General features: G+C 30.1%; 7 protein-coding genes and 2 non-coding genes across 10 annotated transcripts; 2 read left to right on the top strand and 7 right to left on the bottom strand.

The window, feature by feature from the left end:
• Positions 1-66,614: 66,614 nt before the first annotated feature.
• On the top strand, positions 66,615-76,809 carry LOC132935886 (retinaldehyde-binding protein 1). Its single transcript, XM_061002523.1, has 7 exons — positions 66,615-67,096; positions 70,499-70,590; positions 72,020-72,176; positions 73,736-73,929; positions 75,045-75,155; positions 75,329-75,479; positions 75,897-76,809. The coding sequence occupies exons 1-7, from the start codon at positions 66,877-66,879 to the stop codon at positions 75,923-75,925; spliced, it is 954 nt and encodes a 317-aa protein (XP_060858506.1). The 5' UTR covers positions 66,615-66,876; the 3' UTR covers positions 75,926-76,809.
• A 1,636-nt stretch (positions 76,810-78,445) lies between these two features.
• On the bottom strand, positions 78,446-84,865 carry LOC132934856 (putative surface protein SACOL0050). Its single transcript, XM_061001240.1, has 2 exons — positions 84,675-84,865; positions 78,446-79,587 (listed from the first exon to the last, which is right to left on the bottom strand). The coding sequence occupies exons 1-2, from the start codon at positions 84,759-84,761 to the stop codon at positions 78,748-78,750; spliced, it is 927 nt and encodes a 308-aa protein (XP_060857223.1). The 5' UTR covers positions 84,762-84,865; the 3' UTR covers positions 78,446-78,747.
• Positions 84,866-154,866: 70,001 nt separating this feature from the next.
• LOC132935438 (carbonic anhydrase-related protein 10) lies at positions 154,867-438,481 on the top strand. 2 transcript variants are annotated; one of them, XM_061001986.1, is made up of 11 exons: positions 154,867-155,229; positions 197,464-197,543; positions 306,066-306,116; positions 364,878-365,014; positions 367,070-367,261; positions 377,028-377,123; positions 411,900-411,966; positions 413,017-413,171; positions 433,064-433,198; positions 435,728-435,776; positions 436,203-438,481. In XM_061001986.1, exons 2-11 carry the CDS (start codon positions 197,474-197,476, stop codon positions 436,223-436,225), a joined length of 975 nt encoding a protein of 324 aa, XP_060857969.1. In that variant the 5' UTR covers positions 154,867-155,229; positions 197,464-197,473; the 3' UTR covers positions 436,226-438,481. The 2 variants fall into 2 exon arrangements, with proteins under 2 accessions (XP_060857969.1, XP_060857967.1); XM_061001984.1 differs by lacking the exon at positions 154,867-155,229 and adding an exon at positions 186,571-186,985.
• Positions 167,442-167,513, bottom strand: Trnap-cgg (transfer RNA proline (anticodon CGG)). Its single transcript has one exon. It is a non-coding gene; the product is annotated as a tRNA-Pro (tRNA).
• Positions 438,482-449,716: 11,235 nt separating the features above from the next.
• On the bottom strand, positions 449,717-454,786 carry LOC132935761 (cytochrome P450 4C1-like). The gene is made up of 13 exons (XM_061002373.1): positions 454,632-454,786; positions 454,356-454,545; positions 454,175-454,284; positions 453,398-453,488; positions 453,071-453,259; positions 452,536-452,608; positions 452,205-452,331; positions 451,593-451,674; positions 451,352-451,458; positions 451,195-451,263; positions 450,792-450,960; positions 450,544-450,729; positions 449,717-450,450 (listed from the first exon to the last, which is right to left on the bottom strand). Exons 2-13 carry the CDS (start codon positions 454,516-454,518, stop codon positions 450,245-450,247), a joined length of 1,572 nt encoding a protein of 523 aa, XP_060858356.1. The 5' UTR covers positions 454,519-454,545; positions 454,632-454,786; the 3' UTR covers positions 449,717-450,244.
• Positions 454,787-482,468: 27,682 nt separating this feature from the next.
• On the bottom strand, positions 482,469-496,517 carry LOC132935763 (cytochrome P450 4C1-like). Its single transcript, XM_061002375.1, has 12 exons — positions 496,315-496,517; positions 496,001-496,110; positions 491,173-491,263; positions 489,381-489,569; positions 488,980-489,046; positions 488,787-488,913; positions 488,286-488,367; positions 488,093-488,199; positions 486,985-487,053; positions 484,569-484,737; positions 483,746-483,925; positions 482,469-482,671 (listed from the first exon to the last, which is right to left on the bottom strand). The coding sequence occupies exons 1-12, from the start codon at positions 496,493-496,495 to the stop codon at positions 482,469-482,471; spliced, it is 1,575 nt and encodes a 524-aa protein (XP_060858358.1). The 5' UTR covers positions 496,496-496,517.
• Positions 496,518-522,641: 26,124 nt separating this feature from the next.
• Positions 522,642-534,135, bottom strand: LOC132935762 (cytochrome P450 4C1-like). Its single transcript, XM_061002374.1, has 13 exons — positions 534,112-534,135; positions 532,716-532,911; positions 531,114-531,223; positions 530,910-531,000; positions 529,708-529,896; positions 529,487-529,553; positions 529,257-529,380; positions 527,228-527,312; positions 526,981-527,090; positions 525,836-525,904; positions 525,598-525,766; positions 524,592-524,771; positions 522,642-522,945 (listed from the first exon to the last, which is right to left on the bottom strand). The coding sequence occupies exons 1-13, from the start codon at positions 534,133-534,135 to the stop codon at positions 522,755-522,757; spliced, it is 1,605 nt and encodes a 534-aa protein (XP_060858357.1). The 3' UTR covers positions 522,642-522,754.
• A 3,839-nt stretch (positions 534,136-537,974) lies between these two features.
• On the bottom strand, positions 537,975-538,580 carry LOC132941467 (uncharacterized). The gene has a single exon (XM_061009535.1). It carries the CDS (start codon positions 538,578-538,580, stop codon positions 537,975-537,977), a length of 606 nt encoding a protein of 201 aa, XP_060865518.1.
• A 16,208-nt stretch (positions 538,581-554,788) lies between these two features.
• Positions 554,789-554,861, bottom strand: Trnak-uuu (transfer RNA lysine (anticodon UUU)). The gene has a single exon. It is a non-coding gene; the product is annotated as a tRNA-Lys (tRNA).
• Between the last annotated feature and the right edge of the window lie 7,367 nt (positions 554,862-562,228).

The following is a 562,228-nucleotide window of genomic DNA, read 5'->3' as shown; positions in this document are numbered from 1 at the left end:
TTATGTATATGTGAACAGATTTTAAAATTTAAATCATCTATAATAGTGATTCTCAATCTGGGGTACGTGGAATGCTCGTGGGTGGTACGCAAATCTCCTTTTATAATGAAAATGGAATGGATCATTATTCACATCAAATATTATTTGGTTTAAAATTTATATGATATAAATAATAATTGTACATATTATTTCATTCTCTTTTTGTGATTTCCGTTATTGTAAAATAATGTAGGTACACATTTTTGATAAGCAAAAAAAATGTGATTTGGTCAAGTGGTACATGAACATTATCTAACTGTGTTGGCGGTAAGTGGACATAAAAAGGTTGAGAATTGAGAATCGCTGACCTATATTGTTGTAGATAAATAAAGACAACATTTTTTGCAAAATATATTTTTCAGTAAATGTCCTAATTTGTCCATAAAAACTGCTGTTTTTACTGATGTTTTTTTGGAAATTTTTAATTTAACAAAATTTTACAGTTTTTTTGTTCTAAAAGGTGACTTAAAGGTGGAAATGAAATGTTGATTCCTCCACATCCGCCGTAAGCTAATATTATTATAACTATTAAGTATTAATCATACATACGCGCAAAGTCACCCCAAGGCCTTCCCTCTGCCAGATTGCGTCAATAATGCATCGTCGGTTTGTTTATTCGCGTTTCTGGTCAATGTGTTAATATTATTATTACCTGTCACGCACAGTCGCGATATACTTAGTAGATACCCACGTGCGTAATATAAGCATCAATGACGATTAACTGCCCAATTCCAATATTGTCGTGGGCAGTGGGTTTTTTTGTCACCTCGTGCGGAAACACGTCAGTTGATCGTCTCTAAGGTCACGGACGGTATTCTTTTTATTCATCGCGCGATATTGCTGCATCCGTTCTGCGTTCACGCGAGTTTTCCATGAAAGCCCATAGGATTTCTCCGTGAACGTTTAATCTAGTTCCGCGAAATTTCCCGCGCACACTCATCGAGCGCTACTGCAACCACGCTGCGGTCAAGTTGCAGGACGTGCGTACATTATTGTTTATTAGTATTATTATTTTGTTCCATGCCGAATTTTGCGCCCAAAAACAAAAAAATCACGGCAGTCATGTACATAGCGAACAAATTTTTTCAGGGCCATTTCTCCGAACAATTTTTTGGTGGGTGGGTAGAATTATGTTAGGGTGTAAAATTTTTTTTTATATACTTAATACTATAATCATTGAATAAGTAGTTAATATAATATTATTATGTTGATTTTATATACAATAAGTATATTTTACTGATTTACTCCAGCAGTCAGCATTTAGAACTGTAGGGAACATAATATTATATCGTAAGCGTAGGGTATTTGTTTTTGGAAGTTCAAGTTTACATTATTAATGTTAATCAATATTATAAAATAATATCAATATTGATTTTATAGTAAAAAAAAATTATAGGTAGGTACTTATAAACAGTTTTTAATTTTATTTGTTGGTGGGTTGGTAGCTTCAATATTTGCCTTTATGGATAAAATGTTCGTGACTAAGCTAGGAGAGAAGTGAAAGGAAGAAGGGATTGAGGTATTCCAAAAATACTAAAACATTTCTAGGAAATTAGTGTTTTCCTTTCAGAGAATCACCTTGTAGTTATGTTGTTAAAACGCATTGCAAGTGTAACGGAAATATTATCTTCATAAAATCGCGACGCTACGCCAAAAGTGAATTTCTTTTTGTGCGAGAAATGAGAGCATAGGAATAAATCAAATAAATCAAACGATCTAAATATAAAAATAATAATTTACTATTTCTTAAAGTAAAATAATTTTGAAAGGTTTTGAGATAAATGTATAACAACATTTGCTTAAATAATTATTTTAATCATGACATATTAATTTATCGATATTTTTGTGTGTTTGACGAATAAAACAGATTTAGTGAAAATAATATTATATAGTTAACAGAATAGACAGTACCTAAATTATACAAACAATTTGGCGGTATGTGTTCCCAAAACATTATAATATTATATTGAGTAAATATTATAGATATTTATATGAGAGTGTGTCAATCTTTAGAGTTGTAGACCCAATAAAACTAAACAACTTAATATATTTTATCTTTACCTACTCATGTATCAATTATTTCGGCGTTTTACCATCACTCACCTAGAGTTATTGGTTAATGGACTGCACTGAAGCGACCTAACATTGAGAAAATATAAAATATGTTTAATAAACTACTCGCCATGTCTTGTTCGTTAAAATATATAAAGTAATATGAAGACGATAGTATACAACTTACTGTAGTTGTCGTTAATGTATTCGTTTATATAATTTATACAGATTGTTTCTCTGAGCATGCTCACTCTCATTTTTTTCAATAATGCAGTTACCTATTCAAAATATGATTTTTGGAACTTTTAATTATACAGACCATATTTTCAATTTCTTGAGATTTTTGGTACTACTTACTTAATGAGTGGAGATGTAAACTTTTGTTTTTAAAATTAGAACACATTTTTCTACTTTAAATTATTTAGTGGATATTTTTTTAAAACAATTTTGACTTTTTTTTTCTGAACAAAAATGTATAAATTTACAATTTGTATTTGCATGTTATACAATAAGTAAATTTGAAGAGTTTTGAATTTTGATTGACGGGAGGGGAAGTCACCCAGTGGTGGCACCCCGTGTGACCCTTCGTGATAAAAATGTTACCGGGTAGTTTTTGAGCCATTTCACTTTGTGTACCAAGGATAGTTTTTTTTTTTAAATTGAACATAAGCCCAGTGAATATGGCCATTATCTGTTGTAGGGGTTATGAACTGTGGCTGGTAAGGTTGGTACGGTAAGGTGTTGTTACGAAAGGTAAGCAACACGTGTATGTGTGGCAAGGTTTTAACTATTGCGTACCCGGGTCACCCATCTGAGAGCTAGTAGCTGCGGGCGTTACTTACTCAGATGCATTGTGCGACTTAGAGCAGCCAACGCGCCGCGCCAAGCCACTAAGGATAGTTATATGTTCATTATAATGGGTTTTGAATATATGGGGACTATAATTGTGATTTGTAAAATTAGTGATTAATATAAATCTATTACCCAACAGTAACAATTTGTAAAAATTGTCCAAGTATAATAAATACTAAATCCAATATTGCATCTAATTTATGATGTTTTGTAAAACCGTTTTCAAGGACAATTATTATTCTTAGGTAGCATAAACATTTTAGCAACAAAGAAATTGTTTGATCAAGTTTTGAATTAAGTAAATAAAAATGTTCAACAAAATGATCCAATAAATAATTAACAGTAAATAGGGAGGGGGAGGGTTAAAAAAATCCAAATTTTCTATCGTCACAGGACACAAACGGTGCAAAAAAATTCAAGAATTTGAAAATATTGTCTTTGGGTGTATTTAAAAAATCCAAAAATCAAAATTTCGACAACTACATCATTAAAGGAACAAATTGGGACGAGCATGCGCTTTAAGGTGAATCACCTTGTACCTATATTATATCGTATTTTACTATTACAGCAGTGACCCTTGTAGAAAGTGAATACCAATAGACACGTTAGTATTATTACCTATATATATTAATATGTTGTAACATGTTAATATTATGTGTTGCAAGTCGTCTGAGGATAACTGTAAAAAAAACAAAGAGTATCTCACAACTGGTTTCATACAGTATGCCTACTGGGACATCGACGGTATATTATGATGACTGGTCACTCGTGGTGAATTTATTACACTATGATGACTAATAGGTATTACGCCGCGGCCGCTCCATATTTATGGCGAAAAAAAAATGATTCATACTTTTCGTCCGTACAAGTGAATTATTGTTTTGGATATTGGTATAACATGTATTGTAGATATTGACGTATCGTAACACACATTTTAACACCGTTTCTGAGTAAAAAGATCCAGGAAACTGCGTGTTATAGTCGTCGATAATATCATATTATTATATAATAGGTATTACACATTATAATAACTATAATAGGGATAGGATTATTTATAAGCGTTGGTAAATATGTTTTTTTTGCATCGTTCTTTTTCAAATTTGATCAGTCATATCTACGAACCACCTCATAATATTATATTGATACACATAGTCTATTTTTTATTTTGCAAATTTTGCATATTTTAAATGCATATATAAATATTTAAGGTCCATATATGTTTATATACTATGATAATATATAATGTGGACATTAGACTCATTTAAAAGTAAGAGTAACAATGATTTAGTTTAACGTTTTGATACAAAAATGTAACTTTATTCGATTTGTTTTTAATAGCTATACCTAAGATATTTTTAAAAAGATTATTTCAGTTAATGATAGTTATAAAATATTGGTTGATTCGTTGTATTTTTTTATTAATAAAAAAAAATCTACAATCTGTTGGAATACACAATAAGCAAATATGCTAATTAATGTACTTTTTAACTATGAAATAATACGAGGTTGGAGGCCAATTAGTGATTGAACCAACATGATATATTATTTTAGGTTAATAAATTTCTGCAATATTTTCTTAGTTTCTCTTGAGTAGATGGGTGGAATTTATGAATTGTGTATTTCATGATATTTTTGATACTAATGGGTTAGTATGGGAATGTATTTTTCATGTGCATTCCATAGTAATGTTTTGAATATGCTTAAATTTGGTTTGTTATTCGAAATTCATCATAAGTTTATTTGTTTATTACAGTTGTAAGTAGCGTTACGAGCGAATTCGTTATTAATTTGAATTCAGAAATGAAAGAGGAAAGATTTGTGGTAATATCAGACTCAGGTTGAATTGTAGTATAATTAGTAATTATATTTTTGGGGAATATATTTTGGTGTGGTGGAACGGAGAGGTTATGAGGTTAGCCTCTCTTATATTGTGTGAATTTTGGTTGGTTTTGACACCTGAGTCATCCTCATTATTTACAATTAAACTATAATTCATATAATTTCTTAAATTATAATATTTTTTGTTTGGAATATTTTTACCACAATAATAATTGCTGTAAATTTTATTATATTTTTATTGCATATTTTAATCAAATTAAGTGTATATTTAACTATTTTATATAGTGTGCTGTAGTAGTATAATATAATAATTAATATTTAATATTTAAGTAGGCATAATACATTACAAGAGTTAGAGCTAGGATTTATATGCGTTGGTATGTTTTGTTTGCATTTTTTACAAATTTTATCGACAATATTCAAAAATCACCTTATATTATATTGATTCACATAATCTATTTTTTATTTTGCATAATTTTGCATATTTGAAGTAAAAATAAATGTATAATGCGCATAATTTTGCATATTTTAAATAGGTTTGTATGGATTTATTTAAAAGTAAGAGTGACAACAACGATTTAGCTTAGTAGCTTTATTCGATTTGTTTTTAAATAATTATAATATGTTTTTTTATAAGATTATTTCACTTAGTGATAGTTTTGAAAAATATTGGTTAATTCGTCGTATATTTTATTATTATTATTTTTTTTTTGCATATATTTGCATATTTAAACAAAATGAAATGTATACTATTTTATAATGCATACAAATTGTAGCTCCTTGATGATAACAGACTGTGCTAAACCTGTTAAATATTTATTGTGTAGGTAAACGATGGAGTATTTTAATGTTATTATTGGTATTTCAATAACAGATATATAAACCATCTAAAAGTTGGTTAGATACTCATTATGTGAATTTTAATATAGGTAACGTACAAGCTGCAATACCATGCTAATGTAAATAGTAATTTACACCGATTTTATGTAAATATAAACACGAATTGTGTATAAATATCGTTTCATTTCGAAATTTATCAACTCTTACTTTAGAGTTCATCTAAGAGGAAAATTGTTGTGTTGTAAATGTTGCAATAAGCATTAATAATAAGCAATAAGCAATTTTTTAATTTTTTTTCTTGAAGGTGGCTCTAGCGTATCATGTTTTAAGGAGTAATATTTAGGCAATTCACATGACATGAACATTTAGACTATGTCTATGTGTGAGTAGTAAATGAACATTAGTGTGTGTTTCCGAGAATCACTGTAATGTATATAATGTCGGGCAACCGCCGCCGGTTGCAATTCTTGCACCTGCACGTACATGTCAATACTTCGCGAAAAATGAAATTTATTCTTGTTTGTACAACTATAAAAATAACTAAAAGCAGTAGTAAATTAAACGTACTTCCTGAAGTTTGATTGTAATTTCGAAAAAATAGTTGAATTTATTAGCTTCTAGACTATGCTCTTTAGGAATCACTTTTTTTAATTTAAAATCAGATGTACCCAAAATAAATACAAATGTACTTAATGCAATCATTACATGGAATTTTAAAACAAAAATCTTAATTTTAAGGGCTTTTAAAATTGAAAGTTAAAAATTGACTTCTTAAAAAGTCTAGATATTTTGCCAGAGTTCATACAAGTATAAAAAAATTAAAATCGAACATTCCAAAGTATGTAAAATATATCACTGCTAATAGGTCTATAACGTATGGAAAATATGTGTGTTGCGATCAGGGACTGGAACCTTCTGAATTTATCAGTATCGATTCCGGTACTGGTTCCCCAAAAATAGAAAATAACTGTTCCGGTTCGGTCTGGTTTTTCGATAAAAAAAAATAATGGTATCGGTTCCTAATAATTTCGGTACCGGTTCCAGATAATTTAGGTACCGAAAAGTATATTAATTTTAATACCTATCCGGAATGCGGGTTTATTTAATAGTATGAGAAATATTAGAAAACTCATATGATCATACATAGTTTATATACAAAACAGTAATACCATTAAATATTATGATAAATAAAATAATTTTATTTTCGAATCTATAAGAACCTTTTTAATTTAAAAATTCCGGTTCGATCCTGGTACTTTATTTATTAAAATAAAGGTTTCCTGGTTCTGGTTCTTAATATTTTAAAGGTTCCGGTTCCAGAACCGGTTCTTTTACATTTGTCTCCAGTCCCTGGCTGCGACCTCTTAAATGTTAGTACAATTAATGTTAACGCTCTGTTTAAGAGTTTGACAATTTAACACGAAATTCCACAAAAGTTTTACTTTAATAATTAATAATTTTACTTTTAGTAATTAGAATTATTGAAAATATAATATAATATGTAGGTGTAATGTAGTGATCTAAAAATCTCAAATATAGATACACATTTATATAGTCACAGTTTTTATTATAAATATTTTATATTTAAATTTTAACAAAACGATACCATTTAAACAAAAAATAACGATTTTAGTTATTCTGATAAAATAAAAAAATTATTCATAATGACTTGAAACTAACTTTACCTCAGTTTAATGTTTATTATTTACTATACTTACACATTGGAATTTTCAATATATTTAGATTAATAATTGTAAGCTATTTATATTTTTACTACGAACATATATTCCCTATATTAAACCCTATATTTATGCCTTACTACGTGGTAATTCGTTAATAACTGCTAGGTCGTATATACTGCTAATTGGTATAATAATAATAATTATTATATAATATATGCGATTTGTTTATAGAAAAAATTAGTTCAACCAACCGTGTTATATTAGGTACCTACTATAATAGCCATATAAATAATTAATGCCTATATAAGTGCTTTAACCTAATAGCAATATTCCAGACAGGTATACAATAAAATATCCTTAAAAATGTAGCGTGATCGACCGTCTCAGGTCAGAATTGTTTTTCGTAAAAAATGATTTCGTATTATTGAATTAAAATTTAACACATCCATTATTATAATAATATAGTGGCCTACTCAATTACGAGGTAACTAGGTAAGTACCTACAGTCGACACCTAATAAATGACATGGTCAGTTTGCTGGTTTTATATAGGCTTCTTAACATAAGTCTGACAGTTACCCGTAGTAGTACATACATCAGTTACGACTGTTGATATTAAGATATTTATTCGTCAAAGTAAATGTATACTGGCCAGTATTAAAAAATATCCAAATAAGAGTATTTAGTATATTAATAACACTAGGTAATATTAAAAAATAGGTACCATAATATAAAGGTTACCAAATTTTTTAAAATTGTCTATGACATTTTAGTTTATTGCATTGTATTAAATTAATACGTTTAGAATCCGGGAATTTAGCACAGTGAGCATTCCTAACTTGTCTATTATTTAATAGGTATAGGCACTGTGAATATCAAATTTGTCATAATTCAACATTAAAACATTTAATAATATGTGGATATATATATGACTATTATTGGCACTCCTATAGTTATTGGCATAAAATAATTTTGTTTTTAATATTAATAATGTTTGATTTTGCATTTTTGGGATATTTTCTTTCAAGGATACTTGTTACTGTTATATTATCAATCTTTGTGCTATCATATTATTTATTTGATTATTCGATATCATTGTGGAGCAAGTTAGGTGAAAATAAATACTGGCAAAAACAAGTTCATAAGGTGCCAATAATTTTACATTTTACCCTAGGTATATTTAAAAAAAAATGTTTGATTTGAAAAATAGTATAAGAGACATCACAAGTATTAAAATATATGAACATCATTTTTTTTTAAACACTAGCTTACATTTATATCCTTACAATTTATTATAATACAATTTTCAAATTGTCTTGATTTGTAACTAAATTATTGAGTTTAATATATGATAGTTATGATAATAACATATTATTACATTAATCGTACACGAATTAATAATATAATAATTGAGCCAATTTTCCTGGTTGAGAGTTCAAATGTTATTATATGATTTACGATTATTCGGAATATTGATATAATATTTAAACATAATATAGTATACCGATGGCTGAATGTCTACATTATATTATTATATTATTATTAATTTAAAAAAGAGCCTAAAAGCATTGTTGTTGTGAGTGGCTATTGTAAATAAAAATTGTCCTTCAAATATAATAATAATAGGTAGGTAATAGGTACCTTTATAAATTATGGATATATTTAAGTGTATACCTATAAATAATATTTATTATTTGTTACAAGATACAACAAAATGTATAACTATAAAGGCATAAATTCTAAATTTTTTACAATAGACCTAACAGTGAAATAATAAATAGTTGTTAGTTGTATAAGTAGTTGTTAGATCTTGAATAATATTACAACTACACTGGAAAAAAAATATTACTCAGTATTATTTTAGTCCTTCAAGTATGAACGTTTTTTTTACTCAAACAAGCGTAAAAAACAACATAGTACGATTCAGTTATAGTATATTCGCTTACGTAAATATAATGGCTAATACAAAAATATTATATTTTTTTCAACAAAGTTCTATATTGTTAATTTATTTAATTAATATTTTAACTACCTATAGTAAGCATAACAATAGTAAATAAGTCTGTAATTTTAAGTAATTCCACTGTGTGTGGCACTTATGAAAATTAATTTACATCACGTAATTATACATACCTAGTTTCAAAGATATATTTGAAAACTATTTTATACAGTTCATAAACATTACCTAAGTAATTACTCAGTTTACAAACGTTGAACAGAATTGATGTTTAATTTGTCAGGCTATATATACGCACGTGATGTCGAATCCCACAGCTGTAGAGCAATTAATTAATTCTATATGAGTAGGTAGATATCAGAGAAATAATATTGACGTCGTGTCGCAGAGTATCATGTTTCCAGTCAACCCTATTCCCCAGCAATTAATAAGTTGTAATACGCGTAGCAGTACCCGACATGCAGCAGGTGTCAAGTAAAGTAGTTATTTTTTCTCCGGACAGAAGTTGTATTGTAAGCAATTTAAGTAGGTAGGTATAAGGGTAGTTTCGTTCGTATTTTTTTCTACAATGTTCAGTGAATCAATATTATTATATTTTTAGTTATACATTCCTATTTAAATTGAAATATAATGTGATACATACGGCGTACCATAATATATAATATTTCTCCGCATTCGTAAACGCATGCATAAACTTTAAAACGTATGATAACGTATGGGTACATCACTATATGATAATTTAATATTTAAAATATGTACCTACATACAAATTACCTCTGTAATATAATATGCACATTAGCTATTTTAGATTTTCAGAGGAAAACTCAAATATAATAAATACATGGCAAAATTTGCGACTCTTTTCCTAATACCTACCGTTTTAACGATTGTCTAAAGCCATCATAATATTTTAGAAGATATATTAACTCGAATTAAAAATTTTGGACAGTATGACATATTATACGTGATTATATATTCGCAGTATGGTGGCACTATTCTAGTGTTTTTAACTATATATTAGTAGTCACTTCATAAATGATAAAAATATTTTAAAATATTCTATAGGATGGTTAATCATATAGTTACGATAGGTACATACAACTTTACGCTGTCAAAAAAAAAGTTTCAACCGACCATTTAAGAAGTATACCTACACTAGTATATTACACTTTTAATTTAAGGTATACCTATATAAGACGTAGATACCTATCCACCTATTCGGTAAAAAATAACGTAAACATTAAAAAAGAAATATTAATTCGGAATTATTCAGATCATGAGTTCATAAGGGTAGTCTGTTGTTTGTTAATAACAGATAGATATAAAAGGAAAAATCTTTATCGGGTGATAAATTTTAATTATGTACCGGGTACTAAAAAATACAAATTTATAAAAATACTAACTTTTATGTATTCAATAAACTGTTGCGAGTATAAATTTCACATAGGTAATCAGTGAAAAAAAGCAAAACAATATTTTTAACACAATAATAATAAGTATAATACAACGGGTGATCTATTTAATGTAAGACACTCGTTGTTTCAAAAGTTATTAACGTTTTTAAAAATATTAATTGTTTTACATCTTTTTAAATATAAATAATTTTTATTTTTTATTATGATTATAATGCGATTAAGATTTAGACACTCTAATCTTAATGATACGGTTAGTGTTATTTTGAAAGAACAAAGGACGTAGATGTTGGTAAATTTATGTCTTACCTATATAATTTCAAACGTTTAAATTATTTCTATACACATTTTTTTACATATTATTATAAATGAGAAAATTTATTTTCACAGATATATATTGGAAGGGGTTGGAAATTGTAGGACTTATGTGGACAACGCCGATATATTTCAACGTCGCTAATAATTCAAATTTTTCTTATAAAGCAAGATTTCCATCGCGTGTAAGCTATAAACTTTTCTCGTACCACTAGTGGTCCGCGTGGTACCACAGAATAAGCAACGCTGCTCTAAACCTTAAGACTAAAATATAATATGAGCATTTGAAATAGGATAAATAATTTTCAATAACGCTGTATAATTAATTATAACAAGTTTATCACTGTGCAGGTATACTCGGATAGTCGGATACATTGTCAGTAACTTAACAATTATAAACAAAATTATAATATTATGTTTTAAAAATATTAAAACATTAATTTTAACCAATTACTGTAATTATTACGTAAACAAACTTAAAGAAAATCCGTTCGGTCGTGGGCTAAATTACTGTAATGGAATACAACATTTGATATTACCTACGTAAAATGTACCTAAACGCCTGAACTGTCACTATAGAGTCTGTCCAATCTACGCTATGATAAATTTATTAACTTTTCGGATAAAACTAATAAGCCGATACTTGTATTTTTTACTTATAGTTGAGGCGAGTGGTTTTAAAATCAAAATTTAAATAAACCCATACACTATAATATTATGTATACGTATAACCCGAACAAAAACTTTATATTTATGTTCGGGTGATTGCAATATTAAAAAATGCGCAGGTACTTTGGGAAATTGAAAATATTATCTTATTAATTTAAGTACCTAAACACAATGACATTAGTTATTACTTTCGGAATAACATATTATATTTTATTTGTTGGAAATAAGTACCTACCTGTATAATATTTTTTATCAACTGTATTTTTAAACTAACTTATTTTTACAGTCTGTAGTTATTTTTGTTTTTCTAATAGGTAGGTACCTAATATTTGTTATTGCCATTTGCATAATAATTGTAAAACAATTACTTTAAAATATATAGGTACCAAAGAATAATATAAGCAATAATAAAAAAAACCTGTTTTAGGTCTAAAAACTCTCATCTGATTGTATCTACACGATGGCATGATTTAAGTTATACCTGTACTTAAAATTGAATCAAAACATATTCATACATATCTACAATAGCTATACTAAGTGTACACATTTTTTAATTAATTTATAAATTATTATTACTTATAAATGTTCTCGTATCTATTAAGTTACTGTCAACCAGGGTGGATGATTTGAAACTATGGAGTTACTCGGTGAGATGAAACAGATTGGTTTTTGTTTAAACTTAATATTAGTATAATATATTCGAGGGGTATCGTTATTGTTTAATGATATTTGGTATTGTACTTTCAAGAATAATAGTTTTTACAATTTTTTTGATAGGAAATATTGTATGATGACAACAACCATTTATATCAATGCTTTTAAAAGTGCAATTCAGTCATATGAACAGTGGGTCATATCAGAGGGTACTCGTTTAAACATTTTTTTTTTTTAATGTGTTTTAAAGCATTGAATCTTAAAGGGTTTGAAAAAATTGTTGCTGTTTTTTACATTGGATATTATACTAAAATAAATTATTTATATTTTAATAACTGTAAGTAAATGTAGCACCAACTAAGTGGCAGGAGGGGAGGTGGTGTAAATAATAATGTATTATTCCTATTTATGAGTCAACCAAATTATTATTAATTTACAAAAGTAAGTTATTAAATTTGATTGTTCAAACATACTCAGTGTGAAAAAACAATCTAATTAAAAAAAAACAACACAGTTGCAGGCTTATGAAAAGTTAAACTGTTTTCCAGTTTTTTTGGTAGAACTTCCAATGTAAAAAGATCGACAATTTTTTCAAAAACTTAAAGATGCAGTGGCTAAAAACATACATTTTGAAAAAAAGTAAACTGAATTTATGCTGAAAATAGATTAGGTACACTAAATATTTAAAAAATAATTACTTACGTAAGACACACAGAATATCTATTATGACGAAATTAAAAAATGCGATAAATGATTATTAAAAAGTATTGTTAATTATTATCTAGGTATTCATCTTATTTTACATGTTGTTATTTGTTCATGCTATAATATTTATTAAAAATGTCATTTAGGTATACTTATATATATTTAAGGTTAAATTTTCATATATGCACCTAATAATATGTAATGTATAATTTGATCTACTAAATAAAAAAATTAAAAAAAATTAATCATTTTTGTTTTATACAAACTTTATTTATTTATTTCAAAAATAAATACCCAAGTTAATCTACTTAAAACTTTTAATGTCCTCAAATTTATTTTAAACAGATCTTTAATTGCTTTTTCAAGTCAACTAAAAATCTAGGTGATTTATTTTTGTCAAAAAACATAGAACACATCGGTGATAATCACTATATTCTTATCAATATTACTTTCTACTATATTGTATTTTTGTTATATTTTGTTATTATCATAATAATTATTGCACTATTAATTATAGTTGTCGGTACAAATGTTCAGAAACGTAGGTATTTATACATGGTAGTATAATAACTAAGTTTGGATGGCTAAGTCAAGAAAAATTTAAAATTAATCAAACAAAACCACCCTATACCTATTTCAGTATATGTACCAAATGCCATGCAACTGCGTGGTGAGTGATTTGAAACAATAGACGAATGGAACAACAGTGTGCTACCACTGCTACCAGGAAACATCCAGATCGACTGTCTCAGTAAGTGCACTTTATGTCACGGTTGCAATTTAAAATCTTTAAACTTCAAACGAAGTAGTCAAATCAAAGCACTGTAATAATATAAATTATAATACTTTACATACACCAAGTATTATTATGATATTAAAATAAATTCACATTATGCTGTACCTCGATATTTTGTAAACGTTCTTAGAACTGAATTAACCAATGTTTACACGAATCGCTCATATTGTGTATTAGTTTCTATCAGTAATTCCAAACAGTTTATACCTATCCAATAAAAATGATTTGACTTTATCTGTTTTTCCGTGTTATTTGGTAAGGCAATGCGAGAAGTACCTATATTACACAGAATAGTGGTAAAAAATTGGACTAATTAGTACCTACATTAAAAATAAATCATTATCAATCATTATTATAACCGATAAGCATAAAATTAATAAATGCAGGTATGTTATAATATAAAACAAAGCAATAACTTTGATCAAGCTACAATAGCTATTTAACAATTATAATTTATAAGATAAAATTATGTATCTAAAAAACATCAGATTAAAAAATTAAAAAAACATACATTTTTTTAATCTTCTGTTCTCAATAACGGTCACTGTTAAATAGATTGTATTATATTTGTGTTTTTTTAAATATCCACTATTGACGAGTTTCAACATAAAATATATTATACATTTGTTAATTGTATTAATTAATTGTTTTATGTTTGTAATATATTTATGTAATATTTTAATACTTTTTTCTTTTGTTTATTACGAGTATTGTGTTCTTGATACAAAATATGCCGTACAATGCGGTACAATGCGCCCACTATACTTTGTACGAGTATATGGTATAAAAATATGATAAATATCAGTCTAGGAAAATTGATTAAGAATTTATTCATTATTTTTTTTTTTTTTTATTGAGCTTAAGCCCGGAAACTCACAGATAATTAGCTGTTTTCTTATTTGTATGGGAGAGGAACGGTTGGAACGGTTGGTTTAAACTCGTTTGTATGTGTGGCAAGGATTTGTAGCTAAAAAAATCCCAGGTGGTCAACCATCCGGGAATTAGCAACACCAGCCGATACGTACGGTCCACACCAAGCCAAAGATTTTATTGGTTCATCATCAATTCAATATATTATGTCAAGAATAAAATAAAATCAAATAAAATAAAAAATATATGAAAATGTACAAGAAGTGTATGCTGTTTAAATAAAGAAATATTAGTTATTTGTGAATATTTAGAAAGCATTACAGAAATGTGAAATTAACAAAAAAAAATCTTATTTTTCAAGTGATGAAATTAAAACTTTTGCCATTAGGTACCTACAATAAAAAAAAATTCTCATTATTATAACACATATAATTAATATTATAATGCTTATAAAAAAAAAGCTTTACGTTCCGCACTGCTTTCGACCAAATGTGTTCAAACAGTACATTAATAATTGTTGTATAGAGAAATAATTTGCCCTTGTTCAAAACACTGCAGCTCCAAGGTTGATGTATGCAACTTTTGAAATAATCAATAGATTTCTCAGTATTACTATATCACGATCGTGTTACAGTTGCAAATGGACCATAAAGAAAACGATCACGTCACTGCTATAATAATAATTAGGATCTTGTTTTTCTTTTTTAGATTAATCTGATTGTTTGCTTTATCGTCCGTAGTTCTTCTAAGCGACTGCAGTATCAGATGCAACTATACATAATATTATAATACAGCGCAAATCATAACTTGGCCACACGATTATTTTAATGAGTACCTGAAGTTGTACGCCTATAGGCTTAATGCTCAAGTTAAAATTCATATAATCAAACATGTTTCGTCACTGCACAGCGATTTTGCAATATATTTACATCACAACGTTTAATTTTTTCGAAACCCCGGGGTTCAAAGTAACGTCGATCGAGCGAGATATATTTTGTATTCCAAAGTGCAAAATATAACTGATTTTTTTGAGGATCTCTGCTATAGCTCGTTGCTATTATAAACAGGTAATCAGGCGCTGAAACAGTTATTAGGGGGGGGGGGCTAAGGAGCTTGAGCCCCAATCCTGCTTTGGAAATTATATTAAGTATTTGTTTATACTAGCGTACCATGGTCTATTGGTCAACATTCGACCGTGAAAACCGATTTAATTATAAAATCAACACGTTCTAAAATATTGCATTCATTTTTATATAGCACCCTAAGTTCAGTATGGCGTTTGTGCTTCTTTTCCTTTTATTCTCACGAACATTTTATACGGAAAAAATGATTATTTCGTATTTTAGTTTTTGAGTCTATAATTGGTATTATTCTATAAACTACATAAATATACTGGACATTGCCTTTTTATGAACATTTGAATAATTAACTATTATTCTATTATATAAAATGGTTAAGTCACTGTATTTTGTATGATTCGTATTACGAGACTTCTAATGTATTTTTTTTTTATTGGACCAATAGCGCCACCACTGTATTTTCGTATATTATTATAGGTAGGTACCTGTTATAACAGCAACGTGTACAAAAATATGGCTGTGAAACTATCAAATTGACAACTCCTTTCCAATAATATATCAATTTTTTTCAAAATATGTATACAGACCTCGTTATTAGTACGACAAAAAACAGTGTTTGCGTATTAATATAATTTATAAGATATTAAAATATAACTCATACGTCTTGAAATCCATAAATTTAAAATATAAATAAAAACTTTTTAATATTGTTATCGAATCTCGTATATAATGTGTATTGTCTAAAATCTATTATGTAGGTACTAAAATATTATAATTGTATTCCCCGCTCTCCCCTCACTGCAGATTTCTAGATCTGCGGTCGTAGGTTATGAAGTATACGATTTCAACTATAGTATTAGTGATTCGAGTGTAGGTAGTTGTTTTACGGCAGAAATTAGTGTCTACGACAATGCAAAGACATGGCATGAATGTATGCCATTCGGTCACGTCTCAACGAATTTCCTTCAATTTGCACGTTCGCGATATTATCGTCAAAGGAGCGCCCGTACTTCATCAGCATATCGAATAACCTAACCTTTCAGGGGCCCTATTTTATTTCTATAGACAATTCATTGCCAAGTGCCTAGTCTGTAAAACCAAGTGGTACATAATAATTAAAATATCGATAGCTGCAAACGGTTGACAAGGTGTAGACGTGTAGTTGTTTTATGCGTATCTTCCCACGTCGCAGACTCGCAATTCACCGACAGATCTGCTACCCAATAGAAAATTACTAAACATAATTAGTCAATGTAGAGGTTATTTAAAGTAGAAATTCGTATGTATTCGTAAATATTATATTATATTAATTGAGAAATTTTTCAATACTAAAAAAAAAAAATAGAGATAATATTATATAATATTACCTATATAGGTGTATAGTTTTATGTATAATAATATTATATAATATATTATGTAAATAATCAATGATATTTGTTCGAATTTTAATCTAAAAATATTAAAAAATATATTTATGTAGGTGCTTATTAATAATTATAAGTGTAAAAATTAATTATTTCTTTAATATTTTACCTATCTTTTGCGTTTAGGTTCTAGGGTAGGTGCACTCTTTAAGTTTTAATTAATACTATTATCACCTGTCGGTGGGAATTGGGAATATTGTTCGAAATTGATAAAACCAGTATGTACATTTAACGACAAACTGAGATGTCAGCGTGAACTATAGAACGTCTGCGAAATATGTAAATGTTTTAAAAATATTATAATATGATATCATACAACTGGGATGTCGGCAAATTGCAGGGATTCGGCGAAATGGATGCGAACCGCTTGAAAATACAACATGCACGACAAAGGCTGTGTGTCTAAGTGTTTGCAAGATATTGGGCTGACCTTTTTTTTATTAGCTGATAATTATAATATTATTATAACGTGATGTGATATAGGTAGCCGGCCAGGATATGTAGTTATCTAATTATTAATAATACCGAGTAGAGTTAACAAAAAATTCTTGATATAACTCACGGTAGAACGGATTAATTACGAACAATATATAGTAACACTAATAACACGAACTGTATAATGACTACTCATTAAAATATGTGTTTGTAGTGTACCGCCATGTACAAACGGGTGTTCAAACATTAGTTATAATTATTATTATACTCGTTAATACGATACATTAATTTCTACTCGTCAGTCGTTGAACCAAACTAGTGCGGCGGTGAGTTCTCGAATCACATATTAATATTATGTTATTATAATATAATGTAAACGAAACCAATAAAACAAATATTATTTAATATAATATCATTACTCTAATTAACGTAAACCGGAATGAAGACCGATAAAGAGGCCCATGGGTCATCGATCATTATAAAAAATAGCATACGTTTCGATTGTCACCAAAAACACGCGTACTCTCAAAATGTTGGTGACACGTCTAAATAACCCGGTCAAAATAACCCCGACAAAATATCCCAAACCCAAAATATCCTCGTAAAAATATTCCATGACAAAATATCCCGTGTAAATAATAATTCAAATTAACCTTTTTTATAAAAGTTGCATAAATATTAATACAATACATTTATTATTTACATTTATAGAACACAAAAAAAGTGGGTAAGTGGATGTCGCTCTGCTGTACAGTATGTTACAACTTACAAGTGGGTCAATGTATAATGGATTGATTTCAATTGTATAATAACATTGTATAAGAAAAACGATTCTGAGCGGAGACGGTTTATCAGTCTGGATTTTTTATATTGTTATTAATTATTATAGCTTGTATGTTGAATTGATACTATAATATTATTATTTTTTATTCGTTGCTATGGCGATAAGCAAAGTGTTAGAAATTAAAATCTAATTTTTAGCTGTTTTTCGGTAGTTTTTCTCGTGGCATTAAATAACTATTGAGAAAATCGAAAAATGACCTCTCTAATGTACCATCTTGATTCAATTTGCTAAAAGATAAAGTACTATATTATGTTGAAATCAACATATAGTAGAACTCCTTCTGGTAGAAATTTTGTATACAGGCTAAAAAAAAATAAAATATAATAAAAATAAATACCATTGTAAAACCACTAGCTTCCTCACTAGGCTCGCTCCGCTCAGAATCTAAAACAATTAAAAAATGTTTAAATAAATATTAAAAATATTTATCTTTCTTCACTCTTTCGGTGTACACTGAATTATGAGCCTTCGATTATTAATTTATAACAATTTATTGACTTTTTGGCTTTGTATAAATTCTAGCATTTTTTTATTTTAAAATAATAAAACAGTTAATTTAAGACTATTAGCTAATAGCTCACGAAACGAATTGTAGATAATGATATAAAACGTCAAACTTACTATACTATTAACAAAATAACGAATAACATACAATGAATTTAGATAGGTAAAGCGCGATTATTATTCACTTCTAATCTAATCGCAACTTTTATAATGAATAGGTTAAATTTTGAATTAATATTTACGCGGGATATTTTTAATGGAATATATTTGAGGGAATATTTTGATTTTGAGATATTTTGTCGGGGATATTTTTACCAGGATATTTTGTCGTGGAACCCAAAATGTTATCTGAATGCTGTTCCGATTATTGTGTATTCGATGTAAAACTTCAACTGTTAAAATCCAGTCAAATCTTAGGTTAGGTAACGATGTTATTATAGTGTTATACTATTATTACGTCTTGATTGTGCATTTGTGCATGGGTTAAAAACATAATGAAAAACAGAACACTAAAAATCCAATTCTTCAATAAATATTTGAATTTTGCGTAAAATTGTACTACGTTTGTAGTTGGTAGGTAACCTGTAAAAAAAATTTCAATTCTTAAAATATTTTACACGAAATCAGAATATAAGATTATAAATATAGTTTATATATTTTTATAAAATGTATTTATTTTTTTTTTATTTACATATAGGTACGCCTCGACTACTAAGGTTATTGGCGTTTCTAAAATACATAATATTTTAAATACTTTAAGTATATGATACATGAATGGCTTGATAAAATGAATTGTTCGGCAATTATTATGTAAGCAAGTTTATAGATATGAAAAAAACTATGATTTTAATTTAAAACAATTTAATGGTGAAAAGTTTCAAACCATCCTTTTGATTAATTATAATTATTAAATGAATTCTTAAGTTACAATAAAATTACCGTAATACCGGCACAAACCAGAAAACCATGGAACAGGAAAACCGTAATACCAGAACATACCGGAAAACCGTGATACCGAAAAACCATCACCAAACGTTATTACGGTATTTACTGGTATAACATTATCACGGTATGTACTGGTATAACGGTATCACGGTATGTACCGGTATTACGGTATGCCGTTTCAGCGGTATTTGAATAAAAACCGGTAACCCTATCTTATTATATATAGATATAATATAATATAATATAATATTTCTAGAAAATGTTAATACAAATTATTTGGTGACCATTTTAAGTCCCTATATTCAGTTTTATTGTAATACCCGATTACTTTTAAACCCTCTAACTTCAAACTAGATCCAATTCGGTACCAGAAACCCCCCTCAATGTCGAAGATTAAAGCATAATATCTTCTGCTATAAAAAGTGTCATAACATATTTTTTTTTAAACGCATAATATCATTATTATTAGGCCCCCGATATAAATTCATACCGATAGCTCCGCTCAGAATTTAAAAATCATGAATGACTTTTGTACTAAATAAGAAAAGGACTTTGGACTTATGATGAATTGGGACATTGGATCCATAACATATTTGGTATAAGTTAAATTGGGTATAACGTTGGCTCTGGAGACATGCATGTCTTCTTTTACACTGGTCTTTCTTATATTATATTATATGAAATATTGTTCAAGGAAAATGAAATGTTTTTCTTCTTTTTTTTTTTTAAATTAATGAACAAAATACTTTTATGTTCTACACACGTTCTGTGCTCTCTCTCTCACACACACACACACAGAGGCGTTCATTTGACGACGGGGATTTGTTACTACATTTCTCAATTAACACGATGCACCCGGATACCTTAAGTCCCCTTTCGGCCACTCTTTTTATCACGGCCATAAATAAAGATCACACTATACCAGTGCGGTGGTATAATAACAACAACATCACCACCGTAGCAGACGACGCCTTGCGCAACGTTTTTTTTCCCTCTCCGGGACGAATTGAAGATTAGGTCAGATATTTTATAGACGTTCCGGCGAGGTGGACAGGTGGAAAAACAACAACTTATTCTTACTGTAACGACCATTTCTTTTGAAAACTGTTTAATTAAAACCGTTTTTTTCCGTGTCGTCATCTTTCGGATTTTTTTTCGTCATCAGTTCAATTTGGCTTTGGGTTGTTTTATTAAAACGTCGAAATAATAAATTTAAAAAAAGGTGGGTAAGTGGATGTCACTCTGCTGTACAGTAGGTTGCAAGAGGGTCACTGTAATGGATGGTGTTAAATTTGAATTCAATGATATAATATCATTGTATAAGAAAAACGATTCTGAGAGAAAACGGTCAGTCAGCCTATGATATTACCGAGTATATTTGATGATATTATTGTGAATAAGGTAATTTATATATACTTATTTACGTGGAACGTTGTTTTAAATTTTCAATCCTTAACTACAAAATTATTATTACATTTAAAATTTGAAAAATGTTGTCAAAATTTGAACTTTAAATGCTTATAAAAAAAAATATTGTGCCTATGTATTTTTAATATTATTCAAGTGCTATTAGAACGATATGTCCGGAGCCTTGTATTAAATTTTCACGCTTTTTCACCTAACAAATAACATTTTATTGATATTTATAGAAAAAAAAACTAAAAAAATTGAAAACTGATAATGTCCGTAAACAGCTCAAAAAGGGTCAACATTTTATCGTGTATAGAAAATGCTAATAACATTCAGTGAAATTTTCAAGTATCTACAGTCATACGTATTTTAATTACAACAAAATAAGAAAATCGTTACATGAGATATCGAGTGAATATCAAATGTTGTAAAAATATGAATTTCAAACGCTCATAAAAATTTAATTTGACTTTCTTGTAGACATTTTTTTTTTGATAAAGGTAGAAAACCTTATGGATAATATTGTGTTACATTTTGAAATCTTAGATTTAAAAAGAAAAAAAATTTATGAATTCTCAACTCAAAATAATTTGCTAATTTTCGTAATTTTTCCGTATTTTGTCAATATTTGAACTTTGTTTATATAACTTTGTTTATTTATAATGCTTATAAATAAAAACTGTGACTAAGGATTTTTAATATTTTTCAAATGTCATTGTAACAATATAGTAGGAGCCTTGTATTCAATTGTCAAGCTTTTTTATCCAACAAATAAAATTTTATTGATATTTGTAGAAAAAAAACTAAAAAAAATGGAAACTGAAAATGTCCGTAAACAGCTCAAAATAAGTCAAAATATTTGGAAAATGTTATGGTGTATAGAAAATGCTAATATAAACATTCAGTCAACATTTAATGTACCTACGGTCATCTGTTTTAGAGTTGCACCAAAAACCAAAAATCGATCTTCTCGAAAACAGTTATTCCTTAAAAATTCCCGTTTTTCCTTAATTTTTCTTTTGTTTATTACGTCGCGTTTGTAAACTACTGAGAAATTTTTACTTTTGACCCCCCCCCCCCTCTATAATACCAACTAGATTCACTTTACTATCAGAAAAGTTACTGTTGAAGAAAATCCAAGCACTTTTACTGTCCTAAAAGGTAATGAGTAATGACAGACACAAAAAAATATAAAAAAAAAATAAAATAAAAAACACACAACATTGTAAAATCAATGCATTCATCGCTTCGCTCAGAATCTAAAATAAATCACCTGCATGGGATAATCGCACGATAAATCTTCATTGAATATTATACGGTAATGTCATCTAAACATTTAAAACATTTAATGGATGGAAGTTTAATAATTATCGTGACGAATGAATATTGCGTAATGTAACTTTTCAAGAAACCTAAGAATTTTGTTGTACTTAATATAAGGTATACGTGGGTTATAAAGGACTAATCAAACGTGTTATTTTATTATCTACTAAAAAATCGCGTTAAAGTGAAATAAAGATGTGTAATGTTTTTGTAGTTTTTTTTATCCAAGCGTTCCATTGATGATTGGTCTCTTACTTGTTAAGGGCTGCGCTACGTGACGTTGATTTTTAATTCAGATTAAACAGCTCTTAAAAATTTAAAGAGAGAGAATTTTATACGTCTCATAATCAAAATTCTAGTCCATCGAGTTTCGAAAATGTTTTATATTATGTTTTAAGATGTAAAGCGTGCGTTAATGAGTTTTGATGATTTTTTACATAAAAAAATTGTTTAACCGTCAATAGATTATTGTTTGTAATGTAGGTATCTAATAAGCTACATATGATTTATAATTAAATAATATAGATTATGATAAAACTAGAATTATTAAATAAATTTCAGCTATCGCATTTAAATGTATATTTTAACTTTTGATTGAAAATAAATGAATTTGGGTAAATTTATGTTTTTTTATTTGTTTTGCTAGGAGTACAGCGAAGTTAAAAATTCGACATTAACAGTGCGATTTACTAACTATGAATCATAATTTCATATTTAATATAACCATATTTTAGAAATAAATAAATTATACATACCTACGTTTTATTAATTATAATACAAATGTATAAAAAGCTTTACCTATTAATTATATTTATTCAATCATTAATTTTTGATTCTCAATAAAAACAATATGTTTATTAAGTATACAAATCAACTATAATAATTTCCAACAACAATTGATTGTGAGTAAATAAAATAAGAAAATTACAGAAATGTAAATAAGAAATGTACAAATAATTAGGTATACTATTATATTTTAAACGTTTAATGAATTAATTAAAATTGAGTTTATTATTTCAAAATTAAAAAACAAATATTTGTTCTAGTTGGTAAATTTTTTGTACAAGCATAATTGTTTTTTTTTTTAATAAAGTACAATTAAATATAATAATCACCCGGGGTGGATCTAGGACTGAAAAAAGAATGTGATTGAAACAGAATATACATATTATATCAATACAAATTTATTAGATTAAGACTTGATTCTTTCAAAAATTCAGCTATTGATTCCTATGGCTGCTGTCCATAATTCCTACTTATTGATTCTGCGGATGTTTATTCCATTGGAACTTAAATTTAATATAATATAATATAAATATTTAAAATTGTTAACTTTAATAATATAGGTACGTAGTTTGTTCATTCATATTTGTATGTCGTACCAACATGAATCGTGTGAATTTTACGTTTTTATTTGGAAATAACTATAACTTTACCTACTAATTAGGTATATTCAACATTAATTGTTTGATGGACCTATATATTATAAACCATAACAATATAATATGTATTTTAAATGAATTAAACATTATATTAATAGTATTTAATAAGTAACATTATTTTATTTTTAATTTCGTTATTAAATGTTTCTACAGCTATGTTTCTTTCAGCTAGTTTTGATATAATTAAATTAAAAAATACCAAATAGAAAAAAATAATTAATAACAAATATATAAATACATTGAATGACAACAATCGCTTGATAAACAACAACTTAATATTTTCCTCACATTGTCTTGACAACAGTGATTATATTTATTTTTGGCGCCAGTTTCAGTATTTATTTTTATGGTTTCTATACATAATATTATATCGACTGTGGCGACTCGTTTTTTTTATTTATTTAAACATCGGCATTTATACGAATGATTACATTATAGGTAATGGTATAATTTATATCACCGAACACGGAACTTTAGGTACATAAATAAAAGTAGTCAGTACCCAATACATTTATAAATATTGTAGTTAGAAAATATCTAAAAAATATCGTTAATAAATACAGTACTGTTTATTTTTGACAAAATTATTCTACTGTTAGTAATAGTTCAAATACCACTTTATATATTATCATGACTTAAAAAATAATGACAGTTTTGTTATAGTAAAAATAAAAATGTTTACATTTTTTTAACATAAATATGGACTGTGCTATTACGAACTCAGTAAAAAAAAAATAAAAAATATACAAAAATGTGCCACGGAAAAATTTTTTGAATAGTTGATTCAAATCTAAAAATAAAATATATATTAAAAATGTGTCTATTGAAAAATATTATGGACAACGTGTCTCCACAGAACTAAATCCAAACATGCGTATAAGTATAGATTAATCAGGTAGGTACTAGTACTATGGTACATAGCTTTAAAAAGCGTATGAACATATAATACAATGTATAACGTATTTTTGGTACTGTTAGAACAGACCATCAATTATTGCAAGTTTAATGAATTAATAAAAAATAATATGCTTGAACTAGTATCTAAGGTGGGAGTGGCTTTTGCATTCATAGTCTTCTTGTGCATTCACACTCACAGGATAAAATTCCACATGGGGCAAGATAATAATTACTTATAATCTAATATTAACTATAGCAATATTGATGTTTAAAGTACCTACGAGCACATCATTTTTTTCTAGGGAGCAATGACCCCTTTTCCCCTCCACCCTGTAGGCGCATAGTCTCAATTCTAAATTGACTTAAAAAAGATTTTTCTAATTTTCGCTAGGTTCTGTTATGGCAAAACTAATGATTGTTATAATATTTAGCGTATATGATGCACTGCACAATTTGTGATTTCACATTTAGAAGAGTTAAATTTATCCTGCTTGCTATTGAATTTCACAAGAAATTTTAGATTATTTTTATCTCGAAGAAATACCTTTTGAATCTGAAGACTGTGGTTGGGAAATGTCAAAATAGTTTGCAGGCTATCTAACCTTACGGAGGTAGGTATATAATCGATTGGTCACAGAAGTTGTTTAGATTTGTCACGGTGAAATTTGTCACAAGTTATAATATTATATCGCCGTAAATAAAAAAGTTATTATTAAAGTATGACAGAAGTCAGAAGTACCATTATAATAAGTCTATAAATAATATTTCATTTTTTTTTTGCAGTATGTATTACAAACGGAAAATAAAATAGTTTTTATTAATTTTTTAATTTTGCAATGGTTGCAGACGTAGGTGGATAGTTAATTTTCTGAACGTGAAGCCAAAAAAACCAGTTTGGCATAAGCTCGTAAAATTCTAACAATACCTAAGCTGACATATTTCAGACATGGTTAGTAATAATAATAATATGAAGAAAACAGATTGTATCCGTCGGAGTTGTTATATCAAGATAATAATATAATATAAACACTTTGATCGACGTATTGTTAAATTCATTTTTAATTTTTCCCTGTAGTTCGATCATTCAGTGTTAAATAATTCATTTTAAAATCATGAAAAATCTTAAAGCATAGAAAATAAATAGAAAAAGCACTTTTTGTGGGTGAATTTTGGTTCACACGAATTGCGTATACCTGTCCCTAAAATTGCATCTCATTATTATGTTAAAATAAAGGTAAAACGAATGACGCAAACCAAGTTGAATTAGATTACATTTTTTTTGTGGTTTCCAAACCCCGGGACTGGGACCTTTTGAATTTATCAGTATCGGTTCCGGTACTGATTTTCCAAAAATAGAAAATAACTGTTTCAATTCAGTTCTGGTTTTTTGATAAAAAAATTAAAGGTTTCGGTTCCAAATAATTTCGGTACCGGTTCTAGATAATTTAGGTAGGTACCGAAAAGTATAACAATTTTAAATACCTATCCAGAATGCTGGTTTAATAAATTAATTGTATAAGAAATATTAGAAAATTCATATGATCATACATATAGTTTATACACAAAACAGTAATACCATTAAATTATGATAAATAAAATTATTTTATTTCCGAACCTAAAAAAACCTTTTTAATTTAAAAAAGTCGGTTCGATCCCGGTACTTTATTTATTAAAAAAAAGGTTTCCCGGTTCTGGTTTTTAATATTTTGAAGGTTCCGGTTCCAAAACCGGTTCTTTTACATTCGGTTCCAGTCCCTGGCTGCGATCTCCTTAAATGTTAATACAATTAATGTTAACGCTCGGTTAAAGAGCTTGACAATTTAACACAAGATCCCTCAAAAGTTTAGTAATTAGAAATGTAGGTCTAATGTAGTGATCTAAAAGTCTCAAATATAGATACACATTTGTAGTTACAGTTTTTATTATAAATAAAAAACAAATAAAAAAAAAAATTAAAAATTAAAAAAAAATCATTTTAATATCACACATCATTGTAAAGTCAATACATTCATCGTTTCGCTCAGAATCTAAAACAGTACGTACGTATAAAATAATATTTTTAAATTATAATTTCATCAGTTTTTATTGGAAAAATGATAAAGAACACAATATTAATTTATAGTTAAAATTATGTAGGTGGGTTACTTATAATATTATTATCGTGTAGAATGTAGATAGTATAGTAAGTTATTGTAGTATTTTATACAAGGAGTATAATGTCGGCAAATTTAATGTTATTCGAGTAATTTTGGTTGTATCTAAACATTATTTTAATTAACTGTTTTTTTATGCAATGTAAAATAATATTATGTAATGTTACGGCAACAGATATTTTGATTTGGCGTATTCGGTTGTTATCAAGTAGTAGAATAAATATTATCACAATTAGTATTATTATATTACTAACAAGTCCAAATAGTTTTAATTAAAAATATTTTAAGACCAACTAAATTTATTTGATTTGTACACGGTTCACGAATCAACCACGTCATCGTTTAAACTCCGATTCGCACCGATGTACCTATTTAACCAGTCGAGTATAATATTATAGGTACGATATGTGAATTTCATAATAATAATAAAATTAATTAAGACAGTATTATGTAACTAATATAATATTATACTGTGCACGCAATACAATATTAATACAGTTAACACTCGTTATGTCGAAATTCGAAAGGAACAGAAAAAATTTCGAGATATCGAGTCTTAATGTAATGGTATAATTATTTAAAGGTGATTTAAATTGGGTTCAAGATTACGAAAAATTCAAGACATCGACGTTCGGCATAATATGAATCTTACTGTACACTATTGTTCAAAGTCAAATTTCATTAGTCGGAGAACATGACAATAATATTATTAATATATTGTTTTAAGCAGTTTGCATTGATTGGATTCTCGGAAACATCTCCATAATAATAATGTTTTTCCAATCACATTTCCGAGGACACGTATAGTAAAAAATATATATCACATTGTGGTACTTTATTAAATTCAAATGAATCGCGAACGACACTGCACGTGTCTATCATCATGTAATATTGATATAGTACGGCGCACAAGTTCGGTTTCGCATTCACCCGTGAAGCGTGAGAAAAATAAATAAGCAACAGCCTTAGACCGTCCGTATTATAACAATATAACAATTATGTGTAATAAAACTAAATCAAACAAATAATAATAATAATATTGCTATATTGAATTCGATAATATATTTTAATCGACACGGTTTAATCGCAACATAATAATTTCAGGGGTATAAAGTGCGGGCGGCATTACGACTTACCTTGCGTGTACGTTAATACAATAATATTATATTGTCTCATCCTTTCTTCGGTTGCAATAACAATACAGTAATTATCCCACGGTCAACAAAAGACACAGAAAGTAAATACAATTGCTAATCTGTTAATAGTAATAATATATTATTGTTATCGATTATCGTGACGTGTTTGTTTAAGTAGGCAGTGTTTTTTTTTTTTTCATAATAGTTAAGTATTACTTATTATAGTTGCATAACACGATAATATACGGCCGGCCGAAGCCATTTTCCTCCAATAATGAGACACCATTTTCCTCCACCATCCATTCACCTACAATAAGGAATTAAGAATATAATAAATATATTATACTAAAAATCTCTGAATGATTGACAGTTAGATATATTTATTTATACCTAATAATAATTATAATGTTATTATCTTTTTGTCAAATTATGTTTAATGCAAATGAAATAAATAGCTAAAAGGGCTAAATAGACTCAAATATCGGCTACATAAAGTACTTGGAGGAATATTAACATAAAAGTGTTTGGTGGAAAATGGAAACTAACCATTTTTCAAAAACTAATTGGCTGCAGTACCTAAGTTGTAAACGATGTCTAAAATTATATTATATTATATATTTTGTGTACTCGCTCGTCGAAATTCAATTATAATGTGTAGCTGTTAGACATTTACAGACACACCATGTGTCAGGTGCATAATAATATAATATAATTTAGATATAATTCATCTTCTCGAAGAATTTACTCAATTTTATCGGTGAATTAATTTTGACTATTGTGCATGAGTTTTGTAGTTGTGAAATACGAATCACAGAAAATGTCCTTAGGGCATTTTCCCTCTGAATATTTTTGGTGTAGTAAGGCAGTTTCCCCTGATAGATTTTATTGAAAGTACATAGAAGTACTATTAAAATAATAAGTAATGTTTAAAACAAGTACCAAACTATTATAAAATCACAATATTTTACAAAACTCATTGCAATTATAGAATTGTATTACGTATCATTTATTAAAATGTATTATATATATTTGAAACAATAAAAAAACTATTATTATAATACATAAAAAAACACTTAATAATGTTTAAAACAAATTGAGTGGAAATACCTATAACTAAAAAAAAATATATAATATAAACTAAAAGATTTTTTAAATAAAATATAATTAATAATTGATAAAAAAAACGGCTAGATATTCCGATTGTCTTAAAAAAACCTACATATTACAATAACACAAAAAATTCATATTCAAATAAATGTTTAAAAAATGCCAAGAATGTGCGATTTAAAAAATGAATCTGAAGAAATGTCCTACTATACCAAACATTGTTGGGGGAAATGTCTGATTGTTGAGGGGGAAATTGTCTATCATTTACCCGAAATTCACTATAGTGCATCTCCACCAATAATGAGTAAGTGAAAACCATTTTTTGACATTGTTTATAAGAACTTGAAACTTTAACTTGATACAGTATTTTAAATAATTTATCGGGAAATAGTTTTCAGTTAGTTCGATTCGCAATATTTTACGTACCTCTATATAGGTAAGTACTTTAATACCGTAATTATTTTGAATGCTACGACGGGGGAACAGCGCATAATAATTAAAAATTAAAACCGGAAAATGTCTCAAGTTTTCTCAATTGAATTTCCAATGTAGTCATTCTTCACACGGACAAGGGTAGTACAATTTGACACATTGAAGTTCAAATTATAACAATATTATCTATTTATAGGTATTTGTTGCATTTGCTGTTTAACGAGTATAAGATCAAAACGCGTACCTAAGTGGTTTTCAGTTCGTATATTGTTTGAATAAATTTTAAAGCTCATCGCGTGTGTATTAAACGAATTATAGAATTTGAATAAATGAAACCAGTATACAACTTTAATAAGGTAAATAGGAATAAAACGTGACTTGTGAGAGGAAAAAATCCGGAAAACGAGTATCGTTCATACTTAGGGAAGTAAATGGAGGAGACACGCACAGGGACACGAATCTTAAAAAAAGAGAAAATTCTCCTTTAAATAAAGATGTATGGTTACGCCGAACGAATGTTTCCCACAGCAGAAGTAATAATATTATTATTATGTCTCAGTGGGAGTTTTTGTACATATTTATAATATTTAACAATAACTGCGCTATAACGTACCTATATAGTTAATACGAATAAAAACTATTTACTATGTTATGAAATATCATTATAAAGTGTAAAATAATCATTAAAATAATATCGTTATGTTCACGCCGTAATGGTTTGATTATATTATTTAAAGTCAATATTCATAACAATACATATAATACAATACATACAATTACATTATTTACAAGAAATAAGAATAAATCAAGACGCACACAGGGACACGAATCTTAAAAAAAGAGAAAATTCTCCTTTAAATAACACTTTCTATATTATTTTTTACAATAAACTTGACCTCTATATCCTAGCTCAAACCCACCAGACTACTAGGATCTTTAGAAATACTTTAAATTAAATTATATAAATCTATTGCATGTATTGCTTTAATTTTTAATGAGAACATTATAATTATCAATTTAACATTTTGAACAACCATAGGTACTCATATTAATATGTTCATTATATTTTAGATATAATATCTTTCTCAATGCATATTTTATAGATTAATCGTTACCTAATGTATGATATACATTTTATTTCCAGGAAACGTTTCCAATAACTTTTGATGTGAGAATCATAATAGTGTTAGTATAAGGGTCTGAGAGGAGCGATTAATCATAGGCGTGCGCAGATCTGAATTTCGGGCCCTCTCTAAACAAGACGTCAAGACATGCACATATTAATCAGTTTTTATATAATTACCAGTACCAAGTTATATATTCCCTTGGATAAAATAGGCATCTATTTCTAAGATGACTGTTATGTTTCTTTATTATTTGTACTCTTGTAGTCAATATTATACATTATTAGTTTACATTTTTGATTTTTTTGTGTAATATGGTGACTAATTTTTGTATTATAAATACAATTTATTGTTGGCTTCACAAAGAATTGAACTAAAATCTGTGGTTTCTCTAATAAAGTAAAAACGTAAAAGTCATTGCGATTAAAATAATAGAAAATAATAATAACCCAATTTATGCAAAAATAAAATAAAAAATGTAGTTATTGTGAAAGATGTTCATGAACCGTAATTATGATATACCATTTGTATAATAGTTGCGGAACTTATTATTTATCAATCAATAAATTAAACTCTCCAACATAAATAATATCATAGGTACACAATCTACACATTTATCTACAACTTCGATCGAAGTCTTGGTGGTAAATGGTGCATGTTTCAAATGTTTTCGGGATATTAAACCTTCTTACCCAATCTTGTCACCTAAGTTCGGTTTAAATTAAAATATTAAAGTCAAGTTTTAATAAAAATAATCGATTTCTGATACATTGTTGAACGAGAATAATATAATGTTTACAGCTAATCTTAGCAACTTAATACCTTTTAAATTTAAACTCAATGTATTACAGTTTTAATCCTTAGTCCAATTTCTAGTATACAATACTTGGCTGTATGTTATTTGCGTCCCAAAAAATGGTATATTTTAAAGGTATTTAGTCAATTTAACCGGTAACTTGCGTCCTGTTTATGGACGCAAGTCGGCTATATAATTATTGGTAAACGGACACTTTGTACTATCTATTGTTTGAGTTGCATACTACGGACATTTTGTACGGTGAAAATAAATTGATAAAAATCGATCGCAGACACTTTTTACGATATTAATAAACCAGAAAATATATTTTACAAGATAAGATAAAATTAAATTGCTCAAAACCAGGATATGAAACCTCTTATCAAAAATTCGGTTACCGGTAGGACCCAAAAAATTTTTCGTTAGTGGTTACCGGTTTAGGGGTTTTTAGAATTAGTAGTAATTGATTACCGGTTACCAAAATTACCTCTAAAAATGTGGTTACCGGTTATCGGTTTGGAAGCGGTTTTAATTCTTCAAAATTACCGGTAACCACTTCGGAAACAGTTTTTTCCATTTATATTTTTTTCAGAAAATTTTAGTTTTACTTTATTTCACACAAAACAAATATCCACTTTATAAAATGGTTCAGGACAAGCTAAATTAAAAAATAAACACCTATATGTCTTTATTTTATCATTTGAAGCTATGGATAAATATAAATTTAAATCAAATTAGTAAATTACCCATAACCATCGATTGAAAAATAGTTTATGGAAAAGTGTTAATCAACGGCGTCAATTACAATAAAATTAAATTAAAAATAATCATCTAATATGTTCTATAATATGTTTATTGTTTATGACCCAATGAGTCGTACTTAGTATCTACAATTGGTGCTTATTACTTATTATCGCGGCTACAGACAGTATATCATCCTTAATCGTACTGATTATTACATTACATTTATTAATTATTATCTTGTAAATAAAATAATTAATTAAAAAATAGAATAGAATTTCAAAAAAAAAAAAAATTTAAAAATAGAAAAATCAATTTTAACGTTAATTTTTTTGATATTTTCGGTTTTGTTGAATTGACCGGTTTTTTAAAAAAAGGTTACCATTACACGTTACCCGTTAATTGATCTTGGTGGTTATCGGTAATTGTTAATGGCTTCTCAAAATTTAAACTTACAAACCGGTAAGTGGTTACCAGGCCCAAAATTGGCCAAGGTAACCGTTTTCCGTTAAAAACCGGCAACCGGTTACAAGCCCTGCTCAAAACTTTTGATCGCGAATCGTGATCGAAATCAATATGAGACATGAGTTTGGTGACACAGTACGCTCCATACGCAACCCATACAATAAAATACTTGTTTAATATAAAATGTATTGATATTTATGTAGGTATAACTCAATATAACTTTGGTCTGTGAACGGAAAACAATTTTTTGATTATTATCTGTTTATTATAACCTTTATACACTTTAGTGTGTACTGTCTTATGTCTTATGTATAGGTTTATATTGCACATTTCAATTATTATTGTTAATTGAAACAATTAACTCGTAAAATTGGATACTCTTTAATACAATTTTATTCTTTCTATATTATAACCTATGATTGTATGTTGTGAGTACGTTAAAAATTAATGAGCAGCATGAATTTATTATCATAACTATTATTATTATTATTATTATTATTTATGTCTGTTAACTACATGTGTTTTGTAATAAAAATTATGTGATATGCATACATTTTTTTCCATCTCAAATAATACAAACTGTCCGCCATATACATTTTATTACTGTCTGAAATAGTACAAACTGTCCACCATATTGACTGTTGTTGACGCAATTAGGATAGAAAAAAGGTAATACTTGAACGCAAATAGACTATGACCCTTTTTGAATCTTTTTTTGCGAGACGCAACTCGCCTATTGATAATAATTTCGGACGAAAGTAGTATGCTCCACAATACTTTGCAATAGACTTTTATATATAGTAGCTGTTACCTGTGGCTTCTATTCTAATACTCTTAGACCAGGTGTGTATTTAAAGAGGGGGACATAAGGGGCCCGTGTCCCCACCCTCACCCACCCTAGTTATTATACTTGTTTATTACTGATATTATAAGTATGTATTAACAGTTAGTAGGTACTAACACCCGAGATGTATGCAGTTGCAATTATAACTTTTATAAAGTTTGTTTTATTGAATATAATAAATTAAATGGTATGTTTCTAACACATATAAATAACATATAGTTATAAAACAAGCTCGGATTTCAATGCATTTGCATTTTTTTTTTGAAATGTCTTACACGATTGGATTGTCTTAAGCTTTCCAATCTACAAATGTGTTTCAATAAGTACTCCGTGTTCTTATCAAAAACATGTTTTGCATTTTTATCGGATTTTATACTTTTTAAGGATTTTTTTGACATATTTTAATTTTTTTTTTTTATTCTATTTCTCGCATTATGACTAAAAAAATTGACTTCATTGAAATATAAGTACTACATAGTACTATGAAATATAAATTATTTTCATTTTGAACTTAACACCAGGTAATCTGGTTTTAAATTAGATAAAGTTGAAATTTATTTTTATGTCATACCATCTAATTAGTCAATTTGATTGCATACAACTAAACAACTTTTATTGGAGTATTTTATTATCGAGCGATATTATAGAGAATATTATATCATTTTTTTATATTTATAATTATAAACGTACCTATGCAATTTTACAAATTATATTTATTTAATAAATAATGCATTTTTTGAAAGGGCATATTTCGGTATTTTTTAGGCACTTATATCCGAGCTCCAGTCATAAATGTTGGCATTATTTTGAAACATAAATTCGTTGTGTTCTCTCCCCCACCCCTTATTAGGCATTTCTAAATATGCCCCTACTTTCGACTAAACCAGGATCCAAATCATTTCTGTGCAAATCAGTGGTGATCAAAAAATCCAATGATTTTGTCATGGGGAGACTGATTTCTTAACATGCACTCTCATCATAAAAAACATTATTTAAGAATTGTAGAACAATTAATTGTTTAAAAGCAGAAACTAAAAATTTATTAATTGGTAACAATAATTATAACTAAATTAATATTTTTTTTTTTGTTTATTATAAGTGTTTTTTTAACACTTAACTTGGGGTTATATTTACAAGCCTACAAATCCAAGCAATTGGACGACTTTATCATAACACGATAATATTATTATACAATTTATAAAAATGAAGTACCATGAAATTTTAAATAATCATTTTAAAGATATTTTTGATTTAACTATAAAAGAAATGAGAAAAAACTAAAAAGTTATAGTTTATTTTTACTTAGTTTTTTATTTAATGTTTTATTTTTAAGCGGTCAATTTAACACTTTTTTTATTTGTACAAATATTTTCTCTTTCCTTTTTTAAGTAGGTACAAGTGTACAGTATATATTTAATATTTATCTCTAATTGTGAATAGATACTTATTCATATCAGATTATAATTATTCACATTATTTTCAAAATAATTCATACAAACATTAATAAAATATAATATTATTATAAATATTGGAAAAGGTCTTGTGGAGGGGGAAATATCCCTTATCCACCAGCGCTAGGACCACCCCGGGTGCAAAATTTGGTACAAATTGGCCAAAAACAGTGGATTTGTATATTATGCGTAATTTGGATATAGATAATCCGACTAACAATTTATGTACCAGACGAGTAGCCGACTATCTATATAATCCATCTATCGTTTCCGTTTTATTTCTGTTGACATATTGTCAACTGTTTTTTTGATAAAATCCGTCGACTATTTTTTTTTTGTTTTTTAACCTCAGTCATACACTTTTTCTCTTAAGTTATAAATAATACTCGTTACTCAATTTTACATTTATGTATATAGAAAAGGTAGATAATTTACTATCCGAAATGACAAAATATAATACAATACAAAAAATTATATCCAATTATAATAACTATTTTATTATCTGTAATCAACGGCAACAAAATTTATAAACAAATAAATATTGGATTTTCGTGAGCCAAAACAATTTATATGTGTGAGCCGCCCTAAAATTACCTACACAGGTTGAAATACAAACCCTACCTGAGTCTCAAGGTGTCTATCGATATAAGTTTCATTGAAAACGGTCCAGTAGTTTATGAGTCTATTAATTGACGACAAACAAACAAACAAACATTCATTCATTTTGATATTATATTAGATAACAAATGTACCTACTCTCAAAACGTTTCATACATCATACAAAACAGAATAAATCATATAATTTTATAATTAAAACACATTTTAAAGACGTCATCTTCATTAAAAATACCGCAGTGTAATTGAATAATTTTGTAACTATCATATTATAATGTGGTAGTATTATAGTACTATAATTTATAAGACGTTAGTTAATGATAGTATTAAATAGTTCACACTTAATCTACTAATCATAATATTATTATGCTTTTACTGCTATTTTAATTAATTACCTATTATAAGTATGTACATTTAAATTTGGTACTTACCGAAAGTGTATTAATAATGCTATTGTAAGCAATTAAGCGAATAAAATGATGTTGGTGATAAGGGCGGACCTCTTTTCCGCCAAAATGTACTCTTCCCTTTTCGGCCAGTGTCACTTTTCGGCCAAAACTTACCGTTCCCTTTTCGGCCACTGTTCCTTTTCGGCCAAAGCTTACCGTTCCCTTTTCGGCTACTGTTCCTTTTCGGCCAAAATTTACCGTTCTCTTTTCGGCCAGTTTTCTTTAAAATGTACAATTATAACAACTAAACAAACAATTTTTATATTTAATTAAATAAAAATAATATCATTACAATTGATTATATTATATTAGTATTTATTTAAAAAATTAATAATATAACCTTATAATACCTATGTAATAATAATAATATAATATAAAAATATGAATTTAATGATTCATGAATTTGTCAAAATTGAAGATATTATTAGTCTTATAATACCTCCTACGTAATAATAATTATAATCATAAAATTCACTTTTTATAATTGTATGATATTTGTTTTACAAATTTGTAACGACATATCTTACTATTTTCATAGTTTTTAATGTAAGCTTCATTTCTTCGTTGCCGTTCCACATATTTGCATCACGAGGTGTTTTTAAAATGTTGATACTTCTAATTTTGATGTATATATCTGTTTGAACTTCATCAACAAGGACAGCTAACCAGCTCATTATGGATGGAGTATGTTTATAAAAGCTTTGATTGAAAAAGGAGTGGAACGACTCGCAAGCATTAGTGGTTCTAGCCAAACTTCCTGACGCAGCAGCCCAATATTGAGGTGGAAATAAACTCTCTTCATTTATGAAATTGTCAGTCAAGTAATCACAATATTTTTTTAATCTTTCATCATCAGGACAGTCCGACATAAAATCATTTACAAAACATTCTGATAGTCATATGGGTCTAAAAACAATAATCCAAAAGTATAATTGTACATTTTAAAGAAAACTGGCCGAAAAAGGAACAGTGGCCGAAAAGAGAACGGTAAGCTTTGGCCGAAAAGAAACAGTGGCCGAAAAGAGAACGGTAAGTCTTGGCCGAAAAATGACACTGGCCGAAAAGGGAAGGGTACATTTTGGCCGAAAAAGGTGACGCCCGGTGATAAATGAGTTGTTAAGAATTTGATATTTTTCACTGATGTTATTTGTATTCCTTATATTCAATGTAAGCGCATAATGGTGTTAACTTTCAAAATGTTTATATTTTGTCTATTTTATAGTAATCGCTTGAAAAATATTAAAAACAATAAATTGTTAAATTATATAATTCGTTTAAATAAAAACTTTATGAATTTCTTACTTACAATAGAAATTAACATTTATACAATATAGGACCTTTATATTCGTTTATAAATATTTTTTTAAAAAAGATAATGGTTCACACACACACACACACACATAGATAAAAAGAAAAGTCTACATCTTATATATCTAAAACCAGAAATCTGACATAAACGAGAAAAATATCAATTAAGCCTATCAAATACATCCCGCACTGAAGAGATGAGCCAGATTGTATTGATGGATATAAAAAATGGTAAGTACACTAAGCAGCTATTAGCAAAAATAACATGCTTCGATACGATCTCTAGGTATCTTGTACCCACGCATTGTCAATTCTCAATAATCGATTTTTTTTTAAATATCGAATAGTTTATACTGTCACAACAATAAACAACCAATAAGAAACATCCTGGTTAATATATTAAAAATTTTTGTCTATCAATAAAGCAACATAAATATTATTAGTAGGCCCATCCGTATTATAAGTTAATAGAAACTGATACTTCCATGTCTATAAAAAAAACTAAAAAAACTTTAATAATCGAGTTCATAACACAACTTCAGCTTCCGTGCAGACAAATAATGCAAAATCGACCAGCTGCCAGCATCACATTATATTATTGTGTAAGTTTACCAGACAGCATATAATTTTGTTATTTGTTTTAAGCGATTCCGTGCAACTTGTTGTACGATTTTCTCGACAGATTCCACGACAATGTGTTATAAATGTAGGGACATGAAACGAATTTATACGGTATAATCCGTAAAAATGTGAACGTTATTTAATATTTTACATGTATGGATTTTTTTCTTATTAGAAACTATGTTGAGAAATGCTGCTCTAGAGTCTCTTTGGTCAATTATTAAAAAAAAAACTTTGAAATTACTATTACAGTTACTCACGAAACAATCAACGATAACTATGAACTAAACAACGAGAACATAAATTTGTCCATTGTATCACTTATTCGAAATCCAGATTCACCTAACCTGAGATTATTTAATATGTATAAATTTTTTTATACAGGTATTGAAAACTATAGGTAATGTCAATAAAATAACTTTTATTGTAACCCAGTGAATATTTTTTTATCTAGTGAGCATATACAATGAGTCATTTAGACTTTTTTCTTCTCTCCATAAATAATTTATGTTATGCTTAATATATAATAGACTTTTTTAGAATTTATGTTTCTTTTTTAAAATAGTTTAATATATATATATGTTAAGAATTATTGTCATGTATTTACATTGTATATTAGCTGTTATGTAATACTTGTTTATACTTATTTATTTTATTTACTGCCCGTTAAACAAAATAAACAAACGAACAAACTTACTAGGTACATACGTTAATGTTCCTATTACCTACCTTTAATTAGTTTAAATATTTTTATAGGAAAAAGTACCTGTTGATAGTTATATAAAAACAATTTGTTTTGACACTCAAGACTTATATAATCCGGCTGTCATTATCACACGTTATATTATTATCCGTTGTCGTTTGAACTAAAATAAATAATTTTATTCACACCAAAAATGAAACGATTTATTGAACAATACAATATAATATATTAGTAAAGCCATTCGCAAAATAACAATCACGATGAGGATACCAAGAGCTGCAGTATTTTATGCATTTATCTTGTATAATCTCAGTATACATATTATCGTGATTTCTGTAGATTTCAAGGCGTATACCTACACGTATTTTATTCATTCACGCGCGACAGTAATAATTGTTAAACTTTCGTTTTGTATTTCGTACGAAAAGTTAATGAATTCGGTGTTACTCCGTCTTTACTCGGAAAATATGAGGTGCACACTGCAGGAGGTGCATCTCCCCAAAAGCTCAGATTTTCTCTAACGAAATAATATACACCCACACACCCACTCTTAAACTCTTTCTGATATAAACTTAAAGCGTATGGCACCTTTGTATATAATATGATAAGTAATCATAACGATACACAATACGTCTGTACTCTCACGCCCCCCGCGACAAAATAATAAAAACAGTGTGAACGAAATTAATTTTGTGTATTATTATTATTAATATTTTTCAATTAAATAATCTAATGGTATATCTTAGATTAGGTATTTAAAATTGTTATGGGTTTTAAGATCCACTCGTGTTTTTTTTTTTTTTATAAGTATTTCAGTATTTATAATTTTACAGCGCTTTTTGCATTTCCAGAGTGGTTTATCACTGGTTTACAGAAAACATAAAGAGTGTTTTATTATGACACCACGGTTTTCGCGTATAATTAAAATTCAGAATTTATATGTTTCAACCTAAATTAAACAATCAGTTGTACAATAGTTTATTTTGAATTGAGTAAACTCGTAAATATTTTGTAACTAAATAAAAAGTGTCTGCACACTATAACAGAGTGGATTGTTTAGGCGACGGCGAATAATTTATTATTACAATATGAATGATACCGTCTTCGTCAATCTGATCCATACTAAAAACGTAAGCTCCTATTAGTAGATAAAATTAATATTACATAATATTGCATGCCTAAAGCTGAGTAAGTTAATATTTATTTTTAGCTCAGTTAAGTTGATAATATACGTATTAAGAGGACGTTATACTGACATTTGTTGTCTCCGTCTTACAAGTGCATAACATAGCAAATTGTACGCTCATCAGAACACGTTTAGCTCCGTTAGTTTAAAAATTAAAGTGAATTAACTGCTAATAAAATTTAAAGGTTTATTATCTAGGCGATCTCATGGGCTTTTTATTATATTTAAATTTAAAGCAAGTTATGAGTATAAATGTAGAAACAAATGTCGGTGTACCGTACTATTAATAAGAAAATTTAAAAAGTTTATTTAATTTTTGATTAACTTTTTAAATTAATAGTGAATACAAAATTTATCTAAACTATTTATTAAGTAAAAAAAGTTTTTTTTATTTTCGTCGCTAGCCTATTTGATTTTTTTACCAACTCAAAACCATAAAGTGGTATACATATCTAGTACTAAGCTTCTTGTCACTAAAAAAAACAGAAATTGTTTTTTATATGAAAACGAAATCGATTAGAACGTAATAATATAAAAGAAATTATAAACCAAAAAAAATTTATTTGACTTCTTAAAATGAATACGTAATTTGACTTCTTAAAATGAATACGTAATTTGCTGATTCCAGATTATTAAAAAAAAAACAATTTTGTTGAGTTAGTAATTAAATTAACGGAAACATAAAAGTAACCAGTTAAAAAGCTTGGTTAAAATTAACTTTTTAACTAAATTAACTATAATTTGACTTTTTAACTCGTGAACTGGGGCCAGCTTAGCCTTGATAATACCAGGCTCTAACAATATACAACATTTGATAAATGAAAAAAAAAAAACAGAAAATTAGTAAGTACCTACTTATACTATTACTATTTAACTACTCATAATTATCAGTAATTATTATTCAGTAAGATAATACGCTTGGATCCAATATTAAGGTAAAGACTATTCATTAAAAATATCGTCATCTTTAAACATATTTTGAACAGTAGGCACATAAACTAAAAATATGCAAATAAATTGGTATGTATAGTGTATACCTATTATGATATAAATATAATAAAATGATTGTATCAATTTTATATGTTATCGACTTTTAATGAGTTGGCGGGATATGCGGTTTCAATACATAGACATTTAAAATCGTAATTGATTTGTGTAAGAAATAATATATTTTAATACAATCGTGTGATTAAAATAACAATAATAATAATATGTATATTTATGATTTATTGAATTATTTTGTGGTTAATCGTTTTACGGGCTAGGTACACAACACAACACAATAAACATATTATTTTCACTCAACCTAGTCCTAATATGTGCAATAGATGTTCGGTCTGAATGGTTACTAACAATATTATTTTGATTCAAAGATTATGTTTCTGCTGTTGAATATTGAATAATATTAATCAGTCGAATGATTAATTATAAAATACTTACGATTGTTTGCATATTACATTGTGTAAGTGTGTGTGTATGTGTGTGTGTGTTTCGATGATATACAATATCAATGTGCGTAAATCATAATATAATATTATGTTGCGTACAGAGGCCATTTGGGCTTTCGACTTAAAGTTTTTATGATCGTTATTATCAACCGTTATTCATTTCAATGTTTAACTCTAGAAATATAAAAACGTTTATGGCCAATTTTGTTTTCACTCTTCGAAGATCTTACATTCGATGTTCTAACTCAACCGCGGACAAAACGTTATAATACTTATAATATTATATTATTATTATCATATGATATATGTAAAATGCACTAATTTTCCAAAAAAATGCCGCTAACATTATATATGCACATGTCACATTCTCAAGAGTTTTTGTCATATTGACTTATAGTTCGTAAATATACAATTGTTATTTAGGTTAGGTTCACCAATAATAATAATGTCATTAATTAATAATAATTATTAATTAATAATAATTAATAACAATATAATACGTATGACCCAGTTATCTGCATATTGTAATAAATAATACTTGAAGGTCCGGCTCATTACGATGAAACGGACTTGCATTATATAAAATATTCTGTTATTACCTTTCACGCAGATTCATCTGAAAAAAACTTATAATTCCGATGGCATATCGACATATTGTATCGTAAACAACACACGATTTTAATAAACTATTATAATTATTTACTCGTCTGGTAAGCGATGCGGTTTAAATACTTAATTAAATTATATTGCATTATCATGGGCTTGGAACCAATATATACTTATCACAAAATATGAACTTGTACAGGAAAATTTATTTTTAAACCGTAATAGGTTAGGAAAGGTTCTATTTAGATCACTTGTTATACGAGGTGATTCGTTTAACGCAAGACACTCATTATTTCCGAAAACAATAAAGTTTTTGTAAATATTTATTTTACATAGTTTTAAGTTGAATTTTTAGTTATACGAGGTTATAACTCACAAGCTACTTGTCCAAAATTAGATTCTCATGTATCAAAGTGTACCAAAAAATATTCTGCTTTGGCATTAGTAATTAAAATACATGTTGTAATTAAAAATAGTAAAATATAATATATTGCCTCAGAAAAATAATGTTTTAACGACATACAATATTACGTTCAAAAACGTTAGTCGGTTATGAAATAATGAGTGTCTTGCGTTAAATGAATCACCCGGAACCGGTAACAAATTCATAAACAGTGTCGATTTAGAAGCTTTTAATTTTCGATAAATCTTTAAGAAATGCAACCCTCAATGTTGGTTGTTCGCAAACATGAACTATAGGTAGTGCATTGATGACCAAACCTTTTGTGTATAAAAAAGTGGAATTAAAAAAGAAAATCGATTGTTTAGAACCCATTTGGTCCTGAGCCCGCGTTATTATACTCATTAAAATATATGTCATAGATAGGTAGGCACACGCTGCATATTTTAAAGAATGCATGATATTATTTGTTCAAATTTCAGGCTGCATACTTTGACACATCGCAATCGATCAAAATTAATCACTCTGACCTAATTGTGTCCAAATGTGCCTTATCGACACCTTATATCATTGCGCCAAACCGTATATGTGTCATGTGCGCGAACTACGCAGATTATGACCAATATACAGTTTTGGGTTGGTACACTTTTATATTGATATTTTAATCGTTTCCAATATTTCCTGTGATTTGAACTGCTGTAGTGATCGAAAGTCGTGCACATCTATTTTTATTTATTAATTTAAAATAAATTATATTGGCTATTTTATTCGTATGACTTTGACTGTTTTAGAAAGAGCACTTCTTACAGGTGGTCGGACGGAGAGAGCTATTTTTTTTAAAGTTCAGAATTTTATAGAATGTGAGCACAAAATAATGTGCAGGGATATACTATATTCTATTTTCAAGAGGTGATGAACTAGTTTTCCAAATTTTCGCTGTAGTTTTGTTGTTATTATTATTTTTCTTATTATATTTTATAGCTATATACTAATTTTTAAAATTACTATTTTTGTATTTTACCCCAATATTCTTTCTGTGATATTTATCATATTATAAAAAAACATAGATTGGTCTATGATGTGACATATTATACATCTCGTGTTTTTTATGATATCCATATAAATACGAAGGACATTATTTCGACATCTGAAGAATGAAATGTTTTCATATTTAACAAAATTTTCTTGCTGAATTTTCTTCTGTTTATCATAGTTAGGTATTGCAATTTGCAAGTGCGATTTTTTTGTAAAAATGTTAAAAACTTTACTTAGGTATCTAAAAAGATTCTCAGCTCTATAAACTGGCTCAGTAAAAATTAAATAAATATTTTTTGAAAAATGTCTTGATTTAAGTTTGAAGACAGTTCCTAAATTATACAATAAAACTTTATAATGATGATGTTTGATAAAGTTTTCTTGTTATGTGATAAAAAATATTTTAAAATGTCGAAAGAGAACATTTTCCAAGAACTCGTTTATGTATATATGTATGTATGTATGTATGTATGTATGTATGTATGTATGTATGAATGTATGTATGTGTATAATATTATATATACGGATATATGGGTAATATGAATTGATGAACAGTTATCTTAATTTAACTTTATGAAAGTGGTTTAAAAATGTAAGGTTATGTTTGGTATTTTCTTGTTTTAAGGGATAATATGCTCATGAATTATTGCAGTAGTCATGAGAATACTACAAGAATCAAGTGTTCCGTAGAAACTTCAGGTCTTATTTTCGTAGAATGATATCTATACAAAATTATAAACGAAGCGCATAACATCCAGAATATTAAAAATATGAAATTTAAACATTATAAGTACCAGTATTGTATGAGTTTACTATATACTATCTATGTTTAGTTTTAAAATCCTTAGAATCTTTCAGCTAGAAACGGAGCTTCCAAATTAAATAACAACTTACAACTTGGCTAATAATATTATTCTACACCAATGTAGACGCACTATAGTCTATAGTTATTTAAAAATAAATTTGATCTTTTAGGATTTAAAGGCAGTTGACAGTTCTTGAAGACCATAGTACCTACCTACATACATTTAGTCAACGTATATTACATTTTAATTCCAAAAACAGACTTATTTTCATAAACTTCAATACATCTAATAAAATATAAAGATGATGTAAAATGTGATATGCAATAGATATGTATATGGGATGTACACAACGTTGAGAAAAAAAAATGGCGTTTAATATTATCACTTTTAGAATTTAGGAGTAACGATTATAAAAGTTGAAATTTGTCTAAAATAAGGACAAGACTATATTTTACAATGAACGGGAACATTTTTTGGAAAAAATTACAATTGGACCACATTAGCGTCTTTACTCAAACGATAAGTACAATACATTTCAAAAATTGTAGCAGCTGATAATTTACGACGAAGTGAAATCGTACGACTTTATGTGAATCGTAATACTCGTTATTTATGATTTATTTATATCACGTGATACAAGACACAATACCATTGTTAAAATAGGTAAACTGTATAATATTATATTAAAAGTAAATTTAATTTTTTTTTTGTAGCACTGACGACGCTGCTGAAACTGCATTATAAATCGTTTATTACTTTTATTTTAATTAATACATATTACAACTATTATAATTACATAACAGTATAACAATTTATAAAATATTTTAACAACAATCTGAACTTAAAAGATTCAAAAGCAGTTAATTATAGTTGAAAGTTATTATTGTTGTAGACTTATACTACATAGGTACTATTTGGTATTTAGCAAACGTATGAAATTGTAATTTCAATAACAGACTTGGTTGTACATTCGTCGTATAAAATACGTCATATTATAGAGGCATAAATGTGAATATTATACAGACAACTTCAAGATCAAAAAAGTAAATTAATTAATCATTATTAATAGGTGTTTAATATTATGATTTATAGACTATAAAAATGATTGTAAAAATTTAAATTTGACTAAAATATGAATGGAACTATACTTAAATGATGGACGGGAATATGTTTTAAATGAAATTATGTTTGGACCACATTGCTAGGTATGAGTGTACAATAAATTTTCAAAAATTATAAGATTTTAAAAATTCTAGTAAGTAATAAATATTTGATTATGATGAAGAGTAATTTGTACGACGTTGTGTGAATCGTAATATTTGTTTTTATAATTTCTTTATATCACGTGATACATGACACAATACCGTAGTTAAAACATTTGTTAACCGTAAACGTTTGTAAGAATAAAAATTGATAAAATTGTTATTGTTTTTTATTATTGCCAAACAAAAATATTTATAGGAGTTTCAACATTGTATTTTCATAAGCATACCTAAACCTATTTTGTAATATTTCACGTCTGTATTTTCTTTATTCTCAGATTAAAAATTAAATTATGAATTTGATAAACCGTAGTTATTTCAATATTAATTTATTCTGATGTAATGTTTTAATACAATATAATATCTAAATTAATAATTTGTTGCAACAACGGGCAGAGTCTAAAAGTTTGACTTTTAGTTAATGGAGAGAAAAATAACCTGAAATTACTTGAAACTGGATTAAAACAATATAGTTACCTGAGAAATAAAAGTTAAGTAATCTGTTTAAGATGTGTAGGAGATATATTCACATCAATAACTGAAATTTTAATGTATTTTGTTAAGATGCTTATAGATAATAATTTTGAACAAAATCACTCTTTCAATAATTTATTCAAGTAGAATCAAGACTCGAATACTTGAATCTTGATAAATCTTGACTGTATAAGCGTCTCGAATATAAAATAAAGTAAATATTACAAAAATTATGCACGTTAATCATTTTTCTTTGAGTATTACACAATTTTACATTTACAATCATTTAGATTTAACACAATAATTATTTATTTGAATGAAATGTCACTCGGGACTTAGTGCCATATAATTGCTGTTAAATTGTATCCGTGTGTTATTAATGTTATTATGTTAGGTACTTAAGTTTAAATAAGGATTTTAAGTGATCATAATAATATTGAAGCCAATATTTTGGTTTAGTAAATCATGATCAATCATCAGTTGTAATAAGTGTCAGGTGTTATCTATTGACAATTTAAACAAAATATCTTAAATTATAAATTTCAAAACATTACTAATAATAGAATGGAATAAATCAACGGGACTTTAATTTTTTATATACATATAATCAAAAGCAAAGATACGTACATTTCTTATTTAAATAAACGAATATTTATACGAATTTATTTCATTAAAAAAAATGCAATATTAATCGTATTTAATACTTTTTTTATATTTCTTCAGTGATCGAGTTCACTAACTTTTCAGTTAATACGGTTTTCGTTATAATTAGGTACTTAGAAATTATAACGATGACATATTAAGGTATCTGTTATGTTAACTTAACAGTTTTATTGATGAGCTATGATGAATCTTTATAAGTTCTCACACTGACCCAAAAAGTTATAGGTAGAATAGACGTATTAAATAGTTATGACGTATATTATGATATATTTAAGTAATTATAGTGATCGTTCTAATACAATTTTGATTAAATTAAATAAGTGATTTATTAATTTATTATTTTTGTTTTTTTTTTTCATAGTGTTATCAAAAAAAAAAAGTATGTTGACGTATACCATGCACGTTTGCGTACGTATAAATGTGAAACTACAGAGTAGGTAATAAAAAAAACAAAAAAAACATAAAATTATAAAATAACCTTTAGTTATAATTAATAAATAATTTATAATAATAATAATAGTTATTATTATTATTACCTAACTAAGACGTATTTGTTTATTGTTTCAATAATTCGTTGAGCAACGTTGGAGTTTGGATCTACAATAGAAAAGAACGAAAATTTACATCGTTATATAATATGGTTTACCTACGTCAAAAAGATTATTTTGCTATGGCTAATGCAAGTAATTCCAATGGTTTATATAGTAAATTTTGATATGACTTCATAGTGTAATATTTTCGAGTGAATCACATATAATTAAAGGTTTTTGAAAAGCCAATAATAAAAAAAACTTTTCCAAGATATGCATAATACCAACACCGAGTGTTGAATACGACTTGTTAGATTTGCTTGATTTAACACAGAAAAGTTCTGATATTAAATTTAAAAAGCAACGATGAATCGTCCTATTGAAAAAACTAATTCTTGGTAGAGGTTGGTTAAACCACGTTTTATGATATTAAAAAAAAAAGTGGATGTCGCTCTGCAGTAGGTTACAAGTGGTTCACTGTTATAGATGGTGTTAAATTTGAATTCAATGATATGATATCATTGTATAAGAAAAACAATTTTGAGCGGAGGCTGTTTGTCAGTCAAGAATATTTTTTATTTTATATTATTGTAATAATATGGTACCTAAAGCCAGTAAGTTGAAATAATATTATTTGTATACAATAGTATACTTTAAAGTACACACGAATAATATTTTTAAAATGTAACAAAAAATTAATGTAGTACTTCTTAGTTTAAATATCTAATTTCGTTCAAATTTGAACGTTAAATAACTATAAAAAAAACTTTTTATATTTTTTAGATTTTTTGGTTACAGAATAACACACTTACGTAGAACCTTGTTTTAAAATGTCAATCCTTTGAATTTCAAACGCTCATAGAAAGTTAATTTGACTTTCCGGTAGAATTTGTTTGATAATGATAGTAAAACAAATGAGAAATCTTGTATTAAATTTACAAATCTTAGATTTAAAATAAAACATGTTTATGAATTTCTGCCTTAAAATAATTTGTACATTTTCGTAATTTTTACGTATTTTATCCAAATTTAAACTTTAAATGCTTATAAAAAAATTGTGATTTTGTATTTAACTAAGTCACCTTACTTAATTAACTATAATTGGTACCTATACTGTTTTTAGATATTAATACATCCTACCAATTAAAAAGTTAATGCACAAACATAGAAAATTGGACGTCATTATCATTACGTAATTTGGGACGCATACTGCAGTAAGGATTGGTGTGTTATTGCCAATAGGTATGTTTTGGATTTTGAACGGGATAATGAATGTACCTATCATTGGTTTTACAATGATGTGTGGTCTTTTTCTCGTTCAACTAAAGGGGCAATTAAAAAAGTTTTAATTTTGATCGTTGAAAATTGAAACTTTGGAGGTTTCTATCATAGAAAATTGGAGCTATTTGGAATTTTAGTCAAAAGAATATAATTTCTTGCAGTACTTTTCAAAATCGGAAAAAACTAAAAACAATACGGACATAAACGGATTTTACGGGAACAATAGTTTTTGAAAACATTAACCAACTTGCATTTGTTGCCAAATACTTTTCAAAACATTTGGGCTTTTTTCTTTTAGCTATTTATGGACATTTAAAATATTAAGTTTTTTTAAATTTATGCATGTCCCCATATGTTGTTTTTATTACAACAGTTTAAAAACATCTAATATATTTGCAAAATATACTCAATTTTTTTGACATTTTCACGAAATTTGATATTAAAATTACGATTTTAGTTATGTTGTTATAATAGAATATAAAAAAGATATTGATCGCAGAAATTCAAAATATTCTTCCATTACTTAATTATAATTTTTACATAGGCACATTGAAATGTTCAAAATATTTAGATTAGATTTAAGAATATTTAGACTGATTACATTTTAAGGTCTATTCACACCACCAACGGAATGGAGACCGACCGGAATCCTTCCGAAACCCACCTGTGCATGGAAAAAGGTCGTTTCTATATTTTTATACGTAAACATTCACATTAAAGGTCTATATTCACACCAGGAACTGGAACCGAACCTAAAAGAACTGATTCTGGAACCAGCACCTTTAAAATATTAAGAACCGAAACCTTTATTTTAATTAGTGAAGTACCTGAACCTAACAGGAATTTTTAAATTAAATAGGTTCTTTTAGGTTCAAAAATAAAAAAAACATTTAATTTAATGGTATGACTATTTATGTATAAACTATATATATGATTATATGAGTTTTCTAATATTTCTCATACTATTAATTAAATCCGCATTCCGGATAGGTTTTTAAAATTATTATACTTTTCGGTACCTACCTAAATTATCTGGAACCAGTACCGAAATTATTAGGAACCAATACCTTTATTTTTTTTTGTTATCAAAAAACCAGGATCGAACCGGAACAGTTATTTTATTTTTGGAGAACCAGTACCGGAACCGATAACGATAAATTCAAAAGATTCCAGTCCCTGATTCACATTACGAAGGGACGGACCCGGGTCGACATTTTGTCCATCAGGGATAAACGTTTCACGTGTCACATGCGTTTACAGGTTAACTTCGCACTATTAGTGGATCGGATTTTTTAACCACTGTTTTACTCTATTTATTTTATAAATTAATTTAACTAAACATTATACAGTATAATATACATTATAAATCTATACAATTAGGTATACAATTAGTATACCTTATTTTTCCTGTTGACACCACTACTCGGGAACTGAACTGTTTTCACAAGGGTCGGTCCCCATTATGTATCTATATAATTCATCGTTTATTGAAATTCTAAGCATAACAATAATTATAATAATCACTTAAAGGGTGGTAGGTGGGACTTGCCCCGTCTTACCAACCCTCACAACAATTGAACAATCAGATATTATTTCGCTAACTGTATTTCATTTATGCTGCCGGTTTATCGTCAGCCACCCTAGGAAAACCGTGCCAAACCTCTTCGTGGTCATATTAGTATACCAAAGTAGGTATATACGTATGTATAGGTAGGATTATTGTATAATGTATTATATATTTATGTACAATTGTTGTGTCCCGAGGGGAAGTGACCGGTCAGCATCATAAAGTAATTAAACAATTAATGAGTTAATAAAAGAGAACTGTTTTACAAATCGTAATATATTATTACAGGTACTAGATATTATTTGAAACTAACCAAAACCACATTTAAAAATGTCTTTAAGTCTTATTTACTTAACTAAACGGTGTTTGGATAAGCCATTAATTCTACGAACAAAGTTTAATAAATAATATGATATTTAGACCACGAACCTAATCACACATACGGTATAAAGTTACAAGTAACGTCTATATTGATTTATAAGACGTTAACGAGTATAATAATAACAATATTTTAATAATTAATTATATCAATGTCTATGCGATGTTTTTGGCGAAAATAATAAGTTATGACCTACCGTGTTTCTAACAGAAAAATAAACTACTTATAGGGTACTAATATGAATATAAATAAATTGTAAAATGTCTTTAGAAAATAAGGGCTGACAAACTCAGAATCTGTTCGGAATCGTTTTTCGTTTACACAATGATTTATTATTGAATTAAATTTAATACATACATTAAAGTGACCAGCTCTTATATCTAATTATAATACTCAACGACGATGTACACTCGAAACTATTATTATTCAGCGGCTACAGGTCGACTTTTCCCGTATTTTTCTTCATAAATTATAATAGTGCTCACGATACGAATAAAATCTGCATAGTTACACAAATTGTCGGTATATTTATTAAATATGGTTAGATCGTATTATACTGCTGGTAGGTATAAGCAGTCTATAACCATCAATAACTATTTTAATCTAAAACCATAAAATGTATAAAAATCGTATTTTTTTTGTATCTATAAAATACGATGAAATGAAAAGCATACCGCGGTATAGTTATACGACGTAAATAACATAATAATATACTATTATATTTTGAGCATCATTTCAAGACGTCCTAATGTTTATAAGTTTGTCGTTTATTCCACCCCGGTTGAGGCATAACGTTAAGGGCGGAGACGTTACGCTGACAGTTTTCGTCTCCGTATACTGCCGAAAAAGTATAAAGAAAAACATTGTTCCTTATTTCCATTACAGTAGGTTTTGGGACACGACTATGGAGCAAATTATGGTTTATTATGTCGTCCGTGTATTATGATGGCGTGTGCATTAAAAACAGAGTTTAAACTTTGATAAAGTGTAAATGCAGTTTTTTCCTCCACATTGATGTTTGAATATCGAAGCGAAACAATTTTAATTAACGGATTGTATTATTCAAAGCTGGGCCAGTCAATGATTTTATTTTTAATTTATGTTAAGTTGACATATTATATTGGTAAGAAAAAGTTAATAGTTAGTATTGTAGGTACAACATTTAAAATTTTTTTCTAAGTTAGAAAGTTTATAATATGTTTATTAATTATTATATACCAGCCTACATTATTATTTTACCAAAATAATGTTTTTACAGTATTTCTATATGAACACTTCATTGAAGTTTTTGCCATTAAAAAAATGCATACAAAACTTTGCATGAACACAAGATCGATTGAAATTTACTAAAATAAAATTAAAAACCAATTAAATCATACAAATTCTAATATTTTTAAAATTAAAATTTACTTTGTCGATTTCACGTTGATTGCAAAACAATTAAGTTAAGTTGGAGTTAAATTTTTGGAAACCTAAAAAGTATCTAGTTACCTAAGTTAAAAATTAAAAATTAAATAAATTTCTTAACTCGTTAATGCTCATTTTTAAAATTTTCGATTTGACTGACCATAAGCGATTTTCTTCCAATTTCATTTCGGGACGGTGGCGGAGAGGATCTATCTAATGATTATAATGTGTGTGTGTAACATCCACTTACTGAGACCTGAGGGTACAAAAACTGGTTAAAATAATAAAAACCAAAAATATTGGCGTACCTAACGTGTTTACCATAATGTTAATTATCTTGTTTTTCGTCAACGAGAGACGAAAAAATAAAAATTATAATAATACACCGTAATATAATTTGTAATTCATTCACAGGTGAATAAACAAAAGAGATTCGATCGTCTCCATTGTCCCTTATTATTATGCATGTGAATAAAGTAGGTACCAATTTCTAGATGTACAAAATTATACTACAACAATACATATTTTGCATCTTGTAATTATTTTGAACATTCAATGAATATCATAAGTTGTAAAATTAATTGTTCACGAATTTAAATTTAATATTGTGTTTGGACGATTGTACAGAATAATGTGCATACTGCATATAGTGCGAATGTTTTATTATTAGTTAAATAACATTAAACAAATAATACTGTGAAAATAATAACGATATTATGACAAAAAAAATATTTATATATATAATATCTAGCTTAATATACTTCCTAAACAGTATGTCGTCGTCATGAATAAAGCATCAGTCTGGCTTTAATGTTTCACTATTTTAGATTCTGAGCGTAGCGAATGAATGTATTGTATTTACAATGATTTGTTTTTTTTTTCTGTCTGTCATCAACATTTGCGGTGGTAAAAATGCTCCAATTTCTGACATGAGCATCTTTTCTGTTAATTTTATAAAATTGAAAATTCCCAGTAGTTTAAGAAAGCTTCGGGAAAAATATAAAAACAGGTGAACAAAAATGGTAATTTTTACCCAAAACCAATTTCAGAAAAAATCGATTTTATTTTTTTGATGAGATTTAAAAACTAACAATCGTACTTAAAAATAACTCTAAGATATATAGGTAGGTATGGTCATTTTTTATGTAGACAAAAATCATCAAAATCTCAAAATGTTCCAATTGTTTTTCTGTTAGAAATTCATAAAAGCTTTTCTTTCCATAGTTTTTCTTTAAAAATGCTAATAGAAGATTTCTCTCAAACTGCGTTCTACCTTAAAAAAGTTCACCAGAAAATTACGCTATAACGGCCATGAGGTATTTTTGATTTTTATTAAATTATTAAATTGCATTATACAAGTATGCTAGTATGAGTATGCTAGGAATTCAAAAATAACACATCCATTACAATGACATACTCAACAACTATTATACAGCAGAAGAATACCCACTAGTCCACCTTTAAAATAACTAAGATTGAATATACTGTTCTTTATTGCCAAGTCAACTTAATTTCAAAATCCCTAGTTTTTATTCCCGAACATCTTACCTTTTGCATACCCCTTTGCACCACCAATTATTCTCGTAATAGACCAATGTCAGGATGATGCATCGGCGCGTACTGCTAATGAAGACCCGTCGTTTTCCTTCTGTTAATATAATTTAAATAATGTTTGAGTTTATTTTTCTTGTAAATATACATATTTTACTCTATGCTCTGGGCCACGGCCCGTTTCGTTATAAAATAAAAAATAAAATAAAATAAATATATACGTATAAATATAAATGTGAAAATGAGAATCTTTGATACCAACGAACTCGGCAATCACTCTTCCGATAGAAATTAATTTTTTTTTTAAATGATAGAGTATATTGTGAAGATGGTCTTATCATTTTTCAACCCATGTCGGTAGCTAAAAGGTAGCTTACACATATAGTTTTATTTCAGCTCACAAAAACCAATATTCCTGTTGTTTATTTAAGTGGTTGCTATTTGTTACATTATATTATAATAGGTACCTACTAATTACTATTATATAATATTATGTCATACACATTTTTTTTACAAATATATTTTATAAAAAACAAATCTTTGGCACGGAAAACGTCGAACAGGATAGCTAGTACATATATCATATTATAATAATATAATATAATATTTTATAATATTACATGATATTATAAATGACGCGATGTTTGGCAAACAACTTTTACATTTGCTGCTGCCGTCATAGGTACCTACAATTATATCATGATGATGTTGATGACGATGATGGGTACAATGGGTACATAATAATAATATAGTATTAAATGATTTCGTTCTCGTGTGGTGCGAATTCGGGAATAATAAATTTACAACACCTATTTAGAAATTGAAGTTCACAAATCAATCATCGTCATGGCGTCCAGGGTTAGTGGCTAAAGTCTAGCTAGGTGATATATATATATATATATATATATATATGCGTAATTAAATGAGTATAGTGCAGTTGCGCAAATAATAACAATATTTACACTACCTACCAACCGGCTACAGTGATTAACAGACATGTGATTTATCGTGTGTTTGTGTTGCTAATAATGTGCGTATGTGTAATCGAACAGATCGTGAAATATCGTCTTGTTTTTAATGTATTTTAATCGATACGAGTAATAATAATATACCAAGAGTGATGGATAACATATTATATTATTTTACGAACCAAAATCGTGTGCGCACAACCTGATGCCTAATTCAGTGTCAGTTTAATCTACCAAATCGTTAAGTGCACGCATTCGTAAATATTGATGCGAAAATAGGTATATTATTTCGCATGGAAACCATCCCCTAAACGACTTACAAAATGTGATTCGTTGCGGCGGCGGCACTATTACGTCCTAGAGACGTTGGATTTATAATATTATGTGGGGGGATGGATTATGAATTATTATTATTATGTAAGCATATTATTTATTTAAATTAACTATATAGGTACCCGATTCCATTTCGTCGTCCGCGGAAAACAATATTATTACAATAATAATATAATATAATATATATATATTTTCATAATATTATTAATATTGACCTAGAACTATATAGGTAGTATGGGCGATTACGTTATATTTTATTCGTTGGTAATAGTATTCAATAGGTAATAATAATAATTAATAGTACACAAATATGATATTATTATTAATCTGATAAATGCATTCACATTGAAATAATATGAGTGCACTGTAGATCGTCACGGAGGAATCGAGAAATTCTCAATATTATTGTGCCATATTATTATAGTTAACTTTCTTAATATTAAATATTATAATGGATTGAGATCGATTGTTTGATAAAGATAAAAAAAAAATTAAAACAATATTTGTACGTCATTATTATCAGGCAGTATAGAAACTATTTGATATTATGTAGCATATACTCGTAATTTCGAAGGTAATTCCAACCAGTGAAACAGTGTTTTAAATTTTATTTTGTGCATGTTTGATAGGTGACTTCGCTCTAGTATTAAAAATAACAACACAGGGTCAGATCTGGTAAACATAAATTTGTTAAGCATAGGCGTGCGCAGACTTTGTCCACATGGGGGACCCCTTAAAAATGTCTGAACCAAAGATTCTTGTACTAATGATTACCGTAAAAAGGGGTGACTTCGGACATGTGGGATGAATTCGGACAACACGATGTTTTTTTAGTTATCTTATAATTTTAGAATACACGTTTAATAAAAGTTGAAAACTGATACTCTACGTTAATATCTATTATAACCTCCATATAAAATAATATTTATTGATGCCATAATGGTGTCATAGTACATGTTATGGAGGTAAATACAAAATATTATATTTTTGTATTTTTAAATTACATAACTACATTGACTACTGTAGCACAACAGCAAATAGAAATATTTGATTACGGTTTTCGGTTATCTATACCCGTTAACTTGTCTGTGTTAATTGGTAATTGCATTGATTTTATAATATACTATAAAATCAATGGTAATTGGTACTTATATGTGCAAATTGTTAAGTAACTTGATCTCACACTGTAGTGTTAAATCGTCTTAATTATTACCAAACGTGGGTGTCTTCGGACAACACATTAACTATGTCCAGATCATATGTTATTAGTTATAAAAAAATGACAACACAATAAGTAAAAACAAAAACAAAAAATTTTTTTTTTAGATTATTTAATAAATTATGTTGTATTTGCAATAAATGTATAGGGTTTTTTTTAATTCAATTCATTACATTTTTTTTTTTTAATATCTATATTGTCCGAAGTCACCCATTGTAATTATAACATCAGTTTTTAATAAAATCTAATAGGTACCTATGTGCCCGAAGTCACCCTATTTTACGGGTCAGACCGGACAAAATTCAACTTTTAAAAAAAGTGTGGACTTTAATGACCTTTTCACTCATTATAATAGTATTTTATTTACTAGTTAGGTATAATATGTAAACGTTTAATGTAGATACCTACTAAATAAGAATATTCTGTTTTTTTAGGTCTAAAATATTCGTTATTTGTAATTACTATTTTAACTAACCTATGTGGTATGTAATATTATCTACAAGTTACAACCGTGAAATAACGTAAGTATATAAATAAAGTAGTTGATAGATCACACTATGATAAAAAAAAATAGTCTACTATCTAATATAGTGGATAGTAGAGACGTAGAGTAGTCTTTGATAATAATAAATCATTTGGTCGATGATACCTGATATATTAATAACTTTATTACATTTATTCACAGATATCTATACTATGAGATTCAAACTGGCTTCACTTTTTTCATGTAAAATGTAAAAATATCCTCTTAGTACCTATTATGTAGAAACAGAACGTTTATAAACCGACGGGCGACGACTATGCACACATTTATGTTTATTGAAAAATCGAAAATCAAGTCTTATTTGTGCTCAAGATTTCCTCAAACTCTCAAGTTTTAAAGATCGTAGATATGTGACAAACCTTTGATTTCTATCCAACCTTGTATAAGTTCTAACTGGTAAAATCAACTCTCCAAAACTTTCAACACATTTATAAATTTCAATATACTTGTCATTTTATCCATTCACATACCCATATATTATGTTCCATACGCAAAAAATTTTCCAGAAAATTGTTAAAAAAATTCCACGGTTTTTTGGCTTATGCGCACCATAAGCCATGACCTCACTTTTTAACTCTAACTTCTACACGATGTCTGTTTACTTGTATATTATATTTTATCAATTAATTTTTCGTTATATATTTTAACCTTACTGCATTTTGGGCTTGTCCTATATCTATGAATAAAATAAAAATAATTTGTTATCTTTTATTTCATATTTAAAGAATCATTTTCGTTTTGTATAACAGGGGTTTCCAATTAGCATCACGTCACCCGTAGATAAAACTTAAATCGAACCAGGGACCCTTATTTTCATATAATTTGCTAATGGGGAAGTTCAGCATCATGAACGAGTGTCAGGTGAAGCTCAACTGGGTATCCTCATGATCGACCCCTACCCCCCATCCCCCACAATGTTCTACCGGAAACCACTTTTGTGTATAACCAAGTTCAAATGACGAAAACTTTATTTAAGACTTTATGATTATTTAATAAAAAAAGAACCATTCAAATACTCACAAAGTGTACAAACATTTTTGATTCAAAACTCTCAAGCTAACGCTGAATCGATGTAATAAATTATAATCTAGCAATAACGATACACTGAATAATAATTAAAGTGCGTACAATATCCTTAGGGTATATACATTTCTCAATTATTTTTTCCAAAACATTCAGTGTGTTCAAAGTTATTATGATCACGAGAAAGACTTTATTTAAAAACTTTTGCAGCTTTTTTTATTTAAAGAAAGAACATGTCATCCATCTCAAGGGATATTTCCACAGTGGAAAAACGATTGTTCAAATAATACATGTATAATATAACATGTCACGTTCTAGAAATATTTACTAAATATGTAAAATGTGCGTTTTTAACCGGTGTACCTATTATTTTCGTGCCCCATTGATTGTTTTTTTTACATAACGCCAAAATAAAACTAAAACGAAAAATTATTAAATAATAATTGAAAAACAAAATACAGGAATAATAATTAATATTCTATGATGGTACGTTATTATGAAAGACTTTAACAATAAACTCGGTGAATCAAAACTTAGCTCTGATAAATAAAAATTAGAAGAAATAACTGTTGGAGATTAATTTTCGTAAAAATATCTGCAATTTACGTTGATAACAATAATATTAGTGTTTGAAAAACGTTTGCTGTGAAAAAACCGAACACTGTTTATGACTGGCAGTATAGCGGTTCTTGTCGACAAAAGGGATGAACTCGATTATTTTCCTGCAAAATTAATTTGGTGATCAATAATTAATATGACCGATAGATAACGATAAAATATGTAATCAAACATTCAACCCAAAGAAACAAACTCTTAACTTGTAAAAACCTATCTCATATTATAAATATTAATTACAAAATACATTTTACAATATAAACATCATTATTATAATATACTTAATGGTCATATTAATTTAGAGTTTATAATTCATAAAATGAATTATAATACATTTCAGATACGATTGTAGGTACCTTCACGAAAATGAATTACCTAAACAGTTCGAACTCGATCAAGTATAATACAATTTTACTCAAGGAGTGAACAAAGTAATAGAATAGGTATTTGATTTTATAGTCAAACATATTATTATTTTGCCAATATAATTTATCATTCTTTGTTTAAAATTTGTATGTAGTAAGTATTCAATCTTTGAAACGTTATTTTGACGGAACAGATAATCAACAAAGATCAACAATTAATCCCAAAATAGAATAATCACGCCCCTGTATCAGAGACTGAATCCTTTTGAATTTATCAGTATCGGTTCCGGTACTGGTTCTACAAAAATAAATCAACTGTTCCGGTTTGGTTCTGGTTTTTTGATAAATAAAAATAAAGGTATCAGTTCAAAATAAATTTGGTACTGGTTCCAGATAATTTAGGTACCGAAAAGTATAATAATTTTAAAAAGGTACCTATCCGGAATGCGGGTTTAATTAATAGTGAGAATATTAGAAAACTCATATAATCATACATATAGTTTACAAACAAACTACCATACCAAACAATTATGATAAATACAATTATTTTATTTTTGAACCTAAAAAAACCTATTTAATTTTAAAATTCCGGTTCGGTTCCGGTTCCTTATTTATTAAAATAAAGGTTTCGGTTCTGGTTCTAGTTCTTAATATTTTAAAGGTTCCGGTTCCAGAACAGGTTTTTTTAGGTTCGGTTAGGTTCCAGTCCCTGCCCTGTATATCGGACCACGATTTACAAAATTACAATAAATCCAATCATGATATAGGACAAACCCGACGATTTTATTCACAATATAATAAACTCGGAGACATCAAGCAGTTCAACCTACCGTGGCCAAAACCGGTCATAATATCCACAAATCGATTATAATCAACCACCTCCGAATAAGCCACAGTTGCATCACACACGAACACCTCGTGGTCTGCAATGAAGATCCACCTCTATTTTTGCGGTACACTTATCACAGTCAAATATATATGATCATAGGCATGACTAAGCCTTTGAATTAGGTCCTGAAATGCTTGGATAGCAAAATAACTGATGGGGACAGTCACCCGCACACATTTGAATATATTTTGTGTTTGTTTATAATTAACTATAAACATAACAGGTACTTTTTGAACTTAACTACAAACATTATGCGGCGCATCTGAATTGCTTGAAGCAAGGTCTTCAAAGATTAAAAACCGTTGCAACCGCATTGCATGCGATATTTATTTTCGGTTCGATAACTAACAAAATATCATAGGAATTTTCTTTATAGAAAAAATAATAAAATGTTTAAAAAAAATGTTGGTACCTACGCATAATATGCAGGTGATTTATTTATTATTGTTAACCAGGCAATATCAGCTAGTTTTTTATGAAGATTAAATCAAACAAATTTGTTAGTTATAGTTAGGTACCTTATATTCTATTAATGAATAATAAATAACCTAATCCTAATGATTGTAATATATTATTATGTAGGTACAATTCAAGATTAACCCATTTGTAATTAAATAATATAATTAATTATAAGTAAATAGCGTAGGTAATAATTGTTGTATGCATACCTTACCATTAATTTCAAATAATCATACTTCAGTAAATTGAAATAGGTAGTTTAATAATATTATATTTACATGTAATAAATAATGATATGAAATCTATATTATTACAATTATTATTAAAATAATATTAATATTATGACATTAGGTATTGTGTTATTAATGTTATTATCTCACAATAAATAATAATATAGGTAATAATTAATGTAGGTAATCTGAGAAATTCATAATCCGATATTTTAAATATTATAAAGAATCACTTACTTATACATTTTTTAATCTTAAATTAAAAATTTTTTTTTATACTTCTGTTTTTTTTTCAATTTAAAACAAAAGTTGAGAAATCAATATAACTAGTTATTATTAGGAGTTTAATGAAATTATATCTACGTTCAATTTAATGTTGAATTAAAGATTTTTTCAAGGTAGATACTTATTAGTTATTGATGAAATAAAAGTATAAAATTAACGTTTGTAGATATGATTATATAAAATTACCTTGTAAATCTATAATTACCTGAGTACCTATTATTCGTAATTATTAATTTGTTCTTAATTTGTTAGCAATAAATTTAAAGACAAAAATAATATTATTATCATGTTATTTAGTGTACGAATAAGGTAAATATCTGTTAAATTACCTACTCGAAATCCTTTAAAAGTTCTTTGCAAATAATAAAAATATAATAAAAATTTCATAGTATATTGTATATTGTATTATGTGGGTAGCTATTTAGATATAGCAATGCATAAATGCATTATAAAATTGTTCATAGGTTTATAAATGTCTTATAATCAAATTTAACATTTTTTTAATGTGTTAACCTTTAACATAATTTAAATACCGAGAAGAGAATATTTTGCTCTTTGACATACCATACCTACATGAAAGAGACATACTCAGTTGCTGTATACTTACCTTTAATAATATTTTAATGGGTGTTATGTTGAAATAACATTTGTTTTTTAATTGATATATTTATTATTATAGGACAGCGTGATGTAGAAAAACTCTTAGAAATGTTTAGTTTCTCACTCGATTTTAATTAATTCAGTCAATTGTCAAGGTAGGATACGTTTCCAAAATGTATGTTATACATTGCCGAATATGTTATCATATATTCTTTTGATAATATTGAAAAATATAATAATATTATTATGTTATAATATAATATATATTTTATAATATTTTAAACCTAAATCTTTAACTGAAAGAATCAAGCCAATATAAATATTAAATGCATAATATAATAAAATTTTCAGTAAAATGTATTGGTTTATATATTATGACCTCCTATAATTATATCATATTATGTACCATATTATACCTATGACCTACTAATCACTACATAATATACCGAATTAAAATGTCAAAAATTTAAATTCTACAATTTAAGTCACTATTTTCACGGCTGAGATACATGATAATAGCTCTAAAAGCCCAAATAAAATCCTAGAATTATTCTATACTCTATTTAATATGCATACTGCATATTATACAATATTTAAAAAATGGATATGTGTAGTTTCGAGTTGCTGATAAATAAGATCTCTTCAATTTTTATCAAAAAATTCAATGAGAATAATTGTTAATAATAATATTTTACTCGAGAGATATAATAATGATGATATTATATTAAAATTATTTCATATTTAATTATTTTAAAATTAGTTAATAATAATCAACGTCGAAAAATTTGGAATAAAAAAAATTATAAAATACACAATTAAGTTATTATAGTGTAATAATTAAACGTTCTTAGTAATTAATGTTATAAGTTCAATGAGATTTTATTAATATAGGGCAATAAATTATTTCCAATCGTTTTTATTCAAAAAGCACAATATGTCGTAAGACATTTAATATCTACGTGAAATATAAATATAAAAAAATCAAAAAAAAAAAACATCGAATGATGCATAATGCTGAAGTATTTATTTGTTAGGTACATTAAAAAAAAATATATAATATTAAAAAAAAAAATTGTGCATTTTGTTGCTTCCGTTTATCTCGTGCATAACGAAGCAATAACAGCGTTTGTGTACTCCTAATATCGTGAGCCCCCTGCAGAGCTAACGTTAAAATATTTACGAGTACACCTTTTATGAAGACAGTAGTTCATAATGGTTTAAAAAACGGATATGCTCTTTAAATATTTACAATCTCATTTGAAATTCAAGTGTTGAAAAAAAATCCGTAAGAGCATTCAGATGTTTGTTTCCTTTGTGAATTGAACGATGCGGGGGGTCAAACGGTTAGTAACATTAATTTGGGTCTAACGATTTTAGTGGTACAAAAACTAATTTTATCATATCTGACGAGTTGGATATTATAGCTGACGACTATAATAATAAATAATAATAATACACTGCAATGCTGTATTCTGTTAATAATTAATGTGTTTTTTTTTGTTTCCATTATTTAGTGTTTTATGTGATAAAACGACTTGATTAATTTCGAAAATAAAAATTATTTTAAATCTAGTCTTGTTTTATGTTATTTATTTCGAGATGACGCACTAAATTATTAAAAAAATGTGTTTACTATTATACCTGTAATAGCATAATTCATAATAATAAGACGAATTTTATAGTACTTAGGTTTTGAATGAGTTTCTGCCATTTAGTTGTGGTTAGGTAACATTTTTTCCTAACAATGTTTTAAATGTATTTTTAGATTGTAATTATTAAGATTGTTGAATTTGGACTGTTTAAACACGAATAATAAATAATATGGTTTAAAATTTACTTTCTTGTTTACAACAGCGTGTAATTAATTATTATTCAAACACATTTTTTTATTTTGCACTAAATTAAACTTTATTAATTATTGTAAATATAAAATACTATAACTACCTAACTACTGATCAATAACATATATAGATACAAAGGTGGGCAAGTTAATAAAAGTAATTAATTCAAGTTAAGTGAAGTTAAGAGAACACAAGATCGATAAATTAGAAATATTAACAGTTGACAAATCATATATTCAACTTAATAAATTAAAGGTTAATATCGAAAAAAATATTAATTTAACTCAGTTTAAAAAAAGTTAGAATACTTTTTTTAATAAATTACTACGTGGATCACATGAAGATTGACTGCATTCTTTCTTATTTTCTAAACTATAATTAACTTTATTATTATAAACTTGTATCATAATGTACAGTGTATACTGTAAATACATTTTTTACTTTACATGGTTATTAAATATTTAAACTATGCACATCTCAATTAATAATTTAACAAATATTATTTTTTTATATCAAATAGCATTTTAAGGTCATCTACTATATACCTATCTAATCTACTAAAACTTATCTATATACAAAATTATTTTAACAAGAAAAATAACAGAAATGTTTGTATTATTTTATTATTGGATGATTTTTATTTTTACTTTCATATTTATTTACGTATAAAACCATAAAAACGAAAAATTTTAATTGACGTATTATTTTTAAATCAACTGAGAAAATCTAAGTTATTTGAATTGTTAAATAAACTAGTTAAATTCATAAGTTGATTAGAAAATTAACCAACTAGTTAGGTAAGTTAAAAAAATTAACTTTTTAACTAGTTAATGCTCACCTTTGCATATACATATATATACTGCAGTGGCGTATTTGAGTAAAATGTTTTGAGAGTAGGAGTTGGGAAATTGTTTGATTAAATTTAGATTTAATTTTTAATATCAATTACTAATAATTATAGCAATAGTTTCTATAAATTCTAATTTTAAGATTATTTAAGATTTTTAATGTATTATGTATTTAAGATAGTTAATATTATGCTGTAATTATACACCATTCATGATGGTTTAAAAAAACACTGGGGGTGGAAATGCCCCTGTTTCCTCTGTCAAAATTCATAAACGTCATTGATATTTAGTTACAATTATTCAACTTTTTTTGTCACTATGGATTTCTAATTAAATATTAGGTTAAATATTAGTTACGTACGTTTTATTTAAAAATAATCATATAGATAACAAGTAGAATAGTATCAAATCGGTTTTGCACCGTCGATAGGTATACAATATCTATCGAAAGAGTAATATCGAGTTTGAAAAACATCGAATCGGAAATAATAAGACGGACCGCGTATGGAACTTTTAGTCAGGACTTAGAATCTTCATAGTGTTTTTGGTATCGAAGAGTGTTTTAAAAAAATTCAACCTTTTAAAAATGTAATAGAAAAAAGGTGCGTTTCTGCCTTTAAGTAAATACTTACAACTTGTATTAAAAGGCACGCAATTTAATTTTAAAGTACAAATAAAATAATCAAAGTGATAAATGATATAAATTATAAAGCAAATAAACAGTTATCATAGAAGCACTAATATGCAATTTGTACCAAATATTGGAAGAAAAAACCTTTCTACTGCGTGCTAATCAATACTTTTTTAGTATTTGTTTTCAAATATATTAAAACGACCTGTTAAAAATATGATATCATAATATCTATGAATATACGATTTTGTTTTAAAGGTTTAATATGATAAAATTCATAACATAAAATATTAAAATCAGAATTTATTGAAACCGTAAAGAGAGCGTCTGGAAACCTATCGCGGGACCTGTTTCGATTTCAGTAATAGAGAAGTTGAATTTTAAGAATTCCGAATTTGAAAATTTTCTGCAGATGATTTTGGTTTTGAGAACAAGTACTTTTATGTACTTACCAACTGGTTATTTTAATTGGCACTCCATTTATTTTTAAAGTCCGAATAAAATATGCATAGTGATTAGTGATAAAAATTAAAAAATAAATAAACAGTAGTAATCATATAGAAATGATACAAATTAAAAAATAAATAAACAGTAGTTATTAATGAAATTTGTACTAAATAATGCGAGAAAAAACCTTTCCATTGCGTGCTAGTCAACATTTTCCTAATAACTGTTTTCAAATATTGTAATACGACACAAAGACCTATTAACAATTTGATATAATAATATCCATAGCTATCTAATTTTGTTTCAAAAGTTTTTATATAATAAAATCCGTAAAATAAAATATTAAAATCAGAGTTTATAGAAACCGTAAAAATGAGAACCGTGGGAAACTTTTCGCGGGACCGATTTGATTTCAGAATACACTATATAGTTGGTAAGTTGAATTTTAAGGGTTCCTAGTTTTTCGTAGAGGATTTTGGTTTTAAATAACATATACTTACCAACTGGTAATAAAAGACACGCAATTGATTTTTAAAGTGCGAATTAAATACTCAAAGTGATAATTTATTGATAAAAAGCAATCAAACAGTTATCATAAAAGTAGGTACTAAAGCGAATCGTACCAAATAATGTGAGAAAAAAAACTTTTCGCAGCGTGCCATTCAATACTTTCCTAATATTTGATTTCGAACATAGTAAAATGATACACGGATTTGTTAAAAATACGATAATATGATAAAAATATATTAATATCTATAACTTTATAATTTTGTTTCAAAAGTTTAATTATATGATAAAATCCGTAAAATAAAATGCGAAAATCCTAGTTTATAGAAACCGTAAAAACGAACGCCGCGGGAAACTTATCGCGATTTCAGAATAAACCACTATTATAATATTATTATTGTTGAAGGGTCGAATATTAACCGGGTTCCGAGTTTTTCTACAGAGGATCTCATGAGAACATTTACTTTCGCTGCGTTTGAACACTTTGAAGATAATATTATGTTATTCGATCGTGGAGACGACTGTTTGCGTCCGACGTTGCGTGCCCCTCGAAAACGCACCGCGAAGTGCAGGTCACGTTCGGCGCACAAGTCAGACGAAATCCGATTTTCAACCCAACTGAATTATTATTATTATTGTTTACAACAAGCCGCGGCGCATAACAGCTGCAGGTACCTATAATAGTATTATCAATCGCGCAAACAACAAATGACACAATAACTCGGCGGGTGTAAAGAGCAAAGTCCTAAAAAAATTGTATTATAATATTATTGTGCACTGTTTTGCTGGGATGCGCGTGTTATCTCCAATTGGTCTTGGTTATTATAACGTAATAATAATAATAATAATAATAATAATAATAATAATAATAATAGTAATAATAATAATGATTATTGTCTTAAGTTATTTTATGGTTATTATTTTTTATTCTCATGTACGTGGGTATTATGCGCAATACCGATATTAAATACATATAAATAAATAAATAAACTAATCAATAACGAAACATCGGATAAGAAAAAAAAGAAAAAGAAAAAAGTAAAGAACAAAACAAAACCAATACAATAAATCCAAAAAATAAAAATTAAAAACTGTCGAAATCGGACAAAGACCGATGTGCGTTTTGAACTGTGCTGAGGACGAGGCGCGCACATTCGTGACGCGTGAACTGTGCGATATGATGCTTCCAAGATAAGGACCGCGACCGTGGTGGTGGTATCGGCAGACGCGCGCGCCGTGTGTACGGTGGCGGGGTTCCGGGCTAGTATTTAAATTAGCGGCAATCGTATCGGAAATTAGTCAGAAACCTGTAGGATCAGTGTAATCAGTTCAGGTGTACTGTGCTAACGAGTATAATAACAATATACGCTGCAACGGTGTCGCAACACTCGTCCCAATACGATATATATACTATCCTTTCGTGCTTTCGAAGTTCAGTAGTAGTTCCGGCGGTGCACTACTCAGTCGCCGACTTCCTAAGTATCTCGACAGAGATAACGTTCACATCGACACCACAACGCGCTTTCCCGAAGTCCTGTCTACAGTTTGATGGTCGGTAACGCAAAATCTACAATGCTGAAAGCCAGTTTGTCATCGAAGAGGTTGTCGTTGGACGATTGCAGGAAGCCGTCCATGAAGATGCTCAACGCTTTCGGTCTGGACACGTCGCCGCTGTGCGCAGAAGCTTGCGCACTGGCCGAACGTGAACTCCGTGAGACCCCGGAACAGGTGCAGAAGTCGTTGGCCGAACTCAGAGAGTTGCTCAAAGGTTAGTCAAAGACGACCACCGCCATTCCCGAAGCGATTAATGGTCGGTGTTGGGAAACGATGATAGGTTCGCGGTTTTTTCGACTAGTCATAGATACTATAATCATAAAGATACCTAACACCCAACAGGTTTTTAGATTTTGAGCGAAGAGTGTATTGATTTTACGATGACCTGTTTTTGTTTTTTGTCTTTATTTTTGTGCCCGAAGATACTTTTTCAGTAGAAATAGATCCCAAGGGAGATTTTTGGTAACAAATTTGGATCTAGTGGATACTATTGGGAGGTCAAAATTGAAAATTATAATTGCTTTTTAAAATAACAGGGGAGGAATATGAACATTTGCTAAACATTATTTCGTTATTATATTAATATAACTTTTTAGTACCCTTGGTTTTTCATCGTATACAATGATTCTTCATTGAACACAAATTGAACACGTCGTGACGTCCATTACAGTGGTACTAGAGGTAACTCGAAACCTACAGGCAACAACTAGAGTAGTACAGCAGAGTGCGGTTACCTATTTGGCAGTTTTTTTTTTTTTAAATAATTTTTCATCATTACTCCGCAAAAACGAAGTTTGAATTTTTCCGTTTGCCTGTGGCGCGCGCTTAGTCGCTTTCCATATGGTCTGCCTCACATCGTAACGAATGCGTATATCCACTAAATTCCCCCCTAAAAATCTTCTAAATGTTTACTAGACGTTAAAGTGAGACGATAATATGATTTTAATAATATTAAATCACAATAAATTATTTGAGACCACTGTGAGAAAAAAAAATGTTTCTTTCCGGTGTCGTTAACGACATGGCTTTGTGCAGTGTTTGCTCGCAACACACACCGTATGATGGATAAAAGTCGATTTATTACGACAATCGCGTTAATTGCACATTGATTGGAAACGAAATCGACCCAGTCACACGGTTTATTATTATAACTACGAGTTCAAAATATTATTATTATTATTGCGATAAAGGCTGACACATTTTATCTACGTCTTTGTTTCGTGAAAATTATTATGGGGCACAAATCAACGGTTCCGTAATAGACTCGGCGAATATAATAAATTAGTAATTTACAGCTGGTATCGCATTCCTCTCACTGTTCAATAAAAAACTATTACCCGGTTCAATCAAAAACAATCGTTTGGGTATGGATAATGGGTTGTCGTTTTCTCAAAATGTCAATCCTTACAAACCATTATATTATAATATTATTGACAACACTGCTTTTGTTTCTTATATCTATTTATTTAAAATAGTCCAAACGTCCGAATCGGGTACTTTATTTCGTATACATTATTAATATTATTATCTGTGTGCATATCATAATAATTACGTAGTGCGTATTACATCATCATTAAATTCCGTTTTAATTAAACCGATGAATGACCACCACCTGTACACCTGGCTATTACCATTTCAAATTATAAGCCACATATATACGTATCATAAACGTTTACAAAGTACCAAAACCTCTAGTGCCATGCAAATATCGGCAACGCGTCATACTAAATCGACGGTGTACATTATATTATGTCGACTTATACTTCGATGTCAAAATCACTATTTTTTTTAATTTTTAAATAATAATAATATTAAAATATATTATGCTCCCCCCCCCCCCCCACATTTTTGACCATCATCCGTAAAACTGTAACTTCCTGAAACAAAACACGATCGTAACGGGTAGGTCAGGCTTGCGAGTATGTAAACTCGTGTTTCTGTTGACACTCAACGGGGTAGTAGGTACAGTAGGTACACAGTACACAGTACACAGTTAATAATTATTTTATTTTATTGATAAATTTACTTCAATAACAAAGTTTATAAGAGTATAAACTTGTTTTCTTTTTAATTACAATTTCTATTTCTTTAAATGGATTACTTTATTAGTTTATAAAATTTTACATTTTATTACTCTGTTAGTTGCTTCTATTTGGGCTCGTTTAGGATTTCGTTAACATATTATTATTATTATTATTGATATTATCGGTAGTCGCATACAATAGACGAGTATCTAAAAAAACGAGGTGGACATAATGCGCTTTTTTTCTCGTTCTACTTATCGGGAATCGTAGAATATCACTCTAAATAGGTACGAATATATTGTATATAATACGATACCTCGACGATAGATATCGACAATCACTCTGTACATTTGACTCTTCTGCTAAAATAATTAAATTACTTCCTTATCTCTTATACTTATGCCACGGGTATATTATATATTTAACTAAACATAATATTATAATCTAATGATATGATACATTATTGTATTTTTATTTATTGACGTACCGCGTGCTAAAACCGTTTCAATCGCTGCCCGAATAGATGATAAATATTTTGTTGCACAATCGTTTTTGAAGGGCACCATTACAGACAAAAAAATTTAAATACAAAAAAAAAAAACGGAAAAAAAACAAAATTTCGTGATAATAAAAACCATCAGCAAATAATAACAGTTCGTATATTACGAGTCCTACAACACAATAGTTTGAACTAATAATTATCCTTGAAACGTATGAAAACTAGCATAAGAATAATAATAATTATGCGTTCGTTCACGTTTTTAGCATGTGCGATAAAATTTATATAATGTTAAAAATCAAATATAAGTAATACCATTATCGTCAGCATCCCAAATGACTATTGCTCCGATCGTAGAAATAATCTCAGCACAGATCGCACGCTATCAGCTCTTAAACTGACGAGTCAATCGTATATAATATAACAGTGTAATATCACAGGTAGTATAATATACTACCTGTGTTATATTATAGCAAAACCATATATGCGCTTCGTCTACACTCTATACGAAAATTATTAATATATTAATGACTCGAGTATAAATTGTTGTAAATACTCCGCGCGTGGCCAAATTGGACCCAACCAAAATTAATATAACAGAGAAATTACATAATAATATTAGTCTTATTACAAAACGCCACGATGAACTCTACGATGGTAGAGCATAACAAAATCTATAGTCAGCGGGTAGCGTTATTTTTCGTACGATGCGCAGTAGGTACCCACGAATATAATAATATTATTATTATTATTATTATATATTATGTATTAATACCCACCCCAATACACACACACGCTTAATATGACCATAAAATATAATACATTATTTTTATGTATATAATAATACATCATAGTCGTTCCGTTGACCTCTCATTATGAATCTTACGATAAATTGAAAATAAATCAATTATAATATTTGATCGATAAATCAGTGTACCTAATATTGTTTTATAATATCAATATTGATATTTTATTCAAATTGCACCATAATAATATTACACTGATATAATATCGACTTATACTTGCAAACGATAACAATTAGTATTGTGATAATATTGTATACATTTTATTTATTTTTTCTCGTGCCTTACAGAGAAGAATACGATGTCGTACAAGGACACCGACGAATACTTGATGATATTCTTGAGACCGACCCATTTCTACGCCCAGAGTGCATACGATCTGGTAAGCAAACCCACGACTGACTTACTATTATTTTATTACCTATAATATCGATGTTGATCATCGCGAATGTCACGGCGGGTCGACAATCTGATCTAATTAGTCTGTTTACGTCTACAATGCGGTTCTCACGGGCACTAAATGTCAACACCTCGAGCTGATAATAATTACGTAATTTTTATTGACATTGTTGTGCATATTAGTCCTGATCACAGTCCTGCAGTGTATTGTGCACTATCAATTGTTTATATTATAAGAAAATATTATAATCAGTTTTGGTCACACACGCTCGCACGCGTATATAATATGATATAATAATATTGATAACTGCAGCAGTCTCGAGCGTTATGATATAATAATAATATTATTATCATGTGTGCGACAATAATAATAATAATAATAATTCATAATAATCACAATAATAATATTATATTCACGCGGTTCGTCGGAACATGAATCATAATTATTCTAACAGGTGGTATACCACGACAGCCAATTATACCGCAATTTTGTACTCTCGCAAACGAATTCTGTTGTCATTCGAATACGTTTTGCACAGCCGAGCACACGAACCGTCACTGTTCTGCTCTAAATTTTGCAGCCACCGATCTATATAATGTTTGAACTTCTAAGGCATTTCGTACATTTTCGCGTGTTAAATGCAAATTTTAATATTTCGCTCACTCACGAGAATATAATATTATCTTATTTGTAAAACGTTTCGATAAAAATCGATCCACGCACTGTCTTCATCAGCTAACACGTGGCTATTCGTTATTATATGTTTTTTATTAATAATAATATCATAAATTATTAGTCGTAGGTACTTTTTGATATGTTAATCAACAACGAGTTTGCGAATTCGTTTGCTCGCCGATCTATATAATATGTAATAATTCGAGAGAAGACTGAAAACGATATAATTAATTATTAAATTCGCTATCAAACACCAATTACGCGTCTTAATTACACTACACCTGCAGGAAGACGGTCGGCTAAAAATTGATTATCAGTGTAATTGAACGCCTGTTAAATACCTACACAATGTTATAATGTGCGGCATAAACCTAAAGAACAAAGATAATACAAGTGGTAGTTAATTAAAACGAAAATCGCAATAATCGTGTTCGATATATTTTGCATGAACTGTGATGATTAAAAACTCATTTATAACGTATCAATTTTCGTGTAATTTTTTACTTAGTCAACACGTTGAGCATATTATTATCATTTGCTTTAGGTACCTACACATTCAGTGTAACAGCAGGGTCCTATAGGTATATCTATTTTACAACATTTTCGTCGCCGATATAATATTAATATTATTATTTTGAAAAATAACGATATTATATTATTATAACGACGATTCGGATAGAACGCAAACACAATACCACATTTGTAATTTAAATGCTTTTGGCGTTGTGTCGTATAGATGAAACGTTTGGCCACGTTCAAAGATAAAAACGAGAAAATCGTCGCCAACCCTTTGCCGAGAGAAGAGAAGTCATTGTTTACCGAAAACAACGTTGTCAATGTGCTCGTCGACAGAGATCAAAAGAACAGGAGAGTCTTAATCCTAAACATGGGATGTAAGTATATTAATTAAATAATATGTTTGGATATTATATTTATGAATTTTACATACAAACATCGTGTTACGTGGTATTCGCAAAGAAGGTACTTCAACATCGTCGCTACAATATTATTATTACGGCTAAGACGGAAAGTCGTCGTTTTATAATAATATTTATAGTTTTAGATTGTTCGCGTCGTATTCATCTGAACGACGACGACAGCCACGCCTCACATAATATTTTCCATTAATTAGCTATAGCTATGCTTAATTAAAAATAATATATAGGTATACGTTACGCGTACTCCCATCGCACGGGCAAATAGAGGGTGGAAAAAACTGAAAGAGATATTTAATAGGTCTCAGACGATTTCTCGCGAATCTCTTCAATGCCCATATAATATGACTTAATATTATTATTATTTATTAGGAATTTTTTTAATTAGTATTCTATAATTCCTTCTAAACGTTCTCTTTTTGCGCGGCGATCGCAGTTAACCACCACGTGTGCATTAAACGAGATTTGTCGACAAAACCTGTGATTACAGCCTGCGACTATTACTATACATTACAATCGCCCCTTAAAACGATATCATATAATATGGGTTTTCTCTGGAGCAGCGGTAGAATTATTGTATTCTGGAAGATTTGCACGTGATAGTATAATTTTTATTTACCCTCGCCCACTCGCAACGCTCCCTTGCTCGGCGCCGATTGAAATTTGCGTTATTGATGATGTTTGACATTCATAATATACGATTTGGCCGGAAAGTTTAGATATTTATCACGCCTTCGTCGTTACATATAGTCATGGTACATATGCATTTTTTAAGACCTTCCGAGTATGGCATGGCTGTAATAGTAATATTAGTTACACGCGGTTTTTCGGTCGAACGTCATAATATTATTACTAGTGTTATTCTGTAACGGGGACAGTAATAAAATAAATTGTTATTGCGATAACCCTAAATAAATAAGTTATTAGTCTCGGGTAGGTACAACAAAAAAAATTATAATATTTTAGCGATGCGATCATCATTGCAAAACAAACAACAATAATGTATAGGAATCTATACTATTATGTACAATGATCGTTGAACAATAATTATTAAAATCGTTCGTTTGCAGTGCTGTGATATATATTTTTGTCGCCGTAGGTACCACTACGACATATGACTACAACTATGGAATTGCCTGAGTATAATAATACCTACTTATTTTATATTTGTCACGGACAGACTGAAAACCGTTTTTATCTCCATGTGCGTTGTTCTATCACGAATTATCTATTCGTATATTATAATATTCTATTATACGTACGAAGAAATATATTCTTTTTTATCTCGTTTGTATACTAATATTACTTCCTACTGTTGTCTTAATTACCATAAAGTGTAATCATTGTTGTTGCAACGAACGATTTATTTTCAATCGTCATAAACAGTCTGACACGCTGCACTTAGGAGTTTCTCAAAACGTTATCCGAATAATTACTTGTATTGATATTTTAAAAATCGGTACATATTTTTACGTTGACCATATTGACATATTGACCTCGATCCTTAAATTGTTTAGCGGCTTGGGACCCGAAAAGTCTTAACAGCGAACAGTTGTTCAAAGTTCTTTACCTGATCCAAATCGCATCGTTGGTGGAAGAAGAAACTCAAGTCCGTGGCGTGGTCATCATCATCGACTTCCATGGGCTGTCCACCAAACAGGTCATGGCCATGTCACCATCGTTCGCAATGACATTGCTTCTTTACATCCAAGTAAGCGCATTCGAAAAAATAAGTTATATTCATTTTACGGAAAGCAAACCACGCCGATAGAGGTGTAGGTACTTCGAAATCTATCGTTCTCTCTCCACCAAGTTCAAAGTCTACAACGTCGTGTCTCATCCGCAGAACAAAAAAAATATCTAAATAATAATTATAATAGTACCTATATCGTCGAACTCAAGCGATGCGTACTCGAATGCGCGCAATGGTGTTTGGACTCGATAATAATGTTTTGCCCCTGACATATTTTAAAAGGTTTTACTTATCGATCTATGCGTAATAAAATATAATTTAGTGCGTCGTTTATGTAGACTGTCTATTCGTAACAATCCGTGGGGTGAAACTATAATTATTGGCTACCGTGTTAAGTTAAACATCGAAAACATTTTCAGCCGATGTAACCTCGGCGTATCTATAAGAGATAGACACCAGAAATTTGTTTTTATTAAATTATTCGACTTCCCGTGCGCGCGTTAAAAACAATAAATTACTGTTTTCGACGCAGACGCACTTGTAATCATTATTATTATTATTACGATATTAAAAGTGGTTACGTATAGGTTAAAGCTTGTATATATTTAACGTGCAAGCGCTTGTAGCATATATGGGAAATATAGAAACGCGTTATGGTCAAAAGTTCAATACCACGGTAGGGTTTTAACGTCAATCGACAATCATACTTCATTCGATTTAATATCAGATTTTTGGCGATAATATTTATCAATTAAACTATTTTATAATAAATAACGGACTCAAAATTATAATATTATTATTATGTTTACGTCAAATATATAAATAATAATAATAATAATAATAATGAACTTTAAATCTAATAGAACTGATTAAATTATTATGTTTTACAATCGCATTATATAGATAAACAAAAGCGAATAAAAATGTAATATATTTATTTGTACTCCTAAATCAACGCCAAAATACGCAAAACTCAAAACATTTTTATAGGTTTTTTTGTACAACAAATGCAGTACTGAAAATAGTACACTTAAAACTACAATCGTTGTTTGCATATAATAATAATTGTCATTCAATAATTGCATTAATGACCGTGTACTTAACATTTTTTTCGTTTTCGTATGAACGTATAGGAAGCCATGCCACTCCGTATGAAGGAAGTGCACATTGTTCGTCAGCCGTTCTTGTTCAACATGGTGTGGCCGATGTTCAAACAATTTGTTGGAGACAAACTCAAGAAACGTGTACGTATTCCAATATTTGGTATTCAAGTCTTTATTTATTTCATATTTTAAGACACGCGATCGCACAGTTTTGGCAATGTATTGCGTGTATGTGCGTGATATTATGGCTATTGGATGATATCCGATGGTTGTGTTGCAAAATCTAATCGTTTGTTTTCTCTCGCGGTTTTTAGCTGTTTTTCCACGGTAACAAGATGTCGTCTCTGCACAAGCATTTGGACGCTAACATGCTCCCCGAAGACTATGGTGGCAAGAAACCCAAGTTGAACTACTCGAGCGCCGATTGGTACCCTGTAATGCAGGACCTTCAGAACTACATCGCAGGTTTGTGCCGATTCGTATTAATTATTCACTCCATTATGGTGTCCCGGAATCATAAACTTGTATTATATTTGTTTCGAGGGGGAGGGGCACTTTAAGAACTCGAAGAGTTTTCTGGGGGGTGGTCACCATAACGCAATGTACCTACCAATTTTGATCCGAAGAAAGTAAAGGCAAAATCAAAAAATCAAATTTAAATTACTAATGAAAACCTCATAATATTATTATAATTCAACTCCATCAAATTAAAAACAAATTTCTCGTCTGGGTGTCGGGTAAAGCTGGTTTGACACTATGTTTGATCCACTGACCCAGCTGCACTCTCGATAAACGATGCACCGTGTAAATCACGAAATGCTTCATCAGCTATTATATCATTATCATACGTTCTGTTATACTTACATGTGCACATTTTTACAGACTGGAACACGTATGGATTGAAAAAGTAATGACTACGGCAACAATCGGAAACGGCTCATGAAAATGTTTGCGGTCACTTGGGCAGTAAACTGAATACGATACTCTACATATTTATTGGAACTCATAGAATAATAATAATCATAATCAAAAAAGAAAAACTTTTCAACGGTAGTAAACATTATATGGGCCTAGATATAATGCGTTTTATAATATTATTATCATATTAAGTTTTAATAATGGTGTTCCCATTAAGGGCAAGGTGTTTTAAAAATGGCACGGTTTTAATTCATTTGCGCGTTTTTTGCAAACCACAAACTAAGTTTTCACCTCGATGTTGTCATAATTTGTAATATTTATTTATTTAATGAACAAGAGCCATTATAATATATAATAATAATATATACATAAATATATATATTTATTCGATGATGGATAAATAAATATGTTTATGATTTGATTATTACACGGGCTTTTAGTTGTGCATTTAAATACAAATGTAACGGTTAGTCGTCAATATATATATAATAAATTACATTTCAGATATGAAATTGTTTCTTAATGGCTTTATGTCTTTTTATTTTTTTCCATTTTATACCTATTTTTTTTTTTATTGAATATTATCTCTTTTAAGGACACATATGTTACCTATAGTTGTTTTATAGAACCTTAGTTTTTAAGTTGTATTTTATATGCGTATACATAGTTTTAGAATCAAACAGTTCGATTATTGGAAAGTGATATAAAAGTAGTATTTTTGTATTCAATTATAATATGCTAAGTACAGTATACTCGAATTGAAATATGTCGATATTAATTTATAGTAAATATATTATCAATAACTCTGCGGTTGTAAAAAATCTAAACCAGCTGTTATTTTATTTTAAACGAAAATAAAAATCAATTTACGATACCACATTGTTGTACATATTTTATTCAATATTGTCAATACACTAATTATTAGTGTTGGTAATATACCTAATAATAAATATTATTATTTTTATTATTATACGGAAGTAATGGAAATCAAACTAGAAACCGTTTCTCATTCACATTGTATGCGGTGACTTTAACAAGTCGACTGCTTTGTGAATCAAATATGATACGCACGTTAAACTTTCAATTATTGCCTTAATATTTTACTTATCCTACTTGTAATTTTTTTCTTTGAGTGTCATATTATATGATACAGTGAAATTTTTAATTCGATTGTCAGTGGGTATATTAATGTCATGGGTGCTTGGTAAAATAATTATGATTTAATATGACATACCTACAGAAAACGTGTCTCTTCTGAAGTTTACTGGTTTGAAAATATATCTGGCTACGACAAGGTATGTTATAACGATGTCTGTACCTAATTTGCCGATCACCTGAATCCGACATCAATTTTTCAAAGCATTAAAAGTTTTAGATTTAACAATGAGCTAAGATTCTTTAAAAAATTCCTACATCACGTGTCCAGGTGTCCTACATATTTTATTAAATATTGTCATAACACGTAATAGTAATATAATATGGATGTAATGGAAATCAAACTAGAAACCGTTTGCCATCCCCATTATATGTGTAGGTGACTTAAACAAATTGACTGCCTTGTGTATCAAATGTGAAACGCACGTAATTGCCCTTAATTTTACTAATATACTTTTCAATTGGCGTTGCGTAATTATTTCTGTTTTTCTGCTGTTTTTTTTCATTTGTTATGATGATTATTATATTTAAAGATTATTCTGTTTTTGACTTCCCAAAGTTTTTATCAGGAATCACCCTCAATGCAGAACATTAAAGAAACTTTTTTGCTTCAAATGGTGATGATGGATTAAAAAAAAAAAATATATAATAAAACCATGCCTCACATTATTGTAAGACTAATACATTTCTCACTATGCATAGAATTGAAGATTGCAATTAAAATTAAACCACATGGATAATATTATATTGAGTAATTATTTTTTGAGCGATCAAGTGGGTAAATAAAACGAGTTAAATAGAATTTATATAGAATTGATTAGTTTAAAAGTTTAATAAAAATTATCACGTTGTGAGGTAGGTACTTTAGAGGTGATTATCGGTATTTTTTTAAATTTACAGTATTCACAAATAACTGTTTTTTTAAATATTACTAATTCATAATTATCTCATGGTAAGTTACTATATAATAGTGCGTATCAGACATTTTTTTGTTGATTAATAAGTGTTAATAATTAAGGAGTTACATTTTTAATATTTGGTCAACGAATGAATGCGTTGACCTAACTCTGACCTTTCTGATAGCGGTATCATCAAATACTCATACATTTAACACTACGAGACAATTTTCATATAATATCATAAAAATGTACCTACCTACTTAATGTTTATATTTAGAATAGTCAGTGTAGTATGCGTAACACTTCTTCTTAGTCGTATCAATATTTTATATTCAATGTGGTATATTGTAGTATACTGGTAAGTAATGTTAATTAGTGTTTTGAACAGTTTACCTATACTTACTTTTTTATTTGAAAATATAATTATATTATTATTATAATTTATGAACGTTAATATCGTAAATACAAAGATTTCAAAGTAATCGTGAATAGTAATATATAATATTGTTGGTTTATAAATATAGTAAGACAAATATTTGTTTGTCAATACAAAATTTAATTTTAATTTTTTAAATTGTCATACCATTTACATTAGTATTAGTAACTGTATACTGTATAGTGTAATAACTAATAATAAACTAACTTATAAACACATGCAAACATGATATTCAAGTTAGTTAATTATAAATCAACAACAACATCTTCTCGCATGATTTAAAAAAAATTTGTATTTGAATTAAGCTTAATGGCCAGATAGACTATTATTTCAATTTAGGTATTTTATCTTCCACTTTATCGATTTTGTCACCCGCAGATTTATATTTTTCAGCAGCATCTATTGCAGTTACAATCGCTGGTCCTCCAGGTACAAAAAGGCTGATTCCAGTTTTTATAGCGTCTTTGGTAGAGTCACTTGTCAATACATCTGTAACCATTCCCGTATAGTCTGTCGGTTTGTCACCTTCCTTATCGTCTTTATTGTTATCTTCCTTTTCATCTTTTTTGTCATTATTGTCATCTTTTTTTTCATTATTGTCATCTTTTTTGTCATTATTGTCATCTTTTTTGTCATTACTGTCATCTTTTTTTTCATTATTTGTATCCTTAGAGCCACCAAATAAATTTAACAGTGGTGATAACATACTCTTGCCCATATCCATACCTTTTGATAATAAACCTGGCTCTTTGTCATTATTTTTACCATCATCTGCACCACCATCTGCATCATCATCTGCACCACCATCTGCACCACCATCTGCATCAGGATCTGCATCACCTTTTTCTGGATCTTCCTCTTCGTCACCATCACTGAAACCTCCTCCAAACAGCAAAGCTTTACCGACCGAAAGAAATTCAAATCCAGATTTTATTAGACTCATCGGTGACAATTTACTCATATAATACTGCCACCTAGGAACGACTTTATATCGTTTTCCTTTTTTTCTTCGTAGATCGTTTTTGTAATAGCCTGCTTGTCCTCTTACCACGTAACAACGTTTCTCATATGAGTAGTAAATCCTACTCGGCAAAGTACCAAACAATACATACGTGAAACGTTCACTAGGTGTAAGTACTTGACTTATTGTCGATAGATGGTATCCCTGAAAATAGAGAAAATATTATAGTATAGATAATTCATATTTAATAGTTTTTAAATTAAAAAAAAATTATGTGTTTGTTATAGTATTGGATGATATTAAACTGTTTGATGAAAGGAATAAGAAGAAAATAAATCAAAAAGTACGCAATCCGTCAATTTTAGTGGCGTGAGATAATTCACGAGATTACGCGACACAACAAACGAACCCAAATCGGCTTTATTCTATCTTATTTACATATTTATAATTTGAAACTAACATTATTACTTAATAACCTACTTACGCTAAGCTATTTTTTTAAATTCCAATTAGAAAAACGAGCAACATTGTATTAAATTTTTAATTTTCAGTCTTGGTATTAAAATTAAAATTATTATACATTTTTAACTATAAAAAAAAATACGTAATTATAACGAATTTCGTCAAACTTCAAACTTCAAATTCTTCTAATTTACGATTTTTAATATTTGTGATTATTTAAGTTTGATATTTTTTAATCAAACCTAAAAACAAGATCAACATGATGTCAAAAACTGTTATTGCATAAAATATTGACGTTTTTTTGGAATTTTTAATATTTTCTCCTATTATTTTGAAAATTATTAGGAATTTTTTTTCGACCACTTCAAAGCATCAATTTCATTAATTTTGCTTAACGACACCTCCCTTAAAGTTGATAATTAAAGTTTTTTACTGTTTCTAATGATGATATCAGAAAAAAATAAAAATAAGTATCAGTACTACCTCTAATTAGTCAAACTTTTAATATGTCAATTTATTTGACCTCACTACTTTGAACTTTCTAATATTGTAAAATATTGAGTTTAATAAATTAAAATTTTTTTTTTCAATAGTTAACTGATATTCTAATTGTATGTAAATGAAATGATACTTTGGAAAATTAACTTATACCAAATAATACAGAATATGTGTATTAGAGAAATGTCAAGGGTCAGATTTGATGTAATCCGAGTTTATGAATATTTCAGTAGCGCTGACTTAGGTATAAGTTTCCATTTCGGCATAGCGCTGTGAATTTATTTGCTTCTGGATGTAGTGGAGTTATTCCGCGCTTCGACGATTTATCGCAAAACCGGAAAGATCTAATATCACGCATGAATATTAAATAATTTCTGGGGAAAAAATTACCGTCTCGGGGCCGATTGTATGATGGTATGAACGCGCATTTGGGTGTTTATGAGTATTCTGGATAATATTTTATTATGATTTCGGTTGGAAAGATTAAACAATTATTTAAACATATACTTAGAATGTAGTTAAAACCACGTGAACATGAGAGACAAGCCCGCCGGTCTCCTGTGCAGTCAAAAAATAAATTAAATTGCTTAGAAAAAATACGTCAGGACGAGTATATGTCACTTTCCAGAGATAACGTACAATTAAAAATATGACAATATCAAAATCGTCTATATAGGGCCGAATTGGCAGACAGAACCCCCCCCTTTTTAGGGGTCAGTGTGCGGTGAAAATTGAATTTCTTTTATTATAATATAGATTGAACTTTATGCCATATTGGACGATGTTATTATCTCTTATAGTTGTGTTGGCGCCGACGTGGCTGTGAAGAAATCAATCGGTTACTAAACCGTGACCACGCTACCACAGTCGTGTTCCGTGTAATTACTTTATTAAGGAGGGTTTTAGGTTCAGTTACCACACGATTAACCACGATACCGTATTGTTGGACATAGCTGAACATTTTTCGTGTACACGGCAAACGTGTATAGTGAAAACCCACCTTTAGATAACAATGTAACATCACCTATATATACGTCAAACAGAAACCTCCTCACCGGTCGCCTACTATGGTAGTAATTAAAAAAAAAGAAAACACGTCAATCAGCTCTATTTCACACTATATTTATTGGGTTTATTTATGTTTGTTTTATGCGTTTTGTAAATATGTTGCCAATATACATATATTATGTTGGGACAACACAGTCTGTGAAATCGCATGTATTTGTTTTGTTTTCATATCAATACAAAATGGTTGACGGTCCAAATTGTCTATTGTAATTATATATACCTATTCCATATTGCAAAAAGTGTGTACAAAAATATGATAAAACTTTAGTAGTGTATTAAATTAAACTTAAAATTAATTAAAATGATCAGTATTATTTTTTTAAGTCCAATATTGAAACAGTAGGCCATAGACAGGTTAAAATATGTAGGTCCATGTTATTCGTGATTGTTTAAACCAGGGACTGGAACCTTTTGAATTTATCAGTATTGGTTCTGGTACAGGTTCTCCTAAAATAAAATAACTGTTCCGGTTCGGTAATGATTTTTTGATAAAAAAAATTAAGGTTCCAGATAATTTCGATGTCAGTTCCAGATAATTTAGGTATCGAAAAGTATAATAATTTTAAATGCCTATCCAGAATGCGGGTTTCATTTAAAGTTAGAATATTAGAAAACTTATATAATCATAGTTTACACACAAAACCATTAAATTATGATAGATAAAAATATTTTCTTTTTGAACCTAAAAGAACCTATTTAATTCAAAAATTCCTGTTCGGTTCCGGTACTTTATTTATTAAAATAAAGGTTTCGGTTCCGGTTCTGGTTCTTAATATTTAAAAGGTTCCGGTTCCAGTTTCTTGTTTAAACCAATATCAGAGTATTATTACCAACATCGGCGGAAATATAGGTACAGTTAAAAATGTTTGTAAAATTTTCTAATAATATTGTAATCCTTTAATAAATTTAATTTTAATGGCTTGGCTGTGTATTGTAAAATCTGACAAGTTACAGAAGAAATTACAGAAGAATTGTACAACCGGTGAAAAGCGTGTAGTTGGTACCTGGTATAATATGTAACTAATCATGTTCAACAAAATTGAAAATAATATAACTAATCAAACTATTAAACCGTAGCTGTAGTCAAACTTTAGAAATCCTAAAACTCGGTTAGGTTAGGTCGAGTGGACCTTGTCTATTCAGCGCTACAGTTAAAAATGCAACTTATCTATTACGTCATTGTTTTTAAATGTTACTTTTCACTCCAGACTTTTGAACCATTTAAATCCAATAATAATATTGGCCCCTGGCTCTGATGATATTCCAGGCAATCCTTCGAGATATCTTAAGATAAAGTGGTGCAGAGATTTAATAAATCATAATATAAAATATTAATACATTACAGTTATTACTACATAATATTGTATTTAATATCAAATTAAAATAAATTAAAAATAGTTTTAACTTTTCATCCACGTACAATTTTTAATCATTATGCATTTTAAAGTTGAAACCCATAACATGATGCATATGATATAACTATTATTGTCATAAAATAAATTGTATTATTTGACTTTATTTGATGTTTTACCTTTTTTATAACTGAATATTGTGGTAAATGCCGACGGCAATATAAAATTATAAGATATTATTTGATAATATTTGTGATCCGTATACTTATTATATTTACAAAAAAACCAGAATTGATTACGTACCTATCGAAATCGTTAAATTTTTTCATAATAATTTCTCATCGTGAGAATTTAGTATTTATATATTATATTATACTCGTTTCGGCTAAATGCTTGGATTTTTCTCCGTATAAATGAGAAAATATAGTACACTCGGGATTAAGTTCAAACACTGCACTGTCCGACTGCACACATAAGCAAACTTCGAACCGATTACTTAAAATAAAAAACTTTTGCTACAATTCTCCGAGTTGTATTTCGTTTACTTTTACAAAAACGAACACATATCTGTATGTATCTAGAACTACACTAGAAGTGTTGCGAAAAGGAATAAAATTCATTTTACTAAAAGTAAAAGTTATTTATAAAGTTTTCGTTCAGAGTTTTCTTTGAGGTTCATAATATTAAATAAAAATATATTATTATTATATTTTTCGTTTTTTTCGATAAGCGTTTATAATAAATGATTGTTATTTTCTGTGTGCATAGGTTATCAAATAATATATATTGTTGCATAAGGTTATTCATTTTATGGTATATATCGCATCGGAAATTTGTGATAAAGTCACACTTAATATATATTTTTATATTATATTACGTACAGGTATATATTTATTTGATACGATAACGTACTGGGTACCCACTAATATAGATATTGACTGCTGAATATTGTTATTTTAAGACCAATACAATTTATAGAAATTTTAGAAAAACGTAATAACTAATAAACCGATAAAATGTTTATTTTTCAAAAATCAGGAACATCTAATTTCGGGTTTAACCTATTTTGAGGATTTCATAGTAGACAATTGAATTTGAAAGTTAAAATTATTTAAAATTACTATGAGGGAAGTAGTAAATCTACATTTTTAATACTTACCTATAACTAATTTGTCATTTATTAAATTTGATTTTTTTTTAAATTAAAATTTAAAAATAGTTTGTTTGAGATTATGTAATTAAAAATGTATTTATTAATTAAAAAAGTAAGCATTCATAATGATAAAAAAAAGTATATTTGTGGTGACTTCCAATTATGTAAATAAATGTTTATACTTTTTAAGAGTAAAAGTGTTTTCTGTTAAGTTAATTGTCTTGTGTACACGTAATTTATTATTGACCAAATCAACACAATAAGCTTATAAATGTTAATAAGATAATGATAGTACACTATTTGTTTCATCTCTCTGACCACACGTAACATTGCAAAAATGTCCGTTCAGCAGAACCAATCTTGTGTTATTAGCTTTAACATTAGAGTGAATTTACCTATAATTTACCTATCAAACTTGAAGTTAAGGATATTGTTTGTGTTATTACGCGTTTACTTTTTTTGGTATTTACCGTGATATATTATGAGCATTTTTAAATTCAAATATTTTACGTAGATAGTTAATAAAATTTAAATCATCGTATAAAATTCAACTTATAAAAAAATAAATATTACTAAATATTAAATTTATATTTTAAAATAATCTATTGATTCACTGTATTATAGGATAAGCTATCAACACAGGTACACATTGTACCAAATATTCGTTTTACCAAACGAAAATTGGTGTGTTGAGCGTGTATCAGAGAGATGAATCATTTAGTTCGCTGACATGCTCTTTAGTCTCATTCGATACTTACTTGATTATTGTATTCATGCGACGTGGGTATATTAAAAATTAACACGTAAGAACTCAGTATAAAAATAATGCTAATAAATGAAGTCATATTTTAGAATGTTTTTTAAATTTTTTTCTTCGGACCTAAGAGTGCAGTATAGTTTTGTACAATGTGCCGCAACAAAATTTCATGGTGATTTACCAACTATGAAAAAATATTATGCCTTGCTGAAATATTTTATGAATTGTATAAACACGCGTTGACATCTGTCCACCGGTTTAGTGAATTGTATGAGTACATGTTTAAATACCACGTACATTGGAGAACACACGAACCGTGTAGTAATGACGCATCGAATATTATACGATGATTATTCAATCAGATTTTATAAAATGGAAGAGAACCTTTAATATTATCCATCCCAATAACTTATAAATTATAATATCGAGTTTAATACTTAAATTGTTTTTTATTTGAGCGAGCTTTAAGAGTCAATTATACTTGGCATCTATGTGTTGTTAAATTTTATTATGGTATTAAATAGTTAACGATTTATGATAATGATATAATATTATGTGATATGCAATTTAAAAATTTAGTTTTTTATATTTATTGCAACCTAAATTCTATTAATATTTAAATAAAAATTATTATTATTTTATTTTAGAAATAAATGACTATTTAGTTTGAATTTATTCTAAATTAATGATTATATACTTAATAAAACTAAATACATGTAAAAAAAAACAATTATTAAACCCTATTTGGTAGAAATTTGAAAGAATTTCCCAGGGATTTTCCTACTAAAATCACTATAACAACGCACATATTAAAACACATATTTTAATTGAACTAGTGAAGTGTGTACAAATCAATTTCGATAATATTTTTAGCTTGAACATGATTTACACGTACCACTGGATATTCAGGCCAATAAATATGAAATAGAATTATTTGACTTTAAAAAGCAATTTTATGATGTTATTTGCCACAAAATGTGTCAAGTTCTAAAATTGACTGACCTAAGTTAATATCAAATCAATATTTTGATCATCCGATATAGGTCGATAAATATAAGTAAAAAGACACAGCACTCAGTTCATTGTTTTATTCTTTATATAGTTTTAGATTTTGAATGAAGTTAGGAAATATATTGGTTCAACAATAATGCTTTTTATTCATTTATTTTATGTACGTATCTAACACATACTCGTATTTTTGGAGCAGAAAACATTTTTTAAGTAGTACTCTTTTTTTAACTGGAAAAAACTAACAAAAATAACGGTTTACGCGTCATCGGTTTTTGATAAAATTATCATTTTTTTTAATTCATAAATTGAAGAGAATTTATTGAAACACTTTAAACATTTATATTATTTGCATTATCTAGACATGATATATTTTTTTTAAATATCTTGGCTCTTCATTATAGATTTTTTTAGTCATATATGTTTTAAAGTTTTGGTTTTTTCTCGGTTCACGATGATAATAACTATAATTAATTGTGAATACATTTTTGTTTCAATTTCAATATGTACCTACCAGGTACCTAGATAATTTTTCATACTGCCTTCAATTAATTATGACAATTTCATACCCCCCTCCCCCCATTTTAAATTATGGCATTTTTAAAACAATTAATAAAATATGAAAACACTAACTGATGGTGGTTACCTTCTTATAATACCTATATAATTAATAATTAAATTAATATAATATTATAATGTACTTAATAATTTATTTTAGATTCTAAACGAAGTGAGGAAGCTATAGTGGTGTTACAATGGTGCTTATTATTTTATTTTATCCTGTATTCAAAATTTCTACCAGAAGGAGTGCTTCTATTTATACACATAGTATCTTAAATTTTAGCAAATTGGATCCAGATGGTACTTGAAAGAAGTCATTTTTCGATTTTCTCAATAGTTATTTAATGCCACGGGAAAAACCACCGACAAATTACAAAAAACTGCTAAAAACGGAATTTTAATTTCTAACTCTTTGTTTATCACCGTAGAAACGGATAAAATATTATGATGAATTTAAAAATGTGTCTTTGTACCGCGAGGCTATATAATATAACTGTATTATTGAAACCTATACCTACTTACAGGTTATAATATATAATAACAATATAAAATATCCAGACTGACAAACCGTCTTTGCTCAGAATCGTTTTTCGTATACAATAAATTATATTATATCATTGAATCAGGGCTTGAAACCGGTTACCGGTTTTTACCGATATGTTTTAACCGGTTAAGAATCGATTACCGGTATTTATAAATACTGACTACTGTTACGTATGAACTATAATAATATTATGTTTAATTTATTTTAGCTACATCAATTATTATACGCTCGTAGCTACTAATGGTATAATAAATAATAACTTCTTAAAACTATTCTTAAATCATACTATTATATCTTCGTTTTTTCTCCTAGTCTCAATTCTTGTAATAATAATTCAAATAATTGGTATTCTACATTTCTATTTCCTACCTACCTATAACATAAAATATCGTTGGTTGGTAATGAGTAATGACGGTATCGATAGTCGATAGTCCCGGTCTCCCACATCGTATATTGTACTAAGAAATCTAAAAATAGCTTGATTCCTATAAAAGCACGAATATTGTATGAAGTATACGGGTACAAAGGTGTAATATAATTTTTTTTTTAGAAAACCGGTATTCAATCGGTTACCGGTAACCGACACTTTTTGGAAGCGGTTATCTCTTAACCGATTAAATTAACAACGGTTTCAAGCCCTGCATTGAATTCAAGTTTAATACAATCAATTACATGGTAAACTATTGTACACTGTACACTGTACCACTATTCACTGATACGAACAATATTCATTTTTTTCATGTTTTTCTGATAGGTTTTTCTGTAGACACGAGTTGGCTCACCCAATGCTGAGCCAGTTATTTACTTGGAATATTGTTTCGAGTAAAGCTAGTAAAGTAAACTAAGTTAGTAAGTTACACGTACATTTTTTTTTTGCATTTTTTTAAATGTTTCAAAACATTGTTATAATCTTTTAGCTTATTGTATTAAGTTGTAATAAGTCTTTCTTAGACTATAAAATATGTGGAATTTAATAGTGAACATTTTTTTGAAAAATTACCGATAAAATTAGTAAATTGGTTAAATGATTTTATTCATATTTTTGTGTCGTTTGACTTATCTGATATATTCCCGAAATATTGTTCGTGACCATATTAATTAATGTATATGATTTAGATCTAATTTGTTTCATTAGCGATAACATTTAGGTTTAACTGATAAGTACACATTAACCATGATTTTAAACAGTTGAATAAGTAAATATAAAATATATAACTATTAAATATATTATAAAATTCAAACGATATTATTGAGAACATATTATGTTTAATACAGCGTTTACCTTATGAAAATGTTTAAAAAGACTAAATATAAATGTACATATGTATAGTATCAGAGACTATCAAAATATTACATTAGTACAGCGGTTTCCAACTCTTTTTCCCGAGGTGCCCTTTTTTTAATCAAATTCAGCTAAGTGCCGTGCTGTGAATATCACGAGAAACATAAATATCAAATAAACACTAAATATTCTCATTGATGATCAATTTTATAATTTTATTGAACATAATACAGTACCTATAATATAAGCAATTTAAGCAAACACAGCCAACTTAAAATTAATATATTTTTATACTTAAAAAAAAAATAAAGGTATCGGTACCAAATAATTTCGATATCGGCTCCTGATAATTTAGTTACCGGAAAGTATAATAATTTTAAATACCTATCCGGAAAGTGGGTTTAATTAATAGTATGAGAAATATTATAAAACTCATATGATCATGATACATAGTTTATACACAAAACCATTAAATTATGATAAATAAAAATATTTTATTTTTGAACCTAAAATAACTTATTTAGTTTAAAAATTCCGATTCGGGTCCGGTGTTTTATTTATTAAAATAAAGGTTTCGGTTTTGGTCCTGGTTCTTAATATTTTGAAGGTTCCGGTTCCAGAACCGGTTCTAAGGTTCGGTTCCAGTCCCTGATTGAAAGTTTTAATTGTGTACGTATACGAAGTTTGAATAAAAAATAAGAAGTGGTAAATAGAGTGTCAGTTGCAGTCAAAATTATATCCTGATAGTCATGATTGTGACAGACTACAAAGGAAAAAGCGTAACAGTCCACCAACGGAGAGTAAATCAGTACGTATTTATACATTTTGTTTGACAAAACCTAATAACGCCATGACGGTATACGCAGAAATGCTATTTGCGATCAGTGGACATTTTCAAAATTATCACTACATTTAGTGCACTTTCATTAGGTCTGTCATAATATATGAAGCACACTATTGTTCGGTGACTTCAGGGGGAGATGAAAGGTTCAAAGTAACCGTTTTTCCTTTTTAAATCCCGATTGCGGCCTGTACAAATAGGTATGAAATACTATGTCATCAGAGGCTATCAAAGCTAAATAAAAATATCCCGATTGCGTTTACTTTTATATAAATATTATTCAACGCATTCGCACGAGTTAATAATATTCAGCGAAAATATTCCAACAATATAAAGGTTTCATGCAAAATCCAATTTATTATTTTAAATTTCACATCCAAGTAAATATTTAAAATCGTAAAAGTTTTAGAATATTGTGCTGAACATCTGAACCATTAGACATTTGTATATACTGTTAATTTGTTGCATAAAAAATACACTTTTAAATTTCTCAAAATCATACTACTATATGAGTTGACTGTATTATAAATTATTTTCTACGACTGACTAATATATTTTAAAAGTTAATATTTGTCCAATGATGTATAAAATAACATTATATTTTTATGAAATTTAATTTAATCTTACCAATTTTATTTATACGTTGATACGTTATTTTGTGAACCAATATGTATATTTGGACGCAATCAGGAACTTATAGTTGGGACGAAAATACGCAATAGGGCAACATGAATTTGGGCTCCAATCGGGCATCTATACAGATGAAGGGAGTGTGAGATGTTTTGAGTGGTCAAATGTCATTTTTGACAAAATGTATTTTCATATTTTGTTGTACTTAATTCAAAACCATTGATTCTCGAAAATTTTGATTTTCACTAAATATTTATTTTGTCATACAAATAATTTCCAGAATGTTTTAACTATTTGAGTTATTTGAAATTGTCTATTAATTTAGTTATTTTTTTCTACAAATGTCGATAAAACAATTTTGGCTCGGACGAAAAGCTTGAAAGTTCAATACAAGCATTTAAAGTTTGAATTTTGAAAAATGTAGTTAACATTAGGGCAATTAGTAAATTATTTTGTAGTTAAAATTTTCAATATTTATACCTAAAGGTGCTGTCAAGCAGAGAGCGGGCTGCCATGGTGTACGGGTATACGTGATTGTATTATTTTACAGAAACCACGTGGTCAGCCCGCAATAGTCTGTCTGTAGTTTTTGATGATACAGTTTTTTAGTTGTATCCAAATGAAAAGTATTAACCGTAGAAACTTTAAACATTCCAATGTTACTTAAACTGTCATTTTCTATACGACTATACCTAATGAAAATACCCATTTCAAAATATTTAGACTAACTTTAAGATATTTGTATAAGGCATTTGACATTTTCGAAATCTTTAATATTTTTAGTTTAAAGTATATTACCTAAGTATACTATTTTACCTATATTGCAAGCATATTTAACCATATTTTATCACATTTATAACGGTTGATGAAAAAACTATAATTCTTGCATCGGCGTTCTCGCAATGGGGGGGGGGGGGGGATATTTGAATTTTTGAATATTAAATGTCAATTTATATTAGTTGATTTCATAACCTGAAGTAGAATATACTTTTCTTAAAATATGTTTGTATAAAAATTAAATATGGAAATATTTGTCAAATAAACAAGAAGTGTATAACATGATTCAATTAGAGGTGTTCTACTGTTATACTTCTTATTAACTTTACATTTTTATTTATAGAAACTATTCGTTAAATTTTTATATTTTTACATTAATCACAAATGTATTTGGTTTCAAGTAATGAAATTAAAGGCGCACTTAAGTTACCATTATTAAAAACAAAATTTGATAATAGCGGACCAACATACATCGTCTTTGTTTCCATATTTCCCTGTTAACAATATGTTTTGCAAGACCAATTCATTGAGTCGATAATAATCAAGCGTTCTATTGACGCACGTAGATATTATGAACAGAGATAATCATAATATTTAAATGATTTATTTACTAAAGTTTTCGTTATTTTAAAAGTCCAAGACGTTGAGCCGTGAAGATTCATTATTACCTAGATTATTATCATGCACCTATAGGTAGGTATTCAAATATAGGTTCTTAAATTAAAAAAAATGTATTATTTATTTATCTCGTACCTATTGTATTATCGCAATGGGTGCAACAAAATTGTTTTTTTACAGTTTTCCTTAACGTTAAATAATTATGATTTATATGCTTCAAAATTACTGCTGTTAACATATTATGGAACAAGCATTGTAATATGACCTTCCATTGTTCATCATTTGGCTTATAATTAATTAATATTATCGGTTTCTTTATATTATTTATTTATATTTATATATCAATTTGATATTGTACTTATACATTTATTTTATTGAACTTGATGTTTCGAAATTTCAATGCTTACTAGCCTGATGTATTTTAGAACGACTAAATCGAGATTAAAATATTAACAAACAATATTTGTGTTTGACGTAAACATCACTTGTTATTATAATATTTATTAATTTATATAATCCAATTGATATTTGTTTAAATTCTCTACAGAACCAAAAAAAAAATTGATATGGGTACCTGATTACATTACCTGAATACATTTGTAAATACTTTTTATCATTTCATCATTAGGTAGTCACTATAATAGTCATCCACGAAACTCGTTTTAGTAATAAATTGAAAAATATTATGTCTAAAGGTAAAGTATGTATCGTCGTTAATCGTTATAGATTTATCAAGCAAATTTATTTCAAATTGTATGATATTGATGGTGACATGCTTACATCTCAAACATAATTTTTTTGTTCTTTATATTAATTATTATTCATAGCTATCATCACATTGTTTGTAAGATTTTTAAAGGCATGTATACATCGAATTATTAACAACTTCAATAGATTTATTAAAAAACAATATTTCAAATTTTACGATATTGATAGCGGCTTACTTACTTCTTAAACACAGTTTTTATTTATATATTAATTATTCATAGCTATTATTATAGTATCTGTAAGATTTTTTTTAAAAACCCATAGGCTTTTTATTATTATTTCCAATGTTTTTCCATCGATATAAACATTAATTATCCTTAATACATTCTATTGCATCTCAACAGCTCAAATTATCTACGCTAAATAAATAAGTAACCATTAATTGTATACATTCCCAGTGGGAAATAGGTAATTTTTACATTTTATTCGTTTCTACGGTGATAAAAATAGCGTTACCCAAAATCGTTTAGAAAATATCTGTACCCAGCCCAAAAACATATTCATGTTAATAAATAATTGTTATTTTACAGATTTGAAAATCATTGTTGAAACATGAAAACCCTTAATACATATTATACATTTAAAAGCTCTGATTTAAGCTGGAGCCTGGAACACCTACTAATATTAATAAATTATTTATCGGAACCAATATTATGTTGTAAGACGTATTCGCGCATAATATGTGACTTATTTGTACGAGTGTAAAGAAAATAATACAATACTATAAAAAGGTTCACTGTATAAACCGCCAGTCGGAATGGTTGAAACGTAGAGAAAAAATAAAAATCTTTAGTGATTAACAATAATGCGTAAAGATAGGAAAAGGATGATCGGTTCGACATATTGTTAAGGTCAAAAGTCGAGCAAGCCACCGACCATAAAACCACACGTGAGTACCAGGGCATCATGCATTCATCGTTCCATTTTCAATATCATAATATTCATCGACAAATGTATTTTTTAGTACCTACAATTATAACGTCCATCTGTCTACAAGACCGTAGTGGCGTAGTATAAAGCACGTGGTCATTTTTTAGTTAAATTATTACGTCCAAAACGTGTTTGCCTCTGCCTACAATACCGTATAATACAAAACGCGTGGTCAATCTATTGTAGATCAATACCAGCGGTGATCCATTTTACGTAAGAAACTCAGTTTTTCAAAAAGAATTAACGTTTTTGTAAAAAAATTTTTGCACGGTTGCTAGTCGTTCTAAAACTATACATTTTTAAATACATATTATACTTTTAATATTTTTTAAAAGTTGTTTACTTGTTTGAATTCTGAAATAAAGTTTTAGTTTAATATTCCAAAGCAGAATTTTTTTTCTTAGTATTTTGAAATAAAAAAAAAATCGGATGTAGGATGAGTAGCTTATGAGTTGTAAGCATTTTTAGACGAGCGGAGTAGTGGACCAACAATTTCCCGGGTAACCACTCCACTCCGCTCACCAATACTTTAAATACTTATAGGCCAGTTATAGATCATAAGCTACTCATCCATAATTTAATTTTAATGTATAAAATACTCAGAAAAAAACAGTAACAGCCATAAGGTACACTGATTTTGCCACGCAGGGCAGCGTACCATCGATTTTACCAATTTTAAGTTTTACAATTTTAAGTTTAAGTATAATTTGATGTTTTCAGGTTGAGTTACTATTTTTATAACAACAAAAAATTGGATACTAGTCGAAAGATAAACTTCCCAAAATAAATTATAAATTGCAATTTAATACAAAAATATTATATTGATTATTAAATTTAGATTTTATAATTTTTAAACAATCAGTAGGTACCTGATTTATTATTTTGTTGATTAGTATAATATATTATTTTCTAAACTAATATTATTATAATTATTACATTTAGTTTACATCGTGTTAATTTTATCTAATTTAGTGATTATTTTCATAGGTGTGACTAGACTTCATCCGCAGCGGCAGCTTAGCTATTAACCGGCGCTATACCGTATTAATGAACCGGAAAAAAAAACAGTATAATACATTCAAGGTCGTATTTTTAAAGCCCCCCTCCCCTCCCCAATGAAATATTTATATAGTTTAAAAAAAAATCTGAATTATCTATTTACAATTAACAATAATCTACAGTAATTTCAGTAATTTAACTTCAGAAATATTATTCATCTACATCCCTGGCCTGGAAACTATAATATGTTGCTTTAAAAATAAAAACTACCTGAACTAGTGGAATCGATGTTCACTTCGTGTCACTAAAAGTAAAATTTTTTCTTAGTTATATTTTTTGCTGATATCTAAGTGTTGAAAAGCATTATTTTATAATATACTAGTGAATTGTGAAACCGATTATTACTTTTATGTTATTTAGAAACATTCGAGTGTATGTATCATTATTCCATATAGGTACACAAAATCAAAAATTAAATTTTGATTAATATTTCATAAAAACAAAAAAACTGAAGGTAGGTATACTAAATAGGTTTGTCAAGAAATAATTGCACATGTTAATTGCAAACATGTAGGTATACATCTGTTTATAAACATTTATTAACGCAATACAATATTATAGTTTAATATATATGTGTGTGCTTCAGCCAAGGCCCAAGTATAACGTACTCATGGTTCCGAAATTTGGTAAGTGAATCTAGTTGGTGAACTCCAAGTAGTTTTAAAAAGTGTCAGAAAAAACAAAAAAAAATTTACATTATAAATTTATAATATTTAAAATGTGAATTTTTACGCAAAACCAGTTACCTACTAACAAAGTTGATTTTATCGTTAGGTGTAATTCAATAGAAATTTCGTATAGACACTAGACATTTTCACTGAATGTTTATATTATAATTTTACATAGGTATACAGTAAAATTAAAATAATATTTTTACTATTTTTGAGCTATTAATAGACATTTCAATTTTCAATTTTCGATAAAAAGTTTTTAGTTGGATCAAAAAACTTGGAAATTGAATACAAGATATTTTTATAAGCAAAGTTCAAACTTTAATAAAACTCAACCAATTCTTGAAAATTCGCAAATTTTTTTTGTAGTTAAAAATTAGAAAATATGTATAAAATGTTTAATTTGTAAAGCCAAGATTTGAAAATTTAAAACAAGGATTCTCATAAGTAGGTTATATTGTAACCAAGAAATCTAAAATATATATAAACATGGGTTTTTATATATATTTTTAGTTTAAATTTTTACGAAATTAAATATTTAGGGATAAAGATTTTACTTATTTTTTAGTAATTTAAAAATATCGTTTTGACAGTAGTTGACCGGCCGTTTTCGCTCAAAATTGTTTTTCGTATACAATGATGTTATATCATTGATATTAAATTTTAACACGTCATCGATACTCACATGACACCAAAATAATCTACTGCAGCAAAGTGGTATCCACTTGCCCTTTTTTAAATCAAAGACAAAAAATTAGTTTAACTTATCAATTGGATCACGTAACTTTTAATACTTAATAGGCATATTATAATATTATGTGTAAATAGTTTTAAGATAATTTCTAACACACTTTTCTCAACACTATATTAATAATAGTCACAAAAATGCAGCTGAATATAATGTTAATGTAAGTTGTATTTAAAGCTATTACCTACTGAATTTATACTTATTAGATAATAAAAACGATAACTTATAGTAGTATAGTACCTATATTATAATTGCAATATTTTAATGAAAAAAAAAAAGAAAAAATTGATGAATAAATATCGATGTAATAATTTGATGTGCGGAGTTGGTTTGGAATTAGTTGTTTAATCGTTTATGTGTATACCTTACTTAGGAACACATTCAATTAGGTATATTGAGATTTAAAAATGTTTAATTAAACGGTGCTTCTGAAAATTATGTCTGAACTGCGATAAGAAAATTACTGAGGATGATTCCCATACCTTGTACTGGGAAATGGATCAGTAAATATTATAGACCGTAGTTATTACTGTTTTAATTTTACTATCATCATAATTAATGTCAAAAGCCAAAATGCATTATGATTTTTTTTTTATAAAATATTTAAATACTGTATTTTAAGCAAAAATCTACAAATAATTTACTTACAACGAAACACTATTATTATATCAGCGCAGAGGTAAAGCGGAATAAGCGTATACAGTATAGATAAGATAATAATATGGACAAAATAAATAAAATGTGTTTATCGGTATTTAATTTTATTGTAAATCATAGAATGATTTTATAATTAGTACCTATGCAGCGGCATATTTTAAACAGAACAAAGTAGTATTTTGTGTGATTAAGTTTTTTAAATTGAAAGTACAAATAAAAATGTGATCTTTGAAAAAAAATAAATAGTGATTATTAGGGCTGAAGGCTTCTAGTTTTTGCATATTTTTTCATTATTGCATATAAATGCATATTTGAGAATATTTCAAAAAAATAAGAACATATTTTGTCATTTTTCGATCTAGTAAAGCTAGCTCAAACAAATAAGAACATAATATTTTGAAAAAGTGTAAAATTTTGGTATTTGACAAATTAAGATCATATAAATATATAATATTATTATGTAAACACTTAGGAAATTGAATGTTTAAAAATAAAATAGTACTTAACTAATTTCAGCAGTCGAATATCTGTCTGATAACACTGCAACGCTTGTAGCAGCCAGCAGGTAGTGTTAATGGAAATTTTTTTAGTTTTAATAAAGTAAATAATCAAACTATCTTTTTATATTTTTGTTTTCATAATAATTGTATAATTTAAGTAGGTACCGAAAGTTATATTAATATACATTTTGTTAGAGCATATTTTAAGTGCATATTTTTTGGTTTTTTTAGGACAAAAGTGCATACATATATTCAGGTTTATAAGTACTAGATGTCCTCAGCCCTAGTGATTATTATTTAACACCTTAAATAATAGTATTTTTTTATAAATATACTGACCTTATACCGTATTGTTGCGTATTTTTGAATGAAAAAATATTTGTAATTAAAAATGTTATACTAATGAAAATAATTTTAACCTTTCTGTAATGGAACCCACTATTATATACTGTGCCCATTAAATGACACCATATTATGTTAATTGGATTTTAAATTATTTTTAGAGGTGATATAGATAAAATTTTCACTTAATAAACCTATTTGTACCTATAATGTTAACGAAAAACTATAACTATGAATTATATAAATAGGTAACTATGACGTGTAAACATAATAAATATTTGCCCATATGTTAGGCTGATAATAAAATTCAAAAATAGTTTTTTTTTGGTTCGACACTTTGTTTGGTATTTTTCTCTTTTTCCAAAATTATCGTACTAAACACTAATACATAGGTATTTTTATAAATTCGACCCAAATTTATTCAAGCAGCCGGGGATCGCACACTTATCACTCTAGTCAGTCTGGTACTGCGTGTAAACCAGGGCTTGAAACCGATATTTTATACCGATTTTGAATACCGGTTAAAACCGTTAAAAACCAAAATCAATATCAAAACCGAAAACAAAATCGACAAAAATAAAAACAGTATTCAAAACTAAAAACAAAATCAGAAAAAATAAATTCCGATAACTGAAACCGAAATTAAAATGGGAAAAATTATTTTCAATTTCATGCCTTGGTGTAAACCATATTTTTATTTATAAATTATAACTTTTTAATAATTGTCTCATGTCTATAAAAAAAACATAAAATAACCATAAAATTGGTTTTTATTTAGGGCAAAATTGTTTCAAAATCAATCAATGCAGATGCCTATTAGTTTTTTTGTGCGTATCTTTAAGTCTACACCATCCTATTTAAAACAGATAATTTGTATGATAATCTAATTAATTTATTTGATAAAAATAAAAATATTTGATATTTGATACTTGATAAATATATTTTTTTTTTATTATTGCCAGGATATCACTTTTATTATGGTTTTACTGCATTTAGATAAAGTTAATCGATTATTATAACAAGGTTATATCTATTTTCTCTGGCATAGAACGACTTTACAATTCACTTAATATGTTATACATATTAATAAATAATATTTAATACACACAGGTATATAATATGAGCTATATATATTTTTCCATTTAATTTGAATAATATGTAGATATATATAATATATAATATATTGATCATTGTTTGGTTTGGCCTTGAGAGATTGATAACAGTATATGATATACCTATACACCATAAACGCTCTGCAACACTGATATATTTGTTTTGTCTTAATTATATAAATTAGCCAATCATCGATTAATAATTGATAAAAAGTGTGTTTGAACCCTGTAACGGGTCTTATATGAATATTATTCGTACGTTTTTCAATGTTACAGCGAACTGATAATTATATTATATAGGCAGTAGTATGTGAAATTATTGTAAAACACTTCGCTTTGTCCTCCAAGAGTAACCATAAACGTTATCTACTTTTTACGATATTTTTAAATATTCTCAAAACAATCTACGCAGATAACTGTTTTTTTTTAACACTATCACATTTTTGTAAAAAATATCCTGGTACGCAGGTAATTTGTCTTTATCAAAAGTGTGTGAAAATCGAATCTACGAATTTCTCATGTTAATATAAATATGAATGTGTAAACAAAAATATTGGACATATTTAATTGTATTACCATTGAGTCATATCGAAGACTCGTGCAGATTCAAAGTAGATGTGTTGATCTACGTTGTATTATTTGATTTGACCAATCAGAAAACCGAAAACCCCTTCGGGCTTTTGATATGAGTTTGATTATCATATTTTTTAATTTTTAATTTTTTTTTTATCTATAAATAAGTGATATCAGTAAAATGCAATTTGACATTTTTTTTTTTATATAAATAGTATTTTATTAATATTTGCAAGGTCAATTTAATTTTTATTTTAATTCCTTGAAAAATTAAATGAATAAAATTAATTTCTGTTGATCATCATTATTGTTATAATACTGTTGTCATTATGATATTTTGATCAGAAATACTTTAAATAAAATATTCAATGTGTCCTGCTAGTACCCACACTAACATTATCAATAACAAATTCTCCCTAGATAAGATTTTTTTATCTTAAATCTATGTCATTGTAATCCGTGTGATACAGTTTATTTAAAAATATGTCATTACATTTTGTCATTTTGAAAAAAATAAATACAAACCATGTAATATATTATGAAATTTAAGACGTATTTAAGTGGTGTATTAATTTATACATTTAGTACTATTTCATCACATTAATGCTGATATATATGTCCATTTTTTTCATACTGCACTTAGACTCTGCTCCTCTGTAGTCAAGTCTGAACTATAATATTATAATAGTAATTATTGATAATTACTACGGTTTTCCACCGTTCGTACAAAATTATAAACAATAGCACGCCAGAAATGTATTCTATTTAACATGTTTAAAAACAATAAAACAGCTATGTATTTGTGTTTATTAAAACGACAACGTTTTGTATTAATACACCGAATTAATTGTAAATTATACGAATGATGGTAGTTATCATATTATTATATAATATCATGAAAATAATCAGAATATTATACATTACAATATATTATTATCACCAAATATAACTTTTACTTATTATTTATTGATATCGAAAGAGTTGCATTGTTACTTCTATAGTTCTATGACGTGGTACTCAACACGTAAAACAAAACTAGTATAAAATTAACATTATGTAATTTCCAATAAATTTGTATTTTTAAACAAAAAAAAAACATCTCACCATACGCGTTTTTGAAGAGTCATGATTTTTTTGAGGCTTAACACAACAAGTAAATTACAAGAAATCAATTACAATATTCTACGTATTTTATTATCAATCATTCAATAATAATAATATCTTAAACACGGTTATGGACTATCTGCACAAATAAGCTTTTTGTGCTATTTTCCTTTGGTCTGGTTCTATACAATTATGCGGAATAATATTATAATGAATAATAATATAATACAGACTTTTATATTTTTATATTTTAAAAGCGATGGTGAAAAACCTGAAGTTACCATCATCACTAAATTAGTAGGTATACAATTCGTTTCATATAAATCTATTTCCGAACGAACTTTTTTACACCACCGTTGCAAATAAACAACACTGGTCTGGCGCACGAAAAAATGAAATATATATATTTAATAATTATATCATAATAACAGCTCTGCGCTTGGTACAGGTTACACTTACTTGGTATAGTTGGTACACCTATAGAGTGGGTATGGCACATTGTCCACATTTCTTTTTTTTTCCTGTTATTAAAATGCAGAATTTAACGATTGGAACGTATGTTTTGGTGTACCAGTCGTAGAGATAGGTAGGCGCTGAGTTTAAAATAACTTTTACAGATTCTTATCGACACGAGCAGCCCGCTGTATACTAAGCGTAGCGATGATTCGGATCTTTAAGTTTTTTTACGGCCATAGGGTATTTTTTCGTATGTTTTTTTTTTTTGTAAACACTCGGTTGATGGGTTTCTGTACACAAACCCTTTTATAAAGTCGTATACGTCAAAAGATCCAGAAGTTTTTTTTTTTGAGATGACACATTTCGATAGTCAAAAACGTTTTTCTAAAAGAATACACTAACGATAAATTAAAAATGCTTAAACGTCGTTAAAAATGAAATGAACCTATTTGTGATGTTTGCTTTTGTTTACGAAACGTACAGTATTTAAATCTAATTACGATAAAAGAGACAAGGGAAACATGAAAATTATATATTCATAAGTGTTCGTGCTTTACGCAAAATGCCCCATCCGGGACTTAGCCGACTCGCCTCCGTTTCGTACGATCTGGTTGATTGTTTTTATTTTTATTATTTTTTTTTTAATGGGATTTCAAAATAGAATTTTGTATTAGTGTTTGCCTTTATGGTTTTCATTTTTCACGTAAGACGATTAAAAATCTGGACGAATCCACTAAGTACATAAATCACACTGCTACAGTTATATACCTAGCTAGGTACCTACTTTGTAAAATATATAAAATATCGGTAATGGGTAAAAGTACGAATACCGGTAAAACTTAGAATTATTTACTGACTGCAAATGTCATAATCTCGGACCTTACCGAATTTAGTCTTGGTAAATTCTAAGATATAGGTTCGACAAATTAATTCGGCTAAACCCCAAATTATAATATTGTAGTTCTGGCTTTTATAAACCATCAAAATGGTAAGTCTTTGGATAAGTAATTGAGCATGTTAAAAGTCCAAAATGTAAAAAAATGGGTCAAAAAAGAAAATGTCCAGCTCGTGTATGATACAATCGAAATTAGTATTTGAAATTTATTCTATATTATATTTAATTTTATTAATAAATATAATTGTACTTAAAAAAAAGGAGACTGGTGGAAACTGCTCTGCTGTACAGTATAGGGGTTTAGTGTTTGTGAATCACTATAATGGATGGTGTTAAATTTGAATTCAATGATATATCTTTACAGGGTAATTATTTTATCAAGAAACACTCATTGTTTCAAAAAGTATTAATTTTTTTGAAAATATTTTTTTACATAGTTCCAAGTTGTTAAAAAAACAACGTTTTTATTAATTTTTATCCTTATATATTTTAAGTTTTTTACTTTTTTGAATGACAATATAGAGTTTTAATTTCATATTCCAAAGCAGAATATTTTTCTAAGTATTTTGATACATAAAAATCGAATTTAGGAAGAGTAGTTTATGAGTTATAAGCAGGGCTTGGAACTTATTGCATTTGCATCTTTCTCAGGAAGCTGCATATTTCAAATCTGATTCGATACAAATTCGTTTTATGAACCATACTATTGAAATACAACAATTTATGTTGCATATTTTTGCCTATTTTACTAAATTTATATGATTTTGCATATTTAAAGATTTTGAATATACATGTATAAATGCATTTTATGTTAAAGCGCTTTAGAAATCAACAAACATAAATAAGTTTTCATTAATTGAATATTGTAAATTAAATAACTTACAAATAAATAGTACCGTATATGATAAAGTGTGGGAAATCTATTTGAACGCATTCTACTCTAAAATAGTAAAATGGTACGTGTGCTGCTCATGGCCTCCATAGAGTTTCGGAGGAAGTACAAAATCAGTTTGGTACTGTTCATAAAATCATAGCCAACGTAAAAAAAATATTTAAAAAAGCACCATCACCATATGATTGTGCTCGCAAGAAGTCTTATGACTTGATTCATAGAATTATTGGGATTGATTTCGAGAAAAATGATAGAATGATGTGGGTCCGATGATTTGGGGAACGTCCAGTGAACCAGTTAGTACCTATACGGAGAATAACAAACTCAAGTCTGTGTTATAGCAACAAGAGGCAATAGTGTAGGAATATTTAGGTCCTGTATTTAGGTACCACGGAAAAATCGCAATATTATTATGTTCTCGCTATGGGTACGGGTACGGTTCAGACCACGAGGAGTTGTAGATCCTTGTGGACAGACGAGTGGCAGCCAGACTGCGAGAATGGTAAAAAAAAATAAAATAAATAAAAACTGCGTACGATATACCTACCTGAACGAAAACGCCGTGTATAATATATAATAAACATCCTTTGAGAGCGGAGATCCTTTCACCGAATCGGCGGCGGCGAGGGAGGAATAAGTACCAATGGACGTTAATGTCTGCGGGATGAGATATGGACACGCGGGACCGCCGCCGTCGAAAGGTAAAACGACGGCGAAAAAGGACGCTACTCGGCCACTCGCTCGCACACACTTAAAAAGTTCACACACACACATAAAAAGTTCACTCACACACATACCTTCACCGATGTATATACATACGTCATGTACCTACGCGTTGGTCGACCGTATAATGGTCCCAAAAGTACATAATATAGTAAACCGAAAGCTCTCGTGTACTAGTGCAGTGTACAAGTGTGGTAGTGTGTGTGGGCCCCATTTCGTTGTGCGTGGGAAAACGGACACGTGAGCTGCAGAACAACATTTCCGGTGTTGCGAGCCGTCCGTCCGCCGAAATACGCCACTTCCTTCGTCCTTTTATATTACACTCGAGCCATATACTTAGACGCGCACACACGTGCACCTCGCGTATCCTGACAACACACGGACGCAAACGAATACACATAATAATATATATATAGGTACGAGTGTGTTGAACGAGCGTGGCGATATTTCCTTCAATTAACATCGATCAATCTCACCACCAAACACGCACATTTTATGCGTCTATATATATACGTCGTATCCACCACCACCACTATATATATATACCTACCACCTACACTTGTACTCTGCACATTCGATGGAGCGGCGCAGGCGGAGTGTCATTATTAGTGGTTGTTCCGGACGGTTTCCCGCGGTGGAAATCCATCGAACGATTATATTACAAACGCTCAGAGGACTACTGCTGCAGAGGCGTCAGAGCTGCTGGCCAACCGACCGCGAAACGACTGCACCTCCCCCGCAGGGCAGACAGCGACGTCTACATCCGGAAAATTAACCCCTCCTGCCGACATCGTTGATATTATGTGATTCGCTGCAACTCGCATAGTTTAATACCTACCTGTTATTATATATAGGTAGGTATGTGTTTATATACTGCAGGATGACACGCCGAGAAAACGTCACCCCTTTTTATCTTCTGATTATATTATGAATTTATTACAATTTCAATCTTTTGAAGGCTAGTTTGGGTTTCTTTTGTGTGGTACAATCTTCTTTTGTCATGAATATAAGAACTTCTTTTTTTACTGCACTGCATTTTTAAACGGATCATTATTTTGGGCGAGACCGTTTTCGACCAAAAACGTACCCTTCCCTTTTCAGCCGATTCACTTTTCGACCAAATTTAAAAAACGTCGATTCCCTTTTCGACCAAAATCGTACCCTTCCCTTTTCGGCCGATTCACTTTTCGACCAAAACAAAAAGTTTTGTAATATGATATGTAGAATAAATAATTGATATATAATTTTTGTAAAATAGAATACCCATATATTAACATTTTTTTTTTTATAACGATTATTACGATTTATTATATACGATCGGTGATCGTCGACTGTGATTGTTACTACCATAATATATAGTTATATCAGTATAATATGTAGTATGTACCTGCAAGACTGATCGTTATACGTATTGTAGAGAGTCACTATCTTTCTTAATATTATATTATACACATTACTATTAGACTTAATAATTATTGACAAAAATTGTATATTATTATGTTATTCTTTTTATAAAATATTATGCACAGTGTGACATATTAACACAAAACTAATGTTAATAATATATATAGGTATTCTTATATTTTATTTTACAATATTTTATTTTACAACATTTTATGTAACTTATACTTTAAATAATTTTTAAAATTATAATTGCCACAATTTTACAAAAATTATATACCAATTATTTTATTTATTTTACATATCATATTACAAAACTTTTTGTTTTGGTCGAAAAGTGAATCGGCCGAAAAGGGAAGGGTACGTTTTTGGTCGAAAACAGCTATGCCCATTATTTTGATAACTTTGGTTACCTATGTGGCTATGTAGGTACCTCAGATAGTGTCAATATGATTTGTTGTAACTTTTAGTAATACCAAGTTTATATTATTATTTGTTTACTGCTGGGTGATTCACAGAAGCAACATCACTCCCATTTTATCATTTAACTATACTAATTCATTAAAACTTGTAATTTAGCAATTTTCGTACCCGTATTATAAGAGCAGATTTTTAAGGTATCACGGTCGGTTAGGTTATGTTAACTTATGAGTTCTGTGGTGGTGGGGCACAAAATAATATGCATGACGTGTATCATTCATTTCGTGGGAGATTCTAAAACAACACTTTATTTCTGGAATTGAAAACCAAGCAAATATGTATATTATGTGATGTAGGAACCCAGGTTATGAGAAACAAAATGGTTGACGTTTTTAAACATAATAATAATATAGCACATACTGTATCCAAATATTGTAATAAAAATTAATTAATTTTGAGTATAAAATTCAACTTGTGTTTAAGAACACTTAAAGCGAACGCTTAATAATATTCCATATAGGGAGAATACTTTTATATATTTTTACACTTCAATATAGAAGAAAAACACTTTTCAACTTTACTTTTTTAAATTATCATAGTTTGCGTGTTCTGGAGAAGTTGCATTGTATATCTACCTAGTTAACGTCATTGGGGAGTACAAAATAACAAAAAAGTAATATTAATAGGTTTATTATTTTCTAATTTATTGTAGATTATTTTTATTTTTATTTAGATCCGATTTTGACATTGAGTAGTACTTATGCATCACTAATCAAATTAATTCATGCTAAATAATTGTAATGTTCATACAATTGTTATTTATCTAAACCAACATTTATTTTTTTATTAATTTGAATACCGGGACACAACGATATAAAATGAAATGACAAAGCGAACCAAGAAGCCAATAGAATATTAGAAGCCTTAGAACTACAAAATACCAGGTCTTATTCAGGTCACAATTTATATTAACATCAAAATAAAATTCAAGACATTAATAAAATCAAATGGTTAATAATACTGGTAACAAGATAAATCCAAACTAAGGGAAATCAAAAACAAAATGCCAGACACCTGAACTAAAACGAAAAGAAAAAACAATACATAGGATATACCAAAATAACACATGGTCTTTATGTGTCAAATTAAGTTCCACTGATATTCAAAACTTGCCTTATTACATTAAAACGGTCAAACACTTATTGATAGAATGTCAAAATTACAAAAAAAGAGCTCGAAGAATACAAAATACCAACAACTTAAATGCAGCCCTAGGGATAAAGCCTGAAAACAACCAAAAAGTATTACCAATCTTAAGAAAAACTATAAGATGTAGTTTACATATAGTTTACGTAGAGACGAGCGATCACGGCAGCTATGATAACCTCATTGTACTTATACCTATATTGGTAATTATTTGTAATATAATACGGTTCACCTCCATATGTTAAAAAAAGTAGCTTAATTAAAAATATTAAAACATTAAGTGTATTTGTCTGTATATTGTACGCCATTAAAAAAGCGTACTGAAACACTATACAGAGTACAGACTGCTCGGAATTATGTCCAACTCGAAAATACGACAACATTATAAGCATCATAGGTACTATAAATTATAGTATGATCGTATGTATTTAAAAATAAAATTCATAGTGATCATAAAAATAAACATTAATATTTATCACATTATGACGCCGTTACTTCCAATTATGTATAAGTCAAATAATTTCGTACAATTAATCGTGAGATAAATTAATATAATAATATATATTATTTGCATTTATTAAAGTTTTAAGTTTTAAGTTTATATTTAAACATAATAAATATAATACGCTGTGAGCATACATTATGCGCATACTTAAATTTTTTTATTCTACGGGTTATCGACGTTTAGTCGTTTAGTGGACCCTAATTGCTGAGGGTTTTTGTGATAATTGTGTTTGGCACAGTGAGTTTTGTATTAATTATCGAATCTTGCTGCGTTTTAATATGACTTAATTATTATGAGTTGAAACTTCTTTGAAAATAATTATTCAACCCACCGTCGCGCCGTCTACAATTGGCCAGTATCCAAATGTATAAGAGGGTAAATAATAATAATAATAATAATAAAAAAAACCTGACACTGCAATATCATTGAAGTATAATTTATACGGATTTTACCGTTTTATTCTTCAAGGGTGGCAAAACAAAACAAAAAAAAAAACATTTCAATAAAATATTTTTCTCCAAAACGAGGGACGAAATTTCAGTGAATTTCGGTTAAAACCGACCCGCTCCGTACACACAAACGAATCTTATAATATACCAAAACAACTTTCTTTTTGCGTGTTTTATTACACGCGAATAAATGTGTAGAATTAAATACCATTGAATTGGAACAAGAATTTTTTTATGCGCATTGTGCTCAAGTACCACGATAATAATATAATATTGTACGTGCGCGCTGGTCGTGAGATTGTTCAATTCACGAATTTGATGGATTTTTTGTTCGGTTCGCGAAACAGATTGGTATGAATTGGTCGTTTCAAGAACTTATAAGTTTCTTTTTTTTTTTTAATAAATATTTTTTGTTCGTCTCGTGAATCAGACTTTAACGAAACCTATATAGTGCTGAGAATAAAAAAAAATATTTTAGTAAATAATTTGCAGCCTGGCATAAACCTTAATAACATACTGAACTGTAACTTAACGATATATAAGAAAAAAATAAACATTTGAACTGCAATGTAAGACCAGACGTGAGGTACTCAGATATTTTCAATGGAAACCCCTCCCATTGAAAAATTATATATATACAGGATGATTCACCGTGCGTGCTCACCCACCTTTTTTCTTCAACGCATTTTTAAAATCTTTAAATATACTTAAAGATCAAATTTTCAAATTCTTGAAATTGATTGTACCACTTAAGGAGTGTCCTGTGGTATGACGGACGTACAAACTTCTGCTTTTAAAGAATAATAGTCCTTAAAAGTGGTTTTACAAAAGTACAAAATAGATATAATATTACGGTTCTTTCACAACATATTTAAATCATCTCCTAAATAGCCTCGATAGCTTCCAAACCCATAATCATAATGTAACTTTGGTACACAAAATTAAAAAACTCAAAAACTACTAGTTTGAATATTGATTCTGATACGTCAACATTTTAAGAAAAAATATGTGGCAAATAAATTACATTCAAAAAGTGGGGTTCTAATCTGAAAAACAGAAGTTTTAGTCACCACAGGCCACTTCTTAAGCACTGCACAAACTTACAAGTATTTAAAAAAATGGTCTACCTAAGTATAATCAAAAATCCCAAAAATCAGAATTTGAATAATTTCATTACTAAAGAAAAAATGGTGGTACTTAATGAATCAACCTGTATATTGTGTACATGTATAGAACATTTAGCAAATATGCTGTAAATATAAATTAAATATTATTCTATATAATATATTCAATTTAACATTAGAAATATAATATTTATTATTTGTCATGTATAAACGATTAGTAGCTACAATTTAACCGATACGAGCTCTACGTTAGTGGTGAATCGGGCCAATTTATTATTGTGAATTTATATTACATATTTGTATATTTATATTATTGTAATAAAGTTGCGGAGTATGTGATTAATTAACTGTTTTCTTGAGCAATAGATTATTATACATATTGCAACGTGGTCGGGACAGGGTCGGCGGTACAAATTGTGGGGCCTTGTGTAAAATTGTTTAGATAAAATAATATTTTGTTGAATTATACCTACACAAATAAATTATATAATACATTTATGAAGAGTTTAAAACTAAGATTACACTGTAGATATCTTAGGTATGTATTATGTTTTAAATGCTGCACTTGAACATTTTCAAAGGGACAATTTGTACATTTCTGATCTATAGAGTGACTTAACGTAAATTTTGTACAAAGTTTACTAGTAGAAAATAATGTCTATAGACAAAAAATAAATATCATTGTAAATCGAATAGTTCCGATCCTTCGCTTCACTCAGAAATCATAATCTAAAAATAAATAAAGAGATTTACGAGTGGTTTTGTTAAATACCTACTAGGTGTAGATTAAGCGAGTACTATATTAGGTTGTTTATTTATTATATTGAAATGGACTGAAACTTGGATCTGAAACTTAATTATGCGTACGCCGCACGTGGCAAGCCTATGGTTTCATATTGTAGTTTAGTTTTAGACTGTTTAAGTAATTCAGTACCTAATTACGATTTACGTTGTTTATCCTCTTATTCAATGTATCGTAAATACTAAATATTGTTAAAAATGTTTGAGATTTTTAAAATTTTTATTAATGTATATAAAATTACATTTTAAAGAAAAGTTAGATTACACATACGTACGGATGTCACAGAATAAATTATTATTTCAACTGTAGTTTGAAAAATATTATCTTTTCTAAAATTATTATAATATTTTATTAGTGATGATTTGCTTTTCTGAAGTGAGCTTAGTTTCCACGAGGCCCTGTGCAGGGGCACCGGCTGCACTGCCTTGCACCGGCCCTGGGTCGGGGGAACGGCCAGCTAAATATAAGATATTCAGAGAGAGTCACAGAACCCTATAGATATAATTACCGTAGCCAAGGGTAGATATAATATGGATATCAGAATCTTAAATATATTTAACAAATAGGATTCCATTTCAGTTATTATTAAGTTTTATTGTCTACTAAACACTTACAAATAAAAATACTCATAAATGACAAATATATATATTACGTTCTATCATACTATGTAACCGTATCGTAGTCATACGAAGTTTTGGTATTTGTTTTGTGTTGAGGTCTAAGGTGCACAGTGAACTAACTTACTTATACATGGACACATGGTGTGTGTTAGCCATATAGTTACAATTTATCATGGGTGTGTTAATATTATCATTGTATCAGTCAGCAGTTGATCATACATAATGTATTAAGTTATGAGTTGGTATTATATACATAGGTGTCATGTAACATATTTATATTTATAATTATTACACGTATTATATCTCATCTATTATCTATAAATATCAAAAATATATTTTTAATTTTATTAATTTTTATATATTTATGCGTATAGTAAAATAATATCCCCCCCCCCCGTGTGTGTACTCCACTGCGTAAGACCGTATGTTTTAATCATAAATTCTGTTTTACGTATTCATTGTGATTGTGTTAAAATAATACTGTGTTCCGTTCAAATGAAAGGAAGACGCATTTATCATAAATTTAAAAAAACAAAACGTCTAAAATAGGTATATAATATTATTATTATGTTTTTACACAACTACAGTTGATGATAAAATATCGATATAAATTATTAACGTGTATTGGATGCATAATTTCGAACAACTGCAGACAACCGTAAACAATGTTAAGACAATTATTATTACTACAAGTTACAACTATCGGAGAATTCGAAAGATAAAAACAACTACCTATATTACGTTTTGGTATAAGAATAAACTCGAACTCGAGATATTATGGCCAATATTAACGATGGCGGCGGCGGCGGTAGGGATGGGCTTTGGAGATTAGGGTCATCACAAAACAGATTAATGTCTGAGTATTTCAACAGATGTTTGCCCGCGGACGATGGGTTGCAGGGGGGTGGCGGAGGAGAGGAATAGTGAAAACTACTGCAGACACCTATAGCCCACACGAACTGCTAATCCATCTTGAACTTTTCCCATTCCGCGTTGCACATCCCAAAATTGTTACCTTAGCATTAACTAAAACAGAGGGGGGAAAAGAAGAAGAAGAAAAAAAAAAGGGAAGAAAATACCTAAAATAACTCTACCGCGGGTCATTTGTGAAAAGACGAAGTGGGATTTATTTCAATCTATTACCACTGATGGTAACTACACTTTGGTAGTTTGTGTTTTTTTTTCCAGTGGGACCGATTTATCATTTGCCAATGGCGTTAATCTCGTATAAATTAATATTACTGTCGCTTTAAAATAATTTGAGAAATAAAAAGACTAATACATAGGTACCGCGATGAAAGCGTGCTTAAAGGACGCGTAAAGCTTCTTATTATATATAGGTACGCGGTGACTGTGGAGGAAACATTTTAAAGCTCAAAGATTAATAAAATACAAGATACAACGGGCACTATGTATAAATAGTATTATCAAAAAACAAGTCTACGATTGTTGTACTATCATAGTATTATAATACAAAGTAATAATAGGTGTATGAATTATACGACAAAATATTTTATACAATCCCATTTGATTCCTGTATAAACACAGTATGCATATAGGTGCATGGAAGTGAGGGGGGCAGCTTTATAAAATACCCAAAAGTTAACAAAAAAAATTATATTTTATGTATCGTAGTGCATCTATAACTTGCCACCTACCTCCCCCCATACCCATAAAAAATAATATAATACATTTTTTCGGGTACCTATTATATTATGGCTGTAAGTGTGCCATATCTAGGCATGTAATACGAGTGGAGCTAGGATTTAGTAGCAAAATAAATTATTAAAAAAGCAAAAAAAAAAATCAATAATTGGCAAAACAGGTAAATCACTAATTTATATAATTTATTCTTAAAAAAAACATTCGTCAAATATCCAGTTTTCTGTACAGTTACTGTCGAATGCAGTAACTCGTCATTGACGATGTGTTAAATATTCGACGAAAATTGTTTCTAAGAGAAGACTGTCTAACTTTTTGGTAACAGTGGTTACAAATCAATTATTTAAACAACACTATTATCATTTTTAAAAATTTTAAAAAATGTGCAAATTTTTTTTGTTTCAATGATTAATTTAAAAAAAAAACTGGGCAATTTCTTCTTTGACCCCCCCCCCCCCTCTTCTCCCTTAGTGCAAATAAAAACTAGATATAATATTTGTTATTACAAACCTCCCTCAAAATTGATGATCACTGCATTTTTTATATTAGTGTCTTCAGATAAAAAAAAAACATTAATTGTTGTAAAATTTGCAATACATTAATCGCTCGGGCCAGAATCTAAAACGGCGGAAGTCGTTCTGCTGTACGGTAGAAGTCGAATGTGCCTTGTCATTGAGTAGGTCGCTGTAATGGGAAATGGATGTGTTAAATTTAAACTGAATTACACTTATATTGAACTTCAGACGTTTACACAAAATATTCTTGTATAATATTTATTTTTATGTCCATCTTATAAAAAAATAACACCCTATTATAAACAATTATTATTATTATATTATACGCTATATTACTATTGTACATATGATAATAGATTCATTAAGATTTGATTGTCACCATTTTAAAATAAGTAAAAAATAACATTTTTTGACTGTGTTAGGATTTCAGCTTCTTTAACGGCTTAAAAGAAAATATTGTACATCTTTGTATTATTAAAAAGGTAATACTGAATAAAACTAATCTATAAAATAAATAATATCTTATATATTACTATAGTATCATAGTCATAGTTATGAGTTATTAATTTATGATATATCTAATATGACTTAACTACATAGTTGGGTACCGACATCTTCATTTTTTTTTAGGACCATAATTAATTCTCTAAATATATACATGACAAAAATTAATTTGTATTCAATTATTCTAGTAGTATATTGTACAACATATTATATGAATATAAAATATAATATAATAATATGACGTATTATATTATTACTAAATTAGTTTTAATCACTAGGTTGGTTCTTTAATATTAATTTGGTAGATATGAAACTAAATTATTAGTACAATATTACAATGTGTAACAATAAAACAAATAATAATAACTTGAACTTGTCAGGTTGTACCACTGGGAGCCTTCTTATTCTTAATATAAATGTCATTGTCAAATTTTCCATCAGAATTACTCATTGTGATGCATTAAATAAAACACCCGCTTATGTCTGGTAAATTCATTTAATTGTTGTAAATGTTATATAAAAATAATCAAAACATGAACACTGTTATGATTGACTGGGATGATATGAAAACGTGTGTCTTATCACATCATCCCATCTTATCAGTTATCACATAAAATATCTATATTATAATACATAACACTCATTATATCATATTTGTATAAATTGTTAATATACTATTTAAAAAAATAGTTAAAAAATCACAAACATTAAATTCTACTCTAAAATTGACCATGTACTATTCCATGATACTCGATGTATTTCAATGTCGATATAAATATTTGAAAAAAATAAAATTAAAAATTAAAATATGTTTTCTTGTGAGTGTAATGTTTGCCTTTAATTCTAAGTTAAACTCTTGACTATAATAATATGTTATGATAAGTATTGCCCTTTAGTTATAATATGTGATATGACTCTATGAATCTATCCACCGTATAACATGGAATAGAAATAAATCATAAGTACCCATAGTAACAAACGTATTTGTAAATAAAAAACAAATATATCAAAATAAATCAAATATTAGTACAAATATAAACAATTTAGAAATATTGATATTGGTATCCAAGGCAACGGATAGTAAGGATAGAGGTTCAGGCGGAAACGCGGAGATATATAAATTGTCTGCTCTAGAATTTTCTTAACCATTAGAATTCTAAAATCTAAAATCTAGATACATAGTATGGTACAAAATTTAACTAGTAAACAATATAAAAAAAAATTATTTATTATTATTATTGGTATTATTAATTATATATAGATGGTGCCTTAGAGTTGTAACTATTATTTATATAACTACTTAAGTATATATTATTATTATTATTACTATTATATAATTTTAAGATACGGCACTGTAGAAAAATCTGATTTGACTTTTCTGTACAACAGTTGGTTTCAAGTTGGTTTCAACTTGGTTTCAACAACGGACGTGTTTAATACAGCTTCTTTTCGTTTGTTTTAAAATCGATTCTACGATGTCAACCCTCAATTTGGACATTTTTACGGGTTTTTATTTTTATGAATTTCTCGGAATTCCGTAATCTTCGCAGAGTGGTCCACGTGCACTTTCCGGTTGAATACGTACCGAATACGGTCTAAAATAAAGTCTAACTCTGAGAGCATGTATTGTTTACTGCCATGAAAAGAGTTTAGAAAAAAAACGTACGCTCAACAGTGTTACAAGACAGCTGATTTACTCCGATCGCAATCTAATAAAAGAATGACACTTTTCGACTTAAACTAGATTATCAAATTATTTTAAGTGACTCGACACGATCATGGACGTATACTACTACAATGTATCGGTGTTCAGTAAAACTATACGCACTGGCCAAGGATGGCACTGCACATGTATGTATTCTATAATGTATAATTTAAAAGGTAATATGTGTGTGTGTGTGTGTGTATGTGTGTGATTCAAAACTACTCTGCTGATGTTGACAATGATGACTGGTGGCGCTGACCAAAATTTTTTAAAATATTTTGATTTTGATAACATGTCATAAATATACTTACAATAGTAATGAATAACAATAGTGCCACATTATCATTAATTTATGATAATACGATTGTTCATTTTTTCCCGGGCGGAGACGGGTGATACAGATAGTGACTACCTATACTTATCATTATTTTAAGGGCTTGGATTTTAGTACAAATACATATTTTTACTGTGATTAAATAATTTAATTTGGGTAAGTCATAAATTTGTTTAAATCGATTTGTAATAAAATTAACTATATTTGATAGTACACAATATGCCTTAGATATTTGGTTATAAAACATATTTTAAATATTTTTCAAAAATTTTATTTTTTTCCTATATATTTACAACACTTTTGATAATATACGATGGTATTTGTCAACTGTATAAACTTATCGTAATCGACAAAATATCGAATTGTAATATGAACGTAACATAATATTAATAGGTGGGTACTTTAAATAATTGTGACAAGTAATTAAGACATTTTTTTTTAACTAATGGCTATTGATGCCGAGTTGTAACAAAGATCAATAATAAAAAACTTATCGTAATTTTGTGATAATTTCGTATTTCTAAAAATACGTGTACAAATTAATACTAGTCATGAATTGTAGTTTATGGTCGATTTGTTATCGAATTTTATGACCCAAACAAACGACTGTCAATGATTTATATTCATACAAAATGCACAATGTATTAAACAAAAATCCTGTTTTAAACAGCCTACAATTAATCAGAGATATCCGTTGCGGAATAAATGGGATATTATAGCACCTATTACATATTCTGTTGAAGTCGAGCGTTCTTTTAGTCTGTACATTTATGTGCAAAGTCCGTAGAGCATTTAACTCTGAAAATCCGAGAATGTATAATTTAGTATCTCATTGCAATCAAATCCGGAAATTATATTAATTATATAAAAATGTACTTTTTTTTTATAAACTTCCTTTTTTCATTTTTTTATTACATAATATACTATATACACTGCAATTTTTTATTACATAAATATTTAAATATTTTGGTTTTTATAATACATAAGCCCTTTATTTAAAATAAATGATCTAGTTTATGCAGCATTCTTAATTGTAGGCCTTCAAATGCGAACTTAATAATACATCGGAAGAAACCAAGTTTCTGATAATAAATTACGTAAAAAATTAAGGGACTTTTATTAAAAAGTATTTATATAAGCTACAGTAACAATGATTATTTCTGAGATTTATACAAACCAACTACTGGCTTTTGAATCTACCAGTGCACGTAAATGTACTAAATATATTTTTTCTAGAAATTATTGTTTTCCGTCAAATGCAGCCAACGATGACTAGGTTGGTTTTACTGTGAGGGGTATGATTATTCCCCCTCCCACCGTCGAAAGCAATCAGTCAGCAATTTATTGACTAAAAATTGTTCAGATATATTTATTAGTTTTATCACGGGACAAGGTAATTAAAAAATTATATTGAAATTTAGATGTCAACAAATATTATTTTGTACTTGGCATCGTTTATTATTTTACCGATTCAGAAAATAATTTAATTTGATTAATTCATATCTGTTATGAAAATGGATTAAAAATAATTTAATTTTTATTTACGAATAATAAAGATACATTTTTAAAAATTGAAATTGATTTGATTGTTGATTGAATTATTTAACGCAAGTTATAGGCTTTGTACGTTAAACCCTAAGTTTGATAGGGTAGGGGGTAGAATCCAGAAGAAATGGAAAAAGACAGAGAACGAAGGGAAGAAGTAGTAGTTTTGGCCAGGGACCTAATGTCCTGTAATAAGCAAAATATAAATAAATATATAGGTGGTGTGGGCTGAGTTGGTCACCCCGTGGGTATTTTTTTAATTATTACGATTTTGTCAAAGTATAAACTGACAAATAAACGAAAAATTGCTGTGTTTTAGTTGGAAATGTATGAAAACATTGTAATATTATTACTGTATTTCAAATAATTGTTTCCAATATTTTAATACATTTTAACAAGTGTATTATTATTCCAGAATGTCCACATAAACTTAATAGTGTTAATACCTATATTGCAAAAAAATGAAACGAAAAAAAGTAAGCTATCACGGGACGCCTGGCAGATGTGAAGCATCAAAATTATTTTGTAAAAAAAATATGCATGACAATTGAAAGGATGGCATATGAAAGGAAATAAACATGGAATAACCAAAACATAAATAATCAGAGTTTTTTAAGAAAAATTATTCTTTATTTTAGACGTTTCACTCCTGTCTCCACGCCAACAGCTGGTTAAAACCTGCCAAATTAGATGTTTCACATCAAAAATATAACTTTAAAATTGTTATTCTGGTCCCACCACTAAAGCGGAACAGGATAACGTGCCGAGGTCACTCGGTACCAGTACTGGTTAGTGCTGGTACTAACCAGATTTTGTGCGTCCCGACATTATTCTTTAGTTGTGACTTGCGTTTCACCCACATGCAGTGTTAGGAACAGATAACAGAAAAAATCATCTAGAGAAAGATAAAGATAACAACACTAAATTTTATCTAAGATATAGATAAAAGATAAACAAATCAAATTCATCTAACAAAAAGATAAAAATATTTTATCTAGATAATTATCTAAATATTTAAATAACAGATAATTTTAGAAATTATAATTAGAACAACTGATTAAAAAAAATATATATACCGTCATGTAAGTACACAAGAAAACCCAAGGCTAACGGCCGTTCTTGCCGGGCTGGTGGTGGGGTCACCGGCCACTTTTCGTGTCACGTACTATTATTATTATTAATTAACAACATTGAAAAGATATTTACGAGTATTGTGTATTTGTGTATACGAAATAATGTTTATTATTATTATAAGTCATGTGCAATTAAAATTGGTTTAGAGATTGTTTATAGTCCATAGATTTATAGTATAAAACATAAAACCCGAAATATATAAATAGCATCTCATGTATTGCTCGTCAGACTTATCAATTGTCATTAATTTCAGACGCATTGCAAATATGGAAAGAATAGACGGCTGGTTTATTTTTATTTCTCAATGAATAATATTATATTCTATGGAATTTTGTTTGGGACGGCGGTGGTTATAACTTGTCATCTGTTCTATTATTCGTATTTTAATTATAGTTTAAAAATATTTATAAAATTCTGGGAATTCGACATATTTGTTGCGACAGTAATATACTAATATAGGCTAATTAAATAAATAAATTAGTATATTATATTATATATTATTAACCGAATACAGAATATTAATTACTAATAAGTAATAAGTTCTAAATAGGAATAATTTATAGTCTTTTCAGAATAACGTAATATATTTTTAGCCCTGGATGTTATTTTACGTACAAGTTGTGCCTCAGATAATGAGAATAAATATAAAACATTTTCGAACAGATCTAGCTATTTTTCTCCAAAAAAATTATCTTGTAAATTTATCTTGATAAGTTAAATTTTTATCTAAAATAAATACTTAGATAACCTATATTTATTTATCTAGATAAGATAAAAGATAAAAAAATAATTATCTGGATAATTTATCTAGATAAGTCCTAACACTGCCCTCATGACTTATTATTATTAATTATTATTGTATTTTTACGTATTTGACACGTATTTGATATGGTTGGGCGATGGACTATGATCCACAATCCTCTGAGAATCAGTCCTTGTGGATTTCATTTTTGAATAATGTGTATTTTTTATGCTATAATGTGTTAGCTCGCTGAACCTACAAAATTTTCGAATTAACATTAAATACAAATATAATCGTGCTGAAAAAATAATATGAAATTCAAGAAGCGTCCGTTGACAACAAGGACGTGAAGACTGGATGCGCTCTGCTCCGTATCGAGAAAAGTAAACAAATAATTATAATCAGCATCAGTAATCGAGCAACGATTACGCTTAGGGCAGCCACCTCTCCGGGTTTCATCTGGATACTCCGGTATTACATAATATAAAACTGTGGGCAACGGAACCAGTAAATTATTCTCCGGGTCGTTGTAAAATTAGTACTATACATAAACGATAAACAATTTCTTGAATTTCATTACCTGTCTATAATCACTGCATAAACTCATATCTCATATTCTCATAATCTCATAAGTTATAAATTATAATATTGTTAGGTGAATTAGTGTGTAGGCACGGTGGTGTCTAGTCTACGGCCTTCGGAGATATTTTGTTTTGACAATGACTTTTTTTTTTCTCATCGGGATTACCTCCGAGTCTGCCGTCTTTCTAAGGTGAAAGAAAGCGCCAGAGGATTACATCGTGGTTAACGCAGCGGGATACAGCTGAAGTCTGTCTCGTTTGACGAGGAGATGAGACACGCGAGCGTGTGTTGCGCGAGGACAATACTCAAATGTTATTAGTTTATAAGTACCTATTATATATGCAAATATCACAGCTGAAATAGATATTCAAAATCGCCTTGATGGAAACTTGGTAATCACCAAAATCAGTTGTAAAAATTGAAATTCGTCAAACCAAATTCGGTTACTATTTTTTGAGTTACACTATAAAAATAAATATTTTTCAAAAATTGGTTTTCCGTAAAAATTACCACTTAGGATTAAAAGTAAGATTATCTTTATCTAATGTAAAATGTACCTATTTATCTTTATCTGTATCTAGATATAAAATTTAAAGTGGTTGAAAGTGGCCCGTTTTATCGGTATTGGTCATATCTTGTACCCGACGCATTTCAATAGTATTATATAACTACAATTTAATTCATTCAACGAAAACAATTTACAAAAATTCAATAGTTGAGAAACAATTAATAAGAAATTTATCTAAAATGTTTCATTGAACATTTAATATTATTACACAGTACAAAAAGACAATTAATACTGAGCATGGAAAATGTTTAAATTGTATGTTCTCAATAAAGTTTGGTTAAAAGTAACCATTCCTTGTATTTCCTATGATACTGCATGGTTTACGTTAATCCCTAACTATCCCTTCAGTGTGCATTATACAACCTACACGGGTAGGTACACATTGGTCATTGGCCAGCTACCCATTATTATTATTATTGAGAGTGTCTGTCTTATCGGTATCGGCCGTCCCATTGTAATCGGCGCATTTGTAAAATGTCTGTCAAACAAAAGACGTTTTAAGAGTAGGTGTATCATAGGCATATAAGATATAAATAAACAAAGGATAGGTTTCCGTTCAACAGACAGGCGAGCATTTAAATCGAAGTGACACGTACGCGTCGTACACTTATTACTCGAAGATCGTTTACAACTCAGAAGTATTGGCGCTACAGTTTGATTACTTTTCGCAGAAACGTTGCTTTATCGACACGATATGTCCATTCGTGTGTCAGTATATTATTTTGTACTACTGACACACGAGTGGCGGATGGTTCCGTTTATATACACCGTGATAAATGTATAAAATAAATACACGCGAGCTCTCCATACTATTAATAATATGCACTTTTGATCAAAGGTGGGCAAGTCGGTAGAAATAAATAATAATTGACTCGAGTTAAGTAATTATTATGATGTAAACATGCGCATGGACGCATGGTCGTCAAGTTTGAAATTAATAGTAAACAATAATAATAATAATTTATTAACTCCAGGGCATGAAACCGCTTATAAAAAATGTTTGTAAGCGGTAACCGTTTCTAGGGTTTTTAGAATATCAGCGGTAATTGATAACCGGTTACTAAATCGATCTCTAAAAATTTGGTTATCGGTTTGGAAGCGGATTTTCCATTTATGTTTTTTCGGAACATTTTAGTACTAACTTTAATTTATAAACCAAATCGAAAGTGTCATCAGTAGGTGGCTTCTTTTCCCAAATTATGTAAATCATGATATTTATTTCCCTCTTATCGCACATATGCTCATTATGTCTTAGATATAGATTGTATATATTCTCCTAAAAAAAAGGAAAAACTTAAATTTACACAAAACAAATATCCACTTTATAGAATTATTCAGGACAAGCTTAATTAAATAATTAATACCTATATGGCTGTATTTTGTCTTTTACGAATTCGTTTCAATGACAAACTGCAGTGTTGATGGGTGTGTGTTGTATAATTGGGCGTTAAACATTCTGTGGAAAGTCTCTGGACCATCAGTGTTGTTTTATGACATAAAAATTGATAGTAAAAAAAAAATTAGCAAGCTGTTTTAATTTTATAAAATTATTATAATGTTAAATAACGACGGAAACAGTGCAAGAAATTTTGGCAGGCGCACACGCAATCGTAAAAGTGAAAAGGGTCCGTACTCAATCGTAACGCACCCGACGTAAAATTGTTCATAGAAACCACAAGCCCGTGCTTAGCCATTTTTCCACCCTATTGAATTTCTCGCTCTCGTCAAATCGTTGTACTTACAGGTATTATATTTTTATCCTAACCATGTAATATAAATTCAATATACTGCACCTGTATTTTGTGCCGTACGACAACGGGATTCATTGATTTTTTTTTCGACAACGCGTTAGAATATCAGCTTAAGTCATCCAATATTTGTATTTAAACCGGACGGTCGTGTTGTCCGAAATACAATATTTTAACATTTATGATGTCGCGTAGAAAAATCGTACTTTTGGTAGTTAATTATTAAGTACAGTGGCCGAAACTGAATGTTTTGATTATTTCGTACGATCAACTAGCCAAATAATTATCGATTATTTACGGCTAAAATGGTTTATTTTATTATATAATTTTATGAACGTTCACGATATTTGAATATATTAATATTGTTTGATTGAAATGAATAAACCGTCGAGCTTGGAAAAAAATTAACAATCATCATGTACCTTATGCGACGTTAATTATTTTACTGTAAATGTGCTGTCTGAATACAGTATATTACAACTCCATTGTTTTCGCGTAAAAAAATCGTATTTTTGGTTGATAATATTATTAAGTACAATCGTCGAAAACCGTATATTATTTTGGTCGGTTCGTATGCTCATCTAGCCAAATAATTAGCGATTACTTACGGCTAATCATCATTATATTATTAATATGGTTTATCAAATAATTATATTTTTTGTACATGTAGGTACGTTCGCGATATTTTAGCATATTATTAATATCGTTTGACTGAAAATATTAAACCGTCGCGTTACTTATTATTCAATAATCGAACAAAAAAATTAACAATCATGCGCCCATTTTAACTTTCGGTAACATCAGTATTATTGAGGGGATGATATATTATATCACGTATATTATAATACGTGACCAGAAAATACGAAAAACGTTTTTCATTTCCCCCCCGTTTTGTTTATGAGCCTTGATTAAATAGACGTTCGTATGGTATATTGAATTATCGACCTGCGTCAACACGAGCAGTAAATAAATACATCAACATTTTTGTGATAAATCTGATTACGAACCTCATCCTTTTCGGTCTATCAACACCAGCCATCAGGCTTCGACCCTCCTCCATAAAATTATGTATCGCCATCGCTATTGATTCCGTTAAAATTAATTTGTTTTCACATTATATATAAGTTTTGTGAATTCATTTATTTAATCTCCCTGTTGCAACCAATGCTCATCACTCATACCCGTACCCGTCGCCGATATTTTGAACGGTTTTTTTTTTTTTTATTATTATTTACTGAATACGCGTTGTTGACCAATACAATTAATATTTTTTGTAATTTTTTTTACGAAAATACACATTTATAATGTCATAATAATATTACACAGAACAAAATGTAGGTAAATTATTTAATAAAATCAACGCCACGTGATTTACAGAACAAATGGATTATTGAATTGAGGGAAATATATTATATATATTTTTAAAGAATATGTTCAACTGTAATAGGTAATAGCAGATTGCAATACATTGAATGAATTGGTTTAGCAAAAGTGTTATACAATAATTTAGATCGTAGTATAGTAGTAAACTCAACGAAGTATATTATATTATAGGTACACCTGTAGTCTTATATGGTTTTTTTTATTTATAGTCGTTAGCATAAATTATTTTTGTTTATTTTATAATATCAAAAACAAGTTGAACAGTTGCCAGTACAGAAACGCATGCCAATGCACATTTTTACAATATTCTTATTGACGATGAGAATAAAAATAAATCTAGGGACCATGGCCTGAATTAATAAAATAGGTAGGTATATGGTACATATTATCTTAATACATTAATTTTTAGAGTCAAAACATTATACTGAGATTTTATTAAATGTATAATGAATGGTTAAATAGATTCTTAGTGTCTATCTTCATAATGAATTTTCTTATTTTCTATAAATATAACAGAAAAGAAAATTAGTCTATTAAAAAAAAAAAAAAAAAAAAATGAAAAAAGTACTTTCCATGGTTAATTTAATTTTTAACGTAATAACTACCGTAATGTCAGTATCCCAAGTTTGGAATTTTAAACGAACTTTTCTCAAAATTGTGTTACTTTTTTTTAAACTTACATAATAGTAAGTATCTTAAGAACTGTTAATAAATTAAATAAGCTCTTTATCTGTTATGCCAGGTGTGATCATGTTATAACGGTACCCAATGCCTACCATTTAACATGATTTTGATGACTTGAAATTTTCACTAAATGTTGATACCTACTGTTTTGTAAAACAACTAACCCAATATTTAAATAATTCCAGATACGACTTAAATCCTGTAAGAATCATTTTAAGTTGGCCGTATCTTATAGGTATTTAAGGTTATCGTGGTTATATTTTGTTACGAACCACTAAGAAAGTTTCATACGATAATAAAATTCCAAACTTGGGGTGCTAGTGGAATGAAAATATTTTGTAAGTCATTTATATTATTTCTTTAATTCTAAATAGATCACTTCAATAGTGTTTAAGAATTACGTCTATCCATTAATAATATTATAAAAAATAAGTTTGAAAAAATATGACAACAATGTGTTATAATGATGAAAAAAAAAGGAAATCAGAACGTAAGATGGATAGTTGTTGCAGTAAACCATGTAAATTTGTTTTACACAAATATATTATATATATATTATAATTTAATATGAAAATTATGCTTATAACCTGACATTTATTTGTATAATATTTAATTATAATTTATAATTAAAAGGGTACAATATGTAGGTATACATATAAATTGGAGTACAGTAATATGATTATTAATATTGTTCAATGTACTACATCATAGTGCATAGTGCATTGTTAACTGTTAAGTTTATTTATTGAATAAAGTGTTGTTGAACTTAACAGTTACAATTTATAAAAATGTATATGTAATACTATTAACATTTAACCACTGATGGAATAATACAATTTATCGAGTATACATAATGATTAATTTTGAATCAAATCGTATTAAAAATATAAATGCAAAACAAAAAAAATAAATAAATAATAAATAGATACTATGGATCAACACATTATTGTTGAACCAATTGATACATACTATCTAATATAAGAATTCCTTTTCATTATCATGTATTTTAGTATTTAACATTTAATGTAGGTATTATACTTACAAAATATATCAAATGATAAACCCAAAACATTCAATGAGCTTTGTTAAAATTCTTTAAAACTTAGGTATCAATCTCTATATTAATTTAATGTATTATATAATATTATAATCACTTATAATTAATTTTGAAGACGGAGGTTTGGATGTTCACATAGAATGATACGATTAATTTCATGTCACTGGTTAAAATTATAATTTACACTGTAATTGGATTTTGGTAGATTTCAACCGATAAAATATTTAAAGATTTAACAAGGATAATATTTTACATGTTAATTTAAAATTAAGATAGATTTTCAAAAAATCGTTTTATTCCATCCAATATTTTAATACCTAAAAACAATTTTTTTTCTCTTTTTAATATTTATTGTTATTATTATTACTCTTATTAGTTGAACTAAAAAAGATTTATATTAAATAATTGAAATTATAAATATTATAATAGCTCATATTTATTAGTTTATGTACTTGTCTTAATATTTGTAGGATAAAGAAAAATCAATTTTAGACGTACTATTATAGAGTACAATCGATTTTTATAAAAATAAATCATTATTTTGTATATGCGATATTTTGAATGGTGGTTGGATAAAAATAAATATATATTTTACAGTAACGGTTTAAAAACTAATTCAGTATGTATGTAATAATATACCTATTTATTTTTAGTTAATAAACTTTTCAGACCATTGATTTATGTACGTGATTTATATTGTATTAAGAATAATAACTAACACTATCGAGTCTCTGAAATATCACGTTCCCTGATCTTAGATACGCGTATACCAGTGTATCTCAAGTGATTCAAGAGTCACTTCTGAATTGAATTTTATCAGTAATGTTTGATTCCTGCAAAAAAAAAAAAAATATATATATATATATACAACAAATAAATAAATATCCATCTTACTAAATTGAGTATAATATAGCTAATGATTTCACCTGAAAATGAATCAAAATGAATTATTTTTCTTACTTGTTGTATAAATATTTCATATTCAATTTAAGACTAATTGATAATCGTGTAACGCTCCTTTTAATGCAAAGCGAAATGTTATTATTTTTTTATTACCACTTTTTAAGTGTTTACTTAATATAGGTCAATTGGGGCAGGGACCTCTTAAGTTTCGTTTTTGTTAGTAAAAGGCGATAGAATGAAAGTAATATTTTTACCCTCGGTTACTCCATAATAAAATCAACTGTACCCTTTGTCGACATCACCAAAGTGCTCCAAATTTCGTGAAATAAACTCATATGCGGTTAAATACTTCATTGACATCTCATGATTGCATATTTCTAACAAAATGCGGTGCAGGTCTGATAAAAAAAAAAACTGAATAATATTCAACTTTTTATTACATTTTTATGATAATACCTTATAGCTTATACCTACAACAGTGCAAAAAAAACACAATTATTAAATATATTGTAGAACGCATATTGTATAGGTACTATTGTTATAACGTATACGGATAACACGTACGTTATTAATAAACAACAATAACAATTATTTTACTTAAATTAATAATGAAAAATAAATACGAAAGTCTGTTGACTGATACTCGTTTACCACGTCTTATACATTGAAAAAAATAAAAAAAAAAATTTTAAAAACACACTTTTCCATAAAAACATTTAAAAAAAAATTTTAAAAATTGCACTAAAAAGACAAAAATAATTCTCTGTACTTAAAAATAATGAAAAATTTATTGATGAAAAATTTAAAAGTGTGTGGTGCTCATACACTTGACATATATTCCCAGTCACTATCTAATAAACATGATTGAACAAAGAAGTGTATGTGAGACTTTCCTTGGCTTTTAAATTTTTCATCAGTAAATTTTTCATTATTTTGCTCTTATACTTGACATATACTGCCAGTCACTATCTTATAAACAGGATTGAACAAAGAAGTGTATGTGAGACTTAGCTCGGCTTTTAATGTTTTGTATGATGCACCACACACTTTTAAATTTTTCATCAATAAATTTTTCATTATTTTTAAGTACAGAGAATTATTTTTGTCTTTTTAGTGCAATTTTTAAAATTTTTTTTTAAATGTTTTTATGGAAAAGTGTGTTTTTAAAATTTTTTTTTTATTTTTTATTTTCTACTTTTTAGTTGAAAGTAAATATTTTTATTAAACGTTTAAGAAATATGTTAAGCTTCGTAAGAGGTTGCGGTTTTTTTTGGGGAAGAGAGAAAGTTCAATATCTGCGAGAGATATTACGGCGACGTCGTGGGGACAATCCTTTTTTTTTTTTTTTGGTCCATGTCCCAAAATGACAACGGATTATTGTATTGTCATCCAAGACCAAGGTCTATACCAATTTTCAGAATTTTTCATCTTCAAAAAGTGCCTCAAATCGAGCGCGCAAGATTTGATCACAGACAGACGTGAAACCAAACTTAAGAAAAGTGTTAAAAACACCACTTTGTTTATTGACAAAAACTAGTATGGATATTACCAACATATTTTTTTTTTTTGATTACGATGGTTTTTTAATTATTTTTATTTTTTTTTATATAAGTGCTTTTAAAAAATACATTTTATAGCACAAAAATATTAAAATTACTTACAAGTTCAAACAGTGATCAAACAAAAAATAATTAACAATTAAATTACAAAGCTTTCCTTGAAGACAAAAATATATACACGTAAATCAGTATTTACATCAGTGATATCGCAGTAGACATTATTATATTAGTCTCGTCGTCGCGTTTTAAGCGGTGTTGGTATGTTTACCACGGTAAATAAATATAATACAATTGAAACTTATGTTCCATCTTCCATTTTACACCTAATATTGACTGACATAGTATATTTATTTTAATAGACTTCTATGACAAATACCGGAAAAACAGACCTACGGCAGGAACATAGAATATAATAGAAGTGACAGATATCAAAATTGATACCATTATGCTCGCTGAAAATTATTTCAATTGATCTCGAACGCTTGAAATCAACTATTATCACTTTTTTCTGTCATATATTTTGTGACAATGATATTTGAAAATATTAAACCATCTTTTATGTGTAAGTATGAATAAATTATTTTTCATTTTGTTTTGCGAAATTACAAATTAGTAATTACTACTAAATTATTACGTAATATGGTATACATATACTTCAAATCTACTTATAAATAATACCTTAAGATATGATTATTGAAATAACATATCATAGAAAAAATAGTTATAACATTATGTCAAGCTTTCTCTGCTAATATCACGATGTCAAGCCTCCAGATTAATGTAAATAAATCGATCAGCTGTTTGACTTCTACTATGTTCTATGGCAGGGGCGTACATGTCTGAATATATTCTATATTATATTTTTACAATCGTCTTAACTTTATTATTGAATAATGAAATACCGATAAAAATATTTCATATATTTTTTATTGCAATAATTATTAATACACTGTAAAAATATAATAATATTATGATGATTATTCAGAATTTCCGGAAAAATGGACCCGTGACAGCGGAGTAGCTAAATTGCCTAGTAAAAACGCCGTGTTTACTATTAGAATATTTATTATTTGAATGAATAATATTATAATAACATCGTAAATTACTGGGAATTAAACCCAACGACTGTGCTAAAGCTGGTATAAAAGTTAGGTTATGTATAATGTCATGTAAAAAGCGATCATTGAGTATAAAGAAGAAAAAAATATACATAATATCGCAATAAAAATGTCATACATCTGGTTGAAATTCATTCTTTCTTTTGGTCCATAGTACGACTACTCTTTTCGCGTTCAATCGTAGCGGAGTAGCTACGTTCTCGTCGAAATACTCGACGACAACGGGTCTGCCCCGTGCCTGCGCATTTGGCAGTCTTATATAATATATTTTGTGTCACCTCAGTGCATTTTGCTTCCCAGGCTGACCTATCTTAATATCTAAATTACTAAAATTATTTCCCACCTATATTACATACACATAAATATTAAATTATATTAAATCGTCAATTGTCTGCAATATACGACACTTCCGTCTTAAAATTGTTGACATTCTATCAAGATAGTATGCTTAACAGTATAATAAACTCGGCACAATTCGCATAATATGGATGGATCGTTTTTGGCCATGGGGCGATGCCGTGTTGAGTTCTCACGAGTGTTTGGACCACGACCGGCTTGAAGGTGGCACAGAGAACCGCACGTCCGCACATTGAAAAACCCCGCGGCCTTTACAAAATTAAATTATCTTGTCCATAGTTCATATATTCATCTAATCAACACCGTTTCAGATTTAACGGTAGGCTTCCGATCGAACTGTCGCTGAGTTTCCAAAGTAATACGTCTTATTACCCACTAAATAGGCCTCATAAAAACATTTAGTGCATTGGCCCGATATTCACCAAGCCTGCTCTGTGCCTGCACTATTCGAAGTCGATTATTTTATAATAGTTTCGTCTTTTCTTTTTAAATCTGCAGGGGTTTTTGCCATATTTCAATATTGTTTTTTATAAACATATTAAAACTGCTAAATTCATATTTATATATTTTGTATTGCCATATGGATTCGACTCGTCAAATAAAGTATTATCCATACCATTTGTGTTATAGCGTATACAACGCATATAATATTATAATATTATAATTTTTACGACTATATAAAATATGTCCAATGTTTGCTTCCCCAAACATATTTTATCGCGTTCAGTCGCGCCCGTATGAGTAGTGATATTCACTGTCGAAACTCGAACTTATAACCACACCGTCGAAAATGTTTGAACATTAATAATATGCGTGTATAATATAAAAAAAAAAATAGTGTTTACACATTCGTCTTATTATATTATTCATAATTCAAATTATACGTATATTATTATGATTCACGAAAAAAATACTGACTATTGTATAATATAGTTAGAATAAAATAAAATATTTATCAACATTATGCCATGTTTGTATTTTTAACTTCAATGGCTTTCGAGTAACAAGACACAATGGTGTGCTAACCATCGGTGACGCCCCGGACCTACTATAATTGTTTATCGCACAAAATATAACACATTATATCAATGATGTTTCACTCTAGATTAATTGGTAGTATTAGTTATGTACGTTTCTATAGTGGTAACCTACATTTGATGCTACAAAGGTGTATAAAAATTGTTTTTTAATAATAAACAATTATAAACGGTTTTGTACTTATTTTATAATATTATATAACTCACTTTGCTTGTGTATTTAACCTCATTATTCACGTAGTATAGCTATTATATACAAATGGTAAAATATGCAAAATATTGAAGTTAATAATTCCACGAACGCTTAACTATGAATTAATGATGTAACATTTTAATAATTTAAACATTCGTACAAGTTGGGTGTATTTAAGTCTTAAGACAAAATTAATAAAAAATAGTGTACATAAACTATGTTCACATATTATATTACATAAATATTGGTCTAATTATATAGATTACAAATTGAAGGTGGCCATCGATTAGTGTATAAAATGTTTTGAGTGAAAAATATATTTTTCGAAAAAAGTCAAAACTAAATAACGTGGTTGTAAATATTATATTGAGCTGGACAAACACAGATATAAAAATATGGTGTAATATTGAATTTTGTCACCTGGCGATTTAACATAATACTGTGCATGATTACCTAAATATTATAAACCCCTATAGGCTTTAACATAGCATGATAATTTATGAGTAGGTACCTAACGAATTAATTCACTGAAATAGTTGGTATGAAGAAAATCATATTTTTCTTTAATGATTTAAACGATAATAACGATAATATTAGTTAAATAATTAGACGATGCAACACGTCCATAGTTTGGTTGTTAAAAACTGTTTCAAGCGAGACAGAACCATTCAGGCTATAGTCCTATATAGTTATGAAATCGAATTTTTTACATTGACAAATTTGTCTTCTTTTTTCATTATAATTTTGACAATGAAAACATGTATCTTAACAATAGGTTTATCGATTCTTTCTTGCGTGATACCATTTTTATAAAATACGATTTCGTAATTATTACACACCAACCGACAATAAGGGTACTCGCTGAATTTTCTTACTTTTAATTAATATTTAAATATATTTAAGAATTAAAATTGTTATTATTTTAACAATATTATTCTTAAAATGACATTCAATTTCATATTATTATATCAGTCTTTTTAAAACTCGGATGTTGTGGCTTCCATTAAGACGAAATATGTAAAACTGCCATTAGATAATTTGAATTGATCAAATGACATTATAATATAATGAACAATCGATACGTTTGTTTAGTAAATATTAAGATTTGTATGGTTACAAAAAAATAACTATTTAGAAAATATACATTTTGTGTAGGTAATAATATTATATATAATTATTATATTAACACAAAAGTTATTAGTTTAAACTCTCATTAAAAATAATTTTTGTGTGTAATACCACTTTAGTTGGCTCACCCGAAATGTTGACAAATTAGTTTTCTGACTTAAAATATTATTCTTTGAAAAGTTACTTTTCTTAATTAACGTATAATAATATTGACCTTTTAATAAGTAGATACCTGCGGGCTGCGTTTGTGTATACAAAATTCATAAGAAACTTTTTTCAAATAAAACTTTATACTTAACTGAAAAAAATGAGTGGTAAGACAATGATAATAAAAGGAAAAGTACCTATTTGATGGTATATAAATACAATATTTAAATGTTGCAGAAAGTTAAATGTTTATGAAAGTATTTTAGATACAAACATATTGTAAGTCCTATAAATTTACATATCGAAACGATTAGCTTGCAAAAAAATATATTTAACAGTAATTATCAGTGTTAAAAAACGAAGAACTCGATAGTATTGATTTCGAGTATACCTACCTTCGAGTTAGTCGTTGTTATGAATGTGTTAAATTTGAATTCAATGCATCGCCCTCTTTTTCTAAGAAAAGCTTGAATTAGATTAATATTAATTATATTATTGATAGTTTGAACATATTTTCACCAATAAAAACGTATATAAGTCAATGCCACGTCAGAGTTAGAACCGCAGAGCTAATAAAATACAATTTTGTGCTGATCGATCGATTTTTTCACTATCAAAAGAAATTACGAGGAACAATGTTTTAAATTTTAAATTATTCGAGGTAACAGATGAAAACTGTAAGAATGTTAAATCACAAAATAATCCAAAGAATTAATCGAATTCCCATTAACTACCATTAAACTTAATGATAGATGCAAATGTTTCTCAAAAACGTGATGACGGACACACAAAATTCTTCTAAAAAAAATAAATACTTATTAGATGATAACGAGCTACTTAGATTAAAAAAATTACATCAAATAAAACTTAATGCTTAACTGAAAAAAAATAGTGGCCAAAACAATGATAATACGTAAATAAAAAAGTATTTGCCAATGTCACAGGATTCTATTACCCTCAATAATTTTTACCTCACTCGATAAATATATCCTAGGTTAAAGTTACCGGGGGTAATATATTAAAACATTTCCAACGAAAAGATAAATGTTTAAGAAAGTATTTTGGATACAAACATATTGTAAATCCTATAAGTTAGCATTTATTATTATCAAAACGGTTAGCTGTTAAAATTATATGTATTTAGTACTGTAACGAGTGATAAAAAATACGGGAAATTCGATACAAGTGTTCAAGTGTTTGGAAGGAACGAATTCCTTTTTATAAAAAAAGAACGAGAAAACGAACGAGTTCAAAATAACAAAATGTTTCGTTCCTTTCTAGTTCTAATAATTTACACAGATAAGTATGTAAATAATTGAAATTAAGATATATATTTTTTAATGTATTTAATGTATATTGCCAATTAGTGATCGTTATAGAGTATCAACGTTAATCGTTACTCATTAATCACTTAATTAAAATTTCTCCTAAGTTATAAGTTAAAATTAATAAAGAAATGATACCTGTATGAAATATAACTATTTATAACAATGACAATAAGACAGTCGACCAACAATTTAATTTTTAAGAAAATCTCAAAATAGAACTATAAAATATGTACTTATTTGTAGGTATATATTATTATAATTAAAAATTAAAGAAGTATGGATATGAAAAAAAAAAACATTAATGATTAAATAATAATTATTAAATTATTTGGAACAAAAAAAGGAACTCGTTCATTTTCCAAAAGAACGAATTCTTCTTTTTTGAAACAAGGAACGGAATGAATTCCTTTTTATAAGGAACTTGCCAAACACTACTCGATACGTCTATGCAACATTTCGACTTTCGAGTTGCTTTAATTAATTATATTTTAAAATTAAGTACCTACAATAACACTTTTACAGGAATGGTAGTATACATTATTATTAATTGTAGTAACACAATTCATAATTTATATAGAATACAAACAAAATAATAATAATAATAATAATACTAATAATGTAGTTATTATAATATGTGCATACTTATTTTGAATAATAAATTGATATAGTTAATATAGTATAATGACTAAACCATAGGTATATAATACATAATAATATTTTTAAAATTATTATTAAAATAATTGTAGGTACATGAATACTTATATAATGCCTTAACCTTTACACACTAAGTACCTCACTGTTATCTGTCTCTATATTTTAATAGGTTAAGAAATTATAACAACTAAATTCTGACGGTGTCTATATAAAATGCGACCCTTTTACTGACTATTTTCTTTATGTGAAGTGGTTTTCTTAATAGAATTTAAATTATTTATTATATATTAAGCGCTATTACCTTTTTTTTTTACGTGGTATAGAGGACCGGAGAAGGAACTAAGTTTGCCAATTATTTCTACTCCGGGTCCCATCGTTTATTGAAAAAAAAAGAAATCAAACACATCATATTTATTGTAGTGGTAGGTCAGTCTCCTACTCACTACTATTACGACAAAAATACATTTACATTTATATAATATATGACAGTGCGGGAGCCTCTACTCTCCCAAGGTTGCCTTCCCTGCTACATAAATTACTTAACTAGATTTCGGTACAACTTGCGGTCTGAGCTGAAACACCACCGGTCTTCATGGCCATAGCAGGTGGCCGGTACAGACACAATGAGGACTTCCACCTCGATCTTGCCTGCTGTCTGTGCCATAGTCTTCTCTGCTGATCAGTTCACGTTCAGATTAGTTGAAGAAAGTTAACCATCGGGAACTCTCTTTGCTCCTCCGGATTTTTTCCTGGCAGCGCACGCGCCCGAGCCCGGCTTGTGTGCGACCCTCTGTAGTCCAGCGGTCTCACACGCTATGCAGTGGTCGTCCGCCTCCTTGCAGAAATTCATAACAGGAACTGTAGTACCGCATTTTCAGCAGGCGCCGGTCCTGTCATCGGCTTTGTAAGTTCCCGCGTTGTGGCTGAACACCTGGCACCTGAAGAATCTCTCCGGTGGTAGGGTCCTGGGGCGTACTCGGCACATGGTCCACCCGATCGGGACCCTGGTGATGTGGGCGGCGATGTGCTTCGGCAATTTTGCCGTGGCTATCTCTTGTCCGGATCGAGTGCCCCATATCCTGATGTCACTGACGACGTCCCGGTCGATGTTAGCTGATGGTTCATCCTGTCAAGGGATGGCGTTACGGAGTGCCTCCAGAACTTCTGACTTGGTTGCGGCAGCGTCGATGTCCAGCACCTCGACCTCCGCTTGTACGCCAAGCTGTAATACTTTACCCACGGAGTCACCTAGTTTTTTCGACATGGCCGAGAAAATTTGTTTGGCTGCCGAAACTGAGTAACCTCCTTTCGGGAGTTCCAAAGGGAGGCAACCGTTCCTCGTCTGTCTCATGGTAACGCTATTACCGATCTCCTCCCTAGTCAGGCCGCAGTTGCGCAACGCCAATATTGTGGCCTTATAACTCTTGCTGTCCACGTTCCTGATGAGGATGGCTGGCGGTTTTTTGGAAAAGCCTGACGGCTGTGAACGGGGGACAGTGGTGGACTGGCGTTCCGCGGTTGTCAATCTATTCCCGTACCTGGTTCGTCTGCCGACGACTTTTGACCACTCTTCTGCGTCAGTTTCCATCGCGGCGTCTGTCTCGGGCCGACTCTCGGCTTTCTGCTGGGGCTGACCTCCTGGTGCCTTTGGATTCCTAGTTCTCCTGCAGGCAGGTCCCACTCTAGTTTCGACGAGCGTGGCGTGGTCCCAATAGCCCGGGGTCAGATAACTCATATCAGTGGAGGCATCGGCCGTGGAAACGTTCTTGCTGGTGGCTACGGTCTGAGGTGGTGAACCAAAGTTTGGTAGGTTCAGCACATCACCCTCTCTGGTGAGAAGGAAATTTACGATATGGAACGTCTGAACCGTTCCGTCTAGAAGGTTCCCTGGTCTGCCTTTCAAGGTAGGGTCCTCCTCGGATTCCGCCTTTCCAATGTATTCCCTCATTATGTGGACTATCGTACTCAGCATGGCCTTTGTCTCGTTAAGCGTCAATCTGAGATTCGTACTCCAGGCACTCGCACTGACCTGAGAGGGTTCTGGGCTGCTCTGAGGGGTATCCGAGGTCTTTCGCCTCTTGGCCTCAGACTCCACCATGAGTTTGGCTTTCAAATTGAAGGCGTCCAATGGGCTCAGGATGGTGAGACCAAGTCCTGGTTTGTCAGATCTATATCGCTATCGCTACCGTGTTTATCGTGAGACATTGCGTCACCAGGGGCACGAACCCCGGGTGCCAGTGTGGAGGAGTCTTCGCCTGTTTGCTTGACGACCCGACTTGTTGGCTAGATCGCTGTCCTGGACTGACTGCCGTCCCGGTGGCTGTGCACCGGGTCTTATATCCACTGAGCGTGGGTTCACGCCTGTACGCACGGAGTGCCCTGTGATTGGCCGCTGGGCGTGGTTTGCCGTGCCTGTGCGCACGGGAACGGGTGTGGTTGGCTGCTGGGCGTGGTTAGCACTTACGCACGCTGGGGTAGCTACTATTGGCCGCTGGGCGTGGTTTAGGCGTGCCTGCGCACGTGGAGACTAATACTGGTCGTAGACTTCCACTGATGGGGAGCTTCCGACCGCGACGTACGTCTGCACTGAAGCGCTATTACCTGATGGTTGAAGTGTTCATAATACATGATTGTGACCTGTATTGTTTAGATGATACTGGTTTATATTTTGTCTTATTGCATTGTGCTGTACTTATGTCCCATGACTGCATCAAGTACATGTCCAACCTCAGGTTAGTTGTGCGACCACAACCCACAATTGGTTGGTTTGAGACATATTATGGTAAAGTTATCGGCACTTAATCAATCAATAGGGTAAATAATTTGCTATATTACTCAAATATATTTATTTGAAAAACTAAACTTACTATAAATAGCCAATCACATGCAAGTATTCTGTATCGCAGTTGTTTTTTTTTTATATAAATTAACTGGACGAACAACACGGCCCAAAAAGAAAACGTGTTCGGGGAAAACGTTATAAATCTAACCTAACGTAAATCGTTGCTCAGGGAAAAAATAGTACCTAGTAAGTTATAGGTAGTAATAGGTAATAAAAAAAAAATATTTTACCTAACCTCACAAAAATCTCATGGTAATGTATTATCGATACAACAACTGCTCTCGATCTTAAAAACTAATACAAGAAAATACTACAAGGTGGTTTCCGTTTCTAAGAATAGTGTACAGTAAATATATTGTATATGATTATTAATTTATCAACCAGGTAGGTTAAACTTATGTTTGCCAATAATAACGCATATAAGTCAATACCAAAGTCGCATTGCGATATATTATATTAATATAGTAATATTATGTGAGGTCGGCTCAAAGAGAAATTAATCTCTGCGACTCACCATGTAAATACGCCCGTAGACTGGACCTGTATAGGCTATTTATTATAGTTTATCTCAATATTAATCAAACTCTATCCAACTAATTTTGTTGCCGTTTAGAAATTTTTTGTTCATATAAATCTGCTAATGGAATTTTTTTTTTTCTTTATTATTTCTAATTCTAATATCACCTTTGTGAAATATAGTGTAAATATCACGTTAAGAGTCAAATGTGACAACATAATATATAACTGGCGGACAGTCTTGTAAAGTATTTGATCAAATATACTTAAATAGGTACGTACATAGTATTTAGAATATTTTAATTTAAGTATTTGGAAGTTATTTTAAATACTGTGTAAGACGTATTTGTATTTGAAAATCAAATACTTATTTTCAAAATTCAAAAGAATAATTCGTCACATTTCAGTTTATTTTTTGATAAACATTACCTATATTATTTTATTTATAAATAAAAAACCTAAATTATTTATAGTTTTGTAGTTATCGTGACTAATTTACCAAAAATCGTAGTCCGCCATCGCTGACTATTTAAGTAGATAATCGTAGAAACTGTTAATTATTTAATGACATTCACGTTAAACACTATCGATAAATTAGGTGATAACACAATACGTACAATTTTTTATTTTATCTGTTACCTACTCGATTTATTAACAAACCCATTGGAAACTGCGAGCAGATACCAGCTATACCATGTCACAATATTATTCTAGTTGATACTCCTCGCAACATATTTTGATAGAAGTGTAGTCGGTTACTTTAATCCTCAACTGTTTGATCATTCAAGCACTGAACTGCATATTATTGTTACAATTGCAATTATGTATTCAATTCTGGTAACAGTCTAGCTACCCCTAATTGCCACTGAATTCACGCACATTACACCATAATATCTACGTGTATGATACACGTATATTATAATATAGGTACGTAAACATTACATAGGAATCATTTAATAGGATAGCATTACATAATATTATATAGATGGAATTTAAATATTTGATTTTACATATTTTAATGGAGAAATGAACTGGACTGTCAAAATATATCTTACAATCGACACGATATTGCCTACGTGTAGTAGATGATCGATTTTATTGATGGATAATAATAATATAATAATATAATTTTATTATGTTTTTCAATAAAATAAAATAATTTTTAAGTATGAATTGTAATATTATGTTATGTAATGGATTGTAATAAGATTTCCTCCCTCTCCCCTTGTCATGGATCTATCTTGCGTTAGTGGCTGTTAATAGTGTTTTCAGTATTGGTTGGAAAGTCACGAAATTCAGATTCGAGACTGTAGTGTGGTTCTAGATGTCTTATTTATACCTATATTGTCAAATAAAAACAACGTTTTAGTCAAGTCCTATATTTTGTTGTGTTAATGAGTATTGTAGTTACCTCGCGGTTAATAGTAAATAGTTAACAGAATAATGCGTATTATTGTTAATATATTTTAGTTATAACTACTTATGAGTTATAACTTTTAACAATAAATTATTAACAACTATTATAATATGTATAATATTATTTATAATGTTCTAGTATAAAAGTAATAAAACTTAATATTATAATATTAATATTAATTAATTCACACTTAAACTTTATCTCTAGGGGCATATTATTATTTTTATTTTTTTGATTATCTGAATTTCCGAACCCCACTAGAAATTGATAGACTTGTTGTATTTACCAATATATTATAGCAACCATAAAACGTCTATATTTGATATATATAAAGGGTACCTACTGCAAAGAGCCACAACAATCCTAATATGGTCAATCCTCTTTTAAACTACGAAAATAAATGTAGTTCACTTTCATCAGCATTCATTATTCTTTAAAAATGGAATAGTTCGATATTTAACCTGTGGCATATTGTTATATTATCAAAGTTCCTCTCCACCTCACATCGTAAGATTAGGTACATCCGTACATCAATATTGTATTATTTTAAAACAAGTCGTTTGAATTTTCTCCCGATTTACATATATGATAATAATTCCCTTATCACTTGTAAAAATACTGTTTACCAGTGTGGGAATATATTATTATATTTTGTAATATTCTTCAATATTTTTGTACAGAATAATTATAATTATAGTTGAATACACGATAGTTTGAATTCAATCTAAAAATTGCAAATTAATATTAAAATACACACCTACTTTATCATACTCAAATTATTTATGTAATAAACGTAATATTCAATAATATTGCGTTAATATTTGACACACCACGGTATGATTAAAATATTAAATATAGTAAGTTAACTTGATAACAGTAAATTGGTCGTATAAAAGGTTAAGAAATTTGTATACTTACATACGTAAATATTTAATTGAAAGTTTCTTGTTTAATTAGCTGTTTACTAATAGGTGGTTTTTACATTTATTTGTCAAGTAGTATATAATTTATGTAGGTACATTCTGAGGAAACTATACGCGTTTAAAGTTTACATTTTCCTGAACTATGTGAATATATTTTGTAAAAAAATCTTAAAGCTTACTTTTTTATTTTATTTTAATACACTTGGTCAAAACCATTATAGGTACTGTTTTATTACTGGAAATTTATAAAAATATATAATTAGGTTTAACAAAAAATTAATTAAAATTAAAATTTTTTTATTATAATCATTATACACCTATATTTTTTATATTTAATAACTAATAAGTTTATCGGCAGAGATATATCGCCGAACCACATATTATTGAGTTTGATCTTTCGCAAACTATTGAAAATCCTACAAAAATTACTTCAATGCCAACAATATTATAAAGTTTTACGTTTTACACTTCCAGCTATGACGATTATATTTTTAGATTCTTATAAACCTACTGATATTAAAATTAAATTTATTATCATCTTCGTTTTAGGTTTAGTATTCCAAAGACTACTCTAATAGTATACTCTAATATGATATAAATTATAGACATATTATTCTGGCGGTATGTTATTTTTGAAATTTCCAAGTCAATGCATATATTTTATTTTTTATTTATAAAACGATTTATCATTTTGTTTATTGTTATTAAAAAGAAAAACCTATTCAAATGAAATATATTTACGTATTGGTACGATGATGTCGTAGTATTAATTGATTTTTCTCCTTTAGACAGTCTCATAATCTTTACTTTCTCAGTAAGCTTTTTACGATTTCTGTTCTACTCCCCTTCTTTTTTCCCACTAATTGACTTAAGGGGACCAGTTCGATGAACTCTCAATACTTCTAAATTTTGTATCCTCCGTTGCACAACACATTATTTCAAAAACGAGTCTATCAGCCGTATGATGAGGTTAGCCAACGATGATCCGTAATTTCATCTTTAATATTTAAGATTTTATCCCTTATTTTACTATACCTATGTCTATTGTCTATATGTATATAAATACAGTACCGTATGGTTAAGCTTCCATGGTTTATAAATCATGTAGTTTTTAACATAGTGCAACTTTTAAAACTGATATACATAAAAAAAACTTAAAATCGAATTTATAAAAAACCTGGGGTAATACCGTATGTACTCTGGGGCATAACAGAACATGGCTTATATATCATATCATTTTTGACGAAATTAAATTTTTTAAACTGGTGTACATTGAAAAAATTAAGGTCTATAACTTTTATTTGAAACTTTTTTACGTTTTTACTTTTTTTAAACGTGTTTAAATTGTGTTTAACTTTTTTTTTGAAAAAATACGAATTAACCCACACCTGGGGTAAAACCGTATGTATTCCTGTGGTATAATTATACGATTTTTCCCCATACGATTTTGCCCCAACACGACTATTAAAATAAATCAAGCATTATAAAAAACTTTAATTAGATAAATTAATGTATCCAAACTAGAAATGCAAATTACACTTAATAAGGTATTGAATAATAATAAAAACATATCTGTACAATTTTTGTTTTAATACTATTTTTTATTTGTTAAATATTTGCAAATATTTTAATAATAGAATATAAAATCATAAAATAATTTTTTTTCCAATATGTTATGATATCAAAACACTCTCATATTCAATAAATAAACAAACAAAACGCCTCAAATCCGTGTGTTCAGTTTTACTCCATGATATCAATTATTGATAAAATCCCGATTATACGGTTTTGCCCCACATACAGTAATACCCCGCTTTACCCTATACTATTATACCATTCATATAATTTTTGTTACTTGGGTTCACGCCCGTTTGTGTTTAATAAAGAAACAATAATTATACACGAATCAGATAGGCTCGGGAAACGAAAGCACAAATACGTGCTATAATAATATTCTCTGCAGGGCAGCAGACGATTAAAAATAATTAGGCACATTCGACTATGCCGACCTATACAACGATTGTAATATTATTGTAATAATTAGTCGATTAGTCGTCGGTAAAAAATAAAACAACAAATCAATGTAGTCCGTCGGCGGCGGCGAGTCCGCAAATTATGCATGTAAAGTTTGGCGGTAAAGTTAGCGGTCGGATCTATACACGAGTGCAATATTCAACGCCGGGCGGACGCGTTTGTTCCCCGTGGCGGTTTTAGAGACGCGAACGGAAAAGAGTTTTACCCAATTTTAGTATTTTAATTCCCCCAGAGAATCGACACAATTGCACAAGTCTTCTAGCCCCGACGCTCATGTGTGCAGTGGTGATGCTACACCACGCGCGCCGATACGGTCGGCCGGATTCGACGCCACCGAAGATTGATACAAAACCTCATTGGAACCGCGATTTAACCTTAACAAAAAAAAAAAAAACCATTTCCCCTGACAAGCGTTGTCGAGTTAAGTATTTTTTTTTTTTCATTTTTCTGTACTACGTTATAAATTAGCTATAAATGTTCAAAAAAATCAATCCTAAACAAAAGACGTCGACTGCCTGCCTGTCCGTGTTTATAGATTGGCGTAGTGTGACGGGCTCTATAGGATTCTCAGAACTTTTTTAAAATAATGTGTTATTTATCAAAATAAACGTCAATACTTAAACAAGCCGAGGTTTTGCCAAAAACAACAACGTCGTCATGTTGTTGTATCATAATATATTAGGAATCACGAATATATATTATAATATAATTATATGTTTATATACATTATAGTGTTTAAGGATTTATTTAGAAGTATTAATTGGCTTCGATCTAGTGCACGAATTGTGAAACAATTAGAAGGGGGTTGCAAAAGTGTAATAAAAATGTGCGTACCTACCTGAATATTTAGATGTCTTATTGCGTATTGACTGTAGGCTATATTTAGAAGGGGTACCCATAAAATATGCTCTCTAAAGAGAAGAGGGATGGTTTGTTTTTTCTTCTCAAATTAAAATGAAAAATATGTTGTCACGTTTAAAATCATATATTTTATATTTGTTTCTGATCACAATGAGAAAAGTGATATTTATTGGTTTTATAAGACACACGTGTGTGTTGTACGTGTTTTTTTTACACCCACAAACACTTGTTCTGGTCGAAGAAGTGCTCTAAAAGTTTCATTATACGGTCCATACTTTATATATTGATTGTGAATGTGACACAAATGGTTCACTGAAAGGTGCAAAACATTTCAAGAGAAGTATTGAAAAAAAAAAAAAATTAAAAAACTATCTTACAATTTACGCACGTTATTTATGGGTACAGGCTTTATTTCAGGTGCAGCGCAGTTCAAATACCAATTATACTTAATAAATAAATTATGATACTATACAATATACATTCGATGTATGTTAACCAGAGGCTTGGTATTGGGTGCAGGTATACAACGTGTGCTCACTTAGTTACTTCTTTAGTTTTTTTTTAGCGTAAATAAATTATTATTATTACTCGCTAAATTTACTACGATACGACGTATAACCAGGGCTTGCATTTGAAAAAAATTCGGTTTTATGCTTTTTACAATTAAAACGTTACACGATTTTTGCGTTTGACGTTATTTAGATTTAAAACGTTATTCAACTTTTGCGTTTATCGTTATTCAAAACTAAAATGTTATACAAGTTTTGCGTTTATCGTTATTTAAAATAGTGTTAATTTTGTTATTTATTTTTTAATTTTTTTAAATTTTTTTATTTTTGTGTATGTCATCACCTTTTAGGACAGTAAAAGTGCTTGGATTTTCTTCAACAGTAACTTTTCTAATAGGAAAATGAATCTAGTTGGTACTTTGGGGGGTCAAAAATTTCCGAGTAGTTTTCAAAAGCGACGTGAAAAACAAAAGAAAAATTAAGGAAAAACGGGAATTTAAAACAAATTACCGTAGGGACATGAAACTTTGACTAAATGTTTATATTAGCATTTTCTATGCACCATAAAATTTACAAAATATTTTGACTCTTTTTGAGCTGTTAACGGACTTAGTCAGTTTTCAATTTTTTTAGTTTTTTTTTTCTATAAATATCAATAAAATTTTATCTGTTGAATAAAAAAGCTTAAAAATTTAATAGAGGGCTCCTAGGTTATTGTTTCAAAGGCAGATGAAAAAAATTAAAAATCCTTAGTCACAGTTTTTATTTATAAGCATTTAAAGTTCAAATTTTGACAAAATACGGAAAAATCACGAAAATTAGCAAATTATTTTGAGTCTCAGAATTCATAAATTTTTTTCTTTTTAAATCTCAGATTTAAAAATGTAATATAAGATTCCTCATAATTTTGTCTACCTTTATCAAAAAAAAATTTCTACTAGAAACTTAAATTAAATTTTATGAGCGTCTGAAATTTATATTTTTACAACATTTGATATTCACTTGATTTCTCGTGTAACAATTTTCTTATTTTATTGTAATTGAAAAACGAATGACTGTAGATATTTGAAAATTTCACTGAATGTTTATATTAGCATTTTCTATACACCATAAAATTTTGAAAATATTTTGACTCTTTTTGAGCGGTTTACGGACATTGTCAGTTTTCAATTTTTTAAAATATCAATAAAAATTTTTTTGTTTGGTAAAAAAGCGTGAAAATTTAATATAAGGCTCCTGATTTATCGTTCTAATAGTAGTTGAAAAATATTAAAAATACATAGGCACAATTTTTTTTTATAAGCATTTAAAGTTCAAATGTTGACAACATTTATCAAATTTATAATTTATTAATTATTTTGTAGTTAAAAATGTATAAAATGTTTAACTTTTATGGCTAAAGATTGAAAATTTAAAACAAGGCTCCGAGTAAATAGGTTATATATAAATTACTTTATTCACAATAATATCATCAAATATACTTGGTAATATCATAGGCTGACTGACCGTTTTCGCTCAGAATCGTTTTTCTTATACAATGATATTATATCATTGAATTCAAATTTAACACCATCTATTACATTGACCCACTTGCAACCTACTGTACAGCAGAGCGACACCCACTTATCCACCTTTTTTATTATCGCTTTCCGTTATAGTAACGTTTACAAATTGCAATCGTTTTTTTGTAAAATATAACGTTATAATCATAACGTTGTTATAACGTTTGCAATCCCTGCGTATGACCACGTATAATACGTTCAATTAGTATTTTCAGTGAAGTAATCAAAATATTCTGTAATGATGTGCAGTATTTTTATTCTCAGGCATATGCCTGCTTAGACACTAATTAGTCTTACATTGCCAGGTGCCCAACGAAAAATGTTTTTTAAAACCAACGACAAAGTTGAGAATCACTGAACTATTGATTTTCACCTTTTAATAAATATATATCATAATATGTTACCATGCTCAAATGATCAATGCTCATTTCTTACATAACTATAGGTACTTTTTTAAGTAATAATCTGTGAACATTTAAAATTATATTTTTTAGATCTTATAAAATATAAGATAATTTAAATTATTATCAGTAAAAACTATTATACTAACGTCAAATTTATTTACATGATTTTTTTTTTCAAAAGTACCTACTTCAAGAAATAACTAAAAATGATCTTTCTTAAGTATAAATGTAATACTTAGCTTGTATTATTAGGCCTCAGAGTAAATATTAGTTTGTTAATTTCGATGTTTTTTACTATGATATAGGGTTTTTAGTTTTTGCTATTGTCACCTACGTGAAAAAGGTTCTTACGGATAGGGATGGTTGTCAATGAATTTCACTACTAAACATTTTTTTTTTAAAGTGATAATTGTGTGTTATATATTATATATTCATATTATATTATACAAACAATGCAAAATATATAATTATTATGCTCTTCATAAACATGCACTTCGAGAGAAGAATCATATTTTTTTAATGTTTGGATACCTACCTATACAAAAGCTAGAAGATAATTTATGTTCCTTTAATCATTGCAACTCACATACAGATAGGTTATACATATTCATACTTCCATAATACCTGTTGAATACCTATTTAAGTTCAAACTTTCAAACAGATTTATAACTCATACGATGAAACATCATTTGTGGTAACGTTAATCATTATTAAGACTGTTTTCGTGGTCAATAAAAGTTCTTAGATAAGAGTTTAGTTAAATTAGTTTTTGGGGGCCTAAGCACCCCTAGCCCCTCACCCAAAGCCTGGACCCAGGTTATTAAAACAGAGAGGGCGTTTGAGTTATATTTATATTATATTATATTGGTTTCAGTTGTATCATTATTTATGTATGACCATGCGGAGCCACGGAGATACCGGATTTGAATATTTGATGCGTATCGGTGTAAACACAGAACGATAGAGTAAATGCTTCTATGGTGGATGTAAAGTGCAGACTTTAACAGCCTTCATTAACTAATTAGCATAACTCAAATACTCAATTTATTTAAAAATAAAATAAAATAATTCCATCGTGTTAAAGTCATTTGCTATATTATTTTTAATATAATATATCAATGATGACGAATAATTATAATAATAATTAACAGTTGTAAATGTATAATTGTATATAAATTATATCTCCTATCCGAGGAGAGGGGTGTTGACCCTGCTCATCTCCTATCCCATCCGGTCACACCATTGCAAAGTTGAATTTGCTTTAGAATACTGCAACTACGAATAGGACATGACTAATTATTATTATGCGCGTATTGTACATGACGTCTAAGATATACCTAGGTACAGTGGCGTAATTTGATAAAAATCTAGGGGGGCAAAAAAATTAACCTCCCGTTCGGCAGTTCCTGCAGTAGTCATAATCGCGATTTCAAGATAACGTGCTACGCGCCTATACACACTGTTACAATACATTAAATCACTTCAATTACCTATATAGAATATTATTATTATTACCTATTAAGATATTTTATGCATTCTTGCTTTTGGGCGCAAAAATGATGATAGTTATAATTTAAATTTTTCATAGTGGTATATAGAAGAGACCGTAAGTCTCCCTACTTTGCATAATATGTATAAATATTAAATACATATGTATTTTTTATTTTATATTTTTATAATAATAAACAGGTTTGAAACCTTTTTGAAAATGTTTACAAAATATTTAAATATTACTTAATTACAATCATTACAACACTCGTAACAGCTTATTAAATTAAATTTTAAAATTATAATACATAAGGTAGATTAAAATTTTAAAAATTACATATGTTATAATTAAAGGTTGATAGAGCTACCCTCATTGACCATTCACCAGATTGTTAAATTAAATTATAATTTTTTATTAATTATTAGATATTTTTATAATTTGTTTTTCATGCTTTCAATACTTATATAATATACTGCTAAACAATAACAATTAACTTACACATTATAACTTGTAAAGCTATTACTTGGAATTGTATTTAACGAACTATGACTTATTCCGACACAGAACTTAAACTTGATATGTGTGAAAAAACAGTATAGAGAGTAATTAACGTAGCACAATACAATTATTTTTCATGGCGTGTTTAAAAAAAAAAAATTGTGTTGTAGACAATAAAAAATGTTTTTATTATATATTATATATGTATTTTTTTTAACATCAGAGTAAAATTAATTAATTTTCCAGTGTTATCGACAATATGTAGGTATGTGAATGCCACAATTTTCGTTTTTAAAACTAAGTATGGGGTACTGTGTAATACGGAGCACCGAGCAAATATAAATGAATGCAAATGCATTAATTTGTTGAAAAGAAAGGTGTATTTATTTTCTAGTACTAAACAAATACAAAGTTAACAAAATTTAAAACCGCACAAAGGTTGGACTAAAAAAAAAGCCTAGAAGAACATTTTTAAAAACACACATTTTAAAACATTATTTAAACATAATAATATAATAATAATACACTGCAGCTAAATATAATACAATGTGGGTACATTATACCTACGCGTAACTATGCACGCAGTATATACTTTTATAAAATTACATTAAAATAATGACAAAACCAAGATGTGTTATTTAGGTACCTTTATCGTTTCTATGATTTTTATACTTCTTTTAATAACGTACATTTTTTAATTCACATCGAAGCTGAATATTTTTCTGAGTATTTCGATATATTATATTATAAAAATTGATTCGGATCGAGTACCTATATAGTTAATAACTTATAAGTAAATATAAAATGTTCACGATCGGAGTAATAGACTGACCATTTTGGGTATAGGTACTCCATTTCGCCCCATTCCGCAGTTTAGTAGGTACCTACCATTCCATTCATCTAAACCTTAAATACTTATACATAACTAGTAACTAATTTACTACTCGTTTGAAATTATACCTGAGCATAAAAATGCAGAATGCTCATAAAAATGTTCTGCTTTGGAATACGGAATTAAAAATGAACGTTGTCGTCAAAAACAGTGCAAGACATAAACGTCAATAATAGCAGCTGATATAAAATATAAAACATTTAAATTATGAATAAAAAAATTAAACTTAACTCTTAAATCACCGTAAAGCTAAGTCTATGAAGATAAATACGCAAAGTGACTCAGTGTAAACACAGTCAAACAACATTCGGGCATCGTGTTGGCTACGGTTTCGGGTATAGATCACTGAAGCAGTGGTCGGATCATTGCAGGATGACTCAAGGGTTGGACTAATATGTAGGTATACCTACATTATACATGTATCATAATAATTAGTTATTCCATATTCATAGTTGTATTCTAATACCCATTCATTAGTGTAGTGATGTGACCGTAGTGTGGAGGGAATGATCGGGGTCAACCAGCACCCTCTCATAGGATCAGGGAAATAATTGTTGTAATATTATTATAATTGAGGGGTTGAGCATAACAGTGGCATATCCCATACATTTTTAGAAGTAGTCACATAATTTTGTTTTGAATTAAAAATATCTTAAAGGGCATGGTGGTGGTTATTAAAATTCTCCGCAATTCTATACAATTTTAAAATTATATTTTATATTTTAGTTTCCACATTAATTATAATGCTTTTCTACTAGTCTACTGCCCAATATCTATTAAAGGGGTATTATATGGTGTAGTATATAAAACAAATTACTTCACAGGAAAAAGTCTCAGGTTTTGTAGAATTGTCGGATTTTTATAACAATTTTTTTATCTGAAAGATAAATGTAGACTTCCTACAGACTGGATTGAACTCAGATTTTTTATTTTATTTCAATTAATAGTACCTCTGGCACCGAGGGCCTTAATGCAACACCGGCCTATCTTTGTTTTTTAATTGTATGCTAGATGACAGCATTATATAATATTATGTCGATGCATCATTGATACATTTTATTTTGCATGGTAGTGCAACAGTAGCCTAGGCCAGCTATTAACCCATAATTATGCCTACACGGAAAAAACAAAACAGTTGTTTGTACTATAAAGATAGTAGGATTGACTGTACATTATAATTGCTATAGGGATAGCTATTAGGTTAATCAGATTTACTTAAATATTATAGTCAAGTTATTATAGTTATTTGAACTGAAATATGCTATTTCAACTATATTTTTTTAGTTAATTCAAACATTAAAAACTGCATTAACTATAAAATATAGTAAACATTACCATAACTAATAACTATATTTATATATTATAGTAATAATAAGTAAATCATTTTAGTTAGTTTACCTATTAAATAGGTATATTTACTTTAATTTGTTTAACTATAATATTAAAGTAATTTTTTTTCCGTGTACAGATAATAGTATGTGGCAACTGTTACTTATTACTTATTATTGAGGAACTTCAATATTGTATTAAACACAATTGTTGAATTTTTTCGTTAAAATGTATTGTAAAAATAGGTCAATTATATTGTTACGCTTAATTGTTTACTTAGGTATTCTTCATTTTAATTTTTAATCATTTAAGTAGGTATATATTATTGTATTTAATAATACAAAAAATATCAACATATTATGAACAGTACATACCTATAATTAATTAGCAATACCTAAGTTAGAACTTTTAGAAGTGGGGTTTTGAAATGTCATGATATATTTTATTTTCTTGAAATATTTAATTCATATAAATAAGAATGAACCTTATATTTAAATTAAATTTAAAATCTAAAAACAACATTGTTTTAAAATATATCAAGTTATATACCTACTTAAAGCAAGAGAACATTTTTAAAAGTATGTTAGTTGTATGAAACAAAGATAAATCGATAACATATAGGTACAATATTACAATGCGGAATTTGCTTTATGCATCAATATAAAATAATTTAAATATTACCAAATAATCTCAGAAAGTCATAACTTATAATAACATAACATATTTAAAAACATAAACAAAAAGTAATTAATATTTTATGTAGTATAGTATTGTGTATAGTATATTGTGGCGTGGCGAACTTCATTAAATTATGAGGCACAAAATTTATATTAGTAATTGTTAATACTTATATTACATAAATAATTACGTATTTACGTAAAAATGGTAACTGAGAATGATTGGCTTATTCTTAGTGTGTACTTAATAAATTATTTACTATAATATGTGAAAGGTTCCTATAGTCTCCAGGACACCCACCACCTTTTAACACGTTGAATGCCGACGTCGAAGTGGCATGCGCACGCCAGTGGCCGACATCATTTGACCTGCGGGCGACCGTCGCCAATTGTAAAATTAGTAGATTTTACGGAATTGTCAATACGGTTATGAATGTTCTATAGAATTTTTAAATGTGTTAAGCTATAGCCACCAAAAAAGACTCAATACAAAAAAGGTTACTCTATGTCAACGACGTGTTTACATTGGCCACGGGCGCCCGTTTAGTCGTGTCAACTACGGGTTAACGTGTTAAGCTGAGGCACATGCTTCAAATAAAGTCCTTCTGTACGCCACTGAATTATATTTCATTATAAAATATTTTTCATAGAAATTACTAAAATATAGTCTAGGTAACGAAAAATTGAGACTCAATTGAAAGGTAATAAGTAGCTGATTTAGTTATAAACTTATACACTATTCGCAGTTATAACCATTAACAAAAAATCATTTATATACAACTAAAGCCACTATCGAAGATTATAAACTGTTAACTTTCAATGTGTACTATGTGTAATCACTATTGTCTATTCAGCACTAATAATAATATAGGGACATATTAAATAAAGGATATGTATAAAAAAAAAAATAATAAATATTTTTCATACTTTCATAGAAATATTTTGAATCCTAGCAGGATGTATTCGAAATTTAAACGAGTGGAGTGGAGTGATACAGGAATTTCCTGTAAATTAATATTTATGCATTACAGTTATTCTCATCTAAACTTTTAACTTTAAAAATCTGCTTAAGAGCTAATTAAATACTCGTTCGAAATTCAATTTTTACATATCACATAACTGAGAACACATTATGTTTCAGAGTATGCGATTAAAAATCCATGGCGTTATTCGAAAATGAAAAAAAACTTAAATCATGTTAATATAAAAAATAATAAAAATATTTTTCCTTTTAATATAATAATATTATGTTGTTTGTTAGTTGTTACGAATACAAATTATGTTACAAAAATATTCAGAAAAACGTTCATACTTTTTGAGACAATGATTGTTTACTATTAAAAAATAACACAATGTGTAGGTATTTGAAAAATTATGGAAATAAATAATTTTTTTGTTTTAATGTTATACGGTATGTGGTGTGTGGCAACCTAGCCATAATATGCCTTACACAAACAATCTCTGCAAACGCAGCATAAGAAAATGAACCCACAGGCCAAAAGATTTCGTTATCTCCGTCCAATAATATTAATTAAATCAGACAAACATTTTCCGATATTATATTTATATTCATATTAGTATCCAAGGATCATGATGCATCATCATATTATTGATTATTATTATCATTATAACTTGTGCTAAAAAAATGTATAAGTAATAACTTATTTTTTTCATTATTATTCTTGGAATTGCTTGTTTTTAAATTGGATATATTTCTAATAAGTTAATTTAAAATATGTACCTATTTATTTTACAGTATTAAATATTAATATATTTTTGACTCTTAACGTCTGCAGACTGCAATTATTTAAGAATATACCAATATACGTAGTACATATAACAAAATTAAATTGAGCTTCAAAGTACAAAATATATTGTTCGTCGTGAATGCACGAACCTGCAGTGACAAAATATTAAAATTTCAAATAAATGTATTTATGAAGTAAAAAATAGATTCCATCGAATGCAAAACATCCATTTGCGTTATATTCATTACACGAATAAACCTAATACTAGTTATATCATGCATATATATTATATAATGGTAAAACTAAAACTGACTCAATTGTTTATCCATTTGTCAAATGTATTTCCAACGACCATCAACGGTACCATTCGTTGTTGTGCATATTATTATTATCTATTATCTATAAAAAAATTACAACGTAATTATAATAATTTCGTTTTAAATAATAAAAGTATAAATAACTAATAATAAAGAATATAGATGGCTACTGAATTGATTACTTAGAATTGTCACTTGTTGATTTTATGTTAATTTTGATAACATGCGTACCTACTGGGTAAGCTTATCTAGCTACTTCCTATAAAATAAGCGTGCAACATGGGAGGTTGTTTTTTAGTTGTTTTTATTGTCTTGTCAAGACGCTGGAAAAGGAAAATGTATTGTTATCGGCTTATACGAAATGTTTAAAATATTAGTGTAAATTCAATAAGATTGCATACAATTTATAAGTACTAAGTAGGTATACAACAGTTGTTGTGATGTTGTTACCTGAATAATGTTATTAGCCATATTAAAATGAAGACGGTTTTAATTATTAAAACGAGTGCATGATTTGTACGATGATAATATTTAATGTTCGACGATTATCTTCTATTTTAAGAAACACACATAACATTATATTTTAGTTACTGTGAATACAAATACGAATATTATGTTTAATTATATTTTGGATATCCACAAAAAAAATAAATTTTAAAGGAACCCAATAAATATATTCTTTATGTGATTTGTAAAATATAAGTCCGACAAAAATATGTACAATATCACACAAATACAAAAAGAAAATACTATTGTTTTAAAATCCGTTAATTTTAAGTTTTTCAAAGTTGTATAACTATTTTTATGAACGCTATATTGAAAAAATAAAAGTCAAATGCGATATTTTACAGTAGAAGTTGTCTTCCTTTTTATGTTGGAATTATGGTTCGTTCTTTATCTATACATAACTGTAGTTTTCTCTGCAGTGGTTTACCACGCAAAACCGTTTTTCCATATAATTTCGTAATAAGGTAGGAACTATAAATATTTTATATTACTAATGCGTAGGCCACTTATAAGTTCTTCTTATTCTTGGCTATTTACGAGCCATTTAAGTTTATATTTCCACAACCTCCAATCGCCTCCATCTGTCCCTCTCATTTGCTATTTGGTCTCGATTTTATACTCAACAATACTAAGTCTTTGACTATTCTATAAAGATTCTTACCTATTCTATAAATATCCATCGTGGCCTTATTTGTCTTTGGTTTCAATCTTATGACAAGACGAATGGTCTCTTCTGACCTCCACGTATGACCAGCTCAGCCTGCTACTACTCTAAAGGACTTCTTTGATATTTGTTTATCCGTACTACAGGGTATTCTTCTTCTCGGTTTCTCCGATATCGTATTTTTCCTGGATATTTCATATTGGTCCAAATGTCCTTCTATAAAAAAAACTTATGAGTAATGAATTCTAAGTTACTTTGGATCAGTATTAAAAATATATATTGAACATTTAACTTTTTACTAAATTTCTTGAAATTTTCTAATCAAACCCCTTAAAATCGAATGTGTAACGTCTTCGAACCAGGGCTTGGAACCTTTTGTATTTATCGGTATCGGTTCTGGTACTGGTTCTTCAAAAATAAAATAACTGTTCCGGTTCTGGTTTTTCGATAAAAAAAATAAAGGTATCGGTTCCAATAATTTCGGTACCGGTTCCAGAAAATTCCTGGAACCTTTTGAATTTATCGGTATTGGTTCTGGTACTGGTTCTCCAAAAATAAAATAACTGTTCCGGTTCTGGTTTTAAAAAATAAAGGTATCGGTTCCAATTAATTTCGGTACCAGTTCCAGAAAATTCCTGGAACCTTTTGAATTTATCGGTATTAGTTCTGGTACTGGTTCTACAAAAATAAAATAATTGGTTCCGGTTCTGGTTTTTCGATAAAAAAAAAATAAAGGTATCGGTTCCAATTAATTTCGGTACCGGTTCCAGAAAATTCCTGGAACCTTTTGAATTTATCGGTATTGGTTCTGGTACTGGTTCTCCAAAAATAAAATAACTGTTCCGGTTCTGGTTTTAAAAATTAAAGGTATCGGTTTCAAATAATTTCGGTACCAGTTCCAGGAAATTTAGGTACCGAAAAGTATAATAATTTTAAATACCTATCTGGAATGCGGGTTTTATTAATAGTATGAGAAATATAGAAAACTTATATGATCATACATAGTTTATACACAGAACAGTAATATCATTAAATTATGACGAATAAAATAATTTTATTTTTAAACCTAAAATAACCCGCTTAATTTAAATAATAATTTCAGCACTTTATTTATTAAAATAAAGGTTTCGGTTCCGGTTCTAGAACCGGTTTTTTTTGTTCGGTTCCAGTCCTTGCTTTGAATTCAAGGATGATGAATAGTGAAGATGGTTTAATTAATAATAGAATGGTACAAATGTAGAAAAAAGTGCCGGCGATGAGTTCGTTTTCCTAAAATATAATATAGTATGGAATGTGCGTGTCCACGCACCATGTATGAAAATACCTTATTTTTATTTAACATAATATTTTTGGTTAAGTTCATACTCGCTGACAGTGATATGCGTGACCGTGAAACAAGCCTATCAGTTCTCACTACACCGTTTTGTGTAGAATCGAATCTATTAACTTGTATAGATAACATGTTATGAACATCTCGTTACCACTACAACCTATGTAATATGTATACGAAACACGACATTACACGGTGTGGTGTGAACCCGACTTTAGGATGGCTTTTAGACTGACTTTCACGTCATACGACGATTACTATTAATATAGGAATATATAACCTAGGCATCTCTAAAATGTGTACAAAAATGTGTCAGAATTATTCAGCGGCTGAGTTGCAGACTATACAATTTAAACTGTGGCCAAAGTGCTGCTAACGTCCATATTGTTATAAATTATGGTTTCGCCGGTTTTGGTTATTTGCGAGCGAGTAACCTCAAGGTTTCCGTCGATAAGTATAAATCAAAGGTGACCAACCAACATGATATTGTGGGCCACTTTGGAAATGCATTATAATCTCACGGGCCACATATACTGAATTATACATAATATTATGTTTGGACAAAACAAATAAAAGTTTTATTGTATAAATTAAAAAACAAACATAATGAATTATTATCGTTTTTATTATTACTAATGAATTATAAAAAAATTAAAATAAATCAACATAGTTAATATAAAAATTATAATTTATTTATTTAGTGAGATATTTGTTTCTCAATTTGTTCACTTAGCTTCTGCCTTCTGAAAATCTATAGAAATGCGTGTATTTGCACATCTTAAATGATGTAGCAGGTTTTCGCATATTAGTTTTGAGTGTGATATATGTTTGCTGAGTTAAATTTTCGGAAAAAAAAACGATTCGCAGGTTGATTTAAAATCATTCACAACTTTTTGTGCCAAATTTCTCAAATTGGAAAATTGTTCAATATAATTTGCTATTATACCTTAGTATAGCTAACCTAACTATACCTATAATGTTGTTTTTTAGAATAGATCAGAATTAATATTATTGTTGCGATTAAATTGTTAATAACACGGTCACCGCGTAATGTGGGCATTTCGGAATATTATATTGGCACAAAAATAAAAATGTGTTATAATAATGTGTGATAAATCTCGCAGGCCGTAAAATTATTCAAAACGGGCCGCTGGTTGGCTATCTCTGGTATAAATCTTAAAGGGAAAGGCAGGCCACAGCCAGTAGGTTGCGAGTGTGTAAAGTGTTGTGGAAACTGGAGAGTGATGACATTCCGTCGAAACTAGTCTAATATAATAACAACAATATTGTATTATATTATGTCATAAAAATATAATACGTATATATTCGTTCTGATCCCATATGGTCCTACAAAATGCGTCGCCTGTTTTTCGAGCTATAAAACCAGAGGAAATCAGCACATCAGTCACTCATATAATATTATGTTATCCAGTTTCCATGGGTACAACTGTACTGGGACAGCTCTACGGCCCTTCATTTTACCTGTCGTGTACATAATGTAGCGCATGGATATTATAAGTGACCACCAAATAAAATCTTGATATATTTGCTAGTATGTTTTGCTATGATGTTATAAATATAATTTTTTTTAAAACAGTCAATCAAATTTTAAAAAAACACAAAAAATTTGAATTTAAGCATACAAAATATAGGTTTATTGTGCTTAAAAATAACACTGTATTTTATATAGTAAACACAATTCCTTAGCCTTGAATGAAGGGAGAAATGCATTTTAATAATATATAAAACTATAATTTATAAAATAATAGCTTTCCAAAATAATATTATGTATATTATTATAGAATGTAGTTAATCATATTTTAATATTTAACTCATAATCCATCTTATTAGGGTATGCCAACTCAATTTCAAAGTAAGAAACAAAACTTAAGCTATAAGAACTTAAGGGGCTCAGTAGGAGGGAGGGAGTGTTAAGAGGGGGGTGGACCACCGCGTCGCCCTAATTCGAAAACACCCTTGATTTTACCAGAGAAGTATTTAGTGGGGCGTGGAAGTCAGATCGGTATATCGTTATTTATTTGAGTTGATAATTTTTTTTTTTGTAATTTTTTATTAAGTTATTAGTTATTATTACACACAGAAAACTGATCACAATACCTGAAAAGTTATGTTTATTGAGGAACGATCATGAGGGTTGTAGTTATCACTGATAAATGTTTTCCAATGATGATATTATTATAAAACGTGTGAATATTGTTTATTCAATAATAATATGTTAATGTTTGAACTTTTTCATTATCTATAATTTACATATACGAATAATTTAGTATAATATTAGAAAGTACGTGTGCAATTAATTATTGTTATTGTCAAAAATTGAATTGTTTTCCAAATTTAGCGGGTATGGCGATGATGGGGTGGCAAACAAAAAATTAAAATATTAATGCCTAAAATTTTGTACAGCTCGAATGATGAATAATATTATATACTTCTGTGAATAATAATTAATAATGCACATCGCCAATGAATATTAGCTGACAATATTTATTAATACAATAAAATAATAATTATAACATTATCGCCTAAAATATTATTATTGCGCTTATGATCGTCTTTTCTCGCGGCGGGACAAAACACGCTCGCGAGCAACGTCGTCGTCGGCCGCATAGCGACGAGCGGCAGTCGCAGTCGTACCCGGCGACGGCTGGCTCGCGGGTACGACTGCCGGACGGGCGGCCGGGAAATCCCCGTCGAACGCCGACGAGACAGCGGCGGCGGCGGTGGCGGCGGCGGCGAACCGCGTGGCGGCGAAGACCGCGTGCGCGCGCGACCGGCGGCGGCGTACTGTCTATTATTATTATTATTGTGACGGTCGTCGGCGCGCCGGCGGCGGCGGTCGAGGCTGTCGCGGAGGCGTGGGCGGGGGGCGCGGCGTGTCCGACGAGCGCGTGTTGTAGTCGCACGGCGTCCGCCGCGTCACTCAATCGGCCCTTGCGCTCCGACACGCGCGCGACGCCGCCGCTGACGAACACACCGACGACGATCACGACGAGAGAGTCGTATCCGCCCGGCGCTTACGGGCCCCCCCGTCGTCGTAGACCATTATAGACGTGTCTCGCCGAGACGGAATTTTTTCTTGTAATTCGCTCTCGCACACACCTAAACACACACGCACACACACACGCACCCACAAACGACAAAGTATTATACGCGCGCGCCAAGTCGCCGCCGCCGACGACGCCGTCGCGGGTCCCGCAACCTTTGTATATTCGTGAGTATATTATAATAATATAATAATAATAATGATAATAATATATAAAATATTATATTGCCATCCCAAGACGCGTTCTACAGGTCGTCGTCGCCCGTTAGCGCAGTGCAGAAATTTTATACGAGTCGATTGTAACAATAGCGTACCTATAAAAACAATGATAATATTATGATGACTGTTTGTCAAAAACAATAACATTGTGTAGGCAGGTTTATGCTCGTCGAGTCTCCAGTCTACAGTGACCCAAGACACGTATTTTAATTATTTATTTCAGTGAAAAATTATTTGATTAAAAAATTGTTAATCATATTATTATACTGAAACTTTAAGAAAATTAGGTATTTATGATAGATACTATATGTCTATATTATTATCTTTCAATTTTATTTTTACCATATGATGTTGAAATAAACTGAACCAATTTTTTTTTTCATGTTTACCATTAATTTTAAACAGCATTTAACATCGTACGTAATTTGATTTATATAACATATCGATATGGTTTCCTTTTCAAATTGTTTGAATTTTCGGATGGGTTCAAAGTCACATTAAAAAATATATTATAACATATACGATCATTATATTATAATATTCAAATTATTTTTTTTACTCTTATTTCTTACGTGATTGAAATGATTATCTGAAAATATAAAATAAAAAAACGACTAAAAAAAAATAGTTGATTATAAATACAAATATTTTTTTAAAAGTATTTTATATACGTATTTGAGCACTTTAAAAAGAATAATTTTACTCAAAAAATGTACAAAACAGTTAGTGTCTAATAATAATGATACTAATAACGTACGATATCGCATATTCACATATTTACGTGCAAGATTTTACTATAAATTCATAAAATATTATGTCGTCATAGTGTCTTTGAGGACATTAAAAAATAAATAAAATTGTACGTGTTTAAAATGTATTGAGATTTCGATTTGTAAACGAAACGACATCAAAGCTAAGAGATTATAAAAGGTATTTATGTCGTAAATTTCATCCAGTGCACTCCTGTTGGTGTAGGGCACGCGTGAGAATGGTAGGTTACTAATAATTGTTTCCCGTGGACGTATAATTCAGAACTTTCTCGCTTCGGTATCAAAATATTTCTCCACCCCATTCTTATAAATGACAACTTTTTACAGAAAAAAATAAATGCATACACTTGATGTAAAGATTCGGGCTTAAGTATAACTTAGTTTGACGCTATTAGGAATTAAAATGATTTCATAATTTTGCGTTTAACGTTGTTTAGAATTTTTTTTTAATGTTATCATAAGATTTGCTATGTCACGCTACTTTTGCGTATAATGTTTTGAATTTACAATTATATATTTCACATTTTCCGTAAAAATAATAATTTGTTCACCTAAAATTTTTCAATATTTTCATATTATATTACATCACAAAAATACGAGTAGAAACGAGACACGGTGTAATGTATTAACTACATTTTTCTATAAGGTTGAGAATATAATTTTAAAGACAACTATAGGAATTTTATTATACGCATATTACGCTGAGTAGTAGAATTATTTATTATAATAATAATTACTACTATTATTATGCTAGAATTACATTTTTCCATACATTTTTGAAAATGCAGGTGTGCATTGTACATTCGTAAATATTTATATTTATATGTATAAAAAGAAAACATAAAAATAATATAATATATAAATTAAATAATATACAAAAACACTCAGTTGTTTTCTGTTAAAGTTTGATTTTATGATTTAATGATATTCCAAATTGTTCGTTTTTTGATTTAATTGCGTTTAAAAATTATTACCTTTATAGCTTGACGTTTAAACTTTGATTTATATACTTCATGGTTATAATAACAATAATATTCTAAGCTATTTTACGTATTTACATATTATACAATCTTATCATTTGATATTTATTTTATCTAAATTCCGTATTTAGGTAGATACGTATTGAGTAGTTGAAAAACAATAAGTGACCTTATATTTTTTCTACACAATAGTTGTCTACAAACACAACTTTCAAAGGTTAATTATAATATTCCTCATATGAATTTCTTCAAAAATACTTACCATTTTTTGATTTTGCTTAATTTTAGTAGTGATTGTTATATGTTAGAGAGTAGGGACCAAAAACAAAATTAAAAACCCTTACTACACACGCGTGACATATCGCTGCAGAGTTGTATATTTTTGGTAAATTACATTACTTGAAAGTAAAAAATACGCATTTAACTGAAATAAAAAATTACAATTGAGGTTGAAAATCTGAAAAATAATATATTAATTGTATTCATTAAAATAGATGTTTCGGAATTATGAATTCCTTGAAAACATGCAAATGATTATACTAAATGGTAGTTTTAAAAAAAAAATCGGTAGGTACTAATAAATATAAATGTACCATAATATTTTAATATATAATATTTAATATACAACTATTAAAGTTAGTGAAATATATTATTAAAAACTATTATTATATTTATTACAAATTACAATATGACGTGTGCATGTGCACTACACATTGTGCGTAAATGTGTAATCGAAAGCTTATTGAAAATCACGTAGGAATTATATAAATAGTATAGTCAAAATAATAGTCGTTATAAATAAATTTTATTCGTTGGCAATTTATTAACGTTATCGCCGTTTTTATCATTGTCAAAATGTCTAGTAGGTTTATAAAAGGTGAATTGTTTTTCCACTCTGAAACACGAAAAACAATTATCAGCTTCACGGACCGCATATTTTATAAACAGTTGTACCTATTATTAGTGAATAATTTACTGGACGTTCGAACTATTTGCGCATACCTACCCACATAATAATATGGGTGTGATTTATTATTTTATTATAATTTGCGTAAAGTCGTATTAAACTAGCTAATAGTTGGACAGTTAATGATATTATATTTAGGACGTTTTAAAAAATATTAAGTTTTGATGGTTTTCGACAAACAAATAAAATATTTTGTACGCTCAAATTCACAAGTTATTAAGCAATTCAATACTTGAAAAATATTTTTTTCAACTTTTTATATAGACTTTTAAGTAGGTACTTGAAGAACACAGGTAGTAAGGTTTGAAATTCAACTGAAGAATGAGGTTTTCAAATAATCTCGAAAAATCTCGGTAATCCCCTGTCGTTTTTTTTTTTATAAAAGTTTTAAACTTTTCAACGAAAATATAATTTATATTCCCCAGTAAATCGGCTTCACATAGGTATTTTTTTTCTAAATCCGATAATATTGTAATATATCGTTGTCAAATTAAAAAAAATCATGGTAACCATATTTTTTATACTTTGTGGATTATTACCTTAAACTACTGTAATTTATTTTGAAGCACCTATTTAATTTTGAATACGTCATTTATGTCTATATGCTTGTGGCAATTTCATCATCTATTTTAATCCATTTTAGGCGCTTAACAGTAAACATTATTTCAGTAATAATTAAAGAAAATTCTTAATTTACTAAAACTGCCGTTGGTAGATATAATAATTATGTGAAGATAAATAATATTCAAGAGCTATTTTCCTTTATAATCGTGTGTATAATTATTATAAAAAGACAAGACTGCCTATATACACACTAATTTATTCTTGTTGTGACAGTAAAACCGTAATTACTAAAACAACGTATAACGTAATTATTTTTTAACCGTTTAAACACGTTTACTTTGTTAATAAGAAATGTCTACAACCAATTCATTGTTGTTTGTGTTAAAATTAATGATCTGCAGCATCGGTAGGTATATTTATTTATTTACAAATACAATAAACGTCTTAGCAGGATTAAAGACTAAAGATTACTCTGTGCTAACAGTAATAATATATTATGCATACCTACTATTAATAATTAATTAATTGGTTAACGTTTTATTTTGAAAATACTTCAGGTACCTACCTAAAAAGAAAAAAAAACCAAAAAATATTATATTATAAATGTTATAAATGTCAATGCTATGTGCATTCATTTGAGTTTTTGCAAGATTAAAAAAATATTCTATCACGAGTCACGACTTTCAATCAAAGCGCGTGTATATTGATCATTAAAGAGATTAACCAATTAAATTAGAAAATTCATAAATGGGTAGGTATTGCTGTAAATAATAGCAATACGCAAGTATTGATAATTTTTACCATTTTTAAGATCAACATTACAACCAGCGATACTGGGATATTCTATAACATGACGCACCTATAATACCTATACTTACTATGTAAACAAATTTGCCAAATCTACTCCTTATAATGTCCATCTAATAAGTTAGATTACGAGTTTTGTAAAGGCCACACATAGTGGTTTAAAACGCGCATGCTGTTCCGTTTAACCGCAGTTGATCGCGGGGCAAATGCGCTGTTTGGCGCTATATCCTTTGGTCTTTTACGACGATTCAAAAAACGCGACGGTTTCAACCGATACGTGTGACGCCCACACTGGTTGATTTTCAAAGAAATGGTTGATCGTATTAAAAATTAATTATATTAATGTCGGTCGATCGCGTACGTAGTTTTAAACACGCTTATACGGTTCATATGAAAAAATGCAAAGTACTTATTAGCAAAGAAAAAAAAAACCATTTTCTGATGGAAAAATATTAAAAGAAGCATATTATTATCATACAAATTATTATTATGCTTACTTAGGCTGCATGTAATTATATCAATAACAAACTTACCTACGACCTACATTAATAGTGGTTGATCGCCAGATATACTTAACATATTTAATGAAAATCACTTGATGGAAAAGGCGGGCGAACTCTGACTTAGAAAATGTATTTGAATTTTATATATTATTTCATCTAAGCATAATTTAATATATTGGTGATAAATGAAAATTGCGTTTTTCATTTGTTTTCTTTTATAAAATATACATCATAAATAATACATACAATTTCTTCAAAATATATACTATATTATATATTTTATTTATGTATTAACTGCGAGGAATTTGTGTTGGTAAAAAATTGTAAAATTCAATGGTTATTGTTTGAAATATCACTCATTGGGTGGATGTCAATGATCATCACGTGAATAATATAAACAAAACTCAATAAATCTTTGAATACAAAATATAATTAATAATAAAGATATTAAATTCGTTTAATACTGTCAGACGTAATTGTTTGCTTTCAAATTAAACCCTTATAATTAATACTTGAATTTATTACGATTTTAGACAAGACAGTGTAAGAGGTATTTGAGTGATTAAAAACATAAACGTGTAATTTATTAAATGAGAGATGATATCAACTCATGAAATATTTGCAGTTATTCGTATCAATTTACTGATTGAGTATTATATTGTTTTTTTTGTTTTTTTTTTTTTATACATACATAGAACAAACTGTTTTACTTAAAAAGAATAAAACATTTTAAAGACATGGCTGGAAATTAATTTTTTGTTCCAAAAATAAAATTACATCTCGGCAGTGAGATACGACGTGTCTTGACGACGAAATTAATGCAACACATCGCACATTTATACATATTGTTGGCCGGCATACTGTTGTGTATAGTTGCGTAACATCACTGCATTGTTCTATCAAGTCTGAATAATTCAGTCGTGAAAGACGTATTACATCGAAGACATCAAAATAGTTTAATCACTATGGGGCCTGACTATACTGGATTCAAAATTCTTAGGAACATTTTATAGACAACTTTATGTGCGTTTGGCTGATGGACATATTATTGTTATTACTGTCGTTGTGTTATGAAAATTATCGTCAGTGCAAGTATAATACGAAAAAACATTTTATTCTTCACTCAAATGGACGATTCTAAATCCAATAGTATCACAATTCACAATTCATAACTATACTAGTGTTATACAGTCTGAAAAAATATTCGAAGTATCAATAATAATATTTACGAAGGAACGATCACGAAATCAGAGCTTTAAAGTTATTTTTAGTTATTAAAATATATTTCAGCATAATATTTTGAAAATATTTACACTGCATCAATTACAATTTAAATTATTACCAATAGGTTAGGTATATAATATATGGCCCGGCCATTCCGTCGTTACTCATTATGGAGAGTTTTTTTCTGAATGCAAATCGGAATAGGGAGCACAGGGACAGCTCCAGAGATTTGGTTGGGGGGGGGGGGAAGTTATATTTTCAAAAAACTTTATAACAAAAAGAAAATAACAATTTTTACAACAAAAATTCAAGTCGTCTATTTTTAAAACTGTCAAAAATATCAATAATGTGATCTATTTAATCTAGAAGACTAGAACATCCACTTTATTATACACATTAATAAGACATAATAATACCTACTGATAGACTATTTTCAGTCATCCTTGAATGAAGCCAGGATAATTCTTATCAACGTAATATTCTAAGTATTTCCATAGTCCGTACAGAAATGTGTGATACGCAATTAATGTTTAAAACATAATAAAATACTAATATCATAGTATATTTTATATTATAATATATTATTATAATATAGTTTATTGATATGTTTTTCATAATATAGATAGCATGTACCTATTGTACCTCTATCTATATACTTGTGCGTGTCGTATGATAATCAATGGTATAGTATTATGTTATTTGTTTGTAATTTTTTCTTATAACAATATACAATTATTTATAAATACGGGCTTGGGGAAGGCCACGGCCCCTAATCCCCCCACCGTGAAGCCACCACCGAGGAAGCAGTGGCTGTTTCAACGTCAGACGCGTCGTATCAACATATTTTCGCATTAAGTATCCTATTGATCCAAAGGCAAATTATATTGATAAACATATTTTGGTAATAATTTATAATGAAAAAACCATGCACTAATATAAATATGAAATTAATATAGATAACCTGGGGTATTTTTAATTGGAATTGTTTTTTTTTGTTAATTATTCATATTATTTTTACTCTAATAGCATAATTAATCATAATAGTTATACAGTTTAATTTACACAGTATATAAACAGAAATGCACAATAGATACATCATTATTTCATTATTCAGTCGTTAATAATATTTTTTCACATATGCAATGAAATTAGTTTTTTTTTTAATCTAAATAAACCCACGGCAACGTTCGCCATCGAGTGGTATTGACAAAATTAAAAAACATATTAATAGGTAACATAGAAGTATAATTGTTGTACAAATTACAATTAAACGACAACTTAAATACCAGATAATAAGTAAAGAAGAGTTATATTATCTCGTTGAGTAGATTGGCGGTTATGATGAAGTTCATTTAGGCGAAAAATAGAGTTGAGGTCCTGGTTAAATGACATAGTGAGTGATTCCGGAAACATTTTCCCTGTCCTGGATCACCAACAATTTAACTACAGCCCGAAAATTCTGGAATGGTGCAAATGCATTAGTCTGCCGTCCTCAAATGACGTTCCTATTATAATATTTTAAATTTGAATTACGGCGGTAGTCAAATCTGCAGTGGTGATAATATAACGATTTATTAGTAAATATTTGGACCAATCTCTGCAGCATAGAACACAAAAATTAGTGGATACGCGGCGGACACTGAAATAGCCAATTCCTATTTTATAGGTATGCCACTTATTAGCCGATCATAATTTATATAATATGATTATATTTTGATTGCGATTTTGATAATATGTTATCATAATATTTTTTAGGTTTAGATGATGGAATCGAGTTATTCATTCATTCTAAATAGGTACTATAGTTTTTATATTTTAAATATAATAATATAATAATAATATAGATATAATAATATAGATCAACATAATAGTTGTTAGTATTTTCGATCATATCTGTTGTTTTCTCATTCGATGAATAATTATTACAATATTATATTAGTTTGAAACTGGGGACTGGAACCAAACCTATAAGAACCGGAACAAAAACCTTTATTTTAATAAATATAGTACCGGAACCGAGCCGGAATTTTTAAATTAAATAGGTTCTTTTAGGTTCAAAAAGAAAATAGTTTTATTTATCATAATATTATGGTTTTGTGTATAAACAATGTATGATTATAATATGAGTTTTCTTATATTTCTCATATCTACTATTAATTAAACCCGCATTCCGGATAGGTATTTAAAATTATTATACTTTTCGGTACCTACATTTTCTGGAACCGGTACCAAAATTATTTGGAACCGATATCTTTATTTTTTTTTATCGAAAAACCAGAACTGGAACAGTTATTTTTTTTTTTGAAGTACCTGTACCAGAACCGATACCGATAAATACAAAAGGTTCCAGTCCCTGCTTGAAACACGATTATTAGCTAGGTAGCAATAAACAATGCATATTTAGTGCACATTTAACGTTCGTTCATTGTAACTAATTTTATAGTGGGTGAAGTAAGATTTTCACAGAACGTTAATTAATATAGATATTATTAAATTGCAATATTCATTTGTATATAATAATTATATTATTTTACCCACTATACTGCCGATGGTCACTATCAAGTCGATAATACTGTTACGCTTTTAATTATATTATGTTCCAAGCATTATAATATAATATTAATTCTATGTACTTACTCGAATAATAATATTATAGCAAAAGTATATAAATTACGAGTATAATACAATTAACTAGCATAGAAATTTGGAATTTGTTTTGCATTTTATATACGATTTTAAATCAAGCCGTTTATGAATAATACCAATACGCGTCTTTTCAATGTTCTAAACAAGTAACCCATATAATATTGTTATGTTAATTTATAACTAATTAGGAACATTGATTTAAGTGACAATAATAGAATATTGTAATTTGTAGGTACACTGCAGTTCGTTAGAATGTTTAGGTGGAAAGTATAAGTGTATAAAACAAAATTACTTAAGACTTAGTCAACAGGTAAAGAAATAAATAAAAAATTGTAGATACCGCTCTGCTGTGCAATATAGGTTAGGTTTTTTTATATAATTTTATGATATAATAACATTATTGTATATGAAAAACGATTCTCACAGTCTATCAGTTGCCTAAATTACAATAATATTATAAACTACAACAAACTAACTTTACTCAAATTTGTATTCTTCGTTTAATATTATCTAATTTTGTCAACATTTACATTGAATTGAAAATTTTATATATTTGTAACTAGAAACTAACTTGCAAATTTTCGACATTTTGACGAATTTTGTCAAATATATATTAACTAAAACTTATAAGGAGCATTGTATTAATTTTTCAAGTATTTTGATCGAGCCAATTTTTTTTTAGACATTAATTTTTAAAAAACTAATAAAAATCTCTTATGCTCATAAACTGCTCAAAAAGATTCAACTTGTTTTAAAAATGTAATAGTGTATAGTAGTATAGAAAATGGCAATATAAACATCTGGTGAAATTTTAAAGTATTTACGGCAATTTGTATTTTAGTTACATAAAAAAACTTAGTCAATTTAGTCAAATGTTGGTTTTGCGTATATAAATCTCTGTTCTTCCTTAATTTTGCTTCCCACGCTTTTCGAATTTTAAATGTCGACCTCTCTAAGTACTAACTAGATTTACTTTCCCACCATAAAAGATACTGAAGTTGAAACATTTATTCGAATATGAACCTATCGTGTATAAATAGCTTATAATATTAAATAATTATACAAAAAACAAATATCTTATCATTATATATAGGTACATTCATTTCTTCGCTGAAAATCTAAAATAAATAATATAAGTATTGTGTCCTATAGCCCAAGGGCCAAGGGCTATTGTATGACCAAAAATATATATATTGAAGTAAAAGGAAATTTTTGTAGGTAAATAATTACGGGCGACTCAACATAGTCAACATATTATTGTCTATTTTCGCATCACATATTGTTTCGTTCATTGTATTTTTACCGACAATTCGATAAGTTGTACGCGGTCTTCGAATATAAATATATATCTAAACAGATCGAATAGGCTAGAAATGAAAAATCGTTTGTATAATTCTAGTACAAAATACACTAACAAAAAAGTGATCGACACTTTGATGCTGATATCTATGCGAATAACGTCTTTTCTTCCCACGAGAAAAATAATAATAATACACCTTTCACAAAAAATTCTTCTTCTATGGTCCCATTCATAATAGTATGACATACATCAATTCAAAGACTTTTTGACACCGGTATTACAAATATAAGTGCAACTTGCACTGACGTGACGTAGGTATATTCAATTTCTAAAAATAAGAATACATTCTTCGGTAGTAAAGTGTGTAATTATTTTATATTCATGAACATTTAACGATTTGTAAAATTGTAACCAACATTTGCGCCGATAGGGTAAGTAAAATATTATCTGATGAAAAGTTGTATGCACCTTATAAAACCAATTACCTAAATGCAACTGGAAATATACGATTAAAATATTTAATAGATTTTTTTTTTTTAGAAATTTGTATGTTTCGTAAATAAATGTCTCATAAATTTAAAAAAAAAAATATGTTCCTTAAAATATTATATTTTACATTACTGTCTTTTGTATTTTTTTTTTTATATACAGTATAAATCATCATTATTATCATTATCTATGAGTTATAAATTATATGATTAGTAGGTACCTACATAATATAAACAGAATCATAAAATATTATCGATATTGAACAAAGCAAAGAAGCCGTTGATTTTAATTTAAAATCACTTGGATTTCTTATACTTTAATCCGATGTTACTTGCAGCCTCGCTGTTCCAGAATAGGTACATATTAATATGGATTGGACCGTCATTTTGACAAATCGCATGATTCTTCATAAATGGATATTATTAGTAGAATGTTTGTTACTGTGGACTGAATTGTGAAATAAAAGTGAACTATTATTAAAATAGTACTTAGAAAAAATTTGAATAACAAAAAATACATCAAAATTGTTTGTAATAATATAATTCAATTATTATAATATAATAATTCAATTAAACAAGTATATGGCAGCTAGAGTTAATAATTAAGTAAATAATAATAATGAACATTGGGGTTAATAATTTTAATCGTTCTTTGTAAGTACTTTCATTTTTAAAGAAAAATTAAACACGATAAATAAATATACTTACGTAATTATTTCTAAGTACACCAAATTTAATGTATAATAATAGTTATTAGTTTAAACAATTAAATTACTAAACCGTCATCACTAATTGATTTTAGTTTCTCAGCTGAGCGAAAAATATAACATTGGTATTATAAGATCAAAAATAAAATTGTTTCAACCAATAATGTTAACAAACAACAACAGGTCAACTTACACATCCGATTAGATTATAAAGTTATTTCTCTATTCAGGTGTGACAATTCTAAGTAGTAGATATTTACTGTACATAACTGAATATTATTATTATTATACAACCGTAATATTGTGTAATGTATATTTAAAACGTTAGCACGCTTAGCAGAACAATTATTTTTTGCATTCCTTTTCCCAATCTTACTATTTTTTTAAACTCCACAGAATACTTATAATATTATATTATCACAAAATAAAGAAGACAGATTAAATTAATTGTGTACATGTATAATAGTTTTAAATTAATAATTGCTGTAGGTATAGATTATAAATTAAAAATAAATATATTTTGAATAAATGAAAGCCATTTGCGAGCTTTTAAGCTTTATATGTTCGTCATTGATTTCCTCTTACGTTCATAACTTTCGATGATAAAATCATATTCAAAGACGATTACATCGAAGCTGCTAGGTAGAACTTCAAATAATAAAAGATTTACTTATTAAATACATTTTGCAAATTAATCTTCACCTGTGTTGCTGTGCCTCTACTTACTCCTCCCGAACGCTTCGAAAATACATACATTATACGGAATTAACATACATAGAAAATCGTGAATTTCACGCAGCTTTTTGCGGTATCAACTGTCGTTATCAAACACCGCAAGTGTACTGGTCGCATCGGTGGAACAAAATGCAAGAAAACGTGTCAACGTGCAGTGCTCTCGTCTCGCACTGCACTTACGCGCCGACACATTCGCGAATAATAATTGACCGTGACCGTGGTCGTTGCTCAAGATGAGGTGGGGCAGGTTCATACCGACGACGTGGTACAAGCGAAACGGTACTCTCTCCGCCCCTCTCTCTCTCTTTCGCCGACCAGACGTTCGCGGTAGACGTGGCGATGATCGCTCGTGCGCGTCGCCACCGGTCTCGGGTGAAAGTCGTCGCGTGGCCGGTCGGCCATCGGGCGTGAACGCGTTCGCCGTCTTCGCGTTCGACTTTCGACGGTAAAAATGGCAAAAATTTTAACGCGGGCCTGTCCGGGATTTGAACCCGGGACCTCTCGCACCCGAAGCGAAAATCATACCCCTAGACCAACAGGCCGGTTGTAAGAACCGGCGCAAGTCTAATGGTTTAGACGGAACGAAAAAAACAAAACTTGTGCGCGCAAACACTATCGCCTTCGTACACATAATATGCCTTCGCACTTTGCAGCGATGCGCGTGCGGAGCGAGAGAGAGTACGCGTTTTGCCTATCCGAAGAGCCGCAAGTCGTGAGAGACCTGACGGCCGTATGAGGACGCCGCCGACTCAAGTCGTATGCGATCACAATATTCGATCATTATTTCACGATCGTAATTTATTGTCATAACTCCGGGATACCAATCGTATAATATCTTACGTTTGAGTGTTATGTATGCATTTTTTCTTATTATAATGATATACCTAGTCGATAATCAATTCGTTAAAATTAAACATTTTATTATGATTATTATGATAAGGTATTAATATTGTAACGTATACCTTTATAAAAATGTTAAATAGGTATTCTAGGATTATATTATTATTAGGTTGAAGTTGTTAAAATATGATATTTTATTCGTGTATTGTATTATACATGTAATATATTATGTTATTATGATATAAAACCATGTACCAAGGTACATCTAGCTAGTATCTTAACTGTCAACAATTTAACACAGGTTATATGACTAATTATCAATTAAAAAAAGTCTTAATAATTACGGATACAAATTTAAATACGTGACGGGAACAGAACAACATCTTGCGATACTAAATGATGATAAATAATAATAATTTTGCTACTAAAAATAATGAGTACTTAATAACTAATTTTTTTTCATACCACCTTTAGCTGAATAAAATAATTGCATACCGTGAGTATTGTGTAGAATACCTCGTATAATATTATTTTTAATTGTATGTATTATCAATTATAAAGCCACAAAAAAAAAACTGTAATCAAAAAGTTAGATGACTTTGTCAGGAATACTTTATAAATAAAAAAATAAAAATAAAAAAAATAATAGTATTTTATACACAGGTAATGTATAATAGGTACCCACTCACATCTCTAAATAATTATTAGGTTTGACTCTTGGTCATAGATTTTTTCGTAGTAGTTTTTTACGCCAAGTACCACTGAAGTAGGCACAGGAAGTTACCACAATTTAAATTTGTATCAAAAAGTACCTATTCATTTTCATTTTCATTAATTATAATATGTGTGTGTGTGTTTTATATTGCAACTATAAAATATTTATGAAACAAAATTAGAAAACTAATGTAAATTATAAAATTATACCTATATAATTCATTAGTGCATTTGGAAAAATATCAAACTATCTCGTATGCAAATGTTTGTATAATATTGTGTGACATGTATTATCTGCAATAACTTATAATAGACCTAGGTACTCGTATACATATAGTAGTCGGCGCCTTCTTGGACTTACTTTGGAATCAGATCAGATTATTAATATTAATCAGATATGATTCCATTCATCGAATGAGTCAATAAGGGGAAATGTCCAAGAATTAAAATATATACATAAATATAGGAATAGGTTACATTCTAATAAAAACTTGAACTTGGGCCTTGCAATGATTAATACTCATCGTTATGTATTTATTTACATGTATTTCAAATGTACGGTGTCTTTCATAGAGAACAAAAACATGAACAATTATAACGATAATAATATAGGTAAAATATATTTTTGTCAAAATATAATCAATGAAATCGTGAAAATGGACAATGTAGGAAATATTATTGACCCCATTAGTGTGCGAGTCCAATAGACGAATTTTAAATGTAAATCCGGACCAGGCTGTTTGAGTCTAATAGTCAAATGAGTCCATTAACCACGAGTCCCTATAGAGGCGACTACTGTAAAGTATATAGGTATAGGCTCAGAAAATAATTTGTCATTTGGTGGAGAAAGTGTGTAATTTTGGGGAAGACGGATAACGTGGCTGTTAATATTATTATACATATTGTAATTTGCAAAGTCCAATAAAAGTAGAACAATTTTTACACTGCCTTAACGCGTCTACAGATGAAGAAGAGCGCACTAACTGGCCAAGTTCGGTCTGGAAGTTTAAAATTAAAATCATAAAATATATTCATCAGGATAAAAATTTATTTGGATTAATATACAACTACTGTATTATTACACAGTGTAGGTAATAACTGGTATCCAAAACAACAAATGAAACAATGTTCCAGTCGTCTATTTCATGGACAAAATTATATTTTATAAAATGCTTGTATTCTACAATATTATACGATAGATTCTGTCTTAAAGAGACTCTTGGGTGAATCGAATTCAAGCCTAAATGTTTCAATACGTTGCTTAGAAATTCAAAATTCAAATATTACATCGAAGTTGAACGTTTACGACGATGGTTTAATTATAAGTTTATTCTTATTAAAAGATAATACAATTATTTTTTTATTTGTTATAACATTTTACGTAAAATATTACATTTTCAAACATAAATTTTCTTTTAACTTTTTTTTACGTACATTCTGTTTATATCTATAAATAAAATATATATTTTATGCATTTTGTTGAGAACCTGGATGTAAAATAATTAATACAAAAGAAATTAAATTTCTATCAAATTTTTTACAGTAAAATCGGTATGCTTATAACTTATAAGGGACCTACTTATTTTATAAGCATAGGTAGGTATTAATAGGTATACGTAATATTAAGAAGTCTGTTTTTTTTTTTTTATCAAAAGTAAAATATTTAACATCCAGTCACCAGACGGTGATGTGGAATTTGTTTGTTTCATTATACTGCACACTAATTTATAGTATTGAGCGGTGATAATTGCATGGAAGGTAACTTTAAGTTTTTGTTAAGTGTTACACTTTAAAAATCACTTTATTTATTAATGTGTGTGCGATTACCGTTGGACCTTTAACAGGAATGTTATCAAAGAAATTTCAATATTTCAACTCGTATAAAAAAGGCATAATATTATGTAAATTAAACATTCGTTAACATAGCCAGTGGCGTGTACAGTGGCGTGTATAGTGGTGGGTGGTTAGGGGTACAATCCCCCCACCCCACCCAACGAAATTAAATCCTTTATACGCCACTGAACATAGCTATACTGTTTGTTCGTATGTCTTGTTTTATGATATTATTATACATAAGCCTAATTTAATTTGTCATCGAAATATATGCAATAGTCGTTAAATGTTTTGATACTGACATCGAACAAAAATTAATTTTGTGTGTACTAATCAATATGCTCAAAATATTATGTTCATATTGTTCGACAAACATTTTTACACACAATGCGTGTATACTAATTAGGCACATGATATTATTATAAATAATTGTTGATATAAAATACTAAAATAGATCACAGAGTATGATTATTTCATAACGACGTCGTTTGAAATTGTTATTGCAAAAAATATTATTCACAATTATTATTGTTTTTTTAAAACTTATTATCAACGTATCTATTGTGTTTGATGAGGAAAATAAACGCGCATCAAATTTTAAAATAAAGTAATATTAATAGTGATATTCTCAAAATAACTGAATGTCAGTACTTGGGTTTTTTATGTTTACAAAAATATACATTTTACGCATAGATAATAATATAAATCATTATTATTAGTGTTATTAAATGGCAATCATATTGTTCACTGTACAATAACGCTTGGCGTATTTTATCCTCTGTGTTATTGAAACTTGAATGAAAAAAGCCCTATAGTTACGACTGTTGTAGTAGTATGTACAGCTGTAAAATAACTACCTACAGTAAAATTAATGTACCTATCATTTGTTTAAGAAATATTCTTTAATTGATTAACGTAGTTAAGCTCATATTTAGTTCGCTTAATAAAACTGATTGATTTTTAGCCATTACTTATTTTTACGTATAATAATAATAAAATATATTCAAGCCAGTGCGTGGTAACGTGTTTAAATTATTTTACTATCAATTATATTATAAATTGTATTTTATATTATTATTAATTTAAAATTATTTGGTACTGAATATTTCAATATTTATTTTTGGCCGATTAATTCGATTTAATTGTTTTGACAATAATCGTGACTTCAATATTAACCATCATAAACGTATTGTGTTAATTATCATGTCAAAGTGACAACATTTAATTACATAGAATTAAATTTAATCATAGCTACTAGGTACATGCGTTATACTTTCATTTTTATTTAGTTTTCCAAAAGTATTTGAAGTAAATTCCTACTTGTTAAACTATTTGATTATTGCTTGTATATTATTGCCTATTGTCTAAAACAAGTAGGTATGGAATAAGTGAAATTAATAACTGATTTAAAAAAATAATTTGAATACCTACATTATATTTCAAAGTAATAGCGGGGTAGGTTCGTACCGGTTTACAAAAATTATCATAGCACTCCAGTATAATATGTGTAGGATACCTACCTTTTAAAATGTGATTTAAATAATAAAGCTTGTGAAACAAACGACACATAAGGTGTGATGTTTTTTTACAAAGTAGTTTTACAATATTATTATGTAGTATGAACTAATAGTAGTTAAAATAAAAAGAGCGAAAAGGCTTCCAAGTATTGTAATAATATACGTGCTAATCACACTTCGTATAATACGAATAACCGAGTTATACGTATATAACCGTTGAAATAATTATTATTCAAAGAAAAAGTCATTTTTAAAATGTATTTTTTCTTTCTACAACGCAAGTCTCGCGGGACTATGAAGTGGACTGACAAACCTCCCCTCTCCACCCCACCCACTCTAAACATACCGCATTTCAAGATGTAGAGACCAAACACAAAGGTGAGGCAGTGCCGTCGCACGTCACATATATAATGCGGAAAACACGTACAAAGTGAATGAAATTCTTGGAATAAGTATACCAACCTAGTATGTGTGTGTGTGAGAGTATATATGTTATATTATATACTATAGGTGGTTAATGTTGGTGGTGAATTTGAATTACGCAAATCCCAGAGGAAGAGAGAAGAGAAGAAAAAACACAAATTTCAACGGAGAAATTACGGCGCGTTTGAGAGACAGCAGCAGCAGCACCACTCTCAGCTGCATTATCACAATTTAGAACCGTTTTCCGGTCCAATGTCCAAGAACGTTCGTTTTTCCGGAAATACACGTGCGTCCGCAGTAAAAAACATTCTTCAACGACTTCAACGCTAAAACGCTACTTTATGATACTATATTTTATTTTCAATGGCGAGTGTGTACGATAAAAATCCAATTGAATTTGCGTTTAAGACAGAGCGGCGCCTATATGGCAATTATATTTTGAGTAGGTAGGTAATATATAAATATTGTACGTGAGAATTATTATTCTTTCACACACCACATTTACAACAGGAGCCTTAAGTACTTAAGATTTATCTATTTATGGCAGGAAGTATAAGGGGGCCGTTTTGTTCACATACCTAATAATATTATAAAATGTCGATATTGTTTTTTTTTTTTTTCAAATGTTTGTATTGCTAGTATTTTGAAATGCAGTGTATTATTTATTGTATAATAGGTATTATAATAGGTTATAATATATTTTATATGAATTATTTCAAAGATCTTCCATTAATTCATTATGTTCCTACACATAAAACATAACGTTTTATAATAAGAACGGATTTATTGGTTTTCCAAAACCTTTTGTGTTTTTGACTATGTAAGAATTTAGTATTAATTATGTTAGAATACCTATCAGGCAAGTATAATATTTCAGAAAAACGTAAATAATAATTATTGTGAAGATGATATAATAATATTATGGCATTTAAAATGTAATAAAACTCAATGTACAAGTCAAATATGAAATTTTAATTTCATTCTTCCGTTTAGGTACTAAATAGAATAAAAAACGATGATCAAAAACTAGTCTCGTCAAAATAATATTTGTTTTTAATAAAATTACGACACAAGTCAATTTGTAAGTCTATAATAATTGAAATCAGAAGTAATTAATCTTAAAAAAAAATCATTTTGCCGTGTAAAAAATATGATAGTCAAAAAAGAACATTTATTTGACTACATAAGAATATTAAAATTACGGATGGGATCAATAACAAATTGAAAATATTTCAAAAATAAATGTGATAAGCTCAGAACACAGAATGAACCAGAACGTGGTCTCCCGTCAATATTAACATCGACCTTGGCGTTTCGTAAACAATTTAAGGTTTGTAGTATTTTTTCACATAGGTACTACGAATGTGAATTAATTCCATGACTAATATTAACCAATAATATTCGGGAGTCTACTATATTGCAATAATTGTGTACATAATAATAATTTAAATTTGTTGACAGTGAATACTGGTACTAAATATTATAATATGTGATGTAGTCTGAGCCAGGGACTGGAACCTTGATGGTTTTATGGTATCGGTTCCTGTTCGGTTCCCAGAAAAACTAAAATGTAGGTTTCGGTTTCTTTTCGGTTATTAAAAAATAAAAAATTGTTAACTGTTTTGGTTTTATACTTATGTAAAAAAATGTAAAAAGTAAAAGTATCGGTTCTGGTTTTTAAATTAATTTAAATAAGGGTTCCGGTGATATTCCGGTATTAAAATTAATTTAAATAATGGTTTCAGTTACCAATATTCAAAGTGTTCCAGTTCCAAAACCGGTTCTTTTCGATAAGGTGCCAGTCCCTGGTCTGAGTTACTGGTTTTTTTTTTTTGCTCTATATATTTGATTGTGTATTAAATAATAAACGGTCAAGCTCAAGATGTCACTTGCATGTAAATCTCTCATTGAAAATCCAATGCACCGTTGAAACGTCAATGGTGCAGGGACCTACTTTAAGTATAATAATTACATAACAATAATAATAATAACGTTGAATTCTATCACCGGGTGCCATCACTCCTCGCACCATTATCGTTATAATTACTGTATGTACATATTAATGTTTGCTATCATCATATTTTCTTCTTATGCATAAACACGGACTGTAAAATAATTTTTTTAAAAAAAAAGCTTAAGATGTTGGAATTAAAATACATACGTATCATTATACCTATGTTAATATTATTGTGATAATATGATATTATAAATACATATTTTATGAGTAGCTTATGTAATACATAAACATACAATATAGTATGTAGTAAGTAGTATATTGTAATTTAAAATAAGTAGTATTTAATATTTATATTATAACATAGACTTCCTCGCGGTGACATCAGATAACCTCTGGAGAAGCATAAGAAAAAAATGTAAATCGTGACTAGAGATAGATAAAGAAGTATCTTAGGATACTCATTATGTTTTTATATACTCATAGATACAAATTATAAAAATTATAAATACATTTTCAACGGAATAAGTTGTGTGAATAAAAAACAAATTAAGCAGACAAATGAGATGAGTTTTTCGTATTATACTTATAGTTAAATATTGTAAGAGAAACGTTCCATTTACTAATCTATAATCAACATAATATAAAAATATGTTTTTGTGTTATTCAAAATTAGAAACGAATTTTCTCTGTACATTTTGACGATGATTTCTATTTTGATTTTATTCGAGTATTATATGAAAACAGCCAACGAGTAAACATATTATTGTTTACATTATTGATCAAAAACAAACAGTAGTTACTTAATTTCATTAAAACTGCACACAAACTTTGAATTTGTATAATTGTAATTTGATAATTACTTCACTACAATATTATAATATACATAGGTTCTGAAAGAGTGCAGTCACACCGCATTTTCTCCGACATTATCCTGTTTTCTCATTAATATATTTATCCAGAAAAGTTTTTTACTATTCCTCATCGAGTAAATTTGACGAAAATCAGCCTATAAATAATTATTGACCACGTTCGTAAAAGAATTATCGTCTGATCGAGTTCAATACTCTGCGTAGATTTTAACATTAATGTCGATAATATAAATTATAATAATTATACACCTACTTACTACGCAACTAATGATTTCCAGCATAATGTTGTTAGCATAGACGATTGAAGTGAAAAAAGCACCGAACCATAAAATATTAAACAAAAATATCACTGTATAATTGTGTATTGTGTAACGTCTTAAAGTTTGCGTTCAAAAAGCTAAAGTGTTAAAGCTGTTCAACCATTAATTAAATTGCCTCTCCGAGATGATGATAGTAGTTAGTTAAGTTTACCACCTTGCAGGTAAACCTAAGGAAATCTTAATAATCTAAATATAACTTTATTTACAAGACTCGAGCAACTTAAACGTCGCGAAACGCACTCAGTTTGATAATAATATAATGTTAGACATTAATAATTCAATTAATTATGAAAGACTTTTACTATATTATTATATTATATATTAACACGACGTACAAAATGTTTTGTAATTAAAAATATACTCAATTTTAATCCCAAAATAATAATCCACCGTGAGCCTTTGTGATATTGTTTTGTCAAGCAAAATGTTTTATTATATTAATACCTAATAAGCACATTGCAGCGCGTTCAGCTAAATTATATTCACGAGAGGCTGTACACAGCGACTTTGCTGAAAAATGCAAATCGAAAACAAACTATAATAATAATAATAATAATAATAATAATATGTAAAATATTATATTATATATATTACAGACATAATATTAAAATATAGTTGCGATTTGTTTTCGAAGTTCAGTTAACAATATAATGATATGGTAAATATTAAATATGAACAAATTACGAGCCACGTCGTAGTAAAACAATTTTCCTTGTATTTTCTTTTATCTATAACAATAATATTGTAACTGTTCCAGCTGATTATAAACGAATTTTACCGAAACGAATATCACTTCTCAGAATAATTATTAATATTACATCCCCTTTGAACTACAGTCGTAGCGGGTACCTATAGCGATCTAAAAACAACTTTCCTTCTCGAGGAACTCGAGACTCGACTTTTAATCCTTGGAAAAAGATGGTATCGACAAGAATGTAGTAGACAAACCTATGATATACGCGATATAGATTGATTATGTATATGACCTATGACCTGTGTATCACAATTAACAATATAAAATAGAATATACCTAAATAAATAGTGGTCGGTAACCAAATAGGTACTTAAAAATATGATTAATGTAGCTCTGTTGTTGGAAAATGTTAGTTCATCATGAAGTAGATAATTTAAGCGTATCTAATGACAATTATTACAATTACATTTATATATATATATATTTATAATAATTGTATCGTGGCGTGGTTTTTTATAGAGACCATTTAGTGTTTTATTGTATCAAATTATTCAAATTATACGATGCACTGACTTCCACTTCTTACAACATGAGACGACACTATATTTAAAATTTGTTTTGGATGTTTTTAAAACAAAATTATAGTAAACTTACTAAGTTCTTTAACCCAATAAGGATACTATAATTTGATTTTATCATTTTAGATAATATATGTGTGAAATGTATATTTGGTTTTATTACTTTTTGAAAAAAAAATATACATCTAAATACCGGTATTTACCGGTACCAGAACCGAAACCTTAATTCTGTAATTATAAGAACCGGAACCGAATTTTCATTTTTTTAAGAACTGAATTGGAACCGAAACCGAAAAATCATAAAGGTTCCAAAGCCTTACTTTGTATACATATTTTGATATTTTGTTGCATTCTATACACTAAACACACACTATAGAATGACTTCACGAAACTTTTCGAGTCCGTCTAAACTGTTATTTATTATTAAAAAACGAAACTTGACAGTCATCAGTTCAACTATGCAGTGACCATCAACACGAGCAAAATCAAATATACAATATTATTATTAGCGATCTTCCTATAATCTATATAAGTATGTGTATAGGAAAGTACCATTTAAAATAAATCAATAATCATTACCCTATATTGATAAACCACGCGTGTCTTTTTTTAGGTATAAAAACCTCTTGCACAAGTCCTCAAACCCCCACCTACGGAAAATTTATCCGTATAAGGAATAAAATCATTCCTCGGATGTAACTAATATCGTAATAATATTCCCCCGGCCACGCCACGATACAATTATTATAAATATATATATATAAATGTAATTGTAATAATTGTCATTAGATACGCTTAAACTACCTACTTCATGATGAACTAACATTTACTAAAATCATATTTTTAAGTACCTATTTGGTTGCCGACTTAAAAACATTTCGCGACTATTATTTTCGCTATTTTAACTTATGCGATTTTAACATGGACTCGACGCAAGTTGGTTACATGGTTTTTCAATTTCGTTTTTTTTCCGAGAACACTATATTTGTGATTTTCATAACACGCACGATTAATGGTAATAACAATAAGGTCACCCAATGAATCTTGAAAAGTGTTTACCGAAATGAATCTCTATAATCAGTATTAAACTGCTAGAGATTTCCTCACTAGGGCTTATTTGTTGTCAAATGTAAATTGTAGTTGCGCTAGTGCGTAAATCTCCAGCTGTTTAATACTGATTATAGAGATTCATTCCGGTAGACATTTTTCAAGTATGGAAATCGTGAGTTGACGGGCAACAATACTATCTATAGCCGTGATAAAACATTAAATTCGAGTATATTATGTACCTATATTATTATAACAATATGCTGTGAAAAATGTAAACTGTAACGCCATAATATTATTCACCGCGCGTGCGCAATAACGATTTTTAAGTAGATATACCTATTTATGTGTATAATATTTTGTGTGCAATTCATTCCAAAGCATATTATAATATAGTATTACGTAACGCATTTTAAAATAGTTACTGCCTATAGGTGGTATATAATATACATACACCATGGTATATCATAATATATAATATCATCCATCATATCTAATACCATATACCACAATTATTTGAGTCGTTAGTGGTTTCTCAATGGAGCATTTTTTTTGATGCACAGTGTTGTTTATCCTCGATGTAACGGCCTGCAAGAAGCGCAACCAGTGCCCAAGCGGAAATTAATGTAGTTAAACAATGTATATTTTCATGATGTAAGTATTATTTTTATTTCGATATAATTAAGAGCTGTACTTCTTCCTATGGTGAACAGTTGATTTTTAGGGATAAGCTTGGAAATCAATTACTATGCGGTGTTGAGTAATCTGTATAATATTATCGTAAATCGTGATCATATACCGTGGATCCACGAAAAAAGGAAGTGGTGCGCAAAATACAAGAGTTAAAAATCTGTAAGTTATTTAGGGATTTATGATCAAATAGTCCCGTGTGCAGAATTCAAATATATGTATAAAGGGTACTGCAGAGTAATATTATATTATAATACATAACTGAGTTAAGTGACTGAGTGTTTCTGTGTTATTATGTTTATACATCGTATTCGATGAGTATTATCATTATTACCGTGAGTGCGTGGACCCGTGGGTCTCGAAGCGGACACGTAAAAGGATAGCTTGCGTGCACTCTTATACCGGACCGAAGCTGCCGGAGAAACGGTTGTCGAGGGCCGTGTGCAGTTAATGCAAAGTTAAAAGCCCACATCAATCAATTAGGGAAGGGCAGACCGCCGACGACCCGCCGTGGTCAGAGTCCGCGAACCACCACGCCACCGCGTCGGACGAGAAAACCGATGATAGTCCGAGGCGGCGGCGGCCGATTTCCTCCTGGAGGTGATAAATCAAAAATGTTTTGAAAATTTTAGTCGCGATAACGATGCGATATTATATTGATTTTAATATAACATATACCTATCATATTATACCATCGTGTACCTGCAGTACCGGGTGAGACCGAGCTCGGCTCGGGTTCAGATTCCTAAAAAAAATATTTTATTAGTTATGTACTTCAAATAATTGTAGTTTATAGTTATTAAACTAAAATTAAGACGTGTGCATTACATATTATGAATAGGGTGACATTGCTCAAAGTATCTATGCTGGAAAATGTTAGATATCATCATGTTAGATTGGAAAGCAATTCTCAATATAGCCCATAAGATCATCATCCGGCGATATAGAAGTGAATCTACTTTTAGGAAACAACCCTATACCTATTTAACATTTAATTTTTTATTTATATATTTTTTTCAAAAACAAATCTGTATTTGAGAAAAATTAAAAAAACAGTCATTGCCCAGTTGACTCTAAGTTACGATCCTAATTTAAAGCACATCTCAAAAACGCTAAACTTGTCGGAGGAGCAGAAACCTTTGCCGACGAATTTCTTGCGTAAAAATACCCCTATGGATACGAAATTCTGAAGACATCCTTGAAGCCGTTATCGGTAAAAATAATAATATATAGCACACACATGAAATAATAACAAGTATTTATCTGTTAATATTGTCTATACCATTTTTATTACGACAATGACACGTGGCGCGGGTGGTTTTCTTTTTTATAAATTCGTTTCACCTCTCTAAACCACTTTTTGAGGAACGCAATAATTTCTTCTCGTGTTCGTGATATAACGTGATGGGAAAAAGTTGTATTATTCCGGTGGTTACCTAATGGTCGTATATAATATGTACGGGGGTGGGAGGTATAATAGTGACTGACCGACACACGCGCGTAGTATACCTATATCGTATCGACGTCAATTTGAAATATTAATAACCGTCTGCGATATACTACTACCTACCCATATACGATATACCTACAACTGTTGTACTGCTGCTAAGGGCAACAATAATCATTACCCATAATATTATCTATATTATTAAAATATTATGATGGTTACCGCTGGCACACCGGTGAAAATAGCTGCAGCTTTGCTATAATATACATGTAATATGATGATTGTATGATGGGTATAATACAGGGAATGGTAACATTTTCTGACTGGGTGCGAGACAATTTAGTTTTTTTAATTTGATTATGGTCACGTCGAACTGTTTTGGCTTTCCGTTCGTGTCACCGCACTAATGTTTAAATATACGTAATTTTTACAGAAATTTTACAAAAAACTGATTTTCCGTGATAATTTCTGTTTTATATAATTTTTATTTGGTTTTTCTCGACGCTTGAAAAATCCTATGAAATTCAGTTAATCAAATCAATTAGATTCACTTTACCTCTAAAAAAAATACTGAAGTTGAAAATCGAAGCATTTTTTCGACTATTTATTGTGTAAATATTTTTTTTTTAATTCGGTGTTGGCGTCGAATCGTTTTGGATTTTCGTTCGTGTCACCACACGAATGTTTAGATAAACGTGAGCTTGGTAAATTTACCCAGTAAATTTTACAAAAATTGTACCGTTCTTCAAATCGAGTGACAACCCTTTATTTTAAATGATTGGAATTAATGCTCAAAAAGAGTAACATTTTTTTTAAAAATTATGTCGCGTACCTATAGAAATACTAATACAAACATTCGGTGGACATCTACGGATAATCGTTTTGAATTACACAAGCATAAGCATATTTTGTTTTGGTTTTTTCGACACTTTTGAAAACTCCAACTAACCAACCAACTAAACTCACTATCCCACTAGAAAAGACACTGAAGTTGAAAATCAAAGCATTGTTTCGACTTTTTATTGTATATACACACTTAAAAAAACACACACACACATCATTGTAAAATATTGGCACTGCAGGTTTGAGGTTGATAGCTCAAAGTGGTGGTGCCAACTTCACGTACATCCACGTAAATACCTATTGAAATTACGTACATTTATCGAACCATTTTTACCGATAAATTCTACATGTTATTATCTATACAGTGCTATTTTCTAATAATATTGTTCGTCTTGTTCCGAAAGTATGAAATATTGAAATCAGACAGTCATAGGTAGACGTTTTTTAATTACAACAAAATAAGAAAATCGTTACACAAGAAATCGAGTGAATATCAAATGTTGTAAAAATATGAATTCCAAACGCTCATTAAAATTTAATTTGACTTTCTTGTAGACATTTTTTTTCAATTAATAATTTGCTAATTTTGCTTATAAATACAAACCGTGACTAAGGATTTTTATAATTTTTCAAATGTCATTGTAACAATATAGTAGGAACCTTGTATTACATTTTCAAGCTTTTTTACTCAACAAATAAACTTTTATTGACATTCATAGAAAAAAATACTAAAAAAATTGAAAACCAGAAAATATTTCTAAACAGTTCAAAACAAATAAAAATATTTGTAAAATTTTATCGAATATAGAAAAAGCAAATATAAACAACCAGTGAAAAATGCATGTATATACATTCATTTTTTTTAAAGTTACACCAAAAACTAAAATTCGATTTTGTCAAAAACCGATTTTACGTAAAAATTCCCGTTTTTCCTGGTGCTTTTGAAAACTATTGAAAATTTGAAAATTTGACCTCCCGAATGCACCAACTAGATTCACTTTCCCATCGAACAAGATACTGTTGATGAAAATCGGAGCAGTTTTACTGCCATGACAGACCCAAAAATAAAAAAATAAAAAAAGGTGGGCAAGTGGATGTCACTCTGCTGTACAGAAGGTTACAAGTGGGTCGCTTTAATGGATGGTGTTAAAATTGAATTCAATGATATGATATAATTGTATAAGAAAAACGATTCTGAGCGAAAACGGTCAGTCTGCCTATGATATTACCAAGTATATTTGATGATATTATTGTGAATAAAGTAATTTATATATAACCTAATTACGTGGAGCCTAAGAGCCTTGTTTTCAATTTTCAATCCTTAACTATAAAAGTTGAACATTTTATAAATGTTTAACTACAAAATAATTATTAAATTATAAATTTGAACTTTAAATGTTTATCAAAAAAATTGTGCCTATGTATTTTTAATATTTTTCAATTGCTATTGAAACGATATATCAGGAGTCTTATATTATTATTTTCACGCTTTTTTACCCAACAAATAAAATTTTATTGATATTTATAAAAAAAAAAACTAAAAAAATTGAAAACTGACAATGTCCGTAAACAGTTAAAAAAGAGTCAAATTATTTTCAAAATTTTATCGTGTAAAAATTCCCGTTTTCCCTTAATTTTTCTTTTGTTTTTCACGTCGCGTTTGAAAACAACTGAGAAATTTATTTTATTTTTGACCCCCCAAAGTACCAACTACATTCACTTTGCCATCAGAAAAGTTACTGTTGAAGAAAATCCAAGCACTTTTACTGTCCTAAAAGGTGATGACAGACACAAAAAAAATTTAAAAAAAAAACACTCATCATTGTAAAATCAATACATCCATTGCTTCACTCAGAATCTAAAATAAAAAAACACACATCATTGTAAAATAAATACCTTCATTCATCGCTCCGCTCAGAATCTAAAACGTAAAAGGCTTACATTTACATTTATTTTTATGTTTTATTTCATTAGTACACGCTGCTATACACATGTAGTTATCTGCCATGTCCGGGTAGGGGATGGTGGATTCTTTTTCGGACACCTTGACTGCCCGAAGAAAAATGTCACCCATGGCCGAGTTCAAACCGGCGACGGTGCACGTTGCAACCGACGCCTTAGTCCGCTCGGCTACTCCGTCCCCCATTATTTTATTATTTTAACAAATTTTACATTGTATTGTATTGTTTTTTTTCTACCATAATATACCTATGTACCAATGCATGAACCTGTAAATGGGTTTAATTGTCCGTCGTGGACGACAATGTTTGAATTGTTTTTTGAAATGTTTTTATTTAAATAAAAAAAAATACATTTACTATTATGGTAACTGTGTGTACCTAATATGTTAATTAAAAAAAAAAATTCTGTACAGTATGATACATCGGTTATTGTTTAATAAACAGTTTTCGGAATCAACATAAATAAATATCCAGCGGAATTAACATAAACAAATATCTGGCGGAATCGATAGTCGGCGGAATTGATAACCGGCAGAATTGATAATAAAACGACAATAAAAAACTAAAACTAACACGACAAGGTATTTTGGCATCTCCAAGCACAGAAATAGTGATAATAATGCGTACGTTACTGATGGATGAGTGGATGACCACTGAAGGAAAACCACGAGATTTAAAATAACTGTTACACTTTAGTATACGGTCCTGTCTCGTATAGTCGCGTGGGACTCACACAAACTGTACCTACAAGCTGGTTTTAATTGATCAATTTTTTTAAAAACGAGTTGTCGTCAATTTAAAAAAAGTTAAAATTTTTTACTATGAATATTCCGTGAAAAAACGAAAAATGTAGTGCTAGAAAGAAATGGTGATTTAAAACTTAGAAAAGTTGTTGGAAGGAATTTCCTTGTTCTATGATGTGTAAACAAGTTTGTTGGACCTTTTTTTAAAGTTGTTAGACACTAGATTTCAATATAACGATGGTTAAAAATTTTTATTATGAATATTAGGTGAAAAAACGAGAAATGTATTGCTAGAAGAAAATGGTGATTTAAAAACTTAGAAAAGTTGTTAGAGTAATTTTTCTTCTTGTACGATGTGTTAACAAGTTGGTTGGACCACTTTTTAAAGTTGTTGGACACTAGATTTCAATATAACGATAGTTAAATATTTTTAATTGAGATATCATTTTTTTATGAACCAAACTTAATTACTTAACAACGTTTATATTCAGAATATTTTTTTAGTCGATGTCAAACAAAAGTCCAACAATGTCTCAAAACTGTATTAGTATATTTTTGGATCTGTTTTCAGCGTTTTTTTTTTTATTCGTAGTGCTGGTTGTGAAGTTGGCACTACAAACGTTGAAATTGCATAACTTTGAGTGTAGCTTCCAACAAATTCCAACAATTGTCCAAAAACGTCCAACAAGTTCGAGTAGAGTTAGTTGGAATGGTTTTAGATTAACCCAAAAATACATAATATTGTGTAGGGTATTTGTTTTCCAGGAAGCAACATCCCAAGAGGTTGCTATAGCACCCTAGCACCCTAGGGATCTGGATTCATGCATGCCTACGACTAGTTTCATAATTTTCGGTACATAATTTCCGTTTATTTGAAGTCGCAGCTCATTTTTCGTGTTTCTCGTATTTATAGTGTCTATTTGAGTGACATTAATATTATTCGTTTTAATATAAATTGATTTTGTTTTCTCAAAATAATATACTTTATACGATTCATACTATTAGATAAATATAAACGTTATTACAATTATATTATATTTATTGTTTTGGTGATTATATTCCTCTTGCAGGTGTCGACTTACTATACATTAAACACTGTCTTATTGCGTGCGATTTATAATTGAATCATTAAATGCAAAAAGGCCACATTTCATGAATTGTACAAAAGAGACAAATAACTTTCTATTACTGGAAAAATTGAAGAAAAAATTTGAAAAATTCTCATTATTAAGACATTTTATAATATACTGGTAAAATGGATATGTGCCTCGTTTGTACAGAACTATGTACAAATCAAAACTAATCTGCAAAAATGTGATTTAAAAAAAATTATGGACATGCATTTTGTGATTCATTTGGATTTCAAACGTATTGTCACGGCAAGTGGCAACCATATTATTATTATACTTTATCAAACGGATAATTAATTATTATAAGACCATCACTCAGACGTGTTTCGTCGAGATCACATAAACCATTGTTGGTAATACGTCATAATGAAGCTGCGTCGTTAAAATGTCACTGAGCACTGAGGGTACCTGTTGTTTTATTATGACGTATACAATCGAGTTCGATTCATTCAAGTTTATATATAGGTATTCATTTAGTCTGTGAATTAAAAACCTCTAGAACGTTATTTTATCTTACTGGTTTTGTTTTTTAAGTCCATTGCAGGGGTAGTTATGTTACGTACCTAGGTATTAAGTAATCATGTATTAACTATGTACAGCGTAGCGCACGTTTCTAATAATATTTGACGATGTAACTAATAAGGCTTTTAGTATATTATAACATGCGGAGGTCATTGCAAAAGCTTAGTGAAAACAATTAAACTATAGAAGGTGTCGTCATACGTATCTTCCCTGGAAAGTCAGCACCCATACGAAGGATACGAGTCAACCAGCATACCAAGTACGAGACCAGAACTCCGTGTCTCCGTCTCATGACTGAGCTTGGCCACTACTACGACCACCCACTCCAAAGGACTCGATCATATATATATATATAAATAGGAGCCCATGACAAGAGCTCGTGAGATGATTATACAGTATGGGTTGAGCTAACCATTAGACGGTTAGGGACATTCAGAGTCAGGTCGTAACACCACTCACAGTCTTAAATTCTCCACCATAAATTATAATATTGTAGTGATAAGTGACAACACTGTCCACCTACTCGTGCCGCCGAAGCGACGTCTAGTATTAGTATTAGTATTAGTCTTTTGGTGTGTGTTGCCGTGCGTGTGTCTGTCGGAGTGTGTCCGGACTGCACACGCTCACGGGCACTGTCTTGTCATTCTTAAGTTATTACTTGTTATTAAAGTGTCGAGTTATTATTATATTAGATGAGTCTCGTGTTTTGTGTCGCCTAACTACTTCGATTCCTGACATCCACACGAGCTCCTACAGTTCAGAAGTGCGATTCTATCCAGCAGCCCTCAAGAAATATTGTGTATTGACATAATCGTGGAATTAGTCGTTGTGTAGTTCTGGGTTGTAGCGCATATTTTGTTTTGGGTAACTTAATTAGTTCAGTCAAGATGGCCGACGGTCAAACGGGTCATGATGATGTCGGTAACCACGAGGGTTGGTCATCTAGCCGTTTACGAAGCGGATCGCAGGCTTCAGTGCAGCCACCAGTACAGTCTACGGAGCAGCTAAATACGCAGCCAACAACAAGCATGTTACCACAAAGTTTTAACCAACCGTCCGGGTATTTTGTACTTTGTTAAATAAACACTCATCATAACCTAGTAATCACGTATTCATTTCTGCGTTGATGTATATATCGACGTCGGTTGGGACGTAACAGTTATAATATTAAAATACACACAGCAGTTGTTGTTCAGGGCCGACTCCGGCGGCGACAATATTTATTTTTGTCGCAGGTCCACGCCGATATGGCATAGAAACGTCTAGAAGACCCCACCCCCCGCCGCCGTATAGTGCAAACCGGCTTCCCTTCCGGCCGCCACCAACAGAGGCCTACCGCCGGGGTACGCGGACTGTGATCAATTAATTTAGTCGTCGAAGTCGCGTGACGCGAGTTGTTTCCGAACTCACCGTTTTGTTATTGCTGCGGCACGTAATATATTTACGCGTTGCTTAGCCATTCGATAATTTATTCATATTGATGTTACGGAATATCAATACGCGAGTGAATCTGCCATCGGTGGCATAATATGATCGTGAGTGCGAGCGGGCGACTGGGTTTCTTTTGTAATTGTCCGTGTCGCTGTCTTAAATGTACGCGGGCTGCGGGCACATGTAAACAGTAACGGACAAGACGGCAGTGTGAGCCATAATATTAATAATCGGTAGTGATCGCGCGCGGGTGTAGTCCAACCGGACGCCGAACGTGCGTCGGACATTCGGGTCTGTGTGTACGGGTTGTCATCTGGGCGAGAAGACGTCGTATCACGTGCATAAATTATGTGGTTCAGCCATCGACCAACATCGTGAATCGCGGGATTCGATCGGGCAGACAGGCGTTTGCAAGGTTATGGTCGTATGGACAGTCGAGCTGTCGGCGGCAACCGGTAACATAATATTGATACGCGACTTATATTTATCTATCACGGACTAAGATAATATACAGGACTGACACGAGATGAATATTTTGGTTACGAAATGTAGTATAACAGGCGGTGTTCGGGGGGATATTTTCCTTTTAGGATGACTAGCGCTGTCTCAGTGGATACTTATGGAACTAGAAATTTGTATGTGTTCTAGTTCCATAATTAGTATCCACTAAGACAGCGCTAGTAATGCTAAAAGGAAAATATCCCCCCGAACTCCGCACGTTGAACTACATTTCGTGGTCAACCCCCTACACCCTCCAACCCTGTCGTGTCCAGTCCTATAAATCTTAGTCTGGGTTATCTATGCTATCATCATTATTATTTGTAAACATATTTATTTGTCATATGATATCAATATTTTGTGATATTGCCTTAGTGGCGAATAATTATTATTATATTTCATTTTCTCGAATAACGAGTAATCGGTTTTTATATTATATAGTAGGTGGACGCCTACATCCCCAAAAATGTGTATGATGATAATTATTATTTATTTTATTCACTTATGTTGTGTGGTGTGATGTTTTTTAATACAGTCCATTCCACATTATGTATCAATCAAATTGTGTTGATTTATTTTAGTATTAGTAACCTATTAGCACATTTAATTATTTGAATAAATACACGACACAACAGTTATAGTTATGTCAGAAATAATAACTACAATATTGTAGGTACGTGAACGCGTTAATACGAAAAACGAAAGACGATTTTTACCGTCTCGTAAGCACATAAGTCGTATTATATCGTTGAATTTTGGCCAACTATTTTCAATTTCAGACCACTGTGCGTCATTTTAATTACCTATTATTTTAGAGAGGGTTTTGGGGTGAACAGAATTATTGGTTAGATTTGCTGTGAAGGTTATTCAAGGAGGGATCACTGAACAGATTTAGACGTCGTACTTGGAACTGTAGGAACATACAATTAATAAAAATCATTTTTGAATAAATGTATAGCTTAAGCTATTTTAAATATCGCATTGATTCATTTATAGTAAAACCTCAAGGCAGCCGATAATGTTTATCAAAAAGAATCCAATAATCAACAATAATACGAAATGGAGCAACGACTTTTCGTCGTTGGATTTATCGGATATTTATTAGATTTTAAGTCGATGAACATTTTTATAAACACTCGGAAATATAGAAATCCAGTGCACTCGATACACTTTGAACACTATTATAATATCTATTGTGTGTGCATTGTGTATATTATATGTACATCAAATAGTGAAACAACTTTTGTTTACTGAAACCTTTCAATAGCGGACACACTCTTATATATTCCCCTCGAGTGTTATTGTGTGGTTACGAGCTGAACCTAAATATATATATATGAGTACTCACACTGGGTTTAATTTTACCTTTTTTGCGGTCTGTGCGTTTTACGATATTTTGTCGCATTTTATTTTCCTAAGTATCTCGTTCGCGACAATGTCACCGTCACGCGTATACAGGCGTATTATAGTGTTATTATATTGGGGTGAAAAATAAGAACTCAGCTTATTACCGCAACCTTTATCAGATTATACCGCCCGGTATCTGGTGACCGTAGTGTTACCGAATTTCGCGGAGGTGTATTATAATACATATATATTACATATATATATATATATATATATATAGTTTCTTCGGCGTTTTAATTGAATGCTTAAAAAATAATCCAACCTTTGCGGTCCACTGCTGTAACGATGGGCTTAATGTTCGTAAGCTGCTTATCACAACGAATTTCGTTCATTGTCATTAAAGGTGTTGAGGTGTTTACGTTATTAATTTACTTAGACTGTTTACTGCAGCGGTTTCATTGGATTCAATATTATTATATTATTTTAATACGTGCCTTTTGTTCGTCCGTTATCCGCGGTGGGATCCATGGAGCTGCCATTTAATCGATACGCATTTACGTGTATTATATTTACGATTAATAATAATTAGTTTATAGGTCGTATCAATGTGTAAATAATGTTATGTTTTGTAATTAAATATTTTTAAACGTCGAAAAATGTTAAATTAGTCGTTTAACAATCAACTAGGTAGTTAATTAGGTAGTTACAAATCAGCATTTTCTTTTGGTCTCCGATCGTTCCTCTACAGATCAAACTTTACTTTTATCGTTTATTCTCATAACACCAATTACAGTGTAGGAATAATCCAGTTGACCGTATAATCTTGTTCTGACCTCATTAGCTGATAGTTGTGTTAATTGTGGTTCACACTACACCGTGTCGTGTAAAATAATCACGGCTACCACAGTTACCAAATGATACCGCATAGTTGAATTTATTCAACTTTTGACCGTGTGGTTACATTTATGATCGGAAAAGTGATAACTAAAAACAAATGAATAATTTTAAGTTCAGAAGTTGATTATATTCAGCTATGGTATCGTTTTGGTTACTGTGGTATCGTGTGATTATTTACACGACACGGTGTAGTGTGAACCCGGCTTTAGAGTTAATCTATTATATCTTATCTATATCTTCACAAAGGTCAATAATTGATGGTTCAATTCATGCTCCTACTCTGCTCTCGTAAGTGAACTCTAAAATTCCTGTTCGTTCCACAAGGTCTAGTTCCATAGACGCAATTAGTGGGGGACTTGGGAGCTTAGCTCCTTAGTTTTATCCGTAGCTCCTATCGAGTTCCATTTGTTCTTCATAAGCATAGTACCAATACCAGGACTTGAAACCGTTATTAATTTAATCGGTTACCGCGTTAGCAGTAACCGAAATTTTTTGGATACCAGTTACCGGTTTTATACCGGTCCTGTTGTTAGTGGTAACCAATTACCGGTACTATATTCAAAATTACAAGTTACCGTCAAGGGATAACCGTTACCAAAAAATGTCGGTTACTGGTGACCGATTAAATACCGGTTTTCTAAAAAAAAATTGTACTACACCTTTGTACCCCTATACTTAGTACAATATTCGTGTTGTTATAGAAATCAAGCTATTTTTAGATTATACCCAAAAGTACTGAAAGGTAAAGTGGAAATCCCCAAAAGTACCGGGCGGTAAAGTGGAAATCCCCAAAAGTACCGGGTGGTAAAATGGAAATTCCCAAGAGTACTGAGCTCAGATGTCACGCGTATTCTCTGAACAGACACTAAAATCTATACTACGGTCTTCATATAACATAAACTTTTGGTTACATCTTATATTCATATTATAACCTCCTTGCATGACGCGTAAACATTTTTCTTTCATGAAATTGTTTTTGTATAATAATTTGGTTGTTGCATAGATCCCCGCATAATGCATTACCTTTGCCTTTACCTCTGCCTTGATTACATTTTTTATTCTTATTTTATTTTAATATATTAATTATTATTTATCAGGACTTGAAACCGTTATTAATTTAATATTAATTTGAAAATTTTTTGGATACTGGTTTTATACCGGTCCTGTTGTTAGTGGTAACCAATTACCGGTACTATATTCAAAATTACAAGTTACCGTTAAGTGATAACCGCTACCAAAAAATGTCGGTTACCGGTGACCGATTAAATACCGGTTTTCTAAAAAAAAATTGTACTACACCTTTGTACCCGTATACTTAATACAATATTAGTGTTGTTATAGGAATCAAGCTATTTTTAGATTTCCCAGTACAATATACGATGAGGAAGACCGGGATTATCGACTATCGAGTACCGTCATTACCAACCAACGATATTTGATGTTATAGGTGTAGGTAGGAAATAGAAATGTAGAATACCAATTATTTGAATTATTATTACAAGAATTAATACTAGGGAAAAAAACGAAGATATAATTGTATGATTTAAGAATAGTTTTAAGAAGTTATTATTTATTAAACCATTAGTAGCGACGAGCGTATAATCATTTATGTATCTTAAATAAATTAAACATAATATTATTATAGTTCATACGTAATGGTAGTCAGTATTTATAAATACCGGTGATCGGTTCTTAACCGGTTAAAACATATTACGTTATCATAACGTTTTATGTTAGCTGAAAAATTGTCACGGTAACCGGTAACCAATAACCGGGAGTACAAATAGGTTTGTAATAACGGTAACCGATTATAGGTGCCCCAAAATTCCGTGAAATTACCGGTTTTCGGTAAAAACCGGTAACCGGTTTCAAGCCCTAACCAATACTATGGTAGAAACTAGCCGATCGCGGGTAACGAGGACTCCACATATTTTAGTGAATTTTAATATTATATCAAAGAATAATATTTTGGCTTTGTAGCATTATATTATTTTGTATTATATATTGTGTAGTTTAGTTGTAATCTCTGTTATTATTATCCTAGTTTTCTATGTCCAAATTATATTTATTATTTATTGTATCGTGTAAGTTACTGTATTATTGGGCCTCCACCTGTTATATAATATTATATATAAAATAAATCAAACAATGATGCGTTTGTGAAATGTGCATTCTACATTATCTATTTAGTTTGTAATTATTACCAACTATTAAGGATTGTGCTTAACACATTAAATTTCTTAGTTGATTGTGCATAATTATTGTATTATAATAGTAGTCTAATAAGTTTAATTGTTATGTAAACAAATATGTGTTTTGTGATCAATTTTACAATTTGGCGTCATGGCCGTTTAAAAATGGTAATAAATAAAAATCGCGCAGGAAAATTAGACGACAAATTCAGTGTAGGTAAAAATTGAAATCATTATTTATAGGTAGGGCTTAAAACTTATTTTTGATTCTGATTTTGAATACCCGTTAAAACCGCTAAAAACCGAAACCGAAAACTAAATCGAAAAAAATCAATACCAATAACCGAAACGCAAATCGAAATAAGAAAAAATATTTACGGTTTCAAGTCCTATCTATAGGTACTTAGATTTACTCACAGAACCGGATAATGCGTTTCGTTGCAAGACATATTTAGTAATAGAACTGGTGAACCAATTAATAACATATATTAATATGATATAAGAAAGATACCCGTCGTCAAACTATAATATATAGTTGAAGCTACTGGACAGCTTAAAATAAATTTTGAAATTCTATAATCTGATTTCGACCATAATATTTAATATACTTTAAGCGTTATCAGAAGCTGTGTGTATATACCTATTATAGGTACATCGTATTGTGATTATTTTATTATATTGTTATTATTATATATTGTTGTATTGTTCGGTACTCGCATCGTTCATAATAATAATAGCAGAGACGTATTATATTGCTCCGCAGCCGTGTGGTGGTAGTTATATATATATATTGTTGCTTAAACGTCAAACTGCACGCATGTATGATATGTTGAGATACGTCTCAAACGTTAAACCGTCCACAGAAAAAAAGATACACGTATCAGATTTGACTTTAAAAAATAGTGTAGAAAATAATAATAATAGTAATAATAATAACAACAACAACGAAAACAAAACAAAAGAACGACACTGCAGCAGTAATATCATCCGATAGCTGGCAATATGTCATAACGCGGAGACGTGGAGTATAAATTGTTCTTTTCAAGTGTGGTGAAGATATATACATTATTTGATCTCGGCGTGTTTGCTTTCCTCCCTCGGTTTTCGTTACATTGCCCCCCCGGGATTTTGTTATTAGACGGTTGCAATTGCACACACACACACATCCACACACATACCCAACCCCCACACCCATCCACACGCACACATGCACATACGTGTAATACGCCGTCGCACATATCTAATAATAATAATAATAATAATAATAATAATAATATATACGTTGTAGGTACTCACATAATATACAGGCATGATAGATTTATCTTGCATAATAATATGTCGTTTGACGCACACACAATACGTATGCGTATTTATTGTAATTTCCAAGATTATAATTTTTTGTCGTCACGGGTAAGGTATACGTAGTAGGTACCTATATGTATAGGTCGTAGTGGATGACGAAATAAGATAATATTCGCGACTCGGTGCTGGTTTTGTTTGGTTCCTTTTTTTTCAACATATTATAAGTAAGGTACATATTATTATATATTTTGTACGTCAAAAAAACAAAAAAACAAATCATAATAAATGACTTTTTTTGTCGACGGTAACGCGATATTATCGTGGTAGGTAGTTGTTATTATACTGCGGTGCATGATGTACCTACCTATATAATAATATAATAGGAGACAAAGTGGATTTCATCCGATGTGTCGCGCTCCCGAAGGCTGACAACTGCAAACACACACACACTCACAAAAATGATAATATTATATCATACGTACAATAATAAGAATAATAATTATTAAAGTGATTACTTACGATTTGGCCCGGGGAAAGCGGCGTAGGAGGTACTACCTCGTACAATATATTATTATATTATATTACCATAAAATGTACCTGTATTACGCTCCCTTGGCATATTAATGATAACAATAATATAATATACCCCTGCTACGATTACACACATATTATACAACCCGTAGACTTGCACACCCCACGACCCAGGGTCGTCGCTTGTGTGCGCGTATTGGTATGTACCACGTTTAGATAGGTGTATGCGAAATACAAAAAAAATAAGAAACAAAAGTTAGTCGTCTTATTATTTCCTCCTGTACCCATACGAGCGCGCGTTTTTTGTAGTATGTCGCGTTTTCAATTTTACGACGTCTTGAGACGCGTGTTTTATTTTTATTTATTTTTTACCGAGGAGACCACCCCCACCCTCACCAAAGTACCATGGCCGCGACACTTGGTAAAAGTGGGCTCGGTAACAAAAATATATATGTGCATGTAATGTGCAGGTATATATCAAATATTCCTCGTAAAATATAACATTTTTTTTTCTGGGTGGATAAAAATGACTTACATACCACGTATGTGTGTGTATGCGCGTATATAATATTATTACCCATGTATGTATCAACTCACTTCGTAGACGATTTAATTTTTTTTCTAAAACGTCTTATTATGAGACTACGTTACCTTGTATGGTCTGTATATGATGCACGGAAATACACGCATGACTATGACAAATCGTATACACCTAAAAGCACGTTTTATGTTGTGTGTGATGGAAAATGTAATGTTAATAGTGATATAATACTAACTAGGGCTCAGAATGTAATTCTATAAGAAATTGCTTTTATGCCCTACAAATTTAAAATAATATGCAATCACAAAATGTCCTTGGTTTTTTTTTAATTCAAACAAGTTTTGAACAAGTTCGATTTTTACGATTTATATGGATCCGATCGAAAAATTATGATTGAAAATAATAATAATCCATTAGGTAAAAACCTTGTTGGTGTGTTACAAAGTCAATTTTACTTTCTTGATTTTTAACCAAGTGAGTATGGTAATTGAAATGAAAAAAGTCTAAATTTTGAAAACTTCAAGAATTTGTGTTAAGTAGGAAAATAATAAAAATGCAACTTCGTAATGATGAGTAGGTGGTTTTAGGACATCTCGGCGAAAGAGATTACGGCAAAACTTTTTCGGCGAATGGGTTTATTGGCAAACGAATATATCGGCGAAATTACATTAAACACAAATATTTAAATAAGTTGGTGGTCATCATGTATCAATTTGGAAGATGTTTGAAGGTCTACAAAGGGAGGTTGGGCTAGCTAAATTAAAAATAGCACACGTTGAGGCTGGCAAAGAAGAAAAGCAGAAATTAAAATGGACAAGAACCACAGAAAATATAAAAACGAAGGTGGAAAATTATTCAAACCAAGACATAATACCATATTTAAAAAATTTGGCATACAATATTGACTTTTAATTTTTTAGTATTATTTATTATTTTTATTATTCATATTTATATTATTTTTATTGACTAAATTATTGAATTAATAATGTGGACTTAAACATTTTTACAAAGTAATTATCAGTGTATTTAAAAAATCATAATGTATGACAAAAATGTACCATCTATTTATTGTAATATAATTAAAGTCTTATATATAAATTAAATAGAACTATAATACATTATGATAAATGAGCATGCCCATACATCGGAGTCAGCATTCGCCACTGGTAATTATTATATATATATGGTCCTAGGACGTCTCTTTTTATTAAGTTATTATTGAATTATATAATATGGAATTTAAATTTTTTAATTTCCGGTTATGTTTTGTGGTTTTGCCAATATATCCAATCACCGATATAACCGTTCACCTGTATATCCATTCGCCGAAATGTCTTTCGCCAAAATGAATTTCGCCGAATTGACCGGTTACCTGAGTAGGTGGGTAATTTAGCTAGCTTTAATATAAAATATTAATAAGAAAGATTTGATATCACACCCAAGCGGTATAACCACTTGAATCCATAAAAACGTCGGCTTGAAAAATTCCAAAATTTCTATTTTTTAACTTTTCTCCTAAACTATGATAGCTAGAAAGTTGGTTCATAACTCATTAAAAAGGGATTATCAAGTAGATACTAAATGTAGATTTTTAAAAAAGGATTTTTAAAAAATTCGCTAGATTTTCATTTAGCAAGATAGATTTCCAAAACTGGAGAACGGATTTTGTTGTTTGGGGTCTTGCTAGATTCACATTGGCTAGGATATGTGCAGTGAAGATTTTTTAGAACTTTATCTCCAATCGTTAATTCACTACAAAGCTGTAAAGCTGAAAAACATCAAAAAACGCCCAATAAAATTTGTTTTAATTTTTTTAAATGTTCTGTAATGAATCAACTATTTAAGATAAAGTTCTGAAAATCTTCACTGCACTTCTCCTAACCAATGTAAATGTAACAAGACCCCAAACATTGAAATCCACTCTCCGGTTTCGCGTTTTTTTTAAGTAAACATATTTTTATAACATTTGTGAAAACCCAGATTTTAGTGTTGGTTTTCCTAACACACCAGAAATACTAAAAAAAAAAACCTTAAAATTTAAAGTAATAAATTATACCAAATAAAAACGTGTTATCCTGATTCAAAAGTACACAAAATATGTAGGTACCTATGTTAACCCTTTCACTGCCGCCGACGTACTATTACGTCGAAACGCATTACACCACCCACTGCCGCCGACGTACTATTACGTTCTAATCAATTAAAATATTTTGGAAAACTTAATCAGTGCGGGAAAAAGTTCATTATCTAGATAAGAAAATAACAAATTTAATGATATGAAAATCTCGTTTCTACCTTCATTTCTCTGGTTTTTGTAGTTAATTTAATTTTGTATTGCAAGTAGTGCATCCCAAAATGTGGTAAAATATTATTGCGCGCACGTGTCATGCTTTATCAACAGTCACACATATTATAAATGTAATATAAAAGCATAATATATTTATATTATACAAAAGTGTATAACATTACATAATAAATATTAATTGTTTGAATATGGTGTTTTATGTTGATTTCATTTCTAATAGCCGGTAATTACCTCATTTTGGGAAACCATGGCATACATTTCTTAAAACTTGAATTACTAAGTCAATAATGATTTTTGAGTTTTTTGAACTTTATAGGTTGGTTTGTTACATCTTTCAAAATATTAAAAGTACCTATGAAAAAAAAAAAAAAGTCAAATTTATGTGGCAGGGACATGTTACAGAGTACAAATCGTCTGGCAGTGAAAGGGTTAAAAACTTATAAGACGAGCATCGCGTAACTTCGGATAACAATACAAAGTACATAGAAATATCAGCCCTTGTCATCGTCGACATACTATAGTGTTATATAATAGAGGTAGTGACAAGATTTTTGTATATAAATATTATATTTTTTACAATCATTTTGTGTTGATAAACTTCCTAGATTCACTGATCTATATATTTTATATATATATTATATAATCAAATGTGTCTTGACTGCAGAATAATTGATCAACGCAATTTGCATGGTACCTTTGTACTTTTATGTAAGGGCGCACTATGCAAAGATTTTCTAGAATGTACATTATAAAAAGAGGCGATTACACAAGGATTTTGATGTTCACAATGGAAATCGAATTTTTTTATCAAATTGTTCTAGTGGTATCCGTAAAGTTTATAGAGTAGTTCTACCACGTTAAAAATTTAACCAAGTATGTTATATTTAGAGATGTAAGATGCGGTATTTTTTTTGTAATACTGTATTAATATACTGTAGTATTACACCATTATAAATTATACCATATAGAACCTTGCAGTTAAACCTTAAATAATATTATCGGAAATTGAACACAGGTGTTAAACTACGGTATATTATGACCAGTTTTAAAATGGCTAATAACTGCTGAAAACATTTAAAAAACTTGAATAGTATAAACATTTTTTTAAAGTAAATTAATGTTTAATGTCGTGCTACTAATGTCCTGATATATCTAGTGACTAGAAATAATTTAAATTTAAAATAATGTACAGTATGCATAGTTCATAATTTATATTCTTTAATATTAAATAGTTATATGTTGTCGATTCCACAACATTGTAATATTCAATAATGTACAAACATCCCTACATCGTTAAGAATATCTATGTTTTTGTTTCAGATATTCTCGGATGATTTCATCTGCGGCTATGTTACCATCAATTTTGGCGGTCGGAATTTTTCTACAAACGCTCATACCAGGTAAGACTACGACCATTATACTAATACACTTGTAGAATCGTTTTTTTTTATGAATATTTCATAATCACGGGTAAAAAAACAATATTGGTGTATTATATATCATGGTGTTGATTTAAACGGAAGACCGTGAAAAAAAAAAACGTTTTCGTATAAAGCACATCTTGGATAAAAAAAATCAAACAAGCTCGCATTTTATTAAAATATAGGTAACCATAAATATTATGTTATTACAAGTAACCTCGAACGTTCCGTTTTGTTTCGATATAGTTTGTTTTCAATGTTGGTGCGTGTAAATAAAATGTCAATTATTTATGTGCGAACATTACGTTAAATCTGAATTTACTCCGATTTGCCGTCTCTCTAATCTGTTTTCCGAATCCCTCACGTTTTCCAGTATTGTCACGTACAAAAAATCCTTTCCACATCATTACCCTGTTCAAAAAATAATACATTTAATCGTTTAAACTATCCATGGTCTTATCGTCCTTCTAGTCGCCGTGACGAATACTATTATATGTTAATAGATCGAACCAAATAACGAATACAATTATTGCTGCACTCCACTGCAAGCTGTGTTGTAATAGGTATTTACATTACTAAATTCGCGACGGTTCGCGTTTTAACCGATGTAAACTGCGTATTGTGTAGCCTAAATAGGCTTTAGCGATTTCACTCCATTCAAAATCGTAGCTCACGGCGTTTTTACTTAAGTACGTCTAAACGGATATATTTTACTGTTCAATATTATTCTGTTGGGAGTTACTGAATATTGTCATCCCTCGTATTATTATACCCTTTTAGTGTTGGACGATTTTCGGGAACGTTACTTGACGGGAATTCCCTGCGATTCTCGAGAATGACCGTGAATATCCACAAAGTACCTATCAGTTATAGGTGCGTCTAATTACCGTGACAATTTCCCCGGTTTGGCCGTTTTTCTTTTCGACGTGACGAAAACCATTATAATATTAATATTATGCTAATAGATCAAACTGAACGGATAGGTACAATTATTAGTGCACTTCACTACAAGCTGTTGTAGTAGGTATTTGCATTGTAATATTCGTGAAGATTAGAGTTTTAATCGATGTAAACTGTATTGTATTACCACATAATATAAGTACCTATCTATATATAGACTATATAGCGATTTCACGCGACTTAAAATCAGATCTTACGCGGTGTTTTTACGAGAGAACGTCTAAAAGGATATATTTTACTATTCAATATTAATCTGTTAGTTTTGCGAGTTTCTAAATTATTGCTTTCCATCGTGCTGTGGCTATTATAGAGTTGGACGATTTCCAGGAGCCTAACTTGGTGGGAGTTTCCTTTAATGCTGTAGAATGACCGCAAATATGGAAAATTTAACACTACCCAATCAATTTCTATTTATTTAACGTTATGTCCTCTAATGTAATATCTTAAGAAGTATACATTTTCGTTCATCAAAATGTAATTAATACAAATAGATATTTCTATTATAAGTGAAAAACAAAATAAGTCTTAATTTTCTTTTAGGAACTATAGTTTAATCTCATATTATAGTCACCACATAAACAATTATTAGCATATCCCAATCGACATGTTACGTCCACACAATTTACCATTGATAAGGTTTATGGGGTGTAATGAATAGGTTAATAATACAATTATTGGTCCACTATGGACTGTTGTAGTAGGTATTTGCATTACAATATTTGCGACGATTAGCGTTTTAATCGATGAAACTGATTGTATTACCGGGCATGAACCAATTGCGCCTAAAACAAAATTTGTGTTTTAGGGTCAGTCTACCAATTGCGCCTCTTATATTTTACGGTTAGTACACCAATTGCGCTCTTTATATTTTACGGTCAATATACCAATTGCGCTTGTATTCAAATTAACCTAGCGGCTACCTTCAGATATAAAAATATTGTTGTTCGATCTAATTCCATTAACATCAACATAAAAACACCAAAATTCTTAAATATTAAAAACGTTTTTATTGATCAATAATTGATTACTGGTTATAATATTATATTTTATAACAGTATCGGGAATTTTATCAAACGTCGTGTTATTATTATTGTAAAAATGTTTAAATGTGAATTATAATACTCCCAAAAATCATTTATTTGTTCATATATATGTTTACTATTTTTATAATTACAATTTAATTTTGAATAATTGACGATCAAACTTGTGATCAGTGTACCTATTCGTTTATTTTTATTATATTTATAATTACAACTAACTAATAAGTTTTCCTTATCCTATATTATTTTATTGTTTAATTTGAAATAAACTTATTTATTTATTAATATTATATTATGTAGACATTTGATACTTGGCGTACTTACCAGAAAATATTTTTTTAAATCAGCATGTTATTATTGACCAAATGTATTATTTTACTGTAGCCCTGCTATTAATATAGCCATCTTATTACTTTATGATTTAACCACCTATTATTTTATTTTAGTTTAGGCCTTAGGGTCAACACGTGACTAATATGTCATGAGTTAAGTGCTGCCCTTAATTCATGTGTGGTAAGTAGTGCTAAGGTAATACAATTAACAGAAATATTATAACCTATTATACAGAAAAACCAAAAATAAGGAACTTCACATAGTTTGTTTTAAGAAATTACGGGTCGACATTTTTACAGTCGGCATAAATTATATTTCAGTCATCAAATACTTGATCTCAACCCCCCGTAAAAATCGTATAACTCCGGTCGAGCATTTATTATATAATTATGTAAATATACTCGGTAGCTTGGTACCTACTATCGTAGTACTGATAGTAGATAAGTGGCTGCCAAGATATTATAGTTGCAGGTCGCAGACAAATTTGTTTGATGTTGTAGTCGTGGTTGATAATAAATAAAAGACAGTTGTTGTTTTATTGTGAATTTTATTATATTGTTGATAATTTTCTAAGTCCAAAATATTGTTGTACAGAGTGGCGTGAAGGTGCTTGCACTAATGGGTGGTAGTACACGTCTGAAAACAGGCCGATTCGGGCTCCCTTTTATATGAAGTTCCCCGTACCCCTTGCCTATAGCTACTGTATCTCGGCTCACGGATGTGATGTGTGTGACCATCGTTCCGGCCCACGTATTTTATGACTTCCTTATATTTCTACGTATTGCTAAAAATGCTAATCTATGATTCAATTGAATAATCATTCTACTCTTTTATATTTCTATATTGAACATCGTCGCGTACAGCGTTGCAATTAAAATAACCATTATTTTATATTTTTATATTTGAATATTGTCGTTCACAGGACTCCCCGAGTAATTATATTATTCAGTGAGCCTGCCTTCTTATGCTAAACAGTAGGAAATCCTATTTCCGTTTCTAATATCCGATTTATGCCGAATTACAGTATAGCTAATTTATAGTATAGTATAATTACTATTATATTACAATGATGTTGTTAAGTAGTAACTTGCTTACTACAATTATAACTGACTAATAAGTTTTCCTTAGGTAGTGTAAAATGTATAAGCGCAATTGGTCTATCGACCCTAAACATTTTAGAGCGCAATTGGTATATGAAAAGGTAATTTTAAGCGCAATTGGTAAACTCCCGTATTACCATCTATAAGTACCTATATATAGACTTTAGCTCGGACTTTAGCGATTTCATGCGATTTCATGCGATTTCAAATCGTAGCTCACGGTGTTTTTATAAGAAACTTTTTAACGGATATATTTAAAAGTTTAATATTATTCTAAAAGTAGCTACTAAATTATTATCTCCCGTATTAAAGGGTTGAATAATTTCCGGGAAGGTAACAGACTCAGAATTTCCTCCTGAAATATTGCTCGGGAATAACCGTGAATATCGAAAATACCCAATCAATGACAATTTGTTAATCATTATTTTATCTAATCACATACCTCAATAAATTAGATATTAACATTTTTGATCATCAAAATAAATATATAATTTACGTAGTACGAAATTTAAAATTTGATCTCTCAATAGTACCAATTTTCTACTATAAACTAGCTCTTAGAAAATTGATGATCAGAGCATTTTATTTACTATAAAAAAGTGTCATTTAGACATTAGACACAACAAAAGTAAAATAAAAAAAAACACAGTGTAATTAAATAAATACTTACATTCTTCGCTCCACTCAGAATATAAAAATATTTATTTTTATTGTTTTATATTCCTGGGAACGATCCCGTTCCCGTAAGTTTCTAGGAATTTTCGAGAATATTCCCGAGTCCAAAAGTTTCCAGAAGTACCAATCCTAAACCTAGGTTTTCAAAATGTCAAATTAAAAATATTGTCACTTTGGTCGACCGAACATCAACGGATAGAACGTAACACTTGACACGATCGCATAAAAGTGTTCAATAATTTATTTTTCTCGTTTGATTATTGAATTTTGTGTTTTATGTTTTTTCACTCATTTTACAATCGAGTAACAATATGATGAAGCAGTAGACTAAATTTTTAAATTTTAAATATTCAATATTATAATCTACTTTACATATTATGTTGTTGGCTCATAGGCGCAACTAGCTCAAATATTTTTGAGCTGAAGTCTCACAAATAATAACCATACTGGGGGTATTCGCTGCATACTTCCCTCCTCTCATAGTATACTTACATATTGTATCATAGGTGCCAGGTAATCAAAACTTGTGTATTGTTATAAATATTATTTTTATTTTAGATTTTGAGCGGAGCGAGGAAGCTAATGGCTTTAAAATGGTGTTCATTTTTTTTTTTTTTTTTATATCCTGTATACAAAATTTCTAATAGATAGAGTGCTTCGATTTCAATATATTATAGTACATTATCTTTCAACAAATTTGATCAAGATGGTACTTTAGAGAAGTAGTTTTTCGATTTTTTCAATAGTTATTTAATGTTACGAGAAAAACTACTGACAAATTACGAAAAACCGCTTAAAATGTGATTTTAATTTCTAACGATTTGTTTATCATCGTAGCAAAGAATAAAAAATTATAATATTATAATAACAATTCTACTTAAAGGCTATAATAAATAATAAAAATTTAAAAAATCCAGACTGATAAACCGTCTCCGCTCAGAATCGTTTTTCTTATACAATGATATTATATCATTGAATTCAAATTTTAAACCATCCATTACAGTGACCCTCTTGTAACCTACTGTACAGCAGAGCGACATCCATTCACCCGATTTTTTTTTAACAATATTTGATAATGACAAACAAATAAATTTCAAAATTCTAAATGCATACCAACTTTGGCGATTGTTCATTGTTTGGCGATTTCACGATTTTTTCCGTGATGTTGATGGAATTGTCTTTGTCGTCGTTGGATTTGGCGTCGGTGGCTTTGGCGTCGGTAGCTTTGGCGTCATTGGCTCTGGAGTTTTTGGCCTCCTTTTTCTATTCGGTGACGTTTTTCTGAAACTTTTCTGTCGACCTACAACAAAACCAATCATGAGTCCTGTAACCAGACCTGCACTAAACCGATACATTGTCTTGCTGGCAAGTTGCAAATTCAATATTATTGTATTTTTAACCGGATGATGTTAAAATGTAAAAAAAAAAATTGTTTACAATAAATGAATAGTGTTTTATACGCGTTGTATTGATTTATATTTTTGTTTATTGGTAGAAAACGTTATAATAAACATACATCATAAACAGGTGGCCTACATAATACTATTTTGTTAACGTAGTTTAAAGTTTAAAATACAATGTTCAATAATGAACATCACTTAATATACAGAAGGTCCTAGATTAGGTCTTAGATTCAGTAAAATTCGTTTAAGATTTGACTCTAATAGAAAATGCATGGTTTTATCTCACGAAAAACGATTGACTAGAAATACGGCAAGAAACAGAGGGTAGTTGCCGATAGGGGTCTTGCAACAATCACTTGAACGCGTGTTGTGCAATATACGCCCCATTGTTTCTGTGTCGTTTAACCGGCTACAATATTTAAAATATAGGTACCTACTATAAGAATAATATTTATTATTTCATTAAATGATATTTCAGTAATATTCAAAACAATTTAATAAAAGAAGTACGTAATATTTAATAGTTAAAAAGGCAACATTTTTATTTTTGTTATCTAGAAACGTAATTGACCTAAAAGTATAATATGCATAAGATATAGACTCGATTCCATTTCCCCTTCATTTTTTTCAGGAATAGTACATTTTTATTTGTGGCTTATATTCTAAAACATTGATAAATGTGCACGTGAAGACTTGGTGTCGTTTTTTAGTCAGTCAGCCAAACAAATTTCCCTTCAGGCCAACTTCAGATGCATTCATAAGTTTTACACGGCCGTTGCAGAATCGTAAGTTAAACATCTGATTTTACCGGTACCCTCCATTATCGATCCGATAACAGCCCATTGTCAATCGCCTATATAGATGTCAATAGGTTGTCTGTCACTGGTGATCGTAGCTAGTGACAAGGTCTAAAGGTGGTTCCGAATAGTATTTCATTTTTATTTATACAGATTAAGTAGACTATAGAAATGTTGTTTACTTAAGTACAATGCGATTTCACTATTAACTCCGTGTTGTTTTTGTATTACTTTATTGAGTCAGTTTCGATGAATAATTTGGTATCGTTGGATTTGACCGGTTATTCGCACATTTACAACTAATTTTGCACACTCTTCATTATATTGATCTAACCATGGTACCTGATACCATTACTAAAATAAACGTTACTCGTAATATAATTTGTGTAGGCATTATACTATTCATTTTTGGTCTTAACGTTAATATCGCTGAATATAAATGAATTTACGATGGATTGAATCATGTTTTTAAGCGTTGTATTTATTTGTGTATTGCTAGATAAAAATATAATAATTAATCTACATCATAAACAGGTGACCAACAAAATACTATTACGTTTACGTCGTTAATGTTTAAAATACAATTTTGAAAATCAAAATGGTACTAACTTACACAAACGTTTTATATTTAGTAAAATTCATTCAAAATTTCACTTTGACAGAAAATTAATCGTTTATATCCCGAGAAATGATTGACTAAAAATACGATAAGAAACAGAGACTGGTAAGCCAGTAGAGGTCAACAATTAGTGGTGGACTGAAAGTACTTTGACCCAACTAGAAAAGATTTTAGCGGCCCGAAATCTAAATATATTTGTCTAATATTTTCAAAAAATTCCCAAAAATATTCGTGCCTCAAGATTGTATATTACGTAAAAGTGAATCATTCGAAGTGAATATATTATTGTTTACAATTGCAAATTAGCAATTTTGTATCGTTGATTATACAAATTAGTAAATAATATTTTTTCTTTATTGAAAGTATAGATAGCATAAAAAGGCCTTGGTGGATTTCTCCCATCTTACACCTATTCAGGCCACTGTCAACAATCATTTGACCACTTCTTATACCTTGTACATTCTACACCCCATTGCTTAATCGGCTACAGCATTTTACTGTAACAACAATATTTATTATTCATTAATGGATATTTCAGTAATTTTCAAAAATATTTAACAAAAAAATACGGAATATTCAACAGTTAAATTTTTTTATTAACTCTGCAAAGTAATAAAGTTATAAGTATAATATAATGTATGTATGTACTGCAATAGATATAAATTTGATCCCATTTTCTCTTAATTTTCTTCAGGAATAGTACGTTGTTTTTTGTTGTTTCTTTTGCAAAAGTTTTACACAATAAGTGTGTGTGTAGGCTGGTGTTTATTTTGAGTTAGTCTTGCAACAAAACAAACTTTTCTTCAGGATGGTATCAGATGCATTTATAAGATTTTAATGGATTACACAGAATCGTAAGTTTTATACCTGGTTTTACCTATGCACGTAATTATTGCTCTAGGGTATAGAGAGTCGAGCCTCGCGACGTACGATTGGTGCAATATATTTTTAACCGAATTCAACGGCGATAATGGTGATTTTAAATAGGGGAATGTTTAACAAAAATATGAAATTATGTTAAAATATGCAAATAATGTCAAATATTATGTAAAAATATGTAATATTGTAGTATCCATCATAGCTTAACATATTCAGATAGATCTGAAACATATTTCTACACAAGAATCATTCGATTACCATCACTCATGATAAATATTATGTCAACTCGGTAATAAATTAATAACATTGCTATACCTATTATTGATATTAAATTATCTTAAACCGACCAACCACATCGGTTTATCTGAAATAAGAGACAACGTACATTAAAGATATCTTCAAACTTTTATGTGTCGTGTCTTAGCAATATCAGATAACAATGAGGTTAATGTTTTCTACACTGATCACAATTTGTTAACATTTTAAAGTTTTTATGACTTCGCCGGAAAGCTGATACGCTGATAAGACTATATTTACATAATTTTTTTTTCAAAAATTTGATTACCCTAGTAAATGTAAGTACATGTATACTTTAAAAATATTCGACCACATGATTATTGAAATCGATACAGGCAATCCGACATTTTTAAGCGCATTTATTTTTCAAACGAAAGCGACATCCTGTCAAAATTATTAGCTTTCTTTTAATATTCACCATTTAACCCGATATTTTATATTTACAATTTTACATATAAGAATTAGTGCATAAAATAAACTACTTACTTAAATATATGCTAATAGTATTAATGATAATTATAAGAACATGTAAATTAAAATGAATTTTTCATCGTTCCGAAAATATTATGTCGGTGATATTCGTATATACAATTTCAATTTTGATTACATTCAAATGATACCCCCACAGTATTTAGAGAAATAATATATTGTCATTCAGCGAAATAAAGCTATTAAAAGCAATGAACAGACTTCTTATCGGAACCATAATATTTTATGATTTAGTGACCTAACCTTAATTACTTATCTTAGGTGGTGGTCATTTAAATGCCCAATAAAACAATACTGCGGACACATTTCAAATGTTTAGCACGTTTATATTAATAATAATAATGTAAATTTATTTAAATAATGTAAACTGCAACAAACACAAATATTAAATTTGCGGTACAATTAGAACTCATCGTGTCATTAGTATCAGCTCTGTATATTATATTATATATCTACTCGCAATTTTATTTCGCACTGTGTAGTAGATAATATTTCACACTGAATCAGTACGCCTGAGGTGCACTTGATGTCTTAAATTGTCTTAGATTATATGTAGAGGAGTGAGCAAAAAAGTTAGGGAGCCCCAGCTTCCCACGCTATTTGTGACTACTGCATAGTACGCTCTGTTTCCATCTTTGAGAAAAGACACCCTAAAAAAAAATATATTTATGTATATTACCATAAGGTTTTCAGTTTTATATAGACACTTCACGTTTCATACATCCCATAGTTGCAGTCCATTTAGATATTATACTAGCTGCAGTGTTTGTATGAAATATAATGGTTTCGAGAATACAATTATTGTTCCGATATTACGATTGAATAATACACGTAGGGTTGCACAATAATCGCATTAGATATTATCCTGGGAGAAGGGCCCTTCAACCTGTAAACGCAGTATAATACCTAATATAATATTATGATAATATGTTATGGGTTAAGTTTGCGTTTAAAATGTTAAAGCCGCTGTGTGACGAGTACAATATAATATATTATATTAATTGTGCGCAAAGTGAGCCAGACTTGAACCGTATAAACCGAATTCATATCGAAACGTCATCGCTTCATATATTAGTATATAATATAGCGTCCAATTATCATTGGTACATGTGCCGCACCTATGTGTATAATTATACACACACCTTGTGCAATTCGAATCGTATTATTCGTTTACCGCCGATGAAATAATACGGACACGCTGACCGCGGCAGACCAACTGCAGACCTATTGGGTGAGTACAGCTTAGCCTGATGATGTTTGCAGCAATACGCCCTATTGAGCTCAGATCCAATTAATCGAACTATATACGAGAACCCTCCACCCCCCCCCCCCCCCCCCCCCCTAAAAAAAATAAACAAAAATACCAAAAATACGATACTGTTGAGCACTGCGTAGAAGTATGACGCGTACAACGTTGTTATAATATTTATTTACCATTCATCAAAGTACACTACTATACACATGAGTTGAAGAGAATATTTTTGAAAAAAAAAAAATCGAATTTCGTGCATTTAATATATTAAATTGTAGAACGGTGTCAGAAACGTCGAGTGCCTACTGCCTACACGATAACTATAAACACCCTTTCAGCGGTCCCTGGAATATACGTAGGCCTAGTTCTATGGTATGAACGAGTATTTCATAAGACGCGTATAGATACATATTATGCGACCGGTCACCGGGCCTGGTAGTAGACTTCACCACGAAATGGAAAAAAAAAAATTTTACGTTCTCAATCGGGCATCGCCGAGCAGATAAAATTCTGACCATTGACTATACGTCATATTTAGAAGTTAAACAATTTATCAGCGAATTCCAACCGACGTGTTGCGTCCACCAGGAGAATTTATCAACGGTATTATGGTTTATGGTGCGTAATGAATAAATGTGTTGTTATTATCTACCGTGAGTTCTAAAATTCATAATATTTTGTAGAGTTCGTCTTCAAAACTCGGGTTACTCGCCTGACACTAATTTCTTATCCGGAGCACCTAATTAATTCGACGGTATTATATTATAAGGTATTATAATTCGTGTTGTATTACAGCCACCGCGGGTTAGGACGCGTATTACGCTGACGAACGACATATTTTTAAAAAAATTTTAATGAAATCGTTGCGCACGTTTTAACAGTAGATCACTTGTTTTTTCATCCGTGTACCTATATGATACAAAACTGTATAATACATATATATTATATACACGTTTATAATAACTGTCAAACTGGAAATGAAACTTTTAACAGGTGTTGCTCGTTAATGACTTATTATTGTTAATGCGAAATACATAAAATAAACTTTTTAAATTAAAAAAAAAAACAAATAATAATAATAATAATAAATAAATGGTAACAAAAATTATTAGAAGAAAGTTTTCGTGCACACTATTATAATAAAAATGTTTATGAAACTTTATATCATTATATTATATATAGTATATACTGTACCCAAGGATATTATGGGCGACAGAAATTTTAGCGGTTTATTAAGCTCCATGTCCCCAGCACCCCACCTCCAAATTTCGATTCAAAACCTATACCAATCGTTTGTACCTTGTTTGTACCTTGTTTGTACCTCAAGTAAAATCGTTTGTACCTCAACGGTTTTCTAATTGTCCCTATTTTGATTTTGGGGATGCCAAGGAAACGCTGGCACCCCCACCTTTGAATTTCAAGTTTAAACACATACCAATCGTTTGTACCTCGTTTGTACCTGTTTGTACCTCAAGTAAAATCGATTGTACCTCAACGGTTTTCCAGTTATTCCAAGTTTTAAGGTGAGGTTGCCGAGGAAACGCTGTAACCCCACCTTTGAATTTTGAGTTTAAACAGATACCAATCTTTTGTACCTAGTTTGTACATGTTTGTATCTCAAGAAAAATCGTTTGTACCACAACGGTTTTCCAGTTATTTCAAATTTTTTAGGTGGGGGCGCTACATGTGTGAATTTTACCCCACCATGTTATGATAATTACAACGAAGTTATACCAATATTTTGCAACTAATTTGCAACTTTAGGCAACCGATATTAAAAACGGTGGGAAAGTGGATGTAAATCTTCTGTACAGTAGGTTACAAGTGGGTCACTGTAATGGATGGTGTTAAATTTGAATTCAATGATATAACGATTCTGAGCGAAAACGGTCAGTCAGCATATAATATTATCTATATTTGATGATATTATTGTGAATAAAGTAATTTATATATAACCTATTTACGTGGAGCCTAAGAGCCTTGTTTTCAATTTTCAATCCTTGGCTATAAAAGTTGAACATTTTATAAATGTTTAACTACAAAATAATTATTAAATTATGAATTTGATAAGTTTTGTCAAAATTTGAACTTTAAATGCTTATAAAAAAAAATTGTGCCTATGTATTTTTAATATTTTTCAACTGCTATTAGAATGATATATCAGGAGCCTTATATTAAATTTTCACGCTTTTTTACCTAATAAATAACATTTTATTGATATTTATAGAAAAAAAAACTAAAAAAATTGAAAACTGACAAACAGCTCAAAAAGAGTCAAATTATTTTCAACATTTTTTCTTAAATTTATATTTTATATCGAATAAAAAATTTAATAAAAAAATCAATAATTCATAAAAAAAAAATCTAGTGTGAATAAAAAAATCTGTAATAAATAAAAAATCTAAAAAGAATAAAAAATCTAAATTGAAATAAAAGGCCTAGTTTAAAAAAGTTTATATTTCATACAAATCTAACTTAGTAGAAAAGCCTAATTTAATAAAAAAATATAAATTTATTAAAATAATTTAATGTGAATAAAAAAATTCTTAGTTGAAATAAAAAGCAGTTTAAAATAAAATATGTATACAATAAAAAATGTAATTAGGATAAAAAAAACATCGTTGAGTAAATAAAAAAATATTTATTTCATAAAGAAGATAACTAGTTTAATAAAACCTAATTTATTAAGAAATTGTAATTTGAACAAAGAAATCTTAGTTGAAATAAAAAGCCAAGTTTAAAAAAAAATTTTTTTGAGAAAAATGTCCCAAAATATTTATAGTTATAATTTGTAAATACTATAAAAAAAAAAAAAATTATAAAATTTTCAACCAGAATATCGATTTAATTTTTATTAATAAATATTTTCTATAGTTTTTACCTAACCTAACCCTTGAGGTACAAACAGGTACAAACGATTTGTATAGGTTTTGAATCGAAATTTGGAGGGGGGGGATGCATGGGACATGGACCTGATTTATTAATGGATAAAATGGTAATTATTGGCTCATTCCTATCGCATCAAAATGATAATTCACAACACTATCACAAATTATGATGTTAACTATCTAATATTCAACACGCAGCATTTACCTAAATAATTTAAATACAGACTTTTGGAACATTTACTATCCACAGTATCAAAGGTGAAAGAAGATCCATTTATGTTTGCGCTGCAGTAAATCAAAATCATTTAATGGGCAAGTGATTTTATTTAAAATGTTGAAATCAAAAATTAAATAACTACCTACCTAATACCTATAGTTTTTGAGTTATAGAACTTTAAGTTATAAAAAATTAAAAAAAACTAAATAAAAGGGCGTGAGCATACTTTGTGAATCATTCCGTGTGTGTTGAGTATAAAATAAGTTAAATAATATTATTATATTTAATTCTTTATATTTATCACAATCGTCACTCTCATATTATTATAGACCAATACCAAGAAAATGTATACATTATTATTATGTATCACTGTGTTATTATTGTAGCAACGAAAAGTTTATATATTGTTCGTGAAAACTACGCTAAGTTAACACTCAATTTACAGAAAGGCAATAATTTATCGTCAAAATAAAGTTTGAAATGTATGTGTCACGTGCATAATAAGGTTTATATCGATTCTTTCGACTGTTAAGAAAAAGTAATTTTAGATTTTAAATCCAAGATTTCCAGGTCAAGGGTATCGTCAAAATCGTTTGAAATCAGTTGTAAGACTTTTTTAAATTACGTAACAGAAATCATGTGACATTTAAATTAGTACTATTTACAGCCTGTAATATTCTTAAAGCCAATCAAAAAAATGTAGGTAAAATTAATTAATTCGTCATTAAGTCAAAATGTAATTTGCTGAAATTCTAATTCCTCGAAAAACGTCGACCGTATCTAGATCAACTACTTATCTGGTTGTTTTTTTTTGGAACGAGAGCATTTTGCATTAAAAACAAAAATGCAGTTGAATACATACTGCTCAGATTCCAATCGCCATGTGTACTTAGGTATGTGATAATATTATATAGGTATATAATCTTCCGTGATGGTATTTAAATCAAAAATTATTTTTTTTTGAGATAAGGGTCTTTTTAGTCATCACCATCCTTATAATTTGTGGTTTTCAAAAATAAAATGTATCCCATAATATTATGGCACGTATACTTATTGCGTCCCGGAAACTCGACTTTCTTTCTTCTCGGTGAATCTATTCGTTTATAGTCGTTGTTAGTTGTCACTTATTACGCGTATGATTACTAACCATTACCTAGGCAGTGTTTCAATCAAAACGAAATTTAATTTTAATACTGCGATCACGAATCCTGTCGATTTATCGAGACTTGTTTAAGATTGAACCAATCCGTTAACGCTTCGGGGATAGGCAAGTCCTAACTGCGTTGCATTTACCTCATCTTGTATTTCAAACCAGTCAATGGACTTTGTTAAGATTGCTTCTACTTTTGAATCCGTTGGTTTTTGGTAAAGCTATGATTCTTCGACGGAATTAACGTATACATTGGCGTCGAATATGCATAATATGTCAGTACCAATTTTTAAATTGATATCTCACATTCTCACCAATCGTAAAAAATGCAATCGTAAAATCCTTTACCTACTTACAAGTATCGGTTCTGGTGAAGTTACCGGTCTAACCGGTTTGTAAATGAATTTAAAGAAGCTCCCGATTCCCAATATAGTGAAAGGGCTCTGGTTAGAAAACCGGTTCTGTTCGGTATGGTTCCAGTCCCTGCTGTAAGGTAAGATCCACCCGTTCATTGGAAGTGTTAAAAATAGCATCCTATATATGTTGTAGCTCGTTGTTTTTTTTTTCGACGACGATGACGTATTACAGTGAGTGACGGTGCATCGAGTAACTATTATATACCGTAGTTGCAGTATCGCGTATAAAGGATAATACGCGCCGAGAATTCCAAATAATAAATAAATTATGATGTTGCAATTCGCCTATAATATCGTTAGGTATAGTATTAATTATAATAATAATAAATGATATCGCGTTATTGCAAAATCACGATTAAATCACAAACGTAGTGGGTATAGGCGGCTAACCTACACACTCGTTGGGTCAGTATAATATTAAAACGAACAGAGTAGTATAGGTAATCATTCGGGGAGACGAGATTTTCCGTTCGCATGACTACGACGGTCTTGTGATGATGTACGCGAAACAATAATAATAATAATAATAATAATAATAGCATACTGGTGATGCTGCAGTGTTTTGATGGCGCGTGTATAAATTATTATTGTTGTTATCGCATATTTCACGCTTACCTACCTGTTTTGAATTTTAGCGAATCACAACAATAATAATAATAATAATAATAATAATATCATACGGTATACGGTACGCGCGTATCGACGTGATAATAATATTGTATTGTCACTGCTACAATAACAGAACACGACTATGCAGACAACGGATCCGGAGGTGCGTTAAAACGTCATAATAATGTGGGGCTAACAGTGTTTCCAAACGAAAATATTTAGCGGTGTTTGCGAGCAGGGCTTGAAACCGTAAATTTCCGATTTCGATTTCGGTTTCGGTTATTGGTATTTACTTTTTCCTATTATAAATTCGATTTCAGATATCGGTATTTATTTTTTCTGATTTCGTTTTTGGTTTTGAACACTAGTTTTTATATTTTTCGATTTCGATTTCGGTTTTGATTACTGATATTGGTTTTTTGATTTTGTTTTCGAATTCGGTATCGATTTTGGTTTTTAACGGTTTTAACTGGTATTCAAAATCGGTATCAAATATCGGTTCCAAGTCCTGTTTGCGAGTGTTGGACTGGATGGACGATCATAATAATATTGTATACTTATACATAATATTATTATACACGCTCGTCATGTTTTGTAGTCATATTATATACCTAGTTTATTGCGGTTATAATAGGAAACTCGCGGTCAACTCAAAATACATTTCGCCGGTGTCCATCTAGGAATATTCTCTGGCTGGTTTTTCCGGTTCTAGGTATATAAAGTCTGGACAACTCGGGTACAGCGCTATAACGGATAAATATTTGCAACTGCTGTTTTTAAATTAAAAACACATTTCATTGTAAAGATACATAGGTATATGTATATGTATTATATTATATTAGATGTGGGCCGGTCTGTTTGACGTCCAAAAAATCAAACTGAACGTAAGTTTTTTTTGAAAGTCGATTCCCTAGTTTTAATAATACCTAACGAGCTAGAAAGTTAAAATTTTACGATTATTCTGAATTCCGAAAAAAATTGATCACGATAAATTTGCCGAACAAAAGACTTAACAAAATACGTTTCCTGTGTGAATTTTTAAACTTTTATATTCTCTATTCTTCTGTTTTATCGATGAAAATAATATGTTTATACTGTATACCCACCCGTATTTTATACTTGTTTATTATTTTTATCAAACCAATTAATAGTAAACGGATTCAAGTAAGATATGACCGATTAGTTTAAAACTTGAATACCTAGTATTCAATTGGTCATTTCAGACTGACATTAAGCTAAAAAGTTTGATTTGACATTTAATAGGTAGGTATTCAAGATCTCGGTTCTGATTCAGTTAGATATTATCATAATTTTGTATGGTATGATTCGGTTCAATGAAATGTTCGATTCAAGTTTGACGTCACACTAAATTATCCGTGATCGGTTTGACATACAATTAAAAAGTTTGGTTCGAGACCATATTTTTGAGTTCAATCCACTTCTAAAAATATATGTATATACGGAAATACCAATAATATAATATTTTGTAAATTTAAAATTCTAGGTTATCAATATTTAACTCGTCCGTCAAAGTAGTTGTAGTACTTATAACCATGGTCCTAGAATATTACATTTATAAAATATCAGCATGTCGTATGTACCTATTCCATTCGTCCTCTAAATTACCAGTCGGTAACCTGCAGCAGCGAGAACTACAACCGTATAATATCATACGTGTTATACAGCTAGTGATTACATAAAAAAAATTTATTTTAGGTTTATTATTAAGTTTTAGAGACTCGGAATTCCAGCCGTGAAATGATTATTACACCCACACGTCGTTGGGGCGCGTGCGCTTAGTGCGGGTGTTTAATTTTCTCGCACGTGTTTTTCGAGACCATTCCGTTTTTTCCGCGGAATTTTCATTATCTTGCCAAACTTTTCCCACAGGGTTCATATTATACAATATAGGTACATCTATGTATGGGACACGGTCCCAGGCGTGTGTTTCCCGGCCATTTATATACGACCCACCACTCGCATTATTATGGCCGGAGGCGCAAGTAAACATACGAAATTTTTCCGGAAAATTTATCATCGCCTAATGCGAAAACGTCAGAGGCCAAAAACGTTTCCGGCAGACGATGTATAATGTATATGTACCTAAGTATGTGTAAGTACTGTATATTTATATCACGCGTGTAACCAACCGCTTTGCCGGCCGCCGCCGACGAGGGTGTAATGAACGCACACGACGTCCCCGCAGATCGGATGTGTCGATGATGAATAAATAAAACTTTGAAATGATACCGGTACTTTAAGACAATAAATTACCATCGAACGCATTTCGAGCGCAAACAAAATTTATTTACCGATCATTTATATATATTATATTACTTTAGAAGCTGCAGATATCTATTTGTACTGCCGTTATCGATTTTATTTTTTTACATGTTGAATAATATACACGTCGGAGTACGTCGGTCGGTAGGCTTGAGGGGAGTGAAGAGCCCTCCAAGAAAAACTAACCCTATAGTCACCCCCTCCCACAAAAAAAAAAACAATTAGAAAAGTTTTTAGTCCTTCCCCTCCCCCCATCTATAATTTTACTAAATGTCCGCTTATGCGTCGCTAGGCAATACAATTTTTCCGATTAATTTTCCTTTTGTTTCGTCTTATAAATAATAAATCATTGTAATCAAAATGATTTGTGCATTTCTCAACCCATATACGCATAATATTATCATTATATACACAAATATACTCGGTAATGCAAGGTATATAATAAATCTTATGAGTACCTAATACAATAACAACATCCATAAAACTAGAGCTCTGACATGAGACTACGTGAGTGTAATATCCTAACAACTTACACGAAATCATTGTCTTTATACAACGAAATTAATTTTTGAAATTTTAACTCAAGAGTAGGTTTAATGGTTGCAGATCCTAGTAGGGGTGGTTTTATCGCCTTCACTCCCTTCACCCTTCCACCAGTTGATATTACGGAGTCTAGGACTGACAGTGTCACATATAAGTATAATATATTTTATTCAGCTGGAGTCTAGTCAAAACTAAAATCAAAACGATTTTTGGTTGTCGATTTATTGTAATATTTCGTTAGGTACTTTAGGAATATGCTTCAGATAATTATAATATTAAATTCCTATACGCGCGTGGATGGTGAAGGGATGGTACTTAATAGGAAATCAGCTACACGTTTTGTAACTGAAGGATTACAAGAAACCGAAGCCATGGCTCAAGTGGTAGCAGTGCAATTGGGGATAGTGAGAAAAAAATTGTTTAAATGTATCTTATTTAAGACAGGAAAGTGAGAGAACATTTCTATCTGTTGTACTAAATGCATCAAGCAAATACTGGGTTTGTAATAGTGGTTAAGTTATGATTATAATATTAACAACTACTTGAACAACTCAAACATTTTGATTTTTGAAGTGTCTCATTGTTGTCACAAACCCATGTTATTCTTTTATGTTATCCTAAAATAAAAATATACCTAATAATAAACAAAAGTATTTTAAATTTATAAACTTTATGAGTTATTTTAAAAAATCATGAAAAGTATATAGCATAAAGTGATGTACAATGTATTTACATAAAAAAGTTGTAGATATATACGAAAAAAACAAAAAACATGTTGTTCCATCGATTTTATATTGTCTCATAAGTCATAATTATTTAACTACATTTGATTTTATTCACATTCTCATGACAACTATAAGTACACGCTTACGTTAATATCTATAGTGATTTAATAATTGCATATTTAAAATATAGACAACTTAACGTGAAAAAATGAATATTATGAATATTAAATATATAAAATTTTTCATATCATTGATACAAAAATATTAATTAATTAATTAATAGAAGAATTAAAACTACTTACGAAAAGCTTCCAAATAAAAACTTTACTTTATCAAAAACCAATTTTTTCGAACTGTTATCATTCGAAAATTATAAAATAAAATCATCTGTCCAAGATAAAAATGTATAACACTACCTACCAACCGTTATATTATCTTATCGCTATAACTAATTTAAGTGGCTCACACATTTTGACAAAAAAAATCGAATAATTTTTTTTTACCTGTATAGACTAACCTATCCGCCATGCGTTTTTGTTCATGTAATTTTTGTTTAAATATAAGAAAATAATATATTTAAATGTATTGTTTGTTATTCAAAATATGTAGAACAAAAGCGAGGCAATGTTTGTAGCTTATAGACTCAAAAACTACTCGACTGATTTTGACGAAAGTTTCAGTGATCGTTTTTGGAGATATCAGTAAAGTTTGGAGAGTAGTTTGAACCACGTTTGAGAACATACCAAGTGTGATGACATTCGGTCGAATTAGTTATCAAAGCGATGTACACCGATGCCGATTTTCCCGTGAACTGAGGTGCACTAAAATAAAGATAAGCCGATATAAAGCCGTATTTAATGTTTGTCCGTTTTTTCCCGACCAAAGAAGCGGTATTATATACAACTAGTATAATAATATTTAAATAGGCAAAATATACCTCTTTATTTGTTCCACGAACTAATTAAAAATGTATATAAACTTTTTTCAAACTGATTTAGGGTAAGTTAATATTGTTTTCCCATTCAAACTATTTAAACTTGGCGAATTAAATGTATTATTTATTAACTTAAAACTTCACGATCCGCTGGTCACTTGACTTATTAAACATTACTCGAGTTAATTGATTTTTATTAACTTGATAAACATTGGATATAATATTAATATTGTCCGTGTCCTATCCATTTCGTTATCCTATCTATATGCATAATTATCGCTGGAGTTACTTAAAATATTAATAAATAATATATTATGCACATCGACTGTCCACGATCCACATTTCTATAGATTGCCCAAAAATATAATATTATAAATGTACCGTAGGTACTAACTTCCTTAAAAATATCTAACAGTATTAGTTGTAATACTTTGTCTACTTGTAAATATTATACATCAAACAAATCCTAATATAATCCATACAAAGGCAAAACAGGCATATATACCACGTCTGCGATCTTTGGGAGCCGTAGCAATAACACTACTAATTAACAATATAAATACTACTATAGTTAGCGCATATCAATCCCCCCCAAGCTATAATATGTACACAACCGACTTCGACGTAATATTAAGCAACTATAATAAAATTGTTATCGTTGGTGACTTAAATTCAAAACACGTAAACTGGAAATGCATCACAACAAACGCAAATGGGAGGAAATTATATAAGTACCTATCAAACTCCTCAGCGAATATCTCGGCACCTGATAATCCCACGCATTATCCTTATGATCCTAACAAAAGCCCAGACATTTTAGACGTTGTTTTACTTAAATCAACTTCTTTAATAATTAATCAAGAACCCCTATTCGAACTAGATTCAGATCATTTGCCAGTAAAAATATCAATTGGGGTGCATCACTAATACAATCTGAACCAACTCGCAAACTTATAAACGGGAAACCTGACTGGGATAAATTCAAACGATACGTTTCAGATAATATAACAATTCCTAAGAATATCTCCAATACATTAATGGCTGATGTAGCAATCTCTCACCTTCATGAAACAATCTCCTATGCTGCAGAACAGTGTACAATACCCTCAAAACCCACTTTGGGTCAAAATTACAAATCAAAAATTACCCCATAAATACAAAAATGTATAAAGAACAAACACCATATAAGAAAACAATGGCAACTTCATAGAAGACCAGAAGATCGCAAGAAGCTAAATTTCCATACCAAAAAAATAAAATTAATACTCGAAGAACATAGAATAAACTCATATCAAAAATATTTATCTTCAATACATCCCGCTGATTTTAATCTTTGGTTAGCGACCAAAAGATTAATCAAGCCCAATGACAACAAAATCCCGCCTCTAAAATCCGGAAACAACTTTATAAATACAGTATACGAAAAGTGCAATTTGTTTGCTTTCACTTTAGAAAATACATTCACACTTAACGACTTAAATGATAATGCAACTATTAATTTGGTGTCTCAGAAACTAAGCGAGCCTGAAATTTTACCGCAAAATATTTTTCCATACACTAACCCAACAGAAATTTCAGAAATAATAAAGAAATTACCAAACCGTAAATCACCCGGTCATGACCTAATTACCAACTCCATATTAAAAAAACTACCCCATAAAGCAGTTCTATTTATGACAGCGCTATTCAATGCCCTGTTAAAATTGAGCTACTTTCCCACTAATTGGAAATTGGCTACTAAAATTATGATTAAAAAACCTGGCAAAGATAATACTGATCCAAACAATTACAGGTCCATCAGCTTACTATCGTATGTTTCAAAAATCTTCGAAAAAATCATTCACACCAGGCTTATTAGTCATTTAAATGCAACTGATGCAATTCCTCACTGCCAATTTGGTTTTAAACCAAACCATTCCACAACTCAGCAACTACTATGTATTACAGAGCACATAAGTAACGGATTCGATAAAAAAGAACACACTGGAGCGGCCTTTCTTGACATAGCTAAAGCGTTCGACAAGTTCTGGCACGACGGACTGCTTTATAAATTAAAATGTCTTAACACACCCACTGTAATCTTCAACATCATCAAATCTTTTCTCCACTCTCGTAGTTTCACCGTTCAAATAGATGGCACAAACTCAGACGTCAAACAAATTATTGCAGGAGTACCACAAGGCTCAAAAATATCTCCAATACTTTTTAACCTTTACATATCAGATTTTCCTACAACAACGAACACGGAAATAGCCTTATATGCGGACGATAGTGTCATTTATTCTAATTCCGATAAAATCGAAAATGTAATAGTAAACATCCTAACTCATCTTGACGAAATACAAAAATGGGCGCAAAAATGGAAAATCGTTCTCAATCCGACCAAAAGCACAGCAGTCATTTTCACACTTCGTAGACCCACTAATCATAATTCCTTAAAAATCAACGGACACAATATACCTTGGTCTCAAAACATTAAATATCTTGGAGTTATTCTGGACAAAAAACTTACCTGGAACCCACATATATCCTCTAAAGTGCAACAAGGATACCAACGTTTAAACATTTTATACCCATTAATAAATCGGCAAACATCACTGAGCTGGAAGTGCTCATTACTACTATAGAAACAAATCATTCGTCCTCTATTACTAAACGCTGTCCCTGTCTGGGGTCAATGTGCACCAACCCACATAAATAAAATCCAAGTTCTACAATCCAAAGTCCTCCGTGTGATTTCAAATGCCCCTTGGTTTGTTCGAAACGATGCCCTGCACACCGACTTCAATTTACCAACTATTAAGAACTACATAAAGGACCTATCGGCAAGTTTCTTTTGTCATCTACGCAAAGCAAACGGTCCACTGCATTACGGGTTAAATGTCAGCCCCATCAATCGAAGACTAAAACGTGGTCGTCCCCATGATGTCCGAAAGTAGCTTATCTTCAACCTAGTTAATTATTACATTATATTATGTTAAACCTTTTTTATAAATAGCCAAAAAAAAAAATGTTGTTCTTTATATAACTAAGTTTAGATGATTTTGTCAGGAAAACTTTAAAAATAAATAAAAAAAAAAAAAAAAAAAACAAAGGCAAATAATAAATGTTAAAGAAATAATAATCAGGACATGAGGAAAGTACACAAAAATGCCTTATACAGCTCTAACTAGTTCAAGAAGTTTCCCTGATTACCTACATGCCTAAAACAATATTTAATATTTTGGAGAAAGATAGAAAAAAAAACATGCAAACGTAAATTATGAAAATGATCACGTTCATAATAATAATATAATATAAATAATATAATGTAATATAATACTATGTGTATTAGGTCGCTGCGGGTTTATATATGTCCTCCGCCACTCAATTTTATAACACAATACGTTCGTATCGCAAACGTTATTGCGTATTAGGGACCGGCACAGTAGTTGAATCGTTTTATTCCTTGTATTTATTTGAAAAAATCTCATTTCTTTCCTTTCCACCGATCCCCTTGAGTTGAACATCGCAGACCGCCTGTATGACATAATTTCATCTGAACCATTATATATTATATATAATGTAATATAGAGATTGATGGACGGTATAATATGAGTTTTGCAAAAGTTTTCCGTCTCTGTCGATTCAGAAAAAAAGGGAAAAAACCGTCATTACATTGTATATTAATATATTACATTATATAATATATATTATGTGTATATGTGTATGTGCATTGTTATTGAGGAATAGAGATTTTATATTTGTTTGTACCTACCTACTTTCAATCGTATATCGGTTGTACATGGCCTCACAAGTCTAATCGATTTAATATAATATTGAGAGTTTTCAATGAAAATTGAAATGCATCGATCACATTGTAATACCTAACCGGTGGGGGGGGGGGGGGGTTGACTAGGTTTTTTCCTAACTTTTTAATTTGACTAGTTGAAGAAAATCCGTCATCATGGACGGTACATAATAATATTATATATACTATATATTATATAGGTGGGTTTTGTAAATGTTTCCTTTTCTGTCAATTCAGAAAAAAATAAAACAACCATCATTACATTGTATATTTTAATTTCATAATATAATTTATGTATAATATGTGCGTGTTTGTGTGTCTGTGTATTGTTATTGAAGAATAGAGATTTTATATTTATTCGTATCAACTTTCAATCGTGTATATCGTCCACACAAGTCTAGTCGATGTAATATATTATTGAGAGTTTTCTATCAAATGCGTCAGTCACATTTCAATAACTAATTGCGCAAAGGGTGTGTGTGTGTGTGTGTGTGTGTGTGTGTGTGTGTGTGTGTGTGGAGTGAGGGGGCTAAGTTTTTTCAAACTCTTTAACTCTACTAGTTCAAGAAAATCCGCTGTAACGACTAATAGCTATTTCCAGTTAATATGCAAAATAATACGTTAATTAAAATCATACTTGAACATTTATAAAACTATAGTTAATACTAATTAGTTAATAGTTATTTCGTTTAATTTCAGTAATTATTTGAACAATTTTAATATTTTACATAAACAAATAAAATATATTCCTTGATTTAATCATTTATAATTGACTCAACCCCTTAATTATTATCGAAACCGCCACAGTTGCAGCTAATGTACAATGATATAAGGAATACTAGCTATTATAGTGAGGGATGAATTTTTAACAAAATATTAACTCATGACTTAAAAAGAAATTAAAAGTTACACAACTGCTAAATGTGAGATCTCCTGTAGTATTTAAATAAAAAAATTAACTATTATCTCTTTAACTGAATTCAGTTAATATTTTCTACATATTAACTTTAAACTGTTAATAATATAATATAATATACTGTTAGCAATATTGACTTATATAGCATAATACCTAAGTTGCCTAACGTTCTTAACATTAGTTTAACATAGCTCAAATTGATTATTTTTATTAATTTGTCATATTTTCTCGATTGCAAAAATTATATCGACTACAACTCAACTTGTAAGCCATTAATATGATTATTGGTTAGTGTTTACCTGCAGTTGTAACCTGCATATAGTTTCCCCGCCCTCAAACTACACGACACACGACGTGGCTTAATTCATAATTATTGTAATAATAATAATACGGGAAATGGTTACGCACGTGGTCCGTCGACTTTTATCGTGATGACAAATTGCATCGATACAATGTGGTAGTCATATAATATACTATGAATATGATCAAGTCAAACTACTTCAGTCGATTATACTATATACACAGACGTGTTTGATCCTGTAACTACTGACGGAACGCACTATTTTATTTCACATTTGCGCAACACGACCGCGACGTGTGTTGTAGGTCTCGATACAGCTGTCCATAATGTTATTATATTATATTATGCGAATGCGTTTACTTTAATATTTCGTCTCGGCGCAATATCCCCGTAGTCGACTGCCACGGGTATGCCCCAGGGCATCGGTGGCCACGTTTTAGCGTGGAAAAAATGTTTTTCCTCTTTAAGAGGCGCTCAGTGGCGATACTAACTTTTGAATTCCAAATGGAAACCACTATTTTTGACTGCGGTTTATAACTCGCGCTCGTGTTTATGAATCTCCCGGGATTATCGCAATCATATTTTGAACGAGTGACTCTCTCGAGCTATTTCCGTTTAAAGTTTTAGAAGTGGGGCGGAAATGACACGGCGCGAGATAAAGGAATGTTTCTGTTTGGCACCGTCCTGTCCGTCCCACCGCCAGCGAGAACTCGACACTTGCGTGCGCCGCAAATGTTGGAAAATTACGTCGTGATATTCTTTCCAATCATCTATTTATATATATATATATATATATTGCATTATAGTTTGTAGGTACCTACACGTCTTTTCGAACAAACTATTTCACTAGCCGTTTGTAATACTATTATTATTATTATTACTATTGGTAACGATATACGGGCGTTGTTGATGCATTTCCTCGGGCCAATATTGTCTTCAGAAACAAGTTGGTCAAAACATTTGGAAACGCTTTATAATATTACTGTTATCATATTTTCATACCTAGATGTAAAAATAACAGCTGAAAACTCTGATGTAGATTTATTAGGCAAAATATTTAATCGCCTTAATATAACTATCGTTTATCAGTCATAACTATCAGTCTATAACTACCGTTTCCAAACGAATTTTTATTTTAAAACCCGTTTAAGAAAATACAATTTCCCACCAGCGAGAACTCGACACTTGTGCGTATATTGAAAAATGACGTCGTTATATTATTGAAAATTATATATAAATATATTGTAATACAGTTTGTATAGGTACCTACACATATTTCCGAACAAACACTAGCTGCTCATAATATTATTAGTATTATTGTTGATGAATTTTCTCATGTCAATCGTCTATAGTTAAAACTTAAAAATGTAAAATATGTTAACAAAATTTGGCATATTTTCATATATACTTACATCTTATATAGCAACACCAACCAGATAATAACAATGCACTTTCATTAGGAAATTATTTAATCACCTAATTAATTATTATATCATAAAATAAATTATTATCGTTTATCTATTCGAATTAAGAAGTCTGATGACCGCCGTTTCCCAATTTTTTGAGCACTCTGTATATGTTATGGTTATTTTTCTTTTAAAAACCGTTTAAGAAAATGCATTTCGACTTATCATCAATATAATAATCTATATTACAAACAAAATTTAATGACGCGAACGCACTCAAGTGATTAAAAAGTCTAATAAACGTATTAACGACCAGTTTATTCGCACGAGCATAATATGCGTTATATAGTCAATAATTAGTCATCGCTTAAAAATAAATGATATTATTTACTTAAATTGTTTATGTATATTTTTAAAAGTATATGGATGTATATATTTATAGACTTTTTTAAAGTGCTGTAAGAAAAAAGTTTTATAATGATTTTTTTTTCTCAAAATACTATTAAGGACACTAAAAGTTTTATAAAGTTTCTCGCAATATAAAATATATGTGTGTGTTCGATTGAAAATAGGGCGTATGTTGTACTTTGGTTATGTCAAAAGTGCAAAAGTCTCATTATTTTTTGAGAAAACCACAGAAACTGCAAAAACGACTTTGCTCCAAATTGTTATTAGAACGATTTGAAAGTCACTTCTAAATACAATATGACAACTTTTACACGCAACTAACACTGGCAAGAGATTCAGCCAATGAGTGCCACTTTTCTTAATTGGAATTTTATTTTTATCCATATAGGTCAACTATATTATGTATGTACTTACCCATGATATAATGTAATATATTAATACTTATATAATTGTACTGTTATCGATCCGAAATGGCAACTAAAACGGCTGAAAACAAGTTGAAATAATTCATATAATAATATTATACTCCTATTTATATTCAAAGGAAAAGTATTTGAAAAATATTAAATCTATTATTAAATATTGAAATTGAGACGGGTGAACTGAGGATAAGAATTTAAATGACATTTCTTGGGACGTTTTAAAATAATATTGTTATATATTTATATAAATTATTAGCTACCTATAATATATTGTAATGCTATGGTTGAGCGATACAGATTACTACAATAATCTCTATCTCACCATTCGTATCTTTCAAAGTACAAACGATTGCAGTGTGGTATAATGCCGAGTAATAGGTCCCACGTTATTCATAACATCACACCTTATTAAAATTACCTTCTTTGGAATCCGTGATCATTCATATATAATATAATAAGTACCTTGTACCTATATAATGTTTAAACAAAAAATATGTTATATATTCACCATTAAGAAAATATTTACTTAAAACAAGTGTAATTGATTTAGTATTCACAATAATATGTAGTTTCATATTATTATCTAGCCTAACTGATTTAAAAATATTAAAATTTATCAACAAATAAAAATACATTTGTATTAGTAAGTTAAGTTTTTACGTACTTGAAATTCTTATCTATTTATCATTTTATATTATTAGTGCAGCGTGCATGTATCTTAATATTTGATGGTGTTAATTCAAGCAAATACGTATAATTATATCACTTTCTAGCGTGACGATTAATAAAATATATACTTACCTACTACTAAAATAACTATTACATGACAAAATAAAAAAAAATCGATGTGTCAAAATAAAAACTTACAATTATTTTTAATGTTACTGGGTAGATATAGTAATAAAGTACCTTTAGTAATAATAATCAATGTCAGTGAATGTTTTTTACTTTGAAATAAAGCCTGTATCACTATACCTACACTGTTGTAGCGGTCGTACATAATAGTATATAACAATAATTATAGGTACCTAACAATATAAGAACGATAGTTTTAACTGTTAGTATTATATTATTTCTATAATATAATAAGATGTTATGATTTTTTTTCGCAATTTCTACCTATTATACTATATATTTTACAGTAAATTTGGTCATAGTAACTGTTTTGCTTAACAGTACTTATATAGTATATGTACCTATATTTATGTGTCAAACAACTTTTACCTTTACACAATTTTATTGTAAAGCGTCATGTACCATTAGGTTATAATAGGGTTTAAAAACAGGTTTTAAATACCGGTAAATACTGATAAAAACCGATATCAAAATTAAAACCAAACACCATAAAGAAATAATAAAAAAACCAAAATTATAACCGAAAAATGTGAAAACTGGTATTTATTAAAACCGAAACGGAAACTGATTAAATTGAAATCAATATTTATAATTTCGGTTTCAAGTTCTGGTTTTATTTTCGAACTAGAGTTCGACGAGCACCTTCAGAAAACGAAAAGACTGCTATATCACGGAGAAAGTCCTTAGCATTTCAACCAAACAACGTATTTATATACAAACAATTAAAATGGTCTGATCGAACAAACGCAGGTGGTTTACATTTTAATAGCAACGGAACAGTCATGACTAAATATCAATCTCCAACAATAGATATTTCATAAATATATATTACATATTCTACCATGACACTTTAATATTGCGAAACAGCGTGATTGATTTGGTAAAACTAACTTTTTGTTGTCGAAGAAGTAGATTATATTATATAGTTACGCGATGGTCGCTGTAACCACACTATTGCAGTTTAATCTGCCGCGAAAACGAGTGAAAATCGTTCAAGATAACGACGTCATAATAAATTTGCGATCGTGTACATAGGTATATACGCGTATACATTATTATAGTAATATTATAAACACCACGTCGTCCTGCATAAGAACTATAAGCTCGATTCGTATAATATGCGCCCTGCGAATCGCACAGAAAAAAAAAGAGACTCACAATTCCGAAAATATAATACATATTTTGTTTAATTAATGATCCGCCAACATCGCAGGTATACATTTATTTTGTTTAATGACATCCGACAATGTAGCGGCTCGGCGCACTTTTAATTTTTTCCCTCGCGTATGCAATTCCAATTAAAATGCCATTCATGCGGACACATGGTAGGTATACCTAAAACACTACAATACGATACACAATAATAATAATATATGTGGGTGTATGTGGGTATATGCAATACTCGTATTATAGCAGAGTTATGTGCGGTATTATAGGCGAGTGACTTTTCAGCTGGCATTATATTATTATTATTATTATTATTATTATTATATTATTTTAACATGCCAAAGAGCGTCGTCGTATTTCGTTTACGCACTTGACGCCGGTTCATACATTCACTTTTTGCCGCAATAATTACTGTGTTTTTCCCCTGTTTATTACTTTAAGTCACAACGAAGTTTCACGCCGGATTGGAGGTTGATTTCTACGCTGATTTCTTATTCGTCACTGAGTGATTCTTATTATTACATTCACCTACACAGAAAATATATTTTGTCTTATAATTGTCACATACATGACACCCATCATCCGTCACAAATTATAATATTGGTAGGTACAAACACACATATATATGCGTCTGATTTAAATCGTTTGGATATATTTTTGAACGGTCCTCGATAGAAATATTAAATATTACAGAACTCTGGATTATTTAAAAAATGTATTTAATAAACTGTATAACGCGTGTTTTGTCAAAATTATTAATCATTAAATCCCCCATTTGACTAACAGAATTTTTTTCCTGATAAAAATACGAATCACACGTTTTTGAAATAATCTAAATAAAATACTCAGTAATACGCAGAATAACCGTCCAACAGTATTGAATAGTTAGAATTAAAAACCCCATGTAACTCCCTACGGTATGTCATAATAATAATATAAAATTTTATATTGTATCGATGCGCGTTTGTCTGCGTGCAGATTACCTATCTCGCCTGCGTTCGATGAATAATTATGATACGTACCTATAAGCACCAAGAATGGTTTAAATAAGCAAAAACTGAAATAGAACCACCGCGTCAATGGGCAAAAAAACGATGGAAATATCCGGTTCGCCAAAAACGCGAAGTCGTCGGACGAAAAATTACTGCAAAATTGCAGTCACACGATATAATATTTTCTACCGTTCCGATTGATTGACATATTTTGCACGACGGACGTGTACGCATTCCAACTAAATATTAATAAGCTGGTACTATGTGGTCGTTATATTATAATATTGTAGCTCTCTGCAGGTGAAATCGTATTAAACATAGTCGGGTCACTGTGTTTAATGTGATTTACGTGTACGTCTACTTACTCAGGTGTCGGCTCTCGTCGGCGCGATGTGGATAATAATAACAATTGGTAATAGTAATAATATAGTAATATTAATACCGATAATAATATTAATGATGAAGTGACAAGAAACGCACGAATGCACAAATAATAAATTGGCCTACAAAATGTATTAATAATCTTGGGGATCAGTGAAAACGTTCAAAAACTAATCGATCGGTTGCCATTCCGAGGAGGCAATGGACATACGTCGTTAATATGGTAGTCATTACACTCTGTCCGACGACTCGGACTGCACATTTCGCGCACACGAATATTATAATAATATGACGTTGATAAGTCCAAACGATTTCTGACCTGCAGTCGTACTGATCTCGGAAGACGACAACACGGTCTGCAGGACGTATCAAATCAACGTCGAGGCAAAAACAGTAATGAACAGTATTGGTATAATACCTATGCGAGTTTAACAAAACGCATTATGATCGAAACATTTTAAAAATGAAAAAAAAATTAAATACCTACGCATGTCCGGAGACCCAGATCATCAGGATACAATACACACAAGGATCGAAACCGGTTTTCTGAAAAACCGGTTAAAACCACGGTTTTTTTCATATTCATAACCGGAATGGAAACCAAAAGCTTTAAGATACCGGTTAAAAACCGTAACTGAAATCTAAAATCTTAAAAAAAAAACGTTAACAAAACCCGGCAAACGAAATCATAGAATTGAAGAACGGTTCTTAAAACCTATTTAAAGGTTTCTTTGAATTTTATAAAGTTAATAACCTATATTATTTATAATTCTAGTTAAAACGAGTATTTTTATGCAAAGAACATATTTTGTCTCGATACTATTACTGAGTATTTTGAAATATTAATAGGTAATATAAATATTATTTTACCTATATTTTATAATATTATTATTACTATACTTATTGATTCAAAATTAAAATACTAATATCACAATTGTTTTTTGTTCACCCTAATTGATTAAAGCTTATGATATTTATTTTGAACATAACAAGAGATTTATTATACTTTAACATAGTGTGATCTTATTGTAAATTACAATTAAATATTATTGATCTCAACCATATATTGTATGCAAAAGTAGGTACAACATATTAAACATTGACAACACGAAATTATTTCTGCTTGACGTAAATTTGGTATATTGTATGTACCTACACTAATTATACAAATTGGACATATTTTAGGGTTTTAGGCTCAGGCTAGCTATTTTAACTAACTTAATAGTTAAGGTACACGAAAACATAATTAAAATTTTCAAAAACCGTTCCAAAAATCAAAACCGTAATCGTTAAAATTTTAAACAGTTTCGATCACTGCACAGTTCACACACACAATCCGGTCGGGGGCACTACGGCTGAATGGAGACTTCGTCGCTCTCGTTTAGTTCGAAAACGGGTTTCAAAAACATGGCAAAATTGTAACACGGACTATATTTTGTTGTTTGTATAGTTTATAGTCTTATAGAGATAATGAAACGATGAACAAAATTATAGGAGACGTAGACACGTAGTGCACGTTTCATATACACGAATGATTATGTATGGTACTTGGACTGCAGATAACCGAAATAATCGTTACAAACAATTACGACCAAACAATGTTTTTATACTCTCATATTATATTATATTTTTGAATACATTTTGTGTAAATTTGAATTAATTATCGGTAATGGTAAATTTTCTGTTTTCTGGAATTCCAGATAATCCTCATGTAAGCAAATTTAAAAAATATCAAAACCAAATATTTATCCCTATTTCAAAGAATTTCGAGGTTAGATATTCTAGAAAATTTTCTATTTTCTGGGTTTCTGGAAAAATCGGATGGAAACAAATTCCAAATAGAGCGTTCCAAAATGTTGAGGTATTTTAACAATGTGCCACTGCAAGGAAATTATTTATTTTCTGAGATTCTGGAAAAATAGGAAAGTAACAAATTCTAAAAACAGAGCAGCAAAATGAAGTAAATTTCTGATACATTTCTGATACTTCATAGGTGCTAGTGTGTTATACAAAATTTCGTTGAAGATTTATTACAATTTACCGAATTCGTAGCAAAATATTTATGTACGTTCTGAGGTTGTAGAATCTACGGCCTGTGCTAATATTAGTGAACGAACTATATTTAAGCTTACTTATTATAATAATTGAATCAATATAGGTTTACGTGAATTAATGGTTAAACTTTTAAAATAATTATTACTTAAATTATCTCTTATTTAATATTTTTAATCAAATCATAATTATTTTATTTTTTAATTATTCATATTGATTTTAAAAAACCTGTTTTATTTTGTACGTAGTACGTTGTTTTGTATAATTTCGGGTATTTACTATTTGTGTTCATACATATAAGAACAATATTGACGTGCAAATAACTAAATAATTAGCCGTATGGGTTTTATTTATTCGATTGTACCATAATACATTGCTCGTTTGATGCACAACATGATATTAATTAAAAATTTAATAATGATTACTGCATAATATTTTCTGTACCTAACTGACATTATTAAAATATATTGAACTGAATCGACCGCAGTTTTATTGAATAATAATAATTATATAATATCAAACATTATCATTAATAACTTTACCTATTTTAGTTTTAATGACTGTTTATTTAAAATTCGCAGAATATACTTAGTTGAAAGAAAAATTTATTCGTATTAAAATATTATAAAATATGATCAGCTTTTCATTTCACATAACGGAATACACTTCAGAGAAATAGATGTGGAATTCTAACATTTATGCCGAAGCATTCATTCATTCGGAAAATGGTTATTTGTATGGTAGATATATGCGTTGAAATCCTACCAGTTCTTAAAATTATCTTTATTACTTCTGTTTTGTGACCACATTCAATTTCCTACATAGAATTGCAGCTAAATTTTAGGTTTATTATAATATTATATTGTTCGCAATATTTCAATATGTGTAATGCATATTTCGTTCGATAAAACAGTATTAAGAATGTCTATAAAAGTGTTGTAATAATAGATTACACTATTACACACATAATATTAAAATTATACAGCAAAAATTTAACTATTTGGATAAATAAAAAAATGCAAATCGTGACTCGTGGATGGCTCTTCACAGCAGTGATCATTTTTTTACTCAAAACTGTTAATAATATATCATAAAATAATAATATTTCTATAAATATTTATGATTAATATACCCATATAATACTTACACGCCGTTTGAAAAATGTTTTAAACAGCGATATTTATATCAGTCGACGATCGCGTTTAATTATTCACTATTATTTTTAATCGTTAACGGAATCAAGTGAACATTATTCCATTTCTTTGTTTTCATTCATTTAATATTACAATGTAAACAATTCCATTAATGTTGCGTAAAATACGAGACTAATAGTGTGTTTATACGGCAACGGGTAATAATTGCGTAGTATTGGAATATTTTTGTGCGCTATTTAGTGCCTAAATTCAAGCTTTAAAATAATCAATTTAAATTGAAAAAATAATATAATAAATTATATAAATAGGTATTGCAAATGGATTGATAATAATTGAGAGGTAAATTAATTGTTATTAAACGTAAATTGCTTACCTTTTGATAGTTAGTTCAAATCAGCGACTGGAACCTTCCCGAAAAGAACCGGTTTTGAACCGGAATCCTTTGAATTTTGGGAACCAAAACCTCACCGAAACCCTTATTTAAATTAATTTAAAAACCGGAACCTTACCGGAACCAATACTTTTACTTTACACATTTTTTTAACAATTTTTTATTTTTTAAGAACCGAAAAGAAACCGAAACTGAAATTTTAGTTTTACTGGGAACCAAACAGGAATCGGGACCGTTAAAATCATCAAAGGATTTCCTAGTTCAAATTTTAGAATTTTTTTTTTTAGGAAGTTTGTAATTTTTTGATATTTATGTGTAACTATTAAATGAAAAAAAAAATATTTTGAATCAAAACTATAATTGTAAAATTTTATTACTTTACATGTACGTCAAACATAAAATTTAATATTATAGGTACCTACCTATACTATTATTCCTATCCACTTACGAATTTATAACGAATAATTTTATTTATTATTAATAGGCTTGAAATGCCAATAGTTTTTACTTTAGAGTTAAGTCATACCCATCTAAGGTGAGTTAACCATTTATCATTAACAATTAACTGTTTTATTGTTTCAATAAATGATGGACGAATTAGTAATAGTATTATATAATATGGTTTGGCGTAGCACTATTGCCATAGACGCATTGTCCTGCAGACGCTTTGGGAAAAATAACCCGTATTTGTATGCAAAAAAAAACTTATTTAAAATTCGCATATTGCACATTTCATATTTTATTCATATAAAATATCAAATATGAGAAAAAATTTCCAGAATATACCCATATGTTTGTGCAAACACAAAAAATATTCTGTAAACAAGATAATTTAAAAAAATGGAGAAAATATTTTTAAAAATTCAAAATAATAATATACGTTGTAAAGTTTCAAGTTTAATTTTATCTATTTTGACTAATTAGGCTATTCAAATTTAAAATTGCATTTCATCAAAATTGAAGATCGAAATTTATTTTCTCTGTCCGTCACGAAAAACAACTTTAAAAAACACAGACACAGACATTCTAATTTAAACACCAAAATCATTTATGCTTTCATCTGGACAAGTTTAAATGTTATATCAATCTCTCGATGATGATTTGTAAAATAAAGTGATAGATATTTGTTGAAAATATGTGTGTAGGTACCAACAGTACAACGTGTGTTTACTGAAATGTACCTATTTGAATAAATTTATATTTATATAAACAAAATGGTGTTTAGTGTATTTGTGATTTTTTTTTATCATTTTACAAAACACCGTATACAGTAAATTATTTTTGTCAGTATTTCGGAATCATAGATAAAATATTTACTAGACTAATTACAGATTGGCATAATATACCGATCGTAAACCGTTTTTCCTCGTCAAAACCGTTTAAATTTGTCGATAGAGTTGACGTCATATTATATATATATATGACACTTACCCAATTATTAACACTAACTTTTTAACAAACTTTCTTGTGTTACGGTCATTTCATTACTATAATACTGGTTGATACGGTCAACAGTTACCTTCACTGGTTAACACAAAAACATTATTAAACGTTTGTGACAATATTTTTTTTTATACTTAAAATTAAATTTGAAACAAGTGCAACTGTCAAAAAAAAACTATATTTCATTATTTTTGTCGTTATCTTTCATTTGACATTTTTTTTTTTTAATGACAACATAAATTTTTAATTTTATAGTTTCCAAATTTGAAGACAGTGTCGGTGCTATTTCAAGATAGAACTGCTGGCATATTTGTTTCCGGTCTGTAGTAAAAACAAGTCTGTAGAGAATTCTGAAAATTCAATTGTGTATAGTTTGAGGTTGTAGCTGTAGCCAACTTGACTGAAATATGATGTCGCTAAAATACAATTATACAAATACGTATTCATATACGGTAAAACCCCATAGTAACATCTTTATGTACCCACTTATTTTAATTACTTAATTATGTCCACGCGCTTGTATTATTTCAAACCAATTCCGCCAACTTTATCGGTTATTATTATTAGGTACCTAATATCCTCACTTACTATTTAATCGGTAATAAATATATCCGATCGTCCAAGCCAACATTATATCAATTAAAATATTATCAACTATAATATTGGCAAATAACGAAATTTGACTGAGGTCGTCTTGCTCCCAAATCTCATAAATGTTCAAGCTCTGCCGGATCATTACAATATAATATTGACTTAGACTCAAAGTCAACTAAGATCAACACAATCAGGCAGCTTCCTACCCTGAATTGGCTAAACTGTCACAAAACTATGACCCGGAAAATGATGCAACGCTGATACAGAAACCACCGTAAAACTCACTCACAACAATACATTTATCGAAAGCAATATACGAAGGACAATTTGGAACAGTCAAAGTTTAAAAAGCTTCTTCAAGCACGGCCAGCTTCTTTTTTAGTATAATTAAGGGAGGGATGACTTACAAATTTTAAATTCGTGCTTACAAATACTTACAAATTGTCAGCGAGATTTAAGCACGGTCAAAAACTTTGTTATGCCAAAACGGCCAAGTTTCGTGGAAGTTACCTGTGATTTAAGCTTTTGAGGATAATTGAAAATTGCTGTACTTACGAACTTCCAATTTGTGCTTACTTAAGCCTACAAATGACTTACAAATGTTTGATAACATTTGGAGCCAAAATGTGCACATTGTGCGGCCAAAGTCATGGACCTGTACAATGTTATCCGAATATTTTTCCAACAAATTATTGAACCGACTGATGTTTCTTCATTCATCCCTTATAAAATCTCTATTTAGTATAGTTAAGTTTAAACTTAATACCACACAGTAAAATGCATTTTGTAGAGCTACCTATGATTAAGTATCTAAAACAATCGAATATCGTAACGTTTATTTACCTATAAATAATAAAAAAAAATCATACCAGATCGTTGCCAAAAATCTACACATAAATGTATCGTTTAAAATTGAAGAATAACTCGAATAAAAAGGATTCTTGATGATAATAAATATACATAGACGCCCGACAATCGTGGTACTTACTTCGAATTCTATACTTTATGGAACTTCAGCCACCTTTAGACGTTAATGAAATATTCGAGTTTATATCGTTGTTAAAATACTTCAGAAATACCTTGCCTAAGTCTACCTTACAACAGCACTTCGGGACTAGGACGCAACTATAATGTCAAACAAATTCACAAGTCACAAAATTAAATAAAAACCAAACTAACACAGATTAACATGAAAACAATCAAAACGAAAACATACTATAACATATTTTAATCCTATTAAATAATTAAATGATCTTATAAACAATATATTATTATACTATAGTAGAAAAATGTCAACTTACAATAATATAACTACTATTTATTATCAATATAGCTAACCCATGGAACTGTGGACTAACTCAAATTATGAAATAACTACATCAATACCGAATTAATGATAAAAACACTGATATTTAGTAGTGTCGACCCAATTTAGTCAGCTCTACTGACAAAATAAAAACCAAAAATACGGAACTGTTGATGAACGTTGGATGGAACCAACAAACTACCTATTTGTATAATTTTTCATCATATTATTACTTTGACATTTACTTATTTATATTATACATTGGAGTAAAGAATATATTGTAAATAAGAAGTTTAATATCAAATACGTAAAAATTAACTTACGTGAAACTTTTCCCGACGTTATATTTTTCTTAAAAAAAAAAAAAACTGTCGTAAGAATTTATATTTTAGCTTATTTTAATTACTTTATATTTCATTAAGCTTAGCAGTTAATGTTAATAAGATGTCCATGACGAAAGCTGAAACACATAACATGTGGTAGGAAATCTGTGGTTTTTAAAAAAATATTATGTATAAAAAGGTTTTTGATTATTGCCATAATAATATCCCAGCCAGCATTTCGTAACGATATTATTAAACAAAAAATTGCTGACTGGGATATTACCCCAAACCCAGACGGAGTCAGGCTGCAGGTACGCCGGACATAGGAATATCCGAAATAACCTATGACGAATTTATGTAAATCGCGTATTTATCATTAAAACCAATGATTCGGTTCTACAATACACAACCCACCGCCCTCGCCCACACATTTCTGTCACCAACGAATCGAACGAATTCGATATGCAAGTGGAAATATAATAATAATAATATATAATATTTAACAATAGTTATGTAGCAAAACGTGTTGAGTGCAGGTTTAGAATAATATATAGATAGGTACCTACATTTAATTGTATTGCACGTTTGGTTACACTCGTTATTGTGACATGACACATGATTGGCTTCAGTGTACTTTGTGCATTTTAATTTTTAAACCAAAATTGTTAAAATAGTCAACCCGAAACCGTTCGTTTATCGATCGCCAAAATGTGTACTTTTAGTACGATGACTGTGTTAATATTGTATTGAAAAATAAAAATATCTTACTACTAATTAGGGCAATTAGGTATACGTTATTTCATATAACTCTATTCTACTACGACAAAACCATTATTGTTATGGTATAAAACAATGTTAGGTAGTAATATAAATTATGATACATTAATAGGTATTTTAATTTTTCAGTCTCATAGTATGCGATGCGTCGTCGGTGACTAATGTCTGTGATACGGTCCGTCGATTCCCGACGTCCTGTGATCGTAAATAATTGTACACGTGATCGTTTTTTATGTACAACTTCGTCTGTTTATTGTGAAATTTATTATATACATATATTCAATAGAAGGGAGTTGGTTTCCGGGCCGAGTGGTTGGCTTACAGAAGCGAGCCACAACGGGCGGTATCGGACCTGTAGAGGTGTGACTTAACATACAAATGTCGGGAATTCTAACTTAATGTAATAATAATTATATAATAATGAAAGGGAGGAGTCGGAATCGTTCTCCCACGGTCTTTTATAAGTCGTGTTCGATTTGATACCGCCTCACAGTGATGTCTTAGCAGGCACACTGAGGGTGGGTGGTCAGATTGGTCGTTCTGATAAGAACCGTTTTTGACTGGTCGCGATGATAGATCGACCGTGGATGCGTTAGCAACGTTGATGGTGGTGTGCGTGTTCGCCGAAACCAGATATCACCTTACTTAGCGAATGTTCTCGCTGTTATGTCGACGACGGGGGTAGTCAGGAACTGTATGCTCGTCGGTTGCCGCCTCGTATAACGATAGTCTTCGGCGCGGTGTGTCTGGTTCCGCCCGTGGTGTGAACGGGAATACGCCACTCGTCGGTTGCCGCGTCGTACAATAAGCGCTTCGCCACTACGCTGATGATGTTGTCCGTGGCGCAATGCGGATACGTCGTGATCGTTGATTGGCGTTCCGTATAACGAGTGTATTCGTCGCTGTGTCGATGGTTTCGTTTGTAGCGTTGGGCAGGAATGCTGCACTCCTGGGTTGCCGTCTCGTGTATTGAGTGTATTCGCCGCCGTATCAATCACTTCGTCTGTAGTTTCGGCTGAACTGCTGTGCTGGTGGTCTTCGGGTCTTCGTTTCTTCGTTCTGTGGTAGGTATTGAAGGTATAAAGAGATGTTGAAGACTGTATTGATGGTTACTTACTTACTTAGTAGGACGGCTTTACGCCTATATACTATGCCAGGCTAGGATGTCAAGTGGAATTTGCAAATTAAGGATTTTTTTTTTTTTTTATTTATATACAAACTTATTGCCCATAATTTTACTATAGGTCGTTGTTTATGTCTAGAGGCTTGTGATGGATGGAAAGTCTGGCCAATATTCTTTATATGGGTGTACTGAGAAGTTGAGATACGGTGGAAGGTTGCTAAGGCATACTTTTTGATAAAGTGCTTGATAGGGATGAAACCAGTTGTGTGAAGAAGTACTGAGTTTTTCAGTATGGACAGTTGACCTAGTATTACTCTGATACCTATTGTCTGTACTGCTTCTATTTTCCTCCATGTAGATGTGCTGATGAAGGGTGCCCATGCTTCACCGGCGTAAGTTAAGATAGGGATAATGTACATTTTGAAAAGGTTTAGTTTGGTTCTGGTGGGGATTGGGCTTTTCCTGTTTAAAATTGAATATGGTAAGCCGCGAATTTTAGTAGCTTTTTTGACAATATTTGATGCGTGAGTAGAAAAGCTTAATTTACGATCAATTGTTACTCCTAGATATTTAACGCTCCTGGACCAAGGGATTTGAATGTTATTTATTTGGATATTATTGATGTTTGTAGTCTTTGTACGGCCGAACAGGATTGCAATGGTTTTGGATTCATTTATACGAAGTCACCATTTTTTAAACCAGTCTGATTCCAGGTTTATTTTTTTTGAAAATGTAAAGATGCAAAACTTGCATTGTGGTTTGAACAATAAAACATTGTGTCATCCGCAAATAACGAGACTTGAGAATTAATATTCGTAGGTAGGTAATTTGTATAAATATTAAAGAGCGTAGGGGAAAGACAAGAGCCTTGAGGCACGCCCGCATTTGCCTTTCTTACTGACGAGTTTTGGTTTTCAATTTTTACAGAAAAGGTGCGATCTGAGAGGAAAGATTCAGTAATTTTTATAAGTTGCAGAGGGATATTCATGTACATCATTTTGTGGAGAAGTCCGTCATGCCAGACAGTATCAAATGGTTTTTCAACGTCAAGGAAGATGGCAGCTGTTTGAATACCTTGGTTGAGATTTTCGCCGATTTGGTCTATTAGTTTAGTTAGTTGGAGGACAGTTGAGTGGTTTTGACGGAAAGCGAACTGCTCGGCTCTTATTTTGCCATCTACAGATTTTTGGAGATATTGTAGGATTAAACGTTCGTATATTTTTGAGAGGGAGGAGAGGAGAGCTATAGGCTTGTAATTTTCTGGCAGTTGATGGTTTTTGCCTGGTTTCGGAATAGAAATTATGGATGAAAGTTTCCATATGCTTGGAAAGTAACATAGATTAAAGCAACCGTTTATTATTTTAGTTAAATCTAGTAATTGGTTCTTGGGTAGGAATTTAAGTGCTGTGTTCGTGATTTGGTCCCTGCCAGGGGCTTTATTCTTTTCTAACTTGGATATAAGTTTTTAGATTGATCTTGGAGTGGTGAAGAGATTGGGTTTTTTAATCACTGATCCTCTGATTGTCGTAATGCTCTCAGTTACTTCTGGGATATTTGGACCTTAAAAAGTAGAGAATTGTCGTTCCAAGGAGTTTGCAATAATCTCCGGTTTTTCCTCTGCGGAGTAGGATAAACCATTTGGTCCAAGTAGTGGGTGAGTGGCTGGTCTTTTTTTTAGTAGACCTCTATTTAATTTATAAATTGAATTTTCACTGTGGTTCAGGGAAACTAGGTATTTGTCCCATTCATCTTCCCTGTGGGTTTGCAGCATTAACCTTATGAATTTTATTTTTGCATTTAGAGAAGTTTTAATCAGGGGGTCACGGGTTTGTTGCCAATCTCGGCGGATTCGGTTTTTAGCGTTTATTTCTTGCTGTATTTCTGCGGGAATAACTGGGCGGTGACTGTTTTTGTTGAAAAAATACGAGCTATCGTTTAGTGCTGAATGAATGGAATTGGTGAATGCTTGAATGCTGTTGTCAATGTTTTGCTTGGTGTTGGTAAAAAGAGCCATGTTAGATTTTTCTGCACTAAGTGTGTGATAAAATTTTACCCAGTTGATTTGGGTGTTTGGAGTTGGGGGAGAGACTGTGATGGGTGAGTCAGAGAATTCAAGTTGTATTGGATTGTGATCAGAAGATAACTCGTTTAAGTTTGTGATGTGTATTTGAAGATGAGTGCGAACTATAGCAATATCTAATACGTCAGGTCTGTATTTTTTAGAGCTTCGAAAATGTGTAGGGGTGTCAGGAGCGATTATTGACTAGTCATTTTGCAGAAGGTGATTATAGAGTATTAGCCCAGCAGCGTTTGTCCTGCGGCTGTTCCAGAGTGGGTGTTTTGAGTTTAGATCACCAGCAATAATGAAATTATCTGCACCATTGATGAGAAGGTCGAGGTCGGATGTAATTAAGGTTGACGATGGAGGCTTGTAGACTGAAGAGATGAGAGTGGTTTTGTAACTAATTTTTATTAATTTAGATGTAGACTGAAGTTTAGTATTTATGTTGATTGGTTGATGGACTATTTTACGATGAACTAGGATAGCTGTACCGCCATGGGCTGGAGAACCTCGGATTAGTGGTAGGTCGTTCCTATATGTGATACAATTAGGGATCTTGAGGCTTAGGTTAGGTTTGAGATGAGTTTCATTTAGTAGAATGATGTCGGGTTTGTTAGTGAAAATGAATGCACTAAGTTCATTAGTTCTTCTTGTAATGCCGTTTGCGTTCCAATGTACAATTTTTAAGTTTAAAATCATTGTTGATTAGCAAATAGGGTAATAAAGGATTTTATTGTAGACATTAACATGGATTTGGGATCGTCCGATGTAGACAGAACTGAAAGGAGATCTGTTAAAAGTTCGATTACCTGTTCGCTATTTAAAGTCTTCTTGGGCTTAGTTGCGGAGGCGTAGTCATTTTTTGTGGTATCTGCTTTTTGTGGTTGGACTGGTTGTGTTGTAGGGGATGAAGGGTTTGGTTGTGGAATTTTGGGTTGCTTTGTACATGCGGCTTGGGCAAGGTACGGACAACCACGGTAATTTGCCGTGTGATTACCACCACAATTGCAACACATTGGCTCTTGGTCGGTGGTTTTAGGGCATAGGCTGGCTTTGTGTTCCCCTGAGCATTTTACACATCTGAGTGGGTGGCTGCAGTTTGAAGAGCCGTGGCCAATGCGTTGACAAGCAAAACACTGGGAGGGGCCCGTTTTTTTGTAGGACTCAACAGTGACTTTTATGAAGAAGAGATCAGAGACTTCATAGATGTGTTTCGAATTTTGAGTGTTGCCAAGAATAACTAGGCATATTGGCATAGGTTTTTTGACAGGTCCGAAACGTTTTACAAGTTTTACGTCGAAATTTAATAGTTTGAGTTAGGATTTTAGCTCATCAGTAGAAATGTCAGTGGGTATACCTCTTAGTACTACTTTGAGGGTGCGTTCCTCGGGAAGTTTGGACGTTTTGAACTGGATTTTTTGATCAAGGAGAGTCTTCTGAATTAGCCTGAAATGATCAATCACACGGGTTTTAATTATTATAGATCCGTCGGAGGTTGCCTGCGCTGAGATATTTCCTGGAGAGACGATGGCGTTTTTGAAGATGATCGGTGCAACTTTGCGCCAATCAGAAGATTTACTTACAAAGATCGGTGGGATACGAATTGTGGGTATTGCGACTATTGGATTTGCATCATCTTTCTGTGATCTGCCTGAGTTGTTTTGCTTTGGGTTGCTTTGTAGTAGGGGACGGGCTGAGGGAATGGTTTGATAATATAGACGAGGTAGAAGTAGAATCAGAAAAATAAGACTCACCTGACATTTGCTCGTCGAAGGATTCGGGGGAAGGAGGTTCTGCACGTTGGCGTTGAGCAGCACGCAATAGCGGTGGAGAGTAAGTATTGTCTCGTGTTTTCTTCGGGCTTGAGACCGGAGGTGTCCGTTTCCTTTTGGCTTTGCGGCCACCCATAGTGTTTTGTTGTTCAGAATGGTTCACTGCAATTTGTAACCGACGTCTGCAAAGAACGAACAGTGGGCAAGAACTATATGATAGATTGATGGTGTGGAAACGTCTGGTATATAAGCAGTCTGCCGTACCAACTAGTAAACTGTCTGCTGCCGCCGTGTATAGTAGTGTTTACTAGTTGTACGGGAAGTCCTGTAGTTCATTTAATTTTGAGGTTGTTGACTTGGGGAGGGTGTCGTTAGATTTGTCTGACTATCCCCTATATGTAACTCCTATTGTTTTTGTTGTGCTGTTACTCGGGGCCTAGTTATTGTCCCTAACGTTAGTTTGTGTGGCTTGTGCTATCATACTGTCCGCTGATTGGTGGTCCTGAAAAGGACCGTTTTTATGTGATGACGGCTACTCCGTTACATCTGGTTAATTTTGCTTATTTTTATTACTTAAAGAAAACTAAAAGATTTTAAAATAATATTTTATACGCCCACATAAAAATAGAATAATTAAAATAAATAAATAAAATCCATGGTCAACATGTCTTCACCGTTTGTCCTCTAATGGAGTACGGCTTCGTCCTATAAACCCCTACCGTAGTGTAACACTGCATCTGAATCCTTAGTTATAAAGCGTGTAAAAAGGATCTTCCTCTTCTTCGCCAATCACGTTCTCGATATTAACCACCAGTGGCAGCTCGTGGGTGCTGGTGGTTGGGGTGTGGCTTTAAATATAATAGCGGTAACCTAACCATAGGTATAACAAATTATTTAAATATACGAAATAGATCTATTTTGTCATGCATCTTACTTTTTATATAGCCGCAGGTCGCAGTAGAAAATGGAAATTAAAATAATAATAATAGCGATTAACAACCAACAACGCAGTTAATTAAAAAAAAAATTACCATAAAATTAGTATTATATATAAATATTTTACTGTATGGACGACGCTGCTATAAAAAAAATAGTCGTCCAAACCCGTATATAACATCGCAGCAACAATAAACGTACCCACACGCACACGATTGCCGCTCGTCGCTTATACATGCGTAATACAAATATTGTTCAGACGACGCTGCCGGTCGTCCAAACACTGCTCGTGTGTAAATTCGTACGGCGTACCCAAATGCTCCTGGTATCTGAGAGAAATAACCAGTTCGCACTCGACAATTAATGTAATAGACAAATGTCACTAGTAGGTAATTTATAACTATTTTACTATTTAAAAATTTACAATATTTTTTAAAAATGGAAAATTAAGAATATTATACAATTAATTTTCTTCATTTAATTAATTTTAGTAGGGGGTGCGATTGTCCCATCGTCCAAACCACGAGCCGCCACTGTTAACCACTTATTGCATGATTATGTTCCCGTCCTACATACATTAGTTTTGGCTAATCTTACAACAAAAGTTAATTCAAAGTTCATCGGAGGATTATTGATGACACATGTTATGATGCACTAACTCTTCTATCCATATACGTTACCGAGTTTCATCCGTTTTATTGATTCATTGATCGTCCTCTAACATGTCTCCAAATGAGTCCACCACTGTTGATGGTCCCATGGAATAAAGTTTAACTCTATATATTTTTATAAATTGAAACTAATGTCATAATTGAATTATTTGAATTAAATTATTAGTAGGTATACATGTGTTAAAATTTCCCAATTGGGCTTCAATGAATAAATACATAAATAATAAATAGTATAACAGTGTTACATAATATTATTATGGTAAAACGTAGACGCAACCCATGACATGTAGATGAATAGTGAAGCGTACTTACACTTACGGAACAATATCAGTCGGTTGCAGAACGTAGGCGTGAGGGGAGGAGGAGTTTTTCAACAGAGTTTGGGAAGGTCAAAACTCAAAAGACTTATCATCGAGACACGATGGAGAGTGATAGCATTGTTATTACGTACAAGCTACGCGATGATCAAAAGACACTAATATAATCTAATGCGATTATCCGCTATATGCGTAATGTACAGTAGTTTGTGGCGATGTACGAATTAATTCGGCATTGGGCTTACTCGAGTGCAGAAAATATCGCTTTCGGTCCCGATATTTGTATTGCCATGTCTGGGCAGTCATAAATAAAAACATTACACGCTTACACATTCAAAAGTTTCCGTAGGTACGTGTGAATGTAAATATTAGTGCTCTACTGTTATTACATGTAATGCAATTAAGTATGATGATTCGTAACTATGTAAATCCTATAGTTATTGGTTTCCGGTTACAGTGATGTTTATATTGAAATTATTATGTATGTCAGCATGTGTGGGAGTTTCACCCTCCAGCACCAGATGTTTTCCTAGAAGTTCTATATAAATATAGTGTGTGTGTGTGTGTGTGTGTGTGTGTGTGTGAGAAAGAGAGAGAGAGAGAGAGAGAGGAAGAGAGTGAGAGAGAGAGAGAGAGAGAGAGAGAGAGAGAGTGCTTGACCAAGAGGATTCTCATGGCAGTTGAAAAATCGTGTACGTTTGAACCATGTGTGAAACTGTGTGTTATCATTTCGAATCGAGTCTTGTGCGTTGTTATACTATTTAAGTTTAATCAATATTACGTTTGTCATTAATTCGTTTTAAGTGTTGAGTTGTAAATAAACAAACAGTAAACAAATTGACAGTATTAGATACTATTTTCGTTGGTCACCCTAAATCCCACATGACCACATGTATGTTTATTGCAGTACCTTGCCCCTTAATTAACCCGAACATCTAACACCCCTAAACACCCTTAAAAAACAAACACTCGAAACCCATATAACTCGAATATGATTCTGTTTTTTACAAACTTTTCGTGTGATATATTATTTTATATGTATTTCTTGTGTTGAGTTCGATGCTGTAGTTGGTTGTTTAATAATAATAATAAATTTACTGGAAAAATCTTACAATCAATCTAATAATAATAATACTTATCTAGTAAAGTATATAACTGTCTTTAGAAATAGTTATTTTTAAATAAATCGGTTATAAAAAACATATTATTTTGATAAAAGTATATAATATGTCGATGATCAGAATAGTGGATCAACATAATTTTTGTGCCTTTGTGGGCTATTTCCACTCCGTTCCGCTCATCTATATTTTAAATAATAATAAATAACTGACAATATACGACGTTCAAAGTTTGATTTATATACACTTGCAAAATTACACAAGAAAACCTGATCCACTTAGGAATATGAGATCAAAAATGTAAACCGTGATTCCAAAATGGAAGAATCTTAGGAATATTTCTTGATTTCGTTTTTTTTTTCAAAAGTTTTTATTTTTGACGACTTCAGACAAAATTAAAACATATAACTTAATTCTTTTTGAGATGATGAGCGTGTGTTTGTGTGCGTTTGTATAATATACTGTGCCAACTATCGACGCGAATCGTGTAGGTACTATATTAAACAAACAATACTACGTTTACGAATCCATTCATTGCGCCATGTGCCCATGTCACTACTATAGATGATTATTGTTGCGAACATTGTTCTCGTGTTATGACGGACCAGAACGTTGAAAGTTTAACAACTACAAACAAATCGTCTTACGAATAATACGATACGCACTTGGTTTATATATTATCATTTATCGCACATATGTATATTGCACACTCACATACACACACACGCGAGCATAAATATATATTTAGGTACACTAATGTGAAGTGAATGAACTTTAAGTTTCACGAAACGCTCGAGGGTTTGTAAACTATGCGCATCAGATATAATATGAATAACCACGACTATGCAAAATATTATGATTCGCGTGTTACATAATTATATGTTGTCCGTCAACGCGTCTAGTGGGATTTTAAAATAGTTTCAATTATTCGTGAGTAAAACCGTCGGCGCATCTAATCCGACTGTCGTGTTGTCTAATTTAAACCACCTCCTCCCCTGTCCGTAAACACACCACATTGACGGTTATAGGGTGGTGGAGATCACCCACTGAACTAAATAGTAAATACACGACATATTAATGCACATTTATCAAAATATGATGCAAATTATTATCATCATCATATAACATTAATGTTAAAAATCAAACCGGAATGTGTATGGATGGCGGCTCCAGTATAGGCACATTTTACATAATATATGAGAATAATAAGTTATAATACGTAATACGAATTCCATGTATTTAGTTCGGTGTTGTTACAGTAATGAAAAATCATAAATATTTTAATGTCGTGAATATTTGGTCTAGTAAATGAATATTAGTGTGTGTTTCCGAGAATCGCTGTAATGTAGTGTCGGGCAACCGCCGCCGGATGCAACTCTCGCACCCGCACGGACATGTGAATACTTTGCGAAAAATGAAATTTATACTTGTATGCATAACTATAAAAAAATACTAAAAGCGGTGCAAAATTAAACTAACTTCCTAAATTTCGATTGTAATTTCGAAAAAAATAGTTGAATTTATTAAATTTTAGACTATGCTCTTTAGGAATCACTTTTTTGTTTTTAAATCAGATGTATCCAAAATAAATACAAATGTAATAGCAATTTTTTAAGGAGTTTTTTGGAAAAAAAAATTTAATTTTAATACTCTTTATACCTCATTGAAAATTGAAAATTGATTTCCTAAAAAGCCTAGATATTTTGTCAAAGAATTCGTACATGTGTAAAAAATTAAAATCAGACATTTAGAAGTATGTGCATTTTACCACCGCCAAATTTGGTTTAAAACGTATTAAAAATACGTGTGATGCGATCACCTTAAACGTTATGCGTTTTTGATAATACATTGAGATTTTATAGTTCAATTTCTATCGGTCGGTATAATAGTATAACAATGATATTAATACGATAAACCATTTTACCGAAGTAAGTCGTCACGCGATATAAAATATAATATCTAATTTAAGAATATCTCGCTACCCGCTGCGATAATAGAAATAATCAACGGCGATGATATAATATGTTATATGCTAAGCGTGTCCGTGAAGAAAAAAGAGCGATAGGTATTATAGTATTATAGTCAATCAAATTGCTATTTATTTTTAAGGTATTCTATAGGTATTGATAATCACCACAACACGTCACAATGCGCAGTACCATTAGTCCAGGGACTGGAGCCTTTTGAGTTTATCGGAATCGGTTCAAGTACTGGATCTCCAAAAATAAAATAACTGTTGCGGTTCGATTCTGGTTTTTTGATAAAAAAAAAAAAAGGTTCCAAATAATTTCGGTACTGGTTCCAGATAATTTAGGTGCCAAAAAGTGTAATAATTTTAAAAAACCTATCCGGAATGCGGGTTTATTTAATAGTATAAGAAATATTAGAAAACTCATATAATATATAAGTACTATATATAGTTTCTATACAAACAGTAACACCATTAAATTATGACAAATAAATTTTTTTTTTTTTGAATCTAAAAGAACCTATTTAATTTAAAAATTCCGCTTGGTTCCGGTACTTGATTTATTAAAATCAAGGTCTTGGTTCCGGTTCCGGTTCTTAATATTTTAAAGGTGCCGGTTCCAGAACTTGTTCTTTAAGGTTCGGTTCCAGTCCCTGACCATTACCAATATTGTTATTTATGTTTGATTTGTCACAGTATTTTCATATATGAAAATACTATAATATTTTGGTTTCTAGATTTATGTACCTAGGTAAAATATAAAATTCAGCTTATTTAAACTTATTTAATTTCCGGCGGATTATCTCATTCATCTCTAATTAATTGTATCTAACCATAAAAATAAATTAATAACTATTGCATTTTCTGTAACCAGTAGTGTAAGCAAGAATTAAGTTTTAATTTAGATAGGAGGTAGTAATAACAAATTGCGTCGAACTTCGGGGATTAGAAGCAGTGCCCGGTGCTTAGTTGCACTCAATTATTATTTGACTTGGACCCAGAGGTAGGCAATTACAGTGGCGTAATTTGGTCAAGTTTTTATGGGGGGGGGGGGGGGGTGATATAAGCAATGTCAGTAAAACAATTACTCACAACACCCACTAAAAAAAAAAAATTGGTTTAGATCATAAAAACCTCTCAGTTCAAACATTGTGATCTGTGTAATCTGTATAATGTAAGTAGTTTACATCATGCATGCATGGATACATAAAAATAAATAACTATATACTATTTAGTATAGTTTTAAATGTACTTTTTTGAGTAGATTTGTGAAATAATCTGCGTAGACGTAAAATACTCAAAATTGCAATCTTCAAAAGGTTATAACCTTGGAACTAAGTCCGACTTACAAATTTTGGTTGCACCAATGTTCTTAACCCGTTGAAATATACTTATTACCTATAGGTTTCCGAAAAAATTCCCAAAAATCCAGCTTAACTGCATTATTTCAATATATTTGTGCAATATTCAATTTGCAATAGTGATTCACTATTATAGTGTTATAATATTATCTTAGTTACAGCTAGGTTCTATAAAATATATGATATTAGTTCAAAATTTAATAATTAATATAAATACATAATTAATATGGTTTTCCAGTTAAAAAAAAAGTCATTGAGGAGATATGACATCCAAATCCCCCCCGTAATTACGCCACTGCGCAATTAGACTATATTGTATACGATCGAATATCATAATATTATTTACTACCCGGGTTATTTTATGCGGGACTTAAGATTCACCGGTCACAACAGTTATTGGCAGAGAAGCGCTCGTTGAGTTCGTTTTCCGGAAAACAGTGTTGTTGATTGTACATAGGTATTATTTACTACCAGGAAATCGTTTGAAAAATTGCATGGTCACTGCCGCGCAGTGTTAATGTCTTTCGCAGATACTTGTAAAAAAATATAAGTCCGTTTATCGCTTTTATACCTACACTCAAGATCGACGGTAAACGGTATAGACCTTATATTTTATGCATCGTACCCATGTTGGGTACTATATATCGTTAAGTACGCGCTACCTACATCAAAAACGCTAGTCGACTCGTAAATTAATTTTGTTAAGTACCCTACGTCACCTACAAAATATACCAATGCTCCAATAATGATCTGTATTAATTTACTTATGATTTATTACCCGTGAGTAAATAATATAAGTATTGTTTTGTCTAAATAATATTATACAATAGACATTACCATATGGTGATATTATCGACTATTATATTTGTATGATTTAATATTTCACAAGTGCGTACATAAGTCCCCATCGACAGACATAATTAGTATTAATCCAAACTAACGATCTTTATGTTAAATGGACTTGTAAGTGGTAGATAGCATATTTAAACATTGAACGATGTGTAGCATATCTAGCAAGTAAGTATCCATTCGTATAATTTAAGCATTTCGAAAAAAAAGTATATTATCGTATGAAAAAGCTATATAATAATAAAAATCCGCTGATTTAATAAATAATGAAATAAAAATTGAAAAATTTTTCATGTTAATAAAATAGCGTTTACTAAAATTCGAACGGATTAGAACAGGGTCTGAAGCCATTATGATAGTATATTATTATTGAGACTCGTATTTTGACAATATCACACAAGAAATAATAAATAACCGTAAAATATTACAAATCAACCACGATACGAGCTAAGGGTGGTCGATGACGTGAATTAAATTACTGAGTTGATATAACGATCACTTACAAATAAAAATTAAACAAAGGCATGAATGAAGAGACAATATTACGTTTCACAGTACAATGATAATCCCCACCCATTGTCCAATCACCAGCCTTGAGCACCGAGCCAAAAGAGACGAGATAACTATTCGACATCGTCTCCTTTTTATTTTTATACTTTACTGAATTGACCAGTCACATAGGGGGATGTAAACAGTTTAGGCGCATCGACCTAAAATTTGGACTGTTCGGGTGAATAGTATACTATGCCTAATACGTTTAAGCATTTAGGTCATGAGTGTTTATTCTACCAAAAATACCATTTGGACGAATACCTAAGTAGGAATAAGCTTTATAATATCATCTTCTTCTCCTTCTCCTTCTTCTGGCCTTCATAACTCTTTAAGAGTTTTCACCGCCATCACCAAATCGCTCCACTTGTCTCGATCCTGTACTATCTCCCTCCAATTCTTCCAGTTCTGAGCTCCAAAGTATTCAAAATCTTTTTCTACGACACCCATCCATCTCTTTCGAGGACCCCGTGGTCTTTTTCCTTCCGGTTACCTAATTAAAAAAAATAAAAGTAATCTTAAAAAATCACATAAAATGTAAATAGCAATGCTGGGCATTAACGAGTTAAAAGTTAAAGTTAAGTTAAAAAGTTTATTTTATTTTAACTTTTTAACTTAACTAGTTACTTTTGGCTTTTCATTAACTTAACTACTTAACTTACTTAATTTCTTTCTTAACTAACGTGAAATTAACGAGTTAATTTTTCATTTTAAGAAATAGGTAAGTTAAGTTAATTTATTTTGTATTTAATTTTTTAATATTTCACTATTTCAATCTATTTTGTTTTCATGTCAAAAAATATGCATCATAAATTGTCTGAAGTTAAAAATATATGTCATTCGAATCTAACTTATATGGAAATACTGTATGAAGTATAAACACTATAACCTATAATTTATTTTTGGGTTGGAAAAAAATTAAGTACGCTAGCGTTGTATAAACAAATTAACTTTTTTTAACCTAATAAAAAGTTAACAAAAAGTGTGTATTAACTTTTAACTTTTTATTATTGGTGCATATTAACTTAACTTAACTGAGTTAAAAAAAATCATTAACTTGCCCAGCCTTAGTAAATAGTAATATATAACTTTATAATTATATTTGTATTATACTTAAGTATTTTAATATGCTATATAGTAGATAAATGTACTGATGTATGATACTAAAGTTAACAGTTTATTATTGAAATAAAATCTGCACTTGCGTGTCTCAAAGCCCATATCACTCTCATGGGTAAAAATTATTTCACTCATCCATTTCTCTTCGTTAATTTTTTGGTCAAAATTATCACACTCACCTAAAACAATCTTCGCCCGCACTACATGGCCCATAAACAGTCTAGTACCTGGTCTATTACTACATTAAAAAAAAATATTTTGACAAATTTATTATTTATTTATTTAATTGATATTGTACCTACATAACACTATATAATATTATTAAGTTAGAAATCTTTTACCTATTTAATTATAATAAAAACCAAACTATTCGTCCAAATTCTAAGTGTGTAATAAATTATCTCCTAAGACGCTTCGCCACCACTGTCATTTTCGCTTATTCATAAAGTGTAATATGCTCAGGTCTCCAACGGTACTTACAGTGATCGATATAACAATATATATATATTTATGAATATAGGTACAATAATTTGTATACATAATTATTATGTTACACACACACACGCACAATCGACTAGAAACGTGCCTGCGACTCGGTTGTACTATAATGTAATATTACAAAGTCCTCTTCTGTTCAACACAGGATGTAGGTACAACGCGTGTTATACGGTCGGTGCGATCTCGATACACTGTAAAAACGTCGAACCAGCACGACGCCTCCATCGGTAATTGCAATTTCGCACAAAAGGTTCGGCGTCGTCAGACCTCTAACCCGACGCTAATCTCTCAACCGCCTCCACCCGTCGCTACCAACATTGCCACCCACGCGTTAACCGCCACCGCACCGCCACCTCATCTGCCTGGTCTGATTGTTCTCGGCGGTTCTCGGGTTTTAATAACACTTAGCCGGGCACACGAGAGCACACCTTAAATCGGAGCAGCCGTTAATTAAATTATTTAGACTCTGTACCTACGTATAAAACCGACCGTGACGGCGTTAAAAATCGGACGATTTTTAGGACGGTCGCCGCGCCGTAAACGCATTAAACCCGTTCCACGTACATACATTTTATCCATATACACAGTTTGGGTGTACACATATACCCCGCGGTGTACAGTGTGTGGGTATACTGTATGTATATATTTTATATACAGCCGCGGGTATACCGTGTGTGTGGTATATACGCCTAACCTATACCGTGATTATACGTACGCAATAATAACGATTGACCGCGCAAGCGGGTAATGGTAGACGGATCGCGTCCACGTGTACGATAATAGTATAATACTCGCAAGTCCGTCGTAATTTCCTAATGCAGTCGCCTCTGCGCTCTCGCTAATTGCACTACCGCGAGTCGCATTCATTTGTCTCTCCTTTTCGGCGAAATTCTCACTCTATCTCTCTATCTATCCTCCTCTGTCTCTTTATTTCTTTCTCTCTCTCCCTCCCTCTCCCTTCGTCTGCAGTCTCGTGCAGTCTCCAACAGCGTCTCTCCGCAGAGATACCATTTAGTGCACGATATAATACGTCTGCGAAAACGACCACGTCGTACACGGTGAACGTATGGTTTCCGCTCTTACGGATTACGTGTGTGCGTGTTTATTTACTGCGAGACTGTACCGAGCGTTCGGGTCGTAACCACTACCGCGGTAAACGATAATCCGTATGCCGGTGGCGCGACGGACTACGAAGGTTTGAACCGAACGAAATGAATAAATAAAACGTCTGTCGCGACTCACGACCGCTGCACGAGTCTAAGTGTCTATATTATAACTGTGTGCACTACCGTGAATATTATAATGATTTATGCCTAAGCTCTTACATCCACAGAAACAATACGTTTTATCAACGTATGTATAGTTTGAACGTCTTTATAAACATTTACAAATGTCGATTAACAAACCTAAAGATTTAACACCTTGTATCGACACCGCTAAAACAATTCATTTCAAAATTATATACTTTATATTAGATTTTGTTATAATTTAATATTTCTAGGTATTGTTTTTCTAGATTTCGTCTGCAGTTTATCATAGATTTTGATCATCGGCCTTAGCGCACCTCGATGGTGAACCGATCTCATCGGGATTATGGAGTATCCATATAGTCGGATAATACACCCGATTTTGAGTATATAGTTAGTAGTTACCACTTCTCAACTCGGGGAGCTAAGATTTAAGACAGCTGATTTTAGATAGCGAAATAGGTACACCTGTTGGTTTCAAGACTCCAAACGTTATTAGGTATTGACGAACCAAATTTAATTCGCTGACGGGTGGTGTCTGTGAGTTTCGCTCGCGGCTTCGGTTGCTTGGACTGAGGCGTTCATTAAACTAAAATATTATCAAGTTATCCATTTGCTCTCAGAACGTCATTGATAAATAAAGTTGTGTAAGTTGTATAAGTGGACTCCGTTTCTTGTTCGTCGTAGTGATTTTCAATATTTGATGCTACTTTAAACGTTATTTTTATAATTTTTAGACACCCAGAAATTGATCACTTTAGCTTGTAGTCCTTTTCAAACAGATTCAATGTTTAATGAAAAGCTATATCTTACTTGTTAAAATCGTATTAAAATAATTTACGAGTGTTAAAGTTCATTGTCTGAAACTTAATTTATAAAAGAAAATCCATTCTCATATTATTGGGTAAGTACCTATTATACATATTTAAAAAATCAAATATTATGTAATTTTATATTTGCATATTATTATCCTATTATTTCATTATAAACGCTTCTAAATAAATAAAATAAATTTCCATCGAAAATGAATTGGACCATTTGAAAAATGTACATAAACATAATATATAGGGTTTTATTTATTATTAGAGATTAATTTCAAATATAATCGAGTGGTTTGTAAATTTATGGACTTTTTATACAGTGAACGACTAAACGGACTGTGCGGGTGTAAGTACTTCATTGTATTTACCTACCTTTAAAATATTATGGTAACAGTAGACGGACTATGGTTAGGTATATTGGTTACATAAGCAATTAGAAAAACGCAAATGCAACTGCAAGTTTTCATTAATTCATATATCTACGGCATGCACTCAACTGTATCAAAATTCTAAGTAATGCGGTTCTATTACCCTGCAAACGTTGTCTAGTTCATATAAATATTAATAAACAATAATAACTGTATTATTATATTAAACTTTGTACAGTTTATCGATTGTATGAGTTTTCAAAAAGGTTGGAAACAGACATTAGACTAATCAGGACAGATGATAAAATGTTATAATATTAATGAGGTGATATTAAATATTTTATCTGATAAATGTGAACCCGCCGTCCTGTCATAACACATATCCGTTATTTCTATATTATGTACCAAGGTATAAAAATATGCAAACAGTAATTGTAAAGCGTTTCCAAATTGTTTGAACACTTTTTGCCTATATTACGATTTGCGCTCTGTGATATTTATCTGATTTAAAGGAGTGGTAGGATTTTCTCGTAAGGTCTGATAGTCAAACAATACAATCATTATTATTATCATTAGTGTAGAATATGAGTACGCGTCGTAGGGAAAAATTTGTATACGTTTACGAGGGGCTCTTGCAATATTCGAATACACCACGGCCCCATTATTATTACAATTTATGGCGTGTGTCGCGAAGAAAAATTGATATTTTCATGGCAATTTCGGTATTATTTTTTATAAGATGGCTAAATTTACCGTCCAATCTTGAACGGCGACAGTGTATATAATTTTATACAACGTCGTAGCAGCATGATATTATATTGGTGTCATAATATTATACGCGTAACGTGTCCATTTATCACAAATAATTTTTTCTTAATCTTATATTTATATTTGGGTAAACAATATTATGATATACGTAACTTCGTCGTCTTTACATTTCTAAACCTACGTACTATACTTAAATATTTTTTATTGTTACATTTAAAATATTAAATAAGTACCTTCTTTATTTTAGATGTTCAATTTTTGATTTTCATGACCACGACTATTAAAATGTCAAAAACCGATGTCCGATAATATTACAAAATATTTAAATCATCGAAACTTAATGTAAAATATTTTATAAAAATGTGGCGTTTTTACAAGTACCTAAGTATATAATATGTTTAGCGGAAAGACTGCAACCTAATTCTTGTTTATGCTTGGGTACTTATAGAACACAATTTGGTATGGGTAATAATATTATAGTTAAGGTTAGTGCGAAGGTAACATAAGTCACGGTTAAGTAGTCTTAGATTAGATGGTTTAGCATTTTCACCTGAATAATTCATTGGGTGCAGGTGAAATTTTGGTGAACTTTAATGTTTAAGAAAAATATTATTATAAAAAAATAACAAAAATTATTTTCATGAAACTATTATTTCGTTATTTGTTTTAAAATAAAAAATGAAAAAAATTATTAGAACACGTGCCAAAAATACTATCAAAATATACGCCATTGAAAAACGTAGGTAACATATTATTATAATACACAAGAAACATCTTTCAATCGCAATCCAAAGGTCCAGGTAATTAACCAACATAACATATTGTATGAATCTGCAGGTTTAAGTTATAATATCTTTAAATCTTCCACATCAATATATTAACATTGTCATGAGTTAATCATGACATCATTGTCATCATCAATTATATAAAGTTTCTATAGGTACTCTCAAATAGTTTGTAAAAAGGCAAGTTTATTATAATATTATACAAAATTAAAATCTTGAGAGGGATTTAAATACATATTTTCTCGATCAATTATTTATACAAGGTAGTGAATTTGTGGTTGTATAGGGTAGGTATTGGTCAGTATTATGGCTTAATTGAGATCTAATGTTATGTATGGCAGTTGCGTTTCTCTTGAATAAATAATAATTGATCTTCATACCACGTTCAAGTATCCGATCGTTTAAGGAGTTTCTGTTTACAATCGTTTTTTTTTCTATCCTTATCTGGTACGACAGTACTTGTTCTATTTAAAAAGGTTTGGAGTGTAATAATAAGTTGAAGTATATTGTACTTAGAATTTAGGACGGTTGACCATTAGAAATGTTTTCATTCCAATGAGTTCCCCTACCACCCGGATTTCAAGCTCAGTTATCAATTCAGTGGCACCGATGTAAAATTCAAATGGTATTGCATAACAATTAAATCTGAAATACGTAACAAGAATACAAGACACTATGTTTTTCCTAAATAGACCCAAGGTGGCTTGACCAACACACCCATTATTGCTTTTAACAATTATTACAAATGCTATTAATATTTATATGCTATTGTTGACTTTCAATATAATATTTAATTTAGTGATTTCTGATTTCTTATGTATTTTTTTTTAAAACATAGACAAACTAAAAACAGTGTTAATAATTGCCTACATAGTATACACCCAACAACTATATTATCTATTATTTACCTTATATGGTTGGGAAATTGGAACAATATAATAATTGTTAACACATTATCTCAAAACACTTTAACATGACAAACAAAAAAAAAAACCAATCAACTTTTATTCATAGAAACTGTAATTTTGAACGAGTCTGAATTTGTCTCGCTGGAATATGAGACACGTTCCAAGAACTCAAATCCAAATTGCTAATACTTGTATATCCTACGGTGCTCTACCACCCACCACGACCTACCCACCTAAATCAAGTATTGCATCCACTAAATGTGTACACTGCGGGGATCGGTGCCGCTGGTTATCATGATCCGACTGCTTTCGGGAATAAAAAGTTTATTTATTTGTTACATTTGGTTGAAGGGGGATATCCATCTTGACAATATAATAAATATAACATATTATAAGTAAATAAATCGTTTTCAAGATTCCAAAAGAAATAAAAAAAAAAACCAACAAGTCTATTATGGGACCATGTGATCACGTGGAGGAAAAATTTGTCAAATATTATAATATTTGATTATTTTAATAAATACATACTATATACTTTGATTTCCAAATATCCCGCTCTTATTCCCGCAACATACGTTAGGTTTTTTTTTACGATAATGACGTATTAAATGTGCTATCATATTTATTATACGAAGACTAGCTGTAATTCTAACACCCAAAACCAATAGTTTGCATCAATTTTTACTCTTTGCTCACTTTATAGATATTTGTGAAAACTCTGCAGACCCCATCTCCTCACTGCCAATATTAAAAAATATTTGTGTACTCAAATACGTATTTTTGAAACAAGTACGTACTTGGACAAAGTATTTAAAATACTTTTTTGTCACGCCTGCACCGAAAGTTTAGTTTTCGATGACGGTTGAAGCGTTGGAAAGCTATGTTTTCCCGTCCAGCGGGCGGTAAATTGGAATTCCCCAAAAGTACCGGGTGGTAAAGTGAAAATCTCCAAAAGTACCGGGCGGTAAAGTGGAAATCCCCAAAAGTACTGGGCGGTAAAGTGGAAATCCCCAAAAGTATCGGGCGGTAAAATGGAAATCCCCAAGAGTACTGAGCTCAGATATCACGCGTATTCTCTGAACAGACACTAATATCTATACTACGGTCCTCATATTATAACATAAACTTTTGGTTACATCTTGTATTCACATTATAACCTCCTTGCATGAAATTGTTTTCGTATAATAATTTGGTTGTTGCATAGATCCCCGCATAATGCATTGATTACATTTTTCTTCTTATTTTATTTTAATATAATAATTATTATTTATCAGGACTTGAAACCGTTATTAATTTAATATTAATTTGAAAATTTTTTGGTTACTGGTTTTATACCGGTCCTGTTGTTAGCGGTAACCAATTACCGGCACTATATTCAAAATTACAGGTTACTGTTAAGTGATAACCGCTTCCAAAAAATGTCGGTTACCGGTAATCGATTGAATACTGGTTTTCTAAAAAAAAAAATTGTGCACCTTTGTACCCGTATACTTAATACAATAATAGTGTTGTTATAGGAATCAAGCTATTTTTAGATTTCCCAGTACAATATACGATGAGGGAGACCGGGACTATCGACTATCCAGTACCGTCATTACCAAACAACGATATTTTATGTTATAGGTGTAGGTAGGAAATAGAAATGTAGAATACCAATTATTTGAATTATTATTACAAGAATTTAGACTATTAAGACTAGCGAAAAAAAAACGAAGATATAATAGTATGATTTAAGAATATTTTTAAGAAGTTATTATTTATTAAATCATTAGTAGCTACGAACGTATAATCATTTATGTAGCTAAAATAAATTAAACATGTTATTATTATAGGTCATATGTAACGGTAGTCAGTATTTATAAATACCGGTAATCGGTTCTTAACTGGTTAAAACAAATTACGTTATTATAACGTTTTATTTTAGCAGAAGAATTGTCACGGTAACCGGTAACCGATAACCGGGAGTACAAATAGGTTTATAATAACGGTAACCGATTATAGGTTCCCCAAAATTCCGGGAAATTACCGGTTTCAAAGCCCTGTTATTTATACTGAATTCTATACCACGGTCCTTACAAAACATAAACTTTTGGTTACATCTTATATTCATATTATAATTTATAACCTCCATGCATGACGTTTAAAATAAATAAAACCAAATCGTTTCTTTCATGAAATATTGTTTTCGTAGAATTGTCTGGTTGTTGCATAGATCCTAGCCTGAATTACCTTTTCCATGATCAATTAACGCAGAGGCGTGACAAAAAATAGTATGTGTGGCTCGTGCGGGAAGGCAATTTCAGTATTGGGCGAAATATATCACTTCCCGCCCTTGCTACACAATATACTATTTCAAAGTATCTGTATTTGAAATTAAATTCTTTAATTTTCAAATACTTATTGTTTTTAACTTATATTATATTTCTTTTTTAAACTTAAAAATATGAATCACGCCAAAAAAAAATTGAAAACATATAATAATATATTTTGTAAAATAATAACTATGAACTAAACTTAACCGTAAATCCAAATAGTCGAAAAAAAAATACAAATTAGTATTCTTTATTATAGTTAAAAGTAAAAAATACGGTGCAAAATGCAGCTCTATAAAATTAACGCTTAACATGAAAACCTGTTCAGTTGATTATTATTATAAGAAAAACAATATATTTTATAAGAAATTAGAAAGTATATGAAAGTATCCATGTAAATTTTTTTAAAGTACCTATATGTATTTTTACTTAAATATATTTTTGAATACATCTTTTAAACACTTTTCAAAAAAAGTATCTGGATCTGTACTTGAATACTTTTAAAATGTATCATTTACAAGACTGCAAAATGACAGGTGCACAATTTGTTATAACTTTTTTTTTTTCATTTCCATAAGACCACTACGTCTGGTTTTAGTTATTAGAATCAAACATGGTACAATAGTAATACTGACGTACTCATGTCTAGAACAAATTGCTAATAAACCACTCTGTTCATCATTATACCATATTAAAATATTTACGTATGAAAACTATATTAATGTTACTCGCTCACCTACCGAAACAGATGACGTTTACTGCCTCATATGAACACCACCGTTCAGTGAATAATATAATATAAATATTATACTGTGACGGTATGTCGAAGAGAGAAGTTCGCCGATTCTAAATCGGATAAAGCGACGGCAAACGGTCCTTCCAGCAAAACACTAACATGACAACATAACATTATATTATTATTATTAACGTTCGGTTTACACGGAAAATATTATGTGCAGCGCACGTAATGCGGTAAGTAAGTCGCGTATGACAGTGTACGCGTTCCGAGATGAAAATAATTAATATCGAATAAGCTCTGCAGACTAGGTAGACGATCGTATAAGTATAAATATAGTTCTCCCCTCTGCGTGGTCGTCTTTGGTATAAGGTATAAACCGTGACGCGTGACAACTACATGTGGTTGGTGCACAAACTCCATTTTGGGGCTTAACGTTGTTTGCGAGCAATAATAATATATAGTAATTATTATCATATACCTACCCACGATAGTATATGAACGAACATTTATAAAGTCGTATAATATCTCTCTGGATTAGCTGTTATCGCTCGTGTTTCTAATTTTTTATTGCCGACAAATGATAATTAATACATTTCGAAAGACAGGATTTTCAATAGAAAATTGAATTGTGATTTCGCAAATTTAAAACGATTCAGCATTTGAAAAAGTTGTTTCGTTTTGCTTGATATTATATATTTATTACTCAGGTTAGGACGTTTAAGCACTAAAAAAAATAATAAATATGTATGCACTAAAAAATAACTAAACACAAATTAAAAAACTGAAAAATATATATAAAACGTTTTTATATTTTAATTATTTAATGAAACTAAAGAAGTAGTTGAAAACAATATATAATAATTAATGACTATTACAATTACTTAAACATTTCATAAAAAATGAGGGTTGCATTGATTAACAATAGCTGTATTCTATCTAGGTACTAATATTATAGAATTACTGAAAGTAAATAATTAATAATTTTTGTATAACATAGTATATGAAGTAGTTAAAACAGATATACAAAATTAAATTCAGTTCTGTTTTTGTAGATATTTTGTACCTTGTATCAAAAACTATTAAATCTGTGATTAAAAAAAGAAAAATTTAAATATTCACTTGTATGCAAAGTAAAATTTTGATATTTGATATTATGTTAAAACAAATTTCTACTTAGAACTACATGCAACTGGATGACCTAAAAAATATGCCAAATCATAAAAATATCCTAACTGGCCCATGTATATTCCAGGGCTTGAAACTGATATTTGATACCGATTTTGAATACCTGTTTAATCCGTTGAAAACCGAAATCGAAAACAAAATCGAAAAATATAAAAACCGGTATTCAAAACCATAAACAAAATCAGAAAAAATAAATACCGATAGGTATCCGAAACCGAAATCAAAATCGGAAAAAATAAACACCAATAACCGAAACCGGAATCGAAATAGGAAAAAATATTTACGGTTTCAAGCCCTGGACTATATTCCTTATGGTTAAGATTTTCATAGCTAGGGGTTCAGCACTTGTGCAAGACGTTTCTATCAATAAAAACTAAAAAGATACGTTTGATTTACAAATCTAGAATTATTTATAATTTACTATCAATATAATATATTTTACTGTATTTACTTACATACGGCAGTCAACAATTGTGTCAGTTCACTCGTGTTGACGACTGTGTGGTGACTGTCAAAATGACTGCCGTGTGTAATTTTAATAATATTATATAGATAACAATTTGGACGCAGTTGTAAAGTGTCTAATGTGTACATTTTGTGTTGGTCAATCCTATAGGTAGTGCTCATTTAGCGTAAAATATGTGACGCGACAATTGTCACAAGTGTCTTACGGGTTTCAACCCAAATACTTTTTTTACTGTTCGTTTTTTTTTTAAACATAGGTACCTACCAGTAACAATATTATAATTGTATTGTAAAGTCAACTATGCGAACGCCATCCTTGCACGGAAGTTATGACTGCAGATAATACTGTCGTCGTATATTCTATCGTTTCAAACAATGGTGCGATACACATTTTAAATTTCCCTGACTGCAACGTAATAATATAGTGTGCGAGTGTGCGACGAATAGTTTGCATTCCTTCAAATCGAGTATATCGAAATATAATATTGAATGAATAATGAAAAAAATAATAATAATATACACTACTAGTTTGTAGCTGTGGAGGCGTCTAAAAAGAGTAATAAACACATTTTGTTTGATAATATTTCGTCCTGTATTGCTATCACAGATACATCACTACGAGATATTTTAAAGTCATCTTCAAACTCAAAAAGAAATAGCACCTCCTACCGCCTTACACCTATTATGGGTGAGACGAGATGGGTTCGTATTTTCAAAACATTCGCGTGCGAGTCACGCAAAGACCATTTTTATTTTGTACTCGACGACAATATATTATTATTCCGTTATTACAAAAATAATATTTACGGCTGCAGCTTTAATTCGATAATTATTCCGCCTTGTCAGGGTCATAACACGTCATCGATCAGCCATTTCAGCTAGGCTAGCTGTCGTCGCGGCTACATCATTATAAGTCATGATTCGTTGATGATTTTCTCACGGGTATAACACTTGGGGTTTAATAGTTACAGGGTGCTAAAAAAAACATGCAAAGTTCAAAACAATCCGTGGGGTGCGAAGACCCCCCATTAAGAGCGTCACTAAGGTTTAGTAGTCACGGAGACTAGAGAGTCCTGGTAAATTAAAGTTGAATATGAACTAGAGTAATAAAAAAGCGGGAGCAGAGGGAGGGGGCGTAATTTAAAAAAAAAAAATTAGAAAAAATATTTAAACAATAAAATAAGTACTATATGATTATTATAATATATTTTATTGCTGTATACGCCCATAATATTTAGACGCAAATGATAATGAGATACCACCATCGATAATCTTATTGGTTCATTTAAAATTTTCTTTATTATGCCCAGATCACAAAATCTGCATTGGGCCATAGTCAACCTGATGTATTTTTTGATCATCGTTGTATACTTAAACTCATAAAAAGTACATCCACAGTATTAATATACTATTATACAGATTCAATATTTATAATAATTAAATATTTTAAACATTGAACACATGACTGTTTTTTTCTATATACAATGAATTGAATTTTCAATCAGAGGGGCTAAACACGTCAATGGGAGACGGCTAAGACCCCATTGATACCCCCTATTTACGCCTATGGTTTTACCCAAAAAGTATCTTAAGTACAATACTATATAGCAGTATACAATTCCAAAAAAAAAACATTTCGGAAAAAGATACTTTCTTGATATTATGTTATCTCTGTTGTAAAAAAAATATAAAAATAATATTACTAAAAACATACTAACCTTGCGTGCTTACTGACACTTTTATGAAAAACCTACGCGTAGTAAAGTACGACTTACCAATTATGTTTTATAAATATTGCGTTCATGTGGAAGTTAAATAAATGACAATTATTATACGCATAAAAGTTATTACAATAATAATATAATACTATTCTACTGTATTTTGATAAAATAACATGTTGATTCTCTGAATGACTTTCGCTCAAGTTTAATTTTATAATAATAAGGAGAATCTAGTCAATTTGTTTATTCTTAAAACATTATTACTATTGCGTTTATATTATAATATTAAAAGTAACATATTATTAGTATATGTTTTTATCTTTATTTATCTATAATTATAACATAGTTCAACAGGAAATATTAACGATGATAATTTGATAATTATTATATTAGTAAATATATTTTTTTAAAAGCGATGGTACCTTGATTATTGTGTATAATGTACAGTGTACACGAATGATCGTGTGTAAACATTCAAAACTTATGGTCGAATAAACCTCATCTGTGTTTTTTCATAATTGATATTATGGTTTTGTTAACACATGATGACAAAAACAAAAATGTTATTTACTTAAAATAAAAAATGTACAAGCTATGTCACAGACTTGCCACGGAAAAGCGCTACTTACATATACCAAAAATTGTTTTTAAGTTGGACTCTGTCAAATAATATGGGTTTGGGACCTCCGCAAAACTAAACGTGGTACTAAAAAAATTTAATACTTGGAAGTCGTAGCTTGTGATACACCACAAACATATATTGTTATAAAGTATCGTTGTGGTACTGTTACAATAACTTTCAACCATAGAGTATAACACCTTTTTACAAATCAATTAATTTCAACCATAAATAAATGGTGTCGAAGTTATGTTTCAACCACCACGGCGCGGCGGAATTTGTCTCCTCCGCCTACCTTAATATCTGCCTCTGCAGGTACAGTGTGTAAACATCTGAATTTTCAAAACTGTAAAATAAATCGTTCCTGTTAATAAATTACGATTTTGCACATCGTAAAATATTGGGTGTAGGTATTTCACGCCAAGCGATGCAACATACAATATAATATTATTAGCTGGTTAGGTTTGCCCGCTCATGTGCATATTGCAATTATTATTACTATTATTATCATTACACCGCGTACAACTGCGCATACCATGGGTACTATTGTTGTTGTTATTGTTATTATTATTACTACAATATGTTATTATTATCGTGTGTATCGCGTGTAAGCTCCCGGGGGAAAATTGTTCATATATATACATACTGGCGGGGCACAGTGCGAGAACTCTGACGTATTTCATTTTGTACGCCCGACAAATTTTCTGGAATTAGTCCACACCTACAATATACTGTCCTACTACTCGTATCTCCCCCCCCCCCCCCCAAGTGCCCTCGCCTTCCACACCGATACAAATGCCTGCGATGTAGTCGTCGTCGTCGTCGTTGACAACTCCACACCGCAATGACATCCGCGTCCGACGTGTCCTAACAATATTATAATAATATTATGATGTAATGACGTTATGGTTATGCCTAGTTATTATAATATAATTGTATTTATATAGTAAACGAGTCCGATGAGCGGACTTGGGCAAACATTATGGGGATTCCACAATGTCGCCGACGTTTTTTACAATGTTATATTATTGTTTTATCTTTTTTTGGTTTTCGCTAGTGATTTTAACGTCGTCGGGCTAGCATCTCAAGTCGTAATATAACTCACTTACTTAAAATACTACATATTATCGTATAGCTATATTTGTATGAGTTTTAAGTTCAAAATGAACGTCAAAGCCCTTATTATTATTTTCATATCGTATTTTCCATCCGATGTTTAGAAGAAATACATAACTACTATAATAATATTATTTTTTCGTTACTTCGATAATATGTATTATTATTACTATTACTATTATTATTATATGATAATGGTCAAAAGTTAAAATAATAAAAATACAAGATAGTATTGATTAATGTTTGATTATTGTTTCATAACAAAGAGTAGCTGGTATAGAACTTGGTTATTACATTATAAAATGTAACACGGCGTATCATATAGGCAAAATAGGTACACATATAACTGTCTATGGCTCATACAATATTATTATCATTATTATTATCATCATAATAAATTATAATTAGTTATTATTATATTATATTACGAGTTGAACAGTATGTAATACAAATCGATGTATAAATCCTAGTTGAAATATTATAATACAATAGTATACTTCTGCGTAAGTATAGCTGATGTATCAATAATAATAATAATAATGGTGTTTGAAAAAATAAACAGCCTCGAAATGCAGCTGATGCTGGCCGATTATAATAATATGCGATGGTATACAGCCATACTCGCTGGCTACTTATAAACGATGTTACGTTTTAAATAATCGGTGACGGCCTAGGACGAAATTCGGAATCGGCTCATTTGCAATATTCTGACTATATGCGCTCACTATATAGCTGCAGTGCAAATGACCGAGTCTTATTAAAATAACGAAACAACCCACCAAATCTAAATAACTATTATGGATGTCATAGACAAGACAATTAACAACATCGAGTACGAAGCAATAGAAACAAGACTAAGCAGCGATTTGACAATTTCGAAGAGGAACCGACGATCGGAGATCTGGCGGGTCTTATGTATTATGCAACGCAGTTTGCAATCGGCGACGCGCCTCGACCATCATTCAACTATAGACGATGAGTCAAAAGCTGGATCAATTGAAGTGATTCCACTGATTCAAAGCGATTTGGTTGCAGTGTCAGGTAACGGTAGAGGCGCGAAGTGACGATGCAATGGACGTCACCCTGGCCAGAGGAACAGGAATCTGAAACGGTTTTGGAGACTTGGTGGGCTGGCTGGACCCGGGACTGGTCACACCAGCAATACACGTGGCTCCACGTAGACGGACGGTGAAAATCATTTCCGCCTAGTAGAGAGGCATATAACGAAAGCCATGCTCGTATTCGGTTGTTGCTCCCGAAGAGAATAGCATCGGAGAGTCTCCTCCCTGGCCAAGAGCAGGGGACAAGGCGAGGCTACGTGGGGTCCAGGTATATACGTGATAGTGTACTTATGAGGTTATCGGTGGTAAGTCACCAATACACGTTCTCCGGCCACCGGCGGTGCCGCGACAGAATCGTGGACGTCACCGGTGGGCACCCAGCTGCTTCGGTCGCGAGCGACGACGACGACGACGACACAACGACGGAGGCTGGCGGTACTGGCACGAACAACGACACCGTTCTAACCAGTGACGGCTACAACGGCGCTGTGTAATGTGTATTCTCTTTGGGAGAAACAACACAATACGCGTACGGCTTTTGTGATGCCTATCCACGCAGTGGAGACAATTTTGGTCGTCCGTCTACCTGGAGTTGCATGTACAGCTGGTGTAACCGCGGCCCCGGGTCCAGCCAGCCGATCAAGTCTCCAAAACAGTTTATGATTTCCGTTCCCCTGGCCGGGGTGACATCCACCGCCTCGTCACTTCACTCCTCTACCGCTACCTGCAACGCTGGTGGTGCAACCACGTCGTCTTGAATCTCCTTAACTGGTTCAGTTTTGGACTCGTCGTCCAGTTGAATGATTTTCAACGTGTCCTCTCCCACGTCGCCTCGTCTTGTCTGTTGTTTTTTTTTCGTTAAAATTATTATTTCCTGTTTTCGCAACTTTCTTTGTATTATATTATATCATTTTGTTGGCATTATTGGCAAAATTTATACGCACTCATTCATTAAATAAACATATATAATATTTAATGTATGTTAAATATGTATATTTAATATGTTCATTAAATTATGTAACACAATTATTTTGCTTGCACCGTAAAATATTGTATCTTATAAGCAGGGCTAGGATTTGTATGCAATAAAAAACGGTAAAATATGCATTTTATTTACCAAAATATGCAAAAATATGCATTTAAATTTTTATAAGATAAACACAAAAATATAGTTACAAAAAAAATATTTTTTTGTTGAAATACATCAGTAATTAGCTGTTCGTCTTTAGGGTCACGTTACCAGTTTTTCAAATTTTTCACAATTCTATAAAATTTGAAAATTAAATTTTATATTTTAGTTGCCACTTCAATTATAAGACTTTTACACTAATCTACTACCTGATACCTATAAGGGGGGGGGGGTTTGATAGGGTGTATTATATCGAAAAAAAACGACTTTACAGGAATAACGCTCAAGCTTTGTAGAATTGTCGGATTCTGATGACTTTTTTTTTTATCTGAAAGAAGAAGACTTCCTACAGCCCACACCAATCTCTGATTTTGTATTTTATTTCAAATAATTGTATTAAAAAATTTGTAAAAAAAATGCTTTTTATCTTGTATTTTTTTAGACATATTATAAAGTTTGAGAATGAAATATTGAAAAACAGAGATCGATGCGGGCTGTAGAATATTTCTCTCTAGCAATTAAATAAAAAATTATGAAATTTGGTTGATTCTATAAGGTGGTATCCCGCAGAATATATTTTTGAGGACAAAATGGCATCGGCGTCGGGCGCCTTAATATAATATAATTGAGAAAAAAAAATAATTTAGAAATAAATTTTATAATTCACATTCACTACGAGTGTTACATGCTACGATCACATATTTTGTCAAATTTTCGAAAATGAATGTCAAATTATTTAATCTTTTATCGCATACCTATTGTACCATAGGATTGTATTTATAAAAATAAAATTTATGTTTGACAAATAACCAAGTATTATAAAATTTATTATAAAACATTTATTTTTCGCATTCTTATAATCAAAATGTACAATAATATTCATTTTATTCAATATATGCAATAATATGCATTTCATCCAAAATATGCAAAAACATGCAAAATAAAAATACCACCATTTATCTCATCATGAGGTGATTCGTGGACATTACTGACAAAATCAATAATCAGAAGTCGCAAAAAAAACATGCTTTTGCATATAAATCCTAGCCCTGCTTATAAGTTACAAGAAGTTTTAATTATTAATATTTTAGCGTTAAACATAATAAGTTAAATCACAAACCAGCAAACTTCTGTGGAATGCACCCGTGTTTGTCCCTTACTTGTGTTGGTGGTTTTTGAGAGACTATATAGTGGGAAGTATTAGTACTTCCAGGCTATCTACAAATACATTTTTGTAGTACATCATCAACAATGATCCAGTTACTTGGGACTATTTCGATAGATTATTCCTCCTCTAAAAACTCTCGATAGTAACAAACTTGTTCGATTTAAGATTTTCAACAATACCTACACAATTTGCGGATAAGTATGAATCTCTATATTTTTAAAAGTAAAAATAATTTTTAATTAATATATGAAATATTACAAAATAGCCAATTATTTATTATGTCTAAAGTGGGTATTATTACTTTCGAGTTTCAATATACGTCCAACATTAATTGTCATCCAATGCAGTGTATCAACTTGAACATATTTATGTGATTTGTTTTTTGTATTAGTAAGTGGTCTTATCATTCATATATTTGACCAATGACAGGCTCAAGATCACCAATATCTAACATTAGCCACGTTATTGGAATAGGTTTTGCTAATTAATTGCTGTTGTCCGAAGCAATAACAACACAATATGATTTATTCTCCATACTAAACAAATAAATAGAGTATGTATTTTAAAGCAATAAAAAATTAAAGAAAAGCACTAAAAAGGCAAAAAAAGCTTCAAAAAAAACATTAAAAATAAGTTTAAAAAAAAAAAATATTTATTACAAAAAGAATATTAATTTTATTTATTAGTTCATTCAATTATTTATTTAAAAAAGGTATTATAATGCATTTATTTACAAGCCTGCTTCTTCGAGTTTTCCTCCTTCCATAACTATTAATCTGTAAATTAAATTTATTCTATTTAAGTTAATTTATAAAAATTAAATTAAATAATAGTTATAAAATACTTTTTTTTACCTATAGCACCGGAGTTGCAATGCGAAATTAAAAATTTTTTCAAGTTTTCAAATAAAAATAAACATTACAAATACGTTTATTTAGAACACGTTTTGAAAAAATTTACCGAAAATGCCCCAAAAAGCATAAATATACAAAAAAAGCAAAAAGCATTTGATTTTAATACGGATAATTTTAGAAAGTGTTTACAATTTTTTGTCCAATAAGTATTTTTTAAAAACTATTTAAAATATGTATGTATTCGAATAATTTTACTCACATGTACTTTCACCTGTTAAAAGTCCTTTACAACACTGATACTCGGAAGGCACGTTGTAGGTAACGTAAATCCTGTTATCCCCACCATCACCCACGATGGGTACGATAAGCGCACGCCACTGCAGCAGACGCGGTACAGGACTAGTCCATTCTGTGGTCGTACATTTTGTCACGGATATCCGATCCGGGAATAAAATATAAGTCCCTCGAACGATAAAAAATATAATGCGCATAATTATAGTACGACGCAATAAATTATAATATATTTGGATTAGACCGATGGGGAGGGGTCGGAAAAAAAATAATAATGACCAAAAACCGCGAGTCCGAGAACAGCCACCGTTCGGTCATAAGCCCTGGCCGGGTGGATTTACTGCCAAAATCGCATTAGGCCCTCGAAGAAGAAGAAGAAGAAGAAGAAGAAGAAGAAGAAGAAGACGATGACGACGACATGCCGTCCAAACGCTTAACGTCCGCGACGTGCGCGAAACGGTCGTTTAGGGATGTAAAATATTACGCATTCCGCGCGTGCGCATAACATCGCATAATATATTATGTGCAATACGATACTATATAATAATATGTGCGAGTGAGCGCATTTCGTTTATTTCCATATATACCTTATAATCGACGGCGACGACGATGGTGGGGCTACACAAACGTATCGAAATAATATTATGATATATTATTATCGTGTAGGTATCTAAGAGCGAAGGAACCGCCGCACGTGGAAGTGTATTTTATTATTATTAAAGGGTCGTTATACGCCAGACATTAAGTGCGTATATATCATACGCGTACAGTGTACACGATATCGATATGCAATAATATCAGTGTTATGTGTATCGCATTATGCGGTCACCCATCTGCGAAAACGCGCCAAAAAGAGCCCGGGAACACGTGTCTCGATGACTGACGACGGGCACGTGCTGTTTTTTTTTTATCGTGGGGGTGGGCCACATCATCCCCTTCGGCTACTGTCGAGCATCGCATCAAAAACCACAGGGGTACATCCACGGACCGCTTATTCTTTTTATCTACACGCGAACGATTATTTTTTATATCCAAGACTGCTGCTGCTGCTGCCACGTCGGTTTTTACGGGAGACTTGCGTAGTTGTTTTATAATGCGTTCCATACGTGCTGCAGATGATAATATAATATTTCAGCGACCGTCCGTTAACGGACCTACGGCGTGTATTATTGTTTTTCCATCGGGTTTTCACGACTTTTCTACCCGCCAAAAAAAATAACAGTTTGATCGTGTTTGAGAAGACACACAATACAATATTTATATTTATGTATCAGAATTTTTCCTACGCCAGTATAGGTGCCATTTAATACGCCATTAGCATAAACTTGCACGACCAGGCATTCAGAATTTCGCACATTACACTCTCCCTTCCTCTTTGGACCTATAAATCAGTTTATCGTTTTTTATTTCCCCGGCACCCAAAAAAAATTAAATTATGTGATTTTCAAATATTGTTTTTACAAGTTTTGGAATTTGCTTGGCGTCCTATAATGCTCATAGTAAAATGTTTCCATGATTCCATTCGAATATTTCAAACTCATAACCCTAATACTGCATGTATAATACTATACTGATCACTAGTTATATACCGCTAAAAGCCTATATCCAGCTGTATCTATAGGAATGGTAATGGTTCTAGAAATGAGCTGCAAACATTTTGGGCACTATCAACTGATAAACTGAAAATACGTACCTCCGCAAGAAATTGTAGGCATATGCGTGTATGTTGAAGTGTAACATTGTATACAATATCATGATTCAACCCTACACCAGCTGTGATATTAGGTAATATTATGACTTTCATTATTTATTATTATTTTATTATCAAGTATAATGCGGCGATAATAATAATAATAATTTTCGTACGTGAGAGCTATAAACGACACAGTAAACGCGTAGTTTGGTCGTGAAAAATAGAAATTCAGTCAAAGTGAAATGCCAAGAAATATACTGAGCTCTGCAGCTGGAAATGCCTCATCGCTTTACGGGTGTATGAGCTCGTATTTCAATATACCATTATTATTACAACACGAGCGCATACCTCAGAATTCGTGCGACAATAAAAATACAAATAATAATATATACCTATATATAATATATTATTATTATTATTATTATTATTATTATTATTGTTATAGTATAATATCGTAAATGTACCCCTGAAGTACAATGGCAGCGCGCACGAGAAAAACGCAAGATTCCACCCACCGCCGACGACTGTTAAAGTCGTCTAAAGAACCCGTTTGAATTAGAAAGAAAATACATATTGCTCATTTCTATTTTTTTGCGTAAAAAAATTCTATTATTATTATTAAATTTATACGAAACGTTCGACAACTTTGTAAACCTAATAATATCATACTCTCGTACGCATACGCGTTTATTATTATTTAAGTGCCGTTTTCTTCATATATAATATATACATATACTCCATTGCTCTATGTATATATTATATTGTGAATAAGTTCGTTCCTCGACTCGTGCAGTATATATAATAATAATAATATCGACTTCGTGATATTATGTAATATTGTCGTACAACAAAAAACACCCACGGTTACATACGTCTGCGTTCGTCGTCTTTTTTGCATTTCATATCAACATACAATATCCGGAGGCAATATACTACCTACCTACAAATATAATATAATAAATTATAATATAGTGGCAAAAAAAAATGTCATCTCCCAATATTTAAAATGCACATTCCATATTAAAATATCGTCATCGTTGTCGTGCAAAATGTTATCAAGTGAATATACTATTATAATACATTGTATTATTTTGCATGATGACCTGACCATTACCACATTTTTCAACTGGGTAAGTTTTAACGTGTATTTTTAGTTTATATGAACTATAAATATAACTTATATTAATATATTATATAAAAAATCTTGTATGGTGTTAAATATAACATAGGTTTAAAAAAAACAATAAGATTAATATTTATTGTATGTGATAAACATTTTATTTCACAAAGTGACCTTGAAATATTTTTGTATTGCACGAAGTGTGAAAATGTTTTTTTCTTTTTCATAAAATGGACAAGTTTTCACAAATTGGCTACGATAAATTAAACAAAATTATAGGTATTATAATTGACAATATAATCATTAATTTATGACAGTAAAATAGTCACCCTGCAATGGGGGAAAAATTCGAGAAAAAAAAATTGGCCTCCTTAAATTTTGGCATCGATATTTCAAACAAACTGAAATGGCGCAATCATTTCTAATTGTCTATAACCATCATACGTTTGAAAGAAAAATAATATTTTTCATGTATTTTCATTGAAATATTTGATGAAGTGTGTAACTTTCGATTTTGAAATATTTCAAATACAGAACCCCGTGGTTATATCGGAATCGCGAATGTGTATAATAATATTATCAATCGACTATCGACGGTTCGTCACCGCCTCCGACACGTGACGTTTCATCTCGGAACAGTATAATATTAATATCATATCGAGTCAAACCGAAAGACGAATCGCTGTTTCCGTTTGATATTCGCTTTCGTACGTCACACCGATACAATCGACGGATGTTGGCGTCGTGACGACTGCGATTACACGCCGAGGGGTGAAAAATACCTTCACTGCCGATCGATCTGAAGACGAAACAATCAAATATAGGCAATGTAGGTAGGTAGTATTCTGAGTATTCATAATATGGTTAAGATGTTGTCGGCGAACCACCGAATGAATATTTCTCGTTCCGTGTTTGTGGTGAATTTAGAGTTTGAGAAGGTGAGTCACACGGTTGATTTATATTGATTATAAAATGTTCATTTTTCAAAATAGTGCATAAAAATAAAGGGCTTACAGCTGTTTTTTTAACAAATTTAAAAATTCTTCAAGCTGTAAAATAATGTATTATCTTCTTTATATACGTAAAATTACTTGTTCTGAGTGATTCATCATTGCCTAGGCGAAACCACTGGACGGATCTGGCTGAAATTTGGCATATAGATAGCTATTATGACGTAGGCGTCCACTAAGAAAGGATTTTGAGAAATTCAATCCTTAAAGGGGAAAATTAGGGGTTGTAAGAATATAGCAGTGGCGCCATCTACCAAGCAATATCTTAATTAAATATACAATATTGGTTTTAAAATACAAAACGTACGAACTTGATATTTGGAATACTTAGTGTGGAATACCATGGTTTCTCTAATGATCTAGATATGCATTAAGAAAGGATTTTCTGATATTCGCTTTGTAAAGTGTTGGTGAAACAGAGATCTTAAGATTCACGGTGGAAATAAAAACTTTTTTTTTTGTTAATTAATGGTTGCCTTTGGTTGCAGGATATATATGCGAATTATTTCACAAAGATAGGTACAATAATTACGCCGGTTTGTGTGTACAAATAAAATAAAATAACCCCCCAAAATATATGAATATTAAATACTCCAGAAAATCCGGGATGGTCAACTATGAATTCAATACTATTTTAGGTACAAATTTTGTAAAAATTTTTTCTCAACTACAAAGCTATTATAGGCTAATATACTAATATAGGCTATATTTTATCACCCACCTCGCTGTGTTTGCAATCTGCCGCAGATAGATTGCCTACCTGATAATATTATTCTGTTCACGTAATATGATTTTGCTTCCATACCTATACACAGCGAATTACACCCAAAAGGAGTTAACTAATCAGTAATTACAATAATTTTCCCGGACAACGCCGGATTATTCTAAATATGATCAAAAACAGAATATACCTCTTGTAGTATAGCTATATTATGTCACGCACCTCTAGTTGATTTTATTATAATTTTAGAACAATACTTGTTTTAGCTCGAAATATTTTTCGATGAAGTCCCCATAAAATATTAAAATCTCGTAAAACGGCTATATAATGTGGAACACCATATTAACATAATATACCAATCATGGCATGCGCCACGTCCTGTAAATTACTCCGAAGCGGTATTTAATTTACTTCACTTCGTAACTATGTTTTTAAAACTTTGTAAAAACCACCTCTACCCTTACCTATATTATATCATTATAAATCCCTTGAAAATACCGTTGTGGAACGATACGTCCTCTTCATCGAGAAAATATCTAACAATAAATGGATATTCGTATGCATATAGGTATATGTATATACTCGTGTATATACATATAGATGACGACATATGTACATACGTCGTTTACTTACACATAATAAGTATACGAACAAGCGGCTTACACGATACTTTATGACGTCATATTGCATCCCGTCTTTACAATATAATATACGCTCACGTTTCATATTGTGTGTGTGTACAGAGTCGTGTCTCTCCAGCATGTTATGTACACGTATTTTGTTGTGATTTCGTTCGACTTTTTTTCCGATTTATTTCAGAGTATAAGACGTATACCGCTTTTGTAATACGTATTTTGTTCCCATGTTAGAAATCGTTTAGTGTTAAACAATTTAAAATTTTTTTTTATAAGATATGCAGAAACACGAGAGATAGAATACCAGCTACGATTTTTCAGTATAACAATACCTAGGTACCTATATAATTTACAGAAAAGACTTTTTTTTAATTATTTTTACGAAAAAAAAACAATAGCGACATGTTACGAGTTGAAAAGTTCCGCGCAAACGGGCCAATACATTTTTAATTAATTTACAACATAAGTTTCTTCTTATTTCTAGCGATTTAATTATGGTATTCATAAACACCAAGTTATTTATCAATTAATTATTTTTTTTTAAATTTAATTTACGTTATAAAAAATATTAATTGAACGCGACCCTTTGTTTTTCTTTTCAGTAAAAGCGATGTTTACCTATATTTTTGCTTAGTAAAATATTGTAGAACGCCAACTGGTTTATGAATTATTATAATTGTATACATTTATTTTTCTTTTAACTTTTCTTCCAATTTGTTCTTTCTTATATTAAATTAGCAAATATTAATTTTAAATGATTAACTGGTAACAAATAATCCCAGCTTGGAATACCATATTCTGTACTTACAGAATATTGTATACGAATTTACAATTCAGTTTAATTTTCATATTATGAAGTCTCATAGGCAACGAAAAAAATTCGTATCATGGAGAAATTCGTTAAATAGAATTAAATAAATTGGGATTCAATTTGGACAATTTGGTTTGGTTCTCCAAAATATTTCGTTAAACAGAAAATTTTGTTCACTAGAAATTTGTTACATAAAATTGTCACCGTATTATGTTCTGTAACGTGTAAGCACATACAAGCCGTACTTATACTGCGAAACTTAGAACTCAAAAAATCTACAGTGATCTTCGGTTGTCAAACAACAGTTCGCATTACATATTACACATAGTGTAGCTGTAAACACGTCATATAACACACAGTTAGCGGTTGATTTTGTTACCACATCGGTAAAACTAAACACAACGATTTTAAAACAATTTCCTTCGCCAGAGTGCTTGTCAGCATTGAATTAGAGTTCGAGAAACGCAAAGCCCAAAGTAACCCGTGGTGTTACATTTCAAATATATACATTGATTTTAGTACATATCCTTTAGAAATATGGGTTGAAATTGCTGATAAGGATATTAATACAAATAATATGATACGAATTAAAAAAGATACCAATTTTTTGTAGCTCATTGCTCAGATTAAGTTATTTTGGTAGTTTATGTCTTACTAAAACCACAAAGTGAAAATAATATTTATTTATGCATTTTTATCCTCCAACTCAAAGTTAAAGTGATCTCATTTGGTCATAATTTTACATCGGAGTTTTACTTGGTGAAAAATTATTTTTATAAGTGTAGAAATTTCCACTATGATTTATTATAATGATGTTCAACTACCTTTTATTTATTTCAGTAACGTTATTTGATGTCATATGAAGTACCCATATAATAGCCTTGTACTGAGTACACGAAATTAAGTTAGGGATTAGGTCAGTGAGACGACACGATAAGTGGTCAACTCGATTTCATATTTCATTATAATTTCTCAAAGTTTGCTCGTTTCCTTTAATAACTTAATTTCTAACTGTACGATTTCGATGGTTTTTGCAAAATTATCATCTGCGCAATTTTTCTGATGTTTTTCCAATTTTTTTTAGGAATTAACTGATTCAGTAGATATAGTTAATTATTCTATCCGACAAAAAAACACGAATGTTTACACGGTTTAAATGAGTAATACCTGTCCTAATACACACTGTCGTGCCACCTCTATTAATTTTATTGTATTTAGCTCACACCACGTGGCGTCGGACAAATAAAATATATCATATAAGTATAATTTATTAACAATTGCAGTAATAACATTATGTACCTAATGTTATTATACTCGGTGATTTTCTATTCCTAGGTACCTATATTTTTCTTTTTTTATACATATATGACGCTGACGGAAATTGATTCAAAATCAGTTTTATATTCATATTAATTTGTTCTGCCTACTGCTTTTCTGTTCATTATTTGCTTGCGTATTAAAAAATACATCGTCGACAAAAAAATGATGAATTTTGTTTAAATATTTATCTAAGTTAATTATTATTGAGTTTTTGTATTTCGTGGTATACGTTGGGTATACCTATTATACCACTGCGATAATAATATTTTGTTGTATATTTTAACTGCTGGCATACGTATAGAGAACTAAAACAAGCACTGCGTGCAGACTGCAATATCGTTCACTGATATTGTTTGCAGAGTAGTTGTTGTATAGTTGTAGTGCGACGATTTGTACAACATAAATCATGTCAGATGTCTAAAGCGTCAGGGAAGTTTAAATTAACATTATAATAATCATTATATAAGTGCTCGCCCACGTTTAACGTGCCGCATATATTTATAATGTTCATGCATAACATTCGCCAAGTAGTATCAGCTAGGTAGCTAATAATCTCTTATGGTTGGAATTCATATCGTTTGACAATAATAATAATAATAATATTATAATGTACTGTTTAGTGAACAGTATAATTTATTATTCAAGTTATATTATGTTCAAGGCTTAACTGCATCTGCAATTCTACGTATTGTAAATAATATCATTATACCTATTATTTTCGATTATAAAACATGACGTATTGTTTTCTGTAAATATAGTCAGCCCAGCGACTGTGAAATATTTTGTTTTTTCGTTTAAATGACTTTAAGTTTTTAAAATTTGCGTTTATTATCATTTATAAACAGTTATATTATTCAGTTTATATTCAGTTCCGGTTAGGTTCGGATCTCAATATTTTACGGGCGTTTGGGTTCTAGAACCTGCAGTTATTTTCGGTTTGGTTCCAGTCTCTGTTTTGACGTATCAATATCCAAATTTGAACGAGTAGTTTTTAATTTATCTAAGACTTTCTGTACAGCTAAAAACTAAGGGTACATGATGATAATGGGTTTAGAACAGGGGTTGCATTTGAAAAAAAAATTCCGTTTTATGTTCTTTACAATATTAAAACGTTACACAACTTTTGCGTTTATCGTTTTTTAGAATTAAAACGTTATCCAAGTTTTGCGTTTATCGTTATACAGAATAAAACATTATTGAAGTTTTGTGTTTATCGTTATTTAAAACTACAATATTATGCAAGTTTTGAGTTTATTATTATTTAAAATAGTGTTAATACCTATTAAATTTAAAAATAATAACTAATGCGGGTAGTTAATGACCTGGATACGGAATATAATACAATCAATTCTTAGATTCATAGATTCATAGATTGTTTGTATGAAATAAATGTTAGGTAGTAATAAATACATTTTAAAATATTTAGTTTTGCGTTATTTTTCGTTCAATGATATTTTATAAATTACGTGTTGCGTTATGTTTTGTTTAATGATATATAATATATTTTGTTAATCGTTTTGTTTTGTTTTGCGGTATTTAATTAATTTTTATAATCGCTTTCCGTTATAATAACGTTTACGAATTGCAATAGTTTTTTGTAAAATGTAACGTTATAATAATAACGTAATTATAACGTTTGCAAGCCCTGGTTCAGAAGATATAGGGGCAATCATGGTTAATTGAACATTTTAGTAATTAATTAAACATTTTATTATTTGTAAAAATGGTCCATAAGCACTAGATCCAATATTACATCTATTTTGTTAAACCATTTTTCATGACTATTTTCCTTAGCATAAACATTTTAATTACTGAGAAACTACTCGTTAGAATTTTTAATTAGTTCCATCAATGTTTTAAAAAAACAATGATTCACTTAACATACACGTTGCAAAAGCTTCGAAGAAAATCTGAAGCCAGATCCCGAGTATCCATTTGGGTTCATACGGTTTAAGTGAGGTGAGGTCTATTTTTGACTACAACTACACACGTATTACTCATCACATGTGTGCGCACGCTAAGAAGTATACATGTGGTATTTCACAACCCCCACGGGTGACTACTATTATATTATGCAAGTTTGCTTCTTCTTTTCCGCATCTCTCGTATCTATGTTATTATAAAATATGTGTCTGCATTCAACGCCAGCTTTATGCCTACTATTATAGGACGCCATTATATCATACCACCTAGGGATGTAAGATAACCAGCGTACCGACTACCAGCTATCCGTAAAATACACTGCAACCACGTTATATGTCTTCTTAAAATAATATTATGTCTTCTCGTCGCGCGACGCTTTTGTTGACCAGATAATTGTAGTTGTGTGTATTGTTGTGCGAGGGTTTTTTTTTAACCTGAACCGAAAAAAAAGCATTGCACTTTTATTCGCCAGACACGAACCTATCTCATTTAATCACGTGATGATCATACTTTATTAGCTCCACGTGCGTCGTTTATAGGTACGTCATAATAATATCTTATTATTATCAATAGTTTTATGTAAAACGTCAAGTGTAACACAGCAAAATGATAATAATAATAATATTAAATACTACCAAGTCGAGATCGGTGTTTTATCAGAAAGTCAATAATAAATGTAAATGTGTAATAATAATACATAAATAAATGTAAACACTGGAAACTATAAATTATTATTATAACTATTAACTTCCATATTATGATATATTTTATTTTAATTTTAGTATAATTATCGTGGGCAACAAAAAAATTTTTTAGACAAAAAATATTATTATTATTTAAATATAACACGAGAGACAGACAAAGCCCCCACAGTTTTATATTCAGTATTTCAATTAGGTAGGGAGGCATTGTTTGTATGTGTCATCAGAGTATCCTTACTATTTTTTTCCTAAGTCAAGCATTGTAGATACTTATCATTCTTACAGCAGGAGGACAACTTTTCTACTTTGCAATATACTAACATAGGAATCATGTAGCATTTATGTTATTTATTTCAATATATTACCTCATACTGGTGAAATATACATTTTAATGCTTTGTAAATAGGCACCAATGCGAATGAAAAATATTGAATAAAAGCCTACCACAAATATAAGTACCTAAATAATAATAATTGTACATATGTATATCTGCTCATTTGTCTACGTTCGACATGCCTATTATTATAATGTGATGAGCCGATGTCGAGTACAACTTTCGAACGCCGGAATTATTGACGTTTAACGAATTGGAAAACCAAAACACGTCGTTGGTACCGGTGAACAGTATTGACGATGTGATGTGATGTGATATTATATTATATTAAATTACGATAATATATTGGCCGCCTCCTTTGTGACTGCAGCGCATTGCATTATATAAAGGTACGAAACTAAAACCAAAACGGACCAAAGCGTACGCATTATAATGTTTTATATTGCACCGTAGAACGGACCGTTGTACCGGTACCTCGTATTAAAATGATGACGATAGTAATAATCATTAGATTATGATAATATCCAGTCGAAAACGCTCACGTGTGAGTCCGTTGGGCCGTGTTTAAGCGGTTCGGTGCCGATTCAATTCAATTACAACAACGGACGTGCGCGCATGTGCTCTCTGTTCGGAGAGTTGTATAGAGGTACCTGCGATTTATTTTTTATCGAACAATTTCCCGGTACGATCCACCGCCGCAGTGAAATGTAAAATTTAATTCCCCATTGTCGTTGTTGTTGTTTGTTGGACGTTTCGGAAAAACGAAAAAAAACCGAAAAAAATCGTACGCATCCGCGAGCTATACATATAATATTATCATAATACATAATATATATATTATATTATATGTACTATATAGACGTCCTAGCGCCAATAATTACACACATACACGAGGGGACATGTTATGTATGTATATTATATACTATGTATGTATGAATTATACATATGTATATATATGTATGTACTATGTATATATGAATTTATATATATTATGTACATTGGTGGGTCACGGTAGTCGGATCACAATAATAATGTATACCGGGTATATATATCATGACGTGAAAAAGCGCGCGAACAAATATTTGTGCGTGTGATAAAAAACAAATAGCGGACCGAAATCCCGTTTAAAAATCTGGAATAATAATATATATAATATATAATATAATGACATGTGATATATTACGACGACGCGAGTATGTATAATATATCGGCGCAATAATGGGGTCATATTTATACTGTCGGGACACACAAAAAAAAAAAACAATGGCCGCTGCACCGATTGGAGTTCATAATAATAAAATATCGATAACCGTATTCGCTTTCGTCCGTCCATCCGGTTGATTATAATAATAATGATAATATCGACAAATTAATAATAAAATAATATACCTGCAGCGGGGTAAATAATATACGGTGGTGCGTGTTATTGTTCGTTTAAAAGCGACTTGTCAGACGCACACGTCAAACCGTAGTTAACGGCCGCGGTGCTTTCTAGATACGACGATCCGCTTTTTAGGAGGCACGCCCGTCGGTATGCGTTTTACGTCCAAATAATATAGCAGGATTTTATGAATTCTATGGTAGAGGCGGTGGGGTTTGGTATAAAATATCTGGTAACTCATAACCGATAGGGGGTTCGGTTGCAGAATTGTGACTACCATCCCTAAACCGGGAAGTCGGTCAACCAAGCAATATAATATTATTATTATAATATTTTGACGGACTTCCAGACGCTATGATAATACAGTGAAACTTCCTCATTTGACAACATTTTCTGAAAAACGAAATATTTGTGAGTACTGAACCAAAATAAAGAACCATATTTCTTTAATTCTATTTAAAGAATTTAGATAACTATAGTAAAATTTTTTTTCCACTGGATTTCGTAATACGGAAGTTTCATTGTAAGTAAAATAATATTATAACATAGGTCGAAATAAAATTTTAATATAATTGTTAGGATTTTAAGATTTCATGAATCCTTCATAAAATATTTTATTTATGTGACAAAAAAAAACTTTTAAAAAAAAATTGTTCATTTTATCTAAAAATGTTTGTCTTTGAATACTAATAAATACCTAATTAATAAATAAAGGCCTAGTATTGATAAGTGATAGATTAACCGATAACATAATACCAATTATACCTAATTTACAATTTTATGTGAATAGCGTAATTTCCAAACCTTGGTTGATAAGTTATTCTATATGGATCTTTTCTGTGTATAATCAATAACAATTTCTAATCATATACAACCAAATATATATTTAAAAATAAAATATTTTTTCATTATTTCATGGAGCGGGTAAAATTTTCAATTTTGATAAATGCCGATTGATAAATATTGCATGAAATATTTCAAATTCATAACCTTAATAATAAATTATCGTCTTTATTCCATCGATTATTTCGTGGCTTAAGAAATATTACCTGTAAGTCGAACTCGGTATGCAAATGTTGAATCCAAAATATATTGCATATTATCATCAGGGGTAGAAAGTTCTAAAATTCACATTTTTGATTGAAAAATTTCGGTTATGGTTTCCATTTTGTTTACCGGTTTTCAATTTTTTTCGGTTTCGGTTTTGGATTTAATACCGGTTTTCAAATTTTTCTGATTTCGTTTTTGATTTTGTTTTTGGTTTCAGTTTTTAAACGGTTTACACCAGTTTCTAAAACGGTTTTAAGTCCACGTTCATTCTTGGTTTATTAATTTTTTTAAATTACTGGATCTAGCGTTCGAATCGCCTTTGTGTAAAGTAAATTGTCCAAAATGTCAAACTCCAAAGATTTTTAAAAAAATAGCGTTTTTCAAAATATATTTTCGGTTTTGGTTTTAAATTATAATACCGGTATCCAATTTTTTCCGGTTTTGATTTTGAAGTTAATACCGGTATCCAGTTTTTTCCGGTTTTGGTTTTGAAGTTAATACCGGTATCCAGTTTTTTCCGGTTTTGGTTTTGAAGAAATACCGGCTTCCTTTTTTTCAGTTTTGGTTTTGATTTTGTTTTTGGTTTAGGTTTTTAAACAGTTTATACTGATTTTTGAAATCGGTTTTGAAACCGGTTTCAAGCCCTGCAGTTAAAACATTTGAAGTGACATAAACATTTGCCATACGCTTCTCTGATGTCATAATATATAATGCGATATAATACTTTGCAAATTTTTGCATATTTACAGTTTTTTATTTTTCACTATATGTATTCTCATATTATCAGAATATTATGGAATCAAACAAAATTGTTCGATTTTTTATACTTGATCATGGAGCATTTTTCAAATTAGAATAATTGGAACAGCTAGTCTAACTACCTATAGTTTCTGATCAGTTTAAAAAGTCGAGAATTTATTGATGAACAAAATATAAATAATTTAAAAAAATTAAATATAATCTATTTTACCTTACCTAACCTAACTTTTTTGTTTTAAAATCTATAAGTTTGTTAAATCGTTAAAAGTAATATTTCTTTAGCTTAAATAATATATTAATACTACGTGATAATTGTGTAATAGCTAAGCAGTTGATTTGACTTACTTTTTCTCTTTTGTTTTGGATATAAATGTAAATGTGGGCGTACTATATGCACCTTTATATATTTCTAAATCATGAATAAAACTCTGATGTTGTGTTTACTCCGTGCGGATACGATGTTGCATTATACATAATAACACAATAATTTCGAATGTCAATTGTTGTTGACTATACGCAATTTTGAAGAAAATTGCTATTATATCGCTCAATGTCACCGCTAAAGAAACTACAATAAGACGACGGAAACAAAAAAGAAATAGTGACGAGAAAACTGTTGCGTTTCATCTTTTACTACATAACAATATTACGATGATACTATAATTTATTGTAATTATACGTTGTGATACACAATAATAATGTTGTAAGTAAAACATCTAATACCAATTTGTGGCTTTTGGCGTGATGTTAGAGGTGTCTATATAACAATATTATTTAAAAGCGATTGAGTCTTTGAAGAATTCGACATTTTGACGAGTGGTGATCAGTTGTCAATGTTTAGAAAGAATACTTTTTCACATTTCATATAGATATCACAACATTGTGTACAACTAAATATATCGAATATGTGTTGTGTGTTTGAATTGAAGTTTAAAAATTAAAATTAAATTAAAAAACAGAAAATAATCATACAAAATTCAAATAACGAAACAGTAGGTAAGCTTGTATAATTCATACAAATTTGATTTTTTTTATAGTGATCATGTAATATTTTATTCGAAAAACTGAAGTAAACAAAGTTGGTGCTTAGTTCTATATTTTTAACTTTCCCCGTTTCATCTTAAACTACCTACTATGCAAGTTGAAAAGGCTCTGGAAAAAGTTTAGGACAATAAGGGGCAGTAATGATGTAAGAAATAGTCAAATGGTAATAGGTAAGCAAAACTTTCTTTTATCATTTTACTATCACTACCTATTTGTAAACAACATTTTTATAAAAATGTACAAAGTTTTCAGTAATATTTGATTGAATACTTCATAATTAAAAATTGTTTAATATTAAAATATTATAAGCTATTGAGAGGAAAATAAATTGTATTATTATTCGAACACATTTTGTTATAATACAATACAAATTTATATAAGCAATGATTATAATTACATTTATGTACCTATTTCTACTTGTTTTAAAAACTAATTATCTAACAAATATCCGTTTATAAATAAAGTAGGTGTGTATTACATTCATTGAAAATTTTTGAGCGTATAACAAAATAACTAATTTGGTCACAATTGTGTGGTAATTTAGTGATATTTTTTTCAAACTGCCTATATAAGTCTTCAAGTTACATTTTTTTATTGAAAGATTTGTAAAAATAGTGGATAGTTCCATGTTTGACAGAAAAAAATAGAAAACAATTATCTAAGCTAATAAAAACTATTTGAATATAACATTATCACTATTTTTGTATTTTGTATAACCTATACATTTATCTATCCATACAAACATTTCTGTTTTCAATTATTATCAATCACCAACATAATATAATTTTATCAACCACTAAGGTTATATTTTTTAGTCGGTTATTACTGTGGGGAAGGGTACAGTTTGGAACTCGTTTATATGTGGCGAGGATTTGTCACTAAAAACCCGGGTGGTCACCCATCCAAGATCTAGTGAATCCGGCCCATGCTTGACCTCAGAACACGTTAGTGAGGAGGTCAACCACCACGCCACTCCAGGTCAGAACAATTTTATTATATTTTATTCCTGATACAATATTTTAAAACCGATTTAAATAGGTAAATGGGGTTTCTTTTTTTATAATAATTATTTTCACCGTAAATAATGAAAAATCAATAATTATTTTAGCACAACACACAATCATAATATTATATTATAATAATATGTGCATTTTAATTCGTGTGGATTAGAATAATTAAAACAATTTTGAAAACACACGTTACGATTTGTTCAAGGAAACCAATAATAATAATTTTGCTTTACTACATTAATTGTATTCACGGTTAAATGTGGCTTATGTAAACAACGATGTACATTACGAGGTTATTTTATGGGACTTTAAAGCACTTTGGTGATGTTATGGCTTTGCTATCCCAAACACAAACATTGTAATTAAGTATACACAACGAAATTACGTGTATTATTATAATTATTATTATTATATACGAATCGAGAGAAAGTGTTGTTCTATTAAAACCGATAATTGAACAAACATCCGTTAAAACAATAACAGCAGCTTTCAATAATTATTTAAATTGCTAAATTGTTTTTTGGTTTTATTTTCTTTTTTTTTTGGGGGGGGGGGAGGGATGGAACAGTAAGTGCGGACATTTTGTTTTTGTTTATTTGCACGCGTTTGGAATAAGTACTGGTACCTATTTAGCCGTTTTTTGAGTGGATCGCCACAAAAACGAGAGGCTTAAAATATTATTGTGCATATTTTATTGTAGATAAAATAATATTAATTTTAAAAATATGTACTTAACTGTTATTATTGCATTGCCGCATTGGGATTATATGACCAGAAATCGGTTTACCACAATACATAGATACGTGTGTCGTACGTGCAGGTATTACGTTTGTAAAACGTAAAATTATTGGAAAAAAGGGTGGATATTATTGACATTTATTAATTATGAATATTATATATTTATGTAGGTATGATATAAACAAAACGTTGCTCGAGAATTATAGTCATTACACAAGTGGACACATTTTATAAAAATCAACTCAATTCACACGTAATATAATCGATTAACTCTGTCACTGTTTACGTATTTAATATTATGCTTTTCAAACAGATGCAAAAATGTACAACTTAAACTTTTTTTACCAGATTTACTTTTATGAAAACTTTTTCCAAAATTAATGTTTGTTTCACCGATACTAATAATATGAATTAATAATGCACTTTGATTTATACGTTTGGTATTAATTCCCTCGTCCGTATCGAAGGTAAATGCTCATACGATGTCCAACAATAGTAATAATTATCTATATCATAATATAGTTAGGTAGGTCCTTTCTGCATTGTCACTCACAGAAAGCAAGCTCACTAAGTGCAAATGCTTTAGGTGTCCCTATAATCCGTAAACAAAGCAATTAAACATGACTTATTTTGGTTAGTTAAAAATATATATAAAAATTTTAAACAATCGACCTTGATCAAGGTCAACTACGATATGAACACAGTGTATTGGAATAATATAATAATTTAGTATTATCACATATTACGGTTATCTAATTTATTATGATGTCAATTTTAGTAAAATGTAAATCCCAATTGCACGATATTTTTGTAGTTCCATAGCTGTACCTATGTATGTACCAAACTCCGGCGGTTTCTTAAATTTTCACTATTTTGGCCGTAGTTGTTGAAAAATGGATTTATATGTAGGTATTAATATTCATTTGAAAAACCCAAATTTTTAAATAATATCTCCTCAAGTGGTACACTTTTTCCTGATACCTACATCGTCTCAAAGATATTATATGAGTAGGTAATGAAATTGTTGAGTTTACAAATACTAAAAAATAACACAATTTATTACACCTAGTCATAATTTGCTTATAGATTAAAATATAACACTATATATTGTCAACGCCATTGCAATCACATTTTATCGCTCAATATTTTAATTTGGGTTTGACTCAGTCGAGGTGCTTTGCAGCGACAGGGGGAGGTGGAAATTGAGTACCTACTCGCCACCTGCCACTATAATGAGTCAAATCCAAATTATAATATAAAATCCAAAAAAAATATTTTTTGTTTTATAGTTACATACGGGAATTAGTCCGAATTACAATTATAATATTCTAATAAATTATTCCAAGGCTAGACATTAAAATACATCACAATAATTAACAGTGTATAGTAATATTATCGAAAAAAAAATATAAGAAAAACATGTGATATAACATTTAGAAAAAAAATACATAAAAACTGTTCAGTCTTACAATATAATGAACAATAAACTGGTTGCACCGGCGTTTCCTATATATATATATATATATATATATATATATATATATTACTTTATTTTACTCTATATCTCTATATCTCTGATATTTTACTTCATCGCTCAATCTTGTATACAATATTATTATTATAAACCTTGGTGGAATAAAAAAACAAACATAACCTATATGAATATATTATGATATGAGTTGTTTAACAACAGCAGATGAGAAGTAGGTATGCAACCCGTTAATAATTCGAAAAATATTAAATAAACGTGGATAGGTATAATAGTGTTATCTCTTAACAAGACTTTTAAATCACTCCAAAGTTATACCAGCGGCCGCTTTAATAATAGATTAGTAATTTATTAAGAGTTGTGCGCGAATATAATATAATACAATATAACCTAACCCATTAAGAGTTTATAATAATTTTCGTCTTGTGCGTAGGTAATGTATGCGCGCACAACATTCATAAATTATTAATGCAACTGGTATATCTATTTCATAATATTATAATAATGTGAAGTATGTTATACATCATTACGGTGGTGTATACCATGTATAGGTTCGTGGTACGTCATTTGACCATAATAATAATTATTATTATTATTATGGTCAAATTATTATTATTTTAATAAAATGCAATTGTTCATATTTCGTATCACATTATACCTATGGTTTTAGTCATCGGATATACGCGAAGGATAATAATGATAAAATAATAACACATTTAAATTCAGCGCGTGACATCAAATATAATAATAGTAATAATAACGAGTGTTTTTTGCACAGAGGTAATTATTCGAGGGAAAAAAAACTAGCGTGACCACCAGTAGTATAATTATTTAGCCAGCAGTACAATGGTACGGTTGAAAGATATGGGCGTGACGAACATTTAATTTGTTAAAAATATGTTTCAGGAATTCGCTCTTAATTAATGTTGTGAAAATGACGTGCGCGCAATTTCGACGGACAACAATATTAATAGTTGCAGGCTTGAAATCGAAATGATACTGTTCGATTTGATAATTTTAATTTCGTTGATCATTGATATTATTGGTGATTTCTGATTGCAGTTTTAAATAATATTACATCGATTTAAGAATTTTTCATTGTTCCTGTGATATTTACATCGATATTTAAAATCAATTTCAAGCCCAGAATTATATATTGATGATGCGAGCAGATAGCGTTAAATGGGTTGACTCCGATAACTATTCAAATAGCAGGATTTACGAATTTTTGTTTGGTTTGAATGATGACAAATAATAATAACAGTCATTAGTTTTGAAAATATAATATACATCCATTAAAATATAAGGGGTAGTTTGGTTACCGGAGGCGGTAGTTTGGTTACGCAAAAAACCAGCCATGTGGGCGAGCGGGGCGTTTTCGCGGTGGGTGTAATTTAGCCGGTTTAGGAGTTTGTAACACCTACCACCAAACTACCCCTATAATCAGCGTTTTTTTTTTTTTTCATTTTTAGATTCATATCTAAATATTATTAAAATATTATGAAACTCTTTAAATTTTTTTATACGTTGACTTTCCGACTTTTGTCAGTGAAACACCGATAAGGTCAGAAATGTATAGAGGGAGGGGGCAAGTGCAACTTGTTGCATGTGACGATTTTTTGGACGTGCATCGTTTCTGCCAAAAATTAAATTTTCGTTTCCGGATAAAACGAAAAAATTGCTTGGATTCCGCTGAATCGTTTTTCTTCAAAAGTGATTATCGTTTGATATTTGAAAACCACTAGTCTTCATAATTCTGGTTGCATGTAGTTAGGTTTATGGTTTTTTATGTTATTCCGAAAACTTTATTTCCTAATCCGGTACGTTACCACCCACCATATGTGGTCCCATTTCAGTGATATATGTATGTGAAATAACAAATTATTGCTAGCTATTCCATGCACATATTTCAATGGACAGTTTTTAAAATCACATTCTAATATAAATATATTTTTTTAATTTTTTAATTTCAAGTGTTCAAACTAATTTATAGTTACAACTAATAAACAATTCAAAATTAAATATTATCTGAAAACCAAAAATATGAATCATTTAAAACACATTGAACTGAAATAACAAAGTAGCTATACAACTTAAATCAAAACCCGTATCGAATTTATGAAAACATTACCTACCTATAATATTATGTAACATGTACTCTAATCAAATTTTTTCACTTTTGTGGAAACGACATTTTTCGCTTGAGTAGAAACGAATAACTCTCAATTTTCCTAGTCAGTTTAAGAGGTTGTACATTTATACTGACATATTATTATCGTGTATTATTAATTGATTGATTGTATCAAATAAAACATTTATATTTTAAAATGTTATATTTATTATTAAAATGGATAGGTAATATGATTTTCGGCTGGGTACAACCTTCTTTTTTTCTAGAGATTTGAGTAATAAGCAATAACTATATATATTATTGAATATTGATGAAATATTAATAGGTTTAGATGAGTTATAATATTATATTTCGTTACATTTTTATGATCATAATACATTTGATCAAAAAACACCACATATTTATTTATAAATATATATAATACAATTCACCAATATTATATTAGTGAGTTATACTAACGAAATAAATTAATTAACGATTATTGTCTATGTCAAAATAGTTACACCTTACATTTTAAGAAACAACTTTCCTTTAATTGGAGGAAGTGGCTAAAATATGTTGCCCTGGGGCATAAAATGTCAAAATACAGTTCTTTATATGATTTATAAATTGTAATATAATAAAAAATTAATAATATGTCTTTGATATTTTCGTTATATCAGATAAACATTGTAACGTACACGTTTCCCCAAAAAATATTGACTGTCAAGAAATTCACATCCCGACCAAAAAAATGATAAAATAAAATTGAAGTTTTAAGATCTCCACATTGATTTAAACCTTAATAGTACAGTCAGAATACATTTTAAACACATACCTACCTATATTAAGAAAACCCACAAGCACAAGACAATAATAGTATAATATAATGTCGACATCGTTGCCAAAATACATTGGTATTTGGTGAAATAAAAGTAATATTTTTTTTTTGTGCATTTTATGGTTTTATTATTTTAATAAAACCTATCCCTTTAAATGCGAAACCAACCAATACAATGTAATATATAGAGATTCTTTTTATTATTAATTTTTTTCTTTGAACACAATTGTAGAAAAATTCAAATTGTTTACATCAATAAAATGTAGGAAAACAAAAACCCGTGTCGCAGCACTTAAATATAGAAGATTATCAAAAATCCACCAAAAGTAAAATCATTGATTTATTCAAACAGCTTCTCAATTATTTATTTTGGAAAAATGTGTCACAATAATGGTTACAAATTACAATATTAGTATATTGTATACAATATTATAACAATCACTTATTATGGGAACGCGTTTTACAGGACTATTACCTAACGCCATATAATTTTTATGGCCATTCACACCCAAAAATATCGTACCTATAGTTGATTGTAGTTAGCGTGGTTATACACTCAAACTTTGTGTTCGAATCGAATTTTTTAATATCGTTAAATCGATCAAAATTTGTTCATACGTTTTTCAAAAAACAATGATATTTTAATAATATCATTATAGTCATCTTAGTTATTATAGAGGATGTTATATTTAGGTTGGGATTTATAATTTTGATGGCCCAGGTCAAAATAAATATTGTGGCCCGTCACCCGTGAGCCACTGGATTTAATACATTTTCGTTCAATGCAAATTAGCATCATGATACAATACAACGTTTATTTTTTAATCATATATATTCACGTTGATTATTTACAAACAAATACAATTTATAGTTTTCTTTCTTTTATAGGTACCTACGTCAAAATATTATTTGTATTTGTTGTGATCTATTGGTAGGAAAAAAACCTAATATTATTTTGTAGGGCACCAAAAATAAGGGGCTCCGTGGTCCTTAATGCCATTCTTCAAATCCGGCCCTTAATTATTAGAGCAATATTTGTTTTCTCTCTCAGACTCACGCACAACATACTAGATAAATCACATTTACCTAAAATCAATTAGATTAAAATTATCTATAATTGCCAAATTTATAAAGGATAATATTATTTTAATGATTTAGCATATTGTCGGTTACAATATGTTTTATTATTAATTGACTTGAAATGTACGATTTTTTAAAAAAAAAGAACAACATTTTATAGTTTTATACATTTAAAATATGAATTGTATAAAATAATACAATATTTAGACAAATCGATATGTATTCAATATTCATGCCCTCAGAAATAATATTCTCTTTTATTTAACCTTTACTCAACCCTAACTTAACCTTGCCTTTACTCTAAGGTTACTCAAAAACATACAAAAATATAATGACTTGGTGTCTATGTTTTAGTGAGTGGGCCAGAGAGAGAAAATAACAAACAGTGCGACTATCATCTTAATATTAGTGGTGATGGCGATAAAATATGGCGCTTTCCCGACTCTCGTACTCATTATAGACGATGTGATAACGGGTCTTCTTGTTTGAATAATAACTTTATAATTATTATTATTACTGTCGTACTACGTTTATTACACTTGCATCATCGTTGTGTCTAATGCCTATTATACCTACTTATTCTTAATACGATTAACACGACTACTACGCTGTCAATGACGCGTTTTTTTTATATCACGCTACTTTTGCATTTTATATTTGATTACCTATTATTTTACTTGTTGTGTAAGACTTTTAAAATAAAAGAAATGAAATTTTTAAATTTTAAATGGTTTTACAATATTTAGACAATATAATGTACTAAGTATGTATATTGTATAGTCATACCCATATTTTCTTTTTTTTTAGTTTTTTCTTTTTTTTCATTGAAGCATTGGAAACTATGGTCATTAACATTTTGTAGAGAGATGGGTTACGGTTGGTTGAGGAACACGTGATTGTCGGACGAAGATTCGTCGCTAAAAACCCTAGCGACGTCACCCTACGCTTTTCTCAGAACACGTAAGTGACTGAGACCAACCACCGAGCTACACCAGCGTCCCCATATTTGTCTATAATTATTGTTATGGGTTATTTTACTCTTATCAAAAACATAAAAATAAAGGACGATTTTTTTTTCATCAATTAAATCGCGGCTATTTAGGCCATTGGGTGGTTTTTAACTATGGAGGAAGGTACTGTAGGTTTTTGTAAACACGTGTGTTTTAGTTTGTCAGAATTTTCAAGTGGGCACCTGTAGAAATCTGCCATACCCGGGAGGGGGACACCGTGACTGCCCGAAGAGAAGTGCCACCTGTGACCGAGGTTCAAACCGTCGACGGTGCGTTTCGCAACCAACGCCTTAGTCCGCTCGGCCACTCCGTCCCCCAAAATAACGATTTGATAAATAACAAACAGTGCTATCTTAATAATGTTATAGTATAATGGTAAAACTCAATATAAATAAGTCGATTTGATTATAAAGACAAAACCTGCAAAAATATAATATAATATCAGTGGCGATGACGATGATATAATATAATACGTCGCTTTCCTAGTCTCGTGCGTAGATTAATGGGTTGACGGTATGACGGTCTTCTCGATTAAATAGTAATTTTATTATTATTATTATTGTCATACCCGGTTTATTACACTATTGGCGTCGTCGTGTTTTAAGGGCAGACACGTCGGCGTCATCGTCCTCGTAATATATAATACGATTAACACTACTACGCTGTCGATGACGCGTTTTATATGTCTCGCAACTTTTGCATTTGCTTGGCGGTAAGTTTCTGCATATACGACGTAGAAAGTGCATAACATATTATTATTATGCCTATGTTAGTTATATGTGTCCTTGTGACGATCCTCCATAAAAATGTATCGATCATCGCGGTTGACAAGAGACTATACGCGCATTTGACGAGGTCGTAAAAAAACCTCCGACCACGTATTTTCACATAGTAATAATAATAATACGGAAAACTATAAAAGTTTTATCATATTATATTATGCCGCTTGACTTAACGCCCGGCCGGTTTCTGTACGAAATTATGAACACGACGATCAGGTACATCCTACCGGCGTGTAATCTATATATATTATATATATTTATATAGTTTAATCCCAGTTTATCGAAATTACTCTGGAGAAATTTTAAGTTTAAATATTTAAGTAATTCGAGTAATAGTTTTTAAAATTCGTGAGTTCATTTATAATATACCATAAGATACTATTTACTGGTGGCTAACTTCATTCCACCTCCCCCCAAATAGGTCCAAATTATAACAGTAGTAGGAAACCTACAAGGGAAATTTCCAGGGCTTGAAACCGGTTACCAGTAATTTTCCGGAATTTTGTGGAACCTATAATCGGTTACCGATATTATAAACCTATTTGTATTTCCGGTTATCGGTTACTGGTTACCGTGACAATTTTTTTTTTAGAAAACCGGCATTCAATCAGTTACTGTTTACTGAAATTTTTTTCACTTAATCATTAACCTGTAATTTTGAATATAGTACTGGTAATTGGTTATCGTTAACAACAGTACCGGTATAAAACCAGTAACCGGTATCCAAAATGTTTTCGGTTACCGCGATTAATTTAGTAACGGTTTCAGGCTCTGGAAATAATTTCCAAGGCTAAAAATATGTTATTATTTGTTTTTATTTTAATTAATTTTGTTGTGATACAATAACAATACTGTGAAAGTATAGCCTATACGACAGAGCAAATATGAAATATTATCATTACCTATGTACTTATTAGTAATATTATGTAAAATACTTCAGAATCCAATGAATATTTCTAATTTTCAAACGTCCTAAGTAAAAAGTATGTTCTATAAAAGAATTAAATTAAATTTTTAAATTTCAAAATTTCCAGAAATGTCTTCTTAAAAATGTTTTGAATATTAAATTTCTGAAATTGTACACCACTAGCGTATGCCATAGAGATTAATTTGTAAGTTATTATAAAATGGTGACACCCCACACAGCTTCAAGTCAATGAACAATTTCAAAAACAAACTTACTCTCGCTTACAAATTAAGCTCGCTATACAACGTCTTACGATATTTGTCTGGTATAACTTGATCAAAGTGAAAACTAAATTCTTGTAGTGTACTCATGTGAATGCCACTTATAAGAACTCGCCATGTTCCAACCTTAATTTTATATCTATTGGTATTTGGTATACGAAAATTCATAACACTTTAAATTTAAACACCTAAGACTTGAAAGCATAAGTTTATTTATTAGATATTTAAAAAATAGCTTAGTTTAAAAATATTTCTTTTGTTTTTAGACATTAAATATTTATACATATAATATGGACTCAACCTATTTTTTGTAATTTTTCAAAAAATTTGAAATATTCCACTATAACTTAAATTATTGTTTTCTATACTCGATAAAATTTTCAAAATATTTAATAAAAATCATTAACTATTTATGGACATTTGATGTTACATTTTGACGAAATGAAATATTATAATTATATTATTTTAAACGATGAACAACGATTTATTTATTTTAGAGTAATTCAAAAATATTACAACTATAGTTCTTAATATTATACAAAGCCTACCTACCTAATATAAAATACAAGACCACTGTATTATATTATTATTAATTCACGATCTTATACAGAATTATTATTATTCGATTAGTTCCATTTAATTGCATTTTAATAAAATATTTATAACAACATCGCTTTTTTTTTAGTTTTTTTACCGTCCACTCGTCGTCGTTGTCATCTGGGCGGGCGACTGTTGAAAAATAAATAGATTATGAGTGGGTAGCACGCGCGGGAAGGCACATGGCGATGTGCTATCGCGATGACCCTTATACTCGGAAAACGCTAATGCATGCTCTGCTCTATATTGGTTTTAATTTTCTAAATAGGCATTTCATCGAACAGCGGAATATAGGTCCTCGAAACGAAAGCGTACAATAATTTATATTATGTTATAATAACATCGCATAATAATAATATTAAGTCTACAGCCTTTCAGTGCATACCGGGTGTGTGGGGGGATTTGGCTTTTTTTTTTGTAAATTTAACCGTCACGCATATAATAATAATATATCATGTGAACCAGAACAACTCGATTATTATTATAGCTAATGCAACGCTCGGTATACCTAATGATAAATTTATTCAACATTTTATCAGTGGACAAAGCGGGTGGTCGGTGGGTGGGGAATGGCATCCTACCACCTTTTATAATTTACATTTTCCGTCCCTTCACTTATTTCGAACAACTTCGACTACGAATGGCACTACTGACACGGTCTTTATCATCGTGATTTTTAATAAATAAATTCCCAGATAACAGTGAATAATAATATCCCACACATATTTTGCAAAGAATTATACGTAAGAATTCAACCAAGGTTTTGCTATGTCAATGTTATTCAACTTTTGTCAGCTGACCGACTGGTCCTAACTCACTTCTTTTGGACGCAACTCGAGCGGAGAATCTAAGTTTTTACAATACGACAAACAGCGAATAAACAGCCATTATATGATAGGAAAGTTCCTAGAAATATAATTGAAATTGGTAAAGTAAAGATTAAGTAAATCCTTGCAGTTATACTTACGACTTACAACTGAAAAAAATAAAATGGGTACGTAAATTCCAATACAAACATAGTATTAAACCCTTCTGTAGACAAGAGTTCTTGTTTTGATATTTTTTTTATTTAGATCATAATATGTGTTGCAAATACAACTGCAAGTGAGCTGTAACTGAACAATAATTTAATTAATTGTTAACATGAAATAAAAAAAAACGTCATGAAGTACAGAGTGGAGAGACTTCCCGATGGGAGGTACTTCCTTGTGAAATAGTAGTTAAACTAAGTTTATATACATATATATAAAATAAGACCAGATTATTTTTTTTTAATTCTCCACAATTAAATTTGAGTGACTTATCACAGCTAATAATATATGCATAGTTGGATACTTAAAATATGTTTGTTGGTTTATACTGCAAATATAACCCTTTTCTCAATTATTACAAATTAGAGTTAAAACTAAATCATACAGCTAGTGTTAAACGATAGTTAAGATTATTTATAACTTTTAAATGTATGTAATACGACGAAGACAATTATGACCTACCAGCAGTATATAAATAGTTAGGTACCAATGAACAAAAAAGTAAGTAACACTATTTGGAGCATATGTCCCAGTAACGTAAATATATTTTCAACACAAACACTCACAAGTTGTAATAATTTGGAAAATGTAGTGTAATATATTATAATAGTAAAAAAAAATTGTGTTAAACAATATTATAAATATAATATTTTTATTATTATATTATTATATTAAACCGACTTCACCGCGTCATCTCTCACCACCTAAATTTTGTTTTTTATATTTAACACACTAATAAAATAGTCTAAATGAATTAAATATATTATATAGGTACTATCTGGGTAGGTACATATTATGTCTTCTAAAGAAGTCCAAAAAAAGGTATGATAACATAATCTTGTGATATTTATGAAACTAGAATATATAAAGTAACATTTAGTGTAAAGAAGTTACTTTGTTAACTCAGAATAGTAATAATACGTAACTCGACTGAATAAAAAAAAACAACAATATTTTAAGATATTTTAATAATATTGCAATTTTGAAAGGTAATATTCGTAGTGTAGTTTGGTCGCCAAAACAAAAATAATAACTTCCACAACTACACTGGACTATATTTAGGTGGGTACATCGTTACGGTGGTGCGATGATAGTCGATTGGATATTATAATAATAATGCGGTCGGTGCCGTAAGGGTGGTGGTGTGGTAAGGTTTGTGGGGAGGGGGTGGCGATGACACGACCGTACACCTCGCGGCTGGGTTAATAGATCGTTCGCTAGCGCGCGCGTGTGTGAGGGTGTGTGGGTGCGTGTGGGTACGGATAAGTGTGTGTGTGTGTGTGTGTGTGTGTGTGTGTGTGTGCATAACACCCCGTCCGCGCACGGTCGTATAACAATTAGAGATGGCCGGACGAGATAAACGCGCGCGCGTTTTAATTAATTCGAAAACGGAGGCCGTAACGCGCGCGATGTTTGCCCGCCCGACCGACGGCCGACCACCGACCGTCGGACCGACGCGACAGTTACCTCTCTAATGTGCGCTACACGGTCGCGCGCGCCGCAATAACAATAACAGTAATAATATTACGGGCGGCGGCCGCGTAACGACCGTAATAACTTTTGGCCGGTTGATTCGTTTAATTTCGCCCTACCGCGAGCGCCGCCCGTTATCGCGTTTGTGCGAATCATTTTAACGCCGTTTAATGATAATAATAATTATAATTATTATTATTTCACCGCCACCGCAAAACGCGTGTAAGTGCGCATATGTGATAACAATAAAACGCACGGACGTGCCGCGTTATCATTATATTTTGCGGTCGTGGCGCAACTGGCTAAAAAAAACGTGGGGTGGGGGGCGAAATAAATGTATTCACCAAAATCCAAACCATAACCTAATAATATTATGATATCGCTATTGTCTATTTTTACACATTATATAAGTATTACAACTCGTCTTATGGCTTAGTGATATTATAATCGTAGGTAGAATTTACCCGATACCGTTAAATAATAACATTAGGTATCTCGAATTTCAAAAAAAATTGTTAAAATTTGTTTCGAAAAAAATAGCGTGATGATTGCCCAGCTGTTCCTGGAATTAAATATTATTGTGTAATTTTTTCGATCAATATCGCATTGTGATGACGTTTACAATACATTACCATAATATTATTATGCAACTACATCAGGAGTAGCCTGAAAAAAATTTGTCTATAGCCCTACATACATATATTCGATAAATTAGTACGTACATTTTAATAACACGGAAACTTACCCGTTTAAATTTGGATTTAAATTTATTTACGGTTTTAGAAAAATCAACGGGTTAATAATTTACAGTGAAAAGGGTCGGTTTTCTTATTCTGAATAAAGGAAGTTTATATCTCCACAGGATATTCTTAAATTCCAAACTGCATTATACACTGTATTATATCTCACATAGATACACATATTATATTATACGGGGTGATTGTCTTAAAATATCATTGAAAACACAATAACTCGCTCTCTAGAAGACATTTTAAATTATTACTATATTTTCAAAGAATATAATATTGTACAATCGTCTGCAGTGGGTGTGCTTGTGTTCAAAAATAAACCAAAATTTACAATAGGTACATTGTATCGTATTTCTTGAAGGCACACTGCCGGTTCTCTATCAAAAAATTAATCACCCTGTACAATGATAATAATATTATGTAAAACACGTAGAAAACGCGACCTTGCACGCGAACATGGTCCTATTTGCTGTCGGCTTCCTTCCGGTTAACGACCACTGCCCCCCCCCCCCCCACCACAACGCACCGACCCATCATGGAATACGCACATCGGTCTTAAACGCATTTTCATCGACCGGTCGTTTTTTTTTTTTTTAATAGGACCGTATAAATGTACGAGTGTATAATATAACAATAATATATACATACTATTATACAAACGAATATAATAATATATACAAACGTAAATAATAAAGGTGCGATTTTACGACGCCGTAGATCGGACATAATATCATAAAGTAGGTACGTACATGGATATATTATGTGATTTACTAGTACGTTATTAAATATTATTATTACAAAATTATGTAGTGTTCGAGTGACCGAAGATTGGCAGAAAAATATGTACATATTGATATAACGTTATAAGTATTTGAATACTATTTTGAAATTGATTTCCCGTACACAAATAGAAAACAGTGTCTCAGATTCTAATAATATAAACGTAAAATAACGAAATTATCCAATGCGCAACACGTCATATTGTGTGGTAATACCTGGGCTTGAAAATGGTTTTAAAACCGATTTCAGAAACCGGTATAAACCATTATAAAACCGAAACTGAAAACAAAATCAAAACCGAAACGGGAAAAAATTGTATACTGGTATTAACTTCAAAACTCAAATCAGAAAAAATTGGAAACCGGTATTATAATTAAAAACCGAAACCAAAAATATTATTTAAAAACGATATTTTATTTTAATAATCTTTGTATCTTGAGATTTTAGAAAGTTTACTTTACACAAAAGGTGATTCAAACGCTCGATCCCGCGATTCAAAAAAATTAATAAACTAAGAATAAACGTATAAATAGTCCAGGCCTTGGAACCGATTTAAGAAAAAAATTTGGGAACCGGTATACAAAATCGAAACCAAAACTGAAATTTTTTCAATCAGTTTTATGCCCTGGATTATACGTTAAAATATACAAAGATCTCTGATACGTAATAATATGAAAGAAATATAAATATTATATCACCAGACCATAAAGATTATATTGTGTTAGTTACAATACAATTAATAAAGTATACTAAAATCCGATTAGATTATAAAAATATTATTCCAGTTGCCTTCAATTTTACAATTGAAGGTTGTGTGCATGGTTCCTCATAACTTAATGAAGGACATTTCATTGAGTTTCTGATTCGCCTGATTGGTTAACATGCGATTGATCATTGAAATTATTATTAATATAGCAAACAAGGTCGAAACTTACGTAGCAAACGAGGGGGGAGGGATCTAACACCCCCGTCCCCTCGTCATTTCACCGCCACTGGGCTTGACCCGTAAACTTAAAATAAATAAATAAACATCTGTAACATACCATTAAAATCTGATTACTTATATTATAATATATTTAAGCACGGGCATTACGTGCATTGTTCATATGATGTAAACGATCGTTTAAGACATTTTTACTCGCGACGAGAACAGTTTCAATTCGGATAATTGCTGTGCTTGGGTGACACGATGTCACAGTCTGTGTTGTTGGCGTGTAGACTGTCAATTATACGCGAATTTCATTTATTATTACCGTCGCCGATAATGAAAAACGGTGGCACGCTAGCACAGACCATGAGGTTTTCCGCGCGTAAAAATAGTTAGGGTTGTTAATAAATTGTGACAAATAAAACGACGACGACGACGACGACCGAAGTCCGTCTGCAGTTATCGTCAGATAAATCGAGCGCGTTATCGTGTGGTAAGAACATTTTCGTTGTACAACGTAACAATATTATCGTCCAGAAAATCAATCGTCTTTAATGTATTGCTTTCGTACAAATCGTGGTAACCGAAAACAATGATTAGGCGTTATAGGTAGTGGTATATCATAATAATATTATTACAAGCTAGTTTCGCAGTTGACGAAATAATTATAAAAGAAGTTACCATTACAGTATTCATATAATGTTATATTTTAAGGGGGATTCACCAAGCAGGCTCACCCCTATCTTATTATTTAATCAAGTTCTGATCTATAATATTTTCAAATTATTGATTTTTTTTTTATAACTCGTGGAGTTTCTGTGGTGATACAAACTTCTGCTTTAGAAATGAGAGCCTTCATTCTATTTTTATACCTGTACTGTAAACTGTTTAATGGGTATTTGTTTTAATATACAATAGTTGCAATAATGGATACAGGATTAATATTATAGTTTGAACCAGGGACTGGAACCGGAACCGAAAGAACCAGTTCTGGAACCGGCTCTTGGGGAAAATCTAAGAACCGGAAACGGAACCGGAATCCATATTTTACAACGCTTAGAACCGGAACCACAATTTAATATACAATAAGTTTTCCGGTTTTTTTAGGTTCTTATCGGTTCTAAGAAAAAGTCCTGTATTTCAAATAACTGAACATTTTATTTAAATTGGATTTTGTTGTAATTAAATAATTATTTTTCATAGAAATATTTTTGCTTTGTACTTAGTAAGATGTGGTATTTTAATATTTTAACTAGAAATAATCGTATTATAGGTACGACCGAGACTGATTAATTTACACCCATACAGGTTGCATTTTTCATTGGTAATGTACCGAGAATAACCGACAACAATGATGTGTTTTTCTACAATCTTTCTCAAATATCTACGACTATTACGAGAAATAATATTTATATAGTTATTTATAACTCTGTCTCACATTCTTAAACATGGTCACACACTCACACATTAACACATACAAGTAATTTACGACTTATTAATCTTAGGTTATACAGTAATTTTATGTTTTGCTTATTAGTTATTAGCAACTTTTAAGACCTAAATCCAGTACACTTGTTAATCAATTAAAATTATTTTTGAAAATTGAATACACTTCTTAAATTAATAATTACTTACCTAATTTTAAAAGTATCTTTTATAAGACTGGGCCAAGTTATGACTTTATGAGTAAAAAATCTACCTAATAAGCAATAGGTAATTTTTGAAAAAATTCATTTTTAAGAACTGGTACGAACCGGAATTAACCGGAACCCATATTTTGTAATTTTAAGAACCGGAATCGGTACCGGAACCGGTTATATTTTTTTTATAAGAACCGAACCAGAACCAGAACTGGAAAAATCCTAAAGGTTCCAGTCCCTGCTTTGAACAATTCGATCAAATCATAAATACTAATAATATACTAATATGAAGTATATATTTCAAACCTATTATAATGGTATTATGCTTAGTACACAAAGTTAAGTAACTTTAAAACTACTCGATTTTAATTTGACGAAATGTTAAGAAAAATTATCTGTTAAATAATTTACAACAGAAAAGGATGGATCTCGTTAAAAAACAAGTATGCATATACATAGGTCCGTAGTACACAAATATCAATAATTTAAAAATAATATGTTCTTGTATAATATTTAAAAATTCCAAAAATCAGATTTTGAAATACTGCATTATTGAAGAAAAATGGGTGACAGCATGCTTTATGAATTATCCTATATATAGGTGTTGATCTTGGGGGACAAGGAGTGACCCTCCCTCCCTGTTGGTTGTTTCCTAATCAATATTGGTATACACATATCGGTCAAATATGCAAAAAACAGTATTTTTTTTTATTATGCTCGTGAATATTATGTTTTGGATTCAACCTTGTATGTATATTGTACATAATATTATAAATATTATATTATCCAGGGTGCGTGTGTTATCTTAAACATTCGTTCTGACGTATTACCATGGATCTCATCAACTATTAAATTATTTTTTGGTTTGCCTACAAAATGTAAAATAACAATCTTCCGGCTCGCTACAAGTGAGATGTGAGCGATGTGTATACATGTAAGAAGTTGACTCGTTTTTTATTGTTTGTTGTGTGTGTTATATATTATATATATATTAATATATCAAATTATATAATTTATTAATTTTTCTCCTCACTGAATTGCAATCTACATTCAATACTCGCCACTAAGAATAACAAAGTGTCTTGTAAAATTTAGCATCGAAATCGTATCGTATTCTCCCCGTTGGGTATTTATCTGTCACTGATATACAGTGACGCACCGTATCAGAGTTCGACAGCGTTTTATAGTTAAAACCACTCAACATGTCTTACATTCAATTTATTTGTATTAAATGTTAACTAATAATACACTTTTAAATTCGATACTTTCACAATATACTGCAAGTTTAAGGTAAACATAAAAAAAAGCAGGGCTTAACATAATTATACGACAAACACATAATTGATTGTAGACCGTAGTATACTATTATACAACTCATTCAAATACATATTAATATTAAAACTCACTTAAATTATGTGATTATATTCGTTGTGTTTTAATACAAGATTCAGTGAAACGATAAATGGAAAAAAACTACAATAAGACGTGTTTCGTTGTTTGCAATGACTTTTTTTCCACGTAAATTTTAAATTTTTACAGAATTGCAAAATGTATTCATTTTATTTTAAAAATAAATTACACACTGCATATAACTTTTCTAAATTCAAAATGTGAAAAGTCTTACTTACAGGCTACACCATTAAATCAATTCATTGTTTGAATTCAAACAAGTGGTCGGCGCGGTGACTACCTTAGTGGAGTCCCGTTTATGTTTTTACGTACTTTATAGTAGTATAATATACTCTAAATATTACACCGCCCAACTTATATCGGAATACAGTATGAATTTCGACTGTAAGTAATGCTATTAAATATACTTAATAACATATTGTATCTATACTAATACAGTCTGTATAATACCTACCTATTATTATTAAGTCTTACTTAATTTTGCTTATATAATAAAAAGTATTACACGGCGTGATGTATAGGCAATTTAGGTACATAACAGCACGTAGTAGGATGTTTTAAGAGGACAAATTGAATTGATCCGGAGTTGTGCCCGGAAATTCATAATCCTTCTAACCGATTGTACTATTCGTATGTAGTCGCACTTCTTGGTAAACCGTACCTATAATTATTGTTGAAGCATAATATTTACATTGTTAGTAGTTGTTGATCTAGTCGGGTGAGGTCATATTAAGTTAGGAGTGGTCAATGTTAAATACAGGTATAATACAGGGAATTTATTATTAAATTATTTTTTTTGGAATTTCAGTCGATTCCCTGACAAAATATGCAACTGATATTGATCCCGTACGAATCGATTTATTATATTAATTCTTACCGATAACGGATGTTTTGAATATTTGTTTCAAAATATTACGATAGACTTTATGGCTTACCAAAAATAAACACAAAACAGAAAATTAAAATAACGAAAACTAAATAAAACACTTTTTTGTGTATACGCTATGAATGTGATATATATAACGATGATCATTTGACGCTAAATGAATTACAGTGTATAATATTATAAAAGTGCATTTTTATATAACAAAACTCTATTTATGAATTACGTTTTATTTTTAAACGAGGCGATTCGCACGTTCTTTTTGCTTTGACGTAATTTTAGACAATTAAAATTTGGAGTGCAGCTGAATTAAACCCATACAAATATTAACCTATTTAAAACATTGGAATTGAGTACCTACATATATTACTACTTCCTATTATGATAATATTTCCGTTAAATAGCGCTGTATTCATGCGGTTTCAAAGTTCAAGTACGACCTGCGATGTAATGTCTATAAGTCTATAATATTCATAAACAATAAACTGCAGCTGAACAATTGCATCGTCCGCACAATTCAATTATTTGTACTACAACTCGTTGTTTGATATCGTATTGAAATGGAAAGAAAAAAATGCAGAGATTAAAACATAGTATAACCTATACAATGAATATTCCGTTAAATTAAATCCTAACAACCTTCAACCAATCGCGACTCGTTCGATTATAATAATATAATAATATAATGTCAGATCTCTATCGTTATGATGATATATATGTATAGTTGTTACATGAAAACTGGTATAAATATGTATAACGTCATGTGACCCACGCAAAGAGGATGGTTGTTTGTCAATAATTCTTATCATGTTTGAAAGTGTAGGTTTTTATATTTTTTTTAAAGACAACATATTATATTTCCAATTTCATATTCTAGCATAGAATTTTTTTCTAAAAAAATAATATCAGTTTTCAAACGACTAACATTTTAAGTTTAGATCAGTGTCAATTCAGTGATATATAGGTATATAAAGATATTAAATATTGTTAATCATTTTTAAGATTTTTAACAATAATTATAGAATTATAAAATTTAATTTTAAAGAGAAGTGCGTGGATATCACATAACTATTATTTTTTCAGTAGCTTAAAAAGTGTTATCTATTCAAAATTATAATATTTATTCAGTAATGATTTGCTTTTCTGAAGTGAGCTCCATTTCCGTGGGGACTTATATTTGCACAGGATCCTATGCAGGTTGCACTTGCCTTGCACCGGCCTTGTAGAGCAGTTTCAAATGTTTGTATATTTACATACTTTCAATGTTGTATGCGAGGGGTGCTGTACTCTCTCTCAATTATACCCCCCTCCTACGTGTCTACGGTCTCGGTACAATATGGGACCCAATGATAGTATAACATTTTAATCTGGGATTTGAGGACCTGCAGTATGCGTAGACAACACACGTCATCATGATATAGTTAATTTACAAATAATTATCATAACCCGCTCGGTCGGCCGCACCGTATCTACCTGTTATATTATACTAGGTATAGCATATGGTAAAACTTATAATAGTACTTACATATTATGGTATAATGATTTATAGATGGTATATTATTTAAGTCAGTTGAAGTGGCAAAGGAAAATATGTCTCTTCTCTTCGATCCAACTGGTGCAGTTTTTATAACACAATAGGTTTTTAGACTCAATTAGTATAACATACTATTTGAATCTGGGACCCGACGACCTGTAGTATGCGCCGCATGATAGATGCAAATCATAATATAATATCATGTTTATAATAGTATATTTAATTTACTAATTTCCAAATAATTATCATAACTCGCACAGTACCTACCTATATAATGTTATTATTTACCTATATGTTAATAATTAGATATTGTATTATTGATTAAATTGCTATTGGTCAAACCGCCGCTGTTTGGTCGTTGTATGTATTGTACACCGCATAATAGTTAACTATCGTGACCGTCACATGCATAATATTATTAGATATACCTAAAACTATTGTCAGACAAACGGAAATTATAAATAACAATCTCGTAAACAACACCGCTCGAGTGCGCAAAAACTGTACAACTATACAACGTGTAACAGAATGACCTGATAAATAAAATAGCTATTGCTCTAATCAATATCTGACATGCTTGCATTACGAATAAAGTATGCAAATTTTTATTTTTTAAACAGATAATTAAAAAATATACATTTTAATACATTTTATTGGACAAATTGAAAATCATAATATTGTTTTGTAAACTAACTTCAAAAACAAATTTATTAAAAACGTTAATTTAAGCCAAGTAGTTTATTTTTTAAATATGAACATTTTGTTTGAGCACCTAAATTATTTTGAATCATAATAACTTTTTTTCAAAATATAATTTTAAATCATAAATAAATCTTAAATCATAATATAATATTATCCATACAATATTCATAATTTTATTTTCATACGTTTAACTTATACCTATTAATTTTAATTTCTCGTTTGTCAGGTATTTGTGTTACATACCATTGCACAATATTGTGCATATTATTTTATAAGTACCTACACATAACATTATTATCGTGTGGGGAAACTTTGTTGTTAGATTTTTTTTTTTTATTCAACCCTCGCGGTTTTAAAGGTCAGCGCGTAAAAAATAACAATTTCGAACGGTTTTCAACTATTCACAAGCGTATTGGCAAAAAGTCGTTTTTCGCGCGCGAATAAACTTCAACTGTAAACACTGTTTACAACTGCTTCAACTTGCTAGTTTGTCACCTTTGTCACGCGTCGTTTTGTTTTCCGGACGAATACAATTGTTATTACTATTATTATTATTATTGTTGTTGTTGTATTCACAAACTACACGTATTCGTGGGGGGAGTGAATATGGGGATTTATATATAATATTAATAAACTGACTAATTGCTGCGTATGAACATAATATTATTATTCGACGATGAGACGCTGTGCGTATAAAGTGAATTCATCACCAAATCTAAGCTCGACCGTCTCTTCTTGCCGTGGCTCGCTCGCAGTATAGTACGGGCAAAGTTAACAGCCATCAATTAAATTTTCGCCAGACTTGCCGAATCTCTTTTGACGACGACGATATAATAATATTAATATATTAATTTATTGGAGTTGAAATATACCTTGTAGTTACATGTAACTGTCTGGATATGAATAATAAACAAATAATAGGTATATAAATACGTTCAATATACTTTGGAATAAAGCGGAATAATTATTATTCATACTATTGTTGTCCATTATTATTATTATGCACCTGTTGCCGTTATTATGATAATATGCCATTACGAGCAGTATACAATGAACGAGCAGGCCCGTGAGTGCATTTCCTTTCAAACGAAAATGCAATTTTTGTTTCAATACAGTCCATCAGTAAATAATTAGTTTAATATCTAAACTTTATATTACAATAGTATAAAATGTCTTTATATTAATTATTACTATTAAGTAGGTACCGAAAATACCAACGTTCTCAAATCATCCATGTTAAGGAAATGTTGCGATCGCGTAAGCGCACCTTATACGTTTTAATACATACTTTTAAAGTTTAATTGCGTATTTTAATTTTAATAGGTATTACAAAAAATAGTATAACACACGTAAATGTTTTTCACAGAATGTTAATTTATTTTCAAATTATTTTCTGACTTGATTTTCGTTTAAATATGACATAATGGATAATCTTGTTACCATAATATTACAACACACAGTAGGTACACTTACATTTTATGTAAGTTTTATGGTTAATGACTATAATCGTTAGCTTATTAATATTGTACGTTATGCAACTTAGGTCCTATTCCAAAAAAATATTTTACTCATGTCAATACTTGAGTACCGACTGATTAAATATTTAATTGAGTTAGCCTTATATATTTACTATCTTAACCTAAGGTACGTACGTATAAATAAATTAAATTGGTATTACCTTATTGATTTCTTATGAATTGTTGTAAGACTTAAGGAAAAACCATAATAGGTGGTAAAATATAAAAATATGAATGTAGTAATATGAAGTAAAAAATGCATCGAAAATACTGTATTATTCAATTTAACTAACTAAATATTTATTAAAATTTTTTTCAGTATTGTCTACGGTTAGCTGGGAAGATTGGTGGACATACGATGGTATATCAGGTAAACAATTTTATTCATATTTAAGTAATGTTCATATTATTTATTTTTAAGTTGATTATATTGTAATGTAGGTATATGTTATTATTAAATTGAAAACCATTTGGATTCGAATATAAAATAGAAAATAATACTGTAGCAATTTTTATTACTGAACTTCAACCAAACAGTGGTATCTAATATATTATTCACCTAACGTAAGACTTTGAATTTAACTTGTACTGAAGTCTAAAAATCATACTTAAAACTGATGTTTCAATATTTATTTTAGATTGTTAAATTGCAACATCTTTGCGTTGCAACGTTTTTAGTCTCCGTCAAAATCTATTATTACTATCATGGGTACATCTTATTCTGTCCGGTCAAGGTCTGACGCAGATTTTTTTTTTCCAAAAATGTATAGCCGTATCAATATAAATATTTTAACGAGTAGTTTTTCAGTTATTTAGTTTTGAGCAATAATGATAATAGGCCCATGATAATACGTTTGGGAGATACATGGGAAATGGTGATTTAATATTCAATTTGGACGAACAATTTAAAAATATAGACTTTAAGCGTATTTAAAATCTCAAAAAAATTGAATGAATTAATTTTTAAATGAAAACATTATTGTTGAACGTGTTTGTAACCACCCTGTAAATGAATCAAAGGAGATCCATCTAGTACACCGCAATAATATAGTCAGATTGATGGAAAATATCAAGTCAATATTATTGTTCAAATAGGAATAGGAAATGGTTTGGACACATTCACATACCATTTAATAATTTTAAAATACTGTATGGTCTTCAAGTGTAATTAAAAATTCCAAAAATCGAAATTTCAATAAATTTATTATACAATTGGAAGGGGTAAATGGACTGAACATGCTTGGTGAGCACCAGTGTTTGGACTTATCTAGATAATTATGTGTTCATCTTTTATCTTATCTAGATAAATAGTTACAAGGTATCTAAACGTTCATCTTAAATAATGTTTTTACTAATCCAAATAAATTCATCTAGATACACTTTTTATTGATACAAATCGTGAAATTATGCAAACGCATTTTAAATATTTATACAGATTATTAAACCAAGCTTATGGTTTATAAATAATGTAATTATTTTTATTTATATCATTATTATTATTATTATGTTCCTAGTGCCCAACTAAAATATACCTAAATTTAAAACCCATTTAAAAAAAAAATTGTACATTTTTTTTATCTAGATAAATATGAGTTAAATTATCTTTTATATCTATCTAGATACATTTGAGTTCCATTATATTTATCTTTATCTAGATAAAAAATACTTATCTAATCTGAACACTGGTGAGCACATTATAACATACTCTGTATAAGCTATTATAGATAAAGTCTGCTCGTACGAACTCAACAATGCGCATAATATACGCGGTTTTCACAATCAGTGTAATGTGCGTAATCCTCACGTGTCAACAGCTGTTCACGTATTATATATGTTCCGCCTTAATGAAATTCGTCCAATTTTATTTTTCACCAAAGCATTCTTCGGGATGTCGACCGCTGAAAAGAGATTACCGCCGGCAGACACGGCGGACGTCTCGCGCACTGCTGTCGGTGGCGGCGAAAAAGTCAACAGACAATTATGCTTAGACAGACAGCGGTGGGAAACTAAAACTGAAAACTATAAAAACGAACGCGACGTTTATGAAATAATAATAGGAAAACATTACGACATTAATCCACAGTTATGGCGTCGCCGCGTTCGGGGTCGGACGGAAATGCGCTCCTTAATCGTTTTTTCCCCTACATTATATTGCTAACCGGAAGTGCCAGCCCATATAATGCTGCTGTGCAACAGCTCTCACGGGCCCTACGAACGTCCGTTGTCTTTGGGTTTATCCCCGAACTCCTGGGCTATTCCCATATCGGCAACCAAACCGAAAAGTTTAATAATATTTACTTCGTGTTATACGTCATGACATAATATAAGCATTAAAAATATAAGTTGTATACAATGCGTATTGTAATAAACAATAAATATCTATATAACTGTTGTCATTTGTTATTTGATCGGTGGTCTTCATCGTGTTTGATTTTACGTCATATTATATTTTGTTCGTGTTTTAATCATTATACTTACAGGTCCCGAAACGCTATTTTCTGATGGTACAGCGATAAGGCGGCGGCCACTGTCCCGATGGTAAGCTCTCCCGGATCAACATTATAAAATTTAACCGAAGGAAATATTTTTTGTAAACTCTACCGATATGTTTTGAAATTATATTGCGGTAACACTTCGGTCTGGTCCCTCGCCAAACATGATACATTGTATTATATGCCATAAGTATACACATAGTATATTACATTATTACCCGACAAAATGCGTGTGTATTATTGACACAGCACATCAGCACAACTCGTACCGATAGTGAACACGGCGATTATATTCGGTTGAAACAAATACAGGTTTTTATTTTAAAAAATAACGCTTCAATTCACACGTTTTAATATGTATATTTACCATTGCAGATAATTCTGTTTTCAACGCCCTTTTTCATTTTTCCACATATGTAGTCGGGGGCGTTTAACGATGACATGGAATAACGTGACAATTCTGCCGAGAGTAAATTCTCAAGTTTGTTGCAAGTGCGTCATATATCTTATACGTATAATTATTTATTTACAGGCTACGAAACGTTCTGTTCTGCCGGTACAACGATACGTTATTATAAACGAGTGGGTTATTATTGGACGTGTACCGATGAAAATATTGATACGGTTTAACAATGTACGAATAAAATATTACAAAAAAAAATTTTAATCTATTTCATTTTTTTTATCTCGCTTTTTAACTCACTTATCCTAAATGGCTAAATTATTAAAATACTACAGTTGTCTTGCACACTTCGGTCTGCCCCCAATAAATACATGTACTATATTGGATGATTTGTTAAGCATGCTGAGCCCCATTTTACCTTTAGTAGTACCTACATTTATTAAATTTCTGAAATTGCTAGAATTAATAAGTATAATATGTACTTACGACCATATTTTCAAATTACTGATATTTTTTTTACTAATTCAGTACCTAGTGTCCTGTGTCGATACAAACTTCTATTTTTAAAATGAGAACTCTCCCCCCACCCTTTTACTGAAAATGCTGATGTATCCAAATCAAAATTCTGTTGAGTATAGTTTCTGAGTTCTTAAAATTTTTATACTAAGGAGAATCCTTAAAAATGGTTTTAGAAAAATATCAACTATAATATTTAATACAATTAGATGTAGTAATTATTATACTTGGACCGTTTTTTACAAATTATTTATATTGATGGACCAATAGTAGTTACTATAATGTTTTAAAATCACCTATGCCCCAATATCTACCTAACCCATTACCGCAAAGACATATTATCCTTAACACCTACTCAAATTTATATCACTCAAAGTTCAATCGATGAAAAATATTTATAAATCAAAAGGTAATACTCGTAATAGTACTGGTATGCAGTTTATGTTATCAAGTTATCAGTTATCAACGCCTGTTTTCATTTTTTCCACATGGGTAGTCGCAGGCTTTTGGCGACAAGCCATGCGACGACGTACGTTCTGAGAAAATGTATCCGAGAGTTGAGAGTATTCTCAAGTTTGTTGTAAGTTATGTATTTTATACGTATAATTACGTACAGGACCCGAAACATTGTGTTCTGCTGGTAAACGTAGGTACACCGTAATAAACGAGTGTATTATGTATGAGTGCACAGATGATGCTATTAATACACGTTCCTTGGAAAATATTGCAAAGAAAAATAATTAATTTCTTTATTCAATATCTCGCTGTCAATGCGCGATTTTTAAATCGAAATACTATAATATGTATTTAAATACTATATTGTATACTATATACGAAATATCATAGTTGTCTTGCACACTTTGGTCTGCCCAACTCAACATTTATACTGAAGTAAAAATACAATTTTTTTATCGTCAATAAAAATGAACATTTATTACCGAGATAAATTTATTTGTATTTAGGATATTTTCTCTTATTGTGTTTAGTCGTTTATAGTGTTTACCTTATAGTATAATATTAAAATTTGGTAAATGGTAGTACAAGTGGATACATGTCAATTGGTCGTAAACAATTTACCGCACGACAATTTACCGCAAATTATTGATCACAATTACAATTTACCGCACGGCAATTGATCGAAAAATTTCATTTTTAGGAATAATTTTTAATTTGAATAAATTTGGCACAACTCTGGTTAAATGTATGGTTAAATATATATTTTTTCGTCTTAGATTAAAAATGTTTAAAAAATGTTGTTAGGTATATAAAAATGAAACAATTTAAACTTAAAATTTAAAATTATAATATGCAATATTTTTTATATAAATCGAAAAAATTGGTACATTTAATTGAATAAAAAAAAAATAATAATAAATCATCAAGGTAGGTATATAATAATGAAAAACACTAAAAATTAAACTTGCAATTGAAAATTGTATGCAATGCCACGAAGAACATCTTCAATATTTGTATTATTGTTATAATTGGTACATATTATTTTTATTTTAGCTGCTCTATTTCAGTAAAATTTTTTTTTTGGGGGGGGGGGGGGGGCTCGGTGCCCTTTACATATTGTTTGATTTTAAACCGTATAATGCTCTCTTCTTTTTTTAATGCATCTATAAATCGCCAAATTGAAGAATGCATACCATTTATAACTGATGTGAAACAATTGTGCCACCCTTCTATAGCATTATTTGTGGAAGCTAAATCTTGGATTACTCTCAAAAAACAATTCCATAATGTGATTGCATACTTTAGCGGCTTTTTTTTGGTTCTCCTATCTAATTTTCCTACCATTTTCTACGCCAGTAGATCTTCATTATCTGTATAATAACTTGTAGCTAGTAATGCATTATAACATTTTATTACATCTGCTTCTGGAACAAAAGCTAATGCTGGTAGCATTCGAACTCGTAATGAAAACTCCGGATCATTTCGATAAGTTGTCTGTAGGCCCAACTCTTGGACATGACGCCAAATACACTGTGACATATGGAAGAAACAACCATTTACCTCGGTATCACAAAACTCCGTTTTGATGGCATTTAAAGCTGCTCTTTCATAACCTATCATAATACTTTTTGGATTTAAATTTGACTTCAGTGATTTTAAAATTTCAAACATATGACGATAAGTTTTTTATTTTTTATCTAGCAGTAATATTTAAACACTAGGAATAACGTTGGAATAATACACCCCGTGTATAGTATATAACTGAGTAAAAATGGGGGGTGCGACTGAAAACGTTCCGTCAAAAAACGAATTATCACATTCACTCATAAAATCTAAATTTTGTTGAGTTGTAAATATTAAAATACGCAATTCAGTAGGACCACTAATGAATTTTAAAAATAATTCGCTATTGGAATTATATCTATATATTGATCTGGTATAATAAATTCAAAATTACTTGGATTAGCTGGTGCAGCTTCCTCCTTTTAGCGTACACGTTGAATCGTCCTTTTCAATGTATTAACACTCGAAATTTCTGCGGAAACTGCACTTGTTACCTAAATTAGTTTAATTTGAAATATTAATTATGTTTTCCATTTCTATTTAACTAAAATATGAATTACCTGCATAACTGCGGTTCCTAAAACTGAACGTGTGCTGAGAGTTGTTTGTGATGCATTTTTCTTCAAAGTTGAAATAACTTTTTTCGCTTCGATTTTGCTGCATTTGGAACATGATTGTTATGTTTAATATATTTAGTCACTTTGTCGTTTAATGCGTGTACACGACCTTTTCAGTGAATTTTTTTATATTCTAAACATTTCCAGTATATTTTATTGTCATGTTCTCGTTCTTTTACGTGTAAAAAACCTTGATAAATAAACATATACTTATTTTTTTCGCTTAATACGTACTCTAAAGCCATATTCTATGTACAGTACGTTTAGCTGCACGAAGTTATTAGTATACCGATTGACGATTTTGTCAGTACTGATGTATTGTCGTAGCGTTTCATGGTGATCTATACGACTATCGGGTTATTAGAGAACAATACGGACTGATAAATAGGATACGACTACTATGTTAGATAAGACTCGATCTTTAACGATCGAATAATGTTAAGAAAAAATACTATTTGCCTTAAAATTGCCCTAACTTAACCTATATAGCTATGTTTACGATCAATTATCGTGCGGTAAATTGTAATTGCGATAAATTGCCTTGCGATCAATTGTTTGCGGTCAATTGTTTACGATAAATTGACGGTACACCAATACAATTACCTACCTAATATTTAGTATAATTAGGTTAGATAAACCATGATTATTGACTAGACTATATAATATCCAGGGATTTATTTAAAATTAAATTGGGACATTTTATAATTTTCATCTTTTTTTTGGAATTGATCGCAACAAAAAATATTCATGAACATTTACATAACTCCACATTATAATATATTGTATTATGTATAGGATAGGATAGGATAAGTATACACACTCTATTATCCGACAAAATGCGTTTAATTGACACTTTGCACCAGAACTACTCATATATTATACCTATAGCACACCAGAAGTACCGCAGGTAACGTAGTGTGAACACTATTACATTCGATTGATGTAAAATGAATACAGTTTTTTTGTTTTCAAATGTACAACTTCAACTAACAAATTTTAAAATGTATATACCAATATAATGCATGTACGTCGTACGCAGTTTAAGTTGTTCAGTTCTGTTTTCATTTTTCCACATGGATCGTCACGAGCATTTAAGGAAACACGACATGAAATGGGGTTCTGAGAAATTTCTGTCGAGAGTAAATTCTCATGCTTATGTCATATTATGTATTTCATAAGTATAACTACGTGCAAACCTCGAAACGTTCTGTTCTGACGGTACAAAGATATACCGTCAGTAATGACTAATGAGTATATTATTATGTATAAGATAAGCACCAATGATAATAGTTATTTCATGACAATATTGACAAGGTTTGGATTTATATTTACGAATAAAATATTTCCCCTCGAAAGTATTGCAAAAGAAAAATAATTAAATTCGATTTATTTTATTTCTCGGTCAATTTTTATTTCACAAATTCGAAATTATTATTCAAATATTGTAGTTGTCTCGCACATTTCGGCCTGCCCACTATACACTGTATTATATATGCGATAAGTATACATCACACTATTGTCGAACAAAACTCGTGTAATTGACACAGCGCACCAGAACTACTCATATAGATATTGTGAACACTATTATATTAAACAAATACAGTTTTTTATTTCAAAAAAAAACTTCAATTCACCAATTTTAATATGTATATATACCCTAGCAATAATACCTTCGTAATATACGCAGTTTATTTGTTATTAAATTCTGTTTTCAACGGCCGTTTTATAATCATTTGTTTGTAAATAAAGCCTTTAGAATTTTCGAACGAGTATCGCATTAAGACTATAATTCAACACCGCCATATATGTTATACATGTATATAATATATATTATGTGTACCTATATATATATATATATATATATATTATATGTATCTATCAATATATTATACACGTCTGTGTTAGTGTATTTTATTTGTCATTAAATGATTTTATCAAACAGGACTTCGGTAATAAATTATTAAGCGCATATCAAAAATACCTAGACATTCCGCATTCAGCTACCACTCTAAATATGCCAATGTTAAATATAGTATGTGCATATTGTACGGGGAATGTGTCAATTTATAGTGTTAACAAACTTGACTATGTTAATGTTCCATTTATAATATATTTCGGGGTTGCGGAATTCTCTCGTTCTGCATTTAAATAACAGTATCGATTGCAGCTGTAATAGTATAGCTACACACACACACACACACTCACACACTACCGACAACGGTTATAATATTATAATGATTAGGTTTGCGATGAATCAAATTTGTTACCAAGGTAAACAACGAGCGACTATACTGTAAAAAAAATACAATAATTGTAATAATTATAATGATGAAAACCTACAAGAGATGGTCATTTGCGCCAATTTTATTACTCGCAATTTATTGGCATCACCAACGGGTACCTACGTTTAAGTGCGTATGCTGTCTGTGCCAAAATATTTTTGGTTTCCAAATGCATTTTAATAAAACACAATAAATCATAATTTAGTATGAAAATTTACAGTAACTATGGACAGTAAATAAACTTATAAAAAATCGTAACTATTTACTGGTAACTAACGGACGGACGGACGGATACAATAACCGGGATATTAAGTGTTATAATTTTAATATGTTTAGAAACCATTGCATATGCATTTTTTGATTGAAATTTCGAATAAATTATATTCCACACGTTTAAATATGGTGAAATGCAACATCGATCTCATTACTTCGCCGATTCGAGCATTGAGTTGGTGATCGTGACATGCATATTGGTGTGCACCATGATGGGTGTACAGAGTGTAGCTGCATCCGGAGAACGATTCTGTGCTACTTAAGTTGTCGATTTATTTACAAACAATATTATATTATAGCTGATAATTTATTATTGCAGGTTAAACATAATAATATATATAGGGAACCCCAAACGAACCTGTTCAGTGGGGTCCATTACATTTTTTAAAGATTAAATAATAATATAATATTATATTATATGTTACTAGAGGTGGGTTGAACTGTTTGAAGTACGAAAAATCAAACCAAACTCAGGTGCTTGAAAGTCAAGCCTAGTTTTCAAAAAACTGACCGAATTAAACTTGAACAAAAAATTTTAAATTCAATTATTAATCTGAACTAAAAAAAAAAACAAATGGTAAACGTCATACATTTCGAACAAAACATTTTTAAATTTTATATTTTGGTTTGACATATGACTAAAAACTAATTAGTAATTTAATTTAAAAGCTCGGTTAGAATTCAGTTCGATATTAAATAAAATATTGACTCACCTCCAATATATTATATTTAATATTTATATACATTTTTAAACTAAATATAACTGTCTTTTCAACTTGGACTCGATCGGGATCACGAGATAGACATTTTGCTGTGTTTAATTACCGTAATATCTAGTACAATGTATAGCTGCACATTTAAAATACATGTGGAATATATCAAATCGATAGTATATTGTAGGTTAATGTATAGTTCAACAATGGCTAATGTAAGAAATATAATTTCAAGTCTCGTTGTTGTAATATTTATTATAAATTATAAATATAATTTAAGAAGTCTCTATTCTTGTTTTTGAAGATGGTAATTACTACATATATAAAGCGGGAAAATAGAAAACCAACCCGCTGTTCGGTTGTAAGTATTAAGTCTACATTGCCATTAAATAAATCGCTGTAATGTATATGTGTTAAATTTTAACGAAAAAAAGACTCTGAGCGTAGACAGTCTCTAATCATAAAAATCATATTATAATACTAAGTGTATTTCATTATACTTCCTCATAAAGTAATTTATTTTACTATTATAATATTATATTGTCTATTACTATAAATCGTTAGTGGTTTTATAATTGAAAACTTTTATTATATTATATTATTAATATTTAATTTTTAATTTTTAAGTCAATACCGACTTACCGTAAATGGTGTGAATAGAGAAAAGCTTAAAATAAATATAAATGTTTTGAAAATGTAATTATGTATATACAATATAATAATAAACCCATGTAAAAGTTTCAAGTCCCCACGAATAATATTTTTAAATTACGACAAAATAACTAAAATTGTTATTCTTCGTTTAAATATCTAATTTTGTCAAAATATAATACAACTTCAGATGCTCATAAACGATTTTTGTGGAATAACGTATAATTTTTGTTTTTAATTCCAGTAATAAAACTTGTGAGGAACCATATTGAATACATTTTTAAGCATTTTGACCGAAAAAACCTTTTTGTAATTACGATATTTATAGAAAAAAAAATCAAAATTATTTTATTTATTAAAATGTATAGTTTATTACTATGTATAGCGTATGATATGTTCTAATATAAGAATTTTGTAAAAATATCTAGAATCTTCAAGATTATTCGTTTATGAATTACAACAAAATAAGAAAATCGGTTTTGTCAAAAACCGTTTTTACATAAAAGTTCCAGTTTTCTTTCATGTTTTTTTTCGCTTTTCCCAATCATTATGAAAAGTACAGGGGATTTTTTACTTTTGATCCCTTCGAGGTACCAACTAGATTCACATTCCCACCAGAAATGATATTGAAGTCGAACATCTAATCATTTTTACTGCTCTATTAGGTGACGACTGACACAATAAAAACATACTCACTAACGTAAAATCGTTCTTTGATACGCTGAGAATCTAATATTATAAAAATATAAAATCATAATATTTTGCCAAATCTTAAAATAGGAATTAATTACATAATATCAAGTTACAAATAATTCATGAAACGTATATTGCGTACCTATTGACTTAGATTTACTTTTAAAGTTTTACCGAAAGTAGTATTTAATGGTTACCCGAAATTTGTATTTTTAATTACATATATTTAGATATAAAATAAACACAAAATATAATATATGTATCTAAATATTTTTAAATATATACAAATCCAAAACCTATTCATGAATAACTACATATTTTATAAGAGATAATATTTCATACTATTTATTATATAGAATATATTTTTATCAACTTCAATAAATGGCATTGCATGCAATCACAATATCATTATAATACAAGTCATCACATTATTTTTCATAAAGTAAACTGCAACGCACCTACGCGTATCGTAATAAATTATTAAATATTATTACACACTACACAGTACACAGTATGCGCTTAGCATGTAATTATTATAAAAATTGATAGTAGTTTTCACGAAATTGTAATAGGTAGGTATTTTGTAACAGTTTCGGGATGAATTAATATTCTGTGCAATTTTCAACAGCATAAATTACAGGGAACTTTAGCTTGAAATCACTCGAAATTCGTGAACGAAAAACGTGAATATGTGATTAACGAAAATCTATAACATTTGGACTAATGACAAGTCACTGACAATTTTAATTACAATGACATTTTCACCTTGGTTAATACATAATATTATATTTACATTTATATTGTGATAGGCGACTCTCACGACCGACAGACAGTTATATCAACTATTCATTTCTGGACGTACCTAACTCAACCATTGTAGGTATACGTGACACGATAATATTGCATTTTAGTGAGATTCCCCGCGATATAAACGGTAATACAATTTACAGACATTTTAAACGCACGAGAAGGTTTAGTGCATCGAAATCATGGTGTGAAAAATGAAACCAGTATCAGTAGTACCACTCGAACTGTTAAACGGGTACATAGGTTATAGGTTTATGTACTTACATAATGGAGGTATTATGTATATGATATAAACTACATATAATAGTTGTATATAGTTATTGGTACCTGACAGTCCGGGGACTGGAACCTCGATGATTTTGACGGTTCTGGTTCATGTTCGGTTCCAAGAAAAACCAAAATTTCTGTTTCGGTTTCTATTCGGTTTTTAAAAAATAAAAAATTGTTACCTGTTTTGGTTTTATACTTATGTAAAAAAATTTGTAAAGTAAAAGTATCGGTTCCGGTAAGGTCCGGTACTTCAATTAATTTAAATAAGGGTTTCGGTGAGGTTACGGTTCCCAATATTCAAAGGGTTCCGCTTCCCGAACCAGTTCTTTTCGGTAAGGTTCCAGTCCCTGCCTGACACAGTATTCCATACCTACCTTACGATATAAAATTGCGAATATGGTCAGCAAATAATATTATGATTACAGTGTAACAATAGAAGAAATAAAAGAAAATATCCCTAAAGTTCATAATCAAACAATTGTATTTAGGTAGGTTCCTATGTCCTATACAAAATTCAAAATTACTTGGTCCAAATAACCCTACCTATCTAATAACTATAAAAGTTACACGTTCACCATAATAGGTGTATTTTTCGTGAATTTATTGAAATTAATTTTTTCGTAATCATCAAAGTCATCTGATCGTTTTTTTTTTAATCTTCGACGGTTGACATTTACAATAATATTCTAAAAATAAGTTATGCATTTTAAACGGTGAACGGTCTTAATTAACCCAAACGCCTGTGCGGTTATAGGTGACGACTATTCTATAATAACCGATTTCGTCGTTCAGTATACAATATTATTTTGTCACGATAAGTGAGCAGTACTATCAAAATAAAACAATCATCGCTATAACCTTTCACGATCTATGTACAGGACGATTCAACAAGTATGTTCGTCCTTTTCGTCCAATAATGTAGTTGTTTAAAATCTGATTTCTGTAATTTTTAAACGTTGTATGTTTTCAAATCGTTAAGATGATTTTTGTGTTTTGTTTTTTTAATGAGAACCCCCTTTTTACTGTAAATTAATTAGCAGATATTTCTTATGAAAATGATGTCGTTTCACTATAAAAATTCGAGTATAAAAAAAATTCGATAAAAAAATTGTGTAGTTTAAAAATTAATTTAACTTTGTGTATGGAGGATTATATAGCTGCTTCGTGATTTGAGTGATTGGTATAAATCTATTGATATTTATGATTTGTTAAAACTTGACTTCTAAATTATACAGTATAGTGGTTACAGTTAATAGGTGCTTTCAAATTGTTTTAATAATAACGGTTTTCACTAGTATTGTAAAATAATTCAGACATTTGAAAAATCGATTTATATATTGTGTCGATGTTAAAATATTATAATATAATGTGTAGGCATCAGAGGAAATCGCTTATTTTTAAATCTGCGTCGGGACATTTATAATTTTGAAACGTTTTCCCTTGTGCAGCGCGTATTGTATCGTTGCATACAAAAGCCATCGAATGTTTTGCTCTGACGAATAATCGCAAATTAGTCGATCGGCTTATAGTCGAGAGACAAAAATATAACGACAGAGGATCTCGATCTATTACATTATATCATAATATAATATGTCATCGGTCGATTTTTTTTCCTGGCTCGTTCATTATAAATTAGTTAAATATCCGTGACAATATATAATACACCATTATATATTTATATCGCTATTGTACGCAGAATACGCATATACACAGCTGCAGAGGGTCGAAACAAATCCAAACAAAAAATAAATGTACCTACTGAAAATATATAATAAATAGGTTCTTGGAATCCAAACGATTTCTCTAGAGATCGTCCCTCCGATGAGTAAGGTTTACCATCTCATTTCTGTCATACATATTATACCTAAATACAATATATAGTATAATTGATGGCATCGGATGGTTCGTTGAGCCGAACTTTTTTTTAAATATTTAAACACGCCTATAAAATAATAAACATACTAGTATTAAAGCCTTGAGCAGTCTTATAAAAATCCTCGCGTGATAATTCAAATTAGCTGAGTGAAAAAATACTCATCAGATATCATTATTAATTTATATTGTTTCATCGTGAGTTCGCTTTTATTGCTTGACGGATTTCACGATAAAATGGATTTGAACCACAAACGTGCACTTTATAAACATCGGGTTTGCATGGACAATTTTCTATAAACTACAATTTTGAAGTTAACATAAAAACAGAAAACTTAGAAAGGTAAAAATGAACTAATAAGTGGGCTATACTAATTTCAATAAGCTCTTAAAGGTTAGCTTTTAAAGGTGCCGTCAATGTAATGATATGTAATTATACCACGCAAATAAACGTTCGAATAGGTAATTATTACTTAGGTATCACATTTAGTGAGCTCGCTGAAATGTCTATTAAATCTGTACCAGCATATTATTATAATATTACTTTCGACAGCTACCTATATAATTTATTCTGGAATTCTGGATGTGTATAGAAGCATGAAGGATTGACAATAGGTATGTCATAAATAAATTGTATCATAATTATTATTCATTTATACACGTGAAAATATTCCTTAACTATTATGCAAATTTTATAGGTATATAATATTTTTAAAAAAGTGTTAGTATTTAGTATATTTGTATACAAATTGAACAACTAAAATATATTATTTATGGATGGCATTGTCTCCGCGATAAGCGTTTATGACTTATGAGTTTAACAAATTCAAACAAATTTATATTTATTCACTGTTTTACTAAATCGCTAAATAAAACAGTATACAACAAAATAAAATAAATGATTGAAACCATCCACCAAAAACAAATTTAAAAAAAAAAGTGCTGGAAAAATATCAATAGGAACAATAACAGCGTGGGCCGCTTTGCAAAAGTATGATGTGTATCATAATTAATATTATATTGTAACTAAACAAATAGGTAATTCTAAAAACATTTATTGTTGAAACAGAATTCAATTTATTATATAATATTATGCAATGTGAATACTTTCAGGGTCAAAAAATAGATGAAAAATATTCTATTCATTTAATGATATAATATTATAATATATAATTAATAGTATTATATACATCAAAGTACCTAATAATGACCTATCAATTTCGGTAAAGGTACTATTAAATAAACAATTCAAATTTCACAGAATTGTTAGTGTTTTATATACAGGGTTGTGGTTCAGTACCACGAATAGGTTAGGATGTCACAATGACAAGTATAAAATTTATTAATATGTCTTAATGACAAAGTTGATAATTTATTTTTATCTGTCTTAATGACAATTACATTGATATAACATATTAGGTTTAATAATAAACATGATTTTTAAATTACAATAAAATAAAAAAATAAAATACGGACTAACGCACTATGCCTGAGTAAAAGGCCGCGACGACGAACGCACTGACGGGGAATCACGGGGGGTCAAGTCGGACTGGTAAACAGTCGGAACAATGCCGGAATAGCTCCAACTATTGCCCCAATGACTGTGGGCGGCCGATCCAATGCCGGAATTTCTCCAACTATTCGATCACTGGCCGCACCACAACCGTCCGACGAGGTTCCGTCAAAGCTGGGGGAGTCCGTTTACCAGCAAAGCGTAAGTCTGCCCGAGTGGGTCTTACTACAATGCTGGTAAGGGAATGGTTGTTCGTTCGTCGTTCGCACAGCCTTTTATATGTGCGTTGTCGGCGATAACACTGCTCCGGTCCCGTGTTCTGTGACAGACTTGAACAGGTAGGTGCCGTGTTCTGTGACAGAATTGAACCGGAATAGTGTAATCGCCGAAAGTTGCGAATAATAATAATGGTAAAATATGGATATACGATAAGATACGATATTAACAATATTAATAACAATCGTAATAATTAAAATAATAATAATAATAGTATCAATTAAAAATAATAATAGTAATAATAATAATATAGATAAGGTGAGTACAATTTGGCGTAAACATCCTGCCCACCTTAAATGCGTTCAGCGTTTAACAGGTTGGAAGTGGACAGAGTTTCACGATTGGTCTCTTGATGATTCCGGTGCTGGTTTGGACGGTAGCAACTCGAACAATCCCATCTTGGCCGGGGTGCACCTGGAGAATCCGACCAAGTTTCCATAGAAGTGGAGGTGTTGGTTCTCGTATTAGGACCAAGGTATTGGTTTTCAAGTTGTCACTATGGTTTGTCCATTTGCTGCGTCTTTGGAGAGTTTGTAAATACTCGTTTTGCCATCGTTTCCAGAAGTGGACTTGGAGGTCCTTAATTAGTCTCCAACGTTGAAAATGAGATAGAGGGATTTTCTCTAAATTAGGTTCGACAGTGGCTGTACTGGACATAAGAGTGAGAAAGTGACTTGGAGTAAGGGCCTCAAATTCGGATGGATCAGAACTTAGGGCACCCAGTGGACGTGAGTTTAAAGTAGCTTCAATGCGACTCAGCAATGTGCTCAATTCTTCGTATGTTAGTCGTTGCAACCCAAGGGTTCTGTATAACAGTGTTTTGACTGATTTGACCCCAGCCTCCCATAATCCTCCAAAATGTGGTGCGGAAGGGGGGTTAAAATGCCAACTGATATTCCGAGCCGTTAGATATGCCTGACACTGATTCTGATACTCCTTGGAATGGGTGAATTGATCGACGGGCTGTAATAGGTTAGCCGCCCCCTTGAAATTTGTTCCGCAGTCACTGTGTATTTGTTCAATCGGTCCGCGTCTGGAGATGAAACGACAAAACGCCATCAGAAAGGTTTCGGATGACAAATCTGAGGCCACTTCCAAATGTAATGCCTTGGTTGTCATACACACAAATAAACAGATGTATGCTTGACTGGGCACCGTTCGACGTGTTGTAGAGGACTTTAAAATGATTGGGCCGGCATAGTCTACGCCTGTTGTCATAAATGGTTTTATCTGTTGCAGACGATATTTGGGCATGTCACCCATAAAAGGCTGTGGATTGCGTGGGCGCGTCTTGTGGCAAGCAATACAGAGTCTTAATCGGGATCTAATGACTTGGCGACCAGATATTATCCAATACTGTTGTGCAATTATTGTTTGCAGAGTAGTGGCACCGGGATGTTTGTGTTCTTTATGAAAATCATCAATGAGTAGGTTCGTTAGTCGGTGGGAACGTGGCAGAAGTATTGGATGCTTCTGTGCATATGGAATCGGTGCATGATTTAGACGACCACCAACACGTATTATTCCGTGATCATCTCGAAACGGACTGAGTTTTCGTAATTTGCTAGTGTTTGCATAGGAGTAATTACCTGTTTTGTCAAACTCATCCGAAAATGATTGCCCTTGTACTGTTCGAATGATCCGTTGCAAGGCATCTACTTGTTCATGAGGAGACAACTTTATGGTTATTGGTTTAGATTTGGTAAAGATTCTTGAACAGTATGCGACAACATGTATGATTGTAGCGAGTGATGAATATTTATTTAATAGATCTTCGATGACAGTCTGATGTAGTGTGACTACTAGAGTAGTTTTACGTTCTTCCGAATTTGTCGTATCAGGATCGTTGTTGATAACTGTTGGTGGCCATGTATTATGGTCTTGGTAGAGAAATCTGGGACCAGACCACCAGAGTGGATGATGAAGAACCTCAGATGGATAGAGCCCCCTTGAGGCACAGTCAGCAGGGTTGTCATTTGTGGGAACATAACGCCATATAGATGGTGGTGTAAGTTCCTGTAGTTGACTTGTACGATTGGCGACGAATGTTGCCCAACGATGAGGCGATGATTTTATCCAAGACAGAGCGGTGGTTGAGTCAGTCCACGCGTGCATTGTAGTGATGGATATAATTGAAGCGAAAATGTGATGGACTGAATGCAACAATTTTGCAGCAAGTAGCGTTCCGCAAAGTTCCAACCGTGGAATGGTGACGTGTTTAAGTGGAGCTACCTTTGATTTTGCTGTGATGAGGTGACACTGAATCGTGGAACCACTAATACAACGCAGATACACGACTGCAGCATAACCCTTTTCTGAGCTATCGGAAAATGTATGTAACTCATATGTTGGATGCCCATCTATCGTGATTCGACGAGGAATAGTTAATGTTTGTATGCTTTTAAGCTCCTGTTGATATCGCTTCCAAATCGTTAGTATTTGTTCCGGGACGAGATCGTCCCAACCAATTCCAGACGTCCATAGTAATTGCATTACATATTTGGCCAGGAAGGTGACGGGTGCTAAGAAACCCAATGGGTCGAAGATACGTGCCATATCTGATAAGACCGAACGTTTTGTTGTTGTGAGGCTTGGACTATGATAGTGGTACGAAAAGTAGTCCTGTGTAGGGTTCCAATGCATGCCGAGGATCTTGAGTATTGCTTGCCCTTCGTCATCAAATAGTACAGCGGGATCCATAGAGCATTCAGTAGCGGGTACTGCTTGTAAGATGCTGGGTAGATTACTAGCCCACTTCCTTAGTTGGAACTTCCCCTGAGCACACAGAGCTATCACCTGTTGTTGGCAGAACAGGGTATCCTCTTCTGACTGAGCTCCTGTAAGAATGTCGTCAACAAACATGTCATTCTTCAGCACTTTAGCAGCAATTGGAAACCTTGACTCTTCTATTGTCGCCAGATATTGCATCGTGCGTAGTGCTTGGTGTGGAGCACAAGAGGTGCCATATGTAACCGTACATAGGCGATATTCTTGAATTGGTGAGTCTGGTTCAAAACGCCAAAGTATGCGTAAATAGTCTCGATCGGTTGCATGAATTTGGATTTGTCGGTACATTTGTTTGATATCCGCAGTGAATAAAAACTTGTGTACTCGAGCTCGAATCAGAATGTTGGTAATTTCTTGCTGTAACTTCTGTCCAGTGTACACGCTGGAATTTAATGACTGTCCAGAAGTAGTTCGAGATGAGGCGTCAAAAACTACCCGAAGCTTTGTAGTTTGACTTTCCGGACGCAGGATACAATGATGTGGTATATAATAGCAATAAGGAGTGATTTTATTGCTCTCGGGAACTACTTCCATGTGTTTACTTTCCAAGTAGTCTTGCATGAAATCTGAGTATTTTTTGCCCAAGGTTGGATCTTGAGCCATACGCCTTTCGAGAGCATGAAATCTTCTGAGCGCTCCACCTTTGGAGTCACCTAGTATTGGACGTAAATGTTTAAATGGCAAGGCAACACTAAACCGTCCCGAGGGTAGACGTTTGATTGAAGATGTAAAGATGGTCTCCGCCTGAATTTCATCAGGACTTAGATGTTTTACCTTTGGGAGTTCCTCCATCTCCCAAAACTTTGTTAGCGTTTTTTCTAATGTCGTATTCGTGGTTACTAACAATGAGGTCATTTGGTTGCTGGATGTTGGTGATATTGGACCCATCAAGATCCATCCAAATATCGTTCCGAAAGCGGTCGGTTGTAATGGTTGTCCTGCAATGCGAGTACCAGTCAGTATGGTTGGTGCGACATCTGCCCCGAGTAAGATGTCAACTGGGCCGGGAGTGTGAAATGTTGGGTCAGCTAAATCCAAGTTGTTTACGTGTGACCATGAAGTAGATGAATAACTAGACTGCGGTGTTGCATCAGTAATTTTACTGACAATGAAGACGTCGAGTGGGATGCAAGGCTCAGTTTTCCCTACTGGTGCCAGCTTGATCGATGATATGCCAGACACTGCATTAATTGATGCCCCTGAGAAAGTGTTCACTCTGGCAGAACAGCGGCGTTGAACTAATGACAGTCGATCGGCACATTTTTTGGTAATGAAGCTTACTTGGGATCCTGTATCCAACAGTGCTCGAAAAGTGTAGGTTTCCTTATGGATTGACGAGATATTGACGAGTAAGGTTGATAATAGAATGGATTGTGGTCGTGGATGTACCGCTACCATTGAAATTGGTGAAACAACATCATTTGTTGATGTCTTTTGTTCTGGAAAATGAAGCAATGAATGATGACGTTTACGGCAGGATTTACACGAGCTTTTCGAAGGACATGCTGCAGATGAATGACCGGAGCCCAAACAATTTATGCAAAGATCTAACGTCTTTGTTATTTTGAATCGTTCAGTGGGAGGTTCCTTGAGGAAAACTGAACATTGACGTATTGAATGGACCGTTTTGCATAGCGCACATTTAGTAATGGGCGTCTGTGGAGCTGTTGTAGTTAGAACTTTGGCAACGGGACGATGGCGAGCTTTAGTATTAGAGTTTTTAAATGAAGTTGGTGGTGCCTCATTCGTTGACGTCGAGCTAGACGGGTGGACTTCTGCCGATCGGATGTGAGTGTGTAAAAAATCCACAAATTCGCTGACCTGGGGCGAATAGTTTTCTCCTACCCGTAACTCCCAGCGAGAACGTAACTCATAATCGAGGTGTTGTTCGAATATGTGCACCAGAATTGGCCCCCACTGACGAGTGATAAAATTCAGGTTGTCCAACGCAGCTGTATGTTCTTGAATGATGTTAATCACGTGTTTAATTGATGCGGCGTTGGCAAATGTAACCTTTTGAGGTGCTAAAAGTGCATCCAAATGGATACGTGCCAAATCACGTTTGTTCCCGTACCGACTTCGTAGGATTTTCCACGCACTTTGGTAATTGGCTGAGGTCAACGATAGATGCGATACCAGAGAGAGTGCTTCTCCTTCTAAAGATGTCTTTAAATATTCAAATTTTTCAACGTCCTGGAGTTCTGGAGTATGCGACAAAATTGAATTAAACAGATCTTCAAAGCCTTGGTACTCTTTTAGACTTCCGGAGAAGGTGGGGAATTTCCGTTTCGGTAGTTGATAGATCGACGAGTTTCCAAATTGAGTTGTCTGGTTTTGTGAAATTTCATGTTCTTTAGTTAATGGAATCGTATGTAAGTGAGCCATAGCAATAAGATCGTAATATAGTTGGTCAAATGAATCGCTCAGGGAAGTGCTGCATGTATTGTCAGTGACGTCGATAGGCGATGTCTTTGATCCTACTGCTGTCTCCATAACTTGGATATCTTGATCAACATTGGCACGTAGATCATTTACTTCTAAGAGCATGGTTTCGACCTTTGCCCGTTTGCTTGTACTGGTTTGGTCTGCGAGATATTCATTGGTTGCCTGTGTGAACCTCGTAATGCGGCCGAGTGCTCGAACCACTCGAGCTTTGGCGTCGAGGTATTTTATAGACTCTGGCATGACCATCTTGATGTGAGTTTATGGTAGACTTATGATAAGGTCTAGGTTTGTTTTGTTTAATCCGGCTCGAAGGACCAATGTTTTATATACAGGGTTGTGGTTCAGTACCACGAATAGGTTAGGATGTCACAATGACAAGTATAAAATTTATTAATATGTCTTAATGACAAAGTTGATAATTTATTTTTATCTGTCTTAATGACAATTACATTGATATAACATATTAGGTTTAATAATAAACATGATTTTTAAATTACAATAAAATAAAAAATAAAATACGGACTAACGCACTATGCCTGAGTAAAAGGCCGCGACGACGAACGCACTGACGGGGAATCACGGGGGGTCAAGTCGGACTGGTAAACAGTCGGAACAATGCCGGAATAGCTCCAACTATTGCCCCAATGACTGTGGGCGGCCGATCCAATGCCGGAATTTCTCCAACTATTCGATCACTGGCCGCACCACAACCGTCCGACGAGGTTCCGTCAAAGCTGGGGGAGTCCGTTTACCAGCAAAGCGTAAGTCTGCCCGGGTGGGTCTTACTACAATGCTGGTAAGGGAATGGTTGTTCGTTCGTCGTTCGCACAGCCTTTTATATGTGCGTTGTCGGCGATAACACTGCTCCGGTCCCGTGTTCTGTGACAGACTTGAACAGGTAGGTGCCGTGTTCTGTGACAGAATTGAACCGGAATAGTGTAATCGCCGAAAGTTGCGAATAATAATAATGGTAAAATATGGATATACGATAAGATACGATATTAACAATATTAATAACAATCGTAATAATTAAAATAATAATAATAATAGTATCAATTAAAAATAATAATAGTAATAATAATAATATAGATAAGGTGAGTACAATTTGGCGTAAACAGTTAGGATAATTAAACTATTACAATGTCAAAACTCAGAAATCAAATGCTGGAGTTGAGGTGAATCTACGATAGATTTGGAAGGATATTATATTAAGCGTTTTCGTTTTGCTTTAACCTTACCTTATACATACCAAAACCTACTTTTACTTCATAATGGGGTGGGTTTACGAATAAAAACATTCTTTTTTTTTTTCAATTTTTATATCCGTATACCCATATAATAATAATTAGTAACCAGTGCAAAGGCGATTTTAGCAGTGTTAAGCTCGTAAGTACCTCAGTGAAAGATTTCGAGTTTAGAGGTCACTGTGTTTTGAAGGAACGGATTACTGGAACGAATTCCTTTTTTTTAAAAAAAAAAGAACGAGAAAATATGAACGAGTTCTTTATTATAAGGAACTAGCCAAACATTGACAGTGGTATACGACATGATAAATATAATATAATGTCACAAACAAACTAGGGGAGGTAGGCGGTCGCAATATTTAATATCGTAGTAATTTGAAACGGTACTCATATCGGATGCTCACTAGTGCATACCACGATTCCGTTTAAATCAACTACTCCAATATGGGACCGGCTCAGTGTATTAATGAGATATTATTAATGTATTTATATACGCTGAATACATATTATTATTTTGGATCACATGTCTGAAGTGCAGCAGAAGTTGTTTTATTAAAATTATGATGTTTGTCGTACCGACCATCAGCCAATTTATTTAATATGGCCGGAATAACTAATTACACAATATATCAAATTCAGAACCATAATATATCATTTTTAAATTGATTCGGCCCGATCCTCAATGAAAATCGTATACCCTACATGTAGTAGCACATGATAGCACATCGTGCGTACTTTGCTTTAACGCTGGCATATTAATAATTTTATTCAATTCCAGCGGTGCAACCAAAACATGTTTTATCTGAAGTCGTTGTTTTTGTGACGTACCCAGCATAGGTGAAATTAGGTGGTGGCTTGGTGGCTTAGGCCCCCTCCCCAAATATATATTGGATAAGACACGAAAATTGTTTTTATCAATTAGGAAAACCATTGTTGGCTAAAAACGAGTCCCTACTTATGCTACAAAGTACAAGAATGTTTCTAAAATTTGTCAAATTGTTAGATTTGTTGTACCATTTAACTAGTGTCCTGCAGTGACATACAAGATTCTTTTTTTTCAAATGAGTACCAACCTTTTTTACCGTAATACTGGATAAATATTGATGTACAATTATATTAATATTATAACCAGTAATTTTTAAATCATTTATCAATTTAGTATAGATTGAGGTGTAGTATGGTAAATTCCCACACATATTATTATATGGACGAAAATATGATGGCTACAGGCTCCCACAACTTTTTTTTAACGTGGCACCGCCATATGGGGACTGTCCTGGTTGCACATTACTTGCCCCCTATGTAGCATCGTTTATTGAACATAATAGAATAATTTGCAATATAAAATTGGGTTTTATTCATGACACCGAAGCCCACTTTCCGTATCGTTTGTTAGTTTGTATATGTTGGCTTTGGATTTGTATATATGTACGATTTTGTTTACATTTTCTATTTACATAGTTCGGAATTACCTAAATCCACCGCCCTAGACTACTCGTCCCAGTCCTCTTCGCTGGCCGGCCTTAGCCAGGCACCTTAGAATCCCGTTGAGCTATGTGTCCTTTTATTGAGCCAGGCAACGCACTCCGCTCTTAACGTTTTGAACTTGGCTTTTAATCCTCAGTCTGACGTTCCTTTTTTCTTCCTCCTTGAGGACCGTGAGGATGTCCTCCACCATTTTGTAGAAGATCCTGAACGTCTCTTCGGCTTTTCTCAACGTGTCATCTCTCTCGAAGTGATCTTCCAGTAAATCTTCGCACAGGATATCAGACATATCTTTAGCCACGGGGGTAGGGTCTGCGACGCGTACCAAGGTCTGGTAACGGAACAATGTGTGTACAACCATTTCCATCACGCAGGGGAAGTGTATACAGCGGTAGCTGATTGCTCTGCCCATGCGATGGAAGTAATACTGAAAGCAACCATATCCCGTTAACATCTGTGTCATGTGTCTAATGTCTTTTTGAATGACCCGATGAGTCCAGTGGCATTGGTAGTGACCCTCCATTTCCTTTGACATTCAACGATGGTGTTCCTATGGATCAACTATAAACATTCAAAATAAAAATAATAATAATATGTAGCTGCCTAAATCTCCACAACTGCCACCGGTTTTCTGCGTGTAATACTAATCTAGAACGAATAGAATTTTCATGGTTTTCGAGTGAAAAAAAATCGAAATGAAACGAACAACAATAAATCCCCCGGTCACAATGGTAAGCCATATAATATCATATTATTTTTATAGTCTCACGTTGTACAAGTTCACACGTCATGGAAGAACGTGTTGATAAGTTTAACTTTAAATTATATAACGTAAATATATTCCCGAGCGAGCGTGTGTCTGTGGTGTTTACACGTTTACTATACCCGGTCGCACCACCGTTGCTTTTGGGAATTTTTACTAGTTGTAAATTACGTCGTGACCCTAACTCATATACTACATTTATATATATATATATATATATATATATGTGTGTGTGTGTGTGTATTATACGTGTCTCGCTCACGCATGGTCAGAAGTATTTTAATAAAAAGCGACAGTGCTAACTGCACGAAAGCAGCAGGCCGCTCCCTGACCGTATTACTTTGCTGGAACAATCGACAGGGGGAGAGAGAGATAGAGAAAGAGGGAGGGATGGAGAAATAGAGTGTCTGTGTGAGTAAAGTGTGCTATATAATATTACAACAGTTATATATATATATATATATTATATAATATACACAATACACACACAGGTGCACTATACTCGTCATCGATACCTTTTTACGGCACCCGACGGGCCACGCGAGGCCCATAAAATATATAGAGGAACTTTTACGTTCCCGTATGAAAAACAAACCGATTTCACACTAGGAATTTATCGCAGAACAATATAATAGCACGTCGAATTTAATTAAGCGACCGCCGTCTCCTGTGCGGCGCGATATCGTCTTTATTATATTATTATATCATCCAAACACCACGGCTCTCGACCGAATGAAAAATAAATCGTACGCCTTATACCCCGGAACCGCGGTACAAATAAATTACAAGGGGTCAGTTCTTACCGCGAAAGATCGGCAAATGTTTTGCTTTTACACAAGTATTGAGACTTATTTTACGTTTTAGAAACAAATTGTAGGTATAGTAGGCTGTAGGTACCCATATTGATAAATAATAATTAGGGCTAGGATTTTAATGACCCAAAAAACCTAAAAAAATGACATTAAAATAACCTAAAAATGACCTAAAAAAATGACCTTAAAATAACCTAAAAATGACCTTAAAAAATGCCCAAAAGATAAAAAATGATTTTAAAATGTTATAAAATGCATTATAATTATTAATTAATATTTCGGTAAAAAATTATTTAAATTATAATATTATAAAAAATGTTAATTTAGGATTTTCTTGATATTATTAATGAAGTTTGAAGTTTGGACTTATCATGCAACGGCCAGCTTAAAATTTTCTGAAAAAAACAACAAAAATACTATAAAATAAAAAATATATACATATATTTTTTTTATTCTGAAAATTACGTTTAAATTGTATTGTTGCATTGGACAATCAGTAGCTCCTTCAAATTTTCGAATACAAATGACCGCCGATTATCTGCTAGCAATGTTTTGTAGCATGAAAAACTTCTTTCCACATCCACAGAAGTAATCGGAGCAAATTTCATGTACGTGATATCGTCGATATTGAACTCATCAGGGAAATGAGCCGTGTCTGATTCATTTCCATCAATTATTTTTGATATTTTACTTAACGTTTCAAATCCAGTATTTTTCTCCAACACCATTTTTAATTTGTTTTGTATAGCTATGCCAATTTCGTTTTTAGATTGTTGAATTTTCTGTCGGAAATCGACCACTATTTTTATAGAGTCTTTTAGTGACAAATCCGAAGTTTCTAAACGGTTGATAGACTCGGGCAATGAGCTAAAATTAGTTTTTATGTAAATTAAATTACATTTTAGAGTTTGACTGTCGATCAAATCTTGGACTTTAGCTATGGCAGTGGCTTCTTCTCTACTCAATTCTCTCATAACATTTTTGATTGAACTTAAGTGTTCACAGTAATATAGAGATGCGCTTATCCATGTTCCCCACCTAGTTATCACAGGGTTAGGTGGTAAAGGTATATTGGGTGCAAAAGTTTTAAAAATAAGAGTACGAGATGGAGCTTTTAAAAAATATTACCTAGATTTCAAAAAAGTATAAAAAATGCCCGTAAAATTGAAAAAATGACCTACAAATGCTAAAAAATGATCCTAAATCATTAAAAGTACAAAAAATGCAAAAAAAAGCAAAATAAAAACTCTAAATTTCGTCTCGTATATGACCAAATCACATTTTGTGCTTGAAAAGCTATGTCCTGTAAATCCTAAAAAAAAATGCAAAATCCTATACTATCCTAGCCCTAATAATAATATATACACAATAGTTTATTAATTAAAATGTTGGCATATCTGGGGTGCAAAATTATACATTTTGCATTCCCCCCCCCCCCAACAAAAATAACAGAAGAGGCAAGTGCCTCACACTTATTTCTTTAGACATTATATTAACATAATGTTACTTATATATATTTAAATAACTGTATACTATATAAGAACTTCGATCATTACTCAAATTAAATTACGTGTAATAAATAATAATTAATATTAATATGCAATGCGTTATCAATATAATGCAATGGAAGTTACACAAATTAAACTTTCACCAATTTGTTTGTCTATACGAAGTAAAATTAAAGACGTGTGGGACACTTGGGACCATTGCATTTTCATATTTAATTTGGAGTTCGTGTTTGGGAGTTTGGCACCAGTGTGGTGTAGTATCCGCCACAATCAAACTCGACGACCACCGATAAAAGTATATTTTATAACAACAATTACACAAGAATGTATTTTTATATTAAATCAGTTTTATACAACTTATGTTTTCAACACTCTTTACAGTATGACTTATGACATAAATAGTAACTTTAAACTTTTTGGTTTGGCCGAAAAGGTAAGGGCACGATTTTGGTCTAAAAAGGTCTCACCCTCTATACGACAATTTACTTTTGTTCGATGTGGGATTCACACTGCGTATTATTGTAATGCCACAACAGGCCGGTTAGGTTAGGGTAAAAATGGTTAGCGGCTGAGTATTCACTTGAGTCACGGAGATAAATTAAAAAGTAACTCTACGGATGTTTTTGCTCTCGTTCGCGAACGAAAATAATATAATATTCTGTGCTCGCACATATTACAATATAAAATGCTAATAGAATTTTCATTTTTTTTATTTTATATATTAAGTGTACCTACCTATAATATACGTTCAATTTATTTATATTAATATATTGCAATCGTATATACTATTAGACGACTATATTAAAATACACTTCAACCCCGCGAATATAATTTACAGCGTAATATGTTCATTTATTTGTATGCTATAAATCACGCGTGTCCCGTAGCATCCCAGCTATTTGTGTTTGTGTACGAAAACACGGCACGTAATATATTTTTGCTATTGTGCAAACACTAAACACAACACACACACCCTCACCCGCGTGTTGGAATGTAAGCGTAGGGTCGTCGTTATTTGTCGTGGGTGAATCCTATTGTGAGTGTGGGTGTGTGTAGAAACCAAAATAAAGTCGGCTGTTTGCAATTTGCGAATTTTTCAGTCAACTCAATCCAAATAATACGCGAAATATTATTAAAATAATACTATAATATAAAAAATAATAAATCCAATTGTCTTACGCAGGTGATTTATTTGGCTGTAGAGCCATGAACGTGGTAAATTTAACGGATACATTTTACGGGTACGTAAAAGTAAATTTAGTTACGTTTTACATGGAGATTTTTTTTTACTGCGTACATTTTTTTACCGTTGTTAAAATCGAGTGACTTCCTCATTTTAAATGGTTTTAAAAGCGTATGTCCACAATAATTTAGGTAAGTATTATGTACTTTTTTGGTATACTAATTATATACACATACAGACATGCTGCGTATTTAGTATTTTGAAAATATAAACACTGTAATAAACACGTGAGCAACCGTTAACGATAAATCGTTACCTATACTTATTTACAAGGTTTGAATTTAAGAGTATATTTTATAAACACTTATATATTTATACTACCTATAGGTGGGCATACAATATTTTATATTGTTATAACTAATGATTCAAATTATAAAATATAATTATAACCATTTATATTAATGTCGGCATGAACAATTTCAGAAATAGGTTAGGAAGGTAAAATTATGGAAAAAAATTATTTAAAAAATGTAATGGATTACCTACCGAATTTTACAAGTAAATTTCCTAACAATTTTTTTCCGGAAAATTTCACACATTATGTCTTACTTTTGGCAACTGTTTTGTATATAATATTATATAATATAATCTAGTGAATTATTTCATCAAATTTTAATTGTTTGTCGTAAAAATGTACAAATTTAAAAACCATACACATTTATAGTCAGAGGTATCTCAGTACAAACAAATTTTAACCAGCGATAAAATATGCCTGGTTTAACTACCAGTATAAATATACCAGAAGGCCTAACCTTTATATGATGAATTATGATTATGTCGATAGTCGAGTTGGAGCGTTTGGTTTGAGTGTTCATACCGTTTGTAACGTGGTAAATAAATTTTGAGCAGTACACCTTGTATATATAGCTGTTCCAATACGCTTTTGTTTTTATTGTATTAGGTTTATTGCTATAGATATCGTCTGGAACGAAATAATAACAAAGTCAGTACCTACCTATTGGCTGCAAATCGATTTTGCTAGAAGTATATTTTTATTTGTTCGCCGTAACAAAACACATCAGTCGTTTCAGTAGAATAAATCAAAAACTAATGATATTTATTATTATGTAAATAGTTTCGTTAAGTATTTTTCATATTTATTTTGTACAGCAATTAGTATTACACTTTTACTTAGTACGGATATTATGAGATGTTTTAAAATAATCACTGAGTGTATATTATAATGGTTACGAGTGTTACAAGCATTGTAGTATTGTACTATTATGCGTATATATTAAAGACATTCGGAAAATATGTTGAAATTCTATTAATACAAAGTACATAACACCATTATGTTATAATTATTCTACTACATAATATATATTATATTTAATAAACTAAATTTACTTAAACTTCACTAATGTATTGACTGACCTAAATAAGTTTTAAAAGTTATACACAGAATCGTATAAAAAATACACAAAACAGCTAATAGGTAGGTATAGCGTTTGAAAATCACTCTTGTTTCGAAACGATAAAACCGCTATTAAAGAAGCAATATATTTTCTTGAGGTGCTTGTTCAATTAAACAACGTCACATTTTACCATCGTAAATGGAGACGTAATTGAACATTTTTCGACTATTGTCGAAACAAAATGCATATTGGTCACAATCGTGCGATATTATGTTCAAATCAATTATTTTGAAAATGAAATCTTTACATACATTTTCACCAGTAAGAACCTATAAATTGATATTGATGTTAATGAATAACTACCTGCGCAGTCATTAAATTCGACTAAAACGTAATACATTCATTTAATAACAGTATACAGAATATTACACCTAGGTAATGTTAAAATGTTCCAATAAAAATGACGCGTTTACGACAACATTCGTCACATAATCTGAAATTTAAGAATTCATATTATTGGAACTAAGTGCGCCTGTTGGATACGAATTTTAAAACGGAAAAACCTGGAAACACCTGGAACAGGAAGAAAACGATAAAAGTCTGGAACATCCGCCACAGGCCGTTGTACTATAATAGCAATAGAATATTATATTTTTGTCAGAATTTTCCAATAATTATATAACGACACAAATCAAAAGAACACTTTCGGTTCGCAATGTTCGTCCCGTAGAAATTGTATAACCTACCTATCGCATATTTCAATAGAGGCGATTGTAAACTCCGCCAGAATACCGGTTAGATAAAAAGGTAATTAAAAGGTCTAATGTAAACTCCGCCAGTTTTATTTTCTTACCCGAAATGGGTGTATGTAAACTCCACCAGTTTTATTATGATATTATATTATATCAATTGTATGCTCTTAGCCGTTAGAGAATTTTTAATTTTTGGCTTCATTTTGATATATTTTGTGTAAAATGTATTATTTACTTATAACTATTATATTTTAATGTGGACGATTATTAATTAATATTATGAAAATTATGAATATTATATTATATCAATTGTATGCTCTTATCCGTTGAATAATTTTTAATTTAATTTATATTTGGCTTCTATAACTATTATATTTTAATGTGGACGACTACTAATTATTATTATTATTTTTTTTTATTTTATAATAATAATTATATTAATTTTATACTGTTAATTGATTTTCTTCACTGGCGGAGTTTACATGTCCTCAATTTTACCTGATATTTTTCAGTGGCGGAGTTTACATAATCCCAATTTTACCTGTTTTTTTTTACTGGCGGAGTTTACAGTAAAAAAGCGGTGTATCCGAATTGGTTCCGAAATGTCCGAATTGGTTCCCAGTTTGTTACAAAAGGTGTATCCGAATTGGTTCCGAAATGTCTGAATTGGTTCCCGGTTTGTTACAAAAGGTGTATCTGAATTGGTTCCCGGGTTGTTACTAAGGGTATATCCGAGTTGGTTCTGAGTTCCAGGGTTAGAGCATTTTTAATTTTCCTTCCAATTTTATACAGACTTAAGACTGTCCACAAATTAATATTATGCAGGTATGGCTAAAAATTATGCTTTTTGTAATAAAGCTACTTTTATTTTTAATCAAATATCTTTTAATTTTTAAATAGTCATGGTAGGATAATAAATAATATTATAATAATAAAAATAATGATTTTTTTTAATTCAAAATATAAAATAAAATGTAATATAACAATAAAATATTAACACAGAGAAAAACGAAAATACAATCACTACACGTACCTATACTCTGTGGTTATTGCGGTGGATTACTGAATGCCGTTGATACCGACTAACAAGTAACGAGTCGATATCCGTCCATATCAATAATATAACATTAATTTTTATCACAGTTTCTATCTAAATGACAATTTAGTTCATTTTATATAGCCGTACTTATGAAGATGGGAAATATGTTAAATAATATTATGAGATTGTATTTTGACTTTTTCGAAAGTGTTTATCAGGAACCAATCCCGATGTGTACCGCCTATCTAGAATACCGGGAAGGCGGGAACCTATTCGGATGTGTGTTGCCTGGATTGTCGGGAACCAATTCGTATGTCGATTTTCAGATATGGGAACTAATTCGGATGCAGCCAAAAAAAGGTACTTGTGGCCGAGTCTACATGTACCCTTCAATAGTATCACAGGTAGTTCCTAACACGTATAACGCGCGATACGAAAAAATATAATATATATGTATACAAATCAAAGAGGATACATATTTTTTAGTAACTTAGCGCCGCTGTATATGAACATAATATTGTGTAGGTACGGAGATGTTGGGTTATTATCCGGGGACGGTATTGTAGGTACTTATATGATAGGACATATTATCATGACTAGACTAATAGTCGTATAGAATTTCCGACGTATATCCTCGACAGGCAGTCCAAAATTAGGCACTGCAAGGACTGCGGCAACAATCGCACTCCGAGCTCTACCTTAACTTTAATTTCTGCTGCAGTAGTTACACTATTGTAGTAAACAGTAGGTATTGTGATACATATCAGATGGAATTATGATATACTCGTAATGTTAGATTTGGAATATTGTGAGTTTTTTTTATTCACAGATAACATGGAACCACTATAATTGCTGGTGGTTTAAGAGATGGAACTGCAGTGTCAGGTCAACATTGTAACGTATAATATTGTGTTTTGTACCTTACTGGTTACAATAATATCACTGCAGATTTGGTTGCTAAAATATTGTTCAACACTGACACGAGATAATATTAGGTCTACGGGGGCGTACGTACGAAAGGAGAGAGACGGGTTGAGTGACAGGGTGTGTGTGAGAGGAAGAAAGAGAGAATCAAAAATAAAACGGAAACTTCACCGGGACGACGAATGGATCGGGATATAAAGCAGTATTCGCGTGCGGGCGCGGTGGAGACGGGGCGGAAATCATTGGTACAAAAACAAAAAAAAAGGGGAAAAAAGCGAAAAACCACGTTGGTGGTGGAAAAAAACGACGAGAGGGTAGAAAAAAAAAAAAAAGGTCGTCGAGAATTCCGACCGAACTTTTATTATGCAGGTCAGACACACGGCGGTGGCGGTTTGCTTCCGTCGTTATATTGCATACGTAATGCAAGGAACGAGACAAATGTGTTTCGAACAGCACACGGATTGCAATATGATAAACTAGTTTGTCTTATTCACCCGAACTCGAGCGCGGACTATGCTCTCCCCCACGCGCATATAATGTCATCATCTGTTACGGGGTGCCGTTATTGCGAGACCGTCTCCGTGTTATTATTATTATATAGTCCGTCCAATGCGTACGCGAGTCGTCCTCCGTCACCACGACTATATGGGGTTAGGGATAGTTGTGGGGGGGGGGGGGGGGTTGGTGGCGTCGCGAGGGGTAGGTGAATTCGAAATGTGTGTGGCGTACGATATTATTATTATTATTATTATTATTATTATATAGAAAACAAAACGTACCCGCGCAGTTTATAGTATAAAACATCGCATACATCATTGCAACGTACGATAATAAAAATAATGATATCGCAGCGGCGAATATAATAATAATAATAATAATAATAATAATAATAATAATAATAATAACTATACGCAGACCTATGCCGGTGGGATGATATTATTATTATTATTATGTACCGTTATTATAATAATATATTATATAATATACAAATGTCGCGGACGTCGTTTCGTCGGGAGTTGCAGAATATTATATTGGTACAAGTGCAGTTGATTTAATATTTATAGCCACCTAAGCTATACTTACGTCTCCGTGATATTATTGCGACGTTTAAACAATAATATTATGACTGTGGCCGTACTGAACCGTCGCTACGCTAGAGTTGACACTCTCAAAACTTCTCGGGAAAAAACAATTCCTAGGAATTGCCGAAAAGGTCGAAATCCAGACTTCCCGGGAATATAAAAAAACTGTTAAAAATAACTAGCCAAATTGTTGATTGAAAAATTTTGAGTATTTTTGAGGCCTTCGGTGCAGTAATTGATTAAACTACATATTTTACTGACCCACTTAATAGCTTAAAAAATAATCTATACTAAAATAATGAAATATGCAATAATGGCTTAGGTTCTGCCCTATGTCCAAGAAATATAATTCGTTATTAGAAATTTGTATTGTATAATTTTTTAATTATTTATTCTACCTTTATAATATATCATTTTCGTCATACCAATTTACCTAACACTGATATTTTAAATATAAAAAAGTCCGATTTATTTTATAAATTGTATTCAATTTAAATTTGATAATAATCATAACAGTTATAAAATAATTGTTTATTAAATCATTTTTATTTAATACATATACAATGTTAATCGTTAGTTTGTTTATTTATGATAAAAACATAATAAACTTATCTCAATATTGAAACCTATTTTTTTTATATTTTTAAAAAAAAATTTTATGGAAATTTAGCAAAAAAAAATAAATATTTTTAATTACATACATCGCATTATTTAGTCTTATGAAAGATAAACTATATTATAATTAATTTCCGCTATTTCTGCGTGATACCTGTAAATTCCTGCACACGTTCCCGGGAATTTTCTGGAATTCCCGTCACGTTGTGTTCTTGAGAATTATTCTTCCGTATAGTACACTTTATTTAACTATTGTTCAGTTGTAGTCTCTCGTTATGTCGAATAAAAGGGAAACAGAAAGAAGTTTGAGATATCAAGATTTATTGAACATTATAAAAAAATTGAATAATTTAAAAATAATTTTGAAGAAGTGCTTAAAATACTATAGTACTTATGAAACTACAATAGTTAAACCTTAAAATTAATATTTTCGATAAATTCTTAGTACTTTTTTTTAATCCCTCAGTAACGCTCAAAAATGTTTTCCAAATTCAATAATGTAGAAAAAATGACATTTCTTGAACGTTTTGTAGTAGAAAGTCTCAAAAAAAATGAATCGATATATATGTTTTCAAAGCGTCTTTAACTTGTCAAATTGAAACTGCACGATTTTCGGTCCTACCGTAATACACAATATGTTATTCTTCGTATAACGCGAAACAAAAACGATTAGTTTTATATTGAGTTACTGAGAGAAAAAACTACGTTATCGAGTGCGACGGTAGTTCGAAGGGATTTCATTGTACTTTTAAATAACAAAAAATTCGATACGTTTGACATAACAATAATCTTTTTTAATATTTAATATTATTATAGTGATCGAGTACAAGTCGTGCGTCATGATATTGTTTTGATATCATCGTGATACCGAAGAGTCTCACGTGTCCTGCATCGGTTGAGCTCCGTTCGCAGAACTGGAATTTGACGGATCCCAGATTCTTCCTTATATTAAATTTATATACGTCACGTTTGAGTCATTTCGTCAAATGCACGATAATTTGTCAAATTTAATTTTAATCCCTTGATATTCTCGAAGCTTGGCTGTAATATATTATATAGAGTCTTAAAATTTCGTAAAATGTATTTTCTCTAAATATTTTATAAATGTGAAAAAAAAATAAACTTACAGTAACAGGTTATTGGTTTATTGTATCGATTTATAAAAAATAATAGCCATTTGATAAATGATAACCGATAATATATAATTCCATCTACACCTAATTATTTATAACCATTAACATATTAGTTCATACTCCTTGGTTGATGAGTTATCCATTATCGATGTTTTCTGTGTATAATCAATTAATAATAATTACTATATAATATTACTACTATTACTACTATAATTATATATAGCCAAATACCGGAATACGTTTAAAAGAAAAAATAATATTTTTAATTTTTTCATAATTTCTCTGAAATGTATTTTCAAGAAAATTAAAATTTTAAATGTTTAAATATTTAAACCCTACTAATAAAATATAATAATATATTACCATCATGATTGATGATTTCTATCCCGATTAGTTTTTACAGGACTGTCGCAACAGCGATAAACGATATCGTTTAATATGTATACATATTATATTGTATTTTATTATTATTATTATTATTATCATCATCATACCGTGTCCGTTTGCAAAGATTACGCATTTCAGTAAACGATTTTATAGTTTTATTTCTATATAGGTATAATGATACAATTTTGTAATTCAAATACCAATTTATTTTTAATACAAATGTTTGATGAAAACGTACATATTTTATAATCATTTATTTTTGTAACATTTCAAGTTTAAATACTATAAATCACAAATTTCACAAAAGGGAATAAAAAAAATGTATAAACCATGATCAATTTTTCTGTAATTTAAACTTTAATGGCTTCTAAAATAAATGTTTGACAAACAATTATTATTATTTTTTTTTATTTATTAAGAATAATGGCTTCGACAGCGGAGGTCATTATCCTGCAAAGATTTACATTGATAAAGTTAAGAGAAATTTGGTAGCTTCGAAATATTTATACATAATATTGTTTTATGATGTATATTATTATTATATACATCATAAAACAAGAAAGGAAAAAAAAAACCATAAGTATTTAAAGATTGTTTATAATAAGTTGGATAGTTTGATGGCATTAAAAAAGTTGAAGATTGCATCGGTGTTGGTCTCCCCAAGCGCTTATTCGATGTTGGAGGAGTGGTTAAAGATGCTTCGTTCGTTGTTGTACTCGGCACAGTGGAGTGTGAAATGTTCGATGTATTATTTGGTCGTATTATAAAACGAAGGATATAAAATTAAATAAAGGTATAAAATAAACGATATCTTATTTTGAAATAAAAAAAAACAAAAACGTTTTGTGAGTTCAACAAATACTTTATAAAATAATATGAATCTGAAAAATATGGCGTATTCACTCCACTACGCGTTGTTGCATGATTTCGATTAAACACAATTATTTAGGTAATGATAATATCGTGTAGGTACTGTAAAAAAACCACTACCAAGACCAAATTAAAAGATGTTGTCCTGGTAGAGAGTTTTTCTTCTTTAAAATTTAACATTCATATAATATAGGTACGTTTTATCGAATATATAATTAACATTATAACCTCCCCCCACCCACATCATTTATTTTCTCACTTATTCGCGATAATTTGTTTCAGCGTAACCGCAAACTATTTTCGTTTAGCAATGGACGGCGACAATGATAGTAATGTATAAATGTAGGTATATCAACCGAGCTAGAATTATTTACTTCACTGGAGCGAACGGTAAGTTAAAACCAAAGTGGCACAACGGGGGTGGGGTCGTTACTATTGTCGGGGCATTCATGGACCCACACCCCCGTGAACTGGGGTATATTATCCCACCAATACTCACCCTCAGGCCACCAAGGTCGCTCGTCCTTCCTCGTAGATTACTGGCAACTGCCCCGGCCTACGGTCTAACGGTTTTACGGCGGCAAAGGGACAATTAAAATATTTTCATATATAATTCGCATATTATACACCGTGAGGGTCGCCGGGAGTTACCGTTTTTATCTGTTGAGAGATGACGCCACACACACCCTTAAATTGTTTGTGAAAACAGTTTCGCGCGAATAACAACTACTCGAGCTTTTGAGTCACAGTTGAAAAACCTGCAAGTTTTTACACGTTATAGATGACATAATACTTTTTTCTGTATCGTAGTATTTTGTTTTTTTTTTGTATTTTTCGTATCATAATTATATTAAAAAGTTCTTGAAGTTTGGAAAACATAAAAATATCGGATTAAATGAATATATTATATTATATAATACATTTTTGTGTTTATAATGACATCAAAAACTAAAAATGTTATGACATAGTGAAGTATATTAAAATATTATACTTTCTTCTTTTTAGGTCTCCTAATTAGGTTTGCCAACTATGATTGTATTGCTTGAGTGATTCGTATTCGTTATCGTGCGAAACCGTTTTAGCATACAATCATCTCGCAGTTATTATTACGCTATGACTAACAATCATAGTTCTGATATGTAACCGCTAATAAGACTTATATATTATACTTTAAGTTAGTATAATATAATATTTAAGATTTAAAATAGTTAGTTAATATTCTCAAACTGTCATTAAAATTGCCTATATAAAAAAAAGTGGTGCCTTTAATAGTGACGTCCAATTAATCTTAAGGTCTCGGTATTATACTATGGTTGTGTGTAGCTATCGCTATATATTATATGTGTAGGTGTATTTTTATCCTATACCAGATCGTGTAAAAATTATACCTACACCACAAAGTACACTTCCAAAACTTCATGAAACCCGACACAAATACACCTGTCCAAAATCAGCTGCAGGTGGTTTATGACAACTGGTAACGTAGAACTGATAAATGCCGATTCTGGGCATGCGCAATTGTGTCGTGCACCGTTAAACGTGCAGAAGACGATGGTGGACACGATTTGGTGTACGCATAACTCTGCATCCATATATAAACACTTGTTACGTCGAAACTCGAGAAAAACAGAAAATAGTTCGAAACACATCGAGTAGTTTAGTGCAATGTTAGTATTACTTCGAGAAGATTTGAAAAAAATTCGTGATATCGACGTTTGATGTAATAATAGAATCTACCGTAGTTAGTACCGATATTATTGTATGACCTAAGCTTACGGTAAAACGAGAAAACAAGGCGGCCCACCCTCTATATAATATATTATATATCTCCGAATGGTCGAATAGAAAATAATATTATATACCTATCTATACCGTCCGCGCAGTGCACTTTTTATTTAATAATATAATAATAATATATTTTTTTTTTTGTACAACCACTGCGTTGCCGTCGAATTTCGTATCGCAACTTCGAGGCAATAACAACGTTACGGCGACGGTCGGACAATTGCACCATTGAATGGGACTTGTATTCGATTACCGATATACCTACTATTATAACAGAAGCCATACATTGTTATACTGCAGTTACTCGGAAAGCGAACACAAAACGAAGTTCCCTAGGTACCCGTATATATATTATTATATACCGCGGAGAGGCGAATCGGTTGTCGGCGTATTATTTTTTTTTCCCATTTACGTACACTTTTTAACGGACGTTACGGACATTTGTCTGTTTATCGCGTGTTTTGGGCGGTGGTGGTTTATCGTGGTCGTTCGTTAGTCGACGTTTCATTGACGGCCACAATGGTAAAAAAAAAACCAAGAATCCGATAACACGCGCGGCTTATAACAGACGGAAGAAACGAAAGGAGGTGCACTTTATTTATTTTTATTTTAGCGAGAGACCGTTCTATGAGAACGGCGTAAACACCGAAAACCTGCACGTCCGACCGGAAGTATAATAATATCATATTATATTATTAGATGTATTGTTATATAATAGCGCAATGATACTCCTTCCAAAATATATCCCGAGTGTGTCCTGTTTTTAATTTTTACCTTTTTCATATCCCCCTGCAAGTGCGTTCTCGGTCCACAACTGTAAGTTCCTATTTAAGATAAACTGAATATCGACTAAAACATTAAAATATCATTCAAACAAATTTCAGACTAATGAATTAATAATATCTAAATTCAATTTTCTCAAAAGAATGGAATTTAAATACCACCATCCTATACATATAAACGAATAGATACCTCCTAACAAAAATATTTTTTTCTTATCCAACACACCCAAACTTGGAAAAATGGGAGTAAGCCAAAATAATATAATAATAATAATAATAATAAATGAATAACCAAATATTTTTGGGGTGTAAGCCAACAGTTCATCTCTTCGTGGTACACACTGGGACCTGGGTAGTAACTCTAAATGAACTGGGGACGCACTCGGGCTGATGACCTTTTTTTGGTACGTACTCGGCCACTCGGATGATACTTCATTCCATAGGATGCGCTCTGGACATTAAAATACTATGATTGGGAAACTTCCAATGCAAATTGTCGATGATACAGCTGCAGTCCATCTCTAATATGCAGAAACCACCGAAATATAATGTACAATGTAGGTATGTCGGCGCACACCTGCCACACCCCACCCCGAAGTCTCAAAACATAATGGCCTTTTGAAAATAATAATTAATATTTCTTCGGAGACGAAAGTATATTTTTCCGTTGAACGATTGCTTTCTTGTCACAGATATTATACGACAACTCAACTTACGCGTACCTATAAAAGAGAAAAAAATAAGAAATATATTTAGAAAAAATATGGAGAATAGCTGTTACAATATTGTTGTACGCATTACAATAACATAATGGCTCCCTATAGTTATTTATTAATTATTTGTTTTAACGAAACAAATTGAGTTATCACTTTTTAGATTTTGTACAATATAATATATTATATTATAAAACCTATAGACTTTCGCTCTCCAGATTTGCAAATAATAATATACTGCGTGATGTCACATGAAGATTTACTATTCTAAAGCGGTAGTATAGTATAATGTAAACACCATTAACCTACAACTTTAAAATGGGGAATCCTCGCGGGAGGATGTCCCGGTACCAGCTATATTATAATAATACAGAGATGGTATAGTTTTTGTGTACGCGGATCCGTTTTTAGAATTTATGTTTGCTAACAATCAAAAGTGACACGGTGACGATTTTATAATATATTATCTCAAATTATAAAAATGTAGTGGTTACAAATTGAAACTAATACCGATTCATGGTGTGGTTACTTCAGAAGTTAATTCAGATAAAAATCGACTCAAATTGGCTGTATGTGTTTAGGTTTATCAACGTTCAGAAGGTTAAATTTTAATCAAATTTTATCTCAATAACACCGTCTATAGTTGTTACATGCTTGTCTATTAGATTATTGAATCAAAAAATAATATGTATTGGTTTAATTGAAAAAAAATATATTATAAATGTTCAAAAAAACTGTGTTATTACATTCGTCTTATCAATTATTATTTAAGTCATTAGGTTGATTGAAAAATTAAATAACTTCATATCGGTACAGTAAACTTTTTTTTGGTCAAAACTCAATGGAAACAGTTAAAAAAATCGATATATTGAGTTTTATTGTAATGATAATAATTATTTGAAGGTATTTTGAAGGGGGTTTCAATTGAGTTCGAGATTGCTAAAAATTTGTGACATCGACGTAGGTACGATTATATAAAAAAATCTACTATCTGGAAACTTTAACTTTTTAGCTAGTTAATTACCACATATTTCTGTAGATACCTACATATCCGTCATATTATGACCTATATAAACAATATTATGGTTTTTTTTTTTTTTAAAGACAATACTATATATTTCAGAAAATCCCACTTACTATTGCATTGGAGCTGTTCATGTTTATTATGGTGATTATAACGCGCACATATTTATCAATTTAATTTGTCAAATGTCGTAAACGCCGTCGGAGATGTTATTTTATAATTTTTTTTTATAACAAAAATTTTCCCAAACCTAATCTGGGTCCGACAAACCCAATAATAATGATAATATAGGTAGTGAAATAATCATGTTGATATCTGATAAGCATAATAATTCCTCATCATCGATAATAAGCTCAGTATTATCATTATTCACTCTGATTTGGAATTCGTGTAAAACATTGCTTGTTGGTATAACAAGACAATGGATGTATTAATGGCACACCTATATAGGTATTAATAACTAATAAGTGTATCGGCAGAGATATATCGCTAAACCACATAGTATTGAGTATTTGAGTTTGATCTTTCGGAAATTATTGAAAATCCTACGAAAATTAGTTCAATACCAACAATACTATAAAATTGTACGTATATTTTATGAAATTTATATTTTAAATAGGTAGTACAACACTACAACGTTCGTTTATACTGCTGAAGACGAATTTCACGGAAGTCTAATCATCGTAGTAATATAATGCTCTCCCCTGATAAAATACTAATAATTTAAATTTTTCAAATTGTTGGAAAACGCTATGTCATAATATCTTATATACCAATACCCTGCAGTAAGCTGTTTTAAACAGGCACAGATATAAAAATCTATAACGAGAGGGGGGGGGGGGGGGGGTGAACATTTTTCAGGAAAAAATATAATTCTAATTCTAATGCATAATAGATTATGGATATCATTATATAGATACGATTTGATAACATAATTAACAATTTTGTTTAAATTTTGAAATTATATACTTTAAGATGTACCTAAGAATTATTAATTTTATACATTAATACATAATATATAACATTTATAAATGGAGTGGAAAATGCCCCTCAGCCCCCCCCCCTTGGATTCACTTATGGTTTTAAATGCTTAAACGAATTTGTTCACTTTGATATTATACTTATTACAATATACGTATGTTATTTAATTTATACTTATATAGGTGCAATAATTATTATTATAGATTAAAACCTGACAAAAATATATTATTTAATAAGTAAATAATATAATATTAATATGTTAATATGTTATAACAATAAATTTTTTTTTTAATTGATCTTGAGCCCGGCTGCTGAGGCCATTAGCTATTTTTAGTTTACTGTAGCTTATTAAGTCAGTAGGGGGAGGAACACGTGTGTGTTTTGTTCGGCAGAATTTTTGATTGGGCACCCGTAGGTATCTGCCATGCCCGGGTGGGGGGATGGCGACACTTGTTCTCCGGACACCGTGACTTATCCCAAGAAAAATGCCGCCCATGACCGAGGAATCGAACTCGGGCCGACTGCGTCGCAGCCGACGCCTTTGTCCGCTCGGCCACTCCATTCCCCTTACAATAAATTATAATGTACCTAAACCAAACTTTCGAATCACGCTTGAGTATAGACTTAAATATCAATTACCTATCATGATTAAAATATATTTAATGCAAAGTTCGAGTGTGATTTAATTTTTGGATTTCATTACATCATAATAACTCACTTCTTTTGCATTTAACACGCTGGATAAACTTACTGCAGTATTCACTTATTTACTCAAGTTATACGATCGATCCTCGTTATGCCTGGTTGATCACCGTACGCAAATTAAAATTAAAAACACACACCATCTCGTGTAAGCTCATATCGTCGTAAATACGCCTAGGTACTGATGAAAATCGCAAGTTCAGACGCCGTTATTTTAGGTGCACGCAATTATTATTATAAGTTTATCAAAAATTATTATATCCACCCGGCGGTGGCGAAACAGATTTACCACCGACGGTGCGCACAGGAAAACAAGTTTTACCTCGGCGCACCGCGTGTTTTCCAATTTTCTTCTCCATCAGTTTTGTTAAAATGAAAAAACCTTCCGGCGAATAACACCCTCTAACAGACACAGACACACACTGTATACATAAAGTTGAACGTATTATATTTTACGTATATAATATTATATATTTTCCAATCGGTCCACCAACAATATAATAATAATAGTAATAATATTCGTGTAGTTGTGGTTGTGTGATATTATAGCGTACCGATGTGCCGGGTGCTTGATATCAAAGGTCCGACGTCCCAGATGTCCGTCTGCGCACCGGACCATCATCTATGTCGTATAACATTATATTACATTATATACACGAATCACATTGAAATGACTCCGGACTTGGAATATTTATTATCTTTTCGGTCCCGGTTCTAGTTTTCAAAAAGTGATTTTTATTCTTTAGTTCTGATTTTGATATCGGTTTTTCAAAGTATAGATAAAAAGGTCATCCATGGCCTTGTTTTAGTAAATAAAGTGACAATGATTCTACATAATTACTGAAATAATTTAACTTAACGTATTTTTCATATTTTTATAGCGCGAGATCAGCTAGTTTCTTTATATTTTGGGCCCCTATACGAGTTTTCTCAGTGGGAGTCAGTATTCATATGCATATGAAATTATAAGTTAAAAACAATATCTTCAAATAAAATTATTAGGTTGATTTCAAAATTAATGTAATTTAATAAATTGTCTATAATATTATAATCAAATCTTTTCATTTAAGTATACCACTTATATTCATTTTTCAAAATAGTTGAATTTTTTCGTCAAAAAACCTTAAATTATAAACATAATAATACCCAATTTATTTGTATCCAAATCAAAAAAAATATACTCATCCAGGGGCATCGTAGATGATGTCAGTATACCGGTGGCTTTTCGGTGTAATGTCTTGAAAATACTGTTTCCGGCTTCAAGATTTTCAGCATCTAGGTGGTATAGGTTTCTTCCAGTTTTAACACAGGCATACCTATAGAATTAATCATGGTTCCTAGGTCCGTAACAAATACACGTAACTGGCATTAAAGATAAATCACAACGGTGTTTAATATTGTATATAATATATAAATTGGTAAATGGTAATGATACTATTTACTACGGTTTGCCGAAAAGTTCAGCCGTTTCCATCGACCCGTTCCGCCGTCAATCGGCTACCCCCACCCCCCCAAAAAAACCCCCACTCGCTACCACTGTGTTCGTTTTATATATGGACAGTTTGTTGTTCAGCCCTCCCGACGAGTTTCGATGATTTATTTAAACTCTTAATCGGCCACGGCGGACAAGCGAAACCGTCGAGCCGCACACAATAATGACGTCACGGGGGTGTACGCGAATTGATGGTTTGCGTGTTGGAGCTATATTAGGCGGAGTTTTCCGGCTCGTTTTCTGTTTTTGTTTTCGTGGGTACGGGAGGGGTGGTGGATAGGTGTCCTCAGCTCCGCAGGGTGTGGTCTCTATATATTATATTTACCTACGGTGGTCTATTATAGCTGGCCCATCATACACGAAGCATGACATATTAATAACAAGATTGGTAAATTATAGGCACGCACACACACTTGATTAGTGTGTGTGTGTGAGTGGGTGATGGGTGATGGGTGATGGGTGTGTGAGTTTACGTATACCGCAGCTGTGTTATTGATTACCGAAATTTATACTCTGAAAACACGTTGTATAATAACAGTAATAATAATAATAATAATATAACTACCACGCCTGTGTGTGGAGTGCGTGTGTCGTGTGTACCTATATAATATGTATATTATATTATATATCGGTTACTTACGTCGTCATAGTCGTTGCTACCATCATTATTTAAGTGCGAGCGATGCGTTGGTCTGATTATTAATATAATATTATGCCGTTTACGGAATAGGAGTTATAATATATATTAAAAGATTGTGGCGATCTCTAAGGAAAAAAAAATAAAATACGTAAGTATACGTTTGAAAACTGACGAAGTCAAATTATTATATTCAAGAACCGGAGAAACCATAAGTGATCAGTGAAAATAATACTGTATAATATGTAGTCTACTTCGTCTGGACCATCTACTTGTGGTCTACCGGACGCGTATCTACATAATTATTATATTGTACAGTAAAATAATTAATGTCACGATTAAGAGGATGATAAGTGAATAAGTTGTATCCGTCTTAAATACGCCTTCAAATTAAAATACTTAAAAAATCTATGAGATTCACTAGACAATATTCTTACTTCTTAATTTGATTATAGGTCAATTCACTCTGATTTCAAACATAAATACCAGATAAATGGATTATTCACGTACAATTTGTTATGCTATGCACACGGGTGTAACGTTCACTTAAGTTTAATATTAAAACGAATTAACCAATTATCTATCACATTTAAAAGTAAGAATATAGATAATACTATTACTTTGTCTTATGCTTTTTTTATATTTTAATTTTAAAGCGAGTTATGAACATTTAATTATGCACAAACAATTTACAATTTTAAAACGAAACTACAATATTCACTATAGAATATACTCACTATAATAATATATGACCAAATGACCGATATGTTAATTCGTAAAAAGTCATCAACGGTAATGACATTTACGATCTGTGAGTAAAGTAAATTTGGTTTCCTCCTTAAAATTATTTAAAATATTACAATCATATTATTATGTGTCTATGAACCCGCTGCAAATTACAACACCTTTAATGTAGGGCTCTCTGTGACAACCAGGCAAGTTCATATATTGAAATAATTGTTGAGGGCGACCATTTAAAAATTCTTGATCCCGTTTATCCCCACAGAAAATAATTGCGAAATGTATGATAAATCCTAAGAAAATAATCAGATTTATAATATCATGGTTGACAAACTAATATATTAATATAAATGTACCTATTTTTTCCATGATATCGTTCTCATGAAAAAGTCAATTTTGGAAATACCGTGACTTGCCTGGTTGTTGCTGGGAGCCCTTCGTTCAGGCAGTTTATTATGACTTATCACTTATGTGGTATTGTGTTGTACCGATAAAAGAAAAACGATGGCGTGCGCTTTGTGAATTATCGTACTCGGTCGTTAGCGAAATTATATTGTTTTGTGGAGAAGTGCCACGTGGTTTTCTCGACAAAATAACATGCCAACACTCGAGTCGTCGAGATTTTGTCTTGTGATTTTCGCACCAGTAATCGCATCGTTAAACACGCGTATGAACGCCGAATTTTCAACCGTCGAGACGAGAGGCATGCAATGTGGTTACCTACGTCTTCGATTGACAAATTTCTAGAGAACAAGGAAAATGGAAAAAACAACAGTTTATTTTACAAAACGAATATAATATATATTTTTTATACCATACGTGGTACGTCAATTACAACTACGGTCTATACAATTATTATTATTACTCGGTGAGTGAGGGCATTATATCTCTCTGAAATCGCAATCGTTACGTCGAATAAGCGCATAATGCTGGGGGAGTGGTGGCGTGATTATTTTTAATCGGCTAAACCAGCCCCAGATATTGTGTAGGCTTTTAAAAACTTCACCGATACCCGGTTCATAATAATAATATATAATATTATCGTAATCAGACGAGTGTTTTCAACTACCTACATTTTTTTTTTTTTGTAACGTGTTGACTGTATAAAAATACACATTATTTAAAATTTTAAATATCCCGCCGGCTGAACGTAGTTTAATTCAATTTTTGTAAGCCAAAAGTACCATCATATTTGTATTACCAAAAAGTTGTTGAATTGGTATTAGGTGAATAAATCAAGGACTGGAACTTAACCTAAAATATCCAGTTCCGGAACCCAAACCTTTATTTTAATAAATGAAGTACCAGAATCGAACTGGAATTTTTAAATTAAAAAGGTACTTTTAGGTTCAAAAATAAAATAATTTTACTTATTATAATTTAAAGTTATTACTGTTTTGTGTATAATCTATATGTATGATCATAATATGAGTTTCCTAATATTTCTCATACTATTAATAAAACCCGCATTCCGGACAGGTATTTAAAATTATTATACTTTTCGGTACCGACATTTTCCAGAACCAGTACCTTAATTTTTTTTTCATCAAAGAACCAGAACCGAATCGGAACCGATACCGATAAATTTAATAGGTTCCAGTCCCTGGAATAAATTCAATCAAATACACCGTCTAAATTATTTCTAATACCACGCAATATCAATATTCGATTATCTCTAATCCTAAATTACTTAGTGTTCGGGTTAATGTTGAACTCCTGAGTTTGACATGATGTGTCTCTTATATAGCGTTAAGTTACTTATAATAATAGGATTTCTATAACATAATGTCTAGTAAATAGTATAGTTATTATATAATATGTATGATTATGGTTCGTCACACGTCCGTTATCCGTTACAAGACTACCTGTATTATAATAGTGACGCGTCACATTTTGGTGTAAAACGCTCAAACCGTTTACGCTGCCACATGTGTTATGACTGGTTTTGGGAGAGATATCGAGAATTAAAAGAAAAAATACGCACGTTACGGGATTCGAACCCGCGACGCACAGCTGATGACCACGTAACAGTGAGCCACCTGCGATCTTTTCATAATAATCTCAATATTCTCCCTCTTGGCAAGAGCGGCAATGTGTACGGTCGAGGAGATAACGCAGGCCATAGGGTCATGTCACCGTGTTGTAGCCTTCGAAAACGTAATGAAGCGTAACACAATATCATTGTAAATTAATGACAAATAAAATACGGAACACATGAAACAATATAGTACGGCCACGGTTATATTTCCGTCTGATGTAGTCATGTAGACACGTTACCGGTTAAACGATACCGGATATACCAATAATACATAACCACAGACACGTCCAAAGCGTGAAACCGTGTGTGGTTTGAAAAACAATCATTTCGGCGTTTTAATTGGATACGAAACTTTTGCATTTCTATTGATAGCGTGACATTATACGTATATATTCGTGAAAGGGGAAAACTATAAATTTTAAACGTCGAATCGCGATTTCGAATTGGCTTAGTATATCAAAAAGTTGTTACTCCGGGCGGAGGTAGTTATGTGAGTAGTAGTAGTTGTTGTTGTTGTATTCACCATTTTTTTTTTTTTTACTCTCGTTATATAATTATTATAACGCTGCGGTAGACCCGCGACCTTTTTACGGCGGGAGAAAAGAAATCGTGAGCGAAACGCCTAAAAACTGCGCGTCTCCCCGCTCGCACCGTCGTCAGCCTATTAAAACGGATTGGTTGTCAAACGGTAAAAGCCACTTTGGGAGTCATTCATAAACCGTTGGTCACTGAACCGCAAACACCGACACACACTCGCGAGATAGCGTGCGTATACACGACCGTCACGGAAAGCCCCAAAACTCAAACGCATTATTTTATTTTATTTTTTTTTTTTTATCATTCGGAACAACTACTGTTTAGGTGGTTTGGCAGACGCCCCTAAATGTCCCACGCGCATAAATCAACCCACCCGCCCGACCCGCTCAAATTACGGGTTCACGTAGTAAACTACAATCCCATGACAAAATCCCGCGCGTGAAACCTGTTTTGGTGAAAAAGAAAACTTCTCCGTTCCGAAAAGACCGACATTTTATACTACAGCAGTGTATCCCAAAAGTCAAGAGTATTGCCATAATATAACTGTGTCTCCGCCATGGAAAATCAGTTTTAGGTTAGGTTAATAATAGGTATACGTATGTATATATAATAAGTATTGAAATGCGGGCGTTTCAACAATCGTGTAAAAGAAAATGGAATTTATATTTTAAGATACACCATTATATTTTTTTAATCGATTAAAATTAAGTAGATGTTGACAACGTTTTCTTGAACAACGATTTTGTGAGACTGTAATACACACAGTAGCTTATTACTAACTGTTATGTTGAGAAATTATTTATTTTTTGAATCAGGGTAGTCAAATCAATGGTTTTCCAAAAATCTAACTACCTTATTTGAAATTGAGCTCCGGTAATACTTTCAGGAGAGACTTTTGGGACGTGTACCGAAATTATAATACCTACTAAATATTACTCGTCATGCTCTTCCGTGCTCTCGACTGTAGGCCGTAGCCATATACGTTCAGAACAGTTTTGGGTGTTTGTTAAGTTGAATGCTTTACAAATTTTAATGATCTTGTCAGTTGCCACAAACGCCTTGAGTATCATGTATTCACTCAGTATAGTTTTATAGTACACAATTATAGTAAACTTACTAAGTCCTTAAAGTTTTTTTTTTACTTTTTGAAAAAAAATATACCTCTAAATACCGGTATTTACCGGTACCAGAACCGAAACTTTAATTCTGTAATTTTAAGAACCGGTACCGAATATTAATTTTTTTTTGAAGAACCGAATTGGAACTGAAACCGAAAAAATCATAAAGGTTCCAAGCCCTGATCGCAATAATAATGGTTACTCGATAAAATAAATATACATATATATATATATAAATATATCGTTAAGACAGCTGCTGCCCACCAAATCGAAAAATCGAAACACAAAATATTAAACCTTATACCTATTGCAGGTATTTTATAATGTACAATGCACCTATTTATTATGAATTTTATAATAAACGAGGCGTTACGTTGAGTATCAAAAACACTTTGTTCGGTTATAAAATCTGTTTTTGTCATACTACTGATGAAATTAATATATTTTTGATTCATTATAATATAAATTATTTATGTCAAATAAGCTCCGCCAGCAAACGGCAGTTTCAATAAACGACAAAATGATGACAAAAAATAATAGACTTAAAAACCAAAAGCTTTCAAGTTTCAAAGGCAAAAAAAAAGCTAATATCCTTAAAACTACAATTCAAACGCACCATGACATGTATTGGATTGTTAATGTTATTGTATTTATCAATAACATTTGTTGTGTTGAAACTTGAAATAAATGAAAAACAAGGCAACTTTTATAATTAAATTGAAATCCAGAAAAATATAATCACTGTAATTAACTTCTCTGTTTCATAATGACATTTAGGTATTATTGTTTAATGAATATTCGATACCTATGTCCTGTATGTATTATTATATTACATTATAACTTGTGTTATTTACACACACAATACACATAATATATTATTGCAATCAACTTTATTTTATAATAAATTATAATAAATAAATTATTCTTAAACATAATTGAATTTTACTTTCGAAACAAATTATACTACAATATCTTAAATCTTTCGGTTAAATTAAACCAATATCAATGGTATTGTAAAAAACATTTTGTATGTAATAAGTATAACCATTATACAACAAATATTTTTATTTTTAAATATTTGTTGGTGTAAAATGTAAAATGAAAACTCTTAAGAAAACAATACATCGAGTTTCTTTAAAAAGCTTAATATTATGTAACTTCTTGCTCATAAAATATATTATTTTATCTGTACCTATTCTGATTTGTTCAATATTTACTCGACAATGCTTGCAGCAGAGTCAGGACTGTATAATAATATGTATATACCTACCACTACAACTATTGATGACCATAAATCACTGACCAAAAGCGTTAGTGGTCCAAATTGTGTATACCTAAACTTCACTGGATGAGATATAATCAGACCACCTTTACCGGACAGGTCAGCTCTCGGGAATATATAAGGGATCAAAGCTTGTTTTCGTCACATCGTTGTAAAGCTATTCGGATATAAATTTTGAAATAAAATTACACACACATAGATTCGTAAATACGCGGGTTTCTATTGAATTTTGTCGATCAACAATTTCAACCGATTACAACAATTACAACTGACGTTATTGACATCACGGTAGCATAATGATATAATGATATATTATGTATTTTTAATTTGATATGAAATAAACTTCACCTTTATTGAAGTAGGTGAATACTAGCTAAAAGCATCCGTTTTAAAAAGAAATGATAAAATAATTTAATTCAATATCATTTGAATTCAGTCTTTGCTCACAAACCTAAACTATTGAGCACCTAATATAGTGTAGTGCATACAAATAGCAATTAGTTATACATTTTAGTTGTACATAGATTTTTATGTTTTTAGAATTGTGGATTTTTATCATGACAAAAAATAAAATACAAATTACGTTTTTAAAAATCGTTTTTTTTTGCTATATTATTAATTTAACACAATGAGTAAACTACTTTTATTAATTATTAAATTTAATAATTCTTAATTTTTGAACTAATTATATAATATTATAATAAAATATCGTTAAATAATGCATTTTGTAATACATTTATTTTTTCACCATATTAGATTATAATAAATTATGGAGTTTAAGATTCTTATTTTTTTAATACAGTCTACAGGTGCATTTTCTTTTTACAACAATAGAAAAATGACGCCATTATTTGTATTATTATTTTTTTATATGATATTTAACTCTTGAGTCTGACATTCATCGCAGTAAACATTTTGTTTAGTTTTATCGTTCGAATAGTCGTGATACGTAGTAATTTTATTCAGATGCTTTTGAAATCCAATCTATATACTAGACAGCGGTATGTTTAAAATACGTAGAATTAAAATATTTTATTATAATATTTTATTACATGCTATGTATATTTGTTATTTTATGTATATTGATACCTACGGGATAAACATTATTACATTAGGTATATTGTGTCATTCTTATCTACAAAATATTTGTTTTTAAATGGTTTAAAAAGATATAACACATCGTTTAGTTAAATGTCAACTTAATTATATACACAATAATTATAATAAAATGGTAGATATTTGAAAACAATCACGTTCGTAACTATATTATATAACGTATATATTTTTTAAATAGTCAAAAAATATAACACGTCGTTAAATTAAATAGATAACAATATAATACTAAATTATTCATATCATCGTGACCAAACCATGAAAAACATGCACAACTTACTATATCATATTATTAGATATAACGGTAAACGGTTCGTTAAAATATTCATACTAAATGAGCAAACACCTACATCCTACAACGTCGTTAACCGAATGGTCAAAAATTACACAAAACGAATGGACCTTATAACTCGCTTAAACTGCAGCAGTCATGAAGCATAGTTATATATTAAGTATACTTTTTATGTATATTCGTACGGTATTTTTTTTTTTTTTTGTATAAACTTAGTATTAGAGTGTATTTATGTATGTGAAATGTATTATATTAACATAAAAAATTAAACAAAATAGGTGTGAAAAAAATATTCAAAAAAAAAACACAAAAAAATGTGACCGAGCAAAGTATATTATACAGCGTGCCATTGTGCATCGTCGTGCATTTTATGGCGAACGGTGCGTAGTTGTAACCGAAAGTCGTCGTTGCTTTTTTTACTATTATTATTATTGTCGTTGTGTTGTGCCGCAACATCGCTCGCCTATTATATAATAAATAAATAAAAATATGCATCGGCGCGACCGCGATGGGTTTACCGAACGTCTATATATCGGGACGGTCCATAAAAAAGTGTAGAGAAAAAAATAAGAGCCAAAAAAAAAATAGGGAGATAGTGAGGTGCGTGTGTGGAGACGGAGAGTCTACGGACTTCGCGAGGAAACGTCGGATGATTGCGTAGGTAGTAAAAAAAAAAGAAAAACTGTGTTTTATTATTCGTATGTCGAAACTATACGGTATTTGGGCGGTTTCCGTCGCACACGAAACATTATTATTCAATAGACTTATATATTCGTATATATACGTAAGTAGGTACTGCATATGTTTAATATTTATCTATGTATAGGGTGATTCACCCCAAGCATGCTCACCTACATTTTTTCATTTAATAATCTGCGGGTTTATTTGAATTTGGATTTTTGGAATATTTAAATATACCTACCTATTTAAAGACACTAAGTTTTCAAATTCTTGAGATTTGTCGTACAACTTAAGGCTAGTGTCCTCCTAGTGACACAAACCTATGTCTCTAAAATACGAGAACCCCCAATTTTTTACTGTACAATATTTATTGGATAATGTTTATGAATATTTTTATGTACCAAATTCAAAGTAGTTTCTCACTTATTAGAATGTATATTCTAATAATATGCATATTATCCTTAATACACAAAATTACTTAATTTAACAACTACTTATTCGAATTTTGTTTTTAATGAACGATGAACAGTCAAAAAAGTTACAGTAGAAATTGGGAAGGGGTGTTCATCTTTGAAAAACAGAAGTTAGAATCTTAACGGGTGGTAGTTTAAAATTTCTTAAGAAACGATATATTATGTATGACATGATAAATAAATTCCGTATAATATTATAATAAAATATTAGTGATCATTAATTAAAGACGTTGTAAAAATATTCTCATTCTGCACAGTAATGTAGCTATATTGCCTATACATCATGCCGTGATACAATTATTAGTATTTTTTGACAATGACAATCAGTGGCGCCGTACCTATAACCTAAGAGGGTGACCGCCCCCTTTTTTTGGTGGGTGGGTTCGTTGGGGTCTGTGGGTACAAACTATTTATAAATTATGTTCCTAACTCCTAAGCTATTAATGTATACATATGCAAGGGTGGTGGTCCGTATAACTTTTTACTTGCCTCCCCCCACCTTTTGAAATATAATAGTTAGGCGCCACTGATGACAATTTACGCTTTTTACGGCAAAACCCAGGCGGTGTTTTGCATGTTTATCGATACTTTTAACATTAATATTGAAACTATACAATATATTTAATGTACTTGATTGGATTTCTGATTTAAAAATTATAAAGTCGGACGTAAATAGTGGCAGATATTAATTTCAATTCTGATAATTTGATTAATTAGCATTGATTTTTTGCGAGCGTTAAATGGAACGTTGTAACAAATTGAAATGTTTGGGAAATAATTAGGTTGTCCTATTATTTTAAGTACCTATCTTAATTTTTTTAAATTTTGTCCAGATTTATATTTTTCTTTTTGCGCTCATAAAAAACAATACGTATATCATTGTCTTACTATTATGAAATTAATTCAAGCGTAGAAATCTACGTGAATCTATCAAAATCACATCCGTAATTAATAATTGTGTTGATACTTTATGCTTGTTTTAGATGCTTAGCTAAGTGATCCACTCGTTCAATGTCACACACCATTGAACATTTTAATTTTTTTTTTTTTTTTGTTAAGCCTTGTTAACGTATTACGAGATTTCTGCTAAGAATAAGAACAATTGAAAGATAACAATAGGTATCAAAAATATCAACAAAAAAACTATTGAATGATTTTGCTCAGAAATTTTAAATTAAAATGTTGACGAAATTGGATACCTACTTGATAGGAAAATGGATAGCGAAAAATAACTATTATTACTCTTAGTAGTTCTTTGATGTAATTTATATACATTTTAACCATATGGAATTAAAACTTTTTTAAAGTAAATTATTTTCTGAGCATATTTTAATTTTTGATATTATATTTCGACTACCTAGTAATACCAGATATTAATAGTCACTTAACCTCAGGCTATTGATACCACGAACTCGTTGACACAGTTCAACGCGTATAATATGCCTTAAAAGTTAGTATAAAATACAAATAATATAATTACATTTTATATTTTAATATATTTCAAGTTTCTGTCAACAATAATTAGGGCATCGTACTATATTATATTACTTTTATCTTCGTATACGATATACATAGTCAATTTATGTCTCACATATGACATAGTTTAACGTTTAACATGTCTTATGTGACACTTAAATTGACTATGTATACGGCTATTAGCAAAGGATGAAATCAATACAAATATATCATTAAATATCCTTAGAAATAATTAATACTAACACACCGTCTCCGCTCAGAACCGTTTTTAAAATATACTGATTCATCATTGAGTTCAAATTTAAGACATCCATTACATTATTAATGTACAATGACGATATTATAATTATTATACTATTGTCCAATCATCTACTGTGTTTCTTGTTTTTTTTTTTGTTTAAATTGTATGTACTATTTTTATTTAATCAAAATTATAACATCATTTATAAATACATCAAATTAATATTATTATTATTTATATCGGTTGGTCTTGCGATTATTTAAGTTTTCCAATCTCCATGAAGTAAACTATGTAACCAGATGATATCACATTAATACAAGTTACTTCATATAAACAAAAATTATAAAAAAAAACACTTAAAATCACTGCTTGTTTATCAAAATGTAAACTATTAATACATTCAATGACAATTACAGGAAAAAAAGAAAAAAAGATGCCATTTTAAGATAAAATACCCTGTAGGTATAAACACGGTGGCTTAACTTTAGCTGCGAATTATTTAGGTGGACCAATTAATCTATCGATTTCAAGCCTTTTTCCAAAGGTCGTTGTAGCGGCGTGGCACGAACCATCATAATTCCCAGCTTTGTGTAGGGCGCAAAAAACATTTTTGAGCGTTTGAACTGTTTTTTCTTATTTAAATTTTCTTTTATTCCGAACGAGACAAATATTGATTTCATTGATTTCAACAAAGAATATGCATTTTGTATAAAAGTTCGTTAGTGGAAACTACGGTTTATAATCTCTGCTTTGCTATATTTAACTGGAATACATTTGCTTCTATAGAAGTATATATTTCTTCTTCTTCAAAGGTTCACTTTTAGGAATATAAACAGAGGTATATATATGCTTGTTAAATATCATTAATGAATAGAATATAATATAAAACGTGCACTGACTAACATTTATGTGTAGGTACAGTCGCAAAACGGTACCTTTGCGACTTCGTTTCTTTTATCATCTGCATCTCTCGAGGAGTATTATATATTATAGCGATTAAGGAGATGTATGATATTTAAGTTTAGTGACCCTAACCTCCCACTCCTGTCGTGGTATGAAAACGGTGATTGTTGCTTATAGGTATGCAATTCTTTATATACCTCTATATTGTACATGCATGGTTGTATATGCAACGGGTAAATTAATATAATATGTAGTTCTTATAACACTGTGAGATACAAAAATTGTAGTTATAATATAAATATTCGCCTAAACTACGACACAAGCTGAACACGATTAAAGATCGGCTGAAAATAATCTAATCTAACAATAGTGACAATTGACACAGGTAATATAAATACAGATATTAAAAAAAAAAATCGAAATAGGAAAAATAAATAACATATTATTCGAATTCAAATGAAATGTATACATCATTAATACGTAGTATAGGCATGGTTAGGTAAGGTAAGTTATTACATTATAATCATCATAGCCGTAAGGTGAAAAAGGTAACAGGGGAACTGCCTTCTCAAATATTTAACTGAAGGGGCAATAGTGAATTTTCAAAACATTTATACTTTAAATCCATATACAAAAAATCGTGCCTATATTATATCTTTAATATTATTTAACTGTTTTTATAACCAGGTATGAGGAACTTGTTATTACATTTTCAAACTTTTTATCCAAAACTGTATTGAAATTTATAAAAAAATAAAATTAAAAATTAAAAATGTGTTTAAGTATGGTCGTATACTCGCATGGAGTCAAAATATTTTGAAAATTTTATCATGTATGGAAAATTATGAAATAAACATTCTGAAACGCTCAAAAAATTATTTTTACTTTCCAATGTACTTTTTTTTTTTATAAGGAGGAAAAATAACATGGCATTTTGTATTAAATTTACAAATCTAAGACATTAGTAGAAACATTTTTATTAGTATATAACTCAAAATATTTGAAACGCAACATAAAAAAACTAATTGGGTAGAGGTTTTAATAAAAAAAAAATGTTTTATTTCCATTAACAACATCTTACGAGGAGCGTGTATTACATTTTCAAGTATTTTGACCAAAGGAAAAATTTTTATCGTCAATAATTTGGAAATAAAATTAATAAAATAGAAATTTTCTTATTCCTACAAATAGCTCAAAAAGAGTCAAAATATTTTAAACATTGAACAACGTATAAAAAATTTGAATTTAAACATTTGGTGAAAATTTAAAGTATCTACAATTACTGTCAAAAACTAGATTTGCGTTAACATCTTCATTTTTCTTTAATTTATTTTTTTTTTCTCGACGCTTTTGAAAACTCTTGGAAATCGTCTTATATATAATATTCGGGAAAAATAAATACCACTATATTCAAAATCGTATTAAATTTACACGTAAGACGTTCTAGTTCTAGTTAGGTTAGGTTGGGTTATCATATTTTGACAACGATTGCAAACGAACAAAGCTAGTGTAGAAAAATAATAATAGGTATTTATACCCGCGGGCGGCGTGTTCGAACCGATTAAGCTCCGGTCGAAATGACTAGAGTTTATTTAATTCGTGTACGCAGTAAAATACGTGTCGCACTACCGACCCGCGCAGAGTCAAATGTACACGGTATATGGTATATACCTATGTATATTATTATATATAGCCTGCGGCTGGCTGGCTGGTTAATCCCACTGCAACGACGGTATTATAAACAAATAATATATAATGCATACGTGTAGCGTTTATATGATATAGACGTGCCTAATCCGGGGATCGTCGACGTTTTTGTTTGGTTTTTTTTGTTTTTTTGTTTTCATTCAACCGTCACACTAATTTCCCGCACACTACCCCTGACCTACACCAAGGTCCAGCCGGAAAAGCGCGGCGCGTAACGTTTCGAGAACGATTCACGACGACACACCTGACAGATTTCGAACCACCGACAGCACTCACCGCCTACGACTTATTATTTTAATGGAATGCACCATGAGTGGGTGTGGTACATATTATTATTATTGTATTATAACGCGGCATGCGTGGGTGTTGTATTATTATTGTTATTATTATTATTATTATTATTACGTCTCGTTTTTGGACGTTCTCCCGTAGGGGAACTGCAACCCGAGAATTGCAACTCGCCAAGGGGTGAGCGGTCCCGCGGGATTAGGTCGTTATATCGGATGAGAAGAGTGTGTGTGTGGGTGGTGTGACAGAATTTTAAGGGTCCGACGCGTGGTCGTTGTTTTTGGAAAATATAATAATATCGCTGCCGTAACTATTAATTCCTTTTGAGTATATTTCTATCAGACGTTTTAAACTTTCCGCCTTTTTGCCATCACGCATATTGTTATTATTTTCTGTCCACACTTACTATCACGCAACGTAATTTTCAAAAATATTTAGAATGATTTTAATCATTTTAATCAAACGATGTTATAAATCTAAATTTGTATCACGAATGTATTTATTATTCTCGACATTCTGCAATAGTGACATAATACACAAAAAAAAAAAAAATGAAATAATAATAATATAATATTATAAATATATCCGATATTATTGGTATACCGCTAACATATGCAATATTTTTAGAAAAATTCGGTTCAATTAAACACGTTTTGAAAATAGGTACCTTATAAAGTTATAAATAAACTATCATTAGAAATAGATACTTCTGATCAACTCGTATCTTTCACACAGAATCTTTTACACTGTCATTATACATTGACCTACACAATATCTATAGGTTCTTCAAATGTAGCCCAGCCTCACCTAACTAAAATGACGGAGCGAGTTTCCCGTTTTTTCACTCGGTTAAACTTATTGTTCGTTTAAAGTGCAATATTATTGTATTTTTAGTGAATAATTGTATGGATAGTTCATCCAGATTTTTATTTTTAATAAAACTCCAATGATACAATCATTTATTTTAATTTTATTATTTGGTGATGAAATTTTGTAATATTTCTGAATGTATTTACAATATTGATTAAAGTTTGATCATAAAACGTTTGTATATTATTAATTTAAAATTTATATATGCCTGAATTTCCTATTGTTTCAATTAACTTTTTACCGAATGGTTTAAAATCGTATACAAAACCCTCATAATACGTGGTGTAGATATTATATTAATTATTGTTAAAACGAAAGTTTAAGTATATTAAAATATTTCATGGTTAATAATTATTTTATTTATCTAAACTATATGATTACGATAATAAAACTTACTCTAAAATAACCATAATATAAATTATAAGGTAAATTATGTAACATGCAATTTGATTTTTTCTGGGATTGGGCCACTATTAATAATTGAAATTATTTCAAAAATATTTCCATCCGTCCCACGTTACATATAAATTAAAATACCCATTTATATAATGATCGTGCGTGGTTGTGTTTTTTCGGAAGTACCTACCTAGGTATAGGAAAAATCTCGCAAATGTCGTAATGGTACATTTGAGGTACACCCACTGTTCAGTGTATTCTAAATCGTTTCCGAGTACCTGTAGTTGCATAATAATATGTATGCGCTGAGGATTCATTTTGAAACTAAAACTAATTATCCCGCTTAAAAATACAAAGACGTATTACGTCTTACGAGTTAGAGGAAAATAGACCTACAGGATGGGTCGACAGGAGAACCACTTTGTTTAGTGGAAGTTATATACTTACGCTAGGGTTAATGATGTACCTACAGTGTAGGTCGTACACTTATATGTTCGGTCCTCAAATTGCATAATCAGTTTCATGTGCAAAATAGCAAAGTTTTCAAGTGTATAGATAGGGTTCTGAATTAGGAACATTTCATTTGACATTTTTCAATTACAATATGAAAAATATTTATTTTTTTTTTAAAGTATTGGATATTTATGGATTATAATAGATAATAAATGATAATTAGTTATTAAACACAGACAATATCGATAATGAATGACTTATCAACCAAGGTTTACGAATTATTATATTAGTGGTTATATATTATATTAGGTATACATTGTATTATATTATCAGTTAATTTATCCCTGTCTTATCAATATTGGGTCTCTGTTGGATATTATTTATTAGCTATTTATAAGTATTCAATACAACAATCCAACATTAAAAATGTTCTCTTGTTGTACATTTATAGCTATAAGCTTTAGTACATAATTTTTTTTTTCACATAAATAAAATATTTCAAAACTCTATGGGTATCTAATATAATAACCAAACACGTTTAATGCAATAAATGTGTGTTTTTCAGGTCCAGCGTTCTGGGGCCTGATAAACCCTGAGTGGAGCCTTTGCAACAAGGGACGACGACAGTCGCCCGTGAACTTGGACCCGGAAAAATTGCTCTACGATCCTAACTTGACTGAGCTACATGTGGACAGGCAACGGGTGAGTTAGCGTTTATTTATAATAAAGTAATAGTTTAGCAGCAGAACACGTCAGAATAGTCACTGAAGAAACACTTTTAGACCGTAATACAGCTGCAGATAGATTTCAGGAAATTTTGAAAAAAAAAACTCGAGAAATATTCTAAACTTGTACCTATATATTATTTTCTTATGTCAACATATGAGTACAAAATAAACTTGTGTGTAGTAACTTTCAACAAAATATATAATTTATTATTATTAAACCGTATTGACTTTTAAATACAATAATAATATAATATTGTATAAGCTATAAAGGGAATACAAAGATATTGAGCTTATTATGAATTGACGTATTGTAAATTGTAATAACGTCTATAAAACAAGTGTAAAATAAATACAAAAAACACATAATAATTTATTACCTGAGTAAACTTGGTTGTTTCGTTAACATATGTTGTACAAAGAAAAAAAGATAGATAGGTACAATTTTATGGTTTTCAAGGTTGCCAATAGCTTTTGAGTTTGCCAACATTTAATATTACATTTTCATACATTTAGGTTTTGTGTTGTTCATTTTTAATTAAAAAAACGTATTAAACGTTAAATTTTAATTAATTCACGACCCTAAAAAATAGGTTGGCAACCCCTAGGTTGAGAAACACTACGCCGTAGTGAACATTAAATGGATGTTAATTTTTTGTTGAAAAGTAAATCTCAGTAAATCAATCACCGACCAGCCCCCACAGTCTTACGTCATTAACCCAACATTTTATCACCAACTTAATATACATGCTATTATTGTTATTGTAATGGCTACAATGCTACACTCAAAACATGTGGCTGATCAATGATCATTATTTTTTACTTCATTATACGCGTCATCGTGACAACGAGTACATCGATCGTCGGTATATTTACGCATTGTTGACTGATGATTTTGTTTTACAAAAGAGTTTATAATTTAACTGTGCAGTTCGACAATTCTCATATACCTAATATTATATTCTACAATTACGGTTGTGTTAGAGACTCATCAATATTACACGTCATATTAAACCATTTCGTGTATACATTTTAACAAAGCTTTTCGTGCTCAATTTGAGCAACTATTACTGCAATTACAGTTTATGACTCATTGTAAAAAAGTCCATTTAGCTTAAGTGACACTTTTGTAACTTTTCTGTAATAAGCGGAAAACTTTTCAAGGGTTCCCATATAAATATAAATAGTTATTAATTTGTTGACATTATAATTATAAAAATACTAAATAAACTTTAAAACTAGAATAAAAATAATATTTTATTTCATTATACGAGACAATCAATCATTTAAAACCCTATATCTCATAATTTATTCGATACGGTACATTTCAAAATGATTTAACGTTAAGGACCAACATAACACGACCTAGGTACTTATACCTACTGAAATGCTTTTAAATATTTAGAATTTTGACATTTAAACAAAAAAAATATCGATTGGTAATATTTATACAACCTAATGATATGCAGACAATTTACTCAGTTTAATCAAAATTCGAAAAAAATTGAAACGATCTCCAGTCTTGTCGATGTGGACTCATTTCGTTATATCCTGTGTCATAGGTATACCTAATGTGCGTTGTTGTAGGTTACGCAATATAAGTATAATCTTTGCACCATCAGGTCACAATAGTATTCTCGATAAATACTAATTGGTGATAAACTGATAAATGTATTATGCGTCGTATTGTTCTATATAGTAGGTATGATATTCATATTGGCGAAATGTAATTATAGCCTTTGACTATTTTTAGTGAATTTTTCTTTATACTTAAATATTATTTGTTCAACGTTTGTTATTATTAAACGTGTTCTAATAGTTGGCCTGCAATCAATTAACAATTTAAAAATATTTCCATTCATTACTAGCGGATGATTGAATCAAGTTGTGTTTCTCTACGTCAATTGATCGGTGTGCTTTATACTATCAAACATTGATTAGTTAGATAGATTACATGGCTCCGTATATTATCACGTATCCAGTGTGCTAAGACTATTATTTATCATATTATTGTTATTTTGTATCGTTACAGGTGGACGGTATGATATGCAACACCGGTCACAGCGTTATGTTCTATCTAGAGAACGGAACCAAGAATCACATTAACATCACCGGAGGACCGCTGTCGTACAAATATCAAGTTTACGAGATACATATACACTACGGTCAGCAGGACGAAATGGGCTCCGAACACTCGATCAACGGTTATTCGTTTCCGGCAGAGGTATAGATAATGTATAGAAAATTACCAAATTAATCTAGATGCAACTGATACGTAGGTCTCGGATTTTGTACCAAAATAAATCCATAAGAAAGCATTTTAAGACGCCAAAAAAGCGTTTATTAAATTTAATTCTAAAAAAAAAAAATTTGAATTACACATTCAATTAAATATTAAAAAAGGAATTATATATATATATATATATAATATTTCCGTCAGTCATAAACACATTTTCTTACCATTTTTTTAATTTTTAATTTTAATTTTCAAGTATTGGCATCTTGGCGATTACATTGTATACCTCACTGATTGATATTTATTGAACAACTAAAGTATTTGAACGTGCTATAAATATACGCAGAAATAATTCAGTAATTGTCCCTTTTCTTTGTAGGGGAGGAAATTGTAGGTTTAGAAAACACGTGTGTTTTTGGATTGGCAGATTTTTTGTTGGGCACCTGTATGTGTCTGCCATGCCCGGGTAGGGGATGGTGGTACTTCTTTCCGGACACCGTGACTTGCCCGAAGAAAAATGCCGCCCGCGGCCGGGGTTTTGAATATAACTAAAAGAATATAAAAATAAAAGCCTATTTAGAAAAATTATCAATTCCTCTTCGAAAAAAATTTGTTTATAATAATAAAATAGAAAATCTTGTCACAAAAATTATCTTATTAGTATAAATGTAGACAAAAAAAATACATTAAAATATTTTACAAGACACACATACACTAAGGTCAGCAAGACGAAAACGACTTCGAGCACTCGATCAACGGTTATTCGTTTCCGGCAGAGGTATGAACAAATCAACATTAAATTTACGAGCACGTTTTCGCGTTTATCTACCATGATGGTAATCACACCGTGTTTGGCTAGCCATACTCATTCGTACAAAAAAATTATTTTTCAGAATTTATCACTCTGTCTCTGACCATCGATTAGGGTCTCCCACATAATAATATTATTCATTAACGTGCACAAATATATTGATTTTTAAACAGATTTTATAGATCCTCTGCAGTTGATGAGCAACCAATCTAAATAGATCTTACAGCGATATGTAACAATTTTGTATTTATAAATATTATAAATATTATTATTTGTATTTGTGTACACTTTTTTATGAGAGAAATATGCTTGGTTCATCAAAATAAAAAGGTAGTTTCCGGTAGAAAATTGGATCTAGTCGGTACATCGGTAAAGACAAAAGTATAATTTTTGAGTAGTTTTCAAAATAGTCAGGAAAAATATAAAAGAAAAGCGTTACACCTGGAAGTGATTTTAACGTTTCATAGTGTTAGTGTCTGAACGGAGCGATGAATGTTTTGGTTTATTATAAAAAAATAATACATTTATAAATTAATAGGTATTATTAAAAGCTAATCAAAATATCAATAATTTTGCCGAATTGTGTTTTAGTATATTAACATGAAAATTAATTCAGTGCACATTTTGTAAAAGGTTTGGTGATATTTTTGAGTGATCCACAAATTGACGATCAAAGTATAGTGTAATATATGTCCCTGAAATATTGAATCGTAAATTTTAATTTTTTAAAAGCATCGTCGATGAAACACAGTGGTTCACTTACCCGGGTAGTGGAAAATGAAAACGTGCTGTTCAAAAACAAAATATATTTCATAGGTCAACCTAACCTAACCTACATAGTTACTATTGTTACTCTCAGTAAATAAGGTATAACAGAAAGACGTCACAAATTAAATAACTTTTGTTCTAATAATAATAATGTTGATATTAATTTAATATTTAATTTTTTTATATATATTATAATATAATTTATTGCATTTTTCATTACACGTACAATATTTTATTTTTATTATTTTTTTATTTTGAAGAATTCATATGAATGTCAAAGAATTGCCAATTTTTAAATTAAATTTTAAGAAATATTTTAAGTGTAGAAACATTTGTCTGAGTCAATTAGATTATTTTTTATGATTTTTAAAAATATCAAAATTATTTTAAGTACCTAAGACTCGTTAATTTGAAAAGTTATAACTTTTTTAAAAATATTTAGATTTTAACAAATGCCTAGCTATAAATAAAAATCAATTTTCCAAATCATCCCCCTCGATGAAAACCAAACGGATTCATCCCTCTCCCAATTGTCATAGCCTCTCTCACTATCTCATCCTCCATTCGCTACTAACTTTCTTCATCTCTACTCTCTCTCTCACTCTTCCCCTTAATCTCTACTAATCCTTATCTCCGAGTATGAGTTCATTAATCCAATGGAATTGTAACGGTTTATACAAACACAACACAGATATAAACCGTATTAAATATGAACGAAATCCAGACATTATCTGTTTAAAAGAAACAAATTTCAAAAACCTCCAAATAGGCAACATCAACGGATACACCGGATTATATAACAAAAATCGCCCCGATGCAGTCAGAGCCAGCGGCGGAGTTGCAACATACATCAAAAACAATATTAACGGCAAGGAAATATATGTCAACTCTACTTTGAAGTAATAGCAATTCAGGTCATTCTCAAGACAACAATAACTATATGCACTATTTATATCCCCGATAGCATACCTCTTTCTCTCCTTGATCTAAACTCAATAATAATACAACTCCCCAAACCTTTCTAAATTCTGAGTGACTTCAACAGCAGAAACATCTTATGGGGATCATCACACACTGACAGCCGTGGGAAAACGATAGAAAAATTATTAGAGAATCCTTCACTAATACTTTTAAACAACGGTGACCCAACAAGACACAACTCCACAAACAGTTCTTTATCAGCCATAGATCTAACAATATCCAGCACCAATATCGCCCCTGAATTAGACTGAAAAGTACTAACTGAATATAACGGAAGTGACCATTGGCCAATCCACCTCAACATTTTCAACCTATCTACACCAGATGAACCAATTAAGCGATGGAAACTTACCAAAGCCAACTGGAATCTCTTCATTGAGTCGGTTGATCACCACTTAGAAAATCAAGACTGGACCAAAAAGAATTCTGACGAATTAGAAATAGACCAAAACGAAATTGACTCCATAGTGGCCTCCCCTAACGAAATTATTGTAAACGCGGCAAATATGTCCATAGGAAAGTCTTCCCGTTCTAAAGCCACCAAGACAGCACCGTGGTGGAACCCCGAATGCAATGAAGCTATTAAAAATTACAAAAAAAAATTAAACCGTTTTAAAAAAACAAAATCTTTGTCAGATCACATAGCAAATGCGTAGCCTGGAAAGCATTCATCTCTACAATCAACCAACAAACCTCAGCTACTACTATGTGGAACATAATAAAAACATTTAAAGGAAACAAATTCAACTCGATACCCAATATCATGAAATACAAAGATGAATATATCAAAACTAACCTGAACATCGCCCGATCTATTTCAGACAAACAACAGTAACCAAAATCATACGGAATCCTTCCTAAAACACAAAAGTGAAGTCGAGAACACATATCTCACAGACAGACTACCACAGCACAGTGAAGACTCATACAACTCCATTATCAGTATAGATGAACTTATCCAGGCACTCCTGAAGTGTAAAAGCAAAAGCCCAGGCCCTGACGACATCCCTTACATATTTCTCATCATCTGTCCTCCTTCGCTCAACAAAACCTTCTTCTAGTCTACAACATAATATGGGATTACGGATTTTTCCCCAACCAATGGCGCAAAGCAATTATTATCCCAATACCCAAACCAGATAAAACAAATTTCACGTAGAAAACTAACGTCCCATCTCTTTAATAAGCACACTATGCAAAGTACTTGAAAAAATAATTAACTCAAGATTCATGTGGCACTTAGAAGTCTCCAATAAATTCAATAAAGAACAATGTGGATTTCGGAAAAATCACTCCTTACTCAATACTTTATCCAATATTCACTCCCATATATGTAACGCAGCCAAAGTAAACCAACACACAATCCTCGTAGCGCTCGACTTAACAAAAACATATGATATGGTTTAGAGACAATGAGTCATCCTTATCCTACGTGAATGAAACATCTCAGGAAACATGATTACATTCATCACTAATTTCTTACAGGACAGATCATTTCAAACAATAATTGGTGAAACACTATCGACCACTCATGCCACTGAAAATGGAGTACCCCAGAACTCAGTCACCTGCGACACCCTTTTCTCAATCGCGATAAATAATATATTTGACAATCTCCTTCCCCCTATAAGGTATACCATCTTTACGGATGATTGTAACATTTTTTGTAGTGGCGTGAACATAAAAACAACAGTCGAACTCATCCAGCAAGCCTTGGATGAACTCCTCAAGTGGTCAACCACAACTGGTTTCAATTTCTTACCAGCCAAAACCCAAAGTATCATCTTTCATAAAAAGCGTGATGAAAATCTATTCCACATCATTATATCATATACAGATAAAATAAAAATACTAGATATGACTTTTGACCACAAATTAAATTGGATCCCTCACCTAAAAAATCTCAAAATAAATGCAAACAATAACATGAAAATTATGAAAACCTTATCTCACCACTCCTGGGGCTCTGACAAAAATAGCCTCATTACTATATATAAAGCAATTATACTAGCAAAAATAGAATACGGTGCAGTCATCTATAATACAGCCAAAAACAAAATTCTTAATATACTAAATCCTATAGACAATCAAGGCATTAGACTAGCCACAGGTGCCTTCCGCACAAGCCCAACAGCAAGTATTATGTGCAACGCTGGAGAACTACCACTTGAATTTAGAATGATTAAAGAAACACTAAAATTTGTAACTAAATTCTCAAATAACAAAACTCAAATTCCAATCAGAAGACCTCTGAATATACGTAACAGTCCAAACACACCTCGCACTATCGATGACACGTATATGATCATAGCAGATATAATGAAGTTAAAACCAATTACGTTTAACAAAATTATCTTCCCGTCTTCCCCTCCGTGGATGTGGAATATTAAGCTCAATACCCAACTACACGAATTCAACAAAAAAATCTCCTTAACCTCAACTATAAGAAATAACTTTTCAGAAATAATTGAAAAAAATACCCTCACCACACAAAAATCTTTACGGACGCCTCTAAATCCCCACAATGGAACCGGATTCGCATTCATAGAAAATAACAAAACTTCAATGTTCAAACCTCCTCATGAAACCAGCATTTTTTCTGCTGAAAGTCAAGCCATCCAAAATGCAAACTCACATGCGATGATCTTAGTGTCCGAAGAAATACTTATAATTAGTGACTCTCTTAGTGCTCTCCTAGCCCTTGAAAATCCTTACCCCAAAAATTAAATAATTCAATCCATCCAAGAAAAGTTATCAAACTTAAGGAAAAAAATTTCTATGGATCCCCTCTCACACTGACATAAATGGCAACGAACTAGCTGACAAGGCGGCCAACGAAGCAATATTATCACCCAGCTCGGTATTAATAAATTAAATAACATTCCAAGACGCACTCATAAAAATAAATAAGCTAACTAAAAGTCTCTGGCAAGACTCGTGGGAGAAGACTTCAAACACAAATAAACTAAAAGAAATTAAAACATCAATCGACCCATGGAAAACTCCTCCACCCTCATCCATGCACGAAGAAGTAGTTACCACAAGAACTCGGTTTGGAGACTCCCGTCTAAAACACTTGCATCTCATAACAAAAGAAGACAGCCCGACCTGTGAACTCTGTGACAAAGCGCTGCCAATCAAACACGTCACACTCGAATGCCCCAAATTCATCAACTCCAGACAAATTCTCGTTAACCCATCAACAATGCAACAGGCACTTGGTGAAAAGAACACCAAAAATATATACAACTTTTTCAAAAACATAGGCTTAGCAAAACTAATTTAGAAAAATTATTAATAATTAAATAATTAAATGTACATATATCCTACAAACTCCCTCTATTGTCAAACACAATGTATCCCCATAGTTGTAAGACCAATACTCAATTAATAATGTTTTGTAATTTTTACAGGCTAATAACCTCAGGAGTTGAAGCCTTATTTAAATAAAAAAAAAAATTAAAAATTCTCATACATTTTTTCATTCAAACGTTTATACTTTTTGAATTTAAATTTTTTTTTACGATTTGATCAACTTTACTTAACAAAAATAATGAGATTTCAAAAAATTATTAAAAATAAACGACATGCCTTAAATAAATACTTTTATAGTCAACATTTTTCTATAAATTTTTTATTTTCAGTATAAAAAATAAAAAGGAGGGTAAGTGGATGTCGCTCTGCTGTACAGTAGGTTACTACAAGTGGGTCACTGTAATGGATGGTGTTAAATTTGAATTCAATGATATAATATCATTGTATAAGAAAAATGATTCTGAGCGAAAACGGTCAGTCAACCTATGATATTACCAAGTATATTTGATGATATTATTGTGAATAAAGTAATTTATACATAACCTATTTACGCGGAGCCTTGTTTTAAATTTTCAATCCTTAGCTATAAAAGTTGAACATTTTATACATTTTTAACTACAAATTAATTATTAAATTATAAATTTGATAAATTTTGTCAAAATTTGAACTTCAAATGCTTATAAAAAAAAATTGTGCCTATGTATTTTTAATGTTTTTCAACTGCTATTAGAACAATATATCAGGAGCCTTATATTAAATTTCCACGCTTTTTTACCTTACAAATAAAATTGTATTGATATTTATAGGAAAAAAAACTAAAAAAATTGAAAACTGACAATGTCCGTAAACAGCTCAAAAAGAGTCAAATTATTTTCAAAATTTTATCGTGTATAGAAAATGCTAATAAAAACATTCAGTAAAATTTTCAAGTATCTATAGTCATACGTTTTTTAATTACAACAAAATAAGAAAATCGTTACATGAGATATCGAGTGAATATCAAATGTTGTAAAAATATGAATTTCAAACGCTCATAAAAATTTAATTTGAATTTCCTGTAGACATTTTTTTTTTTTTTGGATAAAGGTTGACAAACTTATAGATAATCTTGTATTACATTTTTAAATCTTAGAAAAAATACACATCATTGTAAAATCAATACATTCATCGCTTCGCTCAGAATCTAAAATGAAAAGTGTTATACTATACGTGTAACGCAAGCGGGTATAAATGATATAAAAATATTAATTAGAACAAAAGCCATTTCATTTGGTCAGGTATTTTTGTTATGTTCTGTATAAACGTGTGTATACACTGTACAACACGCTAATAGAATAATTAGATTTATATTTCAAATACGCTTTACGATATAAAATATTATAAAAGTATGTTTACAATGAGACTGTAACACACCAACACGCTGGCTGAAAATTTGATGGTACTTATAAGTGTTATAAAACTCGTTTCTCAAAGCAGCCAATAAATTATAACTACGCTATCGAATAACAAAAATGTTGTTCACCTTTCAACTTATCAGACAATCGACGTTCGTTTTTCGTTTAAAACATTTAATTCAAGTAGGTTAGGTTAGGTAACTGTTCTATTGATTTGACGTGAACATGACATGTATTGTAAATGTTCATGTTTGAAACATGTAATGTATTATCATTATGAGTGCAGACCGTATTCGGTTGCATGATGGCAGTGTTGTATAAATATAACCAACAATGTAATTAAATAATATTATTATGACTGATAGTTTATTTAAATTTGATCTAGATAATTTATAAAATGAAATTTCAAATATTTATCTGGATAGTATATAAAACATTACCAAATTAATCTAGATAAAAATATGTATGTTTAAATATGACAATCGTAAAATTACGTGTTTTATAAACACGACTATCAATCGGTGTTTACAACGAGAATGAACAATTTTATACTATAACATAAGTACATAAAAATAGTAAAACAAACGTAATAAATAATATATACATAAAATAACTAATAGAACACGAAAATGGAATCGAATAAATAAGCTATAGCTTATAAAAATGAAAACCACCCACTGCCCGCCTCAAAAACAATTATATAATAATATAATTATACATTTTGTCACAAAAATTATCTTAGGTACACAATACTGTGATAAGATAAACATATGAAAATGTTTAGCCGGATAATGCACAACACTGCATGGTAGTAAATTTGTCAAGTCTGTTGTGATAATCGTACAACGGCAATATTACACGCCACACGTTTTTCCTACGAAAGTCAAACCTCGAGATCCCACGTGACTTCCAACACGTAACAACGTTCCGACATCTTAAAATAAAAAACTGCACAATATAAGAATGACCCGTTTTTCTCCCTAGAATATTGAGAATGTGGAATCTGCATTCGCCGATTCGGAAACAAAATCCCCTATCCGCTGACTGAAATCACATCATATTATAATACCACCAATATCAGGTTTCAAAAACATGGTGTGTGTAGGTAAATACAATATTATAACGTCTATAGGTAACCATAATGATAGTAATATTACCGTCGTCGCACTATACAATGTTGATTATTTTATTAATTTTCGAGCTGCGCAGTAGCCAAATATTTGAATCCTGTCGAAAATTAAAATTTGAAAAAATATCATTTTTAATTACACTCATTTGAAGATATACGTATATTTAATGTTATTATCATATAAAAAGACATAATAATGTTTCGTTTGAGTTCATTTTGATTCGTGTATAATAGCAATATAGTTGGTCCGGTGTTCGAGTTATGACCTTTTAACTATCATTTTAGATTTAAAAAAATCATAGGTATATTTAAAATAATGAAATATTATACGTTTTGTTATATCTACACGCATATTCTAATAATTACCTACTTAATTCTTTATAAAGTCAAAAACTGTAGGAAAAAAATATTAAAACAATACTAACAAACCATTCGTGCTTACAGTCACAGTCATAATAATTTAAGGTACTCCGATGACAAATATAACAACCATAACAATAATTGCACTGAGATTATGACGTACCTATTTTGGATATACAATCGACAAAATGCGATTTTGTATTTTCAAATATTAATAAAATGCTAACAGACCATTCGTGCTAACATCAGTCTTATACGGTAGAGGCGAATTAGTGACAGCATATTATTCGTTATTTTGGTACTCAAATATAACAACTACATAATAATAAATTCACTAAAGTTATGACGTCCTCTCCTCTTATTTACCTATACCAAATTATTATACTTTATCAACAAAATTTTTTAACACAACATCGACCGGATTTCCACGGTACGAAAATATCCCAACGTTATGACTTGGGAATCGAAACTACCATAATAATATCATATCATATTATTATTATACTTTTAAAATCCGTCTGGTCTGCGACGATTTCACACCTTCGTGACTTCCAAGTTGCAATCTCGGCAATTTCTTTCACGACACACGCGTGTTTTGTGCTTAACTCGGTCGTACACGTCGCAAAGTCCCGCGATCGTGTGCTTTTCAGCTCGAGCTCAAAGCATGGTATATATATATAGAACGGGGTGGTTCCTGAACTTTATTTTTTTTAATTTCACGGCACGCGAAAACCGTTCGTGAAAATTTTCAGCGCGAAGAAAAGTTTCGTGATTTATTTAATACTTTTTGATAGGACACTAAATTGGGTGCGGTATAATAAAGTTTAACGATTCGAAGAACGGTGGTATTGGAATCGATTCCGTCCGCGTCGTCGACGCAATGTTATAGCCATTGCCATTATTATATAACATAATATTATACATTATACGATACAATAATATTATTATCGTCATCGAAATTTCGTACCAATATTATTTCATTTTTTTTTCTTACAGCTTCAGATATTCAGTTTCAACTCGCAGCTGTTTGCCAACTACTCGGACGCGGTGCAGAGATCGCATGGCATCGTCGTGCTTTCGTTACTATTACAGGTAGGTACTGCAGTGACTATAAATATTATTATTATTATTATTATTATTATTATTGTAACCACAATATGTTATGACAAGAGTTCACAGTGTGGTCTATTTTCATCAGACGATATTATAATATTGCACTGATTACGATACTATTTCATCAGCAAAATTCGCAAAGGTGTGCTATTAACTAATACTACCCAGTTGAAAAGCTTAAGTAAAGTTAAAATATATATTTTTTTTTAGCTATTTACAATATCGGTTGTTGGTAGAATGTATCTTTCAAGATCAATAAATTGATTACTATACAATTTCAAGTCCAAACATTTATTTGAAAACATTTTTGATTTCAGCTTAAATATATCTACTTTAAAATTATAATTATAATAGTTTTATGCTTGCCATTAGTTAAGGGTTAACTATAATAATTTATTTCTCGGATTAACCGAAGAACTTGGAATAACTTAACTTTATTTAGCTGATTTAAAACGAATCCATCGCGTTTAAGTTAAAAATGTTTTTCAAATGTTTGGTTTCTATGGCTCATCAATTATACTGTACCCACTACCCATACACGGTTTTAAATAACAGATAATCTAATACTATATATAGACGGTAGTGATATAACTATAATATTTATTTTTATGTTTCTTGATGAGAGACCGTGTTTGGCTAACGATCGTGTGATTACCTTAACTTGACTATCTACTTAACTAGAGTTAATTATTTTCATTAACTTGCCCGCCTTTGCAAATTGTGTAATCGAATCGGTCACGAAAAATAAAGCCAACGCCGAAACGCGTATACTATATCATATCATTATAAATTATTGTAATATTCATCACGCGCATCCACGACGGCGGAATAATGTTTCGCAGTTTGTCATGTTGTAACAATAAACGGTGAAAAATTGCTCGGCCCGTCCGTTCTGATGCTTTTATTATTATTATCATAATATTATTAAATCGTACAACTCTGAGCGAAGAGCTGAACTTTACAATATTGTCGTATCGAGGCGAGAAATATAGTCATTAAACCGCAAACGCGAATTGATGGACTCGTCGGAGGGCTGTTTATTGTTGGAAAATATTAAAAATTGGTTAGACCACCGTGGAAATTTGGAAAACATATTTCGTTTGAAAAGTATTTAGGTACTCAACAATGTACCGGTTTGGAAATCCAACCGTTGAAAAATATAATTTTGGAATCGCATACCTAAAGAGTAATTACATTTGTAAACGTATTTTGTTGGAAAATTTTGTAATTCAATAATATGCATTGCTGATAAAACATTTTCCACGAACAAAAGTTTCTGAGCAAATGCTATTCCAAAAATATATTGTTTACTATATAACCTATCACAGTTCCAACAACAAATTATGTTTCAAATAGAATATTATTCATAAAATTACGTTTCAACAATAATCTATTTTAAATGGATTACGATTCCAATGTAACACTATTCAATCAAAATTCAGTTCCCATAATATGTGTTTCCAACGGGTTTCCACAGTTATACGGATCCAAACGAATAATAATTGTACAATTTACTTTTAACCATCGTCAGAGATCCGTACGCCCGAGATTGGTTAAATCTGGGTAGATATTTTGTTGGACAATAATTAGTCAGAACTTGGTATTTCGGAAAACGTGTATCGTTTGAAAAGTATTGACGCTCAAATACATGACGAAAATGTCATTTTTGATTCATATTTTGTTGGAAAATAATATTATTTTACACCAAATAAGTTATCCGTTTAAAAAAAAAATATTGTTTACTATAATATGTCTAAATTACAGTTGCCACAACAACAGATCATGTTATAATGTAATGTGTAATGTACCTATATTTGTCCTCAAAAATACAGATCTTTAAATATTTTCACAAAAAACAACTGATCAAACAATTTTGGAAAATTATTCATTTGGATTAATATTTTTGTGGAAAAATATCCCATTGGAAACACGTCATAATATTGGATCTGTATTTTTGATGAATCGTATTACTTTGGAATCGTAATCAATTTATAATATAATAATATGATGCCACCAACAAATTCTTCTCATAAATGTAATTTTATCGAAAATATTCTAAACGATATTCATTAGAACAAATACTTTTTCGACGCAGTAGCTTAAATAAATACTTTTTTAAACAAATTAAGTTTCGAGGCAATTACTTTGCCAACAAAATATTATCCTAAATCGACATAAGTAAGTTGCCAATAAATACAATTAGGGATTAATATTTCAAAAATTTTCATGTTCTGGCTTGCATTCTTATTTTCCAACAAAATTTAGCCATTCGATAAATCTTTGTGAGCGTTACTTTGATACGCTTTCGTCGATAGAAACCTTTCGTCAGGATCAGGACAATCAAAACGTGTTGTAAATCTTTTCGTGAGGGTGTCAGAGAGCGTGAGATTTATCGGAAATGTGACAGCATAGCGGTAAATTTTGAATGTAATAACTATAATAATCGTTTTTTTCAATAGTGTATTCATTTTTCCGTCAAACACAATGTGATTATCGGGGTAGAAAATTAAAATGTTCTGTGTAGGAACAATTAATATAATACAGTATTATACTATTGTTATAGTGCATTTGGGAATTTGGGATTGTGAATACATAGACTATAGAATTGCTAACCTGTTTTCGTTCTCAAAAGCATAATACCCATATACATATATATTAAATATAGTAGAGCAATGAATTTAATGCACTAACAAATCATCAAATATGCACTTAAAATATATGAACGTATAAATATAAAATTGTACGAAATATGCGATAAATAAAATTCAACTAAATAACTATTTATCACTACGTACTATAATTATCCGTAATGTTAAACATAAATAGATATTAATATTTTTAATAATATCATTAATAGACATGACGATTGAAAAAAAAAAGGGGGGGACAGAGTGGCCGATTGGACTAAGGCGTCGGCTGCGAGTTCGATACCTCGGTCGCGGGTGGCATTTTTCTTCGGGCAAGTCACGGTGTCTGGAGAACAAGTGCCGACCGGGCATGGCAGATACCTACGTGTGCCTAAATTAAAAATTCTACCAAAATAAACACACACGTGTAAACAAATCTACAGTACCCTCCCCTACAGTACCACAGGCTAATAACCTAGTAGTTTAAGCCTTAACCCTAATAAAAAAAAAAAAAATTAAAAAAATCAATCAGTAAATTGACCTCGATGAGAATATGACGATTCACATATCGATCAATATATTATAAAAATATATTTCATGTTATAATATATACGCATAATAATTATGTAAATATTTCCTAAATATAATATATAAAAGCTATAATTTACTCTGAATAATATGTTATAGAATTAACCTGAAATAAAAAAATTAACACTTTTTTTTTCAAAAATATTATATCAATTCGTTTGTGATTCATTATAATTCTATTGTTTATTCGTGGGGAAACGTTTCCTGCATTGTGTCGAAACTTTTTTACTGTGTATTCCCAGTTATTTGTAATATGCGTACAATAAAATATGGTTTAAGCCAGGGTTGATGATTTTTACGGTTTCGGTTCCGGTCCGGTTCCTAGAAAAATTAAAATTTCTGTTTCGGTTTCTTTTCGGTTTTTAAAAAAATAGAAATTAAGATTTGGGTTTTGGTTTTTATTCAGTTCTAAAAAAATGAAAATTCATTACCTATTTTGGTTTTATACTTAAGTAAAAAATTTGGTGTGTTTCATTTATGATAATTTTTCATACATTTTAGTGTTTTCATCATTGATATTTGAAATTTTAACCGTTTAAAATATTAAATAATACACAGTTAGTGATTATATTATTACCACCAGCGCCGTTTTTTACGGATCTGATTTTAATTTACAGGTCCATTTAATATGTACCCAACAATTTCAATGATTATTATTACAATTGAATATTATATTCTATTGATCATGATGCAGAGCGTATAATTGCACGAAATCGCATTCTATCAGCCAGGTGTATGATATCGCGTCCCGCGATGTATATAAGCGTACAAGCATATAGGCACATTAGTGTTTGAGATTTGAGGAGGCAGATTGATTATTATGTAAAATATATTATGAACATTAGTTATTCCTATAATATTTGAATGTGGTGTAAAATCTTTAGAATTTTTGTGGGGGTCATACAACGATTAGGAAAGGCTTAGCCCCCCAGCCCTCTCGACATTTGCAACTATGCGTGCGAGTATCTTATAAGTATCTTTACTGCGTGTAGCCCTATAATACACTCTGTTTTGGAATAATAAACATCTGTATCGTGGGATCCACAGTGAGACCATTATCATTTTACTATAGATAATATTTTAAAGAGTATTTATAACTTAAATTCTTGTATTTTGCTGGGCGTATGCTAATATACATAAAAAAAGAATAGGCATATGATTATTCTTCATTTCTTGTATACCTCCTTCCCTATCTTGCAAAGATAATGTGCATTACCAATGTAGAACCATCTATATAACCACTATATAACAAAATTACTTCTTAACTATATCTTCACACATAGGCACTATCTTGCATTTTTCACTATTTTTTTTTTTAATTGATATTTCTTACTTCAGTTAACTTTATTCGTCATTGATATTTTGTAATTTTAACCGTTATGAGCTACCCTTACAGCCCGTACTTAATACATCTTATAAATAAAATAATATTTAGTGTCGTCTTTCTCGGATCCGAATCGAATTCACAGGACCGGTCTACGATAATATAGGTAATATATATTATACGATTATATACCCAACTAGTTATATAATATGATTATTGCGTTATATTATTATGTTCTATCGATCATCGCTGTCCAGATCGTATAACTTCTCGTCATCGCAATTGGCTGGCCATGCGTACGGTTCACGTCCTCGAGATATATATATATGGGATATATGCGTACAAGTTTAGAAAGAAATATATAATATATTATTATTATACTAGTGTACCTATAGCTATAATATTAGGTGTTATAACATGGATTGTGCGTTTTCGATTTCACGTGGACCTGCGGGTGACGGGACATATCGGACAGCGACGACGGTGACGATGACGATGAGGAGAAGGATTATCTGCTGGGTGGAAGGGAGGAGGGACTGTGCTCCGGGCGGCAAATTTGCACGGACGGGACACGTTAAAACCACAGAACCGGAAATAACGCTTTTAACCGTCGGGCTTTTCCGCACCACCGACCATCGCCCTCCTGCATATAACCACTTCCGGCTCGCCATCGGTCGGTTTTATTTGACCGAAAAATAAAATTACATAAATAAATATATCGACTAACTGACGCGATGTCCGCTGATACTGTATTATATTTGCCATTATTATCATTATTTTACGGACGGAATCGATTATCTTTCGGGATGCACATTTTTTAACCCGACACACTATATTAAAAATCTGATGGTGCAGTGCACAGACACTGCGCACCTCGACGCGATCACATATGGTTTGACGAAGTTACGATTTAAATGACTTTTACGCAGTCACTATATCCGATGCATTACGATAAATCGTCGTAGTGGTCGATATGAATACCGCATGTCTTGTTAAACTTAGCACTCGGCAACCGTTACGATTTAAAAAAAAAAAAGGTAGTCAATTGGGTACCGCTTTGGTCTAGTGGGTCTTGTAACGGATTTGTTAAATTTGAATTTTGAATTCAATGATATATTATTATCTCCTTGTATACGAAAAATATTCTGATGGAAGTTGTTCTAACTTATTTTGGTAACCAAATGGTTACCAAACATACTAAAATGTTAACAAAATATCTTTACTTCTTCCAATTACTTTAAAAAGTACTGAACATTTTCAATTTTGAATTGTTAAGAGAAAAAAAAAGATTCAATTTTCTACCAGAAACCTCCATCAAATTTGATGATCAGAGCATATTTTTTTTCTACTATAAAAAGTGTTTTTAAATAAAAACAAACACACACACACACACACATCATTATAAAATCGATTCGTTGTCATTGACGGCATAAATCATAACGTCTTATTCTGAAAATGGTATATGTATAACCCGTCCAGTTCATCCTGGCACTTGACAACCATTACGACTTTATGTCTATATAATAAAATAATATAATATCGTCTTTGATTAACCTTGTACAATTAAGCAAAAGACACTATTGTGTATTATTTGTTGTTTCAGCTTTACAATATTGTCGTATAATAATCGAAATGCGCGTATTGTACCAATCATATCCGTTGTTCTGTATTTTTAATCGAAATATTATATTTCAAATTCGAGAAGGTAGGTGTGTGTCAGTGTATTCAAAAAATATCGTTACATTATAAATTAGTAATTTATAATAAAACATAATATAATTTAAAATTACATTATGTTTTAGTGTGAATGGTATAATATGATATTTCCATAAATGTAGTTACGTACAAAAAAGTAAATGCGACTCAATATTAATATACTTATTTTAAGTTATTTATACCATGATTCAATATAATAATATTACACCCATTATGGAGATGTTCCATAGATTTCCACATTGCACCTCCTATAAATCAGAATCTGACAAATTGACACAGTCAGGAAGGTGTTTTGGTTGTTATCCTCCCCAGAACCGAACCGGAACAGTTATTTAATTTTTGGAGAACCAGTACCGGAATCGATACCAATAAATTCAAAAGGAAAAAGGTTAGATTTGTAACCGAACCTTTAGAGAAAAATACATATTTTTAAAATTCTAATTAGGTATACAATAATTGTTTTACTATTGCAGGCAATCAATATCGTTTTATGAACGCTTTTAATTTGACAACGTTGTATTTTTACAAAAATCCCATTTTAAATATATAGTTTTTTTTTTTTTTTTAATTTGAACACTTTAATTATTATTTTACAATGAGTAAAAAAAAAATAAATAAAAAATGCAATAGTGATGTGCGTGTGCAATAAGCATTTTCAGAGTACCAAGAAACGTTATCTCGATTCTTGACTATTAGTTTATAAGAACTTTTTAATACTTATTGATAAAAACTAACGAATGTAAAGGGTTTTACGTATTTTTTTAGGGATCATATTATTATATGGGAACCTACATACTTTGAATAAAAACACGATTTTTTTTAATCGCACTTATCGTACACACCGTATATCTATCGTTACATCATCACTGTGTACATACTTCTCGATAAAAACTAATGAATGTAAAGTGTTATACGTATTTTTTCAGTGATCATATTATTTATGGGTACTTTGAATAAATACATGATGATTTGTAATCATACTCATCCATTGAAAATCGAACATACCTTGTTATTAAAAAATATTAATGCGTTGACTGAAGTCATACCAAAAAATTCTATCTCGATACTTGACTTCTAATTTTTAAGAATTTTTTAATTACCCATTAATAAAAACTAATGAATGTTAAGTATTTTAAGTATTTTTACAGGCATTTCATGGGTATCTACTCTGGATAAATACACGATGATTTGTAATCATATCCATCCATCGAACAGACCGCGTGTTATTACAAAATATGAATGCGTTGACTGAAGTTTTAAGTACGTGTTGGTACCTATACTTCCTATAAGGAACTTGCAGGGTACCATAATAGTGGTATTGTATTGTGAACTGCTCAGTGAAAATGACAATGTTATATAGCCCATTAAGCACGGCAATTATTTAATTTATAGCTTTAAGTTCTGAGCACTTGAGACACCGAATTTCCCATGATGTATATGCTGCCACACGAGTATGGCATAACGTCGAAGCTGAAAGTTTTAACAGGATTGCGTTTGTATGTGCAGTGTTTAATATATAATATGTATATTATGTTTGTGTGGATTTAAAAGGATAATAATATTTCAACTTTGAAGTTATTAATTTTGTAGAAACAATGTTTTACGAACACATTAAGTTTTTAAGTTTCGGAACTTAAGAACGAAATTATTTATAAAGTTAAATCTAAAATCAACAATAAGCTTAATGCACATTATGCGTGCTCATCTGTATTCTATGCAAGTTTATTAATTCAACAGATACGTTTTCCATAACTATATATACTATTAGCCAACGGAGGAAAAAAATAGCGAAATATTACGTTGTTAGAATTAATTCAATTTAAAAGGAGAAAAAAAACAACTTGTTGTGAACGATAAAACAGACCATTTAGTATTTCACATGTCTCCGTTTATAAGTTTTTTCACAGGCCAATCTATTGTTTCCTAACAATGACTGTATATTAGGTATATCTCTATATAAACTAAAATGTTATACTTAGGTACAATAAGTTATTAATAATTCCGATGAAATAGTCTGCACGAAATGTGTTTCAATTTAGGACCTATAAAAATATGTATTTGCGAATAGTACCTATCGGAGTACCTATAGTTTGTATATATATTTTTTTTTTATCAAGTTCCAATTTTAATATATTTTCACTTTAAGGATCAACTCATGTAAAAAAATAAAATTGTATTTTTAAGTCTATATAACTAATATATGATATGCATAATTGCCCAATTATTATTGGTCACTGTTCAGTTGATTAAATCCCTTTAAGAAAAACTTAAAAAAGAAAAAAAAACAGTAAAATCTTAGAATTAAAATTACCTTAAAAAAACCTTGTATTAAATGTTCAGAATGTTTAACCAGTTGTCAAAAACTGATTATAGTGTTTATAGTTAAAATTCAAATTTTTCCTAATTTTTATTTACCCTTTGACTAAAAAATTTACTTTTAAACTACCCCACCCCTCCCCCTCTCAACTAAAGAAGGATTTGGCAGTCATGTGACGGACGATTTGATATTTCATGAGTTATTCACGTTTGCCGTAAAATGTTTGATATCGGAACCCCCCCCCCCCCCCCCCCGATGCGCACACAGATAATACTATTTGTTTTGCATTAATTCGTTGTCGATAATAACTGTTGTTTATATACCCATATAATAATATTGTATTGTATTGTTGCACTGGGGTACGTAAAATAAACGTATTTTATAATGCGCAGGTAAAATATTGTGTAAGAACAATAGAGAAGTATAATCTGAATGCCTACCCTACCTATTGAAATTAAACATTATGAAATTAATGCACGCGCGTATGTGTGTATGTGTGTCAGAACAACAACAATAAAACAGCGTTGTGCGATCAATATAAAAGTTAATTTAAACGAACATGTTATTCATTTATTTTTTTCGTTGTTGTTTTTATAGTCTGTAAAAAATACAAAAATATAGTATTACGATTGGTGGTTGAAACCAATAAAATAATTAACAGTACGAAAAAACACGGCCCGGGTGTGGTCGAATATTTTTGCGGTTCACTCTGCAGCTCGTCCCGGCTGTATAATGTTACGCTGTTTATATTATTCGTGCAGTAGATTTGAGAATAATCATGACAAATAATTATTATTATAATTATTATCGTCGAATTTGGAAAACTACTGTTGACGGAGTTTGGCGTACGTAATAATATTGTAATGAGACTTTTTCAAAAAACATTTCGAGTCAAACCTAATACTAAATTAAAATGTAAATTTTTTTTGAAAATATATTTTTCTATCATCTGAATGTGCCGGAAAAAACGGATTCGTCTAATAAAAATGGATAAAAACAAAAAATTATAACAATAAAACTATAACATAACATTAGAATAATTATTAAAATAGATTAGTGTTAACATAATAAAGCTCATATTCTCATATTAATAAATTAATGTCGTTTCACGTAAATATATTTAAAAAAAGGTTTTTTTATGGACATTCATTTTGACAACTGATAAATACATTATAATATAAAAATAATAAAAAAAAAATACAAACTAATTACTAAACAGCTGCAGATATGTATAAATGTACCTATTTTGCCTATACATTACGCCGTGTTAGAAAATTATATTGTGATCTTTATAATGACAGATTTTGACTATCTCGTCAATGCCAACCATTAAATTTAAATAATATCATGTTTACATCAAACTATGATGACTAGCATGTTCATATGTATATTTCAATATTTATTTATGCTGCTTACTACTTACAAATGACCTTGCATCGCTTGGTCAAATTATTTGGGAAAGTACCTAAACAAAGATAATTTTTGGGAAGGGATAAATAGAAAACTACTGTTCAAAGCTTTTATCCCTCCACTGAAAAGTCATAATAATCCTAGAATTTGGACTCAAGACTTGGAGGGGTCCAGAAGTCACAACTCCTCCCGGAAAAAAAAAATTATTTAAAAATTAGATAACACGATAGTTTGAACGTAAAAAAATATACTTATAGTAGTTGTATTTACTGTATTTTAACGTCTAAGTACCTATGATACAAGTTTGACTGACCCTTAAATGAGCTTTAGATCAACCACTGTAGTACATATTATTATTGTGTGGTTGATACAATTAATACGAGAGAGTACTTTTTGAATATTATAAAATATATTTGTACATAATAAAGCCTTTCGGTCGTAACACTATGGTTAAAAATTAAAATATGTTATTCCCTCTATTAAATAACAAATGTATAAATTGTATTGATTTAGCACATTTTAGTTCTTGATTTTAAATAATGGGCTTACATGGTGGGTTATAATAGCTCGGATAAAATCAATAAACGCATGTGTATCAAAATAGAATGGAAATAAAAAAGAAGGATTTAGCGCTTCTATTGGTTCTGAGCCCACTGTTTATTACCTTTTTTCATTCACCACAACTCGACCGAAATCAACCGTGTTAAAACAGACGATTAGACGACCGTTTTGTTTTCACATTTGTCGGTGTTTTGTTTACATTTGATAGTAAACGATTCAGTGTCCGCGCTCATACCGAGTTGGAAAAAAACCGTATTAAATGACCATCATCGACCATTACTACTTTCACGTAATAAAAATAGGACCAGAAAACTGTGTATATTTTTATTTTTTGCTTTATCTAGGCGTTTCTATCAAATTTAAAGAGGCGTAACGAGTTGTTGTTGTTTTATTTGCCAGCCACCTAGGAACTTTATCGAAATACGGTTAACGGCCCCACGTTGGATCGCATCTATATTCATAATAATATTATAATATGTGTTTCTGGGAATATTATTGCAGCGCTTCTACACAAATATTATTATTATGTAATATGTGAGTAATCGCAGATTACGGTCTAGTCAGGTGTTTTTAAACGCTAGGTGCCAAAAAAACTGTAGGTATAAAGACGCCGCGGCAAAACGAAAAGTATTCAATAAAATCCCAGTCGGGGAAGAAACAAACGAAACGATGAGAAAAAAAATCGTTCGGCTTTATGGTCCTGTCCGAAACCGCGTTTCCTCGTGGGACGTTCGGAAAACGGGGTGGAAAAACCAATTGAGGTGGAGGGGTGTGACCGTTTTAAGTATTCATCGTGTACGCGCTCGTGCCCGGTCCTACTTGAAACACAACAGTAATACGTGAGTAACAGCGAACAAACACCACAATTCGTACCAGAAACGTCTCTTGAGGCGAAAGTGTGGAGGGAGGGGGTTGTTTGGTTTTTTGGTTTTTTTATCATAACTTAGATTTTCAACAGCGGCTGTTGGCTGTTGTATCGTTACGAACTTGACCCTATGCTGCGTAAACGATATCAAATTTTAATTGAAGGGAGGAACTACAAAACTTCTATTTCACCTATTATTTACTCTATGACTCTGCAATATAATAGCCAGACTAGAATTTATTGTAGTGCACCCTCACCATCCCATTTTGATTTTTCCTGATTCGGTTCGAGGTTTATTGGAAATACAAATTTATCCATTTTGGTCAACGCTGATTTTATCCAGGTCGAATACGATTTAAATTTTGTACATGATTCAATAATAACCAAAAAAAAAAAAAAATCTCAACAAATCTAAATGATCAAAGTCAATAATATGAAGGAATTCGTCTAGTATTATACATAAAATATATTCTCCAGTCCTTGTTCCGATAACCGATTTTTGAATCATTATTGTAGATATGCCGGAAATGATCATCTCGCAATGGTTGAAATCGTCAAACAAAATATTATAAATCACGTACGATATAAATATTGTCCGAAAGACCGAACTCCCGGCGGAAGGACGGACGGAAACCGCACTTATCGTATAATATGATATCATCCGCACACGACAAACATAAAAATAACACTATTATCGCTACACAGATATTATACTCGTAAATCGTAAGTACGTGCGTCGTACCGCCGTCGTCTGTGCAGGAAACGATTTAAATTTAAATATACTTCAGGACGTCCGGCAGGTACATTATTATTGGCCGTTGCGTATGTAAATTCGTTTACAAGTAAAAGCGTGCATATCATCTTTACTCTGACGAATGTATAACGAGATTACCTGAACGTGAACAAGACGCGGATTAAAGTACTTAAGGAGTGTAGACATAAAGCTGGAGTATAAAAATTGAGCCGATCGCGTACAAAAGAGACACGTAATTTATTTTTAAAACCACGAAATCCTGGAAAACGACACTATAATATTGTTATGTGCTGAAAAATGATGATCGAGGACGAATAGTTTTCTATTTAACTTGTAGCTTACATTATAAAAAATTTAATAGACAAATTAAAAACTTAACTCAGTCAAAAATAAGTTACATTTTTTTTCTCAATTGAAGATTGATACAGTAGATTAAAGGAGTGCAGTAAAAAAGGGAGACCGATCTCTCTGGCTGGAGCTGTTTGCGTAGAAAAATATAAACATTGAGTTTATCAGTAAAACGTCGAAACGCTACATTAAGAGACTATATAATTATTTATTGGGGGACGGAGTGGCCAAGCGGTCTAGGGCGTCGGTTGCGACGCAGCCAGCGCCGGTTCGATTCCTTGGTCATGGGCGGCATTTTTCTTCGGGCAAGTCACAGTGTCCGGAGAACAAGTGCCGCCATCCCCCACCCGGACATGGCAGATACTTACGGGACCACTATCTGTAGAAAAAGAGCACTGCAATGTCGATTTAAAACAAAACTCATTTACCCACTATTTTAGTAGCAAAAAATATAAAAACATGGGCTTAAAGCATATATATTTCATAAATTTCAAAAATCAGAATTTGATTATGTTTATTATTAAATTTAAAAAAATGGGGATGAGCATACTTTGTCAATCACACTGTATATTTTTCAGTATCATATTCGTTAATTATTGTGTAATTATTACAGTAAATAGAACACTTCCAAAGGTTTTAAAATGTATACAATAAATACCGTTTTATTATGTTTTAGAATTTATCTGTTAATTTTTTCGGTAGATCTTTTTTCAGAAAACCATTTAATTTTAAGCTATTAAATTTAAATAACCATTTAAAGGTCACTTATAATTAACTATTTAACTTAAAACAAAATAGTTTTAAACTATTGATTTTTTTATATTATATACATATACCATTTTATATTATTAACATAATATTATATAAGTGTAATAATTGTTATAACAAAGTTTTGATTAAAATAATATTTCTTTATTATTTACTAGTTTCTTACAGTTAAACTTGAAAATATAAAGACGGGATTAATTAAAAACAAAAAAAAAGAATCTCTGACAATAAAATAACAAGACAAAAATAATAAAAATACAAGTAGTAATTTTAAATTTTTACTACTTTAAAGCGCAGAAAATAACATAAAACCCATAATTTAAGATTTTTAATGTTTTGAAAACAAAATATCCTGAAATTACTTAACTTCGAGTTGAGAGAAACGCCGAGAACGTGTACCTCAACACATAATACCTACGAGGTATACTAATTTGGTAAATATTTTTTTATTATATTTTTTTTATGTTTTAATACACGCGATCTATACATGTTTGTTGTATTCATGCATAATTTTGCAATTGCTTATTTTTATAAATTGTAGTCTTGAGAAAAGATTCACCAATTTTCGACATTTTTATCTGTGAAATTATAATATTGGTATAAATTATTACGTAGACGATAATTTTAAAATGTAAAAATATGTCATACATTATAATATGTCATAACATTTTTATCCATAAAACAATATTATTAATGTTTGATTAAACCAGTAAATGTAGGTCTCTAATAACTAAAAATTGGAATGGAAAATATTTGTGCGAAATGCATAGTGTACGATTTAGCCATGTCATTAAAATAATTAGTGATTTTGATGTTGTATGCTCTTATATTAATTCATTATATTTCGATTTCATAATATATTTTAAATATTCACTGTTTGAAACAACATTTTACTATAAAGTATTTTTTTTCTAAATAGCTGGTTAGGTCAAATACTTATTCAATTATCTCAAAGTATATCAAGTTTTTGTTAATAACTGATAAGTCTTAATATTTAATCAAATAATAAAATTGTACTTTTAATATTATGCTTTAATGATATTGTATGTAATATAAATATTTATAATATTACATAAATAATAAATAAATTAGTAAGGTAGATAAACAGAACGAAATTTTTAGATTTCCATACTATAATATTGAATAATATGGTAGTTATACTTAGGTAATAGGTATTAGAACATAGTAAAGTTACGTCAGATACCTATAAACTTAAAACAAAACATATTATCATGATTCTATTTCAATTTTCGTAAATATAATTTGATAAAATCTCTTTTTGTAATTGTGTTTTAAATATTCTTTTGACTGTGATTATTGTATTTCGATTACAAATCAAAAGTAATTTATTATAATATAGTATACGACAAACGTTCATATTTTTATAATATAATAAAAAAGTTAAAGTAATATTGTCATATTATTTTTAAAATGACAACGTTTCATTGTACTTAAAACTACAGAGTGGCTCGGCGTGGTGCAGTAGCTGAAATCAATCACGCTTCGTGACTGAGAGTAAGCAATGGCCGCTGCCATTAGTTCTCGGATGGGTGACCACCCGGGTTCGTAGTGCGTAGTAAATGGCATAAATTTGTTTGTAGTTGACTATCAACTGTCTGCTATCAATTATTATTGTTGCGTCTCCAATTTTCCGCTATCGACTGTCGAACTGGCCGTGATATCGAAGAATAACAAAATTAGAATACATTGTAAGTATCGAAAACAATAACACTATTATTATATTATAACTTTATCGGGTTGATAAATTATTATCTCAAATCATTGTAATATGTAACAAAAAGCAAGTGAGGTAAGAAAACAGAGTTTCTTGATCAATTTCGAAAGCGACTCGTTCGAAACGATAGTTTCAACTTTTAGCAATATGTGAGAGGTAAAACTTCGTTTTTTTTTTTGTTCAGATCCAAACTCCCTACTGGTTACGTCATCTTGAAACTTGCTATGTGAACATCACAAACATTTCATAAAGGTAACAACAAAAAAAAAAAACTGGCAAAAAAAAATAAATATCCGGTGACATCAGAAAGAGTAGTTTTTTGTCCAAATGATTTTTTCTTTGAAAATAGTCTTTAAAATAATAACAATGAACACGAGTAGTTGTACTTGCACCTAACCTACAATGCAACGGGATCAGATAGACCAGAAATGTTTTATCAAAATTACTTTTACTATACCATTAACGCGATGATTTTTCTAAGAAATTCCGATTAAAAAAAACCGACTACAGGGCACAAAATACAGACGTTACCAGATTATACTTTGGACTTATGGAAAGATGTTTACAAAACCTGTTTGGTTCATCTATTGATATATATATATAACTATAAATGTCTCAAACGTTGTTGCCCGTATTAAAGGTTTGTGTTTTTTTTTTTGCATATAACGCCTTAAATTCTCGTGGTGTCTGTTCGACCATCCGTCTGTTAGTTAACAGTACATAGTTACGATTGTCGATAATAAGTTATCTATTGTCCGTACTTATTGTACAATTTCATATTAAATTATAATTTATTGTGTTGTATTAAAAATAAAAATGAGTTTGGGAACCAAGAACTTAGCATGCTTTTAAAGTGAGCTTTCCTAACCTATTTATAAATATATTTGTAAGAAAAATGAACAATCCATTTTTCTACTAGTTATAATACATAACCAATATATTATAACCAATGGCAACCATTTAAATAAACATTATTACTTTTTCGAGAGTAGAAAACTTAATTAATATGCAATCTACCCTTTACTCACTTAATTTTACAGGTGTCGAAAAAATAAGCTATATATTATATATACCAACCAAGTCTCAAGAACACTATCGATGTAACTTTTATTGACAACGGTCCAGTAGTTTTCGAGTCAATTAATTACAATCAGACAGACAAACATTGAATCATCTATTTTAGGTCTCTAAACATAAGTTTAGAACACCTTATATCCCCGTTGTGTCCGTTAGTTACAATTGTTTGTACTAAGATTGTATAACCATGGTTCGAAATAAATAAATATTCCTAACCAAAATATAAAATTGACCATATAATCATATTTGAATTGTATAATATAGAAATAAATTGTTTACATACAAAGTGTATCTTAGGTCGTTGTACGCGGAGTTTTTTAATGATTGTGGATAGAGAATATAGAATTTCATATAAACAAAAAAAGCTAGGCATGTTTTTATTTTTAACTTTTAATTTTTCTATGATAATTTAAAAATTTTTAAGCACTAACATCAAAATTAAAATTATTTTTCAAGTGGTAAAAAATATATTTTTGAATGGATTCTTATAGAGCTTTTTTTTCTTAAAATGTTGATAGTTAAACTATCCAATTTTGGTTCTTCGGTTTGTTTTTTACAATACTACGGTTTACTAAAGTTTAGTAAATGCATTATTTTTCATTTTAAATAACTGTTATACATTTAATTCACTAGAGCTAAATAATTTTGAAAAAAATGTTAAGTAATCAAGTATATATGATTATAATAATTATTTTAGGATTGTAAGAAAATAAAAATAACTATGTTTGCCTAACATTTTTTAAGCATTTATCTCAAAATTGAATACATTTTTTATGGAGGATGTCAGTTTGTAGATTTACTGATTTATGTGAATAAAAAGAATTAGACTATACTTTAGAAGAAAGTTTTAAAAGAAAATACAAAAAAATAGATACACTCTGTACATCCTATACATCGATATACCATTTATATAATATTATAAATTCTATTCCCAACAAAATCACACATATAATAATAATTTTATGTAAATTCCAATAATTTCAGGTATAATACATACTTCTAGATAAAGAAGAATTTAGTTTTTTTTTAATTTACAAATATTATCAATCATTAAAAAAATATTTATATTGTCATTTTTGGATAACCTCGAGCTTGGGTGTAGCATCACCTGCGAGCACCTGACTGCCTGCGAGTTAAGTACAAAACAAATTATTCTTTTACACCGTCCATTAAGAAATTAAAAAAAATACTGTTCTGTATCTCATAAAAAATAAATAATAATTCATTATTTATTAACTGTATACTTATATCTAATATTATGTCGGACAAGAAAATGTAGTTGACATTATAAATATTGAAAAAATCAATTAACCAGTTAATTACTGAGTGCCATGTTTCTCTATCCACCCGGATTGAAGAGCTCAGAATACAATTATGATAATTATTTAATTTTAATTATCATTATTAAAATTGTGGATGGTATATTATGGTTGTATGGCATGAAAGTATCTACTGTACTCCATCGGAGATGGTAAAAACGATTAAGCATTTAATCGTGTTGGGCAGGTTAAATCTAGAAAATATATAGGAAAGTGTACTATAATTCATAGAAAAATAGTGATCGGTTCTGTTATGTAATTATGGATTTGGGTTCATATTTTAGAAAATCAAGTTTTTGAATTTAAAATATGTATACCTATTATAGAATATGAATTTTTTTTTTAAAACTGTGTTTTAGTATATAAATTATTCTAAAAAAAATATAAGTGTAGAATTACGATAAAGTTCTATATTATCTATGATTAGACGGCGGGAAATATCAAAATACAAATTTTATATAATATATTGAGTTATAATTTTTTTTTTTAAATTGAAGATTTTTTTTTATTTATTGTAAATGAAGTATGCAGTACACAAAATAAATACTTCTGAAAGTTGGCTTCTAAAAGTTTTATATTCTAAAACTTGATATTCTAAAACTCGGCATTCTAACACATGACTTCCTAAAACCTGCCTCAGTACCGTACTTATGTATAATATGGATAGAGAGACCACGATAAAAATAATTAAGAAAATAAGTGTATGGAGTGTTATTTTTTCATTCATAACCCGTGGAAACTTAGGGTATTGGGTGGTTTTTAACTGTGGGGGAGGGTACTGTAGGTTTTAAACAGGTGTGTTTTAGTTTGGCAGAATTTTCAAGTGGGCACCCGTGTAGGTATCTGCCATGCCCGGTTGGGATTAGGCGGCCTCTCTCTCTTGACACCGTGACTGCCTGAAGCGAAGTGTCGCCCTTTAGTGTCATTTATTGTACCTACATTTTAATGAATATAGTTGTTATAAAATAAAACATTAAATACATTACGAATAAAAAAAGAAAAATAGTTTATAAATAGTTTAATACCATTTCTCTCAATTATTGGTATCGAATCTGAGGTGGTGAGCAGAGGTGTAACTAGGTAATAAAATAAGGGACGGGCAAAACAATTGTTTACTCACCAAAATACTAAAAAAAAAAGCTATAAATTTTTAGGTAAAAATACTTTGATAATAATCCTGTAATCATAATTCATGAAATAATTATAATATTGGGTTAGTTTTGTAACCCAGATTATGCGATAACATTGACAATACGTCAACGGTCGCGGCATATTATGCAACAGGAGAGACGTGGAATAAATTTTCTTATGTTCTATGCAAAATTTGAGAAAAAAAATTTAATTTATTTGATAATTATTTGTTTATATTAAATACTAATCTAATTTAGTAGCTACCTACCTACTTAAATAGTTAAATGCATGATTATAACGTTATAGTTGACAAAAAACGATTGAGATTTGAAAACGTTATTATAACGGAAAGCGATAATAAAAAATAATTAAATACCGAAAACAAAACATAACGATTAACAAAATATATTATATATCATTAAATGAAACATAACGCAAAACGTAATTTATAGAATATCATTGAACGAAAAATAACTCAAAACAAAATATAAAATTTATTTATTTAAAAGGTCTATTGGTTTTGTAGAAACATTAATTATTTCATGCAAAAAATCTAAGAATTGATTATATTATACTCCGGGCCATTATTTACTCGCATTAGTTATTATTTTTTAAATTTAATAGGTATTAACACTATTTCAAATAATGATAAACGCAAAACTTGTATAACGTTTTAGTTCTAAATAACGATAAACACAAAACTTGGATAACGTTTTAGTTCTAAATAACGATAAACGCAAAACTTGGATAACGTTTTAATTCTGAATAACGATAAACGCAACAGTTGGATAACGTTTTAATTCTAAATAACGATAAACGCAAAAATTGTGTAACATTTTAATTCTAAATAACATAAAACGGAATTTTTTTTTCAAATGCAAGCCCTGATTAAATGTCTTTATTATTGAAAATGTATGGATTTCTACCGTCAGCATATTATGTTTTGGGATGCAAAATTATACATTTGCCCAACCACCCCACCACAAAAATTATAGGGGCCAATTTTCTCCCCTCCCACAAATACAACACCATCAGCAGGGATACGCATCAAGTCATAAGATCGCCGGATTAGGAACATTGAAGGCATATTATAATGTTTATGTGCGCGCGTGTTGTATTAAAATATAGACATGAACCTATGTGCAATTTAATTCTAGGACGTTACAATTTAACTATTATAATATTCGAACTATCAAAACTGAATATTAAATCGATCTTGCGATACTATTATTGCCCGCACAATTGTGTAACAGCGTATTGTAGACGAAATTACACATTCCGCAGCTGTCGTAATCGGTAATTTGAACTGTTTGACCGTCCCACCCACGTCGGTAGGTACCTACATACGTACCAACCTGTCGATTTACAACCCTTCGGCAACACGATGTACCCCTATGATATTATTATTAATATTATATTAAGCCCAACGAAATGCGATACACGCGCATACGATAGGTACGACGCACAATCGGTTCGAAGCGTGTTCGGATCATTGTAGACTGTAGTATGTCAATATTTTACTCTATTGATATTTTTTAATTCGTTGATCACAACGAATGAAGCAGGTAAATAAAACCGCCAGCCGAAAATTATAGTCATCTTGGAAACACTTCGACAATATTTTCAAGGCTAGTGTTATCAAACGGTCTTTCGAAGTGCTGAAGGAATTAAAATATAACGTCGTAAAAGTAATGCGTTGATGTGCACCACTATAGCTGATCTCGATTCATATAGTACCTATATTATATTATGTTATACCGTCAAATATGTAAATATAAAGGCATTAACGTTAGTGAGACTTTCGTCAATACCGACGATATTTCTCTGATCAAATTAAGACTGTAAGTCGAATTGTACGAAATATTAAATATTTAGGTACTAAACCGATTTGTCCAAAAAGGAAATATTATAATAAGGGCGTAGGTATGTCATCTTAACAATGTAGTTGGTGCCACTTTAAAATAATTAATAGTGACTTTTTTAAACTTTTTATATTATGTATTTTATTCGTCGATCGAGTTAATTATTTTAATAGATATACATTTCAAGCAAAATATTAAAATGTACACAAAGTAAAATATAATTAAAATATAAGCTAATTGTAATTGTATCCTGTAAGTATACGCACTTTGTGTATAAATGAGTGATAATATTTCATTTAAAAAAATTTTCGTAATAAAATATGTAAAAATCAGGAATATTATAATTGTTTGTCCAACAACTGTTCATTGTATATTGTTATTCACGTTTTATGTGAGATCAATATATTTATCAGGTAAATTGTAATAGTTGAAATTGAAATTGTGACGCTGATCTCAATATAATAATATGCCATTTCGTTGTCTTTTGTTTCGTGCAGATTACCGACATTTAGATGTCACCTAAATAGTTGCATGTTGTTTTTTATATTTTTAAATGTACCTAATATATTGGATATTTGGATGACTAGTTATTTTATACAGCACATTTGCGTACGGACATTTTTTTTTAAAGTACTCAATTAATTATCAAACTACAAAATAAGCCGGACGTCTAGACTAAATAATACGTATATTTTTACTTTAGATTACATTAAATGCCATTGACAACCTTATAATTGAATAAAAGTTTTAAATTCAAAATGAAAGCGTTTGACGTTGATACATTTTAACATTCATGTAAAAACAATCGCAAAAAAAAAATTTTAAAAATACGATTGAAAAATAATAATGCAACTGCTCACCATAGTTTAATTACCATCATGATACCGTTTATACGTCCTGATTCCGCATGTACATAACTAAATAATGTTTCATTTTAAATTTTCGTAAAAAGTTGCATCGAATTTTCCTGATAAATATTTTTAAATATAATTTGGGAAATCGATCAATTTATAATAGATCCTAAATTTAAATTAATCATACATTTGAAAAAATTAATATTACTTAATTAAATATAAAAAAAATAATTTTGTCAGCTAAAACTGTTGCGGTTTTGTTTCTAAAAATCTGATTTATACCCTATTTCATACAATTAATATAATATGTAAATGTATTTTCAACAAAAGTTAACTAATTTTCATTAAGTATTTAAATAGTCATATGAGTTTTAAAGTACAGTGAAGCGGGTAAAGGAGTATTATTTTAGATATTATTTGTGACTATTTTAACTTGCTCTTAAACATTCGTCATTATTTTAAAAAAACATAGACGTTTATGAAAATATTAATTCTTTTCGTAATTTCAATACAACATGCATGGTTTTTTTTTTTTTTTTTAATAACAAAATACAACTTTAATTTAATAAATCTTATCAGAAAATACGTGTAGTATAATCTTATATTATTATTTAATAACCACTGGTAATTTTAAATAGCCATGACCATATTATATAATGTTCGTTAAAGACTGATACACGAGAAAAAAAATAGAAAGAATACTAAAAGATGAAAAATTACAATATTGTATAACTTCTAAATATAGAGGCCAATAATTATATACGACTAAATCGACACAATGTCAATATTTCTTAGCCACTGATTTATCAAAATAATATATTTTGTTAACAATGATAATGATCAAAATGTTTAGGTACTTATTTATATAATTTTCAAAACTGTTATTTCATCATGACATTGAATAATGAGAAAAAAATTATTTTTCAAGAAAGATTAACACATTAAGGGCAATTAATATTTTTTGTTAAAAAAATCATGACAAACTCATTGAAAAATTTACATAACATACAACATCATTATGATAAAACATTTTATTTTCCAAAAATGTTGTCTTGTAATGACAGCATATTGTGTGAAAAACATATTTTCTGTAACATGATTACTTTTCATAATCGTAAGTGTTCATAACGATAAGTGTTTTTTTACGAAAACAATAACCGAATATATATTGTATAGTATACGGACGGATGTGTATGGGAACAAACGTTTACGGTGAGTGTGTACAGTGTCTACTCGACCTGTATATTGTTAGATCTATTAGTCGTGTTACTTAAAAAATAATTTAACGATATTAAATTAATTCGATAAAATATCAGGATTCCGTTACATGTGTGGGATTATTATTGAAATTAATTTATGTTAAAAAATGTACATACAATAATTATTAAGACGTCTCTCTCATTTGTTCAATTCTTTTAAAAAGCTGTAATAAGTCTCGACTTTGATAGGAAAAAAATGAACGAATGTAAAATACATTGCTCGGAAAATTCCTATTCGAGTATCTACACCTTAATTGACGGGCAAGTCGTTTTACATCGTTTTTTTGGACGGATCCAACAGAGACGTCCACCTGCGCTTGGTGTATTTCAACAGAATGATGTTTTTACTGGGAGATTTTTTTCCCCGTGACAACCAAATGAAATGACGTTAACTAACTGTTTATTTTGCTCCTGCATAAAAAATGGAAACCAAAAACAAATAACAAAGAATTTATTTTTCGTATTTCGAGGAGAAAATTCATCTGTAGCCTCCATTAATTTTTAGTAGTTGAATTCCAGGATAAAAATCTAAATACTTCTTGCCAAGTCCTGTACCTACCAATCAAAACCCCGTCGACATAGGTTTAGCCATTTCTAAGAAATGCCCGACGAAAGAACAGCAATTAAATTAAATTAATATTTATAGATGACTATATATTCTGAAATGTATGTTCTTACATTATTGCAAAATGTAAATTACTTGTCCCTCTTTGAAACAATAATTCTATATCTTCCTCGTTTCAATTTGATCTACTGTTTATTTAAGAAGTATTCCAACGACGCTAAGAATGACAAAATTTATCAATGAGAGACCAAACATTCCTTGTTTGATTTTTCAATTCTTATTAGATTGTAGTATTTTTATTTTAAAAATTACTAATAATTGTTAATTTTATTTCACATGTTAAATTCTGAGTAGAGCAAGGAATGTATTAATTTGACTATGGATTTAAGTTTTTTTTCTCGACACCATTTGGGGCAATAAAAATGCTTTGATTTTCAACTTTTAGAACGGTTTATGGTCAAAAGTAAAAATTCTTAGTATTTTTCAAAATAACCACAAAGAAAAATGTATAGACAACGTGCGATTTTTGACAAAATTTATTTTATATTTTGGTATGATTTGAAAACAAGTTACCGTTATTACCAGAAAATGTTCACACCAAAAGTGTAAATTACCGTTTTTATACATTGTGGTAAAATTTTTAAAATATTTGACTCTTAAGTCATAAGAACTATTTGTAAACATTTAACATTTTTGATTTTTTTTTTTAGCTGTAGATATCTATAAATACATTTGTCTAAATGTCTGCACTCGTTAAGTGTTTTATTTATGTATCAAAAAATTAAGGGCACAATATCTTTTTACGAACATTTGAAGTTAAAATGTTGACAAAATTCATAAAATCCACGAAATGTTTTAAATTATTTTGTAGATAAAAATATATGAAATATTCAGTATTTATAGCTTAGGCTTGAAAATGTAATACAATGTTTCTCATAATTTATTATTTATTTTTATTACTATTTTATTCAAATAGTTCATAATTTAAATAAAAAACTTAAAAAAATAACACGGTATTTTATAGTCATATTAATTCATAATTCGGATGAAATTAAATATTTGTACAAACAATAATGAATTCAGTTATTTTGTTTCAATTTAAAAATATTGTTCGTTGGTACTTGAACCTTTTAACGTATATTATTTTATTTTATTCACACAATGAATTTTCAAATTCAATATTTTCGTAATAAAATGTATTTAAGCTACTATATACTCAAGCATTGCAATGGCTTATCATTGAATTCAAATTGAATGCGTATATTACTCACTAACTATTACTCAACGATTAGGTACACTCGATACATTTTTTGGATTTGGTCTTACCCGTATTATTTTAATAAATAAATTAAATTTACAAACTTTATAGTTTGTATAAACCTGTAGCCTGTAGTAGTTCCTATAGTAATATGTTTTATATATTTCATAATGGCTATATTTTCCCAAGTTATCTATCATTAAATTATGTCATGATATTTTATTTTGATGACTAGTGACGAATCCCCGTCAAAGAATTCAGTAAACGCATTAATTAATTTTTCAGTTGTATGTAATATAATATGTATTATTATTAAAATTATTCAAAATAAAATTAATGTGAAAGTGTATTATTTCCAGAATATGCGGTGATTGTATATTATAATATGTAGCGTGTTCACAATAAACTGCACAAATTACATATGTGACAAAAATGATAAGGATCGGGAACCGAGTGTAATATATTAAATGTGCAGATATTGTCTAAAATGATATGTGACGAAGAAATATGGAAAACATCGCGACCGCTGCGGGACAATGAACACCGACCAGTGACGTAACAATATCATATTATTGTATTAAGCGCCTTTATTACGATCGCACCCATTATTATATTAAAAAAAAAAATGTAAAACTTTAAATACAACTCAGTTATGTGGACAACAACCATATTTAATTAATGTAAATGTAAATAATATAATTGTAGGCTAATGACCTAGCTGTTGAAGTCTTTATACTCAATAAAAAAAAAAAATTAATACTCAATAGCATGGGCTCAAGTGCTTTCCGGTTTTCCCATTAGGTTAACGCAGGAAAATGGGAAGTCTGTTTGTTTTGTAATTAGTAAACGGAAAAGCCATCGCAATAAAAATTATAATCCACAGAGTACATTACGATCCGTTTGTAAATATCTTAACTTGACATCCGACCGCAGCTCGAAATCGATTCTATTATGGTAATATTGATATATCAGTGTATGGCTAAAAATTGTTTGTGTGTGATCGCAGTTTTTCTCGAAACTTTTTTTTCAGCCCATCTGATGATGATCAGCCTGATAGTTGATTAAATCGTTTTTCCAAATATTTTACATTTTATAGTTTTTAAGTAGGTGCCTACCTAAAATATATTTAGTATTTTTTACTATTTTCTTAGTTAATTGTTTCCTGTAGTAAGATCTAAACATAAATATAATAGAGCGCAAAAATATAACACGTCATAAAAAAAAAAAAATAGGAAACACGATAAACATTTTTATAAATGTATTTTTCCTTGCTATGACGTTAATATAAACCACACACGTTTAACATGTCTGGATTCGTATTTTTTGTCGAAAACGAAACAACCAATTGTGGACTTGTTCTGCTTGAGATAAATAAGGTGATCCATTTAAGTGTATATAGTCTACACGTATTAATTCACAAAATGTCTATAATTCTGTAATATTTGATTCAATGTCAATTCAAAACAATATTTCTATATTATAATTGTGTACTTTTTTGAATGCCACCATACATTTTTAATTTCATATTTCGAAGCAGAATATTATTCGGATGAATATTACAATTTATATTATAAACATTAAATTTTGGATAATTATCAGGGCTTGAAACAGGTTTCAAAACCATTTTTAGAAACTGCAGGTATAAACCGTTAAAAAACCAAAACCAAAAACAAAATCATATCCGTAACAGAAAAAAATTGGAAACCGGTATTATAGGTAACTCAAAACCGAAACCGGAAAAAATTGGAAACTGGTATTAAATTCAAAACCGGAACCGGAACAAATTGGATACCAGTATTATAATTTATAACAGAAACCCAAAATATAATATTTAAAAAACGGTATTTTTTTTTTAAATCATTGGTATCTTGAACATTTTGGAAAGTTTACATTACACAATAGGTGATTCGACTGTGATCCCGCGATTCAAATAAATTAATAAACTATGAATGAACGCAAATAGTCCAGAGCTTGAAACCAATTTTAGAAACCAGTATTAACCGTTTAAAAACCGAAACCGAAAACAAAATCAAAAAAGGTGGATAAGTGGATGTCGCTCTGCTGTACGGTAGGTTACAAGTGGGTCACTGTAATGGATGGTGTTAAATTTGAATTCAATGATATAATATCATTGTATAAGAAAAACGATTCTGAGCGAAAACGGTCAGTCACCCTATGATATTACCAAGTATATTTGATGATATTATTGTGAATAAAGTAATTTATATATAACCTATTAACGTGGAGCCTTGTTTTAAATTTTCAATCCTTAGCCATAAAAGTTAAACATTTTATAAATTTTTAACCACAAAATAATTAATAAATTATAAATTTGATAAATGTTGTCAAAATTTGAACTTTAAATGCTTATAAAAAAAAATTGTGCAAATGTATTTTTAATATTATTCAACTGATATTAAAACGATATATCAGGAGTCTAATATTAAATTTTCACGCTTTTTTACCCAACAAATAAAAATTTATTGATATTTATAGAAAAAAAAACTAAAAAAATTGAAAACTGACAATGTCCGTAAACAGCTCAAATAGAGTCAAAATATTTTCAAAATTGTATGGTGTATAGAAAATGCTAATATAAACATTCAGTGAAATTTTCAAGTATCTACAGTCATTCGTTTTTTAATTACAATAAAATAAAAAAATCGTTACATGAGAAATCGAGTAAATATCAAATGTTGTAAAAATATAAATTTCAGACGCTCATAAAAATTTAATTTAAGTTTCTTCTAGACATTTTTTTTTTATAAAGGTAGACAAACTTATGAGTAATCTTATATTACATTTTCAAATCTTAGATTTAAAAAGAAAAATTTTTATGAATTCTCATCAAAATAATTTGCTATTTTTCGTGATTTTTCCGTATTTTGTCAAAATTTGAACTTTAAATGCTTATAATTAAAAACTGTGACTAAGGATTTTTAATTTTTTTCATCTGCCTTTGAAACAATAAACTAGGAGCCTTCTATTAAATTTTCAAGCTTTTTTACTCAATAGATAAAATTTTATTGATATTTATAGAAAAAAAAACTAAAAAAATTGAAAACTGACAATGGCTGTAAACAGCTCAAAAAGAGTCAAAATATTTGGAAAATTTTATGGTGTATAGAAAATGCTAATATAAACAACCAGTGAAAATTTCATGCATCTACGGTCATTTGTTTTAGAGTTACACCAATAACCAAAATCGATTTTGTTAAAAATCGATTTTGCGTAAAAATTCCCGTTTTTCCTTAATTTTTCTTTTGTTTTTCACATCGCTTTTGAAAACTACTGGGAAATTAAAATTTTGACCTCCCCAATGCACCAACGATATTCACTTTCCCATCGAACAAGATACTGAAGTCGAAAATCGAAGCATTATTTCGACTACTTATCGTGTACACAGACACAAAAATAAAAAAATAAAAAAAAAATAAAAAAAAAAATAAAAAAAAAAATAAAAAAAAAAACACACATCATTGTAAAATCAATACATTCATCGTTTCACTCAGAATCTAAAATAAAACTGGAGAAAATTGATAACCAGTATTTTAATTTAAAACCGAAACCGAAAAAAATTAGAAACTGGTATTAAACTCAAAACCGAATCAAAAAAATTAAAAACCAGTACACAAAATCGAAACTTAAACTGGCATTTTTTAAAATCGGCTTCAAGAAACCAAAAATTAGTTCTTTATTTTTAACTTAAAAGTATTTAAAGTTTAGATAAACGGAGTAGAGTAATACCTCACGTTTTCAAAATGTTGTCCACTCTGCTAATCTAAACCACATTAATAGGACCACAGGTCCTTATAACTACTGAACTACTTGTTTGAAATTTGATTTTTATAGATTGAAATAGGTACTCCAAATAATATTTTACTTCGGAATATGAAATTACAAATATATGAGGGTTATTCCTTATTCAAAAATGTAAAAAATACATATTATTTTCAGAAATGTTGTTTTGAAATGACATCAAATTATATCAAAAGAATATTTTCAAAAAAGTTAAAACTTTTTGAAATGACGATTGAAGTCACATAAATGAATCACCTGGTTTATATTTTTACATTTATACCATTTTTTTTACAAAACCAATTCAAGGTGAAATAACACTTTCTTAGTGGGTCTTTAAGACAACACTAGTATATTGCGTGGCAACGATGGGAAGTCGCGGGTGACGTGTGTGACACGAGCCGCAGGCGAGGACCGCATTTCACCCAATACTGAAATTGTCTTCCCGCACGAGCCACACATACTATTTTTTGTCACGCCTCTGCATTCATCGATTACGGAAAGGGTAATGCAGGTATCTATGCAACAACTAGACTATAATTCAAGACAACTATATTTCATGAAAGAAACGATTTGGTATTATTTATTTTAAGCGTCACGCATGGAGGTTAAACTTATAATATGATTATAAGATGTAACCAAATGTTTATGTTTTGTAAGAACCGTGGTATAGATTTCAGTGTCTGTTTGTGCAGGATATGCGCACGTGAATGCGCGCGCAGCACTTTTGGGGATTCCCACTTTACCGCCCACTGGACTAAAAATAGACGCTTTCCAACGCTTCAACAGCTATCGAAAACCAAACTTTCGTTGCAGGCGTGACAAAAAATATTATGTGACAATATATAATATTATATGAATACGAAGGAAGAAATTTTCAGTTATGACAAGTGTGTTTTACATAATGAAAAAAAATATTAAATACGCTTCAGTTATTGAATTCATCAGCCTTATTATGAGTCCATAAATAAATGAGTTCAGATATCAAAATTTTATTGTATTATAATATTTAAAACAACCCTATTACCGCCACGTTCAGTTTGATGACAGTGATTTTCACTCGTCACATCTTTGTCATCTTTATCAAGGAGGTTAAAAGTCTTCAGAGGGATAGAAAAATATGATGTAGGGAGGGAGATGGTGGCCCGATATACAACATAAGAATATATTGGATATAATAATATGATTGGTCGAAAGTTGTTGGGTTGAAAATTAATAACTTTCCAGAGGGTTGTCGTAGTCGCGCGTTTTTCTTCTACCGCCGCCATCGGCAGATATAGGTCTGTCCGGACGTTCTAAGAGGACAGACTTTCATTACTTACTCTTCGAACAAAACTTTTGAAATCACTTTTTGGAATGTCCACCGCCTAGCCGCACCTGTGGTTGTCGTCGTCTGTTGGTCACACTTACAATTTGCAGCGATCGAGTGCCAAACGATGACGCTTGTGGCTCGTTAAATCGGAAACAGTCTGCCGAACGAATTTGTTTCGCTATAATCTAAACGAATTTATAACTATTGTGTCGTTATTATTGCGTCATTATTATCGTTTTTTGTTTTGAGACTTCAACCAAAGGTCTTTTGAAGTCTGATTTTAAACCGCGTATGGGTAGTAAATGACAAGCTATAATATTATATTTACTAATAATGCAAATGTATAATAATAATAATAATAATAATAATCTTTATTACGGTTAAGCTCTATTTACAAATAATAACATTTAATTAGATACAATAACTGTATAAAATATAAAATATTTAGCATAAGTTATAGCTTACAACAAATTAAAAAATAACATTTTGAATTAGAATGTTTTTATATTAAGACAATATCTTAATTTATCAAATTGAAAAAATCAATATTTTTTTGTATTACCTGCCTCCATTAAAACGTTTATAGAAGAAGGTTCAATTATTATTATTATTATTTATTATTATAAATAATATGCTTGTACATGTTACAAAATAACTAGTTATTTATACTGAGTAAATCTATTAACGGTCAATACTCACGAATGACTCGAAAAGCATTAACGATTTTGAGGATATTTTTGTACATAATTTTAATTTATTGAAAATTAATGTTTTCGTTAGGTACCTAGGTATTACATTTTCAAATGACAAAATACATTTTGAGTTGCATTTTCTAAGAATTTTGTTTGATACAAATCGAATTTCGACTGATTATAAAAAGTATTTATTATGAAAGTATTTAAGTATTTAAGTATTAAGCTATTATAAAAGTATTTAAAATGTAGAGAAGTAAATCAGTAAACCAATATTTTGGTAGATAACCTCTGTACCACTGGTTAAAATTTTGATTTTATATGATTATTTCGAAATTGCATTCCTAGAAAAATGAATTTAAAAAAATTACTTCAAAAACGTTAATACTTTCAAAATAATATGTATGATTACTATTTCAAAGATCATTCTCTTATAAATAAAACTATGTTTTGCACAACGTTTGATATCGTCCATTTTTAATGTACCTATTTTATAGTATTTTTTTGAAATTGAATACAAATATTTTTTTTTAAATATACCTAGGTCTTTTACATTTAAAAAGTAACGATCTTATTGTCTGATTAGTTCACATACACGATGTTACCTTCTTTTATAGAGCAGTGGTACCCTAGTGCACAATCGTCCAATATTTTCGTATCGAAGGAACATTATAATTAGTAATTGCAATATTATTTCTTAATCGGATTTCGTCGAGAGGAATTGCTTTTGCAAACGTTATACGCAATGCAATTTGACATTTTTGTTTTGATTCAATTACAAGTTTTCGATCCTAAAGTTTATTCTAGTTAATGTATTCATGTTACGTGTCACATTTACGAAGTCCGTATCCAAACGATTGATATATATTATTTTTGTTTGGAGGGTTTGAAATATTACAGATCAATTCTTATCAACTATGATGAACGGAAAAAAGAAACGTTTCAATGACCTTTATAGCTTATTGCATGTGTAGTAGTCATAGCCCATTAATATCATCGTTTATGATTTCATATAAATGTTTCTATATACTATTATTGATTTTATATTGGGTACATAAATACGTAGTATTAACCATTAAAAAACTATCTGCATTAGCCTGCTATAACCCTTGAGTATATTATATTGTACAGTATACATTTTACATATACTTAATGATATAATTAAACAGGGTATCGATAGTAATTTATATGCTATTTAACTTATAATAGGCAGTGACGTAGCCAGGGGGGTGTTGAGTGTCTACCCCTCTCCACATTATCTTTCCTTTTCTAATAAATCTATTATTCATATACGAAAACTGTAAAAACTTAGTGCGATCGTTAATGCCACTGATAATAGGTTCATGATAATGAGCTTGGAAGGTATTACTGTGGCTATAGCGATTTGAACATTTTGGGAATTGATATAAATCTATAAATATTTATAATTTGTCAAACCATTCTTAAAGTCTACCTATTATAGTTCAACTTTAAACACTTAAATAACTGAGAATTTGTTCGTTTGAGTTTTGAATTAGGTAAATTGAATTAGGTACACATAAACATTTTCAAAAAAAATAACCTTCAAATAATTTATAGTAAAATGAAGGGTTGTCATATGAAATACAGAAGTTTGTATCACCCCAGAATACTCTTCTAAGTGTTCAAGAATGCGTAAAATATGGTCTTTGAGTATATTTAAAAATTCCAAAACCAGAATATTTGAATAAATTAATTATAAAATTAAAATGAGCATTGCTCATACTTAGTGAATCACCCAGTACAAGTGTATACTGAGGACAATATTTGTCAAACCAATAAAACAGTTTATTTCGAAATAGTACCCTGCACTACCCATATACGGTGTGTAAATGCTCTTTATCCACTAGTGGAATATTATTTAATTCATCAAATCTTAAGCATGCCAAATACATTCATGTATTGTATGTTTCGCAAGACAGTTTGTGTTCTATGGCGCAAAATAATGCACTAGAAAATAACGAGCACGGCGTCAAACCCAAAGCCGCCGCAAATGAAACTCTTAAACATGTCGTCGAAAAATAAAAATAATATGTAGGTACCATTACTGTTGCGGTGTACAGCTGTTTATTGATCATTATAATAATATAATATTGGAAAAAGAGTATAATAATATTCTATAGGAATATCATCAACTTTCAAATGTTTATACAATATTACACTGACACGAAATCGATATCCATAATATAATATTTACCAACAATAATAATTTGTTATATACAACATAATAATATTATTATTAATATGTCGTGTAGTACCTACACGTGTGATAGCCATACTTAGTAAATGCGTGCACTTCAACTTCGCGTATTCGTTATTTTTAAGTGGTCGGTCGTCAATTCGATGTCCACGTGACGTTAACACAAAACATTATCCATGACATGATATACAAAATGGCATCGATATGTAGGTCGTAGGTACCTACCTCACTTTAATACGTTCAATTACCACGATTTGATATCGAGTTACTGCGCGGAAGTGAACCACCCAAAAGAATAATATAATATTTATAAACGTTTGTATCACGTTCAGCTCGAGTCGATTCTATTAACAGTACAAACAATCATTATTGTACACGATTAGAACATTTGTTCGGTATTGCACATGATAAACAATACTATGGTCATACTATAGGGTAGGTAGGTATGTCGAAAAGGGCATTCTTGTCGTATGCGGTGTACCACACGTTTTCACGAGTCGTACCCATGTGGCTAACCACTCTTTTTAATTAGAACTTAATAACATTAATCATCACGTTATATAATATTATTATATTAGTTATGTTATAATAATATTATAGTATACTTTCATAAATGCATATTAATACATTTTAATTATTGAAAACATTTTATCGTTTTATTCACTTGAATATTATTAGATATTTATTATGTATTATCTTAACGTCTGGTAAAGAAAACGTCAAAAGTATCTTCACCGGCATTTTTTAGACGTCGACATCGTTCAACAATAATGTGGTAAACCTTGTTAAGTTCCGTACATTTTTTTGACAATTCGTAACATCAGCGATCCCCGTATTTTAGTTTTCTATTCGTTGTATGTGTGTGCACCGTTCAACAGATTCACGACATCCAACACTTACTTACCATAATCAATGTCTTTTAAGCGAACCCTTCATTTAATGATTTTTGGTTCCAAATTAAATTACTCTTTCAATAACCTCATAATATTATAATGTTTGCCTACCTCTTTTTTTCACTACAAAACACCATGCCTCAATCAGCTAGTGGTTGTCAAATGATTTAGTCATTGGGGGATGTGGCTGATTTTTCGACATGTTCTTTTTGATCATTAAAAATATAGTTGATGATTATAAGATTAGAAATATTTAAAAAAGGCTATTGGAGCCTATTGGGCCGTGTTTGGAAGGAATAGATTCCTAGAACGAATTTCTTTTTATAAAAAAAAGAACTCGTTCTTTTTTTCAAGGAAAAATAACAAAATTTTTCGTTCCTCTCTAGTTCTGATAATTTACACAGATTTCTAAATAATTGAAATTAAGGTATATTTTTTTTTAATGTGTATAATCAGTGGCGTAGACATAATTTCTGAAAGGGATGGGGATCAAAAAAAAAAACGACATAGGAGGGGAAAATTGGAAAATCCCCCACCCTTTCAAAAATTTTACCAAAGTAGTTAAAAGCCAATGGGGAGAATCTGTTCCCCCACATCCCACTTGTCTACGCCACTGTGTAAAATGTATATTGCCAATTAGTGATTGTTATCGAGAATCGATATTAATCGTTACTCATTAGTCATTTTATTAATATTTTTCATAAGTTATAAGTTAAAATGTATATAGAAATGATACTTAGTATATGAAATATAATTATTTAAAACAATAAACGATAAGACAGTCCGACAGTCAACGTACGTCAGCCAACCATTTAGTTTTGAAGAAAATCTCAAAAAAGAATTATAAAATAAGTACATAAATTTGTAGAATGTAGGTATATATTATAATTAAAAATAAAGAAGTATGCATATGAAAAAATAAAACATTAATGATTAAATAAGAATTTATATTTTATTTGGAACTAAAAGTCCTCATTTTTCAAAGCAACGATAAAGGAACGAATAATTTTTTTTTTTAAATAAAGAACGGAACGAATTTTTTTTATAAGGAACTTGACAAACACTGCTATTGGGGACCTAACCCCCTCACCCCTTCCACCTTGACCACCACTGACCTCAATAACTTACACCACTATCGTATTTTTAACACCTACACCAAAAACTCATAAACTAGTAAATTATTATTTTTAATTCCTATTTTGAAATCATAATCTTTCACATTAGTTTAATATCCAATACATATGTTTTAAATAGATTTAATTTTTTTTCCGTAAACTTTTCATCAAATTGTGTGGTATACAAATAAATATATATATCGAATTGCTAAGCATCACGTGGAATTTGCAAATTTTTTTCAGCAAAATGTTGTACTATAATAATGGTAATAATAGCATGCAATTTGTGTATATAATTTATGAGGAAAAATTAAACGAAATAAATATTTCAATAAATTAAAACATTTATGAACGAAAAATACACTAATTGTACTATTTTTTTTTTACAGCTTGGAGATTTATCAAATCCAGAATTACGGATACTCACCGATCATTTGGACATGATCAAATATAGTGGTAAGCTAAAAGATCGAATGTATATAAATAATATTTACTGTCGTTATCATCAATAGTATAATAAATTAGATTTTAACAATCTCAAAAAATCCGACCACATATTTTGCGAGGTTAGAGCGTAGGTTTGATAACTATAAGAAGTACAATATATCCAATTGTTTGATATTAATATTTAATAGAGATTGATGTTTTTGTCTCTTACCGAACATACGTAGGTATACTTACCTAATTATATCGTTGTGAACGATAAAAATAATACAGACTAGTCCGATAATAATATTACCTTTAGCGATAAAATATTATACTTTCCTTGGTTTCTTTGTTATAAATTGTATTAGTTGGGTAAAATATAGAAGTACATTTTCGTAAATTTGTCTACCCTGTATGGACGTTTGAAAACATAGATGGAATACGCGTTCTTATAATATAATATCAATGGTCAAAATGTCCATGGACACAATATCCAAACCAAAATATTCAAGACACAACCAGGATTTATTTCCAGTGGTTAGAGAAAGATGGGGGGTCCTGAGTATGAAAAAAATTCCATCTCGGCCGGTGTTTTACGGTAGGGGGCATGGAGGGATTAGGTTAAATTTGGCTTAAGAGTAATAATTTTTAAATTACAAATTCAATTGATTAGCTTTTATTTATAGATAGCATATTATAATTTATAATATTCATGCATATTGGAAAAAAATGTAGGCAGTTCATATTAACTATTTAAATATACTTTATACGATACAACTATGGGTTTATTTTAAAATTAATATTCAAATTTGAAATTATACAAGTATACAACTACGTATATGACGTAAAACTCGTGAAAAAAATCATACAAATCATACCCACTGATGTCAACCTTAGTTGTAATAAGTAACAAGTATTAACACTAATACTCACATCGAGGAACTTGACCGTATAAGGCTTAATAAAATCCCATAAGGGTACTTGAAAATCATCAAATATTCACGCGACGGTATTTACCCGCCCTTGACGCGCAAACCCGATTACACGCTTTGTAAGTATTATTATTGTGTCTGCACTTAGGTGACGAAGTTCCTGTGAAACGATTGTCAGTCGCCGATCTGTTGCCCGCCACCCATTACTACATGACGTATGACGGCTCTACCACGGTTCCCGCGTGTCACGAAACCGTTACCTGGTTAATACTAAACAAACCAATCTACATCACTAAACAACAAGTGAGTACTACCATACAGTTTATTAGTTTTACATAACATTTGGATGAATACACACCTGATAATGTTTTCATTAAAATTGTTCTTTGTATGTTATTAAGGATAAGATAAGTTTCCTAATAAGTATTAATGTATATAAGCTATTTTATAAGTAGTTATATAATGACTTTTAGCAAATACATAAATTAGACAAATATATTATTATTAATATTTTCTAATCAGTTTAGAATAAAATCATTTTTAACTATATAATTGTAAATGAACCTTAAAAATGTAGAATTGTATATAATTTTAAAAATGTTTCTTCATTTTTTTTTTTATCAGTTAACCTACGGCAACTTAGGCCATTGGGTGGTTTTAAACTGTGGGGGAGGGTACTGTAAGATGTAAACACGTATATGTTATTTTTGGGCAGATTTTTCAAGTGTGCATCTGTAAGTATCTGCCATGCCCGGGTGGGGGATGGTGGCACTTGTTCTCCGGACACCGTGACTTGCCTGAAGAAAAATGCCACCCGCGGTTGAGGTTTCGAACCAGCGCCGGTTTCTTCTTTACTAAACATTATACGTACGAATGTACGATATAAACGATGTACCTAAATTACATGAACTGAAACTGAACCTAAAAGAACCGGTTCTGGAACCTTTAAAATATTAAGACCTGGAACCGGAACCAAAACCTTTATTTTAATAAGTAAAGTACCACCGGAACCGAACCGGGATTTTTAAACTAAATATGTTCTTTTCGTTTCAAATTTGTATTACTGTTTTATGTATAAACTATTTATGATCATATGAATTTTCTAATATTTTTCATACTATTAATTAAACCCGCATTCCGGATAGGTATTTAAAATTATTATACTTTTCAGTACCAAATTATCTGGAACCAGTACCGAATTTTTTTGGAACCGAACCGGAACAGTTATTTTATTTTTGGAGAACCACTACCGGAACCGATTCTGATAAATTCAAAAGGTTCCAGTCCCTATTATATTAGTATTAAAAAAATATTATTTAATCAGTTCCTAGGAATATGCGTTTTCCATATTATACTACAGTACAACTATATTATCATAAAATTAATGTTCTGTACAATTAATCATAACTACTAACTTAATAACCATTTGTGCAACTACAAATATTGTTCATTGAATATTAATTGTTAGAATTTTAAAAGCATACTTAGTGGAATAATACAAAGTTTTTATATGCAACGCTTTTATCATACTTTAAGACCATACAATTTTCGATTAGTATTGTTATAGTCTTTAAAACAATGATATGGACGACCATAAAGTGTATAGTTTTTAACCTTATAATCATTTCTAAATTAACCAACTTAACCATAATATATTGTGAGTGTGGCACAACACCGGTAAATGATTGGGTCGTCAGATGCGGACAGGACCGTCTGTAATATAGAGGCAAAAAACACAAAAAAAAAAAACAATAATATTTAAACTGTGCAATACAAACGTGTGAAGTAGAGGTGGGTCGAACTGTTTGAAGTTGGAATAATTATACCAAACTTAAGTGTTTTTAAAAAAACCAAATCTAACTTAAACAACAATTTGAGATCGAAATTCTATAATAAATCCGAAGTACAAAAAGAAAATTCGAGCACTTCAACCGTTTCAAACTTAAAATGTTTCCGATGTTAATCAAATTATGATGGAAATTACAAACCTATCTACCAACGCTCTACCGACTGAACAAGAAATTAATTATTTTCCAATAAGCCCGCTATGGCGCTATTACATATGTTTGGCACAGGGCAAGCCAAACAAAAATAATTTAAACGGGGAAACGTCAACAAAAACTGCCACCTGGGCTAGCAGTTTTTTTTTTGCATCCGCACGTCTCCGCGAATTTCTAATTTTATAAGACAGACGTCGTAAACTCAAACGGAGCCTTCCGTCGTGTGGAATGGAAATGTAAAGAAAAAAACTTGACGTACCCACGTCAGGTTTTTCAGGTAGCTCGTTTTCGGTTCGATTAAAAATGTTGACATCTCCAAGTATGCGTGGAGTTATTAAGGCGGATCACCTACCTTCGGAGAGCTCAGATTACGACGACGAAATAAGAGCACTTTGCAAGATTTGCATGATAATAATAATATTGTATTCCCACCCGGACAGCAAATGCGATCCCGCGTGGTTAAAGCGATGTTGTTTTTGTTGATACCGCGTGACAACCACTTACTATATACAATATCGATGCGTAATATACATGCGTGATGTACAACAAATTTTATCCTCAATTTCCTAAGCGGGTTACTAGTCACTACCTATTCACTACTACGACCAGTCGTACCTATTTACAATAATACAATAAAGTGCCGTATATCACTACAAAATGCATTATTTCATGGGTGCTCTAGGGCTGCAAAAATGTATTCCAATAGTAGATACACAGTTCGTGTCATGTATGAGATAATTCAAAGATGATACTTTTATTTTGCATTTTTTAACATTTCCTGATAATTTTTTTTTAAACAACTATTGTGCTAACTTTTAATTTAAATAAGGAAATTCAAAACATTTAATCAAGAAATATTTTTTTCATAATATTTGTCTTAATAGCTTTTAGGTATTGTTCATACATACTAAAAAGTCAATGCGATGTAATAATCAGACGGCAAGAACGTTAATTTCGTTTCCCATACTAAAAGGTACGATAGGCGTTATTTTTAAATTATATATTGAACTATTATATACTCGTTATTTACATTGATCAGATGTAATTACTTAAGTGGATATCGCTCTGCTGTACAGTAGTTGTCGAGCATGTCATTGTAATGTATGTTATATTATACAATTTTTATTTCCTAATGCGATGATTTATCAAATCGATTCTAGTATGTACTTACCACATATTATACAAAATGATTAGTTTATGGTTATGGACTTTACAACACTATTACCATTTTATTAGTAAATATTTCCATAAAATTTAGTGCTGAAATACCTGAACAATATATAAACGTAAATGATTTACGCCCAATTCGTACGTAGCCGCATAGGTATATAATATAATATTATTATTATTATACATATCTGTACGGTATCCTGTGGTTACCGCGGTCACGAGGGGACGTTTCCCAGTATTTTTTGTATAGGTGGTGAGAAGTGTAAAAGGTACTTGATTATGAAAATAATATTATGATAACAAATACATAATATTAAACGTACGTTTAGGTTTATGATTAACCTTCTGCAAATGGTGCATTACTAAACTACAGTTTTGTCGCATTGTATTGCTAATAATTATGAGGACGTCGCACCCTCACGTGTTGTCTTCGTCTTACACATGGACGACATAACAAATTTTCGTTCGCCAATTTCAATAGTGTACTGTTAGTTTTGATATTAGAGTGAATTGACTTATTATCAAACTTTTAGCTACCAACATTATCTGAGGTCTGTTTTTGGTGATTTACGATATTTTAATTTTTAAGTGAATTATAAGCATTTTCAAATATTAATGGTTTACCTATTTATAACTCACTATCAAAAATTAAAATAACGTAAAAAACCAACGAGAGAACACGGATAATGTTATTAATTAAAAGTTTGATAATAAATCAATTACTCTAATATCAAAACTGACCACAACCTATTGAACCTAGCGAACGAAAATTTGGTATGCCGCACGTGTGTAAGGCGGAGACAACACAGAGGGTACGACGTCCACTTGAGAAATGTAGAAAAAAATCGAAAATGGGTAAATGATATTTTATTATAACGTACGTGGATGATAAGATGGACGCGTATAAGTGTTGTGGGTCGATGGGTGAGTGTGTGAATGGGTATTCCTAGAAATTATTATTTTCCCGAATTATATTTAAACACTTCGCCACGCCACTGACCGGAACCACGCGAACGCGGTTATAGTCCGAATCGTTTTTAGCACGCCATCACACCCGAAAACTACCCCTAAGGCTTTAGCGGAAATCGTCGCACCCCGTCCGTCAGCCGTCGGGTGTCCAGTCTGCCGGTGGTAGGACGCGAATAATATTTAGTCGTTATCTATCTCGCCGTAATAAATATTATATATTTTTAATAAACAATTTTATAATAATACCTATATTATATTATGTTAATGCGACGATATTATATTAAATTATTATTATTATTATTATATCATTATTATCATGTCATTATACCTGTACCTATATATTGTACACTATCTGCGAGTGGCGCCCGCGATCGTAAAAACCCTCCGACCGGACGCGCGGTCGTGTCCAAAGCTCATTTCGCATATTTCACATAGTATAATAATATTATAATTATTATTATTATTATTATTTATACGGTCGCGGCGTGTTATTACGAAATATAATATAATATAATATGGTATACTGACGGTGTCAGCGCAGACCTTGTGTCTACATAATATTATAGGTAGATAGGTAGGTAAGTACTACGCACAAGATACAAAATGCTACAAATCATTCTTATATTATTATCTTATTATCTTTATTTTTTTATCTTCTTGTTCATAATATTATACGTTACACAGTAATAATTACTATGATCTATGTAGAGTTTCTATATATCTTCCATTATTATTATCACGATAGTAATATTATTGTGATGTACACACGCAGCTGTGCGTTTTTATTTATCGCATCCGATTGTCTGACGTTGCGAGTATTATAGTTAGGGGCGTACAGAGTGACTAACCGGGCATGCTTTTCCCTTTGATGATGAATTTATTCGAATTATGATTTTTTGCATTTTTAAGCAAGTACAAGTCTCAAAGGCAATATTCTCAAATGTTTGCATTCTATATTTTATGATTTTCCCTGATGTGATGCATTCTTCTGTGTTTCAATAAATTTAGAATCATATATGTTTTACTCAAAGTCATTAAGCGACTGATTTAAAAAAAATATATGGTATTTATAAATTGAAATTCGAACCATTCGTTTCTGAGTTATCAAACATTATGTATCCACATAATTTTGTACCTATAATGCTATAATGCGTATATACTCTGTCCAGTGAAAGAACACTCCTATTCTGCGCATTCCCACACGGATCCCTGTCACCAACACTGGTACCACTGAGTGTCACGTGGAAATGAGCAGAAAAACCTGATTTCCTTGGCATGTTCACTCGCTAGACAGGGTATACATGACAATAAGTTTAAAGATATGGAGACTGTGACCATTAGAAAATTATAGATTAATATCGATACATAAGGAATTTTTAATCCATAAATATTATCCTAGTATAATAAGTACTATATGGATTAAATATTACATATTCTGCTTTTAATATCTGTACTACTTTAAGTTATTAATTTTTTTACAGGAAAAAAAATCAATTTTTTTTTAAAAAAACAGAAGACGTATCACCACAGGATTTTTTAAATAGCTTAAACTTTTTAAGTATCTGAAAATGTGATTTTTAAATATACTGAAAATTCCTATTCAACAAATCAGAATTTGTATAAATGCATTTTTAGAGAATACAAGGGATGAGCATGCACAATGAATCACTTTGTATACTACACATCACATCAGGGACTGGAACCTTGATGATTTTATGGTTCCGGTTCCTGTTTGGTTCCCAGAAAAACTAACTAAAATTTAGATTTCGGTTTCTTTTCGGTTTTTAAAAAATAAAAATTTGTTACCTGTTTTGGTTTTAAATACTTTTGTAAAAAAATTTGTATAGTCAAAGTATCAGTTCCGGCGAGGTTCCGGTATTAAAATTAATTTAAATAATGGTTTCGATGAGGTTTCGGTTCCCAATATCCAAAGGGTTCCAGTTCCAAAACCGGTTCTTTTCGGTAAGGTTCCAGTCCCTGCATCACATCGTTCTTGTATCAACTATCAATATATTATACACAAACAAAACGGTTTCGACGAAATTCCGTCGACCATTATTGTCGATTATTCATATAAAATTATATTATATAACCGTAAAAATTAAATTAAATTTAAAAAAAAAAATAATAATAATAATTAAGAATTACCTTTGCTCAACTCAGAATACAAAAGAGGATTTTGTCCGAAGAATTTATACCTATGCACAGACCTATAGAAAAGATTGACAAAAAATAACTTCTCAAACCAGATTTATTTAATGTAGGTATAAAAGCACTGCTCGACTTATAGAACCGTAAGTGAAAAAAGGTCAAGTGATGATAATCGATCAAAAAAAGCCGGTAACAGATCGTTAAAAAAAGAAATTTCGGTAGCCTAAACTTCACTTTTTCAACATAAAAAACTCTATAAAATACCCAACAAATTGTATATAATATTATTTGATATCACACACAAATAATAATTAATCGATTGTTATAGATATTAAATATTTTATATCTATATAACTTGGAATTTATAACATATTATTTAAATATATAAATTAAAATGTATGATAATAGGTAGGTAGGTAGTTCATACATTGTACATATTACATACATATAGTTAATAATAATAATTATTATTATTATATTATTATGTTGACTTAGTTTAGACGTGCCCATACTCAATACTTTTTTTAAGACCACGCCACTGATATTACAGCACATAACCAAACCTGAAACTCCCGAAAGAATTCAATTGTAACCAGCATTATATTTTTTTTTATGCATCTGAGGGCGAGCTTGTTATGTTTTCCCCCCATAAAAAACCTTTTGGGACAATATCAATATATATATATGGATATATCAATATATCAATATACATCGATAACTGGAGTACACTTATAAGCTATCTTAATAGGTATTCTAACATTTTTCCAGAAAACTTAAGTGTTGGATAATGCAAAATATAACGATACAACATCAGTTACAGTACCTTACTACCTTCGAAAACATTTGGTGTCCTGAACAATTTCGCCAACCCTACACTACCCATTGTACCAAACCCATATTGTCTTACATGCAGAAAAATACATAAACAAGGTGATTCACCAATCATGCTCTGCCCATATTTTAATTTAATAATGAATTTATTCAAATTCTGGTTTTTGGAAATTTTAAACACATTTAAAGATTATATTTTCAAATTCTTAAGATGTTCACTGTATTACGTCTTATAAGGAATGACCTATGGTGATACAAACTCCTGTTTTTAAAATGAGAACCTCTTTTTTTTATTGTAATTTATTAAGTGGATAATTTTTTTCAATGTTGCTGTTCATAATGCAAAATTCAAATTAATAGTTTTTCAGCTACCTAGTAAAATGTTTATACTTAGGATTAAAGTCTTTAAAAATGGTTTAACAAAAATTTAAAACAGACATATTATTTGGGTTTATTGTTTATTATACTTGGAACAATTGTTTTTAGATTGAAATGTTGATAGATTAATATTAATTACTAATTTTTTCCAACCATCGAATATCTTTCAAATTTTACAAACTCACTATCATCGATCTATTATCTTTAGCATACAAAGTTAAATAACTCAAAAACTCCTCGTTTTGATATTGATACGTCAATACACACGGTTTAATTATCCGCAAAATAATTATTTACAGTTGAAAGAGTTCTCATTTGATAAACAAAGAAATGTAACTCCACATAACATTCCCTCATTAAGTTGTACCTACAAAAAAATGTCAAGAATTTAAAAATATTATAGTCCTTAAGTATATTTAAAAATCAGATTTTTTAAAAACTGCAATATTGAAGAGAAATTAGAGATGAGCGTGCCTGCATGTGTGGTGAATTACTCTGTATAATATATTGTTGATGTTGATATCGCGTTCAGTTCAGTTTCGACTAAAATAAAAACAGTTAACTTTCTTTCAGCACTCAACAATCATTATAAAAAAAAATATCTACTAGAAGAGCGACGCACTCCCGATCTCACAACTGTATTTTGAGCCCGAGATATTAAAGATAACACAGACGTATGCGCACACTGTAAGACGATTTAAATATATAAGTACATTATATACATGGAAATTGAGTGCTCAAATAATATGTTGGGGGGGGGGGGGGGGCATAGTCAAATCACACTTTTTATTGTGACTTCATAGGACTGTGACATGTTATAATATTGTGTGTTGACTAAACTTCTGGGGGGAGGGCCATACTATTCCCACTGGTGAGGCTATACAGCTAACTAATAATCCAAGTCGGCGTAAGTCACGATTTCGGTAGACGTCGACGATCGTTTGTCATGATCTCGTATATACGGCAGCCACCGTCTCCGCCGCGTAGGTGTTGATGATAGTTCTCATGTAATATATTTCGAGAAAAAAAATTATAAAACAAAAAACAAATGATCGCACCTCGGGGAAATATAACGCTCGCGTGCACATACACACACACATACACAAAGTCACGAAGTAATCGACTGAATACGTATACGTTAGGCGACAACGACAATGGGCACTTCGCCGCAGCTGAAACGGGAAAAAAAACCAACACCTCGTTCGAGATATCAAATGCAATTTTCAAGTCAGTCGGTAGACTTTCGACACGTTAGGTACTGCGTGTTACAATATTTCAGTCGCACAGTTAACCGATCCGACAAACGCCATTATTAAATATTTTGGACGGATTATATTTGGTCACTGTATGAATATTATCGAAACAACCGACGGATCGCGTTATGCCTACTGATGTAGTACACTTTTTTGCACGCATTATTTGGACCATTAAAAGTCGATCAATTGCATATATTGGGTTTGGATTAGGTACATTAGAACTAAATTATCAATAAACGTATCACCGAGTTATGTATACATTATTTAAACATGGTAGTATAATAAGGGGAAAAGTTTTTGATTGGACTAATATTATTATTAATCCATACATGTAGGTACCTAATAACTTGCTTCTTTAAGAAAAATTAATTCTTTGGTATATTATATTTAATAAAAAAAAATTACCTACTGTAATATTAGTTTGTAATATTGTAATAATTGTGTATGAACTCTTATCTTCTCGTGATTGAACAATTGAAAAAGTTTTAGTGCAACAAGAAAACACAATTTTTTTTTTTATTAGAAATTCCACTATATAACTATTATAAACATTTTTAAAAATCTATTACTAATTAAACTATTAATTATTAAAAAAAGTATTTTCACCAGGAGATGCTATAACATTAGCTGTGCTCCGTTGTAGGTCTTAATCCAGGCCTGACGATCAACATATTCTCTGTTGCCTGAGCCCCAAAAATTACATTATCAGTTTTGTAGAAAAAAAAAATTGAACAAATTTCTGTTTTCAATAATATCCTATTAAGACTTTAGTACACTTTAGAATTGACTCGGCCTCGATTTCGATTTAATATTAATTTACATTTTTGATCTGAAACTATTCTAGTATTTTTCGTGTCACGTATAATATCAAAAGAACTTTAAATTAAATACAAAAAATTGAATTCGTTCTCACATTCTTCCACGTACTTGTCGAAGCACAAGTAAAGTAAGAATCTACCCGGTAAGAATTTTTAGGGATTATTATCTTTTTGGGTTTTATTTAGATTCAGGGACAGCTTTTACAATAATATTATATGTTAACATATTATGTTCTTAGTTTCTTACCTATGTAACAATACATTTTAAAATGCACAACTTGTAAAATATTTAAATTGTTATCTGGTAAATAAAAAAAAATTGCCTATAACTTAAAACGACGATGTAATAAACTCTGTTCTAAACCTCTTTAATTTTACTTAATTGGGATCGTTGAAAATCGAAAAGTAACCTTTTATTAAGGGGGTTCAATACTACTAGATTTAGAAATAATATTTTATATTTCAACTTTCTGTAATCATATTTTTGAAATACCACAAAATAACTAAAATCATTCGAGGAAATTTCGTAATTGTAGGTTTAATCATATGAATAATAATATCAAATTAAATATCAAATGCTTTTCAAGTAATTTTTATATTTTCGGTTCTTTTATAAATGCTGTCATAAAAGATAACTTTTTAAAAACCTTCTCTCATTATATGTTCATGCAATTCGATCTAGAAATAAAAAATATAAAAACAAAACAATTCGAAAAGAAGCAAAGTGATATCTAGGCTGGAAGGTGCGTTATTATTATTGTAAATATTGAACTGAAATCCCAAGTTTCTATGTTTCTAACGATACGAATTAAGCCCAGATGAAGGGGGAATAAAAGATGTAGACCATAGCCCCTGGACCACAAAATTTTAAATATTTTTAGAGGCCTCTAAATTTTCACCACACATTTATAATATCGTAATTATTACTTATTAATTAATATTGTGCGTAAATGAAAATACCTAATAATTTCTGATCATTTTTTATTTATAACAAAACCATATAAATTCCAATGTAACATAAAATTAATATCTATAACGAAAAAGGAGAAGAAAAAATTTAAAACGGGATCATAAATTATTATATTTCTATTATATATGAAAATATGTAAATAGTTTTATCAAAACCGAGGTAGTTCAATTTCGTGAGTATTTAACTTTTCCAAATGAACCAATAATAATTGATTCTCAAAATATTAGTAGATTTACTTAATATTTGGAAATATTTTAATGAGAATTAATTTATTGACTTGTTCCCTTAATGTATACTTTACACTATTCTAAATATATTTTATTTAACTATATCAAGTACGAGCTGTTCCGCCGAGAGTGCGTATTTAAGACTTGAAACAAAACCTTCAGAACGAGCAGTACGCAAGAAAACCTAATGGACTCGTGATATTGGAGGCAGAAAATTTTTTTTTATCTATACAGTTAATAATAATTTTGGACCATAAAATATATTTACCATTAATATGATCGAAAAATTTTCTTCCGTATAACCTAGAAAACAATTTTGAAAATTGAATGCTTTTCTATGAGCTATATTATATTTTAATGTTTAATGAAAATGAAAATAAGCAATTGCAGACAACTTCTTGTTTAATTCATTATTCAAGGTCTCTACTAAATTAGGCCTCGTGGCCTCAAAAATCTTAATTTGGCTTGCCTTTAGTATTTTAAATAGCAATTTCCGCCACAGTGTTCACAACTATACATGCTCCGAAACAATTACGTTAAGACAAATTATTACAATAGCATAGGCCCCGGTGACTGTGTTACCTTTTGATTCTGAACAAATCGTTTTAATTATGTTCAGCGGTAAGAACACGAAATAGTTGAATGCGACCACCAAACAGATTTCCAAGCTCGGATTTCGAGAGCATAAATCACGGATCTATGACTATTTATTCAAATTATTTATAAATACTGTAGTGTGCATTGTAATATATTATTATTCGCAAATCGTGACTCACGTGAGTAGTGCCTGCAAGAAATAAGTCATACTTTAAAAACGCAGTTTTTAATTAATTCGGATTAGTCGTAAAATATTATAAACTATAATATTATAGATTGCTAATTTGTACATATTTTGAAAGTTAGAGCTAATTATCGAGTTTTGCTAACAAAAAAAAAAAAAACAGTTTTCGTTCACATATTATATTATATACAAACAAATAAAAGAGCAGAAAAAAACTTTAATATAAAAATATGTTTGTAATCGAAAAACTTGTTAACTTTATACATATGCCGTGGGTGTGTGTGTATTCTTCTATGCGTAGAAAATTCTGTGAACAACTATATGGAACTCAAACGATTACTATGCTTAGACCATGTTATTAAAACTCTCATATGCATTTTATTACAGTCAAATGGTTTTTAGGGACGAAAATAAAGCTCAACTAATGTATGTATACAGTGTATGCAAGCATAAATATATTACGCACAAGCTATATATTATACATGTTCAGAAAACGTCATCATTTAAGTTTTAACGATTCTACTGAAGAATTCGACTAAAATTAAAATGTCCTCGTTAAAAATGAAATACACAAATCTCTAATATCATTGTTGTAAAAAAACCCATCATTATATGTTATAAACTAAATTATTATAAGTCATTCATTGATTATGGTTAATTGCACAGTATAAAATTATATAGCTTAAATATTGCGATATGCCGATATCTATCATGCCATTTTAATGTTCTCTATATTTTTTTTTTGTGTACATGTTTTTTTTCCCGTCAAAAGTTTTAACGTTTTTAAATGGAAAATAAAAGAACGAAGTTACTGCAAGAATTGTTATGACAGTGTGGTAAATATAACTCATACTTGTACAACTTCCGTCCATTCGTTATCATTTCGTTTGGCCATCGAGATAAATCAAAAGCGAAATTTAAATTAATTAGGCTTTATAGTATTCGCCGGTAAAAATTCCAAGTCTCGAGAAGTAGGTAATAGGTATACCTAAATCATTTTTTGTAATGAAATAGAACATTAAGGTACCCACTACGTTTATTAAATTACACTATTTTTAAGTAAATGTATTTACAAAACAATTTCGCCACAGCTATCTGGAAGTTGGATAAAAATATAAAATACGATTATCTTTATTATCCCGATTAAATATTATTTATTAGTAAATTACAAAAAAAAAAATCCTGTTCACTCGGTACACGATTCTAATTGGACCGGCGATTAGACCAGTGTTTTATATTCTAAGCGGAGCGATCAATGTATTGGTTTTTTTTTTTTTATTAACATTTCAAAACGAGTTAAATAAATATAAATGTTGGGTACAAATTTATTTTTGGGTGGTACAAAAAAGTTCAAAAAAGTACAAAATTATGACTCGTATTTTTGTTTGTTTCTATCGTTTCGGGTTCCAAGTTACTGTAGATATACAATTATTACTATCACACATATTCATTTAATATATGTATTATTAAGCACCTCGTCGTGCTATAACTTCCAAATGGCAAATTACATATTATGATGCGAATTCCAAATAATAATATAATATGTTCTAAGATATTAATTATTTAAAACATCATATCACGCGTTTATCGTTACTAATATAACGATACGAATCAGGGACTGTAACCGAACCTAAAATAACCGGTACTGGAACCGGAACCTTTAAAATATTAAGAACCGGGATTTTTAAATTAAATACGTTCTTTTAGGTTCAAAAATAAAATAATTTTATTTATCATAATTTAATGGTATTACCGTTTTGTGTATCAACTATGTATGATCATATGAGTTTTCTAATATATTTTTACTATTAATTAAACCCGCATTCCGGATAGGTATTTAAAATTATTCTACTTTTCGGTACCTAAATTATCTGTAACCGGTACCGAACATTTTTTTGGAACCGATACCTTTATTTTTTTTATCAAAAAACCAGAACAGAACCGGAACAGTTATTTTATTTTTCGATAGCCAGTACCGAAAGCGATACCGATAAATTCAAAAGGTTCCAGTCCCTGATACGGATATAATATTATTATCTGCTATAAGTTCGAATCGCAGTCATGATGGCGTCGTCGTGTCTCTTTAATTCCAAAAATATTTAAATATACTATTTCACGTAACGATTATATTATAATATTAGGATAAGCGAAACGCTATATTATTGGCATTAAAGACATTAAAACATATTTTTCGACCATAAACGTACGATTATTATGCATGAATAGATAACACGAAACACGCGAGTTAAATATTATAATTCGCCCTCCCGTCCTCTTATTAAAATTTCAACATATTCAACATTATCGCGTGGTATTTGTAAACTCCGCTATTGAAGTCGTCCGAGGAACGTTGTTGTATTATTTTAACGATTCGTAAGCGAACAATTGGGTTTAATTAATTTTAAGTTTGTGGCACAGTACGACATGCTCATATAGCCTATGAGCATAGTAATAGCGCATAATATACGTACGCAGCTGTGTGAAATCATAACGTTTTTGCTTGTCATTATAGTCTTTATAGTAGTCATTATCAGGATGACCATAGTCGTCCAGAACAACATTGTATAATCAAATTTTCTCAATAATAAGTGAATATTTTTTAAGGACGAATCTGTAATTTGGAAGTATAGTCGTGTTTATTTATACACACATTTATACATATTTAGTGAATAACTTCTCCAAAACGTGGCCGTTTTGTAAATTCCCAGTTCGCGCAAAAATTTAGAGTTTCATTTCTAATTATTTGTGAATATACAAATCCAACATTTAATAGCTCCCTCCCTAAATTATCACAAGAAAAGTAGTTAGACGATTATTTCGAACTTTAATTGTAACGAGATGTTTTGAATAATTACTAAGTCTAAGCACAGATTTGAAATTTGTTAGTCGCCCGTCTCTTATACTAACCACTAAATAAAAGGTTAGGTGCAGTGCTTCGTATTAAATTGTTGTTTGCAAATAGGTAGTTAAAAATTGTACTCGAAATGTTGGCAATGTCAACGTTTGAAAATCTCAATGTTTCACGGCTAATTTAATTATTAGTTATTATTGAGAGTGACTTAAACATTTTTGATTTGCACTCCTATTACAACTATTAAATTGTGCCCAGAATTTTGGCATGTCCTAGGGAATTAGACTAGTATTGTCCAATTAACTTGTCATGTGGGACTACTGGATGTTACCCAAATTCCAATCTCCTATAGTGAATTGTTTGTCACCAAAATACTTATAGTACACAAACTTGTATTGATTGTACAGAGTTATCATTCTTATCATACCCGTACATTTTTATTTTTGTATTTATTTATACAGTTAAAACAATAATACAATGTAATAGGGTACAATAGGAATACAATTAATGCACCGTATAGTGCAGTATTAAACATTTTAAATCTTTAAATTAAGCACAATTCTTTTTTAAAAATCCGAGTGTTTACCCTTAAGGCCTTGACATAAATTTATTTTATATGTGCATTGAAACAAAGGTAATTTGAAAAGATATTTCCTAAATCACGAACTTGATCCATCTGCATAATTATATCATTGCATATTTTAAACATTATTGATTGATGAAAATGATGTAACCTTAGTCCCTGCTGTGTTTGGTATGGTGAACATCACAAAATTAAGTGAGTGAAAATGCTCACAAGACTGAAAATATGTGACTTGTACGAGGTTGACTTCTAGCCAATTATAAAAGATGATTAAAAATATGATATAATGTATTTGCACACATGACATTGTAAAAAAACAAGAAAAATCTTACTAATAAGTAATAATAATCAATGGTCCAAAATAGATCATTAATTGTCTTCAAACTTTCAACAAATTGCCCAAAGTGCCGTCAATTTTGATATAAATCAATTAAATTTCCCATCTCTAAATCAAAACAACTCTACTCATTCATAAAATTCAAATTTATCAACTCATTCAAACTCATCCAAATTCATTATTTTCTAAATTATTACCACTGCCATTGGTAAATGAATTCTGAAAATGTACTTATACTCAGCTGAAAAAATTAACCACTCATCATCCTATCTTGGAGCTCACTCAAACCCTCTCATTTTAAGAATATCATAATAAAACATAACTGGACAACACGTACAGATGATGACAAAACCAAAATTAATATTAAAACCTATTTGTTCTTATAATTTTTAAATTAAATTAAATGTTTACTGTCTCAATTGTGAGGCTTCCGCCTCAATTGTTTTTAAATTCAATTCAATGTATATATTACAAAATTGACTTAGCATTCAATTAACTATAGATTTTACATTTTTAAACTTCATGGACATTAAAATATACACCCATTATATTATAATGGCAGTCGTACAAAAAGTATTAAAACCGATTGATAAAACTGTATGTGAAAAATGTTAGCTGATACTATCTGTCCGTCGTGTAATTTATAGTTTGAAGCGAAAATGGCTACAACAAAAAATTTGAATATTATTATTATTATTACGTATGTTTGATACGATGTGACCATCATGCAATATAATATCGAGGGCGCGGTTCGTGTGTGACATACCTAGCTGGTAGGTATAATATAAAAACATATTTACCGTACGCATAAAACTTGAGAGAATTCATAAACAACCCAAAATACGTATTACTCGGGTTCAACCACTCGGGTGTTGTTAGACGCTCTATTTATACAAAATATAAACATATACGCAGCAGAGTTAAAAACAAAAACACTGTACACACTATTATGAGTAAAAATTATTTTACGAGCAACAATTATATAACATTTTGAGACATTTTATATTATTAACATTATGAGTTATAACCGTCGTTATGTTATGCGTTGGATATCAAGTCATCGTATCAATAACATTATTATGTAAAAATATACAACGTGCGTCATCACCATGTTTATTCAGTAATGTTTGATATAACTACAGTGTTTGGTTGTCGAAAATAATTTATTAAAGTTTCGATTGAAAAACCTGAGGGGCCCAGAAATTGTCTATACCTATTATCACCTTACGATCGAAATCAGTACCTACTTATTTTAGTTTTTAGTCTCTTTTTGCTCATTCCAACTGAATAATGATCATTAAATTACCTATGCATATTAAGTAAACAGAACATTTTTATACACGAATAAAAATAATTAAAAGTATAGTTTTTCTTCACAATACAGCTTGATAGATTTGTATACGTTTTATATTTTGACTTTTAACTGTATTTTTAACGCATTCTATACGGCAGTTTCCAATATATTTTTAATGTATTATCCTGGATTTTAAATGTGTTCTGTTGGGATTTTTACTGTATTAAACTAACAGCCCTGTATATTAGTATATTAAAATACGCGTCTAACCACCCCAGACCCATCCACCAACCCAGCGATTTTGGTTGTTTGGTTGAGGCGCAGGCCACAAAAAAACCGCCACGTCACTGACTGTTGCCATCTTTAGGTAGGAAAGTGATGAAGGTGATACTACAATTATAAGCACCAGTGCACGACACAGACCAATACTATCACAAATGTACAAAAGTTAGCTACGATCTATAAAATAATAAATGTTTACGGGAAGCACAAAGTTTCGCCGAACAAGGATTAAAATTAAAAACAAGTACTCATATAATATTAAACTATGAAATATAAATTGAAATAACATTATTAATTTCCATTTTGTATGGAAAATAATATTAACGTTAATTACCTCCAATAAATAACGATAATTTTTGGTTTTCTAATTGATTTTTTATAATATATATCTATATGCACTGGTAAATAACGTTATTTTCATGTAAAAAATCTTTTACCGTAACATATATATAGGTACATAAAGTACATACTGCCCAGGTACACACTAACCTATTCGCGGTATATGATCATCTTATAACTATCAAACATAGATATTTTGAAATATAAACACATCAATTTCAGAAATATAATTGAAAAGTTTCTTCGTAATGTTTGATTGTATAGATAAACTTTCGTAGGAAAATCGGTTAATATATAGAGATGAAGGTCGTTTATCAGACATTTCAAACGGACTAAACGGACCATGTTTTGATACCACTCGAGGGACTCACTCAATCAATTTGAACTTGCTTTTTGTTATACGTAATAAATCATTCGACTCGGAACGCCTAAACTTATTACCTACCTCGAGGGTATGTATGTATTATTTGCAATATGATTTCATGTTGTATAGGTTTTACATTTGATGTATAATAATAAGTTCGACATGGCGTGCCGTCGGTGGTACCTAAATACGTTTTTCAGTCCTTCTTCGGTTGAATTGCTATAATATCTGCAGCTATAGTCACGTGCCGTGGACGAGAAACAAAAGACGACAAACACAGGTCATGAGATAACGTCATGGGGTAAACGACTACCGAATGATTTATACATGTATTATTATAACCTATTTTATATCACACGAATGGTGACTACAATAAGCAAGGCTGGGCGTGTGGACAAATTTAAATGGCTGTAACCATTTTGAATCACTGACCATTTTCTTCAAAAAATAAATAAATAAATCTTTACCATTTTCCTTCATTTTCCAATTTTCCCCAATAAGGAATTTTTTTTTAGTAAAAATGGACTCACTCATTTAAATAAATACATAAAAACAACAATATGTGTCATATATATTGTAAAAATAATAAATAACAATATAAGAGACAAAAATATACTGTCAGAAAAAGAGGCCAACCAATGATAGAGTCCCACCAGAAATTATTAATTAATTATGTTAATTTTGAATTGGTTAATTATTTAAGAGATCACCGCACTAACGTTCAACGTACCTAGCTTTAAACTTTGAGCTGGGTTGTCTGCTGATAGTTTTCTTGTTGATAGATTTAAAACTATTGTGTTTGGATGAGATTGTAATAGTTTTACATTGGCATTTATATAAATACAATTTGACAGTCTAGTGTTTACAATACATAGAACATTATTATTTATGATAATTTTTTTTTATAAAAACAATGGCAATAAAATATTTGTACAAGATAAAATGTATCTTAAGCCTATGCCTATAGGGTTTATTTAGGAGAAACTAATTTATAATTTTAACGTGAAAAATGACAATAGTATGATTTTCAAGTGATTAGACACTGCATATCATAGAAAAAACTTTAACTCGTTGTGTTATAGAAGAAACTTTATGAAAAAAATTAACTCGTTATGTAATTTGGTTAAAAGTGACTTAACTTTCATTTCTTAACTCGTTAATTCTCAGCCATACTGATAAGTAGGTAATGTGTATTTAGTAAATGGCCAGCAGCATATATCAAGAAGCATATATGTACGTTATGATAATAGCATTAATAACGAGTTTCATGATAAATGAAAGGTTAGGCTTGCAAAAAATAAACAGACGAAGACTACACGCAGTACAAAATACTTGAGAGGACGTTTAATCCGCATATTATGTAGTTGTTTCCGTCTTATAAATGCACAATACATCAAATTTGTATTCAGTGGACCCCTGTGAACATGGCAACGCAACATTAGCAGACATCGGTCCAATCAATCTGACAAATTTGTTGGTGGATTGTTGGACATTGTTGGACAACTTACAACATTTGTTGGATATTACTTTCACTGGGGGGGCCATTTCCAATTTTGCGCTGCCAAGTTCACGCCAGCAGCGCAACTGTTTGTTGAGAAATGTTTTTTGTGTTAGACTTGTATCGTCTCAATTTTTTGGACACTGTTGGAAAACTTTCTGAATTTATTGGACATTATTTTCACCAATTCCCAATTTTTCACTGCCAAGTTCACGCCAGCAGCGCAACTGTTTGTTGGGACATGTTTTTTGGGCTACACAGCTTCGTCCCTATTTGGTGGATACTGTTGGCCAACTTTCAGAAACAAAAAACATGTCCCAACAAATAGTTGCACTAATGGCGTGAACTTGGCAGTGCAACTAGAAATTTTTATTCCGGTGACAATAATGTCCAACAAATTCTGAAAGTTGTCCAACAATGTCCAACAATCCACCAACAAATGTGTTGGATTGATTGGATCGATGTCTTCTAAGTTCTAATGTTGCGCAGCCAAGTTCACAGGGGTGTTCGGTGGTTCTAATTTAGTGTAGTAACCTTTAATAATAGAGTATATTATTTGAATTAACGGTAAAAACATAAACTGTGTTTTGTTTTTTCTTTTGCACAATATTATAATTTTTTAACAAGTTCGAAAATTTATGTAGAATAATTGTAATATTTCACTTAGGTACTTATCGTAACATGCTGGAAAATTAAAATATCGTAAAAATCCAGGTGTAACCGAAGTTAACACGCAGTTTCTTTCAAGTCTAATTCACTCTATGATTAAATGTTATTAAACAAAACTTCAGAAACAACTGAACACACATTGGCTACGTCGTACGTTTGGAGGACAGATATAGCATCACCAGCTGGTGTGGGTGTCCTCTTAAAACCAAAATAATACGAATAATCGTAATAATATTCAAGAGCGCCGAATAGAGGACTGCGGGGTTGTGTTATGCGCACACCCACACACATACACACACACACCCACACACACACACACACGAGCAATAATAACGTGGCCCCGGGGCCGTGTGCGGAAAACCAATCGCGAACGAAATGTATTTTTTATTATTATTATTAAATTGCGTGCAATGCACATATGTTTCAGTTGTACAGTCTGCGGGGCCTGATGCAGGGCAGCAAGAAGAACCAAGGTATGGCGCCGTTGGGCAACAATTTCCGACCACCTCAACCGCTGCACAATCGGCTGGTGCGCACCAATATCGATTTCAACCTGAGAAAGGTAATATAATTTATACAACTTGAGCGATATATTAATAGTATTCTGATGATGTACCCACACACACGCGTGCACGTACACGGGGGACGGGTATTGGGTATAATCTATTTGGTCTGTGTGTGCGGGAGGGGGCGGGGTTTATAATTCTTAATCGATATAAATTACAAACTTTTAGAGTCGATAAGAAATCACGGTATTATAGCTGACGGTTGGGTGGGTGGGAGGTTGAACGCGTTCCACGTGTTTGGGTTATTCAAATTTCAAAGGCGCGCACACAATTTTAGTCAGCTTCCTGTAACGCCCCCCCCTGCGTACCTGTGTATTATAATATAGCACATTCCGTAACGATATAATAAACATCACATTATTTAATTATTACTATTATTATACATTACACTCTGGCCGAGGTTTTCTGCGTAACTTCCTGGCAAACACTTGCCCATCTACGGGGTTTACGTCAAACAATTATTAGTTTGTACATTACGTATAATCCTAATCATTTGTATTTCTTTTCCCCGCGTAACTGCTGCAGCTCAGACCTAGATGTTTTAGATACGACCTATATAAAAGTCTTTCTCGTCGCGACCACTATAATACGACACCGGCAACCGGCGGCCCAATAATGATATACCTGTATAATAATTCAGTGTTTCACAATATTTTTACTGTGGCCACCCTCTTTTTGAATTTCAAATTTTTAGCTACCCCTACATATATTTTTTTTATATACCTACTCGCATAGACTATTATTAGTAATCAATATTACAAGTACTGTACGTAAGAAACATAAAATAAATGGGCATAGGTAATATTATAATTATTTTAATTTGAAAAAAAATGTTTATTTCTTACTGTTATTATAATATTATCATAATATACCTAACCAAATATTTAATTTTAATCTAATTATTTAATTTGTAAGTGAAGGTTCTTAATGGCTTGGAATTTGCTGTTGATCTGAAATTGTTTCATAAATTCTTGATTTAATAGATTTTATTATACTAATTCCAGTGGCGCACCCAGGGGATAAACCCCGGGTCCAGACACCCGAGCCCCCTTTGGCTAATGTCATAGTTTTTTTCAATATTCCCTATATGTCATCAGAACTTATATATATCTTATATATTAAATAATTCTGTTTATTAAGCAATAAAAAGCATGTATACAATCAGAAAAACAACAGAAAAAAAGTAGTTAAATATGTGCTTTTGGATCCCCCTCTTGATTAAATTCTAGATGCGCCGCTAACTAATTCTCATAGTTGTTATCACAGATAATTGATAACAATTTTGACATACTCAACTAAATATAGCGGATTTTCAGGTTTTTACACAATATATTTATTGACTATGTATCTCAAAGGGAGTGAAAATGAAAAATGTTACTACTTAAAGGGGCAGACTAGCTAGGGTAGACGGTAGTGAGTGTGAGATCACCGTCTGGGACGGTGAAACTTTGGGCTACTTGAATATATTTCGGTCGATTTAATAAAAGTATTTTTTAGTGTTTTTAAGAACAACTGAAGGTATTCTGTAACTAAGCAATAAAAATATAAATAAAAAAATACCAAAAAAACTATTTTTGGATTTTATTATTTGCCCAACATTTGGGCGGAGTTTTCTGTTTCCCTGGATCTCATTTGTATTCCCAGTCTTTCCTGACTACTTGGGGTTCTCCATTACAGAATTCGTTAAAAACAATCTATTTTGCATATTCAAACGTATTTTAGAGAAGAAAGAACATTCATTAGCCTATTTATCTCATATTATTGTTCATAAAAAATCATATTTGTTCATTTCTCGAGTTGTAACTACTTCGTCACAAGAAAATTTAAACTATTTATACATAATATATTTCTTATTATAACTCGTGTACAGAATTTCAAATTTTCTGAAATAAAAAAAAAACTCTTACTTTCGGTATATTTTACCAATTTGAGGATTATTAAGAGAATATTTTAGGGTATTTTTAAAGTACATTAGAATCATATTCTAAACTTTTGAGAGCCTAACTATACGCTATCTATTGTTATGACTTAATCGCTTCACTGCCGTGTTATTAGATAGATATGTTATTAAACTGTAAAACCTTCGCTAATGAACACTTTGAAATAGCGGACACGGTTTTTCGGGAAAAAATTGCAAACTTAATCCTTTGAAGAATATAGCGCACAAAATGTCAACTATACCAAGAGTGTCCGGTATTTGGAGGTTTCACCGTCACACTGATTTTACAGGTCATCGACCTTCCCCCCCTCCCATAACACAGAGGACCGTATTTTGAAACCTTAAATTTGTTTTAACCGTCAAAGTCGTAAGACATAATATTATTATATTTTCCAACTAACCCTCTACCCGAGTATTATAATTTAATAAAAATGTGACCGCGCGTCGTCACCGACCGAATAAATACAAAAAACTGTTTCGTTTGCCGCTCGCTACAACGACGACGACGACGTTAATGGACTGCGCTCTTGTTTTTTTTTTTTTTTTTTACTCATTTATTACCTTTTTTTTTTTTTTTGAATTACAGGACGATGAGAAATACTGCCCGAGCATGCACAAAGACGTATACTACAAGGGTAAGTGCGTAGTATTAATTGCCGGTTATCCGTTTGTCACGATTTATTTATTCGTTTAACGGACGAGCGGGCGGACGAGTAGCGCACCGCAGTCCTTTTTATTATAATATTATACGTTTTATACTCGCGTACAACTGCTACCAGTTACCACTATTATAATACCCGTCTACAACTGCAATTATAATAATATGTATACGTATATAATAATAATATTGTAGTATTACCTACACAACGCGCATTACCGACGCCGCCCGCATGCACTTCCGACGACCATCCGGCCGGCGATATTCGCGCTGTTAGAGAAGGTCACGTGTACGTAATAATTTATCGAACCCTCCTCTATTTTTGTCCGCCGCGAACACATTTTGGACTCGCACATCCACTGCTCGATATTTTTATATTATACCCAGTTTTGTTTTGTTTCAGCCAACGACTGGAAACCACACTAATAACGTACCAACCTACGTACAAACAACAATCGGCGGTGGCGGCCGCCGTCGTCGTCGTCACTCCGTCTAAACAACAGCAAATGCACCGTCGTCGAGCGAACCGGACGATGACGGTGACGACGACGACATTCCAGTATACATCATGTTATGATATTATTATTATTATAATATTAATATTGTGTAAAATAAATTATTTAATTAAGTATAAAAATAACTGAGAAAAAAAATGTCAAACCAAAAAACTACAAAAAAAATAACCGACTCTAAGAGTCCCAGAGGTCTCTCTTTTTTCTCTCCTTCTCTCTCTACCACTATCACTCTATTTCCTCTATTTCTATTTTCTATTAATCTCTATCTCTCTCTCTCTCTCTCTCTCTCTCTCTCTCTCTTCTCTTATTTCAATATTTTTCTTTATATCTCTATCTCTCTCTCCGGCTGTCCAAATTGATTAATTTTAGGCTCGATCTCGCGCGTCTCATTCCGGTAGGCACACCCCCGCGCACGGTGTAATAATAATAACGTTATCCATTCTGTCTTCAGTCCGTTTAGACGACAGTCGTAATAGTAACTAATAATAATCATATACATGAAATGTATGTCGTCTTATATATTGTATAAATGAAAAAACTCCACGCCCCTTTGCTCGAAAATCGGTACTACCTATACCTACGAATATTCGTCCTTATTCTTTCAGATCCTGAGAGAGGACGAGACGAGGACCTAAGGGTCGGTTTTTTTTTTGTGTTTTTCCTACGATTTTTTTTCTTCAGGGATAATAGTTTTATTAATAATATATATAATATTTATACATGTCTTCGGCTCGATATCGGGAGGTTCTCGGAAACAGAATCTTTCGCAATACGTGCGTTCCAATAGTATAACAGTAATATTACTACTGTTATAAGGGAGTAAAACCAACGCACGCGAAAACCCTCGAACGAAACAATAATATACGTGTAGTGCAGCCAATAAAATATATATAGTTGTACCTATACTCCTCACCTAACCACTAACCCGCCTACCCACCGACCTTGCCTACCTGCCTGCTCTACGAATGCCGCCGACGACGACGACTTACGTACAAAAATTGCTCTTGGTTTTTCCGGGCGTTTTATAGATTTTGCATTAGGGCACGTTGTGTTTATGGCGCATGGAAATATGTTTTCCCGTATCGTAATATCGTACCGAAATGTGTACTCGTCATTACACGGGAATATAATATGGTCGCTCGAATCGTATTCCCTTACACTAATCTCAGACGTCGGCACATAATAATAATAATAATACGCAAATTGCACGTCGCGTTTACGTTTTTTAAATAATTTTTTTTTATTATTATTATTAGCGAACGGCGACGCACAATATTTCGTATTTAACGCGGGTGGTTACAGCGTGTCGGGCGTGAATTGAACGATTTAATTTTTTTTTCCTTCTTATTTATCATAATCTATAATAATAATAATAATATTATTATATCGGTAGACGGGTTTATTTTTTCATAAAATAAATTATATCGAACGCTTGTTTTTTGAAAAATCACGTTAATCTTAATAAATTCCACGTGACCTAAAACTTAACATGACATTATTATTGTTTTAATAAAATTATAATATAATATTATTATATCATTACAATATCGTATAAGTTTAATAGGTATTTAGGTGATATTAATAATAATAACCTCACGCAGTATAACGGTACGTGTTCATTATAATAACACTATGTTTATAATAGCTGTTGTTCTCGATGTAGGTGCCTAACTTCATTGGATAGAAACAATAAAATAAATTACTAAGACGACATTCCGGTTGAAATCGTGAGTCTATACTACAGACTTGGACTTCTATAATATTATACTAATTTACGGAGTTTTACGAGATTTTAGAGCCTGTTGATATCGAGCTGATTTTGCACTGCGTTTAAAAAAAACATAATCATCTCGTACATATACGCGAATACATTACACATATCTCCATGATTGTAATAATTTATATATTCATATTATGTAAACAGTTATTTCAGAGCACTCTTAATTTTGACTGAAATTCAATTTAAACGTACTATTATTTTGCTAGCGACTTGATTTTATTGTAATATTATTGTAATAATACATAAATTCATACATATACATTATACATTATTATACATTATGCATATTATTATTATATGGATGTCTGTAGTGTGTCAAGTTTCCTACAATACATTGTTATCATTATTAGTGTATTAATAAACCTTTGACTAAGTGTTTTTGATTTTTTTGGTTTGTTTTCTATTTATTAACCTATTAAATATTTATAACACAATGACATTTCGTGTTCACCTATTATAAAAATTACTATACAAATGATAAATATATTATTATAAAAATGGTGTACTATGACGTACAGGTCACAGGAAAAAATTTAAAACGCAACTCACGCAGCGGATGGATGACACATGGACGTAATATTTTAATGTCTTTATTGTGAATATTATATTATGATTAGTAATAAAACATAATAATATTCACTATAAAAAGAATATTTTAATTTGTTAAATGTATGTAGCAAATATAATATTGGTGGTGGGTACGCAAATAAACATGAATCCACAATATATTTTTAGTATCGCATAAGTAAAAATTAATTTTCTCTATTTAAATAATATCCAATAGTTGAATAATCCATAATATTTAATGGAAACACAGGTTTATAATTAAAGCAATTTACGTTACGATGCCAAATATATGTCAAATCGATAGCTGACTATGATAATTGTATTATTAAAACATATTTCATCAACCAGTATATTTTAATTATTATTACGTATTAATACGTATGTTTATTGCGTATTAGTTGGTGATACAAATGTTATCATAATTAGCTAAACCCGACCAAAATAATATATTTAAAATATCATTTCTGTTGTATATTTTAAGCTTCCGGTGTACCTACAATTTATTATTACTTACTCGTTAGTAATGTTATTGCAACGAAAATTCGCAAACGGAGTTTGTGGTTAAATAAATGGAAATAGTAGGTATAATGCTTAAAGCTCAAACACAATTTTGAACTGATATAGCGTCGTATGACGTGTGCTCGATTGTCTTAGACAAAAATTGTTCAAAACGTGTTTTTTGGAATGTAATTTTGTATGGTAAAATATTATGTTTGAAAAATACGACGAGGTAAAAAATACACATTGAACAAATAGAAAAAATACGCGTTCAGTAAATAAGTCTTGGGTGCGTGACAGATAAAATATTCGCGCGGAGAGCGAAAAATCCGGTGTGAATGAATGGGGAACATTTGACATAAAAATGTAAAGGTGTCGAGCGGAAGAAAAAAACGAAAGATTCTAGTTTATCTGTGATAACAAATCATAACGAGAAGGCTGGTATAAAACAAGATTTCAACTACTTGGGATTTCTTTAAGTTCTACCTGAGAATTACGCAAACATAAATCATTGCGGAAACAGATTTTTTTCCGCCGTCATTTCTCAAACGCAGAATAGGATCATTCAATTTATACGTATATAGCTTTAAACAACTTACTTGTGTTTGTTTATAGGACATTTTTTTTACTTTTTTTTTTATTTCTCGACATTCTGAGACAAAAACCTAGATAGTATAGGTTACCCATGTTGAAAATAAAACGTTGTAGAAGGTATTATCATAAAATGAGTATTTAAAACACAATAGAAACGCAAATAATATTTGGATCAAACCTGTTGACAGATTATTGTGTTGTACAATATTAATAACAGGGCTTGAAATTAATTTAAAAATCAATATTAATATTAAAACCATAAATGTTTATAAACGATATTCAAAACGCATATTGAAATGAGAAAAAAATTGAATTACTTAAAAGTTAAGATTTCACAATCACCAGCAGATCATAATATGGTAATCATGGTTTATATGGTTTAACGCTAGGTTATAAGTTAAATGTTTAAATTTAAAAATAATATAGAACGATTATACATAGATCAAATCTAACTCATCATTAATATAATAAATTGATATACATATGTAGACTCTGCGAGGTAAGTTGTATGGGAAGGGGGAGTGCATACAATATTTTATTCAACTATTTGTTATAATTCAATTAATATAAAAACACGTTGTTTTGGGTTTTAAATTATTATGATTGAGCTTGAATACTATTTTTCTGTGTGAGACTAATAAATTAGTACAAGACGTAATTGCATAATTTATTTGTCAATAAAATATTTATTACAAATGTTTACATGACTGCTGCAACTATAAGATGTTAACATGTTTATATTTATAACTGGTGCAACGTTTGAGAGGGTGTCAACCCTTTGCCTATAATTAATTTTCGACACAAAAGGAAAAAAATATTAATTAAACAATTACTCAAACTTACGTCACTGTGCGCATACATGCACCACTATTGCCTATATAATGCGCCGCCCGTTAAAAACAAAATACTTACTGATAATTTGTTATAATATCATTATTTCAATCATAATCGTGAATTGTGATGTTTAATATGAACAAAATAAAACGAGTTAGATAATATAATTATGATAATATTAACAATAAGAGTATTAGATAGATAAATTAATAACAAAAGTAGTTCTACTTTTATAATAGCTCTACAATGTACCATTTTTGAAACTCATCTATAGTCAATATAATAATTTAATAATTCGAAAGCAATTTATTACAATATTTAATACTAATAACTAATTCAGACTTTTTAATAAATTTAACAATTTTAGTATAAGATTCAGATATATTTTATTTTATAATAATAAAAACATTAAAACGTCTATAGTCGAGTAATATTCGTCATTTCTGAGATAACAGAATCAATAGTAAATGTTGAAAAGAATTTAATTTGTTGTTGTGGTGACGTGCTATCGGTTTAGGATTAAATCGTGTCGTCAAAACTAGAAACAAACTATATTGACCATTTTATACCATATAAAAATAGTTTGAGAAATAAAATTCTAACTAACGAGTCGTATTATTGTAAGCTTTATTGGTGGATTTACGGGTTGAAGTTCACGAGATTAGACCCACTCACCACATTTCGATGTAATAGTTTTTAATTCGTTAAAAATATAATATTGTTTTTAATATTATAGTATACCTACTATAGTCTATATTATATTTATCATTTTAATATATTATATGGAAAATATTTTTTTTTAATTGTGATACGCTTGTTTAAAATTAAATTAATAAACCTCGTGTATTTGAAAATGCATACAAATACAGAATTATTTACGCTTCAGTTGATATATGGAAAAAAATAGTTATTCAACAATTGATGGACTAAATGACGTTTGGCTAGAACATAAAAACAAGAGGTTTTATATCGTAAAAAAAAATAAAAATCAATATAAACTAATAAAATAACTGTTTGTTCATTTTAGTTAAGCATTAATAATATTAGAACACCGTGTTTTTTATTTATATTAAATTGGAACCCAAAAACAAAATTTAAAAATCTTCTTCTTAAATCTAGCCTTTTTTTATGAAATATATAAACAATAGGTACCAATAAATAATATGTAATAACAATTAATATTTCGTACTTAGTGACAAAAAAGAAACCGTATTTATCATAAATTTTTTTTGGTATTATTTATAATTGTGTCAATATCCTTAATTATTTTTATAATTTAATAGTTACCAACACTAAAAATATTACATATTGTTATAAAAAATGATTTATCCGTTGTATTCCAGAAAAAAATATTATCTTGATATGAACATGATTTTAATCTGCGTTTGGATGTTATATATCAAATTCAAAGTTGTGCACTACTTTTAGGTTTTAATATTTAGTCAATCGTGGAAATTTTAAAATCAATAATTCGTTAGCCATAATCCCGTATTATTTTTAAGATGTTTATCCTGCCACATTAACCAAGGCTATTTAATGCGATTCGCAAGAACGAAAATCGAGGAACAAATCACATTAAAGATAGACGTGATCAATATTATTATTATTATTTATTATTATTTATTTTTTACGGGCAGTAAGCCCAATATAATGTACAAAAATATATAAATTCAACCTAAGTGGGTGTTGCAGTTACCTAACTTTACAAGTAGCAATTTTATAGAGATAATAGTAATAATAAAAAACACATGATATAGTATATAATGATTAATGAGACATATACATTTAAATTTTTAGGTACATAATAGTAATAATACATTTTTTTTTTTAATATCTAATAAATAAGCGAGGGTGCTCATTGCCAAGGCGCATCATCCTATCAATTGGTTGGTTTCTGCCGTAATTAGTATTGTGTGGAGTAATAGCGAAGGGAGCTGCAGATGACCTAGATTGACGGGAAGGAACTTTAAAACCAACTTGTGCGAGTAGGGAAGGAGCATCAATAGTTCCATCAATTAATTTGTGTAAAAAGAGTAAGTTAGCCTCAACTCTTCTATCAGCTAAAGAGACAAGACCGAGTTTGTGCATAACTAGTTGGTAGTCGTGAGGTGGATGATTAATTTTCAGAATAAACGTTGGTGAGCTTAAAAATCTTCTCTGGACACGTTCTATAAGAGAAGAATCCACTGCCGTACAGGGGTCCCATAGTACTGAGAAATACTCAAGAAGGGATCGTATTTTAAATTGAATAAATAATTGAAATTGTAGCACTGTTATATAATATTATATAATATAGAGGGGTTGAATTCAAAACACGTTATAACGTGTTAAAAGAACATTATAAAATATATTCTGTGAAGAAAAAATATATCATCGTTAAAATATACCACACCAATTATAGTTTTAAAAATTGTCAAAAGTAGTTCGAACATTTTTTTATCAATCGATATTCGAGACAGGGGGTTTCGATTATTCTGCGCTTTTATGGACTATTTACGATTTGCCAAAACCAAATAATCATTTTAGTATGGATTGCATTGTTTGCAATATTTGCATTTAGGATAAAATTTCAAAAAAAAGTCAAACTTCAGGAAAACGTCATATCATGCAATGAATAGATCGTGTTCGGTTTGCTCGTTTGTAGCCAGGCATGGATTCAGGGGGGTATGGATGCTCGGACGCATTCCCTGTTGTCTAAGCCACCAATAAATAAATTTGTACTATAAATTACGTAATCTAATATAGAAAGGTTTAACCAATTCTTTTTTTTTTTGAACTTCCCTGTTAACATTTTCTGGATCCACGCCTAGATCCATAAAAAAACTATTACAGTCTATGGACTATACCACATCATTGGACGTTGGATTCGAACTAGTCATCGTTCACTCTGAGCCCTGAGGTAATTTAACCATTAAGTATTTTGACACATGTGTAGATCAACACGTTCATCAATCGAAAATTTGTTTAAAAATGTATTTCCGTCACAGGGAAAAGTTACCTATACATGTAAGTTAACATATTATTATTAATTACTAGCTGAATTACCCGTTGTTACCCTAAAAAAAAAAATTGTGATTGTTCAACTTCTTTTGGATTTGACACACTGCGGAAGCAATGTCTTTTCAAATGTAAATGATATTATATTTTAATCTATAGCCATCCCATCCATTCGATGTCAGTGAGATTCACTTGTGATTACGTGAGCAGTATATTATCAAGTAAGCAATCTACCTACGTTAGATCGCGGACCCATTGTGGTTTGTACGTAAGTGTATCATTTATTTAACTCTAAAGTATCAAAGTTATACCAAGTTTGTCGTTTTTATTTAATTCAACCTACGGCGGATTAATACAATTAATTAATACAAAATCCTAACCTAATCTAACCGTACTAAAATCCAAAGAATAAAAATACAAAAATTCGTAATTTGCATGTATAGATAAAGATGACAAAAAAAGTAAAAATAAGGAAAAAACATCATTGTAAAATCAATACATTCATCGTTCCACTCAGAATCTAAAACAATGTAAAAACAATGCAAACAATTGGACCACCGAAATCGTGGTTCGATTATTATTATTATTATTATTAAAACCAATAGAAACAATTTATAAACAAAATTTCCATCGTAAATCTCAATATCCCTATTTGAACACCTCCCCGGGTTGGACCTCTAATTTACCATTTTTTAGTAGCCTATATTTTTCTCAAAGGTTTAATCACTTTAATCTATCTCTGTACCAAATTTCATCGCAGTTGGATGAACGGTTTAGGAATGCATAAAGGACAGACGATAGACAAACATTCATTTTTATATTTATAGATTATTTTGCATCTGAATTTATTTTCGGATCAGCGTAAAACACAATGATATGTTCTGATGAGCGGACTGTTTACGAGTCATCCACCCCGAACCAAAAATTGCAAATAGTCGTTTCAGTATGGATTTTATTGTTTACATTGTATACAATTAAAAAAAAACCCAATTTCAGGAACATAAATAAATTATATAGTATATAGGTCATGTTCGGTATGGTAATGTCGGGCTTTGCAGATTTAAATGAATCGTTGTAGGCTGTAGCAGACAACCATATTATGATACTATGGCACGCCATTGGACGTTGGATTCGAACTATTCGTTGTTTACTCTGAGCTCTGAGGCAATATAACCATTGTGCATCTGACACATGCATGAAGTAAACACGTTCGTTATTCGAAAATGTGTTTAAAAATGTATTTCCATCACAAGGGAGGCTTTGAAAATAAATATAATATGTACCTATGTAAACATATTTTTATTAATTATTATTTCGCATATGAATTTTCGGATCAACGTAAAACAGAAAATAATATGTCAATGAAGTAGAGTATTAAAAAACAAAATAAAATACAAAAGGAACTTTTAAACGTAAAAAGCGTTTGATCGTTCTGATCTGACACCTGTTGAGTGTTATTTAATAATAAAAATTATTTAAAAAAACGTCAACCGTATAATTTTAATCTTACCAGATCAAGTCATCCAGTGTTAATCAATGTAACTATATACAGTGCAGAACATAATATTATGAGTATAACTATACAAACTGATTTAACATTCACTATAATTAAGGAGAGGTAATCGAAACCGACAGAAATTTTTTTTAATAATAAAAATAGCAGTAAACTCATCAAACATTTTACAGCTTTAAGAATATTGTAAGTCAACCTAAACCAATCATGTTAAGTAGTTATTGTCTGCAAACTCGTAGCACGATGGCGTTAAACTTATATAAAGAGTATCATATTATCATATAATTGATACAGATTGATTCACCAAGAGTGCTCATCTACCATATTTTACCTTTAATAATAGTAAAATCTGCTTTTTGGTATTTTTAACTATATCTATATTCATATTTTCAAATATTTAAATTTATTATACTTTTAAGAAGTGTCATGTAGGAATACAATTTTTTTTTCAAATGAGAATCGTACTTCTTTACTGTAAATTGTAACGAAAACGTTTTTTTTTTTAAATTCATTATGTAATATCCAAATCTAAATTTTTACTAGATTTTTGTTTTTGAGTTATTTTATTTTGTGTATTTTTTTAGGATCAATTATTTTAACTTCTAGATTTCAAAAATATGCAATGGGGGTGTGATGATTTTTAAATTATAGTAAGTATTATTGATCAATAGACATTTTATAGTTTGCAAAAATGATCTAAGTTTACTAAGAACAAGACTACATATTCTAAAACTATATTATATATAGTACCTATTTTATATTTTTTGTAAAAATGATCCAACTATTTGAGAAAATGAGAAACGACGTAAGTAAGTCACAAAATATAATATAAGTTATAACACATGAAATCTGTTTTCAATGGTTAAAGAAGCATCATGTGTATACATTTTGAAAAAAAAATGTTTGTGATGGTTATCTACTAATTAGGTTTTCAGACCGCTGTATGGCACTGGTAGCGTACAAATTGTTTTTTTTAACTAACTTTTTTGGACACACATCGATTCTAAAATAGGCGGTTCAAATTGTATTAATGGCTTCTATCCTTAGTCTGTATACATACAATATACATCTCAGAAACTACTCGTTTGATACTATTTAAATGCATAACAATATTTTAAAAAAAAACCCCATCTGTTTAACAATTTCCTATCCAAAATGATGGTTTTAATTCAAATATAGTCTCAACTCTCAGAACAATTCATAAAAATGGTATAAAAAGACTAATTATTTGAAAATAATTATAGTCTAAGTGTATTTAAAAATTAAAAATCACAACTTTAATAAAATAACTATTAAAAGATACAAAGTTAATAAGCATATTTGGTAAATCACCCGTATATATTGAAAATGGACGACTTCCGGTTCCAATAGATGTGAATGACATTACAATATCGTCCGATGATTGTAAACAAACGACCATACAATAAAATCGTTATGGCAAAACGATGTAATAATTATAGGTGACCCTTTTCCGATTGCACAGTAACCAACATTAATATAAAAACATTATTGGCTGTCAGGCCAAGTTTTTCAAGAATGCTTTGGGTGAAGGTTTGTTTACTGCACCAGGTAAGTTAAATACAAAAGTTTTTTTTTGGTTAATACCTAATATATTTTTTTCTGTCAATTACACTCAACCAAAAATTATTATGATTCGACAAAAAAAAAAAGTTTTTTAAAGTTACACCAAATGATATGGTGTAAAATGTTTTACAAAATTAACGTGAAACATTAAAATCGGTTTAGTTGGCTTATTAAGTAATAAAAAAAAATGAAATTATTTAAAAGTATGTATACATTTTTCAAAATAAGTTTCTGATTTATCTGCACTTGAATACTTTTAAAAAGTATCTTTTAGAATACTATAAATAATACCATCTAATATAAGATTTGTGATAATTATCTATAATTATAGTTACTAAGGGACATTTTATTTCTAGAAACCACTATGGGTTACAGTCTTGATACTCGATTAAACAATAAAGAATGTGATTTGGGCGAAGCAATTGTAAAGTAATACTACTTAAAGTCCCGAGAACTTTAATTATATTTCATAATTTATTGTGGAACTATAAAACACGATAACCATTCAATACTATTTTTTTATGCAATTAATTTTATGAATAACTTAAAAACTGAATGATGATATCATTAGATACACATATACTGTAAAACAGACCTAATAATATCAAAAACGTAACTATATGTACTGGTAACTGACAGGCGATCGGACACAACAGGGTTATAATTATAGGTGTTCTAACGTTGACGTTTTACCACAGTTTTTAGATTTTACATGCTTTATTTTTACAATAAATTATTTCATACTATTTAATATTTGATAAACTGAAACTGCAGTTCATATTTTTATTCAGTAATAATATATTATTTTGTAAAAAAAAAAAACAATGCTCGTTGTGTATCGTAACCATGTGACTATATAGTATAACGATGGACTCTGGGTCCGTGTGCAACGATTTATTTTGAACACTTTTTTGTTCAGTTATTTTTAATTTACACTTGACACTATTATTAATTTGAAAAATATGAATACAAAACACAAATAGATGGTTAATGGTTATTTAATGCTTGATAGCAAATCATTGATCGCATAAAATTGATTTATCTGATTGATAAACCATAAACGCAATAAAACTATAGCGGACGATTCATTTGACAATACACTAATCTAATACTAACTCCTTGGGTTGTTTAGGCAATCATTTACCTACTTGTTGTAGGTTACCGAATCATAACAATTATATACAGTCGAGTCGCGGTAACTCGAACCTCGATACTCGAAAAACTTGACAACTCGATTTTTTTTTTATTCCCCTTGAAATTCTCATAACACTCAATGTATTATAAGTCTTGTTAACTCGAATATAAAATTGTAATGAATAGCTTAGTCGAAGTATATGATTTATATCTGTGATATATGGGTATCTGGGTATTTCGTAATAATTTGTTTTATCTACTTGAAGATAAAATGAGTAGATATAGAAACTGATTATTAGCGCATTCACAATAACAGTAAGTATGTATGTATGGTTAATAATGTTATTGACAGTGTTGTGTCGATCGTGTCGATCGTGCTACAATCGATGAAAATGTTGAAGTCACTGGACTATTAACTGATAACGAAATCATGGGTATCAATATATCAAACAGTGATTCCGAACCAAGCAATATCATCACTACATACTGTTAGGCAGTTTATTGAATCCGTCGCAGGTGTGGATACTTCTATATTCGAAGCCATAGGAAAATTAGAAGATTTTGTCAATAAACAGCCGAAAACCCAAAAATTAATTACTAATTATTTTTCTACTGTATCTAATAAATAATACATATTATGTACATATACTTATAATCTATTTTAGTTATGTTATACAACGTTTATTTACATATATTTATCATAAATTTTTATAATTTTTATATTTTATTATATTTCATTACATAACTCGAAGTTTTGATTTAATTTTGATAAATTCGAGTTATATATCTCGAATAATACGTATCTCGAAGTGTATTTTTATCCCCCTTCAACTTCGAGTTATCACGACTCGACTGTACATTGTTATTACCAGTACCCGACAGTACATAATGTATTTTACATTTTTAGGTTATCGAGGAAAAGAAAGCAGAATTTGACCAGAGAACAAAAGCAATTAATGATAAAGTAGATGTAACCAACAAGGGCGATGGCGAGTTATTTGGGACTGTTGATTAATTAATTAATTAAAGAATCTAAAATAGTAATAGTGAACGATTTGATTGGGCAATTAATATAAAATGGTCGTGATTTTAATAATTTAATATAGAAACTCTTCACGATAAGAAAACATTACACATATTTATTAAATACACCATTTAAATTAATTTAATTCTACTCAAAAGAAAGAAGTGGAGGATTATCAGCATTGTCCACTCACAACACAACTGTGTTAAAATAGACCTGCAGTTTCAATTGAAGAGAAAAATAAAGATTTTTTTGAACTTTCTATCCACCAATGATCACCTACCGTTATTAATGATTTTTTACAAAAAAAAACGTACCTGACTGATAGAGAAGAAGAAAAATCTAAAAAGAAAAAGACCGTTTGATGATTTAAAACATTATTAAATCAATATTGAAAATTAGTTGTTCAGTTATTTTTTTTTTTCAATTGTTATAGTTTACTACAATACTGTTTATTATATTGTTGCCGATAGATTTATTTATATGTAGATGCAAAATTAATTAAGTAAAAACATATTTTGTATATAGTAGGTTAATTTGGCGTTGATTTGTCGTATAATTTACAATTAAAAACTTCTTCGATTTTTTCAAATAATGTATTACTAAACTATTAGTCTAAGTTACTCCACTTACATTTTAGAAGCATAGGTACCCCGTAAATGACAAGACTCTTCGCGTTTCAAACAGTGTTTATAGGTGTTTTATATATATACATACTGTATGAATTATCTTCGAGCCATTTTGAAGTGCTTTCAATATATTGACTTTTGTCTGCCTACCATTTTATTCCAGACCACTATAATAATATATTATATATTTTGTGGTCGGAACGTAAAAATGTAGATTATAATATATTCCACACGTATATATATACATATAGACATAAAATAAGTTTGGTTTGTATTTTTGTATTTGTGTATATAAAAAAACACAAAAAATAAATTGTTATAAAATTAAAATTCACCCAGTCACGATTTTTTTACACAGGTCATGTCTATGGCGAACGGTTGGATTACAAAACATTTAACATTATAGTGTTATAGTGTACAACTTACAGCTATATATTATTTGAGTATAAAATGATAACAAACATTATATAATCTCAACGCAATATTCGATGACTACAGTCACAAAAAAACTTAAAATAATATATTTTTCCGATATTAAAAATAAATATAAGTATTTTAATTAAGTTTTTACAATTTTTTTTTTTATTGATCAAATATACTAATTTAATATAAATTTTTAATACACAATTTAAGCTTCTAAATAAACATTAATTAGCATTGTATTCTCCTTCACCCAGCTACCTTGTATTAATAAACATGATACACTCATATTAAAACATATATCTAGATAACTCAAAAGTGTTTAAAATAAACTAATCATATTAATGAACTGCGCATTATCCTTGCTTGTTTTGATTTCGCATAGAATAATATGTTGGTCTTTTGTCTCGTGGTCGAATTGTAACAGGATAACCGTGAACACTTCTCATCAACAAACCTAACTTTAACTTAATGTCTGTTAACTTGATGTCTGTATGCACGCTGAAGTGTCGTAAAAATGTTGACACAGTGACTTTCATCGACAACATGGCATATTTGGATCCTGTCATTTAAATTTAAATTTAAATACAATTTTATTAGAATACATTGGAGTTGTATTATATTATAATTAAGATTTCACAAAATATTACTTTACCTATGCAACCCCTTGGACCACCACTAAAAGCAATAAAGCTATATCTATGGCGTTTAGCGACATTTTCTGGGCTGAAGTTTTCAGGATTAAAAGACCAAGGATTTGGGTACAAATCAGGACTATGATGTGTGGCTATTGAGCTTATAACACACGTTGTTCCTTTTGGCAGTACGTAATCGTTTGAAACTAAATTACAGTTGATTTAATATTACTTTATACAACAGTAGTACATTTTTGAATTCACTCACATATTTTAAGATCTTCTTCAATTTCTCTGAGTAACAATGGTCCTACAGGGTATAACCGAAGAGTTTCTCTTAACACTTGTTCCAAATACACTAGTCTAGTAGTGTCTTCAAAAGTTATTATATGGTCACTTTCCCCAAATATATCGTAAATTTCATCGTATACTTTATCCTTAAATATAAATCAGAAATATTAACAAAATAGTTAGGTATATAATATTACATTGTTTTAATAAAATTCCAATTTAAATGAAACGCGAACAAAGAAAATTGTAGGCATTTTTATTTATATGTTTTTTTTTATTTAACATAAGTGAATACTGTAAAAATTAAATTTTTAAAAATTGTCAAATCTACTTCAAGAATATTTTAAATTTTTGTCATATGTTACATATTATATATTTACTTGTATATCTTGATCTATAGCTAACATCAAAAGACAAAAACAGATTGTGATAGCGCTGGTTTCACTGCCCTGTAATAACATATTTTATATATTTTATTTAAAATATTTTCCCAACAAAGATATAAAATATAAAAATTATAACAACACATATATTTACCCCAGTCATCATCGTTACCACCTCATCCCTAATATCGGAATCTGAGAAGTTTCCACCATTTTCTTTCAGTTCAAACAATATGTCCAAAAATAGTTTTGAATATTTTTCTAAACAATTATACATTTTATTTAGAACTTTTTAATTTTAATTATTAGGCAATTTTTATTGTTGGTTATACTGTTGCACTAAAAAATATATAGTAAACAATGATGATTTAAATTCACTGTACCAAATAACTCACCATCGTCATTGTTGGTTACGTCTGCTTTATCATTAGTTGCTTTTGTTCTTTGGTCGAATTCAGCTTTCTTTTCCTTGATAACCTAAAAATGTAAAATACATTATGTACTGTCGGGTACTGGTAATAACAATGTATATAATTGTTATGATTTGGTAACCTACAACAAGTTGGTAAATGTTTGCTTAAACAATCCAAGGAGCTAGTATTAGAATAGTTTATCGTCAAATGAATCGTCCACTATAGTTTTATTGCGTTTATGGTTTACGTTTTTTATTTATTCATATTTATAAATCAGATAAATCTATTTTATGCGATCGATGATTTACTATCAAACATTAAATAACAATTTACATATATTTTAGTATCCACTGGTGTATTATTGTTATTTGTGTTTTGTATTCATATTTTTCAAATTAATAATAGTGTCAAGTGTAAATTAAAAATAACTGAACAAAAAAGTGTTCAAAATAAATCGTTGCACACGGACCCAGAGTCCATCGTTATACTATATAGTCACTGGTTACGATACACAACGAGCATCACTATGTACAACGATAAACGACCAAAATGATTGTAAGTGTTCATGAACAAATTTAAATCTAAAAGACATACTTGTAATGGAAATTGTTCAATTGTTTCGAATATCTTTTGCAGTCCTGTGAGTTTTAAATACATTGAAAACAAAATTTCTGGGTAGAACCATGGCTTGTAAATTCGCATCGCGTCTAACTCTGTTACTCTATACAAACAAATTTACGTGGTTAATACTGTAATACATAATAATTTCAGGTATAAACAGAAGGATGAAAATTAAATATTCAGTATGAATTAGTTTTTTTATTGAATTGCATAGAAAAATAGATTTGAATGGTTATCGTGTTTTTTAGTAACACAATAAATTATGAAATGTAATTTAAGTTGTCAGGACTTTAAGTAGTATTACTTTACAATTGCTTCGCCGAAATCACATTCATCATTGTTTGATTGAGTGTCAAGATTGTAACCCATAGTGGTTTCTAAAAATAAAATGTCCCTTAGTTACTATAATTATCACAAATCTTATATTAGATGGTATTATATAGTATTCTAAAAGATACTTTTTAAAAGTATTCAAGTACAGATAAATCAGAAACTTATTTTGAAAAGCATTTAAAATACATATTTGAATACTCGGTAAAAAAAGTATTTATACATACTTTCAAATAATTTCATTTTTTTTTTCACTTAATGAACCTACCAAAATACTTTTATTGTTTTGTAGAATCATAATAATTTTTTGTTGAGTGTAATTCAAAGTAAAAAAATACATTTTATTTTCAAATTGTATTTGTTTTATTTTACGTATCTAACTAATTAAATAGAAAATATATAAACTACAAATTAAAATTATTTGATTCCTTAAAAAGTATTTGAATATTGTTACTCAAATAATTTTACAGTTTTACTCAAGGGCTTTACAAGACTGGTATTATACTTACTACAAATAGTATCAAGAGCAGCTGGTGCAATATAGTGCCAGAGATCGAACTTTTCAGTTTTATTTAATTCCTTCGTAACATTCCTGATAAGAATTTTGTTTTTTTCGTTAAATACAGGGAAAAACTGTTTTAAAAGATTGACATTAAAAGCAGGAGTTATCATGCGACGATGTCTCCGCCATTTGTCAACTGAAATCATTTTAAAAATATTTAATTGTAATGAAATTATAAAAAAATCTCCATATAAGTGTATAACCACTTATAAGAATGAATTTCGTTTATATTTTGTACAAATGTAAATCATTCAAACTTTTGTATTTAACTTACCCGGTGCAGTAAACAAACCTTCACCCACAGCATTCTTGAAAAAATCGTACATTTTGTCTTTTTTAAGAGCCTTTGAATTATTTAAAACAATCTGAAAAAGCAAGTAAGTGGGTATTGTTCTGCTGTACAGTAGGTTACAAGTCATTGGTCACTGTAATGGATGGTGTTAAATTTGAATTCAATAATATAATATCATTGTCTACGACAAACGATTCTGAGCGGAAACAGTTTGTCAGCTTAGGATACCTATTATTTGTATATAAATATTGTTATTATCAATACGGTAGCTGGTAAGTTTAATTTGACATTCCGGTAAAGTTTTTTGTATATTAAATGTAGGAAAACTTATATTGAAGTATTATATCGACTTCTCGTCGTGTACACAGACGCACAAAGACAACACACAACACACAACATTGTATAATCAATTTGCCATCTAATTTTTTTCGAAATCAATATCGCTCCGATCAGAATCTAAAATGAAGGTAATAATAATAAAAACAACCATTCATTTTAAATTAATAATATTTAGAAATGGAGATTTCATCAAATAGTAAACAAACTACTTTTATTGTGTCTATATTCTTGCCCATCGCTCTATTAAAAAATAGTATTTTCAAAATTATGTGAAAAAATAAATTTCAGATAATTTAATTTGTACTATGTAATACAAAAATATAATATGAACATATTAACTTCACGTCAATTAACGGTTTTACTAATCTAACTGTTTAATTTAGATTACATTAAACCAATATATTAAAAAAAAGTAATTACTTGTAGGTCTTCTGGGTGACTAACGGCAACTGCGAAATATGGTCCTAACCATAGTGTAAATGGCAATTGATTAAATTCTGTCGCCAACTCAATTATTTTGGTCATGATCTCTGAAGAATATCAAAAAATATACAAAAATAGAACATTTCATTTTTTTTTAGAAATTTATTATTTTCATTACGTTCTGATGATCCGATAAATTTATATGCTGTTCCTATAATCGGATACGCTGGAGGCCCCGGCATTCTAGCAGCAAATTTTTCAAAGCGCCTGTTATGCCATTTGAAGTAACACCATATCACCACAAAAACCACAACAATTACGTATGCAATTATTTCAATCATTGTCGATTTGAAATTTAAATTCACCTACTGATTGTATTTGACATTGACATTATTATTACAACATTTAACACAGTAATATTATACATCAATATATTTATTTTTAATTAACAAACCTTTGATCTAAATTAATAATGAAAAATATCTGTTTGCAATGATTATAGTAATATTATAAAATTATATTTTTATACTATTGTTTATTAATATTCATTATATTCACCACAGTTTTTTACTACTATTCATTTCATTACTTTATCTAAATTGTACTCAATAACTGAATGCAACAAAAATAACTAATGCAAGTTTTTATTCGCTGGCCTACTCTTATAAACAAATTTGGGTGTATTACAATATATCTTTACTTTGTAGTAGGGACATGCATACATTTAAAATACCAGTTCTTCTTATCAATCATTTATTTATTTATTTATTTTATGGTTACATTAAAATCCCATTTTGATCTAAATCCTACTTACCTTGGTATAATAATAATATTTAAATGTGTTTAGACATTTTATGGTGAAATCTGTTACATTTAATAGGTATTTTAAACAAATGGCTGTTAGTATTTGTAATCAGCATTTCATTTTTATAGGTAGTAAAAATGTTTTTTTAAGGAAAAATATTATACTTAAACTATAGTTAAGATCATAAAGTTCATTTTGTTTACGTATGTATTTTATTATCAGATATCATCAGATAGGTATTATAGGATTACAGTATAGATTTAGTTGTGATAAATAATTAGATATTTAAGTTTATGATTTATATTATAATAATATGCTGTACTTATGGCTTCCTTCTTTGAAACGTTGCAGACCTAGATAGGGCAATCCCAATAAGCAAAAAAATAAAAACAAAAAATATCTTTAAACCCTTATAAGCTAATTTACATGATACGTATGAGATATGATTTTATGAATTATATAAAAATAGCAACCAATAAGCCACTGTACAGTGTACAATATAGTATTATGCCATATTAATAGTTAAATTCCAGTGAGTGTTGTTGTACATAATATCAAGAAATGTAATAAAATGTATATTTTTAATACGTGTATAGAGCTGGTGAATAATTTATAATTCCTACAATTATACCGCTTAAACTGCTTTAAGATTAAGCGAAATCGATCTTTTTTTTCTGTCCAATAGTTTGATAATCGTCGTGTAAAACAAACAAACTTAATCCAAGCGATCTTTGGTTTTTTTGGATTAATATTATTATAGTAATATTGGCCTGACATCCAATAATGTTTTTATATTATTGTTGGCTACTGTGCAATAGGAAATTGGTCACTTGTCATTATTACATTGTCTTCTCATAACGATTGTATTTAAATTAGTCTTTTGAAGCCCACCCACGTAATGTGGTCGTTGTGCAGAACACTGACGGAAAAAGTTTAATATGAACTTATACGTTAACCATCAAGTCGTGGTTGGTTCGCGTTAAAAAAATATTCAACGACAACTACTAGCTGTTTGTCTTTGTCCTACTGTATTATTTTATTAAAAAAAAATATTTGGAAAGAAGCATTTGATTTTAAATACAGATACTTTGATAAAGGATTTAAAATATATTGTCCAAGTGCTTTTTGTTAAAAGTATTTGAATTTTGAATACTTTTCGAGTACTTTACATGACTGGGTATAATATAATATCATCCTAGTGTGTTTATACTTACGTACATATAAAGTATCATATAAATGTATAATATCACGGCGGTGGGAAACCATCTCAGTCCATCGCTCACTCTGTACATATCGTAATATAAATACTATGTGATGCATTTAGCTAACTACAGTAACGTTTGGCATATAATATTGTTTAAAGTATTTACAACTATAAGTTTTTATAAAAATTGTAATTTTAATTTATTTAATTTTTAACGTATCATGACAGTTTAACAAGATTAATATGTACCTACAATTCATATGAAATAAATTATACAAATATAGTGAAAACATGTGATAAGTTGAAATCCGTAAGTATCTTAGAAAAATTTTAATCAATAGAATATTTAATTATTTAAATATTAAAACGGGACCAGAGAAGTTGCTTACTACTCAAAGCATGCGGTGGGTGTAAGGTGTGATACTATAGTAACTCTTTGAAGAGTGAATTTTTATTTTACCATTATCACCCACAGAGTGAATTAATATGAAAAAAATATAATAATAAATTAACAATTTTTGCAAAGTAATGACGTATATTTATGTCATACGTAATTCACACCCTGGAGGAAAGACGTAAATCTACGTCGTGCGTTCTTTAGTCCTAATAGTAATGACGTAAATATACGTCGTTACTATTTAAGATATACGGTTATAATTAAATATAAGTAGACAACTAACGCATTTGTTCTATTAACTTTTATTATATATATTTTATTCTTCCTTGAATAAATTTAAAAAAAATAACAATACGAATTAAACTTAAAAAAATCAAACTATAACAAAATTCAATTAGGTACCTAGTATAAAATGACTTTTATATAGAATGACAAATTATTGTATGGGTTTCGGTTATCACTAAAATGTAACAGTCTCTGTAATAAACAGAATCTATCTTGAGACATAACTTTACCAAAAAATTGTGTTTCTATTATAGGATCAGTAGACCAGTAATCTTTAAAATTATTTTTTTTTAGGTGTGCCATCAAAAGGTTAAGACCTATAAATATATACATCTCATTCAAATCAGTATCCTTCCATAAATTAAGTTTATAATGTTGTTTTAATAATTTATTATTGACTAGAAAGTAATAAAATTTGTTAGTTTCTTTTACAATGTGTTGAACTAAATCCTCATCAAAAATAATTTTGAAAATATCAAGTTCAGTAAAATCTATTGCAAGGTCATCAATAAAATGTTTATTTACTCCACATTGAGAAGTATCAAAATCAAATGATGTAGTTTTGTAATTAGAATTTGGTTCTTCATTAAAATTCCAACTACCAGAAAAATGTTTGGGTAAATCTTTCTTTCTTTTCTTTGGTATTTTAGTTCTTTTCTTTGCACTATTAGAAGTATCATCTTTGTTTCTAGAATAGTTATCTAACAAAATAGGATTATTGTCAACTTGTTGCTCAAGAATATTAGTAGTACATTGATTTTGATTATCATGATATTGAGTATCAGAATCATCATAAAGCACAAAATTATCATCAAAAACAATTGGCATTTTCTCCAAATTAAAAAGTTCTGAATCTAATTCAGCACAAGTTGTCAAATCTAGAGAACTCAAGTAAGTATTATTATAATACTATAATAGGTATCATGTGTAACCGAATTATCATCTGAATTAGGAACTTGTACTCCTCAGGTGGAAGCATGATGATAATTATCAGTTTTACTATCGTAAAAAACATTATTTTTTTTGGAAATACTAGAATTAGAACTTGGCCATATATCTTTTTTTACCATAGGTTTCATGTTTATCTATACTAGATTTAAAACGTTTCTTAATCGTTTCTGAGAATTCTACATGATTTAATTCAGAATCTGAGCTACAACTAGAACTACCTGAAGAAGAAAATGACGTATAAATGTCCGATTTATAACTTGTAATAATTTCTGAAATTTGTGATTCAGCTAGTTTTCTAGAGTTCATTTTGATCAATCGTTTACAAAAACAGATGAAATAAAACCACAAATTTAAATCTTAAATACTTAACTAAGACACAATTGTTATACTTGCAACTTCGGTAATAATATAATATACCAATAACAATTATCATATTTTGTATTGTCATAATCAAATATAAATAATATAATATTTTTTATCATAACATCTTTCAAATAATTGTACTTTTACCGTCATAATCATTTATAATTATTGTAATAAAACAATATAAATTAGACAGTATAGGCAACCTCTAAACATACGGGAAAAAATAATTGTAATAAATAGATACATTTATGTTCTAATCTAGTTAAAATTTTAGAAAAAATAACAAAAAATCATTGACAGATGGAAGCACAAACTTCATTATGTGTTCGAAATCTGTACAAAAATAATTACAATCACTAAAATTCGATAAACACCATAACTCAACAATTACGTAAATATACGTCATTCCTCTACAGGACATACAAACTAAATGACGTAAATATACGTCATTACTCCTCAAAGGGATAATGATGTTTTGTGTACCTATCGTATATTAACATATTATACTTATATACCATTGACCGTAATTTATAAATGATTTTTTTACTTTAGCAGTTTCGTAAATTTTATATTGTTTTTTTTTTAGTTTAGACAAAAGAAGTAGCGAACTAAAACTTATATGGCGTGCCTCATACCATACTAGCATACACCGATAATCTGCAGAAAAATATCTAAATGTATACTATAATAAATAAAAACTGGTTTTGCCTGATAGAAAATTATTTTTTCTGTCATTACTGTTGTCGTATGACTTATCTGCAATACCTGTAATTTAAAAATTATTTAAATAAAGGCTATAATAAAGGATTTTATATCCAACTATATGTATATAGTTTAAAGTATACGCATAGGTATAAAGGGTATTTTTTTCAATCACGCAAAATTGGTCTTGGAATATTAGTATAACATATAGTAAGTTAAATGGGGATCGTCTTGTTATATACGTAGGGTTCATACACAGTGACAGGTATCCAAAAAACAATACTTACGCGCAATATACACGTTTAAACGAATAAATAAAATTAAAACGCGACCGTCGCACCGTCCGCATTATATTATATAGCTGACCTGTAGCGGTGGTGGTGTCAAGGATGGTTGGCGACGAGCGGGCACGGTGGCTGTAAAGTAATACTGATCTGTTTATATACCGTACGGACTACGGTATATATATATGAATGTCTACCGGAGAGGATTTTATTTTCTTATTTTTTTTTCTTTCTAAATAGTTATTTATGGCGACGAAAAATTTGTCCCGGCGTACGCCGAGGGTTTAGGCGTGGGCGGGCGAGTGCGAGCTGCGCAGGGGTCAAATAAAAGTCCATAAAACGCGGCCCCCAACGTGAAAACCATCTAACGTTATAAGTTCTTCTTAAGAGACACTATACATACATATATATATATATATATAGATAGATAGATTTGTGTGTGTGTTGTGGCGGGGGTGGTGTGGGTGTGGTACGAGTTCGGTGCGGGTGTAGTACTACGACTCTGTGACGACATCGAACGTTATTATTGTATATATAGAGCATATCTATGTCTATATATATATATTATAAATATTACTCTGGAGCGTCCTGTATTATAAATATATATATCCATTTATAGGTATATATAATATGTACACGGCCATTATAGGTATATGGCCATGACGTCGCGTCGGCCTCTCTCCCACAGGACCTCTGCTATCACTAGTCGTTACGGAACGAAAGCAAACCCGCGCCGCCGTCCTCGTCCTCCACGAGTCCTGTGCAGCAGACGCTCCTGCAGCCGGTCGCCGTCTCCCGCGCTGCGGCGGCGCGACCACTTCACTATGATAAGAGACGCACGCAGCGACCGCGGGTCTCCTTCGCCGCCGCAACCTTAACGGTTTCCCCCACCCATCGCTTTTGCCTACCCACCCGCCAACGTCTATATTTTATTTCGTGTCGCCATGACGCGCGCACGCACACGGCCGACGCGAAACGTATTTTATCTTTTTATAATATTAATATACGCGCGCGCAGTCTCCGAGAGATATAACAATATTATTATACGTTATGGCCGCTCGTACACCTATAAATATAATATATATATACATACGTGCGGGAATCCCTTAAGAAAACACGTCTCTCGTACACAGAAGACGGGCCGAGATTAAATCCTATGTAATATAATGATATATATATATATATATATATGCATTTTGTACTTATGCGCTCCACGCCGTATATATAATGTTTGTATAAGAATACCGCCCCGCGCGTATTATGTGTATATATATATATATAATATTATAGTTTGTGGCTGAGAAATTTATGGCTTCGGCCTGCAAATGTCACGTCAAAGCAACGCCGCCGCGCGAGAACGCGCGCGGACGCCCGCCGAGGCTGTTATCGCCGCCGGCGCGCGTTTAATCAACCGTACTATTGTTAGGTATACGACGATACGACCGACCGGGGTAGTTTTACACTCGTGCACACACACACCCATCCTCCAACCAGCCACCCACATACCCACACACACACACACGCATATATACAATAATAATAATAGTATTATGTAAGCGTATAATAATAATATAATATAATATACTCGAGTGCGCTGGCTATAATTTAATACTCTATAGGTATGTGCGTGTATATTATATAATATACTTTCCGCCGCACATCCGTATCGTCAAACAACATATTATTTTGCCTATTATTTTGCGTGCAATTATAGTCCACGCGAGACTCCGCAGAGCTGCAGCTGCGATGTCTAGAGCGACATATAATAATACGCAATACGGCCAAGTCTCTATTAACGGACACCCCTCCTCCCCCGGACAAGGGTTTCAGTTCACCCCGGCAGAAATACAATAACACTGTAATTTATATTACTTTTATATAAACTCTATTCATGAAGATAATAATTATTTTATGTTTGTAGCTTATAAATTATAATATACTGTAAACTACTTACCGTTTTTTATGAAAATTTTCAAAGATTGTTTTTGGACCACGTTCAGACATTTACAGAGACAGTATAGTATCCAATTCGCTACTGGTGCGTTGGCCATCTCGGTCGAATTAGTTAATAAAGTGAGGCACACCAATGGCGATTTTCCCGTAAACTAACTTAAGTATAACTTAATGAAGTTCCATAATTTTAATTTCTTAATTCTTTTCTGGGTAACGTCGGTTTATACAGCTAGTATTAATATATTATTATAGTTTCTTAAATGTACAATTTTTGAATAAAATAGTAACCAGCCAATCAAATAAACCTATTTTTTATATTATTCCGTTAAAATCATCAAATAAATAACCATTCAATTTAATGTTAGTAATAAATGAACATCAGAACATTAGTTAGATTAAAATAATTCTCACTCACTGTGGTTGACGTTTGACCATGACTAGATACTGACCATTGCAATTTAACGGTTTATAATTCATATTATAAGATAAATCGACCAATGTCGTTTTTACGGTCGGGGTGCTGTAAGGGATTTCAACCTCTGAAGTAATTTATTATTTACTCAGCATTTTATAGGGGCTTACAAAATTATTCCTCATATAATTCCACTCCCTTCCAGTCCCCGAAAAATTGTAAATACGCCAATATAATATACGACCCGTATTAAAGGGCCGTATATTTACAGCAGATTTTCCAGAGTTCCGTTGTTCCGAAAAACGATGAACAGTTTGTATTTTGCATCATTTTATTATAATAATAATATGGTTTACGTGAGTTCTAGTTACGTTTAGTTTATTCCTCATTATTTGAACACCCTTACGACCGGCCTACGTAAATGCCGGGATAGCATATTGTTATCAATGTAAAATCATTTGGGTTGGGGTGAGGTTTTAAAAATATAATGTTACCTAATTTGTCTTCATCTGCCCTAAGACAAATCGCATATCGTCACTCATTGTATTTCGGCAACGATATTATTACGCACACCCGCACTTGACCCACGGACGAACACGCGCGCAGACAACGAGGGAGGGACGGCGAGTACAAACATTTTTTTACTTCAAATAAATCACGCGTGATCTCGAACATTTGACACGTGACGTTCGGCAGCGCGCGCGGAATTCAGATATAAACGCGACGCGGTAGATTCTGCGTATGCGTATAATAAACGTGTATATGCGTAGTTTGTATGTGTGGTTAAATATGTGTTAGGGGTTAGGGGAACGGTGGCGGTCGGGAGAGCCGGGTAACGTGGTAGTTTGGGGTCTTTGTGGCGGTAGTGGTGATGGTTGTGGGGAGGGGGTGTCACTGTGGGGTGAGATGTCGATCACTCGCACCGAAAAAATGCTGTTATTCGGAAAACGCCAACGGCGCCCGGTGGCTAAAGGGGTAGGTGTCCGACGGGTGGGTCGGATATTCGGGGTTGAACGTGCTGCAGGTCGGGCTTTCGTAACAATGTGCATACTCCTCCACCCACTCCTATCGCTTCTCGTCGTCGGCATGATATTGTGTCGGATTGGGGGTTGAGGGGGTGGGGGTGAGTTGACGACAACCCGCGATGACCCCGTTACCGTCCCACTCTCGCAGATCACTTGGTCCCGGGCGCGTGGATATGGACATATTTATAGGAGTTTCAGAAACAATCCTCTAAAAAGTTCAAAATATAATCTTATACCTATAATTCACGTATCTATATAATATATTATTCTTACGTCTACATCGGTTCGTAGTACCTAATGGTTTTGTTTTTTTGCCAAATATATATCTACTTATTTCATTTTTTAATTGTCTAGTTTGGGATTATAATATAATGCTTAAATCGCTGTGATCACTAAAATAATAATACTAACAGTGCAAAATTCTAAAACAAAATATTTAATACAATCAGAGCTAATATACAACGAGAGGCTGGGATCAAACGTTCGATATTTGGAGGATGAAACAATAATAATGATGTGTATTGTCGTGTTTTCGTCTAAAATCCAATCGATCAGCTGTTAAGACATGTCTCTTGTCTAGACTGGCATTTTCCGAACTGTTTTCCGCGAATACTTTACCTATGGACATACTTTTATTTATTCATAATATTGAACTCGATTTAATTAATAAACATTAATAAATTCATAGTACCACACATACACAATATGTTTTATTTAATTTAAAACTCAAACACAATACGTACGGTAATTTTGAGCAATATAATATATTCATCATAATTATTAATTACTATTGTCATGGAGTCCGTAAGATTTTTTTCAATACCAATAGGTGGGTACGTAATACGTAATACGTTTTTTGAGACGTTGGATTACTTATACAGACCATTTTTAATATTATAATTTAAAAAAATTGAGTATTTTTTTTTCGCAAAAATTCATCGTCTATATGGCGATTTGTTAAAAGTGGCTTTGATTTTGAAAACGTGTCTGCCCAAAAAACGGTTTTGAATAAATACAGTATTCTATAGAAATCGGCCTAAACGACAATAACCGCGTCGGCGTCCAGGCCCTCCATTTGGATACAATGGCACGACGCTGTGAATTGTAATTATAGTTTTGAATTTTATCAAAACCAATTTAAAATAAAATAAAAATATGGAACTGTTATAATGTATTATTACAAACTTATTGTAGCTGCCGTCATCGCGCAGTGGTAGATTTTCCTGACTTGGAGGAATCGAATTTCTCGCAAAACATAATGTTATTTGAATATTATATTGTACTTCTTGGGTTTCAAAATGTATATTATAATAATCAATTTATTATGAATGCAATTTTAGTAGTATTTTACTAGATTTTGAATTTTAAGTTTTAATATATTGTAATGAGAAACATTTTTATTATACACGTTAAGCGTAAAATGGATAATACGAAAAAATTAATGTCAATTACAAATAAAAAATAAAAACTTAAAATTGAAAGTTAAAGTTAAATTTTAATTCAATGATATAAAATCATTGTATACGAAAAACGATTCTGAGCGGTCAGCCCTGCACCTATAATATTACTAAGTATATTTGATGATAATATTGTGATTAAAGTAATTTATTTTACTAATAGGTATTTATACAACGGTAGGTTAAATTTATTTTTGCCAAAATAATTACATTTGAAAATGTCATGTTATATTAAATTGTCAATCCTTAGCTATAAAAGTTTAAAATTTTATACATTTTTAACTACTAAGAAATTTGTAAATTTTGTCAACATTTCAACTTTAAATACTTATAAAAATCGTGCCTATGGATGTTTATTAGTTATCAGCTGCTATTATAACTACTTACGAGAAACTTTGTATTAAATTCTCAAGCTTTTTGACAAATGAATACAATTTTATTGATTTATATAGAATAAAAACTAAAAAATTGAAAATTGAAATTGTCTATAAACAACTCAAAAAGAGACAGGTTTTCCTTAATTCATTGTTTGTTTTTCTTGACGCTTTTGAAACCTATTGGAAATTGTATTACTTTTGCCCCTCAAAATAACAACTAGATTCACTTTCCTACCAGAAAATATGTTGTTGAAGAAAATTGAAGCACTTTTACTGTCTTAAAAAGGGATGATCCCCCCAAAAAAATAATAAAAAATAAAAACACACATCATTGTAAAATCAATACATTCATTGCTCAGCTAAAAATCTAAAATAGTAATGGTGAAAAATTTGATTGGACAAATATAAAATGGTCGTCAGAAGACTGATTAATGATTTAAAACATTTTTAAGTAAGTAATTAATATTAGTAGGTCAGTTATTTTTTGTTTTTTAAATTGTTATAATTTACTACAAAATTGTTTATTATATTGTTCCAATAGATTTGTTTATATGTAGATGCAATATAATGAATTAAAAACATATTTTGTACAAAGTAGGTTAATTTGGCGTTCATTTTTTGTACAATATATAATTAAGAACGTCTTCTATTTTTTTAAATAATTTATTAGTCTAAGTAACAAATAAAAACTGTTCCGGCCAGCTTAGCTCTTAGGGGGTGCTGTAAATTGTTGACTAATTTAAATATTGTTTAATGTGTATTATTTGTTATTATTATTATTTCTTAAATGTGATTGAGTTTCAATTCTTGAACATCTACTGAAAATTCCAAATTCCACACTTGGCAAGTTTTTCCCAAGCTCCATCGATTTAGTCGGACTCTGCAATGTGTCCAATATTTTGGGTATACCATCTATCGGCCCCGTATATTATCATACCGACACGTTGTGTACAAAACGAGCACCACTTACATTTTAGGGGCACAGGTACCCCGTAAATGACAAGACTCTTCGCGTTGCACACAGTATAGGTGTATTATATATATACATACTGTATGAATTATCTTCGAGCCATTTTGAAGTGCTTTCAATATATTGACTTTTGTCTGCCTACCATTTTATTCCAGACCACTATAATAATATATTATATACTATGCGGTCGGAACGTAAAAATGTAGATTATAATATATTCCACACGTATATGTAGATATATACGTACATAAAGACATAAAATAAGTTTGGTTTGTATTTTTGTGTTTGTGTATAAAAAAACACAAAAAACAAATTGTTATAAAATTCAAATCCACTCAGTCACGATCGTTCCACACAGGCCATGTCTACAAATTCCATGCAAAACCGCGAACGGTTGGATTACGAAACGTTTAACATTATAGTGTTATAGTGTACAGCTTAGAGCTATATATTTATTAATGTGAAGCATTGTTAATCCATTGAGTCTATTCTGATTCATTGTAGACCTTAAATAGGTTTTAATTCGTTTCAATGAATTGAATGATCGTTCCAAGTCACTGTTGTAACGGGTATAATATATTGAATTTTTAGAAGGCACTCGATGTTAGAAAACATAAAGTATAGTATCTGATTTTCCAGATTTTTTCAACATTCATTTTTTCATCTATAATTTTAGTTTGATCAAAATTAATTTTGAATTCTTTTAGCGATTTATCTTTTAATGTACTCAATACAGATTTAATAGATTCTATCATGTCTGTAGCCTTACTAGGGGTGGCCAACCTTTTACAATATTGTGCCAAATCGAAAAAAAAAAATTTGAAAATGTGCCATAAAATTAACTCGGTGATTATTATAACACGACTGACTTTATTATAGATTCTAATCAGATAATAATATGTTATATTATATAACATTATTAATGTTATTTTGATACAATAATTGTTATGTTATATTGTATTAATATTGAAAAACATAATTTTAGAAATATTTAAAAATGATATGTCATTTTATTTGACGCTAGTGTGCCATTAAAATTCACAAATAACATCAGATAATCCACAGGTTGGCCACCCCTGCTAAAGTAAATACTAATACTTTATAATTGAATAGATAAAGGAAGTGTTATAGCTAAACATTTTGTCAATATTTTTAAGCAAATTAAAAATTAAACATTAAAAATTTACCTGGATTGTGAATAAGCATTGCATCAGTGTGTCTCCATTTTTATGGATCCAAATTACGTGTCGTCGTAAAAATGGTCGTTAAAAGCACTAGTGTAATTTAAATGATAATGTATGAAAATATTATAGTATAATAATAAATAAATATAAAATTAAAAAGTATATAAATATTAAAAAGCGCGGTTTATAAATGTTATTAATTATTATGTAACCTACTGTTGTAATGGAAAATTTATCTACAGACAATACGTTTGAAAATGTAAAAATAGTATGGAATACATTTTTAATTTCTTAATACTTAATACTTACATTAATCCGTTTTAATTATATTTAAATGAAACATTATATAGATATTGAACCAAACAAATACAAATATGGAATACTATACTATTGAATGATTATTAATTTTTTATTAAACCTTCTCGATCTCATACAAATTTACATCATTAAAAAATAAAAACATGGGTACATAGTTAACATCTTGGTTATCCATTGAAAAAATTACAACATCAGATTCAAACAGTGGCGTATTTAAAGGGGGGTCCAAAGGACCCCCCCCCCCCCCCATTGACTCATGACTCATACATGTTAAATGTTGTGTTTTCACATGATTAGGAAAAACAAATTTCATCATAAGAAAGAAGGATTTTGTAAAAAAATGTCTAACTTCAGTTATCAATATTTTCAATTAATATCGTGATTTTCTTTTGTTATGAGTTTGGTAGCGAAAATGGTTTAAAATACCGAGTTCATTTTTAATTCAAATGTTCTGTAGTTTTGAACATTGTCAGTATCTACAGCCACTCCAGAAAGATATTTTTCAACCTTAAAATCCTCAAACCTTTAGGAAATATTTTTATAAAAGTTATAATTTATAACATAACTGTATTAGATTCTGAGCAGAGCGATGAAGCTAGTGGTTTAAAGTTTTACAATGGTGCTTATTTTTTTTTTTTTATCCTGTATACAAAATTTTGACCAGGGGTGCTTCGATTTGAATACATATTCCCTTATCTTTTAGCAAACTGGATCAAGATGGTACTTTAAGGAGGTCATTTTTTGATTCTCTCAATAGTTATTTAATTGACACAGGAAAAACCATCGAAAAAATACGAAAAACCACCTAAAAATGGGATTTTAATTTCTAACGCTTTGTTTATTACCATAGCAACGAATAAAAAAAATAAATATTTCGATATTAATTCAACTTACAGGTTATAATAAATAATAATATAAAATATCCAGACTCCGTCTCCGCTCAGAACCGTTTTTCTTATACAATGATATTATATCATTATATCATTGCATTCGAATTCAACACCATCCATTACAGTGACCCACTGACCCACTTGTAACCTACTGTACAGCAGAGCGACATCCATTTACACGATTTTTTTTAAATTTATTTTGTACATATTATTATTTAATAATTAAAAACTCAAACATTTTATATCATCTTATAAATATGGTATATTTATTTAATAAAGAGTAATTGGGTGGTATGGAAGGCTATGCTCCCGCGGCTCTGTTTCCTGAAAATTATCTGGACCCTCCCCATGACAAATTCCTAAATACGCCACTGGATACAAATCTGCAGAAGCACGGTCGTACGGAACACGACCGTCGTCTTTTTTCTTTATTTCATTTTTACTCCATGGCCAATACGGATATGTTATAATCAATATTTTAGTTATACAAAATATAATTGTTTTATCTAGTATAGGTAAATATTTTTCTGTAATATTCTAATAATATTGTGCACGTCACCCTTTTAATGTACATTATCCGGATCAAGTTCAGAGTTGTATATTTACGATTTGATATGATTTACGATGAATGTATGATGATAATAATATAATATAATAAAAATATAAATTGTATTGCTTTTAATGTCTAAACTACTGGTTATACACAATTATAGTTTACTTTATACGCAGCAACTTATTATAATAATATAATATAAAGAGTACGAGGAAGTTGAAACGATATAATATGCATTATTTGTACTACTTTTTATAAAGTGCGCGTACTCTGATGTATGCACAAGATACACTAACGCCGTAAATATCAAAATGCAGAATTGTTTTATTATATCAATAAAAATAAAACTACAACAAGTACGTTGACGGGCTGTGGCACGGTCGACGAGTGATAGATTCAACCTGTTATTCATGGACCCTGCATGTATAGATACATATATTATATTTATAGGTGTTCCGTCTCGAGAAAAAATAAACCGTGATTAAAAGTAATTCGTGATACCTATAATAATTGACCTTATAGCAATGATAATAAATCAGAAAAAAAAACACGACAATAAATACCAAATTACTCCTTTGTTATATTACACTATTGACAGTTTAACTCTCTTAGGCTAATATATAATAAGATAAGTACTAGTTTAAACTAGTAACTTAAGACTAGTTTAACTTATAACATTAAAATAAAGTAGGTAGGTGTTGTACAAAAATATAACACAAATAATATAAAATAATTAAGTTTGTGAAGTTGGCCCATCTAAGTACTTATATTTTTTTTAAATCTATGCCATTCTATTGCAAGTAATTTGCAAGTATTTTCAAGTCTATTTTTAGAATTTTCAAGTCCAAACTTTCACCGTGAAACCAAAAATTGTAAAGATGGGCCACCTTCACGTAGCCCACCCATTTTGACTGAGAACTTCGAAATATGTATCAAACGAAAGCTAATGATTAACAAGTATTTGATAGTCCCTTTTTGAAATTGGCAAGTCCAATAGGCGGCCGCTATAAATTTTTGAACTTTTGAAGTTTGCCCACCCACTTTGTCCAAGAACTTTGAAATTAGCACCAAACAAAAGCTAATGATTAGCAAGAATGATTAGAAAGTATTCTATAACTTTCATATTACATATTTTTTTCAACCTCCTTCTCTCCAGTATATATTCTTGAGAATGCCACTAACCTCCACAGTAATATTTTGTTTCGCTATTAAATATTATAGAAGGATTAAATTTATTCACAAAACGGAACAAAAAGTCCACCGAGAGGAACAAAATATCCCCGTGGAACAAAATATCTCTAAAGGACATTTTGTGCCGTTTTTGATTTTTAATTAAAGGATCAAAAAATCTACTTTATTTTTGTTAAAATATTAAAAAGGATCAAAATGTCTACATAGAAGAACAAAAAATCCAAAAACGGAACAAAGTATCTGCAGAACAAAATATTCCAACACAATTATATCATTGAATTCAAATTTAATACCACCCATTACAGTGACCCAATTGTAACCTACTATACAGCAGAGTGACACCCACTTGCCCACCACTTTTAGTTTGAATTTAAAATGTGAATAATTTGAACACTTTCTTATCACATCTGGGATGATCTCTAATGACCTTAGACCAACTTGAATGAATGTATTAGAGGCTTTCTTGGTGTTAGTAAATGGAATTTTGAAATATTTTTTTCTAAGATTATGACTTATTTATGAAGATTGTTTTTAATTTTAAATGATTTAGTTTTATAAATAAAACATATCACATGCTTTTTGTATAGTTTTTCAAATTCTAGTACTCGAAATAGTTTGAATAGCTCGTTTGAAGGGAAAGTTTTTCTTTTACTTAAGACAATTTTAGATTCTGAGTGAACTAGCGAAAAAAAAATTGTGCTATTTATGGGTATTTTTAATTTTAAACTATTTTTAGTTTTTTTTTTATTTATGTAAGATAACATTTTTGATTTAGTGTAAAAATGCTTGAAATGTTATGCAATAGGTTCCTTATAAGTTGTTATTAGTGGAATTAAAAAAAAAAAAGTTGAGCAAGTACCATAAATATATTTGACGACCATCTGAAGTTTAAATTTTGACTAAATTAAATATTTACCTACGTGAAAAATCGATTTATCATGAAAAGATTTACTTCTATTGTGGTAATTCAAAATGTTCCTCATAACTCATAAGTAACTATCATAGCTACTTAAAAATATTAAAGATACATATGCCCGATTTCTTTTATAAGCATTTCAAGATCAAATATTGAAAAAAATCGTCAAAAATCTTGGAAATTTGAACATAATTTTATAGTTAAATATGTAAATAAAACATTAAAATGTTATTGCTAAGGTTCCTTATAAGTAACCCCACACTGGAAATAAAAAAATCTAAAAAATATATAAACTTGATTTTTTTAGATTCTGAGCGCTTCGATTCTGAGCGAAGCGATGAATGTATTGATTTTATAATGATGTGTGTTTTTTTTTTATTTTTTTTTTTGTGTCTGTCATCAACTTTTAGGACAGTAAAAATGCTTGGATTTTCTTCAACGGTAATTTTCTGATAGGAAAGTGAATCTAGTTGGTACTTAAGAGAGTCAAAAGTAAAAATGTCCTTGTAGTTTTCAAAAGCGACGTGAAAAACAAAAGATAAATTAAGGAAAAACGGGAACTTTTACACAAAATCTGTTTTCGTGAAAGTCGATTTTGGTTTTTGGTGTAACTCTAAAACAAATTACCGTAAGTACATGAAATTTTGACTGAATATTTATATTAACATTTTCTATACACCATAACATTTTCCAAATATTTTTACTTATTTTGAATTGTTTACGGACAATTTCAGTTTCCATTTTCTTTAGTTTTTTTTTCTATAAATATCAATAAAATTTTATATGTTGATTAAAAAAATCTTGAAAAATTAATAGAAGGCTCCTAGGTAATTGCTTCAAAGACAGATGAAAAAAATTAAAAATCCATAGGCACAATTTTTTGTTTATAACCGTTTAAAGTTTCAATTTTGACAAAATTTAATTATTATTTTATAGTTGAATATTAATTATAAAATGTTCAACTTTTATGGCAAAGGATTGAAAATTAAGTTCAAATATTGACAAAATACGGAGAGATCACGAAAATTTGCAAATGATTTTGAGTTAGAAATTCATAAAAAATTTTCTTTTTAAATCTAAGATTTGTAAATGTAATATAAGATTGTCCATAAGTTTGTCTACCTTTATCAAAAAAAAAATGTCTTTAAGAAAGTCAAATTAAATTTTTATGAGCGTTTGAAATTCATATTTCTATAACATTTGATATTCACTCGTTTTCTCATGTAACGATTTTATTATCTTGTTGTAATTAAAAAACGAAAGACTGTAGATACTTGAAATTAATTTGACTCTTTTAGAGCTGTTTACGGACATTGTCAGTTTTCAATTATTTTATTTTTTTTTTCTATAAATATCAATAAAATTTTATTTGTTGGGTAAAAAAGAGTGAAAATTTAATATAAGGCTCCTGATATAGTGTTACAATAGCAGTTGGAAAATATTAAAAATACATAGGCAAAATTTTTTGTTTATAACCGTTTAAAGTTTCAATTTTGACAAAATTTATCAAATTTAAAATTTAATTATTATTTTATAGTTAAACATTAATTATAAAATGTTCAACTTTTATGGCAAAGGATTGAAAATTTAAAACAAGGTTCTACGTAAATAAGTTATAATCTTAGAAAAAAATATTTCAAAATTCCATTTACTAACACCAAGAAAGCCACTAATACATTCATTCAAGTTAGTCTAAGGTCATTAGAGATCATCTCAGATGTGATAAGAAAGTGTTCAAATTATTCACATTTTAAATTCAAACTAAAAGTGGTGGGCAAGTGGGTGTCACTCTGCTGTATAGTAGATTACAATTGGGTCACTGTAATGGGTGGTGTTAAATTTGAATTCAATGATATAATGGTGTTGGAATAGTTTGTTCTGCGGATACTTTGTTCCGTTTTTGGATTTTTTGTTCTTCTATGTAGACATTTTCAATATTGTGATCCTTTTTAATATTTTAACAAAAATAAAGTAGATTTTTTGATCCTTAAATTAAAAATCAAAAATGGAACAAAATGTTCTTTAGGGATATTAGGTAATATCATAGGCTGACTGACTGTTTTCGCTTAGAATCATTTTTCTTATACAATGATAATATTTTATCATTGAATTCAAATTTAACACTATCCATTACAGTGACCCACTTGTCACCTACTGTACCAATATTATTCATTGTCAAGAGTCGCCGCCACCCCCCAAGTCGCAGAAGCTGTTGGAGTCACCGCCCCCGCCGATACTCCCGACCGCGGCGCATGTGCCGACTGCTATTACTATTTATTATTATTGTTTTGTTTCGAGCTCGTGAAGAGACGTCTTCGCCAGCCGTTTTTATTATTCTATTATTGTGTGTTAATACACTAGTTTATTATCATTAAATTTGTCTATCGTTCTTTTATACTGTCGGTCACCTTGTCCACTCCAAACTCGTGAACACCTTTTTTATTATTATTAGTCGTCCGGCCAAATGCTAGACAATAGCCGGTGACGCAACAATAATAGGTACCTAACCAATAAGTTATAGAATGAAGTTTCTATCGATGAATTCAATTAGAATATCTATTTGTACCTACCTATTTAAATATTTACTATGAAGTAAGAACAGTGGCGTAGCCAGGGGGGTTGGGTGTTTAACCCTCACCCTCTCCATTGCTCTCCCCCCTAATAAATGTATTATTTATATTATTTATATATGAAATCTGTAAAAATAAATTTAGTTTAATTCATAATTAACCCCCTATCCCCCCCCCACCCATTTCATAATCCTGACTACGCCACTGAGTATGAACCATTCTGTATGAACTCTGCAGGTAGATGAGGTGAAAGTACGGAATAACTTCAAAGACCCTTCAAATGTAAACAAATCTTCAAATCATCCCACAAAACTTTGGACAGCTAAAGTGAAAATAGTTTTTGGCTAAATTCCAACTTGAATGGATCTCTGGAGACTAAATACTTCTCCATACAATTAATTACCTATATTACGGCGTAAGTATAACCTACAAACAGAATAATGAGTTTTATTTGTATTAAAATATTTTAAGCATAACTATGATTGAAATTGTTCACATTGTTTACACATTGTTCAAAATAAGCCAATAACGTTATGCTATGTAATCGAATATTGTTAAACGAAAAATGACGAATCTTGTTTTATCGCCTTGGTAAGATTTATTTTAATATATATATATTTACAACTATTGCACATGTATACACATTCAACAGCATATCATTAAACTAGAACGAATAGGTAGTTAAGTAAATAACATAAATAATGAATAAAAATAAATAAACACATTATTAATACATAATAATATGGTAACGTATATTAGGTTTCTAAAAATGTGTTTAGAACACCTTATAGCTTCTTTGTATCCGTCCGTTAGTTACCATAGGTACATAGTTACGATTGTTGATATTAAGGTATTAATTTATTGTCTATAGTTACTGTATATTACCTAACTGTATAATATGAAATTATAAGTTATTGTGTTGTATTAAAATACGTATAAAAACCGGGAATTTAGCACGCTCGCAGAGTGAGCTTCCCTAATTTATTATTATATTATATTTTATATTCCCAGTATTGAGCCTTATCTAACCGCCTTCTGGTTTGCGGTTGCATGTTATTAGATCATCCTGGGTACATGGACTTGGTCCTCAAAGGTGGGCAAGCTCAAGTTAAGTTAACAATATTGTTATTGTTGTTTTTATTTATAGTTACCTATTTTGTTTGCACGTGATTGAAAATAATAATATTACACAATATATTTGGAACAGATTTTCTGTATAATTGTATCTTGCATATTTTAGATTCTGAGCGGAGCGAGGAAACTAGTGGTTTTACAATGGTGTTTCTTTTTTTTCTTTTTTTTATATCCTGTATACAAAATGTTTACCAGAAGGAGTGCTTTGATTTCAACATATAATAGACTATAGTATTTTATCTTTTAGCAAATTGGATCAAGATGGTACTTTAAGGAAGTCATTTTTCGATTTTCTCAATAGTTATTGAATGCCACGGGAAAAACCACCCACAAATTACAAAAAACCGCTAAAAATGGGATTTTAATTTCTAACGCTTTGTTTATCACCATAGAAAAGATTAAAAATAATAATTTTATAATATTAATTCAACTTACATCATACAAAAATAATAACAATATAAAATATACAGACTGACAAACCGTCTCCGCTCAGAATCGTTTTTCTTATACAATGATATTATATCATTGAATTCAAGTTTAATACAATCCACTATACAATGACCCACTTGTAACCTACTGTACATTAGAGCGACATCCACTTACCCACTTTTTTGTTACTTTTCATACATAAAATTTATCGTAAATCTGATAATAATATTGTTAAGGTGCCCCGGGAATAAAATAACTCCCCACAGTGTTTGGAAAGGGCAAACAACCAAAGCACATTTTAAAAATTATTCGTAGTTGGTTAATGGCTATATTATATCAAGATTACCACTTTGAAACCACATAAGTTACAATTATTCGAAGGACGAAAATGTACTTGCAACAGTTAAATAAAAAGTGTTGACTGACGAAGTAGCGGTATATATATATAATAAGTCTTTTCATTATACAATCTCAACATCAACATTGACGAACTGATTGTCATTGGCACGCAACACAAATACGTATTATTAGACATTCTGCAGTCTAAGTTTCTCGGTTTCCCATTATAGCCATTAGACATTCTATCCACCATTTTAATTCCAAGCATACCAATTTTAATCACGCGTAGTTCTACAGAATAACGGTAATATATTATTACAATAATTAAATCGTCGCTATGAAACTATATTATGGACTATAATATATTTTTAATCATTGAAGAGTGTATCCGTTAGCGTTTAAAAAATAAATAAAAATATTTTCAATCAGATAGTATTGACAATTATTTGTCATCCTAGTACTAATTTTTCACCAGAAAATGGATCAAATGTTTATCACTATTTCATTGTTTGAGCGAATTAAATAGACCGTTTGGTTGAGTAAACAATACCTGGCAAAGGTGACCTTCCGCAAAAACTTGTGTTACTGATTATTTACAATATACATACCTACAACTGCATTGCATGTAATAAAACTGTATTATATAATAAAATATAGCATTTTTATAACTTTTTTTTGAATAATTAAAAAAAATAATGAATAACTTACGAGTTACAACAATATAACTCGACTACCTACTGACTATGTGGTGACGAATACTCAGCATATTTTAACCACGCCAGTATTTCAATACTGACAGTCCTAAGTCTGTTCAAACGCGAAGAAAAATGTCATCGCCCTATAAACGGGATGCAGTTCTCGCCCAAACATGACCTTCTGGTAACGGTGGTATGTTAAAATGGGAGTTACCCAAGTACGTCCTGAAATTACCCTTTTTTAATGTTCCTAGTGCGTCCAGAATAAGGTATCATCCGAGTGCGTCCCAAGAAAAAAAGGCTATATTTTTTACATAGCCCGAATGCGTCCCAGTTTATTTATAATTACCAAGGGTGTACCTTGAGAAGGTGAACTGGCTTACACACCAAAAATATTATTTTTTTTTTATTATTATTACTAATTTATTTTAGCTTACACCGTTTAGCTTGGTGAGCGTACAATTTATTAAAACAATTTTTGTTATTATTATAATATCTATATAGGCTGGTGTTTAAATGCCATTCTTTTGACAAAATTTAATATTGATATTTTTAAATTTTTAAATTTTTTTATAGTCATAAATGTACAAATGATAGTATTATAGTTGTACATTTGAACCACCATATTCGATCGCCAAACATGTAGGTATCTTAAAAGTTTTTATTCGATTAGTTTATCTTAAATACCTGTAGAAGCTGTGGACCGAGGACGCACTCGGGCTATTCATTATAATTTGTCGATAATACGGCGACGCACTCAGACACTGTAATATAATTTATCAATAAGACTGCGGACGCACTCGGGCTATGAAAAATGTAAAAATTAAAACCGGGACTCACTCGGGATATTCCCGTCAAAATGTTCATAAAAATAGTTTTGATTTTAGATCGATTTCCTCCACCGAACTACGTCCTAATTTTTAACGACCGAACCCATATGATACCTTACGGTAGGCGAACGGCCAGCTACGGATAGATAATACACGCATTATGATGGTTAGTGACCCCTAGCTTATCCCTCGTTGCCACACCGTGGTGATCACTTGATGCTGAGATTTCACTAATATTATTGTAATATATCGTCGATAAATACGGTATCCCTGGTCAAAATAAAGTGTGCAAATCGGTACACGATGAAATTGGGCGTTCATCGTCATATAACTTCAAATTGGTACCCAATAAAATATGGGTACCTACCTACAACTTATCGTACAAATAGTATATTACATAGGTATACGTAATACCTAATATGATGACAAAGTGATTTTCCACCAAAAATGAGGAAAGATTTATCAACTACTTCACAATGAACTTCCAGGGCCGTGGGATATTGTTGCCAATCGTTTGACGGAAAAATTAATTTCAACCACCAGATTTTTTTTTTTGTTTTTGAAATAGAGATCCAACGTGAAACATACAATCTGAAACAAAATAGCGCACTCAAGGTCACGTAGTAAGGAACAAACAGCTTAAAAGAAAAGAGTTAATCGGGGAACAAAATAGATAAAAAAGTTGAACCGAAATATCTGCCTTAACAATTAAAACGGAATATTGTTTTAAAAATGTATATTACATTGGTATTTTGTTATTATTTATTATTTATTCTGATTAAATCCCATGACTTACCTATTTTATATTGGGTTGGACACTGTACAAAATGATTCACTAAGCATGCTAACCCGCATGTTTTCATTTAATTATAAATTATGTTTATAAATTATTTTATTTAAATTTTGATTTTTGGAATTTTTAAATATATCATAATATTTTCAAATTCTTAAGTATTTCTGTACTATTTAAGGAGTATCCTGTGGGAATACAAATTTCTGTTTTTTTTAACCAGTCGTTGGTATCGCTATGCAAAGTCCCGCCTTGGTATTGAGCTCACCTCGTTGTTTTTTCATCATTATTTATTATAATATAATGAACATAAAATATTGAAACCAACAACGAATTATTTATGTTTAATCTTTTACAAAAAATGTTCTTACAATTTTTCTTGATTATAAATTGTTAACCACTAAAAATTAATTTATAATTTTTTATACATAATTATGTAATAATATAATCATTATCATTCATCTTCGCCTTAGTGGTCTGGAATATTTTGCTGATTGTTATACAGTACGCATATGAATGTTGTGTGCTCCTTAAAAATAGGTCTGAGATAACAAAAAAGTATTCGGTTAACCTATTGAGTGAGTGAAACGTTCAATTTATGGATATTAACAACATTGCATGTCGATATCTAATCAAGAATTATTTCTAAAATTTTTATATTTGCAAAAGTATATTTAAACATGTGTTGATTGAAGGTATAAATAGTATCAGATAAATCAAGTAATAAATAAATAAGTGGCTCTCAAAATACTAACGAGGTGAGCGCCGCGCTCACATCACGACCATTGATGGGTTAAATTATAACACATTTTTACTTATTTACTTTATTTACTTACGTTGACTGCCACAAGCCCGCCGGCGACCCAAGTCGTATCAGCGCGTGTCAGGCCATACTATTTTTGCATCGTATGTCGTAAAAGTTTACATTTATAAAAATAGATCCAGTTGTTGGATTTTAATAAAATTGATATTTTTAGAATCAGTTAATTGTAGATAATATCATGAAAAAAAGAAAAGTCTCGGGTCGCCGGCTGGCAAGTGGCCTGCCAAAAATGTAATATTTTGTACAAGCCACTTGGGTCGCCCGCTGTCTCGTACAAGATAATAATAATATTTATTTATTACACATTTGTCAATACGTCAATTATCTTTTAGTATTCACCTTGAACAAGAAGTGTGAACATCTCGTGGTTATCAAGTTCTGAATTGTATTATTATTTTTACTTTATTTTACGTAAAAATTGTTAATATAATATCATAATGGATGAACGCATGATTAATAATGCATTAGATGATGCTGACAATTTTTCTAGTGACAGTTTTGACGATAGTGATAGTGATCAAATATATTGTGTTGAAAGTGAAAATAATAGTGATTCTCAAGAGTCGTCAGATGATGAGATTGATGAGAATCAAATTGAGGATCTAATTTTATCAACACCTAACAATAGCCAATCAAATTGGAAAGCTGTAACAGGTGCGAATCAAAAAATGTTTAACTTTATGGGAAATTCGAGGCCATTAGTCATTTTAGACGAGGATATGGGACCTATGGATTATTTTAAATTATTTTGTACCGACGAAATAATTGAGTTAATGGTCATTGAAACAAATAGAAACGCTCAAAAATGTTTAAATACTTTAAATAAAGTAAGAAAATTACTTAATATGGCAAACAAATTAGTAAAAAATATACAGAAACCTGGAGAAATAATTTCGGTGGATGAATCTATGATACCTTTTCGAGGCAGACTGAAATGTCGGCAGTATATCCCAAATAAAACACATAAATATGGTGTAAAATTTTTCAAAGTATATGGGACTAATGATTACATGTATAAAATTATTATATACGAAGGAAAACAATCTAAACCCGGAGAAGCGTTGAGTGAAACAATAGTAACTTCTTTTTGTAAAAATTATCTGAACGAAGGGCGTACTATTGTCACTGATAATTTTTATACGTCTGTTCCACTAGCGGAAACACTTTTAAGGCAAAACACTCATTTGGTTGGAACTCTTAGAAAAAATAGACGTTTTTTACCAAAAACAGTGATAGAAAAAAAATTGAAAAAAGGGGAAATTGTCGGTCTGGAAAACGATTCTGGTATAGTAGTATCTAAATTTAAAGATAAACGCGACATTCACTTACTTTCAACGCGACATCAATTAAATATGACAAACACTGGGAAGAAAAATAGGAATCATGAAGATATATTTAAACCAGACAGCATATTATTCTATAATGCTGGATAAGCAGGCATAGATTTATCGGATCAGTTAGCGTCTTACTGCACTCCTACGAGAAAGAGTGTTCGGTGGTATCACAAGGTAGCAACTGAGATCATTTTAAATACATTTGTTGTAAATTCTCAAATTATGTATAATGAACAACATTTTCGAAATAAACTCACCATACATAAATTTCGTGAAGTGCTTGTAGATAAACTCCTTGAATTAAAACCTACATTTTTACGTGTTTCAAATTCTGAACAACCTATTGAAAATAGATTTCAAATACGACTAATAATAAAACATAAACTCGAGGAGACAGAAAAAAAATGTTCAAGAAACAGAAAAAAAAGAAAAAGGTGTACTGAATGCTATACAAAATTTTCAAAAGAACTAGGATACAAGTGGGTTTAAATTAATTTTAAAATATGAATTTTTGATTTTAAATTTATTATTTCTAGGGAAGCTTTAAACAAGGCTAAGAAAGTAACAACCTTTTGCAGTCTTTGCCCATCAAAACCATCGGTTTGCATACAATGTTTTCAAGACCATTTAAAAAACAGAATGTATGAATACAATTTTGTTACTTTTTTGTATATATTTTTATTTTTAAGTAATTTAAAGTGAATTTTTTTTTATCAATTTCTCTAGGGTACCTCTTTATTTTTTAAAATTTTAATTTTAACGTCTTATACTACTATTTACCATGCATTTATATATTCAAATATTACATTTTTTTGTATAAAATATAAATGTATTAAAGTTGACGGATTTTATTGTTTTTTTTTTAAAAAAATGATCAAAATCGTCTTGTCTACGCCATGGTCCAATCTAAATATTGTTCTTTCCAAGCCGTAAAGAATTAGATACATTTAATGTTGATGTTAAATTTGGCAGCCGGCGACCCAAGTGGCGTCACATTAATAATAGGATTTAGGTCGCCGGCGACCCAAATAGCTTCACAATCAAAGACATCACTTGGGTCGCCGGTGGGCTTGTGGTAGTCAACGTGTTAAGTGGGTAATTTTTTTTTAATATTGAGACAGGAGTTTTTCAGTTATACAATTTTTATACTAAAAATAATAGTTGAAAAAAAAAATAAAAATGGATATTGTTGTATTGAATCTAGTGGTTATTATACTTGAAATATTTAAAAAAAAACTAAAAATGTTGATGTGTTAATTACCAAGAATTTCAAATCACTATTATATTGACCTTATATGTTCCAAACCCACATTATCATTGACCTATTATTTTTAGTACATAATGTTAAATAGCTCATAAATTACTTGTTATAATTTTGATTTTAATATATAAATATTTTCAGAAAAATTATCCGCTTAATAATATTTACAATTGAAAAGAGGGGGGGGGTAGAGTTCTCATTTGAAATATATAAGTTTATGTCTCCATAAAATTGTAGAGGTGTAATGTACGATATAGTCTCTTTAACAATAGTTGAATATTATGTTTATTTTGAAGAGACCCTGTTGATCATGACGTAACTACCGTGGCTCGTCGTGGGACTGTTGTACCTCACATACCAGGACCATTTTTTTGTTTGCTTAGATAGTGCGACCGTGAGTGGAAAAATGACTGCAGAACTAAACGGTTTGTAGCGGTTGAGGTTTAGAAACAATTCATGGGACACATATCCAATCACTTCGTGCACAGTGTAATTCAGTACCCATTCAATATATCCCAGGTGTATTGGCCACTCATCATGTTCTTGGTTACAATACGTTCGAAAACGTTCTCCCGAGCTTTCGTTTGGCTGGGTGATAAACCGAAGTCAGCGTTGGGGAATTCCTTTTTTCCGAAGGCGGGTCTGCCAAACTTTGCTGGTAAATTGGACACCGTGATCCGATACAACACATCTTGGACTCCCGTACATGGCGATGTGATTTTTGATTATCCGATTCGTAAGTTTCATAACAGTGACTATCTTCCGACTGAACTAAGCAACAACAAAACCATACGTCGGAACTACACCAAGAACTTCTTTATCGCAGAGCAGAAGGGGAATATGATCTTATAATCAAATACGTTTAAGGAATTCCTACAATTCTTAGCTCAAAAACTAATAAAAAAAGCATCCACCACCGTTTCATTGTAACTATAAAAATGTTGGAGAGTTAAACACTAAACTCAATTTGCTCAAAACTAACATAGGTACCTTTTTTTAATTTCAGTGTTTTAGTTTTTACAGAAACTTGGTCAAAAAATAACATAAATTCCATAAGTTTAATTTGTCATGACCTTGTATTCAAGGAGGATCAGCTAGTACTATAAAATATACCTATATATCCATATAGTTTTCATGCTTTTAACCGGTATCAAATTTGTATCAGGACTTTCTGTTACACCCTGTAATTACCAATTTTCTTTGAATTTTTATAAGGACATTTTATTATAGTTAAATTATAATTTGTTTTCTACTTTTCATGATAGTATTCTGATTAGTAATGCCATTAACATCGTTTTTAAATGAATTGTTTTATCACTTACCTGTCTATATTTTAAACTGCACGAAGCACAAGAAATAAAAATGATATGAATTCAGTTAGGTACTTCGAGAGAAATAAAAATTGATCATACTAATACTTAAATGCTAAACAAGCAACATTTTTATTTACATTTTTTTTTTACACGACACAATGAAATAATACTTTCTATTTTCACTTTATATATTTTAAAAACTTAAACGTGAAAAAACCTAAAGGTGCATGAAAATAGGTACATGAACCACTCTCGAGTCCCGCGACGATTATTATTATAATTATTACTATTATTGAAGAGAAGAAAATTGTTGTACAGCGATACGTCTTATACGTATTATAGGGATCCCGTTTCGGTGTAGTGGGCCGCGGTCACAACGAATTATTTTTATAGGCGAAGTACAACGGAAAGTAAGTAAACATTATAATCGATTCGATTGCGTGCGAATATCGTAATATATTATTATATCATCGTTATCATTATTGTTATTATTTTATACAGATGCAGCAGGTGTCAATCTCCACCACAAGTGTTCATGCGACACGGGTGTTGCAGCGCGCGTACGACGGTCTCCTGTCTCTCGGCCGGACGGTGATCGGATACCCGCCGACCTTCCGAGTGAATGCATCGTTCATTTTTATCCGGACGTCCGACAGTTTAATGTCCGTGTGCACGCTAAAGTTGCGCAACACTTCAGAGATCATCAGCTTCATCGATATCATGGCGTACTTCATACCTATAGACAAACATAAGCGTAAATATGGTTAAGAATCTGGGTTGGGGGGGGGGGGCTAGAGATATAAATTAACACTTATGAACATAATTTATTAAACTTACGAAGTTGAGTTAGTAAATATTTGGGGGGTTTCGGGAGTTTTTGGTGGGCTAACCCCCGTAAGCCTCCCTTGCACCAAATGTACGCCTATGTATACCAGGAACAGACAATATTACAGAGCGCGGACATGGGCGAAAATCGTGTTTGGATAAGACGTGTGCTCGAACAGGTGGACACGCGTGATTCTCGCGTGACTATATATTTTTATATTAATATTGGACTAATATAAATTATATAATATAATATTTTGTTTTACTTTTTATGTTTTTGGATCTTTGTTATTAGTCCTTACGAGTCGTCGTTATATAATATTTTTGCATTATATTGATGATAGCATTTTTTAACAAAACTATTAAATTAATAATATTTTACGGAGTAGAAAATTCTAATATTAATTTTTGTTGATGATAGCATTTTTTAACAAAACTATTAAATTAATAATATTTTACGGAGTAGAAAATTCTAATATTAATTTTTGTTGACCACGAACCTATTGTTTTTCGATAAACTAATATAAATTATATCGTTTTTAATATGAAATGAACTTGCTTACTCACTATCTTGCCAACTAATTTCACTAAACAAACTGTTTGTTTTGCATTACGTACTTGATCATTAAATTAATAATTATTAAATATATACGATTTTTTCGTTTAAATTTCCATTAAGAAAAAGTTTATCTGAAGTTTGGATATAAGAAAAATACACATCTTTGGAAAATCGGTGTTTACTTTTTTCGCTCCCCTCAAAATCTAAAATGTACGCATAAGTCGTCGTGTCGTGCGCAGGCGTATTATTGTTATAATTTTTCGCACGGGTACATATACAGCCTACAGGTTTCGGGGCTACACAGGCTCGGTTTGAGCCATTGGGGTTACCGTGTGATTTCACCGACGATTAAATACTTTGCGCGGAATTTCGCGAGTGAAAGATCGAAAGTCACCAAAAAGTTTTTCGCTGGACGCACACACTCACCTATGCATCCCCTTGGGCCGCCGCTGAACGCTATGTAACTGTACTTGTGCCGTTTTGCCACGTTCTCCACGCTGAAGTTGTCCGGGTTGAACGCCTCGGGGTTCGGGTAGAGATGCGGGCAATGGTGCGTGACTATCGGCGATATCGTGACGCTAGCGCCCCTCGGCAAGACGTAGTTCGCTAAAATGTTTTTAAGTACACAGGCTTTGTAAATACGTGGGTCAGTAGTAGTATCATGTGAATGTAGGATTGGGTATAGGATTGGGTTGATTACGTACGCACAGAGGAGATGGCATGGAGGAGAAAAACCCCAATGCCCGTAAAGACCTCGGTGATCGGAACGTGAGAATTTAATACTCCAGGTCCACCCTCCCCTGACGACCTCATAAGCCTCCCTGTTATACATCGTTTATACCAATATAAATAAATATATGTATAATATATCATATGGGTAAGAAGCGCGCTGGGAACTTCATAACTTTTGGAATTTTTATTTTGTCTTCAACAACAATATTTTGAAATTTTATTTTTGTCCTCTGAAACTCTTATAATGTTGTAATTCAAACCTTGTAAGAACCGGTTCTGTCTCGCTCCTGTTAAGCGTCCCCCGTGGCCCCGTCTTAAAACCAAAAATATGAAAAAAAAAATGTCCCTTGTTTTCGCATTAAATTAAGAAATAGTTTTGTAGAGATCATACGTGAGTATTTACATTGCGAATACTCCTGAAAATTGTGTTTACTCGATACCTGATCACACGACGTATTATTATTAATATCTCATTGATAGGTTATTAATGTCAGTTAAACACATGTGCTATACTCACTGACTTTGACGTCTTCTACTAACTGTCTAGTGAACACGGATATGGTTGGATACATCCTCAGCGTTTCCTTGATCACCTGTTCCAAGTACGCAAAGTTAGCTGTGTCCTCGGGAGTCAATTCGCGGTCACTGTCACCTACCACGTTGTAAATCTCGTCGTACACTTCGTCCTGAGAACACCCAAGCACACACATTTTCCGTTTGTTCAAAATAGAAAAAATAACCTGTGTCCTTAGTGTTACACTTTCATTTAATATAGTCATTTTTACATTATGATGGAACCCTCCACATATTATAGACAATATATTTTAACCTTTGGTTATGGTACATGTACATGATTATTCATACGACGAACAAACATTACATTAAATTATGAAGAATAGAACAACAGTTTGGTCTATAGTCCCTTTTCAGGTTAGGTTAGGTTAGGTTAAAACCAAATTGGTGCAATGTTTTTCATAATTTTTTTTTTTTAGTATCGAAATTATTATAACTAGAGCTGGTGTGTAACCATGTGCTACACTTGCATACAAACAAGCGGCGTCTTCTTAAAAGTCTTAAAAAATTATTACTATCGTTATTGTTGTACCCAGTTTCATAATTGTGGTGGCAAGTGGGGAGCACTTTCTCCCTTAAATTGTATCTGGGCAGTGGGAAAATTTATCATTTTAACCCCCCTAATATGCCAACAGCCGAAATCTCTGTTATTGTTTTATGTAGTATATTTTTAATTTATCGCATTTTAAGAAAATTGCACGTTAGAAAATGCCCAACCCTATAATATTATTTCATGAATTATGATTCCAGGATTATCATCACATTATTTTTTTCAAATAAGCAGTGGTGTTCGTAAAATAAAAAACCATATGGTATACGTATATTTATAATTTTAAGGCAATGACAAGCGCAGTTCTAGGACTAAATTTTGGTAGGGGCTACAGTACATTTATTAATTTATAATTAGGTCTAACTATGAATAATATTCCCCTCCACCACCATAACATTTTCTTAATAAAATATTCATGCTTATAGCCTCGACAAATACTTTATTAATTTATAATATTAGCAGTAGGTACATTAGTAGCTTATGATCTTTATAATACTGATTATAATAATTAATAGGTATTATAAAGATTTTAAAATTCTAAATATATTAAAAGATGGACAAGTTGGTAACGCTGTGCTGTACAGTTGTAATTGTTGAGCATATCGTGTTTTTTCCCCTTAGGGGGTAATTACCCCCAGGTTGGGAACCGCTGAGCTAGAACCACCTCTGAGCAATAATGCAAAAATGTAATGAAAATTGTAATGGTATATTACGGATTATTTTACTGATTACATTCACAAATTCGCATTTTAAAACACAAATACATTTTTTGTTTATCATTTTTCTACATGTTTATTTATGTACCTAAGTATTAAAAACTATTTCACATCCTCACAGAACAGATTTAATATTTTATAAAACGTAATATTATATTAACTTGCCAATTAAATTATTACTCTGTGAGTAAACACGATTACACGAACATTTTATCAAAAAAAAACTGCAATAATCACAGCCACGAACGATACCAGTCCGTTATAGGTACACTTGGTACACATGATAATAACCATTCTACATTATTTGTTTCACAGTTCTAACTTATAGATGATTAATAAAATATGCCATGTGACAATCAATAACAATATAGAATAACGGATTGCTGAATTTTTACTATAATAATAATTGGGTATACGCCATATACCCCCATATACCCTCCAAAACACCACTACAAACAAGTTCAATAGCACCTATTTGTATGAACTCGTGTGTACTTAATATCATTTAACAGTATTGAGTACCAATGGTTTCTTTTTAAGCCATGAAATGAGTTTCGAGATTTGTGTAAAAACAAACAATAAGATTGTTTCTATCTTGAAGAATAAATTATGTTGTTACCGAGGACTGGAATCGAACCTAAAAGAACCGGTTCTGGAACCGAAACCTTTATTTGAATAAATAAAGTACGGGAACCAAACCTGAATTTTTAAATTAAATAGGTTCTTTTAGGTTTAAAAATACAGTTATTTAATTTATCATAATTTAATGGTATTACTGTTTTGTGTACAAACTATGTATGATCATATTATGAGTTTTCTAATATTTCTCGTACTATTAATTAAACCCACATTCCGGATAGGTATTTAAAATTATTAAAACTTTTTGGTAGGTACCTAAATTATCTGGAACCGGTACCGAAATTATTTGGAACCGATACCTTTTTTTTTTTTATCAAAAAACAAGAACCGAATCTGAACAGTTATTTTATTTTTGGAGAACCAGTACCGGAATCGATACCGATAAATTCAAAAGGTTCCAGTTCCTGGTTGCTACCCCTAGTTGTATACCAAGGTACACTACTGTTTGTACCTACCTGAATGTCTTGATGGATGGCCAACAACAGGAGGCAGAAACATTCGGTGGTAGCGTTTGTGTCACTGCCCTTTAAACACACATAATAATATGTTAAACGGTTAATCGTTTTAAATACAGTCATCTTAAAATATTATGTAATCTAAATCAAAGGTTCTCAAACATTTTTTTTGCGTACCACTCGTGTATACTATGGAACGGCCATATACCACTCATGAGTAAAAATAGAACTGTTCAAATTTCCAATTCAGAATTTAACAGTAAGAATGTATCAAAATAATAATTTATGTAGATTTAACATTATGTCTAGACGTTTAGTATCTATTATTTACAAAAAACTGACAATACACCTCAATCAAATTCATCATCGCCTAACTCTTTTCAACGTATTATCTCTAGTTTTTAAGTAGTCTTTCATTATAATTTGTTACTCATCACGCATAATATGTAATTTAGAACCTTATCAATATCACTCAATGGCCATTGTTGCCGCTAGTTTAATAAATTTAAAAAAAAAATAAAAACATAATAAATATTAAAATATTAGATGGTAAAAATATCAATCCATTACAGTTTTCGTACTACCACATGGCCATCCGTGTATTACCGCATGTAGCCTTCTGCGTACCACAATTTGTCGTTTAAGAGGACGCTACACCCGTATGTGTTGTCTCCGCCTTACAAATGTACAGCATAGCAAAAACTGTTTTGCGCGGGAAAGAACCGAGAAGGCTACAATCATAACTAAGAAACGAGATTTTCACCACAAAAAAAGGAGATTTTTATTTTTTTGATATCATTTATATGAAAAAAGTTTTTCAAGTTTGGAAAACACAAACAATAATGGTTTTTGAAACAGTAAGAACTTTTTCATATAAGTGATATAAAAAAAATAAAAACAATGTTGCACAGCCAAAGTTATACTTTTTATGTGGTGAAAATCTCGTTTTTTAATTATGACTGTAGCCTTCTCGGTTCTTTCCCGCCCAAAACAGTTTTTTGCTATGTTGTACATTTGTAAGACGGAGACAACGCATGCGGGTATAGCGTCCTCTTAAGAACCGTTGATATAGATCATCAGTTGTTATTATTATTATTATTATTATTACCGCGAACATCATCGTTATGACTTCGTCCCGGATGTCGGCATTCGTAAAATCGGGATCGTTTTCACTGGCCTCCAACAATGTGTCAATAAACGTTTTGAATTTGTTTTCTAAAAAACATAACGATTAAATTGCATAGAATTAAACCTTGCGTCCACGGTGAATATTTCTCTCTCATCATTTTATTTGTGTATACTTTTTTCATTCGTGAACTCCTCGGGATTCGACTCAGACTCGACTATTTTCGAACGGAAGTCGATTCTCTTTTCGTCGATCAACTACAACAGACAATACGGCCGACATAAAGTTCAACGTGTATACATAATAGTATATTCATTATACGTATTTTACAGGTACCTCATACCTAAGTACGTTTACATTATCGGGCAATACGGAATTGGTTCTCTAGCAAAATAAAGTGTACGAATTCGTTCCCGATAAAAATTATACTTACTTATCAGTTATCACTTACCTATCACTATTTATATACAACACTATTTGAATTGGTTCCTACATAATATTATGTATATATCGGTAATCTCTTGATATTTTATCAGGTTTTTACGATGTCTGGTAAAGAAAACCCGGGAATTAAATCGATAAATATTTAGAACCAACTCGTAGTCATCCATAAAATTGACGTAAATATTTCGAGATAAAAATGTATAATAGTATAATTATATTCGTCGTCATTTACTTGCAACGGGAGTTTGTTGATTAATTCCAATTTTTCTCCGAGGCCGCTCATGGACCTGTAGATCGAAAAGAACAAACTCGGGTACAGGTACGGTCTGTTGACGGTCTTCACGAGTTGGTTTGCGATCCTGAAACATTACAGTGCTCGTACAATAATTGGCTCGTCGTTCCGGCCGTACATTTATCACACTTACGTTGTCATGAGGTCTAAAAATTCGGTTTTATTATGTTTTTCGTTTATACGGTAATCCATTGCAGTTTCTGTGACAAAAATAAAACGAAGTAAAATCTATTGTAGAGTCGTATACTTTTTATTTCGTTCTGTGCCAACGACGATAATAATAATAATAATAATAGTAAAAAGAAAAAAAAATGATCAGTGTAACAACACCTCGTTGCAGACATATAATATCGCGTGGGTAAGAAGTAGAGGGGAAATAGGTGCAGGGGGTAGGTAAGAGGCAAGTATATAGGAAGGGTTTTTACCTTAATAATAATAATAATGGTAATATATAAAGAGTATATTATTATTATTAAGGTGTACGGTACCAATAATATGAAAGATTCATTTATAGGACTGCGTGTTTATACTCACGGCATATGGTATCGAAAGTAGTCGATATAATATAATCCCAGAGGTCGAACGGTTGTGTTGAGTTTATATTTTTTCGGAGATTTTTTACGAGTATTTTATTTTTCTCATTGAAAACCGGATACAACTGCTCTAAGAACTTTACGTTGAACGCATACGATATGATGCGACGGTGTTTTCGCCATCTGTCCACTGAAAACGATCGGTACAATAATAATAAATTATAAGCGTTATTATTGTAATATTTTTCTGCGCTTCGTATCGCACACTGTCTTGTTGTCATTACATTAATATATTATTATGAAATTTGTGAACGATTTAAATGAAGAAAATACAGGCAAACTCATTAACAATACGTCATTGTGTATACGAGAAATAGTCCAAAGCTGGGCAAGTAAACTAATTTTTTTAACTTAAGTTTAAAGAAAAAGTTACTTTTCTTTTCTTTTTTTTTTAATTAGTAAAAGTTACAAGTTAAACAGAAAAAAGGTAACACAACTTAATTAAAAATCAAGTAGATTTTTTTTATTATTATTAACCAAACATTTACAATCCGTGCCAGAGGATTATATAAGCAAATTTGATAAAAGTACTAACGAAAAAGTAAGTATATTATAAAAACAATAACCTATCGAAAATAGATAAAATTGATAAAAAAAAATATGACAAATTTACAAAAAAAATAACGGAAATGGAAGTCTTCCAAGGATAGCACCTTACTAACTATAAAGTTATAAGACGTTGTTTAACAGTTAACTTTTAAGAAATCATAGCGCCAACTTCGATGTATGATTGTTGAGAGATTTTAAATTGACGTGTGAAATCATAATATAATATTATGTAGTTTTCTATAGAAATGTATTTAAAGTTAAGTTATTTATTTATTTTTAATGTGTTTTAAGTTGTTCATAAACGTCATTTCATCCCTATAATTAAATCCAAATAATGTGTATATTTTAAATGGAGGTTGACTTTATAAAAAATTTAATTAACGTGAGTATAAAATTAATCAACCGATTGGTTACTATACATAATATGATAAAAACAATTTAACTCGTCATGTTATAAAAGTTACCTACTTTTTAAATCATGGTTAGGTTAGTTTAGGTTAGGGAAATACGTTGTTTAACTTGGCTAAAAATAACTCAACTCTTAAGCTTTTAGTATATTTAACACGATTACGCCAAGCCTTGATAACACTACCTGATACAGACGTAATATTATTAACATCATGGACGTACCTATATCGGTTGGAAGACCAATCACGTGTGTCATGAAAACATTGGTATTACTCAAATAATTTTAGGTGACCTACCTCCTCATAATATTGTTATACCGACCTATAAAATGTGCTATTTTTCTTCTATCAATACCCGCCCACCCATATATTTTAAGGTGTTACCTGAGAAACACTCATAGGACCCTATGGATCACGTGTATGTAAAATGTTCGATAGGTACAGATTTCGACATAATAAATGATATCCACGACTTGGCATCATATTATTATAGTTAACACGACGAGTTAAATTTGATATTAAATCTACAAACCTCGTTTTAACTTTCCGTAGTTCAATATAGAGCCATTATTACTATTAACATGCCTAATGTTCATCGCACAATAAGTTCCGTAGGCTTAATAGCTACCTACACAACCCAAACACATTGGCTCCAAATATTATTTTTGTCTATTATTGTTCGAACGTTTAACAATGAGAGTTCTATTATTATCACAGTCGTATATTATACTTAAATGTAATATATTGAAATATGAAAATTAAAACTAATGTAAATACCTGAAGCCGTTAACAAGCCTTCGCCGAGCAAACTTTTCAGGAACGAGTACAGTTGACCTTTTTCCAGTGCTCGGGAATTATTTAATACGATCTAAAATCATTGTTAACACGATTAATGATTATCAACACTATTATTATTATATAAGCTGAATACCTATAAGATTACGTATAAATAATTGTCAATGTTAATTATTATAATATTATTAGTCTGTATCATAACTATTAGGTATAATAATATTATTTCGACTTTGTTCATTTCCGTCGTATCTGCGAGTATAATATAATAATAATAATAATATTCTCCTCACGTTTCAAATAACGTTCCATTATCGTGATCTAAGTGTAATATATTATAGATGAGCTAAAACATTCATCATAATAATTCATACTGCGAGTATACCTACATCATATTATTGTGTTTAACTTTCTTTCTTGTAGAAACGACAAATTATTGTAATATATTATAAATATTACAACAAAATTGTTATACGTAACAAATACACTTTAGAAATAGATACCTACCTTGGGCCGATCATATTTCATTCATTGGATTATGATGTAAAACATAAATACAAAAATCATAAAAATAGAATAATAAATTCATCGTGTAACTCACCATAGAACTAATCGTTGCATATTCTGTTAGTATCAATGTATCATTGTTTTTCTCTGTTTCCATGTATCATTTATAGTTAAAATAAAAGTTAAGTATATTCACTTAAGTTATAACTTACAAATAAGTATTTAATCAAAGTACTAACTATACTCTATTAGTTAAATTAAGTTATAATCTATTTTATAAAAATGCTGTAACTCTCTATCTCCTTCATATATCTATCTTAAAGGAAATGGATAATCTAAAATGCATATATTGTGAATAAATGATGAACATATTTTTTAGATCAATAAAAAAAATACTATTTATACTAAAATAAAAAAAAACTCATCATGGGTAGCTAAAACACCAATACGACCTAACATCAAAATAAACATTTACAACCCTACACTGGTAACAAACTCAGACACATTTCAATTGGCAGCTACTAATATAAAAAAACTTATGGTAAAACTGTACCTAATAATCATAAAAATACCTATGAAGATAAATGATACATTTTCTAACTAATTGTATGAAATCGATGTTTATGTTAAATAATGAAATACAACATTACTAATTGAATAATTATATCTTTCTAAAAAGTTTATAAAAAACACAAATATTTTGTCAATTGAATATTTTTTAATATGTTTATGACTATCAACATTTATATTAAAAATGTTCCATGGATCATAAACGAAAAAAATAGTTGCAATTTATCTTTTAATTAAAGGAAATTAGTAAAAAATGTAAAAGAATACGAAACACAAATGAGTAACCCTTTATTAAGATTTAAGATTTGTGTTTTATTGAAACTTATTTTCAGCTAGGAAAGCTTCGTCCGATACGTTCTAAATAATAACAAAAACAAAAGAGCCCAATTTTACGCCCACCTCCCCCTTCCCCCACAAAAAAAATCCATACAAAAAATATAACACCGACGCCGTTAAAATAAATAATAATATTTAAATACAACATATCCAAACAAAACACGTAAGATCTCATAGGTACATATTTACCGGTCACGACCACGGCGTTAGACGCAAATCTAGAAATCCAAAAATCTCAACAATAAAATAGAATGTAGAAGTTCGTGCCACTGAGCTATTTCAGGCCGAATGAACCACCAGAGCCTCACCATTTCTGTCTTAACTTCCCAAATTCTAACGAAGTAATTAACTAACACACACCTTTTATGTACCTACATTTCTTTTCTCTCGTCGTCGCAATGTGCTAGTGATTCGAACGGCGATGTTCGAATGACCAGAGTACAAGATTAAATTACAAAGTCCATCGTCAAACAATGGAGTCAGCGACATCTCTACGCGCGCGGGCTATATTTTCTTCCAGCTTTTCGTCGAGAGCCACATTATTATAATTAAACGTTATTAAAAAATACAATTTCGTTGCATCAAACCTAATACTAATAAATCCAGTACTTATAGATAATGAATCCATATCCATACTATGAGTTTTAACCGTTCGAAGTGCATTGCGTTGGTCGTAATCTAATGTACCTAATAATGAATACTTTATATGCTCATAAATCATAAATCTCATTTCTCATAATATTATATTATTATCAAGATTGATAAGGAACTTAAAATTAATGTGTGAATTAATTACACTCGTAACGCGGTAATCGTAAAAATATTATAACTTAGAATCAAAAGTGTGAAATGGACACTTAGTTTTTATCACATTTTGAGCAATGAAATCATGATTTTAAATATTATATGGAGCAATATTTAGAGTACTGCACTAAAAAGTTACTACCTAACAGTTATTAAAGTGAATTAGTGTTTATCTGTTTTATATTTGTTTGAATTATATTTTATGTAAATCCTTAATTAATCGATATGTTATAACTTATAACTATAGTAGATATTAACACGGTTTACAATTTATTGAACAACCCAAATTACAATGAGCTCCTATATAGGTGCAACTTTGGTGAAGGGGATTTGGAGGGCACAAGTCTGTACAGAATATTTTGAAGCTCACTCAAAGTTTTCGATTAAATGTGTATACTTACACTTGTAAACTTTAATTTCGCTATACAATTGTTATACAAATATATTTACCTATATTTTATGTTTAATTTAAGCAAAAACAAAAATATTTAGTAAGGTCATAGTAAGTGTGAAAGTCCCTAGATCTATTTTTTCTTCAAGAAAGGTTAGGACTTCAGCCCCCCAAAATTAAAAGCGTAGTTAAAAACTGACCATCCTAATTTAAGCAAATTTGGTTCACGAATCGCGGTATATGAAAAAGTTCAGTTGTCTATGATGTCATTTAAAATTTCGAAATTTGTCGCAAAATTAAAATCAACCACTGCACACTATTGGTGAAAAGTTTTGCTTGGCCTTGTTTACTAAAATTTGTAGAAGAAGTTATAAGCGGAGAAGCTTAGAATAAAATCCTACAAATTCCACTATGGAATAATACCAAGAAAGCTCTCATTGACAAAATGTCGTCCGATTTCGAAGAACAAACATTAAGTTTTAGTAAAAATAAAACAACAAACATCAGCCCCCACAGGGTGATGAATGTATACTACGTTTCACAATGTCGTCACAATATCTCTACAAAATAAAGTTCCATAAGTGTCAAAAATGTTGGGAAACACTTAATTGTATAGTATCATTTGATTGTACATTTTACGTTACACGAATTACACTACAACAAAATTGACCTAGTCTGACGTATATTCTGATCGTATAATAATCAAATTTAAAAATCTGCCCAAAACTGACACTAATTAAGAGTACCTAAATAACCAAAGTCGGTATTGTGACATGATACTAGTGGTAACTAAAGTTTATTTTTCTGCGCGATTTGTTAAAATATTTATTTCAAATTAAAAAAAAACATTATAATATGTCTATGTGATGAAATTCTTCACACATATCGTAGAAACGATAAGAATAATACAATAAAAAAAAAAAAACCATTTATAATCTTATAAGTTGATCCGGTACCAAAGTAATATGATTTAACTTTTTTAATGATGACAAGATTAACATAAATAAAACATTAAATGTTGGGTAATGATGGTATTGGTGATTTTCTTCCTTGATCATAATATTATTAAGTACCTATACATTATAATATGCGTAGCATTAAATAAACAACAATTTTTTTCTCGAAATAAAACTAAGTAAATATGTAAGTATTTACCTAACATAATACATATTTATCACTAGTACACGAGTACATACTGAAAAATGAAGAATAAGTTTAATATGGCTCAACACATATTTGTTTTATTATTTGAGGTCCACAGTGTCGGTAATAAAAGCGAATGAAAAATTGAAAAACCAAATTATTTATTTATCATAAATCCAATTTGCTTAGTTCAAAATCCACCAAAAATACATAGCTCTCATTCAGTGGCGTAAACTTTAGGTCCCAACGGGTCACACTTATACTACTCTAAATAGTGTTTTCTTACAATATAAAAAAATTTATGGTAGAATAGGTACCTAAATAAATCAAAATTGAAAAGCCGAACAAAACAAATAAACATATTATTTGACTTGGTAACAACTTTCAAGATTGTCTTGAAAGGAATTAGAATATAATTAGAATTTAGAACGGACGTAGAAAAGGGTATTGAAATATAATTAATCATACTATGATAAAATACGCATTAAACCACCTATGGATAGTAGTTAGCTATAATTGAGTATTTGTGCGTAATTGTGTGCCAAAATTAAGGTGAAGACAATCTCTTATTTTGAATTTTCGTTTCTCATATTGATGATTAACTTGAAATTGCACTAACGGATACCGCAGCAATTGAAATAGTTTAGTTGTATATTTCTAACACTACGTCGAACTCATACCTTCATGAAATCAATAAATAAATATTAAAAGGTGGATCAAAAACATTTATTTTCCATTTATTATACCCCATACTATTTTGTAATTAATCATAATATTAAATGTTCACGCCCAAGTTTTAGGTGCATTTATTTAGTGGTTAGGTATTTATATTTTGTACTTTAATGCAAACAAATATTAAAATTGTATTTATAAGCGCGCTGTACGATATCAATATTTTCGAATATCGTTTTTTGTGGAGTAATCATTTTACACAAAATAACAAAACCCATTAGACCACGACATTCGTCCGAATGACAGTGTTGTAATAATATAATTAATTGTAAACACATAACACTTTCAACCGTTTTTATCGGAAAATAAAATAATGATAGTACGACATACTTGTATATCCTCCGGTTTGACGACACTAACGTAATGGATTGGACCTATCCACGTTCCCACTGGCTCGTAATTGTACTGTTCGGCGTTCTCTTTGAGTTTTGCTATCGTCTCTAAAGAAAAAAAAATTCAATAATAGTATTACCTAGGTACGTCTTTAACACCACGTTTCCATGCGATGCGAATTTTCCTTCTACTCGAAATCGTCTAAATAATCAAACGAGCCAACAGCGATCGAAGACGATGACGATGATGATGATGATTGTTATTTGTTATTATTATCGTTATTATGGCTAACGTATTTTAGTGGTCCTAACCGTCGTACGTGTGAGTGAACATGGAAGTGGTTCCGATTAGTGGATAAGACGGAGGTCCTGGAAGTTTTCCGGCTAAATCCAAAAAATATCGATGCTTCCATCTCCAGTGAAACCACAAAGCCAATATCAATGCGATCAACGTATAGATTATCAGCTCGGGTGATGATAGTTTGCCGAACATCTATAATTAAAAACATCGTTTCTTTTCACAAACTCGAACATTGTAAATTAGCAAATAATCATCTTATGTTAAAATTAAAATAATATTATAATATAAGATCTACAAATTATTGACTAATTGTTTTCAAATTGGTCACTTAATTATCTTGGTAGTTAGAGCTTGAAATGGAAAACATTAATTTTCATTAAAACAATTTAATTTTTGTATAAAATATAACGCTAATTGCTTGTTCTTTGAAACGCCCTTGAATTAATGTTAAATATAATCATACTATAACTGTTTTTCCCCTGAAATCGATTCTGTCTCGAGTTCGTATATTTAGCCGAGCCAAGTACATTTTTCGAAGTACTTGTAATAAAAGTTTCAAAAGACTATGCCTTTTAATCAAGACCATGCGCATTGAACGCAGTAATTACATTAAATTATTATTTTTAGGATGAACGGAATGAAATCTAGTCTTATAAAATACGCTTAATACCTTTGTATAATGTTATTTAAAATTTTTAAACATGTTCTTTAATGTTTTCTATATCGACGTATAAAGGTTAATAAAAAATAAAATAATATTAATATTAATATTAAATTGTAAATCACTAAAATATTCCTCTATTGTATTAAGTATGAACTCAAAGTTATATTATTTATTAAATAATTAGGTAAGAAAAAATAAAAACAAATTCTAATCTCACATTATTTACAACAAAATATAAATTACATTATTGAACATAAACAACAAAGAGGTAGAATATATGATTATGTATTTAATATTTATATAATTTATATAAACGAGGTTACTGTGTTTAAAACCATAACGCGTTTATAAATTATGATTTATATTAAACATATGTTAAAATATAAACAATACAGTTTCGATATTAAAATAACATATTATTGTGATCACTTCCTAACGTTTGTTTTTGATATTATCAAAGATAAGCATTATAAGGTAGTGTAAGTTTATCGATATAAGTCGTAATACTAATACAATACATTATTCTATTACTTACAATGTGTTTTCTTGTCAACCTATCACTATTAAAAATACTGAAAGACTATAGTGTAAATTACATTCTTTCAGAACGTTTCTATAGTCTCAACAAATATAAAAGTGCCAAGGATGACAATGACAAAAACATACATCAAATTTTATGCGAAGAGATATATTTTTTGCTTGCAAAACACAATTATTTATGACACGAAATGTAATTTCTTTTATATGTTTATTTATACATTAGGAACGCTTCCGACGGTATAAAGTATTAAATCGTTGTTAAAACCGTAATCAAATTATTTGTCAATTAGGACCATATAGTATAAATGCATTCGCGCATTTAATAGTTATAAACACCTTGAAAAATCGCTATTAATTTACAATCTTAACGCTAAATCTCATATTACGTTTTAAACAAAACTACCGTCTAATGTCTGTATACATTCAGATATCGAACGGGTATAATAATATTTTAATCTCCCGATCATTATTCGTTTATTTTATTATTATATTAATATTAAACTTTCCTAGTATACCTATATGCACCGAGCATTAGTAGAGCATTCGTAGAGTAAAAAAAAATACTCTCAGAAATACGTGTATGCGGGGCTTGAAATCGAAATAGACTTTTTCAATTTTAGTTTCAATTTTTCTCGTTCATATTAGTTTTTCTGATTTCAATTTAAAAATAATATATTTATTTTGTAATTTCACTGTTTTATTATATTGTTTCCCAACAATGGTGTTATAATTGTGATCTGGTTTTTTTTTTTTTTCGATTTTAGTTTCAATTTTAAATACCACTTTTACATTTTTACGATTTTATAATATTGCTACTTAGGTATGTTGTAATTTGCAAATAAATTGGCTTTTGCATTTGAAAAAAAATTCCGTTTTATATTATTTACAATTAAAATTTCATCGTTATTCAGAATTAAAACGTTATACAAGTTTTGCGTTTATCGTTATTCAGAATGAGCGCTATACAATTTTTGCGTTTATCGTTATTTAGAATAAAAACGTTAAACAATTTTTGCGTTTATCATTATTTAGAATAGTGTTAATACATATTAAATGTATTAATAATAACTAATGCGGGTAGGTAATGGCCTGGATACGGAATTTAATATAATCAATTCTAATATCAGTATGTATGAAATAAATATTTCTACGAAACCAATTTAACTTTTAAATAAATGGATTTTAAATTATTTCATTTTGCGTTATTTTTCGTTCATTGATATTCTATTAATTACGTTTTGCGTTATGTTTTGTTTAATAATATATAATACATTTTGTTAATCATTATGTTTTGTTTTGCGGTTTTTAATTATTTTTGATTATCGTTTTCTGTTATAATTACGTTTACAAATTGCAATAGTTTTTTGTCAAATATAACGTTATTAAAACGTTAACAATTTCTGATATATTATATTGATATTTGAAGTCTGATTTCAAGCTATGTTACGTGTAGATTCACTCTAGATAAATCAGGTTTAATGTACCTAAATTGTAACAAAATATCTTAGATAATAATGTGACTTGTAAATACCTACACATAAAATATGGAGATTTAAATTTTGAAATATCATTGTATACGAACAACAACGTAACTATATACAATTTAGAATGAGGTTTTATTTTTTGTGAAAATTATAAATCGACTTAGAAAAATCTAGAACATTTACGTCAGACACGATTTGATTAAAATATATTTGAGAATATTATATTGTTATTTGACTATCTGTAGTTTTACTGGTTGAATTAGCAATCAAATAATTTTATATTCTAATTTATTTTACTATGGAAACGCGGACTACAAAACAATTTCTCATCGTTTTTTACCTATATTATAATATAATTATGATTGGCGACAGGATTTTTTACATATCTTTACTGAGAGTATGCAGCTCCAATTGGATAAGCTTCATTTACGATTCATTTACCTATGAACTGATATACAAAATTTTTTAGCTCATAAAAAAGAATATTTTAAGATTAAAGAATATTTTGTGTAAAAACAGTTTTTAAGAATATATTGCCATATTGAGTTCAAATTTGAATATTTTATAAAAATGTAATAGATAGTAAAAACATTTTTATTTTTATTATTTAAAACTTGTTATTATTATTATTTTTTGAGTTCATAAGGCTGAATTATTTAAGTTTGAGTTATTCTAATACATAATATTATTTTTTGAATTTATATGTTTGTGTTACAACAGTTAAATATAGGTACACCAATATATCACCATATTATAGATGAAATATAACAGTTTATTTTTATAAACTGTTACTTTTATTTGTTTTTTCAGTGAAAAAGAATATTTTTTCATAAAAGAATATTTTTGCATATTATAAAAGATTATTTCGATGAAATTATAGATCATAGAAGCATCTTATTTTCAAGATTTTAAGCGCATATAAATCCGGTCTCTAATTATGATAAAACAGATTATTTATATTTCGACAACTCTCGCAGATAATATTATTGTTATAATTTATAATTCCATAAGTGTTACGACACATCGTAATTTATATTACCGTCGCGACCAAAGGTCCACGACTGAACCCCCGCAAGCTCCGCGTGCCCGTGCGGTTATCAGGATTTGATCTCTTCTCCTTTCCGTGCATGCGCTATTAATTACTACTATCTATATCTTCCTATTATCATTATTCAAATTAATTATTATGTACAATTGATATCGTTTCAATGATATCAATTTCGTTGTTGTTATTGCCGTATCGTTCGGATTTTCTTTTTACATGCTGTCGCTCGTCTCGTCGTACACACACGAGACGTTCTATTTTTTCTATATGGTTCAAAATCATTAAATAAAATCTTTGTACACGCCATTGCGGCAAATCCAAATCGTCTGCGGTTTTCTGTTACCGACCCATCAACCGACCTAACCGACATTGCGTCTACCGTCCAACTCCAACGTTCTGTCACAGTTAGTGCTTGTCATCTATAGGCTTCCGCATACGATCGAGTGAGTAGGTACCTATTGTGTATTAGCCCGTCATTCCTGCCAGTCTTCGTGGGGAATCCATCACTTTGCCCGAGTTCGGGACTGGTACCAGATATCAACCGCGTAAGTCCGCCAGCAACCCAGTGCGTTGTGTGAGTGGCCGCCCCAGATCGTCGGACTGCAGTGCCCACCGGACCGGACCTTCACCTGCCGTAGTTTTAAGGAATTTTAAGTTCACCCTAAATTGTAATTGCGCCCTGTGGTCATTGCACCAGACCGATCAGGCCCCATACTCAAACGGCACCGTTCTTTATCCCGTTGTACCACCACCCCTCCTGCGTTCATCCTTTATGGCTGCCGCCGCCGCCGCGTGGATTCGTCGTGGGCACATTAAGTTGCTTACGTACCAGATTTCTAGGGGCACATTAAGTTGCCTATATACCAGAAATCCAGGGGCACCCGGAATTGTCATCGTCGACCCAAGTCGACTGGTCCTTCACCGAACACCCTCAATACTATCAAACAATAAGACTATAAGAGATATTATTTTAAAAATGTAATACTTTATATGTGGAATTTTTAATTATATAATGTGGTACAACCAATAGAAAAAAAAATTCATCAAAAATACTATGAAATTAAATCAAAATAGCAACAAAAAGTATGTACACGAAATAAACACTCAATAATAATAATAATAATAATAATAGGTTAGGTTAAATTATATTGTATACAGGGTGATTAGCTTAAAGTAAATACACTAAACTTCACGAAAATCTTGAAATTTTTTCAAATATTTTTTTAAAATAATATGGTTGTCACAAAGCAATATTTTTGAAAAGAATTAAATTTTTACATTTTAAACATATCATATTCTGAACATAAAAATAAATTAATAATATTTTGTATACCTATAAAAATTTAATTACAATTGAATAATTTAATAATACCTACTTTTTATTTTCATGAATATTGCTATTATTTTAATGACTTCAAATTATCTATAAAATATATACATATATTATTTATATATTATGTATAAAATATTCCAAAAACATTTAAACTATTCGAAAAAATGAGTGTTTACCATTAAAAGTATTATCTACTTGTAAGTTGTATACATTGTAGATAATTATTATTTTGTATATTTTATTCACTATACACGTCATATACAATTCACATTGAAAATCAAAGCCGTTTGCAATATAATATAGAAAATTGTCCACTTTCTGTGTTACAAATCATCAGCAGCTGCTATATAAAACATAATATTATTATTATTATGTAGGATGAATAAAGTATTACGGATTTTTGTTTAACAATAATAATTTCTCAATGTCTCGTCACCGACATTTTTACTCATAAAGCTTTCGCTGAGTACAGCCAATATAACGGATAAAGTAGGTGAGAAATAAATCATATTTTATGTATGAAAATCGAATTACAAACGAAAAGTTCAAATAATAGGGACCTACAATTTGTTTTGAAAAATATTGATTATTTTTGTTATGACTTCAAATCGTGTAAAAAAATGATATTCCAAAAACGTTTATACTTTCGAAGGAAATTAGCTTTTAACTTTAAAACTTGTATTCTATATTCTATTCATAAACACTATACACATGGAATTGAAAAGAAAATCAAAGCCGTTAGCGATATGGACAATAGTCCACTTCTGCAGTATGTAGTACTAGTACCGTCTACAGCAATATAAAACATAATATTATTATTATTATTATTATGTGGAACGAAGGTATATTATTATTATGCATTTTTTGTTTATTAATAATTTCTCATTGTCTCGCCGCCGACATTTTTACTTAAACCTCTCACCGAGTACAGCCAATATAACGTAAGTAGGTACATATCCCTAACCGTATTTAAAGGCCGCCCACGCGAATATGTAGGGTTTAGGGGACCCTTATTGTTATGTCGTTGTTCACCGCCACGCTCGGTCCAGGAAACAATGGCATTTTCACCACGCATGAAACTCAACAAAACGATACAAAAATATGATAATATTATATAATAATATACGATATCGTATAAACGGTGTAAGTATACGCTTTCCACTTGACACACAAACGGAGTTTTCTAGAAGTCTTACATTAATGTCGCGAAACACGTTTCATAAACCTAACTATAAAATATGGTAGTAAACGTTGTGGTCGCAAAACATTGTTCACTGTCATAGCTTTTTCGACTTCAACTTGGTATATTTGTAACTATTCAGACGAATTCAGAACTACTATTCAGAACTACGACAGTTGTGATTAAAATATATATGCATTATTAGGTTAAGATTCTATAGTAGGTATATTCAGTATTCACATAAATCAACTATATTTTCAACAATATTCTTCTTGGTACATGGATTTAAAATTTAAAATTAAAATAAAAAAGGTAGGCAAGTGGGTGTCGCTCTGCTGTACAGTAGGTTACAAGTGGGTCACTGTAATGGATGGTGTTAAATTAGAATTCAATGTTATAATATCATTGTATAAGAAATTATGGAAACGGCATGTAGACCAAATAAGAGCAACGCTAGTGAATTCGGGAAATTTGGAAGAACCTCATAAATCAGTTTTAAAAAAAGGACATGACAAATTTGGAACAAGAAGAAAAATAATTTGTGGTATCTCAAACTTAAAAACCTACAGAGGATGAAAAAGCAAGTGATAGACAAATTGAAGAGAAGGAAGAACCTTTGCTGGAGCTGAGGCGTTCAACAAGAACAAGGAAAAAAGGTGGGTAAGTGGACGTCGCTCTGCTGTACAGTAGGTTACAAGTGGGTTACTGTAATGGATGGTGTTAAATTTGAATTCAATGATATAATATCATTGTATAAGAAAAACGATTCTAAGCGAAAATGGTAAGTCAGCCTATGATATTACCAAGTATATTTGACGATATTATTGTGAATAAAGTAATTTATAAATAACCTATTTACGTCATGTTATTCCCTGATACACTATTATATAAGTATTCAATAAAATGTATATTATTCAATTAAATGTGTGTTATTCATGAGAACAATATTCCTTAAAATCAATCACAAAATATGTCATATTTTATAAAAGTATAAACCCAATAAAATCATTGACATAATGAATATTTTTTGTTGCAAAAACGAACTATATAGGTATATTATGATAATATTATATTATATGACATCGAACTTAAAATATTTAAAAAAATTACTCATACAATCAAGAAAATGGCTGTTTTGTGTCAAAAGATTCACCCTATGTCCCTATCCCTCTGAACCCATATACAACATATAACATAAAACTATTATACTACAGCGGTAACTCAATTATAGTATGGACTCTCCATAAACCTTTTTCATTATAACTTCATGATAAAATATATAATGTAATATATTCATGATACCTGCAGCTGATCGTAATTATTTTTATAAAGTAAAAATTATGAAAAAAATTCTTTCAAAACTTCTAAAACATTATTCACGTTTAAAATGAATCATAATAGGTATTATAATTTAATATGTGTACACGAGTAAGTACGAAAATACTAAAATATATATTAGATCATTAAAAACATTAATCATGGAACAATATACCGCTCAACAATACGTCGTAAAAAAACTGTATACATCTGATGCGATATTTTATTCGACGAATCAAATCGTATACATTATAGATTATATACAGGGTGATTTACCAAGTATGCTCTCCCCATTTTTTCCATTAATAATAAATTTATTCAGGTTCTGATTTTCGGAAATTTTAAATATACTCTAAGACCATATTTTGAAAGTGTCCCGTGGCGATACAAACTTCTGTTTTTTTCAAATGAGAACCCCCCTTTTTTACAGTAAATTAATTAGTGTAGAGGTTCCCAGACTTTTTGGCTCGTGGTGCCAATGTTTGAACCAAGGTTTTATCAGGGCGCCCTTCTCCTAGTCATATCATGACTAACAATAAAAAATAGAAAAATTAAATAAAAACCAGTGAAAATTGTAATGGGTAATACGAAAATATTTTTTAATTTAAATTATACATAATGTATACATTTTTATTTGCATAATCGTAATTGTTTCCGTCACCGCCATCGTTGGGCTTATAAAATTTATTTTTGGACCATATAAAATTCTACAGCAGCGCGTCTATAAAGACAACGCGGCACACAAAGGCGCCACGGCGCACACTTTGAAAACCACTGAATAAGTGGGTAATTTTTTTTGAAAATTTTCATGTACCACATTCAAAGTTCAAATGAGTAGTTTCTTAGTTATTAAAATGTTTGTATTTAGACGTAAAATTGAATCTAGTATTTATTATACTTGGGCCATTTTACAAATTATTAATATCGATAGTTTAATATCAATGACTACAATTTTCAAATCACCATAGCCCCCATATCCTATAAACCCATTACAATGGACATTTTATGCTTAGAACACAAAGTTAAATAACTTAAAAACTACTCGTACGAACTTTGATTTGGTTCGTCAAATATTTCAGAAAAATGATCTATTGTATATTTTATAGTTGAATAGGGGTGTTCTCATTTAAAAAACAGAAATTTGTATCTCCACAGGAAACTCTTTAAGACGTACAAAAAATCTCAAGAATTTAAAAATATGGTTTTAATCTATATATTTGAAAATTAAAAAAATCAGATTTAGAATAACTGCATTTTGAAGAAAAAAAAGGGTGAGCATGCTTAATGAATCACCCTGTATAATCTTATTATAATATTTTTTTTATTAATTTATCAGAACAGGCGTCATATCGAAATACTTAAGAAGATGTCATCACAATAATATTTGTTTTCTCCCTCAATACCGCCCGCCACATAGGCTAGATAAAACGCATTCACGTAAAATTGTTTTTAAGATATTCGAGTAAACTTAGAGTAAAATCTCTAAAACTAAAATTATTGAAGAATAGAAAATAATATTTTTGATGGTTGACATATCAATTTTATATTTTATCATTCTTTGACTTTATATTAGGCTATAAAAATTAAAATACATCTGTAAATTTAAAAGAATGTTAAATTATTTTGAGACAATATTTAGACAAATTAATATTATTCTCTATATTTTTGTGATAAGTGATTTTGTTCTAAGGTTGCTCGAAAACATGAAAAAAAAATTGATTTTGTGTCCATATTGCGCGTGGGCCAGAAAAGGAAAACAACTAGTGCGCTGATATCCTCTTAAAATAGAAAAGCAAAGGTACTCCATTTCAATGTTTTTTTCAAATTTTTTTCTACAGCACTATAATACGCGACAACCACTGTCGTAGCAGTAGGAACAGGACAACTACAGATACGTCATATATTATGTGTACTATAACATTATACCGTAAAAAAGTGACAAATTAAATTATCGTGGATTTACCCATTCTTAACCTCCATTAAATAAAAACCTAATAGATTTTTGACACAGTTATTTGGTCTGATTTTACCAAATATAAAATACTGATCTACAGTTTATTCTATCCAATCATAACCACTATTATATTTTCTGTAATTAATGGCAACATTATATAAATTTAAAAAATATAGTTCTTCGCAAGTCAACTATATTTCCCAAAAAAAATTTAATAAAACCTAAAATATTCAATATTAACAAATAAAAAATAAACAATTTTAAACAATTTTATACTGTAGGTACCTACTATATGCGCAAGTCACAAGTGTCTATAAATTATGAAAAAAAAAATTATATTGATTTCTTACAACAAAAGTTATTTCATTTATCAGGTCATTCTGTATAGGTACATACCATGAATAGGTATATGTATAAATACAAGCTGATCCTGTATGGCCGTGATAAGATAAATGCCCATGGACTTACACCTTCTTAAACTCCATGCGTTAAATCTAATCTAACAGATTTTTGACACGGTTCTTTGGTTTGGTTCAACAAAATATAAAAAATAGGTCACTATGATATCCAATCATAGTGACTATTTTGTTTTCTGTAATTAATGGCTACATTATATAAATTAACAAATAATAGTTTTTCATGAGTCAACTATATATTCAAAATGTATGTGTTAAAAAGTACCTATAAAGTAAAATAATAATAAATTGAGTAACCTATGTCACTAAGGATCTTGTCGAATCTATCAACGAACGTTTTATGAAAGTCAGTCAAAAACTGTAGATTTTCATAAGGGTCATTGGTTATAGGCTTTTTATTTTAAATAGGTAGTAAATATATTTATTAATTATATAGCTGATCCTGCACGGTATTGTCAGTGGCAAATCAAATAATGCCAGTGTATAAGTGGATTTACTCTGTCTTAAACTCTATTAACCTTTAGTGACGCGCGCGGGGTAATTATTTACCCCAGTCTATTTTTAAATTGCTTTCAAATATTCGTTGGTTTTTCCTCACTCATGCGGGTCATGCTATCTTATAGTCACTATCATACAACCATAAAAACGTAACAATCTGGATTTAATTACAATCAGTACGTGAGTAATCGTTGACTAAATTGGTTGTGTTTGTAGTTCGGTAAAAATTTACCCCGCGCGCGCTTATTTGTATTAAATTATAGTCGTTTTTTGTAAGTATGGACGAATTAGAACACCGTCGTATTGCATGCCTATTGGATGACATAAGTGACGAGAAATTGTGGGGTGGTACATCTTCCACTGACGAATGTTCACCCGATGAACATTTTGATGTATTAGAAACTTCGAACACCGAACAATCAGGAGAATCGACCGATGATGAGATTCACAATGATATTCAACAAACACTATCAGCAGATTGCGAATCTTATCATGAATCTGACGATGAAATTCCACTGAGTATGCGTGTAGGGTGTTTTTATGGAAAAGATGGGACAAAATGGAATCGTCGTAAGCCAAATCTGAGAACAAAAAATCCAAGTTACAATAAGATAACTGAAAAAAAAGGTGTGACTAATTTGGCAAAAAATGCAAAAACTGAAATTGACGCGTGGTATATTTTTTTTACGGGTCCTATGGTTGAACATATAGTGTTCTGTACAAATATATATATCGATAAAATTAAGTCAAATTTTACCAGAGAAAGAGATGTAGATCATACAACCACACGGGAAATAAAAGATTTACTTGGTTGCTTGTACATGATTGGTAAGTAATAATAATTTATATTATAGTTTTATAGTTATAATAATTATAAATTTGTATACGTTACACATCTTGTAATAAATTATTATATGATACTGCCCTGCTAAGAAAAGTTCCGTAAAAACCAATAATATATAAGTTTTGAGTAAAATTCAGTTTCGTATTTTTCATTTTTTTATACCTATATAATATTATATTATTATTATATAGAATTTTATTGTGTAACTATTTTCGTCAGTCGTCGTTGTTCTTATCGTTGTATTTTGTTATGTTATATTATATACATAATATATAATATATAGGTAGTTGTTTATTTATTTTTTTTATCATATTTCTGTTATTAGGTGCAATAAAATGTGGTCATAGAAATGCTCGGGATTTGTGGAAATTAGATGGAGTAGGTGTAGATATTGTATCATGTGTTATGTCAGAAAAACGGTTTGAATTTTTATTGCGATATATACGTTTTGATGACATAAGAGGACGCGAAGAAAGAAAAAAGTTTGATAAAATAACCCATGTGCGATGGTTATTTGAAAGTTTTATACTACAGTGTAAACAGTCATATAGTTTATCCGAGTTTGTCACTATAGACGAAAAACTCCAAGCCTTTCGTGGTCGATGTTCTTTTAGGCAGTACATTCCGTCCAAACCTGCTAAATATGGTATAAAAATTTTTGCTATGGTAGATAACATTTCATATTTCACCAGTAATATGGAAATTTATGCCGGATAACAACCTGATGGTCCATTTAGTATTGATAACAGTCCGAAAAATGTTGTTCATCGTTTGATACAACCTATTAGGAATACAGGAAGAAACGTGACAATCGATAACTGGTTTACTAGTGTTCCGCTCGCAGATGAATTACTGAATCAAAAACTCACCTTACTTGGTACTTTTAGGAAAAATAAAACTCAAATACCACAGGAATTTAAAATCACGAAAAATCGCCCTGTATTTAGTTCTTATTTTGGATTTAGTGGAAAAAAAGTTCTAGTTTCATACAAACCTAAAAATAACAAAATAGTATTACTATTATCCACAATGCACAATGATAATTCAATCGACAGTAGTACAGGAGCGGCAAAAAAACCAAACATGATAACGATGTATAATGCAACGAAAGGCTCTGTGGATACAATGGATAAGAAAACCGAGAATTACACTGTTGCACGGCGGTGTATACGTTGGCCATTAATAGTTTTTTATTCAATGCTAAACATCGGTGGACTAAGCGCACAAATTATTTTCCAAGAAAATACTTCAATAAGAAAAACAAGACTTGTATTTTTGAAGACATTAGCTCGTCAACTAATGCAAGAACAAATGGAATATCGTTTGACACTGGATTGTTTGCCAAAACAAATAAAATTAAGACTAAATGAATACTGCAACATAACAAGACCTAACGTGGGGGAAATACAACGTGTACGAGCTTCTGGAAGATGTACTTTTTGTGACCGCTCAAAAGATCGTAAGGCTACAAAAGTATGTACTAATTGCGCAAGACTCATTTGCAGAGACCATATAATAGAGACTTGCCCTGACTGCTTTGAAGCTTCATAGTTTTAATAATTTTAAATTTTAAGGAAATAAAAATTATGTATTTGTAAACAAAGATTATTAAATATTTTTTTTTTTATTAAAATTTGTAAAACACGCATGTAAATTAATTAATATATACTTAATTAATTTAATAAGAAAGTTATTTTATAAATTGTAATTTAAAATCTGCAATAAATAGTCAATAATAACTGAATAATGTAAAGAAAAAAGTGTTTTTATATTAACGGAAAATAATTACCCCACGCGCGCAACTATATGGTCTGATACCGCGCGCGTCACTAAAGGTTAAATGTAAACTACACATATTTTCAACACAGAAATGTGGGTGGTTTTGACTAAAGTACTTTGATAGGGATATGCCTCTATCAAGGCACTCTAGTTTTGACCAAATATAAAATACAGATATACAAATATATACAATAAAAAATGAATATGATAAAATATGAATCAATTGTATAAAATTGTATATCTGTATTTAATATTGGGTCAAAACTAGAGTGCCTTGATAGAACCATATCACTTTCAAGGCACTCTAGTCAAAACCACCCAAATGTCTGTGTTAAAAATATGTGTAGCTTACATTTAATAGAGTTTAAGACAGAGTAAATCCACTTATCCATTGGCATTGTTATAATAATTATTTTATTGTATGTAATCAATGGCAACCCTATACAAATAAAAAAATATTCGTTTTTCGTGAGCATGCAATCCCTGCAGTGTGAGATCCTCTTTAAAATGGGAAATTAAAAAAATTAGTTTCAAAGGGTACATTGGTATAGAATTACCAATATACTAAATTTAAAAATCAGTGATAGACTTAGCTGTAGATCAATTACACACATACACACAAATGAATACAATGTAAATACATTTAAAAATTCCAAAATCCAAAATGTTTAATAGCTGCATTATTGAAGAAAAAAGGGCTTGGTTAATCATCTTGTTTATAATATAGTAATCTATATTAATATAAAAGCAACGTTTGTGTGGGTGTGTACTGGGTATAGGTTAGGTTAGGTTACGCGATATATTTCCCCAATATATATATATTTCAGTAAATTGAAAAGACATTTAACAACAAAACATCCGGGTGAGTCATTAAAAACACGACTATATTTTGAACGCTTCCTGAATTCAAATAAAAGAGTCTCATCTAGTATGGTAAAAAGAGTGACTAATGACTATATCTGATAAAGCTCTTGAAGTATCATTTAAAGTCGCAGAACTGATTGCTAAAAATATGAACTCTCATGTTATTGGCGAAAAATGAATAGAACCGGCCTGTTTAGCTATTGTTGAAACAATGTTAGGTAAAGAATCTAAAGATGTTATATCCAAAGTTCCACTTTCCAACAATACTATTAGCCGCCGAATAAATGAAATGGCTGATGATATAAATGACATTGTTTTAGAAAAAATTAAAAATCAAAAATTATTTTCATTACAAATAGACGAGAGTACTGACAACTTCTAAAACTCAATTACTAGGTTTCCGGATTATTATGGAATTAGTGTTGTGATGGAGCTCAGTCTATGACCGGAAAATATAAAGGTTTTGTTACTCACGCTGAAATTAAAAATCCAGCTATGATTATAACACACTGTTTTATTTGTCGAGAAGCTCTGGTTGCAAAAACATTAGGAGAAAAAATTTTAAAAGTCTTAAATGATGTTAATAAAATTGTGAATTACATTAAATCTCGGCCATTGATAACAAGGATTTTTGTAACTATTTGTAAGGAAATGGGTTCAGATCATATACATTTATTGCTACACACAGAAGTAAGGTGGCTATCACGAGGTCAAGTGTTTAATCAAGTTATTGAATTGAAAGAAGAGTTAGAATTATTTTTTGAAAAAGAAAATCTCCCAGTATACAAACATTTTTTTCGAAATGAAAACTGGTGTTGTATTTTAGCATACTTGGCTGATATATTCAAAAAACTAAATGATCTTAATGCGTCATTGCAAGGACGTCAGGAAACAATAATTTCTTCAACGAATAAGATCAGAGGGTTCAAAAATAAAATTGTATTTTGGAAATCTTCAATAATTAAAAAGGATTTTTCAAATTTTCCAACATTTTCAAAATTAACAATGGGGAAATCCAATATTAAAGAACTACAACAACTTGTCAACTTATAATTGAACATCTTATATTACTCGAATAAAAAATTGAACATTATTTTCCATCATTGACAACATCTGCAGATTGGGTCGTGTTGCCATTTGATTTTACAGACAATGTGAATGAACTTGATCTTACTAATGACGAAAAGAATGAATTCATTGATATGTGTTCTAGTTCAACTATCCGAAAAATTATTCAATAGTCAGAAAAATAACATAGATTCCTTCTGGTTAACTTTAGCTTCAGAATATCCAGCTATTTCTTAGAAAGCGATACTATTGTTATTACCATTTTCCACATCGTATCTTTGTGAACAGGCATTTTCTGCTCTGAACAATATAAAAACAAGTAGTAGAAATCGTTTGAAAAATGTTGCACCTGATTTGTGTCTTTCTGTTTCAACTGTTTCACCCCGAATAGAGGAATTATGTAAAAAATACCAGTCTCAAATATCACATTACATTTGTATCATTAAAATAATAAATAAAAACAATTTATTATATATCAATATGACATTATATGTATATTCATTATTATTTATTTGTGTGCCGTGAAAATGTTTAAAATGATCAAGTGCGCCGTTATGTAAAAAAGGTTGGGAATCCCTGTTATATACTATAATAATTACATATAATGTCCAGAAGCACTGTTATCAGTATTATCTCTGCAGATCAAAAGGACCAGAGTCCAGTAAAATCGATTCGTTTTCAATTTTTCCTACATTTTTTAATGCACCCTTACAATCGAATCAAGTGTAGGTATAGTCACGCATTTGTTTGATGTACCACGACCGTCGATCTATATATTAGATATATAAATGCATAATACGTTAAAGTCTGTGAAACTACATTGAGCGTATAGTTGTCCCGCAATAAAATTGTACTTACTTGTAACATTTTTTTCTCTCTCTCTCAACGTGTATTTGCGAACGGATATATTTTCAATTTAGAATGTCATTTTACAAGCATTTAGTCACAAAGTTCGTTCGCAGCGTGTACTATTGCACATAATATTATATAATATTATATAATATGAATATTATTTATCTGCGACATTGCTCTTCGTCTCGTTATCTACTTACATTATAATGGCAGTCATAACGTTGAAAACGGCATTTTTTTTTTCAACAATGATGTTTATGTCGTGCGATTTACGACCCCCGTGGTCGTACACGTGTAATCCAAAACGAAAGTACAATATAATAATACCGACTGCAGCTATTTTATTTGACAAATATACCCTATGTCTTAATCGGCCGCGGTCGGGCAAATCGAACGAATAAAAAACGTCATAACTCATATAATACAATATATTATAATATACAAATATTATTGTGCATCATTATGTACCTACGTTGTTTTTTTTCGTCTTGTTTTTGATTATTATACCTATATTATAGTCATTTAAAACGATGAGATATTGTATGGGAGATACTGGGTGATATTCGGTTATCTAGTTCTGCCTTTTACTCAGTGGCGTAACCTTTTATTTTTTGTAGTTATCCATTTCTTGCTAAACGTATGTATATACCCTTCCACTTTCCGCCAAATCATAAACTTGTGGATTACCTTTTTTATACGGTTTATTTGAATAATATTGAATATAGTGGGGGGATTATTAATTAGACAAATAAAAACTATTAAGTATTATTAAATTAAATGGACAAATTTTTGACTTTTTGATTTTTATATCATAAATTGTTTGTTCATGTGGTTGAAAAAAAATTAATAAAAAGCTGCTCTTAATAGTTGCAACATGTTCTTACTATACGGTTACTAAATATTAAATATAAATAGGTACCATGTACCTAGTCTGCTATCCACTTTTTTTTTATAAGCGTGCCTATATAAGCAGGGACGAACCGAATGGGGGTCATGGGGAGGGGGGATAACCCACCCCCTCCCACTCGGCATTATTTGATTTTCAGTCTCCCATGGTTTTTTTTTGAGATCGTCCCTGTATATAAGTTCAAACTTTAATGAAATTCGTCAATATGTTAATTTTTTTTTTCAAATAATGATAAAGCAATGTAGGAAATAACAATAATTATATAATATGTATAATACAGGTATGTATGTTACATTGTTACATGGACTACGATTATGATTTTAAAACTTGTAAGATATCACGGAAAAATTATCCACCTATTTATGATTTGGCGGTTAGGTTAACCTGTTATGCCCATTTTTCTTTTAATAATATTATACTGTTTTAATTTATTTTAATGATTCAAAACACACTTGAATTTAATTTTAATTTAATTCTAATTTTATGAACTTGCAGCGTAGCAATTAGAGCGATTAATAAGTAACCAACTCAATTTCCATGTGTATATGGGGTAGATACTTATGGTATTAGTTAATGGAAATTCAACATTTTTAATAAAAACTTGAAAGTATGTATGTGAATTTTGTAAATAATACCATAGCTGGTATAGGTATAGTGTCACAGTTTCAATTAAAATATACAAAATGTATTCCATGGGTGTGTACACGGAAGTTATGGATCCCCCCATTATGACCTTATTTTTTATACATAATATTATTTCAGGAAGCATTACGCTGAAATTTGTCTATGAAATAATGAATATTCTTCCCCTCCTCAAAACTTAAATGGTCAAAATCGAGTCACCGCATACAGATCGGTCGTTTCTCGATAGTTTTTCATTACGCATTATTTATCGAAATAATTGTACAAAAATCAGAAAATGAACAATAATTTAACATTGTCTACTGGTACAAATAGTAATGACTTACCGTGTAAAATACACATCATAATAATTAATATACAGTAAATTAATTGAGATATTCCATAATTAAATTATTAAGTCTCGACTTCTCGAGATGACTTTTTGTTTACAACAAATCATACTTCTGTTTTATATAATCAACCAAATGCAACGCAATAGTTTGAGCCAGGGACTGGAACCGGAACCAAAAGAACCGATTCTGGAACCAGTTCTTGGAGAAAATCTAAGAACCGGAAACGGAACCGGAATCCATATTTTACAATGCTTAGAACCGGAATTAGAACTGGAACCACAATTTAATATACAATAAGTTTTCCGGTTCTTTTAGGTTCTTATCGGTTCTAAGAAAAAGTCCTGTATTTCAAATAACTGAACATTTTATTTAAATTGGATTTTGTTGTAATCAAATAATTATTTTTCATAGAAATATTTTTGTTTTGTACATAGTAGGATGTGGTATTTTAATATTCTAACTCGAAATAATCGTATTATAGGTACGACCGAGACTGATTAATTTACACACATACGGGTTGCATTTTTCATTGGTAATGTACCGAGAATGGTCGACAACAATGATGTGTCTTTCTACAATCTTTCCCAAATATCTACGACTATTACGAGAAATAATATTTATATAGTTATTTATAACTCTGTCTCACATTCTCAAACACAGTCACACACTTACACATTAACACATACGAGTAATTTACGACTTATTAATCTTAGGTCATACTGTAATCTTATGTTTTGCTTATTAGTTATTAGCAACTTCTAAGACCTTAACCCAGTACACTTGTTAATCAATCAAAATCATTTTTGAAAATTGAATACACTTCTTAAATTAATAATTTCTTACCTAGTAGAATTATTAAATTAATTTCTGATTTTATTAATAACTGTTTAATTCTTTAATCACCCACCTAATAATAAATGATTTCAAAATTATTATATAGCCAGTTTTATTAGTTTTCATTTTCCAGTATAAATTTAAGAAGGAGGTTCAAAAAGTTCTAATCATGTCTGGATGAATGTAACAAACTAACATTGCACTATTTTAAATTAAATTATAAATGAACTTTGCAAACTGAAATAAATTGAGTAAAATTAAAAAAGTATTTGGAATGTTTTTTAGATACTTTTTGAATAGATGTATTTGTATTTGTATTTAAATAAAGTTTTAAAAGTATCTTTTATAAGACTGGGCCAAGTTATGACTTTATGAGTAGAAAATCTACCTAATAAGCAATAGTTAATTTTTGAAAAAATTAATTTATAAGAACCGGTACGAACCGGAATCCATATTTTGTAAATTTAAGAATCGAAACCGGAACCTATTATATTTTTTTTATAAGGACCAAACCGGAACCAGAACCGGAAAAATCCCAAAGGTTCTAGTCCCTGGTATGAGCTAATTAATTACAGTAATAACACGACGAAAGTTTTATGAGTCATAAACATCGAATTCAAGAAGAACATTCAAATCAAATGATTAAATACAAAAAATATATAATAAGAAAAATGTGGATGGTATTCTAAATAAAATTTACTATTAAAAATAGTAAGAAAATACATAAACTTTAATCAAAGCTGCATTTTTTATACGTCTAACTATACCTACACCTACATCATATTATAATAATATATAATAATAAAGTATGTTTATCACGATTTATCATTTGACATAGTTATCTTTTTCATAAGAATCGCTCTCCGTAATAATATTATAATAATGAAAACTTATTTAAACAAATTTACAGGAAATGCATTTTTTTCATTTTTGTAACATAAAAAATACCGTTATTGCCCCTTATACAGTGTGTAATACACAGCTACTTTTTGATTACATTTTGTTTTTAATATTATTATTATTATTATTATTATTATTATTATTATTATTATTCGCATAAAATTGTAATTAAAAATATGAAAAATAAAATATTGTATATTATGCAACAGAAGAATTTTTTCTCGTATTCGACTAGACTAGACTTTTATTCAATTTCCATGTTGTGAAAAATGATACGATTTTGCGTGTACGTTTAACCACAATTCGTCTGTTTCCGTCGATGGTCGTCTGAATGACATATAATACGGTTTATACCAGAGGTTCTCACATTTTTTCATTGTAAGGCTCCTTTGTCTCTTCACAACATTTTTGTGGCTCTCAACTTTTTAAGGACACAAAAAGAAAATGTTTTAATGATTAGTTATTTTTAATAATAAAATGCCCTTTAATAAAATATAACACCCTCGGAGCCTTGACGCACAGTTACACACACCTACCTCGGGTGTTTACGGATTATATGACGTCAAATTCAAAACTCATTTGAGTGGGTTGACTTTTGAATTGTGGCTGCTGTAACAATAATAGATTTGGTAGTAAGCCTTTTTTTGGATCAATCGCCAAAAGTTTATTATCAAAATTTAAAAAAATAATGTCAATAATATGTTCGTATTTATAAACATTTTTTTTCGTGTTCATCGGCGAGGATGAGAATTAAAAAAAATTTACAAATTTAAAATATCTAAAATTTAATAACAGTTTTATACTATCTACCTACTTCCTTTTATACCACTGAACTTCTCCAAGCCTACTTTATTATATTGTTGATGTGATTTTTGTAAGTGTTTTCCAATGGATAATTTTCTTGATATCTTATTATATCTTAATATTTTATTAATTTGAACGAAATATAATGTCTTCATCCGTCCATTTGTTTTAAATTGATCGCATTCATTGTGAAAAATAAACTTCCAGAACTACATATTGAGACGCAAATAATGAAAGTACTCTACGGTTTAATTACCGATAGCAATATATAACAACAACCACGTATATCCTATGAACGGTGTACTGCGCCTGTTGACGGTACTATCGTATGTTATGACTTTTAGACTATCGAAATTCTATGGCAGTCGCATACAAGAATGCTTTTTTTCGGATGTAGGAACGGAAAATAACGAATTTCAATTGTGCTTTACCTGAGCAGTGCTGGAGAATTTAAGTCTCGGGAGACCAGTGTGCAATTACTATAATAATTGTCGGAGTCCTCTTAGTAAAAAGAAAAAAATGCTATTTATGAATACCTATATAGATATATGTACATAATATAGTGCATTGATTATACATTTTTCATGGTGTTTGCTAAAAGTGAAGATTGATTTAGAAAATAAAACATTTCAACTGGGTTGTGACCACCTCCATAACAGTCTTAAATGAACGGCCGGTGCTGGCAATTTCTTAAAATTAATTAGTTCGGCCATAATTCGATATTTTAAATAATTTTTTTCCTTATGAAGTTAAAAAATCTATATGACATCAACCGGTCGAGGCCTCTAAAACAACATCAGCCCCGGTGCGTTTCAACCCCGGCGGGATGCCGACAACGTAAGCCTACAATGCGTAATACGCGTAGCTATATTATTATATAAAAACATCGTTTACGTCTCGGGTTCCGGCAAAGTGCCCGGTGGAATACGGGAGGGAGATTTCGTTTTTACGGCTCACAATTATTTAGGAGCTCGTGGAGCGGGGACGATTAGATATGCATTAAAAAAAAAAACGAAACGAAATCACAAAAAAATAAAGCAAATCACGAAAGGTCAGCGGTGAGAACGCACTAGATGAAAATTCAATTATTAAAAGCCACAACGCGAGGTACCACGGTACCGGTACCTGTACACCGAAACATTATTATTACGGTATCTGTAGTCAAATTATTATTGTTATCGTACGATGAATGGCGTTATTATCGACCTGAAAAATGTTCGACGACGAGAATAATATTATTATTATTTTGGTTGTGCGCGGCGATATCACTCTACATGGTGGCGATATTTGACATTTTCCGAACTTTTTCTCTAATTTATTTTCAATGTTTTAGTCCACACGGTCGTTTTCGTCGAATTTCGTTTTTTATAATATAAAAATATATGCACCTTCTCCACTTTTCGAGCATATTATCAAGGAAGTAGTTAATGGGCAAACCATGTTTAAAATAATATTTTAATAATCCGCACCTATATTGTATTAATATTTACATAAATAATTGTAAGGTTAACTGCCACATAAATGGTGCCTTAAAGCAATGCTAGGCGTATACAGTTTTTACATTATTTAAAATCGATCAGGCAAAAGTTATTTTTAGTTTAGATTACTTACTTACAATCCAAGTGTAATAACAACTTAGGTACTCATTTTTTCCCTATTCGGTCAATTTAGACGTATAATATATAACTTTTCAGTTTTCACTGTGCCTCTCCCTCGTCATTTACAACTTTCCTAAAATATGACTTTTACTTGACTTTCTTGTCTTGAATATAATAAATTTACAATATTTGTAGACAATACAATAAGTAATACCATTGAGTATAGGTAGTAGGTACAGAGATACCGTCTTGCCTACATAATGGTACGTTCACCAGAACTGTCAATAATGCGCGTACCATGTTATAATGAAAATATAAAAATTATAATTATAATTATATAATATACTATAGTAAAATGACTAAAATGTAATTGTTATTGTGCAGTTGACACCTATATGTAATTTACGTTTCATCGCCTTTTGCGATACAACGTTGCCTGATTTTATCATAAATTAACATTGCCATTTATAACCTAAATATACCACTTATATACTCAAATTGTACCTAATACATATAGGTACAATTTACCAGGCTGACAGTTTGAGTGCATATAGATGCCCCTTCTAACGCTATTTCAACTTAACTATACACTTATATAGTCTATACCTATAAATCCATACAGAAAAAGAGCCGATTGTTTGTTTTACTATATATTTAACTACTTACCTATATGTTTGTTTGCGTAAGATGGAACTTCATTTTTGTCCCATTAAAAACGATTTATTTAATTATAACTAGCTGTGTGTCACGCAGTGTTAGAACTTATCTAAATAAATTATCCAGATAATTATTTTTTTATCTTGTATCTTATCTAGATAAATTTACAAGATAAATTTTTTGGAGAAAATTAGCTAGATCTGTTCGAAAATGTTTTATTTTTATTCTCATTATCTGAGGCACAATTTGTACGTAAAATAACATCCAGGGCTAAAAATATATAACGTTATTCTGAAAAGACTATAAATTATTCCTATTTAGTACTTATTACTTATTAGTAATTAATATTCTGTATTCGGTTAATAATATATAACATAATATACTAATTAATTTATGTAATTAGCCTATATTAGTATATTACTGTCGCAACAAATATGTCAAATTCCCAGAAGTTTATAAATATTTTTAAACTATAATTAAAATACGAATAATAGAACAGATGACAAGTTATAACCACCGCCGTCCCAAACAAAATTCAATAGAATATAATATTATTCATTGAGAAATAAAGATAAACCAGCCGTCTATTCTTTCCGTATTTGCAATGCGTCTGAAATTAATGACAATTGATAAATCTGACGAGCAATACATGAGATGCTATTTATATATTTCGGGTTTTATGTTTTATATTATAAATCTATGGACTATAAACAATCTCTAAACCAATTTTAATTGCACATGACTTATAATAATAATAAACATTATTTCGTATTCACAAATACACAATACTCGTAAATATCTTTTCAATGTTGTTAATTAATAACAATAATAATAGTACGTAACACGAAAAGTGGCCGGTGACCCCACCACCAGCCCAGCAAGAACGGCCGTTAGGGCGTTAGCCATGGGTTTTCTTGTGTGTGTATTATTTTGTGTACTTACATGACGGTATATATATTTTTTTTAAATTAGTTGTTCTAATTATAATTTCTAAAATTATCTGTTATTTAAATATTTAAATAATTATCTAGATAAAATATTTTTATCTTTTATCTTTTTGTTAGATGAATTTGATTTGTTTATCTTTTACCTGTATCTTAGATAAAATTTAGTGTTGTTATCTTTATCTTTATCTTTATCTAGATGATATTTTTGTTATCTGTTCCTAACACTGGTGTCGCGTGCTCCGCTTTCGTGGATAGTTGTTTGCAAATAGCGGGGCTGTTACACTCGTGCAGTCGTGCATAAGATTTGTTTATTTTATAAATATATAAATTATATTTCAGTCAAGGTATGAATAAACTAGTCAGGTAAGCGATCCGATTACATCTGATCGCGGACCACACACCGGTGGGTAATTAAAAAATTACCTTGAAATTAAGCTTATATTCTGGTCCGTAATGTACTCTTTGATTTAAAAAAAATCAAGAAAATCGAATGAGTAGTTTCAGAGTACATTCGACACAAAGTTTCCATTATCACATATATATATAGCGTTTATTTAGCATGTAAATATATGAATATAGAAGTATATATTTATAAGTAAGATATATTTAGATTGTTGAATTTTACTTCTCGAAAAAATTCATGTGTACACGCTGATAAAACACACACCAAAGAAAAAAAGTCAGGTTGCAGGTAGCTTGAAACACACAGGTTCTATAGATACTATCGCGGTCGGTCACGGGAATACCCGAAATACCTTCTGCAATTATACATAAGTAGATAAGCTAAGTTCTTTAATTTTTAAAGAACTTTATACTTATTTTTTATTAACAAAAGTGGTTCCTTCAGCAGACTGTCAGGTATAACAGTAAAAAAATTGGTGACGATACGTTGAACGGTGTGGATTTGTATACGTTACAAATAATCGGGACTTGCTTTTATAGTATAGATTAGAGCAACACATTGAAGGAGTTTCTGAGGGGAATCTTAAATAAAATCTCAGCCAAAGTCTGATAAAACTATGATAATACTATGATAATACTATGTAAGCTAATAGGCTATTAGCTTTTTGACGGCGACCGATAAAAACGGACACGGCCGAAACGCTATCGGCAAAACAAAGCATTCGCACCTGGTCTCGAATCTGGAACACCGATTTTTAAACAAATAATAATAATATTATAATCTACAAAAGAAAATCGTTCATTATGAAATTAATATACGCTATATGACACTTTATCCGTTTTACTATGGTTTTTATTTAATTATAATAATATTATATATTCTTTCCAGAAATGTAGAGCTTTGCAGGCGCTATGACCGGCCGACGTGACGTCTCGCATCTGGAACACCGATTTTTAAACAAATAATAATAATATTACGAAAGAAAATCGTTCATTATGAAATTAATATACACTATATTATGACATTATATCCGGGTGGGACGCGCGTAATGGACTTTCGATTTGGCTATTAATCATACTTGTTAAACACAAGACACAGCTTGCGAAGAACGATTTCGATAATAAACCGTTTGTATTATATTTTAGTATTCACGTATAGGCGTGAATAATAACCGAATTTTTGGGAGGGTTGGATACTCTCCTATCATGTTGAAAAATAGATGACGTGGAGGTCGTGTCCTCTGCACCTACATAATATTCAACAAAGTCTAAATAAAATGTTAATAATATCTTAGTTGTATGTTATAATATTGTAATTTTAGACTAAACTACACTACTTTCCCCATTGTATATGTAACAGACAAAAATTCGACTTCATTAGCGTAGTCCACGACTCATACAGTAGGTGGTACCTATATCACTTATGAATTATGATCTATGTTTAAACAGAATAAACAGTATAGAAAAAGTACAATATTTTTTTAAAAAGTTAAGTTTTTATATTTTAATTACGACTAGGTATATTGGTTTTAATTTCTAAATTCCAGACTAAAATGATAAATAAATTAGGTACCTACCTATAATACTTGTTTGAGGACTTGATGAATATTTGGCTGTATCTAGTCCCCAAACCTTACCAGCTCCTCATGACATTCAAATATTTTCACCAATTATTGTTATCGCTTAGGTACTAGTTTTTTTTTAAAGTGTTGAAATAACTGACAAATGTAATTTATTTTATTTTTATCAATATTTAGTATTTATATTTAAAAATTAACAAAAATCATATCATATAAAAATGAAAGTATAGTTTGTTTGTTATATTATATATCTGTTGTTTCGGTTACACTCTGTAAAAAATTGAATAATAATGTTTTAAATCGCAAACAGAACCGCTGCAGTCTTATCTGCTGCTGCACACTATATAAGAGTCATCTAGATTGACACATGTCGATATTATGTTACTTTGTTACAATAACGCGATATTTAAATATAGGTATAACAATGTACTTCAAAAATGTGTTGTAGGTATATGATATTATGACGTAAAATTATAGTTTAAATACAATAATTTTGTCATTAATTAATCAATCAAATATTTATTATCTAATAAACTATAATTATGTCTATAAGTCGTTGTTTGAAATGAAATATTTCCAAATATTAGTTTATATATATTTGATACATGGAAATATATTATGTTTATATTGTAAGACGAGAATAACGGTATATTTGTCGCGATTAAATAGTAGCCCTTCGTACAGGATTTAGCTTAATTTACGATACGTCGTTTCTAATACTCTAATTTACTGTGCAGAAAGTTCCAAGTTCCAATGAAAGTATAAGAAAATCATATTTGACCACACAATTTTTTACATAATATTACATTATATGTATATAAATGTAACACACAATATGGATTTATTTATATTGATAATTGTATTCGTATATGAGTAGCTTTCTATTGTGTTATTTAATTGCACAATTTTTTTAATAGTATTAATATTGTATTACATTACATAATATAAAAAAGTTAAAATTAACTTAAGTAGCTAAAAATATTACATTTTGGTGATGGTTTTTATTTTTTTCAATTAATGGTCATCGTCCGGTCTTGCGTTCTCTCCCTGGGGCGGATCGTGATGGGGTAGCCGTCGGCTTTTTTCGCCAGCAAATCGATCTGCATTTCGATCTCCGATAATTTACAGTCCGTGTGCACGCTGTAACGGCGCAAAACCGCCACCATCATTAACTTCATGGAGATCATTGCGTACTTGACACCTGTGGGGAAAGCGATTGGTACTTATAATACTCGTTCACCTACCTACCTATTACAACAGAGCCAGTTATTCACTTTGTCTTATTTTTAACCCCCTCCCCCCCCCCTTAACGCACTTTAGATGTTTACATACATAATATGTTTACACATTTTTAATTCTTTCATCATTATTACATCTAGTTTTATAATTAATTGAATATTAATTAATTAATTAATATGAATAAACTCGAATTTTACAACGAAGCCACATTTTAATATTCTAACCAGGGATTGGAACCTAACCTAAAAGAACCGGAACCAGAATCGAAACCTTTATTTTAATAAATAAAGTACTGGAACCTAATCGGAATTTTTAAATTAAATAGTTTCTTATCTATCATAATATAATAGTATTAACGTTTTATGTATAAGCTATGTACCTATGATCATATGAGTTTTCTAATATTTCTCATACTATTAATTAAACCCGCATTCCGGATAGGTATTTAAGCTTATTATTCTTTTCGATATCTAAATTATCTGTAATCGATACCGAATTTTTTTCGAGCCAATACCTTTATTTTATTTTTCAAAAAACCAGAACCGTACCGGAACAATATTTTATTTTTTGAGAACCCGTACCGGAACCGATACCGATAAATTCAAAAGATTCCAGTCCCTGATTCAAACATTTATAATTTGACCTACAAATACTTATCAGAAATTAATCGTTTGAATGAAAATTATTTTTAAATGTATAATAGGCCCAAAAATATAGTGTTATTTCCACTTTTAAGTATTAATGCCTCTGAAATTAGGTAAAAAAAAGCATTTCATAAAACTGATTCGAAAAAATCTGTTTCATGGAGATAGGCAAGACAAGACAAGCTTTCAGAGCTTTACACCTGAATCATTTATTCGGATTTCGGATTTCTGGTGCTGGATGTAATCGGATGTTCAAACGCCGAGATAAAAATATATTTAAAGAAACATTCGGGTTAACGTTCTCTATTTGGGATAATATGGGTTAATACAGGCATTGAATAGTTCAGGAAAGACTTATTTTTAAAACTATGTAAGTACAACATATTTTTGATTATAGGATATTATTTAGAATATTATTTAATTTCATAAAACATTACCAAACTGAAATAAACCAAGTACTGAACCAAGTACTTCTGAATAAATGGATGAAACTAAGCATAATGTAAAAATGTGTAGACAGAAATAAGAAAATATGTTTAATGATTTAAACCGATTTATTGTAAAATTATAGCCATCGATGGAAATTATTATTAAAGAATCAATCACAATATCGAACTAACCGCAAAAACTACAAACGAAATTATATATTATGACATTAAATTTATAAAATAATGAAAAGGATCTCCTACAGTTAAAAAAAACCAATCGGGTTTCTCACACGAGTTTCGGTTGCTGGATTGTTGAAGGGGTTCCTGTCAATTCGGGTGTAAAGTCCTGCAAGCTCTATTATAATGTTATAGGTTATATGACAATAATATATTATATTATTATATTATTTACTATCGACATGACGTGACGTTTGTTTTTAAGGACATCAATGCCACCGGGATGGACAAAAACAAACGACCTGCCGACAATAATAAATCGAATTATTTGATTAATACTAATTTGGCGCCGTGCCTACCTAGACAACCCCTTGGACCGCCGCTGAACGCCAAAAAGCTAAACTTGTGCCGATTCGCCTCGTTCTCGGCACTGAAGTTTTCCGGATTGAACGTGTCGGGATTGGGATACAGCTGCGGGCAACGGTGTGTGACGTACGGCGACACGAACACGTTGGAGCCCTTCGGCAGTTCAAAGTTTGCTGTTATAAAAAAAAAAAAACGAATTAAAATCAACAAAAAAGGACATTTACGGTATTCGCACTATTACGCAAACATCGTTTTATCGCACGCGTTTTAAATTATACAACAACAACAACAATGCGATAACGCTTTTATCGACTTTGTCTAAAAAAAACCCCCAACTCGGAATTCGTAATGGAATCCCTTTTTTTTCGCCTTAGTTATCGAATCGACGAAAAGCGAAAGCCCGTGGATATCTTAGCAGCACCACGCTGCTATAGGTATATAAAATCTCATTATTACTATTACGAATCGTAACGAAATCTCAGGTTTTACTTTCGAACCGATCTCTCCATAATAATATTAAATATAATCTTATTGATCAGCATAATAATTTATACAAAAATGTAGGAACCGCAATAAAATATTAATCAGTTTAGTTAAATAAAAATCTAAAAGTTAAAACTCTCTTTTTCCAACATCTTTGCGGCCGTGTAATATAATATTATATACTCACATCTATACACATCTATATTTTTGTCTTCCCTAGTTTAAATTTCAAAATGTCTTATTAAAATGTTACTGCAAACGGGCTGTTTTTAGACTAACTACATTAATTTCAAGTTGAGAACACTCGTCAATAAATTATTGTATTTATTTTTTTAGTTAATCTATTAATACTTAATAGATCGTAAAAATGTTGTGTAAATATGTATCAACATTATGATAATGATAATTTTACGCGCTGAATGTTTTTGTTAATAATATAATATGTAAATAGGTACTAAGTACACGTTTTAGGTATATTATATTTAAAAGTATACTTTTATAGTTTATGAGACTTACTGAGCTTTACGTTTTCGTTGATTTTTCTAGAAAAAATTGCTCCGGGAGGAAACAGCCTGAGGCTTTCTTTTAACACCATTTCCAAATATTTAAATCTAAATATGTCTTCGGGAATGACTTCGCGATCACTGTCTCCTAAGACACTGTAAATTTCATCGTAAACTTTATCCTGTGAAAACGTTTAACGTGCATGAGGGAAAAAACGATATTATGCTAAGAAAAAACTGTTTAATTATACCTGAATATCTTGATGCATGGCAAGTAACAGAATGCAAAAACATTCAGTGATGGCACTGGTATCGCTACCCTAAAATTATAAAATATTTAAAAATCTGTAAACCCGTTGCGTTAATCTCTAATAGATAATCGTTTAATATACACAAGATAGTTTATATCATAACATCAATATAAAATCTGTATTCATTTTTTTTTTTGAACGTTTGAAGATAGTACTTTGACGAATTTATACAGTAAATATTAGGTATATTAAATATTATAATAATTAAATATTAATAACATAATGAATTCAATGTTTTCGCCAAAAATAAATCAACCTACCGAAATAATACGTATATACTAATAGCAAAATAAATTTCTTCAATACCAATTTCTAAAAACAATCATAAAATACATTTAGTAGGTAATAAAGTCTCACCTTAACTTAAACTTTAACTTATTTATGTATTTCCTTAAAAAAACGAATCTGTTCAACCGAATTTAAATATTTTTTATACGTAGGTATTATTATAATGAATGTACATATTACTATTTTGTAAAATATAAAATGTAAATTTTTTTTGTTTCCCGGCTAATGACTTCATTGTTGAAGCTGTAATAAATATTTAAAAAAATAATATGACTACCCGACAGGATCAGTTCAGTCTTTGCTTAGAATCAGTTTCCATGTGCAACGTTTGAGTATTTATAAATCATTGAATTAAAATTTAACACAAAAGTACATACACAAAATCTACTGTAGAGCAGAGACAGTGGTGGACGGTGGTTAAGGTGGTTAAGGTGGTTAAGGATATTATTAATTAATAATATTCCTTATATAAATATTAATATTCCTTGCCTGACCTTTTTTTTAATAATTATGATCTTAAACCATAAAATGTATTTTTAATTATTAAATAGTACACGTTGAAAAATTAGCCACATGACACACTTATTTGACTGCCACTAAACCTTCTTTACCCTTTTTTTTTGTTTTTATCATATTTAAATGAAAAACAATTTTGTTTAAATTTAGCAGGTCGAAAACCATATTTTTAGTTATTTTTTGAATTCTTATTCATTCTTCAGGATTTTAACGCTGAATTAAATGTCTCGTAACATGTACTATGAACTTTCATAGTAGCAATAATTGTACTTGTTTCTTACCGCAACTGTCATCGTGATAACCTCGTCCTTGAGATCTTCGTCCGTAAAATCAGCTCCTTCGTCGTTCAACTTGAGCAACTTGTCCAAGAAAACTTTTGTCGAATTCTTTTCTGTAATGGCATTGAAATATTATTATGTATATACATATAACATATTATATACGATCGTTAAATATTATGTTATATTTATATTATGTAGGTACCTCCTACATACTAAATAATTTAATTATCTAAATATTGCATGTTACTTTCTTCCGGAACGACTTCGTGAGACTTGTCCGAAGATTGTTGCGACTTTATCGATTTGAATTCTAGTTTCTTATCTCTTATTATCTAAACAGACCCGTAACTCTATAAATTAATGTACATTCATATATATTATATAGATATTTATATAAATTCATAAACAGAGCCGGCTTAAAACATGGACCCCGGATCCCCACAGTTTCTCAAGGACCCGAATTGTTTTTGTTTTTTAAATTCAGGTACCCAATACATTATTTACAGATTAAGTTGTTAAAACGATAATTTATTTAGATTAAAACCAAAATTATGTATGGTACTATAAGTGATGATCAAAATTGGTCTTGGTCTTGCGGTCTCGCAAGACTCTTGCTGCAAGACCAAGACCAAGATGGTACTGGTCTAGCAAGACCAAGGCAAATATAAGGCTTGCAAGAACAATACCAAACCAATTCCGAAGTACAAGACCAAGACAAAAAAAGACCATCACTGCAAAACTCTTGTAGTCTTGCAAATTTTTTTTTTCCCCGAAAACACATTAGTGTATCTAGATTTCATTACCTAATAATTTATAACGAAAATAATAAGAAATTATTTGTACCTATTGTTATTAAATTTGATTAGTATTCGAGGAAATAGTGAATTCGGAATTATTGAAAAAAGATTAGAAATAATTGGAATTAATATTACAAAATAACATAGTTGTTTCATACTAATTAGCAATGACTGAAAAATGATTTTATTTTCCCAAAATCGATATGATGGTTTATTGCCAATATATTATATTAAAAGAAACTTAAACATTTTGTACTACTGTACTGGATACTTGTGAATAAAAGTTTAATTATAAATAATAAATATTATCATTATAACAAATATAATTATTAAGAAATTTAATATTTGGAACAAACCATACAGTTTTTTTTAATATTATTATTTGTTAAAGTGAACATTAAAAAAACCAACAATTTTATTTTTATAAATATTATATTAGTCAATAATTAGTAATTAGTAATAACCTATTGATATTTATTATAAATGTAATAGGAACTTACAAAGTTAATTATGCTGGTAAATTGATTCATCAAATACAAATACAAGTAAAATAATATAAGCAAATTTAAAATGCAAAGTTTTAAACGAATATAATAAAAATTAAATGTCTGACTTGTTTTATGTTTATGTTGGAATTTTAATATACTATATAATATATTGGACTTAAGTTTCATCTTAGAAATTCATAGTAAAAACCTACACACAGCTATAACAGGTATTTAGTTTTCTTTATATATTTTGTAAAAATATCAAGAGTCTTGCAAGAGTCTTGGTCTTGTTTGATCATAACTAAATTGGTACTGATGAAAATAACTAGGTACTTACAAAATGTGTGAGTGAGTTATGGAACTATGCAAGACTTACAAATATCCTCCTAATTACATAATAATTATGATATTACTTAAATTCATTTTTTTTTAAATATATTTTGTTAACGGGTGTTTTTAAACACAAATTCCAATTAAATATTTTAAAAAATGTAATATAATGAACTATAGTTTCCTCACCTATTATTTAATTTACGAACAGTTTGGGAAATTAGTATGATTTAATAATATTTAAATTTCTCTTTAGGTATCTCTTATTGAGAGTAGGTATGTCTTGCAAGACATATAATATTATGATTCTGATTTCTACAAAATATGTTGTCATAATATATTATATTAATATGGTTCTGTTTCTTATTTTGTATTAATAATACGAAGATTGTTAACGATAATCATGAAAAGTATGTTAAGTCAAGTGTTATACCTAAAAACCTATATTATAATACATTATCGGTGTGTCAGTGTGTGTGTTATTTTTATATACAACATTCGTTGCGTATGCATTAAAAACACATATTGTATGAAAATATACACCGCAATTATTTAAATATTTTACGACCCCCGAAGTACACGTTAGGCCCCGAGGCCATGCATAACCCAGAGACGGGTCTGTTCACAAGTCGTTATAAAATTAGGTATTGTGCTGACTGACTTGTAACGAGACTCTGTTCAATTGACTCATATAAACGTTCAAACCGGTCAGGTACGTGTGAACCGCGAAAATCTGATCGATGTACAACCATGGCTTCACTATGCACTTGCTCAGTTCTGAAACTCTAAAACGTGTGGTTTGTTTATTGTTTTTTTTTTTTCGTTAACCAATTTCATATCATTGCTTAGACTTAATAAGTATATATCATTATAATATTCTGTTAATTTTACTTCTTCATGGCGAGGACGAATTCCGATAAGGTTCGTTGATCGTTGAGGTTGTAACCCATCGCGGCTTCTATATATAAATAATAGTATTATAACATAAATCATAGTTATAATACGACACACAGTCGACACGTTATTTAACATCTATAGGTAGGATGACAACACACGATCGTCAAACGATTGTTTTACCGTGTCGATCACCTAACGCTGATGCAAAAACTTACGGCTTACGTTATTGAGATTACACGATATTATGTAATCCCAAATGTCGAACGGTTGTGTCTCACCGACGTGTTTCGAAATGTTTTCAACTAGTTTTTTGTTGTTCTCGTTAAATATCGGGTACAGTTGATCTAAAAACTTTGAACTGAATATCGACGCTATAACGCGACGGTGCTTTTTCCATTTGCCCACTGAAAATCACGTAAACAATAAATTATTATTTTTGATAGGTACAACGTCACTTTTACAAGCTCGTGCTTATGTCTCTGGCAATTAAATCAGCAGTTAAATTTCAAGTGGAAACTAATTTTTAGAATACCTATTTATTTATTTTTTTTGTAGTAAAGAAACTGATTACAAATAAAAAACTTTCCAAAAAAAAAAAATTTTGACGGTTTCAGATTTACGAAATAGTACGATTATAAGTCGAAATGGTCGCAATATATAAAGCTACGATTCAATAGATTTACAATATTATTATTAACAGCAGTGTAGCTTGTCTACAATCTAACAACCAACGATACATTATTTGATTCATACAATTTATTAATATAGCTCCATTTCCACAGCATGTACATTTCCGATTTTTTTCAATTTGATATAGGTATACGTTATTTTAGCAAATTAAAAAAAACTTAAAAAAACTTAAAAAATTCACCTACTCCATTGGAGTGAATACTGTTGAAAATAGGATATTTTTTTAATTTTTGCTAAGTTTTTATTAGATCATTAAAACAATTTGTCCGCAAAAATTAAAAATTTACTCGCAAAAAGATGAGTTCTCCAAAAAAATAGTGGTATACAAAAAAGTACAATAGGATTTTTTTAATTTTTTGCAGTTTTTTTTCGTTTGCTAAAAAAATATTTGTCCACAAAAATTAAAAATTATTCCGCAAAATTGCTCGAATTATCCACAGTATAATGGTGTAATAAAAAGCAGAAAAAGTTCATTTTTTAATTTTTAAACCATTTTACTAGCATGTCAACCGTTTTTTATGATTTGCTAAAAAACTATTTGTCCGCAAAAAATGAAATGCAGTCCGCAAAATTACGCAAATTATCTACAGAATAACGTATATATATCAAAATTGGAAAAATCGGAAATTTACATGCCGTCGAATGGAGCTAATTAATATTGTGTATTCCCTAATCACGGGAATTTCGAATTTAGTTAACAAAATATTATGTACAGAAAAATACTCACTCGGAGCAGTAAATATGCCTTCGCCCACTGCGTGTCTTATTATGTGGTAAATGATGCCTTTTTCTAAGGCTTTGGAACTGTTTAAAACTATCTGCAATCAAAAAATACAGCAAAAAGTTTTTTTATTACCTACCACCGCTGCCGCTTAACTCGAGTTTACACGTAAAATGATATTACGTAAAAATATAATAAACGATAACTTACTTGCACGTCTTCTGGCTTATAAACTCCGACGAAAAGAAATGGGCCTACCCAAAATTTTACTGGTTCGTAGTTGTATTTTTCGGCCGATTCTTTAAAATTGTACATAATCTCTAGGGAAAAAAAACAAAAAACAATTTAAAAAATACCATAATATTAATGGCGACGAACAGTCGTGTGCAAAACGAAAACTACAGTATTTCACATCTTTTTGACCTTTCCGTTTACCGCCAGTATAGTAATATACATTTTCATTTTCCGACACAATAAATTTTAGTTTTCAGATTTCGGTAACCCCTTATTGTAAGAGCTAATATGGACCACGTAGATAACATTTTCACAATCAGTGCCTTTTCTCTATTAATAGGAATGAGAAAAGAATGATTACGTTATATCAATATAGGTGACAATATTAAGACAAAATTGTATATTATTATTTTATTAAAATTCCACTTATATATATCTTACAGACATTTTCTGTGTAAATAAATGTATATACTCTACACTAATTATTTCGAAAAGCTTCAACATTTTTGAAAATATATTTTTAAATTCATAAAACGTAAAAAACGTTTTTGAAAAAGAGTTATATTTTTTACTATGTTTTATACTTTAATCGTTATATTTTTATTTTTATTTCTTAATTTTATGAGTACATTTTTAATTACATATTTCCAAAGCCTAATATTATTTTATTATTTGGAGTATTTCAGTTTGTAAAAATCAATTTTCGGACAAGTAGTTCATTAGTTGTAATCATTTAAAATTTAGATAAACGGAATAAATTGGTTACAGACTTACCACGCAAAATCCTCGTCCACTGTTCATATAAACTTTTAATAAAAACGAACTAGGTATCTCGTATCTGTCTGAATTTTATTTTTATGGATTGAAATACTCCGAATAATATTCTGCTTCATAACACGGAATTAAAAATGTATAGTGTCAAATGTCAAATGTCAGTCAAAATTATAACCTACTAAAAAAATAATAAAAATATAATGATTTTTGTTCAGAAATGTTGTATTGGAATTACATCAAATTATGTAAAACAAATATTTTCAAAAAAGTTGAAACTTTTTGAAATATTAGAGTAAGCTTAAATGAATCATCTGGTATTATTTTATATTATTAATTATTATACATGTCTTATTGTTATAACTAATAATTTTATAAAAGTATACTTAATTATTCTATACATTTCAATATAGTATTTTCAAACCGTCGCCGGTTCGAACCTCAACCACATGCAACTGCCTAGAGAGTGAGGCCGTCATCCTCCGACCGAGCATGGCAGAAACCTACGGGTGCCCAACTTGAAATTCTGCCAAACCTAAAAACATTCGTGTTTCAACCAACTGTTCCAACCGTTCCTCCCCCCCCCCCCCCTACAAAACAACAAACAGCTAATGGCTAATAGTTGCCAGGCTTAAGCTCGATAAAAAAAAAAATGTGGTATTTTTTTTATAGTAAGGGGCTACCAAAATCTAAAAACTGTTATTTGTTGTAACCGACAATGGAAATATGTAATAATATAATATAGTATACTAGCAGCAAAACGGAAAGGTCGATTTGGTGAAAAGTGAAACTGCTGCGGGTTCTCACTCTCGGGGGTCGTGCTCAGATCAAAAATCGATCCTTTTAACGGGTACGTCGGCGGGCCCTTTATCTTGTCGGCGAGCCGATAGAATTGTCTGTACTGCCATCGCATGCGGCACCACAGCACGACGAAAATCGCTATAGAAGCGTAAAAGTACAGTTCGCTTTTCGTCATCGGCAAGGCGTGCGCTGCGTTGTGTATCTTCAAACAGTAAAAAAATTAATAATAATAAACAAAACTTTTTTTTTTAATAAATATATTATGTAGTTCTCGGAAAAAAAATACAAAATTAAAAACAAATATTTATTTATTTAAAAACCGTTTGATTTCTGTTGTAATAAGTATGGCGACGTGAAAATGTTATGTTTTTTTTTTCTACTCTTTGTGTTTCAAAGACAAACAGCGTACCTACGATATTTTCCAAATCGCTTCGCGGGAAATTATTTCAATATAATATCCCTCACAAACAAAACATAATCGACGAAAAAGTTTGTAAGCCAATTCTCCGTTTAAAGAATATCGCTGATGTCCAGATGAACTCGGCACCGTCGTCAAGAGCCGGAGACAATTTATTATAATATATTATTTATATCGATCGGTAATGCCTCATATTAGATATAACTATTTGACGACACCGATCACAATATTGTTTATACTTTATACGACACACACCTAATATAGTATCTAACACTTACGCGCAATTATATTCGAAACCGGTTGCAGTAATAATATAATAATAATATTTAGATTTCTGTATAATACATATTATAATATTATAATGATCAAATGTGGGTAATTGAATTAAAAAAATTAACTTTAGTTAAGTTAAATCAACGTTCAGACCGCTAAGCTATATGTAAACAGTCAATAAACAATATGTTCAACTCTATATGTTAAATATTTAAGGCTAACATAGAAATAAACCTACACCCAATAAACTTAACATAGTTAAAAAGAAGTTTTTTTAAACTAATTTTTAATTACCCCACCTGGGTCACATGGTAGTGCAACATTCAATTTTATTAAAATTACAACTAAATATTGAGCAGAAAATTTATATAATCCTATGTCTTCTTATTACATGCACTAGCTTTAGTCTGTACTTCTGTAGTGATTTAATTAGGTAATAAAGTTTTAAATAAAGTTATGTATAATACGTATATATTATGTATTAACATGATTTTAACTTAACGTATAATTTTTCAAATAACTGGTAAAAGTTAAATTATTACTAAAACTAACTAACCAGCAGAGTTAAAAAAATTTTAAAAAATATTGACTTTTTAACTTCACTTCAGCTTTTTAACTACCAAATTAATATCCGCATTTCTTAATAAAATACTCTATAGAATATAATATCATTATTGTTATTATTATGACGAGGTGGTAAACCATACTTACGGCCATTCTCATTTGCGCAAACATGGTGTGCGACGGTCTCGACGATGACGGGAACGATGCAGTAATAATGCAAAGCGTCGAAAACTAAAAACCAAAAATATATTTTATCATTCTTATACGACGTCGTAACCGAGGGCAAAGGCACATGCATATTATTACATTCGCCTCGCCGTGTTGGACTGGCACTCGCCAAATTCGACGTTAATTCCATTGTTTTGGATACGGTGCTAATTAATACTGCAATATATCATTATTATTACCATCGTTATCGTCGAAGTATTGTGCACTATGTGTTTAGATCTTTGATGTCGCTGATTATAAGTCTCAACGTATTGCAGATAAATCACTATGAAAATGTCAAAAGTAATGATATTATTGTGATTGCCGTTTTTGTTCAATCAATAAAAATCGAATGCAATTTTTTATACCTAATAATTATTATTATTATAAACCATACAGGCTGTTTATTTTTATGGTTTATGCTGTCGATGAGTGTTGACAGTAGGTACTTAAAATCGAATGTATTATAATTATCATAGGCTCAAATCACAGGGGGTCTAAGAGAGATTAGCCCCCCCCCCCAAAAAAAAAACAGTTTTTTTAGTTGTGTGGGATCGGATGTGTGGAATCCCCCCTCACATTAAAGTTAAAAATGTTAACCCCCAGAAATTTTAATGAATTTGTGCCTATGATAATTATTATACTTACCTATCCTATGGTACACTGCTATAATGCAATCTTCATTATTATAAATCGTAAATCGTTTTCTTCTGTACTTACGTTTTTTTTTCGTGTTTTTTTTTCATGTTTATTATATTTTATTTATTTAAACTAAACGCAACAATTTGTAAACATAATAATAGTGAAAAAAATAAATGTTAAAATTCTAAATACGTATAACACAATCGCGATACAAAATATTAATCAACACAATTTGAAATAAGATGATTTCAAGTAAAATAATTGTCTAATGTAGGTACCGATATAGAACAAATCCGTTTTCAAATAATGAGAATATTAATTACAGATTGTATACTATTATTCAATTTTATCTGTAAATTGTTCGTACTATGTCAACATCGAATCCAACCAATTACATTATCGTTTAAACTAACATAAACAATTAAATAGTTGTTGAGATGCTAAAAAAAATAATATAACTAAGTCTAAATAATTTAAAAAAACCTAACCTAACACTTAAAAGGGTAATTAACAATGAATGCTTACACCGTTTTTATCTTTAATAGAAAATGCATATATGCAAATATTAGTTTTTAGTAATGTTAAGTATAATACCTAACTGAACACCATATTTTCAACTACCTTGTTCTTTTATGTAATTTAAGAATATTATCCAGTGAATATAATGCATACTTTTTTCAAATCATAACCACCCTTGTTTACTGTAAATTTTTGAGCAGATTATTATTTTTTTTTTTCATTGTTGATGTATATATAATTGGGAACTCGTATGAATAGTTTCTAAATTATCCACCTGTGTGTACGAAGTATAAAAGTCTATGATGGTGAAAAGATGAAAAATATATGTGATCCTTAATGAAGGTTATGATGATTTTAAATTAATAATAATTTATATTGAGGTATCATTAATTAAAGTTTTTAAAAACTGTCTGCAGAGCAGGGACTGGAACCTTTTGAATTTATCGGTATCGGTTCCGGTAATGGTTCTTCAAAAATAAAATAACTGTTCCGGTTTGGTTCTGGTTTTTTGATAAAAAAAAAAATAAAGGTATCGGTTCCAGATAATTTAGGTACCGTAAAGTATAATTTTAAATACCTATCCGGAATGCGGGTTTAATTAATAGTACTTATGAGAAATATTAGAAAACTCATATGATCATACATAGTTTATACACAAGACAGTAATACTATTAAATTATGATAAATAAAATTATTGTATTTTTGAACCTAAAAGAAACTATTTAATTTAAAAATGCAGGTTCAATTCCGATACTTTATTTATTAAAATAAAGGTTTTTGTTCCGGTTCCGGTTCTTAATATTTTAAAGGTTCCGATTCCAGAACCTGTTCTTTTGGTTTCGGTTCCAGTCCCTACTGCAAAGTATAATAATTAAGTAGGTGGTACTATACTCAATATTACAAATATTTTATGTTGGATTTAAAACCAGTATTAAGGATTATTATCTTTAGTAGGTACATATTATAGTTTAATAATTATTATTATTCAGAAACTACTCATTTAAATTTTGATTTAAGTATTATCAAAAATCATTGGTTAAACGTTTGTAGTAAAAATAATTGATCGTATGTCCACTCCTTGAACAGTTAAATGGTATACAACATCGAAGTGTCTTAATAATATGGGTTACAAGAACCTATAATTAAAAATTCCAAAAATCATAATTGAATAAAAGGGTAATTAACATGCTTAGTGAATCACTCAATCGCCATATTATAATTATATGGTATTAATGTTTACAGTTTTTCCATTTAAAAAGTTGTATTTATTTATCTTTATTATTTAGTTTCCTTTTACTGTTTATCATCTTTGACTATTCAAATTATATATTATGCTAATATTAATTTGTAATATACTTCAAAAATAATAATATTTATTGAGTATAACAAATTATAATTAATTAAACGTTTTTAATTATGACATTTGAAATATTAAAGTGATAAACAAAACCTAATAAAAAATCACTGACATGTTATTGAATAATGTTTATAAAATATAAGTAATACTTAAAAAAAAAAATAAGGGAACTCGCTATGCAGTCTGCTGTATAGTAGGTATAATGTATATCCAGTATACCTCGCCATTGAGTAGATCACTGTAATGGATGACATTGTATTAACTTTGAATTGATGATAAATCATAGCATACAAAAAACGAGTAGGTACAGGCTGTGATGGTCAGTAGTTAGCTTATAATACAATGGCTGAGACACGATTGAGCCAAATTGTCAGCGTATCAAAGGAAATCTGAATACAAAAGAAAACCTACACGATTGAGCTTAAAAAACTCTGCAAAGTTGCAATTTTCCATTTTAAACGATATTATACAAAAATATTTACTTAAATAGTTATAATAATTCAAAATATAACATAGGTATCAAAAAATAACATCATTTCAAAGTCAATAATATAGTAACATTTCATAAATCTATTTGATAATTATAATAATAATAGTTATGAATGGACACACACTAGTTGCGGACGAATTATTTAGGTCAGGAATTATAACATAACAATTGCGGACACGAGTTTCGTTGTCATAATACTAATTGCGTACAGAGCTTTTTTTAATAAAAACCACGTTAGTTGTGGACATAAATATTTTCCTTCACCACTTTTTCAGGACTTAGGACAAGCTACTAAAAAAATTGTTAGGTGAGGTTAAAAATATTTGTCTTGCAAAAGAGCAATCGTTATTTTTAAAATGTTGTTGAATTATTTACTGTTTTAATTTTGTGGAAAAAATTGTTTATAAAATATTTATAGATTATCGTCATTATTTATCGTCATAGTTTTTATAGATCTTGTGGTAAAAATGTTTTTGAAACAGCCTGTATATATGATATTCTACTGATTTCACCACGTGAATATTTCAACATTTGTTTACTAATAAATGCCTCCTTTTCAATAGTCTTTTTTGCTCGTTTTAAATTTCGTACAGCAGAACAATTCATTTTCATATACTAGTCTGTACTTCATTTAAGGCCTAGATCAATTGATATATATTAGGGTGACTGCGATAGAACATACCATTAAGCTTAGCATGAAAACTTTCACAGGCATTTGTGGTTCGTGAAGTAGAAGAAGAAAATTCTGCCCATATTTCCGGAGGAAACATTGCAGAATCTGTATTTATATAGTTTTCAAAAACATAATCTATAAAATCGTGTATAGCAGTCAGCCGGCAACGTAGACATAAAATCATCTGTAAAGCAGTCATCCACTTCGTTAGGTGACAAAAACAGTAGACCAAAAAATGTTTTTAAAAAGTTTCCCTTTTCATCCTCAGTACTATATACTTTAGATAGACCTAATGACTGTATTTTTCTGTACCAAGATTGTCCGAGATGGAACCGACATCCTTTTATTTTGCTCATTGGCCACACTAGACGAACAGCTGAGTGGATAGATTGTTCAAAATCAATATGAAAAGTGGTTGTTAGTTGTGGTGAACGTTGTTTCAAAAACTTGAGTGCTGTACAATAATCAGTAACTGATTTGCCCACCAACAAACAAAAAAATAATGGTACGTAAATACTATTTTTTACGCCATGAACCACGAATAATTGATTAAACAGAGAAGGACAGCTTGAAAAAGTACCATCCATCAAAACAGCGTCACACTTTTGAAAAAAATTTAAATTTTTTATCGTAGAGAAGCACACAACACTTTTACTACTGTCAATGTCAATAATCCATTTTTTAGCTCCCTTGGCGTATAATGTAGTAGATACTGCGTCGGGAACCATCGCATAAAATTCTAAAAGTGGTTTAGGTAATATTGGATACTTACGCATACGAGCAGTGTGAATATTCTTTCGGATTAAATGTATATCCTTTGTGTCTAATACATTTAAATCATCTGGTGTAATCTCAGAATGTATAATTTTGCTGGGACGTTCACATAGCTGCTCTACCGCTTTGCGTTCGACACTGTTACTTAACTTCTGCCGCACAACTGCACAAGTGATCGTTTCTCATCGGCCTCGTGGTTCTTATGTTCAAGATTATTTTCAATTTGAACACCATGTGTATTACATTTTAAAAATGCATTACACCTTTTATTTGTACACGCCCACTGTTGAATTTTATTTTTCATTATGCGATGAAAACGGAACTTAAACCCGTCAATCACATGTAACTCTTTAAGTTTTTCACTATACATTTTTATACAGAAAATAAACGAACAGCAAGCGAGTATGGTTGTCGATAAACTGATTAAACATAGGAAGCGATTTCAAAAGCACCGGCACAATCTTAATCGTTAATATCAAACAGTAATTTCCCAACGTCCACGATCGCTATATCAAAAATGATAATAGGAAATTTCTTATCTTATATTTGTGTCCGCAATTCGTATGTTACCTTTTTAGATTTCGTCCGCAACTCACATGGTTTTTGTCATTTTGTCCGCAATACGGAAACACTGTTATGAAAATAGTAAAATCAAAATGTGGTACGAATTAAAAAAAATAGTATATGGTTTATAAGTCAAGAATTCTATAGAGTATGGGTATTCGAACATTGATATTATATCTATAGTAATTTTGGAATTGTATCTTAATTTATTATCTTATATTTTCCCCAAATTTTAAATGTTTAAAACGTTGGAACTTTATTGCTCCGGAACAAATTTATATAGGCTAATCTATTTATGGTATCATAACTATTGATGTAATAATACGTGAAAATAATAAATTACAAAATTTCAGGCACGTGAATGTGGCAACATCGCATAAAATATTTTCTGCTCAATCATCTTGCTAAAAAGGTTTATGCTCAATCGTACTTCACCAAGTACGATAAGTACAGTAGAAATCGGTTATAACGAGTTTCAAAGGCCAGCTAGTTTTTCTCGTTATAATATATATATATAAATTTAATATTGCATTTCAATCATATGATTCTGCCAGTAGCATGTCAGGTAAGATAAATGGTACTCAACAAAAATTATCAGTTATTGTTGGTCTCAAAATTCCATTCATTCCAAGCCAAGCACATCGATTGAATACATTTGTTGAACATAGCTATGTTGCAAGTGTAATAGTTGGTGATCTATTTACTTGTCTTGGACAGTTATACGTTTTTTTTTCTGTGGAAGTACTAAAAGACACCTGCACACCTAGAAACAAAACTATTTTAAGTTTAAAACGCTTTAAAACTTGTGAATCTATCAAAAACCCGATTGACTGCAAGGGCTGAATCAATTAAAGCTGTTTGGATATCATTTGAACAAATTATTGATGCATTACAAGATATGTTAGACTTAAAATCTATGGATAAAAAACATGTACTCTTGCATTAGGTCTCTTTAAAAAAGTTCTCAGTTTTGACTTTGTAATTTGTTTATCATTTATGCAAAATGTCATGTATAAAACAAAAATCTTGACAGAAAACCTAGAAGCTACAGAATTAAATATAATTGATGCTTTAATGTTACTAACGCATACTATTGACAGTTTAACCAGAATGAAGGATAATAATATGTCAGTAGATAATTTAATAGAAAGTGCAATAATTTTTGCTAAAAGATTAAATATTAACCCAGAAGAAGATTTTAACCGACACCATCGAAGAAGATTGAAGCCCAAAAAGATAGATTCGAATGCTAGTACACAGTGCACAATCAATTTAAAAGCTTTTTACAGAATGGAATTCAAAAAAGTATTCGATACATTAATAAATTTGTCTTCTGAACATAAAAAAAATTGTATGCTGACCATAGAACCACTTGTAAACATTTTTAAGGTTCAATGGGAAAACAATTGTTCAATAGATGATTTGAAGAAAGCTATGAAAATATTCCCTCCTGGATGTAATGAATCTAATATTTGAATTTATGATGTAGTTATAACTGAATTAAATATTTTACACTATCACTGTATCAATAAAAACATTTTAAAATTAACTGATATATTTAAAGTATTCAAAGAATTAAAACATTCCTTACCTATTAGCAATAAAATATGCAAATTGATTTTTACAGCACCGGTTAGTACTGCATCAAACGAGCACAACTTCAGTAAATTGAAGATTGTAAAGGATTTTTTACTTTCTACTACGGGAATAGATCGCTTACAAAATGTAAAGTTATTAAATTGTAACAAGTATTTAACTGATAAAATTGATATTTATCTCATGGTGAAACATTGGGCTCTTCTTAAAGAAGAACGACTTATATTATAAAAATATTGTAATTTTGTTTTTAAAAAAATATTCCATTTAATAAACACTGTCTAATGATTTAGCAACTTATTGTTACTTATTCAACCTAATTGCGGATATCATTAATTCATTGGATAGTATCTCAATGAATAATGATACAAATAATATCCTGTTTACACAAGACGAACAAGTTAGATGTATTTATTAAAAAATTTACTTGGAGTACCTATGTAAATTACGTGAGTCATTGAGTATTTTGAAATAATATAGTCGGCAAATCACTAAATTTTCAGAAATTTATAGTGAAAACACCCCCCCCCCCCTCCCTATAATATAGGATATTATCATAAATTATTACGTATTGTTTTTAATTTTTTTGTCAAACCCAACTCACCATAGAACGGCGTGATAGGTTTGTGATATAAATAAGCAATAGCTTGAATTTTATCTAAATATTTTGAAAATGCCTATGTGTATAGTGTATACGGTATACGGTATACCTAGTAAATTAATACCTATATACGTAGGTACCTATATACTTCCCACGAATAATGTTTTTAAATTATAACAAAATAACTAAAATTGTTATTATTCGTTTAATATCCAATTTTATTACGATTTGGACTTCAATTGTCTAGAAAAAAAAAAGAAAAATGTATATTTTTTGGATATTTAGATTTTAGGTGTCAGTAACTTAAAATTATAGATTTCTAACTGCAAAATAGATAGTTTACAGTTGTTCATGATTTTATCAAAATTAGAACTTCTAACGCTTAATCAAAATGTTTAAATAATAATATCATATAGCAAATACCAATATGAATATTCGTGGGAAATTCTATCATTACAGTTTCTCACTTTTAAATTCATAACAAAAAAACCAAATAAATTTTTTCAAAAACTGGTTTTGAGTAAAAATTTTTGTTTTCCTTAATTCTGGGTATTTTTTACTTTGATGCATCTACTAGAAACTACCTTCAAAAAATACAATTAAAGGATTTTTACTGCTCAGACGAGTGTGATTGTGTGAAAAACCCAAAATAATAATAAACGAATACATACACATCACTGTAAAACCGCATTGGCAACTACCACATTAGTAAAACCACATGTAAAGCTCCAATCAGAATTTAAAATCTAAAATATTTTTACTTGTTGCAATTTTATTGTTTCCAAATTATTGCTGGTTTCTAGCGCCACAGCGGTTAATCCAATTAAATACATGTACCTATAAAGTACCTAGGTTAGATGTAATCGAATAACACATTTTGGGCACAAAATTATTTACAAAGTAACCTAACACGGTAAATTATTAATAAAGGGTGTAACCAAAACCCCAGTGAAACACGACGGCTAATGATCTCTGATTCTGGGTGATGTACTTATATATAGACTGCTGTAAAGTGAAGAAATCAATCAACGTCTTAATTAAAACTTGTCGATTACGTGGAAACTAGCTCCGCACAATATTCAATTCCTCTGATAATAATCTACGATCAACTTACTTCGCTTAAGTAGGTAGCAAATTATGCACACTGTGCGTTTTGTGCTGTCACAGTAGCGTATTTGAGAGGCCTAGAGGGGTGATTGGGGAAGATAGGGAAAATACCCCCTTATACAGAAGTATTTTTACAAATCATATCTTATAAATTATAATAATATAGTTTCAAATGTTTCTAAATACAATGAGCAATAAATAATTCACGCATTTTGTTTTTCATAAGAAAATAACCTGAAAATATGTTTTAATATCACATGTTGATAAACGGCGTTGTATCTACATTGGTTTTATTGTGATAAGAGCATCGATTTCTCGAGGGGGTGATTTAAGAACAGATCGGACAAATGTAATTAAAATACTAAACACGACTAATTAAATGTAACTGAAAAAGTGAAAAAATATTAAATACTATCAAATGTTTTTTAGATACCACTAATACATTTTAGAGTGATTGTTTTTTTTTTTTTATTAAATCAATTGATAAATACTGAAATAAGGTTATTTTAGAAATTAAATTATATAAAATTATAATGGTATCACTTTTATTGTTGTTGTTGTGTACCTACCTACATATAACTACATAAAAATCTTTATAAAAGTGGCTTTCCGTTCGACAGCAAAAGAAATTGAAGAATAAACAATAATAACTCGCACTTAAAAATAAATAGGTAATATATAATTATTCGTTCCTTCACATAACAAACACACACTTTACTATTATATTATACACATCACCCACGCGTCTATATATTCAAACTACATATATATATATATATATTTAAATTGTAATTATTATTATGGTGACAATAATTTGCCAGTAAGTACCTGGACACCTGGTACTTATATCTACACAATATTAAATTTCCCAAAAATTATTAAAACGGAGAATAGTAAGTTCCTACACGAAAGTAGAAGATAATAAATTACATACCTACGCTAAATCCTACATGATAAAAAAAATATACGTAGGACGTAGGTAGATATGTAATTCCCTATACACGATAGAAATATTGGTATGTGTAATTTCATACACAGCAAAAACTACTAATGTTAGTTCCTACACGAATCGTTCACTTATAATAAATTTACAATTATTTATTTATAAAATGTATTATGGTATTTTTATTATTTTTTTTAGACATTATCATCTTTACTGATGTTTAACTACTTAAACATTACATTTTAATACATAAAATATTAAAACAAAAAATATAAGCACCTAATTAATATTAGCATCTTCCAATAATAACAGATAAACGATTAGTGTAAGAACTAATATAACCTATAAGAAATTGTTTTACTTTGTAGAAACTAACATAATTTGTATTTATTTTTTTTTTTGCTACCTAGGTCTCGTGTAAGAACTTACATTCGCCCATTAAAACAGACAAATTTTTCACCAACAACCCATCGGGCCCAACAGACATTACGCTGCTTTTTAATCAGACCGGGAAAATGCTCACCTTTACCACCACCCAACCTCCCTAAATTACCGAACTGCAGGTTGTTAGGAGATTTGGTACAAGAAATCTAATATAAAATTTATAGGTAAGAAAATGGTCTATGTTGGTTGTCAAGTAAGGTTTTTTACAGTATTTTAATTTTTAAGCGACTTACGAGCATTTTTAAATTGCAATTATAGATAAATGCACTCTAATATTAAAGCTTATATCGAACAATTATTACTGCTAAATGAAAATCTGCAGGTAAGTATATTTTACGTTTTGTAAGACGGTGACAACTGACAACTACACATGCCGATGGTAAAATCCTCTTAACATTTATAATTCAATCTCAGTAGGTATATCTGTTGATAATGTAATCGACAGATGCACAAATAAAAAAAAAATTTTATATTTAAATTTTTTTTTGAATAAGAGTGTGTATATTTATCGTTATAACTTATATTATAATTTGCTTGTATATTTTTTAGATTTTGAGCGGAGTTGTAAGTATTGATTTTACAAAGATGTGTGGCTTATGTTTTTTTGTCTCTGTACACAATAAGTAGTCGAAATAATACTTCAATTTTCAACTTCAATATCTTTTTCAGTAGGAAAATGAATCTAGTTCGTGCTTCGGGAGGTGAAAGGTGCAATTTTTTCGACTAAAATTAATGTAACCTAGTGGAGCGTACTACCTGATGCCTAATAGTAAAATAAAATAAATTACTTTAATCACAATAATATCATAAAATATACCTACCTACTTAGTAATATTTTAGGCTGACACACCGTCTTCGGTCAGAATCGTTTTTCACATACAATGATTTTTGTTTGTATTCAAATTGAAGACATCTTCAATTTCAGTGAATTCTCTTGACATCTATCTTATGTACAGCAGCTAGAGCGTTACCCAATTGCCCGGTTTTTTAGGTTTAAGAGTTGATCTTTGGATTACAAAGCGTGATATAATAATAATAATTAAGACTTTTGAATATTATGACAATATTGATGAAGATAGCAAGGTTTCACGGGGGCGTTCGACGAGAACATAATATAATATAATTGCACGTCTATAATATATACCTACCTTCCATAATATAGAATTTGGTTAACTCAGAAACGGTATATAAATATATACGTACGGTCGTTACAATATTTTAATATTACACTATAATATTATTGCAAACACAATATATATATATATTATATATTATGACCTAGCGAGGGTTTAAGACCCTAATAGCTTCAACACCTCGATCATACATATACAGACACTTTATGTACTTATAGGGGACTTTAAAACCAGATAAATCTTCGGGAGCACCTACGGTATATATAATATTAGACCTCGGAATGGAGTTAGGGCCGAGCCATGTATAGAAACGTATTGGTCAACGTTTCCAAATATAAATACGAATTACATGAATTTATGTCCACAAGACAAAACGCCGTAAAAGTACCATTATTTAGATTTACTATCCTTTGTATTATATATATAATGCCTCGTGGATTCCCACATCGTAGTCTTTCACAATAATTGTCGTATATATATATTACAAATTCGCGGGACAGAATGGATGTTGTGGTACGAGTTAAGTGAGGCAAACTTCTATATAGTTTGGCGGAAATTATTACTAAAAGTATAACAACAACTTACATATTATTATTATTATGGTAACTGTAGTGCAGCAGCGCTGCAGGAGGGTGGAGGTGCGGAGGTAAGTTCCAAATGTGACGTTTGTTTCGAGTCGTTAACATTTTTATAAACGTAAGAGCTAAAAAAATGTTACACAAGTCGTGCATATAGAGTCTGAATATTTTGCTTTCCAAAATAAAATAAACATTTTCAAGAGAGTGTAAAATCGTTTCACAGACATATAATTATTGCATCGTCTTACTACATCGTATAGTAGGAAGGTGCCTGCAGCTGTCGAGGTAAATATATAATATAAATCCCAGAATAAAATAACATCATGGTTTGAGATATTTGATCGAAATCGAACTTGACGTTTACAATAACAATAATTAATAACCGAGCTTTCAGAATATCATTTATAAAAACATATAAGTATATAATAATATAGTATTTTAAACTTCTAACAAATTAAATGGAAAATGCTTCGGCTCATCCTCCTCCCCCCCCCCCCCCCCAGATACACCACTGGTTTACCCATTTGTAATTGGTAAGAAAAAGCACTCACATATTGGTTTGAATTTATATCACTAATTTAATAAAAAAACATTTTACGAATGAGTTTAATGTTACTTAAAACATACATAATATTATAACAGCTAGATCTATATTGTAATTAATTTTATAGCTACCTTTTTAGTATTAAAATACATCTTAATTCTTATGTATCTTAGAAACATCTTAAGATGCTAAATATTGTGTACGTTTTTAAATGCATATTATTATTGTCTCCAACATTGTTTTGTAAGTTTAATTTAATTTAATATTATTTTTCTTCTCGTATTCATAAGTACAATATAAAGTTAGTTGATGAGACCGTCGCTGCTATGCCAGCACAAGCGAAAAGATTTAGCGTATAGAGGGCGCAGCAATATTAAAAACTGTATTAATTTGTAAATGTGTCAAGTGCTGATTATTTTATTATTAAACTAATAACTATATTGCATTATTTAAATTAATATTTAAGTCGTGTATAATTTAACATATTATGCTTATCAACCCTTACGGTGAATCAACGCCCGACGCAAAACTGAGTGTTTCAGTGATTATAAAATAATAAATTATTATACCTACTTATGGCTACTTCGACACTTTGTAATAGTTTCGAATAGTGGCAGGCTCAGTGAACTAATTTTTCAGATAGTGGTTACGTACAGTAGCGTAACTTGGCGCGAGTTCTCGGAGGGGTCAAAATATAAAAACAACTTTTTACCTATTATGTCTAAAATTATAGTGGTAGAGGAGACGTTTTAGAGTGACGTTTTCTCCAAATGATTTAAGTATCAATAAATGAATAATAAATCTGTTCAGTATAATCAGTATAAATCTGTACAGTAAATACAAAATGGCAGTCTTAAAGTTTTTTTAGAATCGTACAATTTTAGAAAATATATGACGTTAGTACTATTCATATCATAATGTATACTTGTATAATTGTATACCCACAATAAGTGTACCAATTACAATATAAATATTTTGATGACTAGTTACAGTAATTACACAAAATTTACACAGAAAAAACAATATTCAAGCGTAAAGCTTTTAAAATAACAATGCATGACGTGTTGTAATAAACTAATGAAACCTGTAGCTTAAATCAGAGGTGAACGACATCATTGTCACAACAATATACCTACTTACACCCCCAGGAGGCTGATTTAATTTTTGCCGAAAACATTGCATTTATTATAATATATTAATTAATATTTAATTATTACAATTTATTATAATAGTGTATTATTCAAATACTTCTATCATATGTATGATATTATTGTTATTAACTTTTGAGTAAATATCGTATTACCGTCTAACACCTTACCATAGAACAGTGTGATTAGGTTCATTGTATAAATCATAAATGTATAATAATAGGTAAAAGGCAATAGTTTAAAATTAATCTAAGTATTTTGAAAATGTCATTGCGGATAGTAAAATTTATAATATACCCACGTAAAATGTTGAAGCCCACAAGAATAATGTTTTTAAATTACAACGAAATAACTAACGCCGTTATTCTTTGTTTAAATATCTAATTTCGTAAATATTTTAACTTAAAATGTCTATAAATTAAACTTTGTTCATAAATTGTTTACTAGTGCACAAATTTCTGAACGATACTTAAAAGAATCTTAGTCTGATTTTTAACTAAAACAGTAATTATTGGTATTTATGAATTATACTTACGATATTTTACCTAGAAATATTTTTACTGAAATAAATCTATTACTAAAAAAAATCTTCTTTTAAAGTTTTAAATACAAAATAATTTTGCAAATTTTCGTAATTTTAATGAATTTTTTCAACATTTGAACTTAATCGTGCGTAAAAATTGTGCATATGTATCTTTGATATTTTTCATCTGTAATCATAACAACTTATAAGGAACCTTGGATTACATTTTCAAAATTTTGAAATAACGAAAATTTTTTTTATCGATATTTATAAAAAAAAAACTAAAAATATTTAAAATCGACAATGTCAATACAGGGTGTCTATATGTATAAATAGCTCAAAAAGAGAGTTTCTTAAATTATCATTTTTTATACTCAATGAAATTACTAAAATATTTATATGTATTTAAAATTATTGAATATTTTTAGTTTTTTACTTAAAGTTTGAACAACATTTTTCAAACTTGGTCAAAAAGCTGAAAAATTTAATCCCTCAAAAAATCCCTCAGAAGTTGCTCTTATAGAAATTTAAAAATACATGCAAATTGCAAATAATTTGTATATTAATTTAACTTGAAAAATTACTTACTTTCCCAGCTTTGAATCTACCTAACTTAAGTACACACTAATGGTTCACTTTTGTGTGCCAGAAACTCACAAAACGTAACTTTGTCTTATTCTTTTTATGCAGTAATGTCGCAATTATTCATTTTTAAAGCTACAAATTGTGATGAGTGTATTCGTGTCACATAATATATTTCACAAAATGGCACGAAGACGAAGGGGTCATTTATTTGAAAATTAGACATAAAGGTATTAGGTATATAGTAATTAGTAGATATGGTAGGTAGATCGCCTTATATGAGGCAATGTTTGTTCGTAAGTCCAGATTTGACTTGATGTCTACGCGATTTGATCGTAATTCGTAGCTAGTAGGCAGTCTAATAGTCTAATAGTCTTGGGTTAATATAATACGTTTTACTGATTTAGTCCCTCGGAAAGGACTTTACGTCTGCGGGCTATGGTGGGGACTTGTAGATGGTCCCACACCGAAATAAACACCGGAGGAACGGCGTCTCTCCGAAGCACTTCACCGGAGATATACTTAAAACCAAGTGAAGTGTGTGTGGGGGGGGGGACTCTCAGTGCATAAGTGTATTATGTTATAGTACAACATTTTGTTTAAGTTATACTGAATAGGTCAGCCTATCCCCCACTGCTCTCGGAACGGTAAGCCCGCGGGCTGTATTGAAAATGCTTCAAAATTTCCCCCCACCCGGGAACACTCGTGGCAGTTCGGCGGCTGCACTCAGCTGCGCGGCAGTCGGGGACTTGTTATGTTATATTATAATAATAAAATTCCTAATGGAAAAAATAACACTAAGCACTACGGCGCTCTGTATGCGCGTGGCTTGGTGTGCATGCCTCGTAAAATATAGCGGCGTCTGACCTTGTCATGCGTGTAGGTACTGCTCGTGACGTCGGCGACGGCCTTCAGTCGACATTAAAAAATGTATAATACTTGGTAGGTATACAATAATATATTCCAACGAGATCAGTAATATTTGAAGTGCCATTTATAACATCAAAAATTAACAATTTAATATTTAGTTTACATACAATTATGCAACATATTATACTTATACACGTAGTGGACAGTGGTGTAAATGTATATTATGCCGTAGGCCATTCGAGAAATTAGTCTTTTCGCGAAAATCCTGAGCTCTTTGCAAAGGAGTGCCGAGTGGCCCGTTTCGAATTACTCATTTTTCTCCGCAAACAGCCTCCAATTTTCTGGCCGTTTGTGAAGAGACCAACTGCAGCTAGGTCATTTAAAAATACTATTTTAAAATTATGAAAAATTATAAAATGCACATTGTAATACACGATATTTATGATTATTCATATTATTATGTACTATCATAATATATACCTATCTTAGTATAATATATAATAACACATTAATACCTACTATTATAGTTTATTTATTTTTACAAGTTGCTCTTTTATGTTAATAATTATATAGTTAATGTTATATAATATATTATTAGACATCATACAATTAATTATACTAAATAATTTTATTGATAAGTAATTGATATTATTAAAATGTCTTTTGCAAATCAAGATGTCATGAGAAAACAAATTGTAAAAATAAATAAAATAGCAAGTACCTATTTGTTTTTAATAACATATTATATTTTATTGTAATAAGTAGGTATTATTTAAAAATATTATTATATTATTATAAGATGTATAATTTAATATAGCCATAACTACTGAATAAGAAAAATAATTATCAATATAAATTTTCATAATTTAAAAATACTATTTCTAAAGTGACTAATTTCTATTGATCTCTATACAAAGTGACTTGAAAATTGCAGTCTGTTTGCGGGGAAAAAATGAATGTATCAAAACAGGCTACTACTTTGAAAATAATCTAGGATTTTTTCGAAAGTACTAATTTCTCGAGTTACCGACGACATGTCGGTAACTGCAGTGCAGTTATAGTATATAATATTATGTACGGTAAATATTTAACGGAGTATGTTATAACGTTTTTTGCCTTAAAATATGAAAATTATTATGATTTCTTACTGAACAGGGCGGGTTCGGGTAGATTTCAATAAAAATTAAGAATTTAAGTTATTTGCGTTTAAACTATATTCGAACACAACTTTTTGTGTGTGAATTATTCCCTGATTGAAATATTTTGATCTCAATTTAGAAGACATTATTGGACCGCCATGAAGTTGGCCCTTACACTTTTTCAAAAAAAGTTTTGCATAGTACCATTATTTTGCAAGTAATTAGCAAGACTTCGCAAGTCCACTCCCGAAATTTGTAAGTCGAAATTCCAACCCCTACGATTTTTTAAAGTTTTCAACCCCAGCCCTGACTTATTGTCTTAAACTTTCAAAACTGGACAACAAATAGGCATCAATAGGTTATTACTAATTATTAATTATTGACCAATAAAATATTTATAAAAATTAAATTGTTGGTTTTTTTAATGTTCACTTTAACAAATAATAATATTAAAAAAAACTGTATGGTTTGTTCCAAATATTAAATTTCTTAATAATTATATTTGTTATAATGATAATATTTATTATTTATAATTAAACTTTTATTCACCAGTATCCAGTACAGTAGTACAAAATGTTTAAGTTTCTTTTAATATAATATATTGGCAATAAACCATCATATCGATTTTGGGAAAATAAAATCATTTTTCAGTCATTGCTAATTAGTATGAAACAACTATGTTATTTTGTAATATTAATTCCAATTATTTCTAATCTTTTTTCAATAATTCCGAATTCACCATTTCCTCGAATACTGATGAAATTTAATAACAATAGGTACAAATAATTTCTTATTATTTTCGTTATAAATTATTAGGTAATGAAATCTAGATACACTAATGTGTTTTCGGGGAAAAAAAAAATTTGCAAGACTACAAGAGTCTTGCAGTGATGGTCTTTTTTTGTCTTGGTCTTGTAGTTTTGGTATTGGTTTGGTATTGTTCTTGCAAGCCTAATATTGGCCTTGGTCTTGCTAGACCAGTACCATCTTGGTCGTGGTCTTGGAGCAAGAGTCTTGCAACACCGCAAGACCAAGACCAATTTCGATCATCACTAGTTTTTGACTTGCAAATTGCACAGTTAGACTTACAAATTCTTGTTAATTACTTGCAAAATAATGACAGTTTGTAAAACTATTTTTAATAAAGTGTAAGAGCCAATTCACGGACGTCATTATTGGACCAGTCCCCAATTTTGTTAAAGTAATTTTTCGTCAGTAGAACTTTTTTGATTATTGTGTGCTTCACTTCAACAACACAACATAATTTTCAAATAAATTACGAAAATACTTAAGGCACCCGGTGCCGATGCCATTTTGTCCTCAAAAATACACTCTGCGGGAATAACGATACCGTCTTGTAGCATCAACTAAATTTCATAATGTTTTTTTTAATTTCTAGAGGGAAATATTCTACAGCCCGCGTCGATCTTTGTTTTTCATTATTTTTTTCTCAAACTTTATAATATGTCTAAAAAACTACAAGATAAAAAGCATTTTTTTTTACAAATTTTTAATACAATTATTTGAAATAAAATACAAAATCAGAGATCGATGCGGGCTGTAGGAAGTCTTCTTCTTTCAGATAAAAAAATAGTCATCAAAATCCGAGAATTCTACAAAGCTTGAGAGTTATTACAGTAAAGTCATTTTTTTAGATATAATACACCCTATCAACCCCCCCCCCCCCCTAAATAGGTATCAAGTAGTAGATTAGTGGAAAAGTCTTATAATTGAGGTAGCAACTAAATAATAAAATTTAATTTTCAAATTTTATAGAATTGTGGAAAATTTGAAAAACTGGCACCGGGACCTTTAAATGTATCACTGTACTAGCCATCAGGGCGATTACGATAATAATTAATAACCGGTGAATAAAATTGTATTTCGTTTAACATAATTTACCTTAATATATAGAATAATATATTATAAGGTATATTCAACACGGCTTATTGTATGCAAAGTTAGAATAAGATTGTTGAAAATGAATAGCTTGAGTAGATTTAGGAAACTATTTAATGTAAAGAAAGATAAATAACACGACTTAATGATTACATATAGGTAATACTGTTGTGGTACAACTAATATATAAATGAAACATACAACTATGGGCCGCATCGGGGACTTTATACACAGTAAATATAGTAATATGTGACGTTCTGTGAACGATGAGTGTATTTACGTACATCGAAAGGTCATATTTATATGCCTTCATATACTCATACCTACCTTCCGTACAACAATCGAAAGTTATGTCCTTTCTAATAGTTAATATTAATTGTGGAAAGTTGATATTCAAATACAACATTGATACGTGCAAAGTGCATACACGGAATTATTTATAATATATTAATATAATATTTATAATTATATATAATAACTCGGATACATATTAGTTGTACATAGTATATCTTAAAAAGATTATTGCATTCAGATCAAGTTCACATTCTGTACTTACCTACGATCTTTCTGAGGACATGCGATTTGCACAGAACCCAAACGGTTACAGGAATATAATATTTGAAAAAAATCAAGTTTATATATTTTTTAGATTTTTTTGTTTCCAGTGTGGGGTTACTTATGAGGAACCTCAGCAATAACATTTTAATGTTTTATATACATATTTAACTATAAAATAATGTTCAAATTTCCATGATTTTTTCAATATTTGATCTTGAAATGCTTATAAAAGAAATCGGGCATAATATGTATCTTTAATATTTTGAAGTAGCTATGATAGTAACTTATGAGTTATCCCCGTTTTCACGGTTATTTTGAATAAGACTGCCAATTTTAATTTAATTACCATTGACTTTCGAAAGTACTAACTATATAGTTCCTATCTATAGATCCAATTTGCTAACAAAAACCACACCCAAAGTAGAAAATCGATGCATTTTTACTGCCCCAAAAGATAATGAAATACACATATTATTTTAAATATAAATAGTAAATATATTGAACACACCGCGCTGAATCTAAAACACATCGTCATTAATATTATATATTATATTACGACAGTAGTCTAATTTTTGAATGGTATAACATTTTTAGACCACAAATTTAATTTAAACACGTAAGAAAGTCGATTTCAAGTAGACTTCATTACGAATTAAAAATTTATATTTTCAGAAATGTTACTGGATAACTAGGTTAGTTAATACAATTGGCAAAAGATTGATACTGTTAGACGAAAAAAAAAAAACAAACAAACAAATAAAATAATTAATATTCGTGTAGCGCTCCGCTATTTCTTTTATGCACTATATACAGTCACTATTCACGTCTAATGATCACTATTGCTAGTTGCTACGCACACATTTACAGGACACGCACGCACACACTTAGAAAATTGCCTACATTGAACTAATTAAAAACGGTCGGTATCGAATCGTAACTACATTAATTACAACTAATGAGCCCACAGTTTGTAGTACCTACATCCAACTCGGACATCCAATATAATAATATCGGCTAGTGCACTATGATGAGAGGAATGTGTGGTAGCCCAATGTAGCTGGAGTCAGTGTTTGAGCCACAAAAATTCACTGATGGTCATTTTACCTCAGGACCTCCAGTCAATCCCAAAATAAAAAAAAAATAAAAAAAAATAATTTAAAAACATTATGCACCTTAAAGTTTCAAGGGACCAAGCAAAGCTCATTCAAAAAACTGAGTATTGAAATTCATACATAAAAAGGCGTATTATTAGCATTATAAAAATACATAATTACATTTCAAACGCGTGTTATTATGTAATTATGTTACTATCACAATTATTATGTCAACAATCATTTATGAATATGAATCTTGTATAACATTTTCAAGGTTTTTGACTGAGCCTAAAAATGTATATCAACACTTAAAGAAAAAACTACAACAATTTTAATTTTCAAATGCCTATAAATAGTTTTTAATTAATCTAAATATTTTGATAATTTTATTTCGAAAAGGAAATAATAATTTAAGTAGGTAATAGTGATGTTGCAAGTATCATTTCCGTTAAAAAAAAGTTATTATGAATCTTATATTCAATTTTTAAAAGGTAATACAATTAAAAAACTTATGCATTTTTACTTTTTAACTTTCGTGATTTTGATAAATATTGTAAACATTTCAACTTTACACGTTTATAAAATAACTGTTACTATGTATGTTCAATATTTTTAAATTGTGATATGAACGATTCGAGGTTGAAGTATTATTATTTCTCTGACATAGTACCTATATAAGAAACGTCATCATTGTTCCGTTCAGAATTTTTTAATAGTAAATAGGTATACCTGTAAAAAACCAAATTTTGAATCGTACCCGTGGATACAGGACACTTAAAAAATGCATTAATAAAATAGTGCCCGAAAATTAAACGTCTGAAAAAAAACTAAAAAAGATTCGCCCGGACAGGGACTCGAACCCTGGACCCTTAGGTTAAAAGCCTAATGCTCTACCGACTGAGCTATCCGGGCTTGTAAATATTTTTGTGAAAATGAACGTATGTTACTAGTTCATTATCAATAATACTATAATAAATTCCTGTTTGAGTTTGAAAACAGAACAACGCAATCATCGTGAACAAATTCAACAGTTTGAGTACATGAAAAATATAGAAATTAGAGATTATGCGAAAATTAAACATATTCTTTTTAAAAATGGTTTTTTTATTAAATTATTAACCTATTTGAAAAGTTACAATTACGTCCAAAGTGCTGGCGCCTGGCAACAACGTGGAATATTTATACAAAAAGTGTTAATTTAATTTATTTATTAACTCATAAAATATAGAATTATACATTTATACCACTATACCTATTCATATCATCATAGTCGTAAGCAGCCACTCTCTACAAGTCTACAGATTAAACAGTTTAATGGCTTCCTTGGTATTTTGTAATTATAATAAAAATTGTATAAAACGCATTTTATATATATATAAGAATTCAGAAAACTGAGAAACGCATAATATTTTTAACGATTTAGTACCTGTAGAAAAATGTTACACATTACGCATATTTATCAAATTTTTTTTTAATGAGTACCTATCACCCATTTTCTTGTAAATTGTTAAGCAGATTACTTTTTTGAAAATGTAAATATGTAGGATCTAATTCAAAATTTGAACGAGTAGGTAAAGCAATACTCATTATATAATAGTAACCAATAGCGGCAATAGGTAAGTTATTTAACTTGTGAAAGTGAAACCGATAAAATGTTAAAAATAGTTAATGGTTTGTTAAAAAATAAATATGAATGATATTCACTGTATTGTAATTCAATATTGTAAACAAGAAGTTATTTAATACAACTGTGCAAATAGATCAAGTTTATTTTAAGATCCTGAATAATTATGAAAATATCCATTTTTTTCAGTCGGTTTTGCCCCGTGTTCCCCTAAGTAGGTAGGTACCTACTAACCGAGATACTAAAAACCCATGGTAATAAGTTTAAATAGATATTTGGGGGAAACGGTCGATGATTATAATATTATAATTATTACCTAATAATAATTATTAATTACTATATTAATCTTTCACAATTTTATAATTCACAGTAATTGTTAAAGTATAATAAGCACTAGGTTAAAAAATAAAATTAATATAACATATTATTTTAGATTCTGAGTGGAGAGATGAATGTATTGATTTATAATGATGTGTTTTCTACGTTTGTGTAACAAAATTTATGTACAGGATTTATAGTAGAAAAACGCTTCAATCTTCAACTTTAGTGGTTGTTTCTAGTAACAAATTGGATCTAATTACTAATTAGTACTTATCATGGTACTTTATAATACGGAAGGTATAAATTGTAAATACTAAATTCTCAGTATTTTTAAAAATGATGGGAAAAACAAAAAAAACTTAAAGAAAAACTGAAATTTGTACCTAAAACTAATTTTTGCGAAATTGGTTTTTATTTTTGGTGTAACCATATCCGTAGATATATAACAAATAAGTAATAACCGTAGAATGTAGATACTTGACATTTTCACCAAATGTTTATTATAATATCATTCATTATGCCCCATGAACTTTTCAAAATATTTTGACTCCATTTGAGTTATTTAATTAAAAAATATTGACAACGAATTTTGATATTCTTTTCGTATGCGCATAGGTCTTCCGCACGTCTATACGTATATTATGCGGTTATCAATAAATATATAAAGGTCGAAATAATAATATATTTAATGATAGTAAAAAATATACCTATGTTTAAATATTATCTCGTAAACATCATTCAATAATACATAAACATTATACGAATAGGTAAATCACACTCTATAAAATCTAATTATATTCTAAATACAATAATTTATTTTTATTATTTTTTTACACTATTAACATTACGTGTACACAAAATAACTATCAACAAATATTTATTATGTATTTATGACTTATGTATTACAATATTATTCGATTTGACGTCTCTAAAGTCGGTTTCCCACGACGCGCGGCTCGGCTCCGTTGCAGATCGTGTTGGCCATGGTATCATATTATTATGGGCCTGCCGCGGTAACGGTAAGCGATCTTTTGGCACGAATGCACTATCCGCATGGCTCGTCAGTCGTCACTCGTCACTTGCGTTCCCGCGGCGCCGTTCCTCGGTACGGTCACAGTCCACGGGCCGCGAGCACTGCGAACCGAGCCACGTGTTGTGGGAACCCGGTTTTAGAAAACATTTCAACTGGGGTCATCTTTATCATATTATAGACGCCACAATATTGCTCTGCTAAATGTGATGGCAGCAATAAATATGGTGACCTAGTTTTTTAGCTATACGAAGTTTTTAAGCTCCCCATAACATATAAAACATTTCAACAGTTGATGAGTAAACTTTTTTTTTTTTTGAAAGTCACAGTGTCTTCAAGAAAAAGTTAAGAGTATAAGGTATAACATTCAATAAGACCAATTACCACTGACTGAATAATTAAATTGACATTTTTGGGTAACAGTTTACATAATGTTAACAACTTTGATTAGGATAAAGTTTAATAGTCGCCGCCGTCGATTCGATGAGAAATGACTCGGTAGATGAGTGGTGGACAACATATTATTTAAGGCAGACCGCTACGACAAGAATACCAACATTTTTGAAGTGAATGCTTCACCTTCTTACGCTGTGTCAAATTCTCGCGTTATTGACTCGCGTTGATAACCGTTGCCGACGTAAATGTTTAGCCATATTTTTTTACATAATTATAGGCTGTCGACTGCCATGCTCATAGATAATAATACATACATGATTGGGACATACCATGCATTTAAGTGTGATCGAAGAGCATACAATTTACCAAAGTAGTTACGTATAATTAAAGTGTGGTATCATAACAAACCGTAACAATTGAAACCACAATACAAGCATTAATATATTATTTTAGTTTTTTTTTTTTACGGGTATGGTAGTGGTGGAAATGGTTTAATTGATTATTGATCGATAAAATACAAACCTAACATATTATATTAATATATAGGTATTTTGATGTATACGTATACCATATTTAGCCACATTTGACCGTACAAAATATACGGTAATTACCGTACACCCGATTACGTACACCACAACATCATAAACAAATTATATAAAATAAAAATGTTTTCTTAACTTCTAACACCAAGCATTAAATAAAGACCCACAAAAAAATTACGCCCACTAAGATTTTACGCCCCACCCCCTAGTTCCGCCACAGTGGCTATACATACTAATACAGTTACTAGTTAAAGTATATCTACCTATAACTTATTGGTATATTCTTCCGATGTTTATACGTCTTTGTTTTAGCATTTGGAATTTATAAAATCAAAATGAGGTAAATTAGTAAGTAACTGCTCTGCTTTACAGTTGGAGTCAAGTGCAGTGTGCAGTGTGCACCTCATCATTGAGTAAGTGGTAATAATTGTCACCACAATGGATATGGTGTCAAATTCGAATTCAGTGATTATTCAGCCTAACAATTAATCATTTAATTTTTTCAAAAATAGTTGTAATGTTAAGTCCTTTGTGCAGTAAAAAAAATCAAACACAATTCAAGGTCATGCGATCGAAATATTTCGTGTTACCTTTATTGCCGTTGAACCTTGAACACACTGTATATGTTTTAAGATTTATTGGTTATATAGCATAAACCACTTTAGAGAAACTTTGTATTATTTTTCAATTCTTAGCTATAAAAACTGAATATCTTATAAATATTAACTATAAAATCATTTACAAATTATCTTGATTTTGACGAATTTTTCAAAATTTAAACTTTGAAGGTTTATAAAAATAACTGTGCCTATGTATCTTTAATATTTTTATACTGCTATTACAATAACATTTTATGAAAATTTAAAAGTAACCAATTGTATACAATTTTCAACCATTTTAACCCAACAAAAAACCCGTGCGTGTCAGTAGTCAGTACACACGAAATATAAACGTTGTAGTCGATGCACGGCGACGACACTGACAAAAATAGTATAAAATTAATTATATTCTGCCACAGTGGCGGTTTTGGGGGTGAGGCAAGTGAGGCGCCGCCTAACCTAAAATTTTAAGTAAAAAATACTATTAAAGTTTTTTTTGGCCCACCGATAGCATATACATATTTTAATATTAATTTTTAACGTTTTTATGATTTTATTTGAGAAAAAAATCTTCTTTGCCAAGTTTAACAATATAAATTATTATTTATTATATTGTAAATGGTAAATCATTATATTATTTAATGTTTATTACCAAAAATAGTGATAAACCGATAAGAAATGTATGAAATAATTATTACGTAAACAAACGCTAGTGTTTCAACCGGCGGCAATGTTCCGATGACGTCAGTAAGCACCGTTTAACTCCGCCTCAGAGTATGTACTATTGTGTACATGAATTACACACACAAGCGTATGTACGCGAATGCACGCGACTATTAAATAACTAGAGTTGCGCATGCGCAATGATCATTGTGAGGCTCGACTAATATCGCCTTATGTACTAAAAATAGACTCGGTATACAGGAATATATAGTCAGCCGGCATTTCAACGTAAAAACACATTATCAGTAATGATGTTATTGTTACAATCGAGACTCGGGACAGTTTTCCGTTGTAATATCTATTGATAATAATTTTATATTTATCATTAGTGATTTCTGTCTTGACGTCTTGTACGAATGGTCGCTTGTGTCTTACACTTTTTCGGTGATTCCGGTTCGTCTTAACGTCTACGTTAAAATATATGTGCAAGTGCTGCAGTTTTTTGTAATAAACATTATTAAATTAATTACTGTTGGAGTTATGACGTATCCAGTGACAGACGTGGTAGTTATGTTGTTGGAGACGCCGTTTTGACGATGGAATTCTGATAGTAAAAATGATTTAGTAAAAGTGGGTAAGCCTATTCCGATTTTGTCAGCTTTGGCTCCTGACAAGAAACTAAGTAAGGTATTCTGTAGGTCATTTAATCCAAATTTTTATCAACAACACTTGGTTATGCGGGAGTCATTATATACAAAAATTGTTTTGTTGGCCATGTTTGTTGTTGGGTAAAGTGAAGTCTGTGTGGATTTTTTTTATGTTTTTAAATTAGATTTATTGTGAATTCTAATTTTGTATGAGGGGGGGGGTGATACATAGGTTGCCTCACCAAAAAAATACTACCAGAACCGCCACTGTTCTGCCATTTGTCATTTGGAAGCGCGGCCGGGTCTGTCAGCGTCCGGAGTAGCCAGTAGATAAACTGTAAAGACAATAGACAATAGAACAGGGGCTAGAACCTTTAGGATTTTTCCAGTTCTGGTTCCGGTTTGGTTCTTATAAAAAAAATATAATAGGTTCCGGTTCCGATTCCGGTTTGTACCGGTTCTTAAAAATGAATTTTTTCAAAAATTACCTATTGCTTATTAGGTAGATTTTCTACTCATAAAGTCATAACTTGTCCCAGTCTTATAAAAGATACTTTTAAAATTTTAGTTAAATACAAATACAAATACATCCATTCAAAAAGTATCTAAAAAACATTCAAAATACTTTTTTAATTTTACTCAATTTATTTCAGTTTGCAAAATTAATTTTTAATTGCTAATTTAAAATAGCGCAATGTTAGTTTGTTACATTCATCCAGACATTATTAGAACTTTTTGAAACTCCTTCTTAAATTTATACTGAAAAATGAAAACTAATAAAACTGGCTATATAATAATTTTGAAATCATTTATTGTTAGGTGGGTAATTAAAGAATTAAACAGTTATTAATAAAATCAGAAATTAATTTAATAATTATACTAGGTAATAAATTATTAATTTAAGAAGTGTATTCAATTTTCAAAAATTATTTTAATTGATTAACAAGTGTACTGGGTTAAGGTCTTAGAAGTTGCTAATAACTAATAAGCAAAACATAAGATTACAGTATGACCTAAGATTAATAAGTCGTACATTACTCGTATGTGTTAATGTGTGAGTGTGTGACTGTGTTTGAGAATGTGAGACAGAGTTATAAATAACTATATAAATATTATTTCTCGTAATAGTCGTAGATATTTGGGAAAGATTGTAGGAAAACACATCATTGTTGTCGACCATTCTCGGTACACTACCAATGAAAAATGCAGCTCGTATGTGTGTAAATTAATCAGTCTCGGTCGTACCTATAATACGATTATTTAGAGTTAAAATATTAAAATACCACATCTTACTATGTACAAAACAAAAATATTTCTATGAAAAATAATTATTTGATTACAACAAAATCCAATTTAAATAAAATGTTCAATTATTTGAAATACAGGACTTTTTCTTAGAACCGATAAGAACCTAAAATAACCGGAAAACTTATTGTATATTGAATTGTGGTTCCTGTTCTAATTCCGGTTATAAGCATTGTAAAATATGGATTCCGGTTCCGTTTCTGGTTCTTTCGGCTCCGGTTCCATTCCCTGCAATAGACATCCTTCTAGTTAATGGTAAGATTATAAATAGATTCATATAAGTATATTAAGTGTACTGATTACTGGCATTGGCATACCTAGGTAAATACTAATAATCTAATTAAATAAAAATGGACCGTGAATGAAAAAAAATGTCGTTACCTCATCAATCGAGAGCGGCTGGTCTGATTTGGCTCAAATTTTTTTTAAAATGTTCGTAATTGCCAGGAGAAGGTTTTTAAGTAAGAACATTTTAGGAAAATCCACCAGGAGTAGGAAATCTGGAAAGTAGGAAAAAATACAACAGTGGCTCAACAGTGCATTATATATTGGTTGCTATTGGTTAATCGGGTATGTTTATTGATTTGTATTATTATTTTTTATCTTATCAATATATATATTATATATTTAGTGTATGATTTAACTCTAAACCAAGTTTGTCGTTTTTATTTAATTCCACCTATGGTGGATTAATATAATCAATTAATACAAAATCCTAACCCAACCGTATTTAACCCTTTTTAAATTAGCCTATCTTCTTCCCAGAGGTATAATCTACACACAAACATTCATTTATATATATTACACTTACGTACAAAACAGCTCGGGGTCCGCGATCTACCGCAGGTAGATTGCCTACCTAATAATGTACTGATGTGAATCAAAATTTATATTCCGGGCAACTGAAAAGTTAAGATAAGTTTTGAACACCATACACCGAATATTAAATAATAAATTTAACAAAGTTTAAGTCATATATAGAGTTGGTACATTTAACGGGCAACTAAGTGCGCGGGATCAGCTAGTATAATACCTATACTATAATTATTAAGAATCTGAGTGAAAGTGTGAAACTAGTAACTAGGCATTTATTGATGCTAATTATTTTATAATATTTACCAAGATGGTTATACATTTATTTGTTTAAAAAAA

The sequence above is a fragment of the Metopolophium dirhodum genome, chromosome 1 (genome assembly GCF_019925205.1).
Source record: "Metopolophium dirhodum isolate CAU chromosome 1, ASM1992520v1, whole genome shotgun sequence".
Lineage (NCBI taxonomy): Eukaryota > Metazoa > Arthropoda > Insecta > Hemiptera > Aphididae > Metopolophium > Metopolophium dirhodum.
Note: the sequence above shows the minus strand (reverse complement) of the source record. Positions and strands in the feature narration are given on the sequence as shown.

Coding starts and splice junctions, on each gene's coding strand:
- LOC132935886 (XM_061002523.1), top strand. CDS start 66,877: ATGGTCGGTAACGCAAAATCTACAATGCTGAAAGCCAGTTTGTCATCG. Junction 72,177..73,735: donor CTTAATCCTAAACATGGGAT/GTAAGTATATTA, acceptor TAAATTGTTTAG/CGGCTTGGGACCCGAAAAGT. Junction 73,930..75,044: donor CATTGCTTCTTTACATCCAA/GTAAGCGCATTC, acceptor ATGAACGTATAG/GAAGCCATGCCACTCCGTAT.
- LOC132934856 (XM_061001240.1), bottom strand. CDS start 84,761: ATGACTTCATTTATTAGCATTATTTTTATACTGAGTTCTTACGTGTTA. Junction 79,588..84,674: donor CGCATGAATACAATAATCAA/GTAAGTATCGAA, acceptor CTCTATTTTCAG/GGATACCATCTATCGACAAT.
- LOC132935438 (XM_061001984.1), top strand. CDS start 186,957: ATGGACAGTCGAGCTGTCGGCGGCAACCG. Junction 365,015..367,069: donor TACATGTGGACAGGCAACGG/GTGAGTTAGCGT, acceptor GTATCGTTACAG/GTGGACGGTATGATATGCAA. Junction 435,777..436,202: donor CAAAGACGTATACTACAAGG/GTAAGTGCGTAG, acceptor GTTTTGTTTCAG/CCAACGACTGGAAACCACAC.
- LOC132935761 (XM_061002373.1), bottom strand. CDS start 454,518: ATGATTGAAATAATTGCATACGTAATTGTTGTGGTTTTTGTGGTGATA. Junction 452,332..452,535: donor TTCGGCGAAGCAATTGTAAA/GTAATACTACTT, acceptor TTGTTTGTATAG/AGTAACAGAGTTAGACGCGA. Junction 450,961..451,194: donor CTATAGATCAAGATATACAA/GTAAATATATAA, acceptor TTTATATTTAAG/GATAAAGTATACGATGAAAT.
- LOC132935763 (XM_061002375.1), bottom strand. CDS start 496,495: ATGTTCGGCAAACTATCATCACCCGAGCTGATAATCTATACGTTGATC. Junction 489,570..491,172: donor AGGCTTGTTAACGGCTTCAG/GTATTTACATTA, acceptor GATCGTTTTCAG/TGGACAGATGGCGAAAACAC. Junction 488,200..488,285: donor GGAGTTCACGAATGAAAAAA/GTATACACAAAT, acceptor TATGTTTTTTAG/AAAACAAATTCAAAACGTTT.
- LOC132935762 (XM_061002374.1), bottom strand. CDS start 534,135: ATGTTTGCGCAAATGAGAATGGCC. Junction 527,313..529,256: donor TGAACAGAGTCTCGTTACAA/GTCAGTCAGCAC, acceptor GGGTCTGTTTAG/ATAATAAGAGATAAGAAACT. Junction 527,091..527,227: donor CGAAGTCGTTCCGGAAGAAA/GTAACATGCAAT, acceptor ATGCCATTACAG/AAAAGAATTCGACAAAAGTT.
- LOC132941467 (XM_061009535.1), bottom strand. CDS start 538,580: ATGGTTCCCGACGCAGTATCTACTACATTATACGCCAAGGGAGCTAAA.